This window comes from Colossoma macropomum, unplaced genomic scaffold (assembly GCF_904425465.1).
Source record: "Colossoma macropomum unplaced genomic scaffold, Colossoma_macropomum, whole genome shotgun sequence".
NCBI classification, from domain to species: Eukaryota; Metazoa; Chordata; class Actinopteri; order Characiformes; family Serrasalmidae; genus Colossoma; species Colossoma macropomum.
The window spans coordinates 29907586-30373382 of NW_023494801.1; the positions used below are offsets into that span (position 1 = coordinate 29907586).

Below are 465797 nucleotides of genomic sequence, written 5' to 3' on the forward strand. Positions count from 1 at the left end.
CATCAACTAATCCAAACTATTATCAATATGATCAATAATACCAATAATAAAAATTTAAGTAACAATAATACTAATTTGTTCACATGGCAACACAGCACAGAAGTGGATGTACTTATTTTACATGCACATGCACACATAGGGTGTGCTTCATGTAAATAATATGTAAATGAGGTGCTAGAAGACAGGAGCTTGATTTCACACACTGAAGTGGATTTATCATTTGTGCTCAAATCTAAATTTCCACGTTGTATGAAAGTTTCAGATGCTGAGTAGTTCGTACATCATTAGAATGTTTTTTTTGCGCAACATTAATGAATAAGGGTCAGTGTCTTGTCATTTACTTGACACATTAGTATAGAAATTCTATTTACCTGTGTGGATATATTTTATAAAGACTTCATATCATGGCTCAATCACATTTTAGAAACAGAACTCTCTGTTCTGTAAAGCCTAAAGAAAAACTCTTAATTATCATTTGGCTCAACTTCATTCTTCTGACTCACTGCAACTTTCTCTCACCTTCAGCTTAAGTGTGTCAGGGTCCTGCTGTAACTGCATATCACAGTCTCTCAGATTCCACTCCTGCCTCATTAGACACACACACACACACACACCCACACACACACACACACACACACATACACACACACACACACACACACACTCACTCCTCGAGCATTCCTAATTACTCACACACTCCCACAGCACATCTTCTGGGGACTCTGCCCAGCAGGATCATCCTACTGGATGAATAGCAGCAGCAGCATCACAAATGTCTCTGACTGTGACGTGACCTGAATAGCTGCTAATGCATTCAACAACATGACAGCGCAACAACCATCACAACTATCATTTCCAAACAGGGTTGCAAGAAATAATGTAAACTGTAAGTTTTTACAGCTCTTTACAAAAGTCAGAGACCACCCTTTAGTTTAGTCAGTTTTGCTCTATCCTTCAAATCCAAAAAACAGTGAATTGCAGCTGTGCCCTCCCAACAAACGCTTTTTCCAAAGATGTCACTGAATTTATGTTGCCCTTTAAAGAGACACTAATATCTACACAAGCAGCTACCCAAACTCATCTCAGCTGCACTGTACATTGGCTAAAGGAGGCATTTCTATTCTACTTAGTAAGTGGTGAAAGGTCAAAAGAAAACAAATGAACAAAGGTTTCCAAAACTGGATTTCAATTCAAAGATATTTTGAAAATGGGTTGCAAAAACATTACCATCTGATTGACAGCACTAAATGTTTTAATCTTTAAGAGCTTTGAGAAAATCAAGCTCCTCTCTTGCTTCAGATCTGACAAAAATCCACAGGTGTTTCTGTCCAAACTTCCATTGTGAGAAGTGGATGAACTCAATGCTCAAAGGCTGTGTAACTGTCAAGAATCCTTTAGTGAGATTTTTTTGAAAAATTGAAAGACAGAAACATCTGACATGTATTTTAGATAATAAATACACTGCCTTACTCACCTTAAAATTGCAAGTTCAGTTAAAAAAATTACTTTTACACAATTGGTCCCTTATTCCAAATCTGATCAATCAACCAAAAAACCAAACCTTGTTAAGTATCTGTATGCCTAAATCATCATACATATGTGAACCAATCTTAAATATGTGTTTAAATGGTCACTGACCATATGCATTTACAATCTATGCAATAATTCAATGTGAAAGCATCTTACCAAAGTAGAGCTGTCATCTATCAAGTGGTCTGTAGATGGCACAAGATGGCAATTTAATTTGCTATAACAAGCAGTAAACAAATCAAACAAACAAACAGTGTTGTTGCAGTGCATTCAGTCAGTGAGCCAGTCATTCAGTGAATCAGTCAGTCAGTGAGGCAATCAGTCAGTCAGTCAGCAAGCCAGTGAGTCAGTTAGCAGTCAGCAGTGTCTTACTTTGAGTTGATATGAATGCCCAAGTCATCTTCTTACAAACTCAGTTGGGAAAGTATGTAAAATGCTAATAAAAACGGAAAGCAGTGATTCAAAAATGAATCTGTATTAAATTTACAGTACAAAAAAGCATGGACATGCCTGAAAAAGACAATGTCTAAAAGGCAGCGTATGTTGCTCCTAGACGCGTTTGGCATTGATGGTGCCTTCACAGATTGCAGGTTACCCACTAATACCCCCCATACCATGACTGACACTGGCTTTTGAACTTTATGCTAGCAACAATCTGGAAGGCCTGTTTTTTCTATGGCCGTTCTTTCTATACAACATATTTGCAACCGAGGATGGTTTCACTTGGCATAACACCACCTCCTCTGTTTTTGCAAAGCCCAGGTTTCACCTATCTTGCCTTTCTAAACATGGATTCCCATGTTTGACAATTATGTACTGGCAATGACAGCAGAGGAAATGCCGGACAAAGAATATGCACCCTGCTGATTCACTCCATTGCTGCTGAGGCACAGAGGACTTTCTACATGCTTCCTGTGGATGGCGACACTAACGCCACTGCTCTAGAAGCACTAAAAAGTTTTTTGTTTTTTTTTTGTGCTGAAACCTAACATTGTGGTAGAAAGGAACAAGTTTCACTGGCATGCTCAATGAGCTAGTTAGTCAGTGGGACAATACACAGCTCAGCACTTCATGTGATTTTGGTGCACTGGCAGACGACATGCTCAGAGACTAGCTTGTTGAAAATACAAACAGTATAAGAGAGTGTTTCCTTTTAGAAATGGACTTGACATTGGAGAAAGTTGTAGCTATTGTCACACAATCTGAAAATGCTGTTGCAGAAGCCAAAGCAATTGCAAAGCCTCCTGACAACATTGTTGGGGACATTCATGGAACCACTTTTACTGGCGGAATGCTGACACTTCAAGAGACGGAATACATCCCACATTTCTCCAAGTTATACAAAAACACTTCAGCCTGTGGTAAGAAGGCATGCTATCATTGTGGTTCAGATGTTCATCTTGCTAACTACCCTAAGATTCCCTAAGCCCAGCTAAGTCTGCCACTGAAAGTGTAATAAGCATGGACAGACAGGCAGTGTGAAAGAAGTCTCTACCATTACAGTTTAGCATGTAAAGGACCATATACATATGATGAGGTCTCAAAGGAATTGCAAAGGCTGGAGAGTGAGTGACTCTTGAAAGAATTGGCTTCTTAATTTGAGTGTCCCCTTTACTGACACTGAAGAGAAAGGATAGACATGTAAGGCTTTGTGTCAACCTCTGAGAACCAAACAAACCATTGTTGTTGATTCACATTCCCTACCTCATATAAAAGAAGTCTTCCATGTACTACATAGGGGCCACAGTCTTTTTAATCATTGATCTTCGGTATGCTTATCATCAAGTACCCTTACACAAAGACAGCAGAGATCTCACAGCATTTATCACTCATGAAGGTCTTTCGTTTAACCAAGATGGAATAGACTTCTGGACTTGCACATGAACTTGCATCAGACCCAAGTGTGTTCCAAAGAAAGATGTACATGTAAAGGGTCTCACAACTGTGTTGTACAGGCTACATGACAGTGGTCTAAGGTTGAATATGAAGAAATGCCAGTTTCAGAAATCAGAATTGGTTTTCTTCAGTCATATAATCTCTGCTACTGACCTTCACCTGAATCCAGTCACAGATGCTCCTCCTCCTCAAAATGTCTCTTCATTCCTTCTTTAGATTGACTACATGGTATGCAAAGTTTATCCCCAATTGTGCTACTGTGTTTAGGCCACTGGATGCTCTCTTCAGGAAAGACACAGAATTTTGCTGGACTGACACTGGTTGAGAGGTTTTCACACAAGTGAAAAGCCTTATATATACTATCCTGCTCTTACACTATTTGATTGTGCTTTGCCAACAATTGTGACCACAGATGCCTGTGGCTATGGCATTGGTGCTGTGCTTTCACAAGTGCATGACAACACTGAGAAGACAATTGCTTTTGCATCCTGCTCACTTTGTAACAGTGGAAGAAAGTATGTCATCATTGAAAGAGGTGCTTGCTTGTGTCTGGGCAACAGCACTTTGGCACACCTACCTGTGGGGACAACAGGTTACATTGAGCCCCCTTACCACACTACTCACCACCAAAGGTCTTGGAAGAGCAGTTATGTGGATTGAAAGATGGTCTGCAAGACTTTCGGTTTTCTAACTTTAACACCCAGTACAAACCTGGGAATGATGCTGCAGATTGCCTCTCATGCCTGCTGCTCCCAGTGATGGATGACAACCAGGAAGAGACTGCAGACATGGTTGCATTGGGGTCACTTTTTTCTGCTGTTACTGCTGAGCAGGTTCATAGCTCGTACAAGGACTTCCCTGTGCTACAAGTGAGAAAGTACATGGGCAAAGCAGCCCTGCAACCTAAGGACCAAACAGAGACTGCTAGAACTTTACTTTTAGCCTGCAATGGATGCACAGGTGGCAGCTGCTATCCATTCATGTACAACTCATTGCCAACAAGACAAAACTTTCACTATCCACCCTGTACCACTTCTCAATCATGCATGGGAAAAGCTGCCTGTAGATGCAATCTGTCCATTTCATTCTGCTTTACAAGACAGCAGGTTTGCAATAACCCTTACTGACTTTTATAGCAAGTGGTCAGAGGTTGCATTCATCTCTAAAGTGACCTCTGCCATGGCATAAAGTTCCTGTCTACAGCCATGAAGGTAACCTGTTATAGTGTCTTACAATGGACCTTCATTTGTTTCAAAGCTCTATAAAGCCAAAAGCCATGGTGCACAGTATCCAGAATGCAAGTGTGTTTTTGTGCACATCAAGAAACCTGTGATTGTGCAGAAAGGTAAATCAAAGTTTGCTGTGAATATCTAGGCATCAAACGAAGAAGACGTCCAACATACCAGCTGTCTGATGGCAAAATCTGTAATGCCATGCAACTGTAATGCCAAGTCAACCAACACAAATGAGTCAGGTGATCGGGCATTTCCTGAAGATGCCTGTGAACCACCTCCTGTTCCATTTATGCTTGCTCCGACTGTAAGTCCACGTAGGTGTAGATGCATTCAGGCACTAATATGGGCTATGGACTGTGTGACATGAAGTGCTAGTAACTAGTAATTAACGGTAGTAGTTAAAGTGAAAGGATGAGAGATAAAATGTTAGTACAGTGAGAAGACGGACATCATAACATGATGTTTGTATTGAAGTTGCATTTACATAGAGTTGTATGGCTTTAAGGTAGGGGCTTTCCCTTTTGCCTTTAAGAAAAGGTAGGGGGCTTTATAGGAGGGAGCATGTTCTGTGTTCATGCATGTGAGAGGATATAAAGTAAAAGAGAACTGAGCCATACCTGCTGGATTGCTTGTTGTTTGTTACATACCTGTACACATCAATTGTCTGAAAGGTTGACTTGTCAGACCATTATGCACATTTCCACAATGCATTAGTCCATTTCTGTTGAGCTCAAGTTAAGATATATATATATATATACACACATATTGGAGCAAAACCTCGTATCTCCAAAATAATAACTTTACAGGAGAAGGAGAAAACTGCTTTACGTTTAATTTAAGTCAATGGAACCAGACTTTTTCTTTTGGTCCACCCATCGTGAATTTGGTCCACGTAAAGGGCAAGGGCTTTTTTATATATATATATATGTGTGTGTGTGTGTGTGTATAAACGTGGTAAGTTCAAATGCATCTTGCTTTTTCTCTGTTTTTGTTCAAATACAGGTTACAAATGATTTTTATTGCATTTTACCTACTGTCCCAACTTTTTTGGAATTGGGTATGTATTTGCCAGGGACTACACGTTAGAAAGAGAGAGGCTTGGTAGTGCTGAATGGTGTTTTTGCCTTGCCTTCGCTGAACTAAAACGTCAGCTCTATTTGTGTGTTTCCTTGTCTTAGTTTGCTGTTCGTCATGGCTGTGTGGTTGTTCTTAGATAGCCCTCAAAACAAAGTCCTCTGATGAGAAAACCATGGTTGGCTTGAGCTGAGGCATACTGTCACGAAAATACAACAGTTCAAGTATTTTGTATTTGAAGATGCAGTCAACCAAAGACAAGTTAAAAAAAGAAGACAAACAAAAGGGCAACACCTTGTCACTATAAGGGATGCCAACTTTGAAGCCACATGACCCCCCACAGTTATGATATGGCGGGTCTTTATCAGTCAGCCAGTCAGTCAGTGTCAGTCAGCCAGTAATACAGTCAATCAGTGTCATTCAGTGAGCCAGTAATTCAGTCAGTCGTTCACATGAACAAGTGTCATACTTCAGTGTTCCAGACTTAAGCATTCCGCCTCATTTAACACACCAGATTTAACTCATAAACGATTGAGCAAGGCCTTTGTGAGTTGAAGTCAGTGTTAGACAAAGCTAATCTCTGCATAAGTGTGGCTCAGAAGGAATCCTCTTTGACACACATAAGAACTTAGTATTTAAGGACTTCTGGTGGTTGATATGGTCGGACTAGTCTGATTAGCAACTGTAAAACACAGATGAGATTTTAAAGTAGCAACAGAAACCGATAAATTTATAGATCTGAAGTGTTAGTTCCTCTTTCTATCACACAGTGTAAGAGCACAAAGTGGCTGCTCTGCAACAAACTTTCTTCACAGTTGAAACAAGGGCTTAGTGGTTACATTTTAAACTGTTAAACAAAAATAATATGTAGACCCTCAGTTTCAAAGGATTACCAGCGAGAGTCCACAAATGAAGAATGTATGACCTAAGATTCAGTTCAATGTTCACTGTTTTACTGTGTAGTCACATTATTAGCTAAAAGTGACAGCAGACATTTTAAGAGTTAAAAATCCTTTACAAAGTCTTATTTGTGGCTGCATGTGGAAGAGTGGTCTACTATCTGCTATTTTCTGTGAAGACTCGGGCTCAAAACAAGGAATTCTGGATTCATTCCACATTTGAGTCAACCTCACAAAAACACTCAGCCTACCCTCTTTACAATATGTGGATGTTTCACATTTTGTTCACAAAAATGGTTCTTTTGGAAATTCAAAGTGGTTCTTTTATGGCATTGCTCTAAGAATACTTAGTTTTAGCATCTCTATTTTTAAAACTGTAGATCTGTGTTGGGGTGTCTGCATGTGTTGGAACATATGTACCCATGGAACTTTTTTAACATCACATTAGCAAAAGTATATCATTAGCATGGAAGAACAGAGGTAAAGATTTGTGGTTTTGTACGTTAGGTGTTTTGATGTGGTGCAAAATTATTTTTGTCAAGTTATAAAAGCAAGTGATATAAAAAGCAAGTTACATAAAAAGCAACTTACATGAAAGCAAGTCAAATACATTACCACTTGTGTCTTGGTGATATTTTTAGTTTAAGGGTACTAGAGGTAGGAAAATAAAAGAAAACAAGCTCAGTGAACTAGTGATGACATGAGTCAATCATCAGCCAAGAACAGATAAAAGTCTATATTTCCAAAGAGATTTGTATTCTTTGTAAGCTAGAAGATATATGCTTGAAAACTGTAAGGGCTTAGAAGTGGACACTACTGGACCTAAGGAGGTTCTTTCGTTGCATTTACAACCTCATTTCTAAAAACGTTGAGATGCTGTGCAACATATAAATAAAAACACAATGCAATGATGTTCAAATCTTTTAAAACTCATATTTAATTGAAAAAAGTACACATATCAAATGTTGAAACTGAGAATATGTATTGTTTTTTGAAAAATATATGCCCATTTTGAATTTGATGCCAGTAACACATTTCAAAAAAGTTGGTACAGGGGCATGTTTACCACTGTGTTGCATCATCTCTTCTTTTAACAACACTCTATAAGTGTTTGGGAACTGAGGAGACCAATTGCTGTAGTTTTGAAATGTTTTCCCATTCTTACTTGATAAAGGATTTAGCTGCTAAACAGTTCAGGGTCTTCTTTGTCATATTTTTTATTTAATAATGTGGCTAATGTTTTCAGTGGTAACAGGCCTGGACTGCAGGCAGGCCAGTTTAGCACCTGGACAATTTTACCATGGAGGCATGCTGCTGTAATACATGCAGAATGTGGTTTGGCACTGTCTTGCTAAAATAAGCAAGGCTGTCCCTGAAAAAGACGTCATCTGGATGACAGCATATGTTGCCAAAACCTGTATATATCATTCAGCATTAATAGTGCCTTCACAGATTTGCAAGACACCCATGCCATGTGCACTAATGCAACCCCATATCATCAAGGATGCTGGCTTTTAAACAGTGTACTGATAACAAGCCAGAGGTGTGCATCTCTTCTTCAGCCCGGAGGATGCACCCTCCATGATTGCCAAAATATTCCAAAATTTTTTAAAAGGAATGCCAAAATTCACACAGGACACTTTTCCACTTCTCCTCAGTCCATCTTAAATGAGCTTGGGCCCAGAGAAGTTGGCAGCATTTCTGGATTCTGTTTATGTATGGTTTTTTCTTTGCATAGTAGAGTTTTAACTTGCATTTGTGGATGCACTGACAAACTGTGTCCACAGACACTGGTTTTCTGAAGTGATCAAGAGCCCATAAAATGATTTCTACTACAGAATCATGTCTGTTTTTAATGCAGTGGCACCAGAAGAAATTGTAGCCAGCCAACATTGGTTTGGGCCTTTTCCCTTACATACAGAAATTTCTCTGGATTCTTAGAAACTTTTAATGATTTTTTGTACCATAGATGCTGACAGTAATTGTTTAAACTATTATAATGCTAGCTAGCTAGGTAGAAGCTAGCCAATCTAAGGCAGTAATGTGGGAATGACCACATTAACACATAACACCCCAGTATACCAGTTATAGCAGTAACATCAACAGCCCTGTTCCAATTCATCTAATCAATTTTGTGTATAATAACACATTGGCTTCATGCAGGCTTATGTCACTAATCAAAAGTTATCACTAATCAAAATTTATTTAGGAGCACATGCATGTCATCATTAAAAAAAGCTAAAAGCAGCACTGGACCAAGTTTGGACCACACCACACCCCAAACTACTGTAAAAGCTTAAATAGACCCAACAACACAAACTGTCATATTATTATGTGACAATGTGCACATGCATGTCTGTACATTTTAACAGATTAACTCTCGATACGTCTTGAACAGACCCCAACCAGAAAACAGTTAGTTATGGCAAGAAATACAATTGTACCAAAAGACATTCAAGGAACAGCTTGACCAAGCATGCTAATATGCATAACTATGAAGCATGATGTCATTTGCATAATGGTTTCTAGTCGCATGTCTGGCGGACATCTCTCTTAACGGATGGCAGCTCACCACGTGAAGCTGAATCCCAGCAAAACCAAGTTGCACAAAGTCTTGGGTTCTGGATGATAGTTATTGTTCCAGTTATGATGCTGGATGACCAGATATCATTCTTGGCTCACATTGCAAGCCTTACACGGTTATGCACGTTTTTCCCATTCAAGCTCAGGATTCAACCTTTTCTCTTTACAGGGAGGCCACCTAGGTGCTTGTTAAGTCTCTTGCCATCTCAGGGTTAGACTACTGCACTTGACTACTACTTGACTATTTGCTCCTGGCTGGCCTTTCTATGCAGGCCCTTGCAACTGATCCAGAATGCAACAGCAAAGCTTGTCTTCAATCTAGCACACGTCACTGCGCTGCTACGTTCCCCACACCTGCTTCCTGTAGCTGCCCACAATCAGATTTAAGACCCTGATGCTCGCCTACAAAGCAAAAAAGGACAAGCCTCCAGGGACAAGATGGTCAAAATTCGATCTGTACCTCGTACCCTATACACCCTAAGAAAAAAAAAAAGCTACTAAACTGTCCTTGGGGCCGTACCCCTTTTGTTACTGGGGTGGTATCCTCTAGAGTACAGCTTTAGCACCTTCATGGTACAGTTACGTTCAGTAGGAAACATACTTGCATCATAATCAATTGCACTTAATAACATTGGGTTATTAAAAGGTACAAATAGGTACTTTTTCCCCTAGAAAATGAACTTATTTAAGGTACACAGGTGGATGTTAAAAAACTGTTGTACCTTTGAAGGTACATTTACATTGTTTATATGTTGATGATCAATAAATGTATGATGCACAGAACCTTTTTTATGACATGAATGAGCTTTAAATGTGGTTCAGCTTGACGGAAGAGAAGCATCAAGACTCTTCTCTGTTCTGGCACCCAGGTGGTGGTCCATGACTTCCACTAGCTGCCTGACCGGCAGAGTCCCTCACTCCCTTAAACTCCCTAAAAATGTAGAACCTGTGGTCCAAATGACCACTTGCTTTGGAGATTGCATTATTTTCCCTTTTTAATAAACCCATATGGTTGGACACAGAACTAACTGCGTCAAATTCGGAAACAGATATTGGAATTTGTTCCCTGTAATCACTGCTGTTGCTAATGTGACAATGTGGTAACCATAGTGGTCAGTCCTGCCAAGCTGGTCCACCTAGTGTCACAGATGCTGTTCCATTGGCTAAAGTTTGCTAATATCACTCTATAAAATAAGGTATTGAATAAAATAAGGTGGTAAATACGCTAAGAGGCTAACACTGCAGTTGCTTAACAGTAACCCAGATTGGATGACATCAGGGTGAACCAGCTTGGTAAAGAGACCACCACGGTCACCATAACAGCAATTAATGTAACGTTTTTAATAAATATTTCATTTTTTAAAGCAACACCTAACTGTTATTTGGTACTGAAGCATGCAAGTCACTGGCTTGATGGCCCAAGCAAACATCACTGCAAAAGTCTATATATCTACCCCAGCTTAAGTAAATGTTATAAACCCAAATAAGGTCAGTACAGCTTTGCCTCTGAGATGAAAGGTGTTCTGAAGACGTCTTCAAATTAGATACATGCCTATAAATAGAGCAGATGTACGCATGAGCGTGTGTGCACGTGGTTCAGGAAGTAACTCAACAGGAAACAGGTAAAGGTGGCTTCCTCTATGGTTTATCAAATGTTGAGTGACACTGATCACTGTGTGTCTGAGAGATTATCAGAACACCCCCTACCAATATGTCTACTTCTTTGATTTACACGCCTCCGCACTGCATTGCAAACTGCGTCCGCTACATTATTTTGGGAGTCATTTCATCTAAGGTGCCGAAGCATGAACAACATCCTTTTAGCTGTGCATTATGAGTAATTAGGTAGTGACCCTGATTGCTGTATGTGTGTGTGTGTGTGTGTGTGTGTGTGTGTGTGTGCGCGGTTGAGAAGGACAGCAGACTCCCTCACTCTTCAGATCTTTATCATTTGCCATTTTTAATTATTCACATCACTGAAATACACACACTCTCCTGACACTCACTAATCAACATCTCACTTTTCCCCATCTCTTTTACACACACACGCGCACGCACACACACACACACGCATAGCACTCAGGGTCATTCAGTGTGTCAGTCAGTTTGGAATTGATTTTGGAGGTTGCGTTATTATTCTCTAGCAGACTTTGACTGATTAGATGAAGTCTAAATGTATTATTATATACTAAAACATGATGCATTGGATTGACTTGATTCAAATAATTCATTTCCACATGTGAGGAATGAAATTAATTATTCATTGATTAATTATTATTAGTTAATTCATTAATACAGCAACAATTTTGTCTTTCACTTCACTGTGCACTGTGAAAAAATAGGAGTTTCCAAAATTAGAGTTAATGAAATTACTTAAAAATACAGAGAAATCCGAGGTCCTAACAACTGTTCAAGACTTGGTAGACCACCAAAACTCTCACCATCACATGAACACTACTTGAAAGGTTCATCTTTGAGACAAAGGAGAAAAACAAGCTCCAGTGTTGCTTCAGATCTCACAGGTGTTTCTGTCCATCATTCCGCTGTGAGAAGACAACTCAACACTTTGGGTCTGAAAGGATGTGTAGCTATCAAGAAGAAAAACAAATAATTGCAATCAGACAAAGAATCTGCTGGTGTTCACAGAATAATAGAATGACCACCCTAGAGTCTAGACCTCGACATCGCTGAATGTATTTGGAATTATCTGGATCGTGAAGAGAAGAAAGTGCAACCAACTACTAAGACTTTGGAAGTGTGGAAAAAGATCCCTGCAAAGTCTCTTGAAAAGAATGGAAGGCAAAGAGTGGACACACTAAATGCTGAAAAAAATGCTATTTAGTTGTTGAGGCTTCTGTGTAAATTATTGTTAAACATGTCTTCTTCTTTTTTGGCACTGGAAAATGTATAGCATTTGCTTAATGGAGATTTGACTGGACAATAAATAAATGAAAGTGGTCTTTGACTTTGCACAGTACTGTAACCTCTCATGTCAGAACAAAACCTCGCATCTCCAAAATGATGACTTTACAGAAGAGGGAAAAAAAAATACTTGTATCTTAACTTGTAATAGAACTTAATAAAATCATTAAACTTTAACACAATGCAAAGGAAACAAGTTTATTTGAACGGTTTCAAATTATGCCAAAAAAGGAAAAAAACACAAAAATAAAGCTTTTTGCATGGCAGTGACAATATATGTATTACCATACATCCTGACACTGTGTGAAATCAAACCTGCATGTACGCACTGAGAATCTGTGCACGTGTGCCTGTGAGGGGGGCATGTGTATTAGAGGAGTGTTGGTGCACAGGTGTAGGAAGTGGGAGTGTGTATGAGAGTGTGTGTGTGAGTCTGTGTGTGTCTCGTTGATAATCATCTGTAAATGGAGGAGAGGACAGATGGTAATCTCACACAGGAAGTGAGCTGAGAAACCACAGGAGACACTGACCTTGCAACGCTTCTGCTTCACACTTACTGCAGCTGCGTGAAAAACTGTCAATCATTTTCATTACACACAGATACACACACACATGCGCACAGTGTGGCCTAACATCTGATGCGTGAAACCTACTCTCGATGTAACAAGGCAACTTATTCATGTCGATTTTACCAAGTCTTTGTACGTAATTACTTCTGATCAGGTAAGTAATGTGTTTTCTACATATATATTAACACAGCTTTCTTAATGTAGCCACTTTTCAGTATACAGTAAAAGCAGTTTACTGTTTAGATTTCTGCTAAGAGCCTAAAGGATGAAACTAGCTTGGCCACACATTGGAGTTGGGCCTTTTTAGCTTCTTAAACTGTGGCCTTTGTTAGTTACTACTACGAATTGTTCGTTAACTGCTGGTTAACACTGACTAACATTGAGGTACTAATGTGAAATAACTAACAAAAATGCTAGCTATGCATCACCAATGTCGTAACAAAACTTCATGTCTCCAAAAGACGCCTTATTGTTGCATATATGTTCTTAACTGTAATGTAGGTTAGCGTAACGATTTTTGGACCATGTCCTTCATACAGTGTAAAAATGCAACTGACACTTCCAAATGGTGTAAAAGGACACTAATAATATTTTAAAAACATGGTCCTGTTTTTTGTCACATGGTGACAACAATGATAATGACATTATTCAGAAAACACATGCCAACTTACAGTTGTTGAAGTGCCCAAAGAATGAAGAACGTTCTCCATAGCAGAACCAAACTTAGATTCCTATGTCAGTTGTATGTAAAACGTTCGGTTTGCAGTCAACCGTTTTAGTCACGCATATTTACCGCTTTGCTAGTTTCCTCTCGATGTCAACAAAGTGAGTGGAAGTGAGAAAAAGGAAAATGTGTTTGACACAGCCATGCATGCCCAACTTCTGTGGTTCAGCCTTTCAGAGCAAAGTTTTCATGCAAAGTCTCGCAGGACTGTCACTGCCTCTGGTGGAGTGCAGCAAAGATAAGATAAACATTATTGATTCCCAAATGGGAAATTCAGAAATTCCAGAGTAGCACTGTGTATGTTACATTGTACCAGGACGTTATAAAGTATATAAAGAATCTTTAACCTTGCACAATATTCTTAACCTTGTACAATAACCTTGTATCTTCATAATGGTCACGTTATAAGGGAGGTTTGCAGTGATTATGTAATAAATTATAATCCAACTTATTTTTGATCATATCTGTTCATCATCATAAAATGTTCACACAATATTATTTTCAAATGACATTTAAAAAAGATGAAGTTCAGAGATTTTGATATGTAATAATAAATAGAAATGAATAAGTAGACATGTAAATATGAGTAAATGTACAAAGAATGGTCAGTTAAGGTCATGATTAACAAACTAACCCTTTCTTGCATGAAACGCAATGTATTTCTGTGTGTCATAAGAACATAGCATCTCCAAAAGGGTCATTTTATAGAAGAAAAAAAAACCTATACATATATAATATATATATAATTCTGGATCATTTTTACTGGACCATTGATTATAAAATGTTCATGAAACAAAAAAAGGCTGCGAGTGTTTTCAAAACAACAGCTAAAAACCACAAATATTACAATTGTGAGGTTTTTGATATGACAGTAATAATAAATAATAATAAACAAATAGACATAAAAATAAGTATATGTACAGGGGTAGAATTGTTGGTTATTGCTCTTATCATTAAGGTTTAATCAAATGCTGCACTTGTAATAATGAAATGCAGCACTGATAATAAGTATGCGTTACTGCAAACTGTTTCAATGTTTATGTTTATTATTATTAAGTATCACTATAAAATATGAATAAAATATGGGTAAAAGTCCAGTGACGTGTAGCGAGGGGATGGTTTAATGATGGGAGCTGTCTGGTATTGAGTCCAGTTTATTCCTCATCCTGCTTTATATCAAGGCCTCTGAAGCATCCAGGCTTTGGGCCCCTCTGCTTTTGTGAAGAGGCTTCTTTTTCAGTCTGTTCAGAATCTTTATCGCACTGAAAACAGTGATGTACTGAGTTCATGTGATGCCAACGTGTACGTTATTTCCACATGGACGTCTTGATATATATTATGTTTCCTTCAATTTGGCAGTAATTTTATCTTTAAGTCATGTGGAAAGGATGTATGCACTTGAACTTTCTACGTAACACATTTTGTATTTGTGAGATCTTCTACACATTTGCACAACACAAAAAAAAAAAATGTTTCAGCATTCTCCATCATAGTCAGAGCTTTAAATATTCCTTTAAGATGAAGATATGCAGCAGTTGTCTTAGAGCAGATATCATTTCTTTACAAATTACGTTACATTACGTTAAAAGCTACAGTGTATTTCAGTGCTAAGATATCACAATATGGCATATATTGCACATATATTTTGGATATGAGGACATATATGTACATATATTTTTCTTCCATATGGATATAGTTAGAATTTCTGTACTACGAGCATCCAATATACTGACATACATTGCATGTGTATTTTGTGTATGAGGAAATATATGTAAATATATTTTTCTTCTCTATGGGTATAATTAGAATTTCTGTGCTACAACATCACATATATTGCACATATATTTCATGTGTTAAAATATGTGTACCTATATTTTTCATCTGTAGGGGTTTATTTAGAATTTCTATGGTACCACATTACATATTGACATGTACTGCACATGTATTTTCAATATGAATCCAGACATATATGTAGAGACGTTTTTATGCTGTGCAAGTCAGATTGTCTAGTGTATCATCTATGGGTTTTACTGTTTTTGTGGCTTTTAACGATCCATGAAGATCTTTACGTCTTTAACTAGACATTGACCTCACCATAGCTTCCCTAAGAGGGAACTTAATTTGAAGGGACATGACTGATGCGGGCATGGCGGTTGTGGTTCATGTTTTTTGTTTCACTTCTATGCAGTACCTTGGAAATAGTTTAAAACTTTTTCTCACATTTTTTTTCCCTCTCTAATCAGAGTTGTGGGTTCCTTAGATTTCTCTTCTATATTATTTGTATTTTTATTGTTTTACATGTCATTTGTTGATTTTCACATCTTTATATTGAAAAACTTTCAAACTGAAATCCCTGATGTTATGAATCCCTTTAATTCCCAAGCTGATTACATCTTTATTACACTATTATAAGTCCCTAATGTGATCAACCGTTTGAGTTCCCAAGCTTATTACATCTTAATTACACTATTATAAGTCCCTGAAGTTATCAACCGCTTGAGTTCCCAAGCTCATTACATTTTTATTACACTGTTATAAGACCTATTATTCAGTCTTTACATAGAATAGTTATGCTTAAGTTATAAAAGAGAATAAAGGAAACTTAGACCTACTGGCAAGTACTGGTCATTTACTCAAATAATTTCAAAGCAGGTGATTATTCAAAGGCTGAATGCTTCACAATTTGTTTTGGTATAAGTGTTCATGCAGTATCATACTAAAAGTATTGGAAAATGTGTAGCTCATTGCAAATATGTATTTATTGCTAATTATAAATGGCTTCTTTGGAGGTGCACCTGATCCTTAACAACTTTATTAGAGCCTTTTAGAGGGCCATTCTGTATTAATCCATCCACAAGGCTCTCAGTAATATTTGGCCAATATGCTCTTCACCAAAGCATCAACTCCAGATTTCCTTTGTTGCTTAACACACTAAACACAGCTAAGCTGGCAGTTTTCCTCTGCACTGTGGTATCGACTGACATATCAGTCTCTCAAAAAAGTCAATTATTTAGTTATTCCCATTTTTCTAAACAAAACTATGCTTGTTTGCATGGTTTTCAAACAGTTCTTTAAAAAAGTAAACCTGTAACACTTTAAATATTTTAAAGTAACAATTTAACGGTATAATTTATTTTTCTAATATCATGTAATATATATTTTTCCACAAATTCTGGTCACATTTCATTTTGATTTTTTTTCTCTAATGGATTATCCATAGATGCTCAAATTAGTCATTATAAATTATCTGGTGAACCGAGTAATTATTTACAACTTTAGGGTTAAAGTTAGGTGTAGGTTAAGGATTAGGTTAGGCTAGGTATTAAAATTAAGGTAAGGTTTAGTTTTAGGAGAGTTTTAAATTAAAGTTAAAGTTAGATTTAGTTTTAATTTAGAGTTCAGTTACATTTTATAGATATTTAGTTAAAAATAAGTTAACTGCAGATAATCCCTTGCATAAAAAAGTGAATTTGGGCCTTAAATTTTACCTTAAACCACATAAAATCTCTCCAGGGAAATAGAAAACATCTATAAGTGTAAATTGAGTTTTAGACCCTAAGTCTGAGTTTCAGCACAGTTTTTACAGTTGCAATTATTTGAATTTAACTTAAAACAAATATTTAAGATGCTTTATGCAAGCAGCTAAAAGTGTATCTCTATATAGCAGCTGGATTAAAAATAAATTGACCTAAATCTTCATTGAATTGCATGGCATTTTAAAATCTTTCCTGTTCACAGCTTTGTAAGGTATGAGTGAGAGTAAAAAAAAATCTATAACATGAAGAATTTATTTAGTCATTCTTCATTAAGCTTTTAGACAAGCATATACTCCTGTTTGCATGAAATGAGGACCCCAAACTGCGAGCGACCCACCATGAGTTTCCTTAGCGTGCTGTCAGGGAGGGGATATTTTTACACACAACAAAGCAAAGCAGGCTGATGTGGTCAGGGTCCAAACATTTTGTTTTGTCTATATATATATATATATATATATATATATATATATATATATATATATGCCGGACATTCCGTTTATTCTTGAAACTGACTGACCAAACAAGCAATTTGGTTGTAATAGGCCTTCACATGTAGATATTGGTGCATCTGGGAATTTTCCCCCTCATATGAAATGACACCCTGTTGTCATACTTCTCCTAAAAAGTCAAATATTTCCCAATTATTCCCAAGCCATAATAATGTAGAGTTTCAATTTAGTTATGAAAAAAAGATTCAGGAAGGTCTTTAAAAAAAATTTTATTTAAACCTGACAGAAACTAACAAAAGATACAAAATATTACACACTTGTACATGTTTTTTCCAATTATGACATCCCAAATCATTTTTCAAATTGTTCATTTTTTCAAATTATTTAGTTTTTGCTTGAAACTGACTGATCGAACAAGCAAGTCTTTGGAGGCCAGGTTGTATTAAGTCCACACATGTTGATATTGATGTGCCTTTTACAAACAGTACTGAAGTTTGAGCAGTATTTGCCATATTTGTGAAGATAATGGTAAATTCTTGCAGGCCAAGAGGCCCCCAGTTAGTGAACAGTCAATGCAAAGCTTTACATAATTCTATAGTCTACACTCTTTAAAAAGATGGTTCTTCAAGGGTTCTTTAGTGAAGAATATGGTTCTATGTAGAACCATAAGTACTCAAAGAACCCTTTGCATGATTAAAGGGTTCTTTGCATCGTGAATACATTCTTCAGATTGATGGAGAATGTGTTGTAGATGGTTCTATGTAGAACCCTTTTTGAAAAACATAGCATGAAAAGGGTTCCACTGTTGTTACAAGCCAAAGAGCCCTTTTAGGTATAATATAGAACCCTTTTTGCCACAAACATACTATACAATATTATACTATAATGTATAGCTGTATGGTAATTTTATAATTGTATAGCAATACAACTATATAGTACACAATACAGACTATACTAAACTGGCTAAACTGTACTTTTCAGGGTTCTTTGCTTGTCACTGGAGTGATACCCTCAAGAGTATCTTCGCTTATGGAGCATAATTGTGCCATATTACATTGCCATTTTTTATTGGTTCATTTTGCATTAAGAAACACATATGCATCATTCCCCTGTGAAAGTAAATATAGCGTACCTTTAAACCTCATTCAAAGTACACAAGCAGAGGGGAATTCCAAGTTGTTGTTTTTTTTTTCCCAAAATATCAGCAAGATGATGTCATGAATTCCACCAATTTCTCAAAATGTTCATATAATATAATCAGTGAGATGTAAACAAAGTCATTGAAATGGTGCATTGTGGAGAAAATTTACCAGCTCAAGTTTAGTTTAGAACTGTTTTGCCTTAGAACAATATACACATATACCTTTCAGCTATGAATGTATTTTAAGAAATATATTTTAGGCCATATTTTAATGTTATCTCAAACGTATTGCAACACAGTTTCTCAGACATGAGACAGCCTATTCATAACCATTTAAAGTAATAACTTCCTGTGATGTAACTTACAGAGGCATTAAACTCCTATCACCACCACTTGACTCGGCAAGTTTTTTCTAAAGCAGAGCATTTCACATCAAACCACTAATGGCTTTGTTGACGTATTAATTTTGAAGAATTAAAATTGGTGGAATTGCCATTCAAGTTGAAAACAAAGTCATTCAGAGCAGTTTGATATGAAATGTGTCATTCTAGAGAAAATAAGTCAAAATTGTTTACATAGTGGTGATAGGAACCGGACATCTGAAGAGTTCAATGCTTCTACAACCTCACAGAAACCTATTACATGAAATGTTTACAACACCACTGCCTCATGTCTGAGATATTGTGTTATGATAGTTTTGAGATAAAATATTAATATGAAACATATTTTAAATCCATTCATGGTGGAGGGGTACATACAGGGGGTTGTAATGCAAAAGAGTATGCAAAGAAAACATATTTTTTTCGGATCTACTGACATTAAACTATCACCAACATTACATAGAAAAGCTCAAAAAACACATTTAGGTTTTAAAAAGCAAATAAAGTCTATTTATGTTTTAGACATTGTGATCTTTGGTTCATATCACCACTACTGGAGAGAAATCAGTAAGTCTTTCTAGAGTTAACCATTTCACTCCAAACCACTCTGAATGACTTGTTTACATGTGAAGGATCAGAGTTTAGACTTTTAATTGATTTGGACTTTAGGCTACAGTCCTTTAGCTTTGAGTGACCCTATTCCTTAATGATGTTTGTTTAACTAAAACAAATGAGTGACCATCCCATTTGTCAGTACCAAAACAATCATAACACTACTTTACTGAATGTTCAGTAGTGACTGTTTTAGTAGTAACAATTTTAGGTCATTTTGAGCAGAACTCAAAAATGCTAGCCAGTACAGGAATAGCAAACACAGCTTTGAACAGTACACACATAAAATCATAATACTTTCATGAAAAACCAAAAAAATTCGGTAGAGACAATTCCTAATGTTTAACTCTGATTTGTAGACTTTGGGACACCTTTTATTCAAAACGATGGGATCTAACTTCTCACCATGTGGCCATGAGGGATACAGTCTCACTTCCTGCGCTGAAATGCAGGGGTGTGGCTAAAATAAGGATCCACCTACGGACTCTCTCTGTGTTTCAGTAGTGACATGAAAATGTGGGACAGCATTTTATTTTGAATAAATAAAAATTATCTTAAAAAAAAATACCAAACAATTGTTTAGTATTCCACTGTTGTCGGAAGAAAACCTTGTATCTCCATTTTTGACGTTTTTGAGATTTTGACGTCATTTGAAAATACCCATTTCCCTTTACATTGTATATAAATTTCATGATGAATGGACAAAAAGAAATGACTCAAAATGACTTGGAAAAAGGTCCATTGACTTACATTGAAAGTAAAGTAGTTTTTTTCCGTCTCCTGCAAAGTTACCATTTTGGAGATACGAGGTTTTCTTCCGACGATAGCGATTTACAAAATGTAAGTATTATTTTCACAAGTTGAAATTTAAGAGTTAGGGTTTGAGACAGCCGCATCCCAGTAGAAAGAACCCCATAAACGATGATTTTCAATTTCATTTACATTTCATTTTCATTTCATGGGTTTGAGTGTGGACGGAATGGTCAGTGAACATCATTTCTAACATAGAGCACTTTATTCTTGTTCTGGCTGAAGTGTAACACGGGTGCATAGAGAGGAAAAGGCTGTGTGTTTTTGCAGCCTCTGCTTTTTTAGGTCTGGAAGATGCAGCAGGAAACCGCACTGAGTGAAATGCTAAAATTAGAGCAGTACACATTTGCACATCACTACAGCAGAGAGAGAATGAGACGCAGCCAGAGACCGTTGAATTACTTCACATCAACTTTTCCCATGCATGGTGCTTTATAGCCTTTCCAGTGAATGTAAAAGCACGTGACACATGTTTGTACATGTGTGTTTGTTTGTGTCTTCTTCAGTACAAGAACCAAAGAAAACAGGGCTACACTATAATGTCAGCACCAGCCAAATAGTTGGGTTTTATAATGTTTGAGTGCTTTTAAAAACAGAAAAGCATAAGAGCATTTCTTTTAGGTTACTGTTCTTAAGGTAAGGGTGAGGTTTAGAATTAGGCTTTGAACTTACTACACGTAAATGGGCCATAATATGGCCAAAAGTATGTGGACAACCACCATCACAGTTATATGAGTTTTAGAATATTACATTCTAAAACCATGGGCATTAACATGGAGTTGCACCCCAACCCCCTTTGCAGCTATACCAGCCTCTACTCTTCTGTGAAGGCTTTCTACAGGCTTTTGGAGTGGGCCTGTGAGAGTCTGTGCCCATTCAGTCAAATGAGCATCTGTGAGCTCATGCAGTGGGGTACGATAAGAAGTGTTCAGTGGGGTTGAGGTCAGGGCTCTGTCATGCAGGAACAAGAAAGGGCCTTACCCAAACTGTTGCCACAAAGTTGAAAGCATAAAATTGTATGAAACGACTTTATACCCTGTTGGATTAGTGTTACCCTTCACTGGAACTAAGAGGCCCAAACCCTGAAAAACAGCTTATTATCCCTTTTCCACCAAACTTTACAATTAGCATCATGCATTCTGGTAGTGTTCTCCTGTCATCCACCAAACCTAGATTCATCCAACAGACTGCTAGTGAAGTGTCAAAGTGTTACCAAGTAACAACTAGTCTACTACATAACAAAGACATGGCCATGTCTTAAACATTTTACAGCAAAATGCACTTATTTAATGCATTAATGAGTAATGAATATATGATGCTAATTAAACCATACTTGGTGAGGCTTAGTACTTCATGATATGTTCATGAATAAATTTGAATCTATTCAGGCAATAATCAGCCTATGGTACTACGCAAATGGTAAGCCTACACAAGAGAGATCAGATTTACATTCATTATCTATCAATTATCTATCTATCATTATTTATCGTTTAGCATTATTTTTTTGATTTATATTAAATTTATGCAAATTACAATAACTACTCATACATTAAGTGTTCCTGTAGTGTTCGTGATATTTTTTGAATACCACCTACTTAGACTTGTATTTGTTCCCTGAAAATAAGGAATATATATGGAATCAACACTGATATTTTTATGCAGTCAACTCTGATATATATTCAATGAACACTGATATTTTTGGAATGAACATTCATATATATATATATATATATATATATATATATATAGACCATTCTGCCAAACTGGGTGAAAGTCAGAGTAGCAAACACATTTCAGACTTTTATCTGACTTGGACTTCAAACTATAATCTTTTTGCTTTGAGTGTTGAATTATGTTTATTTTAATTAACATAAATCCGTTTTGTCACTATCAAAACAATCATAACAATACCAAAAATGTACCAAATGTGTTCGTAGTGGCAATTTCATTGAATTTTGAGCATAATTCTAAAACATTAGCCAGTACATGACTAGTAAACACAGCTTTGAAGAGTTGTACACAAATAAACTCATGATATTTTTCATTAAAACACAAAAAGTTTACTTGATTGCAAGTAAACTTTGTAAGTGTTGTAAGTGTTTCGGTGGTGACAGTTACTGAGGCACATTTATTCCAAAACACTGGGATCTAACTGCTCATGTAGCCATGAAGGATGGGGAACCAGTCTCACTTCCTGCTCTAAAATGCAGGGGCATGGCTAAAACAAGGCTCTGCCTATAAACTAAAACTATTTGCATTTCAGTAAGGAGATAAATACATGGGACAAAAATGGTGATGAAATGATCAAAGGACCAAATTATAATAACAATATTACTTCAAACTAAAACTCTGTTCATTTTAATTTTAAGCTTAATCTGCATGTGAAAGAATAGCCCATGTTGTGGTAGTTTAACTCAAAGGTTTCAGTTCATTAATTTTCTTTTTTTAATACTTCAGAATTGTATATAGTTGTCATATAAAAGATTGTATGACTCAATGTAGAACACATTAAAGCATTTGCTCAAGGAAAATCAAGAAGACCTATGATCTGTTATTTATCATTTTATAGAACTCATGGGGCAGTTCCACCTGACAAACCACTAAACAGCAGAAGATCAAGCCAGCGAAGCTCCAAAATCACTCATCACCTCTTCAGGTCAGCACACTAAACTGCAGTCCAGTTTAATGGAATCTACAATATTCAAGTAAGTGTTTTCAGTGCTACTGGTTTAATCTGATAATGGTTTGTTTCATTTTTAAGCAAAACTTTCTTAAAGCAGACACTTAACTTGGCTAACTGGCTAACTAAGCATCCCCTAAAAAAGGAACCAATGTCCAGACACACTTACAGGATGTATCTTGTAAGGCTCCAAGTAAAGCAAAGTGAACTCAAATCTTTAATTTAGTCTATAAATGTTCATTAATAACCAGCAGACAATGATTCCGAAGTAGCACAAAATTCTCTCGCTATTTTTTTAGATGAATTGTGCTAAAAATGTTAATACTTTTCATCAAGCCATTTCACTATCATTTTAATTTAAGCCCATCAGTTTCCTGAAACTGTTTATGGGTCATCAAGATAACATGATTAATACTAGACAGTACATTTTAGCTGATGGTTTGATTGTGGTTGGTTTTTTGTATCTACCTTGCAACGGCAGAGTGAAAACAGTGGTCACTGTCACTTCAGTGTATGTTCTGTTCTCACTAGAATGTTGTTCCACATTCACACTGTTTCAGGGTGTTCTCCTCACAGTGTGGTAGAACAACCCTCCCTCACTCTGTTGTTAATTGGTATCAGAACATTGCAAACACTATCAAGTGTTTGTTTGAAAAGCAATGTGGTTGATATGCAGGTTCTTTTTTAGCTGGTGGTGTGATGGTGGTTTTTTTGGATCTGTTTTATCTATTTGTGAATGCAGAAGTGCACATTAGGGAACAGAGAGTGACCACAATGGTCAGTGTCATTTCTGATGCAGGCTTGGTTTCTGATCACAGAAGTGTAATATGTGAGACGTTTATCATGACTGCTGTGTAAGGAGAGTATGTGAAATGCAAATTAAAACTATCCAGATTGACCTGTATTTAAACGAAAACAATGCAAAATCAAGATAAATAATTTTTTACCTTATCAACTTCATTGTTTTGTGTAAAAATATAAGTTGATTCTGAAATAGAGCCCGCAACATGTTCTAAAAAAGTTGGGACAGGGGGAATTTAAGATTGGGAAGTTGTGAAATGTTCAAAAAACATCTTAAACAGGTGATAGAATCATGTTTATATAACATAAAGGGAAATATCCTAAAAAGGCCTAATCCATTATAAGCAAGGATGGGTCAAGGCTCGCCACGTGACAAAAATGCATATAATGCAACAGTTTAAGAACAATGGTCCTCATTCAACAATATCTTCCTTAAGTTTGTTCTTGAGAAAAAGTCTCCGTTTGTGCTCTTATGTAAGTAGATTCTGTTCTTTTCCAAGAACAAATCCCAAATAAAAAAACATTGGTGAATGCCAGAATCTTCATGAAAACTGCATAAGTGGGTTTTAAGAAGACATTTCTTCTTAAGAACAATTGGTGAATGAGGATGATTATTCCTCAACTAAAGATTGCAAAGATTTTAGGTATTTCACGCTCTACAGTGTATAATATCATCAGAAGATTTTATGAAACTTGAGAAATATCTACATATAAAGGGCAAGGCCAAAACCCACAACCATTCAGACAGCACTGCATTAAAAAATGGCATTCTTATATGATGGATATCACTGCAATGTCTTGACAAAACACTGTCAATTAACAGTGTTCATCACTGCATCCACAAATGCAAGTTAAGACTGTACTAGGCACATCAGAAGTTGTATATCAGCAACGTCCAGAAACACTGCCGAATTCTCTGGGCTCAAGTTCAGTTGAAATTGACTGATGCACAATGGAAATATGTATTGTGCTTTGATGAGACAACATTTCTGATTCTTTATGCAAATAATGGATGCCTTGTTCTCTGAGCCAAAGCAGGAAAGAATCACCCAAATTGTTACCAGTGTTCAAAAGTTCAAAAGCCAACTTGTGTCAACTTGTGGTAACTTAACACATGTGTGACAGCACCTTTAACACTGAAAGATATATGTACATATTTTGGGGCAACACATGCTGCCTTTTAGATGTCATGGACACTAATGCTTATCGCAAAATGACAATGGCAAAAAATATTCTGCATATGCTACAATAGTATGGCTGTGTAACCAGAGAGTGTGGGTGCTAGGGTGTTGGCACAGACTAGTCGACAGGTTAACTGGTCGACTTTACTGCTCAACGATGACACTTTAGGCCTGATGCTGACTAGTTGCAGATCACGTGAGTGTGACATTAACAACATGGACGCCTCAGAGAAGACAACTGGTGAGAAGCCTGGTGATTTCTCAGCCTGTGTCTCCAGTATTCTAAAGGCAAGCAATGCGATCTAGGGCTCGTTGGTAAGGGCATGTCATGCTGTTGAAAGAAAAGGTGATGTAACACTGTGGAAAACTTGCTTTTGTCCCAACTTTTTTGGAATATGTTGCAGGCATCATATTTGAAATCAGCATTTATTTACAAAAAAACAGTTTATAAGTTAAACTGTGTGCTTTAGACTTGAGATTTGTGTTGGGTGAACTCAAGAGTCCTCAAGTTTACCTATCACAAGAAACGCTACGTGATAATCTACCTTTAATATGAATTTGAGCTGCTTTTCATTTTTTATAGTGCATTCTTATGTATGTTGAGAAAATCTAGAATATTCTCCCCAAATTCACACTGTTCTACAATGTTCTACCCCATTCACATTGTTCTTGAATGTTCCCCACCATCCTCAAAGTCCTAGAATGTTTTTCCCATTCATCCCATTCTCAATGTTCTCCCCCTGAAACTATTCTAGAACATTCACATGCACATTCTAGAATGTTTACTTCATCCACAGTTTTAGAATTTTCTCCCCATTCACACTGTTTTAGAATGTTCCCCTTCGTTCACTTTTACTTCTAGGATGGTCTTCTAGAACATTCTTCTCTATTTACTCCTTTCTAGAAGGTTCTCCTCATTTGCACTGTTTTCAAAAGTTCTCAAACATCCACACTATTCAAGTATGTTCCCTCCATTTCTCTCAGTTCCAGACTGTTCTCCTTTATTCACTCTCTTCCAGAAGGTTCTTCTCATTTGCAATGTTTTAAAATGTTCTCCCCATTTCACTCTGTTCTGGAATGTTCTCCTCAATTCTCACTCTTCTAGAAGGTTTTTCTCATTGCACTGTTTTAGAACGTTCTCAAACATTCACACTACTCAAGGATGTTCTCCCCATTTCACTCTGTTCTAGGCTGTTGTTATCCATTCACAATCTTCTAGAAGATTCTCCTCATTTTGATTGTCCTCGAATTCTTTCCCTATTTCATTCTGTTCTAGAATGTTCCCCTCCATTCACAACCTTTTAGAAGGTTCCCCTAATTTGCAGTGTTTTAGAATGTTCTCCTCTATTCTCACTCTTCTAGAAGGTTCTCCTCATTTGCACTGTTTTACTTAAGGATGTTATCCCCATTTCACTCTGTTCTAGACTGTTCTTCTACATTCACACAATTTTCTCCTCATTTCCAGTGTTCTAGAATGTTCTCCTCTATTCTCACTCTTCTAGAAGGTTCTCCTCATTTGCATTGTTTTAAAATGTTCTTAAACATTCACAGTTAAAGGATGCTCTCCCCATTTCACTCTTTTTCAGACTGTTCTCCATTCACACTGTTCTTGAAGCTTCTTCTTATTTGCATGGTTTTAGAACATTCTCTCTATTTTACTCTGTTCTAGAATGTTCTCCTCTATTCACTCTCTTCTAGAAGGTTCTTCTCATTTGCATTGTTTTAGAACGTTCTCCCTATTTCACTCTGTTCTAGAATGTTCTCCTCCATTCATACTGGTTCATTTGGTTTATCAGGACATTGAAACACTACCAACATTCAAACGCTGCTGTTTGTTTGAGAACATTTAGTCGGTGTGCTTTGGCCTTTTAGGAAACAATTCAGTGCATTATGAAATCTTCAATTTTCAGACATTTAATTTGACTCAATTTGACTATAATTTTGGTACAAAACATTTTATACACAAATGTTAGTTAAAGTCCTAATCAGCTGTGTGTAATTGTTAAGGAACAGCTTTGAATGGTAAAGCATGTTAGACATTTGCTTCACGTAAGTGGAGACGGGTGACTAAGCCTTTGGAACCTGTTTGCTCCTCCAAAATCCAAAATGGTGTCAGCTCAAGTGGTTTACTGAAACTAATCCAGGTCACTGTGTGTGTGTGTGTGTGTGTGTTTTCTGGTCGGTTGCAGAGATTGAACAGAAATGTGTCTCCGTTGAAAATGGTGAGTAATACTGCCTCTCTTTTCCTCTGTAATTCTCTCTCTCTCTCTCTCTTTGTCTCTCTCTCTCTCTCCTTCTCTGTTGCTCTTGTTCTGCTGTGTTTTCAATACACCCTGATTAATGTATCAGTTGGCTGATAAAATCAGACAATATTAAAGTACTAAAACACTATTGTTATCAGCAAAAATCCCACTGTATTTTGAAGAAGCGTCTTTATTATTATAATAAAAACAGATGTCAGATGAGAAATAATCCCCATTTTTGAGGATTTTAATAAGATAGTATTACTGATGGAAATGGAAAATGGAATAATAAAATAAGTATATCATACAGTGTCATAAAGCACATAATCAAGCCTATTTCAGATTACTTAAAGAGGAATTTTACCATTTTTTCATTTGATTGTCAGTTCTGAGTGGTTTGATGTGAAATGCTCCACTCTCGAGAAACAAACAGAGTCAGAATTGTACTGTAGACATGCCAGGACCTGGTTCTTATCACCACAGCTGTGGACAATTTTGACTCAGTAAGTTTCTCTAGAATGACACATTTCACATCAAACCAATCTGAATGACTTTGTTTACATCTCAACGATTGAAGTGTGCAGAATTTTTCTGAAAAATCACTGGAAAGTCCCTTTAACGGCTCAACATGGTGTGCAATTTGCTGCTGTAACATTTTCATACATTTGCCTAGTAGCTCCAGTGCAAAACTGTTTTACAGGCTTGTATCTACATTAATGGGAATTTATGAACTGAAACCAATAGCCAGGCTAAAGTTTCAAAAATATCACTGTAACCACTGGTCTCTGAAAATTTCATAAAAATAGATAGCTTGATAATTTTGTTTTTTTTCAGGTTGCTTCAGCTATTAAGCATGCGTATATCTCCACAACAAAGGTGGGCTTTTCCTGTTTTCGAATTTACCCAGCGTTTAATTTATAAAGGATGAAGTCCTGGAACACTGTGTAGTGATGTATCCGACAGCCCAAGGGAGTAGAATGAGGTCCTAAAACAAACAAAAAAAAAAGAGAGATGCATCAGACATAACTGTCTGGTACTGTGCACTGTGAGCTCCTGTAACCAAAACCAAATTCCTTGTATGCGTAAGCATACCTGGCCAATAAAGCTTGATTCTCATTCTGATTCTGACATGCAGCTCAGTAGTCATGTTCACTTGCAGCCTAATAATTCGTTAATAATCTGACTAATAGCTGAATCGGAACATATTATGTCCTGAATTGGAATAGACTAGTCCAATTGAGGCCATTCGGGATACAGTTTGTATTGAACAAGGTGGGTGATTCTGTAAATTCTCTCTTAAATATAAGAATAATAGCCATGTAAATGCCTGTATCTGATTACATTCCTAATCAGAATGTGTGAGTATGTTCTGCGCATGTGTGTCACGTCATAGTGAAAATTTATACCGTTCAACATGGTAGGAGCAGAAACTGGTCTGCAGAGGAGACGAAGTTTATGTTTGAATTTTAAAAGACGGCAATGGGTTCCTCTCGGCCTTCTTTAATACATGTTAAGTACATTTTTCTGCCATAATTTTAAAGCAATTAAAACACAAGCACGCCAGCTGAAGACTCGTTTCACTCTGACAGGACCTCGCATGATGCTCGCTGTCATGGTAACGTGTACTCTAAGTGGTTCTCTATGCATGCGTGTCATGTTGGATCTGATTACTTGTAGTGCACATGTAAACGGAGATTTTTTATCAGATTGTTGAGTAGAGTGAGTATATAAACACCTCAGTCTTAACCTGTAATTGGAATGTGTTTTATGGGATTGGCTAAAATCCTTGCATGTAAACGCAGCCAGTGTGAGGTTTCCCCATAATGTTGGATCTAACTAACGAGCGAGCTTAGGCACTGAGTGACCTATAAGATCGTGCCGTATCAATAAGTGAAAACCATAAAGAAACATGAACTTTAAAAAATATGTGATATCTTCAAAATCCTCTTTTTGATACTGACCAGTCAGCATTCCATGTTAAACATTAACTGTAACTATAAGATGTTTGATAAGCATTTCAAACTTGAGAAAAGGGAAAAATGGAGTCTTTCAAGACCCTCACTGCAAGGTAATTGTGAATAGGCAATGCCCACTAACCCACTACATTTTGCACAAGCTTTAATTGTTCATGTTTTTAAACTAAATGAATCTAAAAAGGCTACATCAATTAACATAGCACAGTTTGAATGCATCACTCTGTAGTGGATGGATGGATGTGCTGCGTGTGGGAAGATAGCAGATTTTCTAAATGAAATTTGGTGATTTTCTATAAATGTGGCTATTCTCTGAATAATATGTGGCTCATTTTTTTTCTCATAAATACGTTGCAACCCCAATACAACCCCAGCCCCCCCACCCCACCACCACCCAGTTCTAGCACTGGCCTGATCACTACCACAAATGGACTAGATCACACTGATAGGCGATCCAGCACTAAAATAGGTGCCGGATCCAGATTCCTTTACCAAAAAGTTGAAGCTCTAATTCATGGAGGCTTGACTTTCTGTAATACAGTCGCCCTGTTACGCATTACAGGCCGCCCCACTCATTTTTCAACCAGTGAACTTTATCCTCTTCCATTTATAAAACCTCTGGCTTCACCACAAATGTATTCTTTCATCATAACTGTAGCAACAAGGCTGGATGAGCTTTAAAGTACACTGGCAAAATTCTCATTAAACCCAATGAGAAATTGTAGTACAGTGTCAAAATACCCATTTATAGTAAGTTATTCATTTATAGTAAGTTATTCATTTCATTCAATACAGATATAATTTTGGTGTGTGTGAGAAAGGTCACAATGTTAGGTCATGTGTGCAGTTTTTAGTGTGCCTTAACTGACCTCACAACACAAAAGATTGCATCTGTGGGCAGAGCAAGGGTGGATCGATTGACCAGTCAACCTCTATGGATAAAACTGATAAATCCAGCTCAGAAGAATGCATGTGTACTCAAGCACCCTGTAATTTCTCATGCGTTCTTTTTGTGACTGATGTCTCTTTTGACCAATAGGAACGCCTGACCAGAGGAGACAGGATCAAAGACAGACCTGATCGCTACAGCGACTCAGACGAAGGGGATTACCACACGCCAGAGGAACCTGTAACGCACTTCTTCCCTCCTAGAGGAGGCCAGTCAAGCAAAGAGTACGCAGGTAATGTCAGGCACCAGCAGTCGAATACAGAGTGTGCAGATGGTAGAAGGAATGTACATAACGTACCGATTTGATCTGAATATGATTCTTTAGAAAATGATTCGCTGCTTTATATTTTCTCACATTTAGATTGGATCAGATTACTTTGGTACAACTCAGAATTATTTTGAAAATTAATACAGTATTCGTATGTGGATTGAAGAGCTGTTCACACAATAAAAAAGATAAACAAAAAAAGTACATAACAACAATATACTTTGAAAAAAAAAAGAATATATTCTATAATTAATTGAATATTTTATTGAATATTATTATTAGTTTATTGAGTATTATTTACACAGTAAAAACAGATAAACCAAAACACTATACAACATACCTTGTACCAAAAAAGGAATATATCCTGTAATTTAATGAATATTTAATACATTTATTGAATATTATTATTAATTTATTGAATATTATTATGATAAATAATTAATATATTGTCACTGTAACAGAACAAAATCATTTTTGACATTGTTTGAAAATACCAGCTGCTCTTTACATTGTGTGAAAAATTCATGATGAATAGACCAAAAGAAATGGTTCAAAACAGTTTGGAATAAAATTGTGTTGCATGAAGGTGCACTGAAAATTAATAATGTTTTTTTTCTTCTGTTATAAAGTTACCTTTTTGTAGAGGTTTTGATCAGACAGTTATGATACACTGCACTGTACAAACGTCAGAGACCCTTCATTTATTAATCTTCAATCAAAGTGGCCATTAAGTACATGTTAATCATTTTTAGTGATGGGAAAAAACAACAGAACATATACATTTAACATAAAATAGTAAGGTACAACTAAATATAGTATACATTTACATTTTTTTCAGTATTTAGTGTGTCAACCCTTAGCCTTAATTACAGCTTCCATTCTTTTTGGGAGACTTGCTTGCCAGTTTTCAAAGCATTCTGCAGGGATATTTTTCTACACCTTCAAAGTTCAGTCTTAGAAGTTGTATTTTCTGCTTCTCATGATCCAAGAAGCCCCAATTACAAATTTAAACTCATCAGACATTAAAACCTCAGTGCACATCGCCAGTTTCGGTGCTCCTTTCACAGTAAGATCTACTTAACCTTACCAGTGCTGTGCAAAAGTTAGATGACACCCTTTATTTATTTTATTTGCAGTCAAAAAGTCATTAAGTACAAGTTGTTCTTTTTTCAGGACATATTTTTGAGGAGACTAGATATTAGAGGAGGAAGGGGAAAGGTAAAAAAACAGGAGCTTCTGTAACTGGAGTTCAAAAATGTATAAAATATACAGCGAAAAATGGACTCCTAACAACTGTGCAAGACCTGGTAGACCACCATAACTGTCACCATCAGATAAAGCTTTCATCTTTTAGAGAGAGGAGAAAATCAAGCCCTACTCTTTGTTCGGGTCTGAAAACATGCACAGCTGTTTCTGTCCATCTTTGCAACACAACTCACCGCTATGAGTCTGAAAGGATGTGCAGCTGTCAAGAAGCTCTTACAAAAAAGCTTGTGGTGAACAACTGACTGGCCACCCAGAGTCCAGACCTCAGCATTACTGAATGTGTTTGGGATTACCTGGACTAAGAGAAGCAGGAAATACAACCAGCTTATAAGACTGAACTTCGGAGGCGTGGAAAAATATCCCTGCAGATTTCTTTGAAAAACACAAAGCAAATCTCCCGAAAAGAACTGAAGATGGTCTCTTATTTTTGCACAGTGCTGTACATAATAATGAAAGTATTTATAGGTGAATGGATGAATGGCTTCAGTCACTGTGTAACTCTTACTCTGAATTCAAATTGGCTTGTCCTTATTAGATCAATCTGCTTCTTCTTTTATAGTACTTGTTCAAATGAAGGAAAGAATGAATGTCAGCAGTCGTGACAGCAGCTCCTGGGTGAGCTGTTAGGCATGCATGGGTGTGTGTATTTGTGTGCCAGTATGCCATATGCGCAGGCTTGGTGTAATCTTTGAGCTCAATCAGAACACAATACGCAGAATCCAAATCAGAGAGCCAGAGTGGTAAACAATGGATAGATAAAATCTGGGCGCGCACACAAAGCGCACACAGGGAAAAAAAAAAAATTTTAATATGTGTTTCACTAAGAAAGCAATGGGGATGAAAGCAGGATCTTTCTCGCGTATTTTCTGCTTTTCCTGGAATAGCACATGCCAAATACCATGAGCCCAAATCGGATTGGCATTTGTGACATGGCAAGAAAATTGCTGTCCAATTGCACGCTTTGTCTTGAAAAAGAAAAAAAGCAGATACCAAAGCATTAAAAGGCCCATATCATGGAGGAACTTGTTTTCCTCACTTTTATTTATTTCAAAGTCTTTGACGTAGTATGCAAACACACTTAAAGTTTCAAAGGTCACTGCTCAGTCCATATTATGAACACTAAGCTGCAGCCATTACTGAGAAAAGAAAATAGACAAACAAGAAGGAAATTTGCAACTCCTAGTGTTTGGGATTACTAAAAGGATGTGGTGTAGTTTATTAGGTAAAATTCTGGTACCAGATACTATCAAGTGAGCACCAGGTATGCACCCAATACTATGTGGTGTGCACCAGACACTATCAGGTACTATGTGCATCTAGGGCACACCTGATAGTATCAGGTACTCACCACATAGTATCTGCTGTGCACATAACAGTATCTGGTGCTCACCTGATACCATCTGTTGCACAACTGATGGTATCTGGTGCTCACCATATAGTATCTGGTGAACACCCAATAATATTACATAGTATCTGGTGCTCACTTGATAGCATCTGGTGCGCACCAGATTTGTACCTAAAAAAGTATACTATGTCCCTTTAGGGGCTCCATATACTTGGATTGTTGAAAGCAGAGAATGCAAATAACTGAACTTGGAAGTGAGGAAAAATGTCTCTGCAGATTCCTGAAAACTGAAATCTCTGCAGATTTCTGAACTGAAAGCAAGTCTCCTGAAAAAAAAGGAAGTTGTAATTAAGACAAAGGGTGCAGACCCTAAATACTGAACAACATGATATTATATTCAGTTGTTGAAGCTTCTGAGCCATTTCGTTGTAAATATGTTTTTCTGCTTTTTCTCCTGATGTTGAAAAAGAAATTATATATCTGTCACTGCCCAGTCCATACAGCCCATATATGAAAACCAAGCTGCAGCCTGTTTCTAATATTTCTAATTAATATAAATGTTGGAAAATGGTGAGGTAAACATGAATTACTGCTACTTTTTGGTAAATAAAACCACACAAACAATATAAGAAAAAAAGTTCAAGAAAATAACAGGATATGGGCCCTTTAAAGGGGATTCTACAGATTTTTCAAGATTTCTCCCTAATTCAATTGTTGAGATGTAAACAAAATCATTCAGAGTGACTGATTTCTTTACAGCGGTGGTGATAAAAACCGAAGTTCACGATGTCTATAGAGCAAATAATGCCATTTTATTTACTATCCGAAATGACCAGTGAACCTATATGTGTCTTCTGAGTTTTTATATGTAATGTTGATGATCGTAATATAGTGTTACTGTTAAATAGTTTTCTTTGGTGACTGTTTTGCCTTACTCCACATGTTACCCTCCGCCATTAATATCGTTTTAAAAATGCATTGGATTACACATTAAAACTCTCAAAACTATCAACAAATAATAATTCAGGCATCAGGCAGTGTATTCGTAATAATTTAATGACTCTCTGACATGGAGATTTTAAAGGTGGAAGTCTGGTTCCTATCACCACCACTGTAAACATTTCTCACTCTGTAAGTTTCTCTAAAATGCAACATTTCACACCAAACAACTCTGAATGACTTTGTACATTAATTATTTAATTATGCAGAAATGTTGAAAATTCTAAGATATAATGGCTTGAAAACTGTCAACCTCTGTCTACCGCGGCTTAATCATGCGGGGGCTGGAAACTTTTGTAAAGCTGCTTTAGGACAATATCAGATATAAAAAGCCTATATAAATATCAGTTGATTGAATCGAATGGAATTGAACTGGACTGAAAAGCAGAGAGTTGCATGCTTACCCACAAAAAGGGTTTTATGGAGCAATTCCATAGAAGAACCACCTTTGGGACCCTTTCATTAGGTGGGTATTTAAAGGGCCATATCCTACATTTTTCTTGTGTTTACAATGTTTGTATGGTTTCATGTACCAAACATATTCATAATTCAATTTTACAACCTCTTCTCTTCATCCCTTACAATTAAACACACACATTGAGACTGCTATATGTAATGATCTCTGTTTTGATTGGCTGTTCTGTATTGCATACAGAATCATTCAAAAACAGTCTAGGCTTATAACTTCAATATGAATTGACAGGGCGAAAGTGCTGTAGGCTTAATAGGCGAATATTTTAAATGTGTTATTTTTATGGCATCACAAAAAACTTTAAAGCTGTTCTACAGCTCACCTGAAGCCTAAGTAATATATTATAATTATCTATTATTTGTTGATTATTACTTATTAAAATCTATTGCAATTTTTGTCAAGTTATCTACCTTGTCAAATTATCTACTTTTGCAAATATGAGGGATTCTGGATATGAATATCATTATTAACTTCTTTCTTACAGCTTTCCTTGTTATTATGTGATCATGTTTGTGTTCATCATTATAGACACATCTACTATTTCTTCATTTTATACAGCTTCCAGCAAACTTACTTTATTAAACTAAAATTACTAACTAAAGTGTTTATACTGTCAGAATGTTTACAGTGGAAGTAGAAGTAGATTTAAATGAGTGGATTCTATAAGTGCTCCAGTGTTTCCATCTAGTGGTCAAAATATGTTACTGCAATGGGTGTTAAAGCATTGGCCTAAATAAGTGGTGCACAACTCCAGTCCCGGAGGGCCAATGTCCAGCACACTTTGGTAGTGTCCCTACTCAAACACCTTCACTAAACCTAGCAATTATCAAATGAGTTCATTCAGGTGTAAGTAGAGAATTTACCAGTCTGCCCTGCAGGACCAGAGTTGTGCCCCCTGGTCTAAAACATTAGACCAGAGGTTCTTAGTGCTGGTCATGGTGTGCTGCTGTACATTTTAGTTTTTCTTTGTAAGCTAATCAAAATGCAAAGCAGTGGTGCTCTCCAGTGAGAACGTTCATTTCACTGAACGTAATTTTTGCGATTTTGATTATGTACTGTGTTCCAGCCAGTATGATACTTTAAATGTGGTTTATGCAGTTTTATACAGCATCGTGTGCTGAATTCTGGGGAAACATTTATAGTAACAGTTACAGTACGGACAATAGTTACAGTACGGGCAGATTATAAAATATCAAACAGCTTATCATGCACTCTCAGAAGGTACTAGACTGTCACTGGGGTGGTGCCCCTCTTATCGTTGGGGTGGTACCTTTAGTTAGGGAACATCCATAGACCACTGTAGTCGTGTCGTCATTTTATAGTCGGCGCCTTGCTCTTATGCCCATATTAGGAATTCCGGGTCTAAGCTCCATTTCTCTATGGGCAGAATGAATAGGGTTTTCGACAAATCGCCTCTATCGCATCCTGTGTTAAATAAAAATGGTCAGAACCCGATAGAGTTTGTCCTCTGAACATTCTTCTGCCAAAAACCACTGGATCCTCTGAATTACGAGGTTGTTAAAGAATTGAAATATGAATATTGCCACATGTATGCTAAAGCTACTGCACACGGAATTCACGTCATTAGACTGGCAGTCTCTTTAAGCAGGTTTTGGCAGTAAACATTTCCATGTACAGACTGAGGGCAGATGAAAAGAAGTCAGAACAAAAAAAGCAGGTTTCCCTGCAGTTCTCTGTTCTTTATCTGATACTCACTGAAACACGATAGATCTTTCCTTTTAGTTCGATTTGAAAAGATCTACAAATGTACCTGCACTCAGACTAGTCCAGAAGAGACTCAGCTAAATATCACTGCTCACCCCTGATAAACTGATTTAGGCTCTCAGAATATCCTAATTATTATTTTAATGCTGGTAACTTTTTTCAGAGGACATTTTCTCAGCACATTCGCCAGCTTTTTGTTCAACTTTTCCTGTTCCGCCTTAAATGGTGCAGCAGTCGTGTTCCGAACTGCTGCGCCATTTGAGGTGGAAGAGGAACATTCAAACAAGAAGCTGGCGAAAAAGAAGCTAAGTTCAGTCTCGTAGTTTTAACACGGGTAGTATTTTTTGATAAGGCATTTTAGCCTATCAAAATGTCCTACCCAGACATTTTATTTACGGGTGTACCCGTAAATATATGCTACGGTAAAGGATTTCGATAAGGTAGCACAGCTCCTCAGAGCACCACCACAGCCCGCCTTAGTTTTGAGTAACGTTAACTTAGTGACATCAAATTCATGCACAGTAGCTTTAGCTCGCATGTAACAATATTAGCATTAAGGCTCTTTAACGACCTCGTAATTCGGAGGATCCAGTGGTATTCGGGAGACAAATGGACACAGGACAAAACGTATCGGGTTCTGAACATTTTTATTTAACACAGCGTGTGATAGAGGTGATTTTTCAAAAACCATATTCGTTCTGGCCATCAAGGAATGGAGCTTAGACCCAGAGCTCCTAATATGGGCATAACGAGGACCACAGAATAACGCACGATAACAGTGGTCTATGTATCATAATCCATTGCAATTACATATTTTAAGCTGCATTGACTCCACACATGCTGTCTTGTCTCCAGAGTTTTTACTTTATTGATCTCTTTTAAAGCGTTAAGTAAAGAAAAAGTACAAATATGTGCCTTTCTTTCTTTCGGGGGATAAAAATATGTATATATTGTACTGTTGTACCTTTGAGGACACATTTACATTGTTTGTACCTTGATGAATGAAAAATATAGTTGCATATTCCATTTTTACCCGGTCATGCTGCTGACAAGGATGCCAGCATCCAAAACACAACATATCACTGCTGTCAGAAGAAAACCTCATATCTCCGTTTTTGTCGTTTTTCAGTTTTTGACATGATCTGAAAATACCTTTTGATTTGGAAAATACCAGATTTCATGATGAATGGACCAAAAGAAACAGGCCAATGGACAAAATTCTGGTTCCATTGACTTTCATTAAAAGTAAAGTATGCTTTTTCCTTCTGCTGTAAAGTTATCATTTTGGAGATATGAGGTTTTCTTCCGACAACAGCGATGTGCTGATTTTCTGGTGACCAGAGATGCTCGTCTATGCTGTTTTTTTCTAGCAGGAAATGCATCTGTGACGCAGTGTAATTGCAGTATGTTTATACTCACTTTTAGCTATCTAATAGCATGCTAGCTTATCTAGTACAACATGTGCCAACATAAAAAGGATATTTAGTTCATGGTCATTAAATTGCAGATTTTAATGTAGAAAACTTTCTACCACTGCTACGATAACGTGAATTTCAGCTAGCTATGGGATTCAGTCTGTGTATGTGTCATAGCCTGCAGGCCAGCATTAATTCTATGGTGGTCTAAGCTGGTTTATGCTAGTCTAGTGCTGGTCTGGTGCTGGTTTGGCTGGACACCCAGCAAGGACACCCAGCATGGTCACCAGCACTAAAGCACAACACACGCTGTTTTTGCTGGTAACCAGCCATGCTGGTCTATGCTGTTTTTCCTAGCAGAGCTGTTAGCTTGAAAGAAATAGATGTTTGAAAAACTGAAATAAAACTTGATTCTTTTGATACGATTTTTGGCTCTATAAATGAACTCAGTTGAATGAACTCTTTCATTTCCTAATATTTGTGTGCACATATATATATATATATATATATATATATATATATATATATATATATATATATATATATATATATATATATATATATATATATTATTCAGACAAGAGAACAATGTTGATTACAGTAATATACTGCTATCAATATGTAGTCTTTGTACTGCCTTTAAAAGCACAGCACAATGTCACTATTCTAGACAAACATTACACAATAAGTGCTGTAAATACTAACTACAGTAACTTTGCTGCCAGTAGTTTACTATATATTTACAGTGTAAAAAACTGTGTCCTGCTGCCTATATAATATTGGTACTGTGTGTGTGTTGCAGACAGACTTCCGCTGAGAACATGGGCTTCTCGAAGTGCAGCAGAAGATGTCAAGGTGAGGGTCTCACAATCCTTTACAAACATCATTATGTGTGGGAGTACGTTAGATGGTTATATTGTGTTTAAAGCTGACAAGCGTGTTTATTTTTGTATCTGCAGAGTGTTCTGGACATTCCTCCACGGCCGCCGAAGAGAACAATAGGTAACTTCATCTTACAGGAGATTTATTTATTTATTTTTGGGCCACTGCATATGTAACTGCTCACTAATTAAAACCACATTAAAAATCTCAAGGATTTTTATAATTCCAGGGCCTTGGCTAATAATTTTACCTGCATTCACTACTTTACCTATTTCAGTTTTTCTCCTTTGTTTATTCTTCCTTTCCACATTATCTTAAAATATTTTTAGGCTGGCTTGCTGGAATCACTCACTCGTGTTTTTGATAGAATTTACCACAGAGGTCTGTGCTTGTGAAAAAATGAATGGATGAAAAATATAGCAAATATATTAAGGAAAATGCAGATTAGTGCAGCCAAAAGAAGGTTAAAATTAGTTTGTAAAGTACTTTTTATGTTGTATGTTTAATTGTAATATGTGACATGTTCTATGTAAACAGGTGAAGCCTATCTTGCTATATCAGAACCACATAGATAACTGCAGATTACAGAAAGTTTATCCAGATTAAACATTTTTGAGATGTTCATTCAAAAGTACTGCTTGTTGAATCAGTTCGTTTCAGACAAAATTTTGCTGGAGTTTAGACTTAAAACTTGATGATGTGGTTAATGTTAGGTCACTTTTGCACTCAAAACCTGATGTGATTTGGGCTGGGTTGGGTTTGGACCGAACCCTTTTAGATTTGGGTCAGTTTTAGACTTAAAACTTGATGATGTGGTTTTCAGATCAGGTCAAATTTGGACAGAATTTTGTTGGACTTGATGTGGTTTGGGTCGTGTTGGCTTTGGATGGGGTTTTATTGGATACAGGTCAGTTTTTAGCTGAAAACTTGATACTGTAGTTTGGATCAGGTCAAGTTTGTTGGACTTAGGTCAGTTATGGACTCAAAACTTGATGTTGTTCGGGTTGGGTCAAGTTCAACATTAAATATGATGATGTATATCGAGTTGGGTCAGACTCGGACAGAGGATTATCAGGCTGCGTTTGTGTTCAGGCCAAATTAATCCATTATCAAAAGAGGTAATGGGGAGATAAAATTATGCAGTCTGTAATTGCAGCAATACAAAATACACTCTGTTATAAGTGGACCTGATAAGATGGACAATGAGTGTAGAGAGGAGGTAGGTAAACAAATATTTCACAAGGTTGAATTGGACCTTCCGTAAAGCTTGTCCAACATAGCAACAGTAGCTACTGTTAATGGGAGCATGGTTTGGTCAATTATGAGAATGTTTGAAAGGAATACACCCATAATTACTTTAATTGTGCTTTGACTTCCTTTTAAACAGGAAATGCAGCGCCGGCTATAAACAGAGACCTGAAACCAGGCAGACAGCCAAAGATTACATCAGGTTTGACTGAGTTCTCTATTCCTCTCTCATACAGGCACACAGTCGTCTTTGTGCAACCTGAAGACTGGCATTTAACAGCCATTCCTAACTTTGGGTTAAATGTAGATTCTACTACATGGACTAGTTGTCAAAAGTTTGAGCACATCTGATTACATGTTTTCTATTCCTTAAAGACATTTTTGTTTGAAACGCTTTTGCTTAAATTACTGAAATTTGTTTTTATAGAGTACAGTCAGGTCCAATATTTGGATGGTGAAGTTATTGTTATTTTAGCTACTACAGCAATGCAGACTATTAGCTTTAATTACACTAATTTACATCCAAATTGGGTGTATGAATTACAGCCATTATCATATATTGTCCTACATTTTTGTTTTCTTAATTTTGTCAACAACCAAATATTTATGAACCTAACTGTATTCATCAGCGGGGAGTCTTCAGGTCTCTCTGAAGGCCTAATGATTTCTAGTGTCATCACGCTTGTTGTATTTAAATAAGTAAGGACTGTAGTGCTACTCTTTTTTAATTGCTTAGTCTTGGTTGGAAAGAAAAGGGTTGGAATTTTGAAACTCCCAAACTACAACACTTCAATCATAATTAGAAAGTAACAGTGAAATCAACCAATCATATTGTCATTTTCCATGGGTGGGGCCAATTTTCTGAGAGAAAATATCTCTCTAGGCCTTCTGGAAGTCCAAGATACATCACTAACTGTGAATATGATTGGTAGTCTAACCAGGTTTTACTCAGTCGTCAGAAATGAAAAAAAGCAACATCTCCATGGCAGTGCTCTTTACTAAAAGAACCACTGTTAAACTGAAACATGCATGGTAAATATATTCTAATGTCTATTACAAGCTTCAAATGTCTGTGCTTAATCAAGAATGGCCCAAAGTGTTCATATGTACCATTGATAGCCTTACATTAACATATTAATTGACATCACATATGGGCGCTGAATGAGTTTAGACATTTATGGCCCAAACTGAAGGTCTGGCTGTATTTATTACAGTTCACCACCAGTATTAATGTGTAACCATAGCAAAAATATATGTGTTCCTTCTTCAGTCATGTTAGAAAAGCATCCTAGGTGACTCCTTATTAAGTCTAAAATAGGGGTAGTGTTGATTTAATACTTTTTGGTCCCTGAATAATTCTATATCCCTTCACTATTATTGAAAAATGTGAAAAACAGTCCTTCAAGCATAGTTGTGTTCAAACTTTTGAAAGGCTCTGTGATTACAGCCTTTGTAGTGTTGGGGCACTTAAAGCTTTTCTGAGACTAACTGTGTCTAACATAACGTTCTTTTACTACTTTCCTTGTATAATAATGTGTCTCAAGAGATTTTATGTATTCTTTTCCTCTGTGTGCAGAGCAACGACCACAGACTGTAGGCTCTAATGAAATGGTAAACAAGCTGCACTTATATATTTTCACAAACATCTGGTCATACTTTACTACCATATCATGCACAGTGACTTTATTTTGAGTGGTCCTTTTTAGATGAAAATAAACACTCCACAGACTCTCAGTAACATATCAATATGTAGCAGCAGTGAATACATTCAGTAAATAATCTAGAGACTTTTAACTAACTACAGTCTATTGTAATCTGGTGAATTCAGCTGTTTTTCACTTTATTTGGAGTGTTCAAGTTCATAACTGTAGATGTGAACATGAGAGGTCACTGAATACGTAACAGGTATAATACAGACCATCTCTAGACATGCTGTTGACACCATTCTGGAACTGGATTTTAACTGGATTAGGTTTTGGTTAAGGTTATAGTTAGGATTAAGGCCAAGGTGAAGGTTAGGATTAAGTTTTAGATTGAGGTTAAGGTTAGGGTTAGGGCCAGGGTGAGGGTTAGGATTAGGTTTTGGGTTGAGGTTAAGATTAGGGTTAGAATTAGATTCAGGGTGAGTGTTACGATTGAGTTTTGGGTTGAGGTTAAGGTTAAGGTTAGGATTAGGGCCAAGGTGAGGGTTAGGATTAAGTTTTCCATTAAGGTTAAGGTAAGGGTTAGGATTAAAGCCAGGATGAGGTTTAGCAATAGGTTTTGGGTTGAGGTTACAGTTAGGGTTAGGATTAGGGCCAATGCAAGGATTAGGAATAGATTTTGGGTTGAGGTTAAAGTCAGGGTTAGGATTAGGGCCAAGGTGAAGGTTAGGATTAAGTTTTGGGTTAAGGATAGGGTTAGAGTTAGGGCCAGGGTGTGGGTTAAAAATAGGTTTTGAGTTAAAGTTAAGGTTCGGGTTAGGATGAGGGCCAAGGTAAAGGTTAAGATTAGGTTTTGGGTTGAGGCTAAGGTTAGGGGTAGGGCCAGGGTGTGCCTTAAAATGAGGTTTGGGGTTGAGATTAGGGTTAGAGTTAAGGCCAGGATGTGGTTTGTTGATGTGTTATTAATACTTATTAATCATCTACAAAGGACCACTCAAAGGTGTGGTCCCGATGAACAAGCTTGTTACTGTTGGGCCAAACAAATACAGTACATGGATAAATATGTCATACCAGGTTATTGATTGTAATGTCAATATTTGTTTGTTTTTTTTAGAGCTCAAGGATACCACCAAGGTAAACAATTTTATTAACTTCACCATATTTTATATTGCCATAATAAATGCTCCTAAAGAATTTGTACTGTGCAAAAGTCAGGGACCACCCTTCACTTATTTCATTTTCAGCCATTAAGTACTGGTAAGTTATTAAACGGCAATTAAATGTAATGTATATAAAATATAATGTTTTTAGTTGGTGTGTCCACTTTACCTATGCCTAGTACAGATTTCTCTTTTTGAGACTTGCTTTCAGTTTTTCAGAGAAATCTGCAGTGATATTTTTCTCACACCACAAAAGTTCAGTCTTTTGTCATTGTTTTGGTTGCTTGCTTGCTTTTTCTGCTACTCATGTTCCAAGTAATCCCGATTACCATTTTAGACTAATCAGTCCATAAAACCTCTGGGCTCCATCTGAGAAGACCAGCAGCTTCCTTGTTTGATAAGTACATCTTGATCAACTCAGCAGTGTGCTTGGGGTTGTTACCTTTCTGTAGAATTAATTTCTTTCAAATCAAACATTTTCCAAAGGTAATGGCATAATGTATTCAAGCTTGTTTGTACTTATCAGCATTCATGATGCCTTCAATTAAGATGTTGCTTAACTGATGCTAGTTGACATGGTTTAAAGAATCTCTCATTGCTTGAGTGACTTTCTGTTACTTCCAAAGATCTTAAATTTGACTTATTAGTCCATAAAACCTTATTACACATCTCAGATGTCCAGTTTCTGTGTTCTAGTGCACATTTCCTTTTCTCAGTTACGGCTTCTTGACAGCTACACATCCTTTCAGACTCATAGCATTCTCAAAGTGGAAGGATGGACAGAAACACTTCTGGATTTTTTCAGATCTGAAGCTGCTTGATTTTCTCCTACTTATCAAAGAGGAAAGCTTTAAGTGTTGTTTATCTGATGGTGACAGTTTTAATATTTTTTAAACTCCAAACTCCAATTTTCTCCTTCTTCTTCCTTATGTAAATAGATTATATTATATCTGATCTCTTTAAAAATGAATAACTTGTACTTAATGTCTGTTTTAAAATATGAAATAAATGAAGGGTGGTCTCTTTTGCACAGTACTTTACAAAGGATTAGCTTTTTTGAGTGAATTTTGGCCTTGTCTATGTTCCAGGCCAGTGAAATCTCTTCCAAGGGACATGGGAAGCCAGTTGTGTCCTCCAGTCACCAAACCCCAGACTTTTGATCACGCTGGCGATTCACCCCCACATAGACCCCCACCCAGCACACCTCACCGTCCTACAAAGAGCGATACACACACCTGGCCAGGGTGAGTGACTCGTACCAGCACAACACACACTGACACACCACAACCGCGTCAATGTCACTACAGTGCTGAGAATGATCCGCTACCTAAATAATACCTGCTCTGTGGTGGTCCTGTGGGGTCCCTGACCAATGAAGAACATTGTAAAAGGCGGCTAACAAAGTACGCAGAGAAACAGATGAACTACAATCTGTAATTGTGTTACCTTTATGTCACCTTTTCTAATGGTACACAGCTGCTGATGTTAGACATTCACAATGACTGATTTCCATTTTAATGCAATACACTTTTTGGCAGTCACTAATAGGATTAATGCAAGTCTCTTCTGTTTTATAGTATTTCTGTTTCTGAGATTAGAAGTAGAAATATCTGGATCTGTTGGAAAAACAATTCCATGAATCTTGGATATTATGTTACAAGCTTCTTGTCAGAAAAAAAAAAAAACAGTTCCTTCAGCTGAGCCACATCTGAAGCAAAAGGGTGAGATACAAGGGTTAAATTTGAGCAATTTAGATGGGGTGACATAAAGTTGATGTAAAAAGTTAAACTGAATTAATGTATTCCTGGAGTTTAAGGTAGATGCAACACCAACTCTACATAAAACACTCCACAATTTCACATCTATGGTCACACCTAAATCTCTCTCCCATCTAATCTTTGATGTTTTTGGTTCAAACACAGACTGGCTTGACATGAGTGCCTTATAAAATCCAAGTAATAATTTTCTGTAATGGCTAATCTGTGACACACGGCTGTTCCATGTGTCGTAATGTGGAGGCTCCCCCAGAATTAACTATTGGTTTTGAGAAAAAAATCTCATAGTTATAAATAATTAAAATTGCATAGACTGTATTTTTTTCTTGGCCTTCTCAAAAGCCACAAAGCTCCTTTAATATAGTAATGTTCAAAACACTGAATTCCTTTTTCCGGCCATACTCTAAAGCTTTCATTCTGAAGAAACATTGGGAGCAATTTATTTTTCCATAGGGGTATTTTAGGAGAGAGAGATCCCTCATGTCCAAATAGTCACTACAATTTGCTGTGAATGATTAGTGGGTTATCTGTTGCCATTTTAGTTGACTTTGTATCCCATTTATATATCAGGTCTGTTGGAGTTTCCTCCTTTATCTCAACATTTTTAAAAGCCATGGGGGAAAAAGGGCCCCTATCAAATATCTAAGCAAGGAACCCGGATGGATCTGTCTAATAATACATTTTAAAATGAGGAAGTTTCAATCCTCTGAGAGCTAATTTATCTAGGCTGACGCTTGAAGTCACACCATATGAAATGTCTGATCAGTCCTTTCAGAAAGGGAAAAAAGACACTGGCACATGGATAGGAAGTAATTGAAATTTATAAATAAATTGGGGTAGAACTTTATTTTTAATTCATTGATTCTGCCAAATATTGTAAGTGGAAAACCCATCCATGTGAAGTCACACCCCACACCTTCTCCAAGAGACTACCAAGGTTGAGTTTATACAGGTTTTTTAAATTGCCATCCACAGTTCTATACAAATATTTAAAATTAGTAGTTGAGCAGCTGAAAGAAAACCTATTACTATTACTAAGTTCTATAATCAAATACAGATAACAGCAGTTCAGTTTTATTAAAATTAATCTTATATCTGGTAAAAGTGCTATATGTCTGTAATACATCTTATAAATGAAAAAAAAGATGTTTTGGGATCAGTCAAAAAGAAGAACATCCTCTGTAAAAAGTGAGATCTTGTTGGGGATTAGGTTTTTTTTTATGCCTAACCCATCTGTGGTGTTTTTTGGCAAAAAGCTCTATTTGTGTCTCATCTGACCATGGTTTCAGTGATGGTTCGTGAACTCCAAGGGCTTCTGAGGTTTTCTTCAGGCACGCCTTCTAAATAGTGTTTTACATCGAGGTGCTGTTGAGTTGTAGTTTTGGAGGCTTTATGACCCCAGGACAAAACCATCTCCAGCACTTGTCCTGATTCTTGAAAAAAGTTTTGCCTCTCAAACAAACCTTCTTAGTTTGCATGAGGGCAACATACATGGTCACTGGAACAATGGGGCAAGCAAGCATTTGACTGACAATCTTTGGAAGTACTGGGCCAACTACACAGAACACGTGACCTATAAGCTTAAACTGACCAGTTACAATCTATTACCAGTAAATGTGATGCATTAACTAATATTTATGCACTTAGTTATTGTTGACGTTCCAAACTTTGTGAAATGAATGTCAATTGAAATATTTTTTATACAATTACTGAATGTCAATTGAAATATTTTTACTGCTTCCTAGCCAAACTAGACTTTGATGTTCCTCTGAGATGTTAGCTAGCTAAGTTAGTTATCTGAGTGAATGTTTATAACATTGTGAATTAAGCATTTACTGGGATATATTATTATATTATAGCCTTGGCAGAGTCTCTATTTAGAGCTGAAAGTTAGTTTTAGTTAGCTTTCACATTTTAGTCAAGTTTTTTTTTTTTTTCCTCTTTTATTAAGAACAATTTAATTTTGCCCCTCCACTTTTGGAACTGTGGCACTGCTCCCAGGTAACACACATTTTTCCTATTCCAGGCAAGTTCTCCATGTAACTTGTTAATTACTGCCTTGATGGGGGGGCTTAATACTCATTGCTCATTTCATTGTATGCTCTGTGATATTTCTCATGTTAATGGATTACATATAGTTATAGCTGACTAAGCATTTGTAAAGACCCAAGCGAGCTTGAAAAAGTATATAAATGAGAATATATGCAGATAAAATTTTACAGACAATAAATTATACAGACAATTTTTTATAGTCTCATAATTACCAAGAGTGCCAGTAAGTCTGGGGGTACTGTGCACATTGACTCACACACAAGCACAGACATGAATGCACACATTTAGACCAGAGGCACACACAAGCAAAGTATACATAACACATGAAGCAACCTGTACAACAGTACAATATATCGAATGGTGTATTTATAGATAGGAAGTTTTATATAAATATATATATATATATATATATATATATATATATATATATATATATATATATGATTGTATCATGTTATAAATATATATATATATATATATATATATATATATATATATATATTTATAACATGATACAATTATGGTAAAATTGGCTTGTTTGTTCTTCAGCAGCAGCAGCAGCAGTTCAAGCCCACAAGGAAGTGAGACTGTAAGTTGCTTTTCTTCAGAAAAATATGACATGAATAAGCATCGTTGATACCATACAGGCAGTAAATGTGCTCTTTTTGTTCTTCTGACTGCCAGGTTAACAGCCGGTCATTGGGTAAGTGTCTAAGCTGATCTTCTCTCAGTCCTGTTCACTCTAATTCATCTCGTCATCTCTAGTAATTTCTGTAGACCAGCCAGTTCTTTGAGCTCAACATTGGAAGCCAAACTGGTTTTGTAATGACTAGACAAATAGACAAATAGATCCTATGATGCATTCTATTTTGTTGTCCTTAATCACATGCAGTGCAACTTTGGTTCAAATGCATCCAATAAAACTTTTTATCAACATCTGACACATTTAGTATTGCAGAACATTTTAGAGCCAAAAAATGTGATGATATAGAGACAAATTATGACATGTTAGTTTAAACCCAACTGCACTGCTGCTTATAATGATGATCAAGAAAACTGAAATTTGGGTGGTGGACCATACTTGAAGCTCTTCCTCTTTCCAATCTAACGTCCCATAAATTTCTATTTATACCTTCCATTTTCCATGATAAAGTTTTTGCACCCCTCAGTTCTCTCTCAGTCCAGCCTCTGTTCATCAAGAGGGTGGGGTGCGCATGTGTGTGTCCAGTTTTATAGCTCAAAATAGATGCCACCCAGAGCTCCAGCCCAAGCTCTCAGAGTTCAGAGAGGATTCAGTATTGAAAAATGATGAACTACTGTTTAAGCAGACTGTTTAATGTGATTCAGTGAAAGAATCCTAAATTCACAAAACTACTCATCCTGTCAACTCTAGCTCTCTCAGGGTTCAAGGGTGACACCTCCCATAGACTCTCCCTGGATCTGGAGTCACATGACCTAGAACGAAGGTAATTCACTCTGGACTAATAACAATACTTCTTACAGCACTGTTGTGGCTATAGGTATATTGGACGTGTAGTCTAATAGCCACATAGCTACTAGATTAAGTTCTGAGCCTTGTATATGTATATGCAACTGCAGATGCAATATACATTCACTGAGCATTTTATTAGGAACATCTTGTATCTACAATCACTGTCTATTTTATCAGCTCCACTTATCATATAGGAGCACTTTGTAGTTCTACAATTACAGACTGTAGTCCATCTGGTTCTCTGCATACTTTGTTAGCCCCCTTTCAGATTGAGCAGAAAATAGCATTGAATAGTTCCTAAAGAAATGTTAAACAAATTAAATCATTTATCCATGCTCACAGAAAGTTGAATTCAAAAACACTCAAATTACAAATTACATTTTGAAAAAAAAAATTCTGTAAATTTTAAGACGCAATTTCTATTTATTTGCTAACTGTAACACATATATAATGTGCCATTACTTATGCACAGGCAACAATTTATGTCTATTTTCCCCACAATATGTTCAATTCAGCAAATAAACCGTAATTGTACATCAAAATGTATGAAAATATGAATCCTTTGTTAACTTTTTTTCACTTAGGAAATCAACAAAACATGCTGTTTGACTTGGTTTGCCTTTGCATTTGACTGTAAACACCACCCAAACAATTAAGACAAATTCCTAATACATGGTGATGTTTGTGTAAAATAAATTTGATTCTGATTCCACACCATAGTAAAGAAGGCTACCACTACTACTACTACTACTACTACCACTACTACTACTTTGTTTTCTTTACAAATTCTATCATCACTTTACCTCATTGGCTTAAACAATACAATAGAGGCCTTAGAGCAATGTGTAAACTCAGCTTATTATGGGTCTTTATAATTATCTCAAGAGTTGACTCAGATGTGTTAGAGCAGGGAAACATAAAAAATATGACCAGGAGCAAGACTGATGGCTAAACCTGTAAGGCCTCCAGATTATCTCCCAGTCATAGAGATTAGTTTGAACCTCTCTAGTCAAATTATACGTTTTGTTGATTTTCTAAGTGAAAATAAGTTAACATTTATTTTTCTTTCACAATTTCTATTTTTGTTTTATTATTATTTTTTTTTTCTGGCTGAAATATGAGACATAACATATAAAATGTGCCATAACCTTTGCACAGGCCACATTTTTTCCCCAGTATGTTAAATTTAGCTAACAGGAACTGTGCATTAAGATTTGCAGAAGTATTTTCTCCCTAGAGGGTATGTGTTTATTTCATGTGGGCGCACAAAAACTGTACAACTGTAGCTCAAAGAAATTGCCTTACAATAATGCCCAAAGTTTAAAATAGTTATTGGGCCTTTTATGGGAGCAAGGAAAACACTTTATAATGCAGTGGCCATTTATGACCTGGATCTGAAAAATGAGGCCTTGAAATAATACTTAACAGTTGTATAGGAGAATGCAGATTAAGAATTTGCAGATAATGCAATTTATCCATGCTCACAGAAACTGTCGCAAGGTTTTACCAGCTTTACAGAACATAGACAAAAAAAAAATTCCCATTCAACTTGACAAATTGTAGCACAATCAGTTTAGTGAAAATAACTTAGTGTGCAATATTATATTTACTTTGCATGTATGGGAAAGGTAACATATTTAGGACAGATGAGATCAGTGGTGTAGGCAGGGACAAAATTTTGGGTAGACATGTAAAAAAGTGGGCAGGCCTAACTTGGTAGATTTCCAAATGAGCTAATGTCTCGCAGTGTCATTACATCAGGCTATAAACTATTCCTGCAGCAGTGCAGTCATCACCTATTCCAGTGCTTCTGAAACAACATTTCAACAGCCTTCTACAACCCCATTTCCAAAAAAGTTGGGATGCTGTGTAGAATATGAATAAAAAGAGGATGCAATGATATGCAAATCATGTAAACCATATTTTTTGAAGGAAAATAATACAAAGACAACATATTAAATGTTGAAACTGAGAAATTTTATTATTTTTTGAAAAATATATGCCCATTTTGAATTTGATGGCAGCAACACGTTCCAAAAAAGTTGGGAAAGTTTACCACTGTGTTTCATCACCTCTTCTTTTAACAACACTCTGTAACCTTTTGGGAATTGAGGAGAGCGACTGCTGTAGTTTTGAAAGTGATTTGTTTTCCCATTCTTGTTTGATACAGCATTTCAGCTGCTCAACAGTTCAAGGTCTTCTTTGTTGTATTTTTAATTTTATAATATGTCAAATGTTGTCAGTGGGTGCAGGCAGGCCAGTTTAGCACCTGGATTCTTTTTAACACGGAGTAATGCTGTTGTAATGCATGCAGAATGTGGTTTTACATTGTCTTGCTGAAATAATCAAGACTTTCCCTGAAAAAGACGTCATCTGGATGGCAGCATATGTTGCCAAAACATGTATATATCATTCGGCATTAATGGTGCCTTCAGAGATGTGCACGTCACCCATGCCATGTGCACTAATGTCCCCCTGTACCATCATTAATACTGGCTTTTCAATTGTACGCTGGTAACAAGCTGTGGTCTTTAGCCCAGAGGACACAGCGTTCATGATTTCTAAAAAAAAAATTCAAACATTGATTCATCAGACCACAGGACACTTTTCCACTTCCCCTCAGTCCATTTTAAATGAACTTGGGCCCAGAGAAGGTGGCAGCATTTCTGGATACTGTTTATATGTGATTTCTTCTTTGTGTTTTAGAGTTTTAACTTGCATTTGTGGATGCAGTGATGAGCTGTGTTCAGAGACAGTGGTTTTCAGAAGTGTTCCTGAGCTCATTCAGTGATTTTCACTACAGAATCATGTCTGTTTTTAATGCAGTGCCATCTGACGGCCCAAAGATCGTGGCCAGCAAATACTGTTTTTGGCCTTGTCCCTTGCATACAGACATTTCTCCAGAGTCTCTGAAATTTTTTATGATATTATGTACTGTAGATGATGAAAAGCAAAAGTTCTTTGCTATTCTACATTGAGAAATGTTATTCTTGAATTGTTGCACTATTTGCCCGTGCAGTCTTTCACAGAGTGGTGAACTCTTTCTCATCTTTACTTCTGAAAGACTGAGCTTCTCTAAGATGTTCTTTTTATACCCAATCATGTTACTGATCTGTTTCCAATTAACCACCAGGTGTTTTTTTAAGCATTCCAACAACTACCAGCCTTTTGTTGCCCCTGTCCCAACTTTTTTGGAATGTGTTGTTGGCATCAAATTCAAAATGGGCAAATATTTTTTTTCAAAAAACAATAAAATTTCTCAGTTTCAATATTTGATATCCTGTCCTTATACTATTTTCAATGAAATATAGGGTTTAAATGATCTGTGCATCATTGAATTTTGTTTTTATTTACATTTTGCACAGCACCCCAACTTTTTTGGAAATAGGGTTGTATATAGAGCGTGTGCAGCTCACCACAGGCATGTTTGCCTACTGAAGATGACATAAATTGAAATCAAACAGCTGATATGTGCAAAGATGAGGGAAAACAACAGAGCAAGCTTAAAATCCTAAACCTAATTGTCACAGGCTAAAGCATACTGGCACAGCAGGATGACTCAAAGTCAAGTTCAGAGTTCAGATTAGACAGTAGGCAAGAGCTCAGATTAGACAGCAGGCACGAAAAACTATTGCGATTCACTTCTGTCTGACCTTTGATAACTTGATGCACTGAGGTGACATTAGATATTTACTCTGACATTTTCACAAAACCCAAAGCAGAGAAAGAAGGCAAACCTTGGCAGAGACCGTAATAATTTGATTGGTCATAGTACAATGACAGTACTCACAAACAACAAAGTTTGTGAGTACTGTCATTGTACCAAGGCCTACCTGTGGCTATGCCTCTGAACTAGAAGTAGTTTTTCCAATGTGTAATCAAGTTTACATTAGCATGGTGGCAAACACAGTCCAGCTCAGTAGCATAGCACTTTACACTGGTAACTCAACGTTATGTAGCCACCACTGTGAATGTGAGTTGTGGTCTACAATTTCTCACTAGGTTGAAAGGAACTTTTGCGAATGTTTGTAAAGCTTGCAATGGCTGCAGTAAAATAAACAGTATGGACGGAGAACAGATAGGTCAATTACAGGGACAGACCAGAGCCTTAGCTTATCTTACCAAAAGCTTTCTATGCTTCTACAGCAAACAGGTTTTCTGTAATATAATGCTAGCATTACTGCTACTGAGTGCTGATTGGCTGAGTGAAGCTGTTCACTCCCACTACTTGAAGTACTCTTAGAAAGTCCTGTAACTGGAATTCAAAGACATTTAAAAATATAGCAGCTGTGTTAAAATATTGTGCTATTTTGTGTTCAGAAAATTAGTGCACATTTCCATATAAGAGCATTTACAAACTGTGATTTTGCACAAAAGCCCCATGGGAACCAATTTATTTGGTCTCACTCGGGAACACACTCTAGCATCTGACAAACCTAGAACACATTATCAGTTCTCCTCTCAACACATTCTCTGGACAGACCCTTGAAGAGTTTGTCATTAGGTGTCTTGGTCAATGATACAATAGCATTATCCACCTGGGGATGGAACCTAAAAACTGTGTAGCAATAACCTAGCTGACATCCTGATTGGCTTTTGTTGCAGTGCTGTGGGGAGAGTTCTGATGCTTTTATGTCATGGTGGATATTAACCTCTCTCTCTCTCTCTCTCTCTCTCTCTCTAAAGCTGCTCAGAGCAAAACAACGACCTGAAAGGTAATCTCTTTTTTCGAAATGATTAAATATGGGAAAATATCATATTCATTACTAGTTACCAAAATTCCTTGCTGAAACCAAAACCAAAATCTTTTTTGGTATTTTTTTGCCAATTAATTTATGCTTTTGAATAAACACACAAAATATAAAAGCTACAAAGTAATGAAAATACTCTTTTATTAATGAAGGAATCTGTGTTCAAAATAATCTAACTAATCTCAAAATAATCCTGCTAAATTTACAGTGTGTAGGCTACAGAATGTGCATATGAAAGTTCAATGGTTGGTCACTCAGGGCTAGCAGAGACTTAAGTTTTACTGTATTCTATCAAGCAGGATCTCATATTTTCAAGGGGTATTAAACCTGTAGTGAGTGCTGTGCCTTATCTTGATACTGAACAGCGCAGGAGAGTAAAAAGAACAGTGATTATTTAAGTTTTTTCTTATTTTTATTATCATTCAAATAAATGGTTAAGTGGTACATTTTGTCACTTTATTGTGTCCTACTAAATATTTTGGATTTGGATTAGATTTTTTTTCTCTTTCGGCCTAAAATTGTAAGTGCCGTTTTTTTGGCCGTTTTCGGCCAAAGTGTTTCAGTGGCTGATATTTCAAATTTCAGTGCATCCCTATTACATACAGCACTTGGTTTGGCTTTGTAGATTAAATCACCTGCTTGAAGTAGTGTTCTAAACCAACTGCTGTGCTTTGAGGCTTGTTGTGGGTTAAACACCCCTTGTTTGTGTTGGTTGTTTTGAAATGTATTGCAGGTTACGTGTGCATACAGTGTACATACAGTGGAAAAATGTGAAATGCAATGCACACATGACATGACTTTTCCATAGTTACATGCAGAATACATGCCAAAATGAAAAACAAATCCTCTATTAGATTGCTTTCACATCACTTGACTTCTTAACTGAAAATCAGTGCAAGATGATTTGCATTTAAAAACAAAAGATGAATTCATGTCAGAATTAAATACAATCTGCCTTGAAATGTAATAATAGCACAACTTTATTGCGTTCCACTGTGAAGTACTAAAATGGATTTTTTACTATTCGTTTTTGGAATGTTTTCCGCATGTTATTGTTTACATGCAATCTTGTGTGCATTGCATTTCACTGTTTTGGTTGCACTTCAATGAAGCAAATACATTTGAAGTACCAAAAAGAAGTCACACAATGTGAAAAACTGTAGTAGAGGTTTGCCGCATGGCACCTGTGGAATAGTAATGTCATGTGTGCATTGCTTTTCACTGTTTTTACTGTTATGAAGGCATTTTAATGAGGTAAATCTGTTGAAAGTACTGCACTGTGGCAGCCGTGCCTTCGTTACATTTCGAGGTGGATTGTATTAAATCCTGACACCAATGCAGCATTGTGCTGAGTAGCAGCACGCTGAGTAAAGGGGAGAGGTGAGGTCATCGTACCCACCCAGAGAGCAAGGCCAATTGTGCTCTTCTGGACTCCCGGCCACAGATAGCTGTAGCATCACCAGACATCGAACTCGCGATCTCTTGATGATAGGGCTAATGCTTAGGAAAAATTATGTAATGTTTGCATTATATTTCAGATTTTTCCACTGTAGTGATTTTCAATTTGACGCAAATTCCTTTTCCACAGCTGATGGTAGTTTTATGGTAAGCTCAGTACTGTGGTTTGAGCTGTTGGTTAAGTGTGTGATGTTTTTCCGCCAGTATAGATTCAGCGAAACGGCAGCACCACGAATGGCCGCAAGTTAAACGAGATGCCAACCAGGGCAGCTACACAGGCCACAGCAAACCAATGGAGGTACACATGCACCACACATAAGGATTGGAGTAGGACTGCATGCATAACATGAACTAAATACAAGTATTACAATTACCTTGCTACCAGTTGAGATTGCATTACCTCATTCAATTATATTAAAATAAATACAACATTCATAGGCCACTACGTATCAACTTATTTTACTTCAGGCACAAGCTTGGTCCAATATGTTAGAATATGCTAACCTGAGGATTACAATCTGACGAAAGGAAAATTTTAGCTACAGAACATGCTTGTGCTAACATATCTGATGTTTGTGACTTTTGAATAGCACAGTTAGCTAAAGTAAAGTAAGTTTTAAGAATTAAAGAATGCAAATGGTGTTAATGAACTATAAAATATGTTGTGTGAATCTGGTAGCTTGCTGGTCAAGCACTCTACTGTCCTTGTTAGCACTAGGTGCTAGCAAGTAGCTTAGCTATCAGGCTAACAAGCTAACTTTCATTGAAAGCTTTAGAGCGTAACGATTAAAATCTGAGTGACTCAAAGCGAAGTCGAATGACTGGTGCTGCAGTATTAGAAATACTAACTTGTACTGTGACGTGTTGAGCTGTTAGCCTGCTAGCTACACTACACTGTAAAAAAAAAATGGTTCTTCAAGGGTTCTTTAGTAAAGGGACTCATGGCTGTAAATAGAACCTTTCCCTTTACATTACAACCAGCTGCACTGTACTGTCCTTTTTAGCACTGTTTAACATTTATCAATTGTAGTTAGATTTGTGGTTTAACACGTATGTTGAAAATGTCCCGTGTTTTCTCTGGTTAATAATGTCACAACAGGAGCTTATTTCCGTTTTTTTTTTTCTTATCTGCTCAATCAATTCAAACAGAAGCTGTTTTGCTTCCTGCCCATTCACCAAAAGTAAAAGCACCAGATGTAGTAGGAAGGAAGGGTGGAGTTTTCTTATGTTCGTATCTTCATATATTTTTCAGTAACATAGGCATACAAGTAATACATGAAATATGAACAATTTATTATTCAACATAGATTATTTCTCATGGATTAAACTGCATGTTTTACATGTACTTCAACAAACAATGTATTGTGCAGCCCTTGCTTGGAGTCAAACCCTTTTTATTTATGTGATGTTCATGTTTCCCTTTTACAAGAAAACAAAAGGAATGAATAAAAACAGTCACTGGTAATTACAATACAAAAAGTTAAACCAATCAACCTATGGGGCGGATAATGAACAATAACAAAAGATGACCTGCATTTCTGTTAAGGAACTGATGAGAAGCTGCTGTTCTTGCCTGTGTTTTATTTCAGGGCTCTTCTGAGGAGGACTGGTACGTAGGAGCCTTCAGTAGAGTAGAGGCAGAACATGCACTTCATCTGGTGAACCGGGTAAAGATCCACACTCACATAAACACCCACTTGATGATGCACAATTTGTTTTAGTCATCCTCATCAATGGTCAGTTTCTGACCACCGATCTGCTGTTGGCTGGATATTTTAGTAGGCACTTTATTTGGCTATCCCACTAGATGCTTTGTAGGTGCTTATCTAGCTCTTAACTTACATTCAACTAAATATCTATTCAATTCACCTTAATTTTCCTAGACTCTAACCCTGGCCCCAATCCTAACCCTATCCTCAACCGAAAACCTAAACCTTACCCTGGTACTAATACTAACCCTAATACTAACGGTGTTGGGAATTCCATTTGAACATCTACAGCAGGGGTGTCCAGTCTTATCTGCAAAGGGCCGGTGTGGCTACACGTTTTCACTCCAAACAAGCTGGATTTCACCTGACTCCACTTGTTTAATCAGCTGGTCACAGTTTTCAAACATTTCATCTGGTGACCTCCTGCTTTGTTGGAGTGCCACCACACTGGCCCTTTGTGGATAAGACCGGACACCCCTGCTGTAGATGTTCAAATGGAATTCCCAACAGCGTTAGCATTGGGGTTAGTATTAGTAAGGCAACAGAGAGACTACAGTCTTACAAAGTGCACCTATGAGGTAGATGTTTCTGATAAAATGGCCATTGAGTTGGGGTTCCAGGTAGGAGTAACTTGGTGTGTATGAATGATTCCACTGAATTGGTTCAAAGTCAGAGTTGAAAACACACTTCTGATTTTTAACTAACTTGGTCTTCAGATTAAAATCTTTTTACTTTGAGTGACAATATAACTTAATTACGTTTATTTTAATAAAAAAAATGAACATTCCATTTTGTCACTACCAAAACAATCATAACACTATTGAAACTTTACCAAAAGTTTCAATAGTGACTCATTTTGAGCATAACTTAAAAATGCTAGCTGGTACACGACAAGCAAACACAGCTTTGAATAGTTGTAATTGCAGAAAATACGTGTTTCGGTAGTGACAATTCTTAAGCTTTACTTCAAAACAATTGGATCTAACTGCTCACCATGTGGCTATGAGAGACAGGGATGCAGTCATAATTCCTGCTCTAAAATGCAGGGGTGTAGGTAAAATAAGTCTCCACCTATGGGCTAAAACTCTTTGTGTTTTGGTATTGAACACAAAACTGAAACCCATGAAAACTGAAACACAAAACCAATGAAAATATAGGACAGCATTTTTTTAATTAGGGTTATCATGATAAATCTAAATCTTTCAACTTCATTTTAAAAGAAATCAAAAAAGATCTTAACAAAAAACAACATATAAAAAATGTATTATTTTCACAAGTTGAAATTTAGAGATTGCAATTTGGGACAGTCACCTCTCAATAGAAAGCACCCTACATGTACCAGCAAAGAACTTACTTAGCACTGCACTAGTACAACAGGGTTTTGCACCAATCCTGAGAGCTACTTAACCAAGATTTTGGAAAAACAGAAAGCTTTTTAAACTGATCTTCCCTGGTCAATTTCTTCACGACTTTGTGTGGTTGATTTGTGGTCATATAATCATGAATATGCAGCTACACATTTCATTTCGAGAGACAGCTGAAAACATAATAATAAACACAACAAACTATTTAATGGACTTCTGGACATTTTATGTCCCTCTAAAGCTTCTAATTTGGATAATTAGTTACCTTCCTTGCTAATTAGCTACTTATTTGCCGATATAAAATGGTACACCACACTGTTCTGTGCAGTCACGCAAATGTTTACATGTACACATGATCATATGTAGAATCAAGCAAAGCTTGACATTTTCTCAATTAAGTGTGAAAATATGAGCAAACACGCTTGTTCTTTGGCCAATAGCATAAATGCTAACAGCGTTAACTTATTATAGCTTATGTCAGATTTTCTACAAAGTAATTATTCTTACAATAGCAATCAACACATCACCATCCCAATTTAAGTTCTCATGCACTTATTGGTCATGTAATAGCGCTTCATCTTCACCTGGAACAGTGAGTGTTTGCTAATTTGCCATTAGCTTCAGTAACCAAAGACAGAGGATTGATTCCTCAGGGGAATTAATACTTACAGCATCTTGACCTGCCTTTGAAAGCTGGGATACCTCATTCATTCTATGTAAAGATCAGAAGAAAAAGAACAGCTCAAACAGTTTGCTGTTGAACTGTCACTGCCGGATCATTACACACTAGCTCATGCTGAGCCTGACAGGTCATGCCATGGATTTGTATAAAATCATCCAAGCAAAAAATTAGTTTCAATTCAAGCAGTTACGCTCAATATTTGAAGGAGTTTTCACACTTGGTCAGTTTCAGCGTTTCAAGTGGTCTCAGACCGCTGAGTCTGGGTTTTCATGTGCAAGGGAACCTGATAAATGATATCACACCCCTCTAAGGGTGTTTTCACATACAGTTCTTTTTAAATGAAACAAAGTCAGTTCTGTGAAAGTGAACCTGAAAGAAAATCAGCTGCTGACTTTGGAGTTCACTATGGTAGGAAACTCATTTCTCTTTCTGGTGTGTTTTGGCACTGATGGGATCTCAGGCCACTTGTTTACATCACAACTCCTTCAGAACTCAGACCCTGCCTGGGTAACACTGAATGATGGGTAGTGTTGTTCAGATAACAGAAGTGATTGGCTGAGCCACATCTGAGCCCATAGTAACATACTCCAATAGTGCCAAGCTATTAAAAACTGTAAAAACTGAAAAAACAATAAAAAAGTATTCAAACCATAGATATTTACAAGTAATAAAGTATAATTATAAGTATATATAATTATAGTTGAAATTTATGGATTGGGACAGCCACCTTACAATATAAAATACCTTATAAGTGATGATTTTGTATATATTTAGCTTATTACTGTGTAAATTAATAAGCTAAATATATACAAAATCATCATTTATAAGGTACATTCTATTGGGAGGTGACTGTCCCAAACTCTAAATTTTAGCTATACTTTTTTGTGTTTTTTGTCTATTTTAAATTGAAGTTCAAAGATTTAGATTTACGTGAATTTAAATAAACAAGCTTTATTCAAAATTTGTTGTCCCATGTTTTCATGTCACTACAGAAACACAAAGATTTTTAGTCCATTATTTTAGCCACACCCTTGTATTTTAGGGCAGGTAGTGAGACTGCATCCCTGTCCCTCATGGCCACATGGTGAGCAGTCTCATTGTTTTGAAGTAAATGTGTCTGAAAGTCTGAATATCAGTGTGTAACATTAAGAATTGTCACTACCGAAAAACATATTTTCTTTAATTAAATCATTTTTTTGTGTTTTCATGAAAAATATTATTATTTTATGTGTGTACATCTGTTTAAAGCTGCGTTTGTAGACATGTGCTGGCTAGCGTTTTTGAGTTATGCTCAAATTTGGTAAAGTTTCAGTAGTGTTATGATTGTATCAGTGATGACCAAATGGAATGTTCAATCATTTCTTTTTAATAAAATAAACATAATTAAGGCATAAAGTTACTCAAAGCAAACAGATTTTAGTCTAAAAACCAAGTCAATTAAAAGTCCAAAATGTTTTTTGAACACTGACTTTGAACCAATTCGGTAGAAAAAGTGCTCACAGCCAAGAGGTTCTTTAACCATAAAGCAAAACACAAAGCATACTTGGGCCATTTTGGTTTCATTTTTTATTTAATTGCCCTGTACAGGTTTTCTGTGCAATAAAAATAAAGTTGTATGCATCTATCTATCTATCTATCATGCAAAAATCAATAGGACCATGAAATGAACTACAAAAAAAAAAAACATACTGTGAGCACACTGATGTTAGTTTTTGAGACTATTTATAGCTGTTTGATGTGTCACATATGCACAGAAAACCATGACCATTGAAATGCTTAAATTCAAAAGTGTGAAAACGCCTTACGAACCCAGAACAAAACCAAACTCTGACTTCTTCTTGAACTTCACACACGAATACAGAATTCAACATGTGCAGTCGCTAATCTGTGTGTTTCCCTTGTTGTGCCCTGTGCCCTCTGTCTCATCTGCTGCTGTGTCTTTACTGACAGGAAGGAGCTTTTCTAGTGCGTGACTGTTCCAGGAACACTACCAATGAGCCCTTTGTCCTGGCCGTCTTCTATGAAAACAGAGTCTTCAACATCCAGATCCGCTTCTGCAAGGAGACCTCTAAATACACACTGGGAACCAGGATCAAGACCAACGATGTGAGTTAGCGACACATGAAACTGCCCTCTTACTCAGTGAGCAGGAATATATTCTTTATTCATAACAGAAAAACAGGACAGTATTGCTGTCAGCAGTCATTAAGTAAGAGCTTGATGGTCTATGTAAACATTTTTAGCTTCATTTACCATTCACACCCCAGTCCACAGCTACAAATTAAGCTGCAAGAACAGAATTCATGGTTGTGATGTCATGCCCATCAACACATTTACATATTCAGCCTACAGTTGTTTAGCCTGGCCATTCACATTGCAGTGATATGGAGTGTTGTTACTGCAAACAGCTTGTAGAGAGTTATCCACACGACTAAACGTTGTGCTGTTCCTGACTGTCAGGAAGTGAATGTATCAAGCAGGACCAACAGATCCGAAAAGAGTGTCTGAAGTTTACTTTTTCTCATGTCCCTGAGGATTTCAGTCTGAAAACATTTCAGCCCAAATTACTTTTTGTTGGAGGCCAAATACAGGCAAGGTTGGAAAACGGTCATGTAGAACTTCACTGTTTGGTACTTAAAAGTACATAGTAGTACACAAATGTCGAAATCTGCCTCATTAAACACCACAAAAATGTTTAATATTGGCTGGTTTGTGCAGGCTATTCTGGTGAGTTTGCCAGTATTCCGATGTCTTTTGTTGATTGTGCAGGAGTGTTAGCTTGCATTTAGCATAGCAAATTTCCTATTTTTACTGCTTAGACGCACACTCTGACCAAAATGAAAAATGTAACCATCTTTACATCCACTGTAAAATAGCTTACTCATGTCCTACATTGGTGCAGTAGTAGTCACTAGATTTAGACTTTGTTTTAAAGACTAGGAAAACCCACCCCTGCTGATAATGTGTATTGAAGGTGGGAGGAATTTACAGTAGGAGAGAAAAACTATAAGCATTTCGGGGTGGATTTTTAGATTCAGGCTTTTTCTGTCCTCTAGCTGGCTAGTGCAGGATTAAGCCAAATTAAGAAAATTGAATGGTGAGCTGCGAAATCCAAAGAGCTGAGAGACACAATGCTGTGCTAGAGAATAGAGGAGAGCGATATGGCAAAAATATAATATTGTAGTACTTGAAGAACTTTTCACAATATATGACATGGTAATATTTATTTTTCAAACATCTGATCAGAGAAAAAAAGAACCAGTAGTGCTATATTTAAAAAAAATACTATCAAAAATTGTGAATGATTTTTGTTCATCATTTGGCATACTGGGTTACACCAAATCCAGTTAAACGTGAAAAATTTTCTCCTCTTTATAATGAAACAAGCAGTTGGTCAATATATATATATATATATATATATATATATATATATATATATATATATATATATATATATATATACATATATATATACATATATACATATACACACACACACATACATATACACACACACACATACACATACACACACACACATACACATACACATATATATATATATATATATATATATATATATATATATATATATATATATATATATAGCCCAACCTTATTAGAGAACATTGCACTACATGACAAATAACTTTGGCCACAGTGCCCCTTTAACAACCATGACACAGTGGCATTCAGGTAAAAATGTGTGTAGCACAAAATATATTGGCTTTAGAGTTTGTTGATTAACAACAGAATGTAAAAGGAGTGATTTTTAAAAGCAACATTTATTTTAGCCACAGAGAAAAACAGCTTTGACCCAGAGCTTGTCCAGATGCTAATGGTGAACTGCAAAATGACAGCACATCCGCAGAGGAGCACTGCTGTAAACCAGTATAAATAGCACAAAATGAGTGTTGATGTAATGTTTTAAAACTCTTGTCTTCCAGACTTTTGACTCTGTGGCGGACATCATTAAATTCCACTCTATCTTCCCTATCGTTCTCATCGACGGACGGAACCCCTCAGCAACCTCCCACCCAAAGAGACACTGCGTCCTTATGTACCCAATCACAGTACAGGACATGAATCAACTGCTGCACATCTCCACAACCGGATAAAATAAACACAATACTATACACCTTCCTCTGTGCTGACAGAAGGCCCACAGAACAAAGAAGAACTTAAAAAGTTATTTTATTGAGTCAAAACATTACACAAATACACTGATGTTTTTTAAACACAAAGCAATGTATTTACAAACAAATTCCCATTAAAGTATTTTAAGTCAAACTCATAACTTCTTAGTCAGCCTGGGTCTCTGATTTCCTCATTTCTCATTTACAGAATGTCAAAGAAAGGATATGATGGTATATTCATGTGGTTCCTTCCTAACTGTGAACTGACCTATTTGTGCTACACCTACAAATATGCTGTTTCATAGCAACTGCTACAGGACTGGACAACCTTCACAGAATGCTGGCAAAAATCCCATTCAACCCAATGAGAAATTGTACAGCACAACTCAATGAGCCTTTGTCAAAACATGCAAATTCAGAGCATTTTTAATTTTAAATAATATTATTTCATATGCATGTTGTAGGGTTACTATTAGAACAGAGCGCATGTAGTCTTTGTTTTTGTTGTGTAATCAAGCTATTGTTAGCATGATAGGAAATTCTTTGCATTTACAGCCTGCCTAGTGTTGATTCTCATCAAAACAAAAACCTAGTTACTTAGCAACTCTAAATAAACAATATAGCAGTCCAATCTGAATAATTTACATGTTTTGAGTTGCATGCTACAATTTCTTATTACATGAAATGGTATTTTTGCTGCCCAAGGTGAACCAAAGTTGGCTCACCAGACGGTTGCCCTAAGTTGCCCTAAGATGTGCATCGTTGTTGTTTCTAAGATATATTTTTAAATACTTTTCATGACCAGTGTTCAAATTTTCAAAAATCTAGGACACCAATATTAGTCACTAACCACAATGCAAATAGAACAACTCATTAGTAAGTAACAGCTACAGGATTGCTTTATTCCAGTGGGGAAGATTCCAAATGGTGATTTTAATGTATTTGCGTAAAGCATGCTGGGTATTGTAGTGCGAGAACCCCTGGGACAGAAGCTTTGGGCACCTCTGCTTTAAAACCTGTCCAAACAGTTGCTAATAATGAACACATTTGTAGATGGAGCATGGATATAACAATTTGGTCAACATTTCTTGCCACATCGTACAGCTATAGGATTAAGAATTAGCAGTCAGGTGACCTTCATCAAAAGAAAGACAGACAGGAACATTGCTGCCCCTAGACTTACTTTACAAAAAGGGATTCTGTTAAATTGTGGATATGAAATGCTCCTTTTAAGGCACTCAAAGAACCAAACAACAATTCAGTAATGAAACCACAGTCTGAATTCAACCCTTAGAACCTTCATCTCCTCTCAATTATGTACAATTAGGGCTTTGAGGTACAAAATGTCCAATAAAGAACACGAATATCAAAAGTTCTGTGCCAGTTGTCACAGTATATACATTTGTACAGGAATCAGTGATGGAGCAAATGTATGACTGAATAGAACACTGCATTGCCCTTAAATATGTATGTGCTGGGCACAACATGGGAATGTGAAACCAACATGGACATAGAAAAGAAAAATTGCTTAGATGTGCCTTAGGTTTGGTTTTTTCCATCCCAAACATACAATAGAATTTCCACTATGATAATACCTACCACTAAAGATTTTTTTTCAGACGTTGCTCTATTAATTTTGTGTTCGTTTACATTGCTCCTCTGCCTTCATGGTCAAAACAAAATGGTAGAAAACCATGGTCATAAACAAAAATGCACAGGGTTTCTAATTCATTTCAATACCAATATTCACTTCTGCTATGTTCTACTAGGGGAGGGCAAGATGACATCACGTTTAGGGTTGGGTATCATACTGAAATACTCGATACCGATATAAACACCAACACCTATACTACTATACAGATTTCTGAAAGAAATTTCATTTAAATAACAAAGCAGAAGTGGGTGTGGCTTAAACAAGAAATATGTGCTGGTTGTTTACTGACAATAACGGATTAGTCTGCAAATCAAGTAGTGCCAATGTTAATAACATGCATACAGATAAAGATTTCTGAACGAGCATGTTTACTGGCTCACTGACTACTATTGAAATAGATACTAAAATTTGTGAATTAATTTGCTCAGTACCAATTCACTGAATTTCGATACCTAGCACTAATCACCATACTTGGTTTTCATGATACAAGATGTGCATCATATTTTATTTTGTTTTTCTGAGGTTTTATAAGTTGGAACATGCAACAATTGTGCCCTCTTTGTAATGAAATGTAGTTGTTCTATATTCTTCAAGCACTGGCAATAATCATGATATGCCCTGAAAAGCACATTGTGACTAATGTGATGTTATTTATCCCAATAATGATATCATCACACTGCCCAAGCCTACATTCAACAGCCACCTACTCTCAAGAAAGGAATAAAAGAGTCTAAGAAAACAAAGCTGTTCTGAAAGAACAAGCAGCCCAAACTTTTACTGTTATACATACTTGCTGGTGCTTCCACTGTTTTGCAGCCCTCCTGCATCTCTCCTATACTTTCTCTATAGCCATATTCTCATATACAGAACACTGGAGTAAGAATTTGTCATGCAGACCATCCTGCAAACAAAAGCTTTCACATCCAACTGATGGTCCCACTGACATTGATGTTGGCACATTTTACAAAAACAGGGCTGATAACACTCATACCTTTGACCCAATGAACAACTAAAATAGTGACACCATTTTAAAATACATATCATACATGGCACTCGTTCAACAAGATGAGGTAGGCCACCAAACAAAGGGTCATCAAAGAGTTTGCAAATGTAGTGACACTGACATTGTAGAAATACTCTGTAGTGGAATGTCTAAAGTAGTAGTTGAATACCACAATAAGCTGACTGAAAACTTTCAGTTACCAGTCCTTGTGTACACTTGCAAAACTTTAAAACAAACATTTTTATATAAAAAGACTGGAGGGGGAACTGTACCGCAGGTTATGTACACATATATACAAAGTTGAAAGTTGACAGTCACTCCAGTAAGCAGTCCCGTCTAGGGTTTTTGTCCTTTAAGCAGCGTTTGACAGTAATAACAGTATGCGCTATAGTAGTGCACTGAAAGGTCATAAAAGACATCAAGTGGACAGGAAATACTGTAAAAACAAAGTTGTTTACAAACTTTTTCACAGGATCATTTTTTCTGAGACGCCCTTAAGAACAAGTTCAGTGACCTCATATTTCCGACCCTGGACTTTCTTCAGTTTCATTTTGAATGAGGGACACTGCGTCACAAGTTCAGCAGGAGTGGCTTCTTCAGTCTGGGTATGGGGGCTATGGGATGGAGAAACCAACTCATAATTCTTTTGAGTCTGAACATCTTGACTGACCATCTGGAGTAGGGAGTTTGGAAGGTTAAGAACCACCACGGGTTGGTTTGGTGCTGGAAGTTTGACAAGCTGATCTTCTTTTAACGGGGTTAACCACAGTTTTCCTATTTTACCTTTCACCAAGATCTCATTGAGACCCAACATGACCTTAGAGGATTTATGTTTCTTAGCGCTTTTCTTTTCTTTTTTATGTTTTTTGTATGGAGATTGTACAGCAAACTGTGCCAATACTGGCTGTGGTACTTGACCTGAATCCCTGTTTTCACTTTCAGAGCGTTTCCTCTTTAAAACTAGCTTAATGGCTCTCTCTTGCACATTTTGCTGGTTTGACGTACAGCAAAGAACAGGTCTGGCTGTTATGCTTTCTTCTCCAGTTGCTCTCTTTGAAACCTTCTTTGCAGATTCTACAAGTGAATAGAAATCCAAACTTGGAATCCTGGCCAAAGCTACTGTAGGATTCATTGGCAAAGCAGGGTGACCTTCCCTCTGCACAAGTACATTGCTCTCTGACATGGATGCTTGCTCCCTTTCCTCACGTTGTGGGGAAAAGTCGTTAATGTTCAATGGTGAAACATTCATCTCCAGTGATTGATCTGCATCTGTCTGTGGAGTATCTGTTGAAGAACTACACATTTCTGGCATAATTTTGTCCTTCGGATCATCTGGAAATTTTGGGGGACTCTTCTCAGCATTGTCTCTCTTTTCAGGTACTACGGCATCTAGTACTTTGGTGTCTTCTAAAAGACAGTCCTTCTCTTTCAGTTTCAGGCTAGATTTTGGATTGTTTTCAGTCATTAAGCCAGTTTCTTCCTCTGTTTTCAAGTCAGTTTTACATACTGTTGAATCATTTGCCACAGTTTTTTTTGACTCTGAACCTGATGATGTCTGGACCCCCACTACATGTTCATCTAAAATCCCTACTCTGGTGTGGATGCCATTCAAAGTTGCTTCAGGACTAGGGCACAGTGAAAAAACTGATGAAATCACAGGAAGGCCTTGATAACTAGATTCCACATCCTCATGTTTGTTTAGTGAGACTCGAGTAGCACGGTGTTCATTCACAGGACCTTCAACTGTACCATTCACACTGTTTGCACTTTGGGATGTGGCACTTCCTCTGCAATGCATCTGGCGCACTGGAGTAACTGGTTCTGTAGCTTTTGCAACATTTTTGCGTCCAGTAGATGGTTGATGTGATTCTAAAGGCCTAGCCACTGCCCTTGGTACATTATAGAACCCTCCACTTAAAGATCCTGGAGTCTCTGTAACACTGATCTTGGACCATAGCACTTTTACCTCAGGTTCATCTTTCACACCAACTTTGACATCCGTAGAATGCTCCTTTAGATGGGATCCTTTGACCGGAGGCTCAGGAATGGCATTTGTCTGTAAGCTGCTGGTGCCATGGATCAGTCTCGTTGGTCCATTATCACCTGGGGCAACCTTACATTTAAAGGACAGTCTGTTTGCTGTACTATCTGGAGTGGTGCTCCTTGAACTTACCAGTTGAGGTCCAGTGGGCTGCTGTGGGACTAGCCGAAGCTCCAATTCTCGAGTCCCATTGACATTTTTCACCTCCACCAGCTCAACAAGGCAGCCAGCAGGGATGGTAATCTCTTCAGGACATGACACTGTCAAAGGTCTGTTGTGTTCAATCGGCTGGTTTAAAGGTGCTAGCAATTCCACTTGGACACTGGACTGTGTACTTGGTTCAAGCTTCTCTGCAGGTCGCTTCGCAAGGATGTTGGGACGTGTTTTTCGTCGATTAGTCTTATCTGCACACTGAGTGCGAAGTGTGATGGACGGTGCTCCTTGTCCAAACCGCTCGACTGGTGAGCTGGGATGTGCCCCCGATGGAAGAGACCTTTGTACAGCATGTGCCACTGGCAAGTTGCGTATAACTCCCGTATGAACCGGCCTCTGTGCAGGCAAAGTTGTCGGCACATTTTGGGCTTCCACAGCCCTTTGACCAAACGATTCCAATGGGTTGCTGAGAAGTGTCTTAAGGTGGGTGTTGGTTCCAACAGTGAAAGCAATCTGATTTTTAGAAACTGATTTTGACTGACTGACTGTCTTCTCTGTAACTGCTGCCTCTTGGGTCTGAAGCAGTGGATTTTGCTGAATGGTATGATCTGAAGAGATACAAACAACTTGACTATTTGAAACTGTTCTTGACTGAATGACAGTCTTCTCAGTAGTAGCTCCCACTTGACTCTGAAGCAGTGTTTTTTGTGGAATTGCACGATCTGCAGGGATACTAACGTGAACTCTGGGAAGTGCACTTGGAGAACTGGCCTTTCCCAAGGATGTTTTTCCAGGAAGTCTATGATCTACTTCATTCACTGTAATATTTGGTGGATTGCTGACACTTTGTGTAACTTTACTTACAAGGTGACTTGTGCTGGGCAAACTGTGAGGTGTATTGACAGTCTTAGAAACAGGAAGGATGCATGTTGTGCTGGTAACTGACTGAGCTGCTGTGCTGCAGATCAGATGGGTCTGGTTACTGGTTGTTTGGTGCACAGGTCTGACAACAAGATACGGTGCACTGGGTCTAGGCTGACTTACACTGGGGAGTAGACTGAACACATTCCCAGCCGAATGACTCACAAACTTTACGTTTTGTATAGGTTCACCTGATGTTCTTGAAATGTCAGGGCACAGATCAGTAATTTGTTGTTGAGATAGATGTTCAATTTTTGCATTGGGTATAGTACAGTCAGTGGTAAAACTTCCATCCGCAGGTTTCCCATGTATTCTCTGAATGTGCTTTACCATGTAGTCCCTCCTGACTGCTCCATAGGAGCACCAGTTACACTTATATGGATATGATCCTTTGTGTGTGACAATGTGCCGTTGGGACTCAACTCTGGAGTACGAGACATGGCTGCACAGGGTACAAGAGAAGGTCACCTCCTCATGATGAGCCACATGCCTTTCAAACAGTTCAATGTCCTTGGTTGAGAAGCGGCATTTCTCACAACAGAGACGCCTACTGGGCGCTTCTTTGGTCTTATTTTCCACAAACCAGATGAAGTTTTGCTGCAGTCCTGTTGACTTCATATTTAAGACAAATCCAAGAGCCAAAATGTCTTTGCTGATTAAATACTGTCATTACTCATTGGTATCCAACGTTGGTTCAATAGGCTATACGATGGTCCACATGTGGAAGTGGCAAGTTGCAATCAGCGATACACACCTCCGGTCAACCTAACCAAAAAAGAACAAAAATGATAAGATTGTGATCATTTTAACTGAACAAACAAATATAGTTTTGTCAAATTGATCTTATACTAAGCTGAAGAAATTTTAATTTGTATTTTAAATGTATATTGAATTAAATGGAAAGAAACACATCCACAAGTGTTTAGATGCCAATTACAAAATGACTGCAACAAATTACTATTTAAATAGTAGATTAATCTTTTCATTGTTCATTACTGCTTTGATTAAGTGGAGAAGACAAGCAAATGACACTCCTCTGAATATCATCATAGTCATAATATTTTACCTTGGACACTTGGTCTCAACAGAATCTACCATTTTAGTAGCTTTTCAGCAACTTAACTGCCATGTCCTAGATGAGCCGACATGAATACTTCAAATACTATTTCAAATATGAATATTATTGGAGAAGTCTGTTAGCCACCTGCCAGGCTTGTTATTAAACGAAACCCTTAATCTAAGGGTATTATGTAGCATGATTTTGAGCCTTTGACTTCTTATACACAAAATCTGTGAGGGCAAACTTATGTCCATTCGTTGTAGAAACATGCTAGGACCCATCTGACATTTCTATATGCTATAAGAACCACTTTAGTAGGGCATGCTTGGGCAGTACAATGGTAATATGGTACACCATGATGCAAAAGTAATAACAGTCAAATTAGCTTTGTATAAATGCTAAAATGTCAGCTGAATCCAAATAACAAAAACTTCAAAGCAAAGCTCTAATACATTGGAAAAGTATTTATGCCGCAAGTTCCCTATTGGTAAAATGGTTTACATACCATATTTCCAAATAAGTATGCGTATATATGCGTTGAAATGTCTGATTGTTACTAGTTAATATATTCAGTAGAGCTGGGCCAAACAGCCTTTTACAGGCTGAAGCCCAGCTGCTGACATGACATAGGTTGCTGTGATAGAATCCACAACTGCAACCCTACCATTCAAGTCCAACTTTTATGAGTCACTTGCGTCACATTTATTAGTCACGTATCTAGACTAGAAATGTGCACAGGTATTCAAGTAATCATTTAACCGTTCGAGGCGACTGTATTTGAATGCCATAATCAGTATTCGGATATTCATTACATTTCATCACAGAAAGTCAGACAAAACATACAGGCCAACAATAGTTTTGCTCGTATTTATTATCTGAATTTACGGCAGTTAACTGGATATCCGTTCAGGAACTCAAAGATACTCAAATCTCAAAATTTGTCTGAATGTACATCCCTAACGTAGACACCAAGTTTGAATTAGAATGATCATTTTATTTTATCACCACTACGATTTTAGCTTTTGTTTGCTTTTGTTCGGTCGGCATTTATTCCATCATGGAAAATAGCAGTGAGGACAACATGCAGGCCAAATTGAGCTTTGCCAAACTACAGACAGTAGAGCAGAGGATTGAAGACGTTTTGGAGCAATAGGCCTGTCTGAACATGAAGAGGGGCACCCTGAAGTGGCTAGGCAGGTTCACCACTTGGCTCGTGTGGCCTGTCCTCCTTGACTTTGTGCCAAGCATAGAAGACACAAGCTGCAGGGGAACAAAGTAACTTGGCAAATAGAGTAATCTGGCAAATAGTATTTGTATAATGTATTAATCACATTTTTTCTTACTAAGTTAGACCAGTAGGAGCATTTAAAACGTATATTATTGTTATATCTGCAAGTATCCGCAAATTTAATTTCAAGTAATTTTAAATGTGATTTTGAGAAATCTTTAATGCTGCTTTGAGCCGGTCATTCCATGAACTTTTACCACTCACATTATTACACAGCAGTGTTTAGTACAGAAATCTTCACTTTCTTAGTGGCCCGAACACCACCACAATGATAATGCTATTTACCACTTCTATGGGAATTTCAATGTTGTGTTAGTGTCAAGCTAAAGGTAGTAAAACAGAGTATGTTTACATATACAAAATCATCTGACAACTTTAGAAAATCAGATTTTGGCAGTAATTCATTCAACATTTACCAGCAATTAAGAAATCTGATAATGAGAAAGCTCCAGGCCTGAAGACATCATTCAATACTTGTATTTCTTGTTAAATACACAACTTATGCAGCTCAACCATAGCTCTGCAGCCCACCAAAAACACAAACCGAAGAATAAGCAGTGATATAAAATTCAAACATCTTATTTCAGCTTTCTTTTTAATATGGAGCCGCTAACTGCCAAATATTTGGGAGTTTTATGGTTCAAAATTGCACATAATACTGTCACGTCTTGCCATTTCACATTTATAGTGTTTACTCAAGTCTGTAAAATTCACTGCTTTGCAGGCAGCTCCTCTCTATTTGGTCATGTTTGTTCAGAATCGCAGGTGCTGAAAAACCAAACACATCAGATTAAAAGTACATGAACTGATTATTGAGCTAAAATGAGCTAATCTTTACAGGAACATCAGAAGACCTGAAGGTACATTATCCATTTTTGACAGCAAATAAAATGACTATACTGCGACCCGAGTGCTCATCACCCCCACTGTAAAGAAATCCGAATTGATAAGTTCCTCTACAATGAACCATTTTAAATCAAACCACGCTGAACGACATCTCAATTATCTAATTGACCGTGTGCAAAATTCTCACAAGTCCGTCTTAATTTGTTACTACTGCTACATCCATCTAGTGATGCACGACTCCAGGTTTTCTAGAGTTGACTCTGACTCTTAACCCCAGCTGGTGGAGTCATTTGAGTCAACTCCTCGACTTCTTAATTTTAACCAAGTGAGCATAAGAGTCTGATATAGGGATACAGCAGAGGTTTAACCAACTAAATATAATTTACATAGTAGGTACAGATTATAGTGATATGTTAACTGACAGTTTCTAGATTACATAGTATATACCTAATACAACTGATTACAACCAACTAATGACTGAAAACATCTTACCATCAGACAGACTATTTCACATAATAAGGCTGCTAAAGGGAGCTCGAGCTCAAGCAGGCTAGAGGATGAGGAGAAACGATGTACTAAGAGAATCTTCACTGTAGTCATAATTCATTGAAAATGAAACAAGACTGAAGTTTACTTCTTATTCAACTGGTCTGTTCCACTTTAAATGATGCAGCAGTTGCGCAGGCACTAGAATGTAACAGCAGCGCCATTTACGGTGGAACGGACAATTTGGATAAGAAACACGAATATGACAGCAACTTCAGCTTCACCCTCTTTTCCGCCACATTCTGTGAAAATATTGTTTATTTTGTTTTTTTGTTTTTGTTCCTTGTACTGTTTGTAATCGTTTATTGAAAGCCTAGTCATGAAGAAAATAAGCAGTTTGTTTCTGTGAGCAAGATTAGGGTGCAGAGCAGTGCACTGTAAAGACAGACGCATCGAAAATGTTTCTGCAACCAGAATTTGTGCTTACAGTGGCTGGTGAGCAGTGTCAACATTGTTTAAAGCTGGTAATTAAACAAACTCATGCTACTAAAACTCAGACTCTTTCTTGCTTTACACAAGCCTTCCTCAAAATTTCTCTTGAGCCAGAGACCCTCCCCGTGGGGATGATGGCAATCCTTTGTGTAAAAAGTGTAATGGGGTGCGAGCAGAGAGACCAGAGGCTCTGAGTGACTGAATGGGAAAATACAGAGGAAATGCTTGTGTACCCTGAATAACTGCTGTTTTGTGGACGGAGATCGTAATGTTACAAACTGACTGTCCTGTAAGCAACAGGGTGTCTAAGGGCATTTTCACGCACCCATGGCTGATTCTGGGCTCGTTTGGGGGAAGGGTTCATTATCGCAGGTTTGCTTTCACAGAGAAGAATTCCATCTGAACCTTGGATCGATTGCGAAAGTCCATATGCCAGATTTGTGCGGGCAGGTTTGCAAAATGGTAGACACAAGCGTCATCTGATTGCTGCTTTTTATTATTTTCTTTAGATACAAACACTCAAGCAGCAAAGAACAGAGCTTTTTTCACCGGCAATCATTTCCCTGCCATCACAAAACTTGAAAAGGGCAGTGATGCGATATTTCAAAGCAGTCACGTTACAAAATGAACCAATCACACAACACCACATACAGCACCAGGAGCAGATAGCTTCCACATGCACAGTGGACCACAGCAGAGTTTGTTAAAAGCGAACCCCAGACTACCGATTTCAGGAGGACCAGAGATTGGTTCTCCAGACCACTCCTAGGATCAAAAACAGCTTTCACACTTGACCAAGCATACTGAACTTGCAGAGAAAGTGGTCTGGGGTCTGGAAAAAAGCTCTAGTGTGAAAACACCCTAATACAAAAAACCAAAAGTCTTGTGAGATGAATGACAGCAAGATGTGCTTGCCACAGCTAGGATTTGCAATGTTTATTTAGCAAGTGTGTACAGTTTGTAACCATCAGTATTATGATGCATTACAGCACCAGTGATCAGTAATTATTTCTTTCTAACTTTTGTAATTGTAACTTTAATGACTCTGTTTTGCTGTTACTGAAGAAAACCATTGTAACCCCTGGAAGAGATTCGCTGACACCAAGAATATGATGGGCTTAAAGCTTACAAGGTTTGATTTGATTGGCCAAGCTGGTCGTATGCTTTTCGTCAATGCCAACCACCAGAGGATTGCTATTTCTTCTATATTAGAGAATCTGTGCTCAAGACGAGTACAACGATAAAACATAGAGCCGACAGAACTAAGAACTTCTTTTTGAAATCGACTCTCCATCACTACATCCAACAGACGTTTACCTCAGGCTAACTGGTACCAGTGCAGACACAGATAATGACATGAATGTTCGTCAATTCAAAGCAAATAACAAATTATGAAAGCCACATTCACAATGAAACAGAGGATATCTTTTAGCAACTCAGCGCTATTTTATCTAATAAGGACGTGGAGCAATGGAAGCTGTCTCTTCAGATGAGCTAATGCTAAAGCTAACACTGGAGCTAACAGGTGCAGCTTTGTTGTCTTGTACATGAGGTATTTTGACAAACTTTAAAATATTTGTAAGCGTACAAGTGCATTAACATTATCTTTACCCAGAATGTTTTCATCACAAACACAAAAACTGTACAGTCCTGCTTAATCTGACTCGTTTGCTAAGCTATCTCTTAGCAGGTTAAAAAACACTAACTTAGCTAGTGTTAGCTAACTGATATTAACACTGTTCTGCGATGTTATTTAAATGTTGAAAATCAATGATTTCACTGTTACAAAATTCAGTGACCTGGATAAAGCTTACCAGCAGCTTCTTTGTTCTGACATCTGACATCTTTCTCACTTCAGGACTGAACCAGAAACAGCGGCTGAATTACAATCTCCCCGTTAACACTTCAGCGCTTCTCTTATCCTAATAATTCTGACTAATAGACCATTTTCACACTTCTGTGTTCGTTGATGCGTAAGTAAATAGTAGCATTAAAAGGCTTCCAGTTGTGCTCTTTACAATGGCTGATACTGCCCAAAATCATTGCTGTGTTCCTAAATGCACCAATAATTCAACCAAACAGCTTTACCTCAGTTTCCACTCGATCAAGTTTAAAAATGTTCAACTTCAGCTGAAAAGAGACGCTCATCATGTGTCACTCTTAACAAGGTAACCGATCAAAAAAACAGAGTGAAACTGAACTGGAGAGCGAATGTGGGCTGTACAGTAGGACAGATTTACACACATTTGTGATTAAAAATGCTCAGCTCCAAGATAAATATTTAACCACTGGCGTATTTACAATCCTGGAGGTTGTCATCACAGAGGTTTGCTTAAAAACCTTGATAAACAGACTACTCACCACTGTAGCTCAATGATTAGTGGTTGTGGTGTTCAGGGTGCTTGCTAATGTTGCCTATGTTTACATGGGCTGGGCAGGAAAAACTAAGCCTGGTGGACTATTTCTCCTCCAAAATGAAGTGCAGTGAGTGCAAATCTGTTTAGGGATGTGTGAAGTAGTGTTGAACATAAAGATCTGCTCTGCCCCTTCTCCGCAATTCCTGTCTCAGTCAAATGCCTCATGGTTCAGACGTGGATTTTTTGCGGAAAGCGTTCCGCCATCTGAATGCAGCTGCGCTTTCAAACGTGGGATGCACAACACAGTCGTCTGCCGCGGTGTACTCCGTTTACCAGGCTCACCTCTGAGTCCACAGCGGCAGATGTGCAAGAGCATACAAAGTTCAAATGTTCTTACGTTTTGCGAGACGTTCCTTAGCCACGTCAAACAAGCCAGTCCACCCACATCGGAGGAACTACCAGACATGCCAAGTGCTCTACTATTACCCACGCTGAGGCCACAAGAAGGTTGGCTGTAACCGATGACCCTCCGCTGCCACAGTGCAGGCAGAAGTTTGATATTGCTACTATTCATAGCTAGAAGTGACGCAGTGACTGTGGAAAAAGGTCTATTTACTGCCAGCGTCATTCTCACTGCAGTTTTTCGGAGGAGTTTTACTTAATGTTAGCATTTGGAGACGACTGTGATTAGCTGAGAAGTGTTTCACCAATTTTAACAATATACGATATGCATCATGATATTTATTTTTTTCTGACATTTACTGGAACAGACGAAAATAGAACCTTTAGTGCCCTGTATAAAAAAATACTATTATGATACTACTACTACTACTACTACTACTACTACTACTACTACTACTACAACAACAACAACAACAACAACAACAACAAATAATAATAATAATAATAATAAACATTTTTCAGTGTTTCACAGACAGCATTGCAACAAATCAAATTAAACCTAATTATGCTCTCTTTGTAATGAAACATAGTCAGTGGTCTTTAAGTACTAAAGATATCCACAACATGCTCAGAAAAGTGTATTGAGACAAATTATCACGATATCTATAAAATATCGTCATATTGCCCACCGCTAGTTTAAATCACTCTTTTGCAAACAGTCAACTGTCATTTGTGCAGCCATTTAAACACAGCAAAACGGATCAAAATCTCCTTTAACTGAACTCAAGTTCAACATTTTCAGCGTCAGATTCTTCCACTAGCAGCCATAATCAAACTGGGCTGCAACAATATTTCCTTGTGAATCGTCTGACTGATTAAAATAATCAGAGAAACCAAACACACTTCGGCTAGATGAGGTGGAGCGGACGACGGAGCCGGAAAGAGGCTGCCATTCTGCTTTTCCCTGAGCATGTAACGTTATCCAGTTGCACAGCAGCCTTGAGAGGCTGTGCAGGAGAGAGTGGGGCGGGGGGTGAGGGGTGAGTTCACAGTAACACCAAGGGCGAAAATACTGCCATGCTGCTTTAAGACAACAAACAAAATGGGCACAAGAGGCAATCTCGCGTGAGCTAAATCACCTTTTCAGCGACGACAGACACCCATGTGGGGGAGGGGGGTCTCCACCGAAACAGACAGCGATTCCCCGCCGAGTCCATGCACCGCTCAGACACAAATCCATTGTTTGCACAAAACGTCGCCATGACGAGTCTCCCCCACCCCCCCTGTACCGAAGCAGAAACCGCGCACACCAACCTTTATCTCCGCTGTAGCCTGCTGGAATGGCCCATTATGGGATGAAATCCGTCGCCTAAAGTCAGATGAAGCGTTATTTACTCCCCCGCGGCGCTTTGTTGCGGTAAATTCCGCCGTGCTCGCTCAGTTGCGCTGCCCCGGAGCTGCCTCAACGCCATTGGCTGACCGCTCTGCTGCAGTAGAGCTCTACACAGTCACGAGCCTCCTCAGCTTAACCCTGCGCGTGCCGGAGCGGCTGTAGGAGCCTCTTCGTTTAGTGTGTTTGAAGTGCGTTTCTGCGGGCGTTTTCGCCCTGCTTTACTCGTCGCTACCAGCTTGTGTTGGGAATGTGTTAGAAACGTGTTTAAACGCGTATTAGGCTTGTTATACATGTGTTTAAGGAGAGCCTGCCCACTTCCTATTGCTCCGGCTACATCTAAAACGTGACTGTGAAACGCCAGAGGGCGCGCGCGAGCGAGTCCTAAATAAATGGGAGGGAAATGGAGCTAAACGACTAAAAACGAAATTTGAAAATAATTTCTAACCTCTTGTTCAGGACTTTAGTTTAAGTTTGAAAAGTAGAAGGTAAATCTCACTAAAAAAGCAGAACATACCTGCATACTTCCTTTTTTTTCTTCCGTCAATGGCTCTTTGACAGTAGGACACTAGCATTACATTAGCGTTTGACCTTACCCGGTTGACATTACTATTGACTACTGATTGGTCAGCATTACTGCTACTGAGTGCTGATTAGTTGACATTACTGATACTGAGTACTGATTGGTCAGCATTACTGCTACTGAGTGCTGATTGGAGAGCAGAGCAGTTCACTGGCTGAGTGAAGCGTTTGCACTCGCTGACGTCATGAACGTACATAAGGTGCTGTTGTAAAGTCCTATAACTGGATTTAGGAAGTGCTCAAAAATATAATAGAGGTGATCAAATGTTTTATGCTGTTCTGTGTTCAGGAAATTAATGTATTATTCTATATAAAAAATTAGCATTTACAAATTATGATTTTGCTAAAATGCTTCATATTAACCTATTCATTTTGGACTCTCGGGAGCACCCTCTAGTGTTTGATGAACCCAGAAGACATTGCTGAGTGGCGGTTCTCTCTACACATTCTCTGGTTTAAAAGTGCTTTGAGAAGTGTCTTTACGTATTAACCCTGTGTGTGCCAGAGTGTGTGAGGTGTGTTGAGGAGTGCATTTCAGTGGGAGTTAGCCCTGCACGCATGTAGGAGTGTGTTCTTTGTGTGTTTTGGTGTTTCCATAGGAGTGTGTTCTTTTTTATGTATGTTCTTTTTTATGTGTAATTCATTTTTTTAGCAATTTCTGACCTCTCTTATCCCTGATAATTAAACAGGCTGTTTGTATGACTGTTCTTTTACAATACTGTGCAAAAGCCTCCACTCATTGTCCACTCTATTAGACACTACTACCTTGTTGGTCCACCTTGTAAAGTCAGAGACAGTAGCTCATCTGTTGCTGCGCAGTTTGTGTTGGTCATCCTCTAGTCCTTCATCAGTGGTCACAGGTTGCTGCCCACAGGATGCTGTTGGCTGGATATTTTTAGTTGGTGCACTATTCTCAGTCCAGCAGTGACACTTAAAAACTTCACCACCACATCAGTCACTGCAATACTGAGAATGATCCACCCAAATAATATCTGCTCTGTGGTGGTCTTTGTTTCCAGCTCCTACCATTTATGATTAGTTCAGTCAAAAGTTGTGTGTGTGCGAAAATTTCAACTTACCAGGGCTTCACTGCAACAACCACTGAAAAGTCTTAAAATTGTGTAAACAGTTAATTCACAATAGTTGTATTGTTTGAAACAGATGAACTTACCAACCTAAAAACAGAAAAATATATGCATCTAAATAAACATGATTATTAAAAAAAAAAAAAGATAATGATTATTTTTTTAATGTGGCAAATGTATTTTTAACTACAAAGTAGGAAACTAGATATCACCATGATAAAATTAAATGAACATATATTTCATTACATCACATTACATCTATAGTAAGTTTTTGAAGAATCTCTGTAATAACTTCAAACAAATATAACTGCTTTGAATATCTATAAAGGGTATGGACCCCTTTAACACCATGTTAAAACTAACACCCTCATGGGGAAGCCATATTTTAGCCTGGCTGTCTCTCACTGTGAGTTGTTTACATGCTTCAAAATGGTGCTACCTTATAGACTCCAAAAGGTGAATAAAATAATACAGGTGAGAAAATTGAGGTGAGTTATACGCACAGTCAGTAATCAAAAAACATTAATGATTAAAAAGTTCCTTTCATGGTAAAAAAAAAATAATAATAATAAACTTAGTGAAAAAAGTTGGTGAACCTTGAGAAATATTGGTCTATTTGTTCCAAAATTCACAGTTCATGATGCTACAGGAATACGAGAAAGTGGCCAAAAGCATGTTCTACTTAAATTTGTTTAACTACATAAAAGATCAATGTTACATTTCACCCTAGTGCTGGTTTTGCCAGTCACCCAACATGGCCTTGCTGGCTAACCAACCTATCAGCATCCAAAATACAACATATGCTGGTTTCGGTGGTGATCAGCATATTAACTTCCATTGCTGCTGTATACCAGTATCCAAAACACTATACACTGTATACACACTCACTAACAAAAAAAATATATATGCTTGCTAGCTAAGATCCTGCTAGTACATGGTAGTAGAGTAGGAATGACATGGACATATCAAAGTATGTCACTTGAATTTATGAAACGACAGTAATGACAGCACTAACAGCCATGTTTTAGTCTAGTTTTTAACTTTCATACTAGTTGTTCTGACAATAAGAGAGAACAGTTAGTACCAGAGAACATGTTTGCAATGGAAATGCTCTTTCTTCAGCAGCTTGATCAACTCGATGCCAGGTGGAAAAACAAAGAACTTACCTGTTCCCAGAACAGCAGGGTGGCAATAGGTTTTATCTTAGATGTAGCTGATGGTAAGCTCTGCAAACATCGCCAAATTCACTGGCTGGTATCACAGTGGCATAGGTAGCTCAATTAACACGAACACTGACACTGCTTTTAGACCATTACAGTGCCCAGCAAAGAGTTACAGATATGCAAATCTGAAAACACACATATCTCATTCACTAGACCTCTTAAATTGTGTTGCTATTCTGTATCTGGTGTCACGCTCAGATTAGGATTTCTGTATGAAGAAAATGAATGGCATTTTTGAAAATCGCTGCAGTAGTGATTTTTCAAAATATCTGGTAATTAAATGGTTCAGAGCAGTTTGGTGTGAAATGCTTCCTTCTAGAAAATCTTACCTAGTCTAATCGTTCACAGTGGTGGTGACAGGAACCAGACGTCTGAAGAGTTTAATGCGTCTTAAAAGCTCCCTCACGGAAAGTTGATCACAAAATGATTATAAATACATGAACATAATTTTATTTTAATATATTCATAGTGGAGGGATACATGAAAAGTCAAAATAGTCCCAGAAAGAAAACTGCTTTTTTCAGATTTACCACTATTTTACCATCAACATTACAAATAAAACAACTCAGAAGTCACTGGTGTTTTTATGTAGTCAATAATATGGGCTATATTTGAGTTGTGCATCGAAAAATGATTTGTTTACATCCCAACTACTGAATTCTGCAGATATTTTGAAAGATCGGTGGAATTCCCCTTTAAGTGTATAGAGTCAGAGGCTCACACGTGCTTGCACACGTCTATGAAACCTCATAAGGCTCCTTCAGTGCGCGCGAGGACATATAAGTCGATGTATCGCCCTCAAACACGTTAAACACACAGTATCGCAACGAACGTGAGTCATTAGCACTAAACCCAGAAGCAGCTCCATCACACACTCATCCCAGCCTCACACGTCACTTCCTTCACGGGCCCGAGCCACCGCTTTACTATATTTGGGCAAAGGCGCGAGCGGGGCGGAGGGGCGCGTGCACTTCCGCGAGAAACACTCACACATATAACGCTACACGCAGCTTCGTCGGGACCGGGCTCCGGTAGCGTTTTGTGTTTTGTGTGTGTGTTTTTTTTGCCCCCCGTTCAGTCCGGTTCGGTGGATCAGTGCCGTCATGTCGTACGAGCTGAGTAAGTGCAGCCGGAGCTCCGGAGCTTTTGTTTTGGGGGGGTTGAACGGAGATACCGGGGCTACAGCACCGGGCTAATGCAAACCGGGTTCGGCTCATTAGAACCAGGAGCAATGCTGGATCAGAATCTTAATTATAACGTTGTAGATGTTAATATTTGTCTAGGTTATAACGTTAACCTACGTCCTGTAGCCTGTGTGGCTAAAGTTGGCTTGCTAATTTCCCGTTCCACCTTAAATGGTGCAGCTGTCTGATTCAGGCGCCCCCAGACGCTGGTATGTAAGTGCGGCACCATTTAAGGTGGAATGGCAAGTTCGAATAAGAAGCGAGCTTACTATTGCACTCTTCTTGTGCCTCCTTTGGCAGCATTAAGTTAAATCTTAAGTAGGCAAGCCGGTAAAGCCATTTGCACAGTGCTAAATGGATACGTTATGTTTAAACCACAAACATGGGATGTGTGTGTATGTATGTGGTGCTTTGTGTTGCTGCACCTATATGCGGAAATACTGACTGGTTTTGACAGGCAGGCTGCTTTCAGGGCTTTCAGTGCTTGATTCCAACAGACACTTTTATTATCAGTGCAGAGCAAACCTGGCAAACCAGCTGCCTCTCGTCTGTGTGTGATTTGTGGTTTGATTCACAAATGCAGCCAGAATGAATGAGCTAGGTGCATTTTGACCTCATTTGTTTTGGAAAACCGACCTGAGCCCAACCCTAAATGCTGTTAGCCTAGCCTGCTAGCCCAGTCTGCCTGCCTGGGGCCTGCAGTCTACTGCATGAGCACTGGTGTTTAGATTAAACTGTGATTAGATTTTGATTTTAAAGACGTTTTGGACAGTAGTTTTGAAAAGTAGGGCTGCATGGTTATTATTAATGTCAAGTGCAGTTGCCATTTAGCATCACTGTAACGTTAGCTGATTTCACTGCAGTTGGTCAGGATTAAGGAATTTATGGGCATATATCAATCATTTTTCATGTATTTTAATTTTCCTGTCTGATAGCCAGACGCTTGTCTGAGTTTATGTAACGCTACTAAAATTATTAAATTGTACGTGACTATTTTCCAACTCCTTTTAAAACAGGCTGTTTTTTTTTCTACTGTGCCTTTAAGACTGATATGTAAATTACTTCTGTTTTGATTGGCATTCAAAAATCAGTCCATGCTGAAACATTTTATAAATCCAGCCTGAATGGACAGCATGAATCGCTTTAGACTAAATGAGTAGATATATGTAAATGCATTGGTTTTAGTGACGTCACAAAAACAACAAATCCAAAATGGGCTGTTTTTGCAATTTAGTTTCCAAATGTGGACTGCATAGACATATATTTATACATTTTATATATATTGAAACATTTGCAAACATTGTAAGTTTTCCATGTTATGAGACCTTTAGTGATGGGTTGTAAAACGAAATGCGTAATAGTAGTCAAGCAACAAATACACTAATCACTATTAATAACTGAATAATGGATGAGAAATATAGCATTTATTTCTATGGGGTTATAAATGCAGACATTTTTGTATAGTAGCCCACAATCACCAAAATATTCATAGTGCATAGTGCATTTAATTGTCTTTTAATTGTAAGATTGTGGACTGTGCATTCGATCTGTATAAAGCTTGCATTGCTTTGTAATCATTAGTTTTGTTTGGTGTCCTGCAGAGCGCGTGTTTGCCAGCCTGCCTCAGATGGAAAGGGGTGTGGCCAAAGTGCTGGGTGGAGATCCGAAGGGGAACAACTTTCTGTATACCAATGGAAAGAGCGTCATCATCAGGAACATTGATGTAAGATATCATCTTCACAGCTTTACCTGATTGGACCTCTGGATAGGAAATTAAAATCAAGATTCGGTCAAGATTCACTACTACAGCAGTGTTTCCCACAGGATTTTGTGAGACTGTGGATTGGTGGACCGTGTCTGGGCCTCTTAGGAAGGTCTGGGGGTAGGGTCCCCTGGAAGAAAATTGTGTATAAGTTAAATGCATTTATTTTGGTGCACCTTTTAGAGCAAAATTAAGATGTTAGATTTATTACCTTCATTAACTTTAGAACTTTATGCTCTAAATGGTCTTGTGCTTTAGGAATTTAATCATAAACACAGTGTTTGTATGGGTATGAATGAGACAACCAGTAAAAAAGGTCACAGCCACGAACCGTGGGAGAGCAGTTTAACAATTCACAAACGGTCAAAACAAAAAACTGGAGTATACATAGCGCAAACATTGAGCTTAAAACAGTAGTGTTAATTTCAACTTGAATAGTTACAGCTACTTCAACTTGATTAGTTAACAATACAAATAGCCTAACGTTACATGAAGAACTAACTTGCACCTTAGAGAGTGAAAATAGTTATGTTGTCAGGACGTATGCATGACATAATCTTGTTAAAGGTCTTAAAAGACCTTAATAGAGAATTGCATCTTAGAACTTGCTGAAATATTGCAGTAGCTCTGGTTAGACTATGCAGTCATATTTTGAAGGACAAAAATCCACTAACGGGTGAGTTGGCAGCATCGATATCAACTTTTCCGACACTGTAACAGGCTAAAACTCTGACCTCAAATCACACTGTTGTGTCCTCAAAATGCCCCATGTCTCAGATGCAGCCAGGTGACAAGACAGTCCAGTGCTTATGTGTGTGAGCCTGCGCACATACAGTTTGAGAGGGGAGCAGAGCTGACTGGCTGTGTGAGATGTTTTGCTGAAGCAACAGGACAAAACACAGTATTGTTTGTTATTATGAAAAGTGTACAGATATTTTCGGGTAATTAAGAAACTGTGGCAGGACGAATTAGACTATAGCGGGCGCCACGGTGTAGGTAATTAATGGAAAACATTGTACAGGCTGAATTATCTTAGGCTTACCCAAGGCAGCCCTGGACTTCCTTCTTTTATTATTGAGCACTACCGCTATTTCTGTCCTCAGGGTCATTGGTTGCGTTTACATGCAGAGAGTTTAGTCACTCTGAATTTATTATCTGAATTTATTCTGATTTCAGAATTGAAACTTTGAAAGTCATTGCTGTCATATGAGCTTTGTGTTTTGGATTTTATGTTTCTTTTGAAAAGAGACACTCTGGTGAAAAAGAATAGTGTAACCATTGCTACTTCTGTTATATACATGCCAAGTCGCCTTCTACGGTAGTGCTGCCATAGTCTCTAGAGTAAGATTTTTGCAGTTTAAAGACTAGGAAAACGCACTTCTGATCTTGGAGGTGGGAGGAAGTTTTGAGAAACTGAAAGTGCTTGTTTGGATTTTTTTTTGCTTGCTGGCTAATGCAGAAGGAAGCCGAATATCATGTCTGTATAGCCTCTGGATCAGTGGCTGTGCTTGCAGTCAGGATTTCTTTTTTTGCCGTTGGGGATTCCCGCTGGTTATATGACATATTTGCATACTGCATGCTGGGTACTGCAGCGAGAGAACAGTGATGGTTGCAAATACAAAATAGTGAATTCTGTTGGCCATGGCCAAGGGATGCAGTGCTGGACGACAGAATATTACATAACATGACACTTCACATATTAAACAGAAGTTTTAGGCCAGAATGCCCATTTATTTTGACTAAAATTAATGCAGAATGCTGTTTGCATCTTCTATAAAGTTACCATTTCAGTACCATTTATGTGTATATCTTGCACTCAGCAAGCTGCTAAAAATATCAATGTGTGTTAGACATGAGCACTAAATAAAATGTGTGGGTCTGCATTTAGAGTCAGTTGTTACCATAACAAGAAGATGGAGTCTTGTGTTTCCAGGATGTTTACAGGGTTTTTAGTCAGTTTTCTTTTATGTTTAATCTATGTTTAACGTAGTCATTGAGAAATCTATTTTAAATTTGCTCCATACTCTTTCATTTTCTCAAACACTAGCTTGCTTGTCCAAAGTTTGTTTCCTCAGCACACCAGTTTTTGGACCCATTAAGGTTGTTGTGATGCTGACGTGCATTATTATTATTGTTTTTAAAGATGTATTTCACCTCTTTCAATGAGATACAAAATGGATTGATATTAAGCTCTATTGGGTTACCCTATTCCAGTATTTGTGTTTTATATAAAGTTTTGATTGATTGACCTTGTTAGTCAAATATTTATATTAATGTAGGTCTTTGTGAAATTTTGGTGATCGAAGCAGCTGTGCTTAAGGGAATTCCACTGTCTTCTCTGCATAGTTGCATCATGAAGACTTAAACAAAGCCATTCACAATGGTTTTCAACATTATAGAAAAAGTAACTAAGTCAGAATTGTTCACAGTGATAGAAACCAGATATCATAAGTGTTTAATACCTCTAAAAGCTTTTTGTTTCTATGTTGCTGGCATAAAATTCAAAATGGGCACATATTTTTCATCATTTGATATGATGTCTTTGTACTATTTTCACATAAATATAATATTATATAAATATAATAATTGTTTACCTCTCAGTGGTTGAATTAAGCAGAAACAGTGGAAAAATTGGTGGAATTCCTGTTTACACTCTGTTTGATTGCTTGTAGTACTGAATGCAGAATGCTGTTGAGCTGAAGGAGTTGTTCCTCTCTGTGTGTCTTTCAGAATCCCGCCATTGCTGATGTCTACACAGAACACCCTCACCAGGTCATCGTTGCCAAGTACGCCCCCAGCGGTTTCTACATTGCCTCAGGAGGTGAGAACGTCTCTAAAAGCGAAAAAAAAATCTAATTTACACAATTTCCCACTCACCCCAAATGTAGGGGATCAGCCAAGATATGTTTAGTGTCCAAGGTCAGGATCATGGGAAGTGGAGGTGCTGCACCAACAGACCTCTTGACTTGAAATGGTTACTTGGTCTGTAGTTTGGATTGCAAGTATGCAAGCTAGCTAGCGTGATAGCCAGTCCAGCTGAAGTTTGATTTTGTTTAAAAGAACGTGATCTGTAACTTACTAAAACAAGCATTGCAATAGTTAGCATCTTTGCTATCCAAATGGCTTGCTAACCAGTCTTTTAAACAGCACATTTACTGCATAAAGCCTTTTTTCTGTCCATCAAACTAAAGGTTCCCTCAGATACGAGCGACCAGTGGTCAGTTTTCTCCAGTCTGTTATTAATAGGGATGTTGGTGCTGTACACTGGCAGGCTGTAACTCTTGTTCAGGTTTACAGGAAGTGCTGCCTGATAGGAATCCAGTCAGGACTAGGGCTTTATTGAAAGTTGGACAAATTTCTTTCTTTGTGACCTGGAGATACCAGTAACTGACCCAGAGAAACTCAGAATAGATGCCTTAAAGTGTAGGAAGGGTGGAAAAAGGAAGCAGCGGAAAACCAACTCATTTGAGGAGTAGCCTGGCTGTGTTCCAGCCTGTGGTTGGAAAACCAGATCAGCTAAACTTAGTGGTGGAGTATCCTGGAAACCACCCTATGTTTGAACCTGGAAGCAGCCTAAATATGTTCTCTTGGGTCAGTTTTGCTTTTTCATTCCAGAGCGTTAAAATTATGCAGGCAGTGTATCAGTTGCTTTTTGGATCAGTTAAAGGAATGGTCTAGGTTTCACCCGAGGTGTGGGCAGCTGGTGAAACCCTGTGCTTTAGCCAAACTCTTCTGGTTGCCTAGTTACAATGAGGTTATGAGACTCAATTAGCCAGGCGCTGAGCTGTGTTGTGTCCTCTCATGTTTGGCCTGTAAATGGTTTTTGGGTTTGATGTACATTTTTAGGAAAAACCTTCAATTGGGGTAGAACCTTTTTGTCTTTTGAAGGTTCTTTAACCGCTTGAACCCTATGCCAATAAGTCAGTTGTGAGTTTGTTATAAAACATTTATTAAACAATTCATTATGTAGTAGCTACTATGCATTTATGTAACAGTTGTTCTCCTGTCAGTCCAAAGAATAATTTGTCACCTCTGTTTTTAAGAATGTAGTGTAGGGGTCTGTTACATTGGCTGTGTTCGTAAGACTAACTGCCGTGTCTCTTTGCCTCAGATGTTTCAGGTAAGATCCGTATTTGGGACACGACCCAGAAGGAGCACCTGCTGAAGTATGAGTACCAGCCCTTTGGAGGGAAGATAAAGGACATCGCCTGGACTGAGGACAGCAAGCGTATCGCTGTGGTTGGAGAGGGCAGAGAGAAGTGAGAAGTCTGCCATTTTAATCTGTCCTTTCTGAATGGTTAAAGAAATAGTTTGGCTCAAAATTGAATTGAAAATGGACAAAAGTGTTACTGTTTTTAGTGATGTAATGTGCTGTGGGCATTTTTCATATAGTTGTATGCAAAAAGTTGGGTACCTCTGGCCAAATTACAAAATTTTGTTGATTGATTTGATTGATTGATCGATTTATTTATTTATTTATTTATTTATTTTATTTATTTTTTCATCAGTTTTACACCTTTTATGAAGTACTTATTAACACCTTCTTTGGCAGATATCACAACATGGAAACACTTTCTGTTGCCAGCCTGGGAGGCTTTCTATTTTTGTTTTAGCTGTAAGATGCACAATGGTCACCCACTCTTTCTTGCTGAACTTCAAGTTCTGTCATGTTCTTGGGTTGTCTTGCATGCACAGCATGTTTAAGATCTACCTACAGATTTTCAGCGATGTTTAAGTCAGGAGACTGTGAGGGCCATTCCAATAGCTTGAAGTAGTTGATCATTGATTGTAAGGTGTGTTTAGGATCATTATCCTATTTTCAGCTTCAGTTTCCTGACTGACTAGGTTCACATTTGCTCCCAGAATTTGCTGATATTTAGTAGAGTCCATTCCAACATCTGTCTGTGTAATATTTCCTGGGCCACTGACTGCCACAAATCCTGAAAGCATAACAGGTCCAACCCCATACTAGCAGTTGGCAAGGTGTTCTTTTCATCATATGCTGCTCCCTTTTTTCTCCAAATATACTTTTGGTGTTTGTGGCCAAAGAGTTTTTGTGGCCATTGTTACTTCATCAGTCATCAGCATTTGTTTCCAAAATGCCTCTGGCTTCTCTGGATGTTGTTTTGCATAATTAATATGTTGACCTTTGTGATGGTTGCAAGTAAGCCTTCTGTCTGAAAACGGTTCCATACAGATCATGTTTATGTAAGCAATGCTGCACAGTAGAATGGTGCATTTCCACTCCTGTCAGCTAAACCTGCCTGCAGGTCCTTTCCCGGCATGTGGGGCTTTTACTTTGCCGTTCTGGCCAGCATACAAGATGTTCTATATGAGAGTTTTCTTGGTCTTCCAGATCTCGCATTGACTTCAACAACTCCTGCCAACAGTAATGTATTACGCTCTGGAATTGTCATCAGCTGACAATTCATAAAGATAATTATTCCTGTCTAACCAGTCCTAAAGAGTGAATTGAGGCCTAACGAAGTTCTGAGGCTTCATGACTCGAAACGTGTCCAAACTTTTGCACATTTGTTTTTAAATAGTTGGCTGCAGAGGATGTGTTTGTCTTTTTGCTTCACATCTTTGCTTACATGCTGTGTCTGTGTGTGTCCCCTGCAGGTTTGGTGCCGTGTTCCTGTGGGACAGTGGTTCGTCAGTTGGGGAGATTGTGGGCCACAGTAAGATCATTAACAGCGTGGACATCAAGCAGACACGGCCGTACCGTCTCGTTACCGGCAGCGATGACAACTGCACCTCCTTCCTTGAGGGACCTCCATTCAAGTTCAAATGCACCCTGAGTGTGAGTTAATTTATGTACGTGTATGTGCATGTGATACAGAGAACCATAGCTGTAAGCTCACATAGTTTAATTTTAGTTCTAGAAGTGCTAAATGATGTGTCCAAAAATCTCATCACAGCATTTTCTTTTTTTTCAAATAATTTGATATTTGTAGTTACAATTTAAAAAAAACATTGTTTCTCCACAGTGAAACTTTATAGAAGAAGATAAAAAGTTAATATAAATGACTTCAATGTACGTTAATATAACAAGCTTTTATTCCTGTTGACTTTGGACCCTTTTTTTGTTTTTTTGTTTTTTGGCCGATTCATTATGAAATGACGACTAAAACAGTTTGAGGGTAGCTGGTATTTAAAAAAAAATATATATACTGACAAAATATAGTGATACAATAGCAACAGTTGTATATTTTCCAGTACTTTACAAATCCTTGTCCTTTTAAACAATCCCTAATTTCAATGCTGTAAATAGCTCACTAGCTAACTGGGCTACCTGTCCTGCTGGTTTGTTCTGTTAAGAGTGGCTGTGACAACCATGAATCCCTATCTGCGTATTAGGAAGCTGCAGTTTCTGTCAGTGCACTCTTAATTTCTAGCGACTGACTAACTCTCAAAAGCTGCTTTTGTAGTCACCCTTACTAAGGTTAATTTGTTACCCAACTTGGATCTGTTTGTTCATCCAACATTAGGCTGCCAATCACATCATTTGTTCCAGAAAAAATCCCTGTATTAAAGCATTTACATACAGACACTCTTATCCAGAATGGCTTGCAGCATGAGCAGGCTCGCTCAGGGATGCTTATTGGTACAGCATGATGGGCTTGTCTGGGCAAGAAATCAGACTTTAGCCTGCGGGTTGGAGGGCAGGGGTGTTGCCTGCTATACTGTACTAAAGCCCAGAATGTTTAATAGTATTTATTAAATAAATTCTTGTCTATTAGCTTACAGATGGTATGGTGTAGTGAGTAACACTGCTGTCCTTCACACAGCAGACTGAGATTTGATTCCCTGCTTGGGACAGAACCAAGAGTACTTGGGCAAGACTCATAATGTTATGTTAATTACCTAAGTTGATTAGACTAAGCCATTCTGGATGATGATGTCTTCCAAGGGTTTCCCCTTTTAATCAATTTTATTACTCAGTTTTATTGCCAGCTTAATGTTGGATGAACAGAGAAAGTACAAAAAGAGACTACAAAAGCAGCTAAATAAAACCCAAAAATGTTAATGTGTCACGTTGCCTTGAAATTTTGAGCTCTCTCAGTTAAAAAAATAGTTTCTTTTTACGGTAGCCTGGAAGATTGCACTGTTGTTTCATGAATAGCGTATTTGCTTGTGGCTAGTATGTAAAATTGGTGCCTATATGTTAGCCTGTTGCAAGATTGGGACACTAAAGCACAGCTTTTGTTTTAAATATTGCTCTTTAATAATGGCGAATGCTTTAATAAACTGAAAATGGAAATATCCTGTAAAGTTAAATCACATTTTAGCCACACTTTATATTTACGCCACATTTTAGCCACTAAGGTCAAATTCAGAATTTTACACTCTTAGTAAAGGTAGGTGGATTAATAATTAAACTGTAGGTGGACTAATAATTAAACATGTAGCCAAGTTTGTTTTTTTTCCCCTTCTTATCTTCATGCCTATGTATGGCATACACCAACTTCAGATAGTTAGTTTATGAGGCTGGTGAGTACAGATGATGGTTAATGTGTCCAAATTCATTTACCTATTCAAATGTCCACCCTCGCTGTGTAGCACGATATTAATGAGCCATCAGTGAATGGCTAGACGTAAGCAGTGTCTCAAAGCCAAGGCCGCATTTCTTGGTTGTCATGTGATGGAAGGCTGTCCTGTTTGAATGTAGCCTTTATTTCTAGGATTTGAACTGATGAATCCTTTGAGGCCTTCATGCACAGCACAAAATCATTGAGAAGGGAAAAAAAACAGAAATGGCTGTGAGTGGTGGGATACAGCACACACACACACACACACACACACACACACACACACACACACACACACACACACACACACACACACACACATACATACATCATCTAAACCACTTATCTTTCTGGGTTGCGGTGGGTTGTTGGAGCCTATCCCAGCTGTCATTGGGCGGAAGGCAGGATACACACTGGACTGGTCGCCAGTCCATCGCAGGGCAGGGATACAGCGCTAGAGGTTATAATTTAACATAACAAAATATGCATTTGAATTGAATGTTTTTAAATGCAAGATCTAAAGATTTAAAAAAAGCATTCCTGCACAGGTCATCTCGACTGTACATAAGTGAGCACAGAAAGGGGAGTCACATACCAGCACTAGTGAAATCTCCCTTGTTTGAGCGGCAGCCTTCACTTTGACACCACTAGTGAATAGCTAGACTTCCTTCCGTTTTTAGGTAGTGGAGTAGCAATTTCCAGAGTTCAAGCCTGGATTGTTAAGACTGGATAGCAGAGCAGAGTGGTATAATAATTTTATCAAAAAAGCGTATTTTCAGTATCAAAAATCATAACTGTAATCAATGCCTTCAGGAGAGCATCAGTATATTTAGAACTGGCTGTCTTAAGTTGGCATTGGAGCTGCTGAAAGATGGTAGTGCTGCAGGGAATATCTAAACTGTAACTGAAAACCTTTTAAAACAGCCTGGTCTGCTTAGGCAGCTCCCTGAGCTCATCTGCTAAATGCTGTGTCTATGGACGGATAGTATTTCATGCAGATTGATATAATTTATCTCTGCTGATTTTATTTATGTATCCCAGTTTAAATCTGCTTTGTTTATTGTATCATTGAGCAAGCTGAAGAACAAGATTCTTTAAAATCTGACCTACTTTGAGAACTATGGTGCAATCATAAGAGTGTAATGAGGTCTGTGAATAAAGCTGCAGATGTGAAATCAGTTTTTTATATATATAAAAAAAACTGTCTCAATCATATTCATCTTGGACACTTTCTCTAAAATGCAGGCTCAGATACTGGCTAATTCTAAATGGCTACCACACAGGCTTTGGCATCCAGATCATTTTGTGCTATTTAGAGAACTGTGTACATTACTGAGCCATCTTAAATTTCTTACATTTAGGGGGAAAAGTTCCCAGCGGTGAGTAGCAAGAATGGAATGTGCTACAAGCCTGAACATATTTTACTTGGGCAGCACCATGCAAGGTCACTAGCTATTCACGTTTGCACACTCAACTTCAGAGCTTGAGAGTAAGCCATGCAACGGAAGTCAGTCTGTCAGCACAGCAAGTGTGAAAAAGGGCCAGTAATATTGACCAATCAGGCAAACATTAATAACACCTCCTTGTTTTTACTCTCATTGTCCATTTTATCAGCTCCACTTATCATATAGGAACACTTTGTAGTTCTGCAATTACAGACTGTAGTCCATCTGTTTCTCTGCATACTTTGTTAGCTCACTTTCACCCTGTTGTTCAGTGGTCAGGACCTCCACAGGACCACCACAGTGCAGGTATTATTTGGGTGGTGGATCATTCTCAGCAGTGCAGTGACACTCCTGTTTTTTCACTTACTTTCCTTTTGACTTTGTTATTCCTTGTTCAAGTGGATCATCTTGTATCAGATATTCTCAGCAACATGTCCTGAAAACGGAATCATTTTTCCTTAATGGCTGTTTTGACTGGAAATTTCAGTAGAAGGTACTGTATATTTGGGCTGTACTGGCATTCAGCATATACGCAAATGTGACTCTCTCTCTCTCTCTCTCTCTCTCTCTCTCTCTCTCTCTCTCTCTCTCTCTCTTTCTCTCTCTCTCTCTTTCTTTCTCTCTCTTTCTTTCTTTCTGTAGGATCACAGCCGGTTCGTCAACTGCGTGCGTTTCTCACCGGACGGAAGCCGCTACGCATCTGCAGGGGCCGATGGGCAGGTAAGGTTCAGATCATACGTCCTACAATCATTCTAATACTAAAATAAAAGTACTTCATCCTCTTTATACTGTGTACTCACTCAAGAAATAACTTTGACTCAGTTCACTTAGCTCTCTCTTTCTTTAACTCCTTTCTTGCCATCTTTTTTTTTTTTCTGTTGATTTTATCTCTCTCTTGTCCCAGATTTTCCTGTATGATGGGAAGACTGCAGAGAAGCAGGGCACGCTGGGTGGAGCTAAGGCCCATGAGGGCGGGATATATGCTGTATGTATTTTAAGCTTCTTTGTTTCCTTACATTGTGTGTGGTTTTGATGTAGAAGGAGGCTGTTCATTTATTGCAGAGAAAGTGTGTTGTTTGGTTTGGGGGGGGGGTGCAGGGAGGTGTTACATGTCTGCAGCACTAAATAGCATGAGTGAGGTGGAAATGGTAACTTCCTCTTTACATGAGCTAGCTGGAAGTGTCTGTCAGATTTAGATCTGCTGAGTCAGTGTATTTCATATGAAAAGTCTTGTTAGTGTATGTTTCACGTGGCACATCACATCAGCCTGGATTGTGTAATTGCTGAGGTTGTAAAGCAATCAAACTAGTTAGTTGCAATGAAATTCATTTGTTTTATTTGCTTCAATTTGACCCTAAAGAAATTTAAAAGCAATGCACTTTGTTATAGCTGCATCAGTGGACTAAATAAGCTTCATCAGAATGTAATTATTACTTTCAGTAATTCCGTGACAATATCTTCAACACTTAAATGCTGAGTTCACATGAACCTGAACATGAAAATCATGTGATTTCCATAGAGGGAACGCAGTGTCCCATTTTCCTCACTGATGTATAGTATATAGACACCTGCACTGGCTGCATGTTCTGACCAATGAGCTCATGCAGTTGTATGCAAAAGTTGGAAGACCCCCAGTCACATAGCATGTTTTGTTCATTTTATAAGCGAAAATAAGTGAACACAGAGAAAATGTGTTTGTGCAAATTTCTGGTTTTGACATATTGAAAAAAATAAAACATGAAATATTAAATTTGCCATAATTTCTGCACCATATCTGTTGTGTCCTTCTTGAAGCGAGAGTTTGGAATTTATGGGTATGGACAAAGATTTCCAAGATGAGCTAGTATTGACTAGGAAGCAAGATGGCAAGTAAGCCAATTTAGCCACTTTAGTCATGTATTTTAGTTGCCCATAATTATTTTAATTGCAATTAATCGTCAGCTAAATTTTCATAATTGTGACAGGCCTACCAGGGATTGAGATTTTTTGGGCGGGGGGGATTAATTTGTTAGGGTGGTGCTGCTTACACTGAAGAAGTTCTACTTAATGACTGTCATCTAAGACAAACCAGAGGTCTGTAGAATCGAGACATTTTAACACATAAAATGTTGAAAATTCAATCTTGACCTCATATTAGATCTGAAATTATGTATCATTACACCTCTTATTATGGATGATGCTGATGATGGGGATGGTAATGGTGATTGCTCTTTGTTGCTCTATAGGTGTGCTGGAGTCCTGACAGCACCCAGCTCATCTCAGCGTCTGGTGACAAGACAGTGAAATTATGGGATGTGGCCACCGGTACTGCAGTAACAACCTTTAACCTGGGGTCAGATGTGCTGGACCAGCAGCTGGGCTGTCTGTGGCAGAAGAATCACCTCCTCAGCATCTCGCTGTCTGGATACATCAACTACCTGGACAAGAACAACCCGAACCGGCCTCTCCGGGTCATCAAGGTGAGAACAGCGCTTTTCTCTAAGTGTAGTCCATCAGCCTAGAGAAGTTTGGTGTTTCAGGTTTGCGTCTTTGTTTTTGGAAAGCATGAAGACAATTCTGAAAACCTAAAAGTTCTAACTCCTAACTTGGTACTTTGGCATGTTTAGAGGGCACATGAGTAATGTTTGTTTATTTGTTAGCTGTGTAGCTGCTGTAATAACACTGACATGGTGGTGGCGTATTAGTGTTTGTTGTACTGGAATGAGTGGATCAGACACAGCAGTGCTGCGGATTTTTTAAACACGGTGTCCGCTCTCCTAGTGGTAAAGTAAGGCCTTCTACCAGAGGTCTTTAAATCTGCACATTTAATTCAGTGTCCAATCCTGAATCTTGAAATCACTGAGAGTTAACTCAACTGTTGATGTAAATGACGCAAAGTGTGACCATGTGCCGTGAAGTCAATTCCAACTTCTAGCTACGATATGGATAGTGTTTCTCCTGAACGTTCTGTCTTCTGTTCGGGTCCTCAGACTTCTGATTGGCTGATTCATGAATCCTCTGATTGTAGCCATCCATCTTGTAACTGATCATTTTCTTCCTCGCTTACTTTCAACTGTTGCAAGTACAATGGTCTTTTGAATTGGTTCTTCTGAGAGTATGTCCAGAAAAAGAGAGCTTCAGTTTGGTTATCTGGGCTAAGAGTGAGAGATGAGGCTTGAATTGCTTGAGGATCTGTTTTTGTTTTCTTTGCCATTCAGTGTGCGCTTAAAAGTCTTTGCCAGCACCAAAGTTCAAAGGCATTTATTTGTTTCCAGTCTCACTTCTTTATTGTATTGCTTTCACATCCATAAAGAACCGCAGAGAAGACCACAGCCTGGACAGTTCAGTTCTTTGTTTGTAGAGACAAATCATTGCATTTGAAGATCTTTTCGAGTTCATTCAACCTTGTTATGCCCAGTGTCAGTCTGTGTTGAATTTCCTTTGTTGATTTGAGTAGGCAAAAATCTTAATCAATGGTTATAGTAACAAAAACATAAAATGCATTCAAACCTAACTTTTAGCGTGAGGAAAATATGCTATAACACACAACCATTTTCTGTAAAGAGATCCGATGGGGGGGAAAAAACAGGTAATTAACAGAAACCCACAAAATGTTCATATCTGTTGGGCAGTTGTGTGTGTGTGTGTGTGTGTGTGTGTGTGTGTGTGTGTGTGTGTGTGTGTGTGTGTGTGTGTGTGTGTGTGGGTGGGTGGGTGGGTGGGTGGGTGGGTGTACTTTTATATTTTCAACAGAAACTACTGTTTTGTAGAATAATCACAAACTGAATAGCGGATAGCGGAAACTAAGATATTTGTAAAACCCCAGCGATTTGGGAATGTATAGCACTTGCACATGAATAAATTAATAAACAATCAGAGAAGCTAAAATTATTTCATTTGATTTATTTATTTATTCATTTATTTTTTTTGTTTAACCCTCTTTGTTTTCTCTCAGGGCCACAGCAAGGCCATCCAGTGTCTGACAGTCCATAAAGAGGACGGTCGGCCCTTCATCTACTCCGGCAGCCAAGACGGACACATCAATATCCTCTCAAATGTGACTCGCTGGTTTGCGTTTACACTACCTGTCAAAACACTGGGGACACCTTGCCTGTTTTCATGCTTTTGCCCTTTTAGTTGTCTACCTTAATACTTTGGGTATACTTAACTTGGACACAAAGTGCCTTCCTTGGTAAGAACAGCAGGTTTTGCCTAAGTATGGATAGGGCAGTTTTCTTTTCCAAACTATTGGTAAAAGTGTATATTGAGGCTCTTTTGGGCCCAAAATTGGTTTAAATTCCTGAAAGATTAGAGTGCTGATGGGTATCAAAAGTTGTTTTATGGCACTGACCAAATAACTTTACCTAATTTTACTTAAGTATCTCAAAATTCCATATCATTTAATACCAAATTTCAGTATATAATGGTGTTTTTCCACTCGTGCAGTACAGTTACAAATCTTCAGAACTATCTGTAACCTGCTTGAGGACCCATGGTCATTTCCCATTGTACAACAGAACTGATAAAAGTAGGTAGTGTTCTCTTTAACATGTGTAGTAACGTGATTTCTCCTGCGAATCTAGTGTTAACATTAATTATTAACAACAGTAGCAACAACAGAGGAACCTTAAAGTTGTTATTTAACTTTTACTCTACATTTGATTGTATGTGAAGAGTCACAGATAGCAGTTCTGACTGGCTTGCGTTTTGGACTCGCGTGACTATTATGTAATGATTGTGTTTGATCAGTGTTTGCACTAGCTCCACCTGAGTGTTCTGGCTCAGCACACTTGGTAACCCAGCGAGAAGGGTAAGCAAACTCAACCCGGGTGCTCAGCTACAGTACGGCTCACTTGTCAGTGAAGATGATGACAAAACGTGTGATCACACTAGATCTAGGCAACATCCAAAAATGATTAGAACAATATTTTTTGGTTTAAAAAAAAACATTATCACAATTATCGATTCTTGCCCCCAACAACCAAAAACAGACAGTCTTTTGCAGCTTAGACCTACTTTTTATTCTATTTTTAACGTGTATTCTTTTTTTCATGAACATCACCTGTTTGATAATCTTTCATAAATGAAAATCTTTAACAAAAATCACATTTTCAGTAATACAGTACGGAGACACCAGCATCTTTTGCAAACTACTTCACCTGTTTTAATTTGTGAGATTCCTTCTGGTGTAGATTTGTTGTGATTTGTTGTTTGAATGCTAATAGTGCTCTCTGCTGGAGAAACTTCAGACATCAACACTCTAAATTAGTGATTTCCAAAGCCACGCTCACATACTTTACATATTAAAACATTTTTTCTCAGACAGTAAATAACACTGTGGGACACCAACCGCAGAGACAGTGGGGGGGAAAAAAAAAAAATAAATAAATAAAATAAAATGTGTATATATATATATATATATATATATATATATTGAACCTTGACTTCTAAGTACATTACTGGGATGCTGAGACTGGTGAAAACGAGGGGATAGCAGGAAAGGGTCACTCCAACATGGTGGCCAGGATGGCTGTGGACGAGTCAAACCGCCTAGTCACCTGCAGCATGGATGATACCGTCCGCTACACTGATCTTGGCAAGAAAGAATACAGGTAACACATACATACATACATCAGTAGTATATTGTGTGAGTGTGTGTGTGTGTGTGTGTGTGTGTACAATACATACATACTCTCTAAAATGTATATATGTAATAATAGTAATAACGTTACTATGTGTTTGTTGTCTGTTTTAGTGCATCTGACCTGGTGAAGATGGATGTACAGCCAAAGACTGTGTCGGTAGGGCCAGGGGGCCTGGCTGTAGCTGTGTGTATTGGACAGGTAACATGCACATACACACATATATATTGGGAATGGGTATTTAGTAGTGTCGTGCAGACCTCACTGGTCACTTTGTGGATAGTCCCAGTGATTTAAAAGCCAAGTTTCTCATCTCACAATTGCACATATATGACAACAGAGACCCTAGAATGTTGAACATCTGAAGTGTTAAGTATTTATATACCAAAAAAAGACAGAAAAACAACAAATAGTTATTTGAAACCTTAAATATTGAATGTTGTTTATATATAATCTATAAAAAAACTTGCTGTTGTTCTTACTGTTTGCAATTGAATACAGGTCAAAAACAATTTGTAAATCTTTTTCTGTTTTTATTTACATTTTTTCTACTGTCCCAACTTTTTTGGGATTGATTATGTACTTCTTGCCTGCTGCAGGTGGTGCTGCTGAAGGATAAGAGAAAAGTTTTCACTCTAGAGAACCTGGGCTATGAACCGGAGGCGGGCGCTGTGCACCCAGGGGGTGTAACTGTGGCTGTGGGCGGAGCTGTAAGTTACCAGTCAGTGCTGTTATAAGAAAAATATTTAACCAGTCCACACTCACATGTTGTTCACATGCAGCAAGAGGGCCACTAGCACTCAGAATACTTAGAGTATGTTTGTGTGTGTATGTGTATGTGTGCACGTGCAGGACGGAAAGGTGCATCTGTATTCAGTCCAGGGGAACACCCTGAAGGATGATGGGAAAGTTTTGGAGGTCAAGGGGCCTGTGACTGATATGCAGTTCTCCCGAGATGGAGCCTTCCTTGCTGTTTGCGACGAGAAGAAAGTCATCACCATCTTCACTGTAGCCGATGGTTACGAGGTATGGCTTTCTACTTAAATGCTTCAATTGCTATAAAACGTATGTAAAGCGAGTATTTATGTATGTGTGGATACAGATGTGTGACGGGTTAAAGGAAAGCCCAAAATGATGTGTCTTAGTGAGGTGTTCAGGCACCATGAACCACCAGAACAACTTCAGTACATCTTGGCATGAATTCTAAAAATCTCTGGAAGTCTACTGAATGGATGGAACACAATTCTTCTAAAAGATATTTCTTCAGTTGGTGTTTTGATGATGATGGCGGAGATCACAGGTGATTTACTTCATTTTCGTGCTAATCAAACCATTCACTGACCTCTCGTGCCCTCTGGAATGGGGACATTGTCATTCTGGAGGAGACCACTCTCATCGGGATAGAAATTTTCATCACAGGATAAATGTAATTAGACAGAATATTGTATTGATTTGCAGTGACTCTTCACTTTAAGGAGACAGGTGGACCCAAACCACAGCCAATGGAACCCCCCCATTCTTTTGGTGTATGCCACACATGTGCTCACCCATTTGTAGAGAATATGGTGAAGGATAACTCATCTAACCTGATCACTCATGTTTTTTCCCTACATGATCACACTAATGCCACGTGAATGTGTGTTTTTGACCACAAACTGTTTACTGTTATCTTTCCCATTGGTGTAAATGCAGATGCCACTTTAGTCACTGTACCTACTGAAACACCAGCCTCATGTCCCAATAACTTTCAAAGTCACCGCCGTGTTGATACAAAATCAAGACACAAATAAAAAATGCTAAATAATATGATGTAAATATAAATCTATTGCCTTATAGCCACTTATTTAAATATGAGGCTTTGTTCCTGATGTTGTAGTGTATTTTAGTAGTAAATGTTCATGTTTAAATGTGCTCTGTGTTTGTGTGTAGGTTAAGAATGATTTCTATGGTCATCATGCCAAGGTTGTGTGTTTGGCCTGGTCTCCTGATAATGAACATTTCGCTTCCGGAGGGATGGACATGATGGTCTATGTTTGGACTGTCAACGACCCAGACAAGAGGATCAAAATCCCAGGTACAGGATTACAAACACACATGGACATGGGCACTCCACAGGAAGTTTTATTCCAAGAGTTGAACATTTACGAAGAGCTTCAATGCGATTTCCTGGTCAAACTGTATTTGCTCTCACTTTAATTGGATAGTCCTCTATGGATAATCTACAAATGCAATTTTAAAATCATTCACAAAATATCTGTTTAAAAAAATCATTGCATTTATGATAATGAGTAGGATTTAGGGTTAGGATTAGGATTATCATCTGAGAGGTGGTTGAGGTTAGGGTTTGAGTGTTGAATAATAATGGAACAATTAAAGTGATATTAATATAGTTGAATGTAATTTGAAAATGAGTCGTGCAAGAGTATTAATACAAATTCTCCTTTGAAAGTGCTTTTGAGTCATGAACTCTGCTAAAGCATACGAAAGGGTTCCTGTGGATTCTTATAAAGTCTTAAAATAGATTTGAAAATTTTAATGTCATAAAGGTCATAAAATGTCTAAATATGTCTTACTTTTTACTATTAGAAGTTTTAAATTAAGCACAGTCCAGGCATATTTTAATGGATCAAGTATCGGCTAAGCCCGATTCAGTTCAGTTCTGATCTGTTGCTGAGCAGATGTGTTGAAACAAACATTATTCAATAATCTGCAGCTGTACGGTATGTTTTCAGAAGGTAACAAAGCAGTCTAAATATGTCTGGAACTGCTTTAGGGTCGGTCCACTTTGTTTTTTGCAGCTTGTTTCGAGTGACATGCTGCCTAAACTTTGTACAAAATGTACTTGCACTGTGTTATGCTGCATCGAGTTTTAAACCGATGTTAATAGTGCATTCCAAACCAAGGGGGAAGGAGCAGATCAATGAAACTAAATCAGAAGTAAATATTAAACATGCTATAAAATGGTCATGTTAATAAAGTAAGCCAAAAAATCTAAACAGAATGTCACATTATGCACATACTAAAAAGGAAGTCATTTTATTGTAGTATTATTTGGCAGCCTAGCATATCTTACCTAAGTTGTAGCTTGTACTCTCGCTCATCACCAGCTGATGTTATTGTTTAATGATTATGCATCAGGTGTGTTGAGGGAATAGTTGAAATTGTGGAGTGTTGTGGGTCTCCAGGAGCAGAATTAAGGAACACTGCTCTGTAATTTTCATATGATACATGCTGTTTTTCTGACAGATTACAGTGCTAGATGTAGGTAGCAATATGACTTCCATTCATTCTGACATATTGTAATACACCACAGAAGGTCTAGGAAGCAAAATTGCCTCCATTGTTAAATCATAAAAAATGCTCTGAAATGTTCATGTGATACATGAGATCATTCTGACAGACTGTAGTACTCTACAGGAATTCTTAGGGGGCGATATGACCTTCCATTGTTTTCATTTTAATAAATACTCTGGTTATATAGCAGCACATGGAGGAACACACTTGAAAACATGTTTTATTATCCAAAAACATCCAATGCAAAGTAGTTTTTCATGTTGGATGAGTAACAGAGTTGAATTGAATGTCAATGAAACATAACAAATAGCCAAATAGTGATTTCGCTATTTGTGAATACTGGCACCTTGAACAGTTAACGGAGTCCTCATGTACTTATGCACATCCCTATTCCATTGTTTCATTTTAAAAAACGGTTTAAAATGTTCATAAGATCCTTGCGGTCATTCTGACAGATTGCAATACTCTACAGGAAGTCTAGGGGGCGATATGGCCTTTCGTGGTGTGTGTATGTGCATTAATATATTTCTTCTTCTTTCTTGCAGATGCTCACCGATTGCACCACGTCAGTGGCTTGGCCTGGCTGGACGAACACACACTTGTCACGACATCTCACGACTCAAGTGTGAAACAATGGACATTGAAAATCTAAGCACACAAGCACACACACTTCAAACACTCTCATGGGATCACCAGGGATAGGGACTACTGTAGACAGTTACTCTCTTGCTTTCTCTTCTTGTCTGGGTTTTTTCTTTTCTTTTTCTTTATTTCAGTTGGTCTGTAAGTAGCAAGTTTTGTCCTTGAAGCTTATCAGTTGATGCAGAGTAGAAAACTCTTAGCTGTGTGTTTATCAGCTCTGCCTTTTATTCGGCTAACCGTCTGCTTAGACATAAAACAGAAAAATTTATTTAAAAGAGAAGTGTTTTTTATTTTAACTGCTATCTAGTACATCTTTACCATACGATTGATTACCATGGACAACAGTTTTAACTCATTTTGTACTTCGGGGGGGAAAAGAACTGAAAACCTCTCGACTCAAATTTTCCTTACAATAGAAGCCGCTGGGCAGTTGCTGAATGTTTGAAATATGTGATTATTTAATGATGAGACAGACATGAGATCATGTTTTACTAAAGCTGCTTCTTTGAAGTTGTATCCAACTTCTAAATGCTAGACAGTAAAAGTAGTTCTGGTTACTTTCCATAAGTTTTCTGGTGTCCATAAGTAATCATGCAGGAGCCTATGAACTTTGTCCAAAAATTACCACAAATTCCTGCCTTTGTTTTTGAAAGAATGAATAATTCACATCTTTCATTGGAAAACTGAAGAATTCCGTGTCTCACATAACTGTGTACTGTCGGAATTTAGCAACTGCCTAATGACTTCTATGAAATGAGTATTCTGTTCTTTTGTAAGTACAGGGAAATGTAGTCTATGATCGTTGATTGTACAATACAGATGCAGAAGATAGCACTTAGGCTCAAAGATGCAGGGCTATTTCTTTAAAGCACTTGGGTTCTGAGAGCTTTCTCACCTTAAACGCAATTAAAAAGCATGACATTCCAGAGGCACAAGCCCGATCTCCACTCGGTTTAAGATTCACAATGCTGATGTAGGGTCAGTTTTTTGGCATCCAAGATCCACTCATTGTGCCTCATAGACGCCATTGTGAAATTGACTGATCTTATGTCGGTAGTACTCATACATAGATAAGAGCCGAGAGCTCAGCACAGCGTAACCTTTCTAAAATATGGAACTGAGCTGTAAATATCTGCTGAGCGACTTCTAGACCTTTCTAGAACTGTCCAGTCAGCCAGTATGCGCTCTCTTTATAAGGTCTTTACTGGGTGGAGACTTTGCTTTTGCCCTCTTCTTCTATTTTTGTATGATGGAACATATTTGTGTCTTTCACAGTCCAGCTCTGATGAGAGGAAGTGTGCCTGTTTGGGGAGTCGGGGGGCAATAATATATAAATCAGAAAACTAATAATGAAAAGGTTCCAAAAGATACTGTAGTGTGTCTGATGCTTTTTTTTTTTTTGTCCTTTTGTCTACGAGGTCTCACTCAGTTTTGTTGTGTTTGGTTTTGTTGTTTTGGATGCCTCCACTTTTTTTTCCATTGGAGTGGATGTAATTCATGATAATATTAATTAATAATGGAAATAAAAACAAACACTTTTTATGCTTTTGGTGTTTCATGCTCTCTTTTTCCTGGTTAGTAAAGCTGAGCACTGTTGTTCTTTTCAAAGATTCATGAACGACTCATTCATTGAAAAGATTTCCATGTGCAAAGGAAATATATTTCCATATATTTTTTAAAATCTTTTCAAAAAAGTTTGGAATATATTTACATGTATGGATGACATATGGAAATGGGTTTCCTCCCATGAACTGCTTGCTTCAGGTCCTTCCACAACATTTCTATAGGACTAAGGTCAGGACTTTGACTTGGTCATTCCAAAACATTAAATTAAACATTAAATGTATTCTTGTTCATCGTTCCATCAATGATAGCAAGCCGTCCTAGCCTAGATGCAGCAAAATAGGCCCAAACCATGATACTACCACCACCGTGTTTCACAGATGGGATAAGGTTTTTATGCTGGAATGCAGTGTTTTCCTTTCTCCAAACATAACATTTCTCATTTAAACCAAAAAGATCTATTTTGATCTAATCTGTTCACAAGAAAGCATTGTTCCAATAGCCTTCTGGCTTGTCCATGTGATCTTTAGCAGCAGAAGAGCAGCAACTTTCTCTTTGCAGCCCTGCCATGCACACATTGTTGTTCAGTGTTCTCCTGATGGTAGACTCATGAACATTAACAATAGCCACTGTAAGACAGGCCTTTAGTTGCTTAGAAGTTACCCTGGGTTCCTTTGTGACCTGACAGATTATTACACGCCTTTAAATAAAACAGGGTGGTCACTCACACCTGATTGCCATCCCATTGACTGAAAACATCTGACTCTGATTTCACCTTCAAATTAGCTGCTACTCCCAGGGGTTCACATACTTTTGCCACTCACAGAGATGTAATATTGGATCATTTTCCTCGACGAATAAATGACCAAGTCTAATATTTTTGTCATATTTGTTTAATCTGGTTCTCTTTATATACTAATAGGACTTGTGTGAAAATCTGATTAAGTTTTAGGTCAAATTTATGCAGAAATATAGAAATTTTTAAAGGGTTCACAAACTCAAGCACCACTGTATTTAGTTCACAAATGTGCATGTATTTCAATGAATGTCCATATAAATGGTTCTATATAAAATCTTTTTGAAAATGGTTATTATATAGCACCAAAAAGGTCTATTCTATTGTTATAAGCTTCAAGCATCATAACAATAGCAGAACCCTTTTTGGTGCTAAATAGAAAAAAATTCAAAAAGGTTCTATATGGAACCATATACAGCACATTCCATAGAACCACTGCCTTTAATAAAGAACCATCTTTTTTTAATTGTGTAGCTACATTAACAAAACACTGCAAGCAAAAACATTGCTACATCTGCATACTACTTTATACATTTTATGCCCTAGATGTGATTTTGTTCAAGTTAGCATAAGCTCTTGCAGTAAAGTTAGCCAACATTTTTTTCTGAGAATCTTTTCTAAAGGTCATTTAACATAACTACCTTACCTATTGAGGCAGCTGGTTTTCAAATATTGCTTAAAGTACTGTTACTTACCAGGTAGCTTTATTCAGACAGCTAGCTGGCATGCTTTTGGCTGCAGACCACAATGATAAAGCAATGTTATGTTAGCGTCACACCAGCCATACTGTAATACTATGTTTACAATTTGTGGCAGGTCTTGAAGCTCCTAAGAGACAGAGAAGGCATTTTTTACTGACTATTGCACAGTGAGTCCTTCAGTATTTGAAATGTAAAGCTTTCACATCATATAAGCCACTTGCTAATGTTGCCTAGCAAAGTCTTACAATAATTCTAAAAATGGCAATTGACACATTAACATACCACTCTAGTTTAAATAGTGCACTTAAATATAATAAAAATGCCTGCAGTTATATCACTATATCACCCAGCCTAATTGGCCAAATGGCTAATTACTTAGAAAATGGCGACAACATAACCTACAACATATAATTCAATTTATTAAGAATTGTAGTAAGCAATTCTTCCCACCAAGAAATGAGTTCATTCAGAGTAGGCTATGTGTCCAAGCAACTGTGGACCGCAGAAGGAGAGAAGATAATGTTATTAGCATTTATGTTAGCAGCCTCAGAAAGAGTTTTTTTACTCATGATTTCACACTGTTGAAAGAAAAATGTAAGTACTTTTTTTATTTTACACATGATTTTGTGTAATTGTAGATATGTACTGTGTCTCTGTGCACAGAAAAGTGTATTCATGTTAATATTCTGGTGCTAATAAGTAAGCTAATAGCAAGCAAAATAGTGAGCATATATGAGTCCACTGGCTTGATAAGGTCGGCACCTCGCTGACTGTTTGTCACTGCTGGTCCACCCTCGGACCACCCAGATTACTGTCCTGCATACAAACTCTAACTATTTTTAATCCCCTCAAACAGATTATAACTACACAGAGACTTTTATTTTAGAAAATAAACTAAGACAAATATTACAAACAACTGAGAGAGAAAAAAATAATAACTAGGCCTGATATAAAATGATTTTATAGAAAATGTTGTTGACACTGTGCTGGATTAAAATTATTTACTAAACTAACTTAAAGTGTAACTAAAGTAAGGAAAGAAGGAAAAATAAGTAAATTGGACTGTAAGTGGAAAATGAGTGATGATAAGTGGAATTTTGTCTATTACTCTGCTTAAACACCAGTGGAACGTCCATAACACATTGAGCAAACCACCAGTGGACCACCAGCTTTGCCATGAGTGGGCCAACAGTGGTCCACTATCCTCTTGCTATCAGGGTAGCTAATAGACTAGCAGGCTAGAAAACACACAAGTCTGTGTGATTGTAGGCATTTCTGTAAGTGTGTACACCTATAGCAGAGCAATATGCATCCATTTCCAATATACATTGTCACAGTGCTGAAATTACGTTGAAATTTTGTCTCCATGTTGACAACATTTGCTCAATGTTGTTGCTCAATTTTTTCTTAGGACCTTTTTCAAGAACACATTTAAGAAAAAACCTAGGAAGATATTGGTGAATGAGGATGACTGTTCACACAAATTCACACCTAAGGGCAATTCAGCACATCCAGTTGGCCTGACTGCATGTCTTTAGACTGTGGGAGGAAACCCACACAGACAGGGGAGAACATACAAACTCCACACAGAAAGGACCCTGGTCACCCAGCCGGGGAATTGAACCCAGGCCCAGAATTTGCCTCCAACCTGTTTTCAGTGTTAGTATAAGTGCATAGTGACTACCAAGTGACAATGCACACATACATCTTTTTAAAGTGATTTATATATGTAAACCACCATCAAAAATATATACATTATACATATTTAAGTGAATATATACATGAAATATTTGTGTGTATTGCATAACATAATTTATTATATATACTATATACTGTATATACTATCATATATATGAAATTTATTGTAAAATAGTATATATATAAATGGTTTGATAAATATTATCATGCTATTTAATAAATATTTTAAAAAAAAGTTTGAAAACCATTTTAATTCCCAAGTTGGAACTATCGCCAAGCGCACTCTGATGAGGCAGTATTATTTCATTTTCATGACAACATGATGTAAACACAAACTTCATGCAGCAGCTTTTTTTAAAAACATCGCACCACTTTACCCGACAATATGAACATACATCATCTACAAGATCAGAAATATTTGAATCCTTCATTTTATAGAGAATGTAGTTGGTTTCAGCGTCGCTCCAAAAGCGGTTTGCCGCCATCTCGCGGCAACGCTGCTTACATATTTCTGGTACAGCAGTCTGTTCCGCACACATGCAAACTAAGAAATCTGAAAGAAATCTGGAGTTAACATGCACTGAGAAATCTGATTACTGAGCTAAAATCCTGCTCTCTTCATCAGATTTCTTAACCGGATTTCTAGATAAGAGTATTCCATTTGAATAATCAGATAACGGCAGACATCAGATTATGATCGGATCGGACTATTGAATGCATGTAAACCCACTGACTGAAACCCAGCATTATCACAACATTATGCCTGCTGGGTTTTTAATGTTATGAGTATGACTGTTGTCTCTGCGGCAGGTGGAGAATGAAATAGAACTAATGCTGCATTCGACTCAAGCTCATCACTTGGAATTTCCCATGTCAGACTAGGAAAAATTAAAGAAAACACCCTCTCAACCAGGAATTCCTACTCGGAAGGTCAGGATGGTCTTCTTAACTCCAAGCTCAGCTTATGATGTGAAATCAATAGGGCTGCTTACACTGTCAATAGTAATGAAGAACCACTTCTCTACTTTTTAATGAGAATTGCTTTGACTATAAGTTCACTGTTTTGAGAAGGTACATATATCATAAATATTAAGTTTATCACTCATATCATTAACATTAGCCAGCTGGCGTGTTCCTAACAATACTAGCTTTCATTTTGATGTTTTTCCCACTTTACAGCTCAAATGTGGAGGTCAGAAATGATGCAATTCTGACTTCCCACTTCCATGCAAAGTTGAAAGTTAGATGTTTTAGTTTAGCGCCGATATTTTAATTGGAATAATTTAATCAATACATTAGTGGGCCTGCATGAAGGGGCTATGCCTGAAGTGAGGATTGTTCAGTAGCAATAAGGTTGGAGATCAATGCCCAAAAAGAGTCAAATTTCTGTTTCCAGGCATTTGGAAATGGAGAGTCGACTCCAAAGCTTCAGACACTGCACAGTGACATTCAGGTTTGGCCAAACAGAATGTGAGATATTTTGCTGTCAGCATCCAGACCACAGGTCACCAAACTTGTCCTTAAAGGGCTAATGTGGCTGCAGGGTTTCATTGCAACCAAGCAAAAGCACACTTCATTTAACTGATCATTTGTTTGAAGACTAGCTGATTCAACAAGTGGAACCAGGTGTGCTCCTGCTTGCATGAAATATCTGTCCATCCTTCCACATTGCATATTGGCTGTGTTTTACTTTAGACAAAGCGGAAAACAAAGTAAAATGCAAGATTTGTAACAAAAAGTGGCTTCATGTGTTCATATGTTCTGGTTTTGTGAGCATTGAGCAGCCATTTCATGCTCAAAGGGACAGATTTGTTACTCCTCTTGAGCAGTATGCTATTAGGATTGTATACAAAATAAGCAGTGACGAAAAACAAAAGCATCACAAAACATTCAGCTTTGCTGGCAGTAATCTGGCAGTAATCATTCTTTTCCTGGTATGTATTGGCTATTGTTCACACATCTCCTCATAGAGATTTTGAACAGTGCTAGTATCTCATGCAGGTAAGTTACTGCATCAGTCTTATCGGCATTCCGATAAAACTCTGTTACATTTCGGCAGGAAAGTGGAAGCATGAAAGGGGCTTATGTCTTGAATTTTGGAATTGTGAATTAGCACATGTGCTATGTGGAACAGGCTCTGGAAAACCACTTTGTTGAGTCCCATAACTTGGAATAGGAATCAAAGACGAATCTGGAATTTCTAGAATCAAACAGTCCTGAGTAGAAATTTCTCTTAGCTCTGTGTTTCAGTGGTGGGTGTTTGGTGAGAAAGGGTAACCGAGAAGCTCTTTAAATCTAGTTTAATGTGATTAGTGACTCAATCACTGTCCTGCAGAGCTATGACCTCTACTGCTTAGATACGAAGAGAGAAAGAGCAAGTTGTTTGTGTGAGTGTGTGTGTGTGTGTGTGTGTGTGTGTGTGAGAGAGAGAGAGAGAGAGAGAGGGAGAGAGTATGCCAGTATGCATGTTTTTGCGTGATGGTATAGTAAGTATGTGCACTGTAATAACCAAAATTTGGACTGTAGGAGTGCCTTGTTAACACTTTCTTTGTGATGGACTGATGGAGATGTGGTCAGAAATTAATAAAAGATGAAAGTTCTGACTTTCTATTGTCTGATAAAGCAGAACTGGCTCATGTTGACACAATTTGAGTTTAAAGTCTAACATTTTGATTGCTAGTCGTCTTACCAAGAGACTTGGATGCAGGAAATAAACTCATATTGAGTCCTTGTATCTTATTATTGTGCTTGGAAGTAGAGTGTCTGATGCATATATATCATTTAAAATGCTATATTTCTAAATTTGTATAATAGTTTTGAAGGGCTCATATTTTCTTACTAGTTTTAAAGGGCCAACATCTTTGAAAACCAACTGCTTGCTTTTTTGAAAAGCAAGTTTACAAGAGTTTTATGACTGAACCTCAGTCCATGCAGTCCATATATCTCCATTTTTGTCATTTTCCAGTTTTTGACATAATTTGAAAGTACTCGTTGTCCTTTATATTGTGTGTAAATGTCATGATGAATGGACCAACAGAAACAGCCCAAAATGACTTGGAAAAAACTCTGGTTCCATCGACTTACATTAAAAGTAAAGTATGTTTTTTCCTTCTCCTGTAAAGTTACCATTTCAGACATATGAGGTTTTGTTCCAACAGCAGCGATATGAAAACTAAGCTTCAAAAACAGCCTGTTTTGAATTCAGCTTTGGGATGTCACAAAAACCAATACATTTGCATATAACATATTAACTTAATCAGCCTACAGTCGTTTAGCCCCGCCCATTCTGGTTTCAGTCAGGAGTGCTTTTTGATGGAGATGCAACACAGGACAGCCAAGCAGAACAGAAGTCATTTACATATATCAGTCTTAAAGGCAGAGTAACAAAAACAGTTTTATTCTAAGGGATGAAGAGAGGTTGAATTAATTATGACCCTTTTTGATACATAAAAATTTCATAGGACATAAAAGAGTACATAGAAATATGTAGGATTTGGGCCTTTCAAGATATTTAGGGTGATTTGAAGAACTAGATCTTTTTGCTTATTTCAAGAAATTGTAAATTTTATCAGACTTTATTTGCTTAATATAAGCATTTACATCTCATTTTTAATATATTTTTTTCTATTTTTCTCTAAATTGTCAACGTATTTTAGTCTATTTTTTTGCAGTTGGCAAGCAAGTGAAAAACTTCACACTGATCAAAATCCTCCTCCTAAGGTGCTGTGGCCATGACACTGGTGAAACACCGTGAATGATAACCGTGTGTGTGTTTGTGATTGTGTTTGTTTATTGAAATGACAGTATAAAATTAATTTCTCTGCTCAGAAACAAGCAGCTATTCATTCAGCTATTCATTCTGACCGCTTATCAGATCAGCCTGTGTTCAGCAGAGAGCACAAACCCACTGCTCTTCACGCTTACTGGACCGTACAGGAGATTGATCAGTGGCAAATTCTACACGTTCGGATACTTGTTCTCTCTCTCTCTCACTCACTCGCTTGATCTCGCTCTTTTATACGCTTTACTGGCAGTAACAGGTGCATTCTCTGCAGAAGCAGCTTTCTGTGTGCACCATTTACTCTGTTTACATGAAAAAGCATCTTTTCATGGGTTCATCTTCAGGAAAGAAAATAGGCAGAAATGGTCATTTTACCATCAAGTTTATTACCCCAAATTCTGCAAAGACATGTGGCCAATCAGACAAACAGCTCCTACACTGCAGTCACGAGTGTGTGAGTGTATGTGTGTGTTCTCTGTGGATTAAGTGTCACATGCATCATGCATGAATCCTGAGATGCCTACAAGTTGCTGGGATACTGTCTCTCTCTCTCTCTCTCTCTCTCTCTCTCTCTCTCTCTCTCTTTCTCTCTCTTACACACTGTATTTATTAATGGAGCATTTCTTTATGGTAATGTTTACAGCCTTAGCAATGCCTTTTCTCTTTTTGTCTCTTCTTTCTTTCCTTATTTTCTCTCTTTTTTACTTTTTCTTTCTCATTCTCTTCACTATTTCTCTGAGTTCTTTCAATTCTTCTTTCATACCCCATTCCTTCATTCATTGTCTCTCTCTTTTGTCTCTTTTCTCTCTCCTTTCATTCATTCTCTCTCTGTGCCTCTCTCCTTTCATTCTTTCATTCTCCTTCTCTCTCCTTTAATTCTTTTTAGTCTTTTCATTTCCCTTCTCCTTTCATTCCATCACCATCTCCTGTTATTCTTTCATTCTCTCTCTCTCCTACTCTCCCTCTTTTCATTCTGTCATTGCCCCTTCCTTTCATTTTTTCATTCTCTCTGTGCCCCCTCTTCATTCTTCTTCTCTCTCTTTTCCTACCTTCTTTGCCTCCTTTAATTCTTTCATTCTCTTTCTCCTTACATTCTTTAATTTCCCCTCTCCTTTTATTCTCTGTCCTTTCATTCCATCTCTACCTCCTTTTATTCTTTCATTCTCTCTCCTGCTCTCCCTCCTTTCATTCTGTCATTGCCCTTTGCTTTCAATGTTTCATTCTCTCTGTGCATTTCTCCTTTCGTTCTTTTATTCTCCTTCTCTCTCCTTTCCTGCCTTCTTTCTCTCCTTTAATTCTTTCATTCTCTCCCTCCTTACATTCTTTCATTTCCCCTCTCCTTTCATTCTTTTATTGCCCTTTCCTTTCATTGTTTTTTTTATTCTATCTGTGCCTCTTCTTTCATTTGTTCATTCTATATTTTGTTTCCTTTATCTTTTTTCCTTTCATCCTTTCATTCTTTCACAACCTCTTATCTCCATCTCCTTTCATTCTCTGTCCAACTCTCTGTCCTTTCCTGCTCTCTTTCTTTCTTTTCATTTTCCATTCTCCTACTCTCTCCTTTTATTGTTTCACTCTTTCTCCTTTAAGTTGGTTTTGTTCCTAAATCCTTCATGATGTGTGTGATTTGTCCCTGTGCCTGTGTGAAGCTCTCAGAGGGCCCGGCTTTTTTATTTAGTGGTGTTTAGTTATTTTCAGTTCACTAGTGACAGCTTTCAGGATGACGTCTGCATTGAAAACAAGTGATACACTGAATACACTCGATTCAAAGTGCATAAAATATATTACATCAACACAGTTACTGACAAAAGTCAGTAAACTGGAAGACTTGTGTTGATGTAATGCACTTCAGTTATGCATCTCTCTCTCTCTCTCTCTCTCTCTCTCTCTCTCTCTGGGAATGTTAGCTATGTTTGCTATTAGCTTATCTCTTCCCCTTTACTCCTCTTAAATAATGGTTATATAGAAGGCTTTTGTAATCAGAGCGAAAAGAGCTCGCGGGAACTTCCGGAGGGCAGACGGAGGCAGCTCGCGACCACCCGAACTTCTGTCTCGCGCGTTTTTGTTTGATCTTTCCTTTCGTCCCTGTTAGAGCTGCAGGTAAAATGGAAGAGCTGTACATTCTGATACTGTGGGTCTGTTTTAAGTCGAGTCTTTCGTCTATATTTGATTCGAATAGTTTCTGATTTGAATGGTTGTTTGTGAGGTTGTTGGTTTTGAATGGCTGTTTTGTGAGTGTCAAGTCGCTCTAACGATAGAAAAGGCATTCAAATCAGTCTGGAGTGTTTTTACAGTGTTTTAATGCAATACTTTTGAACGCCACGCCACATAACTGTACCGTTACTGTGAGTGTGTAATACAAATAGATGGCCACTAGAGGGCGCGCGGTCTGCACGATTTGGAAACAGCAACTTTTCTATTTTTCTATATTTTTCTGCACCTGAGTCACATCATGGAGCTGATTCAGCTGTGACAGAGCAGCTATACACACTTAAAAATGGTTCTTCAAGGGTTCTTTAGTAAAATCAATGATTCTATTTAGAACTATGAGTTCTGTATAGAGCCACTGCATGCATAAATGGCTATTTGCATGGTGAAATGGTTCTTCGGATTGTTAGAGAATGCATTGTATGTGGTTCTATGTGGTTCTATTTTTTGAAAATGGTTCTATATAGCTTCAAAAGGGTTATTCTATTGTTACAAGCTTGACATCATAACAATAGTGAAACACCTGTTGATGTTCTGACAAAAAAAATTAGACAAAAAACAGATAATTCCGTCGCTCCCTTAATGGAAACTTCTATTAAATTCTAGTATATATTCTGTGTATATACAAGACAATTCCTTCACATCATAAACAGAACATTCCATAATTTTGCAGTTTTACCCCTAAAAAATCATGTATGATTCCTTCAACTAAAAAACAAACAAACAACAAAAAAACAAACAAAACAAAACGAATAAATAAACAAACAAAAAAACACTTCTTCCTCCACTATAATGCAACCAATATATCAAGGCTGACAATATAAGACATCACTGACTTACTGTTAAATATGAACACAAAACAGCATCATGGTGAACAAAACAAAAACAAGTTAAAAGTATCCAGTCCTATGTGATAGCACAGAGATTACATGTTGAAACACATGAAACATTTTCTGTCAAAAGAACTGATGAAAAATAAGAAAATAAGAGGTAATTAACAGAAACAAAAGCCTCCAAGAATTCTGGGTAACCCGTTACATGAGGTAATATTTCATCATTCCAATTCAAAAATAAAACAGCTTATTTGCAGTTAAAAGTTCTGCTCCTTTAAAAAGAGACATTCAGCATTTACCAGTAAGGCTGACTAGCCACTGGCTAGCTATTAGCTAACTTTGCTAGATGGCTTTCATACACTTGCTCTGCTTTCATATCTAATTTATGGGCAAAACTTTAACATTTCTAGGAAAACGTAGCACATGGTGACACTGAACACTCTAAAAAATAAAGCATTGGGTCAACAAAAAAAAATTAAGGCAATGTTTTGCATTAGTCTTTTTGAGTTGTGGCAACTGCTGGTAGAATTACATTGATATAAACACAATCTTTTCAGTTTGGTGGATTAGCTTTTCAGTCATAGTAAAAAGCATTTTTAAGCAACATGAACGTAGTACTTGTCAACATGAACAGATTTTAAGTTGAATGAATACAAAAAATCAAGTTATCAATGTAAAAACTATGTATATATAAATTATATATTATACAATTAAATTATAATTATTTTAAAATACAATTGTAGCCTAATATCTCTAAATATTAATTTAGATGTTTGTTGACTAGCTCCTTGCATTGCACTGAATCTTTTCTCTTTTCATACCCAACTCATGCTTCTTTCTCAGTAGTGTCAGTCTTTCTGAATGAAGCAAAAAAAAAAAAACAATAAATAAAAAAAATATTAGACAATATGGCTACTTTTATTCTGTACAGTGATTTCACATCACATTGTACTCAAAGCATAAAAAAAGAAAGACACTTAAGTATTTGGCCTAAAGTATTTCATTACAAGACAGATATGAGTCTCTGTTTGATTCTGTTGAGAGTGAAACAATTTAAGTGCATGTGTTATCCATCATCAGCGAAGCACAGGATCTGGCGATGTCAAACCCTCCAGGATTTTGGTTCTCTTGACCACAGTGATGGCAATCTTCATCACGGCTTTTGCTACACAAACATTGCCGGGTAGACAAGACAGAAAACAAAGTTTTATAAGTTCACCAGGGAAATTCAATGCCAATGCAAATACAACTATTTTCAGCCATGAAATGATCCCTTTTTACTCAAGATATAACATCTATTGGTATGTCGGGTCCATGCCGGAAAAGCTAACACTAGATGGCTAGCTAGCTAATCTGCCCAGCACTCACTCTTTCTCTCTCCCCCTTTCATAGTTCATGCCTACTGACCTTCAACACAGCTGCAAAGCGGGCAGAGTTATTTATGTCACAAAAGCAAAATACTTAGTTATATAGGTCATAAAAAAGGTTTGTAATGGTTATAATATGGTCTATGACAGTCTTAAGGAAAGCTGGCTGGCTAGCTAGCTGGCTAATTAGTGTGTGCCTACCGACCCTCAACACAGCCACAAAGCGGGCAGAGTTCTTCATGTCACAAAAGCAAAATACCTAATGGATAAAATCTATATGGATCATAAATGTTTGTAACGGGTAGAACATTCACCATGCTCATGAAAAACTTGCTCCTTTTTTGTGCTGTTTGTACCATGAGAACTTGGACCAGACGTGTGCAGGGGAATTCCAGCTTGTCCATGTGGGCGGGGCGAATTCAAACAATTGAGAAAATTAAGTTGTCCAGTGTATAGAGTTAAGTTACTAGAAAATGATTTTTTTCTTTATTATTCAGTCAAATATATTAAGTCCGTGTGAGTCATGATAGTGTGTTGAAACAACACTTATAATTTGTGCGTCACCAGAACTCAATAAAATAACAACTGCAAATAAAAACTCTGGAAATGTCATATAACTTGATTTTTTATCTTACAACAGTGCATATATTTAAGTATTGGCTAAAGACCATCTGAATTACTTTTTAGAGTGTATTAGGTAGTTCACATTATTATAAAAAGTAACAGTAAAAGATTTTAAAAATGTATATAGCTAACCTTATGCTAGCGTAAGGGTTATATAGCTAATTTCATGGTAGCATAAGGCTAACTTAACAGCTATTTTATTTATTCTAACTTCAGCTCCAACACTGTAGCCACACCAGATACTGTATGTAACCTTGTTATGTAGTTACAATGTTATTAACAATACATTTGAATGTATCAGCATGGTTAAAAAAGAGCTAAGTGCTCTCTCTCATGATGGAGTTGCAGTTTTCTCCTCTAATCTCATTTGACTGGCTCACTACCTGCTACAACTGTGAGCAGTGAGGTGACAAGTAAACTACCCAGCATGCAAAGTATGCTTGTAAATACAGAAAAGTGACAGTGAAAGGATTAAATGAAAACAGTCTCAGATTTTCACTGTGGTCTATGTTGTCTAGCCATCATAGAAACTGCTACTAATCACTACTGATTCTTGAACAAAGAAAATTGTATCAATTATTATTATTATTATTATTTTTGTTATATACTGAGTTAAATTAAGTGATCATGACTAATGTTTTAAAATGTTCACAGTGGACAGAGTGTATTCTAGTTGATATGAAAGTCTATGACTCTATGATTCCTTTCAGGGTTTTCTGCTAAGCCTCATTCTCTTCTAAGGGGGAAAAATGAGGAAGAAGTGCATTACTGTAATGGAACTCATGTGAGACAGTCTGCGCTGAGTGACGAGACAGCTCAGGAGAAGAAAGTGGACCAGACTGTGGGTAAGTGCTCTGGGCTTTTTTGTAAAAATGCTTTTTGGAAGTTATTGTAGTGATTGCTTTTTTTGATGTGCCTGTTATTGTTTGACATTTAACTTGGTACAGAATCATGCACTGTAAAAAGTTTGTATTGTTATTTGTGGTGGCAATATGCAGTATATAGTATATATGACTTCTGGACATTTAGTCACTAGAATTTGTCACTGCAAACTGCATGAGTGTGTTTCTGTGTGTGTGAGGGAGAGAGAGACAGAGAGAGAGAGAGGATTATGGATTATGTTCAGTCAGTCCTGGGAGACACATCTTAGAAAACTACTAAATTCAACACAGCTGCTCACCCCAGCTGAGACTTAAACTCAGTACCTGTGTGTATGTGTGTGCGTTAATGTGGTCCCCACCTAAGAACTGAACTAGAAACCTTAGAACTAGTTTATTAACATGTTAATGAAGTATGAACAAGTGAGAATGATCTGAATAAACAATGACCAAACATGGTGCTAAATGCAAGTAAATGGTCACATTTCTATGATGCCTGAACACTGTAATTTTACAGGAACTTCCCATCAATTTGCAGTTTTCTTAAATTACAGTACTTCATTGTATTTTGCAATAAAATCTGGGAGCTAATGTCCATTCTTAATAGTTTATAACCTGGGAAAAGTTAAAGTTCAACTTTAGTTAATGTCTCACAAATTCATTAATAAAGATCTTTTAAACATAATTAGTTCTTTAGAAACCATTTCCAGGTCATTTGTAAGCATCGACCAATAGCAAGGTATTGATCATAAAGAATAAATAAGTTTTACTTTAGTTTTGGTCTTACTTTGTACAACCCCATTTCCAAAAAGGTTGGGACGCTGTGCAAAATGTAAATAAAAACAAAATGCAATGATGGTCAAAGACAACATATCAAATGTTGAAACTGAGCAATTTGATTGTTTTTTGAAAAATATATGCCTGTTTTTAATTTGATGCCAGCAACATATTCCAAAAAGTTGGGACGGGGCAACAAAATGCTGGCACACCTGGTGGTTAATTGCCAACAGGTCAGTAACATAATGGGTATAAAAAGAGCATCACAGAGAGTCTTTCAGAAATGAAGATAGAGAGGGGTTCACCACTCTGCGAAAGACCGTGCAGGCAAATAATGATTCTCAACATAAAACAGCAAAGAACATGGGGATTTCTTCATGTATGGTACATAATATTATCAAAAGATTCACAGAATCCAGAGAAATCTTTGTAAGCAGGGGACAAGGCTGAAAACCAATACTGGCTGGCCATGATCTTTAGGTCCCCAAGTGGCACTGCATCACAAAACAGACATGATTCAGTAGTGGAAACGGCTGAATGGGCTCAGGAACACTTCTGAAAACCATTGTCTGTGAACACAGTTTGTCGCTGCATCCACAAATGCAAGTGAAAACACCGCTATGCAAAGAAGCAACTATATATACACAAAACCCAAAAATGATGGACTGGGACAAAATGGAAAAGTATCCTTTCATCCAGCAATTCAAAATTTGAAATTCTTTTTGGAAATCATGGATACCACGTTCTTTGGGCTAAAAAATAAAGGGACCATTCGGCTTGTTATCAGCGCACAGTTCAAAAGCCAGCATCCATGACGGTATGGAGAGTGCATTAGAGCACATGGCATGGGTGACTTGCACATGTGTAAAGACACTATTAATGCTAAACGATATATAGATATACATTGGAGCAACATATGCTGCCATCCAGATAACATCTTTTTCAGGGAAGGTATTGCAATCACTGATTAGCAACTGTTCAACTATCCACCATTACTTCAGTCAAGCTTTCAGGTTTTTTATTCCTTTTAAGCAGTGAGAGTTTCATTTCCTTTTAACTTAAACCTCCAGATATTTCAAAGATATACAAAGAAGATCTGTTAAAGCAAAACTTGATACTTCAGAGTAGAAACATCTATTTCTAAAGCTATAAAGATATATAAAGATATAAAATGTCAGCCACCCAAGTTAAAGAAAAAGGATGCATAACCCTTGTTGGGAGTGATTTGTGAATTGCCTCTTACCTTACATAAAGTCGTCAGAGGTAAGATATAAATAAAAGGATAAAACATTTCTTAAGCCTGCCGTGGCAGTATGTTTTAGTTTAGGATGCTTGATGGCTTGGGAGTTTGAGTTTGCTGCTTTCTTCTGTCTTTGTTTTGTATATTTCAGCTGTGCAATTTTAATTTGTCACTTTCATTGCTGTAAATGTTTTTCTTGTGAAGAGCTGACGCATGCTTTATAGGGAAATTTTGCATTGGTTTTTATTAACTTGCACTCTTGAGAATATGTGTGTAATCTTGCTATTGTTTTGTCTTGAAAAAAAATATATGGGCTTATAGCGGTGATGTGTCCAACACTCCAGTTAGTATGCTACCATCATGGTATAGCAGTGATAATGTAAACATTTCCTGACCACCCAATGTAGGTGGGCATGTAGGGGCCCAGCAAACATTTGTGTCCAGGGGTAAATAACATGATGATCTGGGATCTACATATCTGGGATCTTCTTGAAGCATTTTTTCATGTTGCATCTGCCTTATTCTTCTGCACCCAGTGCATGACTGATAAACATAGTTTCTGAAATAAAAAAACCTGACTGGACTTATTGGGAACACACGTGGGCCTAATAAATAAAATGGTCCCTTTAAGCCCAGTCCAGTTTTTTAATCTTTTATATTCCTTAATTTTTAAATAAAACATAGAAAACCCGCTAAAAAAAGATTAATATTTCACTTCATTATAAAATATTGAAAACTCAGATATAGGTGGGCTTATTGGTGGTTTTCACCTTCATTATCAAGTATGTACCAATGTTGACTGAGATCGGGTACTGATTTGATACCAGTGCTCTGCAAGGACACATGTCTTTCCTAGTAGCAAAGTAACATCATATACAGTAATTTGGACCCTGTATTGTCTGTTACAATGCTCTGGCTAGCACATACAGTACCTGTGAAAAGTGTGGACACTACTACTCATAGAAGGGTTTTCCGTTGTTTTACTCTTTGCCTCATTTTAGAAGAATAGTGAAGACATCAAAACTATGAGACAACACATCTAGACGTATGCAAAGATGTCTTAGATTTTGTTTGCATTTAAGTATAAGATTAAAATATCTTTTTTAAGATCAAGGAAAATGTATATTCAGTAATGTATATTCAAACCACTTGACTGGTAGCGAGTATATATTTACATTCCAGGAAAACACATTCACACAGTGGTGACCTGTGTACTCTGAGCCAACGTACCAGCCATGTACAACTAAAGAAAACAAAAGGATTCTTTAGCCTCCTGATTACCTCACTGCCTTTTCCTGGCTTTCTATTTAAAAGCCTGTAGTACAGCTGTGTGAGACACATGCATACACACCTCAGCCACACACTCCTCCCAAAATAGGAATGGAAGAGTTATTGGTTTTGATAAACTAACAGACTCCTCAGATATGAGATTTGACTAACAGTTAGGCTTTAAACTGAAGTTTTTACTAAAGGTTACCTTAGAAATGCAGTAAACAAAGTAAAAATATGTTACATTCATGTCTTACAAGCTCCAAAAGTCAGTGAATGTGTTTACATGCACTCAATAATGTGGATTTCTGCAGTTGCCTGATTATTCAAATGGTCATGTAAACACCATACTCCGATTTCTTAGATCGAAGTAAGGTCTAGAAATCCAATTAAGAAATAGGATAAAGAGAGCTGGATTTTAGCTCAGTAATCAGATTTCTCAGTGCATGTAAACTCTTACTCGGATTTCTTTTGAATTTCTGAGCCTGCGCATATACGAAACAGACCACGGTACTGGAAATAAGCAAGGAGCGTTGCCATGAAATGCAGCCAAACACTTTTGGATCGATGCTGAAACCAAGTACATGCTTGATAAAATGAAGGATTTAAATATTCTTCATCTTCTAGATGATGTAAGAGTTTTACATTAGGTTTATGCCGCAACTTATTGGCTGGTTGCAAAGCAGAAATCCCATTACTGCCCGACTCATGTAGACCTGGAGTTTCCCCATTATCTGATTACTCAGGTGCATGTAAATGCGTTGATCGGATCACTGACAAAATCTGATTTTCTGCAGTTATTAAGTGCATGCAAACACACACAGTGTTTAAGCTAGAGCTGTATAGTGAATGTACTACATCATTAACTTGGTGCTAACCTGACACTGGAAAGTCCATAGGGACTAAATCCCATAGCTAGCCCAATTTAATGTAATGTGCACAATTTTCCCCTTAACCCATGAAATGTTTGGAGTCTGAAATTTGCTTCTTTAGTTTTGCTAATGTAGGCTGATGGAGCTAATGAAGGCTAACATTGCTAACAAGGTTATAGTCACATGTTAGCATCATGGAAACTGTATGTCTAAATCTTCACTTGCCCCAGATCACATTACATTATTAAGAAAATTCTAAATTCTAAAATTGAAAGCTTTTATCCATACTTTTGAAAATGTTTGTTTACTATCTAAGGATGTGACGCATAAGGCCCTGTGAGCTCCAGAGCTTCAGGGAGAATACAGGAAGTAGAAAGTTGTCTTCACTTCCTCTAACAGTTGTGGCAGGATTCCTCATATTCATAAAAACATTAGTGAGCTCTGAGATGTTTTTGCTGGATCTCTCTGTTGGTCACCTCTTCCCTATTCACCAGAGAATAATGCACAGCTTGCCAAGCAAGTAGGGAGAAGGGGCAAGGTTTGGAAACAGGGCAGCAAGGGGGTGTATTCAATTTGTATAATCATGCATATTCACAAATCTTCACATTCTTAATGAGTGTTGAGGTTTAGAGATGCTCCTGTGTTGTCAGCTATTGGTGAAAAGCTAGTATTTGGCTTGATAGATGCTCGTTTCCAAACAGAAAAGCGTAGGTTTCTAAAAGTGGTAAACATGTCTGTTATTTTAATAGACTTTCTTTTTGATCTTTTTGAATATTTTAATTATCAAATGAATTGCATATTATTAAATATTTATTGCAAATGATGCCAATCTTGGTCGATTCTGTTTGTGAATCCCTAGAATATATGATGGATATTGTTGATCAATCAAATCACTCAATCAATCAGATCTTTATTTATATCTTTATTTGCACCTCTCATACAATGGCAGTAAAACTGCTTTAAGGGTTTACAGTGTGTGTGTGTGTGTGTGTGTGTGTGTGTGTGTGTGTGTGTGTTTGCTTGATTTATGGCAACTAATCATCTGTTATATTGAGCGTTTTAGATTTGCACAATGTCATGAGTTAATGATTCAGTGGGAGAGATTGAGAGAAAGTGAGGGAGAGAGAGAGAAAGAGAGAGCGTCACACACATTCTGTGCTCGAGTCGTCTCTCTTTCTCTTCTCTTTCATCTGGGTAAGTAGCTCACTCCAGTCAGTGCTGTGTGTGAATGTGTGTGGGGCTGCTGGTGGTCTTGACGCGTATGTGGTTCTGTGTTTGCCATTTAGTTAAATTTTCTGATACGTAAGCGTTTCACTGTTCATTTGCTACCGCTGTTAAACTTTTACTCTGAAAGTCTCACTCTGACTGCCTGTTGCTGTGTTAAGCTGTGTGCACTTGTCTTGCTAACATTGTGAGGACCAAATATCCTCGCAATTTTAGTGAGATTTTGTACAAGTGCACACTTTTTGCTGGTCCTGACTTGAACACATAGTTTTTTTGGTAGAAATAAAGGAGCAGAAAGTTTGCCTTGGTTAAAGTTAGGGTTAGGTTCAGTGTCACTTATACAGAAATACATGGAATAAATGGAAGTCCTCACAAATAATGTAAGACAAACTTGTGTGTGAGTACTGCAGGGAACTGTAAGTGTGTGTACTGTGCTGGCTTGACCCACATTTTAAGCAGTTACAGCCTCTTAGTTCAGGCTGGTAGTGCAGCAGTGGTAGTGGATTATAGCAGCCATTCAAGCTGAACTAAGCCGAATAGAAGATTAAATGAAAATCAAATTCACAAAATTTTCTCTTTACTTCTAATCTTGTCTATCAGCCAAGACACATTTGGTATCTGAAGTTTGCTTGTTTAGTTTTGCACTGCAGCTATGTGGCTAATGTAGCTAACAAGTTATAGTTCCAGTACAAAACTAAAGTAGCAAATTTCTGACACATCTTGGTTGATCAACATTTGAGGAAAAAGGAAAATTAGTTTTGGCGCAGTGGGTAGTGCTGTCGCCTCACAGCAAGAAGGGCCTGTGTTCGATTCCCGGCCGGGTGACCAGGGTCGTTTCTGTGTGGAGTTTGTATGTTCTCCCCGTGTCTGCGTGGGTTTCCTCCGGGTACTCCGGTTTCCTCCCACAGTCCAAAAACATGCAGTCAGGCCAATTGGACACGCTAAATTGCCCCTAGGTGTGAGTGTGTGTGTGACTGTGTATGTCTGTCTGTCTGCCCTGTGATGGACTGGCGACCTGTCCAGGGTGTATCCTGCCTTCCGCCCAATGACAGCTGGGATAGGCTCCAGCACCCCACCGCGACCCAGAAGGATAAGCGGTTTAGATGATGGATGGATGGATGGAAAATTAGTTTATTTATTTTATTTTATTTTTTTTTGTTTAAAAGGAAACTGTTTTTTCAAAATAATACAGAATGAAATTATTGAGATAAACAAAGTTCTTTATAGCGATGGTGATAGAAACCTCACGTCTGAAGTGTTTAATGTAGGACGCTGTGTTCCGATTTTTTTTAGGAAGATTTGGGAAAAAACATGCTTTTGAAACATATTAATGGTATATATATATATATATATATATATATATATATATATATATATATATATGCCATATGTAGGTTTGCTGGTCACTCTGAACAGTAAATAAGATGACTATATTTGCAAAATAGACACCTCAACCCGCTCAATTTCACTGAGAATAATGGCTCAGTATCCCATTCAGTGTCCCATTCATTAATCATGATGTCAGTATTAGAAGAAAACAATCTAGACATCAATCCGACAGGGTACTTTTATATTTCAGTCATTATAAACTAATTCTATGTTACAATTTTCCGGTCAAGTAAAATCGCTGAATCTTACAAACTTTCTGTAAACATAGTGGTTTAGTCTGAAATGGTGAATTGTGGAAAAACTTGCCAACTCTTATTTCTTTACAATAGTGGTGATGTTCAAAACACAAATATAGCCTTTTTATTTACTATCCAAAATGACCTTGAGATTATATGTAATCTTGACAAATATGTTTAAAAATACATTTTAGACTTACTCTGGAGGCCTGGCTTCTGTTATCACCACTCTGATCAATATTGACTAAGCAAGTTTCTCTAGAGTGGAGCATTTCACACCAAAACTACCAGAATGACTTTGCTTTTGTCTCAGTGACTTATGACTGGATTTAATTCAAAGGTGGATGGGGGGCAGCAGGCTGGGAGCACTGCTGTGATTGGTGTTGAGTAAAGTCTGCACTGGCATGAAATTAACTCAAACTGTTGCTGATTACTGCAGGAAACTATATTGCCACCTCTCCAAATTGTGGTTACAGATTTTACCCTTAAGCATTTTTATTGCTGCTTATCAAGCCTCACTGCCAACATGTTGCTAAGTTCCATCTACTAGCGTGCATGGACACATCACTCAGTGCATCGGAAATTTCTTTGTGATATTGGTATCCACATCACAACACTACGTTTAAGTGTTCATATTGGTGCATCTTTAATTGGAAGAAAAAGGAATTTTTAAGTTATTTATTTCTTTAAACACTTTTGCAACCTGTTGTTCTGCTGTACTGAAAGGGTGACTGTAAGAGAGACAGTGAGAGAGTGAGGAGAGAGATCACATGTCGTTTCAAAGTGTTGGCAAGATTTGCTACGTGTGTGTTTTAGCTTCTTGCTGTGGGACCTCTGACTCCTCACACACTTTAACAGGTGTATTTAAGATCAGATGTCGCATTCTCACGTGGATGATATTTCTAATAAAGTTGCATAACTCCTGCATTATAGCTGTCAATTAAACTTTATAAGCTATGTTATACAGCCTTGATATGTTTGATACCGGGACTGATGAGATTTGTTGCAGCTTGTGAAGCTGCACTTTGATTTAAGAAATGTAAAAATAATTGAATTTCAGGGTCTCAAGTTCCATTCAGACATGATTTGTTTTTCATGGGGACGTGTAGTAGTTTAATGATTACCACTGTTTCTCAGTGATTTTAGTCCCTTCTGAATCTGCCCATTCATTCATTTTTAAAGACTGTACACTCCCACAGCAGTAAAGATTCTGACACCTTTTACATTTTCTATAAAATATAGGTTTTATTACTTTGTCAGAAAATATTTCATCATATCTTGAGGAAAAGAAGTTTTTGTGTTGTTCCTTAATTATGAAGGCACTCAAGGAAGCATTTACAATTTAATATGTTCTGGCCTACCTCAAGTGCAGGACTGTGAACATTAAAACATTAATATTGACCGTTGGCTGCAGACTCCCACATAAATGGATATGCTAAATACCTTGTGCATAACTTAAAACAGTCAGGAAGATATTATATTGAGTTATTATAAGTCAAATAATAGCTAAATTAAATGTTTCAACATGCTTTCTACTCTTTTTTGGAGCAAAGGCAGTGAGCAAAACAAGTGGCTACTCCCATCCTCATTTATAGGGATGTTTCTTACCCTGTGCGAACTGACCATAAACATTACAGATGACTGTAACTGTATTACCCTACTTCCCAGTGCAAAACGAATCCTGTCTGAATAGACATGGATTGGTTGATTCTGTGATTGAGAGATTATAAAATAAATAAAATAAATAAATACAAACCCAATTCCAAAAAAGTTGGCGCAGTATGTGAAACGCTAATAAAAACAGAAAGCAGTGATTAGTAAATTCTTATTGACCTATAGTAAATTGAAAATGGTGTAAAAACAATTTTTTATATTGTACCTTAGGAATCTCATTGTTTTTTGTAAATGTAGGCTCATTCCAAATATGATGCCTGCAATATTTTCCAAAAAAAATTGGGACAGGAGCATTTTATCACTGTGTTAAATTACTTTTCCTTTCAACAACACGTAATAATCGTTTGGGGAGTGAAGACACCAATAGGTCCAGTTATATGAGTCTTCAGCTGTGCAACTGCACAGGGCATCTTTATCTTAATTTCAGCTATAACAACATACATCACCTTTTGTTTTTAATATGTAAAGCGTATGGATGTGTTTATAGAACTCACTCATTAACACATTTTGCAGTCTGAAATTTCTCCACAAGTGAGGCTATTAGCACAAAAGACACTTTTGGTGTGTCATTTAAAGAAGTCAAACAGTTGTGAACCCACACTAAAAGGATCTCACTAAAGCAACAAACCTTTCAAAAAAGTTACTCAGTGTTATATTAATTAGTATGTGACTTCATAAGGCTAATGCTAAAATAGATGAGATAAAGATAACATGGACCATAGGTATAATTGCAGCAGAACATGTTTAAGGGTTGCTGCCCACGTGTCATTTTACATCAAACAATCGCTTCAATAAGTAATACTGTGCAATAGATTGTGATGTAGTGTTTGTGGTCTTCAGACAGTAAAAGAAGATCTTGTAGGATGCACATGGAAAAATGTATTTATTTATTACTTATTAATGAATTTATTACTTCATTTATTTATTTATTATTTTGTGAGCACAAACACGCCATTGGTGCAAATTCAAGGGGGGGGGGTGGCTACGTCACTCCCACTTTTTTAAATTATGCAAGGTATTTTTTGTGAGGTAGCAGGATAGTTGTCGAAAAGAGTGCATAGCTTATGTTATGCTAATATTTCCCACCAAAAAAAAAACAAAAAAACAGTATAACTGCATATGTCAGAATGCACCATGTGCACACTAAGCTGTGTAAATGAGTATCACTGTCTGTATACAGTAGCACTTAGTGAACAGGTAGCCTAATAGCTAATTTCACTACCTTTTATTATATGAACATTGTGATTATTTAAATCTACCGAAAAGTTTGGATGTCCCTGGTCAAATGACATGTTTTGTTGACTTTCTAGATGGAAAATATTACTATTATTTGCTCAATTTAACACAGTGAAAAAAAAATAAAACTAAAATGAAAAATAAGACCTGCACAAAAGTAAGGGTACATTTTATATTGCATGTTTTTCCCCCTATTTATTTGTTTTAACTTAAACAAATAAATAGAAATGCCATATTTAAGCTTGCTCCCCATAAAAGACGTCTTCAGAAATCAACAAAACATGTCATTTGACCCAGGGTGTTCAACCTTGTTATGTGTTTTAATACTAAGATATAAAGCACTAGATATCATGATAACATGGGAACTCCCTGTATTTTCTTTCTTTTATGTGGTGTGAGTAGTGATGGCATATCAGTATAGATGGGTATCACTATCATGCTGATATCAGCAAAAAATGTTATATGTTTTGGACTTTTGACTGACTTGTACTTTAGACTACAGTCTTTTGCTCTGAATGACCCTCTACCTTTATTATGTTTGAATTATTAAAACAAATGAGTGAACATTCCATTTTGTCAAAATGACCGTAGATGATTAGCACAAACACAGCTTTCAACAGTTGTACAGACACAAAATCATGATTTACTAAAATCATAATTTTACTATTGGATGGCAATTTAATCTAATTTGATTGGATGCTTTATATTCTACAGGTTTCAATATCAGTATCGGAAAAGAAAAAGTTGTAACGTTATCGCCCACTTGTCAGACCAAATTTGCACCACTCACACACACACGCACACTCACAGGTTCATAATCGGACACGTGTTTTCCGCTCTGATTGCATTGTTCCTGTGTGTTTCTAAGAGAGCTGTTTTATTTTCTGTAATAAAGATGAAGAAGCTCATTTATTGAACTATAAACACACAACACGCACACACTCAGGGTCACTGAACTGGCTCTACATACACACATACACATTAATACATTCTCACACACATTTGCAGTGTATTTCATTTGCATGGACAAATGAGTTCTTTGAAATATGGCTGTAATTAAAGCCAGAACTAAGCAGCTGAATAGAACTGCAATGAGCCTGACAGGCTGCTATTGCTCTTTCTCTCAGCTACAGCAGTGCTATCAGCAGCAGTCATACAGACTCCATTCACTATAGCTGTCAGCTGGGCTCAGACATTAAATTAGATATTTTTTTTTTTATTCGAATAGGTGCAAAATTACGTAGGCAGTAAGCACCAGATACCCCAGGCAATGATATATCTCCTCAGTCCACAAGAGGGCAGTCAGGGCACAAATGCTGTGCATTTCTAAAATCTCACAGTGTTAAAGCCGAGGGGCCGTACCATGGAAACATCCCCACTCTGCAATCTTATCAGTTTATTCGTTGCTATGACATCATCAATAGTATGGAATTGAGGACAGGAGCTATTACAGAATAACAGCTCCTAAGTTCATGATCTTATCTCATTTCCTTATTATGTTATTTACAAAAAATATATTGGTAAGTGAAATCATAAATAAACTTGATAGATCCAATATATTAAACAATTAAACAAATTTCTGGACATTTTACTTGTTTTAAGTAATTTTGCCTTGGTTAAAATTTAAATGGTCTTATTCTATTGGCAAGTAATGTTGCTTGTTTCAAGCATTTTCTCTAGATAACAGTTTCTCTAGATAATATAACTTGAAATAAATTAAGAAATATTAAGCATATTGACTATAATTAGACTTGCCAAGGTATCATTTATTTTGAAAATTTGCCACAAAAATATTGGCAGTGAATAAAGATGTGGCTTTTTTTTAGGTGCACAGGGAAAGCAGCCTCCTTGAACTTTGGAACTATTCCTAACTTTTTTGTCCAAGGTTACTAAACTTGAAGTTCATCTCACAGTTTTGTTTTTTCCATGACGTTTCCATTATTTCAGTTACTTATTTACATCTCAGCTGTGCACATGTACTTGGTTGCTTGGAAACAGATTTTACAAAATATTTATCTCAAACAACTTATCAGTCTGCAAATGAGTGGTTTAGGGTTCCCTAACTTGAGATAAGATACTGTAAAATAAGATAGAGATTAGGATTAATTACCTTGAAATCGATTTAAACCAAGGTCTAGACATAGGAAGTTTCTGTAATACATCCCTAGGTTTTGGCCATAGTAAAAAGCCTTTTATTTTGAAAATCTAGATTTCAGAAAGATTTTTCCATGATGTCTCCCACGTCATGTCACTAACTCCTAAAACCAGTGAGTGGCTGCATAAGGAAAGTGATGCACACATTGAGTTGTATCAAAAAATGTTTTTAATTTGCGTGGCAGTGTGCAGAAGCCCTTAGCTATGCTGATAATTTTGCAATCTTGTAAGCATCATGTTGCTGTTAGAAAATTCTAAACTAAAAACAATAATAATGTAAACATTGCTCCTGGAGTGCAATGCAAGCAAAACAAGTCTCCCATTAAAAGCATCTAGGTTCACAAAAAAAAATGCAAAGTTGACCCCCACATAAGTCATCATTTGGGCTATGTATTTCTTCCTGTAGGGTACAGCTTAAAATATTTGTTCAAACCCAATGGGAACTGCTCAAATCCAATGGGAACCTGCTTTAGTTTTACTCCGTACTTTCATTACCTTAAACCAGTTTTTAATCTGGCATGCTGGGGTCACCCACTCATATTGTTGACAGAATTCCACAAGGCCCCACTCAAAACACTGAAATTCTTCTGTTGTTGCTTTTAATCAGTTTTCTGTCTTTGGCATTACTTAATAAATGCATGTGGCTCATTGAAACTGAGTCACTTGTGTTGTTTCAGTGAAACACTGTGAGTTGTCAGATTTAGTATCTAGTATTTGTAATATTATTAGTATTTGTTTAGTGGATGCAACCTTGTTAAGTAAAACTCAACCTCTTTCCCATTGACTCATGACATCATCTATTTACCTATAGTTTTACTTCATGTTGTCTGTCCCCCAACCTGCTTTCTTTTGTGTGTGCGTCTTTCTTACACCGATCAGGCATAACGTTATGTCCACCTCCTTGTTTCTACAGTCATTGTCCATTTTATCAGCTCCACTTACTATATAGGTGCACTTTGTAGTTCTACAATTACATGTAGTTCGTCTGTTTCTCTGCATACTTTGTTAGCCTCCGTTTACCCTGTTCTTCAGTGGTCAGGACCCCCATGGACCCTCACAGAGCAGGTACTATTTGGGTGGTGGATCATTCTCAGCACTGCAGTAACACTGACGTGGTGGTGGCGTGTTAGTGTGTGTTGTACTGGTACGAGTGGATCAGACACAGCAGTGCAGTCCAGTTAATTTACTCAAATTGCTTTTTTATGTTTTCATTCATTGAGTAAATATCCCAGAAGCTACTTCACACAGTTGTGTGGAACCACTTGACATAATATATGGAACATGTTCTCTGTAATAGAGTTTAGTGATTACTCAAGTCAGTAGGGCTGTCATGATTGTGAAATTTTATTTTATGATTATTTTTCACGTAAATAATTGTGATTAACAATTAAATTATCTTTTGTTCAGCGATTGCAATTAATATACAAGCCTATAGTGAGCAAACTGTCTGATTAGCCACCTTACCGGCTAGCTATGTTAACACTGGTTGTACAGTTGAATCAATATACAGCTGTTACAGTTACATAGAATTATGTGTAGAGTTGAGCAAAGCCACACATTCTTCTAACCTGTGTTGTTGTTTATTTCATTTATCCAAGATCTTTTTATGGCTCTTATTGTTGCTAAATGGTAATGTTACTGCATGCTATCATTAGAAATGTTATCTTTTATTCTGTACTTTGGGTGATGAAAGCCAATTTGGGTCAGTGTCATATAGTATTAGGTATGTCAGGATTGGTTGTTTTTGGACTGAAAACTTAGTCACGTCAGGCTCGGACAGAAAGTTCTCAAGCTGTAACCAGTTTTGGACCATTTTTAGGCCTGAATAAAGCACGATTGTAGGCTTGTAGATTGTTTTTTTGAGCAGGTTACTTTAAAGCTTAATATATTAAAAAACAATCCAATCTGTTAGCCGATACTTAAGCTATCAGTATTAGTATTGGAGAAGAAAATATAGTGTCGTCTCTGGTTGCTTCCTGTAGTATATTTGAGAAGGGGGCTGTGGAGAGGAGAGTCAAACGCTGCATGGAATTTCTCAGAAGCACACAGACACATTCGTTGTGTCAGGTAGACAAGCAGAGCGAACTGCTTTCACAGTGTTGAGGTCACTGCGCTGTTTTTATCTTTTGAGCAAACAGGAGAGGTTAGTGAGGTGAGAGGATTACGCAGTTCAATCGCTGATTTGTTCAGCAGGTGCACTTCAGGTCCAATCACTTTAGCTCAGAGAGAGGGACAGAGAGGGAGAGAGAGAACTGGTAGAGTGATAGAGGTCAGAGAAGGGGTCAAGTAGACAGTGGCGTGTACACTGAGTTGCCAGTTTATTACGCTTATTGGTCATTTTGTCAGAAACTCATACAATATATGTTCACTATATAGGTGTCTGTAGTCTTCTGTTGCTGCACAGTTTATCAGCCGCATTTACTTGGCCTGTCAGTCAACAGTGACCACCATATGACCACCACAAGACAGATATCATTTGAGTGATGGACCAATCTCAGCTTGGATACTGACATGGTGCAAAAAAAGCCTTAAAAAGGCTTCTTTAAAGAAGAGAGTGTTTCTATATAAGACCATAATAAGACAAAGAACCATTCGTATGAGTTTTTATATGCACTCTTAAAAAAGATGGTTCTTTAAGGGTTCTTTAGTAAAGAAAAAGGTGCTGTAAAGAACCATGAACACTCAAAGAATACTCAAAGAAAAAAATCAAAAACATGTTTTTAAAAAAACAGCTATGAAAATACAAATTAAGTATTATTTTCACAAGTTGAAATTTGGGGGTTGGGGTTTAAGAGTCACCTCCCACTAGAAAGTACCCCATAAATGATGGTTTTGTATACATTTAGCTTTTTAATATCTTAATTAATGCCTTAGGTTTAAATAGAACATAGCGTAATCCTTGTAAGTATCTAAGGTCTGCATGCTTAATTGTTTTTCTTCAGTAATTTTTAATGTAGGACTGCAGTCTAAAGTAATTTGGTATAATGGCCCATATACAGTAAAAATAGTTCCATTTGTGATGCTATGTAAAGCCCTGTTTGCTAGGTGTGTAGTAGTAGTGTGAGTTTTGTCTGTTGTGATAGATAACAGTATGCCATTACAGTGTCAGAACCACATAATCAATCTTATTAAAGATTACTTAACAACTAGATATGGTTAGAGGAAAGGGTGCAAAGAATTAAGCATGCAATGCAATTTGTACAATGCTAACCTGAGTATCTGTATCGGGCCAACATCAACAGAAAATGATGCATTGGATATTGTAGGAAACATGCAATGAATCTGATCCAGTCTTGTAACAAATCTATCCTGAAACAACACATACTTGCAATGTGCAATGTGATGTTAGCTGTGTATTTCATCCTGTAGGGTAGCAGAATGATTGAGTAGTTTAGGCATGATCGCTTACCTTCAGATGCTCATCGTAAGTGAAGTACTTCTATTAAAAATAATTCATTTTGAAGCTTAGTAGATTTTAAAGAAAAAATAATTAGTATCGGTATCGGCCGATACTGAATGTTTCAATATCGCTATTGGTACTGCAAAAGAAAATGTGGTATCGTGCCACCTACTTTAGCTACAGTGATGCAAAAAAGTATTTGGACATTTGTGCCATCTTAAAATGTATTAAGATAAACAAAATATCAAACCAAGTGGCATTTATTTTAAATAGACTGTAATTTTTTTGCCAGTATATTCTTTTGAAAGGCAGCTGGTGTGTTTCAGGTCGTTATCATTTGGGCAGTTTCTTTGCTGGCTGCTAAAGGTTTGCATCTAAAACTCTGATTCAGGAACGCATCAAGCTCAATGTCACAAGTGTGAGAAAAACAGCTGCAGACTTTGATGCTTCCACCTCTGAGGCACTAATAGTGCTAAAATAGCTTTTGTTGCTTTGCATCATTGACACAGTGTGTCCTTGTTCAGTAAAACCAGCCAATCAGGCTACAGTTCCAAACACCACAGAACAGGTTTATTTTTGCCATTCTGTCCCTTCAGTGGCAGTTGCTTGACTTCACTCCCTCAGAATTATATCATTATCATCTAAACTTGTGTCTGTGTTTTAGTTTCTTAAGTGAGCAGAGCTTTTATCATACTAGCTAAGTGTGGCAACAGGAGTGTGGTCTAGCAGCATCTGCAGGACTTAGAGCCAGTCACAGTGAACCAGCGGGTAATTAGGCTATACTTTTCACCTATGTGTCTTTTGCTGGCAGCTGTGTCTGGATTCTGAGAGAGAGAGAGAGCTTCCCTGACACAGAGCCAGCAAAAACGACTGAAAATTCAAAGCCTGGAAAGTTTTGTTTTCCTTGTCTTGCAGACTGTTGAAAACTAAGCCAAAAATCCTCCATTAAAAGTATCCGCTCTGCGTCTGTTTCTCCGGCTCCTGTGACCTTCCTCTCCCTATATCCAAGGTTTTTAACACTTTAAGCTAATGCTAACCAGCTTTTATCTCTTAGTCAGAAGCACTGCTTAACATTTAACAATTGTTAGATAGATGGCTTGACATTTATTGAACAATAGCGTAAAAATCATGCACTGTATTCGCTTATTTGGTGACCTGAACTTTTTGATTACTTTCGATTTTTATATAATGCAGGACAATATGACACAAAAGCAACATACACGCTTTTATGACACATATGATGTAACTTACAACCAATAATACCGGTTATAAGATGGTTTGAAGCTACAAAACAAGTGGATATTCTGAAATGTTCTATTGTTTATATTGTTTAGTGGTCTCAGACATTTCAATCCCACTGTACATACATATGATTTTTTTGCTGAGCTATGCCTTTAAGCTTTTGCATTTAAGCCTTTCCTTGCTTTACTGGATCATCTGTAGAGCGCTATACTCAAGGACAAGGACTGGAAATCAGTGGTTAAACAGAGACTTAGTGTTCCGCATTACCTGACAGCTCAGCGAACAGCCTGCAGGGGGCAGTGCTGCTCTGTGCTCTGTCCTTCTCCCTTTTGGAGATGTTATTACTGTGTTATCACCCCCATCACTTTCACCATGTTTAATATTGATTAAAGCATGAAAAAAAGACACGCAATGCAATTAAACTGGACTGGAAGTTATTAAGTTTGCATACTAGAATGACGTGTATAGTGCATGCAGTGCATATCTGTGAGGGTCTGCTGAATGCAGTGAAGACATTTATAGAGGGGTGAGGATTAAAAAAGACTGTGTGTGTCAGGCAAATAAAATGGGCTTCCGTTTCCTGTATGAGGGGCTATAATTGGGGGATTTTCTCTCTTTCAGGCTTCTGAGCTTTTATAATGGAGAAGATCCAGGAAGGCCCTGAAAACGACCGCAAGGAGCAACGAGTGCCACAAAAACAGGTGTGTGTGGGGGGGGGTCTGGTTACCTCTGTGTAGGGTCCAGGGGCACGTCTCATGAAGCAGATTCAACTTAAGCCTTATATGGACGGGATTAAATTGACATGGGGTCTTGAGGTCATTTCTTCTTTTACCGGTGCTACTCTGTGATTTTAGGCCATGTCTGTTCTTCTACCTCCTTCCCTGAGAAAATCACTGATTTACCTACGGTTTTTCTCCAAACTCAGTGGTGGTCTGATCTCTGTGATTTTCCAGGTAGATGTCACCGTATGTAAAAAAAGAAGGTTTTTGGCAACTGCTACTGGGTGTATTTAGTGGCAGGTTTACTAAGAGAGGCGCTAGTTACTGAGAGTCTGCTGACACTTTACGCTGGTGGGGGCAGCCAGTTTAACGCGTTATCTGAAGTTCCACGCAAATGAACACACCACAACTTCTTAATTAACATATTACAAGTACAGTATAACCATGTGTTCGGCTCACGCTTTTTTTATGAAAGTACATTTCTGCCAGGTAGGAGGCAAAAGTTTTAAGTCTTTTTCATTTTAGTTCAAACTTGACTCATATAAATCAAAATAATAATAATAATAATAAAAAACTGAATTTATATCCAGTTTCTGTTTCGAAACATTTATTTTCGGCTGGTGAGACAAGCTGAACTTGAGTTCTGTGCAGAGTGCATTTGGAAATCACAGTGTGATATTGTTAAATCCCTGTTTAATTTCACTAAGAGCACTTAGGTTGTTTGATAACTGCGATTTTGAGCATAACCTCTTAACTGCTGTGGAATATCTTTAGTAATGCAGAGATTTCAGAGCTAAGGACTTCCAATATGTTTGGAAAAGAGAACTGTCTGATCATTATTTAGGCAAAATAATATAAACCCAAAATAATAGATTGTTAGAAATAAAGGTTCTGTGCAGGGTTATTTTTTCTTCATTAAGGTACAAACAATGTAAATGCCCCTTAAAGGTACAACAGTGGTTTTAAGGTACAGTTGTGTACCTTAAATTTTTTTTTCCAGGTGAAAAGTATGTATTTGTCCCTTTTCATAACCCAGTGTTTTACAACAGAACAATAAAGTAGAAAGCCTGGAGTCGAGACGGGGTGTGTGGAGTCAAAACAATTTAGAAAATAGAATTTCAATGGATGATGGTACAATTATGTTCCCTGACTAAAGATACTGAGATGTATCCTGAGGGGTACTGCCCCAGTGACAGCATCCTTTTTGTAAAGCTATTTAATATATTCTTTCATTGTTATTTCATTCATCAAATTAAAAATAATGTGGAATGGGAGGCATTTAAACATGTTTTTTCCATCAAAAAGTAAAACTTAGCTGGCTAAGCAAGATATCCTGCTTTGTAAGACAGACCCCAGATCTCTCTAGGATGATTTGTTGTGGGGACTTTTGGCTTCTCTCTGGAGAAAAAAAATGCTTTTTAACCAAAAACTCACAGAAGGACAGAGAAATACCCCACAAAACAGGAATACACACTGTGTGTGTGTGTGTGTGTGTGTGTGTGTCGGAGACACAACACCTCGACCTTGGCCTTGTTTCTCCTGTCTCTGGTGAAGGATGGAAGACACTCGTTTACTCCTGCTTTTATCTGCCTTTTATTCTCTCCTACTGCTCTTATCCCTCGTTTACCTGCACACGTAGATAGGATTATCTTCAGCAGGTCCCCAGACAGAGGTGGGGGGGTGCAGGGAGAGAGAGGAGGGGGGAGACAGGGAGGGATGGAGAGAGATAGAAAGAGAGAGAGAGAGAGAGAGAGAGAGAGAGAGAGAGAGAGAGAGAGAGAGAGAGAGAGAAAGGGGGAGGCATGCAGAGAGAAAGTGAGAGGAAGAAAGAGAGAGAGGGATGTAGAGAGTGCAGAGAGAACATAAAAGAGAGAGGGAGTGTGGGAAGAATAGAGAAAGGGATAATGATGGAAAGAAAGAGGGATGGTTGGAGAGAGTAAGCAAAGGAACAGAAAGGCATAGGCAGAATGAGAGAAAAAAGATGGAAAAAGAAGGAGGGAGAGAGAAAGAGAGATGGGAGGAAAAGAGAGAATTATAGAAAGAAAGAGAAAGAAAGAAAGAAAGAAAGAAAGTAAGAAAGAAAGAAAGAAAGAAGGGCAAAAAAAGTCGAGACATGGAGGGAGGGAGAGGAAGAGAAAGAGAGTGAATGAGGAAGAAGGAGGAATGGAGAGAGTGAAAGGGAGGAAAAGTGGAATAGAGAGGGGTATAGTGATGGAAAAGAGAAATAAAACTAGAGACAGGAAGAGAGAAAGAATGGGGGACAAAGAAAGAATGAGACAGGCAAAGGGAGAGAGAAAAAGAGAAGGAGGAATAAAGAAAGAGAAGGAGAGGGAAAGAAAAGAGACAAAGAGAGATGGATAAAAATAAAGAAGATGAGAAAGAGAAGGATGGATAAAAATAGATCAGCTGCAGGAACTAGGGGGGATGGAAAGAGACAGAGGGAGAGAGATGGATAAAGAGAGAAAAAGAGAGGGGAAGTGAGAGAAAAAAGATGGATAAACAGTAAGACAAATGTGGAAGAGAGAGAGAGAGAAGAAAGAAAAAGATGGGGAGAAAGAAAGAAAAAGAAATAGGCATAGAGAGAGAAGGAGGGAGAGCGCGAGAAAAGAGACAGAAAGAAAGAGAGACGGAGAGAAGGAGAGTGAGAAGGAAGGAGAGAGGTGGAGAGAGAGAGAGGATGTGAGAGGGGAAAAGGTGAAGAGAGGTAGAGACGGAAAGGGAGGGAGAGAGATAGAGAGAGAGAAGGTGAGAGAGGGAGGGTGGGAAAAGAAAGGATGAGAGAGAGAGAGAGAGAGAGAGAGAGAGAGAAAGAGAGAGAGAGAGAGAGCGACAGTGTTGAGCATTAGTCTTGTATTAATATTAAATCTCTGGGGTTTGCAGTGAGCCCGGTGTAGAGGGCTTGTTTTTGGTCAATTAAGGACGGCTTCTGTGCTGCAGGATTATGCCATGAGACTCAGTAACAGGCTCCATAATCCGACCCTGTGGACATGACGGTCACTGAGAGAGGGAACAGGGGGTGGAGTGGGGGGGGGGTGGATGGAGAGGAAGAGAGTAATTATCCTTAATGGCTTTCATATTTATAGTAACTCTGCCTTTATTAATGACTTGTTTGGAATGTGTGAACGTGCTAATCAAATTTCTCTCCCATTTATTAATGATATAAATAATTATATTGATAATGCACTCCTCATACAGGAGGGTGTGAAGATGAAATGAGGGAAACCTCAAGCATATGTGCGTATATCACAGCTGCTTTTATCTTCAGAACAGCTTTGGTGAGATGATTTTATGGGACTCTGAAAAAGCTGTCATCGGGTTTAAAGGATTCCTTTGGCTTTTTTGTGGAATAAAATATAAGCGATCAATTGTTGGCCTGTATTAATTTAATGACTGTTTTGGTTAAGAGTGGTTTGGCTGAAGTTATTAAAGCAGTGTTTAAAGAGCTTATTTCATAAAAAAACTCAATTTTCAGTGCTTTGACTTTAATGTAATATATAAAGACTCTGGAAGTTTCAAAACTTACTGTTCACTCCTGTGTTCATCCATGTCTATGCAGATACACTAAGCTGCAAAACAGCCCGTTTTGAATTCATCATGGCTGTGATAACACAACTATGAATACATTTGCATATGACCTCCCATTCTACATCAGTTTAGCCATCCATTAATGTCAGTCAAAACTTAACACTTTAATCTATACATTTCTGCTTGGGTTACTTTTTGACCAATGCATAGTACAGCCAATCAAAACAGGGGTCATTTGCATATATCGGTCTTACAGGCAAAGTGACAATAAAGTTCTTTAGATATAAGGATAAAGAGAAGTGAAGTACGGAACCCCTGAAGGGATGTGGTGTATCATTGTTTTAAGTAAAAATCAGATACACACCAGATACTATCAGGTGAGCACCAGATACTATGTGGTGTGCACCTAATACTATCAGTTGTGCACCAGAGACCATGTGGTGAGCACTTGACACTATTAGATGCACACCAGATACTTTTAAGTGCACACAAGGTACTATCAGGTGTGCACTAGATACTATGTGATGATCACTAGATACTATTAGATGTGCACCAGAATTGGATGTGCCAAAGCTTTATAAAGAGAAAACTGAGATACTTGGGGTTAGAGAGGAAAGACTGAAAGTTCATCTTGACCAGCATAAATTTCAAAAGCCAGCATCTGTCATGATATGGAGGTGTATTAGTGATTAAAATCATTTTGAATGCAACCAGCAGATGTGCACTTTCCCTCTCCATACATCATTTTGCCAATTAAAAATAGGTAATGGCACATCATAGACTGTCGGAAACAACATAAGCAAGTCTATTTGAGATTACTTAAGACTTGCTTTACACAGTGTAACTTTTATGCCACTTTAGTGCGTGAAACATACATGCAACTAAATCCTGCTAGAGCTGCACGATGTAAAGCGTCCTGCAACTCATTTGAAACTCAGCTGCAACAATTGCAAGCATCTTAACTTTGTGGAACAAGTTTCATGAAACAATCAAGACGGCAGTAATGCACCACATGATCATTTTGAAAGACATACTTTCAAACCATTGAAAATAAAGCAGAAGACCGCTTATTGGGCAGTAGACGGATTCAAGGGTGGTAGTTTTCCATCTCGTCACTTACCTGACAAGTAACCTTTGAACGTGGTCTTATTGACAAAGCCTTTCATATGGACACAAAGCTCAGTTTCACTTTAATTGTTTTTTGCCTGCAGCTATAGAAGCATGTATAAAAAGTGGGTTTAGTGGAGCATGATGATTGGCTAGTGGGGCACTGGCCCACGAAATGACTCTCTCACGTTGGGCCTGTCTCAGCATAGCCTTAGATCACATTTCTGATGTTTGATGTAAACATCATGAGGCTCTAAATCAGGTTACTTTTCAAAAACATACTCCACCTTCTTCCTCAGACTTCACCCCTATAGCCTTTTTTTTTCTGGGGAAGCCGTTGATCATCCAGTTCATTATGCTGGAAGACTACTGCTGAGGGGATTTGGGGCATCAGCATCGTGCAACACTGCAGAAATCATCCACATACATTTTCAGCAAACCATCACCATGGGAGCAAAGAGGACATACTTCATATGCTTCCTGCAGAGCATATGAAGTAAAGCTTTTGGTCTTCAGGAAAAAAAGGCTGTTTACTGGCGGTAACATTAACAGCTGGTAATTGCTCTGGAGCCGTCCGTGCTGAAGTGCGTATCGTGCATAGCTTCAGTCTTTCAGTCTCTTTTCAATTCACTTTGTCCCCAGCCCTTGACCAGTAGCACAAATCTTTGAGCAGGATGTGTTCAATGTAATCTCTTATTGAGGCAAAAAATTCCACAATGAGTGGAAAGTGTACAAATGGTGATGGGTCCATTAGTCTGTGGGACTCCTGTGAACCACAGTGAGAGCCATTATGTCCAAATGGGGAAACCTTGGCTGAGCAAAATTACAGCAATCACTCATCCAGGAAGTTGCAAAAGAACCTAGGGGAACATCTAAAGAACTGTACAGCTTCCTTCCTTCAGTTAAGGTCAGCGTTCATGACTCCACTTTTAGAAAGAGAGTGGGCTGTTTTGCAAGGTGAAAACAACTGTCAACCAAAAGGAACATAAAGGTTCATCTCACATTTGCCAAAAAACACCTTGATGATCCCCCAAGCCTTATGGATTAAAGTTCTGTGGGCTGATGAGTCAAAAGGAACTTTTTGGAAGACAGGGTTCAGTTACATTCCATTACAGCTCACACAGTATTCCACAATAAGAACACCAACAGCCAAACATGGCAGTGTGACGATGTGATGGTGTGGGGTTGCTTTGCAGCTTGAGGGCCTGGGTGACTTGCCATAATTGAAGGAACCATGAATTCTGCTCTCGACCAAAAAAATACTGCAGGATAATGTATGGTCATGAGTGCATGATCTTAAGCTCAAGCGCAACTGAGTGATGCAGCAAGGCAACAATCTGTAGCACACGAGCAAATCCACCTCTGAATGGCTCAAAAGAAATAAAATGAAGGTTGATAGAGTGGCCTAGTCAAAGGCTTGACTTGAACCCTATTGAGATGCTGTGGCAGAAACTCAAACAAGCAGTTCATGCTCAAAAGCCCTTTAAAGTGTCTAAATTAAAGCAATTCTGTGAAGTAGGGTGGGTCAGAATTCATCCACAGTGATGTGAAAGCCCTAATAACACAGTGAGTGTTATTTACTCAAATATTGATATGTATGTCATTGTCATCACATAACGAATGATATATCTGATATATCGATAAAACAGTGTCTGTTATGTTGCAGTAGTAATACAAATAACTTGAAATCTTGAAGAAACAAAAGAAAACAGAGCAAAAACATGCAAAATTCATGGCTTACATATTTCCTCATGTTGTCCTTAACTTATATTACATTTTAAGAATGAGAAGGGGGCATTTACTTTTTCACAGCATTGTAAATGCTTTGGAAACAAAAAAGATAAAAGGTAAGTATAAATAAATAGTCTAGTAATGGCTGGGAGTCCCAGTTTATCCATTTACAGCAGTTATTTTCCACACGGTTACCCAAATAAGAGGATTCTGTTATCAGCACAGGCCTGCCTGTTAGCTACGTTAGCCTCATAGCTCCAGTGCAAAACTAAAGAAGGAAACTTTGAACACCAAAAATGATTGACTACATTTAGGGTAAGGGTAATATTGTGTATATGTGTTGTGTATGTTTGTTTTTCTGAACTGTCCCTATAAGATGTAAAAGCCTAGAAAGGTTGCAGCACTAAATCTTTACCTCCAGTTGATTTTGGAATCGAAATCTGATGTGGGCAGTTAATGAAAGAATGATAGATGGTTACCTTTCTGGTTCAGGAGGTGATGACAGTGAATTGGCACTGAGCCTTGGCTGAAACACTGCGGATCGATGGGTCTGTGGCCTTTTACAAGACTGACCACATGTTTCAACATGAACAGGAGTGAAGTGTGGAGGAGGCAATACTGTTAGGCATATTGATTGTGGTTAAACTTGTCTCTTCTCTATGTTTAGAAAGAGCTTTGTATCTTTTCGTGTATCCACTCTGGCTCTCCCTCAACTGGAAGTAATCAATGGCAAAATCTTTACAGGTGTAACTCACTGTCAGCCGCAAATGAGACCCAACAGCTTCCTGACAGTTGTAGCGAGCTGGTGCTTGCATAATAACTGCAAAAGGTGATATAATGCCTAATGTTTTTTGTCAGGTTTTAAAAATTGCTCTAAATGTACAGGATTTATTTTACAGCAAAATAATGATTTGTTATTTTCATGGCCATACTGTACAAGCTTGGACGTTTTGGAGATGAGCATTATGCAATGCATAATGGGAAGTCGACTTTTAAAGAAAAACCCTCTTTAGTTTTCCTTTTTAGTTTCTGGAGCTGTGAAGCTAATGTAGCTAAGAAGTAGTGGAAGCATATTGCCCCCAATTAGCACTGTGCAAATTGCCTTCCTAAAGCTTTGTCTTTGTCACTGATCCTTTCTGTTTTGTCTAGAGCTGATGTCTAGAGTTGATGACTCTTATTTCAGTGCCCATTTAAAACCCTGTGTCACTTCTGACTAGTACAGTTATTAGACTAACATTTTACAGCAATTTACAATTTTACAGCACACTGACAGCTTCTTCTGCTTCTTCTTCTGCAGTGTTGTAGTTCAAGTTTTCTTTTTTGTCTATTTTCTTTTCTCAGTAAGGGCTTCTTGACAGCCACACATCCTTTCAGACCCATAGCTTTGAGTTGTCTTCTCACAGTGGACAGATGGACTGAAACACCTGTGCATTTTTTTTCAGATCTGTTCAAGAATGGAGCTTGACTTTCAAAGATGAAAGCTTTAAGTGCTGTTTATCTGATGGGGCACAATTCTAGTGGTCAACCAGGTATTGCACAGTTGTAAGGAGTCCCATTCTCTCTATATCTTTTAATAATTTTTGGAAACTTTTTTTTTTTACGCTAATATCCCTTTGATGTTATTATAGTGGATTATCCTGCATATCTAATCTCTTCAGAAATATCTCCTTTAGCCATTGTAGAGGCACATGAGAAAGAAATCTGAAGGCAGCTGAGGTGTGTTTTGGTAGTTGCTTGTGTGTGTCTCTTTGAAGGGGAACATCATGTCAGTGAGAACTGTTCCCAAACAGCTTTTGTTAGCAGCTGGAACTGCTTGGTTTCAAGTTTGGAAGAATAGAAGAGTTAAAGTGGCAGTAGGTGTACAAATGACAAATTAAGTGATAGATTTGATATGTTTAGCATAGGTTTTTGTGTAACTTTCTGTTAAAGTTATAGTTGTTTTGCCTAAAAATTAAAATAAAGAATGGGTGGTCTCTGGCTTTCATAAAATACTGTATATTTTTAATAATAATAGTAATAATAATAATAATAATATAAAAACAGGCTTTCACTAAATCAAGAAAATAGTTTGTCATACAGTATCAGAAACCCTGTAAGCTTATTTAGCAACTCAACTTGTGTGATGATTTAGGCATACATGATAATTGGTCAGGATAATGGTACCTTATTAGCTGCAGTGTAAATCTAAAAGAGCAAACTCATCGAGTGCATTTATGGTCGTGGGGGGGCTTTTCATAAATTAAATTTTTACACCAAACTTTCACTTTAATGATGTGGCTGCACTAAGTGAATGACTCACTTCTTCTGTTAAACTACAGGAATTATGATGTAGTCAGCTTAGCATTACTCAGCAGAGATAGCAAAAATAAAACGCTAATATTTTTACATTGATATCTTAGACTGAGACTGCTTATAAGCATAGTAAAACATTGTTACTTTGCAGTGTTACTGGTGTCATTTCATTGGCTAAAGGGAAAGATTTACAGCACATGCTGAAAGTCCTGAAAGCTGAACTGATATTAACTGTTATGTAAGAAGCAGATCTCTGTCTTTTTATTGATATAGTAAAGCTCAGAATTAATAAGCACCTTCAGAGTGTGTGTGTGTGTGTGTGTGTGTGTGTGTGTGTGTGTGTGTGTGTGATAGAGAGAGAGAGAGAGAGAGAGAGAGAGAAAGAGAGAGATAGACTCGTTTTCACCTTCTCAGGGAATAGAGTGCAGTGTAACAGTTGTAGCTGCAGGGTGTCTATCAGTCTAAAGCAATTTAATCTCTCTCAGTCTCTCCATCTGCTGCCCTCCCCTCCCTCTGAGGTGGTACTATATAACATACGGTATGCATCACTTTTAGGCTTGTGTAGATATTAAAATTTTATATGACAATTACTTTTATTCCAGTTTATATGAAATACTTTTATCCTAGTTTATGACAATATCGCAGTATTGTATTAAAAAAGGGCCTTAAGTACAAGTTACTTGTTTTTCAGGAGATATTTCTGAGGATAACAAATGGTAATCAATTTACATAAGGAAGGAGTAAGTCAAAGGAAAATAAGCTCCACTCTTGTTTCAGATCTGTCCATCCTTCCACTGTGAGAGAGCAGCTCAGCACTATGGGTTTGAAATAATGTGTAACTGTCAAGAAGCACTTACTGAGTAAAGGAAATAGGCAAAAAAGAAGAAAATCTGCAGATCGAAGAAGCTGCTTGTGTTCTCAGAATAATGAACTGACCACCTCAGAGTCCAGACCTCAACATCACTTAATGTGTCTGGGATTACTTGGATTGTCAAAAGTAGAAAATGCAACCAACTTCCAAGACTTTGGAGGTGGGAAAAATATCCCTGCAGACTTCTCTGAAAAAGTGAAGTCAAGTCTTCTGAAAAGAAGCAGTTATAAAGGCACAATTACAGATTTCCATCACATTTCTATTCAACCGGAATCCTTGCAGTGTAACTTTAGCTAGCATTGTATTTGAATTTCAGTAGAGCAACATGGTAAAAGAGATTTCTAGAGATTTCTGAACTGAGCAAACTGATTGGCAGCTGGTCTAAAATTGCTGAAGTGTTGAAACTGGCATCAACCAGATTGTTGAGTTTCATTATTTTGGTACTATACAGAATGAAATGCATTTGATAGCATTTTTTCCAGCACATGAAATTAAGCTTGCACACGGTTCCTCTGAAAGCACAACACACACACATCCAACTCTCCAGGCAGTGTGTGTGAGAGACACCAGGCCAGTTCAGGTTCCAGATTTAGCCTCTTGTTTGGAGCTGGGTTTGCATTCTCAGATGAAAGACATTTTTCTGAATTAAAGCAGATTTCAGCGCTGGGAGAACAGAAGCTTTGATCTGCAGATTTTCTTTGGGGTGTGTGTGTGTGTGTGTTTATGGATAGTGACGCAGCTCTGAGCTCAGAGACAAGAATAAGCACACGGGGATTTCCCGTACGCAGCATACAGCCCAGATACGCACATAATTAGACAGTATACTAGTGTACTGTTATAATATGTAACTTCCATTGTTAGCGCTAAGATTATGGCAGTTCACATGAACACTTTTGGAAGAGGCTAAAGTTAGTTTCTTATTCAGATTTTCCATTTGACCATAAACTATGCAGCACTTACAATCTGGTTCCTAAATGTGCCAGAGTGTAACTGCTGCAACATTTAAGGTAGAATGGAAAATTACAAAAGGTGACATATTACAAGAAAAAGCTGAGTAGTGAAACATAAAATGTGGATGTTTCCAAGAGTACTTCATGAGACAGTTATGCAGCTACCATCCTACCATGCTTTGTAGCACATAAAAAATGCTGAAAAAAGACCCAGCTGACCTCAATTTTAGATGGCAAGAGGAAAAGATGTAAGTGACTTTGAAAGAGGGTTCACTATTGAGACAGGAGCTTCAGTCACAAAGACTGAAGAATAACTAAAGTCCCTTCTGCATTTAGACCCTTGGGAAAGACATCTGTAAATAGGATTGGAAGTTGTGGTTGAAAGCACACCTTCAGTCAGTGTGACGCTTGTGTATTAGTGCAATATGTAAAAAAAACAAAATGCCAAAAAGCAGTTGTTTCTCAAGTGACTGAGAATGTCAATGCACACTTAATCACACTGTGTCATTTAAAACAGTCGATTCACAACTACATAGAGAGAGGTTTTATCAGTGGCGAAATGCGAGGCTGATGTTAGCTTCTTATTTGAATTATCCATTCCACCTTAAATGGCGCAGCAGTTACATTCTGATGCATTTAGGCACCAGAATGTAACTGCTGCAGTATTTAAGGTGGAACAGAAAATTCTTTGGCACCAGAATGTAACTGCTACACTGTTTAAAGTGGGGCGGATTTGAAAACGGCTGTTCTAGTTTAACCACAGACATGTGAAGCTTCTAAAAGACATTTCATGTTTGCAGCTTGTGACAAACATATTAGCATATAGTTTACCTTGTAGCAGTTTCACAGTGACTCTTTCAGTAGAAAGCCTTTCAGTGGAGTTATTTTCCATTTCAAAAAACCCACTGATTAGGCTGCCGCTATTATTCAGTCAGTGATGTATCTAGGACTTCCAGAAGGACTAGTGTGATGTTTTTTCTTACAAAATTGGTTCCACCCATTGGAAATCAATCAATTGGTTGGTTCCTCTGTCACTTCGTAATAATGCTGATGGTTAGTCTAACATAGCATTTGAAAACTGACCAATCAGGAATTGTTTGGAATTGTATCTATTTAGTTATATCTAAGCAAGCTCTTCTTGAAATGCAAGACTTGAAATGCTACGTTAGACTTACCCTCAGCATTGTTACGAAGTGACACAGGAATCAACCAATCATGTTGATTCTGGTAAACAAAAAAATAACTAAAAATTACGGACATTTTTTAGTTCCCAGAAATCAGTAGGCCATCTCTAAAGGATTAGATGGGCCTGAGGGTTCCCCTCTGGATATTATAGTAGGGTTGCAGTGCATAAGCCCCTCATTACAAAGACATATACCATATATTTAACATATATACCATCTTGTATTGCACTTCTGCTATGTCTTATGTCTGTACTGCTTATCTTTCTTTCTAGGTTTTTAGCACTGGCTTATGTTTCTGGGAGTATCTTAGTTTAGGAGTAGCTTAGACTATTTATTTTAGCTAGGATACATTCTGAGTTGAGAACAGAGTGCTTTTGTAAGTCATTCACGATAAGAGAGTCTGCTAAATGCTGTAATATGTATATGTAAAAGATTCAATGTATTTACTAATTTGAATATTCTACAACTAAAAGCACTAAAACTAAAGGCAGCCACTGCTGAGGTGTTCTTGCTTAAAGCATTTCTCACAAAGGCCTCGTGTGCCATGGTGCTTAATTCTGTCAGCCACATGTGGGAGTGACTTTAGCATGCCAGATTAAAAATTGATTTAACGTAATGAGAGTACAGAGGAAGAAATAAGTAAGGAGAAAGCCTAAAGCGGGGGCAATGAAGGGTAAAAATCTGCTAAAAATGGGAGGCAGATTGTGAAAGCCAGATTGAACCAGACTAAGATGAACCCAGCCAGATGTGGTGCAGTGCAAAATGTGCCTTGATGCCACTATGGTCAACAATGCGCCTGAATTTGACGTTTTATTTATTAAGATTGCAGCCCATTACGCAAACTGCATGTAGTCCTGGCTGCTAACCGCTCACTCGTGAGGTGCAGGAGACAAAAACAGAAAATGAGATAGAACAGATAGCATGACTGCTGCTTTCTTGATATCAAACAATCACATACAACTGCCACAATTAAAAAAAATAATTGGAATAAAATAAAAACTCTATTATAGATGTTGACTTGGTTGGCTAACCTATGACAATAAAAATCTAGTTCGCTTCTGGTTTTGTAAACCAGAAACACATTTCCATTGAAATATATTCCATTAATGCTATTGAAGAGAAAGAAAATGCATAATGCAAAAACTGCAGGACCTCCAAAAGCATTTCTTTGGCTACTGTAAGGAAACTCAACAATAACCCAATGTAAATGAATGTCTGTTTTTAAAAAGCTTAAGTAGGTTGACTCAAAACCTACCAATATATTGGAGCAGAGTCATCTGCCACACATTTAACATGTCGCATTTTGCATTTTACCGTGCACTTGTCCCACAAACTGCACATTATTGCACTAGTTTTGTACATAATATACAAGCAAAATGCATCGGATGTGCACCTGAGACTTAGTACATCAGGCCTTCTGTTTTGCGGCCTCATCTACATAATTTCATTTCTATGTTCTAAGTCAAAACTGAATTGTACAAACACATTTATTCTTTTTTAGTAAATTTACATCTGCATGTTTTATTGATGTATGCATTATAGGTTTTAAGAGTGCAGGCAAACATGTATTTAAAAATAAGGCCATATTACTTGATTTGTAAGGAATGTATTAAGCTATAACCCCCTCAGCAGCTGCTGCCTTTTTGTTTTAGCACTTTTAAGATGACGTATTAAGAAAAATGATATTAATTTTGCTGCTCACTCCACACAGTCAGTGGTTTATTGTAGCTTGCTATCTGACTATGCTGGCTGTTATGAGTGTGCTTGTGGAAAGAAAGTGCAGAAGTGCTAGCATTTCTTTGGTATGAAATTATAGGAACCTCTGGCTGGGCTTCTTGCATGTAGCATTTAGACCCACTGTCTAATTATTATGTATATGTTTGTGTCTTAACAGCGTTTGACAGGCTGTTTGCTAAGTGCGGCCTTTTTTGGAGCTCTGGGATCCTCCTTCCTGTATGGCTACAATCTATCTGTGGTCAACGCCCCTGCGCAGGTCAGTTACGCTGCTTTCCTGCTCTACTACATTCTGCTGTATTCTGCTTTGTTTTTTTAGAGGAAGTCTGTAAAGTTATTAGATGATGTAGTCATGAATCCTTGCTTTAGTCAATTGCAACCATTCAACCTGTGCCTGGTGGGTTGAGGCTCGCTCAATTTTATTATCGGTCCACCCAAAATACTAAAAAATGCTCAAATTTCGTCTCAGTATTGAACTTTTAGGAATAAATAAATCACAAACACAAATTAAATGCCCTGACAGATTTTCAGTGCTTAATCCAAGCACTAGGCCTCATCACTCTGTTAGGGGAAGTATGAGCTTATCGAGTCCTGCATTAGCATGCTGTATTAGCAGTGATGCTCTCAGCAGTTTGGAGATAGATTTGGGGAGGACCCTTATGTAGATGTGAGGATTAGAAGTGTATGAATATGACTTATTTTAAGCATGAACGTACAGCACAACACAGCCAGTAGCATTAACTAAGTACAGTAACTCTAAAATCCTCCATACTGCAAAGGCATAAATGCTAGAAATGACCATGTTGATCATTATTGTTCATGTATGCAAAGCAAGAGGTCCTTGTTAACGTCTTTGTTAATCCATTGCCATATTCTATATCTATGAAGTGCCTTATATGACAAAATATGTATGAGGAAATGCAAGGATGTGGAAGAGGTTGAGGAACTGAGAGAGAGAGACGGAATCCATGTGTAAAAGAGGCTGAAAGTTTGTTCACAAATGCAAAGTACTGTGTGCCTGCAAATTTGTCATGCCCATCCAAAACAGCAGTACTGGCTCCTGACTTTGTTGTAAACCTTATTTACAACAGGTCAAGAATGATGTGAGGTTCTTTTGGAAAGATGTGTTCTTTTAGTGCTGCTCTGTGCAGAAACACTACTTTAGCACTGTTTGCTGTCATTGTTCCTGAAGAAGACCAGCTTTGGAATGCTTTTAAGGAAAACTCACCCTAGGATCATTACAGCAATAAACCTTGCAGAGGAAGCACACTTTCAGTTTATGATCTGGGAACACCTGGTCACTGTAGGTACCAGAGCCAGCGAGCTGTGGCCAGACAGATCAATAAGTACTGCTTTTACAAAAATGAAACATTTAAAAAGTTAAAACCTATGAAAATATCAGGATTAGTATGCTAATTAGGTTAGGTAGGGAGTATCGGTGTTGGTAGCTACTGATATCAGCAGATGTTCAAGGATCTGTTATCGGTATCGCAAGGGAAAATGTGGTATTGGTGCCTATTGCTAACCATATTGCTATTTACCTGTTATAAAATGTTACTGAGCATTCTAAACCCCAATTAATGGGAAGATAGGCTACTCATACAGGTAACTAGACACAATGCACCTGTTGTTTTCTTAATATGTTACATAATATCCATGTTAGATATCAGTGAGCCCAAACAGTTCACTTGTAATTTGCTTTAAAACATAAAATTAGTGTTCTACCAGTGTCTACATATGTCAGATTAAATTCAATGCTTACTGTGACATTTTTATGACATTTTTATTATTTACTTATTTTTTATGGCATGACAGTGCTAAATATTTTGTCCAGTGCAGAGGTCAGTTTTAGGTTGGAACTATTTGTTCAAGTTTCTTTTAGATTAGACAGAAACCAGCTACTGTGATAAACTGTGCCAGCAAGTAAGTGTAGCAGGTCAGTCTAAAGGCAGTATGAGGTTTTGTTTTATATCAGAAATGTCACTCTAATGAGCCAAAATGTCTTTTTTTGGGAGAAAGAAGAAAAAAGAAAAGATGGATGAATGAATGACATTGATTGTGTTGTAGTTAAGACCCCATCAATTCAAATGTTCACTATTTAAAGACTTTTAAGTCTTAGTAGTTATAAAATTAAAGACAATAAAACTTCTAAGAAAATCTACAAGAAGACAAGCAATATTTCAGCAACATGTTTTCATGTTTTATAAAGTTTTACAAAGTTTTCCCACAGTCACTGGGCAGTGCAGCACTATGATAAATATGCAGAACCTGATTGGTCCACTTGTGTGTATTCAAAGTGTTGACTGGCTTGCAGATAGAACCTTATAGAACTAAGTTACGGCTTGACTTTGGAGATAGAACCTTTTTGTTTTCTAGAGTCAAAAAATGGAAAAACTCAATTTTGACAAAAAATATTAGATAGAACCTTATAATTTCAAGGGGACAAATTATGGAGTTTGTGTTTTACACACATAATCTATTAACTCCTTATGTGTTTTATTACACAGTTCTATAACCTAAGAATAGTTCAACAAGTTTTCATTGAAGTCCCTGAAGTTACTGAAAAATAAACCTTAGTATATAATGGGATTTTAAGTGGTTTACTACTGTCATTAAACAGAGATAACAGATAAACACAGTGGGCAGTTGAGTCTATGGCCAAACCACAGCTGTTTTGAGGTCAGCTGAGAACCAGTCGCTGCTGATTGGATAGTCTTGTCTCTCTTTCCACGTTGAATCTCATAAAACTCTTCTGAAACTACTGAGGCCTGAACTCCGGTGTCCTCGGGCTAGCTGTGAGCATGCTGCACATACGCACTTGCTCAGTCCATTCCATATTCTCTCACCCCATAAGCAAACACACACTCTTATAATAACAACTGTCAGTTAATCGGAGCTTACTTTGGTCTAATTAAAGTGAGCAATTACCAGCAGCCCCCTGCTGCGAACATCAGAGCCCCTGCACTGTGTGCACATATGTGTGTAATTAGCCACTCCCGAGAGTCCCCCTGGCTTTCATCATTGACTTCTGTGTATGGAGTTCAAACATTGAGCAAACATCCCCCACATGCACATGCACACCTCCTTCCACTGTCATTCGCTCCTGCTGTAGCCAGCTGTCTTCCCGGTGCTGTAGCCAATTCCCACCTGTTATTCCAAGTCTGTCTGCCTTTCAAATAACTAGGGAGAGTGGAGCAGATGTTAGTGAGGGGTAAAATATAATATGGATATTTTATGTAGTTAAAAATGTTCCAGTAGAACAAGCTTTTACTCATATGCTAATATTTCCAAAGCACCATCATCTGCAAATATTGATTGTGTATATATATTTTTCACCAACTGTTTTTGTCCTGTCAAAATAATTTTTGTAGTGTTTTTGGATTACTGAGTTGTATGTATAACTCTCAGAATTCAAACCTCTATTATTTTAAAAGCCTTCCCGGTGGCTGCACCATTTTGAAGCATGTAAACAACTCACAGTGAGAGCTAGCCAGGCTAAAATACAGCCTCCACATGAGGGATTTCTTTTTAACACAGTTTTATAACTAAGCCTCCCAAAGTAAACAATCAAAGAAGTCTATGTTCCCTATATACATTCAAAACAGTTCATTTTTGGGGGAGTTTTTATGTACAGATTCATAAAAAGTGTTAAAAAGTGTTTCTCGTAGATTTGTATACACTGGCTGAAGCTGGAAGCCAATACAGGTCTTCTAAAGTAATTCATTAGACTATATAACCAAGCACATGCAGACTTCCTATTTGCTCTCTTAGGCTTTCAGCTTAGTCCCACAGTATGAACTTCTTTTTACTATCCCTGATTGATTTTCCTGTAAACCCAGTGGGGGCTGCCATGACACCTCACTATTTCAGTTTGCTGGTTCTCTGTTTCCAGTCATGCTAAAGTTCCAGTAGTGGTAACCAGAGAATTTCTAGTGAGAAAAATTACATTGGTACAAACTACATGATTGAAACATGAGTTTGGGCTCAGCGTATGCTGTTGTAAGGTTCCACAACAACTCAAAGTTCTTGGAAAGTAGTTTCAAACACCAGCAGATTTGTAAACATCATCCATGCCCTGCACCCTCCAATTCATGCAAAAAAGAAGGAAAACTGACATGGCATGCAGCTCCAAAGAGGATCTATGCTCATAAAAACGTAATGCACAGCAAATAGGACATATCTGAGCATATCCCTACCCTTCAGGACTTCCCCATTCCTCTAATGCACAAGCAACCCACTCCACTTTTCCCTCAGCATCACCCATGCCTAGTGTTCACCTTGACTGACACTCTGACATGACTCCATGTCAGATTTCTGAAGAAAAAAAAAAGTTTCCATGTTTGCTTTGCAAAATCTTTCTTATTTTGTTGCTATAAAGGTAATTCAGCCACAATTTTGTGTTATTTACCCACTTTGTAAGAATATATGGGTGATGCACTGTCCAAACGCTGTCTCCACAGCTTTTTAAATGTCATCACTACACTCTAAAAACTGCTGAGTTGTTTTTTCTGCCCAAACACTGGGTTGCACCAGTTGAGTCAATATGTTGAGATATTTACAGTTGGCTTTGTGACTGTGTCACAATAACAGTCCAGCTAACTGGTTAATTTTCAAATCATAACAGCACCAGTTAGAACAGAGTTACAGCTTACAGGAATTGGTAAATAAACTTCCATAAAATATACGACTGTCATCTTTCATGGGTTTAACTCAGAACATGAAAATTAGAGACAAAATGTTTGATTTTATGCAGTGAAGTTCACTGTTTGTTGTGAATTCCCAAGCAAATGGTGATGGTAATGATGCACTGAATTCAATTAAGATAGAAAGGTAAATGGTTAGGGTAAATAATAATAATAATATATAATAATAATAAATAATGGCTAAATTAAATGTTTTAAACATGACAGATGTCCTGAAGTAAACTGGCATTACCCCAACTAACCATGAAAAACTAATCCCATCAGAATAGGGACTTAAGGCTACTCTTTAAAAAAACTCGGTAATGTTGTGTCCTGTGAATCTTTTTTTGGTGGCATTATGTTGAAATGAGATGACAAAACAGTGTGCGTTAAGAGAAAGTTCTAGCTTTACAAGACTGAGACAAGACTAACATTAATACTTCACTACTGAAAGCACTTGGTGGTGGACTATTTTTTACATGCTATTTAGTGTGGCAGTATGCAGTTTGGGACATGGCCAGAGGCTAACGTTACCTGATGTTTCACAGTGTTTTTTGGCAATTATATATAGTTAATGTTAAGGTTAGCCAACAAAAACCCTCTTAGCATGCTATAATAACAAGACGTTATACAAGCCATTTTTTTATTTATACTTAGCTGTTACTATTCATTGTGCTCTTCTTATTAACCTCAAGTTCAAAGCTGGTGAAAGCTAACCTCACTACCAACCGGATGCCCTGATGAGGAGAAGCTGAGGCCAGTGAAGCTGGCAGCATGATTCTTTTTTAGACAAAAGCTCTTCATTTTTGTACAGGCACCTTAACAAGCCTTAACAAAGGCTAAAGGAAGGACAATCACCAACACACAACATAGTATGAAATGGGAAGGTTGTCTGGTTTGCTGGTAAAAATGCAGTACCCTAAGTATTTTGCTTTCAAAATATTTTTGTTCTCCCATATGGTATAATTTTTGGGTGGAATAAATGCAACTGTTTCCAATATTAGGTGGGATACGACCCATCCATCCCACCTGGTTCCTCTGCCGATGGATATACTATTTAGGCCCTAATAGCATCCCTATATAGTGTCCAGTTTTTCTAGTTTTTCAGTTTACCTTGTGCCTAGATTTCTAGTAAGTTTTACTTTTGAATACATACTTTTTGTTCAGATTTAAGTTAAAAGATATTATATGAGTAAATTTGAAGTGAATATATGCACTGAAAGTAGCTTACATTAAATATTAAAAAATAAAATTGCCTGAACATGTAATTTCCATCTTTGTATTCTAAATTATCCAAATGAGTTTCCTTCAATTTTGGCATTTACTGGTTAAATGAAATTATCAGTCATCCAGTATAATAGGTTAAATTATACCAACCAATATACTGACCAGGCCCTAATTTACTAGCATCCCTAATTTAGTGTCCATTTTTTCTAGCTTTCCAGTTTTCCTTGTCACCTAGTTTCCAGTAAGTTTTAGTAGTTTCCTGTTTTGACTTTATCAGCTTGTCTTCTCAGTTTCTAATTACAGAGTGTCTGATATTGACCTGGTTTGCCTGTGCTGTGACCCTTGCTATAGACTATGAATTCTTGGAAAAGCCCTAGTAAACAGACTCAGGCATTCTGCTGCCTCAAGTTCCATAAACCCAATGAGAGCCCTTTCCTTCATTCTTACTCTTTTTAAGGTCATTTCATTTTCTTAAATGTCTTGTCAGAACATCTAGTCATGAATAATGCTCTTGTAAATAGAAGCATCAGTAATGAATGCATTTATAAGATGTGTTAATGAGGTCTTCTGTAAATTAGTCATTTGTTGGTTGCAATCTTTCAGTTGAATGTTTGTAACATCTTAATCAAGAAGTATTTACAGTGACTAGATGTAATAAATGATCATATTTTAGTTATAAACATATTCATACAAGTTATGTGTTATGAATACATTTGCATGTCCTATTAATCAGCACAAGTGATAACTCATCGTACAGTGATTAATGGACCACTGTGTTTGAAAGTGTAATATTCAATTGCAGACACCTGTAGTACAGAGGGTACTACTGGTGTCTGCAAGTGATCAGGTCAAGTGAGCCACCTGAAGAAAGCATTCATCAGATTTTATATAAGCTAAGCCCAAGTTCATATAAATTGTTCAGTAGAAATGGCCTAAAGTCATCTGTATGGTCTGTAGCATGGTTTAAAGATGAACTTACAAATGTTTACAAATGACTTAAACGTAATGTGTAAATGATAAAATACATTAAACGATCTTTACTAATGAATTTGCAAGACCAAAACCAAAGTTTTCGTTTTTCATTATCAATATTTCTGTTATTAAATGCTTACAAATGATTTGCAAACAGCTCCCAACAAACAAGCTGTTTAAAATATCTTTATTAATGAATTTGTAAGACCATAACTGAAGTAGAATCGGTTCATCAGCTAAGTGCAGTTTGTGAAATATGATCAATTACTAGTACATTTGGTCATTGTGAATTCAGATGATTGACACCTGACCATGTCACTTAAATACAGAAAGATTACAATCAAAACTCACTACTTAACAAAACACATAATAATTACCTTGCATGGGATCTTATTAACAAATCATATAAATACATTTATGACACTCTAATAAGGTTGCCTACCAATGTTGTCTTACCACTTAATTTAAAGGCTACATACAGACCTCATAACACACACATAAGCATTGAATAACACATTAATAAAGCTAAGCTTGAGTATTACAAACAGCTTATGTCATTAACTACAAGATAACAGGATTATTTTTGAAGTAAATTATAAAGTACTGACATAAAGGGACTTAACCTGAAGTGTATTTGTTTTATTTATAGCACTGTTATAAACCAACATTCTCAAGTAATGGAACTTATGAGGCAGAGGTCTGGTTAAGAGCACTGTACATCAGTTCTGTGTAAAATTTTGATACCTTTAAACATTATAATTTTCAGATATATTTTCCAATATTGTATTCTTAAATATGCCTCTGCCTTATAAGCTTCATTACTCTGGAATGACACTTCTTAAAAGTGTTATGAATGGAACAAGTGTCCATCACCTTGAGGCCCCTTATGTCAATGCAATGTCATTCACTTAAATAAACATGGTAGCACTTCCTATGAATCCTGTATCCATAATGCTTTATTAACGCATTTATAAGGCATTATATGGCATACTTAATATCTTATAATACTGGCATAAGCTTGTCTAATTGCTTATATGTAGTTATAGTGGCATGCATAACACTTTATAAAACAAGAGTATACAAATTTATAATGACAGGTTTCATAATGCATTATAATTCATAAGAACATTATAAATACTGTGAATGTACAACAACACACTATATGAAATTTCTGGTATATTTTCACTGCTTCACAGCATACCTAGGCACACGTCCACGTAAACATTTGTTGGATATAATCACTTTTGTGACATGGTAGGAGAGGTAATGCTTCACTTGAAAGCTGTGTGCATATCACATTTATAACATCTTATAAAAAGAATATAATAATATCTTAAAAAACTCAATTCACTTAAAGCCCTTAATGACACCTTGTTATGGAACCTGACTTTATGAAGTCATATACTCTTACTTTGTAAAACATGTATAAATATGCATGTAATTAGAACTACTTAAGAGCAGCTATATATGCTCATGCCTGTTATTATAAGCCGTTATGTATACTAGGTAACACCTTATAAATGCATTTATAAAGCATTATAAATATGGAATAATAGGGAGTGTTACTCTGTTCGTAAACGTTCAAGTGTTGCTTTACAACAATGTTTTTCAGTACTTATACATGTGCGTATAGTCCGTATATAGGTGGCCTTCAAATAGTGTTACTCAAATGTTCCTTTTTATTAGGGCATTATTAATTACTTGCTAATAGTTAATGCATTATTTAGAATCAGACCTTAAAATAAAGTGTTAGAAGTGCTTCTTATTAAATTGTTTTCTTGTTTCGCTTGCTTTCCGTCTCTTCACATAAGCTGATTTTCTCAGGGCTGCAGTATTGATTATCTGACTCCACAGCTTTGCCCGAATTGAGTGAATCATCTCATATTTGTAAATACCTTGCCATCTGAATTGACGGCAGTCCGAAAACTCTTGTTTATCATGCATGTGTAGGTGTATAGGAATCACCCAGGATAATGAGATCGGTATTACGGTTGCTGTTATGGCTGCTCAACATAAATAAATCATGGAGGACACTGTGTGTGTTGACCTTTCTGTCGGTCATGGATTGGTGCTATAACTCATCAGTGAAGCTCCCTGGACACTGAACCCTTCGGAAGCTGTAGATCACCCTGCACTATAATGTCGCTCTCCGCTTTAAAAGCTGCTGAGTATGTGTCCAGTTCAGTGTCGAGCTCTACTGCAGTTCGCATTCTAATGGCTCAATCAGCGAGAGAGAGAGAGAGAGAGAGAGAGAGAGAGAGAGAGAGAGAGAGAGAGAGAGAGAGAACGTGTGTTGTGTGATTTGTGCCCTCAGTCAGCTGCTTCTGCAGTCTATTCAGTTTCAGCCCACATTGAGTCCACTGTAGAAAGTGTTTGGCTTTATGTGGTCACAGGTTGCAAGTTTAGTGGAACAATTTCTATGGCTCATGGAGAACATGCTCGGACAAGCACACACCCAAGGTACGGACGTCTTCCCCTCGAGCTGGCGTTTAGAGCAGTTCAAGCTTTTAACCCACCAGTTCTTAATATTAGAAATGACATCTGAACAGGTAAAAACTAGTGATGTGCATGTAGGGTTTCCAGGTGCCTGGTTTTGGGCCAGACAGTACAGATTAGAGGTTTGTTGTCTGGTGTCTGGTTAGTATATACTGTATGTAGCAACTGGTCAAATTCTTCACCATCAGTGGTGCTGTTGCTGTTTTAAAAATACTATTTAATACAGTAGTATTCGGATTGAGACACAGGCCTTGTATGCACATAGGCAAAGTTAGGCTGCGCTGTGGCAGTGTGGGATCAACACCATGGGCCAAATTCATAAAACCCACTGCCAGATTTACCGTGATGTTAAAAGCAAACAACATGGTAACACGTTTGGTCACAGTTGAAGGATGAACAGAAACACCTGTGGATTTTTTTTCAGATCTGAAGCAAGACTGGAGATTTTCTCTTCTCTCCCTAAGATGAAAGCTTTTTTTGTGCTGTTTATCCGATGGTGACAGTTTTGGTGGTTTACCAGGTCCTGCATGGTTGTCAGGAATCCCTTTCTCTGTCCAGTTCTGTTGCAGTGTGTGTGTGTGTGTGTGTGTGTGTGTGTCTATGAGTGTGTGTACTTGTGTTTGATTCTAAAATGGTTTGTATGTGTATGAGAGGGTGTGTATGTGGGTGTTTGTGTGCAACACAGAACCAGCACATTACTTTAATACTGAAGGTCACATGGTCACTTTGAGTCCAGAAAATTCCACTTTACGGCGTGTGTGTGTGTGGGTATGAGACATGTAGAAATGGTAAAGGTTACTGTAGTCTGCGTAAGAGTGTGATAAATGAGGTGTGTGTTGTTGGTGCTGAGGCTGTTCGGTTTAGCTTTTAAAGCAGATAATTCATCCTAAAGCTGCCCATACACCTCAACATCCATCACACGGCTATCGATCTGCTCCTGCACGCAGTCTCTCTCTCTCTCTCACACACACACACACACACACACACACACACACACCTGCTCTCTCTCTGTCACTCACAGACCTTCTGTGTCTTTCTGTATAACTGTTAATATTCTATGTGTTAAATGTACGTAGCATATAAAGACATTTTATCATGTGATGTGTCCGTCTGTCTGTCTGTCTGTCTGTACGTTGCATTTTTTAATTTTTTTTTTTTATGTGATGTCTGTTTATCTGTCTGTATGTTGTAGCATATAAAGACATTTTATAATGCAATGTGTTTGTCTGTATGTTACAGGATATAAAGGCTTTTTATAATGTGATTTGTCTGTGTTTCTTTCTGTCTGTAAACTGTAGGATATAAAGGCGTTCTATAACTCGACGTGGCTGAGCCGTTATGGGGAACCTGCAGCAGCAGAGACCCTCACTCTGCTTTGGTCAGTCACAGTGTCCATTTTTGCTATAGGTGGCCTTGTGGGAGCACTCGTGGTTTCATTCCTCATTAAAGTGCTGGGCAGGTAAGAACTCACCTGTCCTACATACAGCTAACACACACATACAGCTGTGCCACACACACACACACACACGTGTACACTGCAGTACAGCTGTCTATTCTGTAAGGGTATGTGGTAGCTGTGCTCTCTCTCTCACACACACCCACACACACACACACACACACACACACACACACACAGATAAGAAAGAACTGTGGTTTAGTGATTCTGGACTCAGTTCTGCTCCTGCGATGTGTGACAGGACCTTTAAATTACCTGTCCACTTCCAGCAGGGTTTAACTCTCTCTCTCTCTCTCTCTCTCTCTCTCTCTCTCTCTCTCTCTCTCTCTCTCTCTCTCTGTATACTCTCTCTCGTTCTCCCTGTCTTTTAGCAGAGTTTCACTTCATCTCGCTCTCACTCACTCGCTCACGCTTTCTAGCTCTCCCTCCCTCTCTGTCTTTGTCTCTCTTTGCTGTCTCTCTCTCTCTCAGTATTTTTAGTGCATCCCCTTTGTCTCTCTCCCTCTTTTTAGCAGAGTTGAACTCCTCTCTGACTCTGTGTATTCTTTCTCTCTCTCTGTTTCTCTCTTTCTCATTGTGTTTATCTTTCCCTCTCTCTCTTTCTCAATATCTCTTTCACTATGTCTCTCCCCTGTGTATACTTTTTCTTTCTCTCTATCTTTTAGCAGAGTTTTACTCCATGTCACTCTCGCTTGCTCACCCTTGCTTGCTAGCTCTCCCTTCCTCTCTATCTCTCTCTCTTTGCCTCTCTCTCAATCTCTTTCACCCGTTGGCCCTCTCTCTCTTTTCAGCAAAGTTGAACTCTTTCTCTCTCAATCTCTCTGTATTCTGTCTCGCCCTGTCTCTCTCTTTCCCTTTCTCTTTCTCTCTCTTTGTCTTTTTCTCCCTTTTCTTTTAACAAGGTTTAACTATTTCCCTCTCTATCGTACAGTATTCCTCTCCATGTATCTTTTTCTTTCTTTCTTTCTTTCTTTCTTTCTTTCTTTCTTTCTTTCTGTATTTTGTCACTCTGTTGCTCTCTTTTGTTGTCTATCCATCCACTCTTTCTTTCTTTCTTTCTTTCTTTCTTTCTTTCTTTCTTTCTTGCTTCTCTGTATTTTGCCACTCTGTCTCTTTTTGTTGTCTATCTATCAGTCACTTTCTCTCTTTCTTTCTCTCTCACTGTCTATCGATCTATCCATTCACTCTTTCTTTCTTTCTTTCTCTCTCTCTCTCCATCTCTGTCTCTCTCTTTCTTTCTCTCTCTGTCCCCCTTCTCTGTGCAGTGTTTAACTCCTTTGATCTGTCCCTTTTTTCTCTCTCTCTTTCTCTCTCTCTCTCTACTCCTCCTTTTGCATCTTTTCTGTTTTTATCTTCTTTACCTCACCCTCCTTTTTCTTATGACTCTAATGATAGTGTTGGAATGAGAGTGTGGGGGGGCTTGGTGGGGATGGGGGGGCTCAGAGATGAAGGATATTTTTAGTGTGTCCCTGCAGAGTGCGACAGGCTGGCAGGGTCCTACTAATGGATGTTCTTCTCTCTCTCTGTGGTACACGAACACACATAGTTATGGTCCATTCATCCTGTAGGCACCTGATACACACATACAAATGTGACTCTCGTTGTGCATTAATCTTTCACTATGTTTACACAATCACACACGTACTAGCAGTGTTGCCCACTGCAGTAGATTAGTTAGTGTTGATGATGCTGGCTTGTGGGTGGTATTGATTTCTCTCATGAACATAAACATCCATCCGTTAGAGGGGTGTGTTTGTTGTTTGTGTCTGTGCTTGTATGTGTATGTGTTTGCTTTGTTCATGCCTGTGTTTTGTCTATGTAGATTACTGTGCAAAAGTTAAAGACCACCCTGCATTATTTAATGATCATTAAGTACAAGTTCGCCTTTTACGAGATATTTCTGAGGAGACAAAACATAAGATAGTCCAGTTGCACAGAGAAGTGGAAAGTCAAAAGAAAAAAAGACAGGACTTTCCAAAAGTGAAATGATTAAAAGATACAGAGAAAATGGAACTGTCGCCATCAGATAAACAGCACTTAAAGCTTTCCTCTTTAAGAGAGAGGAGGAAATCGAGCTGCACTCTCACTTCAGATCTGAAAAAACCCACAGGTCTTTCTGTCTATCCTTCTGCTGTGAGAAGACTAAAAAAAAAGATGTGTAACTTTCAAGAAGCCCTTACTGAGAAAAGGAAAGAAGAAAATTTGCAGATCAAACAAAGAAGCTGCTGGTGTTCTTAGAACAATGGACCACCCCATAGTCCAGACCATTCATTCACTGAATTTGTTTGAGATTATTTGAATCATAAGAAAGAGAAAATGCAAACAACTTCTAAGACCGAACTTTGGAAAAATGTGGAAAAATATCCCTAAAGATTTCTCTGCAAAACTGAAAGCAAGTCTCCTTAAAAGAATGGAAGTTGTAATGGTGGGCACACTAAATAATGAAAATTATAATTATATATATATATATATATATATATATATATATATATATATATATATATATATACTTGTTGAGGTATTTGTGTCATTTTTATTAATTGTTGAATAACTTGTAGCTTTTGGTATTTTGACAGGAAATAAAATACAACCCCAATTCCAGATGCTGTGCAAAATGTAAATAAAAACAAAATTCAGTGATGTGTAAATCATTTAAACCCTATATTTCATTGGACAACAAATCAAATGTTGAAACTGAGAAATGTTTGGAAAAACAAATGCCCATTTTGAATTTGATGCCAATAACACATTCCAAAATAGTTGGGACAGCGGCATGTTTACCACTGTGTTTCATCAACTCTTCTTTTAACAACACTCTGTAAGTGTTTGGGAACTGAGGAGACACTGCTGTAGTTTTGAAAGTGAAATGTTTTCCCATTTTTGCTTAACATAGGATTTCAGCTGCCCAACAGTTCAGGGTCTCCTTTGTCGTATTTTTCATTTTAACATGTACCAAATGTTTTTAGTGGTGTCAGGTCTGAACTGCAGGCAGGTCAGTTTAGCGCCTGGACTCTTTTAATATGGAGCAATGCAGCTGTAATACGTGTAGAATGTGGTTTGACATTGTGCACTAATGCACCCCATACCATCATAAAAATGGCTTTTTCAACTGTGCACTGATAACAAGCTGAGTGGTCTTTAGCCCGGAGGACACAGTGTCCATGATTTCAAAAAAGAATTTCAAATGTTGATTCATCGGACCACAGGACACTTGTCCACTTCCCCTCAGTCCATTTTAAATGAGCTCAGGCCCAGAGAAGGCGGCGGTGTTTCTGGGTCCTGTTTATGTATGGTTTCTTCTTTGCATTTAACAGTTTTAATTAGCTTTTGTGGATGCAGCGACGAACTGTTCTCATAGACAGTGTTTTTCAGTTTTCCACTACAGAATCATGTCTGTTTTTAATGCAGTGCCACCTGAGGGCCCAAAAATCACAGCCAGCAAATACTGGTTTCAGCCTGGTCTCTTGCATACAGAGATTTCTCCAAATTCTCTGAATGTTTTAATGATATTATGTACTGTAGATGATGAAAAGCAAAAGTTCTTTGATATTTAATGTTCAGAAACTTTTTTCTTGAATTGTTGCACTATTTGATCATGCAGTCTTTCACAGAGTGGTGACCCTCTCCTCATTTTTTACTTTTGAAAGACTCAGCCTCTCTGGGATACTCTTTTTATACCCAATCATGTTATTGACCTGTTGCCAATTAACCACCAGGTGTTTTTTTAAGCATTACACAATTTTACCAGCCTTTTGTTGGGCATATATTTTTCAAAAAAACAAAAATAATTCTTAGTTTTAACATTTGATATGTTGTCTTTGAAGCATTTTCAATAAAATGTAGGGTTTAAATGATTTGCACATCATTGCATTTTATTTTATTTACATTTTTTCACAGCGTCTCAACTTTTTTGGAAATGGGGTTGTAAAAATAAGGTGGTTTCTGACTTTTGCACAGTAGTGTATGCTTTTTGTATTGCATGATTTTGTGCATGTGTGTGTGTGTGTGTGTGTGTGTGTGTGTGTTTTATGATGTGTGTGTTTGGTGTGTGTATGGATTTTTACGCAGGGAAGTGGGAGTATTGCTTTTTTCTGCTTTCTAAAGGCAGAGCTACATGAAGAGTCCATTAGGGTAGATGTCCTGCTCTCTTTCACGCTTCGTTCCCTCCACTCTCCTCTTCCTGATGCACACACAAACACACACACACACACACACACACACACACAAGAAGCTTCCATAGTTCCCTCTAAAGGTGGACCATGTTTGTGTTTGGGCCTGTTCTTGCTCTCCAGTATATCAGCTACAGGTTCCATTTGTTGCCAGTTGGCTTTTTAGTCCTTACACACATTTATCTCAGTTGCATGTATTCCAAACACAAAATTGTTAGATCTTTCAGAACAAAAGCAGACAGCGTCTAACAAGTGACAGCAAAATGGACGTTTTCTTTAATCAAGTTAGACGAGATCTAACGAGCGGAGAATACATCAAAGCAGCTCACAAAGCCTCTGTAAGGGTTGCACTTGTGCGCTGTGTCTTTCTTGTGATGAAATCCCAAAAGGCTTCAGAGACATGTTCTCAGCTTTCTCTCTCAATAAAATAACATCACAGAAAACACACACAGACTAGACGTCTCCAGAACTCATTAGTGTGATTTTAATTTAGCTATACATCCACTGGCCACTTTATTAGAAACACCTCCCTTATATCTACACTCATTGATAATTTCTTCATGTCCACCTACCACACAGGTGCACTTAGTAGGTCTACAAAGTATGGACTGTAGACCATCTGTTTCTTTATAATTTGTTAGCCCTCCTTTAACCTTATCAGTAGTCAAGACCCCCACAGAACCACTGATTAGGTATTGAGTGTTTGAGTGGGTGAGTTTCAAATCAACTTGGTGTCACTGCTAGGCTGAGAATAGTATGCCAACCAAAAATATTCAGCTGATAGCATTCTATCCAGAAACTGACCACTGGAGAAGGACTAGAGGACAGAGACGTCCGTAAGTCTTTTTATGCAAGTCCAAGTTGAGCCTCGAGTCTGAGTTCGGGTTGAGTCTCGAGTCTGTAGTAGAGAATTTTAGTTTAGTTTTCCTGTTAGCTGCAGGCCTTGCATTGTAGGAAAGGAAACCAAGTTACTCAGGTTTGACACAGCTTCAAATAATAAGCCTTTTATTATAGAAAAACCATTCAGTGTCAAGGACAGAACTGAAGCATTGCATGCAGTAAATTTGGTGTTCAAAATAAAGAGGCAAACAAAAACATCAGGTTAGTATGTAGTTTGTTTAGCAATTATGCTAGCTAACTAGTGTATCAGCTAATCAAGCTGAAGTATATTTTAAAAGAAATGTGAACTACAATTTGCTGAAACCTTAAAAAGATGCTTCCAAGTCTATGCTGGCCATTAAAAATTCAGTTGAAGGCGACCAGTTTGTATGTATGCAGAATCCTGCTGGTAATAACCCTATTGTAAAAATATTCATGCTATCTGATTGCTGTCTTTTTCTGTAACAGTTATGGAAAACCGTTACCTTTTCAGGTATCCTGATTATGTAGTACCATTATGTATTCTTTTGTATTATCTATTATGGATTACGTATTCCATTACTACCTAACCCTAGTAACAGATGAGCTATCATCTCTAATTTCCCTTACAAAAAAGTCATGAGTTTCACATGTGGTTTTTGCACGGATGTTACCACATGTTGAAATACATTTGAATACGTTAAAGCAGCATTATGTGAGAATTGGTATTTTTTGCAATTGTGCTCCTCCTACAGTGGCAAAGTGTATTTCACTTATACACCACTGTTGTAAATACAGATCACACTTTGAGCAAGGCCACAGTGGCAATGACAGAGACGTCATTCTCCCCATTAAAAGTCAGTGTACCATCAAAATGATTTTGAAGCTGCTATTTTGCAGTAAAATTGTTACAAAATGTTGCTTTAAAAAGCAGGTTCACATGTGAAAATATGTGTGATTACTTGTAAACACAATGTATGTGACTTTTCCACAAGGTGGACAGACAGTGAAGGTGTATCTAATAGAGTGAACAGAAAGGCTACAATCTTTAATTGTAGAAGTGCACCTACATGGTAGGTGTACCTGATTCAGTGGACAATAAGTGGACCATGTACCTGCTAACGGGTAACCTCATGAACCCTCAGCATATCCATCTTTACACTCACACTCACACACATACACATGTCCACCTCAAATACAGAAAAATACATACACACTGACACTTAACTTCCCTATGTCAGCACCCCTTGTCTCTCTATCTCACTGTCTCTCTCATATTGTGTAATAGGATCTTGTAATGAATGGGAATGTGCTGTGGTCCCTCAGGGGTTTTGTGTGTGTGTGTGCTGTGCACACTGGAGAGTGTGAGCCTGTCTCATTTCCACATCTCTCAGTCTCACAGCAGATAGGAGCACGATTCTGCGCTGTAGTGACTCAATTAGTTGCATGTAAACTGCAGCGTTCGGGGGGAGAAACCGTCTGTTGGCTCAGTTAGAGTCACCTTGGGCTCATAAGCAGAGTAAATGGAGATGTGTGAGGAGACCAGATGTCAGTGGGGGCGTTGAGAGAAATGCTGTGCATTCTAAAGAAGTAAGTAACAAGCATATAAGCAGAACGGTGTGGGACATTTTCAGTGCTTCTGTTGTTTGTAAGTGTCTACTGGCTCTCAGTGCCTTGTTTAATGGCTTACTGCCCATTTAAAGACACTGTAGAACCCTTAAAATCCAACTTATTACATCCTAAGGCTACATGGAAAACAATGCTGACTGGCAATTGGCTGAATTATTCTTGAGTTATAGGTGTGAGGAATGGAAGCCTGGACCTGGAAAGTGGTATATTATACACTATGGAACAAAGCAATTCAAATAGACAAGAAAAGTAAATGTACCATTAATTATCATGAAAAGCAATGTTTAAATAATTACTAAAAGGATAGTATCCAGAAAATAGACTCCAGAAAATGTCACATTCAATACAGAGTTATGAAATAACTGAAGTTTTGAAGAAAAGCCATGTTTTAAGTGATGTCTTACCTTTTACACATTGAGTTGCCAGTTTATTAGGTATCTTGTTCCTACATTTATTATCCATTTTATCATGTACATGTGCAGTATAAATGCACTTTTTTGTAGGTTTACAATTACTGACTGTAGCTGCTTGATGCTATGGATCAACCACCTTCTATCCTGTCCATCAATGGAACAGGGTCATGGAACTCTTCTGGTACTGCTATATCTGAATATATCTGAATATTGACGTTACAGATGACGACTTCTACTGTGGCTACTCACACTTTGCTTCTCATGGCTGGACTGGACTGACTCTGAGCTTACTGAGAATGACATGATGACATTGTCCTCTCCTGTTGGTCTTCTTCTCTCCTATGTCTTCTCTTTAACCTTGTTGTCTTTATTTCTAGGCTTTCCTTTGTGTCAACCTTTGCACCCAGTTTTGTATCTTGTGTCTCTCTCTTTCTTTCCTTCCACTGTGATAGCTTTTCCTCTTCCATCCTGAATATTTTCCCCTTTCCCCCAAAGTGTTTCCCTTTCCAGTCCAAACCCTTTCATCTTCCAACCACCCAGTGACATTTCCAATGGGGCTTCCTTCTAACTGCTCTCTCTGGCCACTCTCTGCAGTACTGTTGGGCTTGGGGCCTTCCTCCAGCCTCTCCCTGCAGCCCTCAGTGGATATATGGTGTTTAGCATCCTCCTCTGCCTGTTCTCCATGGCCCTCAGTGGCGCCGTTGGGAACAGATCCCTTTCATACTGACTCTTCCCTTGCCAAAACCTCTCCCTTCCATCCCTAACCCTTTCTCCTGCCATTTCAACCCTAATTGCCTTTCGTACTGCATCTTTTCCTTTCCATACCAAAAGACTTTCACTTTTATCACAAACCTTTCTCATTTCAGCCAAGCCTGTTTCACTTTTAGTCCCTTTCCAGCTCAAACTCTTTCTCCTCCCACCCCAATACTTTACTTTCCATCTCAACCCTTTTACATTTCAGCCAAGCCTGTTTCCCTTCAAGCCCAAAGTATTTCTCTTTCCAGCCAACACTCTTTCCCTTCTATCCCAGTGAATTCTATTTTCATCCAAATCATTCCCTTCCAACCTAAACCGTTTCTCTTTCTGTCCCAACTTTTTGTTCTTTTATGAGCAGGCTTAATTAAAAAGTGGTGTGGCATTGTACTAGGTCAAATGTCAGCTCACCCCAGTTTTTCCAGCAGCCACGATCCTGGCTACCATTCTACCCCCTTTCAACTTCATCCCAACCGCTTTTTTCTTTTATATTAATCCTTTCCTCTTTTAACCTAACCCTTCTTTTATCTCTGCACTTTTCCTTTTCATCGCAACCGTTTGCCCTTTTCATGTCTAACCTCTCCTTCTTCTTCATCCCATCTCCCCCTTGTCTATCTAACCTCTCATTTTTAGCCTATCCCAATCCTCTACTCCCCCCCCCTCCTTTTCATTCCAGCCCTCTCCTCCCTTCATTCCAAACATTTCCCTTTTTACCCTGTCCACTTTGCCATTATGTCCCATTCCTACAGCATGACTTTAGGGGTTCAGCTTCCTTTGCATCCACTTTTTGGTGAACCTTTTTGATTGCTGTGTTTTCTCTGATGGTTCTGTTGTATTCTCTCTCTTAGCCCTTGAGCTAATCAGCTTTCCAGTCCTGTTATAGTCATAACATATCATTTCCACCATTCTTCGGGGGCATGAAAGGAATGACATTGATTTTTATCCATTCCAACGCAACCACGCATATCAATTCTCAGTACACTTGTTAGTACAAGTGCAGTTCCCTCTGCATCCTCTCAAGATCTTAAAGATTACCCACTCAACGTTTGAGTATCACCAGGTGTACAACAGTAATAAAGAGTTGGGAGTAACTACTTTTTACTTTAGAGTGTTTGTGGATCTTGCAAAAGTAGAAGTCGCCCAGACCCACAGCCTGACGTTTCTGTTCTTTCCAATCTATACTTTCACATTTACTCCTCAGGCTGCAATCTATCAACTGAATGCTCTTAGAAATAAATATAATGGTTTTCTTATTTGGAAATAAAGATGGAGCCACATCAGTCAGACAATCATTCGGTGGGAAAAACAGATCAATAGTGAAAATGCCATTTATCATAAAGAAATCACAGTATCTTGCAGGGTGTACTGCTTCTTTATAATATCTATGTATCTTCATTCATGACCATTTTGATTTGATATTTGCAGACAGGTGACAATTAAATGGATATTGTGAATAAATGAGTGGAGAAAAATAATAAGTGCAGATGCTTCCAGAAAGGCATACAGTATGATAGAGTTAAGCAGTGAACATCTAACCTTGCTCAGAGGCATGTATAAAATGCTGAAAAGGCCCAGTTGACCTTGAGTTTGGATCAAGATGGAAGAAGAAAAAGATATAAATGATTTGAAAGAGGGTTGATTATTGGGTGCCTCCATCCACAGGACACGAGGAGTCACCCAATGGTTTGATGAGTATGAAAATGATGTAAATCACATGATATGGCTTTCACAGTCATCAGACCTCAACCCAATTGAACTCCTATGGGAGATTTTGGACTGACATGCCAGACAGCATTCTATCCTCAAAACACCAGCTGGGGAAATATGTTTTGGAAGAATTGTGTTCCATCTCTCTAGCACAGTTCCAGAGACTTGAAGAATCTATGCCAAGGTGAATTGAAGCTGTTCTTGTGGCTTGTGGTGGCCCAACACCTTACTAAGACACCCCCCATCACAAAAAATAGACCATTTACAGTTTGAGTATTGTGTAAAGACACATGCTACTGTATGGTTATATACTGTATTGATGGTACAGAAACATTTAATACAAGGAAGGACTATTATTATCTGCATGGCCACATGATTTGCGGCTACTAACAGCTGCCTATTCAGGTAAGCAGGGCTGTATGGGGTGCAGAGCCCCAGGTGTGGTGAGTCTGTTTGTTAAAATTACTTGTCCCTTGTGCGCTGTGGATAGAGAACAATAATTTGGGGAGGTGAACTCCCTTTTCACTGCATGCATTGTTGTTCCATTCGAACTGCAGAAACTGCGTGTCTCTACACAAACATACACACTCAAACACACAGAGAAGCAAACACAGCCTGTCCATCTCACATGGATGTGCACACCTTTATCAGCTGTTCTACATATCAAACACATACTGATTACTTCTTCAATCATTGGCTGCATAAAGAGGATGAAAGAAGTGATGAAAGAAGTGTGTCACAGGGCTGGTCCATCTCTCATATACACTCTATGCACTTATCTTTTGAAGCTAAAATGGAATTTACAGCTATCTATGTAGGCTACAGAATTTACTTAGTTAGCAAGCTAACCACCAAACACTAAGATAGCTAATCACACACATACCAATCTAGGTAGTTAGCTTAATTTACACATAATGTAATAAACAGCTTTGGATATTATAAAGAATTGACTCGTTATTGAGCTTCAAAATATTGAGAGTGAAGTAGACATGCATCGTTCTTGGTTGAGGAGAGTTGGGTTTATTGCAGTGATGTTGTTGAGACGTCTCTTTCTCTCACTGAGCTGACAGACCTTCAGATTACATAGGCTTCAGTCACCCCAAAGCTAGGCTGGATCTAACAGGTTCCTTTTTATAACAGTCTGTCATGTAACAGTCATGTAGAATCACAAGACACGAACAGAGTATCCAGGGATGTTCTCTGATATAAAAACACGACATACTAGAACATTCTGTAATAGATAGGGCAAGAGACTCTGCTGCTACCCTGAGGACACTGAGGATGTAATCTCTCTCTTAGAAGACAAACGTATAAGATGTTACGGATTTCCACTTCCATAGAACTATATGAAAGAAATGAAACATTTCCCAACTGAGGGCTACACTATATGGACAAATGTATTGGGACAGCTACACATTACACCTACAGGAGCTTTCATGACATCCCATTCTAAGTCCACAGGCATTAATATGGAATTGATCCCTGCTTTGCAGCTATAACAGCTTCCACTCTTCTGGGAAGCATTCTACAAGATTTTGAAATGTGTCTGGCATGTTCTTCCACACCAAACTCACCCAGCCATGCCTTTATAGGCCTTGCTTTGTGCACAGGGGCTCAGTCATACTGGAACAGAAAAGGGGTCTTCCCCAAACTGTTCCCACAAAGTTAGAAGCATATAATTGTCCAAAATGTCTTGGTATGCTGAAGCATTAAGATTTCCCTTCACTGGAACTAAGGGGCCTAGGCCAACCCATGAAAACCAACCCCATAGCATTATCCCTCCTTCACCAAACTTTAGGCAGGGAGGGCATTCGCCAAACCCAGATTTGTTCATCATACTGCCAGATAGAGAAGCGTGATTCACCACTCCACACAATATGTTTCCACTGAGTCCAGTGGTGGCATGCTTTACACCACTCCTTCTAATGCTTGGCATTGTGATTGGTAATGTAAGGTTTGCATGCAGCTGCTTGGCCATGGAAACCCATGCCATGATGCTCTCGGCCTACAGTTTCTGTGCTGATGTTAATGCCAGAGGAGGTTTGTAATTCTGCAGTTATTGAGTCAGCAGAGTGTTGGTGACTTTTATGTACTATTTTGTGGTCTGCCACTTCATGCTGAGTTGCTGTGGTTCATAAACGCTTCCACTCACAGTTACCACTCACAGTCGATCATGGAATATCTAGGAGGAAAGAAATTTTGTGAACTCATTTGTTGCAACTGTGGCATCCTATTACAGCGCCACGTTCAAATTCAGTGAGCTCTTTATAATGACCCATTCTTTTACAATTCTTGGTAAAGGCAGACTGCATGGCTAGGTGCTTGATTTTATACACCTGTGGCAATGGGACTGAATGAAACACCTGAATTCAGTGATTAAGAGGTATGTCCCAATACTTTGTCCATATGCTGTGGTTTTGCAGGTGGGAAATATATCATTACAGGTTGGTTGGGTGGACAATACTGAGCATTGGCGGGCCCAAAGTTTTTTTTTCACCAAATTTTGGTGGTCTACCAGATCCTGCATGGAGGAGTTAGAAGTTGTATTTTTTATATATCTTCTAATAATTTTATAAACTGCAATTTTGTTCTTTCACTTATTTTCATTTGACTGTCCCTTTCCTTATGCAAGTGGATTATCTTATATCTAATCTCCTCAGAAATATCTCCTTTAGACGTTGCAGATGCACAGGAGAAAGAGATTTGCAAGGCAGTTGAGGTGTGTTTTGGTAGTTGCTTGTGTGAATGTTAGTGTCTCTTTGAAGGGAAACATAATGTCAATGACTCCTTTGGGAACAGCTTTTGTTGGGAGGATGCTGCTGCAATTCACTGGTTTTGAGATTCAAAGGATGGAATAGTTAAAACGGTTACAGAGTGCACAAAATAGATGGGTGGACAAAATAGATACTGATAGTTTAGATATCATGCTGACTTTTGACTGGAGGTGATATAAAACAAATGAATGATGTCTGAGTTTTGCACAGTACTGTAGGCTTTGAACTCAACTCACTAGCACAGTTTACATCAACTTGATTTTAAGTGATTTTATGCATGCTTTCACATGCCTCACGTTTCTCATGTCTGCAAACTTCTCTCCACAAAATGGTTAACAAATAGAATGCCCTCTGAAGCCAAAAAAACATGATTGCCTTTTAATTTCTTTCCTGGGAAACATGATTGGTCTTTATTTTGGATATTTTCCACCACATCACCAGGTTTCCGCAAGGATGTTGGAAACCTGTCCCCCAGCGATAATTTGCTTGTAATGTCATTTATATCCATACAAAGTAATTATAAAAGACTTGTCAATTGTAGTCAGTTCAAGAATCGGAAATTATGACATGTCACCAGTTTATTAGTGTTGAAAATCGGACATGCTCTGGCAGCTGCATAACATGCACACACTTTGTATGAGATGTGAGCCCCTGAAAGCAAACTGTTTTTGAAACAATGTTGAGTTGATTTTGGGCAACACTTTTGAGACAATCATTACCAGGAGTAGACATGGAAAGGTTTTACTGTGGGAACCCCAGGTTTTTTGTTTTGTTTCTTCTTAAAATGTTCCATTCTCAAGTTTAAATATTGAATGTTTAAAACATCACTGAATGAAGTCTTAACACGTAATGCCACTTTTACTGAACATGCAGGAATCCAGACACGCTTTTCATTAAGGCAGTCACTACAAATAGCCAGCAAAATGTCAAATGTTTGTCAAAACAACCACTGTTGTAACCAAAATACTAAACTACCTTTTTCATGATGTAATCAGGACTGTCAAAAAGGTCCAGAGTCCAGTTACTTTTACCTTAGATTAGTTGAAATCATAGACTGTTTATATTTAGATACATAGCTAGCTCATAACGAATGACTCACATCATTACCTTTGTAGTCACATAGGCTAACATGCTGATTTATCATGAATTTTTTAAATTGTGTTCATGATGGAAATTTTCAACAAAAAAACACACAAATCGCCAAAAACATCAATTGCATCAAGTATAGTAGTAGATATCCAAATGAATGGCACCAAGGTTCAAATTACCATTTTTCTTACCGATTATGGAGTTTCTTGGCTCCTTTCACATTCCAAACATCACATGTTTACCACGGAGACCACTTGGTTGAAGTCTGCTGCAGTACAACTTTCCATTAGTTGTTGGCTAAAGTTGAGGTACATTCACCATACAGTTTGTTTCATGCACACATTTTAAAACTATATGTAGTTTCCTTATGAGAGACGTTACCAGGGTTTTCGAAATCTGAGCCGTTCCAGTCCATTTTCTCCCCTGAGGACTGCATTACCCACTGGGCCATCCTTTACATCTTTTTCACATGGCTGAAACACCTTGTTGTCAATAACAAACTCTACCAAACTTGTGATGACAGTGGCAGACAGATAGCAGTGTCACCCAGAAATGTTTCATAGGGGTAGCCAGATTGGACCACTGACAATGTTGGGATGGCATGCCAAAACCAAAAGGAATTCTGTTATACTGTTTTAGTATAAAGACTAGTTGAATACTATGTTAATATGAGAGTTAAGGTATTGCATTCTGATTTACTTACTGGTTTTTTATTTTATAGTTAATTTTGCTACTTATCTGATGTGCATTAGCTGTTGGAATTGGCTGTTAAAATTGGCAATAAATGTTGTTTGATTATTCCTTACATATAGATTCTAACCATGTGAATATCTATTTTTGTGCATTCTGCCCATAAGATGGCAAACCAATACATCAGAATCAGTTCCCCCTCAATTTCACATTCCCTTTCGCAAATCAAGTCTTCAGGAGTGCACTTTCACTGAGAAGAAATCAGCACCAAACAACACTGCAATTTTGAAAAGTAAAAAAGGTTCAAGAAAGATGTAAATCTATACTTTGCCACTGATTGGATTATTAAATTGAGGCACAAGACTTTTTCACCCTTTTTGCTTTCCATTATCTCAGTCCTGCATATATGTGCGCTCCTGCGACCATGCTTTATCAGGGGAAACGCAAATTTGAGGAAGAACTGAGATTTTGCAAGTGCTGGAATTGTAGGCTAACTGTAGTTTACGTAGCTTGCATTCAACAGTCTCGAAGTACTGCAGTTTTGCAATTTACTGACCTATTAGTACTACTTGGAAGTATTTCCAAATAGAGCTTTTTAGGTTGCTCGGAGTGCGAATCACCCTCTCTGCAGCTGAGTTGGGTTGTGAACTATCTGTCTTCACTACCACATGGTTGTTGTTGAATTATCCACTTGCTTCAGCTGAACCTACATTTAATTTAAAAAAAAAAAATGAAAGTGATGTTGTGTGACTGCTGTCCGACATGCAGTGCAGCGGCCCAGGCAAGCAGAGAGGCAGACCATCGTGGTATATGCTGTCTTTTTTCCAGTTGTTTATAAATTATTGATTTAGTTATTATTATTATTATTATTATTATTATTATTATTATTATTACTATTATTATTATTGACAGCCCTAGTACCTAATGTAATATTTTAGATTGAAACATTATGCAGCAAATTATTTCTAAACCAAGGACATTCTTGCACTTTGGGTCAATGAAAGTGTCCATGTCAAGCCTGTCAAACCATATCGCAATGGGGAAAATGTAAACAAAACATAGGTGTCATTTTTATCTGGTAAAACTACAATCTGGCTTCTTTTGGTCACACTGGGGATGCATTTTAGTGAAAAGTGTAAATGGAATCCGTCCATCCATATATGATCTGGACACAAAACATGTTAATGCAAGGTGTAAACAGACTCATAGAGTAAACACTGTTTCAACATTAAATCAACATCAGTGCTGACATTAGATCAACAGCTGTTAAACCATCAGCGAGTGCTGTTGAGTCCTTGTTGAATTGATGTTCAACATGGTTGATTTTTTCCAACGGTGAATCAATGACTAACACAATTAGCAAGATCAATGCAAATTTAACATGAGAGATCTATACTGATTCAACAGTGTTACCCAACATCAAACTAGCATTTTTTCAGTTACATTTTACTTTCAAGGAAACCTCTTGTGCTTAGATTTGCAGATCTTGGAAAACTTTTTTAGCTCACACACAGTCACCTAATGGAACTCCCTCACATTTTTTCAGTCTCTCTTTCTGGTAGTTCCCCTTGAACTCATCAGCAAGCGGAGACTGCAGTCATTAAGCTGAGGAAAGCTGGCTCTCTCTTGGGCACTTTGCTTCATAAACTCATTCCCTGAGTTTCTGTGCATGTTTGTGTGTGTGTCAGTGTGGGTGAGTGGGATCATTTCCCTGCTGAAATGGAGGAGGCGGGAGGCTTTGCTTGTCTTTTTTTTTTTCTTTCTCCTCCTTCGTTCCCTCTTGCTCTCTTTTTCATCTATCGCTCTCTCTACCACTCTCACTCAGCATCTCTCTCTTCCTCTCTTGCTCTGCTTCAGTAATTATATCTCTTTGAGTGCCCAAATCGAGCACATTTAGTTAAACACTTCCCTCTGTGGCTGAGAAAATGAGTTTCCTCCATCTGTAATCAGACCCGCTGACCCTGGCAGAGTTCTCTGCAAGCATTCTGTACTCTATCGTTCCAAATCAGTTAATCAGCCAAGCGTGGTCTGCTCCAGTCCAGAGAGAGCTGGAGGATGGCCAAGCGGGAATGCTGTGCTGAATGAGAGTGGCATGGGGATTGGATGGGTGTAAAGATGCAGGCTCGTCTAGAAACACATTTGCTGTTGCAAATGGTCACCTAATCACTATTCCCTCTGTGTGAAAATCATTAGCGCTATATAGACGGTAGCACTATATAACACAGTTACAGGAAACAGAATAGTGCCTAATCAATATTTCCTACATAAGAAAATCAGGAACACTATACTAAATACTGTAATAGGGAATAGAAACATTTCCCAGTGACTATTTTATAGAATTGTTATACTAGAACGGGGGTCGGCAACATGCAGCTCTTTTACTGTCCTGTTGCGGCTCCACAGCAGAATTAAATATTTAGATAAAAATAAAATAGTCCACTAATTTCGAGATGAACAGACTCATTTGTGTTTATAAGCACTCAGCTGGTTTCCTGATACATTTAATCTGCAACAAGAAGCTCTCAAATACTAAAAAGTTGTGGGGCTCAAGTCAACTTCTGGTTCGTCAGCTTCTTATTCGAATTGTCCCGTTCCACCTTAAATGGTGCAGCAGCCAACATTTAAGGTGGAACAGAAAAACTTGAACAAGAAGCTAGAGAATGAGAAGCTTTCAAGACTTCAGCCTCGCAAAAAGTAGAATGTTGAGAGACATTTTACAAGAAAGTATTTTACTTTTGCGGAAATGTTTCCTGCTGGAGATGTGAGAAAAGCAGCTATAGCTGAGCTAAAATAAATAAATAAATAAATAAATAAATAAAAAAATAAAAAAAAACAGGGCACAGTAAGTCTGCGTTATTTTTAGCCTATTCTAGTACATTTTTTTTCTCCAAAAACTACAGCTTTTTAGTGAAAATAAAACATAAAAGAAGCCAAAGCTTTTATTTGCTGAGGTTAAAGGGATGCTTATAATGTATCTTGAAGGTGAGTGAAACCTTTGGAAATCTAAAACTGCTTTAGGGTGGATTTTTGCAAGGGAGCTGTTTAAACTGTGTTTATTTCTTTTTTTTTTTCTTGTGTAATGCAAAAGGAATCCAAAAAAACTGATGTTACTGCTATGTAGCCAGAGAACACATTTCAAATAGCCAGCCCCCAAAAATCCACCCCAAAGCAGTTATAATTTTTCAGGTTTTGAAATTCTTCCCAACTTGAAAACAAGAGTTTTCCTAGTCTGGCCTTTAAGGATAGGGTTGGCTTAGGTGCAGCTCAGAGTTCAACTTTACTAGGAAGGGGTCATTTGGCTGATATACAAAGCAACCGTCCAACAAAACTACAACAAAAACACCCCCATGTGAAACACAGTGGTACACAATGCATAGTGGCCATTGTATAGCTGTGTGAAATCTCTTGAATAAGCTTTAAAGTTGGGATGCCAAAGACCTCACATGTATACAATGGAACACAGCAGCATTCCCCTAGAACTTTAGTGCGACCAGCACAGGACCAGTGCAAGCACAGCAAGACATAGACAACATACACATCTACACTTATTGTCCATTTAATCAGCTTCATTTAACATATATGTGCACTTTGCAGTTCTACAATTACAGACTGGAGTCCATCTGTTACTCCACATACTTTTAGCCCCCTGTTACCTGTACTTCAGTGATCAGAACCCCCAAATGATGGGTTGGGTCATTTTCAGCGCTGCAGTGACACTGACGTGGTGGTGGTGTGTTGTTGTGTGTTGCGCTGGTATGAGTGGATCAGACACTAGAGTTTTTAAACACTTGAGTAATCCTGCTGGACTGAGAATAGTCCACCAACCAAAAATATCCAGCCAACAACATTCTGTGGGCAGCGTCCTATGACCACTGATGAAGGGCTGGAGTATGACCAACACAAACTGTGCAGTAACAGATGAGCTACTCTCTCTGTCTTTACAGCTACAAGGTGGGCCAACAAGGTAGGAATGTCTATTAGAGTGGACAGTAAGTAGACACAGTGTTTAAAAACTCCAGCAGCACTGCTGTATCTGATCCACTCATACCAGCGCAGCAGATACTAACACAGCACCACCACATACGTGTCACTGCAGTGCTGAGAATAACCAACCACCCAAATAATACCTGCTCTGTGGTGGTCCTGTGGGGGTCCTGACCACTGAAGGACAGGTAACAGGAGGCTAAAGAAGTGTGCTGAGTAACAGATGAACTAGTCTGTAATTGTGAAACTACAAAGTGCACCTATATTATAAGTGGAGCTGATAGGATGGACATCGACTGTGGTACTCAATGAAGTGGCCGGTCAGCGTATAGTGCAATTAAGCAAGACAGTGCAGTGCAATACAAACTATAATACAACAGTATCAGTGCATAACAAAACCCAAAGCCAAAGAATACACAGTACAATAATTATGCAGGACAAAACACTTTGCAAGATCTAGTGGACCACCAAAACTTATACTGTCACATAAACAGTATTTAAAACTGTGGGTTTCCCAATTCGCACTTGGACATTTATGCAGCAATAATTTATGGCAGTAAAGATTTTGAATGTGAAAACTGCTGTTTTTAAGTGAAACCTTCAGTAAATCTCAGTCAGACAGTCTATTTAAATTGATGCTGCCTTATTACGTAGACCCCGGACCTCCACTTCATTTTGTTGTCCTTTAATCTTTGAGCTTTTTCTTCTTGTCTTCTTTTATTATTCTTTTTTTATTTGACTCAAAATGTGTGCATCCTTTTTTCTGTCATGATTAATCATTTGCTTTCTTCCCTCACTCGAGCATCTTAGACAACATAACGGTGCAGTAACCCACAGATTGCTAGTGGTGCCCCTGGCAGCCACATCACCCTAAGCAGCTGCTTATGTTGCTTATTACGTAGAGCCAGTACTGGTTGTGGCCTTCATCTTGCACAATACACATCAGAAAGGCATGTAGATTTGATGCTGGGACTAGCCTTGGACTGAAATCTGCTGACTCATCAAGGTTGCTGTTCCTCCTGTGCATATATGCCAGCTATCAGGCAGATGTTCCTCCTAGTCTCCTGTGAGCTGTGACCTCAACCGGGTTGGAAAAAGCAGTGATCGCATAGCACAGTGATGGTGTGCTATGAGCAGTCATGCTGTAAGTGTTTCAGGGCTCACAATCTCCCCATGTCCTTGCTAACCTTTAGCGGCGAGTGCTCCTGCTGTGACCTCACGCCTCCCGCCGTCCTACAGTGGCATTTACATGCCCCAGACTATCTGTCTGAAATGTCACAGTGTTTATTAAACCCCACTTTTTCTGTAAAACACACACTCAGACTGCCTTACCTTGAAGGGTAGAGGATGCAAGCATGCATGTACAGCACCAGCCAAAAGTTTGGGCACGCTACTGAATAGACTTTCTTTGAATCCTGTGTTCATGATGCATTATAAATGCACTTATAAAACATTATTTGACATTCATAATGCCTTATAATAAGGAGGATAAGCTTGTATATTCGGTCTAGTAGTTATAATTACATGCATAACACTTTATAAAACAAGATTATATAACTTTATATAAAGTTGAGTTCCATAATGCATTATAACTTCTGTTCATAAGAACAGTGTAAACACTAATGTTGTAATGCACTATAACGCCTTACAGAGTTTTATTACAGGCCTTAAGTGAAGTGGAGTTGTTGTTTTCAGCCGCTTTTAGTGAAACAATTTTCATGTTCCCACCTAAAAGCTGTCTGCATTTGAGAGAGCAAGTCGTTCACTTGAGCCAGTGATTGTGGAAAACGTCTTTCATGACTATGAGGCACACCCTCTGCTGGTACATGTGAGGGTTTACCTTTTTGCCAGCTAGTTTATTCTTAGCAAGCTATTTCAACCTCGCTGCTGGCCTTTAGTAAAATGTAGGTAATTATATGTCTCCAAAGAGGGAGGATAATTATTTATTGTTGCCCACCCCTAAGTCAGCTATTCGCCAACTTCTTGTTTGAATTTATCCATTCCACCTTAAATGGTGGAACAGAAAATTTAGCTTGCTAGCATCGGAGACATCAACATACCAACCAGCAATTTTTATGCTTGTTATGAAGAAAAGGACCATAATACATTGAAACGACATTAAACAAAGAAACAAAAGTACAGTAGTTTTCATAATTTTAACAAAGAAAATATTGACATTTGTGGGTTTCTTTGGTTGCGTGTGCCGCCATCTTGCTGGTTTTTATGTTTTCTCATAACACTCCGTTTGGAGAGCCATGTAGCCCTGATACTTCGCCCTATGCCTCAATCTGAACAAAAATCAGGACACCTATCCCTAGGTGTTGAATGTGCAAAATGGAGCGGTAAGGGCAAAGTGGTAAGGGCGAGGGGTGAAATGGGATTGGGTCAAAGTGACATGGTTTGAAGTTGCCAATCTGAAGAGATATGAACACCAGTAGTTTTGAGGGTAAAAATCATCCATAAAGCAATAACAAAATTTGTTTTACTATTCTTATTATGCTCCGGACATTAAAAAAGCATGAAATAGACGATTTGGGGGCTGGTTTTAGAGGCGGAGTTTTCCACAAGCTTGCAGCAAAAGTTTAACAAGTTGTCCCCAGATGTGTATTATTGATATGAGATCACATTATGAGATCTGGCCCCGTTACACATGAAGCCTGAGAGAATGCCAAGAGCTGCGTCAAGGGAGGCTTACTTAAAGGATCTAACATAGAAAATAGTTTGACTTTTTTTAAGTATATAATTACAGTATTCCAAAATTGCATAATTCCAAAAGTGTTATTTCTTAGTTTTGATGTCTTATATACCAAAATGTGGAAAATAGTCAAAATAAGAAAAATCCTTCTATGAGCAGACAAACTTTGACTGGTATTATGTATGTGGACTGGATGAACAGGGGTATACTGGAAACCTCTTACCTTTATGTAAAAGCAGTTTAAAACAGATAAAAGCATGCTGCACTCTTTTTATTTTTTAATTGGTGCATGCTGAGGTTGGTGGACGATCCACCTGCAGGGTGTTTTAAATAGAGCTCTATCCAGTATAAGTTCTTTGTACAAATTTGAAAAAGTCTGAGTCACTGTTTTTATTCGAACACTTGCTAGTTGAGCGGTGTTTATGGCTGAAGGTCTGTGCCTCAATGAAGAAATCACTGTCACTTAGATTTTTTCCTTTTGCAAATGAAGGTAAAAACATGAATAAATGAGAGGAGAAACATAATGAGGACAGATGCTTCCAGACGAGTGTGCTGCATGAGACAATTAAGAAATTAACATCCTGCCATGCTCTGTAGCTTGTATACTACGACCTCGATTTTTGGATCAAAATGGCAACAAGAAAGTGCCTTTGAAAGAAGGTTCATTATTGGGGCAGGAGCTTCAGCCACAAAGACTGCTCAACTGACTAGTGTTTCAACAGGAACAGGGGCTAAAGTGACATCTGCATTTAGATCTATGGGAAATACTTCAGTAAGAAAGGTTAGAAATTTGTGTGCACATTCAATTACTGTGATGCTTGTGTTTTAATGTGACATACATAAGGAAACCAAGAGCAACTCTTCCTTAGGTGACTGAGAACGTCATTGCAGGATGTGATCACACTGTGTAAGCAAGAACAGTCATTCCACAGCTATGTAGAGTAAGATATTACAGTTGAGTTGATCTGGTAACTATGATGGCCACAGTATATGATTTACATCATTTTCATACTCTTCAAACCAGTCAGTGGCCCCTGGTTCCATGAATGAGAGGCATTATCATTTTTCTGGAAGAGAAAATAAGATAAAGGTGTGAAGTCACAATAACTTTGAATTAATTTGCAGTGACCCTTCACTCTGTGCGGACAAGCAGACCCAAACCATGGAAGCAAAATGCCCCCCACAGCGTAACAAAGCCACTGGACCCCCTCACTGTAGGAGCCAGGCATTCAGAACTGTACCATTCTCATGATCTACACCGCACATGCACTTGCCCACATGTAGAGAATTTGGTAAAGTGGGACTCAGCTGACCGTTTCTCATCTTTGCATCGTCTCTGTAGACCAGTGCCAATGGATTTTGCACCATTAAACTCTCAAATGTGCACATGGGACCTCAAGGAGGGCTTGAGTCCCTGCCCTCTTGGTCAGTGTGTATAATAATTGTACATGTATATCACCTCCACCATTCTTGAATGTTTGTTTCAGTGAGATTCAGCTCAGCCTTGCGGAATAGAGCTAGAAGGTCAGCCCAAGTTCCACTAGCACATCATCATTCATCACTCCTCAGCTCCCTCACTGGTGCAGTACCAGATACTATGGAGATTTGCCTCATTAACTCATGATCTGCATACATCACAACTGTGCTGGAAATCCTGCTGATAAAGCACCCATAAAGTCTCTTTAAGAAAACATCATATTGCATAATGTGGTTATGCTAAAAAACAAACAAACACAATGTCAGCAGTAAGAAAAAAAAAACAAACAAAAAAAAATGGTCTTTGTGTGAGATTATGTGGGACTTAGAGTTATAGTGGAGAGCTTTTCAGTAATTAGATAGCATTGTTGCTAATTTTACAACCTTGAATACTGGAGAGGTGGGTTTAAATCCCTGCTCTGGCAGTAATGCAACTATTTTAAGCTGTCTTGGAAAAGGACACTACACTGCTAGTGTAGTGAGAGCTAAACACTGTTCGCTCTCCTCTGAAACATGGTTAAATGGCTGTATTTCTAAAATTGTCTGCAATATGGAGTAAATTATTTTGAGTTTGGGTTCAGTTTGCCCTTTTGTCCCTTGACAACCTGCCCCCTAAAATGTCTGTGCACGGGCCTGTTAAACAATTTAAACTAGATGCCAAAAGGTTGATGTTTTGATCAATATTTCAAGTGTTTTGAAACAACAAGAAGTTATTAAGTGATAAGTGTATCGTATCATGATCTGTTTACAATAGCAAGACTACAACCAGGTTTGGCTATGACATGTAATCATGGTCAGTAATGTATCTAGGAGTTCCAGGAGGCCTTGAGTGATGTTTTCACAAAACTGGTCCCACCCATTCTGAATCACAAAATGATTGGTTGATTCCACTCTCACTTCCCAATTATTTTTGTGATTAATCTAACATGTGAGGCCTTCTGTCCAGCTCCTGAAGGCCTAACCAAAGGGAGAGCTCAACTTGGCTTTATGTACCTATATGCCATGGGGAAAAAATCCTGATTGGACAGTTTTTCATTGAGCGGTTCAAGACTTTACACTCTTTGTTTCAAATAAAAAATTGGCAATGAAATAAGAGTATTATTAAAATACTTTATTATAGCAGAATGAAACAAGTGTTTTCAAGTTCCTACTAATTATTTGAAACCTGTGCAGTTGTGTAGGTCTGGCATACTGAATAATTTTATACATATCTATAATCAAATTGGTTTTAGATTACTGAAAACATTGATTCCAAATTTTTGAATGGTAGTGTGTTGAGTATGTGTGTGTATGTGTGTGCTCGCTGGGACTGTAGACTCAGAGATATGGCTCAGAGCCAAAATCATTTCTCTTTCAGCCACCTCGCTGCAGCTGTCAATCATGCAGTAAAGAATGATTTGTGCTGCAGCCACTGAGAGCTCAATACTCCTGATAGTGTTTTTCTTTTTACAGAGAGAGAAAGAGAGAGAGAGAGAGAGAGAGAGACAGAGAGAGAGAAATTGCTGCAAGGCTGCAATCTCTGACCTGTTTCTCCCAGTAAGACAGCAAAGTCTGGAAAAGAGGGCTGCCCTGGGAGGTCTTTGATGGGCTGGGAGGCCAGACGGGGTGGGGGTGGTCAAGCAGGTGAAACCTGCAGAACTTACAGTAAAACCAAAGTTAAGAGAAAACAGCACAGAAATGCTGGCTGGTGGGTAAGAGATTGTGAGCATTTGCAGCCTTAAGAGACAAAGTGATACATCTTTAGATTTAGATTTACATTTAAATTGGGCTTGCAAATTGATACATCTTACTAGCGCAACACTCTACCACGCAAATTATAAGTATATAGGTATAAGTATATAAGTGTAAGTACTTATACACTTTTTATGCTCAAGTATTAATGTCTTATTATTAAGTTATTTGACAGACATTACCATTGTCCCCAGTTTTTCTGAGTTTTTAACATTCAAGTTCGCGGGAAAAAGGACGCGTTATTCAGCCATGGTCATTTCCTAAGTTCATGTCTTTGGTTTCTTTAAACTGTCAGACTTTTAACTTTTCTTTGACATTGCAGCCTCATTCTCCTATGGCTACTTCTTTTAAAATCTCTTCCAATGTGGACCGGTTGCGATAAGCGGCTGTACAGAAACATCAGCACAAATGTTTGAGGTCTTGGCACCATAAAATTATGACGAATGTTAAGTTGGATTGAGGTAAAAGTTGCATGAATTCCAATCTGGCTGTTCAGACTGAGTCACATTGCTGCATATAGGATATGTGTTGGATTTCGCCACATGTGAAAGTGTCAAATTCAGTGTGTTTTTGCTGTTCTGCAACAAAGATAACACATCTGTGTCACATGTGAAGAAAAAGATTAGATTTGGGCCACTTTTACCTGCTGGGTGACCATAGCCTAAGGGATTTTCCTTTTCAATTTGAGTTCCTCTCAGAGTTTTATCCTCATGTGCTCAAGCTGCAATCACACTACAAAATTGCAGTTTACCTGGCTCTGCAAAATAGGCATAACCATGGCTGGACCAGAATACTGGCATTGGAAAAAATCTCATGTCAGCTAACTCACCAACTATGAATAGCAAAAACAAGAAAGTAAAGATTGTTAAAGAAATGATACCATCTAATCCAGCCCTCCAGAGGTAAGCGTAGTCAAAGCAGTCCTGTAGGTCAATGATGCGAAGTTCACCAAAGCTGAACTTGACAAAAAGCTTTGCATGCAAATTCTAAAGTCAGTTCTTTATAGATGTCTGCGATGCAAAGCCATTCCATGCTGCAAATTCCATTAAAATGAATGTTATCATGAAATTTTGCTGACAAAAAGCTAGTATGAGTAGGCCTTTAGGGTTTTTTTCTTGCTACCGTCACCCTCTGCTTGCTCATTAGAGGGCTTTACTTGCATTCCTGAAAAGCTGTTTTAAGACAAAAGCTGTTGTTGAAAGCACTACAGAAATAAAACTGAACTAAATCATAGTGAATAACAAACACATAGCTTATAGGTTAATGAATTTAATGGATCATGAAAGACTGTGGGCCGGGGTTCACTTGGCAAGTGCTATGCATCCTCACAGCAAGTTTAAGTCTAAAACACAGAAAGTGCACTTCCCTGCAAAGTTTAATGACTCCCCTGCTGGGTGGTGTATGGAAACTTGGAGGCAGTCTTTTTTAAAGTGTAGCCTGGAGTTTGTAAGAATCTTAGTCTGTTTGAGAGAAAAGTTTAGGAGTGTCTGAAAGGGGAAAATGTCATTGTAGTTAAAGGTGCATGAGTTTGGAGCATTTTGACAAGGTTATCTGCCAAAAGGAGTCTCTTTTGTAAAGGTGGGTTCATGTTTCAGAGCACTTGCCTTTAAAGACAACCTGTCTTCAAACATACATCCAATACATAGAGAGTGACTTCTTCAAGACTTAGGCCCGATCCCATTTCTTATTTTTACCCCTAGCCCTTGTCCCTCGGAACTGAGTTACAACAGGTAGTGGTTGAAACCTTCCCCTATGAAATGGGACCCTCAAATAAAACGAACATTACTTCATTAACAGGCTACTAGGGATGCTGTGTAGGCAACCCTGCCAGTCTGCAGTGATAGCAGAGGAGGGTAAAGTGATAGCAAACCTCACTGCTGGCCTTTAGTTAAATTAGGGCCTCATATGCTTTCAAAGAGGGAGGAGGGATTAAGGTGGAATGGGAAATTGACCTAGCTAGCTACCGAGACATTAGAATAATATTAGTGATTATTTATGCCTGTTATCAAGAAAAGGACCATAACACATTGAAACAACATTAAACCAAGATAATACAATGATTACCGTAATTTTTTAACGAAGAAAATACTCACATTTGGGGTTTTTTTTGGTCGCTTGCATAATCATCTTGCCGGTTTTTCTTTTTCTCATAACAGTCTATTTGGAGTGTGCCTCTCAAAAACCTCAGTGTGTAGGGCCCTGAAGCCCTAACACTTCACCCTACCCCTCTATCTCAACAAAAATCACCCTACCCCTAGGCGTGAATGTGCGAAACAGAGGACTAAGGGCTAAGAGGTAGGGACAAGGGGTGAAATGGGATTGGGCCCTAGAAGTGAACCTATGTCTAATGGACAAAGGACACTTCTTCAACAACAACATACCACACCCCCATTGGCAGTTATCACACAAGCAGCATGAGCCGGTGGAGGCAGTGTGATGGTGTAAGGAATGTTTTCTTTACATATTAGGAATCCAGATACCCACTGAATGACATGGAGTACAGGTATGTTTGGGCGCCCATGGCCAAATTACATATTTGTTGAATTTTGAAGTGAAAAGAAGTAAACACAACCTCTGCGGAACTTTTTTCTGCAAATCTTAATGCATAGTTTGCCAGTTACCACACCCCCCTTTGCCAGTTACCACATATTGCAAATGCTTTTGTAGCCAGGAATTGTCAGCCATTCTTTCCTGAAGCTTCAATGATGTTCAAGTCAGGGGATTGTGTGGGCCATTACAAAAGCTTCAGCTTGTGTTTCTTGTAGTGCATGGTGGATTTTAAGGTGTGTTTTGGATCACTATCCTTTTATAGAAGCCAACCTCTTGTCATTTTCTCTTGACTCTAGTCTCCTCCCTGTTAATTCCTCATCCACTTCTTGTTTATTCCCAGTTTACTTTCTGTCTACTTCTAATCCACTCTTTTTCCACTTCTAGGCCTTTCCCTGTCCACTTTCTGTCACTTACAGTCCGTCTAAATTGTCCACTAATCTCTGTCCATGTATTTTTCATTTGAGGTTAATTTTTTTGTCCTCTCTCTGTTTACTGTCTGTCCACTCTCAGACTCATCAGTTCTTCTCACGAGCAAACCATTGTGAAATGTGTAGAAGTGGTGAATGCTTTCTTGAAATCCTGCTTTACACTCATACTCAACTTCTTCCCTGCCATCTTCTCGTATTGTATTGTTTCCTGGGGAGCTCAAAGGAGTTATTCCAAGAACTTGACAGAATTATAAAAACTTCAGTTGCCTTTACAGTCTCAAGATCTCAACTATATCTTTAGGATGAGGTGGAAAGGGCTGTTTGTAGCAAGACTCTGTGGCCTTCCAATGAACAGCAACTGTGCAATGTAATAATTTCCACATGGTACAACATTGATATATGGATTATACAACATATTCACAATCTTGTTGAATCACATGGTCTTTTGAAGGCCAAAGGAGACAAAATTAACAGGCAGTTTCATACCAGTTCAGTCTGCAGACACTGTCATGTAACCTTAGGAGTAAAGCAGCGAAACATCTTCAAGATTAAGTCAAGTCACCTTGATTTAATACGGCTAAAGAAAGTATTTCTGTTTGTGTTGAATTTTTTCTGCATTCGACTGATGCGACTGAGGGAACAGTATGCTTTTCCTGGCCTTAGGAGGCTCTCACAGTTAGTCACCATGATAAAAGACAGAATGAAAGAAACATGGTCATCTCTTCCGATGAAAGAAGACCATGCAATGAATGGAAACGGTGACAGATTCGGGATCCATGGCTCGGCCACTGCTTTCTGGTGTTCAGTGATTCGATGTGATGGACTTGACCAGGCGTGAAACTTCATCAGGCAGACAGAGAGAGAGGGTGTGTGTGCTTGTCTGAGTTAGTGAATCACTGTAGGAGGTAATAGGTGTCTCTTCCTTTTTTCTCATGTATGCACGTATTTAGGACCCAATCAGCAAAACTGGCTAGTATTGAGGATCCATGGATTTATCGCTATGGAAAAGTTCCACAGTTAAAAGACCAATATGTAGAAGAGGATTGTTTTGCATTGTAATCAGTAGATGATCAGAGTGTGAAGAGTCACTAAGACTCCCATGATGAAAAATGAGAAAAGTATGATATGGTAATTAACAAAAGCCAACAAAACCAATAAAAATTCTGGAAAGTTCTTCCCAAAAGTGCTAAAACATTTGTGTGGCAGTCTGCAGATACCTGTTGGACATTAATTACTTCTATTTTGCAGAAAAGCCAAAAATGTAATAAAAAAATAATAAAAACATTTTGATTGTGCACAGTGGTGCTTGAAAGTTTGTGAACCCTTTAGAATTTTCTATATTTCTGTATAAATTTGACAACCTCATCAGATTTTCACACAAGTCCTAAACGTATATAAAGAGAACCAAATTAAACAAGTGAGACAAAAATATTAGACTTGGTAATTGTTTATTGAGGAAAATGATCCAATATTGCATATCTGTGAGTGGCACAAGTATGAGAACTTTTAGGATTAGCAAATAATTCAAAGGTGGAATTAGAGTCAGGTGTTTTCAACTAATGGGATGACAATCAAGTGTGAGTGACCACCCTGTTTTATTTAAAGAACAGGGATCTATCACAGTCTGATCTTCACAGCACATGTTTGTGAAAGTGTTTCATGGCACGAACAAAGTAGATTTCTGAGGATCCCAGAAGAAGAGTTGTTGATGCTCAACAGGCCAGAAAAGGTTACAAAATCATCTCTAAAGAGTTGGACTCCATCGGCCCACAGTCAAACAGAAAATGGAAGCGTTATGTTTTTAGATAGAAAAACATTACATTCTAGCAAAAAAAAAAAAAACCTTATCCCATCTTTGAAACATAGTAGTGGTAGTATCATGGCTTTATCAAACTCTAAATTATATAAGCAAATTCTAAAGGAAAATGTCAGGACATTTGTCCATGAGCCAAAACTCAGGTGAAAGGTTCACAAACTTTCAAGCAGTTTCTGACATAGGTGAGGCAAAGCCAGTTATTTTCTGGTATTTGTCATTATCCAGCACTGGGGAAATGCCCAGCTTGGCCAATTAAGTCAGATCTTATAAGTTATAAGCCAATCATATCTAATTATGAAGTCAGTGAAGCTCTTCCAAGTTTTATGACAATTCTTTTCAAATACAGCAAAAAGAAAAAAAAAAAACTCACCAGCGTAGCACTAAGCCATTCAGTTAGTAGTAAAAAAAGATTAGGTTTGAAGAAGTGATTACTTATCTCTGCAGTTATAATATATTGCAGTACTGATGGTTGCAAACTACACCTGTTTATTCTTGCATATACTTGCAGAAAAGATGAGTATTCCTGATGAGGTAACTAACCTTAATAGCATTCCATAGAGCCACTGTTAGAGATCATTTTCTGGGTTATTGCCTACTTGTCTGTTACAAGCTGTTGTGTGATGTGAACACCCTTTTTATCACCCCAAAATTAAAAGAGCAGGGAAAAAAGCATAGTTTAGATGTTTGCTAGCTTGCTATTTAACCACTTAACATTTCACACCTATTACATACTAAGGCTTATTATTCATTAACTACAACTAAACTAATGGAGCTTTTCTTAGGTTATAGAAGTATGTAATAAAAGGTTGGCTCATGGCTTGATAAGGGGTTAGGATAAACAATGGACATTGCTATTAGTAATGCTGATTTGATGTAAGCCATCTTAGCTAGCTAAGACCAATCTTGGACTACCATGAGTTTAGATAAACATTAAGATAACTTATCATCTTCAGTTATTTAATTTTTTCAGTCGATTTCATACAGACTCCATTTGGCGTGTAAGAAAGAAAAGTTTTCCAAGACACTGACGCAGCACAGTAAATTCTCGCAAACTCATCAGTTCTTCTCACTAGAAAACGTTTGTGGATGTTGTAGAAGCCATGGTGAATGTTCTCCTAAGCTTTTTAAATTTACTGATCTCTGTTGGTGCAAATCCTGGTGGGATGTTCCTGCTGTGATGAAAATGCCTGATGTTGATGCTTTAGACATTTTAATGACTAGTCTACCATCACATCCCTATTGGACTGCCATCATGGTTTATAGTTACCTTCATGACTGCAACCTCTACATGAATTCCTAACCAGAAGTTAGAATCTTGTGCTACACAGTCACACTGAACCTCCGCCCTGCCATGTTCTCATACTTACCATCCTGAGTGTGTACCATGCAATCAGTACATTCTGAATGTGTGCCATGCAACCAGTAGTCCACCAGATCAATTCTGACAGACTTTACTATCAGAGTAAAGTCTTGGTTGCTCTCCATGTTTATTCCTCATGTTCTTTGTAAGAATTTCCTTTTGAGTCTTAGTTTCTGTCCTTATTTATTCGTCATGGTTTTAGTGATCTTTTGAGTCTTGGTGTCTCTCCATGTTTATTTATCATGTTTTTAATGAGTTTTTCTTGTTGACTCTTGGTTTCTTTCCGTATTTATTCCTCATGTTCTTATTGAGTTTTTCTTGTTGACTCTTGGTTTCTCTCTGTACTTATTCGTCATGTTCTTATTGAGTTTTTCCTTTTGAGTCTTGGTTTCTCTCCATGTTTATTCCTCATGTTCTTACTGAGTTTTTCCTTTTGAGTCTTGGTTTCTCTCTGTGTTTATTCCTCATGTTCTTATTGAGTTTTTCCTTTTGAGTCTTGTTTCTCTCTGTGTTTGTTCCTCATGTTCTTAGTGAGGTTTTACTTTTGAGTCTTGGTTTCTCTCTGAGTCTCATCCTCATATTCTTAGAGATTTTTTTTTTGCTACTGTTGCCGTCAATGGCACTAATCTATACTTCTGGAAAGCTGCTTTGTTAGAATGTTAGGAAAAAGCACCATTCAAATAAAATTGAATTGAATTGCCTCTCTCACTTTCTCTCTCTCTCTCTCTTTCTCTGTAGAAAGGGCACTCTTCTGGCGAACAATAGCCTGGCGGTGATCGCTGCACTCCTTCTGGCTCTGGGAGAGAAGGCTAGATCATTTGAAATGCTGATTATTGGCCGGTTCATCATTGGCATGGATTCAGGTGGGTCTTGATCGACGACAATGTTTCTTCCTTTTTTCCAGTGGCTTAGGTGGTTGAAACTCTGCTTACACTAAATTGAATTTACAAAAAATTGGTGATCCTGGAAATCAGGGTTTTAGAGTTTAGTTCCAAGAGTTTAGCTAACACAACAAGAGCCAGTTGTGCTAGCAGGGCTTATGCCTGGTCATAAGCTGAGTCAGTCTGGGTGTAACTTTAACTGGTAAACTGAATCTTAACTAAGAACAGCATAAAATTGACATCACAGGAATACAAATGCTTCTGAATTGGACCAGAAGGATCAAATGTTAGCTGATGATGAGTTGAATAAGTTAACGATAATTATAATGAGTTGTTAAAGCGACACTATATGAGTTTTGAGGATTTGGAGACATGCAATTAAGAAATGTGTAAATACACATGATACAACATTTTGTAATGTTTGTTGTACTTCAGACTTCTTTCTTTATGTATTAAAAAGATGCCTATCAGACCTAAATAAGAACCGTCTCAGCCAGGTTCTACTATTGTAATAAGCATGTTTGATTGACATCCCTTGGTCCAAGACTCTCAGCCTGAACTAAACACAACAGCATAAGCAGAAGGTAATGAACATAACAGGCTCTACATATGCAGTTGGTGTTGTAGAGTCCTCTCCCTCTGTGGCTTTCTAAAAGCCAAAAGCATTGTCCAGATTTTGTGTGGCAACATCTTAAAGTTCTTAAAATGTCTGTAAACATCTTGAAATGTTGATTTTTTTCACTTTACTGCTGGATGTCCCCATCAGATAAACAGCACTTAAAGCTTTCATCTTTGTGAGAAGAAAATGAAGCTCTTCTTTTGCTTCAGATCTGAAAAAAAAACAACAACAGGTATTTCTGTCCATCCTTCCACTATGAGAAGACAACTCAGTGCTGTGACTCTGAAAGGATGTGTAGCTGTCAAGAAGCCCTTACTAAGAAAAGGAAATAGACAAAAAGGAAGAAAATGTACACTAGATCACAAAACCTGGACATCTGAGATGTGGAGTAAGGTGTTATGGAGTGATGAGTCTAAATTGAGATCTTTGGAAGTAAGAGGGTAGTATGTACACCACTGAATCATTTAAAAGACTCTTTGAACCATATCTATAATACTGGTGAAGGATTAGTGCAAGTACAAAATGCAGAGAAGTAGAAAATGTGACCAACTTCTAAGAATGAACTTTAAAGATATGGAAAAACTGAAGCAAGGCTCCCAAAAGAATGGAAACTGTAATAAAACCAAAAGATAGCACACTAAATACTAAAAAAAGTGTTACATTTAGTTGTTGAGATTTTTGAGTACTTTTCTGTTAAACATGAATACTTTCTGAAAAATGAATACTTTGTACTGGAAATTATATTAATAAAAGGGTGACCCACCACCTTTCAAAGTACTGGGGCAACGCACCACTACTTTCTGAGTTCAGGACGGGCACGTAAAACCTTGTGCTTTTCCCAAACTGCATGAAGCGCTGACCAGCAAGGAAAGGCAAAACTGGCAGTGCCAATCGGAATCTCCATTCTAGCTAGGAGGCGCTTTCAGATCTGCCTTGGTTGCTGCTGACCTGTCCAACTTCTTTTTCTTCACGCGAATTCAGGCGGCACTAGACAACTGAACTGCACTAAATCACGAGAGAATTCAACACCAGAGCACGTTTTCACTGTACTGTCTACACAATCTGCTGCTTCAACATTTCACTCTTTACAAACGCTTATATCATTCCTGTAAATAACAAAAGACAAGCAATAAAATAATGATATGTGTTTGATTTTGGATCGTGGAGAATATTTTTGGCCAAGCATCAGCGACCTGATGGGTTAAATTTAAACTGGTATACACACAAACGTTAAGCATCTATATTTTTTCTTTCTCTGTTTCCATGGTGGTGAATGTGAGAGTCACAGAGTGCTTGGATCCCTGCAAAACCTCTGATCAATAAACAAACACCCACATGTGTAATTTAGTGCACTTTTAGCCCTTGCAGCCCACCATCTGAACCAAATGAAAGAGATACAGTATCACAAAAAAAACAATCTGTTATGCGGTCTTTAGAAAATGAACTGGATTTGTAAACAGCCTGATGTTCTTCAGAGATGTTAGCTAACGAATACTGCTATCTGAGGCCGCATCTACTGAAGCAGAATCAAAACTAACACCGACACTGTTCATGATCAGGCTCAGATGTGAGGAGCCCAAATCAATACTGAAGTAAAAGTATTGATACTTGCATAAAATAATTACACAAGTAAAAGTAACTTCCCCAAAACAACTTACATAGAAATACAAAAGAAGCAGGTTGAAAATCTACTTAAGTACTGAGGTCTGCAGTGGAACGTCTTTACATTCCGCATTTATCACCATAGGAACTGAAGATTGTGCAGCTCTGTTCTTCTCTTTTTGGGATTATTTTGGTCTAAAATACAACATTCCAAAGTCAGAGATGTAACCAGTCATAAAGCAGTACAAATATTGCCACCATCAAAACATACTGAAATTAAACACAATAAAGAATTAGTATTTAAACATGAATGGATAAAATGTTACTGAGTAAAAAGTAAAAAGATTCCTGTCCTCACTAATATACTTTAGTAGAAGAACCCTAGAAGGCCCTACCACTTTTGGAGGTGTGGTGCCACCCCTGAAAGAGGTGGTCTCTGACACAGTACTGTAGTGTTGGCTACATTACTACATTAAATAGTACTACATTAAATAGGTAGGGTTTTGTAGCTACCTGTACAAAATCAAATAAGCAAACTTCTGACACCAATCATATCTTGGCTTGTTGTCTACATTAGGGGTAAGGAGAATTATCTATTTATTTATTTATCTATCTATTTATTTATTTATTTATTTATGTTTGCATGCTTGTGTTGCAGTCTTAATTAAAAAAAAAACACCAGCAGTCGACATCCCCTGTTGTGTTTTTAACATATGAAGACTATGAATATCCCTCAGACTACTGTATTAACATTTCTCCCATCATTGGCTGTATATGTTGGTGACTTTGCTGCTAAATGTTTCACTGAACATCAGCGCAGCAGGGATGGACCGCATTTAATGCCTCAACATTAGCGCACATTTCAACAGTACATTCAGTCAGATGCTTCAGAACAGATGTTTCAGTACACTCACCCAGATGTTTCAGACCAGATGTTTTAGCACAGTGATGCAGTGTTTCAGACTGGTTTTCCTCAAAAGAGCCTGTAGCCTCTTATTACATCAATTCATCAGTTACATTAATTACATCAAATCATAATTACTAGAACAAAATCCAATATATATATATATATATATATATATATATATATATATATATATATATATATATATATATATATATATATATTGGTTGAGATGAACAAAAATATTAAAGTTGTACAAATTACTTCAATTTTTCCAAACTTTTCTGTTTCTAACTGTGTAATTATTACTTCCACATGACCCTGCTTCCGACTGTCTGCTCACCTTGTTTTCACTGAGTGAGTAGATTTGAACAATGAGACATGTAGAGAGAGAGAGAGAGAGAGAGAGAGAGAGAGAGAGAGAGAGAGAGAGAGAGAGAGAGAGAAAGATGATGGTAAACACAGAGAGAGAGATAGGAAAGAGAAATTATAAAGAGGTGGAGAGAGAGGCATGATGGTGAAGAGGTAGAGAGAGATGATAGTAAACACGGAGAGAGAGAGAGATAATGGTAAATGTGGAGAGAGAGATTATAATAATGATGATGATGAAGTACAAAGAGAGCAAGATGATGATAAATTGGTAGGTAGGTTTAGAGAGAGAGAGAGAGTAAGATGATAAAGAAGTAGAGGGAGTAATGATAAAAACGTAAAAAAATTATAAAGTAGAGAGAAATAGAGAGAAGAAGAGAGATGATGGGGAGGGGGAGTGAGAGAGATGATATTAAAGAGGTATAGAAAGCGAGAGAGATGATAGTAAAGAGGTAGAAAGTGAGAGAGACAAACATAGAAAATGGTAAAGAGATCTCTAAGAAACACAGAGAGGGATAGTAAAGTGAGAGAGAGAGAGATAATGGTAAAGAGGTAGAGGGGGAAAGAGAGATGATGGTAAACAGGTGAAAAGAGATATGATGGTAAAGAGGTAGAGAGAGAGGTGGTAAACATTTAGAGAGAGATAATAGTAAAATAGTACAGAGAGAGAGAGAACAGGAATAGGAAAAGGGTAAAGAGAGATGATGATGATGATGATGATGACGACAAAGAAGTAGAGAGAGTAATGATGGAAAAAAGTAGAGAGATAGAGAGAGAAAAAGAGAGGTGATAGGGGAGAGGGTTAGCAGGAGTAAGAGAGAGATGATAGTAAAGAGGTATAGAGAGTCAAAGACAGAGAAGATAAAGAGGTTGAGGAAGAGATGATGGTAAAAAGGTAGAAAGCGAGAGAGACAGAGAGAGCATGATGATGGTAAAGAGAGAGAAAAAGAGAGATAGTAAAGAGGTAGAGAGAGAGAGAGACAGAGAGAGTGAGAGAAAGAGAGAGAGAGAGAAGGAGAAAGAGAGCACTCATATGTTATCAGACTGATTTAGCTGTGTGACTTATTGTCTGGTTTTGCGTATCATTCAGCCATGAAAAGTCTAGGAGCAAAATAAACAATCAACAGAGATTTAAAGCCTCCAGCCATTTCCATTATTATGCACCAACACAGGGAGGACCTGAACAGTGCATTCACTTGAGTGTGTGTGTGTGTGTGTGTGTGTGTGTGTCAATAGACTGATGTATAACAAACACTGTTATACAATTTTAGCAGCTCTGTAACTTAACCAATTATGCTAATGAAGCTTCTTTGACTTTTGTTGAGCTGATTTCCAATTATGTACTATAATAACAGTAAGATGAGTCATTTGTAAGAACGCTTGAAGACAACTACTGGTGTAGCTGAAGCAAAGGGAAAAAAAACAAACTACTAAATAATTCAGTAAATGGTCCAGCCCAAAGTCTTTGTAGCTGCCTTCAGATGCAAAAATCCCAGTCAACCTAATGAGAAATTGTAACACACTTTTTTTCAGAGTCACTGAGTAATATTGAATTTCAAGTTTAAAAAGAAGTAATAAGCCCCTCGAGACTGTGATTCTACTACAGTTAAACAGTACTGGCACAAAGCAAAAACAGAGTAAAACTCCTTTAACTGTGCTCAAATCACTGTAATGCACATTCTTATGCTACTTATAGATTTTATAAAATGACATGAGATAATATACTAAAACATCTATGTGCAGTAAATAATTTTACATTCCAAATAAGAATCGCAAAACACATTTCTTCTGCCAAGGTATTTATTAACTGTATGCTACAAGTAACATGGTGATAAAAGATTGTTCCATTAACAGCACAATGCTTCTTAATAACTTAACAGCTGAGGTGATTAACTGCCTCAATACATTGATTAATCAGTCTACTCAGGCTTTAGCAGAGCTCAGTAACCCTAATATTAGATAGTGATCACACTGATTTATCAGTCTACTCAGTCTTTTTCAGTGTAACGCTGCACAAACACAAGAAGATGCTCGTGGATCTTAAAAATGGAAGTCTGTTTAATGAAAGAGTTGTCAGTACAAAAAATCTAAGTGAAACAAAATCTCAGGGCATGAGTCAAAAACTGAAGTAAACAAAACATACAAGCAAACAGAGCAGAAAGGCAAATCCAAAAGAGCAAAATCCAGAAAACAGGCAAAAGGTTCAAGGCACAAGTAAAGAAAACAGAGAAATATCGCTCAGTAGTCCAAGTAAATGGCAATACCTCGCAATGAGGAGAACAAACCAAGGACTATTTAAGTTCTGAGACAAACAAATGCACAGGTGAATTGCGTTAGAATTCAGGTGACTGAGAACGAGGCAGTTGCGTGTGATTGGAGGAATTGATGACATCATCGGGACTGGAATTATGGGAAATGGAGTTGTGGAGTGTGTTAGGCAAGAGAGGAGAACCCGGAAACGTGACATTCAGAGTTCAGTAACGCTGAGATTAATAACTGATCACATTGATTTATCAGTCTATTCAGTCTTTAGCAGAGCTCAGTATCACTGAGATTAATAACTGATCATCACATTGATTTCTCAGTCTACTCAGACTTCAGTAGGGACTTCAGCGTTTGCAAATCAGTTAATTAAGGTCCTCTTTAGCATTCATTCATCTAAAGACCATGTTTGCTAAATGTGTTTATCTGATTCTAAAATAGATAATATATTAACATACTAATAACATACTAAATAAATTAACATACTAATAAATTAATTTTATTTTTATGTTTTTTTTTATTGATACAGTAAGTATTTTAAAAGTATTCTCCTAAAAATGTAAAAATAACTATGTTCTGAATACTGTCTTGGCAAAATATAACTTGGACTGAATACAGATACTTCATTTCTGTATTCTGAATATGTCTCCCTAATACTTGTATTCCATTACATCCCAACCCTGTGTGCTTCGTAATGCACCACACTCTCTGATTATGCAGCCACGCTGTTGTAACACGCTGTAACATGTGGGTTGGTGTTGTGATGCTGAGTGAAGCATAGATGTCCCTGAAAAAGACGTGGTCTAAACGGCAGCATATGTTGTTCCAAAACATGCATTATAATATCATATTTATAATTTTGTCCAACCTAGCAACAGAAACTGGTCAATTGTCCACTTGTGCTCTAAAGTGCCAACTGGCTGGACACACATGACAGACATGAAGAAAGAACATACAGAGCAAATATACAACATCGGAGACTGAGACCAACCATACGTACATTTATACAAACACATAATTAACTATTAACTATCAACATATTCTTTTTTTGCAGCTCTATAGAGAGAGAGAGAGAGAGAGAGAGAGAGAGAGCAAGAGAGAAAGAGAGAGAGAGAGAGAGAGAGAGAGAGAGAGAGAGAGAGAGAGAGAGAGAGAGAGAGACTGTCAGGAGGATCTTTAAGCCTGTAGTGTGTGTCACTCCAATGGCTGTCTCTTCATGGTAAATTGGAATGTGTGTGTGTGTGTGTGTGTGTGTGTGTGTGTGCGTGTGTGTGTGTGTGTGTGTATGTGTGTGTGTGTGTGTGTCTGTGTCTGTGTGTGCATGTGTGTGTTAAGCAGTACAGGGCTGCTGTGCTGAGAGATAGGGCTGAAAACCTGCTGCTTTTACACACTAAACACCAGCAGAGACATCCTCACATTCACACACACACACACACACACACACACACACACACACACACACACACACACACACACACATAAAGCAGGGGCACAAACACTGATGAGAACACACTCCTCTCATCTAAGAGCAGACCACGTCAGAGAACACAGCTGGACTCAAACGGTCAAACAGCAAAACCATCAAACCGCAGACCATGTTCACTTCAGATTCAGAGGAATTACTGCTGAAGATGCTGAAAATAATCAAAGCACATGCAGAGAACACAGCAAAAGCACACGCGAGAGAACTGATCGAATGTCCAGTCAGACAGTTTAAAAAAAAGAAATCAAGGAAACACAAATTGACTCCATAAGACGCAAAACAACACATAAACAGTTGTCATTTAGAGAAATGGATTATGATTTATTTGAGCACTGTCAAATCAAAAACTGACCTTGACATTGTATGAATATTTCATGATGAATGGACCAATAGATGTGGTTCAAAATGTAATTTAATATATTTTTTATCCAATGAAGTTACCATTTTTCATAAATTGCAATACAGATCATACATTTACAACAATATATGTGCTACACACTGACATATACACTTCAGTGTCACTGCAGTGCTGAGAATGATTCACCACCCAAATAATACCCTGCTCGGTGGTGGTCTATTGGGGGTCCTGACCATTGAAGAACAGGGTAAAAGGCGGCTAGATGGACTGCAGTCTGTAATTGTAAAGTAGCAGATTTTGAGCCTAACTTGAGTCACATGTTTTTATTAATGCCAGCATGTACATGCAGCATTAGATGCTGAGAGTCATTATTGTTATACTGTTTAAATATATTCACAGAATTACTTAATCTGTTACATAAGGAAGTTACATAATGAATGATATTTATAATTCTTGTACATTCTGTATTAACAGGTTCTAATCTGAACTTCTGACTTTTTCTGTTTGTTTTGATGTCCAAAATGACACAAATATGGCAAAAAGATGCTTTTTTACCTGCAAAACAAGACTGGGTGCACAAATGTGGTGTAAATTGAAAGTTTAAAATCTGCACATTTTTCCAAATTAGCTACAAATTAGAAATCATTTTGTTGTTGCTGTTATCGCCAATGATAACGGCGACTTCTAAGGGTTTAGAGTGTTTTGAAACGTTGCTCACAAAGTTGAGAATATAGTTCTGTCTTCTTGTCATATTTTAAATTCAATGTTCAGTTCATATATCGGACAGTCATGTCAGTGCATTTGATTTGCTGTCAAATGGGTCATCATTTGTGATAGCATACAGATTGCATCATGATAGCCGCTGTGGTGAGATTGAATGAAATTGCGTCATCCCGCCTGGGGTCAAACTCACGTTCTGTTCAATGAAGACTGTGGGTGAAGAAGGGGTCAGCCAAAGATGGATGTAATAAGAAAGAAAGACTAGTGAAATGCTTGTAGTGTAGCAGTCAAAGCTGGGGCACCTGCACATTGCACAGACTGCAAAAGCATGTCCTTTCATATAGCTGCTCACATATACAGTACATGATACATATGGGACATTTTATTATTACATATTGATGTATGTAATACATATGGGGCATTTAAGCAAAAGAACACGAGTGGGTGTGGGTTATTATGAATAAATAATGGCTGAGGTTTGGTTGCAAGCACGAGCCAAAGGTAAGTACCATAGATCATCATGATGGCACATGACCTTGAGGGTTATGTTGTTGTTATACAACAGATCTGCTAAATAAAGAAAAAAGTAAAGCAGAGAAGCTCTGAACATTATTATCCCACCCAGCACTACATAGACAAGGCTGTCCCTCAAAACCCAGCATCAGAGCAAGAAGGGCACTTGTGAGGGAGGCCACAGAGAGGCAAACAATTACTTTGAAGGAGTTATAGAGTTCGGAAGCTAAGACTGGAGTGAAGATGCACCAGTCAATGACATCAAGAGCTCTGCATATAACTGGTCTGTATGGGAAGGTGGCTAGAAAGAGGCCATTACTCAAGAAAAAAACATATCAAAGCAATATGAAAGTGTGGAGCTTGCCAGAAAGCATCAGAGTGACTGAGCTCCACTGTGCAAGAAGGTTTTTGTTGTTAGATGAGACAAAAATTGACTTTTTGGCCACAATTCAAAACAATATTGCTAAAAATCTGGATCACTATATAGAACATTATTATAAGGAACAGAATTCATGATGGTAGTAAATGATTTAACATCATTAAGTATGTATGTAAGTAAGTATGATGTTCTACAGGTTTGCTTCCAACCGTGCGACAGCAGATTCAATCACATGAACACTACCAACATCATACCACCATATATCCCCTAGTTCCACTGCACACATGAGGAGAGCTTACTTACATCTGTAACAGGTCTGAAGACAGATCTGTAGAGGTGTCACCATTGTACAGGGAGATTCACTTGAAAGAGGCCCCGAATATTCTGCTGTAACTCCCATTAGGATGAAACAATCTGAACCAAAAAAATATAACGTCTAAATATTAACGTCTGTGTAATCGCTTGCATTACATGCAATGCAGGAAGTGATCTCTGTTTTCTGCCAGACACATTAAGGGGTATGGTGATATGCACCCAGAAGTTGCAAACGGAGCTTAAACGTTGCAACGGCTGTCCGGCGCCTACCTCATCGCTCCCATGCAGGGGTATCCCAGGTTGTTCGAAGCTCCATATACTGAGGAGCACATTGCACATTGTTTCGTTCAGATTGCTTTGTTCTAGCGAGAGATATTATAGAATTTTCAGGGCCTCTTTCGAGTGAAACTACCTGTAGCTGGGCTCAGTAATAGTACTCAGAAAAGTGATATCTGAATCTTCAAACCAAACAATACAGTGTATTGTGGGTATCCCCTGTCCACTAGGGTACATCGGTTGTACGCTAGTTGTTGCAGTGCAGTGTGGGATTGTTTGAGTGCACTGTATCTTCTGCACTATGTTTTTGGACACCACCACAAAATGGTGGAACTCCAAAGTAGTGCATAATATAGTGTATGGGGCACAGTTTCCAGTGCTATTTATGTGTGGTGCAAATCTAACACTGCTCATTCCTCAATGCATCATGTTGTCAGGATGCTTTTCCTCTGCAGGTACTTGGCGTCTTGTCCAGATCTCAGTCCACCTGAGAATTTGAAGCACTATTTGAACTGTGTGGTTCACAAGCATCTTCCAGCCAACCTGAACTACCTAGAGCAAATCTGTATCTATATATGCAAATCTCTCTTTCTCTCTCTCTCTTTCTCTCTCTCTCTCTCTCTCTCTCTCTCTCTCTCTCCCTCTCTCTCTCTCTCTCTCTCTCTCTATATATATATATATATATATACATATATACACAAAGCTTTAGTATGTCAAAATGATGACTTACTTTCTTGGAATTTATTAATACAGTATTTTGACATACTTAAAAATGTCAAGAAAATAAGATATTAACATTTGGATGAAGTAATACTGCTGCCAAAAACAGGAGAAAAAAAATCGGCTTCCATAAAAATTGGAGTTACAAAGTTTTGATACGGCAACAATCACATATAAACAGTATAATTTTTGATTATATATTCTTTCTATCTCTCTCAGGAATATCTCTCAGCGCTTTGCCGATGTATCTGGGAGAGATTTCTCCCCGGGAGTGGCGCGGTTCCATCGGCCAGTTCAACGCTGTCTTCATCTGTCTCGGAGTCTTTATTGGACAGCTGCTCGGTCTGCCCGAGATATTTGGACACGTGAGTGTGTGTTATAGTGAACTTTAAAGTGATAGTTTGGCCAAAAATAGAATTTACCCAATTTCCCTCCTACCCCAAATGAAGCTGAGCAGACAGTGCAAGTATGTGATGATATACATGTGGTTTGCATGATGCTAACTGGTGTATATAAGCTTCCATTACCTGTTAGCTACATTAGCCTTGTACTAGCCATGTGTGTCTGAGCATTACGGTTCTACCTTGCTCTCCTGATTCTTCATTTTCTACCTCTCTCTCTTTCTCTTCTTTATCTCTCTCAGAGGTACCAATGCACTCACACTCCTTAAACCAACTGCTTGACAGCAATGTGAATCAGCCTGGACAGCACCACACTACTGACCACTGTTCAGTCCAGCTTCTTTTAGAACTCACACTTTTTTCTGTGGGATGATCAGATCTGCAGTTTAATCCTCAGAAGTCTCAAGCTCTAATGTTGATATACTGTTAAAATATAAATTATTGCATTATTAAATAGTCGCTAGGGAAAGGCATGTTCACTCGAGTGTTCAGTTAGCTGTTTGAAGTACCAGTTTTCAAATATTGTTGATACAAACATCTTCTTATGTACTTCATCAATGATGTAAGCTGGGGTCATTGAGAGTTTCAGGTCTTTCAGCATCAGACAGTCTCACCCAGGGACCAGTTCATTAACCCTTAGTACCTGAAGCCCACAGTTTGTGGGCAGTTCGCACATCTTCTAAGTTTCATAGCTCAGAAACAGGTTAACTTACGGCTATGTTTTATCCTAGAGTTTCAGTCATGTGATTTTTCTGTTGTGGCCATCATATTTGAAACTGAATTTCTGGCTTCGCTGCTCCACATGAATGTAACTAGAGGTGAAAGATGGCTATTTAAACTGGTGGAAAGCTACCAAATTTGTGTTTTCCTGAGATTTATATTTATCTCATACACAACCCCTCTCTATTCTGGAGAGTCTCTCAAAGCATTTCAAAGCACAGAAGCCTACCAGCTCTTCACATCTGAGTGGGTGAAATATCCCATGGTGCTGCATAAAGAGGAGAAAAACTCTTTGTCATCAAAGGAGGGTAACAACATCAGCTAATTAACACAGACATGAACAATGCTAGCCTTTAGAGAACTTTTGCTAATGTTAACAGCTGACAGATAAACAGTCGTCCCCCTAATGGAGCTGCAAACAGCCGGGTATAATTTACTTCTACGTTTCTGGAGATTTAAATGATGTTTGAATGGAGAAACATAGACGTTACATATAAGACTGAATGTCGTGGGTCGGAAAACTATGTTGTGTTTCGACAGACGTGATTTGGTAAGTTTGCTAGTGCAGTTAGTGCAGAGTTCCCAGCTCCAGTCCTGCAACCCCTGCACTGCATAATTGTGGTTTCCTGGTTAAAATACCTGATACTATTAGCTAATTAATCCCTTCTTGAGCCGAAGAAGGTGTGAACAGCAGAGAAAAACACTAAACTATACAGTGCAGGGGCTCTGAGCTGGATTAGTCTGTGCAGTCTCGTCATTCTCGGCTTCTGCCGCTTCTTGCAGGTGAATCATTCACAAAGCACAGCAAATTAAAGGCATTGTGCTAGTGCAGGCACTCATTGATTTGGTCCTCAAAATGGCGGCGACTGTTCAGTGTGGCATCATGCCAAACATCGGTGAGCAATCCTGTTTGGAAAACGACCAAAATCCACTCCATATACCTCATATATGAGGTATCTTATTCTTCCTCACCAACACAAAGACTCCTCACAAACATCAATACTGCGTCTGTTTTGGTCTGGCACTACTTCTTCTTATCCTGATTCATCAAAACATTCATAAATACGAAAGGATCCTGTACTTACACCTACAAATACACATTACGTTCTTTTCCCTACTATTACTTATTGCCAGAGTTTCTGAAAATATTATATTTGACAAGGAGACGGAGACCAAAGCATGTGTAGAGCGCATTATGTCAGCATGTGGTGTTTGTTTTTGTTTCAGAGAGGGGGGGTCAGGTTTCAGAGCATGGAAATCAATTTGCATGGCCTGCTTCCAGATGCAGTTTACTGTACATTGTGAAGTTTGTTATTTAGTCGTATGGTGTATTATTAAGCATGTGCTTAATGACAGTAATACAGAGCAACATATGCATCAGATATTGTGACCACAACAGTATTGTGACCCCAAAAGTCTAGAGCAGGGACACCCAGACTTTTGTAGAAATTAGGTCATATATAAAACATAACTAAGCCAGTCATATATGATGCCAAAAGATGTTATTTATATATTTTTCTTATCTATGTATTTATTTGTCAACTTGAAACAGCTCATCTTTAGGATTTAGAAATGGATTAAAGCAGAAATGCTTCAGGGGGTGACCACGGGCCCAAAAACAGTCAACAACAAATCAATATTAAGGGCACATCAACCTAGATTTTCCTCGCTATGATATTTTTTTTGGATCTGCATTACACCCCCACACCCCTCAGATTGATGACTGTCACTGCTCATGGCCAGCACAACCACTCATTATACGAAGAGGAAAATCTGTAACACTTTATTTTAAAGAACACACACTAATGGTTAAAGGTCTTGTTCTTTGGTCAGAAGAGCCCAAATGAAACATTCCTAAATGGCTCATTCACTGTGCAAACATTATTCATTATGATCTTTATTAGTGCATAATTGGAGGTCTTTTATGTGAAAATCGCTAAAAAAATGCGCTATTAGTTGTATTAATGTACTTGGAAATTATTGAGCATGGATGCACATTATTGAGCATGGGTTAACTGTGACTCATATTAGTGATAGACCCTCAGCTCAGGCCATAAATACTAAAACCTTGGAAAAAACAATACCTGTGGAATAAGCCTAATTTCTGCTAGCACCCCAATGGTGTCAGTACTACGTTAGCAATAAAGTAAAAGAAATTCACATCAACATTTTTGGCCATTTTAGATTAAACATGAACATTTGGAGCTCGCAAAAGACATTTACGGTGTTGAACCAGACATATTATCACATACCTATAAACCCCTGAGAAAAAAAAATATTGGATAATTTTATTATTTATTCATTTTTTTTTTTTTTATGTTCAGAAAATAGGCATACTCTGAGGGCCTATAAGGGCCCCCCGGGGAAACATCAATACACAATTTATACTGCTATTCTTTGAGATATTGAAGACATATATGAGTACAAATAATATAAACCACTGTCAATAACATTATTTCTAGCTCTAGATGTGTGGAGTTTCCAAAAATAACTGCTGTGTCAACTAGTTAACATTGGTGCTATATAGCCAGTCCCTTTTTTTTTACCTCATGTTAGTTAGCTAGCCACAAATCAGGTTAAAAACTATGCAAAAAACTTAATAACTTGCCATATTGATGATAATTTGCCAGAGATTCACCCTGTAACTAAGCAACTTCACTTTGTAACTGTTTTTCACTCTATATATGACACATTTTGAATAAGGTCCAATGTTTAGTCTTAGTAAGCTTTTAGCCAAAATCCTGTCACAACTTTAGCGGTTGCCAACTGGAGTTCCAATCATTACTCTGGCTTTGCAGAGCAGCCAAAGCAGCGCTGGATTAGAGCAGCAGCAACAGTGTGCCCCAGGTTCTAGCTCCCTACTATTGCCATGTATTTTAAATTTGAGATGTGATGGCATGATTGAATAAAGACTGTAGGAGAAAAATCCTCGATGATTTAGACTAATAATATATATGTATTTTCACTTGCTTGCCTGAAATTACATCAGGTTGTTGAAGGTTTTGTGCTTTTCTGACAAAATAAGTGATATTGCACAGTTATTCACAAATTTTGATTCATAAAGTGTGACTTGCAGACTGCTGTTATTCAAGAGTGTACAGCAGTCTTTAGACAGTGTTAATGGATAAGGAAAACACAGACATGTATTTGTGTGTTTATGTAAGCAGAATAAGAAGATGATTAGGGTTTGATGAAAGTCTGAATCACTCCCAGATTGTGTGGTCTGGAGGAGCGTCCTTGGCTGTTTCTTTGAAGCACTGAGTGCGGTTTTATTCTCCATTTGAAATGAAGCATCTCCTGATGTCAGAAATGACGCCTTTCAAACTGTAGGCTTTGAGCAGTTCGTATTAAAGTTTTTTTGTTTTTTTTTTTTCTGAGCTCTTCTCTCTGATTCTCCTCTTGTCGACTCTCTCTCTCTTGCTCACACTTTCACTCTCCTCCTCAGAGACTTTGCCTTCTGCTGTGTTCATAAAGCTGAAGAGTAAAAGATTTGAAGGCCTAAATGCTGTTCTGTAGCAAGAGAAGACTTACATTTCTTCTGAAAACTCCCCATCCAGCGATAATTTGTCTGTGTGCTTGTTTTTGTATGTTTTCAGGACAAAAATGTCCTGACTTTTTGGGAAAGGCAGAGAAAAAAAGGTCTAATTTACAATGTCAGGACCATCAAAATACTCCTAACATTGTAAAGTGTTTCATGTTTCATGTTTGAGAGTGAAACAGCAAAGCCATGCTTTGATACTCACAGATATTCAATGATGCTCAAGTCAGGGGGCTGTGGGGGCAGTTCCAAAAACTTCAGCTTGCGTTTCTTGAAGTAGTTTATGGTGGATTTTAATTAATCAGTCTACAGATCATTGTTTCTAGAGTTACTATGGCTTATCTAGATATAGTTTTATACTTCAGATGTCTTGTTGGTCTACCAGGTCTTGCACAGTTGCCATAAGTGTTATGTTTAATGATCATTTTTTGAACTCCAGATTTGGAAACTCCTATTTTTTTACTTATTTACCTTAGACATTCCCCTTCTTTATGCAAGTTGATTATCTTATATCTAATCTAAGAAATATGTCCTTTAGCCACTTTTAGTTGCACATTAGAAAGAAATTGGAAGGCAGCTAAGCTGTGTTTAGGTAGCTGTTCATGTGGATGATAGTCTCTTTGAAGGGGAACATAATGTCAGTGAAAACTTTAGGAACAGCTTTTGTTGAGAGGATGCAGCTGTAACTGGTTGGTTTTATAGTCAGTGTGATTTTTCTTCCTTACCATGATGTATTTCTAACGGAAACAGGCTAGACAGGTGGGAAATAACTGTGGGCAGGACATGATTATATTCTTCAGGATTTGATTGGATTTTGAAAACAGGGAGTTCCAAAACAAACTGACTCTGATGGTCAGCAGAATTAATTTTGGCAGAAAAGGCAAATAAATAAATAAATAAAACCCTGCTTCCAAATAAGTTGGGACGCTGTGCAAAATGTACATAAAACAGAAAGCAATGATGTGTAAATCCCTCAAAGACAAAGTACCAAATGCTGAAACTGAGAAATTTTATTGTTTTTTGAAAATGATATGCCCATTTTGAATTTGATGTCACACATTCCAAAAAGTTGGGACAGGGGTGTGTGTATCACTGTGCTGCATCACCTTATCCTTTTAACAACACTCAGTAAGCGTTTAGGAACTGAGGAGACCAACTGCTGTAGTTTTAAAAATGAAACTTTTCCCATTCTTGCTTGATTTCCAAAAAGAATTTAAAGTTTTGATTCATCAGACCACAGGACACTTTTGCACTTCACCTCAGTCCATCTTGAATGATCTTGAGCCCAGAGAAGGCGGCGGCATTTCTGGATCCTGTTTGTATATGTTTTGTTTTTTTTTTTGTTTTTTTTGGTATGGTTGAGTTTTAACTTGCATTTGTTTGGATGCAGTGATGAACTGTGTTCACAGACAGTGTTTTTCAGAAGTGTTCCTGAGCCCATGCAGTGATGTCCACTACAGACTTATATCTGTTTTTAATCTTGATACTGACCTGTTGCCAGTTAACCTAATTAGTTGTAAGATGCTCTACCAGTTGTTTTCTTCTAGCGTTACACAGCTTCACCAGTCTTTTGTTGCCCATGTCCCAACTTTTTTGAAACCTGTTGCTGGCATCAAGTTCAAAATAGGCATTTGTTTGTCAAAAAACAATAACATTTCTCAGTTTCATCATTTGATATGTTGTCTTTGTACTATTGTCAATTAAATATAGGGATTAAATGATTTGCCCATCATTGTTTTCTGTTTTTATTTACATTTTGCACAGCAAATGGAAACAGGGTTGAAATACTACTACTACTACTACTACTACTGCTACTACTACTACGTCCAATAATAATAATAATAATAATAATAATAATAATAATAACAACAACAATAATAATAATAATAATAATAATAAATACGCAGATTTCATCAGAAAATAAAATATAGTACTATAAATACTCTATTTATAAATACTCTATTTACTTTTCTGTAGTTTCTAAATCACGATTTGTTAAAAGCTTTATTTTAATGTAAATAATAATAATAATAATAATAATAATAATAATAATTATTATTATTATTATTATTATTATTATTAGTAGTAGTAGTAGTAGTCTATTGTATATTTGTTTTTAAGACATAAAGCCTAGCCTTTCTGCATGTGCATTGCATTATTTTTTTACACTTTCACAACAAAAGTAAAAAAAAAAACAAAGTCATGTTATTGTTCAAATAAACCTGTGTATGAGTGTAACCCCAACCACAGCTATAAGCATAAGCATATTTTGGTACTGCAGGCTGCTGCATGCACAGATGTAAATCACTACTGATTGGCCAGCCACTCGTTCAAATGGTCCAACTCTCTGTCTTCCAGCCAACACTCGACAAAATGAAGCTCAAATTGCTTCCTTCTCCCTATATAGTGCACTATGTATAGGTCATAAAATAAGGGCTTCTACACCACAAGAGTGCATTAAATGTCAAACAGAAAGCCATTTTTATTTTGCCATTAGCTGCATAACACCCTATCTAACATTGTGCACAGAGGCCAGTTTCCTGACCCATGTAGTGCACTATGTAGAGAGTAGGGAGCCGTTTGAGATTCAATCATAGTATTTGAGGGTCTTGTGAGCAGAGTTTATGATAGGCGTTCTTGCTTGATGATTGGTAAGGGTGGTGGGAGGGGGAGTGAAAACATCCTAAGATATTATTGGTTAGTATATTTTTTCCCTGCTTCTGAAACACAGTGATGCAACCTAAAGCCAAATTGTCTTTAGAGGTGGGCAAATATCACTACACTTTATAGAGAACTACCAACAACAGACTTTTAATAAATTGATGCAACTTGAAGGTCCTATTTAGATGAATGGAATCATAAAAAAAGTTTCTCTAACTCAAAAAAGTTGAGTAATGTGGGATATAGCTGATTTTAAGTATAACAAAGTGAATATATTTGAGTATGCATTTCGTGACACCAGGTAGAAATCTCACAAAACTTCGGACAAAAAAAAAAAAAAACAGAATTCTTTCTCCTTTATTTGCCTGGATTGACTTTAGCTGATTTAACTTTTCAGGCAATTTTACGTCTTCCTTCAGGTTCCTAGTGGCCACCGACCCCACTCTTTTCTCTGTAACTCTGTGTATGTGAAATGCTGCACCACTTTGTTGAGCTTCTAGCGAGCAGTGAGGGGTGAAAGTGGAGGGGTGAACCCCTTGCTCCGAAAACCATCCACACCTCCCCACAAAGTGGACAAAATGGTAGCTTTTTTTCACATATTGTCGTACACATTGTGTACGACAATAAAAATAACATTAAAACAAGATATAAACACTTATAAGTGTTTTTAACATGCTTGCTCACCTATGTAGTTTTGTTTGTTTGGGACCTCCAAAACATGTATTGTATTTTATAATTACTGAGCAAAAGGGTTAAGTACATTTTAAAAGTGGCACAATTCAATTAAAATCAACATGATTTGTTTTCTTAACACGCACGTGAGCCAGTTCAGTTGGATGAATGTGTTCCTCCACTGTGGGGCAAATTAACAGCTTGGCGTTTCACAGCATACATTGAGCTGAAAAAGGGTTCTGGACATTGAATATACACTATATGGACAAAAATATGCAGCACCCTCTGTTGCATCATTCACTAGAAAGTTCCAACCTGCTTCTGGAAGCGACACTGGCATAAAAACAGTGTTGGGAGCTTCATGAAATGGGTTTCCATGCTTGAGCAGCTGCACAAATGCCTAAGGACACTATGTGCAATGCCAAGCATTGACTGTGATGAGTGGTGTAAAGTATGATGCTACTTGACTCAGAAACATGTTCTCTGGAGTGATCAATCATGCTTCACTATCTAGCAGTCTAATTGATGAATCTGGGTGGATGCTAGGAGAACGCTGCATACCGGAATGCATAGTGCCAGCAGTAAAGTTTGGTGGAGGAGGGATAATGGTCTGGGGTGTTTTTTCAGGGTTTGGGATCAGCCACTTCTAGTGAAGGGTAAAGTTAATGCTACAGCATGCAAGACATTTTAGACAATTACATGCTTACAACTTTGTTGCAACAGTTTGGGGATGGCCCTTTCCTGTTCCAGCATGACTGAAGTGAGGCCCATCAAGACGTGTATGGAAGAGTTTGGTTAGGAGGATCTCCAGTGGCCTGCACAGAGCCCTGACCTCAACCCCACTGTACACCTTTGGGATGAACGGGAACACTGGGCCTTCTTATCCACATCAGTGCCTGACATCACATATGCTCTTTAGACTGAATGAGCACAGATTCCTACAAGCACATTCCAGTATAGTGTGGAAAGGCTTCTCAGAAGAGTGGAGGCTGTTATAGCCGCAAAGAAGGCGGCAACTCATATTAATGCCTATGATTTTGGAATGGGATGTTCAACAAGCTTAATAAGATGTGATGGTCAGGTGTCCACACACTTTTTGGCCATATACAATTCACATTTTATCCACAAAGTCACCTTTGTGGCACATTATATACGAGTGGTTTATGAGTGTCAGTGACTGGCTTGATGCTTGTGTTTTCATATTTTTTCTATTCTCTATTCTCACTTGACTCTCTGCAATAGGCTCATAGCTTATGAGATTTGTGTGCGAGTGAGCGTGTGTGTTTATGTGTGTGTGGTGTGTAGCGGCACTATCATGCTCGCAAGTTTGTTTGTGTGAGAAAGACTTATGTGGCTGTCTTTCTCGCCTTTATTCATTCTTTAGTGAGTTACGATCTCTATTGTGTGGGAATTGGACTGAACATCAGTGAATGAACACTCGCGCGGCGTCCCCACACTGCAGGAAGCACGCAGTCTGTTTTTCTTGCTATTTGGAAGTACAGAGTGAGCAGAGGAGAGTTTGGAAGACACAGAAAAAGAGAGAAGTGCTTTGACGCAGAACATGTGGGTGGGTATTGATCAGGAGGAGCCCTGCTGATGTTGACGGCTCGGTTACAGTGCAACTGTGTTTGTAAGAGCAAAACAACAGCAGACAGACATCCTCGACTGCTTTATTTATATATTTATTAAAATTTTTTTTTTTTATAAAAACACACAGTCCTCAAAATAACCCTTTGACATCTAAAAATATTGTTTTGTTATCTCGCTTAAAGGTGAAGTGTGTTAGATTTAGGGGGGGATCTATTAGCAGAAATAGAATACAATACACAAAACCATGTTTTATCAATTTTAATTATTCACCTGTGACTATGAATCGTGGTTTTGTTAGTTTTGATTAAGAATTCACATCTACATAAGAAGCGGGTCCTCTTCCAACAGAGGCCACCATGTTTTTACAGTAGTCCAGAATGGACAAACCAAACACTGGCTCTAGAGAGTGCCTTTTGTATTTTTACATTGAAGCAGTAGCTGTAGCACCAGTTGGGTGTCATAGATAGAAGAAGAATCAATGATTGCTGTCAGCGCTGAATATCCATTGTGTGTTGTGAGAAGTGTGAGGATGCTAATTTTGACAAGTGCAGGAACATACTTATGATTTAGTGCAAAAAAAGCAAAGGAGGGTGAATCTTTGTCATTAAAGAAGCAAAAACTTGAAGAAGTAAAACAAAATTGGGACAAGCAATGGCAGAAACCTTGATGGCCACCATAGTTTCTTCTACATGTTTGGAAAGGGAATGGCGAGGGATTGGAATACACTGCACCTTTAAGCATAATTACGTAGTTACATACGTAGTTACATAATGATTAACATACACATTAGATTAGCAGTCTGCTTCGATAGATTTGAGTGTATATGTAGTTTTTCTATTTGTTTTGATTTAAATCAGTGACATGGCTTAGCAAAAATGTAAAAGATGACTTTTATTTTCTCAAAACAAGACTATAAGAAACCTTCCAACCCGAGGAAACAATTAGCTGGCTGGCTAATTAACCTTAGCTAAATAGCTACTGTGTTCTTCAACATTTTTTTAAATTTTATTATTTTAGAATAACACTTAAGACAGCTCTTTATTAAAACTAAACTGCTGATTACATTTTCTGTTCTGATTGCATGTTAGCCAGCTAGCTAGCAGGCGAGTGTAAGCTAATACTCAAGTAATACTCAAGTAATAGATTAGCTTAGGTAGTCAGTAAACCCTATGAACATTTGAGCTTTGATCTGTGTTTCTATAAGGTGAATTGTAATATATTTGGATAGCCCACTTTCGATGCTTTGTAGATGCTTAATATACTTTCAAGTTACATTCAACTAGATATCTACTAAACTGACCATAATTTTCTTTAACTCTAAACCTGGTTCTAATCCTAACCCTAACCTTAACCTCAACCCAAATCCTAAACCCAGCCCAACCCTCACCCTGGCCCTAGCCCTGACCCTGGTCCAAATCCTAACCCCAACCCCAATACTCTTTAGAATCAAATGAGTTTCAACAGAGAGTTTGTTAACAATTTAAACATCTGGAACTATAGTGGACATTCTTACATGCTAGCTAGGTATCCCTGATCACTTGATGCTACCAGGCAGGGAGGGTAAAGGGTACAGAGATCACTTCCGGCATCGCATGTAATGCAGTCGATTACACATACGTCAAGGTATGTAGTATATTTTTTTGGTTCAGATTGCTTCATCCTAATGGGAGTTACAACAGAATATCTGGGGCGTCTTTCGAGTGAATCTCCCTGTACAATTAATCACAATTTCCCTGCTTGTTTTAATGACTTATAGGAAGTGAAGACTATAATTTAAAATTTGTAACTTTGTGCCATGTACAATGCAAGTTTTAACCACCTAAGCTGAAGTAAATCTTTGAACCTGCCACAGACAGAGATTCTGGAGACTAGGGTTCACAGAAAATATGATTTTATTCAGAGCTCTGTACATCTGCTGTGCCAATCTCACCCCAGTCTGAACAGCAGTGGATTTGTGAAATTCCATTACCGACATTCCTGTTATAACATAATGAAGCATTGATTAGCCAAACTATGTCTTGGCTGATATTTACAATTAACACTGGTCTGCAGTGAGAAAAGGTTTAGAAATGGTTAAACGAACACATTGACATGCATAAGATCACTACTTATTGTACTGATGTTATTTGTGTTTATTCTAATATTAGTGTTTTTAATTAAATATACTTTTTCAGGTGCTTAAAACTCACCAACATGGCTAACAACAAATGAAAGTTTGTACCTACTTGCTAAAGTAGGTACAAACTTTCATTCATTGTTAGCAGCATTACCTTTTTGACTGACCCTTTGCTTTAAAACAATACTTAGAAGTTGCATGTATTGGTGGCTATAACATAGGTGTGGTACAAGTTATTGTTGTGTACAGTATATTTGTACACACATCTTTTACATTTTTGCCATTTTTTTAATTTCTTGGCATCAAAGTACATAACTGAATCTATAAATGTACACATTTTCAATTATAGCCTTATTAACTAGCTACAGTGTGGTCAAAAATTTGGAATCACCATTCAAAAATTTGCAATCATTGTTTTGAATAATATAAAACACATTTGTTGTCAATGAACAGTGTAGTATATAGTAATTGTATGTAGGTGCTACTGATGTTTCATAGGTTTGTAGGAAACGGTAAAAAAATAGGAAATTGTAGATGCTTTCAGAATGATGGACAGAGTGTAAATCATTACTTAATGACTGAGAAATCGACAACACTGGTAATGAAGTTATAACCAAAGTTACTTCCAGAATGCCTCATATCTGAAAAGTGGTGAGCAAATCTTAAGGCAGATATCTTATCAAAAATGACTATAAATATATATAAAACTGTATTATTGATCATTTAATAATGTCTCCAAACTTAAAACATTGAATAAAACATCAAATACTCTCTGGTGTTTAGTTTGAAGTTTTTCAGTCTATACTGTATAAGTTAAAAAAGAAACAGTTATTAATATGGCAAGGACTTCATAACTTATATATAAATATGTAAATACATTATTATATAATTATATTTAAATGCCATATCAAAACAACAATAGTAACTCTACAGGTTAACCTATTTCAGTAGCAGCTAATGAAATGTTGTGTGTAAGCCTGTTACTAGTGAGGGTGACAGTGTGTGTGTCTCTGTGCGTTAGGAGACATGGGAAGTAGTGTGGGAATTTTTTTAATGGGCTGTTATAAATGACCACTAGGCAGTGTGATGGTCAGCTACAAACAAAAGGCTTTATTTCATGTGACAGTGGACTGCAAGACTGTAAGACTCTTGTGCTCTAGATCTCTAGTGCTTCATTTATTTAGAGAAAAACACTTTTGAAAGCATAACTGAAAGCAGGGACTTTCATTTCAATCAGTGTGACCACTTTGGGTGAGTTAAGATGCACGTAGCTGCCAAAATTGTGAACAAAAGTATGTTTTACATATTACATTCCCTTTCCTTGTAACAGGTCTTAATAATTGTTTGGGGACTAAAGACAAAGGAGGCCATGCTGGTGAAACAGATGCAAAATGTTTATTTAATCTTGAAATAAACAAGAATAGCCTCAAAAAAGATGTTGTCAGCTTATTTTGCTCCAATATATATATATTTCAGCGGTAGTAGTGCTTTCACAGATATACAAGTTACCCATGCTGTAGGTACTAATACAATCCCATACCATGACAGAACCTGACTTTTGAACTTTACATTGGTAACAGTCTGGATGTTTTTTGTTGATATATGGCTTCTGCCGTGCATAATATAGCTTAACTTGCATTTGTGGATGCAGCATCAAACAGTGTTTACTGACAATGGTTTGTCATGGTATTTATCACATAAGCATGTTTTTTGTAATGCACTGCCATCTGAGGAATCGAAGGTTATGGGCATTCAGTTGTGGTTTTCAGCCTTGCCCATTATGCACAGAAATGGCTCTGGATTCTCTGAATCCTTTGATGATATTATGCACCATAGAGGGTGATCTTTGCAGTCAATCATGGTTCTTAAAGTGTTGGCCTATTCGCTGATACTTTTCTTAGTGATCTTCAACCAATTCTTGCTCATAAAAGAATAGACTTTCTCCTGGACGATCTTTGTATACCCAAGCATGATTATATCACCTGTTTAAGATGTTTTTTTTTTTTTTAATAGCTGACAGTGTTCCTTATCTTATTTTACCTAGTCCCAACTTTTTTTTAATGTTTTGCAGGCATTAATTTTGAATGAACTGTTTTTAGAAAAATTAGTGAAGCTGATAAGGTAAAGCATTAAATGTCTAATTAATTGTCTTTTTACTGTTTTGTTTCACATCTGTCCAAAAGTTTGTAGACACCTGTTCATCTAACTTATCTTCTGAGGTCAAGGATAATTAACAAGGAGTTTGTATCAGCCTCTACAAATCTGGAAAGGCTTCACACTAGACATTGGAAAGCTGCTGTGGGAATGTGATAATACTGGTTGAAATAAAATGGATCAGCATGTGGATTCAGAGCTTACTTTTTTGCGTCTTGCGTCCGCCAAACCCAGATTCGTCCATCGGACTGCAAAATAGTGAAGAGTGATTCATCACTCCAGAGAACATGTTTCCACTGCTCTAGAGACCAGAGACCAACACTTGGCATTCTGCGTAGTAATCCTAGGCAGCTGCTTTATCATGGAAACCCATTTCATGTCACTCCTGATATATAACTCGTGCTGATGTTGCTTCCAGTGGCAGTTTGTAACTCTGTAGAGACTGATGCAACATAGGATAGCCAATTTATAGATGTCTTTAAAAACAATAAGGACACCTATGTTTTTGGCTTTGGAGATGATTAGGAACCAACACCCTCTTAATTCTGGTATCATTGTTTTTTTAAAAGTCACCCAGGTACATCTTTTGATTGGAGGACTAAGAAAAATGGGGCAGGCCTTAAGATGGCTCTGATTGGCTCAGCCTCTGATGTTGGCAGTCTAGTCACGCCCCTGCCTTGTAGAATGACGCATGACTTTTGTCACATAATGGGTTGGTTTTAGTTTGTTACTCCTCCCTTTTGTAATACTTTCCAGCTGTGCCTTCTTCCTTGTCTGGTTATTGTCACCCCCCTTTTCTGCCTTGTCTTCACTATTTGGTTTCTTGTTCTTCTTCTGTTTGGTTCTCGTGTTCCACATTTATTTTGTTTTCTCAGTTCCTCAGTTTCAACTTTTCCAGTTTTTCCTGGTCATTTTGCTTTTCTTTTGTTCTCTTGTTTGGTTACTTTTCCTCATGGATATCTTCACTACTTGACTCCACTGATTCTGTACACCTGGATTTCAATGAACACATATCAGTCTTGCACCCTGTGCCCACACCTCCATCAATGTTTCATTTTTAGATTTGCTAGATTATGCTCTTTATACACTAAAGCAAATGTCAGCACTGAGAAATCATACTATTAAAGGAGAAGATTAGATTAAAAGGCAGGAAAAGACACTTTTACTTGGTTCAGAGTGCTACCATAGGTGCTCCCCCAATGAATCTTCCATGTTGTCTTGTCTGAGCTTTGGTATCTGAGGACATATTTGCTATACCACCCCAGCTTTTATAACATTTGCATCCTTTATGTACTGAAGTGTTTGCATTGTTTTAGCAGTCATGTATGTACCATGCAATGCACATATAATGTAATAACAAGCAATGCATGCAAAAAATCAATAACCTGAAAGACAGTGAATGTCTGAATGTCACATTGAGTTTACAGAAATCCCATGGCAGTGTACACACACTCATGTCAATTACATGTCAATGAAGGGCAGAACAGAAGGTCATCTGATCTTTCTGATTTATCGTTTACCTGCATGAGAGGAATTAATAAGAAGAAGTCTTCCTTTTTTTCACATGCTGTTGTTTACACATAGCAGAATTGGCAGTGGTACTTGGCACAGCGGCATGCAGCAGTGCAAACGTTGCCATGGTGATGGTGGTGTTTCTGCCCACATGCAAGGCAAAGGTGTTAGCCACACCATTTTTCATCATAATAAAGTGTCTTGAATGCACACTGTTCTTAATAGTGTGTTTTCATTGAAATTTAAGTGTTGATGTAGGCGTGTATGCCTAGACTTCAAATATGAGCATTTTGCACCTAAGTTTCCAAAAAACATCCAGTTTATTCCACCAAAGCTGGGAACACTTGCCAGGCAATGAAAGGCTCTGATTCTGTTGCCAGAATTTGGCACGTTGAAAACAATGGAATGTCTGATTTGGCATTGTCCATGGACCGCAAACATGTAAATACAGCATGTCGTACCAACTGTTTTCAGGTTTTTCAGGCAACAACAACAACAAAAATAGTAATAATAATAATAATGTTATTTTAATTATAAAAAATAACAAAATATCATACTGATTGTATATGTGCAATTTTGCAAATTACTTTATTTTTATTATTATTATTATTATTGTTGTTGTTATTATTATTATTATTAAGTGTAATAATGTTATAAATTATTTTAAGTTGTTGTGAGAGGCTGCAACTATAGCCCTCTTGTTTGAATGCTATCTGGAATCTTATGGATAAATAAATGAGCAGCAAGCAAACAAAAGCTAGTGGCAAAAAGTGGAAAACCATGTTTCTCCTCTATAGAAGACGTAACATAGCAGTATGATAGCAACAACCACTGCTGTATATATGATACAAATGAGAGATACGTTCATTTGTTGGAACATGGATGTTGGTGATGAACACTAGACGCTTATTATTTTCATGTTCGCCCTGCATTCACATGATTTTATGTTAAGGTTCAAATATTGGCAGCAGGGCTGGCAATTTTACAGGCTTCTCAGAATCAATTTTAAAAACAAATTTTTTTCTGTATAATTAATTGTTATTGTAAGTATTTTTCTAACTGCAATTCAAAATATATCTAATTAATTAATAATCAGACTGAAGCCCAGCTGCTCACATGATGTGTGTTGCTATAGAAGCTGCAACTGTAGCCCTCTCGTTTATATGCAATTTTTATGAGTCACAAAGATGCTAAAGATGTAGTTTTAGTTAGTTGCTTTTATTTATTGTATCCAGTTATTTTATTTGTTTGCTGATTCTTATGAAGGAAAGCAGCGCTTTTTTTAAAAAATGGTTTCCATGTATTAACAATAACTGTTCTTTTTAAAGGCCTTTGCTAATGACTTTATAGTTTAGTGTACATGTCTTGTGGCTTGAAAAAATATATAACAACATGTACTGCTTTCTAATGGGAAAACAAACTTTCTTTAGGGTCAAATTCAAGCAAATTATGTAAGTTAATAGAAGTTTTCTTTTCTTTATAATGTACATACTAAGTGTTGCAGAACTCTTGCAGCTTCTTCAGTTCTCCTTTATGGAAGCTGTTCAGCCTATATGAATGTAAGTTAATTGCTTTACGTATGTGTCAAAGAGCCTGAATATATCAGAATTAGTTTGGATGGAGAGGGTTGGGTGTTTATCTTGAGTGAGTAGTCTGTTTGTGGGGAATTTAGCAGCCTTGCTTTCACTTTGTTTAAGAAAAAAACATATTTGCTGAATAAGTTGAACATCTGCTTAGATATTCAGCAATCATCAACAGATATAATGTATATAGATTGTGACCCCACAGTAAAAAAAAGGGATCAAAATCATTATGTTATGATCTATTTAAACCCATTTGAAGTTGTAATAAGCTTAATACATACAAAATCATTATTTCTAAGGTACTTTCTTTTGGAAGGTCACTGTCCCAAACTCTAACCCCTAAATTTACACTTGGGAAAATAATACTTGCATTATTCTCTATGTTGTTTTTAGAAGATCTTTCTGATTTCTTTTTGGCTGTTTTCACACCTACTTCATTTGCTAGTCCAAACCAGAATTGGTTTTGTGACCTTTCATCCTTTTCATTTGGTTAGGTTGGTTTCACACTGCCAAGGCTAAAATGCTCCAAATTATACATATGAGTGCTTGTTTACTGGTCAGGGATTTAAACTCTGTTTCTTTCGTATTTGCCATCATTTGAGCCCAAAACACTCCTACTTTGAATGAAAGTGTATCATAGTAGTAATAATAAACCAGCTTCTTTATGACTGGTTTGTCGGTTTGAATGTAACCAGTCAGGTCCAGCTGACATGCTTCTAGAAGAAGCAGGAAAACATGCTCTGATGTTGAATTCCCTCATTTGGCACAGGCCATCACCAAAATGTGTTCTACCAGCAGCGAACTGAACCAGGGTTCACTTGGAATGTTTGCTGGACAATAGTTCATTTGTTTAACGCAGACCAGAGTTTAAGTGGAGTGTTCACACCTGTCAAAATTGACCAAACTAAAGAAAAAATACATCCACACGAAATGGTAGATGTGAAAGTGCTACTGAAGTGAAGTTGAAAGATTTAGATTTATCATAAGTTCAATTTTTAAATACAAGCTTTAGTCAAAATATTAGTCCCACATTTTTATGCCACTGCTTAAACAGTTTTAGTTTTAGTCCATAGGCAGAGCCTGATTTTAGCCACACATCTGCATTTTGAAGCAGGAAATGAGACTGCATTACTGTCCCTCATGGTCATGTGGTGAGCAGTTAGATTCCATTATTTTGAAGTAAATGTGTATGAAAGTCTAAAAGTCAATGTGTAACATTAAGAATTGTCTCCAGTGAAACATTTTCTGGAGTTTAGTACATTTTTTTGTATTTTAATGAAATATTTTATGATTTTATGTTTGTACAGCTGTTCAAAGCTATGTTTGTTAGTTACTGTGTAGTATTTTTGAGTCATGCTCAAAATGAGTTAAAATTGTCACTAAAGAAACATTCAATAAAGTTTCTGTAGTGTTACGATTGTTTTGGTAGTGATAAAAATGGAATGTTCAGTGATGTGTTTTAATACAATAATGATGATTAAGGTTATGGTTAAGGTTCTGCTTGCTAGGGTGAGGAGTTGGTCATCCAGGAGGGGCTCAGAGTAGAGCCGCTACTCCTCCACATTGAGAGGAACCAGTTGAGGTGGTTCAGGCATCTGATCAGGATGCCCCCTGGCTGTCTACCGGTGGGGGTTTACCAGGCATGGCCTACTGGGACAAGACCCTGAGGTTGTCCTAGGACCCACTAGAGGGATTATATCTCCAATTGGCCTGGGAGTGGCTAGGGGTCCCCCAAAATTAGCTGGAGGAAGTTGCGGGGGCAGGGTTGTCTGTGATTCTCTGTTCTCTTATACCATGACCCTAGCTGGATTAAGCAGTTAAAAATGAATGAACGAATGAATTATTGAATGATTGAATGAATGAATAATTAAGATATAGGGTCACTCAGAGTAAAAAGGATTTAAGTGCATTTTTTTTTTTGTTACACCTGAAAGTCCATACCAAGATTTGAATCAAGGTTCATATTTTTCCTACATTGTATAAATTTGATCCAGTTACTTTTGGTTTCACATTGCAATTTAGTGAGCACACTAAAGAACTTTGCATTTTGTCATTGATTGGTTTGTAGGTTGTGTGCGTCTGATGTTGACGTTACCTTCGGCAGGTAACCTTTTCCATTAGAATGGAGAAAAATGCCTCCTCTCTCTTCCTTTCAGAACATATGGAGTACGTTTCAGCATTTTTATGTTTTTTCAAATTGACTTTTGACCTTTTCATTGGACCAAATTACACTTAAATATTTAATCTCATCTAAGTTCTGTCTCGATTCTTTGTCCTCTTCTATTGTTTAATGTGTGATGATGGCCTGCCTCAACTACCTGTAATTGGTCCAAAAGTCTGGACCATCCAAAAAGTGTTTTCACCCAGCAAACGAAATGAACCATGGCTCAATTTGATCTGGACTGAAGCCACTTCTTTTGTTCAGACCAGGTTTTGGTAGTGACAAAATGTCCAATGATGTGTTTTAATACAATAATCATAATTAAGGTTATTTTTGGTCCAAAACATGGTCCAAGGCACATTTTGGTTCAGACCAAACTAAAAAGTCAATTCAGACCAAACAAGGTAGGTGTTAAGTCACCCTTAGTCTAAAATCCAAGTCAGTTAAAAGTCTGAAATGTAGACTGTAATGTTCTTCGACTATTATTTCCCTTGGGTGTGCATCTGTTTGTCTGTCTGTCTGTATGTATGTCTAAATTCCAAGTGTTTTGAACTTTAAACCAATTTGGTGGAGTGACCCATATTAGAAAAAAAGTACAATATGGGCCCTTGAAGAGATGAAATGGACAAAGCCACAGACTCTAAATGTATCGCCAGTGAAGCGTTATGTTTGATAGGCTAACTAACAAACCATGAAGCATTAGTAAACCGTAATGTTTATATGCTTTTGTTATTGACGATTGTAATTGTGAATTCTAAGGGATAACCTGGAACGTTTGGCAGATGTGTTTGGCACAGGTGAGAAACAGATGGACCTGCTAGAAAACAGGCTTCAGCGACTGACCAGAGAAACTTGTGTATGCATGTGCGCACGTTTGTGTGACTGAGATGTGCCTCAGGTCTAGCCGTGTAGCAGCAGCTGCAGATTTGCTTTTATTGATTGTGATGGTCCTCAGGGAGTGAGAGCTGTTGGCTTATAAAATCGCTCATCAGCTCTTCATTCACCAACTGGTGCTCAAGGGCACTCCACTGACATGACTCTGTGCCTGTGTGCAAGCAGCATGTGTGGCTCTGCAGCTGCTTCTTTGTGTAGAACTTTCTACTTGAAGTGTATCATAGACATGCACACTCAGACAAAACACAACAGGAGAGTTTAGCCTAATGAGAGTGTCTAGGATTTAATTAGAGATGCTGTTTTGGTGGTGTGTGTTTCTTTGTTGTGTGGTCTGTGCAGAGCTGTATGGGCTCTTATTGTTTGTTTGGAGTGTAATTAATAATAATGAGGGAATTGTCTAATGGTGAATGTAGTAATGACAGAAGGGAAGGGCTCTTTTCTCACTGAGCTGAATGGGTTTGTGTGTGTGTGTGTGTGTGTGTGTGTGTGTATTTTCATACATTTATTAGGACAAATACTAACAGGGTCGATCTACAATGTCATATGGACCATGTTATTATTACATATATATACCTACGTATATACACTACATAATGACAATTACAGCTAGGCTTTTAATTCGGGTCACAAATGTCAAAACTTGATGAAAATAGTAGGAAATAAACACCTCAACAACAGTACTAACTTCTGCTCGCATCCCCATAGGATTCTAGTAGTTTATTAACCCTCAGATAACAGTGATTCACACAGTGAGCACTTTCTGACAAGGCTAAAGCTTCTTATTTGAATTTTCCATTCCACCCTTAATGGTGAATTTAAACATTTAGGCACCAGAATGCTGGACGTAAAGTTCAAAATAGGCAGTTCTGGGTTAAACACAGACATCTGAGGCTTCTAAAAGGCATTCAATGTTTTACTTAAAGCTTGTGACAGACATATTAGCATATATATTAGCTTGTAGCAGTTTCACAGTGGCTCTTTCTGTAGTGAGTTCTGGTATAGAGCTGCTGCTGTTTCCAGTTTCTAACAACACCTATGATTAGGCTTGTGCTCGTATTCACAGTCCGTGATATATCTCAGACTTCCAGAAGGCCTAGAGTGACATTTTTTTTCTCACGAAATTGGTTACCCCCGTTGGAAATCAAAACATGATTGGTTGATTCCTTCTCTTTGGCTCTTGAAGTCGTAACCAATAGGGGAACTTTTGCCATTTTCCCACTGGCCATTTCAAGAATTTAACTCTTTTATTTCCATCCTATATAAAGGATGAAACAGTCCACATAGTTTAAAAACAAGCATGATTCTACTGAATAAAAATGAGCTAAAATTACAGACATGCATTTTTACAGATATGCATTTTAGGCCTTCTCTTAAGGCCTAATGGTTCCCCACTGATACTACATATGGGTCATAGTATCATTACAAATACAATACCGTCACAGACCACCCTTTAATTTACTGAATTTCCAGTCAATATGTACAAGTTACTCATGTTCAGTGCTAGAAACAAAGAGGAAAACATAGGTTTAACTAACCAAACACATTTTTTCAGTATGTAGTGCATCCACTATTTGCTTTTATTAAGACTTCTTTTCTTTACGGGACACTCGCTGTACTAAAACAGAATGATTCAGATGCTCATGGATAAAACAAAGCTTTGAGGCTTTACTTGAAAAAGGGTGTTCCAAACACATAGTCAAAAAAACAGGCAAGGGTCAAAACCAGAGTAACACGATTACCAAACTACAAAGACGTAAACTGAGTAGTAAAGAGCAAAGCTGAGATCAAAAACCCAGCACAGCAAACAAAGCCAAAAAGGTAGAAGCCAAAAACATTTTCAAAATTACAAGCTAGGTCAAAAACATGCAAAAAACAAAAGGAATATATGCTTGGTATGCTCTTACTTCGCAAAGTAAGAAGGGAAACAAACAGTCTTCATAGGGAAGGTGGAACTGGATACAAGTGTAGCAGTTCAGTATTCAGGTGATGATAATCTTGAGGTCTGTGATTAGAGGATGGCTGTGGGTTGAGTGATGCCCTGGGGAATTCTAGGAGTTCGTAAATGGATCGATGTGCCTAGCATTGTGAACTAGAGAGCCGGAGGAAGGCATGGCCATTTCTTTCAATTTTAAAAAGAAATCTGCAGGGATATTTTTCCACACTGCCAAAGTTTAGTCTTAGAAGTCAGTTGCATTTTCAGTGACCTCAATTACAAATTTAAACTTATTAGTCCATTAAAACAGATCTCAGATGTCTAGTTTTGGTCTTCTAGTGCACATTTTCTTCCTTTTCTCAGTAAGGGCTTCTTGACAGCTACTCATCCATTTAGACCCATAGCATTGAGTTGTCTTCTCACAGTGGAAGGATAGACAGAAACACTTTTTTCAGATCTGAAGCAAACTTTTTTTTCCTATTGCTCAAAAATGAAAGCTGTCTTTCTGATGATAGTTTTTGTGGTCTACCAGGTCTTACTTGTTGGTTAGGCGTCCCATTTTCTCTATATAATAAAAAATAATATTTAAAATAGTTTTGAAAATACCTGCTTGATGCCCCCCCCCTCGCCCCAATTAGATTATCTTAATGAATAACTTGATTTGGTAAATAAAGGACATAGGGTGATTTGACTGACTTTTATACGGTACTGTGCATACATATGTACAGTACTGTAAATATATATATATATATATATATATATATATATATATACAGTACTGTACAAACGACAGTCAGATCATTCTATGTCCTTTATTTACCATATAAATATATTGTTGTTGTCAGACGGAAACCTCGTATCTCAATTTTAGACATTTTTCAGTTTTTGACATAATTTGAAAATACCTGTTGTCCTTTTCATTATGTGTAAATTTCATGATGAATGGACCAAAAGAAACAGCCCAAAATTACTTGGAAAAATGTCTGGTTCCATTGACTTAAAAGTAAAGTATGTTTTTTTTCCATGTCCTGTTACCATTTTGGAGATACAAGGTTTTGCTCCGGCAACAGCAATCTGTATTTAAAAACGTTGCAGAAACTCCGCTGCTCCAGTTGTGTGGACCATCTGCAAAAAACAAAAAATATTTTTGAAATGTAGCTGAGCTGATGTGCAGCAAGTAGGACTGTCTCTCATACACACACACACACACACACACACTCACACACACACACACACACACTGGAAAGACTAGCACTTTGCCTAAATAGATTTAGTAGACTCACTGAAATTTCTCACAGCTCAGACTTTCTGAGAGATGAGAGAGAGAAACAGAGAGAGAGAGAGAGAGAGAGAGACATCTGTGTGTGCGTGTGTTTGTGTGTGTGTGTGTGTGTTTGTGTGTGTGTGTGTGTGTGTGTGTGTGTGTGTGTGTGTGTGTGTGTGTGTGTGTGTGCACATAGATGGTGAAAAGTTAAAGATGTTTTCCTTTTCCAGTTTTGTGCAACTCTTATGCACCCACACATCACACATTATGCCTTTTGGAGTCATATCTGATCAGTCAACACCTGCACATCCACACACACACACAGACACACAAATACATACGATTTTTGTTTTAGTGGGGTCATAGATATTAATGCATATATATATATATATATATATATATATATATATATATATATATATATATATATATATATACATATATACATATATACATATATATATATACACACACACACACACCAATCAGGCATAACATTATGACCACCTCCTTGTTTCTACGCTCACTGTCTATTTTATCAGCTCCACTTACTAAATAGGTGCACTTTGTAGTTCTACAATTACAGACTGTAGTCCATCTGTTTCTCTGCATACTTTGTTAGCCCCCTTTTACCCTGTTCTTCAGTGGTCAGGACCCCATGGACCCTCACAGAGCAGGTATTATTTGGGTGGTGGCTCATTCTCAGCACTGCAGTGGTGGTGGTGTGTTAGTGTGTGTTGTGCTGGTCTGAGTGGATCAGACACAGCAGACAGAGAGAGAGATAGAGAGAGAGAGAGGTAATCCTCTTGCATAAAGAGGGAAAAAATCAAAGTGAACAGTTTCCAAAATTGAAGATACAAAGAAAATGGGACTCCCAACAACCACCAAAACACTCCCCATCAGATACACAGTACTTTAAACTTTCATCTTTGAGGAGAAAATCAAGCTCAGCTGGTGCTTCAGATCTAAAAGATCTGTAGGTGTTTCTGTCAATCCTTCCACTATAGGAAGACGGGAAGAAGAAAATTAGCAGATCTACAATCACTACTGAAACCTTTGTTGAAGTTTTGGTGACATTATGATTGTTTTGTTAGTCTTATCCAGAGCAACTTACAATTTGATCATTATACACAGGTAGGCAACAGTAGTGTTAGGAGTCTTGCCCAAGGACTCTTGATATAGTGTAGGGTACTTACCCTGAGAGAGGATTGAACCCCACAGCATAGAAGGCAGAGGTGTTACCACTACACAACACCAACACCATTTTGCTTTAATGCTATAAACATAATTAAGGTAGAGGGTCACTCAAAGCATACAGATTTTAAGTCCAAGTCTGTTAAACATCAGTTAAAAATGTGTCCAAAATGTGTTTTGAATGTTTGTTCCTTGATTTGAATGCACATGTTCATCTCTCTGCATGGGCAGTTTTGCCTTTCTGAGCAAGGCTGGCCTATCAAAGGTGACCACATGTTAGAAGTGTCCGCCAACATGAAACACCAGAAGCAGCAGTCATGACAGCTGCTGAAGCTCATGCTTGGAGGAGCAGGGCTTTGATATGCAGACGTTGATTACAGCCGTCACATGTTCTGTTGTTCAGTCATGCTCAGGATTGAATCATGAATGTTCATTCATCTCTGTCCTGAGGTGAAGGTAATCACAGTCCGTATGACGGCTCTTTGGGGTAGAGTAGCCCACAGAGGCAGAGCGAGACTCTTACAGAGCCAGAAATAATTTTAGTAGCTGTGTGGAAAACCTCAGATGTGATCACAGTCTAAGATGAAAGTAGAATCTGTAGGTTTAATGGATGGTTTACTCAAAAAAGATTAGATATTTTTCAGATCATGTGTAGAAGGAATGGGCAAGGGTATTTGAGTAACTGAGTACTTTTAATGCACCTGTTAAACTAGTGCACTTACCTGAGACCAACTTGAAAAAATACTAACACAGTATTGTAGTGATACTGTATCCATATCGGCGCCTATACGCAGCATCAGCAACGATGATGGGGTACTGATACCTATAATCGATACCACAAAGCAACTTCTGATCACTCACGGCTCTCAGGTCCGCCACTTCAACCAAGCCAGAAACAAAACAGAAAGTCACCAATACTGACAGTGTGAACAACGGTACTCAGCTCACACTCAGAGATGCAACAAATGACTGGATGTGAAATAACATTCAGCTCCATTTTTGAGCCAGAGAAGCTGCTGTGTGCTGATATGTAAACACAACAGGTTTATCTTTGTACTGTTCAGTTCTGTTTTTAACTCTTTTGCACAATAAAGAAATTTTACATTTACTTAAGTTGTTAAACATGGTTCCTGTTACTAATTATATAATAGTAAATGCTAATTATATACAGTCAATAAACAAAAATGTGTTTTTTTTAAGCATCTGATAAATATAATCCAACAAGTAAATGCCATCTAGCCAAGCTCAGTGTGTTAGTTGTGACACAGAACATAGATTTGACCAAAATAAAAGACTGAATAAATATCAGGAGTTCTAGGTGAGTTAGTTAGTATAGGTGTTGGTACTCTGTATCAGCCGATGCTAAAGGGTCAGGTATCAGAATCAGAATTGGAAGGAAAAAAGTGGTATCGGTGCATCTCTAAAACATACCAATATGAATCTCACCCATCATCCATTGCAATGTCATGGTGCCACCTCTTCTATTGTCTCACAACCCAGACCTCTACCATCACCAAAGAGTTTCATTGCTCAACGTGACTAAGACCCACCTACTTTGACAGAAGGCTCCCTATTTTACAGTAGCCATAACATGCAATTTCCTGTTTTGGGGACACAGCAAATAGCAAAGACTTTCCCTCTCTCGCTCTTTCTCCGTCCTCTATTTACACATATATTTTTTCACTCCACTATTTAAACTGCATGTAAACAGTTTTTATCTTGATAAACAATGTGTTTGAAAGCTGTTTTGAGTTTATATATTCTTAGCGCTACGGGATTTAACCAGAGAACAATCTACAGTGACTTATAATCTATGAAATATTTATCTTCGTCTCTGAAAGTGTCAGTCATGGCAGCGGTAAAGTGGCTCCCAGGAGGAGCTGTCATTCCAAGAACCATCCGGCGGTGCGGTAATCAGATTCTGATCACTTTTAATGGCCTGCTGCCATTTCAACGGAGAGGCGCTGCGAATATGGAATTCTGTCTTATCCACATTGCTTATTCTGCATTCTAGCTCAGTGGTCTGCACTGAATTTTTTACAATGCATACAACTTCAAGTCAATCCTCAGCCAGGAGCTTAGTGCCATTGCTTGATGTAGCCAAAAATGTATTGGTTTTATCTAACATTGCATTTTGTATGTTTATATGGTCTACCATAAATATATCACAGCTGTTTACAGACATTGTTAACCCCTTAAATGGCCAGGACCCACCAGCAGGCCCAAAGGTTTATTACACACTTCTATAACCTAGAAGCTCAACTAATTTGCATTGAAGTTCCTGAAATTACTGAATAATAAAACTCAGTATGGTGATGTTATACTGTATATTTGGGCACTTGAGTCATCATCCCGACTCTAGTCATACTTGAATTGCATGCTGAGTGACTTGCAACTTGACTCGAATTAGCCCTCAACTGACTCACTGCTCGACTTGGACTTATTGGACATTAATTGACTTATAACCCAAGTTCATTTTCAGTTCAGAATAAAGCCTAAAGAATTCAGCCTGAGAAAGCATGACATGGTATACAAAATCTTGCATTTCTGACCTTACAGAGCATCTTTGCCTGTAAATGTTACAACAATAATGTGCACATGCTGCACATGCCATTCTCTTACAGTGGTGTCTGCATTTTAGTAGAACATTTGATTTGTTTGTATTTAATAATTTCATGTAGAGTGAATGTAAAGAGAAAAAGGCAAGACTGAATCTTTTTGTCCAAGTCAGGTTTACAAACAGCCATCCCAGTCAGAAGGCTATACCTAATGTCATGATAAAAGCCTGTACCCTGTACATTGTGAATTGTAGTGCATTCTATATAAATTATGAAGCAGGTTTAGCTTAATTGTTGATAATTTCAGATTCAACACTTGAGACTCAATTTGATATCACACTTCAGAGACTCGAGACTTGTCTCAGACTCACATGAGACTTGATTCAGACCTGGACCTCAAAGACACAAGATTTGATCAAGACTCGTACTTCAGAGACTCAAGATTTGACTCAACTCACATGTCAGAGACCCAAAACCTGACTTGGACTCCCATCTCAGAGACTCAAGACTTGTCTCAGACTCTCACTCACTTGACTCACACTCATTTGACTCGCACTCTCTTAACTTGAGACTTGACTTGGAAATTGCACCTCAGAGACTTGACATTTGAATTAGACTCGGAACTCAGAGTATCAAGACTTACCTCCTCAGATACTTGAGACTTCAGAATCTCACCTCAGAGACTTGATACTTGACTCAGACATGCACTTTGGGACTTGAGACTTAACTCAAACTCAGAGACTCAAGAGTAGACTCAGATTTGCACCTCAGAGACTCAAGACTCAACATGGACTTGCACCTCACAGACATTCATGATTTGACTCAGACTTTCGCCTCAAAGACTTGAGGCTTGACTTGGACTCCCACCCCAGTCTGACTCAAGATTTGACTTAGACTCATGCCTCTAGAGACTTGAGATTTGACTCAGACTTGTGCCTCAGAGACTCGAAATTTGACTCAAACTCACACCTCAGAGACCTTAGACTTGACTTGCACTCGCTCCTCAGAGATTTGAGAGTCGACTTGGACTCACACCTCAGTCTGAATTAAAATTTGACTTACACTTGTACTCCAGAGACTTGCTACAGATGCCCACCTCAGAGGCTCGAGACTTGACTCAGACTCATACCTCAGAGACTTGAGACTTTACTCAACTCGTATCTGAGAAAATCTCAAGACTTGACTCAGACTTAGACTTGACTCGCACACATCACAGACATGCGACTTGACAACCAAAATTCCCAGTTGTAAATCAACAGACAATGTTTCTCCAGCCTAATAACAATCATTTGACAAACACATTCCTTATCACTTCGACCCCTGTTTTGCAAGGCCTGTGTATTCCAACAATTGCACTCTTGCAATCTTTTCACTCTGTAGATCTCTCCCAGAATTGCATCAGGGGCATTATTTGTTTGTCTCCTCTCATATTGCACTAATTTCCTGAACTAATATCCTTTGAGCATTGCAACTCATAGCAATAAATGACATGTAGTGTGTGAACAAGGGCTTAGAATATCAACATCAGCTAAGGGAATGTAATGAATGCTTTGTTGGCCTTAAAATGTCTTTGAAAAGCCCTCATGTTTGAGTTAACCACTGACAGGTTTTGGGGACATTTCTGTAGGAAAAGATTGCTTTGCTTTAATAAAAGACCAGTGCTGGTGCTTGGGCATCTCTGGGGGAACTGACATGAATGAAACTGCACTGACGCTGTCTGCTCTCTGACTCACCTCAGCTGAACCGGACAGATGGTTAACACCTTAAAGGAATACTTCATTGTTTTTTGGCCTTGGCTTTCATTTGTATCACACCATTAATTACCACAGACAATAACTTACAAGATGCACTGTCTTCAGAATGAACACGGAATTCATTGTAACTACTACCAGTACTCTTTAACAATACATGTCTTTGGAAAATGTTGGTCATTGAGATAATGTTTTACCTTTAATACTCTTAGGATGATTTATCCAACTTTCTTATAGTGAAAAAAGTAGTTGCTTTCACTTTCCCTACCTTTTTTTTTTTTTCCGGTATCCATGGCAATCAGGCAGTAACCTCTGTGGCACATACTTTACTTGGAGCTGAATCACAGTAGGATAGCAGGGGTAGCTGATTGTTTACAACTATGTGATACATTACGACAAATTCTTCCCTTCCCAAATTTAAAATACAAATACCTAAAACCAATGGATTCATAAAATAGTTATATGGAAATACATGTTTCGTATAAGCATTTACTCACAGAATTTAGCAAAGGCCCAATGGTATGTTTTATGAATGTGTTTGCAGGACAGTTTTCTGTTACAACCAATAACTAGATAAGAACAAAAACTTGTTTTGTCAAAACTTTATTATAATAGAAGCATTTGAAAGATCTAAGTCCTGTTGAAAACTACGACTATTATAATCGAAACATTGCAGGAGAATTCATTATAGTGTTAAACAGAAAGACAGGGAAAAGTCAAAATGATCACTAATGAGATACTTCCATTTTCAGTTAAAGCCTCACATTTTTAGGGGCTTAAAAGTAATCGGGCAATTGGCTGCTAAGCTATTCCATGGCCAGGTGTTTTATTCCTTCATTATTTCACTTACAAGTAAGCACAAATGCCTCATGTTGATTTCAAGTGTGGCATTTTGAATCCATTGCTTTTAACTCTTAATATGAGGTCCAAAAAGCTGGCACTGCTAGTGAAGCAAGCCATAATTAGGCTAATAAAATAAACCCATCAGAGAGACAACAAAAACATTAGGTGTGGCCAGATCAACTATTTGATACATTCTTAAAAAGAAAGAACACAGTGGTGAGCTAAGAAAGACTAAAAGGCCTGGAAAACCACAGAAAACAACTGTGGTGGGTGACAGAAGAATGCTTTTCCCAGTTGACCAGCTTTTCCTAGTTTTCTAGTTGACCAGCTTACAAAAACCCTCAATAAGGATGTATCTGTGTCAGAGTCAACAATCAAAAAAAGACATCACCAGAGCGGAGGGTTTATCACAAGATATAAACTATTAGTAATCCTCAAAAACAAGAAGACCAGGTTATAGTTTGACCAAAAAAAAAAAAAATCTGAAAAAGACATCATCTTATGGACAGAGGAGACAAAGACCAACCAGAGTGATTGGAAGAAAAGAGTATGGAGAAGACAAGTAACTGCTCATGATTCAAAGCAAGCATGGTGGAGGTAGTGTCATGGTGCAGGTATGGAATGCTGCCAATGGAACTGGTTCCCTTGTATGGTTCACTCATATTTATTGATTATGTGGCTGATGGACGCAGCAGGATGAAAGTATAGAACTATATTATTGACTCAAATTCAGCTAACTGCATCAAAACTCATTGGATGGTGCTACAAAGTACAGATAGACAATAACCCAAAGCATACTGCAAAAGCAACACTCATTTTTTTAAAGGCAAAGAAGTGGAATGTTCTGCAATGGCCAAGTCAGTCACCTGATTAAAATAATATTGAGCATGCATTTCACTTACTCAAGGCAAAGATAAAGATAAAATGCCTGAAGAACAAGCGGGAACAGGACAGCTGCAGTAAAGGCCTGGCAGAGTATCACCAAGGAAGAAACCCAGCGTCTGGTGATGTCAATGGGTTGCAAAGGCAATCATTGATTGCAAAGGATTGGCAATTAAATATTAAAATGACAGTTTAATTTGTGATTATGTTAGTTTGTCCTTTGGGAGGCAAAGTATAAAAAACCCCAATATGTTATGGTAACATACATTACATTCAGTTAAAAAAAAACAACCTATTCAAATGCATTTAACTAATATTTCTGTCAAATTTTAATGTCCACTTTTGGAACATGATAGAAATTGGATATGACATATCAATTATAGCTTAATAGCTTAATTTTTAATGCTATTCAGCTAGTATAGTCATTTTTTAATCTTCAATGGCTGCGTTCATCATTCTGAACACATCTAACATATCTTATATTTTATTTATTTCCTAGTCTAGATGCTAGCATTCTAGTGTCCATCTAAATATTTGAAAGCTGTGAAGTTGAGCAGGCATATTAACATATTAGACTCATTTTATACACTCATTTGTAACCAGGGGTGCCAGTAGGAATTCTGGGTCCCCTGAAAACTTTATGCATGGGCCCCTTGCCTTAATTCATTTCCCTAGTGTATTTCTAATACATTATTCAAAGCCCACTCAATTCTCCAGAAACACTTCCCCATCCAGCTAGAGATCATGAAATTCAGTAGATATACAGTGGAGATATTGTGGTTTGTGCACCAAAGATCTGGAGCACACTAGCAATAAACATCCATCCATCTCCTGTTTTTTTTACCTTTTTTCTTCCTCCTTTGTTTTTTTTATTTTTTATTATAATGTGGTTTGTGATGTATTTTTAATGTGGTGCTATATAAATAATAATAATAATAATTATTATTATTATTATTAAATTGTGCTTTATGCAAGCTGGAAGATAGAAGTCAGTCTCACCTTCACTTTCAAGTTAAACTTTTACATAATGATTGAGGAACATGACATCTTAACACAAGAACAGGGCATATTGCAATATTGGTTTATGAGGAAAAAGTAGAACATGGGGTTTTGTTTAGTCAGCTCTGTCACATCATTTCCATTTGACAACTGTAGTCACTATAACATACCCTTGCGTTAAGACCTTCAGTATCTTCATAACACACTTTTACCTCCAAAAACGTTCTTCCTTGTTTTTTGCTTTTCCTGGCAATTTGCATGCCTGGTTTGTGTTTTTGACAGCATTTTCAGTAGAATTAATAACAAAACTCTTGTACTTACTAATGACCATGACCATGCTAACCTCTGACCATTTTTAATGGGCAGTTATTATAGCAGTGATAGATGGATGGATCGATGGATAGATGGATGAATGGAGCAAAACAAGAGCAAAGGTATTGCTGTATGCTAGTATACAGATGCATAAATAAAATAAGTAAAGATATATAATAAAATATACTAAAACCACCATAACATATAATGTGTAGTACAAAAGTAAGTGAGTGAAAATCACATAAATATTGTGCTGGTGACAATACAGTGGTGCATGTCACATCCAGTCAATGAACCGAGTGACTAAACACTGTAAACGATAACATATGTTCATAGTTGTGCAATATGCCTGGGGTGGCAGAACGCAGGATGCATTGCTGCTGGTGCTGTATCTACAACTAGGCTTTATTTATTCTTTAATGAATGAAGCATTTCAATCGCAAATCTTTCATGAAGCCTAAAAGTTAACAAAAAAGTGCAATCTTTGTGGGCCGCTGTCTCTTTGGAACCCTTTGGAACACATCCTAATCCCCCCATCCCCACCGCAGACTAATCCTTCCAGCCTCTTTACGCCACCCCTATTTAAACTAATTCATTGCAAGTATTGATTTTATATTATTGAAAACATTGATTTCAAATTTTGGAACAGGAGTATAAAACTACAAATTAGTTTCTTGGCACTGTGTGTCCATGTCAGTGGGATGGAGAAGGTCAGGGCAGGTTATAAGGTTACTGTTATTGGCCATTAACAAGCTACATGGATCCTTCTATCTAATTGGTTCAAAGTCAGAGTTCAAAACACATATCTGACTTCTGACTTACTTGGACTTTGAGTGACCCTATATCTTAATTATGTTTATTTTCCTAAAGCAAATGATTGAACAGCTTTGCCACTAGCAAAATAAACATAACACTACTAAAACTTTACCAAATGTTTTTAAAGTGACTGTTTCGGTAGTGAAGATTCTAGCTCATTTTGAACATAACTGAAAAATGCAAGCCAGTACATGAATAGCAGACCCAGCTTTGAGCAGTTGTGCACACATAAAATCATCATATTTTTCAATCAAAATACAAAAAAAGTTTTTAAAACAATGCAGGGGTGTGGCTAAATATGGCTCTGAGCCTGCTTGTAAATATCTAACATCTGAATACTTAATTAATTAATTAATTAATTAAGTATTCAAACTGTAATTATACTGTGAGACTGCAGTTTGAACTAATTCAACAGAATGATCCAAATAAGAGTTGCATAAAATACTCACTTAAGCTTTAGATGTGGTCATAATCTGAAGTGTTTCTGCTACATCAGGTCACCACATGATTAATTGCTGTCGTTATGCAAATGTCTCAGGCAGGACTTTTACAGCAGTCATGTCTGATCTTGAAATTCAGCTCTCAGCCAATTAGGCTCATTAGTAATTATTTAAGTGGTGCCAGGCAGTGCAATCCAGCCATCCTCTGCTCTAAGAGTTAGTCTCTTGTCCTTTGTCTTCTGTCTGTAACACTGATGGATTTATACCTGCCTTTTTTGACTGTTTTTGTTATTTTACCTCTTTATATACGTCGACCTATAAAGTGCATTAATGGAACTGTATCAAATATGAATTCACTTCACTGGACCGCACTGAACTGAATCATAATCCCCAGCACCATGCTTCAAAAAGCTTATAGTAATCCTGTTATTAAAGTGCCTGTTTGCTTATGCTAATTTGCTTATTAGCATGGCTGCCTGCTTATGCTAATTTAGTCAGATGTTTGGCCTGCTGTACGTGATGAAATGAATCAGACTGGGAATATAAATTTGCCAGATCTTGCAAAGCCTGAGCTGAACTTTAACATTTCTATGTCGTCTGAGTTTGATCCGAGTTAATATTGGGCCAGATGTGATGAATGATCCAATTTTTATACTTGCGAATCTTCGGTACTATAAAACATCTTTTGGCTGTCATGACAAGTTATGGTAATGACAACATGATAACATGTTATGTTACTGAACATAATCTGTCATGACATCATATGATATCTACTGTCGTAACGTTTTAGGAGAAAGAAAAATGTACTGTAATGACATTTTATTCTATGTAATTTTTGACCATTTCTATTGGTCCATTCATCATGAGATTCTTGCATATAAAAGGCAACTGATGTTATCAAATTATTTATGTACCTACATGCCTATATATAGGTATAATAATCATAATATATAATTACACACTGACCAGCCACTTCATTAAGTAGACCTTATTATACCTGCAGTCCATTTTGTCAGCAGTGCTGTCACTGCTGGACTGAGAATAGTCCACCAACCAAAAATATCCAGCCAACAGCATCCTGTGGGCAGGGTCCTGTGACCATTGATGAAGGACTAGAGGATGATCAACACAAACTGTGCAGCAACAGATGAGCTACTGTCTCTGACTTTACATCTACAAGATGGAACAAGAAGATAGGTGTGTCTAATAGAGTGGACAGTTGGTGGACACAGTGTTTAAAAACTCCAGCAGCACTGCTGTGTCTGATTCACTTGTACCAGCACAGCACACACTAACACACCATATGCATACATACAGTATTGTCAAAAGTCAGATAATACACTACATTTATTTAAAAAAAAACAGTAAGTTCAAGTTATTCTTTTTTCAGTAATGCTTTACATTAAAGGTCACAAATGAATTAATAGTTATATGCTAATATGCAATTAAATACTAATTATTTATAAATTAATTAACTGCTCATTAAGTATAAGTTAACGATTAAGTAGTTAATACTTAGTAATTGAGTACAATGTTAACTGATAGTTTAATTTGTTATAAGTCCATAGCCTATTTACTCCTTAACTTTAACAAGTACTTATGTGTTTATCCTGTTTTTTATATATTAATTAATTAAAGTGTCCTTCCCAGTACAAATTATACTACAAACCTATGAATAAAACAAGTTACTGATATGTTAATATCTCTTTCCTTTTTTTGGGTCCCCTCAAGTAAAGTGGAAAATACACATACATTTTTTTTCTAAATTGTTCTGCTCAATAAAACAACCAGCTCAGTTTTATTAAACTAAAACAAGTCCTTCAGACTTGCACATCTCATCCAACTGACTACATATGTCTTTGAATAAAGGCCCTGATTTTTAGGCCTAACCAGTACATTTCTAATAGTAATAAAGATCATCTCTTTACTTGTAGGGACACATAAAGTATTAATTAATGGTTAGTTAATTTGTAGTAAAGCGTAATTGATGGTTAATATGTAAAGACAACTCCTAGGATAGGCAACTGAATATGTAGATGTCAAGGAAAGTGTGCCGTATTTAATTGTGTATTAGCTTAAAATTATCAACTAATTTGCGACCCTTCATGTAAAGTGTCACCCATTTTTCAACCTCAGGGAAAAAACAAAAACATGTATGAAAAAATCATTCAGAAGCCTCAGCAACTAAACATATTGCCCAATTTTTCAGTATTAAGTGTCTCCACTCATCCCCCTTATTGCATGTTTTTTGTTCAGCTTCCATTCTTTTCCACAGCTTTACCGTTCAGTGTTAGAAGTTGGTTGCACGTTCTGCTTCTCACCATTCGAGTCCACATTCAGTGAAGTTGAGCTCTGGACTCCATTGATCTCAGAATACCAGCAGCTTCTTTGTTTGATTAGCAAAGTCTAACCCTAATTATAACTACTGTAAGCAAAAATAGAAATATATATATAAAATGTATAAAATTCAAACCATTTCACTGGTCTTGCAGGTTAGCCATGTTTTTCTGGTCGAGGCAATGTTTGCCCTGAAAATGTATGAAAACAAACACATTCACACAGATCCTGAGTAATGGTGTGAAGCCATACAGGAGGTCCAGCTAATGAGCAGGCAGGATGCTTGTGTGCATATGTGAGTGCACGCCCTTGCCTTCTACCTTCTGTGCTAGTGTCAGTAAACATGGCTTTAGCTTCTGCTTGTTTGTGTGGTTGCTGGAGAAAGAATGAAAACACCTATTTATTATATTTTCTTGTATATGACCATTTTACCTTAGGGTACATGCTCTTTTCCACTGTTCTTTACCACAATTAAAGTTTTATACTCCACAGGCTGCATTTTGCTAGTATAAATGTGCATGTATGTGCTACAGCAGTATAACATGTTGAACTGAGCAGACTGCTGATTGGTATTCAGTGCAGGAGCTGTCAGTGTTATGAGGCAGGTCCTGTCCAGAGATGTTAAAGCGTGCTGTGAGCCCGTGTATGGGGGACTCTCCGCATAGAGCTAAAGTTGAGATGGGCTGTCAGTAAAACTCGATTTTAAACCATCAGTGCTTGCAATATACCTTTTCTGAGGAATTGAACAATAGCACATGCATTCACTCTTACAGTAGGAAACAGAGTCTGATGGACACAAAATGTTTTTACATATATTTGTTAATGTAGTTCTTTCAAAGGATCCATATCAGGGCAACCTCATTTTCCCTGTTTTTTAAAAATGAATTAGTGTGATGTTCTGTGTAGGCATGTTTAAACTTACCATTCACATATACAGACCATTTATGGAAATTAAGCTCCAAAAACAAGTCTTTTTGAGCTGATAGCTTCTGTGATGTCACAAAAAACAACACATACATAGAGTACTGTGCAAAAGTCTTAGACACCTGAACCACTAATCTGGTGATTACGTGTGTTTTTACTTTAATATAAATCACCTTATATTATTAGAGTAGCTGCAAACAAACTTAAATACGTTGAAAAAGTAACATGAATTTCCAGTTTTCAAGTAGCTCAAGTAGTATCTTGTGAGCTAGACTGAAAAAAATGGGTTCTAGATTTCTCCTGGATCACAATGGATTTGTTAAATTGCATCAGCAGGGCATTTGATTTAACATAATGAAAAATTGATTAGCCAAATTAGGTATTGGATAATAACAACAGTTATTACTGGGCTGCCATGAGGAGTGGTTTGGAAATGGTTAAAGAAGAAAATTGACATATGTTAAATCACTACTTATTAATGTTAGTTTTGGTTAATATTAGTGTTTTTGAGCAAGCAAACCCGCCCATATAATTATAAATATAATAAATATAAAAGCCTTTCAAAAGTAATTTTTTGTGGTGCCCAAATCTTTCACACTGTCCAGCAACATATTCAGTTTATGTCATTTATAAGCAGTATTTCAGATCCTACTGCTTTTTGAATGAGTAGATAACTATTTAAAGCTATAGTCAGAGTAATAAAACCAGCCTGTTTAATTCTATGTAATTCTTGTATAATTCTAAATTTCCTAGTTTATCTTTTTCCAATAAAATTTGTTGGCGTGTTTGAAAGCCTATACATAGTTTCTTATTGTTAATTACATTTTATCTGTAAAAACTTTTACTAGTTTAATTTTTAAAGTTGCTGACAGAATACTGCTGACAGTGGAGCTAAGCCTGGTGCTGTAGGCCCCAGTAGACCAACCATGTCTGTATTAAGCTCCAGCAGCATGGATGTTAAGCCGCTTGTGACTTTAAGACTGCAGCACCAAACCTGTCAGTCAGACAGATTTATAGCACAATAAAGCTTTCATAACCTTTTCTTTACACTATTTTTAAATACACGTAATCACTGTGTTCTGTTTTTATTTGCAGTTGACATACTGACCCAACTTCTGGAATTGAGCTTTGAGCAGTTGCATGCAAAAGTTTGCGCTCCCCTGTCCAAATGACGTCTTGTTGATTTTCTAAGTGAAAATAAGTAAACAAGTCCTCTACAGAGAGCACACTTCTGCACTTTTTAATATGCAAATAATGTTTGCTGAATTCAACATATTGGAAAAAAAAATATATAAAAGATAAAATATCTCCTGTGAAAGAGTTATGGCACATTTTACATTTCATGTCACTGTCAAACTCAGCAAATACAAAGAAACTATGCACTAAGTTGTCATATTTTAGTATGTTCTATGTAGAGCATGTGCTAAATTCTTTTCACTTAGAGCATCAACAGTACATGTCATTTGACTGGGGGTGTTTAAACTTTTGCATTCACATGCGTTCATAACAGCAAATACATGAAATTGTATTTGGCTAATAGAGTGAGTCAGATTCTGAGAGGTGGAGGGAATGGAAGAGAGAGAGAGATAAAGAGAGAGAGTAAGGGGGGGGCGGTGAATGAGAACTAGAGGAGGCGGTCGTGTGTAAGGTGATGCTGTGGATGACTGGCATGAAAGCTGACGTTTTTACTCCAAAGGGCAAATGGCCAACGTCCTCAAAACACCACACACATCCTGCCAAGACCACTTCATGATGAGAAATCGGAAGTGTGTGTGTGTGTGTGTGTGGCTCTGAGCATGCTCGGTGAGTCAGCAAACGAAAGCAGGTCAGTGACTCATCCTCATGACCTTATCAGTAAAGTAGTTCCAGGTCAGTGCTTTGGCTCCGCCCCCTTATTGCACTCTGGTTCCAGGATCGGCAAGTGCTCAGCGTCCTTCCTCTACTTAGACACAAGCCTTCCATTTCTATAGCATTTATGCCCCTGTTGGGTTGCTTGCTTTGACTTAAAGGGCCCCTATCATAGGAAAATAAATTTTCCTTAAATTTTTAAAATATAATAGTTTGGTGCAGTTTGTAAACATGGTTAAAGTTTTAAAACATACAGTCAACTTCCCAGTCCATGCAGTCCAGAGATGGACTATGTTGCAAAACCAGCCCATTTAGAATTCATTGTTTTGGTTTCTTCGTTTTTGCTTTTGTTTTTTTGGGGGTTTTTTTGGTCACGAAAACACATTTACATATCATCAATCTATTCAGGCTCCAGCAGTGTAGCTCTGCCCATTCACATTGAAGTTATAAGGAATGTTTAGCTCATACAACTTTTTAAATGAAGCACAATCAGAACAGAGATCATTTTCATACATCAGTCCTGATAGTACAGCAACAAAAGTAGCCTGTTTTAATAGTCAGGTTTAACATCATTTCGATGAGTTGTCTGTTTTTACTTTCAGAAACATGGTTTTCTTGTTGGTTGAAAGCTTGATATATTTAATGCTGTGAAAAAGTATTTGTCCCCTTCTCAACTTCTTCTATTTATTGCATATTTGTCACACTTAATTGTTTCAGATCATCAAAGTACTTTTCGTATTAGACCAAGATAACCCAACTAAGCACAAAATGCTGTTTTTAAATGATTTTATTTATTGAAGGACAGATGCTGTTCAGCCCTACCTTGCTCTATGTGAAAAAAGAATTGCACCCTTGGCTACTAAATCAACCAGTTTATTAAATTCAATTGACTATTGAGTTTAATTTCACTAGTCTCACCCATGGTTACTGCCAGACCTGTTGAATGTTAACATTGCTTAAATACAACCAATCTTGCAATGTAAAGCAGGTTAGAAGGTCTCAAAAAGCAGCACATGATGCCACATTCTAAAAAGATTCAAAAACAAATGTGAAACAAAGTCATTAAAATCCACCAGTCTGCAAAGGGTTACAAAGCCATTGTTAAGGCTCTATGACTCCAGCGAACCACAGTAAGAGCCATTATTCACAAATGGAGAAAACTTGGGACAGTGGTGAACTTTTCAAGGAGTGGCCAGCCTACCAACATTTCACCAAGAGCACATTGACGACTCATCCAGGAGGTCACAAAAGAACCCAGACAAACATCTAAAGAGCTGCAGGCCAAACTTGCCTTAGTTAAGGTCGATGTACATGATTTCACAATAAAAAAACCCTTGGCAAAAATGGCATCCATGGGAGAGATGCAAAGAACAAACCACTGCTGACCAAAAAAAAATGCAAAAGCTTGTCTTGCATTTGCCAAAAAACATCTAGATGACCCCCAAGACTTTTGGGACAATAATCTGTGAACTGATGAGTCAAAGGTAGAACTTTTTGGAGCACGTGAGTCTCGTTACATCTGGTGTAAACAAGCTAACACTGCATTCCACCATAAGAACATCATACCAACAGTCAAACATGGTGGATGATCTGGGTCTGCTTTGCTTCTGCAGGACATGGATGTCTTATCATAATTTATGGAACCATGAGTTCTGCTCTATCAGAAAATCCTGAATGAGAATGTCCGCCAGTTGTTACTGCAAGGATGGCACAACCAGTTATTAGGTTTAGGGGGCAAATACTTTATCACAGCATTGTACATTTGAATAGCATAGCAATATAAGAGTAAAAACTGTACACCTAAAGAATTAAAGTCTGTTGAAGATCTGGTGAGCTACTGATTGTCCTGGACACTGATTGGAGCTACTGATTGTCCTGGAGTTTTAGATATTAAAACACGGTGAGGACGAAGTTCGATTAGAGTGTTGTTGCTTTGGGCAATGCAAAGACAGGGACCTATTCTGACTCCATCGGTGGCACAGTCTGTTGGACTGGAATGAGTGTGTCCCTGAGATGTGCGCATACTGCAGTGTGGATTGTCAGTAGTGAGAGGTAGAGGCTGAGTGGAATATTTTGAGCTGCGTCAGTAACTGACAGGTGAGCAGATGATGTTCGTGTAGCTTTCACCTACTGTCAGTGCGTATAGACACTCCACCCTGTCTCTCTCTGTTTCTCTCTCTTTCTCTCATTCAGATGGTTTTGCTGGCCACAACGAGCCATCAGAGCAGCTCCAATACTCCTTAGCATGGATTCTACAAGTCTCTGCAGCTATACTTGGTGTTATGATAATGATGGTGGAGGAGAGTTCTATCAAACGTATTGGTTATAGGTTATTGGTTTGAATTTCCGACACACTTAACAAAAGACTTGTGTTCAAGAGTTATTAAATAAAGGCAATGGTTCTAGTTAGAGCCTTGAGTTCTATTTAGAACCATTTCATACTTAACCCCTTAAATGGCCAAGGCCCAAAGTTTTATTATACACTTCTATAACCTTTAAATAGCTCAATCTGTTTGCACTGAAGTCCCTGTAGTTACTTAATAATAACCTTAGCATGTAATAAGCTGGGGATTTTAAGGAGTTAAATGGTTCTTTGCATGATGAAATGGTTCTTCAGATTGATGGAGAATGTGTTATATATGATTCTCAATAGAACTTTTTTTCAAAATGTTTAATAGATATAGATGTATAGATATGTAGATGTCTATCCATAGATGTTAAATTGAGTTGAGATCTGGTGACGGTGAAGGCCATAGCATTTAATTTACATCATTTTCATGCTCATCAAACCATTCAGTAACCTCTCATGCCCGTCCTGGAAGAGAAAACGTCCATGAGGATAGAAATGTTTCATCATGGGATAAGGGAGATCAGTCAGAATAACTTTGTTTTGCTTCTCAGTGACTCGAAAGTGGACTCAAGCCATGCTAACAAAAAGCTCCCTACAGCAAAACAGAGACACCATACCCCCTAGCTGTAGGGGTTAAACATTCAGGCCTGTACTGTTTTCTTGGTGTACTCCACACATGTACACATCGCCCACCTGTAGAGAATATGGTGAATGAGGACTCATTGGACTGTGTCATATATCTCTGTGGACCAGTTTTATGGATTTTACATCACTGAGCTCTCAAACATGTTTTTGTCTTTGTAATGAGAGGTTTCTCTGTGCAGTTGCGGACGGCCTATTCTTGCTGACACAGTTTGATCATGTCCTGCATTGACATTCACCTGACTAACAGTTGCTTTTCTATTTTTCCTTACATATTGTACTAATGCGCAAGCTTCATGCTCATTAAATGACTTTTGACCACAGTTTCCTACTCTGTTAACTGATATCTTTTCTATAGATCTAAATGCAGATGTCACTGAATAACTCAGTTTCTTCATACATGGCACTCATATGATGCCATCTACGCTACAAATCAGTTCATCAAAATTTCTGCTTTACTAGATCTGCCCCAGTCAACCCTAAGTGCTATTATTGTGAAATGGAAGTGTCTAGGAGCAACAACAACTTGGCCACAAAGCGGTAGATCATACAAACGCACAGAGCATGGCTGTTGAGTGCTAAAGTGCATACTGCATAATAATCGCCTATCCTCTGTTGCGTCACTCACTACAGAATTCCAAACTGCCTCTGGAAGCAACATCAACACAAGAACTGTGATTTAGGGTCATCTTGAAATAAATTTCAGAGCAGCTTCAATACTCCTTGGTGTAGATTCTACAAGTCTCTGGAGCTGTAGTTGGTGTTATGATAATGATGGTGGAGGAGAGTTCTATAACACATTGGTCCTTAATTTCCACACACTTTAATAAGACTTGTCTTTAAGAGTTAGGCCCGAAACATACTTCATGCAAGGATACAAACGCAGACGCTTCGAGCTACACAGACAGTTTCACGCATAGTTCCGTTGAAAAATGTGTCACGACGTATTTCAGACTGCAACGCAAGCTACAATCTGAGCATTACAACAAGGCGCGCTATAACGACAGCCAAGCCTGACCGAGCGGTCTTGTACTGCCAGAGTACTTTCTCAACTGTCATAGTAGACGAGCAGTTGAGTCTCATGCAAAGATGGCTTACATAGTCATAAAAATATCATACATATTCACATTTCCATTTCAAGAGAAGAGGTAAAGCAGCTCACTCTCCTCTACTGCCCACATTTAGCTGTTGAAACTGCTGTTATAGCAGTAGATCCCACTTTGATTTGTCCTCTATCGCCCCCTTCAGTACTGAGTGTTTTAACCACCACAGCAATGTAAGAATGCGTGAGTTTGTACAGAAGGACTGAGTGTTTGCAGTGCATTGGCCGAGCGCTGTCATTTGCGTATGTTTCGGGCCTTATTCAATAAAGGCAGTAGTTCTGTTTAGAGCCATGAGTTCTACATAGAGCCATTTCATACTTAACCCCTTAAATGGCCAGGGACCGCCAGCAGGAATAGCTCGTCCATAAAGACATGGTTTGACAAGTTTGTGTGGAGTATCTGTAACTGCGCAAAATCCAGACCTCAATTCCACTAAACACCTTTCATTATATAGGTGTGTTCACATGTGTCCACATACTTTTGGCCATATAGTCATGGATGTGTGTGTGTGTGTGTGTGTGTGTGTGTGTGTGTGTGTGTGTGCGTGTGTGTGTGTGTGTGTGTGTGTTTGTGCATAATCATAATTTTTCTTCCTCTCTGAGGACATTCATATTCCCATCTCTAGATCTTTGTTTACGTAGCAAGCCTGCTTCATTATGTCTTTTTTACCCATAATCCTCTGAGGAGTGCCTGCAAGGCGGAGGACTGAGTTTGTTTTCATCATCATCCCCTTCACTCCTCCTCCTCATTACTGCCCAGTCCTACTCGGAGCAATCAACTCTACGAAGTGCTAAATTACCCCTCTGAACTGTAATCTTTCCTGATCTCATTGAGAGCAACTGGCGAAAATAAATGCAGGTTTTGGGACTCGTCCTCATGAACTTCAGAATGAAGTAGTTCCAGATGAAGACAGAGACAGCTAACACTCTTTAAAAGTTGCATTCATCTGAAAGACTCAGGAAGGTGCATCTCATTAGCTTTTAGTGATGGTGTGTACAGGACCAATCAATACGATTGCCGCTGGGCTGTTCATAGCATAAAGAGATATTTACAGCTATTCCTCTCTATCAAACATTTCAGAAAATGATACTTTTTTAACTCATAGAAATCTAGATTTGATGTTGTTTTGCAATACGTTCCATAAACCAATACTATTTAAACAAAATTCAGTGGTACAAAACTAGGGGTGCTCATGCTATTATATGAAAAGAAGTATTGTTTACACTGGAATGTTCAAGTGACTGAGCTAATTATTGTGCTGTCATACTTCTTAGATGGTTATCATACTTAGTCTATTTAGTATCCTATGATGCACAATTGAAGTCTGGAATCACTTTGTATTGTAAACAAACAATAACAAGCGTCTTAGAAAATCAGATGTAAAGATACTTATCCAGTGTTTTTGTTTCAGAATCACTATCATAAAAATAAATCATACATATAAATACAAATAATTAAAAATCTATAGTGATTTGGTTTGTTAGCTAAAACATTTTCTAAATCTCTCCTGGATTTGTTTTTCTTTGTATTTATTTTTTAGTGTATTATAGCAAACCAAATACATTGGATGGTAGTGGGTGACATTGCATGCCCTTTAGAGCATTAACTCATCTGAGACATGACAATACCGAATAAATTTGTGAACTACATTGTCATGTTTTTCTAGTTATGCCACTGACAAAATTCCACATTTTTTACACCATTTGGAAATGTTAGCTGTACATATTATAAGACTAAGTACAACAATAACTTTTCACCAAATTCAGTTTACAATACATTCAGGTTCAGACAGATTTTTAAGAGGCTGTAGATAGCATCAGACAATTTTGCTGAACTACAGTGGAGTACAGAGGAGATTTTTTTTTTGAGATACAGTCAGATTCAAACAGTTTTGTCAGCTACATTCAGGTTCAGGTTCAGGCTGTAGATGCATTCAGGCAGAATTTTGTTGAGGTGTTGAGTTCAGTCAGATTTTTGGAGAGCTACAGTTGAGTTCAGACTGAATTTTTTCAAGCTACAGTGGAGTTCATACAGAATTTTCTTTGGCTACATGCGGGTTGTGACAGACTTTTGTTGGGCTACAGTCAGTTTCAGACAGAATTTTGTTGCGCTACAGTTGGGTTTTGGACAAAACGTTGTCAAGCTGTCAGGTTCAGACAAAATTTTGTTGGGCTATAGTCAGGTTGGAACATAATTTAGTCAGATATATTGGGGGTTGGGCAAAATTTGTTGGGGCACAGACAGGTTAGGACAGAATTTTGGTGGACTATAATTGAGTTGGGACAAAATTTTGTCAGAGCATGGTTGGGTTGGGACAGAATTTTGTCAGGTTACTGTCAGGTTGGGGTAGAATTGGGTTGCAATCAGGTTAAGATAGAATTTTATCAGGATACATTGAGATTTGGACAAAATTTTGTCAGACTATATTTGGGATTGGAACAGAACTTTAACAGAATACATTTAGGTTCAGATAAAATTTTGTCAGGCTACACTTGGGTTGAATTTTGTTGAACTGCATTCATCCACCTGCATTGGGGCAGAAAGCTACAGTTGAGTTCAGACAGAACTTTGTTGAGCTGCAATTGGGTTTGGATAGAATTTCATTGAGCTACATTTGAGTTAAGACAGAATTTGGGTTTGGACAGAATTTTCATACAGAATGTTTGGACAGAATTTGGGTTTGGACAGAATTTTGTTGAGCTACAGTTCAGTTCAGACAGAATTTTGGTGGTCTAATGTTTGGGACAGAATTTTGTCTGGCTCCATTTGACTCCATTTGGCCAGAATTTGTCAGGTTGCTGCTATGTTTTTTTTTAAAACTTAATTCTGTTTTGGTCAGCTTGGGCCATACTTGGGCAAATTTTCTCATTCTATAGACAGGTTTGGATAAAAATTTCAGGCCTGATTAAATTCCCTTGGTTACAACGCCTTTAATTAGTTTAATTGATTTCTAACATTATACTGCAGCATTTGCAGTGTTGGCTAATGTTTTCAATGCTAGATTAAGTAGTTTAAGCACAAAACTATTAAACTATAAAGCCCCATTAAACTATGGAAACAGTAGCATTTCCAAAAATACTTAGACAAATTGGTTGTCATGCAGACATTTTGATCATAGATGTGGTGAAGCTCTTCAACTACCTGATCACTGCCTACTGTATCTTGACTTGACGCCAATCAGACTTGTTTCTGGACCAAACTACAAAGGGAATAACTCTTCTCTCCCTCATTATCTTTCTCTTTCTCTCTCAGACCAGATTCTTATTCCAAATGCTGTACTTTAGAGTGGATTAGGGTATCAAACATTACAGGCATGCAAACAGTAATTAAACTCACTCTTTTAACAATTGATGCTAATTCTTGACAATGTTTCATAATGAGCTTGTTTATGTTCTTAACACCCCGCTGACAGAAATGGGAAAATGAGAGCTGGATTGTTTTTAAAACAGCCTTTTGTGAAATCAGATTATGTTTGATTGTCTCCAGCAGAGAGCATTTATGGAACAGCTCAATAACGCATAGAGCTCAGCGTGAGTCCAATTCCCCTGCCTTCCGCAGAGGCGTTTAATATGCTTCACACAAACACTCCACCAGTTCCCGAAGCCCTGATGCAGTCACGTCTGTCTGCCAAAAGGAACAGAATCAGGCTGAGAGCCTGAGACCACTCCTTTTTTTCCCCCTCACAGCTTTCATTCATTGAGCTTTTAAATTTAATTGTAGTGCTTCTACAGAAAGGAAGAGAATATGAACTCCACCATCCATCTAAGTTCACCATTTTTCTCATAACAGGGGGATCATGATATTTATAAATAATGGACACATTAACTGCTGACTTTAATAGCTGTCTTTTAATAGTACATTTCTATTATCTTTGGCTTCATCTAACTGTCAGACCTCAAAGAGAAAGACAGAGATATTTGTGGTAGTACATTATACAGTTCTTTTCAAAGATATGAATAATTTGACTCAGTTCACTGAATCAATTCATTCCTTCTGAAACATTCACTGATTTTGTTCAGTTTTCGCAAACTAGTGAATGAACCAAAGATCCATCAAAAACTGCCACAGTAGGCTAACAAAACAGTTTGACAAACTGCAATTCAAAGTTGTGAAACCACTATTTAGAATACGTATACTAATTTATGTGGCAACATGTAGGGAGCAAATGTAATGCCCTAAATGTATGTTCAAATAATGACAATAACAAAATAATCAGTTCTACATACACTATATGGCCAAAAGTATGTGGACACCCGACCACCACACCTATACGAGCTTGTTGGTCATCCCATTCCAAAACCATGAGCATTAATACAGCCAGGGCCACAGTCATGCTGGAACATTCCCCAAATTGCTGCCACAAAGTTGGAGGCATATATATAATTGTCCTAAATTATATTAGTATGCTGTGGCATCAACACTACCTTTCACTGGAACTAAGGGGCTGAGCCAAAACCCCAAAAAACAGCCCCAGGCCATTATCCCTCCTTCACCAAACTTTACTGTTGGCACTATGCACTCCAGTAATGCTCTCCTGGCATCTGAGAAACCCAGATTCATCCAGATGGTGAAGCAAGATTCATCACTCCAGAGAACGTTTCCACTGCTCTAGAGTCCAGTGGCGGAATACTTCATACCATTCCAGCTGGCACTTGGCATTGCGAATATTGATCTTAGGCTTGTGAGCAGTTGCTCAGCCATGGAAACTGAGGCTTCCAGAACTGAGCTCGGTGAAACTGAACTGAAGTTCCCAACATACAGTTGTTTAAAATCACTCTTCAGTAAGACCCATTCTATTGCTGATGTTTCTCTATGGAGATGCATGGCTGTGTGCTTGATTTTATACACCTGTTAGCAATGGTTGTGGCTGAAACATCTGAACTCTAATTAGGAGGAGTGTCCAGACAATTTTACATGTGGTGTAGTTCCCAGTAGTTATTTATTTTCTTCAGAAAGTGTATAACACTATTACTCAACAAACATGAGACTGCAGTTTCAGTCTCCCTAGAGTGTGTATCTCCAGAGCTTTTGTGTGTATGCTGTGGAAAGAGGTGACCACAGTGTTCAGCTCAGGCTCAGGATAGTGAGGATAAAAAGATGAGTTTAGTGCCCCCCATTAATCTGTTCACCCCAAAACTAGTCTCTGCTCTTCTCATTGTAACACACTTCTGATTCAGACTACATTTCTGATGTCTAGAATGGAGCTGTAATGCTGCTTGTCAGTGTTTTGCAATGGCTATATTTGACTCACTATGTAAAGCTTATTACTGCACTGTAATCCAAAACGTTTTTATGCTTTAGGCTTTAGGTTTTCTGTAACACTTTTTAAATATGTAGCAGTGTTTAGTTGAGCTGATCCCAAAATTGAGAGCAAACGAGAGAAAGCTGGACTGTAACATGATTGCACCACATGATTATTTTTGAAAATAAGTGCTCCCTTTGTTTTCATTTATTAGCATATTGCTGCTGTGCTACTGAATGTTTTGGTTTGTGTTATTAGTGTGTGATGTTGTTGATGTGTATTTTTGTAAACATACGGTGCTAATAACGTGTTGATGTGTTTTTGAAGTGTTACTGATGTGTTACTGTGTGGTTTTGCAGGTGGGTAGGTGGAACTTCCTGTTTGCCTTCTTGGCAGTTCCCGCGCTTCTTCAGCTGTGCATTTTGCCGTTTCTACCGGAGAGCCCACGATTCCTGCTGATGGAACGCCGAGATGAGGCTCGTGCTGAAAAAGGTATGCTCAGCCTCATCATCATCATCATCATTATACTATGTAATCTGATTATTTTTTGTTGCTTTTGAATGACTTCTCTTTTTAAAGTTGTATAATTAAATAAAAACAAGAGAAAAAATATTTTAGCAAGATAACTTTAACTTAACACAAGACAAACCAGATAACTGCACTGGTTTGGAAGCAACATGATTGCAGGTGATTATGTTGTCTTTGATTTATATCATTGTCAAAACTCCACCAGTAATGATAAATAAAGGCCATTCTAAAAGCTCCTGCTGAAAAGCCTCCACTGGCCCATAAGGCTTCATATAGCTGCGTTGTGCTTAGACTTCTATCATTGCGTTTGCAATGTAATTTGTAGACGTTCTCTCAACTCTCTGCATTTTCAGCAGTCCACAGAAATCGATGTCCTACGAGTTCATTAGTTTCACATGAAAACTGAATGTGATCTGATCATATAAGTTACCAATAACTATCATTAACATGTTTGAAACTACTGAATAAAGAAATCATATATGTGAAAACTGGACCAACCACTCACAAAGCTCTCTTCACATTTTGTTATTCTTCCGATCCACGTTATTGTTCTTCTTTAACATTATTCAGAAAGATTCATCGGATTTCAAAATGATTTATTTCACTTGTAAATCATTACAGAACATTGCTGTAAACTATAAATGGTTTAAGTGACCATAAAGTTTATCATGAATTTTACAAGTGCTCAATATGACCTCCTCCAGCTGCACGGACAACATCAACGCCATTGTCAAATTCATCCCATACTCAATTGAGCATGTCGGGTTTCACTGTACTCACAGCTCTTTCAACGCAATTTCAGAGATCATCCAGTGTGGATGGGAGTGGTGGCACATAAACAGAATCTTTAACATACCCCCACAAAAAATGTCACATGGCGTGAGATCTGGTGATGCTGGTGACTTTTTTCTTGGAACTGTTGGTACCAACAACAAATGCTCTGAGCTGTTGGAGGTTCACTGCCATACTGATAGTCAGAAACTCTATGACAACCTCTTTGAATTGGTATGTGATTGGTTCCTAGGCACTTCACGGTTGTAAAAATATGGCGCAAACATCCGGTTCAGTTTGCAGCTGTATCTATGTTAAACCAGCATGAAAGTCCGATTCAAATATCTTTGGGAAAGCACTGAAAATCTTACCTCTGCCAATAAAAAATAAAACACTTATTAAAATTTGTACAGATAAGCTTGATAAAAGATTGTGGACTGCTGCTTGGGAGGGGGATTCTTCATTAGATGTCTCTGCTGGCTGCAGCACTAACCCCAAAATTAAAAACACTAAACTCTTAAAACATCTACAACATTCATATGATATATTTTTCATTCAGAGTGGCGAATTTCAAGCAAAGGCTATTATGTGGTTTAAATGTAACCCTATTGGTAATCACCCTCATTTATATAATGTACTTACAATCTGATATCTGTATTTTTCCTTGTAACTGTAAGGAAATACCTTTTTTTGTATCCTGATTTTGCAATACTCTTACATATATTCTGTTACTACCCAACCTGCAAATAAATAATTAAAAACATAAATAAGTAACTGATATATGCTCTTTTTAACTGGGCCTCTGCCTCTCACATCCATGACTTGTAACAGTGCTTCATGAGAGTGTTATAAATAGAACAAACATCTGCCACGTCAATGCAATGTCATTAAGTTCATATTACTTCTTACGTCGTCTTGCAATTAAAGCAATAAAGTGTTACTGGTCATTTTTTAGCCGATATCATGTCATATCCATCACAAATTGTTCATTTGGGTCAGGGTTTACTTTCCACTGCCTGCTAGGAATACAATCCTGACTTTATATACGACATTACATATTTTATTGCTGCTCTGGTTTCAACTTTCATGCAAACAGATGTGAGGGTCTTGGTTTTAAACCTTAAAGCCTTTGCTCTGTTTTCCTCCCAAGAGGACAGCAGGTACACAAGCCTTGTTAAATAAAAAAGGCAGAGTTACGTTCCCCTCTCCTGCACATAGCTCTGAGGGCTCATCTGAAGAATGAAAGGGAGGTGCACCAGGAGGGCTACAATGGGCGTTTGAATCGTGCCCTGTCTCTCGTTTGAACTTCTCTTTTTCTCCTTTTTGTCGTCCCGAAGTGGCCTCTGTTCTCCGTTTGTGCTGGAAAGCTTCCCGTGTCCTATGTTCGGTGTGCTGGGCAATGCAGCGTGTATTGATCTCTGCACCAGGCAAAGCAGGGTTTACTGAACTCTGCAGATCTGGGCCTCAGCATGAGTAGAAAAGAGTCGACTGACAGAATGAGGTCGGGAACCCATTGTTGTCAAAGCAGCTTGTAGGTTTTCTCTTTTGATATTATCAAATGATTGAGCAGTGGTCTCTATGGACTGCTAACCCAACAGAAAGCCAGATCTCATGTGTCCAGGTCTCTGCGGCCCAGGTCTGGCTTCAGTTTCTGCTCTGTGTTATTACATAATTAATGACATAGTTGAGTCTGTATAAGTTTATATTAGATTTACATTCTGTATCAATTTTTTTGAGTCTGCACCTATGTCTTATATTTCTGTTTTTTGTCAAGTCTTACTTCAGGCCACCTAGTGACCTGACTTGAATATTTTTAAATAATATAATGAAATAAAATAATTTTACTTGTAACTCTACTATCAGATTAATAAGGACACTGTTGTCTCTCTGTGTGTGAAATGTTTTGACTCTTTCTTGAGCTGCTAGTGAGTAATGAGGGGTGTAAGGGACAGGGTAAGAACCCCCAGCTGTGAAAACCGTTTATTGATAGTATTCCGATTACGTCACAATTGTGCTACCACTGTTTTGGATGGCAACCTCAAGCTCATTCATCAGTGCTGTGGCTACTTGTAATGAGATAACAAAGCCATGATTGATCCAGCAAAGGCAGTAAAACACGTTGCAGAAATTAGCACATATACCATTAGAAGTGCACTCATTAGTGTAGTAGGAAGTACAGAAGTGTGTGGTTTGGGACACAGCATTAGATCAGCCAGTGAGAGGTGATCAGCAGCTCCAGTGACTGATTACATCTTCGCTGTGCTGCATGATAGCTGCTCAGTAACATCTCCAGGCAAAAGTTTGAGGTATTTGTTGATTAAGGATCATTTATTGAGCTAAATCGATGCATTTATTGATGTTAGCTTTCAAAATTTGTTTAAGGCACCTCAGTGTAACTGCAGCACCATTTAAGGTGGAATGGAAAATTCAAATGAGAAGCTGGCGAATAAGAAGCTGACTTGAGCTCAATATTTATGTATGAGTTTATTATTTTAGAGCTTTGACAGTTCTGGTAGCCACTTTTATTAGCATTGGAATGTTCTGAACTCCGGAGATGTGCAGGCTATACAGATCCAGTCCACCAATCTAGCTAATCTTCTTCTTGTGGCATTTTCTGGAGATGCATCTAAAGCATCTGCATGTCTTTGTATCTTTTTGTGGTCATTCTGGTGTATTTAGCTTGTTTTCAATCCACTTGCAGGGTTGTAAATGCAGTACTGGTGAAGTATACTGGTGCTCTGTCAGAGCACACTCAGAGTTATAGCTTGTCTACCAAAATGGTGACATGGTGCATTAGTGAAGAAAAATGCATAGTCCAGTTAATAAACTTCCTCCAAGACAATCAGAAATTTCATTTGGCTACTGTGAAAAGTGGTTAATGTTAAAATGTGGAATCGATTGAAAGTTAAAGTCTGCACTTTCAACAGAATCTCTCCGTTTCAACAAGCCCTTTTGTTATTGTCAGCAATAATTGCAACTTCTATAGGTTAAAGCTTGAAGAGTTACTCTGTGCAGTTTGTGTAATTAGCTACAGCCTTAGATAACTGAATGTTGCAACAAGTCACATTTTAAGCTCATCTGGCATACATCTAGCCCTGAGTGCTGCTTTGGCCTCTTGTCCAGCTCTCTCAGGAGTAGCTTTAGTTTTCTTTGTTCCTGTGTTTTCTCTTTTCTTTCAGATCTGTAAGTGCAAGGTGAACTCGCTCCAACCTCGGGCAAGACAAGGGTTGGAAAAATCAATTGTGTGAAACATTTGTTATACACTTGTTTTAATGATTCGCTCCTGCTCTGCCGCGCTCTGCTGTAAAGTTTCGTTCTGATAGTACTGGGTCTCCTATCCTGGCCTGCGGTGGAGAAATCATGAAAGGTGAAATGCAGCCAACTCAGATCAACCAAGCCACCAAGCACTGCAGGGCATACCAGACTTTTATCCTTTGCTCATACAGTACAAGTTAAAGCAGACAAAGTTTGGGCACTTTTTCTATTTTCCACTTTTTTAAAATAATTGTAAAGACATCAAAGCTATGAAAATATTCAAAAGTCAGACACTGCTCATCCTAAAACAGCCCCCCATGCAGTAACAGCCTCTACTTTTCTGGGAAGACTTTCACTAGATGTTGGAACAGTGCTGTGAGATTTGATTGCATTCAGCCAAAAGAGCATACATGAGGTCAGGTAGTGATGTTGGATGATTACTTCTGGATTATAAACACCACCCCTGCTCATCCCAAAGGTAGTGGCTGTAGCTTGATCACTCCAGAGAACACAGGTCCACTGCTCCACAGACCAGTTCCCCTTGCCAGTGAGCATGCAGTGCAAAAATGGGAACTTGTCATTTGAAATGATCTTAAATCTGGTCAATATATCTAATATTTCCTTATATATCTAATATATCACTTATATATATATATATATATATATATATATATATATATATATATATATATATATATATATATATATATGTATGTATGTATGTATATATATATATGTATACATACATATATATATGTGCGTATGTATGTATGTTTGAAGTAGTGCTACTTTGATTTGATGGAGCTTTACTTTCTCTTGGTTTTCTTTCAAGTGTCTTCATGAGGGACCACCTGGGATGCTTGTCCAGCAGGACAGAAGAATCTCCACATATCCTAAGACCTTGAGACCTTGTTGACTTTTGAATAACATTTGCTGAGGAGGGATTTCCAAAAATATTTTCTACATTGAATCTTTGTTTTGGAAATAAATTTGGTGACACTTTATTTGGATAGTGCACTGTAGGTGCTTTGTAGATGTTTAGCTTGACTTTAACTGACATTCAACCAAAAAGCCAAAAAAATGCATCACAACTTTACGCTAAACCTAAACCTAATGCCTGCTCTAACCCAAACCTTAATTAACTCCAGGTAGTTCATTAAAGTGGAATTACACAATTTTGCATAATTCAATCATTTAGGTACAAACAAAGAGTGGTTTGGTGCATCCCAGAGAAACTTACCAGTTTCTTTACAGTTTTTTTTACAATTTCTACCAGATTCTTCACAATGCTGATGATAGAAACCAGGTGTTGCGATTCCTACAGTGCAAAAATAGGCATTTTATTTACTGTGTAGAACAACCAGTGAACCAACACATGTCTATCACATTTTTGAGCTCTAATGATGAAATAGTGGACAATCTGACAAATTAGGGTGTTTCTGGGGACTCTTTGTTCTTACAATGCCCAACATGTCTCCTCCATGAGTGAATTTAAAAAACGTTGTAAGCCAAAACCATAAAACCTTCGGCAGGTCCCCTTGTGACCTTTTCACTGACAATATTTTCCATGTAACTCTGTTATCAGTTTAACCAGGACACGGTGTGAAATGTTATGTTATGTTAAGTTGAGGGATGAAAGAGGATTATCAGTTTACATGTGAGCATAAATTTATACATATATATCAACTTCACTATTTATGTTTGTATCAAAAACAAACATAAGCATTTAGTTCAAAATGTCTTTAAGATGATGAACATACATCAGGGGTGTCCAAACCTCAGACCCAGAGTGCAAAGTATGTTCACAAATATTCTATCCTTCTGACTCAAGCCAAATGCTTTAATGAAACTCTTAGGATGATTAAAAAGTCACCCACTGGTTCAACATATTGCACTCAGCTGGATTCATGCATGACTGTCTGCACTCCCCCGCTAACTTAATTCAGCAAGTTACCTTTTTACAGGCAGAGTCGTCCATCTTTGGTCAAGGACACAAGCACAAATGGCTTTGATTAAGCAGTCGTCTTAGTCCTGGAGTTTTCCTCATCTCTGTGTGAGTGCATCATTGTTTACAGTCAGTGTATGTGAATAGAAAGCCATATGAAGCAGCTGCATTGTTATTTTGAAGAATTTGCTTCACTAGATAGAATATGTATGAAGGTGACGGTGAACCATCCATTAGATTTTGTATATAAACAATAGCTCACATCGTGTAACCAATTTATAGGCACACCACTTATTTATGTATTATTCATTCTGTGATTTTTCATTTTCTTTGGTTGCTGTTTACACAAACACATTTAATGTGAATGCTTCAGTTTGAAGTTTTGTCTTCTGCACTTTGTCATCGTTTTGCACTGGGATCTTTGCCTTTGCAAAGCCATACCTTGACCCTTCTGATCTCTCTAATTATCGCCCTACGATTTTGGAGAAAGGTTTTGCCCAAATGATCTGTTAGTTTTTAAGTGAGTATAGTAAGCATAACTTATTTTTGTCTGGATTTCAAAAAACATCATAGTACAGATACAGCACTAGCTAGGGTGGTCAATGATTTACTGGTTGCCTCAGATTGCAGAAAAGTCTGTGTGAGTGTAGCTTTTTAATGGACAAGTTTGGTATAGACAGACTTGTTCTTGCCCAGTTTAGGTCTTACTTGATAGACTGCTACAAATTCGTCACAGTGAATGGGGAGTTTTCAAATCGTAGAAGAATTCAGCATGGTGTCCCTCAAGGCTGTGTTTCAGGGCCTTTACATTTACTGTTACATTTGCTGTTTACATTTACTGTTTACATTTACTGTTTACATTTACAATGCAGTATGTCTTCAATCATACATACTTCAGTAAAGTAAAGAAAAATGCCACAGACTTTGTTCTGATTGGTCCAAAGTGAAATTTTATGTAGGTGAACATCTAAGATTGCTAATAATTTGGATAGATTTCGGATCAGCTAAATTTCTCAGTTTCTGGACATTCAATATGTTGTCTAAATAATATTTTAAAATAAATATAAGGTTTAAATTATTTGCACATCACTGCATTGCCTAGCATCCCAACTATTTTGGAAAAGAGGTTATAAGAACATTCCAATCTGTATATCAACGAATGTTCTTCTGAACTACGATTAAGCACAAAATAAGTTAAACTTCTTTGCTGTAGGAGATTCACTCTATTATTTTGAGTTGAATTGTCTTTGAGGCAGCTAGACTGGAGATTGTGTTTTTTTGTGTTTTTGTTGTTTGGTGGGACCATGCAGTGTACTCTCACCTTTACCTGTTGGAGGTGAATTAATGGGGAAGAGTCTGTCTATCGCAGAGGTGTTCCAGGACCCTACCATGCTCCCAGCATGCACTGGGGCATAACTAAGAGAGGACTCTTTATCCTTACTACTTTTTGTTATTCTGGTTTGTCACAATTTAGAACTCAGTGTGGAGCTCTCACACCTTCTCTCTCTCACCTGTTCTTAATTCCTTTTACTGACATGATCATACTTATCAGTGGTTGAACCTCTATGTTAATGCTAAGTGTTTCACATGAACCTTTTTGGCTGTTCAAAATTAAACGTGAACTAACCATTGCTAACTTCTGGCTGAAATCCATTGGTCAGGATACCACTTATATACGTTTATATCTAGGACCCCCAGGAGACCCAGAGTAACTTTTCCTTTGTTAGAAATTGATTCCACCTATTGGAAATCAAAAGTAGTTAGTAGTAGTTAGTAGTTAATCTGGTACATTAGGCCTTCTGTTCAGCTCCTGAAGTCCTAACGAATGGGAGAGATTTAACCTTTTTTCCATCCAAAATGTAATAATGAAATTAGAGTAGTACTAAAATACTTGCAGACTTTAAATACATAAAAACAAACATATACATAAATATAATATTTTCCTGTAGGACTGCAGCTCAAGATTTAACATAAATTTGTGCAAATTGCAAAAGCATAAATGAAAAAAAAAAAACCAGTAAAACAGCTTAAAGCTAAAGTGAAAAAATAAATAAATTAAAAAAAAAATATATATATATATATTTTTTTAGAGGTCAGATGAAGGTTCCAGGTAAAGATCTGAGCAGGTAAAGAACTCCAGATCTTTGCAGCATAAACACAAAAGGTGCTTCTCCACTTTTTTTATGTTTTACTTCAGACATTTCCTGCAAATGATGAAGAGATTTCGAATAAAATCAGTCAGGCGATGTGGAATGGATGAAGGTGGCAAAAGATTTAGAGCTTTAAAAAGAAACAGAAGAACTTTTAAATCAATTCTAGAAGACACGAGTGAGCAGGATGATGATGCAAGAAGAGAACACAGCTTGTGTTGGTCTCGAGTGATTATTCTTAAAGGCAATACTGCTGTTGCTCTACTTTGCTTTGGTGAGATGTAATCTTTAGAGGTTTGCTTCAGTGAAGTTTAATCTAACCCATCTGATCCGGCTAATCCAAGATTTAAGGATCGTCTGAATATTGCACATGAAGGATGTGTTAGATTAGAGCCTCCAATAGCATGGAGCTAAATTCTGAGCCTAATGTCGATACAGCTGCCTGTGATCATTTCACTTTGGTGCAAACAATCATGGAAAACTAGAGAACCTGGACATAAAAAACAAATCTGTAACATTATTTAAAGCGTTATCACAAAAATCACAAAATATAACAAATAAAATAAAGACAGTGAGAATTACAGAACAGTAACCACAACGGAGGCCAAAATCTCTCAAAATCCTCTGCCATACCCAACATTCCCCCACACTGTTAGAAAAAAGGTACTGTACAGGTAACTTTGTATGTAACTTTGTCAAGTTACAAACAATGTAAATGTACCATCAAGAGTAAAACAATGGTCTTTAGGTCCAACTGCACACCTTAACCCCTTACAATCCCAGGCTTATTAAAAACTAAGGCTTGTTATTCTATTGATTGTTGGTGATCTATATGGTTTCTGCTTTGCATAGTAGAGTCTTAACTTCCATTTGTAGATGTAGCAACGAACTGTATTTACTGTCAAGGGTTATCTTAAGTATTCCGAAGCCCATAAGAGTATATGCATTACAGAAGTATGTCAGTTTTTAATGCTGTGCCATCTGAGGGATTGAAGGTCACAAGCATTCAATATTAGTTTTTGTCTTTGCCCTTTATGAACAGAGAATTCTCCAGATTCTCTGAATCTTTTAATAGTAATATACAGTATAGATGGTAAAAATCCCTTAATTCTTTGCAGTCATGCACTGAGTAATGGTGTTCTTAAACTGTTGGACTTTTTGCTCATGCAGTTTTTCAAAAGTAAGCCTTTTCTGAATACTACTTTCATACCCAATCACGATAGCATCATCTGTTACCTATTCACCAGTTTACTTGTGGAAAGTTCCAAAACAGGTCTTTGTAATCATTCCACAAACTTCCCAGCCTTTAATTCCTTCTGTCTTAACTTTTGTGGAATGTGTTGCAGGCATCAAATTTGGAATTTGCATATATTTACAAAAATCAAAGGTAAAATATTAACCTTTTTAACTCATTGGGACCACCGGTGGTTCCAAAACACACTTTGTCATATTCTTCATAACTTTCATATTTCATAAGCGACATTCAAAAGGTGGGTGTCATATGAGAGCTGTAACTGTCTTCTTTCCAGTCAAATAGATGGGTAATGTAATTTTAAACCCATCTAATAAAAGAATGAATGAATGACTGAATTCACAATTTATCTGTCTACTTTTGTGGAACTGGCTTTCTCTGTGCCCAATATATTGGTTATAAATATATTTAAAAAGTGGTTTCACTAGTTTTGTTGGTTACACTGACACAAGGTTATGCTGTCCTACATGCTGCTGTCCGCAGCCCTGGTGCTGAACAGTGAGCTGCTGTTCGTGGTGCTGATGCTCTTCTTCAGAGAAGCCTGGAGTGAAGCTGGTTCACATGGGGTCAAGCAGCACTATGTCAATTTTTATCAGCTGCAGCAGGGGGTCTCTATTAGTGGAAATGTGTTAAAATATTCAGTGTTTTTATAAGCTGAGTAATGTTTTAGAATACGAATACACGTGTACATATGTGGTAGTAGAGATATGGTAAAGATAGACTGGACTGGAAAAATGATGAATTACTCATGCACACACTCACGCACATGCACACACATGTCCCCTCTATATGACTTTCGGTGAGACTGCTTGCAGTGTGTGACTGTTTTGTCCAAACCAGCATGAAACAGATATGTAATCTTGTTCATGCAGATTTCACCAGACTGTGGTTCAGATGAGCTCTGTGGGTCCATCACAGAGGAACCAAGCTCTCAACAGCAGGAGCGGATAGCTATGTAAGATAAAGGACATATTGAAAAGATTTTATTTGAATATTTCTCTATACAGTTCAGCCAAAAATCCTGCACTATGGCCAAATGTATGTGGACATCCCTGCTTATTATTAATTTCAGGTTATTCCACTACACCCATTGCTACCTGTTGTATAAATACATAGCCATGCAATTGCCATATGACAAACATTGGCAGTAGAATGGGTCGTACTGACAAGCTCAGTGACAAACAGAGCCAGTCCACCAAGTGTTAAAGAGTGTAGCATGTAATAAATGACTGTCCTCTGTTGCATCCCTCACTACTGAGTTTCAGACTGCCTCTAAAAGCAACATCAGCACAAGAACTGTGCATCAGGAGCTTCATGAAATGGGTATCCATGGCCAAGCAGCTGCACACAAACCTGAGATCACTATGTGCAATGCCAAGCTTTGGCTGGAGTGGTGTAAAACACTCTGCAAGTACATAATGCCAACAGTAAAGTTTAGTGGAAGAAGGATAATAGTCTGGAGCTGTTTTTCAGGGTTTGGAATAGGTCAAATAGTTCCAGTGAAGGCTAATGTTAATACTGCAGCATACAAAGATATTTTAGACAGTTATAGGATTACAATTTTGTGGCAGCGGTTTGGGGAAGGGTTTTTTTTTTTGTTCCAGCATGACTTTGCACCTGAAACCACATAAGATTTTATTAATTATTAGCTACTTTAGCCTCATAGCTCTAGTGCAGAACTTAAAGAGCAAACTTTGGGCACCAAACCACATGTCTTAGCCAATGGACTTCATTTGGTGTAAGGTGAATAAAATGTGCAATTTTTGCCGAACTTTAAAGCTGTATAGCTGTAACGATTGACTAAAGTCCCAATTACTTGTCTCCCCTCCAGGAATGGAGGTTATTCAAGATTCTGTCCCCATATCTCCCCCTTAAAATAACTTCTGACAAGACTTTAATGAGAGATAAAACCAAGCACTGGCCTGCAGTGTAGTGACAATGACAAAAAGCTAATTCTCTGTTTAATCTGATTTTGGGAATTCCATTGCTTTCAGAAAGTTCTGATGAATAGAGAATAATTCTCTTGAATTATTTATTCAGGTCACAAAAGGACAGACAAAAAACGATTCTGACAGATTGCTTTAATCAGTGCCAGTGGTTTCTCTCAAGGAACGTCTCGCTATCTTTCTCTTTTTGCCCTTTCTTATTTCTTTCTTTCCCTTATTGTTAGTCTCACTTGTCTCATTTCCCTCCAGCGTTTAAGGCCTTCCTGGGTAAGACGGATGTTTCTGCTGAGCTGGAGGAGGTGCATGCGGAGAGCAGGGCTCAGAACACACTGCAGATGGCTTCAGCTCTGGAGCTTTTCAGGAACAGAGCCGTGCGTTGGCAAACCATCACTGTCATTGTCACCATGGCCTGCTACCAGCTATGTGGCCTCAATGCCGTGAGTGTGCACACTTTCATACTCATACTTTGTGATTTCAAGCAGCCAAATACTACAAAGGCAAATAGCATTGTTTACCTAGAACCATCACACTGCCATTTACCCACCAGGCAGCGTGGTATGATCACAAATCTGTGATGATGAAATTATTGTCATTTTCACTGGCAAGTAAACCATACCTTACCAGAGTACCCATACGGAAATTGTTTACCCATCACATTACCTTTCTTGCTGGGGTTTAATGTTTGGCATAGCCACAGATTAACCTACTCAATCAAATGGGGACAGAATGTTTCTTAAGCTGTATTTTTTAAGATAATGAAATTTGTTTTTGTGAGTGCTGTCACTGTATTATGACATGCTCTGCTAAGCTCTACCTTATTTCCTCAGCTGTCCAATCACTGTTTAGTAATTGTTGCTATCTACTATTGCCTCAGGCTTTCAGTTCATTATCTGCCTGCCAGTGTTTGAAATTGAAACTATAGCTGTGGTCAAAAGATGTACCTGGGGAAGATGTAAAAGTTAGACCCCATCCCCAGTTTTTTACATTTAATGAAGTCATTGTTGTCACTGTTCTTTAAATTTAGGTACCTATGCTTTCTTACTACAAATGCTAAAATAGGTTGTGTCAAAATACCAAAATAAAACTCTGCTTCAATGTATTGAGTCATCAAAGGCAAGATATAAATGGTCCTTAAACATTTTTCATGCCTGCTGTGGCAGTATGCTTTAGCATAGGATGATTAGCTTTGGGTTATTAGGTTTCTCCTATCTTTGTGTACTTCAGCTGTCTGATTTCGGTTATGTTGTTTTCTTTTGTCCAAAAGATGTGCCTGTGGTGAGTGGGTGCAAGCTTTCTAAAGAAACATTGCAAAGTTTTATTTAAAAAAAAAAAAAAAATCAGCATTCTGGTTGATATGTACATAGTTTTGCTATTGTTTCATAACACCATAGTGCGGAAGCATTGGAACGGGTAGGATGATGACTACACTGCAGTCAGCAATAGGCTATAGCTTGATATTATGACATTGCAGGACATTAGCACACTTGGAAATTGTGTCTACCAACTTGGCCTTGCTCTGTTAACATACTATTACAAGTTCAAATTTTTAAGGCAACCACTTACTTTTTAAGTCAAAACATCAAATCATTTTTACAGTATGCTGCGATCAGTGCTGTGTTTTGCTTTCAAATGATACTTCAGACTCAGTGTACTTTGCTGATGTACAAATTCACAGCATTGAAGTAGCTCCAAGCAACTTGTTTCATCAAAAGAATAATCAATGGAACTTGTTTAAAAGCTGTATTTGAAAAAAACAGTTTCTTTCTTTCATTTAAGCAAAACAAAGAGAAAAGACAAAACAAAATTACTAAATTTACGAACATTTAAGAGCCATGTGTCCAGTGAGGTCTGAAAGTAAACACAAAGAAATACAATAGAAATGCTTTCACTCTTATTTAATAATTTACTTTGCAATTATTTAATGAACAAGCTGGATGAATTAAGAATTAATAGAGTAGTCTGTAGAGACAAATCTCTAAAGGACTGGAAATTTGTTTGAATGTGCTCACTTCTACTCAACTGCCCAGAATAGTGAGTTCTGACTTAGTATCAAAAGCCTATTGTCAGTGGGTCTGATACATTTTGTTGTTTTCCATTTAGATTTCCTTTTATTGCCATTGCATGTTCACCCACAATGAAAATCAGGTGCAGCACCTGAAGCAATGCTCTATATATATACACACACATAAATACACATATATATATAAAATCTACCATTCATGCATACAGCTCACTCATGCACTCTTAGCAACCATATGCAACCCTTTAAAAAATGTGTACTTCACAGGTTCAAATAAATAAGTAATAATAAATAAGATATTGCACAGTTGTGTCTAAGAGGTGGGTTGTTTCAGTGCAGAGCTCAGTGTAGTAATGACTTTGAGGTGCATTGTTTCAGTGCAGAGTTCAATGTAGTAATGGCTTTGAAGTGCACGGTTTCAGTGCAGAGTTCAGTGTGGTAATGGCTTTGGGATAAAAGCTATTCATCAGTCTTGTGGACCTGTATCTCTTCCCAGAGGGGAGAAGTTCAAACAGGTAATGTGCTGGGTGATATTGGTCCTTTATGATGCAGGATGCCTTTACCAGGCACCTGTGGATGTCTTCCAAAGTAGGCAGATCGATGTTGGTGTTTTTCTCTGCAGTTTTTATGACTCTTTGCAGAGCCTTTTTAGAAGTTGCCGTACCACACAAGTATTTCATAAGTCAGGATGCTCTCAATGGAAGAATGGTAGAAAGACACCAAAAGCTGTTGTGAAAAGCTAATTAAAGAGCTACGTTTTGTGGAGTGCTCAGCCACAGCATATACATGTGCCGCCATCCTAATTGACCAAGAATTGTCTACTTTGACAGGAAAGTGCATGACTGACATGAAAAAAGAATTAAATAAATTAATAATAATAATAATAATAATAAGAAGAAGAAGAAGAAGAATAAGGATAACAAACATACATGCATCTTCTAAACCGCTTATCCTTCTGGGTCACAGTGGGGTGCTGGAGCCTATCCCAGCTGTCATTGGGGCGGAAGGCAGGATACACCCTGGACAGGTCGCCAGTCCATCGCAGGGCAGACAGACAGACATACACAGTCACACACACACTCACACCTAGGGGCAATTTAGCACGTCCAAACAGCCTGACTGCATGTTTTTGGACTGTGGGAGGAAACCGGAGTACCCGGAGGAAACCCACGCAGACACGGGGAGAACATGCAAACTCCACACAGAAATGACCCCGGTCACCCGGCTGGGAATCGAACCCAGGCTGTGAGGTGCCGCCTCATAATAACAAACAATAAACAATAATAATTAAATGAGATTTTCTGTGAGGAACAAAATGTTATGCAGATATTTTGTATTTAGTAACTACCAAAAATCTTTTTAAACATGCAATACCATGAAATTCAGAGATCCAGTGAAGGATGCATCATTGCACACAGAGCAAGTAACTGCTTGCAAAAGTTTTCATGCCAGACAGATTAAACCCTCTGCACTAAAGTGTATATGCACTGACATGCAGATAGCCAGAATGCTCAGAATGAGACAATTCTAATAGTTTGTGGCCATCTTAACATGCAGTGGTAACCAGATGCTCTGCATTTGTGGGTCATCTGAGAGTGAAATTCATGAAGAGAGTCAGATGAAGCTCCTGATGTTCTCAGAACAATGGACTGTGGATGGAATGTGTTTGGGATTACTTGAATCGTGAGAAGCAGAAAACGCAATAAACATTTATGACTGAACTTAACCTTGTGTGGAAAAATATTTCTGCAAATTTCTTTGAAAAACTTAAAACAAGTATTCTGAAAAGGGTAGAAAGATGGAAATACAGAAAAAAAAATATTATTAATAGTTACTGAGCCTTCTATGAAATTCTTTTACAAATATGTTTTCTTCTTTTTTTTTCTTAATGCAGAAAAATGAATAGCTTGTACTTAATGGCTAATTTAATATAAATGAATGATGGTTTCTGACTTTTGAAATGCTCCTCCAAAAAGCAAACAAGGTCTCAGCATTTTTAATCTTCTTCAAGCCTTTTGGAAAAGCATCCCAGTTCTCTCCTCTTGAGAACTCTTAAGATTAAGCATGTACAAAAAGCTGCACCAATGCAACGAGGGGCTACTCTGAAGAATCTAAAGTAGAGAATAGATTGAATAATTTCCTGCTTGCCTTATTTCCTAACTTCGATTCACTGCCATTCTGAAGAATAAAAATAGTAACAATAAGAAAACCCTTCATGAGTAGCTGTGTTCCAACTACATGTCATTATTATAGGGTGACTTCTGAAAATTCCACCTCAATTAATTTTCCAATACAATACTTGTCAGTTGAACTCAGATATCTAACATGAGGGCAGATCTCAGCATTTCCACTTTAGTTCTCTCATCTGCCTTCACACTGTGATTTGTGAGTTCAGTTGACAACTGGTGTGTTGGAAAACTAATTATCCAGCCAAAGGCCAGTCAAAACCCTTTTCCATCCATTTGCATTATAACAAAAACAGTAGAATGGGGGAAATTGAAATCTTCTGCTCAGGTCACTTCCTCACCCATTGATTTCATAGTATTAGAAAATTTGTAGTAGTTAAATCTTACGATTTAAGAGTAGTGCACTATAAAGAACCCAGATAGAATTATGTAATTGAGACAAAATGTATTTTAGATCTAAACAAAAAAAATACATGGAATTTGGAGATTTTGGATAGAAAATTGCGAAAAGGCACTTTTGAGTTCTGTGCAAGCCTGATTTCAGAGGGCGGGGTGCATTTTATTTGCATAACATCACCAAAAGCCACTTACATTGACAGAATTTCTGTAAACTTCTGTAAACACAGTTATTTGGCAATAACTGTGTTAATGCAATTAGATTTAATTTGTTGACAGCACAAAGTACAGGTGTGAACAGGGTCCAGTGTGTATCAGATACACATACCTATTCATATACACATAAACACAGCGTAAGACGTTTAAGAAGAATGATGTAGGAAATGTGTGCGGTACCTTACACACAGTCATACTGACCAATGAGAGTTTCATTTTAACAGAAGGTGCCCCCCTGCTTCCTCTCCCCCCAGTGCACAGCACTGACAGCCATGTAATTTCTTTTAAGCAGTGTCAAACACACACACACACACACACACACACACACACACACACACACACATACACACACGCAGGCTTTGTATAGAAACATGGAACATTCTGCCTGTGAAGTGTCATAATTACACACTTTACCTCATAATGCTCTGTAGCCCCCGCTACACACTCATATCTCCCCTTCTCTCTCTCTCTCTCTCTCTCTCTCTCTCTCTGTCTCTCTTTCTCTGTCTCTCTCTCTTTCTCCACCTCAGCTAATCGAGCTAATGGCTTTTGCTCTAACAGCCTGAATGAGCTTTCTAACAGCTTCCAAATCCCATTACTTACCACAGAGAGAACACAGCACTCGCCTCTTTTCTCCCCATTTCTGCTCGTTTTCTCTTCTTCTTTCCTCTCCTCTCCTCTTTCTTTCTCTCCTATTTTCTCCTCTTTTCTTTTCTTCTCATATCTCCGCTTTCCTCTTTTCCTCTTCTCTCCCCTTGTCTCCTCTGTTATCCTTTCTTATCTTTCCTAATTGTAATAAATGTAATGAATCAATATAAATGATTTTTTTTCTCCTCTCCTCTCCTCTCCTCTACTCTCATCTTCCCTCCTCTACTCTCCTCTCATCTCTTCTCTTCTCATCTCCTCTCCTCTCCTCTCATCTCATCTTGTCTACTCTCCTCTCCTCTCATCTCCTCTCCACTCCTCTCCTCTCCTCTCCTCTCCTCTTCCCACCCCACCTCCTCTACTCTCATCTCCTTTCATCTTATCACATCTTTTCTTGTCTCGTCTCCTCTCCTCCAGTCTTCACTTCCCACCCCCACCTCCTTTACTATCATCTCCTTTCATTTCCTCTCTTCTCATCTCTCTTCTCCTCTCATATCTCATCTCATCGCATCACATCTCATCTCATCTCATCTCATCTCATCTCATCTCATGAACAGAGACACTGTTGATACAGACAGAAACAGACACACTTCTAGTCACCCTTTGATTTCCACACTTGACCTGTTTGTTTGCCTTTTGTTAAGTCCAGTTTAGGGAGGAGGATGGGAGGTCTGTTTATTGTAATGTCTGTTTCGTCCTCTACAGAGGGAATGCGAGAGAGAGAGATGTGGAAGTAAAATAAAGGGAGTGAATTAGCTGAAAGGCTATAATTTGCTATTAATATTGAGGATTTACATACAGATATGAAACTGTCTGGCTGAAGAGCAGGGTTTCTTCTGCTCCATTAGTGGAGACAGACGACTTTTAAGAGACAGACTGACAGACAGACTCTGGCATATGGACTGTAGTAATGCAGGTTCACTCTTACTGTAGCTCTGGCTTATCTATCAAATTCTTACTGGAGACACATTAGGCAACATTGTGGTGATCGTAATATTCTATTATTAAGTTTACAGCTGGTCAGCTGACCTGTTAAAGGGCAGTTGTGGTAGTCTTGCATCCCTCTTTGTCACATGAGTATGAGTATATTTGCATTGTCCCGAAAATGGTTCAGTATAAATGTAACAAATCAATATGAGTAAACTTCTCTCCTCTTTCCTCCTCTTTACTCTGTTCCTCTCCTTTTCTCTTGTCCTATTTTCTTTTTTGTCCTCTCTTATCTTTTCCTATTTTCTCCTATCTCTTCTTTTCTTTTCTCCTTCTTATACTCTCATCTTTTGTCCTCTCTTTTCTTTTCTCCTTTCCTCTTATATGAATGCAACAAATCAAAATGGATGATCTTCTCTCCTCTTTCCTCCTCTTCTTTCTTTTCCTTTCATCTCCTCTTATGTCTTCTTTTCTGCTCTCCTCTCCTTTTTTATTCTATTTTCCTCTTTTCTCATCTCCCCACCTCTTTTCTCCTATCTCCGCTTCTTTCTCCTCCTTCTTTCTTTTTCTCCCCTCCTCTCCTTTCATCTCCTCTTTTTTCCCTTCTCATCTCCTCTCTCTGTTTGTCCTCTCCGTTTTAATCTTTTCTCTTGTTTTTTCTTCTCTCCTCTCCACTCCGCTACTTTCCTCTGCTCTTATCTTCTCTCTCTTTTTATTCATCTGTTCTCATCTCTTTTTCTCTCTTCTTTTCTCTCCCCTCTGCAATTTAGCATTATTATGCCTGACAACACAAGAACAGGGCCCAAAAATGCCCAACAAAAACCCAAAACAAGTAATAATGTAATAAATCATTGACATAATGAATTAATGTATAACCATGTACATAAATAAACGTGAACCAGTCTCACTATTACATTAATAAACACGTCTCATAAGCAGTGTACTGACAGCTCCTATGCACTCATTCATAAACTGAGTCATTACAGTATATGAGAAGCTGGTGCAGATGACAAATGACAGAGCATCATCTACCACAAATATGATGACATTGAATAAATCAGGCCCTCTATTTTTGAGAAATGGAATTTAGACTGATTCAAATTTGAAATTAGTGCCTTTTTTCTTCTGGTGGAGTTCCTTGATCTCCATATGTTGGTGTTTTCCTGTTCTATCACATGAAAATATGAATTACAAATAGGTTCCTGCACACCTTATGATATAGTCATAGTTTTGCTTCAAGTGAACACACCCAGAACAAACCAGTATCTTTTGTAAATTGTATTCGGAGACACATTTGTTTTGTCCTTGTTATTCTTATGAAGTCATTTAGAAGAGAATACATGAATATCATCACTTAGATCAGCAAAAGGTAGAAAAATATCAAGATATTATTCACCCAGTCCTACTTCATTGACACAGCTACATAACAAAGTAAGTTTATTCTCTTTGTCTTCTCCCACTTATCACAAATGTATTAGGGTTTACCAAGCCCCCTCTGATATGGCTCTCAGGAGGCATTTATTATGTGGTCACCAATACATATTCATGACCACAGTTTGATCATTTATTATAGAGGCTGGACGTAATCAGAATAGCAGTTTGTGATTTATAAGGCTAACCTATATAACTGGATCCAGAGGAGAAAGGCAAATTTTCAATTACTGGCGGTTAGACATTGTCAGAACTCTCCACAATCCAGATTGTGCTGGATTTATTCTCAGAGGGATTGTGGTTCAAAGGTGTATATATTACACATCACACACTTACACTCTTCAAAATAGGGGTGTCAGAAATTGTTCTTTGGAGTGATGCTATAGAAGAACTGCTTTTCCCTGTGGTCCTCAACCTGTTCCTCAGGGACCCCAAGCTATGTGCAAAACTGGACTTGCCTTTAGTTTCTGACCTAACCGGAACACCATTGGCTGTTAATCTTGCATCATGCCATTCATTAAACACTTGCAGCTACTTCAGATTTGATTTGACATTTAACTGTTTCAGTATTAGGTTAAATATGCAAAGATACCTAATAAAAATCTCTAAAAGGTAGGTTAGAACGCAGTTTGGATAGTTTACTATTTAACCCAATGACCCACCTAGCATAGGTATGATACATTTGTTTTGGTAAATTACAGATAAGTTCTAAACAATAATGATGTGATGTAATTGTTTTGTTGTTCATGTACAGACTGAGGCAATAAAAACATAATAACAAAGCTATAATAGTGTAACATCATAACATATTTGTGTATGTTGCAGTGTATTCTGTACATATGATATAGCAGGTTTAGCTTAATTGTTAATAAAAAATTAAAGCTTAATTAAAGTTCATGACTAAACACTTCACTCATACTTTCACCACAGTCTTAACTTAGACTCACACCTCAGAGACCTGATAATTGATTCAATCTTGCTCCTCAGAGACCCAAGACTTGATTCAGTCTTGCTTCTCAGAGACCTGAGACTTGGCTCATTCTTACTGTTCAGAGACTCAAGTCTGGACCTTGCTCCTCAGAGCCCCAAGAATTGTTTTGAACTTGCTCCTCAGAGACCCAAGACTTGACTTTCTCCTCAGAGGCCTGAGACTTGACTTAAAATTGTTCTTTAGAGACTCGAGAGTTCACTTGATTCACACCTCAGAGACTTGAGACTTGACCCATGCTCATACCTCAGAATCTGAGACTTCCACCTGAGACTTTACTCCAACTTACTCTTTAGAGACTCAAGATTTGACTTGGACTCGCCCCAGACTTGACTTGCATCTTAAACCTAAAACTTGACTCATTCAAACATGAGACTTAACTCCAGACTTGCATCTCAGAAGCCTGAGACTTGACTTAGACTCACACCTCAGAGACTCAAGACATGACTAAGGCTCAAAGACTCAAGACTTGGATTGCTGAAAAACTTTTGAGAATGTTTTGCAGCTGTTTTACTTTGCATGGTATACATAACCAAACACTGCAACACCCTTCAGTATATAGACGGTTCCACTCTGGACAGGCAAAGTACTTACCCCAAAGAAGATGGCATAACTTCAGTCAACATAAGTCAGAATCAAACAGCTGAGATGTAACAACAAAATCAAATAAAAACAACCATCAAGCATCATGTGCTAAAGCATGCTATTATGGATGGGGGGCATGTAAAATGCTTGTGGATCATTTATATCTTACATTTGATGATTTGATATGCATACATAGGTATTTGATTTGACATTTTGTTGTAGCATATTGGGTATTTCAGTAAAAGAACATTGTAAGTATCAAATTTCCAGACCACATGGCTATCTGGTCTTGCTTATGTCCATATCAAATTCTGGGGTGCTGCTAAAGAACTGAAAGAGCTTGACTAGGGCAATGGCAGAAAGCAATGCTTGCTAAACAGAGATTGGAAGGAAACAAGGCAGGGCTTGGGATCTGTCAATTAGACTACCTTGTACATTCAGAAATGGTGTGGAGAGCTATTTTGATTGGTCACAATACAAGGACAGCACTCACGGAAAAACAAATTCAATTTCATTATCTTATATGAAGCTTGAATTTTGAATATTCTTTTGCCATTTGATGGATAGGCCTCTTATCAATTGGGTTGGATTGTCATGTGCCTGATTAAGAGGCTTTTAGTTTGGTTTCAAATCCTGAGTTGGACATCAAGAGACAATGAATGCAATGTCACATTGCTGATTCTGATTCTTCTCACTTGCTTTTGAGAAACACTGTTACCCCTGGGTTACTCCGTCACTGCAAGCCTTGACCTTTGCCTTTAGTGTAGCCTTGAGCAGCAGCATTGGCTGCTTTAAAGCCCTGCAGTGAATAAATCTCACCTCCATAAAGCCTTGTGTGGTTCTGGTCTGTTGTCACAGGCCATGAAGAACATTTTTGATGCCATAATAGGCTTTTTATTTCATCCAGTTTCCTCTTTGAGAGCTCAGACATAACTATTTAAAAACCTTTAAATTACATTTTTTTTATTGTTAAAGTTTTAAAACCACCTCTTCACCCCCCAGTCCATGCCCCAATCTATGCCCCAATGATATATGGAAAGTAAACTGCAAAAACAGACCGTTTTTAGTCAGGTGATTTTATGATCAGCACATTTACATAATTCCACCTTTTCAGCCTAGAGCAGTTTAGCCCCACCCAAGGATTGTTTTAACCCACACTGCTTTTTAAATGAAGCACAATACAGAGTGGCCAATCAGAACAGAGACAATTTGCATATATAAGTCTTAAAGGTGCAGTAACAAAAATAGTCCATATGGATAAAAAGAGGTTGGAAAATGATGATTTAAAAAAAAAAAACAATAAAAAAAACAAACTTTTTTTTGGTACATAAACCCGCAAAACATAATAAATGGTCCTCAGGGGGAAAAAGTAGTAGAATAGAATATGGACCCTTCAAATGTTAGAAGTCTAGAGTAATTCTAGTTATTTTGCTGTCTTATTTAAATGTCATTACACATCACATTATTATCTACATAATTCCACAATGATTGACATTTAAGTCTGCACTTCTGTCTTTTTTCATTTGTTTCTATATCAAAAATAGCAAATGTTGTAAAAATATTTTTATTCCCAAATAAGAATATGCACACCAGCTCAATAAATTTTCATGTTTTCTAACTACATTGAAGTAACTTTTTAATATAGTTTATTAATGCTGTATTAAAGTTTTTTTTTTAGGGATTAGAGGAATTATAATTGTTTCTATTATGTATATTTGTGATTTTTAAAAACATCATTATAAAATATTCTATATCCAAAAGTATGTGGACACCCCTCCTAATGATTGAGGTTGTGATTCAGCCACATCCATTGCTAAAAATGTATAAAATCAAGCGCAGAGCCATAGACAAACTGGCAGTAGAATGGATCATTCTAAAGAGCTTGGTGACTTTAAACACGGCACTGTCATAAGATGACACATTTGCTATAAGTCAGTTTGCGCAGTCAATCGTAAGTGCTATTATTGTGAAATGGACGTGTCTAGGAGCGACAGCTCAGCCATGAAGAGGTAGACCATGCAAACTCACAGCCGAGTTCTGAAGCATGTAGTGCGTAAAAATCACCTGTTGCATCATCTGTTGCATCACTCACTACAGAGCTCCAAACTGCCTCTGGAAGCAACATCAGCTCAAGAACTGTGCGTCATGAGCTTCATGAAATAGGTTTCTATGGCCGAGCAGCTGCACATAAGCCTAGCACCAGTATATGCAATGCCAAGCAACAGCTGGAGTGATTTAAAGCACGCTCCCGCTGGATTCTACAACAATGGAAATTTGTTCTTTGGAGTAATTAATCATACATCACTATCTTGCAGTCTGATGGACCAATCTGGGTTTGCCAGGAGAATACTACCTACTGAAATGCATAGTGCTAACAGTAAAGTTTAGTGGAGCAGGGATAATGGTCTGGGGCTGTTTTTCAGGATTAGTGCCTGGCCCTTTAGTTCCAGTGAGGGGTAATACTAATGCTACAACATTCAGTTACATTTTAGAAAATCATATGTTTCCAACTTTGTGGTTACAGTTTAGAGAAGGCCCTTTCCTGCTCAAGCATGATTGTGCACTCTCCATAAATATATGGTTTGACAAGTTTGGTGTGGAGGAACTCCAGGGGCTTGTGCAGAGCCCTGACCTGAACCCCACTGAACACCTTTGGGATGAACTGGAACATTGACTGCAAGCCAGACCTTCTCGTCCAGCATTAGTGCCTGACCTCACAACTGCTCTTTTGACTGAATGGGCACAAGTTCCTTCAGACGCACTCCAAAATCTTTTGGAAAGCCTTCCCAGAAGAGTGACGACAGTTTTAGCAACGAAGTGGCGGAGAATGGGGATTGGAGGGGGGTTTGAGTTGGGTAACTCCATGTTAATGGCCATGGTTTTGGAATGGGATGTCCAACAAGCTCATGTAGGTATGATGGTCAGGTGTCCACATACTTTTGCCCATATAGTGTATTTACTCACAATTGCGATGTTAATTGAAAGCTGCGAGTGAGAAATAATCAATTTACAATTACACCATACTATTGCTATCTCCAGCTATGGCTGCGAGGGTTCATTTTTTATTCGTTGCATGCTCTCATGCTGCCAGTAAATTAAATGAATGTAATGAATGGAAATGGAAATTATTATTAATGTTAAATTAGAGCCCTTTTCAGTTTGGCTTCAGTTCTGGGTTGAATCCTAACGAATTGACTCACTTTCTGCTTCATTAAGGTGCCGATACTAATGATCTATCAGTCATGATATTTCTGAGCTTTTGTGCCAGCAATTACAGAATCCTCACATACTCATCTGTATGTGGTTTTATCTGTGAAGAAGCTATTAAATGCTCATAAATCCAGCTTTGAGGCTGGACACATGGACATTAGTGCTGCCTCACTTGTTGCTAATGATATTGAAATGTGCTTTGGCGAAGATTTCATTGTGCTTTTTATAGATCGGTCCGTCTGACACGGTCAATCACATTTCATTTCTGAGCAAACTGCTTTTGATCGGCCAGCTTGTAAATGGCTTATTGATAAAGCACAAGCTTTAGCTAATGGAGTGCGATACTCATACAGCCTGACTATAATGAATAATCACATTAAATCAGAATGTATAGTTATCACCCACAATAACAAAAGCATATTATAAATGTATATATATATATATATATGATATATTTATAGATATAGATATTTATGCAATAAAGTTACAAGAATTTTTTTTTTATTTCCAAAGACATTATTGGATTCTTGTGAGCTGGTTAGAAGAACGTAGGTTTTGTTCCTCCTCCCCTGAATGCTTCTCAGCTATTGCATGCATTTGTTCAGTTCCACAACCAGCACAACCGATTGAAATTAATGAAGTATAACTTAATGAAGTATTGATTGTTGAACCTGGTATCGGATGGTAATTATAAATAGGAAGCTGGGCTGCCCTAAAGGAGAGGAGATATGGCCAAGCCAAAACATAGACAAATATACAAATCTCAGTTCCAAAAAAGTTGGAAAAGCATGTGAAATATAAATAAAAAGAGCAAGCAATGATTTGAAACCCATTTTGACCTGTATTTAAATGCAAACAGTACATAGACAGAGCATTTAATGTTTTACCCCATAACGTTCATTGTTTTTTTGTAAATATGAACTCATTCCGAAATTGATTGATGAAATTGAATGGATACATGTTAAATGTTAAACATCTTAAACAAGGAGCATCCAGGAAGTCATTTATGATCATACCAAAAATGTATGTATGAATAATTCAACCAACAGTTTGTTCCTCAATGAGCAGTTGCAAGCATCTTGGGTATTTCACCCTCTGTGGTGCATAATATCGTCAAAAGTTTCAGGGAACTCTGAGAGATCTCTGTGCATAAAGGGCAAGGCTGAAAACCACAGCTTGTCATGAACCAGATGCTCGTGGAAGTAAAATAATTGGGTTTTATCAACAAAAGGGCTAACCAAAGGGGTAGTCAATAAGCCAGGCCAGGTCAGAATAATGAGAGCAATAAACAGGTACATAAGAAACCAGAGACCAAAGTACATAAACAAGCAAGGGTCAAAGGCCAGAGAAACAAATGGTACAATACCAAAGTCCAAAAGGAGAATCCACAAGAGTAAACGAGGGACAAAAAGGGTGAAATAACACAGGAAGTTCACTGCATGCTCAGCATGCAAAAGACAAGTCTAATGGCAATATTTCGCAACAAGCTTCTGTTATGGACAGGTATGCATACAAACATAGTTAATGAGCACAGGTAAAAGCAGTTATAACTCAGGGGAGGAGGATCTGTATAACTGATTATGACTGGTTGGTTGTTGGCCTTGTGACTGTGATGTCAGCGAGATGAATCATGGGAGTTGGAGTTTACAGGTTGGTCAAAGACTTTGGAGAAACTCAGTAGCGTGACACAGCTAAATGCCTGTGACCTTTGATTAATCAGAAAGCACTACATTAAAACCCAGCATGCTTCTGTAATGTATAACACTGCCTGAGCTTGAGAATATTTTGACAATGGGCTCAAGCTCATCTGACATGGACTGATGCATGGTGGCAGTGTATATTGTGGCCTGATGAGTCAAAATTTTGGATTTTTTATGGAAACAGTGGATATTGTTTTTTTTATGGGCCACAGAAAAAGATGACCATCCAGATTGTTACCAGTGTAAAGTTGGCAAAAGCTTGATTCTGTCATAATATGGTAAATTTGCATGTAATTTGACCAGGGTGTTCAACTTTTTGCATACCTGTATAGTAACAAAAGTGACAAAATGAACCAACAAAACAGAATAGCAATATTTAAGTATGAGTATGGTTAAACTATGAGTACAAATAGGCAAACAATAGGTTATTTACGAAGCAACAAAAGCAAAAATATAACATTTGGTAAAAAATAAAGTACCAAAATAACATAACGACACAACAGGCTGACATCTGATGTTACTATGTGTTTGTATTATTTTCGACAGACTGTTTCATGATACAGTCATTCAGTGTTCTAGGAGCATGTGATAAATATGACATTCTCAGAAATGTGTATTGTGATGTAATTTGATGCAATAATGGTAATATGTCATCACTACTAGCCCTACTATGAAACAGTGAAACTGATATTATGTTAACTGGCTTATGTGTTGACAGATTTGGTATTACACCAATGGGATTTTTGAAGCCGCAGGATTCAACAAGGCCATGATTCCCTACATCACCCTCAGCACCGGAGGCATCGAGACACTGGCTGCCATCGTATCAGTGAGTTCTATTTCCAACCTCAGCTTTAAAGCTTTACAGCTTAGTACAGTTTCCTCGTCACTGAGCTGCTCAGGCATGCTGTGTTTGCTTGTGTTTGCACTCTGTATATTATGAATACTTAGACATGTTTGTGGGATAATTTCAGTTAAAAAGTGTATAAAATGTACAAATATGCTAAACAGGCCCAGCTGATCTTGATTTTGGGTCAAGATGGCAAGATGAAAAGATCTAAGTGATTTTCAATAGGAGGGTTCATTATTAGGACACGGATGGCAGGAGCTTCAGTGGTGTAAAAACCATAAACACTGGTCTACAGAGATGATCTCTGATCTGGTCAGATAAACCATCCTTCATCATCAAGTCAGTGAATGCATGTATGGTGTACACCATTAAAATGGTACAGGCCTGAATGCTTGCCTCCTACAGTGTGGGGGATCCAGTGACATTTTTCTGCCATGATTTGCGTCGACATGTACCTGTTAGAAGGAAGGGGATGACCATGCCTTCATCAACAGAGCACTATGAGGTCACTGAACAGTTTGATGAGAATAAAATGATATAAATCAAATGGATTTATTGCAATTACATTCAATTGTTTTGAGTCATTTGATTTGAATGATTTGATTCATGAGGCTCTGACTGAGTGAATGCTCTGAACAGTTCATTAACTCCAGCAGCAGCAGCTACATTTTACCTTCAGGTGGTTCTTAAAAATGCCTGTGTGCCTATTCAATTTAAATATACAGGACTCTTACAGCCATTAAGTACAAGTTATTCATTTTTTAAATGTCAGCAAAAAAGCAGAAAACATATTTAACCCAAAATTACTGAGATGTCTCAACAGTTATAATGTATATAAATATAATGTCATATTTTTCAGTCTACGTCATTTACCTTTATTATAGCTTCCATTTTTTTCAGAAGACTTACTTTTAGTTCTTCAAAGAAATCTGAAGAAATATTTTTCCACTTAAAAGTTAATTGCATTTTCTACTTTTAATGATCCAAGTTATTCCAAACACATTCAGTGATATTGAGGTCTGGACTCTTGGGTGGTCAGTCCGTTGTTCTGAGAACATCAGAGCTTCTTTTTTTGATTTTTGTCTATTTCCTTTTCTCAGTAATGGCTTCTTGACAGCTGCACATCCTTCTTAGACTCATAGTGTTGAGTTGTCTTCTCACAGTGAAACAATGGACAGAAACACCTGTGGATTTTTTCAGATCAGGAGCGAGAATGGAGCTTGATTTTCTCCTATTTAAGAAATATGAAAGCTGCTTATTCATGGTGACTGTTTGGTGGTCTGCTGGGTTGTTAGGAGTCCCCTTGTTGGTAATGCTTTCTTTTACAGTCCTTTAAGTTGTAGGTATTAACCAAGTAGCTATGAGGTGCAACTTCCGAAGTACTTTATATCTATTTTAAGTAACATGATGAGAAGTTCTTAAGTTGAGGAATCCTTGCCAATTGAAATGCAGTCACTACAGTGGAAAAACATGAAATACAACGCACAAATGACATTACTTTTCCATGATCACGCAGAATATGTGCTAAAATGAGAAACAAATTCTCTGTTACATATCACTTAACCTCTTAACTCCAAAACAAGAACAGGAACTTTTGCATTTTAAAAACAAAATGCTGTGAAATCATTGTAATGTGATGAAGTCACAGATACTGCTTTTGTCTTTGCAGTTCTTCAAACAAAGTTCAATCAGTGTAATGGACCTTATACTTTTCATTTTGTTATTATTTTCTTATTATTTTGGCATGTATTCCACGTCACCTATGATAAAGCAATGTCATATGTGCATTGTGTTTCACATTTTTATGAGGCATTTCAAATATAGTTTTACCTTTAATGCATTTCAAGGTGGATTGTATTCAATTTTGACACCAATTCAGTATTTCATTTTTGAAATGCAAAACCTCATGTGTTGTTTTTTTTCAGGATGTCATTCAGCATGAAAACAATGTAATATAGGTTTTGTTTTTGATTTTGGCACATATTCTGCATATGACTGTGGAAAAGTAATGTTATGTGTATGATTTTTTCATGTAGTGACTGCTTTTCAATTCTTCATGAATTCCTCTTCATAAGTTCTAAGACAGTCTACCTAAATCACAATGAAATGCTTCACAACTTCTTCAGTTATGGATTAAAGCACAAACTCCAAAATGCTGTGTAATTATTTTGGGTAAAATGAAAAATACCTAATCAGTCTAGCTAAAAACAATAAAATGAATAACAGGTTCTAGCTACTAAGCTGATAAAGGACATTCTTAGTGACTTGGAGTTACAAATTGGTGAGTACAAACATACAATAAGTATCAGTGTAATGTCACATGTTTGATCGAGCACACCTCCAAATGCTGGTAGCTAAATGGTATAAAATGATAGCATAATGCACAAAGATTGTTTTCTGAAATAACTCGTTGAGCATTTCTGTGTAAATTGGCTTTTTTGGGACTTTACCATCATGTTATTCAAAAAATGTACCTTGAAGTTTGTAAGATATACCTACCCAGTTAATACTGAGATCTCTTTGGGCATTTCCATGTAATTTAGCTCTACTGACTTGGAACTTAAACCTCATGTTATCCTGAACTTTGTATCTCAAACTTACCTGGTTAACACCTAGAAAAGAAAGTATTACCCCATTTTCTTTTTGTCTTTTAATAAATTTCAGTTTTGGAAACTCCTGTTTCTTCCCTCTTCTTTATGGAAGTGGATTATCTTATATCTAATCTGATCTCCTCAGAAGTATCTCCTAAAAAAAATGTATAACTTGTATCCAATAGCTGTGTTGACTGGAATTTAAATAAAAATTCACAAACAGAGCAATGAATTATGATCCATAAAGGCAGAAGGCACTTTGTTCTGAGCGTCATAGAATCGGAGCCAGAAACATTTTCATTTATCTGATGTACAAAAATGTGAATTGGACTCTGAAATTTCTCATTTCCTGTTCAAAGCTCAGGTTTAAATTCTGAGCCTTGGGAAGGTAAGATGCTGAAACCCAATTACCCTCCCAAATCTCCCATCTCTCTGCTATCACTGTATACATTATATTTTTGAAGATGTGCAACTGGACAAACACCACACATACCCTCACATACACATTCTTATACACCTACGCAGGCCAGTCTAAATGGTCATTAAGCACAAGTTATTCATTTTTCAGGAGATGTTTCTGAGAATATTAGATAAGATATAATCCATCTACATAAGAGTGCAAAGTCAAGGGAAAGCAAGATAAAAAACAGGAGTTCAAGTTATTATTAAAAGATGTAGAGAAAATGAGACTGATCTGAAAAAATAAATCCACAGGTGTCCATCCTTTCACTGTGAGAAGACATCTCAACATCATGAGTCTGAAAGGATGTGCAGTTGTAAAGAAGCAGTTATTGAGAAAAGAGAAGTAAACAAAAAAGAACATTTGGAAATCACAGAAACAAAGAAGCTGCTGGGGCTCTCAGAACAATGTACTGACCAGCCCAGAGTCCAGATCTCAACATCCCTGCATATGTTTGGGATTACTTGTACTGTGAAAAGCAGAAAATGCCACCAACTTCTAAGACTGAACTTTGGAAGTTCTTTGAAAAGCAGAAAGCAAGTCTCCTGAAAAGAATTGAAGCTGTAATAAGGACAAAGAGTGGAAACAATAAATCCTGAATTTGGCCTTTTTGCAATTTTCTGTTAAATATGTATTTTCTGTCTTTTTCCTCACGCTGAAAAATGAATAACTTGTACTTTGTTGCCATTTTGTTAAATGAATGGTGACTTTTGCACAGTACTGTATATAACACATAAAGTACTGTATATTACACATGAAGTACTGTATATTACACATAAAGTACTGTATATTACACATCTGTACTTAACTTCTGTAATTTGAAGGTTTTTCACCTTCACATTTATCATATACAGAAATGATTCTCTAAAGAACCGTCCACTGAATGTTTCTTCAGGGAACCAAAAATGGTTAATATTGAGTGAAGAACCCTTTTTGGCACCTTTATTTTTAAAAGTGTACACAACGATGGGTGATACGACTCAAAACGTCATGTTTTTGTGAATGCTTTGGAAACAACAGAACAATACCTTATTTTAAAAATGCTATGAAAAACTGTAAATTCTGTGATTATTTTAATTTAGCATTTGCATAAATAACTTATTGAAGAATAACGTATTTAATAGTTTTTGCATAAATAATTTATTGAATAATAACTTGTTGAATACCGTATTGAAGAAGAACTGGTTAAAATACATTTATAAAATAGTTCCTTGTTAATATGTAATTAACATATAATCACTGTTGTTGTGCCTCCAAAATGGTGACTTTACAGAAGAAGGTAAAACATTATTAACTTATAACGTAAGTTAAAGTAACTTTTCTATTGGTCTATTCATCTTGATAGTTCAACACAGTGCAAAGCGTGACAAATTATGACAAAAAGTGAACACAAAACACAAAAGTGGAAGTTTTTGCATGACAGCGATGATATACTAAAGCAATGAGCCATGAGGCCACATCCATACTTGATAAATGATGCGCTATTTGGCTGCTGAGGCTCGAATTTCTAAACTTTCATAGCTAGCACACTATTTAGGGAGTACGAAGCCGTTTGGGATTCAGCCTGGGTTTGATGCTACTTCTGACTGAAACACAAAGATTTGAAACATGTAATCCATTTAAGTGACATTTAACCATACTGTAAATACTTTAATTCATGCCTGTGATATTAATGATGGAGTTGTTGAGACTGTTTGCTATCTTTTAGCCTGTTAGCTAGCTGACCAGCCTAGTTGTAGTTAAATACATAAGTTTCCAGCACCTCAGTTTAAACAAAAACCGGGTTTATTCCATTATTATTATGCCATGACATAATATTACACAATTTAGTAGTTGTGAGGTGGTTATAGGTGTGTGTAAGCTGCTCAGCCAATCAGATTTTAGGACTAGAACTATTCATTTTATAATAGTTGTTATTCAAACATTCTTTAAATTGTCTATATCTGTCATTTCTGATCCGTGCAGTTGTTGAGTGTTCTATACGTGCTGATGGCACTCATCATATACACAAAAAAGCATGTTGTGACATCAAAATAACAACAATACTGTTCATATGGAAGAGCTTTGGTGAGCACTGAAATATTCAGGCACAATGTAAGGCTATACCACAGTTGTATACTACTGGAAATATGTTTATTGAATATGATTTGTCTAGATTTTTTATTCATTTATTTATTTTTTTTTATTATTTGTACTGGTTCCTTAGAAATTTGTGGCTAGAATTGTAGAAATGTATCATTTATGCATTGTATTTACAAAACATGCTTTTGTAGTAATACCAGCTTCAATACTAAAAACCAGTCAGTTTTCTTTATAAAAGGGAATATTTATAATTCTGGTCTGATTTGATGCAAATAGTTTCATGTGTGAAAATCCATTAAGATGGTTTGTTAGAAGGAAAAACATAAAATATCTACAAGACAAGGGGCCATTTGGGCCCCATGCACTGCATTTTTAGCCAAAATGTGGGCAATAGGCAATGTCAACACCTGGTTACATGTAAAGTTACAGCTATGGACTGATTCTGTTGTATTTTATCCTTGCTTTTATAGTTACTGATGTTGTTTTTCTCATCTTTTTCTGAATTTACCTGCCCAAGCCTTTTGGGAAACTGATGCAGACAACATCTAAAATGAACCACTGCGTCTTCCATCTCTCATATCCTACTAGATCACACAGAGCTCAGGTTTTCATAAGCAGATTTGTTTTGCTCTATAGGACTTTGCAAATTTCCCATGTGGAGTTTGGGCAGATTGGAGGCAGCTGCGTTTCCACAACAAGGGGGCAAGGGCCAAAAGTCTATTTTTTTTTTTTCCACCATTGTGCAGAGAAACGTTATATCATGTAGTCATTCTTGGAGGCATGTGGTCTCATAGGTGCAATTTTCACTAGGGGCTGTTTAAAATGCCTGATTGCCCATTCCAATTTTTGAAAGCGTAGCCTTTTGAAAATCCTTTATAAGAAAAGCTCATAGTAGAAACCTGTCCAAACACTCTGTACTATCAGTCCATGAGAGTCCTTACCATTAAATTAACACATGATTTTCTGGTGGCTATGCAGTGCACTGAGTAAAAAGAGCAGTTCTGGTGTAATGGGAAGAGGTGACCACATTTCTGACCAGGGGTCAGTGCACAGAGAGCCATTTAATAACAGATTATTGAAACTGTTCATTGTGATGTGGGATAAGTTTATTTACTTGTTTTGTATACAATACCGTTTGAAGGTCAGAGTCCACCCTTCATTTAATGAACTTCCAGTTAAAATGGCCATTAGGTACATGTTTAATTTTTCAGAGGAGATTAAATATAATAAAAGCTGCTTGCATAAGGATGGAGAAAGTCAAAGGAAAACAAGTGGAAAAAAAACCCCAGAAGTTAAATAATTGAAAAATATAGAGAAAATGGGACTCCTAGCAATGGTTCAAGCAAGGTTGGGGGGTGGGTGGGTAGGGGGCTGGGGATCCTTGACTCCCGTAAGAGTAAAGCGACTTCCTTTAAGAAAGATAAAATTGAGATGGGGGGATCCTGTGTTATTCACAAAAAATAAAAGTTTCTGATGAGGAGAGTGCTCTCACACAAGGTGACCATCTTCTTTTTTACATTTTCAGTGTGATCAACATTAGATTCCCCCTTCTGGATAAACTGTAAACTCGCCCGGCACAAATTTCTAATGTACCCATATAATGCGTTACACTGATCCACATCACTACAGTTTAAAACCAGAGAGCATAAAGCTTGAGTGCATCTCATACTGCTGAGAAACTCTAGATACCTTAGACTTGAAGACAGAGAAAATAAATATGTGTATAATATTTTTTTTTTAGGCTTTTTAGGTTTCATTTTATGCTGTTTAAAAACATGCAATGGCTTCTGTTAACACTAGGTTACATTGTGACAACATGTGTTTTTGCAAAACAGCCAACAACTGACCAGAATTTTATGCATTCGTCCAACAAACTGAACTGTAATTTGGTTTTACCTCTTCTGAGATGACTAAATCAATTTATTACTACCTAAATAATATATTTTAATTAATTAACTGAGAAAAAATAGGTTATCAGACAAATGTTCTGTGCCTTCTCATCAGGTTAATAATAATATTAACAATATTTTTTTTTTATATACATAGAAAAATGGCAGCTCAAAGTGCTTTACAGACAGGTGATAAAACATAGTTATACAAGAAATAATTATTATTTATTTAGAATCAGAAGAAAATGAAAAAGATCAAATTAGAAGATAAATACCACGAGATGCTTCTTAAAAGTGAGCACTGAGCTTGACTGTCTAATAAAAGGTGGAATTGAGTTCCACAGTTTAAAAGCATAATAACTGAAAGAGGCCTCTCCATTTTTTCTGTATTTTACAGAGGGTATCTGTAGAAGGCCACTATCTGCAGATCTTGGATTACATGCCAGAACATAAACAGACAGACACTCTGATGTAAGCAGTGCATTGAGCTTTAAAAACTAGTAGCAGAACCTTAAAATCTATCCTGAATGATACAGCCAGTGCAGTTCTTTTAAAACAGGAGTGATATTATCTCTCTTTTTTGTTTTTGTTAGGATGCGCGCTGCTGCATTTTGTAAGTGTTGTAAGGGATGTATAGTTTTCTTAGGAAGTCCATTAAGAAGAGCATTACAGTAGTCAAGTCTGCTTGACTACTGTAATGCTCTTCTTAACAAATGCATGAACAAGTTTCCCTGCGTCGCTCTGAGATAGAAAAGGACGAACTTTAGTGATATTTCTCAAATGATAAAAAGCTACTTTAGTGACTGTGTTTACATGCTGGATAAAAAAAAAAGTTCAGAGTCTAAGATCACACCCAGGTTTCGTACTTCAGTTTTGGTGTATGACGCTAAAGAACCACGTTTCTCCTAAATTATTTTTCTCTGAGTTTCTGTACGATCAGTATTTCAGTTTTTTAATGACATCCACTGAGAAATATCTGACACACAGCTGGTTAGTCTGTCTACAGAGTCTTGATCTTCAGAAGGAATAGAAATGTATAGCTGGGTGTCATCAGCATAGCTATGAAAATTTACACTATGCTTCCTAATGACATCACCTAGAGGTAGCGTGTACCAAGAGAAAAGCAAAGGCCCTTAGACTGAACCTTGAGGGACTCCACAAGAAATGGCAAATCTTTTTGATGAATGATTTCCAAGTGAAACCATGAACTGCCTATTACTTAAATATGATTTAAACAATTCTAAAACTGTGCCCAAGAGGCCAACCCAGCATTCAAGATGCTGGATTAAAATCTTGTGGTCAACAGTATCAAAAGCTGCACTAAGACCTAATAAAACCAAAATAGAAGGATTTTGTGCATCAGCGCTGAGCCTGAGGTCATTCATAACGTGAATTAATGCTGTCTCTGTACTATGGTTAGACCAAAAATCTGTCTGAAACTTCTCATATAAATTGTTTGATATTAGATACGCATTCAGTTGTTTGAAAACAACTTTTTCTAAGACTTTACTTAGAAAAAGTAGGTTTGAAACTGGTCTAAAATTATTTAGTACAGAAGGATCCTTGCTACTCTTTTTTAGCAGAGGCTTCAACAAAGGAAGTTTTAAAAGTGTCTGGAAAAACACCTGTTGAAGGAGAACAATTTACAATAGTTAAAACATCATTGAGAACACAATCAATCAATATCCCTGCAGATTTCTTTGAAAAACTGAAAGCAAGTATGGAAGCTGTAATAAAGACAATGGGTGGACACACTTAATACTGAAAAATATAACAATTAAAATTGAATAACCTGTACTCTCTTTTTCTCTCTCTCTTTTTCTCAGCATTTTGACTGGTAATTACCAAGTCATGGGCCAGCTGGCAGGCTCAAAGTTTTATTACACACTTCTACAACCTAAAAAAAAGCTCCATTAGTTTGCATTGAAGTCCCTGTAGTTAATGAATGATAAGCCTTAAGATGTAATAAGCCTGAAATGTTAAAGGGTGAAAATAAAAAAAAAATGGCATAGTACTCGTACTGTACTAGGCTAGCTTCCTCTGTTGTGACCAAAAGTTACAGTTCTGTACATTAGGTAGTATTTTGGAAAGATGGCAAGATCCAAATTTCTATTCATTCAATATCAAAGAAAAATTTAAAAAGGAAAGAAAATAATTTGTTTTTTAAAGACGTTTTAAAAAGATCAGTATCCCCAAACTATTGATTGGCAGTGTTTTTTAATTCATGTTTAGTGCACACGTGGAGTCTAAGCATACTTCGTTTTGATGGCTCATGCCACGTTTGTTGGCTCTGAGCTGAAATCTAACAGACTTTACAGGATTCAAAGAGTAGAGGAGCTGCAGGGCTCCTAGTCAGTCCCAGATGGGTACCGGGACTTTTATAGATTGGTCCATCTGACACAATTGATCACATTTCACTGCTCAGCAGATTGACTTTGATCAGCCAGATTGCAAATGTTTGGTTTATTGACAGAACATAATATGCTTTGCCTACTGGAGCACTGATCTCATACAGTGTCATTATAATGTGTCTATAATCACAGCATGCCTATACACTGACCAGCCACTTACCTTGTTTCTATACTCATCCATTTTATTAGCTCTACTAGCCATATAGGAGCACTTTTTAGTTCTACAATTACAGACTGTAGTCCATCTGATTCTCTACATACTTTGTTAGCCCCCTTTTACCCTGTTCTTCAGTGGTCAAGACCCCCAGAGGATCACCACAGATATTGTAGGTATTATTTGGGTGGTGGATCATTCTCAGCATGGTGGCATGTTAGTGTGTGTTAAGCTGGTATAAGTAAAAGGGGGCAGAGAAACAGATGGACTACAGTCTGTAATTGTAGAACTACAAAGTGCAGTGTATGGTGAGTGGAGCTGATAAAATGGACAAAGAATGTAGAAACAAGGAAGTGTAAATTTTAAGTGTAACATTAAAGTCGACCTTGGTGCTACAACGAGTTTACCGTTATTTAGAGTAGAGTTATAATAGAGTTATATAGTCATTTTGCTATAAAAACACAGGCTAATGCAGGCTAAACACAGGCTAAGTAATGCAGAGTGGTTTTATATTAAACACTCCATTCTAGTGAAACTTATTGAGAATTCTTTACAGAGGTGGTGATAGGAACCAAGTGTCTGAAGAAATGAATTCCTCACAATAAGTGATTACGTGAAATAGTTACATACACCTGATGTCTGAGACATTGTTTTATGACAGTTTTGAGAGGATATATAGCTCATATTGTCTCATTTACCTGTTCATATGCTTACACTAGTCTTACAATGAAGGACTTAAAAACTCCTTCAATGCTGAAATTTAACCCAGAAAAGCTGGATATTTAGAGTCTTTTTTCAGTAATCACAAGCTGAAGGCACCTCAAAAAGAAATATGAATGAAATGTTATCTCTGAATTTTTGTCATGATGCAAAAAAACATCAATCAAAAGGCCTTTTGAAGTTCTAAGGCTTTCTTCTATGAAGTCTTGAAATGAGTGAAATGGTAGGAGGACGTATTAAAGAGCAAAATTGTTGTTGGAACCACTAAGCTGAGCTGAGGATGAAGCTGAAGGATTGGTGTCAAGCCCACAGAGCTGAAGTAAGCCACACAATAACAGAATAAAAAAATGAGATAGGGCCAATCCTTCCAAACCAAAAGCATTCTGCAATATTAGTTTGTGTCGCGTTGGAGATTTCTTGCTCCGAATGAATTCTGAGATGGAAACATAGTTTATTAAAAGTAATGTCATCACTGCAAAGATGGGCTTGTAGTGTTTTCATCCCCAGAAGTGTAGGCCAAGCTAGAAGTAGTGGAAAGATGAAAAATATCTACCAAAGGGCCAGGTACACTCTTAAAATGAAGATTTCTTAATAGTTCTTGATTTAGAAAAAAAAAAAAATGGTGTAGAAACTTTGCATTATGTGGAGGTTTCTTTAAAGAAGAACTTTCTGATTTGCTTCATCAAATCTCATCTATCAGTTGTAATGTAATGTAATGCTGTAACACATTATCCCTTTTGTTTCACCCAAGTTTTGGTGGATCCTGCCCAAAATGTTCCGCCTTTACTCTCCAGCTCACCACGAGAAAAAGTCAGTTGTTGAAATCATAGCAGCAGGACGCTCCTGCTGTTTTTATATCAGGTCTGTACAGTATATTCTCTATAACTGCACAACATAATGCCCTCATTAGAGAAAGATTACCAGGTTAGATAACAGGCTAACAGGTTTTTCCAGTAATATTCAGAGACTGGCTTCAAATTCAGACTTTTACAAATGCAGTCACTGTAAAACTTTAGCAAACAAAGGTAAATGGTACTTAGATATCTGTTAGATATCTGTTAGGGACTTTATGTGTCCATATTTGAGCTAGAATTGGTATCAAGTGTTAATACTGGGACTATCAAATGAGTAAAATAATGAATGACAATTACATTTGTATGTAATTAGTCAGGAACAATTGCTTTTGTCATATTTGCTGAAATTTAACCCTGCAGTGCATTTTGATATAGCTATATGAGTGGCCAAAATAAGCCTCTTCAGAATATTATTATATACTTTCAATGATTCACTAACATTATTTTTATCATGTGAACCTGAACATGAAAATAAAATTTCCATGGAGTGAGCGCAGTTTCCTAAGTTTCATCCCTGACATCGCGTTAGAGCCAATCAGTGAGTCTAAATATCACGTGTCTTATATACAAAGTCAAGAAGGCTCTCAAGGGGAACTGTAGCTTCCCACTTTGCTCTTGCTTTCATTAGCTTGCTGCATAGGCTACTGAAGGCAATGTTTTAAAAAAACACTTGAAAGCTGTATTTGAACAAGAGGGCTACAATCACAGATAATATCATAACAACATGCAATGCACAACATCTGAAAAGTTGGACGGATCAAACCAGGAAAATGTGTTGATGGCACCAAAAACAAAAATATAACAATGTTAGCTTGGGCCTAACATAATACTGCAAAGGAGTGGTAGTGGAAAATAGCATAACTAATCAGATAAACAATGGCTCTTCATAGAGTGAATTGTTAAGATTTCTACTAGGGATGCCCAGCCTGCATTGGCAGCTCAAAATCAGCAAATCTTAAAACAGGAAATCAGCAACTGACCAATTTATTGTTTTATTTTGACAGCTCTGTGTTGCAGTTTTATGAATATAAGTGCAGTCATGTAGCATAATGATGCTTGCCTCTTTGTGCTGGATAGCAATTTCCTCTTATTTTTGATGTAGCACTTTATTTGTCTGATGTTACTTATATAAGCAACTGTTTTGAAGCTCAAATAAATGCTAGTTTGGGCCAATTAAGAGCAAATAATATTGCTTATATTGCAAGTTTGGCTAATAGATAGTGCTAAAAATGTGTGCATTGCTGCAATTTGAATCTGATCAATTTTGCACTTTAAAGCTTGAAAATTGTACAATCTTTACTGTATAACTGTTGCCTTCACTGGACATTGCTGTGTTAATGTGCTGTTACCGGTATTATCCTTTCATATCAGGGCACTGCTGCAGTTTGAGCCTGATAAATTTGAGCCTCTTTACCTCACACAGTGAACTCAGTGTGTGTGTTGGAATTGGCCATAAGAAATCATGATCGGTGCATCCCTATTTAAGTATTACTGTTTAAATAAACTCTCCCCTGCTGTTCTAAAGTCACAGCGTCAGAGGGGAAATTCTCCCTAATTTACCCAAACTGTCTTCATCTCTACATGTGGTAGCTATTTCTCCTTGCCTTTAGGACACCGCCCACTTACTCATCATGTCACACAGCACTGTACATAGGCCACACATCCATCAAACAATGACAGCCATCAGTCAAATATTTGGCACTGGAGTCAAAATTTTAGTGAGGTCCATTTTGCCAGAAAGTGACTTGTGTCACATAGTGGAAAAACTAACTGCTGGAAATTGACCAACTGTCAACATCTCCTTTATTTTTATTTTATTTATTTATTTTTTTTTATCAAAGCATTGTTGTTTTTTTTGTCATTTTTTTTGTCCCATTTGTAATTGTTATGGACCTTTTACTGTTGCCTGTTTATTTCCAATCCCTCTACTTGGTATTACTGTTCCATAAACTCCAGTTACCCAGTTTTATTTTATTTAATTAATGGTTTGACTATTTACAATTACATCATTTCAACTGGAAATAAATATCAGCTGAAACCTTTACAAAATCACGATTTTATTTCATTTATGTCTCTCTCGTCTGCCTCTTTTTCTGTGTAGTATCTTAGTATTTGATTACTGAAAAATCATGCATTATAAAAGTTTATCTCTACCAAACCTTAGTTAAAAGGAAAGGACAAGGTGCTCACATGATTAACAAGACAAAATACAGCCTAATGCACCTGCTGATTTCTTAATTATATTAGATGATACATTGCCATCAGTATGCTAGTTAACAGTGAACTTTTTTGTCCTTGTTGTATGTTATGAGTAAGTAATACTATTCATCTTCAATTTCTCATCTCATCACTAATAAGGCCAGCAATGGAGCCTGTAGCCTAAACTGAGCAGCTATTGGAGCTGGACTAAAACATGCTCAGTTAGAAACATTACAAGTGGTCTAAATAAAAATGAACTATGGTGTCTGCATTTTACACGCATAATCTGTTAACTACATAATTTTCATATTTATATTATAGCTTTGTTGTATGTTAGCTTATAGTATGTGTGCTGCATACCTGTTAGCTTTGTAGGAGGTTACATCTGTAACCTGAGGTCAACTAAGAGAGAGTCACTACCTCACTGGATATTCTTATCGCTGTTTTGATGAACAACAAACTTCTGAGGCCTTTTTTTTTCCATTTTTTTTCAGAGGACCTCGGTGACCTTATGCTATTTATATACATGAGTAAACAACCTGTCCATCAATGTAAAGAAAACAAAGGTTATGATTGTGGACCACCAGCACCACTCCTGCACCCCTTCACATTGGGGGAGCAGCTGTTGAGGTGGTCCCCTGCTTTAAACACCTGAGGGTGCACATATCTGATAACCTCACTAGGAACTTAAGCACAGCCAGGATAGTGAAGAAGGCTCACATATGCCTTTACTTTTTGAGTGTGGTACGGCTACTGCTCTGCTGCCGACACACTGGCACTGCAGCAGGTGGTAAAGACTGCACAGAGGAAAGTTGGCAGCAGCCTACCCACCACCAGTGACATTTACAACAGCAGGTGCAGGTAACAGACTGTTTGCCACCCTCTCTTCAGTAGGAGGCTACACGGCATTAAGGCCAGAACTATAGGCTGAGGAATAGCTTCTTCCCAGAGGCTGTGAAACTAATGACAAATTCTGCATCTCACTGAACAATTTCAGCTGTGATTACTATTGTTCCACATCAAGGCACTGCTGCAATTTTATCTGATCAATTGTGCACTTTCAGACTGAAAATTCTACAATCTTTACTGTACAACTGTTGCCTTCACTGGACATTGCTGTGGTCATGTACAATTTGCTGTAATCATTACTATTACACTATTTAGACAAAAGTATTGGGACACCTACACATTACACCTACAGGAACTATCATGACATCCCATTCTAAATCCATAAGCATTAATATGGAGTCGGTCCTCCCTTTGCAACTATAACAGTTTCCACTCTTCTGGCTTTCTACAAGATTTTGTAGTGTTTTTTTGAGTGTTTCTGTGGGAATTTTTTGCCAATTCATCCAGAAGAGCATTTGTGAGGTCAGACACTGATATTGGAGGAGAGGGCCTGGCTCGCAGTCTCTGGTCTAGTTCATCAGAAAAGGGTCTTCCCCAAACTTGGAAGCATACAATTGTCCAAAGTGTCTTGGTCTGCTGAAACATTAAGATTTCCCTTCACAGGAAAACTAAGGGTCGAGGCCAACCCCTGAAAAACAACCCCATAGCATTATCCCTCTTCTACCAAACTTTATAGTTGGCACAGTGCAGTCAGGCAGGTAATGTTCTCATGGCATTCGCCAAACCCGACCTTGTCCATCAAACTGACAGATAGAGAAGCGTGATTCATGACTCCAGGGGATATGTTTTTACTGCTTTAGAGTCCAGTGGCAGTGTGCGTTACACCACTCCATTTGACACTGGGCATTGTGCTTGGTGATGTAAGGCTTGCATTCAGCTGCTCAGCCATGGAAATCCATGCCATGAAGCTCCCGGCATACAGTTTTTGTGCTGATGTGAATGCCAAAGGAAGTTTGGAACTCTACAGTTATTGAGTCAGCAAAGCAAAGTGACTTTTATGCAGTATGTACCTCAGCACTTGGCGACCCGCTCTGTAATGTGGTTAGCTATAGTTGCTGTGGTTCCTAAACGCTTCCACTTTTTTATAATACCACTCACAGGTGATGGTGGAAAATCTAGGAGGGAAGAAATTTCATGAACTGACTTTTTGCAATGGTGGCATCCTATTACAGTACAATGTTTCAATTCATTGAGCCCTTTAGAACGACCCATTCTTTCATAAATGTTTGTAAAAGCAGACTGCATGACTAGGTGCCTGACTTTATAGATCTGTGGCAATAGGCCTGAATGAAACACCTGAATTCAGTGATTAAGTGGTGTGTCTCAATACTTTTGTCCCTATATTGTATTTTCATATTAGAACACTGCTCCAATTTGGTCCCACTTGGCCACCCTGTTTACCTTTATTTTTTATGTTATTTCTATCCACATTCTGCTTACTTTACATTTATAAATATATTTATATAGTTATTTACCTATATTATTTTTAATAGTGTTTTTATATGTTTTCTTCTTCATTTACTTTTGCTTCTACCTTAACTGGGAATGTACCTCATTCCAGAACCTTTATGCACAACATGTTCTGGAATGGCAGCAAATGAATCTGCTCTCTTTGATCTGGTCTCTGATCTGATGAAGTGCTGATAACAACTTGAAAGCTCAATGCAGTGGTGCATAGCAGTGGTTGGAGAGCTAAGTGCATAGGGACTTTGACTGGCCACAATACAGTAACAGCAATCACAGAAAACAAACCAAATTTCACTTAAAATCTTATCTGAAAAAAAAAAATGCAGCTTAACAAATGTCCCAGCCCATTTGATGGAGTGATTCTGTGATACCCGTGGCTCTGCCCTACTGCATTTTCAAAACACTGCCATCTCTATGTTAAATCTCACAAATGGTCTTCATGGCTAGTTACGGCCATAACTGCAGTGTATCATTAAACTTTGAAAAGGTTCTTCACACTCACACACATTTACAAAAATGGTTCTTTAAAGAGCTGTCCATTTGAAGGTTCTTTATGGAACAAAAAGCATGAATTCTATGGCATTGCTCCAAATAGCCTTTTCTGGCACTTTTATTTTTTAAGAGTGTTAAACCTTTCAGTGAAGAATCACCAGAGAGGGGGCTGATTGATGCGTAGCTGAAAGATTAATTGGTAGAAATGCAGCTACAAATAAAATGACCTTCAGCACAGAGCTGAAGGCCTTCAAGGTTGACCTGAGCTGATAATAGTTCTCTGAAGAGGCGATTTTCAGCCTATAACTCTCACTACAGCCAGCCAAACATCACACACCATGATAAGAGCATCTTTCCAAAAAGGGTCAAATATAACCTTGGATCCAGAAAATGGAATACTTTTATGTATTAAAATTGAAGCCCCATCTCGATTTGTTTGGAGGAAAAGAGAAATGACAACAGTGTCCTGGCCAGCTTTTTATAGCTTGTTTTGGTCTGAAATTCCCAAGAGATTCTCCTGGAGAATTGCAGTCTGTGAAAGCAGGTCACATACAGCAGATCATTTGACATTTTACTTGCGAGTTTTATGTTATATCCTGCTGAAAATCGTATCATGGAGCTTTATAGTATACCATACAAAGATGGTTTAATCTTTGAAACAATAAAACACAACAAATAAATACATACATACATACATACATACATACATACTTTGCTGCCATGGATACAGAATTATTAAAAATAAAATGTTGTAATTCAGCAATTTTGGAATGCTAGAATACATTTTAATATTAAGTATTTAGCCTCAGTAAAATTGTATTTTTGAATGTTAAGATGCCCAAATGCTTGATGTTATCATCTACTGTGTAAGTAGTTCATCAGTCACATTTGTGAAATTTAGTATGCTTCAAATAATTTTAATTGTACCAAAAATAAGTGAAACAAACTAAATTGAACCTTGGAAGAATTTAAGATTTCATGCATATTTTTTTTTCCCAGAAATATCATAATCAAACCAAATTGTTAGAGTTGCCTCACTCTTATAACTTACACATATCTGACATATGACATATTTGTTGTCAGATATTGTGCAATCATGATTTTCAAATTTTAAGTAAACATAAAATGATATTTTGTATTAAATGTATTAAAGAAAAAGGAATTTCAGATTTAGTGGAGTGGAAATGCGATTGCATGTATTGCATAATTGTAAGATCTAGTGAAATCTTATCTTGCATAATTTACTGTTCAAATTTGTGTCATTACTCAAAAAAATATTTTGAAATACTCCCCACCCAAAACTGAGTAGGACTGGGTCTTTCACTGGAATTGTACTTTGTACTTTTGAAAGAAGGTCCATGCATGACTGTTACAGCACACTGGTCAATGTATCTGAGCTCAGCTTCTTTATTACTGCATTAAATTATCCAGAACAGACCACAAAAAGCAATGGCAAGTGACATTTGACTTGGCATTAAAAGTGGTGGTCAGTCTGAAGCAGGGGCCTCAAACTGAAATTGGCCTTCTCCAATTTTTCAATTGACTTTCTCTGTTCATAAAAGTGTATATTATTACTGCTATTATTAGTACTAATATCATAAATACTTTGTGTTTAACAACTATTTCAGTGTTCAATTAAATCAAGCAAACTTATAAACCCAGTTCCCAAAAAGCTGGGACAGCATTTGAAATGCAAATAGAAAGCAGTGATTTGTACTGAGATTGAACTAAAAAGTATTAAAAAAAAAATACAATACAAAGCCAAGACATTTAATATTTTACCTTATCAACTTGATGTTTGTTGATAAATATTCTGATGTAATTCTGAGAATGATGGCAGCAACACATGCCAAAAAGTACGAGCAATTTAAGATTAGGAACATTGGGAAATGTTTAAAAAACATCTTAAATAGTTGATGCAACCATGCTTGGATATAAAAGGAGCATCCAGGAAAGGCCTAGCCCTTCATGTGTGAGGATGGATCAAAGCTCAGCACTTTGCAACAAGTACATCAGCAAAAAAATTCAACAGTTTAAAAGACTAATACTCATCAGCCTGGGATTGCAAGGATTTTAGACATTTCACACCCTACATTGAGTAATATCATCAAAAGATTCAGTGAATCCAGAGAAATCCTTGTGTGTAAAAGTAAAGGCTGAAAACCACAACTGAATGCCCGTGACCTTTGAACCCACAGGAATCACTGCATTCAAAATCAACATGTTCTGTTCAGGATATCACCACGTGGGCTCGGGAATACTTTAACAAACTGTCGTCAATAAGCATTTTGTCGCTGCATCCACAAATGCAAGTTGAGACTGTACTATCCACAGTGGAAGCCATATGTCAACAACATCCAGAAACACCACTGACTTCTCTGGACTTCTCTGGAGCTTATCTGGAATTAACTGATGCATAATTACATTATCTTAAAAAAATGCCATAATAAATATTCTTACACCATTTTATTGGGTATGCCTGTGGTCAATCTGGGTAGGCCCAGGCCTATGGCTACTCCTTCTGCTACCTATGTGCTGTAACTTGCATTGTACCATCTGCTGTGTAATATGGTAGATATTTGATGGCTGACGTAGTCTTTCTATAATCCCTTGTTAGCCCTCTGTTGAGAGAGTTCAAACATCTAATGGCTCTTAATTATTAGATCATACAATGGTAGTGAGAGACTAATTTAATTATCAAACATCTAAATCTACTGTTTGATTTGATTTTTGTACATTTAAGACTTTTTGAAAATTCAGCCTAATATGTAATTGGCTCTGCATCAAATAAACAAAAAAGCAGGCTGAGTTGTGTATGTGTTCCCCAGCAATATCTCCTCACCACTAAGGTCAAAGAGGTGAAAAGTGCCTCACATACCACTGCAGTTACAATTGCTGTGTGGATCCTGCGGCAAATGTCACTTTTCAGTCTCAGTGCAGCGCTCATTAGCTGGAGAGGTGACTGCACGCTAATCATAGCAGCTTGGGGATTTATGACCTTCATCTTGGCTAAGCTAGGATTGGTGGGTGCAAGGCACTTTCTCTTCTTATTAGATGATCCAGACATGCAGAAAGTGATATTAGGAACTTAAATAACTATGAAATAGTGTTTAAAAAAAACACATTAAATTTGCATCTTTAGTTTTGCCCGGGACCTACTGGAGGTGCTGTTATAAAAATGCACAAAAGTAGGTAAAAGAATTAATCTTGAAGACTGAATTTTGGATGTTTTTTAACCTTTTGTATAAATAATTGAGCAAATTAAACTGAACTCGTATAAAGGCTCAAGCTGTTAAAATGTATTGCAAGCTGTCTGCAACAGATATCAATCATGATTAATCATGGTAATGTTTGCCAGTTCAGGAGCTGGTTTGTGATGAGCTACCAGTCCTACAAAGGATGGGCAGTCTCTGTGATTTAACTGTGTACTCAAGCATGCTAGCCATGCTGTAGCCCCGGCTGTTCATAGATAGCTGGGATGGATTTATTAGTGTGGTAGTGAAAATGTCACCATGAATCAGGCCACACACTTCATGCATGCAACACATGCTCTTTACGTTGTGTCTGCAAGTGGTGGAAAGCCTGTGGGAATGAGACATTTCGGAATCCTGTATGATTTCTCAATAATTTAGAAGGTCAGCTGGGCCGGACCTTCATTTCCTATATAAAGAGAAATCTATCATGTAGAGTGTGTGTGTGTGTGTCCTTTTGATATTTCATTCAAAATATTTACAAAAACCTAACCTTTAATAAGTACCATGACTAAATGTTTTATGTGTGCCACAATTGTTGGCATCCCTTTATTTAATATTTTGTGCAGCCTCCATTTGCAAAGCTAACAGCTGAGTCTTCTCCTGTAATAGTTCTAATAGTTTAATGAGACTGGAGAACACAGGTTAGGGATAAGAGTCCATTCTTCTATACACAGAACCTCTCCAGATCCTTCAGATTCTTATGTCCACACTGTGGACTCTTCTTTTCAGCTCATCCCACCATTTTTCTATGGGGTTCAGGTCAGGGGACTGGAATGGTAGTGGCGAAACCTTGATTCTGTGGTCAGAGAACCTTTTTTGTATTGATTTTGAGGTTTTCTTTGGCTTATTGTCCTACTGGAGATCCAGTCATGGCCTAGTTTAAGCACTGACTGAGGCAGTCAGGTTTTAATTTACTATCTGCTGGCGCTTGATGCCGTCCATGATACTATGTATCTAAACAAGTTGTCCAGGGCCTCACTTCACAAGGAAAACCAGCCCCACAACATCACCAACGCACTCCACGGTGGGGATGAGGTCCTTTTTTTCTTTGTTTCTATGCCAAACCCACCTCTTTTGTATTTGTTGCCAAAAAGCTCTATTTTGGTCCCATTGGACCACAGAACACAGACCCATTGAAAGCTCCAATAATGTCTAGCATACGATAGGTGCTTGAGTTTGTTGGGCCTTGACAGCAGAGGCTTCTGGCAACCCTCCAACCAACTTGTGGAGTCTGGCTGTAGTTTGGGAGAAGTTCTGACCCCAAGACGTAACTAATGTCTGCAATTCCCCATCTGTGATCCTTGGGGATTCTATGTCCACTCGAACCATCCTCTTCGTGGTGCGTGGGGTCAATATATGCATACATCCTCTTCCAGGCAGATTCAACATCTTAAGTTGCTTTAACCTTTTTAAATATTGTCCTCACAGGATTGTGAATTTTCAACTGTTTAGCTATAATTTTATAGCCATTTCTGGATTTGTGAAGCTCAACAATAAGAATTTCTAGGGCTGCCAACAGCAAGTGGCACACACAGATTTGAGAAAAGTATTTATTTCAGGACAATATTTATGTTTTTCTATCAATAATTGTACTTTAAATCAATGTTAGATTTGTGTTAATATTTTCAGTGAAAGATCAAAAGAATAGGCAATACAGAATGTTTTACAGCCGGCTTTGCTTATGTTTACCAAAGGTGCCTCATCGCTGTCCAAAGAAAATCACATCTCCGATATAGCTTCTTCACAAAAGACTTTCTTAACTTTAAATGTACAGTAATATGAAGAGATTTAATGCTAAGTGATTATAGAGTATTTCTATTGGTCCATTCATCATGAATGTTTTCAGTTCAATAATGAAAGATTAAGTCACTTAGATCTTTTTCTCTTACCATCTTGTTCCAACAGCGAGCTCAACTGGGCCTGCTGAGCATTTTTATCCATGCCACAGAGCATGCTGTGATAATTGCTTAATTGTATCATGTATTTTACGTTTCTGGAAGCATCTGCCCACGTTATATTTCTCGACTCATTAATTCATTTTAAAGTAATGGATTGGGATAGGTGGCAGGAGAAAAGTGTGATATGGATTGAAAACTTAGAATCTCCACTTTTCACAGAATTTCCACCCTTGCTTCAATGAGCTCAGAGTAAGAAAGAGTTCACATAAAATTACAATCTGCTTTTCTTATGATTGCCCGTAATTGTGACCTCTAAGGGTTAAAGAACACCATCATGGAGTTAATTGTGTGTATGTGTGTTGGAAGATTATCTGTGGCTGTCCTTGGGCTTTCTTTTCCATGACATGAGCTTCGGAGCACTACTGCGTTTGAAGATTTACCCCAGCGGCACCAACAACAGCTATTTGTGCCCTTGCTGAGTGGGTGGGAGGTTAGACCTTGTGCGTTAATTTTAGACTTTCCGAAAGGCGGCTTTGTGCTGAAGGGAACTAATGGGGTGCAGAGAGATCATGCTTTTCCTTCCTGTTTTGATTGAGGAAAGTGACCCACTTAGACAGAACTGACCGCCACTAACCTCTGACTTCTAAATCTGAGAGTATGTGTGTGTGTGTGTGTGTATGTGTGTTTCTGATTGTGGGGACCGTTAAAGGGGAATTTAAACCATGTTGCAAACTTTTTGCATAATTCAATTGCGTAATTGAAGACCACTAAACACACTTCTCCAGATTAGACACAGAAATCTAACATGACGTCACTTCTTTGCCATGTCAAAGCACCATCTTTTAAATTGCCACAGCTGTGAACCAATTAATCAAACATGGCTGCCAGGTTATCAGACACCTTAGGTGCTTAACTGTAAACTCACCAATCAGGCATAAGCACTATAAAAAGGTAACAAGTAAGTTTTTTTATTTTTTATTCATGCTTTCTTTTTTGTCTCCACACATGTTGTTGCTGTGTTAATGCGCTATATTCTGTTTAGAAAATCTTCTGTTCTAAATTTCAGTGCAGAATGCAACCTTTGGAAAAATGCGTGGATGTGTTGACTGATGTTATAATGAGGAGAGGAGTAAGAATTTTCAGCTGTATGCAGTTCATGTACTTTACTCCAACAATATCTCTGAGTCAAACCTTTCAAAATCAAACCCAAACTATATCATAAGAAAAGTTTAAGGTGTTTTTGATTGAGCACAGCAGTGTGTAACTGATTCAAACAGAATCAGATTGTATGAACTGAAAAAAATGGGTTTCTATAAATTATTGTGTAGTTTTGAATGAAATGCTTCATTTTGCAAAAGGTCTGAGGTTTTCTGCTGCTTGTGTGTGACTGTGTGAAATGTGTGTGGTGTTTCGACAAAATGAACCCTGTTTTCAAAATCGTGCTTAAGCAATTATAAAAATTGTAAATGAAATGTTTGCTGTGGAGCATATTTAGCATTTTTCTGTGTATGGGTGTGTATCTCTGCATGTGTGTTTGTACATGTGTGTTTGTGTGTTTATGTGTGTCTGTGTGCACATGTTTCTGTGTGTGTGTGTGTGTGTGTGTGTGCATGTTTGTGTGCACATGTGTGTGCATGTATTTGTGTAAATGTATGTTTGTGTTTGTGTGCCTTTATGTCTGTATGAATATGTGTGCATTTGTTTGTGTGGGTATTTATGCACGTTTGTGTATGTGTGTGTGTGTATGTGCACATGTGTACATTTATTTGTATGTGCATGTCTTTGTGTTCACGTGTTTGTGTGTTTGTATTCTTGTGTGCGTGCATGTGTTTATATGTTTCTGGGCGTGTTTGTGAGTGCAAAGTGTGTGTGTGTGCATGCCCTTATGTGTGTGCATGTGTGTGTGTTATGGTGTGTGTATGCGTGGTTTGTGTGTGTCTGGATGTGTGTGCATGCATGTTTGTGTGCAGATATTTGTGTGTTTTTGTGTGTTTATGTTGGTGTGTGTGTGTGTGTGTGAATATGTGCGTGTGTGTGAATATGTGTGTGTGTGTGTGTGTGTGCACATATGTGTGTGTGTGTTTGTGGGAAGGTGTGTGTGTGCATTTGTGTGTGTGCATGTGTTTGTGTGAAGGTGTCTGTGCGTGTTTGTGCGTGTGTGTAATCTTACTCTAAAAGCTCCGCCTTCCCTCAGGAGCTGTCAGTCTTCCCTAGCAACTCCTACACGTCCCCTCAGCATCCGACTGGCTGAGAGGAGAGAGCTGTCTCCATGGTGACAGTGATTTGAGTGACACCTGTCAGTGTCACATAAAATAGATGAATGAATGAAGCGTCCTTCACAGAGACACAACATAAAAAAAGGAATAGAGATTAGAGGTCTTTGTTGTGTCTTTTATGTTCAATCAGTCTGGAGTAGAATTCAGTCAGTCTGTTTAAAGTGGGCCTCTATGGCCTCTTCATTCAAATATGTTAACAAATATGTTAAGGTTGAAGGCCCATGGCTTTTATTGATGATTATTGGAGAACTTCGCTGTTACACTCTTAAAAATGAACAAGCCAGAAATTTATTTGGAGTGATGGAATAGAAGAACTATTTATTCATTTATTTATTTATATACCCGTTTGGGAACTGAGGTCACAATTTGTTATAGTTGTGAAAGTGGACTGTTTTCATAACAAATTGTATTTACTGACAAGGATTCAGAAGTATTCAGAAACATTGTTTTTTTAATGTGGTCTAAGGGATCGAAGGTCACAGGTATTCAGCATTGGTTTCCACCTTTGCTGTTTACACACAGAATTTTCTTCAGTTTCTCTGAATCTCTTAATAATGCTCTGGATTGTAGATGGTCAAACTTCAAACTTCTTTTCAATCACATGTTGAGAAATGTTGTTCTTACCTGTGGAAAGTTCCACAACAGGTTTCTGATCATTCCACAAAGTCTTAAACTGTCCTGATCCCAGCTTTTTGGAGTGTGTAGTAGGAATCAAATTTGGAATTTGCGTAAATATATTTACAGAAATCTTTAAAGTAGAAAAGGTTAAATATTAATATCTCTTCTTGATGCTGTTAACACATCACTATTTAACCTATTGTTCCAGCTTTTTTGACATGTGGCTTTTTTTAGCCTTTTGACCTTTTTTATCATGATTACATAAATATGAATCTGCCATCTCACAAACTCATCAAACAATTCACCATATCCCAATAACAAAATCTTACAAATTTGACTATAAAGTGGTAAAGTGTGTGATTTTCAGTTAATATGTGTATGTAACTTGCCACAGATCACATGCAGTTGAGGTGCAACACTGATGTGCACTTCTGAGGACTAAGGAAATCATTCAGTTTGATCCTCCCTCAAAAGAAGCTAGTAACATTGAGATGAAAAACGTTCTCACCTCTTTGATTTATCAGTCTACTCAGGCTTTAGTAGCTCACTTTTGTTTATGTAGAGGCTATTTACTGGGTTATTCTTTACTGAGCATATTTGCACACCATGCACTGATTTTAAAATAGTAAATAAACAAGTATTGATGATGTTTCTTTTAAAGATGGTATATGTTTTCTTTTTCTTTTTTATTTAATGGGTAAGTTTTCTAAAAGTTAAAATGTAAAAGATAACTGTATTCTGAATACTGCCTTTAAAAAACTGAACTGATATTTCTGTATTCTGAATACATTGCATCCCAACTGTAATACACAGAAAGCTCTGATTAAAGGGCACTTCAGCAAGGTCTCTTACTGTATCACTTTGATAGGGTTAAAGAACCATTTTTGTAAATGACTTGTAAGTGAGAAGAGCCTTTATTAAATTCTCGTTCATAGCTCATACAAATAAGTAGATAAATTGAGTTAAAAATGCAGATTCTAAATTTTCAATTTATACCACATTCTATAGCGTTGTTGCAGTGTTTTTTGTCAGTTCTTGCTATTGAAACAAATGGAATAAACATGCTGACTCACCATGTAATTACATATTTATTTAGGGTAAGGTAATTAAATATTTAATAATATAATATAATATAACAAAACAAAATTAATGTCTTGACTTTTAAAGGTTGATACAAGACATAATCAGCTGCTTGTGTCTTGTGGTTCTCCATTGCGCACTAATTAAAAACAATATGTTGTATGTTTAAAATCCATGCTACCCATGCCCAGAACAAAATAATGAATATTAAAATTAGTTCTGATATCTATGTATTTGAAAATCTAGCAGATTGTTTCTGTTAGTCATCCTGGAAAAGGTGCCAGCTAAATGAATAAATACCATGGCAAACTGACCTTTTTGGATCTATTCAAAGACGTCATCTGCCGTGATGATGATGTCTTTATCATTTTAAGACAAGATAATATGTCCTAACCTTCTTTGCTGGTACTAATGTCTCTTAAATTAAACATAATAGATCAGGATCTCCATGTTCTTATGAAGAATAACACATTATGTTCCAATGTAACGATGCTCATTTAGAGATAACATATAGAATTACTTCTCGAGATGGAAGTAGATAATCATTCTCTTTAAACTACAGGCTTATTATTCAGTTTTAAATCTAAAAATATACTAATCAGTAGCTACTATACATTATTCAACAAGCACCGTTAAAATAATATGTACGTATGAAGTTTGATTGAGAAATTGTGTAGATTATAAATCAAAATGAACTAAACATACAGAACATAAACATAATAACACCTAATCATATGTGTGCCAGTTTATTGGTGCTCTAGTAGCTACATGCATTGGCTATTTTATCAGAAACACCTACCATATGAAAGCAGTTTGTAGGTTTACAGTCACCAACTGTAGCCCATCTTTTGCCGCACAACTTGGGGGTGGGGAGGATGTCGGGGGGTCAATCTCATTCATTGTACACAGGGACCACCACAAGACCGTGGATTCTGGACCATTCTCAGCACAGCAGTGTCACTAACATGGACCTCATTGCCACTGTTGGGTTGGGAATAGTGCATTAACCAAAAATATCCAGCCAAAAGTGATCCCTAGGTCAGTATCTGACCACTTACGAAGGTCTAGAAGATGACTAACACAAATTATGCGTGGACAAAATGAGTCATCGTCTCCAAATGCACACCAGCAAGGTGTACCAAAACCAAAGTGTATCTAAAAAGAGACAAAAAAAGAAAGTTTGCACAGTGTGTAAAAAAACTGGTGGTTCTTACCTGTGGAAAGTTCCACAACAGGTTTCTGATCATTCCACAAAGTCTTAAACTGTCCTGATCCCAGCTTTTTGGAGTGTGTAGTAGGAATCAAATTTGGAAATAGCGTATATATATATATACAGTAATCTTTAAAGTAGAAAAGGTTAAATATTAATATCTCTACTTGATGCTGTTAACACATCACTATTTAACCTATTGTTCCAGCTTTTTTGACATGTGGCTTCTTTTAGCCTTTTGACCTTTTTTATCTTGATTACATAAATATGAATCTGCCATCTCACAAACTCATCAAACAATTCACCATATCCCAATAACAAAATCTTACAAATTTGACTATAAAGTGGTAAAGTGTGTGATTTTCAGTTAATATGTGTATGTAACTTGCCACAGATCACATGCAGTTGAGGTGCAACACTGATGTGCACTTCTGAGGACTAAGGAAATCATTCAGTTTGATCCTCCCTCAAAAGAAGCTAGTAACATTGAGATGAAAAACGTTCTCACCTCTTTGATTTATCAGTCTACTCAGGCTTTAGTAGCTCACTTTTGTTTATGTAGAGGCTATTTACTGGGTTATTCTTTACTGAGCACATTTGCACACCATGCACTGATTTTAAAATAGTAAATAAACAAGTATTGATGATGTTTCTTTTAAAGATGGTATATGTTTTCTTTTTCTTTTTTATTTAATGGGTAAGTTTTCTAAAAGTTAAAATGTAAAAGATAACTGTATTCTGAACACTGCCTTTAAAAAACTGAACTGATATTTCTGTATTCTGAATACATTGCATCCCAACTGTAATACACAGAAAGCTCTGATTAAAGGGCACTTCAGCAAGGTCTCTTACTGTATCACTTTGATAGGGTTAAAGAACCATTTTTGTAAATGACTTGTAAGTGAGAAGGGCCTTTATTAAATTCTCGTTCATAGCTCATACAAATAAGTAGATAAATTGAGTTAAAAATACAGATTCTAAATTTTCAATTTATACCACATTCTATAGCGTTGTTGCAGTGTTTTTTGTCAGTTCTTGCTATTGAAACAAATGGAATAAACATGCTGACTCACCATGTAATTACATATTTATTTAGGGTAAGGTAATTAAATATTTAATAATATAATATAACATAACAAAACAAAATTAATGTCTTGACTTTTAAAGGTTGATACAAGACATAATCAGCTGCTTGTGTCTTGTGGTTCTCCATCGCGCACTAATTAAAAACAATATGTTGTATGTTTAAAATCCATGCTACCCATGCCCAGAACAAAATAATGAATATTAAAATTAGTTCTGATATCTATGTATTTGAAAATCTAGCAGATTGTTTCTGTTAGTCATCCTGGAAAAGGTGCCAGCTAAATGAATAAATACCATGGCAAACTGACCTTTTTGGATCTATTCAAAGAAGTCATCTGCCGTGATGATGATGTCTTTATCATTTTAAGACAAGATAATATGTCCTAACCTTCTTTGCTGGTACTAATGTCTCTTAAATTAAACATAATAGATCAGGATCTCCATGTTCTTATGAAGAATAACACATTATGTCCCAATGTAACGATGCTCATTTAGAGAGAACATATAGAATTACTTCTCGAGATGGAAGTAGATAATCATTCTCTTTAAACTACAGGCTTATTATTCAGTTTTAAATCTAAAAATATACTAATCAGTAGCTACTATACATTATTCAACAAGCACCATTAAAATAATATGTACGTATGAAGTTTGATTGAGAAATTGTGTAGATTATAAATCAAAATGAACTAAACATACAGAACATAAACATAATAACACCTAATCATATGTGTGCCAGTTTATTGGTGCTCTAGTAGCTACATGCATTGGCTATTTTATCAGAAACACCTACCATATGAAAGCAGTTTGTAGGTTTACAGTCACCAACTGTAGCCCATCTTTTGCCGCACAACTTGGGGGTGGGGAGGATGTCGGGGGGTCAATCTCATTCATTGTACACAGGGACCACCACAAGACCGTGGATTCTGGACCATTCTCAGCACAGCAGTGTCACTAACATGGACCTCATTGCCACTGTTGGGTTGGGAATAGTGCATTAACCAAAAATATCCAGCCAAAAGTGATCCCTAGGTCAGTATCTGACCACTTACGAAGGTCTAGAAGATGACTAACACAAATTATGCGTGGACAAAATGAGTCATCGTCTCCAAATGCACACCAGCAGGGTGTACCAAGTGTATCTAAAAAGAGACAAAAAAAGAAAGTTTGCACAGTGTGTAAAAAAACTGGTGGTTCTATGGGGTTCTTTTTCCATTGATTGACAGGGTAGAGTGAGCTGAGAAATAATACAGCAACACATGGGCTACAGCCAGTAACCGTAAACCTACAAAGTGCATCTGTATGGTAGGTGTTTCTGATAAAATGGACAATTCGTGCAGGTCCAGGTAGGTGACCCAAACACATTGCTGATTCGCACAAAACCAAGCACGTCTGGAGCTAAGCTAGTATACTGATTTATATACTACACTTACTTTACATCATAGTCTCAGAAACAGTGCTATTAACCAGTTACTCTGGATAAGATCATAAGATGATCTACTAAATGGAAGATAACAAACATCCTTGATCCCCAAAAGTTAAAACACCAAAAGGTAAAACAGCAGAGAACAGAAAACAACAATCACCGGTGCCTGAAAGCTGAAAGTTTTGTTTAATAAAGCAACCTTGTAATAAACTCAATAAAACAACCCACTCTGTAACACAACCTCTTCTAACTAAAAGCACTTGAGAAGGATTCTGTTCCACTTCAGTGTTTTTAATGTCAGTGCTATTTGTGAGCTGCGATGAAAGCACACTGTTTACTTTGCCGAACACAGTTTTGCCGTTTAGTTCAGTTCCACTCCATTAAGTCTGTAGTTTGCTGCGTCTGCTTTGTGCTGAGGCCCCCATGTAGCTCATTTGGAGGAATATCCACATAAAAATTGCAGTTTTAAAGGCATTGTTATGGAAAACTGAATGTTACACTAAGCTGTAAAAAATGGCCCATTTTGACTTCATGGTTGTAATTTATCCATGGCTTTTTACAAGAGACATGATATGGAGGCCAGAATTCTGTCTCATTTTCAGTCTGAAAAACAATGACAATTCTTCGTCACTTTTCTTGCTGATTTGGGTCAATGTATAGTCTCTCACATTAGTATATAAATGTAGGAATTTTAGGAGGTAATATAACACATAAAAATCACCTGTCCTTAGTGATGAATCACACTTCACTATCTGGCAGTCTGATGGATGAACCTGAGTTTGGCAGATGCCAGTTAAACACTACTTGCCTGAATATACAGTGCCAGCTGCAAAGTTTAGTAGAGGTGAAATAATGGTCTGGCTGTTATCCATGGCTTAGCCTGGGCCCTTTAGTTCCATTGAAGTCAAATCTTAATGCTACTGCATACCATGACATTCAGGAGAACTTGCTTCCAATTTGTGGGGAGAGTTTTGGGATGACCTTTTTCTGTTTCAGCACGACAGTGCCCCCATGCAAGCTACATAAATAAATGATTTGGCGAGCTTAGTGTGAAAGGCCTTTACAGACAGAGTTCAAGCCTTTTGACTTTTTTTTAAAGTGAAGTTGAAATATTTAGATTTTTAATTTAGATTTTAATAAAAACCTTTCAAAACTATTTAAAAAAATGTTGTCCGTATGTTTTCATGTCACTACTGAAATACGAAGAGTTTTAGTCTTATTTTAGCCCCACCCCTGCATTTTAAAGCAAGAAGTGAGACAGCATTCCTGTTCCTAATGGTCACTTGGTGAGCAGTTAGATTCTATTGTTTTGTAGTAAATGTGTCCCAAAATCTGGAAAAGCAATGTACATTTGTAAAAATTGTAACTACCAAATATATATTTTCTGCAATTAACACAACCTTTTTGACTTTTAATGAAAAAAAAATATGATTTGTTGTTCAAAGCTGTGTTTGCTAGTCATGTGCTACTGTACTTCAGTAGAATGATTCATATAAAGTCTCCTCACAAACAACAGCGCAGGATTCATTCACACAGCCTCCCTTGAATTGACGTAAAATTTGTTTTTTAATGACTTTAGGGCAGGTGAACGTGGCTCCTGTCCAGCAGATGACATACTATGATGGATGTATGCTCTTTGTGTGTGTATGTGTGTGTGTGTGTGTGTGTGTGTGTGTATGTGTATGCTCTTCTTCCCTGCAGTGCTCACTTCATGCTCTGCTGGTTTCCCCTGTCATCCTGCCAAGAGTGCAATCCTCAAACACACACACACTCACCTTTTTTGTGTGCAAAAAAGATGTGTAGATGAGTGAGTGTGTGTGTGTGTGTGCTGGTTTTCAAACATTTACAGGACAAAACTGTTTGTTGAAAAACCTCAGAGGAACAATTTCTCTTTGGTTCCTGAAGCTAAGATTAGGATTAGAGTGCACTCAGACGGCGGAGCGTATTCTGCAAAAAAATCCATGATGAGTTTCGCAAAGCGGAAAAAAAGCGAAGCGGATCTTTATGGGCCACATGACACATCTGACTAAATGGACAGACAAAAAAAAAAATAGCACTTATTGCACTTCATTTGAAGCAGAAAGCCAAGGAGAAAATGTCCAGGGGGGCGGCTGGTTGCACCTACTGTACATAAGTTCAAACATAGGCCAGTTATAAATGTTTACTAAGTTTAGGTTTACACACATAGAACCACACAGATAGCACATGACCTGACTTTTTTTTTTTTGGTTAAGATAAGCATGTAAATAACACTACATGCTAAGTGCTGTAATTTTACTTACAGCTACAATCATGACCCCGGTTTTAACTCCAAACATGAAGTTAACATTCATAGCTTCAGTTCAGCAGCTACCAAAATGTCAAACCTTCCTCTGTGAGAAGCTAAGTTGATGCTACGGTTCTGAAAGGATGTGTAGTTGTCAAGAAGTGGTTACCGAGAAATCTGCAATTCAAACAAGCTGCCGGTGAAAATAAGTGAGTGTGTGAATTTGTATGTGTGTGTGTGTGTGTGCGTGTGTGTGTGTGTGTGTGTGTGTGTGTAGGTGTGTGTGTGTGTGTGTGGGTGTGTGTGTGTGTGTGTGTGTGTGTGTATTGGTTTGTGTATGAAAGAACAAGTGAGTATGCAGTAAAATCATCGCTACCTGTTACACCCTGCTCTGAGGCCTGCTCTTGTTCAGTCTCAGCAGGCTGGCTAATCCATAACCTATCCTCATCAGCCTACTCAGTGGGAGGGAAACGGAGCACATCTGTAATCCTCAGGAGATGTCTAGCCTCGATATCTGAATAACAGCCGGTTATTGAGCTTAATGCTCAGTGTCTGTGTGTGTGTACGTCAGTGTTTGTGTGTGTGTATGTGTGTGTATATAAGTGTGTGTGTGTGTCTGTGTTCATTGGGTGCCGGATGCTGTTAATTAGTTTTGGGAGGTTGGAGCGGTTTTGAGGAAAGCTGATCGTTTTCCGAAGTTTGCCATTCCACTCCCGGGAAATCAGCCAGGAGCGTGCTTGCTGCCATGGCGTGGATTACGACAAGCTGCAGGGCATGATGGGATACATTCGAAATGAGAACTGGCACCTTTGGACATCACACTGAAACAAACAGGAAAAGACAACAAACATTAAAAACAGAAAAGCTCTTGACACAATGAAAGCCCACCAGCACAAATAATGTAGAGCAGTGGTTAAAATTTATTTATTATGTTTTATGAAATTACATGGACTGCCGAAGGTGGATAAGAACAGTTGTTTAGCATCATATACTGTTATCATTTCATGAACTTTTTTGCTATATTATATGTTATATATCATGTCATAATATAACACTGTTTAACACTGTATAACACTGTTTTAACTTCACTTTATAAGTACTTTTTGCTCACATTCCCATTAGCGCCTCTATGTGATTTACTGTCTTATTTAGCACCAAACTTACAGTTTGCCACAAACAGTGCATAATACGCCTAACAAATAGCCATTTGGGAATCAGCCACATCAGTCTTATTACATACTATTACATACTGAGGCTTATTATTCAGTAAATACAGGGACTGTATGCAGACTGGTTAAACTATTCTTAGGTTATAGAAGTGTGTAATAAAACTTTGGACCCACCAATGGTCCCTGGCCATGTAAGGGGTTAAGAGCATAATGACTTTTAATGACTTTATAATACTGAATTCAATTGTTGTGAGGCAGTAGGTGTTCATATAATACGTATTTTAGAATGTATTTTAGAATGTGTATTAGAATAAGTGTTTTAGAATGCAGAAACCCACATTTTAAGACCAGTTTTGTAATGTTTAACACTTTTTTACAGCGTAGTTCCCAGTGGCAAACTGTCAGGCCTTTTATTTGGGCAATAAATATTAAAAACAAGAAAATAACAGTACTGAACATCAACAGCTATGAAAAAAATTGAGTGTATGGTGTCATTATGAAACAAAGCATGAGAAAAACTGAATATAGTATGATCTTCCCAACCTGGCAATTATCCACCATTTGTCTTGTGAGACTAAAAAGGGCTGAAACAAGTGACATAAAATTAAAAATGAGTTATTCCAACAATTTTATAAACATTTTTATAAACAACAGTTTTGTTTACATAGACAGACAGGTACAGACATAAAATTTTGGACATGTGCTAGCCTGGCATATACACAGCAGTATTTAAGGTGGAAATATTTTAATTCACTTTATAATAGCCTTTGTGCAATTTATCATCACCACCATGATAATAGTGAATGGGATTTCCAATGTTATGTTAGCACCATGCTAATGTGATGCTCATGAACATTTAATGTCAGCTCTAAACTGTAATTTGATATTTGAAGCTTGTAATAGTCATTCTGGTAACAGGTATTTTACCTTGTAAGATACATTTTATAATTCAATGTTTTTATTCATTTTTATTAAATAGAATCATGATTGTATTTAAATTCTGAAAGTACAGTATTACACTTATTTTATTGTTATTTTTTTTGTTGGAAAAAGAGGAAAATTCTGGAAATGTCCATTATTTCACCTCTGTGATGTCTAGGCAGATACAGCCAAGCTAGGTCTCCTATTGGTTTGGCCTTTAGAAGCTGAACTGAAGGCCTTATGTGTAAGTTTAATCACCAGGAGAATTCAGTGACAGTGGAATCAACTAATCAGAATTTGACCTATGACGAATGGGAACTTCTGGAAGTTCTATATACTTCATTAACAATGAGTACTGTGTGAGGCAGCTCTGTGCCAGGACTCTTTATTTAAAGAGTCAGTGTAAAATTGCTACAAGGTAAAATATACACTCACCAACCACTTTATTAGGAACACTGCACTAATACCGGGTAGAAACTCCCTTTCTCTCAAAACAATTCTCAGTTCTTTGTGACATGGATTCCACGAGATGTTGGAAACTGTGAGTTTCCCATTCTGCCACATCTCAAAGATTTTCTAGATTTAGGTATAGTGACTGGGAAGTCCCCGCAAAGGACATTGAACTTGTCATGTTCATGACACCAGTTTGGGATAGCTTTTGCTTTATAACATGGTGTATCATCATGCTGGAAGTAGCCATTAGAAAATGGGTAAATTGTGGCCATGAAGGCACGCACATCGTCAGCAGCAATGCTCAAATAGACTGTGGCATTCAAGTGATGATTGATTGGTATTAATGGACCCAAGCTGGGCCAAGAAAACATTCTTCACACCATTACACCACCTCCACCAGCCTGGACTGTTGACAAGTAAGGTTGGGTCTATGGATTCATGCTGTTTGCGCCAAAAGTCTGACCGTACCATCTGTGTGCCTCAGCATGAATCAAAATTTATCAGATGAGGCTATGTTTTTCCAGTCTTCATCTGTCCAGATTTGGTGAGCCTGTGCCCACTGCAGCATCAGCCTTCTGTTCTTAGCTGACAGAATTGGATCCCGATGTGGTCTTCTGCTGTTTTAGCCCATCCACCTCATGTTTTGTTGTGTTATGCATTCCGACATGCTTTTCTGCTCCCCACAATTTTTCTCAAACCAGTCTGGCCATTCTCCTTTGGTCTCTCTCTTCATTAAGGCGTTTCTGTCTACAGAACTACCACTAACTAGATGTTTTTTTTCTTTATTGCACTGTTCTGATTAAACTTTAGAGACTGTTGTGCATGAAATTTCTGTGAGATCAGCAGTTATAGAAATACTCAAATCAGCCCACCTGGCACCAAAAATCACACCACAGTCAACATCACTAAGATAATTTTTTTTTTCCTCATTCTGATGGTTGATGTGAACATCATCTGAAGCTGCTGGCCCATATCTGCATGATATTATGCACTGCATTACTGCCACATGATTGACTGATTAGATGGTTGCATGAATGAGATGTACAGGTGTTCCTAGTAAAGTGCCTGATAAATATGCACTATTAGCACTGGTGATTCCAGTACAGGGTTCAGAACTTGGAACATTCAGCTTAGAAAATTTTAGTGATTTTAAATAAATATGAAGCATTATGGTGCATTCACTTAGAGAAACAGGTAATTGCTGTAGAATAGAGAGGGCCAATCCTGGTCCTGGAGATCCAGCATTGAGAGTTCCCTGGAGAGTTCAAATCCAACAACTCTGTGTCTAATTTTCATATGCCTCTGAAGGAATCTGTGGATCAAATGAAGATTGTAGAAATATTCAGTTCAGTGAGTTCAACAACTATGGTAATTCAAGTCATGTCAAAAACTGTACTGCTTTCCAGGTATTTTGAAATATTTGTTTTAAAAAAAACATTGCTTACCACAACAATGTTAGTGTGTATGAAATTTGGCAAACATCTCTTTTTAATATCCCTTCTCAACAGTTGTTACAAATAGAGGCCATTCTACAAACTCACTGTCATTTGTGTTCTATCTGCTGAAAGGCCTATACTGGGGCCATAAGGTGCGACATGCTTGGACCCCTATGATCGCCACTTGAGATGCAATTTGCAGACAATCGCTACACGCTATACTTACAGTCCACAGAACTGTGTTCTACATCAATTTCAGACAAAAGTGTCTGAAAAAAGTAGTACCTAAATGTCTTGGTTGCAAACAATGAAAATTTACTCATACTAGCCTTTTTGCACCCACCATTCTACAGCTACGGAAAAGAGATTTCATATTTGTGAAAATGAAACTAACTGCTCTAAACGTCTGTTGCACAGAAGAGGTTTTATTTATCAGTACCATTAAAGCACTGATTTCCAGTAACTTAAACTAAGTTGATGTTATCTAGCAGCACTCCTGAAACTCGTTCAATCTACACAATTCACGAGTGGCATTTTCACCATTCAAATCCAGAAATTTCACTGAAGGGCGATGAGTTTGTCAGTGATGTGACTGGAGGTGGCCAGGGAGGGGCATCTAAAGGGCCAATCAGATTTCTTCTGGGGCCAGTGCACCTGTGGCCACACCCCTAGATCTGCCCATGACTAATATGTATGTTATAAACATATTAGTCATAGCATTAACATACTACTAGACACATATGAGTGCTAGCGGAAGTTAGCGTTATCTTAGAAGTGAGTTTTTCCTCATTTTTGACAGAGTTTGACCTGAACTGAAGCCCTAGCTCTAATAGCCACGGCCAGCACTGCTATTTTTAAAAGCTGCCACATAAAGGTTAGGCTGTGGCGCCTATTCTTAATCAATATCTAGGTCTTGTAGATGGCCTGGAGTGATGTTTTTTCTTTCAAACTTACTCAAACTGGCAAAATTGGCAAAGATTGGCAAAAAGCATTGTTAGTTGAAACCCTTTTTTTTTTTTTACTAATTTGTTATATTACTCTAGTGGGTAAGGCCTTCCTTCCAGTTGCTAAAGTCTTTAAATCTGATTGCATAGTTTTCTTTTTAAAGTTTCAAGATATTTACCTTTTGTTTCCACCTACAGCTTAACACAAAAATAGAACTACTACTTCAATACTTGTATAGATGAAGCACTACATGATTCTATACAATAAAATTAACTAAAAAATACAGGACTGTTTTTTTTTTTAGTACCTAGAGATCATTAGACCTTCTCTGAAGGCCTAATAGCCTCTGAGGGTTTCCCACTGATAGTTCCATTTGTATTATTTCATAGCTTTGATGTGGAAAATAGAAAAAAAATCAATAAAAAACTCTTTTGGACACAAGTAGTGTACAAACATTTAACTGGTGCTGTAGCATTAACATGGTTGTCAATGGGATAAGATTCAATCGGAGATCATCAAACTGAACCAAGACTACGACAGAGCCACCGGCTGGAGATCTACAGAATTAAGGATCATCTAGCAGTGAGACAAATGCTAACGGCTAACACCAAATTTCAGAGTTTAATTGGCTCTGATTACACCAGAAGGCACAGCTGAATTAACATGGTATCACTCATACTCTTCTTTCAGACTCTCCCTGCCTGGCCTCTCAGCTTATATCAGCACAAACCCTGTCCTTTTACTACACTTTAATGTAGCTAATTAGTAACTGCTGAGGAAGCGTCAGACTGTGGGTTGCAAACAACAACCTGCTGGACTATACAGAGGGTCAGTTGTACATATGAGAAGGTGCAGCACCAAATGTTCCTTGATGTGGCCACAAATTGCACTCACAATGCATTTGGAATTAGTGCTCAATTTACTCAGACTGCAGCTACTCCTGCAGGCTAAACATGAGACATAGGTACCACAAAATAAGGGACTGTTAATAAAAGCTCTTTCCCACCAAAATATTCAACAGGGGCATAATTCTAATCCAATTCTAAAAAACGGACATGAAAAATGAACGCAAATGTAACACTGATGTAAAGTATTAAGTCTCATCAGTCTATGTAGTCCTATAGAGCGCTTAGACTGGTATAGAAAGGCATAAACTGATCTCAGATCAAATTTTTCATATTCTGAGAACTTTGATAATAATGGGCCCTTGTTCAGCAATGGTTTTGAGAAATGTGATGAAGAATTCAAGGTGTTGCCTTGGCTTCAAGTACCCCAGACATAACATAGGGATGTGCTGGAACACCACCCAGTACTATACAGTGTCTCCGCCTCACAAAGTAGAGGATCTGCTGCTAATTTATTGATGCCACTTACCACAGGGTACCTTCAGAGGTCTTGAAGAGTCCATGTCTTGGTGAGTTGGAGCTGTTTTGGCAGCACATGGAGGGCCAACAGCATATTTGACTAGTGGTCAGGGCTCCAACCATCCAAATATCTAAGCATTGGCCCTAGCTACAGCAATCCGTGGTCAAGAGTCCAAGAGAGCACAATTGACCTCGCTCTCTTGGTGGGTAGGATGGCCTCCCCATCTCCCACCATCACCCAGCGTGATGCTAGTCAGTGCAGGTGTCTGTTAGCTGACAACAGAACTAGCAGTTGGCACTTTCTTCCGAGCGCGCTCACCTGTCCAATGTTGTTGCCTTAGCGACAGGTTGAAAAGATGCAGTGGGTCACTTCACAGGTCTCGCAGGAAGCCTGTGCTAGTTTCTGCCCACCTAGCACTGGTAGTATTGTGTGATTGGTGGAGTGCTAACTAGTGGGTGTAATTGGATATGTCTAAATTGGGGGAAAAAAAGACATAATGTCATAATGTTTTGGCTCATCTGTGTACATCGTCTGAATTTCTCCAATCATTAATCTTGCCTCAAATGCATATATATCTTCAGTGTTGGAGCAAAACATTGTGTCTCTTTGTATGTTAATCTCCTCAACTTTGAATTAAAGTTAACATAACAATGATACTGTATTCCAATTACTTTTCGACTATTTCTATTTGTCCATTTATTATGATATTTCCAATGCATTATAAACAATCAAACAAAACAATAAGTGGAGATGCTGCAATGTGCCTGAAACTTGAATGTTGCCTTGAATGACAAGTAGGGCTGTAATTAACAATTCCTATGGTCGACTAATCTATTGAATTAATTGAACCGCCCTTGCAGTTTATTTAGACTTTGCTCCTGTTACAGCTCTACCATTTTTCAAAATTCAATCTGAGCAGCAACCTTTTGTTTTCATTTATTTTGCACTGAAACAATAGAAGCCATGTCACCTCCATTGCCCTCTGCACTTCTCTCAGAATGACTGCATGGATCAAATGAACATTTCAGTGCATTGTAGAGCACTTTTGTTTTTATAAACATTATTTATGACTAAACACTTTCCATCATCTCATTGTTGCTGTAGTGTCAACACGAATGACCAAATACACACAAAATACACACCAACATGCTTACATATGTATGCCTATGTTGCATGTGGCACAACTGAAGCATAGTCAGACTTAAGAAGCCTGTCTGAAGATCAGACGTTTAAAAAGCGAAGCTGTCAAAGTGAATGTGGCAACATTATCCACACTTATATTGTTTCATTATTGAACGTTTCCTTCTTTGAGATTGTACAAGCCTTCAGACGAGGCTTCTACGAGAGGGGAGATGATGCAGCTGGCATCTGTAATGAGAGAGAGAGAGAGATAGACTGAGAATTGGAGAAAAAGCACTTTGATGTGAGATTAGACATACAGAAAGCATACAGTGTTGACGTCATTCTAATGTCTGCGACTGATCTTACTCTGTCAGTCTTACTTACACATCAGCAGAGTGAAAAAGCTGTCATTCGCCTGCAAAAAAATGTCCACAGATCACATGGAGTGTCTGATCAGGAAGCTATTATCACATGCTGCATCTTAAATCTGAAACACATCACAAGAGAAATGATAACACAGTGCTATACATCAAAGCACCAGTGAACAGAGAGATCCTGATGTGTTTGATTTTAAAAATTGTTGCACACAGTGTGATGGTTTTGGGTCATTAGTGATAGTGATAGCAGCTTTCCATCTAGTTCCAACGCTCGGCCCCCAGGAATTAGACTCAGACTGCTTTCATATATGGACATTATTTTACTACAGTGTATTCCTGCTAGTCTCAGTACCTGACACCATGAGTTCTGGAATGATGCCTGGTAACAGTTAATTCTAAGTTTGTTTATTCAGAGATGTCCACAAATCAATGTGAGCCCAAGCTGTGCCTCAAGTCACTGGGGTGTGAGTCCAAGTCTTGAGTGTTCAGTATCTGGGGTGCAAGTTTCAGTTGAGTCTCGAGTCTCTCGGATGCAAGTCGAGTTTGCACTCTCGGGATGCAAGTCCAAGTCGTGTCGTGAGTCTTTTGAGTGCGAGGTCGAGTTGAGTCTCAAGTCTTTCGGATGCAAGTCTCAAATCTCTCAGATGTGAGCCCAAATCAAGTTTCCAGTTTCTGAGGTGCATGTCTGAGTCAAGTCTTGAGTTTCTTGAGTGCAAGTCCAAGTCAAGTCTCGAGTTTCCTAGATGCAAATCTTGAGTATCTCAAATGTGAGACCAAGTCGAGTTTCCAGTCTCTGTGGTATGAGTTTCAGTTAAATCTCTGGGGTGTGAGCCTGAGTTGAGTCTCAAGTCTCTCAAATGCAAGTCAAGTTTCCACTGTCAGGGTGCAAGTCAAAGTTGAGTCTTGAGTTTCTCAGACGCAAGTCCAATTTGAGTCTTTGGGGTGTGAGTCAGAGTCAAATATTGAGTCTCTCGGGTACAAGTCCAGGTTAAAACTCAAGTCTCTGCACTCTTAGAAATAAAAGTTTGAAACTGTCACTGGGGCAGTACCCCTCTTGTCACTGGGGTGGTACCCTCAAGGGTACATCTCAGACCTTTAGTCAGGGAACATAATTGTACCGTAATCCACTGAAATTATATTTTCTAAGTTGTAGTGACTCCACACACCCCGTCTCGTCTCCAGGCTTTTTATTTTATTGTACTGTTTTAAAATATTAGGTTATGAAAAGGCATGAATAGGTATTTTTCACCTGGGAAAAACTTATTTAAGGTTCACAATTGGACTTTAAAACCACTCTTGTACCATTGAGGGTACATTTGCGTGTTTGTACTTTGAAGAACGAAAAATGTACCTGCACAGAACCTTTATTTCTAACAGTGTGGGGTGTGAGTCTGAATCTTGGGTCTCCAGGGTACGAGTCTTTAGTAAACAGTTTTACTTTTGGCTTATTTTAGGCTGTATATTTTATTGCAGAACTCTCTGCAATCTCCATAGAAACTAAATAAGAAATATCATTGGCTTGTTTAACAATCTGAAATATCAATTAGATAAAAGTTACTTTATAGAACAGTATCAGTATGTACTTGATTCTAAGCAGCTACACAGAAAAAGACTGCTAAAATTTACTTGATTCAAATGTGTACATTGGCTCCAAATGAACTAAATGTTACATTAACATAATTGTAAATTCAACCGCTTTTTTCAGTGTACCAGCAAAGATGCTATAATATTGAATTAGTCCGTATTGGAGCAAGACGGAAAGCAATAAACAAGGCAGCTTTTTGAAAGCAGCAGCAACCCTGTAACATGCCAGCCTGGGCAGTTATTTACATGGTAAATGCTGCTCTGAGTGTGAAACACAAATGCAGAGAGGGTTGAATACTAGATACATTGAGACAGGGAGCTGGTATAAACTCCCTGAGGATATTATTTTACTTAAAATTTCTCAAGAAGCCAGTGAGGGTTGTGTGATGAGCAGCTTTTCTACCCGAGGAGCTTGGGTCAGTGAGTGGCAGCAGCTGTTTGGGCTTAGTGGTGGTCAGCCTTGTCTTCTGAGTAGGTGGCAACCTGCCTCAAGGCCTTCTGGTCTAGGTTGTCCGAAACATGGGTGCTGAAGTTCATGATAAGCCATCACCTCAGCACCCTAGATACTGTCACAGGTGGGACATTGTTTAGTAATTCACATTTTTTAACAAAATGTGTTTAATTAAAAATGGGAATAGTCAACCAACAAAGTTCCATAACTATCTAGTGGAATAGTAAAATACTACTCAAACGTAGTAAATTGATTTTGTGTTGCTTGTGACCATAGCATGGCAGTGTTGCAAGGCTACCATTGCTATCATGGTTGATTTTAGATGGATCATGGATGGGTCTTAGAGGTGGTTTCTAGGATGTTGTTAGGCAGTTGCTATGGTATCTGAGGTGGTTGCTCTGAAGATTGTATAGTATTCCAGCAAGTTCTGAGCTGCATTCTTCTTGCACTGTAAATTAGGTGGTCTGCCACCAAAGGTGCCATGTACTGAGTTGTTTAACACATACAGATGCAAATATCAGAAAATAAAAGCTGAACCTCCGATATATTGTTTCATATTTATGTTTTGATCTCAAACCCAAATGTCTTCAATGTATAGCAAAAACAAATTAATCAGATGAGGCTATATGTGGTTGCTTAGGCATTGGAGGTGATTGCTTGGGTGTTGTATCAGGGTTATTATGGTATCTTTCAGGGTTGCTGAAGATAGCTAAGTGGTTACTATGGTGTTCCAGGTGGTTGCTAAGGTGTTGCTAGTATGCTTGTATCATAGTAATGTAAGAGGGATGCACAAACTACCACATAGATTGTACATTGATTGTAGTTAAGTAAGAGGTTTGTTTAAGAAAAAAATATTCCATTTCAGAATGTTGGTCATTTAGTAGCAACTGGAGCAAGATTTGACAACCTTTACAAAACACTGGCATTCAACCTAAGGAAACCTCAACCTAGTCATAGCACACAACTCAGTTTTTCTCACAATGCCTAATTTAACAGTGCATTATGTATTTCAAAAGATACAGTTGCATTATATTGTTGTATGTCATACTGCAACACGTAGCATACTACAAATAGTAATGAAACGTGATAGAATCATACTGTGGGCCATGAATCATTTTATTTCATATCATGAGGCCCCTAATGAATCCTCCATCTAGCTGCTACAGTTATGAGTAAGGTGGTTCTGTCCACTGTCTCAGAGTGTACCGGTATACCACTGTTTGCATGTACAGGTGTGGTGGTCCTCTGTCGCTTTGATGAGGTCATAAAGAGAGTAAGGTGGCAAATCTAATCAAAGTTACTGTCTCTCAAATACGCCTTCAGCTTAAAATTTCTATATATCTGTGAGAGCCAGAGAGCAAGAGAGAGAGAAGAGCGAAGAAAGAGCGAGAGAGAGAAAAGAGGCAGGCACCACATGACCTGCCATAACCTAGGGCCAGATTTGAGCAGAGTGTTACTATTTATAAAGCAGGAGCTTTTTAGAGAGTGCTCTGCTGCAGGCAAACACACTCTCACCAACTCCACGCAGGTTTCTATTAGTCCGCTGTCATATTCTGCGTGTGCATGTGTGTGTGAGAGGGAAAGAATGCACTGAGGCATAATGGAAATCTAGCATAGATGGTCATGTGTGCCTGTTTCTGTACGTGTGCAAGTGTATCTCTGTGTATGTTCCACAGTCTTTATATGTTTTGGTTTTTTTCATTTCAAAACAAAAAAATGTCCTGACTTTATAGAAAAGCCAGAGAAAAAATGTGTCTGTGCATGTGTGTGCGTGTGTGTGTATGTGTGTGTGTGTGTGTGTGTGTGTGTGTGCGCGTGTGTGTGTGTGTGTGTATATATACAGTGTCCTCCACAAATATTGGTAACCCTGGTAATCATGAGCAAAATGAGCTGTAACAAATATTCTTAATGACTGATTCTTTTTGATCTTTCATTCAAAATACTGGCAAAAATCTACCCTTTATTTAAGGTATGATGACTGAAATTGAAGTGTATTACCATTCATACCTTAGTTCACCTGAGTGAACTCTTAAATGGCCAGCTATAACTTCCTGATTCTCTGGGGAATATATATATGAGATGATCCATCAGTATGAGAAAGACCAGATAATACAGCAATGATGTGCGACAAAACATTGTTGAGCTGCACAAGTCAGGAAATGCCCATTTCCACTATCAGGTCAATAATTATCAAAATCAGAATCAAAATCAGATTTATTTGCCAAGTAGTTGACACACACAAAGAATTTGGTTCCAGCCATTAGTATTAAATGCAATATACAGACCGTGTACATATCATTTACAGACAATACACAATATACAAGTAACATACAGATTATGTAGGGGCAAGCAATATACATAAGTGTGTGTAGTAGTGCAAGCAACAGTGATCTACATCATGTATGGAAATGAAATTGTGGTGCACAGTGGTATGAATCAGAAGCTGTGTGTAATAACTGTCCCGATAAAAAGCAGGAGTAGCTTTGGCCCAGCAAATGATATTATCTGTCAGCTTTTTATGAGGGTGATGGCATGAGGAAAGAGGCTGCTCTGTATCTGGAAGTCTTAGTATACAGGGTTCTGTAGCGCCTGCCAGAAAAGAGGAGTTAAAAAAGGTTGTGTCCAGGATTCGAGGAATCTATAATGATTTTTTGTGCCCACTTCCTGGTTCTTGAAGAGTGCAAGAGTACCTAGAGGGTGGACAGGCTAGCACCAATGATTTTTTCATTTTATCGGGTGATGTAAAACTGGCTCAGCAGCTCTTCTGCTGGGCCTTTTTGAAGATAGAGTTGATGAGACTTCAGGTCTTGGGAAATGGTAGTTTCCAGAAACTTTAAGGTCTCCACAGTTGACACAGGGCTGTTGGATATTGTGAGGGGGAGCGGTGTGGAAGGGTTGTCTCCTAAAGTCCACAGTCATCTCCACAGTCTTAAGCATGTTCAGCTCCAAGTTGTTCTGACTGCACCAGAACTCCAGCTGTTCAACCTCACGCTGATAGGCAGACTTGTCTCCATCCTGGATGAATCGGTGACCATAGTGTCATTTGCAAACTTCAGGAGTTTAATAGATCTGTCCATAGAGGTGCAGTTGTTGTTGTAGAGAGAGAAGTGGGTGGTCTTCTGCAGTTTGTCTGCAAGAGCTTGCCACACTAATGCAGGGTCGTTGGCTGGAAACCTGTTTTTCAGCTTTTCTATATAGCTTCTTTTAGCCACACTGATCTCCTTTGTCAGTTTGTACAGAGACCTATCTCTATCACTTTTGTTGGCATCTCTCTTGGCCTTTTTGAAGCTTGTTATTGTTGCATGTGTGGAAGGTCTTGGTAGACACACAAAGTTCTTTGCAAAAACCAATTAAACATGTCACAGTGTCAGTGAGTTCATCCTGGATGTCATTTCCAGCTTCAAAAACACTATAGTTGGTACTTTCAAAACAACCTTTCAGTTCTTGCTTTGCCTCTTTGGTCCATTTCTTCACTGTTTTTACCACAAGCTTTGCAGATTGTAGTTTCTGCCTGTAGGTTGGAATAAGATGGACCAAGCAGTGATCAGAGAATATGCATCCTTGAGAATAGTGTAGCAGCGGTCCAGTGTGTTTTTACCCCTTGTGGGGCAATTAATATGCTGCCTATACTGTGGTGATTAATGGTTTAATTTTGAAATTGAAACTCAGAAGTATCTCTTGAAAATAAATAACTTGTGTCTAATGGCCGTTTAATACACACTGGACAATGGGCCTCATGCAACAGCTGTTCTTAAGAAGGAACTTCTTCTTTAAACACACTTCTGAGACTCACCAGTGCACACACAAGACTACAAAGGGGCACGTCATGAATCTGGCATAGACTTTTTTCTTAGGACACTTCTCAAGGATAAATTTAAGAAAAAACTTATGAAGATATTGGTGAATGAGGCCCATTATTATTATATATAGATCCTTACATTATTGTTACGTGACATAACCATGAACCCCACATAGTGACTTTATTTAAAAACAAACCTGCGTGTGTCGCCTCTCTCTGCGGTTGTGTTTGTGGATTTGACACTCTGAAGTGCTCTATCTGTATATGGGTGTGTGTGAGTGTGACCTCTATGTGCAGTTGGAATCAGACATCCTCAGGCCTTTAGCAGCAACCACTGAGCACTCAGTGAACCGAGTCAAAAATCCCAGAAGGCTGTGCTCCAGCCAAAACCTCACAGTGAGTGAGGCTTCATAGAGGATTGGTGGTTTTTTATCATCAGCCACCATGGTCAGTGCTCTGCCACAATTTACTGTCCTTTAGGGCCGGATAGCTTTCTGTTTACTATATAAAACTGTTGAGTGAACTACTTTTATGTGTTGGTTTCTAACTTTAGTTGTAAGGAGGCTGCCACTGACTGCTCTCTTTACTGTTTTCTCTCTTTGCTCTCTTTTCTTGTCACTTAGCAGGCATGTGCACAGATAAAGCCCTCAGATGGTTACCAGTACCCTCTTGGTTGGTATTTTATATTGCCTCTGCCTTTCTTCAAGAACATGGGCTGGCTTGTGTTCTACCAGACCTGTGGAGCTCTGAAATAGAGTTATAACTGTATATTAGGTTACTAAATAGTGTAAGAGGTACACCACAGCTTTCCACACTGGCAACTAGGGTTTTAATCCCTGTGTAGATAGTGACGTTAATGGCAATAATGTTAATGTAATAACAATAAAAATAATGTTAATATATGGCCTTGGGAAAAGCTCTTAAAACCACATTTAGTTTATATCTCAACATATTATGCCATCTACATTTATAAAAGTGATTGCAGTATACTGTCAATGAAATTAAGTTTAGCTTATGTTGATGTGACCCTTTTTCTCCTTGAGCCTTGTCCCCGACCCCCCAAAAAAGTCTGTGCACAGGCCTGCCACTTAACCTTCTAGAGCAGTGTTTAGTAGGGCTATAATAATGTTAAGGGGGTTGAATGGTATTATAGCACTTAAAATGCTAAGCACTATAATGCTGAGTATTCTAAATGGTGACAAAATTTGATTATGTGCATTGTTTGTAGTGTTGATTCTGGACTCATACTCAATACTGGACATACTTGATACTGTTTATACGTAGCACCCAGCGGTGGGAAATAACATAGTATAAGCACTTTGTTACTGTGCTTAAGTAAAAGCTTTTACTCATTTGTAATGTAGAGTAGTTTTGTCACTTAATACTTTTTACATTTACTCACTACTTTTCAAAAGAATAATCTGTACTTTTTTACTCACTACATTTTTAAACCAGGCTCATTAGTCTGACATCTATTTTATTGATCTATTTTTTTTCCATCGCAGATCATGAGTTAAATTGAAAAATGTTCAACTTCAGTGGAAAAGCTCCGATCGTTATGTGTCACTTTTCAGGAGTTAACCAACACTTTCAGAATGAAAGTGGGGCTGTACAGCAGGGCAGTGTTACTTGCATTTGCGAATCCAAAAATACTTGACTTAAAGATAAATATTAATTCACTGGTATCTTCTCCATTGCTATCAATGAAGCTTGCTGCACACCAATGTTATGTCTCGTTGCTAACTATGGTGTTCAAGGCGACATGCTAACATTGCTAATGTTCACATGGGCTGATTAGGAAGTATTAAACCTCATGGACTATTTTTCATTGTCTTTAGCACAGTAGAGTGTGATGTGGTGTTGAACCTCCCGTCCATAACACTGCCCACAAAGGTCTGCTCCTCCCCTTCTCTGCTTTGCAAAAATGTTACAGGCGCATTTCAGATGCAGATTTTGAGCATTCTACTGTCTGAATGCAGCCGTAGAATGCAAAGAAAATAATAGTGGCAAGTCAGCATATACTAAAAAGTGCAACTATGTCTGAAGAAAAAATTCCCATCTCTTTCTCTCTCTCTCTCTTTCTATCTATCTATCTATCTATCTATCTATACGTATATATATATATATATATATATATATATATATATATATATATATATATACACGCGTATATATATTATATTTCAAAAATTGAATTAAGACACGTTCTGAATCCATAAATTCACTTTTTACTTTAAGCACATCTTAAATTTACTTTTATACTTGAGTAAAAAGTTTTAACTATACTTCAGGTGTTACAAGAGTATGTTTTATGAAAGTACTTGAGTACTTGTACTTTTACTTAAGGAAAGGGACCTCTGGTAGTGTAACAATACTTATTACAATAACAACCTACAACAACACAATTGCCCATTAACAGCTAACTATAATAGTGAGCACTAACCATTTTTGTTTCTCTCTCTCTCTTTCAGGGTCTGGTGATTGAGCGTGTTGGAAGGAAGCCCTTGTTGATTTTTGGTTTTTCGGCGATGGCTGTGTGTTTTAGTCTCCTTACTATCTTCCTGCATTTCCAGGTCAGTGATGCCTTCATGACATCATGATATGAAATCAAGTTATAAAAGCTGATAGTCAATCAGTACCAGTCAAAGGTCTGGACTAAACATAAGTTCATTATTTTGTTTTGAAGATGAACAGTTGTGAATTTAATGCCTATGTTTGAATGTGATAGATATTTATGTTAGCAACAAGGTCTTGGCATAGGTGAAAGTTGAATTCTTAAATCTTGTTGCAAATGCTTTCAGAGCCATTTCCTTTTAGATGCTGAGTTTATGGTCAGGGCTAGGTTTATATAGAAAATTCTTTTTACATCATACAGTTTAGCTTTCTCTATTTTTAAGTGAAGTCAATCTATCTAAAATAATTGTGCATTAACAGTTGTGGAAAATTTTTATTTTTTAAAATAGTTTTGTAGACTTCTTTTAACTTCAAAAATCAACAAAAGATGCAATTTGGTCAAGGGTGCCCAAATATTTGCAAACACTATGGCTAAAAGTATGTGGACACCTGACCATTGCACCTATATGAACTTCTTGGATGTCCCATTCCAAAACCATGGACAGTAAAGTGGAGTTGGGCCAGCCTTTGCAGCTACAGCCACCATTCTTCTGGGACAGCTTCACACAAGATTTTAAAGAGTGTCTGTAGGAATTTGTGCCCCTTTAGTCAAAAGAGCATTTGTAAGGTCAGACACTGTTGGACAAGAAGACATGGCTCACGGTCAACTTTCCAGCCAGCTCTGTGCAAGCCACTGGAGTTCCTCCACAACAAACTCACCAAACCATGTCTTTATGATTCGTCTCTCAGACTGCCAGATAGTAAAGCATGATTCATCACTCCAGGGCCTGCTTCCACTGCTCCAGAGTCCAGTGGTGGCATGCTTTACACCACTCCAGCCAACGCTTGGCATTGCACATAGTGATCTTAGGCTCCCAATAATTCATGAAGCTCCCAATGCATAGTTCTTGTTATGATGTTGCTTCCAGAAGCAGTTTGGAATTCTGCAGTGAGTGATGCAATAGAAGATGGATAATTTTTACGTGCTACACATTTCAGCATTTACCAGTCCTTCACTCACTTTAACCTGTGAGAGATTTTGGACTGGAATGTTGGACAGCGCTTTCCACCACCATCAAAACCAGTGGAGGTAATATCTGTGTTCTATCTCTCCAGTACAGCTCCAGAGGCTGGCAGAATCTGTGCCAAGGTGCACTGAAGCTGTTCTACTGGCTTGTGGTGTTATTTTATCCTGCATGTGACATCATCACTGATCAGTGAACACACAATTCTTAGCATTTGCTGGACACTGCTATTGTGTGGGCATTCTCTCCCAGTGTGAGCCGACCTTTCCTCATTCACTTCTCCTCCATTGTTGAGGCTTCATTCTTTGACCTTCCTCATTTGCATTCCATTATTTTAGAATCATTTGTATTCCTATTGGAAAATGTTAATGAATGGACAGACTAGAAAAATTGCTGTTTTGCACAGAGGGAAAAGGTGTGATTGTTTATGAGCATTTAATTCTGTACTGACTAGGATGTTTTTGGTGAAATATGTTATGGCTGTACCACCGATGGACAAGAATAGCCAGCGTCTCTAAGTGACTGACTCTACACAAGCACAAGAGTTTCTAGGGTCATGACATTGTTTTTCAGGATCATTTTGGGCTGTATGAACTGTCTAGTTTATTATATTGTTAGTCTTGGTACAAGGATTGTTAGTCTTTCTGCAAGGATATCTGGTGACTTAGGATGTTGCAGTGGCAAATTTTCAATACCATATGGGTGCTTTAGCACAATATGCAACGGTAGTAGTCCTAATTAACAATCTTCTTACATAGGAATCAGGGCCATTTCTAGTGTAAGTGGTTTAAGAAGTCGCTTAGGTCCCCCAAGCCACTCCGGGGTCCAGAGGAATGTATTTTTGAAACAAAGTATTCAATTAAAGCATAGAAAAAAAAGTGGATTCCAGAGTCCAGAGATTCTTATTTTCCCTGATCAAACTGAATTCATTAATATGTTCTTTTTTATACTTGCAAAAAAGAATATCATTTGGGTGGCTAGGGTTGGAGGGGGTGGGGGTAAGTAGGTGTTGCTTAGGGCTCCATATGTTATGGGCATAATATGAGTTTTAGTTCAGCTATGCTTGCTTTGAACAGAAATCTTTTGAGCTTGTTTCTGTTACACTCATTAAATCAGTCTTATTCAGAGATTGCTCTGTTAATCAACCTTGTGCCATTTAATTAAAATAATCATGCCTAATTTTTCAATTACAACCCTCACAGCACTCTTGTGTACACACATACATTTGTCTTATCATACTTGTGAGGACTTCCATAGGTTTCTCTTGATTTTTGTATTACTGTAGCTAAATAATACTACACCTACACCTGAACCTAACCCTGATCTTAGCCTCAGTATTCAAAAGGCAATTTTTCTGCTCTTTTAGTTTTTCCAAAAATGTAATTTGTGGTGAAAACAACGCATGCTCAAGTGAGGACCAGCAAAATGTCCTCACTTGAGCAAAAACGTCAAGTTGTCCTATCATGTTGAGGAAATGAGGTCATGGACATGCAGTCAGGCCAATTGGGGATGCTAAATTGCCCCTAGGTGTGAATGTGTGTGTGCGGATGTGTATGTCTGTGTGTCTGCCCTGCGATGGACTGGTGGCCTGTCCAGGGTGTTTCCTGCCTTCCGTGTGATGAAAGCTGATGTAGGCTCCAACACCCTCCGTGACCCAGAAGGATAAATAGCTTAGAGGACGGAGGGATGGATGGATGGATGGATGGATGGATGGATGGATGTTTGTTATTGCCTTCCCAAAAAGATCACTTAATTCACTGAGACAGTATGTGTGGTTTTCTGTGTGATTGTATACACATGCAGAAATAATGTCACCTCACTACTGCATGAAACGACAGGATATTATAATTAGTCAAAGTAGTCAGGGGCATAACTGGGTCCCAGTGCTAAAAAACGACTTTTTTATGTGCTATTGTCATGCCTCAAACAATGCATGCCACTCTACCCACTCAGTGTTTACATTAGACTATTTACTTTAACCCCTTAAATGGCCAGGGCCTACTGGCAGGCCCAGAGTTTTGTTTTACTTACATAACCTATAAGAATATTAGAATAGTTCAGCCAGTTTGCAGTGAGTCTGTGTATTTACTAATAATAAGCTGTGGTATGTAATAAGTCTGGGATTTTAAGGGGTTAAAATTATTAACAGTGAATATATCATGATGCAAATTGCCGGATGAGCTACATTATGAACATGAAGGAATTAAACAGTCGTCAAGTCTGTCTATGTAATCTTGATGTAAGCTAACTTGTGAGGTATGTTGGTAAGAAATTAAATCTTTCTATGAGTCATTGCAGTCCTAGTTGTTGCATTGTAAGAATACTAATAATGGTACTCATAGTAGAACCAACAGTACTAATAGTATTAGTATTCACAGTATTAATAGTAGTAATAATAGTTGTAATATAACATCTGTTATAACTGTTCAGTATATCATGCTAGTATTTTTAGTTGAACTGTAGTATTTGCAGTAATAATAGTTTAGATAGTCATAGTAATAGTATTTATAGTGAGAGTAGTACTAGCAGCAGTATTAATTATATTAGTAATTGTAGCAATAGTGGCATAGTGTCTGTTAAAACTGTTCATGTGTCATGTTCTCATTTTTAGTTTAATGAGAATAATGCTAAAAATATAGCTAAAATAGGAGTAGTAATATAAGTAGTAATAGCAGTAGTATTAATAGTGGTAGTAGCAGTAGTACTTATAGTAATAGTAGTAGTAAACACAGTAGTAGTAGTAAAGCATCTGTTATAACTGCTCAAAATATCATACTAGTTTTTTAGTTGAACTGTAGTAACAGCAGTAATAAAATTCTACATAGTACTAATAGTGGTAGTAGTTCTAGCAGTGGTATTAATGGTATAAGTAATTGTAGCAGTAGTATTATAATGTCTGTTATAACTTCATGGTTTTGTGCAAATATTTTTTAGTTTAATAGTAGTAGTGGCACTAATCATTGTAGTAGCAGTAGAAGTAGTAATAGTAAAATACTAAAGTAAATACAAAAAAAATTAGTAGTGGGAAGAGTAGCAGCAATCCTAATAGTAATAATATTTATAGTAGTGGTAGTGTTATGTCTTTCATAACTGCTCGTTGTGTCATGGTAAGATTTATAGTTGAATTGTAATAATGGTTATAATAAAAGTAAAAGTAGTAGTAGTAATAGTACTAATAGCGCTGGTAGTACTAGCAGCAGTATTAATGATAGTAATCATAGCAGTAGTAGTATAATGTCTTTTATAACTGTTCATGGTTTTGTGCTAGTATTTTTAGTTTGATGGTAATAGTAGTAGTAGCACTAATCATTGTATTAGTAGTATAAGTAGTAATAGTAACAGAATTAATTTTGGTAGTAGTAGCAGCAGCAGTCCTAATAGTAATAGTAATCATAGTAGTAGTAGAGTAACATCAATTATAATGGATCAAAGTGTCATGCTATTTGAACAGTAGTAATAGTAGCAATAATAATATAAGGAGTTGTAATAATAATAGTAACGGTGGTAGTATGAGCAGCAGCAGAAGTACTAATAGTGGTCAAAGTAGTAGTATAGTAGTAGTATATGTTATAACTGTCCGATGTGTTGCGCTAGTAATTTAGTTGAACTGTAGTAATAGTAGCAATAATAATATAAGCAGAAGTAGTAATAGTATACTAATAGTGTAGTAGTAGAGGCAGTACTAATAGTAGTTGCAGTAGTAGTTGTATGATGTCAGCTATAACTCTTCAATATGCTGTGCTAATATTTTTAGCTTTATTGTTGTTATTATTCTCTGCTCTGCACTGGCGGTCATTCTGGCGGATGGGAAGTCTAATTGTAGGCTCCAGAGTTTGGATGCTGAGCAATTCTCACAATGAGTATGTGCAGTCAAAATGTTAATACATTTAATAAACATATTTCACAGAGTCATGCCTCTCTGAGCATCTTCCGCTCTTGCTCTCTCTCTCTCCCTCTCTGTCTGTCTCAGTCTTTCAGGGTATGTGATTAATTTCTCATGTTAGAATAGAATATTAATAATGTGACCTCTCGCTTCACTAGCTGTTGAAGTTTAAGCCCAATTTCACCGTGCTAAACAAAAAGATTAGCAGCATGCGGCTGCTTCATCAGAGGAAAATCCTGAATGACTTCCAGCTTCCCGCACACACAGAGACACTTTCATTGCTTCATTATCCATCCCTCACTCTTCATTTCATCTCTCTCTTTTTGCTCTCTCTCTTCCTCTGTAGGACAGTTTCTCGTGGATGCCGTATCTAAGCTTCATCTCCATATTGGCTGTGATTGCTTCATTCTGCTCTGGCCCAGGTAATGCAGAAATAACACACAGGCACACATACATGCTCACACATGCACACGCACACACACATTATACTTTCATATCCAAAAACATGTATATATATTCTAGACCTGGGTGACATCTAAGAATAATTAGCAATTTAAATACTGAAAAAAAAAAAAATAATACTTATAAAAAAATTTATTACATTGTTTCCTCCAAGACCCCAGATCAGCTGCAGCTGCAGATTAGACCTACTTCTTACGCTTATTTGCTTCTTTTAGAATTAACTTTAACGAAAAACACATTTAAATGAAAACAAACTGCTGAACTGCAGTGAGTGAATGCTGGTTCAGCTGTTCACAGATGGATGACAGCAAATCAGATATTCAGTTGTTTTGAATGTAGCTGTTACTAAAATTCTGTCACCACCAGCTGCAACATTCCACAGACTGCAGCGGTCAGCTGAATCTTCTGTAAAGAGTTAAATTTTTCCAACTTTTGTCAGTGACCCCTTTTTTTGAGCACCATGGATGCCAAACGTGTCATTTTTTAGATCCAGATGTAACCAGTATTGTACAAAAAATCTATAAAAGAGTAACAGAGCAAGGTGTTTTCTGTTGTAATAGTGTAACTCTCTCCAATTCAGCCATAGAAGCTTGTGGGAAATGTATGAAGTATTATATTTTATTAACCATTGGGACAATGAGGATTTTGCTCTATCATAACCTCACAGCTTATAAATACCCTGTAATAATAAATTGTTTTAACAATAAAATTAAATTTGTCCTTTCTAGGTCTCTATCAGATCTCCTTCCCAGCATGGTGATCATCTCCTTACTGATCATCAGCTTACTTTTCAATTTTATATATACACAAGTCTCAGAAAATACTGAATATAATCTGATAAAATAATAAAATAATGTTATTTTCCTCTCTAGCTAGGTTTAAAATGAGCCGACTCTAGGATTGTAATTAGCATGACAAGATTTCTACTCTATCACTCATGTAAATGTGCACAGTATGTTACAGTTACATACAATCATGTGTAAAACCAAATACATTCACCAGTTTCTCTTGAAAATGTGTAAATATCAGTGTACTGTAGCTGCTAGCATATAAGCTAATAGTGCTAGCATTATAGCTTCACTGAGCTAACATTGGTGACACTGAGCTAACATTCTTTACAAAGTGATGATTCTAAAAATAGTGATCAGTGCATCCATGTACTATCATGGTTCACTTAAGGGCTTCAGTGCTTAATGACTGTGTCATCACCTGAAAAAGTGAAAAGTTGCTAAATAAGGCTGCTTATACTGCCAGGTGAGAATTTCCAACATAAGGCTTGTACAGTCTGAGCTCAAATAAACACTCGGTACTCACTGGTGTGTTATTTCACCTGTGACTAGGAAAAGATTTTGATGTTTTTAAGACCCATGGCATATTTCAGTAAATGAGCTTTCTGCTTTCTTTAATTATTTGTGGGTTAGCCCTGCATTTTGATTATAAGCAATGGGATAATGACCTCACTTCATTTAATTAGGTATATACCACTACCTACTGTTTGTCTCGGGAGGCGCTTGTGTATGTGCATTTCAGCAGTGGATATCAGTCAGCCAGTCAGTCAGTCAGTGACTCAGAAAAAGACTGTGACTTTTGTGGGCTGGCCTGAAAGGTGGTCCAGCAAAAACAAAATATGTGCAATAATAACAGGACCTTTTCCTAAAAATAAAAAATCCCCCCATGGGGAATAGCAGGTTAGTTTCCAATACTGCCAAATAGAGGCTTTCAAAAAATACACACTTCTGTCTCAGCTCTACAGAAGACTCCTATCACCACTTTTTTAATTTCACTTGGCACAGACTTGTAGTGAGATTCAGTCTTAGATATTGTGCAATACTTTCGCTAGAAAGCAAGGTTATAACAACAACTTTTTCTCTTCGATGATATCTAAGATCTTTTTATTTTATCTGCAGCAAGTAATGACTGGAGCAAAACCTTCAGTCTTAGGTTTATAGCAAACTTTGAGATTTCCTTTGCTATGTGTGTGAGGGTGAATAAATAAATGCTTTGGTTAGTTGTTTAACTTATTGTTTGTTAAGTTTGATTTTCCCTTGTGAGTTGATGTGTTTTTACCCCTGTAATGACCAGGAGCCACCAATGACCAGACTTCCATTTTCTATTCCTGTAACTTGATAATATCTCAGCCAGTTTGCTTTTGAACAATACACCATAGGATATAGCAAGCCTGAAATTTTAAGAGGATAAACTTGAATATCATGTGTTCTTAGGTCCCTTGGTGAAGCATTTTGAGGTTACAAGCAACCACTTCAACCTTCAGGTGTTATTATTTTCTGTGCAAGAATTCTTTATACAGTGCATATAAAAATGTATACACCCATATTGCAATTACAGGGTTGTTTTGAGGTGAAGCCAGAAATCTTGCTACTAACAAAATTCAAGTGAAAAAGAAGAAGATTATTAATAAGAAGAATAATTAAAAAAAATAAAAAATCGGGACAATAGCTGTTGTCAGAGTTAACAAATCACCTTCAGAATGATGGCCCAAAATAAGCAGCAAATACCTGCCACAGTGAAGTAATTCTGATTAAAATACATCTTTTCCTGTAGCTGTTCCTTATGTTTTCATGATTGTATACTTGTGGAATAACTTGAAAAAATATCTATAGGTACAGATCAGGAGAATGATATAAAAGAATATCAATAGCACTGGATGTACCAGAGAGCACTGTGAAGGCTCTCATCAACAGGTGGAGAAAATGCGGCACTACATTGATATTGGTCAGAGTTGGAAAAATGAGGTGGAGCAGAAAAATGGAAATTATTTTTCACCAAAAAATCTTTCAGTCCTATCTAATGTTGCTTCTAGGCAAAACACATATTTCTGCAAATTCTCATAACTAAAGAAAGTTGATACTGAATATTAAAAAAGAGGTTTAAATGTGCCCACTAAGAGATAGTATGAGTACATGCTTTTCATTGGCTTACTCAAACTCTTCCTTTTATTGTTAGCCCTGTTATTGTCTTAAATATGTGTAATGCTATTGTAAAGTGAGGAAAATGCATTTGTTGCCCTGAGGCAACATTGTGCAATATAAGGTTAAATATTATAAACCAAAAGGTATGCCATATGCATTCTTTGTAGAAGATGTGTTAACTTATTTTAAAACATCAATACTGCATAATCAGACTGCCTGCCTGCCTGCCTGCCTGCCTTGCATTGAAAAAAGTGAGGTGCATTACAAAATTCTAAATACAAAGGTCCTGCATAGTTGAGCAGCTGAAGATTTGTATGAAGAATGACAATAATATTTCAAAACTGGATCAATTTGTGTCTTCATACCTCAGAACTGTCCAGAATTTGCATGGTAAAAACCTGAGCAGATTATAAAAAAAAAAAATAAAATGCCATAAAACAGAAAACTGCATCTCCACTTTTCTTTTTCTCTTGGATTGCAAGAATATCTCGCATTTTGATGACGTTAGGATGCTTAAAATACAATTCAATAATATTCATGATTTTAAAATTGCTGGCTTTGCTAAAGCTCAAGCTCTGTTATAAATGTCCATTCGTATTATTCTCCTATTTGTAACACATAAAGATTTGGTCACACTTCTGTAGCTGGAGCTTTGGAGATTTTGACAGGGCGGCAGTTTTAAATGTCCGTGCCTTTGCTCTGACTGCTGTGATCACCTCCCCTTAAAATAGCTTTTGGAAGGATATTCTCAATTGTATTGGTAGAGCCACACACAAGTTCTCTGAAATTAAACTTCCTTGTAAGCTTATTTTTCTCCATCAGAGCCCAGTGCACCACTTAATAACAGAAGCCCTTAGTATTAATTGGATTTTTGAGAAAAGGAGTTGATTACTTTTTCTTTTTAACATGCTAAGCAGTTTATATGAGGTCCCAGTCATCTGGTTTCGAAAGATAACAGGAATGAGTAAGTAATTGTTTGGTTATTTAAAGACCACTTGGAGAAACATAGGATAACTACACAGCTATTTTGGCATATACAAAACTATGACGTTTTTCATAAAAATCTTTGGCCATTTATTTGGACCAATTTACACTAGTTTAACCTAGTTTTGTCTGAATAATGTAATTTTAAAACTTGGATGCTAGTAATTCTACAGGCCAAACAGCAAGATAGCTAACTAGGTATAAGCAGTGAAAAAAGTACAGAACACTGTGTAAAACGTAAAATGGAGGTTTTAATTTGTGAAACATATTCAAGTGGACATAACATAACTTTGGTTACTTTCTTGTACTCCCATAGCAATGTCTGTGAATTTTCACAGCTGTCTGAGATTCATCCTATGGGATAACTTGTGGCACCTCCATTAAAGGTAATACTTCCTATGAATCCTGTATTCATACTGCAATAAAATGCATTTATGATGTGTTATATGCCTTGCACAAGCTTCTATAATTGCTCATAAGTAGCTACAGCTATATGCATAACACTTTATAAAGCAACATATACAGTACTGTGAAAAGTCAGAGACCAACCTTCATTTTTATCATTTCCAGCCAAAATGCAATTTAAATACAAATTATTATTTTTCTAGTAGATACTTCTGAAGAGATTAAATGTAAGATAGGGAAGGGGAAAGTCAAAATAAAATAAGTGAAAAAAAGTGAAAGCCCTCATAGAGAAAAGGAAGTAGTTTAAATTTGCAAACCAAATGAAGAAGCTGATGGTGTTCTAGGAACAATGGCCTGGTCACCCCAGAGACCAGACCTCAACATCATTAAACGTGTTTGGGATTGGATTGTGACAAGCAGAAAATGCAACCAATTTTAAACAGATTAATGTCCCAAGCTTTACAGGAGTGGAAAAATATCTCTGGAGATTTCTTTGAAAAACTGAAAGCAAGTCTTCTATAAAGAATGAAACACAATAGGTGGACATACTACATTCTGAAAATGTTGATATTAAATTCTACTGTTGGGGCCTCTATGTAATTTTCAGTTTAATAGCTGCTTTTTTTTTACTTTTTTTACACTGAAAAATCAATATAGTGTTCTTAATAGTCATTTTGAGTGGTAATTCAATAAATGAACAGTGGTTTCTGAGTTTTTCACAGTACTGTATGACTTCATAAAGTCAGCTTGCATTATAATATGTGTTGAAGTGACACAAGTCACAGAGGAATACGTCAGTGTTCTACTTTTTCTACATTGCTAGCATCAGATATAGACACACTGCCATACAAAGTAGCTGTCATTTGCTGTTATTAACTTTGCTACTGTGACCTAAAACCTGTATACTGCACTAATGTTTCTCTAAAAGGTTATATTAAAACATATTAGGTATAACATATTGTAATGAAATTATTTAAAAGACATTTAAAATAAACTCACTTCACTTAAAGCCTGTAATGACCTTCCATAATGCTTTGTTATATATATATATATATATATATATATATATATATATATGTGTGTGTGTGTGTATATATATATATATATATATATATATATATTACATATAGCTATATTGTACTACAACTTTAGGGTCTTTTTCTTATAAACAGATATTGTGATACATACAACTTTAACTGCTTAAATACAATTATACAGGCTTATGTCAGGCATTGAAATTTATGCATGGTGTATAACACATTACAAATGCATACAGCACTAATATAGGATTCACAGAAAATGATAGATGCTCAAAAAAGTGTTGTTTTGCCTGCTCTCCTCTACTCACTAAAGTCCCTTTGACCCTGTAGTCTGTTCCTATGAGTAATTGCTGCCTGTGACATGACCAGAGTGGACATAGCTTTCTCCTTCACAAGGGCCCAGCTGTCAAACAACATCACCACTTTAATAAAAGACAAAAACAGAAATAGAATCTCACTGAGCACACAAGCTAGCTACAGCAAAGTACAACGAGGTGTTAGCGTAGTTGTTTAGCTTAGACGTTTACTTTAGATGCAAATATCATTTACAAGGGAAAGACTATAGATGTCAGCGCATATCATTTGTGTTTTTCCTATACTGCTACCCTCAGACTCTTAAATATATCTTGATAAGGAACACCTGTACACCTACTTATTGTTGAGATTATCTAATCAGCCAATCATGTGGCCACAATGCCACGTACTTAATGCAGATGGGGGAAAAAGTGATTTTGACTGTAGCATGATTGTTGGTGCCAGACAGTCTGGTTTTATTATTTCTAAAATTGCTGATCTCCATTTCCATTTCAGACCAAACTGGTTTGAGCTGGCAGAAAGGCCACAGTAACTCAGATAACTACTCTGTATAATTTTCATGTGCAGAAAAGCATCTCAGAATGCACAACATATAGAACTTTGAGGTGGATGGGCTACAACAGCCGAAGACGAAGATCGAGTTCCACCTCTGTCAGCCAAGAACAGAATGCTGAGGATGCAGCACAGGCTCACCAAAACTGGACAGTTGAAGACAGAAAAAATTAAGCCTGGTCTGATAAATCTCAGTTTCTGCTAAGGCAAACTGTTGGTAGGGTCAGAATTTGACCCCAACAGCATGAATCTATGGACCCAACCTGCCTTGTGTCAACAGTCCAGGCTGGTTCTATTTCTGTTTTTGTGTTTTATTAACATGGTGTTGTGGTGGTGTAATAGTGTGGGGAATCTTTTCTTTGCACACTATTGCTTACTTTATGGTTTCACTTCACTACTTTTTTTTTTCTATTTCATTTTAAAACATTAGGTTATGCGAAGGCACAAATATGAACCTGGGAAAAACGTTTATTAAAAAGAACGTTCACAGTTGAACATTTAGACCATTGTTGTACCTTTGACATTTACATTGTTTGAACCTTGATGAATAAAAATGTACCTGCAGAGTACAGTTTTTCAGATAGTATACCGTAATTTGATGGAAATGTAAAGTTTTTCCAAAGCTAATTTTATAAAATCTTTTTGAAAATAGTTTCAGTCAAGTTCATTTTTTGTGCCACTGCATGTTTTAGTGGCACACCCTTGTCATATTGTTCTACCAATTTTCACAATGATGTAAGTACTTATGAGATCCTTCCTGCTGTTTCATGATGTTTTAACTTGCTATATAGATTTGTTTAAATTTCGTTATCCCTCAGCAAGTAGCAGAGAATATTTGCAAATATTTGAGTTTGCATAGCCAGATACTCGACTGAAGGATCTAAATCAAACATTTGCTCATCCAGTGATTCTATTCCAACTAAATTTGACAACCTTGCCTAACTTTAAACCTGCTGTTTTACCAACTAACTGTTGCGAAAAAGGCACATGTTTGTAGCTAGCTAGCTAGGTAGCAGTGTTTGTAGTTTAATCAGAGTTCATTTGGTTAATTATGTTCAGTAGGAAGGCTGGGGTTAAGTAATTTGAGGAGCAGGTTTCTAAATGGAAAGTGACGTGTTGAACAGAGAGATGAACCATTTCACAGGTTTTGTAGATAAACTGTATTGTCTTTACCACCAGTCTCTTAAAAACGTGAATCATCTGTTCTAAGCATACAATGACATAAAAAGAACAGAGAGGGTTCTTGATGAATGGATGGCATCTTTGTTTGGGACAGTTCATTTTGCTTTAGTGTGATTTTCATCTTTGTCAAAAATAAATTGGAAAATATGAAGATATTATTTAGAGCCAAAACTAACAAATAAGGTATACTTGAAAACAGCCATTAACTTCCCACATTGCTGAAACCCATTGAAAAATAGGGTTTCCCCACCTCTGAAATCCCAATTTAACCCCTGCAAGCTACTTGCTACAAATTGAAAGCATAAACTTAGTTTTAAACACTTAGCATTCCTGACCAAAATAACCGAAAGTGGCGTGAGTGGAAATATTACAACTTACCCCATCAGTAAGGACAATTGTAACAGGCTGAAGGGCTGTCCAGTAAATTGATGGCAACACAATTAACTCTATACAGTTCTATGTTGCTTGAAGCAGACAAGCTTTCCATGCTAAATAAATATAAATATAAGCATCAACATAAGTATGGCTTCACTTATCGCATTCACACTAACTCAAATGGGAAAAGTTAATCTCTGAGGTATTCAGATTCATTCTCCTCTCTCTCTTGCTCTCTTTATCACACTGACTCACTATCTGTCTCTCTCATTCTCACTCAGAGCAGATTTGGCTGAGGTCAAGGCAGTGACAGTTTGAGGTGGAGAGAAAGAGGCAGTGACAGGCTCTTTGTGATGGGTTCGGTCAGTTTGGTTCCCCACTTCAACCATCTCCCGTAACCTGGGCTTCAGCTGCAGAGCTGACCCATGCACTGACCTATCCCTCAGCTGCACCTGACACCATCACTGGGCATCTTCTCTCAGCCTGGACCTGTAGCTTTTGGCTTTCAGGAACTGAGTGGAGACGGCTGCACCCATACACTGTGAAGCTGGTTTTGGCAAGTTTACTGCATGGCTGTCGAATTTAATCCCCAGGCTTGGGAAAATCGCCCTCCTTCCTGAAACACCCTTCCCAACAGCCCCTGAGCAAGGCAAACATACCTCAGCCCAGGCCTAAGGTTTATGATATGGAAATACTATTCTGTTCAACTTCATTAATGGCTAGGACAAATTTGAATAGCTAGTTTTTCCTACTGGTGTCAGAGTTAACACACTAACACAAAGTATTAGTGTCACTCATTTTTAACACATTTTCCTAATTTGACACTCCAGTAATCATGTTGTTTAAATATTGCTTTTAAATGGCAAGTTCCACTGCTTGCTCTCATTATAAAACCAGTTATTTCCAGCAACTGAAATGCTGTTAATTTGTTTATCACCGAAGTACATCGAGTCTAAAGGATCATTTACAAGCAAAGCACAACCCTGATTCAATAAAATCAGCAGACTACACTGGACAGTGCTCACAGGAGACCTGTGAATAGACCGATAAGCATAAAAGTAACAACAAACAAAGTAGAATGCTACACTTCCTCTTGAAACAAGTCATAAACAAGTGGTATTAGAGCTAGAGGGCTACAATCACAGAAGAGTGCTAAACACGCAGAAACTTTGGCTGTCCTTAGACTGTAATGAAAATTCTTCACTTTATTTTCATTTTCACCCTGTGTTCATTTGATCTTCAGGTTCAGTTCAGGTGAACCTTGTATTCACATCATGAAAATGATGTTATTGAATACTACAAAGTAATAAATGCACACCAGTGTCTTCATTTTAAATGTATGTTTTAAATGTCTCTTTATGGTCACATTTGAGCAAATAACACAAATGTGATTAATCACAATTAACTAAAAAGAATGTGATTAATCATCATCAGTTATTTTAATCATTAATCGTTTGCCTTAGTTTTCTTATTAAGAACAACTGCTTATGACAGAGTGTCAACAACTGACAGATGACTATAAACTAGTTGTAACCAGATAACATCATGGTTGTCAATAGATTGACTACTGTAGGGCTATCTGTAAACTATCACACTAGGCAGGTCATTTGGTGTTGCTAGCTAACATTTTTCTGAGTTATGAGGGAACAGTATATGTCAGTATAAAGTCAGATTCCATAACAGATTATAAACATTGTCCATAAGAACATTGTAGGTGGTAGGTGGTTGCTGTTGGTATCGCTGGTGGTTGCTAGGGCGTGGCTAGGTGGTTGTTAAGGTGTTGATATGGTATCCCATTGGTTGCAAGGGTCTAGCTACGTGGTTGTTATTGTGTTTTAAGTGGTTGCTAGGGTGTTACTATTTGGTTGCTAAGGTGTCGCAGGTGGTTGCTAGGTCATTGCTGTGGTGGTTGCTAGGGCATGGCTAGGTGGTTGCTAAGGTGTTGATATGGTATCCCATTGGTTGCGAGCGTCTAGCTAGGTGGTTGTTATTGTGTTTTAAGTGGTTGCTAGGGTGTTACTATTTGGTTGCTCAGGTGTCACAGGTGGTTGCTAGGTCATTGCTGTGGTGTTCCATATATTTGACAAAGTGTTGCTAGGTGGTTCTGTGGTGTTATGCTATAGTGGTTTCTAGGTCGTAGATATGTGATTGCAAATCTCTGATGGTTGCTTGGTCTGTTGCTAGGTGGTTGCTTTAGTATCTAAGGTGTTTGCTAAGGTATCCCAGGTGGTCGCTAGAATGTTGCTGTGGTAGATACCCCACATGTATGCTAGGGTGTTACTAGCAGACCTGTATTATCATAATATAAATGGAGTGCAAAAACTTTTGCCCACATCATTGTGCCATTCATCCCTATGAGGAAAAAAAATCATCATTTAACAATTGTTGTACAAAGACTATTCCACTCTATTCCACACTATGTGGTATTATCACATTTTAAGCATTGGCATCAGGTTGCTTGTCGATCATCGGCGATATCTGATTGCATCATCCTACTGCCCTGGTATAGTTGTCTACACACACTGTTAATGGGACATATGGTTTTCTAACATTACTTATTGACTTTTGAGTTACTTCTGAATTAATTTTACAAATATAAACTATTAATTGCACTCATAAACACTCAGATTTCTATGTTCTTTCAGAAGCTCTGATTTTTAAAATGTAGCTATAGTCTGTGGTATTTACAACCCGGTTTCCAAAAACATTGGGATGCTGTGCAAAATGTAAATAAAAACAAAATGCAATGATGTGGAGATCATTTAAAACCTATATTTCACTGAAAATAGTACAAAGACAACAAATGTTGAAACTAAGAAACTTTATTGTTTTTTGAAAAATATATGCCAATGTCGAATTTTATGCCAACAACACATTTTAAAAAAGCTGGGACGAGGGCAACAAAAGGCTGGTAAAATTGTGTAATGCAAAAAAAAAAAACACCTGGTGGTTAATTGGCAACAGGTCAGTAAGATGATTGGGTATGAAAAGAGCATCCCAGAGAGTCTTTCAGAAGTAAAGTTTTTTATTCATCCAGCTGAGTCTTTCAGAAGTAAAGGTGGGGAGAGGTTCACCAATCTGTGAAAGACTGCACGAGCAAACACTTCTGAAAACCACCATATTTGCACACAGTTCATCACTGCATCCACAAATGCAAGTTAAAACTCTAAAACACAAAGAAGAAACCATATATAAACAGGATCCAGAAACACTGCCACCTTCTCTGGGCCCAAGCTCATTTAAAATGGATTGAGGCAGAGTGGAAAAATGTCCTGTGGTCCGACAATTAAACATTTGAAATTCTTTTTGGAAATCATGGGCTCTGCGTCCTCCGGGCTAAGACTGCTCAGCTTGTTATCAGTGCACAGTTCAGTGCCTGAACTGTTGAGCAGCTGAAATCCTATATCCAACAAAAATGGGAAAACATATTTGTCTGTATTTAGTCTGTAGACAAACCACAGCTGTTCTGAGGTCAGTGGAGAGTGTGGAAAATAGTAAAAATTAAGAATAGGTGTGTTCTTTAGACCGGTACTCTTCCATACTATCCATATATCTCCTGGGACTAGTTGGGTAGAAAGTAGCTGTCTAGAAGTTTAAATGCCTTTTAAAAGTCACTCTGCTGTCCTGACCTTTCTTCGTCCTCCTCTTTCTCTTCTGAATGGAATTTGTGAGAATAATTATGAAAAGTTATTCCTAAAATATTTGCTAATGCCACTCTTTTTTAGCAGATGGCATCCACTGCATTTACATAATCGTCTCCTGACTGACTGACTACAAATACATATTCATGAGAAATGGCCCACAGTCTCTGTAATGTTTGTTTGTATGTAAGTGTTGTCAGTTAGATGGCTATGCTTTTGTTCTAGACTGCATTAAGAATAGCTCTGTGTGCCTTTATTGTTATTATAAAGCTGCTGCTGATAATACAGGAATCTCAATTGGCAACTAACTGATAACTAACTGCACATACACGTACATACACACTGCAGATGAACTGACGGCATGATGACACTCCTGTTACACGTTCCTATATTAACTCATCACTGCAGCATATTCAATTACCCAGCCTGATGCACACATACACACACACACTGCGGTGTTGAGGCTGTCAAGGACATGCACACACATCCCACACTTAATGATGAAACTTGCCCTCAGAGACATATGCAAATGTGTGAAAGGTCCACATATTTTAACAGAGGCCAAATTCTCCTAGGATTGTTCTCATTCTCCACTTTTAATTCTGCCTCTCTGTCAGCCCATGTAAGACTCCTCACTAATCTAAGACTAACAGTTGGTGATACAGATAAAATATAACATATACTATATGGCCAAACATATGTGGACATCTGACCATCACACATATAGGAGTTTGCTGGCTATCCCATTCCTAAACCTATAGGTGTTCAGTGGGGCTGAGGTCAGGGCTTTTTTGCAAGGCCACTGGAAACTCCACCAAACTCATCAAACCATGTCTTTATGAACCTTGCTTTGTGCACAGGGAGACAGTCACACTGGAACAGGAAAGGGCCTTTCCCAAACTGTTGGAAGTTCCACAAAGATGGAAGCATATAATTGTCTAAAATGTATTTGTATGCTGTAGCATTAACATTGTTCTTTACAGGAACTAAAAGGCCTAGCCCAAACCCTGAAAAACAGCCCCAGACCATTACCTCTCCTTCCACACCCTTAGGCACTATGCAGTTGAGTAGCCAGCATTCTCTTGGCATCTACTAAACCCAGATTCATCCATCCCACTGCCAAATAATGAAGTATGATTCATCACTTAACAGGACATTTCCAGTGGTGGCAGGCTTTACACCACTGCAGCCAACACTTGGCATTGCACATAGTGATGTTAGGCTAGTATGCAGCTGCTTGACCATGCAAACCCATTTCATGAAGCTTTTGACACACAGTTCTTTTAATGATCTTGCTTCCAGATGACATTTGGAACTCCTAAGTGATGCAACAGAGAATAGACAACACACAATCAGATCTATATTTTAGACCTTTTTTAGCTTGAAAGAGCAGCTTGAGCAGAAGGAACAAGCTTAAATATGATTTTAGTGCATAATTTTTGTTCATTTGCTGAATTTATTGGAAAAATAAACACAACGTATAAATGTACTATAACTTTTGGACAGGTCAGTAACTATGCATTAAACTTATTTCCATTCAGAAAATCAACAAAAGATGTTATTTGTCCAGGACACTCAAACGTTTGCATATAACTATTTCCTGTGCTTCATGCTAAAAGTTGGAACGTATATACGTATATACGTATACACTATGCTAATACTGGGTAGGGCCCCCCTTTGCTCTCAAAACAGCCTCAATTCTTTGAAGAATGGATTCCACAAGATATTGGAAACATTCCTTTGAGATTCTGATACATGTTGACATAATTGCAAGATGCAACTTCTGCAGATTTTCAAGTGCACTTTCATGCTGCGAATCTCCTGTTCTATCACATCCCAAAGGTGTTCTAGATTTAGTAAGTGTCTAGTGTTAGTAAGCCTGTGCCCAATGCAGCTTCAGCTTTCTGTTTTTGGCTGACAGAGGTGGAACCCAGTCTTCTGCTCTTGTAACCCTTCTGCCTCAAGGTTTGACATGTTGTGCATTCTGAGATGCTTTTTTGTTCACCACAATTGTACAGAGTGGTTATCTGAGTTACCTAAGCCTTTCTTTCTGTCAGTTCAAACCTGTCTGGTCATTTTTATGACCTCTCTCATCAACAAGGTGTTTCCATCTGCAGAACTGCTGCTCACTGGATGTTTTTTTTCTTTATTGCGTACACTCTAGAGATTACTGCCTGTGAAAATATCAAAAGATCCCAGCAGTAATAGAAATACTTAAACCAGCCCGTCTGGCACCAACAATCATGCCATGGTCAAAAGCACAGAGATCACATTCTTTCCCATTCTGATGGCTGATGTGAACATTACCTGAAACTGCTGGCCTGTGTATCTGTGACTTTATGCACTGCACTGCTGCCACACAGTTGGCTAATTAGATAATTGCATGAATGAGTAGGTGTAAAGGTGCTTGATCAGTGTATAATACATATGGGATACATTATTATAATTATTACTGGAAAACCATGTAAAGACCATGTACCAAGTTACAGAGTGGGGTCAAGGAGTGCTGAGGCACCGGGTGCATAAAAGTCACCAACACTCTGCTGACTCTGCAGAGTTCCAAACCTCCTCTGGCAAAAAAAATCTGTTCACCAAGAGCTTCACGGCATGGGTTTCCATGGCCAAGCAGCTGCATGCAAGCCCTACATCACCAAGCACAATGCCAAGCGTCGGATTTAGTGGTGTAAAGCATGCCACCACTGGACTCTGGAGCAGTGAAAACATACTCTGTGGAGTGAAGAATCACACTTCTCCCTCTGGCAGTCTGATGGATGAATCCGGGTTTGGCAAATGCCAGGAGAACAGTACCTGCCTGACTGCATTTTGCCAACTGTAAAGTTTGGTGGAGGAGGGATAAAGCTATAGGGTTGTTTTTCAGGGGTTGGCCTAGACCCCTTAGTTTCAGTGAAAGGAAATCTTAATGCTTCAGCAGACCCAGACATTTTGGACAACTGTATGCTTCCAACTTTGTTTGGGAAGACCCTTTCTGTTCCAGCATGGCTGTGCCTCAGTGCACAAATCAAGGTCCAGGTGAGGTTGGGTGAATTTAGTTTCTAAGAACTAGACCCAGACCTCAACCCAGCCAACATCTTTGGGATGAACTAGAACAGAGATTGCAAGCCAGGCCCTCTCGTCCAACATCAGTGTCTGACCTCACAAATGTTCTTCAGAATGAATGGGCAAAAATTCCCAAAGACACACTTCAAAATCTTGTAGAAAGCCTCATCAGAAGAGTGGAAGCTGTTATAGCAGCAAAGGGGCAGCTATAACAGCTCCATATTAATGCCTGTGGATTTGGAATGGGATGTCATAAAAGCTCCTGTAAGTGTAATGTGTAGGTGTCCCAATACTTTTGTCCGTATAGTGTGTATTACGTATGGGACATAGTAAATACCTACATATCCATGTTTTGTATGTTTGACCCTACATCCTGCCATTGTATATGGGCAAATCTGTATGTGTGTGTGGTGATGATATTGGAGCTAAGAGGATGAGTCATACTGCACCTTGCCTGAGTCCTGAATTACTCCTCCCCTCTCTCTCTTTCTCTCTCTCTCTTTCTCTCTCTCTGTGTCTTTCTAAAGCTCTTGATTTATTTAGTGCTTCGTTTCGTATTGCGAATGGGTTTGTTTTGATTCTGTATGAAGAACACGTAGCCCTCCCCAAGGACACACGTGCTAAAATCCATTGAGGATTAACACAGGCACATTGTCTAATTCACAGCCTTGAACAGAGAGAGATTTGCGTCTGTGGCCCAGATCATAAGATGATCTAAAATGTACAGACAAAAATGTTAGACGTTACATGTACAAACACATCCATACCAGCAATGGCTCAATGTTTTTTTTTTTGTTTTTTTTTTATGTACATGTTCTAAAGTGTAAATGAGATGAATCTTTAATGAAGCTGCTGAGTTAGCAGGACTTTTTCATCCTTAGATATTTCTATGTACAATGTATATTCTATGTACATCATGCCTTCATGTTCCAGATTTGCTAGTAATTTATACAGTCAGTCCCAGAGGCGTCGTCATGGGTTGTAGCATGAAGTATGGCCACACTTCTGGCCGCCTCAATTATAGCAAGTGAAACAGTCAACCGGCACCAGTCAGCTATCATTATTAAAGAATCAATTACACTTGATGGTGAAAATCTGCCATCAGGGTAGTTACCAATCAGTTATAAGAGCATGGTGATGCTGCAGTTTATAATTACCATATCTTGCTGTGATTGGCTAAATTATTCAGTAATTAGGCTCTGGGTCCCTTCAGCAGCACTGCTCTGTGGGCTACATAAAGAAGTAGGCTATGATGGTAGATACTATTATTATCTTACTTATCTTAACTATCATGCTTATTATTTGCAGCTATAGTCGTTCATCACTTTTTGCAAGTAAACACATGCATGTGTTGTAGGTTAGCTTATGTTGGCTTTGCAATCCCTAGACTCATTTACCTGTAGTAAATTAATAACTTCTATGCATTTAATTTATTCGATTCAAATACATAATTTCCTATGAATAAATGACTAAAACACATTACATCAACACAGTTTTGTCTTTCACTGTATGTTTGGCAATAATTGTATTAATGTAATATTTTATTAATGTGCAAATCATGGACAGATTTAGTTATGTACTGAGAAAAAGCAATGTATCACTTTTATGTCATTTTAATACAGTAATGCTGTTTTTTATTTATTTATTGTTTATTTATGTATTTATTTATCTATTTTAGCACCAATTTAGGTCTATACATATTTGTATATTTAGCAAAATTGTTATTTTATCAGTTAAGGATTGTATAATTTAAGTTTAAATTTAATATATGTAACAAACATTTTAAATTATTATTATTATTATAATTGCTGAGAACTCCATTAAGCTGACCATGAGTGATCTGAGGAAGCTCTTTTGTCACCTTTTAATGAAGCACATGGGTTTTGGAGAACATATCTGATGGTGAAGATCGTTGTAAAGGTCAAAGATGGGTCATGACTGAATGCGTGGACAGTGCTGACTCTACTTTCTGTGGTAATAATGGAGGTTCAGTCAGATTGAGCCAGTCAGCAAAACACAGTGTGTATGTGTAAAACAGTACTTGAGTGCCTTGACCCTTAGATTTAGATCAAGGAATTATGAAACATGACACAGGATGCAACAATAATGACTGTTCATCAAACTCAAAACATAATAAATATGCATAAAGTAGGCTACCAAAACCTTTAGCACCATAAAACTGGATCTGTGATTTTGCCCTTGGCTACTGGTCCTGTACCAAAAGTCAGTCCTGTGGTCAAGGACAGTACCAAGAGCACCTAATGGTACTCAAATGTGGGGCGAGCAGTTTTGTACACTGCTGATTGGTTAAGCATGCAGTTGTGTGCAAAAGTTTTGATGCCCCTAGTTAAATTAAATGTTTTGTTGATTTTTTAAGTGAAAATATGCACTTTTTACCGATTCATAATAAGTGGTTAATAATATGATAATATTATGGTAACAAATTGTACTTATATGCTAATTTTCAATTTCTATATAAATAACATATATAAGTAATTAAGTAAATAAGTAATTGTAACCTTAATGAGTACTAATTAAAAAATGGCAAATTTAAATTAAATTACCTTTAAATTACTTATTTGTAATAAGCTGGTAATTATAGTGTAATATTATGTTAATAACTCATTACATATTATAAAAATATTATTACAAAGTATTGCCATCTTGTTGCCACTACAATTAATAACCTAATAATTTAGCAATACCTAAAAAAATTGTGTCATTTTTAGGTGAATACAACTTGTTCTCATAACTATAACTTCATAAACAACTTCATGCAACTTGTTTTCATATTACTATAACATTACTCACCTTATCAACTTATCAAGCTATAAAGTTCAACCCAAATGTCATTTTCTTTGTCATTTTTAAGTAACCAACAAAATTTCAATAAGGTTCATTTAAAAGTTAAAGGGTCCAAATATGTTTAGGGCACACTGTATGTAGCCAATGTAAACATTTAGAGTTCAGCAGTTCCCCTTAATGTTATCAGCTTCACTGACAGTCACAACTGTCAGTGAAGCAGGTGGTTTACCTAGAAAGATTTAACTAGAAAGGAAAAAGATAATAGTTGGTTTCAGTTTGGATCAGATCTTGTTTTTGGATGTGTTTAATCCATAGTTAATGTATAAATACTGAAGCTAAAAATAGCTGAGGGCAATGTTTTTCTGACATTCAGTATGTCAACATAATGAGAGTAAACAAGGCCAAACGGGGGCTTTTGTTGTGGTCTAATTTACTCTTGTAGGTCAGCAGGTGGTCACTAGGGATGCGAAGTTCAGCAATAAACCTGGCCTCCATCAATCACACTTGTTTTGAATAAGAGCATGGGTGTAAGAGTTTAATATTGGGTGGTGACAGAATTCACCAACATCAAATCAAAGTAAGCATAGCTGGCGATAAAGAATACCATGAACTGTAATTCACATATGATGGGGGTGTGTAGTGGGGGTGTGTAGACTTCTGGATAAGAGTTAGTTCTAAGAGTGGTTGAACTGTCTTAAAAGTTCCTAACTTGGAAGATTTAGGGCAATTTTGTGGATAGACAGATTACGAAAAGGCCTAGAAATGTCTTAATCTGTGTCCAGTTTTCTGGCCTATAATTTTAATTAGTGAGTACACATACACACACACACACACACACACACACACACACACACACACACACACACACACACCCACACACACACATACATCATAATACCTAATATCATTATCATGAGAATAGCTCGAGGATGTGTGTAATGAGGGCAACAGCCTGTTTAAATCCTCCTAATAGCACTGGCAGGGGGTTTTTATGCTACATTAGCTAAATGTGCTAATCGCACACTGGCACTGAAAGTCCTCCTCTATCTGGCACTGCTTTTTCCAACCACAGAGAGATAGGCAAGCCTGATTATTGGCTGTCTCTTTAATCATGGAGCAGAATTTAAATCTAGCTCTAGTGTCTAGCCGTGGATCCGGAGGTGGGCTTTTAAAGTCTTGTTTTTAAAGTCTTCAGAGCTGTGTTGTGCTGTGTTCTTCGCCTGGGTCTTGTCTTTATGTGCAGTGTTAGGGAAGTTAAAGGTATATTCATTATGGAAGCACAGTAAATGCGGTTTACCTGGTAGGTGAGGGTGAATAATTAACAGGTTATCGGTCATGTTCATGTGAGAATAGAGGACTAAGGGCATGTGGACCTGAAGGACATGCTGAAGGGTAATTGGTGCCTGGAGCAGAAAGAGAGAGAGGGAGAGAGAAAAAGATGGAGTACTCTATTAGTTGGAAAATGTGTTAAGTCTATTTGTGATATTTAGGCCATAGCTTACTATATGCTGTACATATACAATACTGTACACACTATATTTATGTTTGTTAAATATACATACTGTGGATAAAAATGCTAAAAAGGCCCAGTTAACCTAGATTTTGGATCAAGATGGCAAGAAGAAAAGATCTGAGTGACTGAAAGAGGGGCCATTGTTGATTGAGGATCGATCAAATGGCCAGTGTTTCAATAGCAACAGTGACCAAAGGGCATCTGCTTTTATATCTACGAGAACGACATCAGTAAAAAGGGTTGGATGCTGTGGTCGAAAGCACATATTCAATAGCTGTGATGGGGCTGCATTACTACAGTATGTAAGAAAAACAGAAGAGTTCGTCAGGTGACTGTGCTGAACAGTCCATCCACAACTACATGGAGAAGGATATTATAGTGGGGTTGCAGTGTATAAACCTGTCATCACAAAGACGAATGCACATTTGAGAGATCAGTGGTAAAAATAAATAAATAAATAAATAAAATAACAATAAATGCTGCTCTGCAGAGATGTGGAAAAAGTAATATCCTCATATGAGCCATCCTTCACCACATTCTCCACAAGTAGGCAAGTGCAAGTGTGGAGTACACCAGGAGAACACTACAGGCTTGAATACTTGATCCCTACACTGAGATGTTCTAGTGGCTCTGTTATGTTATGTAGGAGGCATTTTGCTGGCATGCTTTGGTTCCACTTGTCCCCTTAGAGGGAAGTGTCACTGCAAACCAATATAAAATGTTTTTCTGAACTGATTACCTATAAAAAGATATGTCTATAGTGATGGAAGTGGTCTGATGAATGGTTGATGAGTATGAAAATTAGATAAATAATACATTATATGGCCAAAAGTATGTGGATACCCTTCCTAATTTTTCAAATAAGGTGTTTCAGCCACACCCATTGCTAACATGTGTATAAAATCAAGCACATAGCCATGCATCTCCATAGAGAAACATAAACAGTGAAATGGTCTTACTGAAGAGCTCAGTAACTTTAAACATGGCACTGTCATAGTAGGCTGCCTTTACCACAAGTCTCTTCATGAAATTTCTGCCTTGCTAGATCTGCCCCAGTCAACTGTAAGTGCTATTATTGTGAAACAAAAGCACCTAGGAGCAACAACAGCTCAGCCATGAAGCGGTAGAACATGCACTCACAGAACAGAGCTGCTGTGTGCTGAAATCCATAGTGCCTAAAAATTGTCTGTGCTCTATTGCATCACCTACAAAGTCCAAACTACCCCTGGAATCAACTTTAGCTGAAGAACTGTCCTTTGCATAATGCCAGATGTTAGCTGGTGACCACATAGTGTAAGCTGTGGCTTTCATAGTCCCCAGATTTCAACCCAGTTGAACACCGAAGGGGGATTTGGGACTTATGTGTTAGACAGTGTTCTCCACTGCCATCATAAAAACAACAAATGAAGGAACATACTTTGAAAAAACAGTGTTCCAACCCTCCAGTACATTTCCAGAGTCTTATAGAATCTGGCTAGGGTGAATCAAAGCTGTTCTGGTGGCTGGTGATGTTCCAACATCTTACTAACATAGTTAATGCTGGTTTTCATTTCCATTTTTCACCCATCTTTATATATAGCATCAAAGGAGTAATTTATCAGGTTTTTTCTTTCATTTCTCTTTCAGTTTTTCAGTTATTCAGTTTTTAGTTTATCCCAAACATCTGTAACATAGACTTTGCCAGTGCAAAATACCATTATCTGTCCTGCCAATGCAGCATCATTAATTGATTTGAATTGAATTGAGAGAATATGGGGGTGGAAGAGAGAAATGAAAAGAGAGAGAGGCAGCAGGTGAGGAAATAATCTGGCTTTTCTGTTCTATATGCTTCTACACTGGGTGACATTTGGCAGTGTCTTAGTGTCTCAGTATCACACTGTCCATAATCACTCACTGACCTACAGCATATGGGGTCAGCTGGGCAGACCCTTGAGTTAAATACCTTGCTCAAGGTCAGATGGGGTCAACATAGAGCTGTAGAGCATTGATTTTTTTGCGCACCTTAAAGCGAGAGACATCATGTTTTCTGACACTAAATTCATTCATTAAAGTCTCCTGAAAAGAACAGAAGCTGTAATAAAGAGAAAGCGTTGACACTCTAATTCCTGAGCAAAAAATAAAATAAAATTATATTTAGTTGTTGAGACTTCTGTTAAATATACGTCTTTTTTAGTTTGCTTCCTGACACTGAAAAATGAATTAACTTGTACTTAATGGCTGTTTTGATTGGAAATAATAATAAATGAAGGGTCATCTGTATAAAAGCATTTGCACTTGTGAAGGTAAAATAGTAAATACTGCACTTGTATTTTTATTAAGCTATATTGGAAGAAACACTGTCACTGTGACATTTTTGCAAACTATTACGTGTCTGAGAGAACAAACATTAGTGTGCATGTGTTTGTCTAATTAGTAGGGCTGGCCAGAGGATTGCCAGATACGCAGATGGTGCAGATATTCAGAGTTATTATAGGATTTATTGAGCAGCTGAAATCTCTGTATGAAGCTTTAGACCAGCGTGAGAACGTTCTGATTGAGCAGTTAGCTGGAAGTCTAGAGATTAGTCTGCACTGCAGGTGTGTATATGTGTGTGTAAGAGTGACGTGGAGGGGGAGTAGTTTGGGACTAATTAGTGAACATAATAGAATATTAATTACAGATCTCTATTAGTGTGATTGGCATTTGTACATACATGCAGGCAAACACATACTCATAGACCTCACACTTTATTGTCACAGCCATTGAGAAGACTGAGTTGCATTACAATTAAGTTAAGTTAAGCGACCCTTATTAGTCCCACAACCGGAAAATTTCACCTCTGCATTTTGACCCATCCATGCAGTGAAACACCACATACACACTAGTGAATGCACACACACTAGGGGGCAGTGAGCACACTTGCCTGGAGCAATGGGCAGCCCTATCCATGGTGCACGGGGAGCAGTTGGGGGTTAGGTGCTTTGCTCAAGGGCACTTCAGTCACATAATGTCGGCTTAGGGGATCGACCCAGTGACCTTCCTGTCACAAGGCTGGTTCCCTAACCTCCAGCCCACTCTTATAGCAATGACTTCTGTGAATTTTCACAGCACATATTTCTCAGACAGCCTAAATGTACATGATAAAGAAGGAAGAAAGCATCAATATTAAACACTCAAATCATTAAGCATTCTAAGCTATAGCGTACTGCCATGGTGGGGGTGGATTTTTTTCCCCCATTTTTTTTTTCCTTGCCTCTAATGAAGCTATGGTTCTAAAAGGATGTGTAGCTGTTCAGAAGCCATTACTGAGAAAAGTGATTAGACGAAGAAGAACATAAAACCAGCTAAAACCATAAAATCTAATAAAATTATTCATTTTAATGTGTCTTTAACCCCTTAAAACCCCAGGCTTATTACATACTAAGGCTTATTATTCAGCAGCTACATGGACTTCAGTGCAAGCTGGTTGAGCTATTCTTAGGTTAAGAAGTGTGTATAAAAACGTTGGGCCCACTAGCAGACCCTGGTCATTTAAGGGGTTAATCAGCACATGACAAACACGCTCATTAGATGGACTCTTAAGAAGAAATAAAAAAACTGAGATAAGACTGATAAAAGACTGATAAAAGATTGATAAAATGATATCACAAGCTAGTTTTGCTCGGCATTACAAAACTCTTAAGAGGAATGATTGAATTAAACAACAGTCGACATAATAAATGTACACTGATGAGCCAAAACATTATGACATTATAATACACAGCAGGGTGCAATGCACTGTGACTTGTCACACATTCCTTTTCTCAAGCATTGATGAGCCTTGTGCACCCAAAATACTGCCAATCTTTTCTTGTTTGTTCATCTTTGGACCATTGTTGGTAGATTCTCACTGCTGCTGACTGTGAACACCCCACGAACCTTGCTGTTTTGGAGATGCTCTGACCCAGATGTCTGGCCATTATGATTTGAACCTTGTCAAAATTGCTCACGCCTACACATTTCTCCAGCATCCAACACGCTGACTGTGAGAACTGACTGTTCACTGACCGTTTAATATATCCCAGACCTTAACATGCATCATTGTTATGAGAAAATAACATTCACTTATTCGCTTAACATAACATTAACATAACTTATTCGCTTCATCTGTGTGTGGTCATGTTTGGCTCATGTGTGTCTAATGCATGTGTTGTACTGTCTCTGCTTACATGTATGCATCTAATTCATGAATCTGCTACAGCTCTGTTTATCATTCTGGATCTAAATCTTTTTTATTTTATTTACAGCTTCCTAGTGCCCCACTAATTCTTGAATTATTGATTCTTGTGAAGTTAGAATTATCTATACATTTATCTAGTTTTGTGTTCTCGAAAACCTTGATTCTATATTTTTGAACAGAGATTCCACACCTCTGAATGGTAGTATAGCTACTTTTTGTTATTGGGATGTTTGAATTGTTTGTAAAATCCAGGCATGAATTTATTTTCATTGCAGTAGATGACGCATTTGCAGCTTGACCTTCTATTCATTTCATTAGTATGAATGCAGGCAGCAGTCCTATGTGGGAGCCAAAGCAGGCAGTGAGAGCAACAAATAGTTGAGAATTTCAGAACATAAGGAGAAGATTTTCATAAAATAAAATTCTTAGCAATATAGGGGAACTAGTGTGAAATAAATATTACATGCTGCCAACCAGTAACACCAGGGACCAGTGTGAATGAAGTAGATGAAGAACGAAACAGTACAGCTGTTTTGCATGGGCTTTTCAAGATGTTCTCTCAGTATATACCAAATGTATTCTGAGTTACTGTTTTGTATATTTTAATGGAATATATGCCTAAATATATATTTAGTACAATGGACTTAGTATTCAATCATCAACACTGTCTCCGAGTACTTTACCCAGCCTTGGTTGGTGAAGGCTTATGCTGCCAACCCAAAGCACAGCTTCTCACTGTTACTTTACTGGCCACATATGACCAGTCCAGCATGTCCTAATCAATAAACAGCACAAACAGCATTCAGCCATAATCAGACACATGTGACATTTATTTATTGACCATAGCAGACATGTATTGTATTTGGTAGTGGAGTTGCACTAACTTAATTCTCTAAGATTTATAATGGTTATTAGGTTTGTAGCTTGATTGTTGATTCCAGATAATTGTGCTGATTCAGACTAGACTAAGAGGTGATGCCATCTGCTAGAATGGACCAACACAAAAATGTCCTTTTGGGGTTGGGCTAGCAGCCAGATGTTCTGAGGTAGGGGCTTTACAAAGTCCCTTGAGAGATGGCAGATCCAGCTGCCATTACACTGCACACATCCATGCATACATGAATGAGGGAAAAATAATCGATCCTTAGATGCATCATGATTCTCCCTTGAGAGATTCTGAATCAATTCACAAAACAGTCTAATTAGATTTTTAATCTAGTTATGCACACTGGAACATAAAATATGATACTTTGGCGCATCACAGACTAGAGGAGGAAAAAACACAAGGTCTTTCTAATGCACACGTTTTTTTAACAATCAATTGATAACAGTCTAATCTGGTATCATTGAGTGCATTTACATGCATTTAATGATCCGATAACTGCAGAAAATCAGATTTTGTCAGTAATCTGATCAACGTGTTTACATGCACTTGAGTAATCAGATAATGGGAAAACTCCTGGTCTACATGAGTCAGGCAGTAATCAGGTTTCTGCTTTAGCCTGCTTTTCTGCAGTAGCCAGTAAACTCAAAGATGAAGACGTGACGCAAACGTAACATAAGATTTAAACTGCTGTGTCTTTTTTTAAACATCACACCACTTTACCTGAAAATATGAACACATATCATCTAGAAGATGAAGAATATTTAAATCCCTCATTTAAAATCCAGCAATCTTTATTGGATTTCGTAGCCTCTTATGCTCCTTGGAACCACCGGTGGTTCCAAAACGCACTTTGTCATATTCTTCTACTTTCTATATTCTACTTTCATATTTCATAAGCTACATTCAAAATGTGGGTGTCATATGAGAGCTGTAACTGTCTTCTTTCCAGTCAAATAGATGGGTAATCTCATTTTAAACCCTTATAATAGAAGAAGCTGAACTCGCAATTTTTTTTGTCTACTGAAAGTTGACCCATTTTTCCACAAATCTCGGCTATAAACTATAAACAGATGGTGTGTCTTCAGTGATCTGCTCTGTAAAAATTATTTTTTTTATAAAATAATACAAAGAGCGTCTAAGATTTTTGGCTTTCAGCAGTAAATCGCAAGCATATAGAAATATGTGTTTGATCATAAAACACATTTTCTGTTAATTTGAGGGAAGCTTTTACAAAAAAAAATAAATAAATAGAATAAAAATGTGCATTTATTTCATGCAGATACTGAATAATTTGGCTTAAGATTTGGTCATGTAAATTCAGACGGACAAACCAAAATATAGCCTGGAGCATAAGAGGTTAATCGGATTTCTAGTCCAATCTAAGAAATCAGTATGACTGTAACTACAGCATAAAAAATAAATGCTATCTGAATGTCTCAGATGACCACATTTAGCCTACAAGTGGTAGAAGTACACCCTTAAAATGGTCCTTCAAGGGTTCTTTAATTACCATTTGCATGATTAAAGTGTTGTTTGCATGATGAAATGGTTCTTCAGATTCAGGGAGCATGTGCTGTATATGGTTCTAAATAGCACCAAAAATGGTTCTTTTACTGTTATGATGTCAAGCTTCTAGCAATAGAAGAACTCTTTTTGGTGCTCTATAGAACCTTTTTCAAAAAGGTTCTATATAGAACCATATACAACACATACTCTATCATCTGAAGAACCATTTCACAATGCAAAGAACCCTTTGATCATGCAAATGTTTGTTTTTAAGTGTTCATGGTTTTATGTAGAACCAATTTCTTTACTAAAGAACCCTTGATGAACCATCTTTTTTAAGAGTAATATTTCACTTGTTTGGCTTCAACAAAGTCATAGTACTGGAGAGATGATTGTATGACTGTAGGAGGGAAGATAACTTGGAGAACTTTGAGAACTTTGAGAGACTTGGACTGAAGTTCTGGGTATCTGCTTCTTTAGGCTAAGCCCCCAAGAACTGTTCAGAAGTCTTTGATTATGTTCGAGTGTATGAGGAGCATGCCTGAAGGACCCGTACATGATGAAAATAACAGTGGTCCACAAGTCCCTTGCCTGCAGATGATGCTGATTCTTACAGAGTGAACTGTAACAGCTTATAAGGTAGAGAGCTTACAAAAGTGAACGTGTGTGGTGTGGGATGTAGATGACCTTGATTTGGAATGAAAGATTGGTCAGAGTAAGATCAGAGAGGAAAAGATGAGGGGAATCTTGACAACAATATTGTTTCAAGCAGGTCTAGACCACCAGTGAGGAAGCCAAGGGCAACTCTGGCATAGAAAATTTCACTGAAGTGTGAGAAGAAAACAAGAAAGGAACTAAGACTCAATAGAACCCATCCTTCTCTGGTTGATGCTGGATTCTTAAAGGTTGTGTAAGACATGGGTCTTAGTCATGAGAACAAGTCAGGTAAGTCAGTTAAATGAGTGTAAAGTAGATTAAAACTGAAATGGAATAGGGCATTGTGAAGGGATCGGCTGTTAGGAAGCAGTGGCTGTGTATTAAAGTTGATGATGGGCGTGATGATGGGCAGAGGCATCTAGATGAAGCTCTTGTCACAGCAAAAGACAGTTTGACATGGATTGTGCTCACTTACCACTGTGGATAACTATGACTTGTCATTCAAACCCACAAAAAGACCAGTAATTGATGAGTTCCCAAGGACTGAGGAGTTAATGGGATGAGAGAGCAAGGTCAGCAGTTTGGTGGAAGGTAAGTCAGCAATGGCAGAAAACTAATTAAAATCCAGTACTTTATCAAATTGATAGGATTAGATTAGATTGGAAGGATAAGGGACTTCAGTTATTCCATCAAGACTTGTCTAGGTAAGTGAAGGTACAGTAACATTAGCTTGGTGCTAGCATAACATAGGGAGTGAAAGTTGGCAATAATGTAACAGTGTTATTTGGATAAAAAGGCTCTTTATAAAGAAGAAGCTTCTACATTGAACACAGCTATATATATATATAATATAGCTGTATTCTGCTGTATTCTACAGTAATAACCTCTAATAAAAATGCAGCAACATCCTGCATTTCTTACGTAACAATTTTACTAGACCCATTATTGTTTAATTTTTTTAAATAAATTAAACTAAAATACACTAAAAAAATCAATGAACATATACATATTTGTACATACATACATCTGAACAGACATATGTTTTGCACTAAATATATGCTTAACAGACACTTTAACTTATAATTTGCACAAATATGACCAGAAACTCAAATGCTTTTATTAAAATGTTTATGCTTTTTTACTCTCAGCTGTGGTTTTCAAATTGGCCTCTGACATTTTTACCCCACTCTATATATAATCTCATAATGAGTTGTTGTATTAACTTTCATTTAAAGTAAAGAATGTTTTTTTCCTTCTACTGTAAAGTTACCATTTTGGAGATATAGGGTTTAGTTCTGACAGCAAAACTACATGGGGCACATATATGACCCCACATACTGACATTGTACAAAAATAAACCTGTGTGTAGATGTTGCCTCTGGGTCACAGTGCTGCTCATGACGTGAAACCCATGACTCCTGACAGGACTTTTTCACACATCAAAATCAGATCTGAGTGACAGCACACACACATGTGCACACACACTCAAGCTTTTGGTCTAAAGGTCAGAGTGATGTGGTGCCCCAAGGTCAACAGCTCCTGCACGGTTATGTCTAACTGTTACTAAATAAACACACAAAGATACACAGTAAACTTTTGCAGTACAGATTCAGTATCTATGTAATGTGTTTCTGGAACTTTCCTCGGTGCAGGTTTGGACTTTGTTTTGATTGCTTTGACTTTGTATTGATCTGCCCCTACTGTAGTTGGGATGCTTACATGTCCATATTTGTCAGAGTAAAATGTATTAGTATGTGTTTCTGGAGCTTTATGTAAGCTACGTTTGCTATCACTACATAAAAGAAGCACCATGCTGCCTTTATTGTTGGATGCACTGTGGTACATTATTAAAAAATAAAAAAGATAATGCTCCACATAGAGCCATGAACATTTAAACAGTTTGCATGAATAAAAGGTTATTTGCACTGTGAAAGGTTTCTTGAGATTGATGGAGAACTGGCTGTAGATTACCAAAAGAGTTCTATTGTTTTGATTTCAAGTTTGTTACAATAGAAAAACCCTTTGTGGTGCTATTTAGAACCCTTTTCAATATAGTTTTATATAAAACCATCTACAGCACATTATCAACCAATCTGAGGAACCCCTACATGATGCAAAGAACCCTTTAATCATGCACAGAGTTTTTGTGTTTTCATAGTTCTATATAGAACCAGTTTATTTACTAAAGAACCCTTGAAGAACCATCTTTTTTAAAAGTGTAGTTTATGAATATTCACATTCAGAATGCAATTCACAATTCGTTGCTATGGAAGCACGTATCGTTGGTTTGCTTTATCCGAGCATTTGTTAGCTTGTTCAAAATGGCATATTGTGACATAAACACTATGGCTTTTTCTGCTGTATTAGATCAAATGAAAGATCATTAGATCATATTAAAATAAAAATTGAGAATCACTTCACTGACAGAAACAGAAATACATACATATACACATATAACAGCAGATATAGACACTTTTTGGCTGATCAACTATATTTGGGAAAAGGACAAACTGTCTGATTTTTGAGCAAACTATCACTTTAACACAAGCTCATGGTCAGTGAACATACTGCAAATAAAGATACTGGAGATTGTGTTGGTACTGGTGTCACCATAGAACAACTTCTCAGCTTCAGAGTTTTTCAGAAAGTGAATTGCAGCAGATGGTGACGTTTGTCATCGTGATGATTGGAATAACCGCTATCATCCAAGAAATCTACAGTCCAACTCGACAACAGCGGGCACTGCAGAGCCCGCAAGAGTTATTCTGTAATTTATCACTGATAAATCGAAGACATTTTTCTTTATTTCCACCAACCTACTGCGATTTGTTTGCGGAACCCGCGTTATTAATGTCTAAGCTCTCTTACATCCAGCAGATATTGTGAGATATGGCAAGGCACTTAAAAGTCCTTAAAAGTTTGTAAACAAAAACGCGAGCCGCAATCGTTTTTTGATTACTTTGCTCCCTCAGATGGGCGAGAGACGATGTGGGTGAAATGAGGTTTAAGGTTCTGCATGGTGATTTTAACCTCCATCTCTCTGCTTGTTTTCATGAGAATTTTATAAATCGCTCTCAATATTCACATGAAGTGAACCCTGTCAGCATTGGTACAGGAGATAACTGTCAATTGTTTTGTTCTTTTCTGTCACATCACCGCATATCTTTCTGTAGAGCGTCTTTTGTCAGAAATGAGAACAGTATTGTCACTGAACATCAGACGTCCACAACTATGATATTACACAATAATAGCCTAATGATTAAAGTTATTATTGCCATTTCATGATGATGTCCAAAAATCACAAAAACATTGTAAAAATGTAAAAAAAAAAAATCTGCAAAACAAAACTGTGTACGGACAAAACTTTTAAACCTTTTAATTCTCACAGCCATGAATGTAGTATAGATTAAAACGGCAAAACACATTTTTTGACCTTCCAAGTGAAAACATATATATATATATATATATATATATACATATATAAGGTGCCATACCTTTTGTGTACTTAGTCTCCCTTACAAAATCAACAAAAAAATGCCGTTTGACTAGGGGCGCCCAAATATTTGCATATGGACTGCAATCACATCCTCTGATGAATATAACAAATCAGATCTGAAGTCTGAAAGCAAACATATGAGTATGAGTATGAATATTAAAAGGACCATTGGAGTCCTGCTCGGCCTTGCAGAGTTTTATAAAGAAATCCAGAAGCCTTTAATACTGCAGAATGAGTCACTGCACTGACACTTTCACAGATGACCTTTTTTGCCGGAGATTTGTAGTGTTGTTTTCATACTTGGCCTGAATATATGAGTTATCTCCCAGGATCGATCCTGGGCTTGTCTAGAGAAGGAACTCATTAGCGTGAGTTTGTTTCCACACGAGAGAATTAATTATAAACCATGGATTGATTGCGCAATTCCAAATGTCACTTTTGAAAGCAATGAGCCACAAGAGGTTGTGCGTTACAGTGATTTTCTCACGGTTAGGGGTGTTGTAAGGCACATCAGAAAGCAGAGTAAAATCCATCAATACCTGTGATAAAATCACTCTAACACTCAGCCTTAAGTGGCTTATTGCTTTAATAAAACAGCAGATACATAAAATATGATAAAATATACATTTTTCAGAAAGTATTTTTACTGGATGTTTTTTACTGGATTGCTGCCAAGCAGTCATGGACTGTTGAATGAGGTGAAGAACATTCAGAAGGCCATCACTGTATATTGCAGTCATCAAGTTAACAAGTCACTTCATTTTTTAACTATTTGTTATATAATAATGAACATATAATATAGAACTGCGCAATGCAATAACCTTCACTTTATAAGAGCTGTTTGGTGTCTAAATTATCACAGCAATGACCCTCTATGAAATGACTTTGTACATCTCCGTTGCTGGGGCTAAATCTCAAATGGCTCCCTAACTAATAATAGTGTGCTACATAGGAATTAAAATAATGGCAAACAGTGCATAATATAGCTAACAAACAAACTAACACATATATTTGGGATTCAGCCACATCCATACTAGACAAATAGTGTGCTATTTTGGGTGTAGAAGCTACAATTTCAAAACTCACATAGCACAATATTTGGGGATTAGTTTGAGATTCATCCTGGATTTGGTGCTACTTCAAGCAGTTCATATTAAAACTGATATTTCTTTATTTATTTCTTATAACTTTCTTTTTCATCTCTTCTGGAATTTCTTTTGATCACCACATGGTGTGCTTTGATGAGACTTTAGCCTACTTCACATTGCTGGAAATGTTCTATTTCAGTAATGCTTAGATTTAAGAGGGATTCAACTTTTTTATGTTATTTACAGTACAATACAATCTTAACTGTAACATACATCAACAATGTTCCTTCTCCTAAAAAGTTACCATTCCAGAAATATGAAGTTTGATTGCAGCCAGTCACGATATGATGATACTAATTAGTGATAAACATCTGGTTTGTTTTTTAATCACTTTACAAACAGACAAAAGGATATCCTGCCTGCAGTCAAACATTCATTCACTAATGTTGTGCTTGTCAGTGTCTCTGTTGAGCTTCTGCATTCTTCTCTCATCTGTAGCCCAAAGCTGAGCTTATGTCAGACTGATATCTCTGAGCTAGCGAGCTTATGAAGCAGAGCTGGGGGTTTACAAGCATTAATGTGGAATTTAAATGATCTAAACAGTGAGGTGTAAAGCGATTGGCGGTAGGGGGTGAGTGGAAATGCTTGGATGGTCTGTTTCTCAGCTGATAATCACATCCAAGCAAAACGGTAACACTTTGCTTCAAACACGCTACATAAGACTGACATAAACATGCAATGGCAGATGTCATATGCTGTCATAAGTTGTCATGACAGACACTGCACATTCAAAAACAAGAATTGACTCAAGCCTAAACCAGCTGAACATACTGTTCTAGTTCATTTCCCACCTGCTCAAGACCACAATTAATGATTTATTGGTCTTTATATGTGGTCTAAAAAGATTTAGTGGTCTTTTTGGTCATTTTATATAACTGAACAGCATCTAATCTGGCTAATTAGCTGCCTTGTTTGCCAGTTAGCTTACCCCTGTGAAATGATACACTGCACTGGTCTGCACACAGACTCATACAGATGTATACATTCACACAAAGTCATGTGTAGAATCAAATAAAGCTTCAGTTTTTCTTAGTTGAACATCAAATATGAGCAAAAGTCATATAGTGTATAGAGAAAATCGTCATTCTAAGCTAAAACCTTTAGCTTCTTATAGGTTATGTCACCTTATGTCAAATTCTACAAATAATTCTAAAAATAGCACTTAACACATGCAACAAACACATAAAATACTACTTATACCAGTTCTACCTGCTTTTGAAAGCTTAGAAATGTGAAAAAAAACGTTTGTAAAACACATTCCATATGTGGTATATATGACATTACAGATTCAAACACTTTTAGATTTAGATTTTATTGTTATTGCCAATATTTTGTCTGTTATGCTTGAATTTATTGTAAATTGTGCCATAAATTGAGATGCTTCCACGGCTGGACAAACATTATCCTGATTTGGACTATAGTATTTAAATGTAATCATTAGGGCTGATAAATGTAACATGTTAACGTGATAAATCATTAATGCCACATTTTTTCTTCATGTTATTAATGCTGGTCAAACTTTATTTGAATGGTTGATTATTGATTATTAACAACATTACAATTAGGGTTAGGTTCAGGAGTATGTGTAGGTTTTACCTTAAGGTTAGGTTTAGGGATAAGGACAGGTTTAATCTTTCAAGTTCCACTTCTTGTTCAGTTGCATTTAATAGATATTTAGTTAAATGTTAGTTAAACATAGACTGAGCATCTGCAAAAAATCTTCAGTGGACCACCCAAATAAAGTGTTACCTATGTTGCGAGTCATATCTTTGTTCAAAGACAGCTTTTAAATGGCCTGTAAAGCAATACCTTCAGCTCCTTCTGCAGATTACGCTCACCTGTGTTTGCAAGAGATCTATGGATAAATGAATGAGCAGCAAACTAACAAAAGCAAAAACAAAGTGGAAAGCTACATTTTCTCTTTAAGAGCCTCCACAAGCTGTATAAACAAGAGTGAGACACTTTACCACAAAACACCAAAAGTCTACCCATCTAGTATCTCCTAGAAAATCTGCTATCTTTCCACAATATACAGCACATCCCAGTTATGCTGCCAATACAGTCACACATTCAAATTCTACTGTGTTAATTATTGTAGCCGTTTATATTTGGTGTGCATGGCAAGCAAAGGCAGGGCACACTTAGTTTAGTTTTACTTTGTTTTTTTGCCATCTGCCATTATATTAGCATGTGTAGTGGGCATAATGATTGGCTTGTGGGGCATTAACCCACTAAATGATCACCTGGATCCACACCTGATAAAATACCTTATTTTTCTACTTACAAACACTAAAGTGGTACTGCATGAAAATTTAGAATCTGCACTTTCCATTGAACTTCTCCCCTTGATTCAGTGAGCTATAAGTAATATGTAATTAATTGTACATTAAATTAAAACATTCCTTTGTTATCGCTAGCGATAGTGAGGCCTTCCAAGATCTAGACACACATACTCTCTCTCTGTCTCTCTCTCTCTGATTAGTGGTAATTCTTGCATGATTTTTATTTTAATAATTTCTCTTTGATATCAAATAAAAAAAATGGCAAAAATCAAGCACATATTTCTGCTGTGATCTTCTGCTAATCATCAGTTCTCCACAACTCTGATGTTTGTGAAAAGCCAAGATAAATTGCTGTAGGTTTTAATGAATCTACAATAGTTGGTCCATGGGTTCTGTGACATGCAAAGGGAACCAATTACTGCTGCTCTGAGGGATGGTTGATCAAAAAGCCTTTTTTTACATACACTGAAAAAAGTAATGCTTTGAATTGCTTGATTCGAAGGTGTACATCAATTCCACATGGATAAACCACACTCACTGGCCATTTTATTAGGAATGCTTACCTTGTATATGAAACCTGTTAAATCTAGGCATCACTTACACAAAACCTTTCCAGAAGTGTGAGGTAAGCTAAAAGGTCTCAATAGGCAGCATGCTATAACACAATCAAAAGAAATTCAGGAGGAGATAAGAAAGAAAGTTACAGAATTATAAAAGTCTGGAAGAGCAATTAACTCCAGGTATAGAAAACTTGGAACAGAGGTGAATCCTCACAGAAGTGAATGGCCTACCAAAATTCCTCCGAGAGTGATGACTCACCTAGGACGTCACAAAAAACCCAGACAAACACCTGAAGAACTGCAGGCCTCAGTTGTCTCAGATAACACCAGCATGTATTAATCCACCATTAGAAAGATAGTGGGCAAAAATGGTATCCATGGAGAGAGAAGGCGAAAATCACTGCTAACCAAGAAGAACATAAAGGCTTGTCTCACATTTGCCAAAAGACATCTTGCTGACCCCAAACCTCAACTTTGAGGACTCAAAAGTGAAACTTTTAAAGAGAAGTTACATCTGGCATAAGGCTAACACAAGATTTCACAATAAGAACATCATACCAACAGTAAAACAGGGTGCCTTGCTGCTTCAGGACCTGAGTAATTTGCAATAATATACAGAACCATGCACTCTGCTCTCTACCAGAAAATCTTGCAGGAGAATGTCTGGTCATCAGTGAGAGATCAGCCAGGATTTTTTTTCTTTCATTTTTGCTCCACAACTAATGCACATACACAATACATCAAGCATTAACAGAACAATGTTTTTACTTATAAGAATGGCTAGCTACATAGTACAAACTTCTATTCTTACAAATATCTACAGTTGTATATGTTTTGTTGATTTTATAAGTGAAAATTACTTTTATTAATAAATGAATTAACACAGCCTCTACATATGAAAGAAAAAAATGATTTCCTAATTGAAAATAAATGAATGTCTTCTACGGAGAACACACATTTTAATGCACAATTGCTGTTTATTTGCTGAATTTGGCATATTAGAAAGAAAACATAAAATGTACCATACATTTTGCACAGGGTACATTTTATGTTTTCTTTCTAATATGCCAAATTCAGCAAATAAACAGCAATTGTACATTAAAATGTGTGTTCTCCGTAGAAGACATTCATTTATTTTCAATTAGGAAATCAGTAAAACATGTTATTTGACCAGAGATGCCCAAAATTTTGTATGTAACTGTTTAGTTTAAAAATAAATAAATAAATAAATAAGCGACTACATAAATAAAGAAATGCATTTAGTAAATAGAATCTCCTGGGGGCAGGAGGGCAACCTGAGGCAGACTGTACAAAGCAAATATCAACATAAGAGCAAAGCCAAATCTCAGACATTAGATAATTTAGCAATGGATGGGTTCATTTTTAGGTTGTTTCCTAGAAAAAGAGGATGTACGGTCACCCTGTATTAATCATGAATAATGACATAAGGTTAATTTGATGCTTGTGTTTTATAAACAATACTATAATTTTAGACACTGTAGTTTTGATCCTGGTATTCTGATGGCTTATTGAATCTCTCTCTCTCTCTCTCTCTCTCTCTCTCTCTCTCTCTCTCTCTCTCTCTGTCTCTCTCTCTTTCTCTCTCTCTTTCTCTCTCTCTCTCTCTCTTTCAGGTGGGATTCCCTTTGTACTGACTGGTGAGTTATTTGAACAGTCTTACCGTCCGGCCGCATTTATGGTTGCTGGAGTGGTCAACTGGCTCTCAAACTTCGCTGTGGGCCTCCTCTTCCCTTTCATACAGGTATGTTTGCATGTTGTTGTTACATGTTATGTCTATGTAACCCTTGAAACTCTTGGCTTATTATTCAAGTATTGGCTTATTATTCAAGTATTAAAGCAATGGTGTAACAAAAAATCAAACATACATGATTTTCCCCTTTTATACCCCAAAATGAAGTTGTTCAGTCAAGGCTTCTTAAAGTTTGCTTCTTTAGTTTTGCACTGGAGCTATGAGGCTAACGTAGCTAAGAAGTAATAGAAGCGTTTGCATTGTACAAACTGCACATCTAAATCATCACATGCTTCTTTCAGACCATGTGAAGGTCTCAAATGGTCTTGCTTATGTGGTTTCTCACACAGTATGACACACTACATACACATTTGAATATAGACAAATATATGTGGTAATATAAAAACAGTAGTTCAGGTAGAAGCCTGAATTTTGACAGTATTGTCTATTTTTACAGAAGCCACATAAGCAAATCTGTTTGAGTGTCATACTAACTAGTGTAAATAAATTTCCATTAGTTGTTAGCATTAGCCTTGTTGCTCCAGTGTAAAATTTCAGAAGCAAACCTCAGATACCAAACATGTCTTGATTGATCAACTACATTTGGGGTAAATGGAGAAATTGGTTCGATTTTTGTCAAACTGTTTCTTTAATCTTAAAATTTCTGCACAGCTGCCTGGCACTGTGGGGAAATAAGTACAAAACCAACACTACCCAGTGAAAGCTGGCCAAAAATCACCTCTCCGACCACTTGGCTACTAGCTATCAGCCACTAGTTCTTCCTCGTTGGCTTGCTGTATCTGGGCCCTAAGGAGTTAAACAGATAATGTCTTTGAAGGCTACCTCCCACCAAACTATAAAAAAAAAAAAAATAAACCTCACAGACAGTACAGTCTTAAACATTTCTACCCACTTTAAACAGAGCATCTTAGTGTATTACACCACAAGCGCAACATCTTATTCCCACACACGCTCTCCTTTTATCATGCAGCCAGACGTCTTTGCAGCAGCAGATAAGTGGCTATGTATTTCTGCGCCGCTCTAATCCATAAAATAAAAAATAATGTGAAAGGGGCCAACAAGGAGAAGTGCCCGCACTTTAAAGGGAACTTGCATGTTTTTTTATTTTCTCCATCAAAGTCTTAAGCACAGTGGAGTGCTTTTTGAAGGCTCAGTAGAATAAATTGAAACTTGTAAGTCCTTCTCCTTTTAAATTTGTGTGCATGTGTGTGTGTGAGTGTGAGTGTGTTTCCCCTAGTGGCTTTTTCTGTCCATATCGCTGTTGTCAGAAACATCGTATCTCCAAAATTGTTACTTTCCTCCACACCAAACTCCATCCATGTCTTTATGGACCTCGCTCTGTGCACTGGGGAACAGTCATGCTGGATAGGGTCCTCCCCAAACTGTTCCTACAAAGTTGAAACCCATATAATTATCTAAAATGTCTTTGTATGCTATAGCATTAACATCACCCTTGACTGGAACTAAAGGGTCCAAACCCTGAGAAACAGCCCAAGACCATTATCCCTCCTCAACCAAACTTAATTGTCAGCACAATGCATTCTGGGTAGGAAGCCTACTCCTGGCATCTGCCAAACCCAGAGTTGTCCATTTGAATGCCTGATAGTCAAGCATGATTCATCACTTCAGAGAGCACTCCAGAGTTTAGTGGTGGTGTGCTTTCCAACAGTCCAGCCAGCACTTGGCATTGAGCATAGTGATCTTAGACTTGTATGCAGCTGCTCCATGGAAATCCATTTCATGAAGCTTCAGAAACACTTCTTGTGCTGATGTTCCTTCCAGAGGCTTGGAACTCTGTAGTGAGTGATACAACGGAAGATAGGATATTTTCATTAACTACACACTTCAGCACTTGGCTGCTTTGTGAGTTTGCGTGGTGAACCACTTTATTGCTGAGCTGTTGTTGCTCCCAGATGCTTCCTTTTCACAATAATAGCACTTACAGGTGACCAAGGTGACTTGCGGTGAATGTGGCGTCCTATGACTGCCTCAATTAAAGTCACTGAGCTCTGCAGTATGACTCATTCTACTGCCAATGTTTGTCTATGGAGATTGCATGGCTGTGTGCTTGATTTTATACACCTGTTAAAAATCGTGACTGAAACACGTGAACTCATTAATTAGGGTTATATACTTTTGACCATATAGTGTACAAGTCAGTTCAGTGCCTTCTCACTCAATGTAGAGTCCTACTACTGTATGTTATTTTACTTTGCTAACATTACTATAAAACTTCCAGCATTACAGACATGATTGAGAAGACTGAAGTAACTTAGTGCAGTTAGGCTTAGCATGATAGCTAAGTTAGAAAAGATATTTCTCTGTTTTCAACGTTATCTTGAGAAGTCAGCATGTTTCTATGTCATCCACTGGGCAGAAAATAATTGACTCAAATGAATTAAAAGACAACAACTGCCTCTGATTCAACATTAAACTGCCAGCTGTGGTACTGAATTAACTCATAGTGGCTAAAACACTTTTCTTTGCGTTTGAAGGACTGTGGCAGTTTGCTTAATGAAGAAAATACTTACAAATGTACAGCGCTGTTGGATAAACAGCTGACAAAGAAATGTTAGAGCATTTCTCAGATTAAAATGATTCTCAGTGGTCACCATTTACAATGTAAACAGTATGTAAAGAAGTTAACTGAGTGGTCTTTTTGGGTTTGAAAGGAGCTTGAAATTTCTCCCACTCAGCCACTGTGGTGGTGTAATGCATGTTTCAGGCAGAGGGGGCACTGTTGGATGTGCCTCAGATGTGCTAATCTGAGCTACAGAAGGTGGGGGCCTTTAGCCTTGATCTGAGGGATGTGTGTGAGACTGAAATACAGACACATTCAGAGCAGCAGAACAGCTGGAGGAAGGCTAAAGGCTTTTGCTGACCAGAGAAGTGCACGCTCATCTGACCTCCCTGCTGTAATGATGCATGAGTGTGAGTGTAATTACAGAGCAGCAGACTGAGACTAAAATTAGTAACAAATACATGCACACACACACACACACACACACACACACACACACATATTATTAACAGTTCCTCAGACATACATGTATACTATCTCTCTCTTTCTCTCTCTCTCTCTCTCTCTCTCCTTCCCCTCTCTCTCACCCCACTCTCTTACACACTTTCTCTCGCTTCTCTTTCTCCTGTTTCTATCCCCTTTTCTCTCCCTCTGTCTCAGTCAACTTTCTATCACTCTCGCTTCTCGTTCTGTCTCTCTCCCTGTCTCTCTCGTTTCCATCTCTTTTTTTCTCTTACTTTCTCTCTCTAATGATTTTTCTATCTCACTTTCCCTTTCTGTCTCTCCATCTGTCTGTTTTTCTCTCTGGCCCTCGTTCTCTCTTTCTCTTTCTCTCACCTTCTCTTTCTTTCCTACTGTCTTCCTCTCTTCATCTCTCTCTCATTCTCCCTTGTTTTCTGTCTCACTTACCTTCTACCCTCTCTCTCTGTCTTCCTTTCCCCTCTCTCTCTCTTGCTTTCCTCCTCTTTCTCTCTCCATTGCTCTCACCTTCTCTTTCTGTCTCTCTTCCCTTTCTCTCTCTCTCTCTCTCTCTCTCTCTCTCTCTCTCTCTCTCTCTCTCTCTCTCTCTCTCTCTCTCACCCCCTCTCTCTTTATCCCCCCTCTCATTCTAAAGCTTTGTCCAGTTGACCTACAGCTCTGTGTTCTCTCAGTGACTCTCTTTATAATTCTCAGTGTGAGTGAGTGTGTGTTTACTCTCGTTTTGCTTTATTTGTGGGGACATAATGTGCTTGTAACCTTTCTGACCTTTATTTAGTGAGGTAATAGCACTGAGCGCCTGTCCTCATTTAGTTCAGCAGCAGGGTGTGTGTGTGTGGGGGGGTAAGTGGAAGGCTTGAGTATGTTTACCATAAATTTCTGAATTTCATATCATATCCGCCACTAGTGACCTACCTGGTGGCTGTGTGTATGCGTCGGTTCTTTTTTTAGCTGTATACCTGTGTGAGATGAAGGTAAAGAGCCATAAAGGGCATATGCTAATATTTAGCCAACACAGCTGGCTGAAAAAGTGAACCTACACTTGTCTTCTGAGATTGTATATGTAATAGTAAAATAATAATTGGGAAAATATATGATAATGAGAAAATCGTGGTTAATCTGAGTTTTCTTTTGGGAATATTTTGAAATGGCTCAAACTTAGAGTTATAAATACTTTTAACTCACTTGGAGTAAAATTAGGACCCTTTTACGTTGAATGACCCTACACTTTAATTCTGTTTATTTCATTAAAACAAATGATTGAACATTCCATGTTGACACTAACAAAACAACTATAACACTTCTGAAACTTCACGAAATGTTTCAGTAGTAATTGTTTCAGAAGATTTTAGATCACTTTGAGCATAACTCAAAAATGCTAGCCAGTGCATGACTAGCAAACACAGCTTTGAACAGTTTTACACACATACATACATCATCTAAACCGCTTATCCTTCTGGGTCGCGGTGGGGTGCTGGAGCCTATCCCTGCTGTCATTGGGCAGAAGGCAGGATACACCCTGGACAGGTCGCCAGTCCATCGCAGGGCAGACAGACAGACAGACAGACATACACAATCACACACACACACACACACACCTAGGGTCTAACTGCATGTCTTTGGACTGTGGGAGGAAACCGGAGTACCCGGAGGAAACCCACGCAGACACGGGGAGAACAGGCAAACTCCACACAGAAATGACCCTGGTCACCCGTCCAGGAATCGACCCCAGGCCATTCTTGCTGTGAGGCGACAGCGCTACCCACTGCGCCACCGTGCCGCCCTTTGTACACACATAAATTCATAATATTTTTTTATTAAAACACTATTTTATTTATGTTAATTTCAGAAAATTTGGTTTGGTAGTGACAATTTTTAAGCTAACAGGCTTTTATTTTACACTTAGGAACATATTTACTTCAAACCAATGGAATCTAACTGTTCTCCATGGCTGTTTTCAAAATAGCCTACTACATACTGCTCAAGTACTGATTATTATCAAAAGTAGTAAGTAGTATGCAGTGCATACTACTTACATACATGAATTTCCCCAGTACGCCAAAGATAACTGCATGACATATTGCTCCAGCCAAATATTTCAGCATGCTACATACATAAAGCAGTCTGATACAGTGCACTCCAAAATGCAACGTTCAGGGGTAATGGGGAGGATATAAGCTGGTTGGTTTGCTCTATTTAATAAAATCAACTTACTACATAGAAAACATGATTAACGCAGTAACTTAATAAATAACTTAACTTAATAAAGTTAGTCTCAACCAAACAAGCTCACATGTGGAGTCATTCAAGCTAGCTCATATTAAAAACTACAGATATAATGAAAATGAAATGTAGGAACGCCAAAACCATACAGGTTTATCACAAACATTCCAAAGCTCACGTTCTAAAGTTTATTTGTGGCTTTGGAGATGAGTAGAAGACAAAACCCTCCACTTTATTGTGGTATCTTTCAAATCTCAGCAGGCACATTTCTTAACAAATGTGTCAATGTGTTGCTAAAGACCTGACCTAAAAAGAACTGAGAAGTAACTAGCAACGGTTGCTAAGCAGTGATGGGAGGGCTGAGGAACATGGGGCGGGTCTTGAGGTGGGTCTGATTGGCTCAGTCCTGGATGTTGGCAGTCTATTCGAGCATTTGCCCTGTAGTACGGTACACGGCTTTTGTTGTCTACTGGTTACTGCGCTGTACACTACTATGAAAAGTAACATGCAGTATACAGTATTTACCAGTGCAGTATGCAGTATGTAGTATTTTAGTATGTCATTTCTAACGCACCACATGTGGCCATGAGGGACAGGGATGCAGTCTTATTTCCTGCTTTAAAATGCAGGGGCGTGGCTAAAATAAGGCTCCTGCTATAAACTAAAACTCTGTGTTTCAGGACTGACATGAAAGCCTGAGAGCTTGAAATGTGAGCATTTTTTGAATTAAGCATTTAAAGATGTTTTTTAAAAACAACATTGGAAATGAAGCAAAAAACTTTCAAGTATTATTTTCACAAGTATAAATTTAGGGGTTAGGGTTTGGGACACCTCCCAATAAAAGTACTCTATAAATGATATAAGAACATTGTCGTCTGTCTCACCTGTCAATTGTCTGTTGCCTTGTAGCCTCTCATTATTCCCAGGTGTTTCTGGCTTGTTCCATGTATATTTATAACCCTGGTTGTGTGCTTTGTGTTTGCTTGGTGTTTTGTTTACTCAGGCTTTGGTTTTGTTATCATTTGTTACCATTTGTTTTCTAGTACTCTTTTTGTCCTTTAGTCTTGTTTTGTTTCTGTTGTAGTACTTTGTTAGTAAGTGTTCTTATTGTTTTGTTACTCTGTGGATTCTTTCATCATGGCTTTCAATAAAAACAAGGACTTGCACTTGCATCCTGCCTTTTTGTCTCTATCAACAGTACAAGTCCCAGGCATCAAGCAGCATATTCATAACTACTTCATATAAGAATTTCCTGCATTTACAGCTTTGAGAGGCATTAAACTTTTCAGACTTCCAGTTCCTATCATCAATACTGTGAATGATTCCAACTCAGTACATTTCTCTATAACAGAGCATGCTAAATATCACCAGAACTCTGCTCCTTGTCCTAAAAACACAGTGCTATTGAGAACTAACCTGATAGTTTGTTAACAATTTGAGCATTTTTCAATGATAATTATATGCTTAATGGGTACAATTCAGAATTCAGAAATGTCCCTTTTTATCCACACAGCGATATTGATGTATAGAGTTGCATAACAGATTCCACAAATCTAATGTAAAGAAAATCTCCTGTATGCAATCAAACCTGCTGATAATGAACCCCTCCCCCAAAAGAGCTCACAACACATTCAACATTTCAAGTGTAAAAATGCCTTAAGGCTCTATTTGCCAAATTTAGGCACCTGCTTTCTCACATGATCTTACAGACCAAAGGCTGAGTGTTTGGTTGATGGTGTTTTCCCTTCAGTAATTATCTAAGGTGTGAATGTTTCAGAGGCCCAAAGCTTTAGATTCATTTCAGTTTAACAAGACCTACTGATTACGAATACAGTGAAGGTCAAGAAGGTCTTCCTGTGCTTTAGGCTGCATTTACTCACATGCCCATTAAATACTAATTATATCCTGCGCTGGTCTAGACTACAATACATCATTTCATATATGAGCTGACCAATATGTTGGTGGCCAGCATTAGCACTTAAAGGATGTTTTTTCTGTATGCCTTTTCTATTCATTATACAGTGATATTTAATAATTGGTTTCACACCAAGAAATCCGCTTATTAGTCCAGACCAGAAAAGGCGCTTCTCATATTGATTACTTAAGCAATAGGCTGTTGATGAAGTGGTGGAAGTGTACTGATTTAATAGTAAATTTCTAGGAATTGAATATTGAATAGTAATCAGCAATACTGAAATAAATCTATTATGTGGCCATAGCTGTACCTGCTGAAACAAAGCCAAGTGCACATTTGTCATCATTGTTACCAATCATTGTGATGAATGTGTCATCAAGGTTTAACAGGATACATAATAATAATTAATTCTCAATGTTATAAGCAGCAATAATGTTTAAAGGAGTGTATAATGTTTGATTGGCTGTTTGGGTACACTGATATAAAATGCAGTTTGATATAATATTGTGATGTCATTGATGTTACACTGTGTCATTGGTGTTACAAGATGGATTTTGTCAGTTTCTGCTCTAATGATGAAATGTATGCATTATGTGATTTGAAATATCAAATAATTGCTTTTTAACAACACACATTTTAAGTATTACCATAATTCAGTTTCAATTATTGTTAATTATACAGTTAATAATTGAATTGCACGGATAGAAAAGTTCTTCACAATTGACCTTTAGATGGTTTTATTATACAACCCCATTTCCAAAAAAGTTGGGATGCTGTGCAGAATGTAAACAATGTAAACCATATTTCTAAAGGAAAATAGTACAAAGACAACATATCAAATGTTGAAACTAAGAAATTGTATTGATTTTTGAAAAATATATGCCCATTTTGAATTTGATGCCTACAACATATTCCAAAAACGTTGGGACGGGGGCATGTTTACTACTGTGTTTCATCACCTTTTCTTTTACCAACATTCTGTACGCAGTTAAGAACTGAGGAGACCAACTGCTGTATTTTGAAAGTGGAATGTTTTCCCATTCTTGTTGATATAGGGTTTCAGCTGCTCAACAGTTCGGGGTCTCCTTTGTCATATTTTTCATTTCATAATGCACCAAATGTTTCCAGTGGGTGACAGGTCTGAACTGCAGGCAAGCCAGTTTAGCACCCAGACTCTTTTAATACAGAGCAATGCTGTTGTAATGCATGCAGAATGTGGTTTGACATTGTCTTGCTGAAATAAGCAAGGAGTTACCTGAAAAAGATGCTGTCAGAATGGCAGCATATGTTGCCAAAACCTGTATTTATCATTCAGCATTAATGGTGCCTTCACAGATGTGCATGTCACCCATGCCATTTGCACTAATGCCCCCCATACCATCATGAATACTGGCTTTTGAACTATGCACTGATAACAAGCTGAGTGGTCTTTAGCCCGGAGGACGCCGTGTCCATGATTTCCAAAAAGAATTTCAAATGTTGATTCGTCGGACCACAGGACACTTTTCCACTTCCCCTCAGTCCATTTTAAATGAGCTCGGGCCCAGAGAAGGTGGCGGCGTTTCTGGCCTTTCTCTTTATATATGGTTTCTTTTTTGTGTTTTAGAGTTTTAACTTGCATTTGTGGATGCAGCAACAAACTGTGTTCAGAGACAGTGTTTTTCAGAAGTGTTCCTGAGCCCATGCAGTGATTTCCACTACAGAATCATGTATGTTTTTAATGCAGTACCACCAGAGGGCCCAAAGATTATGGCCAACAAATATTGGTTTTTGGTCTTGTCCCTGGCATACAGAGTTTTCTCCAGATTCTCTGAATCTTTTATATTACTATTATATTGTATTGTAGATGATGAAACGCAAAAAATCTTTGCTATTTTATGTTGAAAAATGTTATTCTTGAACACTATTTACTTATGCAGTCTTTCACAGAGTGGTAAACCCCTCCCCATCTTTACTTCTGAAATACTCAGCATCTCTGGGATGCTCTTTTTATACCCAGTCATGTTAGTGACCTGTTGTCAATCAACCACCAGGTGATTTTTTAGCATTACACAACTTTACCAGTCCTTTGTTGCCCCTGTCCCAACTTTTTTGGAACGTGTTGTTGGCATCAGATTCAAAATGGGCATATATTTTTCAAAAACATTAATATTTTTCAGTTTTAACATTTGATATGTTGTCTTTTGCTGTTTTCAATGACATGTAAGGTTTAAATGATTTGCACATCATTCCATTTTGTTTTTATTTCCATTTTGCACAGCGTCCCAACTTTTTTGGAGATGGGGTTGTATGTATCATTAACCAATTTTAAATTCTGTTATCTGTGCAATTTAAGGTTAAATTGTGTTTTTGATAAACTGATATCTCAGTTTAGCTGTAACACCATTGACAGAAATATTGCTCATGCATGTTTTAATTGAATATTTTTAAATTATCAAAAAGAAATAAGTTGGATTAGTGTTGCCACTAATTAGTGTAGCTTTTTATAGCTTTATAAAATTTTATACACAAACTTGGAGATTATAAAAAAGTGAGAATGACTCGATTGAAAGTCATGCGTGGGGCTGAGATCATGAGACAAAAAGCTGAGTTAGAGAAAAAACAAATTTATGAAATGTCAGCTTGTGTAATAATCTTTGATCTGTGAATTTGGTACTTAAATGCTCTTTTACTACAAAAGCTAAAATGGCTAGGTCAAAATATTAAAGCACATGTCTAACATACAAGTCATCAAAGGTAAGATATTAATGGTCCATAAACATTTTTTTCACACTGGCCATGGCAGTATGCTTTAGCCTAGAATGCTTGATGGGTTAGTAAGTTTTCTGCGTTGTTTTTCCTGGACATCTCAGCTGTCTGATTTCAACTATTGCCTTCATTGCACTGAAAAATAAAAAGGGTTCAGCATTGAATTGTGTCATGTTGGACAAAAGAAATATATGACATCATCAGGATTGCTTTCTTTACATTTTTGTGTTTTGCTAATTGTTGTGTTTAAGTAATATATTTTATTCATTTGCAACCACTTTGCACATCTGTATCATTTTAATTCAGAGGACCAGTTGGTCTGGGACTATGTAAATATAGCATTCAGTGCAGGTAAAAGCTTTTCTCAACACAACTGATCAGAAAAGATAAGCCATGCATGTTTGTTGCTGTTGTTTGCTCAGTGGTCAGAAGGTTGTATGGATAATTCACAATATAAATAGCAATAAACAGAGCCCAGTACTGCATGAACATGCCAAACTGTCCAAACCCCCTGCCACCCCTTTGCCATCCCTGATAAAACTTTCTAGATCTCCTCCAGGGCAAAACTAAATAAGCAAACATCAGATGCCAAGCAAGAGACTATGACTTCAAGTATATGAACTGAGTAAATAAACTAGTTACTAACTCCATCTGCAAGCAATAATGAGTTTCCATGTAGACACGACAGCAGGAGTAGCTAAATGAGTTGTCATTTGTCAACTTTTTGCAGCACACTGCAGATTAGGCATGGACAGAGGGACAGAGATGTGAACAAATGTTCAGTCTAATGACTCACACATGGCAATGAGAGACAAACCTTAGAAGCCTCAGACTGCAGTCCACAAATAAAACAGCTAAAATCCCGCTGTACCTGCTTATCCTAAATTGTATTAAATACTACATATTTTTTTCCTTATTTTCATTTCCAGATCACCTGGAGGTGTAAACAGATCCAAAACCTCCTCTGGCCAAAAGTTTCTTCTGACAGTGTTTTATATTCACCTTTGTACTACGTTATCAAAGTCTAAAAGAGATAAAAGGACCATGCAGCTTCTCAGAAGCAAAGAAGCAAACACCAAAAACTCTTTTATCAGTTCAGTGACATGAAATGATTTTGATTTCCAATTATATAAAGATGCTTTTTTGATCAAAATTCAAGGTGTTTCAGACCACAGAGTGTTTCAGAGAAATTGTCTTTTGTTTATTCATTAAATCTTTAATAAAAATGTGGGCTGATATATAATACTAGTTTTATACTTTAGATTCCGTAAAGTAGCTCCCCTTTGCCTTGAAGTGGCCTTACACACTCTTGGAATTATAACGTTTAAACACTATGAGAACTATGTATAAATCAAATAAATAGAAACATGACATAACATTGTGGTATGAGAGTGAGAGGGCTGCAGTTGCAGAGTTCACAGTTGCTCTCATTAGATATCAGTGATAAAAACTGCAAACTGTGTTCACATGATTTATGTTTCTTTATTTTGTTTATTGTAGGGGCCGTAAATAAAGGGAGCACAGAAAGGGCCCTAAAACATAGCCTTGTGGGACACCATATTGCACTCTTCTATGTTAGAAAAACTCCCCTTTTTCATATTGTTTTAAATTAAGTGTTCATAAGATTATGAGAAATATATATTCAGTTAATTTTGTCCACACTTTTGACTGCTTTTGATACCTATCAGATGAGCATTGATGAACTGAATTAGAGCAGCAATGCAGGTACTATCGCAACTTACCTACTTAAAACCTACCTAAGAGTAGTTACCCTGTTGTTTGTGTGTGTGTATGAGTGTGTTTAGCTCTTTATGTGGACCACATTTCTCTAGAATGATGGACATGGACATTTTCTGGCTGTGGAGGCATTTGCTTGCTTCCTACAAGAATGTCTTTATTCTCAAAGACTATAGCTTTCATAGAAAACGGTAAAAGAGTCTTGGGTTACGTAGAGCATAACAGCATTTGCATACACTCATGGACATGGGCATGGAAACACCCCACAGTGACAGAAATACACACAAGTATGTGTGTATTTGAAATAGTTTGAAAGAGTGCTAAAATTCACTTTGCAGGGATAAAAAAAGAAATATATACCCCCTACTTCACTGCCATATATATATATATATATATATATATATGTATATATATATATATGGCAGTGAAGTAGGGGGTTTGGCCTTTGATAAGAAAGCGAGAGAGAGATGACTGAAGGAAAAGAAGCCGCTTTATAGTTTATGCAGAGCTTCCCGGCCTGTTCAGCAGGCAGGCCAGGTCATTATGAACCATTCTGACCACTTCCTGTGGAGTGAATTTGAGCTTTTGCCACCAGGCTGCAGATTTAAAGTTATCATCAAAAGAATAATGAGCTGTAAAACTCTTTTGTTCCTCAGTCTTTTAGAATGCTGAATTTGACCATGTAACCCACGTACTAAAGCACTTGATTCACACCCTCTCTGTGCTGGTATTGCCCTAGTTAAAGTGGTCTAATCTGAATCATACAGTTTATAATTACCACAGTGTAAATTCAAAATATATGTTTTGCAAAAGAACTTAACTTGTAGATGCTGGAGCAACAAGCTAAATAAAAATAGCTCAGTTTGGCTTTCCCTAATGTTTTCTGGTAGCCATACATGACCATGGAGGAGCCTGTGAAAACTGCATCCTCACTACTACACAGGGCCTAATTTTACAATACAATCTTAGTGTTAAGATCAGCTTAATTGTTAGAGAGAGTATTCACTGTGATGATAACTTTACCATAAAGATAAGGATGAAAATGCTGGAGTATTCTTCTAAAGATGTCTTGTGCATTGTCTGCCATGCCTTTTATGTACCTGATTGCCTTCAATTGTCCCCCAGGTGGAATAATAATAAAGTTTGAGATTGACATGCAGGAGAGAATGTCATCAGCATCTTATTGCAATGCTGTTCTCCACTCTTTGTTTTACTGGGTTTGCCCCCCCATGTGTTTGTTCCAAAGGGTTTTGCAGCTCTCTGATGTTTTTCCAAGCTCAGCTCTGCTTTTTGAGGCTCAGCTGTGTCCTATTCCCTCTCCGGTCTGGCTGAAGCCTAAAACTAACAACAGTTTGGCAGAAAGAAAATCTAATTTACACCATTTTTCCTTTATGCCAAATGTAGTCAATCAGTTAAGACATGTTTGGTGTCCAAACTTTGTACTGGATGGCTCCAGGCATATTATTCAGTTATAAATTTGAACACTTATTTAGCATTGATTAATTATGAAACCAATATCTAAATGATATAGTTATCAGAATGAGGACTTTTTTAGGCCCCTTACGTAATTAAAAGTGATGGTTCTTCAAGCGTTCTTCAGATTGATGGAAAATGTGCTGTAGATGCTTCCATATAGAAACTTTTTGAAATGGGTTCTATATAGCACCAAAAAGTGTTCTTCTATTGTAACAAGCCTGACATCATAACAATAGCAGATCCCTTTTTGGTTCTATATAGAATCCTTTTCAAAAAGGTTCTGTATAGAACCATCTACAACACATTCTTCATCAATCTGAATAACCCTTTACAATGCAAAGAACCCTTTAATTATGGAAAGGTTTCTTTGAATGGTTATGGTTCTATGTAGAACATTTTTCTTTACTAAAGAACCCTTGAAGAATCATCTTTTTTAAGTGTGTAGGGTTTAAATGTTCATAGTTCAGCATCCTAAGTTTCCTGCTTTTGTTTTGCCCTGGGGCTACAGTGCAAATGTAGCTAATAATTAAATTCTATCTCACCAAGTAGACTTGCATGTGGCACACACTTAATGATGGTTCTTCAGTAGTTCTTTAGTTAAGGCAATGGTTCTACTTAGAATCATGAGTGCTTCATGCTTAAATGCTTCATGCTTTGCATGCTGAAATGTTTTTTTAAACGGATGGAGAATGTGTTGTATATGATCTGTGCAGAACCTTTTTGAAGATGGCTCTATATAGAATCAAAAAGGGTTCTTCTTTTGTTACAAGCTTGACATCGTAACAATAGCAGAACTCTTTTTGGTGCTATATAGAACCATTTTAATTCCTCGTCAGTCTGAAGAACCATTTCACCATGCAAAGAACGATTTAAGCATGAAATGGGTCTATATAGAACTCGTGGTTCTAAACAACACCATTGTCTTTACTAAAGAACCTTTAAAGAACTAGCTTTGTTAAGTGTGTTAACTCACTTAGCATATCGACCATTAAGTACAAGTTTTCAAAACTAGTGTAAGACCTGGTAGACCACCAAAACTGTCCCTATCACATAAACAGGACATAAAGCTTTTATCTTTGAGAGAGAGGAGAAAATCAAGCTCCAATCTTGCTTCAGATCTGAAACAATCCACTAGTGTTTCTGTCCATCCTTCCACTGTGAGAAGACAACTCAACTCTATGAGTCTAAAAGGATGTGTAGCTGTCAAGAAGCCCTTACTTAGAAAAGAAAACAGACAAAAAGTATTTGCACATCAAACAAAGAAGCTGCTGGTGTCCTCAAAACAATGGGCTGACCACCCCAGAGTCCAACAATGGCTGGAGTGGCGTAAAGCACACCCCGGAGTCCAGACCACATCATTGAATGTGTTTGGGAGTATTTGGATGGTGAGAAGCTGAAAATCTAACCAACTTGGAAGACTGATCTTTGGAGTGGTGGAAAAGTATCACAACACATCCAACATACTTCTATCAATACTGCAAAACTAAAGAAGCAAACTAAAAACACCAAACATGTCCTGATTAACTAAAGGTAAACTAGTATCAATTTAATTCTTTGATGAACTATTCAAACTGAATATTCCAAATTTTCCTTCCTAACACTTAATATTAAATGTGTTACATATTACTGTCAATGTAGAACAACAGGTCTTAATATTACTGAAAAATAAACCTAGAGTTAAACCAGTTCAAGTGTTCAACCGATAATCAGAAAGCTATGTGTTCACCTCATCACTTTTTTTATGGCAGAATTAAAAGCAGCAATTGCTAGTTGTTTGCCTGTGACCAAAGCCGCTGTAAACTTTAGTCTGTCTGTCAGAGCGAATACAGACTTTCTGTTTACAATGGTGACCTTAGTCAGACCTGGCTGACCAAAGCTATAGGCGGGGGATTCATCACACACACAAACACAGACACACAGGTCCCAGTAGGTGGGTTCAGTCAAGCATATAATGCTGTGTCCCCAAGTCTCTCTCTCTAGGGTACAAAGAATCAGACACATGCACATGAACAGGTCAACACAGTTTTTTTTTTATTTTTGAGCTGATCGGTTTATTTTCCTATCAGATTTCCCTTCAGGAAAGAAAAGATACATTGTCATAACATCCTATTTCGTTTCATCTCTGTAAATATCATTAGACAATCTGTATCGTTTGACATGTTGTCAACTCAAGGGTTAATGGTCAGGGGTTGTTTGGGCAAAGTGGTATTGGGTCATAATAATTCTAAACCATACAAAGAGATTTTTGACAATTTTATGCTTTCAACTTTGTGGTAACAGTTTGGGGAAGGCCATTTCCTGTTCCAGCAAGTCAGGTCCATAAATACAAGGTTTGACAAGTTTGGTGTGGAGGAACTCCAATGGCCTGCACAGAGTCCTGACTTCCCCACTGAACACCTTTGGGATGAACTGGAACATCGTTTATGAGCCAGGTCTTCTTGTCCAACATCAGTGTCTGACCTCACAAATGCTCTTTTGACTGAATGGGCACAAATTCCCACAGACACACTCCAAAATCTCATGGAAAGCCTTCCTTAAATAGTGGAGGCTATTATAGCCATAAAGAGATGGCAACTCTGTACTAATGCTCATGGTTTTAGAATGAGGTGTCTAGTAAGCTCATATAGGTGTAATGGTCAGGTGTCCACATACTTTTGACCACATAGAGTAGCTTAAGTTTTTTAAATGTTTTGGAGCTTTGCTGGTAACATCCTGTATAAATAAAAATAATGCGTGGCCATGCCATATTAATGTGTGGGAATGAGATCCTAATGCATAGCCATAACTTAATAAGATAATAAGATAATTAAATGTCATGGCCATGAGTTAGTAAGGTGTAGGAATGAGATCATGCCTTATTAAGCTGTGATCAAGGCTTAATTATTTAATTCCTACACCTTACTAAGTCATGGCCATGCAATAGAATCTTTTCCCCACACCTTACTGAGCTGTGGCCCTGATTCAATTATCTTATTCCCATGCCTAACTAGGCTGTGGCCATGACTTAATTATCTTTTTCCCATGCCTTACTAAGTCATGACCACGCACTAGGGTCTCATCCCCATGCTTTATTAAACTGTGGCCACGACTTAATTATCTTATTCCCACACCTTACTAAGTCATGGCCATGCAGCAGGATCTTGTCCCCATGCCTTACTAAGCTGTGGCCATGACTTAATTATCTCATTCCCACGCCTTGCTAAGTCATGGCCACACAGTAGGATCTGGTCCCTACACCTTACTAAGCTGTGGCCACCACTTAATTATCTCGTTCCCATGCCTTACTAAGTCATGGCCACACAGTAGGATCTCGTCCCCATGCCTTACTAAGCTGAGGCCATGACTTAATTGTCTTGTTCCCATGCCTTACTAAGTCATGGCCACGCAGTAGGGTCTCGTCCCCATGCCTTACTAAGCTGTGGCCACGACTTAATTATCTTGTTCCTTTGCCATACTAAGTGATGGCCATGCAGTAGGATCTCGTCACCCCCTAAGCTGTGGCCACCACTTAATTATTATGTTCCCATGTCTTACTAAGTCATGCCCACAATTTATATGGGATGCCACCAGCAGTGCTCCATATTATGTAAATGTTTGTAATGACACTCACTGTTCAAAAAGCCCACAAAAATGCCCACTACTCATATTTGGAGCGGTTTCTTCAATAGTTCTTCAAACAGCTTGAAAGGAAACAGTCGGGTGGCTGAAGTGCGGGTGTGCCTGTCATAGAAAAGTAAAAAAAAACAAAGATGCCAGAAGAGGCCAGAATGTCCAAAATGATGAAGTTATAAAGAGAATCAGCCTGAGGACGAAGGCACAGTCATTAAAAGTGGAAGCAGCACTGAGAAGAGATGGGCAGCTTAATTAGGAGAGCTGCTAAAATATACCAGAGAAGAACAGCCTAAAAATGACTACAAAATTAAACATCCCTGACCCATTCTCACACAGAAATGTGTGTTAGTACTTTCTAGAACAGATAAACACTGGCAGCTAGGAGTGGACATTTCCATTTAGAAGCTTACAAAGGAACTTGCTGCAATGAATAAAACTTCATGATCATGATGGGTTTTTGTCTTGAGAAAGCAAACGGAAGCCTTCAACATGTATCAGCTGCTTCCAAGCTTCTCCTGTCCTCCTCCTGACAGTAGAAACTCCTTATGACCGACAGACAGTGGCAAACCATGCTTATTAGATATAGGCCTTCAGTAAGGGCCATAAAAGTCAAAACTGTCAGAGTTAAGTCCTTCATATCATCCCTAAAGGTGCTGATTCCTCCGTTTTTTTAAATTTCAATCAGTGAGATGCGAACAAAGTGGTTTGATGTGAAATGGTTTATTGCAGAGAAACATACTGACTTGGATATCTTTGGTGATAAGAACCAAGGGTCGTGATGTCTACAAAACAAATATAGCCATTTTTTTACTGTCCAAAACCACCAGTGAACCTACATGTGTCTTCTGAGTTTTGATATGTGATGTTGAAAATAGTACAAAGGTAGTGAATTAGAAAATATCATTTTTGCTTTGGGAACTGTTTTGCCTTACAGCAGCCTACAGGTATCTCTCCACCATGAATGGATTTTAGGAATTGTGTTTTAGGCCATCATCTCCAAACTATCATAAAACAATGTCTCAGGCACCTGACAGCATATTCATAACTACTTCAGGTAATGCCTTTCTGTGAGGGAGCTTTTAGAGGCATTAAACACTTCAGATAACCAGTTCCTATCAGCACCACTGTGAACAATTATGACTTGGCAAGGGTCTCTAGAATGGAGCATCATTGTGAATGATTTTTTTAAAATATCTTATACAACTATTCCATAGGAATTTTTTTTACAAAAACTGGTTAAGTTCCCTGTTAAGACAAGGTCAGAAAAACAGCCTGTTTATTTCTAAGGCAGAAGTCTTTAATTGTCTTCAATCGAGACTATCAGTTTAGTTTCCCCTCCTGGACTTTGAATTATATAGTTAAGAAAAATATTATCCACTGCAATGAATCATGACAGCATTTACAATCAAGCGCAATTGTGATCAATCATATCAGTGTCTTATGTGTAAATATTCAGAAGCAAAAGGGATTGTGTGTGTGTGTGTGTGTCGTGGATTGTCACAGAACAAAATACTAGAATGAGAAGTACCTAACAGGTGACCATGTTACCATGGAAATGGGAGGTGGGACAGTTTAGGAGCTGTGGGGGTAGGTGTGTTTGGAGTGGGGTCCCATGCAGGGAATCAGGAATAATGTTTTTTTTTAGTTTTGTGATTTTTTGGATTGTGTAAAAAGTCCTTTTTGGCAAGTAAAGCAATTTAGCATAACACAGCAAGGTGTTTTGAGGTTATGAGAGCTTTGTGTGTGTGTGTGTGTGTGTGTGTGCGTGTGTGTGTGTATGTGTGTGGGTAGAGAGAGAGAGAGATTTTCTCTTTTTCAGTGGATTATGGTTTCTCCTGCTGGCCCACAGCCAGAGATTGTGTAGGTCATAAGGCTCATAATCCCACATTAATCTCACTGACAGCACAAAGCGCTTTGATTCCAGCTCAGGTACAGTTTGCTCTTAAAACACACGCTTCCATATGATTGACTCATGTGACTTACAACAACAGAGATGGATGGACGTTAATGCATCGCTAACGTTCGTGCACCCGCATCATCAGGACTTGATTTGAGGGGATGCAAGAAGATGCTCAAACACACATTATTATATAAAGCAGACTTTGATTTATGTATAGAAATAATGGCAGTTAGATGTATGTGTTTAATTTGAAAATACAAAGAATAAGTTATAGTAAAATAATACACAAACAATAATGCAAACAACAAATGTGAATGTCTGCAACTCTACTCTAGATGGCGCCAGCACAGTCAGCTAAACCTATAAGAATGGATGAAAATCAAGATTCTCATTTAATCATGGATAATTAGTAGCTTTAAATCTATATATCCAGAAGGAAACTCTTTGATGCTTAGATTTCCCCTTGGTTTCTTGAAATGAGTGTGATGTACTTTGTAAGCTTTGTTTGCTGAAAATGTACCATTCACTCCCTGCTTCATAATATATGGAAACAGCATAATTTGAATTCCTCATGGTTGTGATGTCACTGCCATGACCACTATTTACACTATTTACTAGTTTAATTTTAAAATAAAAACAACTATGTTCGAAAAATGCTGACCCACATTTTCATGTCAGTACTAAAACACAAAAAGTTTTAGTTTGTGGGTGTAGCCTTATTTTAGCCACACCCCTGCCTTGTAGAGGCAGGAAGTGAGACTGCATCCCTGTCTCTCATGGCCACATGGTGAGCAGATGGATCCCATTGTTTTGAGGTAAATGTGTTCCAAAGCCTGAAAATCAGTGTGCAGCATTAAGAATTGTCACATTTTCTGCAGTTTAAGTAGACTTTTTTATGTTTTAATGAAAAGCTTATCTTAATGACAGTGAATTGACTGCCTTTCTCAATGTAAAGTTCAAGCCGCTTGTGAACTACTATGGCTTTGTCTTGTCTCATTTTTGGGTTTAATTTCATGCAGTAATAGTAAAATGCTGAGTGACACTGTGTTGCATAGAGAAAATGTGCAGCAGTAGGAGTCATGGAGCCTTGCATTGATGATGAATGCCAGTAAATGACAATGTATGCACCTTCACTGAAAACAAATGGTTCCAATTTTTGGATGCTGTTCAGGACAGCGCATCTGGTGTGCAATGGCTTTTAGTCCAGTAATACTGTAATGCAGAATTTGGAAATGGGTGCATTTAGTTTGTTAGCAACAATCTATTCACAAGCTTTCTGCTCTCCAGCTAAAATGTATGAGGTGAAAAAACAATGTGACGAGGCTAGAAACAGTGTAGTGTTGGTAACAGACCATTAGCCTTCGCCTGTTTATCTCAAAAACTTAGATTCTCATTGTACATTTCAAGCCATTTCACCCATTTTGACTTTGTGTGGTCTGGTTCTAGGTTTAATATATAACAGTAATAGTTAAACGGTGTGCTTAGAAAACAGAGCAGTGCTGTAAGTCCTTATATGTCAATGCTGAAGTGAGTCACTGGGAGTCAGGAGAGCTTCCAGTGGGCCAGTAGCGTTTTGGAACAGATGCCATGAGCTAATGTATAACTTCTCACATAAAAACACAATTTACATCCAAGTGTATATCTGTAATAATTTAGAGGTTAAACCAGTGACCCCACCTCAAGTGGTACAGCCCCCATTTGCTTATGTGACAGTGGATAGAGATTAAATGAAGCTGAACTTATACTCATTTGGGAGATTAGTGCATCAAATTCAGCGCTTTTGGTTCTGGCTAACGCAACAGGTAGTGTTCTATGGAGTTCATTACATTTTTTGTATTACCAAAGTGGCAGTTTTCATATGCAAATCATGTGAAGATGGACAGCAGCAGCAAGCACTGCAAAAAATGAAGCTGGCCCGGAGAAGACAACAATGAAAAAGAGTAAGAAAAGCAATAGGTGGGCTGGCCTGTATTATGTAACTTTTGGTCTAAAAAACGAGCCCTACTCTGGCCCTGACACACATTGACCTTTGTCAGTGATAGTGTGTACACCTTTGTTAAAAACAGGCATGTCCAGTGTGTGATGGTCTTTTGTCCAGTAACACTTTTAATGTGGTATTTGGAGAGGGTGCATTTAGCGTGGACTTTGTGCCCTGTGCTTTTGCACATTTGAAAAACAGGATGGAATTAGACACTCACTGAAGTGTGCATATATTGTGAATTTTGTTTTTTGTTGCTTTTGTCACTTTATATCTATCTAATGATGTATTAGATCATGGAAAATACCAAAAATATGTTGCGTTTTCCTCAAGAGCCGCTGTGCACATTCATCCATCTTTCTTCCTGTTATTGAGTCTTTCTGCTTCTGCACCACAGATAATGGCTATTGACTGGGCCTGTGTGTGAAGGCAGGTATGTGTGTTTGGAATTGTGAGCACTTCCACAGCGCTTTTGTGTTGTAAATGGCTTCTGCGTATGTCAAGAGCTGCTGTCCATTTCATTTCAGGTCAGCCTGACAATGGCAGATTTCTGCTGTCTTTCACAGAGAGCACTCTCGCAACCTACTTTCAGCAAGACTAACTGTGTGTGTGTGTGTGTGTGTGTGTGTGTGCGTGTGTGTGTGTGTGTGTGTGTGTGTGTGTGTGTGTGTGTGTGTGGTACTGTGAGTACATGTAGCATCAGTATGTGTATGTATCACTTCTGTGCATAGCTGTCGTTCTGTGTGTGGGTGTGTGTAAAAGGCATAAAGCACCGAAAGGCTCAGAGACGTCATTCCACAGGACTTCTGCAAGCAAAATGGGTCAGAACAATGGGGTTAGAGCATCTGTTAGGTCACCCAGAATGCATAGTGCAAGTGTATGTGTGTGTATGTGTTGGGGTGTAACACACTCTACAGACACTGTAACTGTATTAGTGATACCCAATTCATGGACGAATCATCATCATTCATCAATGGGCGAGGACAAAGAAGGTTGTCCCATCTGGTCGGAACTGAGAGAAGTCACAGAAATCTTTTTAGAAAGTTACTGGGGGAATGTGTCACAACACACAGTGCATCACACTCTGCTGCATATGGGGCTGTGTAGCTGCAGACCGATCAGAATGCCAGTGCTAACCACTTTGGACTTTGGAGCAAAGAAAGAAGATTACCTAGTCTGATGAGTCCTATTTTTATTTTACATCATGTCGGGTTTGTGCACCATTTATCTGGATAAGTGATGACACCAGGATGCACTGTGGGAAGAAGACAAGCTGGTGGAGAGACTGTGATCCTCTGGGCAACGTTCTGCTGGGAAACCCTGGATTTGGGCATTGATGTGGATATCAGCCACCTACCTAAACTTTATTGCAGACCAGGTACACCCCATATAGCGATGGGATTCCTGGGTGGCCGAGACCTCTTCCAGGACACGTCGTAATGAAGTCAAGCTGATTGGCTGTACTTGTTTAAAATGCTTCTATCGTGCACTCCTTTTCAGCCTTTTAATGGCTACCAGAGAATCTCATTATAGAATCTCTACACTGATCAACAAGCCATGGTCAAGACAGAAAATGGACAGAATGGCTTCACAAAGTAGTTGAACAAGGCTGCATACTATCACCATACTTGTTCAACCTGTATGCAGAACATATAATGACAGAAGCAGGACTGGAGGTAGACAATCAAGAATTCAGGATTGGTGGAAGAAACATTAATAACCTTCACTATGCAGATGCAGTGCTCATAGTGGAAAATCATGAAAACGTGAAGACCCTTATAAGGAAGGTTAAAGAACAGAGTGAAAAGATGGAACTTCAGCTCAATATGAAGGGGACTAAGGTTATGATGAGGAAAGACCACTAACTTTACCATTGATGGAGAAGATGTGGAAAAGGTGGACAGCTTTTTTCCTTCTCAGATCAATTATTAACAGCAAATCAATTATTAACAACAACAAGGATCCAGCACTCAAGAAATATGACACAGTTTGGCACTCAGCAGAACAAGGATGAAGGAGCTTGAAAAGATCTTTAAATGCAATGATTTGTCTCTACAAAGAAAGATCAGAACAGTCCAGGCTATGATTTTCTCTGTGGTTCTTTATGGATGGGAAAACTGGACAAGAAATAAGTGTGACAGGAAAAATACAGATGCCTTTGAATTTTGGTGTTGGCAAAGACATTTAAGAGTTCTTTGGATGGCAAAGAAAACAAATGATTGGATCCTCAAGCAAATAAAGCTTTCACATGAAGCCCAAACAATCTTATTTTGGACCTATTCTGAGAAGAACCAATTCTTTGGAAAAGACCATTATGCTTAGAAGAGTTGAAGGTAAAAGAGGAAGAGGGCGACCAGCCACAATATGGATGGATACAATCAGAGGAATCATGAACCAGCCAGTGAGTAGCCTGAAGACCCAAACAGAAGACAGGATAATCTGGAGAAACACCATCCATGTGGCTGCCAGCAGTCAGAAACGACTTGACAGCACAAAAAATGTATCCATATTTGGCTGCATCCCTAGTAAGATTTATCAGCTGTTCATGTGAGGTGTCTTCCTTTTTATTGTGTTTGGCTTTGCTAAGTTTGCTTAGATTATTTCAGATGTTGTCTGTGGGGTTTGTATATGAATGGAGTTTATGGCTCTCGCTGCTGCTGTTTACTGGCAGCACTTTCATTCTTATGGTGAAAGCACTGTGACAGTTTTATATGGCATTAAATCCAGTTTAGTGCTGCAGGCTCCACTGAGGGCCAGCACACTGCCACACTCCATACATACCACTGTCCTTTGAAAGACTCACCCAAACACACAGGTTTGGTTTTATACAGTGTCAGGACATGTGGTCATACATGTGCCTCAGAATCTCCAATGGGTATTCAGTGATGCCAAGATCTAGTGATGGCAAAGGCTGTCATCGTCTTCAAACCACAGACTGAGCCCTCATGCCTTGTGGATGGGGCCATTGTCAAAAGGCCACTCCCATAATGATAGAAATGTTTCATCATAGAATGATGATGTATGGCATTGCAGTGACCTTTCCCTAAAAGACGACAAATGAACCTAAACCACATCAGCAAAATGAACCCTACAGTATAACAAAGCCAGTGGACCCCCTCAATGTTGGGTCAAGCATTTAGACCAGTGCTTTACTTTTGGTGTACATCACACATGCACTCGCCCACGTGTGAAGAATAACATAAAGGATGACTAATCTGATCATATCACTTTTTCCCACATCTCTGTAGAGGAGTGCCCACAGGTGGCAACCATGGAGCGCATTGGGTCCACTCAATGCTAGCACAAAGATTGAGAAAGTGATTGCGATTGTGATCTCAGAACTGCACAGAACAATCTGAAAACAGCTGCTAGAGTGAAACTGCATTTAACAGTTGGAAAACAGTAGATATTTTAAGCATGCATAGTTTCTATGGCAACCAGAAAAACTGTGCTATTTTCCACATGCATGTTTCACTCCTGTTTTTTTCCCCCATGCAGGGTTGCAAGATTTGTGAGTTTCCCGCAAAATGGGTGCAGATTATAAAGTCGCATTGTTTAGGATTTTTAAATGCAACACAGCTTCAAAAAGGTTTGAAACTTTGATTACAGACAGTGGAATATGAAAGCATGTATATGAACATAGTGTTGAATAACTGGTAACGCTGAGATACATAGGCATATACAGTATGAAAGGGGCAGAAGAGTGTGGCACGTTCGGGACAGCATAACATTTTTTGTTGGGTTTCAATTACATTTTTCTTTTCACTTCATAGTTATGCTATTATTTGAATTATTGATGACTTTCTCTATTTCTCGATGTGGAAATTACTTTGAAATTACTTTAGTTTGTGTGTGAGACAATGATCACACTGACTTGGAATAGACCATAAGTGAGCAAAGTTGACATCCAGTGGGTCTAATGGCATAACTGAACTAGACAGTTCCTGGAGCACTCTGGTTTTTCTAGTAGTTTATAAGCACAATGTTAGTGTATTAGAGAAACTCTTCAAAGTTGACTGGAATAAACAGTGAATAAACTCTGCTGTTGGAGTTTTGATTGACTGCTATAATGAAGTTTTTCTGGTTGCTGTAACTGACCCCTAAAGCCGTTAAAGCTTAAGGCACCATTTCCAGCCAAGATGGAGAATAATGAGGGAGACAAACTAAATTACAAACATTGCTGTTTTTCAGAGGAAAGGTGAGTAGCGTGCCCATTAATACCCTGGCAAACAGAACCACATCATTTTTAATCAAACTTAGAAATTTAGCAAGTGTATTTCTATGATGCATTAATAAAGTCTTCTATAAATTAATTGAAATTAAAAACTGTTTAGTTACATGTTAATTAATTGTAATCTTTTAGTTAAAGGCTTGAAATGTCTTTATGTGACATATTAATCAAAGAGTGTGAACGGTAATAATTATCTAAATTCATAATGACCATATAGTAGTAAATGCTAGCCACAGGGTTACAATTCTGAATATGTTTTGCACGTCCTGTTATCAGAATTCAAAAATAAATGACAACTAATATTACAGGGATTAGTACATTGTAAAAATGAGTCAACTCAACTTAAAATTATAAGGTAACTGATTGCTTAGCTTTTTTGAGTTAATTCAGCTTAAGGACACTCAAACTTCGCGGTTTAGTCCAGAGTTTAGTCCAGAGTTCACCCAACTCCCGTTTTCTAGTTCTGCATCTCAGTTCGGTAAACAATATAGACTTGCTTTTTTACTTAATTTCTCTGTAGCAAAGGCAATCCCATAAGGCATTTTCTCCTCTTGGGCTTCCAGAAATGGACAGCTATGGCATTGCTAGGCATCAAACTCACAAACTCCTGATGGTGGTATAAAATTTTAGACAGCTGCACCACATGTGACAATGCCATTTCTCAAAGTTTAAACAACATGTATTTTCTGCAGTGTATTTAACATTTAAACAAATTAAATATGAGTAACTTCACTGCCATCACCCCAACAAGAGACTGTAAGTGTGAATCCCAGAAATGCCACAGCCATCCATAAGTGAGTACCCAAGAGGAGAAAATGTCTGATGGGATTGTGTGATGGAATGTCCCAGCTATTGAGAAATTGAGTATAAAAAAAATCTAATGTATATTGTTTAACTGAGATGCAGAGCTAGAAAATGGAGTTGGAAGAACTTTAGAATAAATTCCAAAGTTTGAGTTGGGTGAACTGTTCTCAAGTTGAGTTAACTAAAAGAAATGTAATTTTCATCTGAGCTATTTAGTCATCATAATAGTCATCTGACTATTATGTTTAACAGTGTAAGCCACCATGTTTATGTAATAATAAATTGTCGATGCCTGTAATACATGTACAGTGTATTTTAAAGCAAGTCAAAAGAACTGAGCACTGAAAAGTGCCTGAAGTCAGTCAAACACAAGTATAAAACATATAACGTAGTAGACTTGACCAAAAGCAGTCTGTATGATTGTATGAAAGTTAAAACATGGGCTTACAAATGTTTACAAATTACTTAGTGGAACATACTCATAATTATCAAAGTCTTACCCTTAGTAATTTCTTACAAATCACCAGGCTTGCTTTCAAAGAACTATCTACATTTAAAAGATCTTTATTAATGTATGTTCAAGACCATAATTATAAGCAGACCTTATTCATTCTTAATAAACACTACCTTACCTATTTGTAAAGGCTTTCCAGGCTAGAAACGGTTAAAATGGACATTAGCACCCAAAATACAAAGAAATACTGTAAGTTACTCTAAAATAACAGTTCAAGTATTTGTAGTGTATGAAATGTGACCCTTTATTAGCATTTATTACCAGGTTTAGTCATTGTGAATTCAGATAATTATTACCTCTTTATACTCATTAGCACATGCAGTGTTGAAAAACATAATAGACCCAAATAAGGCTGAGATTACCACATTTACCTCTGTCATACCATCACATATATCAGAAGACTCAGGTAGGTTCACTGGTGGATCTGAATTCTAAATAAAATGACTATGTTTGCACTGTATACATTGTGACCCCTGGTTCCTATCACCACCACTATGAAGAGTCTGTAAGTGTCTCTACAGTGCAGTATTTCACATCAAACCACTCTGAACGACTTTGTTTACATTTCAATGATTGAACTGTGTCAACTTTTTTTGGTTTGTTTGTTTGTTTTGTAATTGGTGGAATTCCTATTTAATGTCACATAAATATATTTCAAGTATACTTGATTACAGTTAATGAACATTTAACTCAGTCAATGAGTAGCTAATAATTCATTTTCAGAAGACCTTATTAATTAGATATAAAAATACATTAATACTACATTTCTGAGCTTGCTTACAGATAATATGTTTATATTTATTAGCTGCATTATTGATTGGTTGCTAATAGTTAATAAATTGTTGAGGAGCCGACCTTAAATTGTTACCAGAATTTGTAAGCATAATACTGAGCCTATCCCTAACCCTAACCTCAGTTACAAAAAAGGAAGTAGCTGTCCTCTTTCATTAACAAAATGATAGCATTTTGTTGTTCCTTTAGGATAGCCCTTTTTACCTCTTCAAAGTCTGGGCACTTTTGTCTTGAAAATGTACAAAAAACAAGCACAAACACACACACACACACGTGTATGCAGGCCTTGAGTCATAGTGGCTATATATAGTATATAGAACGGATGTGTGTGTGTGTGTGTGTGTGTGTGTGTGTGTGTGTGTGTGTGATGTCTCTTGACCGCTGTCCTCAGGGCCGTCTGTCTCTCTTGCTCCTGCCAGACAGTAAACATGAGTGTGTTATATCTAAACACCCACAAGATACAGAAGTGTTACACAACCACACACACACACACACACACATAACAAAGTTTCATAACCACATACACAGCACAGAATAGGCAGATTTTGTGATGGCACTAAATGCTCACCCAATAGTCATAAAACTACATATTGTCACTTTCCAATAAAAACATGTTTTTCCATTTTTGTCGATTCTCATTTTTCTACATCATCTGAATGTGGCAGCTGTCCTTTACATTGTATGAAAATTTCAAGACAAATGGACCAATAGAAATTCCAAAATAGCTGGAACTTTAATTGAAATAAAGAACTGTTCTGCCCCCTCCTGTAGCACCACCTTTTTGGATTTACTTGTTTTTCTTTGGACAATGACTATATGTATATAGATCAGGAGGCTAAAAATCTGAGTCTGCGCACCTCTCACACTACTCGATTTTCTCTCCCAACTGTTGACTTCTCCTGCAGACTAGAGCCAACCAGCACAGACTCAACCAGATGGAGAATCAAGGCTAAAACCAGAGTAACGGTCATGTAGTGTAACCCCTGCTTATCCTTACACCAAGTCTCATAAGCATTTCCTGGCAGTTCTAGATTAGCACATTTGAAGCTTGTAAAACACATTCCATGTTTTATCTGAGGCTTAAAAGACTCATATTAACATGTTATTCTACCATGTAGCAGTTTTACAGGGACTGCTTCACTGAAGAACTAAAAATGACCTTTATGTATCTTTTTCAATTTTGCAAAAGTCATTAGGTTACTTGTCTGAAGGCCTAGAAGGCCTTAAGGGTTCCACACTGGTTTTACAATGGTTTATCGCTCTTCTCATAAAGTTGCACTCAGTGGTCAGTGAACATGGCAATGGGTAAAGTGGGCAGAGGTTTGATGCTAATACTTACTGACGTAGACATCTGAAGTTGAGGAGAACATGTCATGCGTAATATCTCCACCCATTTACTGTGTGATCCCCCTATGTTTTCCTTTAATTGCATATCCATGTGCAAGAGAGGCACATTACAGTTTACGGCCTGTAAACTGCACATTTAGGCTTGTACGCCAGTTTGTCCATAATATGTGGGCAGAATGCATTTAGTATACACCTGAAACTGGAGCTAAAGGCTCAGTAAGCACAGAGATCCTAATCATTAGACGGAAGCATTCAGATTATCCAATGACTAATAATAGAAGCCTATCAGAAGTGTTGTGTTACTTGACCTGACTGTGAAATAACGTGCTGCCTGTAGTGTAACTTTTATAAATGACATTTTTATGCACAAATGAGACGTGTTCCTGTCTGTGTTTCTGCAGAATGCACTCCAGACTTACGCCTTCATGGTCTTCGTGGTGGTGTGTGTCCTCGGAGCCATCTACCTCCTCATTGTCCTCCCGGAGACCAAAAACAAGACATTTGTGGAGATCAGCCAGAGCTTTTCTAAGATTAATAAAATCTCCCAGATGCCTGATAAAGAGATGGAGGATGTTCTTGCTGTTAAACCAGGACAGGTAGAGATCGGCAATGGACTGAAAGGCAAAACTGCTAACAGTGTCAGTGACATTAACACCAAAGACAGCAACACAGTAGAGATGGAGAGCTCCTTCTGATCCTCAAATAAATCCCTTTTTAATTTTTGAGATAACTTTTGTAACATCATGCTTTTCTATTTGTAAGATTTATTGAAATGATACAGTATGACGTTTACAGCAATGTGCAGGTAAAATAATTTTATACATTTATGTACTGGGTCAGTAAATGCATTGGGACAGTATGTGTCCTGTATGTGCCATAACTCAATAAAGAGCCAGTTAGATCTGCCAGTACATTTTATATCTGCCCTGTCTGCCTTGTTGTCAATATGACATAATCTAAGGGTATTACACAACTGAACTTTACTGCTTAGCATGCTACCTGAATAAAATGTATTTCATACAAAGTGAATTTGATATTGTGACTGGATGTCTGTGGGGAAACCTCTTCTAACAAGTTGTATGAGTGCAAGTACATGCAATATATAGCACAGTAGTACATGCAGCTCTAACACAGTTTCACAGAATTCTCAGTTGTCCAGCACTTCACAATTTGGTCAAAAATCTCTTTTAACCTTTTTTTTAAATCACTCAAAAAATGGATATTATCATTGACATAACTTGCATAGAAAAATATTTCAATAAAGTGGACCAGATATTGAACAGTGTGTTATGACAGATGCATAAACTACTACACAAAAGTTTGGAATTAATGTTTCCAATGATATAAAACCAATTTGTTTGGAGATAAATGTGTATAATGATTCTTAATGTTATGCTAGTGCACTATTGTACTTTCATAGGTTCAAAAAATAATAGGAAGCTAGAAAGATGTAACAAAAAAATTAATAAAAATAAATAAACATTAGATGTGTCCAGAATGAGACTGGTGACCTGTCCACGGTGCCTTCCACCCAATAACTGCTGGGATAGTCTCCGGCTAACAGCGGCTTAGAAAATGTGTGTGTGTCTGTCCAGAATAATAAACTGAGCTGTAGAACGATGAATAACATTATCATAAAATAAATTTTAAGAATTCATCATGTTGCAATAGTGGTGATGATTTCTCCACAATAAAATAAACAAACAAATAAATAAATTAGTTAAAATATCTATTGTTTGTTATATTATTAATCATCTACTAATATGAACTTAATCTTGTTCCCAGAATAATACCTGGAATATTAACTAAAACATCAAAACAGCACCTTTTGGTGTTTATAATTTTTAGAACTACACTTTTATTGTATGGAAAATTATTATTAATGTGCCAAGTTCTGCCAGAAATAAGTGGACATCTGTGATGTAGAGGAAGGTTTTATGGACTGGTGAGTCTAAATCAAGATCCAGCAAAAGCAGGCACTGTGTACACCACCAAAGCAAAGAAAGACATCTTTAAATCAGGCCTACAACCCTCAGTCAAGCATGGTGGAGGATCAGTGCATGTTGAGGGATGTATAAGAACATCTAGAGATGATCATTTATTTTTGTCTTCATCAATGCTCATAGTACAAACAAATTTAAATACATCATGCATTACATTCTAAAACATTTGATTGGGAGGAAATTATTTCTACAGCAAGATAACGACCCCAAGCACATCACTGAGACAGCCAAGCAAGGATATTACTGGTGTTTTTGAATCAGTGGACTGAACCTTGAAGGTGTTGAATAATTTGCATATTTCTTTAAAAACTGAAAGCAAGTTTCACAAAAAGAACTTAAGCTGTAATGTAGGCAAAGGGTGAAGCAATTTTCAAAGGTAATTTTCTATCAAATTATGTTAAATATGTTTTCTGTTGCCCTGTGATGGACTGGCAGCCTGTCCAGGGTGTTTCCTGCCTTCCGCCCAATGACCACTGGGATAGGCTCCAGCACTCCCTGTGACCCAGGAGGATAAGCAGTTTAGAAGATGGATGGATGCATGGATGGATGGATAGATGGATTTTTTTCATTTACATAAGACACACAGGTCCCGGCAATTTTCATTATTGACTCAGGTGGTTAGATGCTTTTTCCTTTTTTTTTTAAAGAAATGGCTGAAGATCTCTGTAGGTTATTGAAGTCATTATAATGTAAAATTACAAAGTAACCCTTTGGACTACAGGCATATCAGAATGCCTTAGATATTATATGGGAAGCTATTTGTAAGGAATTGAAATGCAGGCCCAACTTCCAGGCCACTGGGTTTTAAGGGGTTAAGTGAAGGTGAGTCATTAAACTGCATTATGTATAAAATGTCATTATAGGTCTGCTTCTCTGGTGCACCTGTCATGATTGAAAAGCCACGAAATAATGAGGTGATTAAGTGGGAACCCTACAGATGTGCTTCTGGTCTGCTCTTGCGCTCTGCCTGAGGTGCGGTGTGGGTCTGAAGGTGTTTGGGATGGCTGTGATAAGGCAGGAGAGTTTTATAGCTCATTGCAATTAGCTCATTTTGAATGAATGTGTCTGAGGCTCGTTCAGTCTGAGTGTCTCTGGAGAAGACAGCTCAATCAGCCACACAGCAGATGGAAGAGAGACAGAGACAGAAAGAGAGAGAGTTGCAGAGGTGTCCAAATGTATCCAGACACCTCTTCAAATTAGTGAATTCAGCTACTTAAAAGCACATTCATTGCTGACACAGGTGATCAGATGCCCACACAGCTTGTATAATGGCCTTGAAAGGCATTGCTAATAGAATGGGACACTCTGGAGCAGCCACATGAGGCCAAGGTCACCATGCCTAATGCCACTTAGCTGGAGGGTTACAATCAGGGCTAGATATGAGAAGGGATGTGAGGGGATTCGAGTCAAAACAATGGATGGATGCATGGATGGATGGATGGATGTTTTCCATTTACATAAGAAACACAGGTCCTGGCGATTTTTATTATTGACTTGGCTAAAGAAATGGCTAAAGATCTCTGTAGGCTATTGAAGTGAGGGGATTCGAGTCAAAACAACAACAAAAAACAACCATCCCCATTTCTATCCCCTTTTGAATATTTGTGGTATCTCTTAAGATGTCTGTTTTTGTTATTTTTGGTTTCATAAAAATCTGAGATTTATACTACTATGTTAGTTCTTCATGTCACACAAACATGATATCATCAGGACATGCAGGCAGTGGTTAAGTAAAAGCATGCACTTCTACTTTTATTGGTTCTGCTGTTGAGTGTTTGGTACAGCACATCCACCCATCATCAGAGTTGTGGTTTGCAGCTTTCCCACCAAACTGGGTTAGTTTGAAATTGCTGTTGTTGGAGAAATTGATAACCTTTTTTCAGCTTCTGGTGGGCACCTTTTTGCCAAACCTTGATCTGTTGCTGGACTTGGCAACCCCCATACACTGTAAGGAACACTTAAAATACAGCAAGACCTGTGGACGTTCTATACAATGAAAATTAGGTATGACATCCAGCATTACCGATGGGAGATGTTTGAAGTTGGAAAATGTGAAAATTTGAGCTTGTAATTTTTCAGGATTGTTTAAAATAATATTAGAAAAGTGACACTGCTAGCTGCATCTCCAGAATAAGTGTTGCTCAGCTAATATAGTGATATATTACTGCTAACACTTTGGTGAGTTAACATCATGCCTGTTATTCAAAGTGTTGTTGTTAATTGCTGTGGAGAGTTTTGTTACACGGAATAGAGTTAGAGCTGCATTGTGACCAGGAGCCGTGTTACGGAAACTTCTTAAGTCTGAAATCTTATCTGTTTAGTCACCATGACAGCTTCAGTTAGGACTGAATGTAGGACAGAAGCTATTACGGAGCAACAGTTGCTTAGTTCTTAATCTTATCCTAACTTCAGATAAGAAAACAGTATTACAGAAACATCCTAACTAAACAAAATTCCCTAAATTCTGTCTTAACTTTAAGACAACAGCAGAACTATCTTAACTTCAGTTTTAACCATCATTTTATGCAGTGACAGGCAGCATAGTTCACTATTAATAGCATAATGAAGTTACATTTATCTACATTGAAAACTGTTTTTTTTTTCTAACAGTGTTTAAAAATCCCAGACACTGCAGACACAACCTCCACCCTGCCCTCTTATTACCTTCGAGTGTTAATGTTGATGAAAACTGAAATGAAATATTACAGTGATGTTGGTGAATGAGGTGGGGGCTGAGCTGAACGTGTGTCTGTTTATTAGGAGGAATGACATTAGCGCAGTTGGCTAAAGTGTTTGGGAAACTGAAACTCTGATAACCAGCACAAAGTGCTGTCACAATATTCTTAACTTCAAATTTATCACGCTTCAGTTTTGTTTGACCTTTTTTACATGAGTAATGGTAGCTAGCTGGATGGATGGATGGATGGATGTTTTCCATTTAGATAAGACACACAGGTCTCGGCAATTATTGACTCAGATTCCAGTTGTTAATTAATAAGTTAATCCACTCACATTGTTAATTAATAAGTATTTTTCTTCATATAAAGAAGTAACGTGATAACTTACTAGCACCTATGTGTTAATCCCGCTAATTATCTGTTAATTAACTTTCCATCACCTCCATATATTCAGTTGCTTCACTTTTCTTACTTTGGTTCTTGTTCATTAAAGATGCTTATGGTCACATCTGACCGTAAGATGAGCACACAGAAATTCATGGACGGTTTTGTTATTCATCACGTTCATCTTGGTATATCTGTACTCATATCTGGTAGGAGTGCATGTAAATTTGGGCATAAATGCTGGATATGTGGCTAATTAACCAAAACTATTATCAACATCATCTGTAATTGCAAAAATAAGAACAACAATAGAAAATATCAATAATACTAATTTGTGTGCATGACAGTCCGGTACAAAAGTGCATGTGCTTACTTTACATGCATATTGATGTAAACAAGTGCTGCAACTATTTCATGTTCCATTTAAAGACACATTACACTGTGCTTTTGTTTCATACTACTGACTCAGAAACACAGCTTCGGTCATACACTGCAATAATACAGCGTTTATTTTAGGGAATTAATTACACTAAACAATCACTCTACTATGTTAACAACACTCAGTATTTTGTTTTATTTCACATTTTATTTTTTCCAGTTGTTTTCATTTTAATACTATTAAGTTTGGTCAGCAGGGGAGGAGTGCACTCACTGCTGGACATCAAACTCCACCCATGAGCACAGCCATTAGCTTTCATGCCAAACACTGCCGTTTTATTGGCTGGCTACTGAAACATCTGCATGAATTAGTGTGTGCTTCATGTAAATTATATGTAAACGAGGTGCTGGTAGGCTGGGTTCATGCACTGAAGCTGATTTATGATTTATGCTCAAATCTCCACTTATTTCCACATCGTACATTGTTATGAATCAGACGCAGAGCAGTTCATACCGTATAAAAGGCAAGAAAAAGGTGTTCTTTTTTACATAACTTTGATGATTAATGGCCATTAGATCTTTACATTTTGACCACTTTTAAAGTCCACTTAATCAACCATTCATTGCTTCTTAAATTCCTCTTACTTAACCATTAATTACTGCTTTTGTGTCCCTCCAAGTAAAGTGACAACACAAAATCAGTAATTAATGCTTAAGTAAGAGGAATTTAAGAAGTAATTAATAGTCAAAATGTAAAGATCTAATGGCCATTTTGTCATGATAGTGCACGAAAACTAACATATGTCTGTTGTAGCTCAGTATTTGAGCATTATAGTTCACTGCTAATGCTTAATCCGGACGTAATCGCGACTCTTTGTGAAAAGGGCCCATGGCCATTAGATCTTTACATTTTCACCATTAACTACTTCTTAAATTCCTCTTACTTAACCATTAATTACTGCTTTTGTGTCCCTCCAAGTAAAGTGACAACACAAAAGCAGTAATTAATGATTAAGTAAGAAGAATTTAAGAAGCAATAAATGATTAAGTAAGAGGAATTTAAGAAGCAATGAATGGTCAAAATGTAAAGATCTAATGGCCATGGGCCCTTTTCACAAAGAGTCGCGATTACGTCTGGACTAAGCATTAGCAGTGAACTATAATGCTCAAATACTGAGCTACAACAGACATATGTTAGTTTTTGTGCACTATCATGACAAAAGGAAGTGAATGGAAGCACTGATTTAACTGTAAACACAGCTAAAATGCTGTGTGTGGTGAAGCCCTGCTTACAGCTGCTCACATCAAGCAGTGTCTCTGTAGTTGTACAACATGCCAGTGATTTATGTAATATTTTTGTTTTCAAAAGAAATTAAAGTTCTTCAGTGTAGTATGAATTTGGTAGACGTTGTTTAGCTGTAGCTAGCTAGCAACGCTATAAGCCATTTCTAACTGCAGCTGAATTCCCAAAATAAGGAAGCTAGTTAGCTTTCATTAGCTGCTGCCACCAGCCGGCTAACGTGGAGCAGGTTCTGTGACACATTTAGCTACATTATGGCAGCGACTTCTGGCATAAACAAAAACAAAAACCTTTACATGTAAAGCCTATTTGATAGACATCGTTTAAACTGTATTAGCTTACGGTAGGCTACAGTCGCTAATTAGCTAGCCTACCATTAGCAGTTTGAGGAGCACCAGCTTCGTATGAGCATCAAACTTTAAAGCTAAGTTAGCTCTAACGCTAGCTATGTTAGCGATCTGCCAAACAGCATTATTCTTATAGTTTCATGGCAATTGTTGAAGCAGCACTTCAGAAAACATCCACCTTTCACTGCTCAGTCAAAAACGCGACTCCTAGCTGAAAAAAAAAAACATCTGAAAAAGCTGCTTCATATTAGCCGGGCTAGTTTGGTTAGCAGTAGCTTCTAGCCAGTATAGCTAGCTTAATATAAACAAAGTCTATAACATTCATGCTACATATAAAAGTTCTTCTTTCTTTTGAAAACAGATACATATTACATATTACCGAAATCGCTGGCATGTTGTACAAAGACACAGAGACTGCTTGATGTGAAGCAGCTGCAGTAGAACTGCAGTAAAAACAACATACAGCATCTCAGCTCTGTTTACAGTTAAATCAGAGCTTCCGTCCACTTCTTACTCTCACTGTCACAACCGTGCAGGAAAACTACAATACAGCTGTTGTAGCTCAGTGTTTGAGCGTTACAGTTCACTACTAAACATTTTGACATCGCGTCTGCAGTAGCTATATGGAGAGGAAGTGAGTTTTACCCTGCTAATGCTTAAACCGGAAGTAATCATGAATCTTGTGAAAAGGGCCCATTAATCATCAAAGTTACGTAAAAAAGAACACCTTTTTCTTGCCTTTTATACGGTATGAACGGCTCTGCGTCTGATTCATAACAATTTTGTACGATGTGGAAATAAGTGGAGATTTGAGCATAAATCATAAATCAGCTTCAGTGCATGAAACCAGCCGACCAGCACCTCGTTTACATATCATTTACACGAAGCACACACTAATTCATGCAGATGTTTCAGTAGCCAGCCAATAAAACGGCAGTGTTTGGCATGAAAGCTGATGGCCGTGCTCATGGGTGGAGTTTGATGTCCAGCAGTGAGTGCACTCCTTCCCTGCTGACCAAACTTAATAGTATTAAAATGAAAACAACTGGAAAAAAATAAAATGTGAAATAAAACTAAATACTCTCAGTGTTGTTAACATAGTAGAGTGATTGTTTAGTGTAATTAATTCCCTAAAATAAACGCTGTATTATTGCAGTGTATGACATCAAAAGCACAGTGTAATGTGTCTTTAAATGGAACATGAAATAGTTGCAGCACTTGTTTATATCAATGCGCATGTAAAGTAAGTACATCTACTTTTGTACCGGACTGTCATGCACACAAATTAGTATTATTGATATTTTCTATTGTTGTTCTTATTTTTGCAATTACAGATGATGTTGATAATAGTTTTGGTTAATTAGCCACATATCCAGCATTTATGCCCAAATTTACATGCACTCCTACCAGATATGAGTACAGATATGCCAAGATGAACGTGATGAATAACAAAACCGTTCATGAATTTCTGTGTGCTCATCTTACGGTCAGATGTGACCATAAGCATCTTTAATGAACCAAAGTAAGAAAAGTGAAGCAACTGAATATATGGAGGTGATGGAAAGTTAATTAACAGATAATTAGCGGGATTAACACATAAATGCTAGTAAGTTATCACGTTACTTCTTTATATGAAGAAAAATACTTATTAGTTAATTAACAATGTAATAAGCAGCAGTTAGCACACAGATAATGAGTAAATAAGCCACAAACTAACGACAAACTAACTTATCAACTAACAGTGTACTTAATTACTAATTGATAAGTGCTTAATCAATTACTAAGTAATAGCTAATGCTTAATGAAGAGTTAACTAATAACTAAATAATGGGAAACTAATAGTTGATTATTATATATTTAATGATTGATTAGCGACCCTTAATGTAAAGTGTTACCGCATAATATTCTTAACTTCAAATTTATCGCGCTTTAGTTTTGTTTGATCTTTTTTACATCAGTAATGGTAGCTATCTGTCTGACTAACTAATTTTGATTTAAGTTTTAGCTGTGTGTATATGGTCGGTTGCTAGGTTACAGACATGACAGTTGACTGTTGACTTTGAACAAGCCAGTTAAGATTTCCCAACTCAAGATATGATGCTGTAAGATAAGATTCCTAATTTAAGTGAAGATTTTTTGCTTTTGTAATACAAATTTGTGAGAAATCCTTTCTTGACCTGTCAGATCTCAACTTAAGAGTAAAAGATAGGAAGTTTCTGTAATACAGCCCCAGAACTAATCATCCAACATCAGGGGCTGGATTCACAAAACTGTCTTAAGAAAGAATACCTTTTTCTTTAAAGAGTAGAGGCCATTACTGCAACAAGAGGGGGCATACTCTCAAGAAGTTGGATGAGCAGGTGTTTGAAGTAACTGAATTTATTACTTTTTATTTCAAGTAGAATGTTATTTCAGGTAGATCATGGCCTAACAAGAATTTCAACTAGTTTATTATTATGCACACTGTAAAAAGATTATTTAATAAAGACAATGGTTCTATTTAGACATGTATTTGCTTAAATGGTTCTTTGCATGGTGAAATGATTCTTCAGATTGATGGAGAATGTACTGTACATGTTTCTATATAGAGTTTTTTTGAAAATGGTTCTACATAGCAAAACAATACCAAAAACGGTTCTGCTACTGTTATAAGCTTGACATCGTAACAACGGCAGAACCTTTTTTGGATGAGAGCTTTAAGTACTGTTTACCTGAATGTGACAGTGATCTGATGGTGGTCTAACAGGTTTTGTACGGTTGTTACTTTTTTAGCCCCCTTTTACCATGTTCTTCAGTGGTCAGGACCCCCAAGGACCCTCACAGAGCAGGTACTATTTGAGTGGTGGATCATCCTCAGCACTGTAGTAACACTTATGTGGTGGTGGTGTGTTAGTGTGTGTTGTGCTGGTACGAGTGGATCAGACACAGCAGTGCTGCTGGAGTCTTTAAACATTGTGTCCACTCACTGTCCACTCTATTAGACACTCCTACCTTGTCAGTCCACCTTGTAGATGTAAAGTCAGAGATGATAGTTCATCTGCTGCTGCACAGTTTGTGTTGGTCATCCTCTAGTCCTTCATCAGTGGTCACAGGATGCTGCCCACAGGATGCTGTTGGCTGGATATTTTTGGTTGGTGATGATCGTAGAACTACAAAGTGCACCTATATAGTAAGTGGAGCTGATAAAATGGACAATGAGCGTAGAAACAAAGAGGTGGTCATAATGTTATGCCTGATCAGTGTATGAAGTCTATATAAAAGAAACCAAACTGCTATTTAATTTGTTCTAACTAGTTTAACAACTTCTGTTGGGGTTTGAACAGAAAGGTTAAAACATTGGTTCTGCCTTTATTCTGTTTCAGAGTCCTGCTCCTGAGGTGTGCATAACAACAAAGCCAAGCCATTTTATCTGGAGATCAGGCTGCACTTGAGGTCTACCTATGACAGCCTGCTACACATGGGGAGCCATGTGTGTGTGTGTGTGTGTGTGTTTGTGTGTAAATGGCAGCTGGTTGAATTAAACAGTCTAGATGAATTAAAAACCCAGACAGGCATTATGTGCCATGATAAACAGGGCATGAGGAGGAGGAGTAAGACCGCATACATCACTGTTAATGTTTCACTGGGCTGTGTGCACATGTGTGTGTGTGCATGCATGGGTGTGTGTGTGATTTTACTTGTATTGCTGCATTAGTTAGGGCTGAATTGTGCTAAAGTCTACAAAAGGAAGGACAATTTGCTGGTTTTCATTTTTATCAAGAAGATGTTATTTCTGAAAGAGCCACAGCACTCTGCTTATGGTTAGGATTAGCATGGATCAGGATGAGGATTAGAGTTATATTTATAGGGTTAGAGATAGGCTTCAGGTCAAGGTCAAATAAGGGTTAAATACATACTCCAGTGGTTTTCAACAACACAACTGCCAGGCACCATTAAGTACCATGGACAATAATTTTGATGCAGTTTCCTGTCCATAGAAAAGTCTAGGGCTCTTGATTGCCGTAACCGTGCACACCACCAGTGACGAAAGCAACAAAGCAGCCGGAAGGCATTCATTTTGAATGAAAGCCAGCGACAGAGTGATGAGCAGCAAGGCGGCTGCTGGTGAAGTGAAACAAGCAATGTGAATGATGGGAAGGAGTCCAGCTCTGCTTAACTCTATAGAAATGAGCAGTGACACAGGGTGGGGATAACCAATCAAAAAAAGACGTTCTCATGTCCTGGGGTAAAATGCTGCACTGAACTTGGTTCCTGCTGAAGATGTTACATACAACCCCATTTCCAAAAATGCTGTGCAAAATGTAAATAAAAACAAAATTCAATGATGTGCAAGTCATTTAAACCCTATATTTCATTGAAAATTCTGCAAAGCCAACATATCAAATGTTGAAACTGAGAAGTTGTATTTCTTTTTGAAAAATATATGCCCATTTTGAAATTGATACCAACAACACATTCAAGTTGGGACAGGGTCAACAAAAGGCTGGTAAAGTTGTGTAATGCTAAAAAAAACACCTGGTAGTTGATTAACAACAGGTCAATAATGTGATTGGGTATAAGTCTTTCAGAAGTAAAGATGGGGAGGGGTTCACCACTCTGTGAAAGACTGCACTAGCAAATAGTGCAACAATTCAAGAATAACGTTTCTCAACATAAAATAGCAAAGAACTTTTGCTTTTCATCATCTACAGTACATAATATCATTAAAAGATTCAGAAAACCTGGAGAAATCTCTATGAAAGAGACAAGGCCAAAAACAGTATTTGCTGGCCATGATCTTTGGGCCCTCAGGCAGCACTGCATTAAACACAGACATGATTCTGTAGTGGAAATCACTGCATGGGCTCAGGAACACTTCTGAAAACCACTGTCTGTGAAAACAGTCGTCGCTGCATCCACAAATGCAAGTTAAAACTCTAAAACGCAAAGAAAAAACCATATATAAACAGAATCCAGAAATGCTGCCACCTTCTCTGGTCCCGAGCTAATTTAAAATGGACTGAGGTGAAGTGGAGAAGACCACTCAGCTTGTTATCAGTGTGCAGTTCAAAAGTCAGTATTCATGATGGTATAGGGGTGCATTAGTGCACATGGCATGGGTGACCTGCACATCTCTGAAGGCACCATTAATGCTGAACAATATATACATATTTTGGCAAAATATGCTGCCATCCAGACAGCGTCTTTTTCAGGGAAGTCCTTGCTTATTTCAGCAAAATAATGCCAAACTACATTCTGCATGTATTACAACAGCTTTGCTCCATATTAAAAGAGCCTGGGTGCTAAACTAACCTGCCTGCAGTCCAGATCTGTCACCCACAGGAAATATTCGGCGCATTATGAAATGAAAAATACAACAAAGCAGACCCTGAACAGATGAGCAGCTGAATCCTATATCAAAAAAGAATGAGAAAATATTTCACTTTCAAAACTACAGCAGTCGGTCACCTCAGTTTCCAAACACTTACAGAGTGTTGTTAAAAGAAAAGGTGCTGAAACTGAAATGGTAAACATGCCCTGTCCCAACTTTTTTTGGAATGTGTTGTTGGCATGAAATTCAAAATGGGCATATATTTTTCAAAAAAAACAATCAAATTTCTCAGTTTCAACTTTTGATGTGTTGTGTAGTATTTTCCTTTACAAATATGGTTATATGATTTGCATATCGTTGCATTCTATTTTTTTTTTACATTCTGCACAGCATCCCAACTTTTTTGGAAATGGGGCTGTAGATTAATGTGAAAATATAGGGAAAGTGGATGGCAGTGGTGTGTGATCTCAATAAATAAATAAGGTGTGGTGGAAGAAAGTGTTTTCTGTAATGACGACCATAAAATGTTATTGAAGTGATATCTTAGCACAGCCTCTGAAGTGTGCTTTTGTTATAGGCCAACTTAACTATTTTGTTTATTGGATTTTGAAAGACATACACAGAATGATCTACATTTATGAGACAAATCCAGATCACTCATCATTAATTGTTAATAATGTGAGCAAAGTGGTTTAGCCTAATAAGTATTTCTTTCAACTGAAAGAAAAAATGCTGAGAAGTAAAATATTATGAAGTTATCTTAACTTTGATATTCGCTTTCAAATAGCTTTGTCTCATGTGATGTCAGTTAACAAAGAGCTGAGCTTTTGGTATTACCAGCTTCTTTGGTTTTCAAAATGTAGTTTGCATGACCACACAGTCCACTACCGAGTGAACAGTTGAAGGCTGCTCAAACGACACTGAGCGATTTTATCACTGGCAGCGTGCAGGCTTTGGGCCTATCATCACTGGATTGTGGGATCAATCCCTGGTGATGCCACGGTCAACTATGGCCAGGATTTCAAGACAGCATAATTGGCCTCTCTCGCCCTGGGACGGCCCTTCTTCTTTTTTTTTCCAACACTTAGCACAATGCTAGCAAATGACACTGTCTTTTAGCTGTTCTCTAAGCATGTATAACTCAGCGCTGTGACTAGGATCAGTATTTTAGTGAGATCCATTTTGCAGAAATGTGACCTACATCTCATATTAAATAACTGCCACATATCAGTATTACACTAACTGTAAGTCTCTCCTTTCATTTTTTAACAAAATTATTGCTCTTATTTACACATCTGTAACTGTTGTACACCTTTTCCTTTCATTTGTTCCTTCCCATCCCTACATTCTTCCATGAACAGCTATTACTCTTCCATAAACTGATTTGACTCCTACCATTTGTTTATTTAATTACCAATTTAACTATTCATTTACATGTTTATTTTCAGCTGAAAATACATGTTAATGAGACAAAATACAGTCTAATGTACCTGCTGATTTCTTAATAATGTTAAGCTACTATACCATTGATATGCTGGGTTAACAGTGAACTTTCTCATGCCAGTTATAGTATGTTATGTGTAGGTAACAAAATACAGCTTGAACTTCTCATCTAATCACTAATATTGACTACTTTGGAGTCATTAGACTCCGAGTTAAGTCTAAAGCCGAACCACAGCTGTTCTGAGGTCAGCTGAGAACCTCTCACTGCTCACTGTGTAGTTTCATCACTTTTTCCACACTGAATCTCATAAAACCCTTCAAAAACTTCTAACGACCTTGGTGTCCTAATGCTAGTCACGAACATCACTGCCGCTGCTAACGTACTGAAGCAATTGCAGACAGCAACAATTGCTAAACAGTGATTGGAGGGTTAAGAAAATAACACAGCGCTTGGCAGATTTTGATTGATCATAAAACAGTGACAGCGCTCACAGAAAATAATTCAAATTTCATCATCCCAGAAATATGGCATAATAAATATTCTGTGTCCATTTGATTGGATAAGCCTGTGATACTGTGGCTGCACCCCTGAGTAAACTATATTCTCATAATGATGCTGTTTCTATGTTTAATCTCATGAATGGAGGAAAGTGAAAAAAGCCCTTCTGAAACTATTGAGGTCCAGACCTCGGTGTCCTCATAGCTAGTTGCGGCCATGGTAGAACTGTCCAGTGATGTTAAACTAGCAGCAGTTTGTAAAGGTTCAGTGATGCTTTATGTGTGTCAGAAGAAGGACATGCTAGCCTTCACCAGCCCAGAATGGTAGCACTATGTGATAGAGGCAGGTATAAATAACACATCACTAAAGTGGGGAGAAAACTGGGTAGTTGTTGAACTCTTTCATATCGGACTGGTTTTCCAGAGGGAAAGTGAAAGTAACCGGAACTACTTTTTAACTGGTCTGCTCCAGCAAAGTTGGATAAAACTTCATGAGATCATTTTGTGACTTTCTTGCATGTCTGTCTCAGCCCAACTCTTTTATTGTTATAGTTATAGAGTGTAATTGTTTAAAATTTACATTATATAGTCACATTTTTCAAAATCAGCCTTCACCAACTGTCCAATGGCATCAATTACCACCATACTGGTATTGCACAACTACTGTGCTGTACGTCAACAAGTCTTCTGTTTTTTATTAAATACGGGGAAACATGGTGAAATTATGGTCAGCGCTAATCAGTGGAACAAAACAGACACAACAGATAGAGATAAAAAATGAGATTTAAAAGAAATCGAAAAATGCTGGAGTGTTCCTTTAAGTTCACATTACAGAGGTCATCATCTTAACATGTGTGCGTTTGTTTCAAAAGACTGAACAGATAGATATTTAAAATAAACCCTTTAAAAATAACTGCTAATAATCATGTGGACTGATGGTGTTTAATCTTTTGGGTTCTCAGAGATCCTGCTGGTGAAGGTGTGTTTGGTAACGGCTCGTTCCTTCCAGCGGGGAGCTTCGCAAATGGAGTTTTGTTTGACACACGGAGGGGAAATTAAAAGACTATGGAGCGGCTGCAGCAGGCGAACCTACAGTTAATCTTTTTAATGCATAAATTACTGAGAGAATGAAGTCAGGAGGTTAGATTCGTTTACAGGTGTTTTTGAAGCCACAGATCACGCATCACTGTGAGTAGGTCAGTTTCTCGTAACAACATACACAGTAAACAATTCTCTTAAATGAGTACTCCAGTGTTTTTAAACCTGACCTCTATCTGCCATGTCTGTACCGTGCAATTGATTTTGTCATAGACTAAAAAAGGCAGTGTTTTTCCCTGTACTTAAAACATTCTTTAATAGAAGCCTATGGGCAGTTATATTTCCCTGTTTACCTGAAGCTGATCGGAAGTTGGTGCAGTGTTAGCTGGTTGTTTACTAACTGTTAGTAATGTATTACCACACATTCATGTCTCTGGAAGACTAGTCCCCCCTGAGAGAACGAATTAATGGAGTTATGGAATTGAAATTTGGTGGGGGACCCATGCTAGAACCCCTCCTTTTTTCAACCTAATGCCCTATAAATACCCATCTCTACTTTCCGTTTCTCATGGTGATTTGCAGCCCCCACCACCACCCCATCTTCTCCCTGTTTCTGTCATTGGTCAGCCCTACCACAGTCATAGGCGGCCTTCTAGCTCCATGCAGAAGCCACCCAGAACTCCACTCCAAGTTCTTAAAGTTCTTTCTCCTCCCTCAATTTGCCTCCCCTAATATTTACCACCATATATTGAAGGCACAGTCCAAGCTCGCAAATACAGATACACAGCTTAACATACAAATACAACTGACCAGGACATGTGTTTAATATAAACATTTATTGATGAAATTCAGCAGCTGCCTGTTGGCTTCTATTAAAATTGGGCATTTATATTCATCAGACTTTCAGTTCAGGCTATGTAGCATCCATAGAACTTGTGCTAACAGACAAAATATTTCAGTAGAACAAAGGAAAACTTAGATGTGTTTTCATCCAATAATTTGCATTATATTCAGACTAGGGGTTGCACGACTGCTATGTAAATTTTTGTAAGTAACAAATAGTGTTCCATACATCAGTGAAAATTGTGTTAGTAGCCCCCTAATGGGGCTGGGGTGACAGATGCTGCAGGGAGCATCTCTCAGCCTCTGGACCTCTGCACACAAATGTGCACAGACTGTCTGATGTAAACTGCACACTAAAATCACCACTGCTCTCAGAAATTCACCTCTTACAGAGAGTTTAAATTAGCTTTTGTTATCCATGCTTCTATGCACTGGTATTATTGCTGCATTCAACTGAAGTTTATCACTCAGAATTTCTCATCTCTGACTAGAAAAAAAAAGAGCCCCAAAAAGAGCCCCAAAGATTAGATTAGCTGGTGTTCAGTTTGAGACTATCCTACAAAACTCCAGGCACTTCCAAGTGAAGTACCTAGTGTACTGTTTGTGAATATAGTGCATAGTGTCTGGATTGACATACAGGCAACATTACTTTGTCCTTCTTCTTTGGGATATAAAGATGTGCACAGTTTATGACCCTTGATAATGCAGGACATAATTGCAGTACCTACTGATTCATGACAAGGTCAAATCATTTATGAGGTATGATGTTGTTTTAACTACTGCGTAATAAAAAGCAACCATGTAGATCTTTAGATATATTTCATAATATGCTTACGCGGGAAGGCAGTGCTTGAGAACAAGATTCTATTTAGAGATTAAAATATTTCTACTAAAGGAATATAAAACTATGTTATCTTCAGTTTCTAAGCAATTTTTTATTTATCTTATACAGGACATTGCCCTTTATTGTGTACTTTTTTATGGAAATCTGAAATGTGACTATATATATACTGCTGCTGGAAAGTTTGTAAACCTTTCAGCATTATGAAAGTTTTTGCATATGTTTGATGTAAAATGTGATCATACCTTTATTGAAGTCATAGCAATAGATAAAGAGAACCCAATAAAACAAATAACATAAGCAAATATTTCATTTTTTATGTATTTATTATACAAAGTGATCCAACATTATGTATTTTGGTTTATGTATTTTGACTGTGGCTGACCCTACCCTATCAAAAACAGTCTTCTTCTGTGTGTTTAACATTTCCTAAAGCCCACTTGGATGAGTCAGAAGACTTCTGAAATAATGTGATATGGATGGATAAGGCAAAAAATCTTTATGGCTTAAATGAGAAATGGTTTGTTTGGCAAAAACAGAACATTTCATATCAGCATAAAACCTCATCCTAACTGTGAAACATGGTGGTGGCAGTATCATTGTTTGGGGCTGTTTTGCTGCAATTGGACCAGGACAGCCTGTTGTCTTTTGGTAGAGCTTTGAATCAAGAAATTCTACAGCAGAATATCGGGGCTGAACCTCCATAGAAGGTGGGTCATACAGAAAGACGCTGACCCAAAAAATGCCAGGTAATCTACAAAGAATAGTTGAAGCAGAAGAAGATTTTGGAAGGGCTTAGTCAAAGTCCAGACTTTAATCTAATAGAGATGTTGCATGAAGACCTAAGAAATCCTAGAAAGCCTAACAATATAACAAAGTTGAAGCAGTTCTGTCAGGAAGAATAGGCCGATTTGTTGGAAGAGGTTTGGTGGAACTATGGCAATTAAAGTTTATTTTATTCCTAAAACCATATAAGAACCATGTAAGAATTTCAAAGAATGTGTAATCCTGGAAGCTATGCAGGTAAACTAGTGTAGAAACTACATCCTAATAAATGTTTTTTTTTTTTTTTGTTTTTGTTTTTTTTAAAGGTGTAAGTTTTATGCCATTTAAAGTTTACTTTATTCCAAAAAACATCTGACTATGCTAAGGACTAGATAAGAATTTCAAAGAAAGTATATTCCTGGAAACCATACAAATAAGCTAATGTACAAACTGTACCCTTAGAAAAGGGGGTGGTTCAAAGGGTTCTTCATTAAAAACAATGGGTAATTACAGAACTATGACAACTAAAATAATGATCTGATCAACTAAATGGTTCTCTGTATGGCTAAATGTTTCTTCACCATGATTGAGTATATGGTTCCAAAAAGAACCTTTTGGAAAACAGGTTAAAAAAAGCTTCCACTATTGATAAAAGTTAAGGAACCTTTTTTGGCACTATATAGAACCCTTTTTGCTGAGAGTGTAGGAGGATAATGAGAGAACAAACTGAAACTTACACAGAAGCTCTTACTACTGTACACTTTTGGTTCATCTATGATTCTTTGCTTGGATGAGTGGTCCTAGGAAGAACTTTGTTCCATGATGTAAACTTTAATCTGAGTATGCTGTTCTGTGCAAACATTTATTGATGTGTATGATATGACAATATGAATCATGTTAATTAATCTCCCGAAATGTTATTTTCTACGCGTGTTTTTAACATCTCTAACAGAAGTGCCGGACGCCAAATTTTATCTTGTGGCCAGCATTAACTTTGACCATCAAACCTGGGAAAAACCTCCGCAGGTCTGTCCAAACAGGGGAGTCCTCTCTCTCTGCTTCCTCGCTGGGGTCTTTGAAATTGGCCTCGTTTGAAGTCCAGCTTCAGAGAAAAGTCCCTAATGGAGAAATGTGCCTGGTGTAGAAGCACGAAGGTAAAAATTAAATCCAGAGGATGAGAGGATGGCTGTAGAACTCATTCTGCCTGCTGATGACTAAAGGTGTCTGCTCTACACTTGCTGTCCTGCATGCTGTTTTGCCAGCTAATTTGAGCTGGTCAGCATGGCTAAATCCACTGTCGAAGTACAAGGCCTGGAGTCAAGTGCTTTTATTTTTAACAGTGCAGGCATGTTTAAACCCATATGCCAAAAAAAATTTGATTTTACTATTCCTTCACATTCTCTCTCTCTTTTTATGTGTGTGTGTATATATATATATATATATATATATATATATATATATATATATATACACACACATATACATATATTGCGGTATGCAGCTGTCTCTCAGACGGGGACCGAACTCCAAGCGAGGACGAAGCCCTTTGAGGATGGCAGGGAAAGGAGAACCATGAATGAGTGGGGGACAGCATGCAATTCCTGAGCCCGCCTCCTGGCTGCCGCCTCCGGTCCTGCTTTGAGGCCACTCTAATTTGCCTTATCATTGTGGCCATCATCGGGCCGTGGGTGCATGCTGCACACACACACATATATGTACATATTACACATATATATACATATTACATACATATACAATTTACATATACATATATTACATATTAAATACAATATTTCTCAAAATATTGACATGGTATCTCAAAATAAAGATTTATTTTTAAAAAAATATTGCCTTAGAAATTTAACATAATGACTTATTTCCACAAAAAATAATTTATTATCCTGGAATAATTACTTATTTTGTCAGGATAGTGCCTATGTCAAAATTATAACTTACTATGTCAAAAAATTGTATTTCATAACAGTGACATAAGATGATGCACTAATTAATATAATGCAATAATACATCAAAATAATTATTTACTCTCTCAACATTAAATAAGTCATTATTCTGACATTGTTGAAAATCTCAAAAACATATGAGATTTCTAGATACTTTCTAGATACAAGAAAAAAGTCAGTATTTTGAGATCTTAAGTTAATATTGTAATAAAATAAGTCATCAGAATACACAATACATTTTTTTCTGGCTTTATTTTTTGTTTTATATTTTTAAAATTGTTTTAGGAAGATTTAACATTGATGTCATTAAATAACTTTTTTTTTGTTGAAAATAAATTTTTCTATCTTGACTATTGGGGGAGGATGGACATTATATACATTTCCTTTGTTTCAGATTAACTAAGAGATGTTTATAGATTTTTTTCAAAATATTACTAAATGCATGAGCCTTACGAAGGCAAAACATGTTCTCTGCCTCTCAACAGAGTACTTTGTAATGACGGTATATGATTGTTTACATCTCAGTAACTGAATAACTGAATTCGCCCTTAATATAAATTTGACATTCTCTCAGTTTTATCTTTAAATGAATTCTACCTACTCTAAATAAAATTTCATCTGGATCAAGTCCACTCCAGAGGTTTTTTAACAGTCATTTGTTATGTTAAATGTAAAGTCTATGCCATTCATTTTGTTTAGTTTTTTTGTTGTCTATAGCACAACACAAATATAATTGAAGGCAAATATGCCTCTTCCTACAATATTCTCATGTATATTTTGATAGCATTATAGTTGATACATTTTATTTTGTTTGTTTTTTCCACCTCAAAATGTGATTTAAATGCATGCTTATTGGAGTGCAGGAGTGCATCATCCTCATGTTTTCAGTTTTCTCCTCTGAGGGGGAGTCGAGCCAGTAGCTCTTCTTTATTGTGGTGCCACCTGCTCCAATGAGGCTGCCCTGAATAACCTGCCACTTTATTCCAATGTTGTCATCGCAACCGCCTCAATATGCATCACACACATGCACATACACACACACACACACACTTTTTTTTTTTAATTTTCTCATCTGCTCCACCTTGTCATGGCCTCACACCTGTTTCTATCCATCTCCCGTATCTCCCCCTCCCTAATCTCTCTAATCCCATCATGCAATTCTCACTTTTACCTGTTAGCTTTTCCTGCCCTTTTCTCTCCCTCCCCCCCCCCTCTCTCTCTCTCTCTCTTTCGCCTACCCTTCATCTCTCTCCTTCTCTCTCTTTCTTTCTTCCTTCCACTCCAATCATCTTCTCTGCCTTTCTTACTCTATTTACTGATTGATTTATTTTTTATTTTTACTTTATTAGTAATGATGGTAAAGATGTTTATCGTTTTTTGACAGCAAAACACAGACACATTCAGAATCTCTGTGATGCATAGGAATACAAATAAATGGGGAGACTTTGATAACCTTTCCTAGGCGCAATTTCACCTCTCCCTCTCTCTCTCTCTCTCTCTCTCTCTCCCTCTCTAAGCTCTCCTTACAGAATCTTTTATATGAGCAGTCTAAGATATATAATCTATTTAATCCATGCTTTTAATATAAATTATATGTATATAGTATATCATTAGTGAACCCTCGTGGCCTTCAGAAAGGCTTAAAAGCTTAGTGATTTCTAGGAAATAAAAAAAATGTCGAAATTTTAGAGCATTATTGTAGTAATGCTCTTATTTCATTGATAAGTTTTGGTTGGAAACAAAAGAGTTAAAGTTCTGATCTATTGCATGTAATGTAATGTTAGTGTGTCTAACAGAGCAACTGTGTCAAACACATCCAAATTTATTATTATATCGGGGTTATCATTACACATTTATGAGTGTGTTTTATTATGAATCTTCACTACGGGTGGGAATCTCTACGCACATCACAATTAAATTTTGTTTCAATTCCAGGTGTCATTATAAAATGATTCTCAGTCCATCCTGATTCTTGATTCCTGTAGTTAACATTATCCTTATTTTCTGGTATTTTATGAGTAAATTTAAACATACATGAATTTGAATATAGGCAATTTGTTAGCAGAAGCTAGATAAAGCTGTGTTCATATGTAGTCATGTTTACTATGGTTTTCATATGAAATGTAATTTCATATATAATTTGTGGCTGTAAATGTGTGTGCATTAATGAGATTCTACATTTTTTCCTTCCTCTTACCAAGCTGTGCCAAAGTATCCCACTTTATAAAATTTCTGAGTATGTGTGTTTATTTAGCAGTAGAGTTAAACGTATCAGACGTTGTGTGAATCCATTTAGAATCTTTCAAGAGAGAATGATGATATTCATAAGTATCATAATATTTTCCCCACTCTCTTATAAAAACAATAAAACAGGATAATTTACAGCAGAGTAGCTGTGTGCTTTTGCATATAGTGCTATAGGGTTCTAAAGAGGACCGTGTGTGTGTGTGTGTGTGTGTGTTTGTGTGCTTAATCTCACCTGGAAACACACACAAATGTATTTACTTACCTCCTATGAATACACACACACAAACACACATACACACACACACACACTGTGCAGAAGCACAGCTGGGGGCTGCTGTGGGATTCGGCTGCACACGCACACACTCCTCATGATTCCTGCAGCCTACAGAGAGCCTCCCCTGAGACAAGAGGAATAAAACCAGCCTGAGCTCATCCAGAATGTCTGTGTGTGTGTGTGTGTATGTGTGTGTGTGTGCACGTGTGTGTGTTTTCTTGCACATTTTCAGGACAAATATAGCTGACCTACAGAATATCTCTACTCCTTTCATTTGTTTTAACTAAAAATCACTTCTTTTTGGTTATTAATGTTAAATTCAGAGTTCAAAACTTTTTTCAGAGTTTGAAATTGAAATTTACACCAAAATGATTTTGCTTTGAGTGATCCTGTACCTTAATTATGTTTGTTTTATTAAATTAAATGATTGAACCGATACCAATAGAATAATAATGCTTCCAAAACTAATTTTGAGCTCAGAAATGCTAGCGAGTGCATGACTAGCATAGGCAGCAAACACTCATAAAATCATAATATTTTTCATTAAAAGACAAAAACGTTTGGGACACATTTTCATCAAAAAAATGGGATCTAAATGCTCACCATGAGGGACAGGGATGCAGTCTCACTTCCTGCCCTAAAATGTAGGGGGGTGGCTAAGATAAGGCTGTGCGTGTTTCAGTAGTGACATGAAAAAGTGGGACAGTATTTTTGAGTGTAAACTGTATTTAGACAAATCTAAAATTTTCCAAGATGAATAATACGCAAAAATTGTGGAGGTTTTAAGTGAAAATGAGTACACTTCCTCTACAGAGAACACACTTCTGAACATGTAAAATGCGGCCTGTGCAATAGTCTGTGATGCAGAGGGTCTACTGTACAGCATTACCTCATGCTATCTCGGTATGTGTGCGTTTGTGGGTCACAGAGAAAGAGTTATTGAATATCACTATGCTACTTTATGTGTGAAGTTTCTGCCCAGTAAAAGGCATCAGATTCTGTCCACAGGGCAGCAGAGAACAAAGGAGAGTCAGATTTATCTCAGTATTCATTTCTCTCTCTTTCCTGATGGTTGAACTGAATCTGTTCATATTTCTGCCGGCATGTGCCTGCATTATGATGAGTCAACTTTTTATGAAATCTTTGGAAGCCTGTAGCAAGAAAGGGGCACGTTCTTCATGATAAAAGTGTTTGAAGCCATGCCATAAAAGAACCACTTATAGTTCCATAAAAAATAGAAAAACAATGATTCTTTAAGGAAGCAACTTTGTAAATAAGAAGAAAGTGAAGAGTGTTAAGAATATTTTAAACTTTAAAGTACCTGTACATGGTGCAAAGGTTATATACCAAGTTTTTTTTCTATGATCATACATCCAAGCCAAAAACCACCTAAGAACACTTTAGTATAGTATAGTAACTAGTTACATTTCATTACCGTCCAACAAAAAACATATCTCCATTTTTGTAGATTTTAATTTTTTGACATCTTTTGTAGAATTATTCATTTGTAGAATGATTTATTTGTAGAATGATTGTAGAATTTCATGTTGTGTGAAAATTTCATGATGATTGGACCAGTAGAAATACTCCAAAATTACTCCTGTTTACGTTAACCTGAGGTTTTTGCCCGAGTTTGAGTGCAGTGTAAACAGAGACTGTTCTTTTCCAATAATATTTTTACCAAAAACTAATGATAAAACCACAAAAATGGCAATACAAGATATTGTTCTGACTGTGGCGAAATATTTAGGGTGTTGTTAAAGAGTGAACTAACAAGTTTCAGGTTAAGAAAATAGTGATTTGTTACATATGTTTAGAGTGCAGACAAAGAGTATAGAGTGTAGTGACTAGGTACAAACCTTTTAATGGTAGTTAAAGAGTGCAGTAACCAGTTACATATATTTTAAGTGTAGTTTAAAGAGTGCAGTAACCAGTTACATATATTTTAAATGTAGTTTAAAGAGTGTAGTAACTAGTTACATATATTTTAAGTGTAGTTTAAAGAGTGCAGTAACCAGTTACATATATTTTAAGTGTAGTTTAAAGAGTGTAGTAACTAGTTACATATATTTTAAATGTAGTTTAAAGAGTGTAGTAACTAGTTACATATATTTAAATGTAGTTTAAAGAGCATAGTAACTAGATACATATATTTTAAGTGTAGTTTAAAGAGTGTAGTAACTAGTTACATATATTTTAAGTGTAGTTTAAAGAGTGTAGTAACTAGTTACATATATTTTAAGTGTAGTTTAAAGAGTGCAGTAACCAGTTACATATATTTTAAGTGTAGTTTAAAGAGTGTAGTAACTAGTTACATATATTTTAAATGTAGTTTAAAGAGTGTAGTAACTAGTTACATATATTTTAAGTGTAGTTTAAAGAGTGTAGTAACTAGTTACATATACTTTAAGTGTAGTTAAAGAGTGTAGTAACTAACTACATATATTTTAAGTGCAGGTAAAGAGTGTAGTAAATAGTTATATACATTTTAAATGTAGTTAAAGAGTGTAGTAACTAACTACATATATTTTAAGTGTAGTTTGGAAGGCCATGTAGCCCTAACAGTTTATCCTAACTCTCTACTCCAGCTACAATTGGGACAACCTACCCCTAGGCATTAACACATGAAATAAAGGGGTAGGACTAATTGATAGGAACCAAGGATGAAATGAAATTGGGCCTAACATTAAACATTTCTTTAACATACTACAGTACACTTAGAGTGTAGTAAAAACTGTAGTGACTGCATGTATTTAAAGTGTGTTTTTTAAGAAAGTAGTAACTAATTTCATATACAGGCTGATTCAAAAAATTTATCCGATTTCAAAGCGCCATATTTTACAACCGTGAGGCGCCTATGGGATGGGATGAATTTGACTATGGCGTTGATGTTGTCTCTACAGCTGGAGGATGTTCATACTGAGCACTTGTAAAATTACATACTAAACTTTATGCTCACTTAAACCATTTACAATGAACTGCATTGTTCTGTAATGATTTACAAGTGAAATAAATCATTTTGAAATCGGATGACTTTCAAAATTGTGAATCACCCTGTACAGTGTAGTTAAAAACTGTAGTGAGTAGTTAGAGATATCTAGGGTGTGGGTAAAGGGTGTAGTGACTGGATATGGATATTTAGAGTGTAGTTACAGTGTTTACTACCTTCTACAACTACACTCTAAATATATGTAGCCATTGTACCTTGTGTTAAAGTGCTAGTTTTTTCTGGTTCATGTCATTTGGCACTTTGTACAAGTCACCAAAATGCTCCTGCTGAGGCAAAAGTGCTCACACTCCACTCTCATCACTGTGTATACGTGTGTGTGTGTGTGTGTGTGTGTGTGTGTGTGTGTGTATGTGTTTTGATGTTACTATATTGGGATTGGGATCAAGGTGCTGATTGCCTTTCATTCTTTCCTGCTGTTAACTTCCTCCTTGTCTCCAGCATGTGCACACAAACACACACACACCACAAACTCATGTGCTCATCAGCTCTCACCGTCATCATTGCAGAGCTTTCCCTAACAAAGGATGATGAGGAAGGCTAGTCAACCACTGCATTCAATATGCACCCTCACAACATCACTCTTACAACAATATGATGAGGGCCATGCATCCGAAGACTTGTAGAACAGGTGGCTATTCTTCTTTCAAAACTGGATCAATTGGGGTCTTCAGGTGAAAGTGGTAAACATACTCATAAACAAACACCTTTGTATGAAGTTGTTCTGCAGATTATTGTCCATGTTTGCTTTGTATCATACACTTAGTTCATTACTGAGTTGTATGTGTGAAGTGAAATTAAACTGCTAATATAAGGAGAAATCATGACGCCTCCGCAGAGAGAATATAGATAATCGGTTTGATTGACGGTTATGTAATGAAACCACAGCAACGCTTTAATGAGGGAAGCAATAAAAACAGCTCTGCTTATAACGAGCTTCCTAACCAAGATGATGCCTCCTAACTCCTAACAGCATTAAGTACAGCAATAAACAAATTCCAGTCGTTTCTTGTAATGCGCTGATGCAGTTGTTAAGCAGATCACGTGCTTAATATCTCCATCTTACAGGAGTGTGTACATGTATGTGTGATTTCCCCTGGGCTGAGGTATCTGTATGCTATGAGTCAGAGATGTGTAAGTGTCTAAATGATTTGCAGCATGTGATGTAAAAACAACTTAAATGTTCACATTTACAGCTTTTTCTATGCGTGTTAACGCTGCAGCGGAGCACTGTAAGGTGTGGAGAACCTTTGCACTAAGCAACCAACATGCACACATTTTTATGAGTTCACGTGATTGACTTATTCATTGCAGAACATTCAGCTTCTTCACCTTGAAATAGTCTTGGTTTGTTTTCACGGTATGTTTGGGTCAATGTCCATCTGCACTATGAAGCACAGTCCAATGAGTTTTGAAGGACTTAGCTGAATCTGTGCAGAAAATATAGTATAATAAACAGTTCAATATTCACCCTGCTGCTTTTGTTAGCCATCATATAATTAACAAATATAAGAGAAACACAAGCCCATGTCATAACACTACCTCCACCATGCTTCTTCTCTTCTCCATACTCTTCTCATTGTGCTATACTGGTACATGTTGTTCTTTTTCTAATCTGTCCATGACATGTTCCAGAATTGTATAGGCTTTTTAAATGTTTTTTCGACAAGCTCTAATCCCTGTTTTTAATGTTTACCAATGGTTTACATCTTGACATAAACCCTATGTACTCTGGTGAAGTCTTATCTTGATTGTTGACTTTGACACAGATGCACCCACCTCTAGAGGGAGTTCTTGATCTGGAAGGGGTTTTCATCCTCAGAAAAAGAGTTCTTTTGTGATTCAACACAGTTGTTTTCTGTGGTCTTCCAGGCTTTTTTGTGTTTCTGAGCTCACCAGTGCACGTCTTTCTGCAGGGGGGATGGGGGTTGATTTGCTTCCATTAGCGAGGTCAGACCTGGTCTCACAGTTGGTATTCCAATTTATCCCAAAGGTTTTTGATGGAGTTGCTTTGTGCAGGCCAGTCAATTTCTTCCACACCAAACTCAGGAATTTCTTCCACACCAAACTAGTGCAGGGAGTTTGGTATGGAAAGGAGTACAGGGAGCGTTCTGTTGCCATTCGCAAACCCCACATTCAACTGTCAGACTGCAAGAAGGTGAAGCATGATTCATCATTTCAGGGAATGCTTTTCCACATGCTCTAGACTCCAATGGCAGTGTGCTTTATTATACTCCAGCAGACACATAGCATTGTGCATGATCTCAGGCTTGTATGTGAACTCAATTTATGAAGCTCCCATCCAAAGGTTCTTGTTCTGATGTTGCTTCAAGATGCAGTTTTTGACTTGGAACTGATTGCTGAATCTGGGGACAGATGATTTTTACATGCAGTGTGCTTCAGCACTTGACGATACCATTCTGTGAATTTGTGTAGCCTATTGCATCCCGACTTAAGTTGTTGTTTTTCCTTGACGCTTTGACTTCACCATAACAGCACTTACAGTTGATTGGGGCAGCTCTAGCAAGGAAGAAATTTGTTGAACTCACCAGTTGGAAAGGTAGTATGCTATGACCAGGGCCATTTCTAGCTTTAAATGAGATAAGCAATATATATATATATATATATATATATATATATATATATATATAAATATATATATATATATATATATATATATATATATATATATATATATATATATATATATAAACAAATTTATTTAACTCTGTCAGGTCAAAATCAAAGGAAGTCATACATAAAAGAATAAACATCTTGAGATCACTGCATGCTACAGACTTACTTTCATTTTTTCCCAGAGAGCTAGTGTTTCAATGAGGGCTCTGTTGTGATCGTATCCTGAAGCTTTGTAATCCAGCCTTGTAAATCCAGCCTTGTTAAAATAAATTTATAATGTCAAATCCAACACTGAATGTCTTCTGTGATTATTTATCCATTTCTCTAAATTGAAAAGAGTTATTGTTGTTGTTGCATGGCTGTTAGCTGTCCATTTACACCCTGGGGTGAGTCTGTTGACCAATCAGAGGCTGTGTTCCTGACTGAATGACCAGTAATGAATACAGTTGCACAGTAATGACACATACACCTACACAGTGGTCTTTGGGAGATTGAGTTATGTGTTATTAATCCCTGTGGAGTTGCTGTGTTGTTTTAAGATTTATGACTCTCTGATTGAGCCAATACCTTTCTTACCCAACAAATATCTCCAGCCAATCTGCAGCCTCTGTAGGATATTAGAGAGAAAGCTGTAATCAGACACAGAGAGAGATACTGTGCTTTTCCTAACCAGATTTAGAGCTGCTATTGATCAGCTCTTGTTGCACTGTCTTCTAGAAACAGAAAAGCGGACAATCCATATTACTGGATTTAAAGTTGTAGTTCAGTGAAAATTTTAATTGACACATTTATCCTTTACTAACATGCACTCTGTCAGCCAAGACATGTTTAGTGCTCAAAGATGCTAATGAACCAATAATGGAAGACCATACCGCACCATGCAAACTCTATACTTAAAACATGTGCATGTATGTATAAACAATAAGTTAAAATATGAAGCGTGTTGGGCAAGAGGGGTCAGGGGTGATTTTTGAAGCCATTTTCTTGATGTACTAGCAGTACAGGGACTTCACTGGTGAGAGATTTCAGTTCCCTTTCCGTGTTTCAGGGTCAGTGTTGATGGATGATGCCAGGATGCAAGGATACAACTGAATCAGCAGCCATTTCTTCATACTTCAGCTGTCTGAGGGAACAGAGTCTCTGTTGGGCCTTTGCCATGATGTTGCCAGTGTTTAGATCTCATTTAAGCAAGCTGCTAATAGCTCTAGCTAATAGCTAATAAGTATGTGATTCTCATTGGTTGGTTACTGCTGTTGACTGCTGTTAGTTCTTTGAGGAATTGAGGTGTTGAGGATGAGGTCATTGTTCTCCCACCATGTTACCTCCCACTGGTAGGATGATTTATCATTTCCTAAGGTCAGTCCAGTGATGTGGTGTCAATAGCATAATTGAAAAACTTGTGAAAGCTGTTTTGACTGTTGAAAAGAGAGAAAACAAAGGGTAGTTGAGTGACAGTACTTGGGAGCTTGTATTATTAACCTTGTCAACCTGTTGTGTTGTAGCACATTTGTTATACACAGTGCCTGTTCACTGTCATGTGACTGAAAGATTGAGAGTTCAGTAGAGTCACCTGTGTTAAGCGCTGGCATACAGGGTCAAAAAACATAATAATGTCTATATGACAACATAGTTTGAGGCTCTCAGCTCAAGGGTACTTTGGATGTTTGTCCAACTAGGATATACACCGATCAGGCATAACATTATGACCACCCCCTTGTTTCTACGTTCATTGTCCATTTTATCAGCTCCACTTACTATATAGGTGCACCCCTTAAAATCCCAGGCTTATTATTCAGTAACTACAACCCCATTTCCAAAAAAGTTGGGATGCTGTGCAGAATGTAAATAAAAATAGAATGCAATGTTATGCAAATCATATAAACCATATTTTTTAAGGATAATACTACAAAGACAACATATCAAATGTTGAAACTGAAAAATTTTATGTTTTAAATATATGCCTATTTTGAATTGAATGCCAACAACACGTTCCAAAAAAGTTAGGACGGGAGCATGTTTACCACTGTGTTTCAGCACCTCTTCTTTTAACAACACTCTGTAAGCCTTCGGGAACTGAGGAGTCCAGTTGCTGTAGTTCTGAAAGTGAAATGTTTTCCTGTTCTTGTTTGAAATAGGATTTCAGCTGCTCAACAGTCTGGGGTCTCCTTTGTTGTATTTTTTATTTCATACTGCGCCAAAGGTTCTCAGTGCGCGACAGTCTGGTCTGCAGGCAGGCCAGTTTAGCAATGTGGTTTGACACTGTCTTGCTGGAATAAGCAAGACCTTCCCTGAAAAAGATGTCATCTGGATGCCAGCATATGTTGCCAAAACATGTATCTATTGTTCAGCATTAATTGTGCCTTCATAGATGTGCACATCACCTATGCCATGTGCACTAATGTACCCCATACCATCATGAATACTCGCTTTTGAACTGTGCACTGATAACAAGCTATGGGGTCTTTAGCCGAGAGAACACAGTGTCCATGATTTCCAAAAAGAATTTCAAATGTTGATTTGTTGGACCACTGAACACTTTTCCACTTCGCCTCAGTCCATTTTAAGTGAGCTCGGACCCAGAGAGGTTTTCAGAAGTGTTTCTGAGCCCATGTAATGATTTCCTCTACAGAATCTTGTCTGTTTTTAATGCAGTATCGCCTGAGGCCCAAAGATCACGGCCAGCAAATACTGGGTTTTGGCCTTGTCCCTTGCATACAGAGATTTCTCCAGATTCTCTGAATCTTTTAATGATATTATGTACTGTAGATAATGAAAAGCAACAGTTTTTTGCTATTTTATGTTGAGAAACATTATTCTTGAATTGTTGCACTATTTGATCGTGAAGACTTTCACAGAGTGGAGAAGCCCTCCCCATCTTTACTTCTGAAAGACTCAGCCTCTCTGGGATGCTGTTTGCACTCAGTCCCCTTACTGACCTGTTGCCAATTATCCACCAGGTGTTTTTTTAGCATTACACAACTTTCCTAGCCTTTTGTTGACCCCGTCCCAACTTTTTTGGAATGTGTTCTTGGCAACAAATTCAAAATGGGCATATGTTTTTTTTTCAAAAACAATAAAATTTTCAGTTTCAACATTTGATATGTTGTCTTTGAAGCTTTTTAAAATGGAATATTGGGTTTAAATGATTTGCATATCATTGCATATTGTTTTCATTTACATTTTGCACAGCATCCCAACTTTTTTGGAAATGGGGTTTTACATGGACTACAATGCAAACTGAGTTAGTCTTAGGTTATAGAAGTGGGTTGGCTGGCCATTGAAGTGGATAAATATAGGTATAAAAGGCTAAAACTTTACCTACCCCCCTAACATCAAGGTTCACAGTGTTTGTGCAATTGTGCTTCACAGGCATGGAGCACAATAAGGCACATGAGAACTTCATCCTCTGTCTCTGCAAAAATGAGCATACCAGCTCATAATGGGAGCTTGTGTGACCTCCGTTTCAGGAGCATGGCCCAGCAGTTAGTGAACTAGCTGTAGGTTATGGATATAATGTTAGTGCTGCTAAGCATTCAAACCCCAGACAAGGACACATCTGTGATCTACCTGTCATAAGATGAAAGCCTGAGTATCCAACATTATCTGCAAAACATGAACTCTGAAATGATCATTAGACATATTAGCTTGTTATGCATTACACACTATTTACTCACCATTCACAGCAGTTAAGAAAAGCAAAGTGGTCTGTTTTTCTGGGGGGGTGGGGGGCTGAAATGTGTGGAGCTGAACCACGCTGATTGGCAGTATCTCTCATCACCGCTACTGGAGCCAAGTTGTTTATGTTGCCTGGGAGACACCACTCAGTCATTTAGCATTCTAACATACCATCGCGTAAAATTATGTTTACATATACTTCTTGAATATAACACTGGTAAACGCTTTTATGTGGCATAAATTCACTGTTAAACCAAAAATGTTAACATTTGAAACCACATTGAAAGGGATTTTAAAGACCAAAATGAACACAGTCCTACGCAGTCATATAGGTCCCCATGGATATTTATATGCATCGAGGTCCAGGATAGTTGAATAAAGGCTTCATTGCAACAAAAATGGAAGTTGCACCAAAATGTGGACACCCCCCCTCCCACACACACACACAATTATAGAGTTCATGTGTTTCAGTCACACCTGTTGCCAACAAATCTGTTGCAACCCCTTTCCTGTTCCAGTATGGCTGTGCCCCTGTGCACAAAGTGAGCTCCATAAAGACAGGGACAGATGATTTGGTGTGGAGGAACTTCAGTGTCCTGCCCAGAGCCCTGACCTCAGCCCCACTGAACTTTGAGATGAACTGGAACGTTGAGGCACCATACTAGAGAAACTTTCTTTACAGTGATGGTGATAGGAACCAGGGGTCGCAAAGTCTGCAACACAAATATAGCCATTTTATTTGTTTTCCAAACCCACCAGTTAACCTACATGTGTGTTCTGAGAGTTTATATGTAACGTTGATTATGGTAAAATAGTAGTAAATCTGAAACAAACAAATTTTCTTCAGGCACTATTTTGCCTGACAACACATTGCATGTACCTCTCCACCACAATTTCTTTAACTAGAACCATATCCCAATGTCTCAGACAACAGGCAGCATAATTCATGTCAATTTCTTGTATAACTCTGCCAGGTAGTTTTTGGAGGCATTAAATGATCCGGATGTCTGGTTCCTATCACCACTGCTGTAAAGAAATCTAGGTTGGTACATTTTTTTAAGAATTGAGCATTTCACATCATTCTCAATAACTTTGTTTACACCTTGACCATATAATTATGTAGAACATTTTAAAAATAGGTGGAATTCACTTTTAATATGCTTTTGAAATTCTCTATACTGACTGTGAATCTGCAGAGAAAGTTAGACCAAAATAAATAAATTTATCTTTAACATGAATAGAGTAGGGTATGGAAGTCATTCTGCTAAAGTTGTTAAGTGGCATTAAAACTGATTTAGATGAGTTAATCTTGTACACCGGTGTACACGTTTTTTAACTGAATCGATTTCTTCTCCTTTGTGTCTGTAAAGCAGAGATTTGGTGGGAAAAGTCCATACAGCTTTGTCGGCCTCTCTAAAGAGGGCTGTCACAGGTTTAAATGAAACTGTCCTAGATATACTAAATATGTAACCGTAGAATACCTGTGGTTTTTAATCATTAAAAAGAAGATATTTATTGTTGACTTTATCCATTTTTACTGCTTATCATCCCAGCTATAGTAATTACAGTAATGAAGTATTTTTTTATTGTGTTTCAAATCATTGACTGTGACCTAGACTCCTTTGTACCCCCTTTGTGTGTGTGTGTGTGTGTGACATCAAATGATCTGTGGGAAATATTTCAAGCGGATTTGAATACAGGTGTTTACCTTCAGCAGTTGTACCCATCGGCATACTGTAACTGGATTCTCTCTCTCTCTCTCTGTCTCTCTCTGTCTCTCTCTGTCTCTCTCTATCTCTCTCTCTAAGTGGGACATACCCTGAGGTCAGGACAGAGAGAAGCAGATGATCCTGTACGTGCCTTTGCTTTTGTCTGTCTGTCACTTAAAGCAGGGCTGATTGTGTAAACAGCTCTCTTGTACTTGCTCGGTGTGTGTTTTTGCATTTTTTTCCAGACAAAATCCAGGACCAACAAAAAATTCCTGTCTGTAAATGTCAATATGTTTCATTTTGTTTAAAACTAAAAGATCAAAACTATTTCTTTTTAATTATTGAAGTAAATGTTAAGGTTAGATTTAAGGTTAAGCTTAGAAAAGTATATTTACACACATACACACACACACACACACACACACACACACACACACACACATATATATATATATATATATATATAAACACATTTGGCATATATTATTATCACATATAGATACTTGCATATTGTCACAGTCAGAAGAAAATCTTATATCTGCATTTTCCCCCATGTTTGTCTATTTTACATAATTTGAAAACATTGACTGCCATTTACATTATGTGAAATTTTCAATTTATTTTATATTTATAGTTCATGAGGCTGTGGAAATGAAGCAGTCAAGTAGATTTTCATGTGGTATAACAAAAATATTACATCAGCTGTCAAGTATTACATTTTTTATATATCCCTCCATTTTGTATAGGCTTGAAAGTAGTTGAACAAACTAACATAATCATAAATACAAGGGTAATTTTCAATACTTGGAATGTCTGACATCTGGGACCCTTGAACATCACCAAATGTTGCATTTCCTCCCTTGAGATACTTTGCAAGGCCTTTACTGCCACCTCCAGTTGCTGCTAGTTTGCGGTTCTTTCTGCCTTCAGTTTTGTCTTCACTAAGTGAAAACCATGCTAAGTTGGGCTGAGGTCAGGTGACTGATTTTGACCTTTTAAGAACATTCCTTTCTTTGCTTTAAGAAGCTCTTGTTTTCATGGTATGTTTAGGGTCTTTATCTATCTGTACTGTGAAGTGCCTTCCTATCAGTTTTGCAGCATTTGAATGAATCTGATCTGAAAGTATAGCTCTATACACTTCAGAATTCAACTTGCTACTTCTATCAACATCAGTAAACACCAGTGACCCAGTTCCATTGGCAGCAATATATGCCCATGCCATAACACTGCCTCCACCATGTTTGACAGATGATGTGAAAGGCTTCAGATTATAATCCCTTCCTTTCCTTGTCCATACGCTTCTCTTTCCATCATTCAGGTACAAATTCATCTGGTTTCATCTGTCCAAAGAACTGGGCAGGCCTTTTTAGATGATTTCGGGCAAAGTCTAATCTGGCTTTTCTGTTCTCAAGTATTACCAGTGGTATGCATCTTGAGATAAACCCTCTTTATTAACATTCATGACGGTGTCTCTTGACTGAAGTCTTTGACAATGATACACCTCCTCTAGATTGTCTCTGACTTAACTATATGTTGTGTTGTTTTTCTTTACTACGGGAAGAATTCTGCAATAATCCATTTTAGTTGTCTTCCATGGTCTTCTAGGCTTTTTGATGTTGCATTCTTTCTTTTTAAGAGTTCCCATAAACAGCTACCAATGCATATTCAATACTTGGAATTTACCCAGACCGTTTAATTTGTCATGAAGTAACAAGGGAACCGTTCACACCTGGCCATGAAAGTGCTTATCAGCCAACTGTCCAGTTACTTTTGAGCCTGTGAAAATGGAGGGCTATTTAAAAAAAACAAAAAAAAAAAACAACTATAAATGTTTAATGCAATATTTTTGCCAAATGCCTTGAATTAAAGCTGAAAGTCTACACTTCAATCATATCTTCACTGCTTAGTTTCAAATCCATTGCAGTGTTGTATAAATGCAAAATTACAAAAATTGTGTCACTGTCCAAATACCTGTGGGCCTGTCTATGTACATGTGACATAGGTATGCCCCTATATCCTGACGTTGTATAAAAATAAAACCGTGTGTATGCCTGGGTGTGGGAGCAGTTCGTCAGACTAACAGCTCACAATGTCCTATCAGCCCAGAACTGCCTGGACACGGTATAACCAAACTGACAGGTAATTTAGGTGAAGTGTTTGACCAGCCTGTCTGACCCAGTTCACTGAAATTAGTATTCCGTTTTTTTCCCCTGCTGGATCTGCTGCTTTCTGCTGCAGCTGTTGAGAAATAGGCAGCTTATCGTGATTTTTGCAGCCGAAGGCCCAGCTGTTGGTGGAGTTTTTGGGCTAACCTGGTGTAATTCCTCAGTTCTGCAGTCTTGTCTAAAGTTGTGGGTTTACTGCGACTGCTGTGTGTACATAACTGTGTTGGCCATGGTTTGATAGACTGGCCTAGCCAGCAAACACTAATATAATTAGTAATAATAATTATTTGACTGAAGCTGTTTTGACTGTTGAAGTAAGAGAAAGGAAAAAGGGGAGTTAAGTAACAGCAATTGGAAGCTTGCTTTATTGACCTTCACAATCTCTGTTCTATTTTTAAAATGTCCAGTATGCGGTAGCAGAGTGTCTGGTTCATTACCATGTTCTGGAGTCTAAAGACACAGTACAAACACTTGAACACTGTTACATAACATTGACAACACCATGTCATGAATTTGTTATGGGAGTTGTTATAGGCGGTCATGAGTTGTCATGATAGATTATGTCCAGTAATATAAGAGTGTCATGTTGCCATTGCGATTCATTTTCATGATAGATGCCATAATGTTTGATGTAGATGCCTCAAATACTTGTTATCTACATTAGCCTCAAAGCTCTGGTGTTAAGTGATCCCTTAAACCAATCAATATTAGAGCAGATTTACATCAGCATCTTCTTACCACAGCCCCACAACACAAAAAGTCTCTTCTGGCTGACCTCACCCTTAACTATGGTAAAAATGACTGTAATGAATGGATCTAAGAAAAAAAAATAAAATGATGTGGTGCATATGACAGATTGTGTGCAAGTAAATTAACCCCTTACCAAGCCATGGGCCCGCTGCCAGGCCCAAAGTTTTATTACACACCTCTATAAAGAAAAGCTCCATTAGTTTACACTGAAGTTCCTGTAGTTACTGAATAATAAGCCTAAGTATGTAATAAGCCTGGAATGTTAAGGGGTTAACCAAAGTTTTTCTGCATAGTTTGCTGGCTAGTCAATCTAAAGCAGTAAATGCTCATATTGCTTAAGTTGTTTACTATATTTAATAAATGCCTCCTTGTACCACTAACTTTCTCCATCACAATTGCCGTCTAGGCCGGACATACATTTAATATGTATTAGTATTAGTAATATTAACATATTACTAACGTATTACTATACATTCACAACCCTAAAGTTGGGAAGCTGTCAAAAATGTAAATAAAAGCAAAATTCAATGATGTGCAAATCATTTAAACCCTATATTTCATGGAAAATAGTACAAAGACAACAGATCAAATGTTAAAACTGAAAAAATATATATATTTTTTTTTTTAAATATATGCCCCTTTTGAATTTGATGCCAAGAACACATTCCAAAAAAGTTGGGACAGGGGCAACAAAAGGCTGGTAAAGTTGTGTAATGCTAAAAAAAAACACCTGGTGGTTAATTGGAAACAGGTCAATAAGATGATTGGGTATAAAATGAGTATCCCAGAGAGGCTGAGTCTTTCAGAAGTAAAGATGAGGAGGAATTCACCACTCTGTGAGAGATGATCAAATAGTGCAACAGTTCAAGAATAATCTTTCTCAACATAAAATAGCAAAGACATTTTGCTTTTCATTATCTACAGTACATAATATCATTAAAAGATTCAGAGAATCTAGAGTAATTTCTGTACGCAAGGGACAAGGCCAAAAAACAGTATTTGCTGGCCATGATCTTTGGGCCCTTAGATGGCACTGCATTTAAAAACAGATATGATTCTGTAAAGGAAATCACTGCATGGGCTCAGAAACACTTCTGAAAAACATTGTCTATGAAAACAGTTCGGTGCTGCATCCACAAATGCTAATTAACAACCTTAAATGCAAAGAAGAAACCATATATAAACAAGATCCAGGAATGCTGTCAGCACAGTGGTAAACATGCCCCCCTCCCAACTTTTTTTGGAACTTGCTGTTGGCAGCAAATTCAAAATGGGTACATATTTTTCAAAAAACATTACATTTCTCACTTTCAACATTTGATGTCTTGTCTTTGTAGTATTGCAATGAAATACTGAGTTTAAATGATTTGCACATCATTGAATTTTGTTTTTATTTACAATTTGCACAGCGTCCCAACTTTTTTGGAAATGGGGTTGTACTACTGTCTCACATGGATTTCTTAAAAAGATTCATAGTTTAATTTCAGCCAGAAAATAAAAGCTTAAAAGCACAGAAAACCATAGGGTTGTTTTTGTTTCCACCATCAATCACCAAGCAGTGTGAAACATCTTTACAGACACCAAAATAGGTTCTTTTTACCTTTTAACTCCATTTGTGATTCATTTTTCTCAAATCTGAAATTGCGCAATGATTGTTGCATTACAGGAATTTCTCATTTGTATCTTAACTGCTATTCCTAAATTGTTAATCCATATTTGTGTTGGCAAGTGAAAGACGACATGCTAGACTATTCTTATTTCTTTTTGCCAAAACTAAGCACAAAAAAGAAGTGCATACTCAAACCTATCTATACAACATCTAAATTGAATGCAAATATAATTTACTTACATGATATACATATGCAATTATATAATAATATATTAATTGTGAAATGAAAGCAATAACTCTCAATTTCTAATGAATAAGATTTTGTTGCCAATTTGTCAGCCAGCTTGATGGTAATATTTCCTCTAATTTCACATCTAGTGCTAGTAACAGCCAAATATATGAATCTTTCACGTATTAATGCACTTTTTAAAATGGGAATACATGAATACATGGCTTCTTAGTGCACCTACAGCATATACCTGCAAACCATGTAGACTACACCTCTGTGATTCATGCTTTATAGATTTGCTCTTGCGTGCCTTGGATGGGTCTGAGTGAAGGGGACAAGGCAGAGATCTGATAGCTCGAACCCTGCAGGCAGTGCTAACACAACTTCAAAGCCCTTTATGACAGAGCATATATAATACAGCGTGATCATAATCGCAGCATATCCAATATCAGCATCAATAACAGATCAAAAGCGGTAGGCTGGGAGAAGAGCAGAATGACTACTGGAGGAGGACTAGTTTAAACATTAGAAAGCATTTTAGATTTGTCCGCACCACTGCTCGGTGGAAACATGTCATTAGTGTGATGAGGGCCCAAAGGCATTCTGCTAATGACAGTAGTGCTACAGGTAATATTTTTCCTTTTGCACTTTGTTTCGCTCTTTTATCTGCTAAGTGAAAGTTAGGTCCCAGTTCAAATTAGAGATGCCCAACTCAAGACAAATCCTTCTTTTGAACTGATTCTTTTCAATGAACTTTTTGAAATGATTCATGTCCAACTTAATGAAACTCCTTTGCTGCATTTATGTGATATTTACATACAAGGTTTATAATAAAATTACACAAATAATCTTTGCAAAGTGAAAGCTCTAAAATACCAATTGATACCAGGATGTTGCCCATGTTCACATTCAAAAGACAAAACTAGCTATTTTGTTATCAGAATATGTTTGGATCCAGCTGTACTGATCCTGAGGCAGTCCAGCATGTACTGCCTGCTTCGTTAACCCCTTAACATTCCAGGCTTATTACATACAAAGGCTTATTACTCAGTAACTACAGGGATTTCAGTGCAAACTACTGGAGCTTTTCTTAGGTCATAGAAGTGTGTAATAAAACTTTGGGCCTGTTGGTGGGCCCATGGCTTGGTAAAGGGTTAAATCCATTATTTTCAAGTGTTTGCATGTGAACTTAAATGTACAATTTTCCCACCACTCTTACATTTATGCATTTAGCCAATGCTCTTATCCAGAGCAACTCGCTGTTCAATCATCAACAAACGTACAAAGAAAATGTACCATTAAAAATCTAAAGGATGCTTACTAGTATAGTGGGCTGTGGTATTAGCCTCTATGCTATACCAGTCTCTCATAGCTGTGATTTTAACCCCATAACATTCCAGGTTTATTCTATACAAAAGCTGATTATTCAATAACTACAGGCACTTCAATGCAAAGTAATGAGGCTATTCTTAGGTTTTTTGCTTTTGAATGTGCTTATGTTGTGGCCTTAGGCAAAACATGCATAACAATGATCAAAGTTTGGGAACATTTTACTTGGCTAGGTGCTTTAACTTATATTCAAGTGATTATCTGTTAAAGTGCCCTTAAAGTAATAAACTTAAACATACAGAAAAATCATCAATGCTGAATAATAAATTTTTATGTATTAATATTTTGCCCAAGAAACTATCATATAGGAGCGTCCCTAAACCTCAACACTCATTAAGCATGTAAAGATCTATGAATATGCATGATTATGCACCCCCTTGCTGCCCTTTTTCTAAACTCCGCCCTTTCCCCAACTGCCCTGCTCGCTGTCTCCATGTTGAAACAGATGAGACAGAGCAGAAACAAAAATAAACTCCCACTAACTTCTAAAAAATTCTGTCTTTCTTTCACTCTGGTCTCTGGATTTCACTCACTCAGATTTGAGTCTTTGTCCTCCTACTATGCTCAGCATCAGTGAGCTGGACAGTCAGCTTGTGAGCCAGTGATAGAATACTAGTGGTTTAGCTGTCTCACTAAGCTAACGTCAGTCTCTGGTGTTAACAAAGAATTAACTGAAGCTAACGGCTCCAGTGGCTGTGTGTATAGCTCTTTAGGCCTGCTAAGTTAATACTAGCTTCTAGTGCTAATGTCTAGGGATGTGGCTGCTGATCAGCCCCATTCTGATCTTACTTCTTTTGGTTTCTGCCCTTGATTTTCACAATGTTATTGGACAAATCTTGTATATAAAAGCTGGACCGTGCCTCACAATGGTTAAGGCAACAGGGGGTTGAGTAACAAGTTCTTTCTCTCAGTTGTCTTCTAAAACTTCCCCCACATCTGAGTGCATTTACAAATGGGCTATTGGATCCATATTATAAATTTCAATCCATGCCATACTTGTGTTTGTTAGAAGAAAAGTGATTTTTTTTATATTATTTGAATTTGCTGAACGTTATTTTTAGGACTACACATTTGTTTGCAGTGTTTTCCAATTCTGGTCTGGAAGCCTACTGCACTGTGCATTTTAAAGCTTTCCCTGTTTTAATATAGCCACTTCATTGTAGAAATTAGTTTTATAAGCTGCTAAGTTAAATCAGGTGTGTTGAGAAAAGCATTAAAATGTGCAAAATAAAGGACCTCCAGGACCAGGGCTGAAAAAAGCTAATGTAAACAACCTTTTTTCTTTCAGGACTGGAAAACAGCATGTAGATTTTCTGTCAATTGTTACCTGGAGGAAAACCTGTGATTGAGAAAAAAGTTACAGGGACACTGATTGAAATGTAATTGAGAAAAAGTTACAGGGACGTTGTATCGATTAGTCACTCTCACCTAGAGTCTGCAACCTATTCATCTCTCAGCGAAATGTAGACCTAATGATCGTAGACCTAGCTCCTTTATTCAAGACTCCTGTCAACAACAAAGCAGAGCTCATTAAAGATATATTCGTAAATGAGATGACCTTCTTCCCACCAGCCGCATTTTAATCGTCCCATCGCTGGAACCCATCACTACCTCCTATAACACCTCCTGACACACAGCCAATGATGCTGTCCTGCTCAGCAGGGGATCCAATCAGAGAGACAGAGAGTCTTTAGTTCATGACCAGAGAGATGATGAAGGGCGAGCAAGGTAGAGGACTAGCAGAGAGAGAGGGAAGATGAAAAGAAGAAAAATACATGCCAAAGAACAATGAGCATGCACAATTTGACGCATGACATCAGCAATTTAAAAATATACATTATATGGCCAAGTATGTGGACACCTGACCATGCATTTATTCATTCATTCATTCATTAATCATGTAACCCACTTATTCTCCTGGGTTGCGGACAGGGAAGTGCTGGAGCCTTTCCCAGCGCTCATTGGGTGGAAGGCAGCGAACGCCCTGGACAGGTCAGCAGTCCATCACAGGGCAGACACATAAGCATGCAAACTCATACACACACACTGAAACCTAGGTGTTATTTGGTATTACCAGTTGCCTGACTGTATGGCCCCCCCAACCTCATTTGTAGCTATAACAGCCCTCCCTGAGGTCAGGTACTGATGTTGGATGAGAAGGCCTGGCTTGCAATCAACATTCCAGTTCATTCCAAAGATTTTCACTCAGGCTGAGGTCAGGACTCTGTGCAGACCACTAGAGTTCTCCCACACCAAACTTCTCAAACCATGTCTTTATGAAACTTGCTCTGTGCACAGGGGCACAGTCATGGTGGGACAGGGAAGGGCCTTACCCAAGCTGTAGTCACAAAGTTGGAACCATATAATTGTGTAAAATGTCTTCGTATGCTGCAGCTTTAACATTACCCTTTACTGGAACTAATGTTTTGAGTTCAAACCCTGAAAAACAGCTCCAGCGCATTATCCCTCCTCAACCAAACTTTACCATCGGCACCAATGCATTTCAATTGGTAGCATTCTCCTGGCATCCACCAAACCCAGATTTGTCCATCAGACTGCCAGATAGTGAAGCATTATTCATCACTCAATATAAAACACATTTCCACTGCTCCAGAGTCCAGTGGTGGCATGTTTGGCACTACACGTAATGTGCGCAGCTGTTCGGCCTTGGAATTTCATTTGCTGATGTTGCTTCAAGAGGCAGCTTGGAACTTGGAACTGCATCCTAGTCCATGTTGTTGTCTGGAGAGGAATTAAACTTTTGTAAAATGTTTTGGTGGGGAAAATATTGTTTATTAACACCACTGTACATATGTAGGCATAGGCAGATTTGGGGCTGATCTTGAATTTGATCTGTGAGGTGAAGTTAGACATAGTCCTGAGACTGGCCATGATGTCATTTCAGAAAATTCTGGACTGTGCGGGCACATGCTGATCAGGAGACCCCACCGGAGAGTTCATCTGGCTAGACCCAGGGGGTTCACAGGCCCCTTTAAAAGTAAGACCAAAGTTAAAAACCCATGCAGGATGGAGAAGATGAACTGACCGCACTTTGACCTCTTCCATGGTAAATTTTGTTAGTAAATTTATTTAAATGGTTACTTTCATCAAAGGTACTTGTAAATGAACCGCTAAAATGGCCAGGGCTTACTGGCAGGCCCAAAGTTTAATTATACACTTCTATAACATAAGAGTAGCTCAACCAGTTTGCATCATAGTTACTGTAGTTACTGAATAACAAGGCTTAGTATGTAATAAGTCTGGGATTTTAAGGGGTTCAGCTGTAAATATGCATAATTTGTTCTTTCAGAGTTTGGACTCTGGAAAAAGTGCACTTACAATCCAAAGTTTCAGCTTTAAAATATACAGTTACATGTTGCCCTTGCGATGAGCTGGCAACCTGTTCAGGATGTTTCCTGCCTTCCACCTAATGACCACTGGGATAGACCCAGTGACCCAGAAGTATAAGCAGTGTAGAAAAGATGTGTGTGTGTGTATATGTGTGTGGGGCGGCACGGTGGCACAGTGGGTAGTGCTGTTGCCTTACAGCAAGAATGGCCTGGGTTCGATTCCCGGCCGGGAGACCAGGGTCCTTTCTGTGTCGAGTCTGCATGATGAAAAATGTTTTTGATTATTTTTGGAGATATAAAATTAGGCAACATGACAGTCATCTTAATCCACCTCATTATGCACATTTTATTCATATTCTGTGCATTATATTATGCACATGGTTTAGTTTCCTGAAGCCTGATGCAATCACATGATTTGACTTCCTGAATGAGGAGGATAAAGATTTAGTATCTGCAAAAAAGGTGAAGAAAAAGAAAAAATCTTGATTATTTAAATTTTTTACATCACACTCACCTGGTTAATACCTAGAACTTGACGAACTGCAAAAGACCCATACTTTGTCATGCTTTTTACCCAAGTTGTTCTTACCAGGCTACTTTTGCTTCAACTTTAAATCTACATGGTTTCATTCAAGTAACAATACTTTCCTTTGCAGCTTCTCTGCACACCCCTGCCACCTGGCTGAGTGTGGTGGGGGCAGTGTGTGGTCAGTCAGAGTGGCTTAAATGTCCTCTGTGCTTCACTGTGAGCTAGAGTTGGTATGGAATAACAGTAGAGGTCAATGAATGTTAAATTATGCAGCGATGGATGATCTGTGTGTTGTGTGTGTTAAGTGTTACCTACGTGTTTAAACAACTAATCAATCAAAGAACAGCGCAAAGCTCAACAAAGCCAATGGCACTGAAACACGAAGGTCTAATTCCAGAGAGTGTAAACTCAGTCATTCTGCCACCTCAGTGTTTGCTGTGTGTAAACAAGGATGTCTCTAATGCCACCGTAGATGGGCAGGATGTCAGTTCTGTCCACTCCATGGCTATCAGCGTAAAGGGAAGCCCATGATATCTCGCACTGAGAGGAAGCGTCGGGTCCAGTTACTGCGGAGCGGCACTGAAGGCTCTGTTACTGCCGAATGCAACAGGATCCAGTTCTGCCTTGAGATGAGTTGGGGTACGAACACGTACATGTGCACAGTTACATAGATTTATTTCATTTTTAAAAAACAGAAGTTTGCAAAACTGGAGTACTGGAAAAACTGTGCAAGAGCTGGTCCACCAGTACTAGTAATAAAAAGTACTTAAAGCTTTTATTTTCGAGAACTAGGAAAAAATCAATCTCCACTTTTGCTTCAGATCAGAAAAAAAACCCAAGTGAAAGCTATTACTGAGAACAGAAAATAGAAAAACAAGAAGAAAATTTGCAAATCAAACTAAGAAGCTCTTGATGTTCTCAGATCAATAAACTGAACGCCCCAGAATCCAGACCTGGAATTACTTGGTTTCTGAGAAGCAGAAAATGCAACCAACTTCCAAGACTTGCAAAATTCAGCCACACAAAATAAAGTAAGAATTATTACTCCCAATCTTAATGTAGTAAACTAATAAAACTTTTGTTGTGATTTTGCCTGTCAGTTTTATTACCGCCATGCACAGTGTTGGGGTTTGAGGGCTTTGCATTATGAGTATTGTGGTGAACTTACCTCATTACCTTACCAAGTGTGGTCCCTGCCACAATGGAAAATTTCCATTTTCTTGTTGCCAATCTTATTTTCTTTGTTTACAAAGTGAGCTATCTGAAATAAATGCCAAATACTTTACTAACATCAACATCAAAATGTGGGTGTCATGTTACCCCAGGAGCATCAGGAAAGTTAAACTGGCACTGACTCTTGTGCTTATTATAGGAAAAGCTCTCCTGAGTTCTTGCGACCACAGCCTGTAGGCAGAAATCAGTAAACAGCTATAATTACATTAATGCCATTCAGAGGCCTCAGGTTTCATACAGCTAACAAGCCCTTCAGTCTGACAGACAGAATGAAGTGCTATATGCAGTAAATGTAGTAAACACTGTGTTTAAAGGATAGAGGTAAAATTAGCCATATCACATTTCATTTAAGTTGACAGTTAATCTAGCCACTCCTTTAAAAGTTACTAAAACTTCAGCTCAATTCACATTAAACTAGCTAGTAATCATTCTTAAACAAACTACAGGCTAACCAACTATTTCAAGTTGTGGTATGAAGCCTGGATTCCTAAGCCATGATAAATGCACTTTTAACTCTTTTTAATTTGGTAACTGTGCTTTGTAAGGATATTTATAAACTCTAATAATGCTACATAAGGCTGTAATAATGAACTGCAATTAATTCTTTGGTGACTACTAAACATGTAGTAACATGTTTAGTAGTGTTACCATTCATTATAATATCTTTTAAATGAATAATCACCTCTGTATCATTAAACATTACAAGCATTTTAAATGCCATCACAGAGTGCTTTAAATAAAGTGGTTGATATGTTATTCTTTGTTATAAATACATTTTAAGGTAGTATAAGCTTTATTGTTGAAATGTGAGGTAGAAAATTTTCAAACAAATTACAAAAGCACACATAATTTTGAAAATTTACGTTTTTTAATTTCTCAAAATTCTAAAAAAAAAGATTGCTGTAAATATTATTGTTTTGTATAGTAAGAACAATTGATTTGATCATTTGCTTGTCCTACAATGTCCAAATATGACATAAGTGATCCCTGCTGATCCTGCAATAACAAAGTTATACAGAATATTTTAGTATTCACACTGACAGACACATGAAAAGTACCTGTCACATTTAACATTTAAATGTGAATATCCTAAAATAGCAATCACTTTTCACAATCATCACAATTATGGGTGCTGTAATAATTTATGTACAGGTAATTTTCCATTTAAAAGGCATTGTAATAGATAGTGGCACTTGTGTTACAACATGTTAGAATGACTAGAGCATGTTATTAATTCTGTGGCATATTCGGCCACTACATTTGGGTGCATGACTAAAGCGTGTTGAGGTGTATCCAGAGAAAGGATGGGAATTAATTCAGTGATGGATATCTCTCAGCCGGGGAAATGAAATGAATGTGTGTTTCAGATGCCTGGAGGTGTGAGATATGGAGTGTGTCTGGGACTGCACCACACATGCATTCACAGAACCACCCATACACACACACTTTCCATCAAAATTGTGGGGATGTTTTTTGGAGCATTTTCAATACAAATGAGCAAGATTTCTTTGCCAGCTTGCATTAACTTACTGAACACATTAAGATTAGTTGGGTTGTTTTTGAGGAAAACAATATCACAATGTGTAAATATTTGTGATACTAGTTATTCTTTGAAACAATACCAGATTGTTGCTCTTGTTGTGATGTCAGCATTCATAAGCACTCAAAAGATTGTTAATATGGGCTTATTACAATAGCTTGTAAAGAGTCTGTCAAAGCTTTATTTAGAAAAAAATCTCTCTGGATTGTGAATTTGAGTCCAATTTTGAGTCTCTGGGTTGTGAGTCTGAGTCAAGTCTCGAGATTCTGGATTGTGAGTCTAAGTTGAGTCTCAATTCTCTGAGATGTGAGTCCAAGTCAAGTGTCGAGTTGCTGAGGTATAAGTCTGAGTCAAGTCTTTGAGATGCAGATCCAAGTATAGTCTCAACCTCCTGGGATGTGAGTCCGTATACAGTCTCAATTCTCTGAGGTGTGAGCTTGAGGTGTGAGCCAAGTCTCTCAGGTGTGAATCTGAGATGATTCTTAAATCTCTGAGGTGCAAGTCTGATTCTCAAGTCTTTCAGGTGGGAGTCTAAGTCAAGTCTCAAGTCTCTGCATTGTGTATACAAGTCAAGCCTCGAGGTTCTCAGGTGTGAGTCCAAGTCAAGTATCGAGTATCTGGAACGTAAGTTCGAGTCGAGTCTCAGTATGTGAGCTTGAGTCAGGTCCCTTGTCTCTGGAATATAAGTCCTGAAGCTGTGTCCATATTGAGTCTCAAGTCTCAGAGGTGTGTCCAAGTTGAGTCTCAAGTATCTGAGGTGCGAGTCTGAGTTAAGTCACATGTGTCTGAGGTGTGAGTCTGAGTTGATTCTTGAATCTCTGAGGTGTGCCCTAGTTGAGTCTTGAGTCTCCATGATTCCAAGCTGAGTCAACTGCAGAACAATAGGCAGCTACCAACACCAAGCATATCTTCTCATGTCTTTACTCATTATATTTCTATTATTTCATATAAACTTCACTTCAGTTTAGTTTCCTGTACTGCATATCGACAGGGTCCAAAAAAAAAACATATTTCTCCATTTTAGTCAATGTTTATTATTCTACACTTTTGAACAACAGCTATCTTAACACTGTGAAAATTTCATGACCAATGGACTAAAAGAAATGCTCCAAAAATCACCTGGAATAAAACTTCTTTAAATTAACTTACATTAAAAGTTATAGCCATTTTTGCCTACTCCTCAAAGTTACTATTTTGGAGTTACTTTTTTAGAACAGCCATGATATGCTAGCACTTCCTGTAATTTTTAATAGTTTTAATATTTGAATAACATCATACATATTTTGTTCTGAAATGCAATGGCCACCACTTTAGTGTAACATCTCATTAAACCCAGATTTTGTACCTATATGCTTTGTGCCTAAGGCAGGGCCTGGAGTGCCACTGGCTCCCACAGAACTTTGATTGGCCACCACCGTGCTCTCACTGAACGTGGTAGTTGGTAGGCTATTAGGCTGTCAGGATATGGTTGGCTATAATCCTCTGACTCCATTTAGGAATCAGGAGAAAGTGTTTATTTTCTACTACAACCACACATTATGCATTCTGAATCCACAGTTCGATTCTCTACATGTGGTTAGTTTCAAATTGCATGACTAGAACCAATTCCAGAATCAGCAGAGCACTGCCTGCAAATTGAAACATTTCTGATGCTAATTTGATGCATTTGAATGAAAACAGCTGCACTAAAAAAAGTTTCGCTTTGAATTTACTTGATTAAGATGTGTACATCGATTCCATATGAATCAAATCCATCAACACAAGTATGCAAAAAGTAAGTAAAAGGAATAGCAGTAATTATATTGATGTAATGTATTTCATTCAAATGGAGCCAATGTGCACATTTAAGTCAAGTCATTTCAAAGCAATAAGTGGAATAAGTGGACTCACCTGGCTAGTATATAATGCTACTTTTATTAGAGGGTTTCTGAAAGAGCATAATCCCATAGCACAAGTATAAAGTTCCTTTAGTTCTTTTCACATTAAGGTCATTGAATTTATTAGTGGAAGCACAGATTGAAGTGGAGGAAGGTGAGGGCAGACCAAGAGCGTTTAAGCAGAATGAAAGTGACTGAATCCATACATCAACTTTAATTTTTGTAAGAAATTCCAAGAAGTGAATAAACTTTACCTTGACTAATAGCAAATAGCTGCAAAAGCTTTACAATTCATTGAAAAAAGTGAGTTGAAAAGTGAGTAATTCAAATTTAAAAAGAAGACAGAGATAAAGGGCTGGTGTTCATGCAACCTGCATCCTCGCATTTCATTATTCACTAAGGAAGTGCATTTTATATGTCAGTGCTAACCGCAGTAAAATGCAGATGGCTTTTAATTTCCCTTCATTTAAGCTAGCGAACAACATCATTAATGCAAGAGAGCATCTTTAAACGAACCCTGAGGAGGAGAAGCTCAGGAGAGTTCGGCTTCATTTGCAAATGCTCACTTTCATTATAGCTACGAGTGACAAATTACACTTTAAACACATTTTAAGAAGAGAGAAGAGGTGTCTGAAGCTGCATACATGACAGGGCCTAAGAGGGTTTTGGCCATTGCGTAATTCCACACAGTTGTGTTGCATTCACTCTTAGTCTTATATCATATAAGATCATTGCTATATGTGGCAAACATCAATGTATAGCTGACGTAGCTAATGTTAGTTAACCAAACAAACTTGGTTTGACTGAACTTCATATCACAATTCTTCTGTCAATGTATGGTACATGTTGTTTTGGGATACAATATGTTTGTCATGTGTTTTTGTTGTGTCTAGAAGTTGTATTATTTTTGAGAATATGGTTATATTTTCTTTTTAGAGGTTGAAACAAATTTGCCAGAATTTTAGCAAACTAAGTGGAAAGAAATTGACAATGAAAAACAAGCAAACACCATAGAGTGTCATAGAGTAACCCAACAAAAGGGGTCAAATTAACCCAGTGTTGGGTCAACATGACCATATTTTAGGGTAACATTAATGACCCAGTGTGGCATGCGTCTGCCCCCCCGGGCCCCGACAATGACGGCCGCGAGAGCCGGCAGGAAGGTGGGGCCCAAAAAGTCTGTTGCTAGAGGCCCCTGAAAAGTGGCCAGTTTAGCATAGTGTATCTTTGGTTAGGTTTTGTATTGTTTGTTTGAATTTGGTGTGTGATTAAAGAAATATGGCTGCGGCTGCACTGAACCCTGCCTCCAGCGTCCTCCTTGAGCCCGGGGTAGTACATGCCGTGTGACACCCAGCCTGTTCGGTTATTCATATAACCCAGTGAGATTAATGCAGTTTTGGGTTATGGATATGACCCAAATTGGGTTGTTTTTAACCCAGTAACTAGCATTTCATCATTAGACACCCCATGTTGAGTTGTTAAGTAATCAAAGCAATTAAATAATTAAGTCATTACACAGACTTGCTTATGTTACAAATTGGTTTACAAATTACACCATAAATCATCACTACCATGATGTTTTTCGTGATAACTGTTCTATTTCCTTTAAACAACAATTCTGCAAAATAAAGGGAAAAGTAAAGCAAAGAAGCTCCAAACATTGTATCAGACATGCTTTAACATTGTCAGTTCCTTTGGCCAGAAAAGGTAGTAGCCTTTTGTGTTATGGATAGATCCATGAAATCCATCTCAATATCAGGTTCAGTTTAGCTTTTTCAATATTTGCCAGATGAACCTGAATGATTTTGTTCCAGCCAGCCTGTAACACAATTCACAGCCATCTTGTTTGCCGAATTGTTTTCTGTTTATTTCTAGCGAATTCCAGTTTGTTTAGTTGTTCCATCATCACATGTGCTGACTAAAAAGCTTGCCTTTGGGTAACAACAGGTTCAGAATTTGATGTAGTCCTGCTGTCACACTTTTCTTTAGAGTCTGATTAAATGGGCTGCAGGTCAAATATTATCTTATAGAATTTATCTCGTGTTTTTGTATGTGCTGAAGTAAAAAATTAGTAATGGTTGGCTGCATCACAGAGCAGGATTACTAAGCGACTGTTACTCTGCAAGATGATATAGTTATTGGGAAAAAACATGCTGTTATCACAAAACACCGCACGAGTAGAGCGCTTCTCAACTGGATCGGTTTGTGTGGTCAGAACTAACTTTTTTATTTAAAAAATTCTTTATTTAAAAATTACAGCATGGCATAGTATTATTTAAAAACCGGACATGGTCAGTGAAATGTGAGGATATTTTGTGGAAAGGTGGAATTGTGGAATTTGTGGAAATTGTAGCAATTATTTTCAATCATTTCAGTGCATCAACCCCCCCCCAGTCATAATTATAATAGACTTTTCCATGTTGTTACATGACAAAATAACTACATGAGGACAGACTTTTATGAAAAAGGTGATTTAGCGATAAACTACATCACGTGTCAGGCTCCAGTCCTCACAGTCCTCTGCCAAAACACTGCAGACTTCAGTACACTGCCTCAGTAAACACATCTGATTCAGCTTATCAGCTAATTAGCAAGGCCTTCATGAACTGAACTCAGAGCGTTAGATGAGGGTAAATGCTAATCTCCGCGGCACTTTGGCCCAGTAGTTCCCCAGTTTGACATGCCTGATCTACATCAAGTATTCCCAACCTTTTTCAACTTGTGGCCCACATGAACAACCACAGAAGCTTAAGTGGCCCACAAGATTTTACCAATCAGATCATTTATTCTGGCTGAAAAGAGGAAAGTTACAAACAGAGTTCAACAGGTTTAGAGACATATTCAATATGTGTAGTGTCCAAGTGCCGGTAACAAGTGCCAAGTGCTATATTTTCTTTGTTTCAGTTTATGCTTGGTTTTCTCAGTTTTCTCACTCTGACATACAGTGGTCGCTTCACTTGTAGAGGGTCCAGCCTCAGGATGTAGGGGAAGACCCTTTTAACCATTTGTCCATGATGGATAAGCTCCAAATTATTGAAATGTGAAACATATAACACTGGCCTGCACTAATAATGATTAGTTTAGCTAAAATTTTGCCAAAATGTATTATGGAGCAGTTTTATATATATATAAATACATAATGCTAGCATTAATGTTAGCATAGATAGCTCCAGTATTGCAGTAAGAATTTTATTACAAGTTATTAATTACTCCTCTCAGAATGTGATAAGATTAGGTTGCTTATTACCATTTTCTTTTGTGTTACTCTGTACCACATAATCTCACTATATTGGCAGATATTTGGTTATTTCAAAAAAGCCAAATTATTTGCGGTTTAACTTCAGTCAATATAATTACTTAAGTAAAGTCTAAAAATAAGCTCATTGTATTGTATATATTTACCAGATTTAAGATGATTTCACTTTCATTTTTTGCAGGTAATACAGAAAATTGACAATAACAACTCTTGACTAAGGGTTAAAACCTCTGAAGCATCCAGATCAGGCTACTTCAGCAGAACTTTTTACACGTGGTATGTAGCCCCCCACCACACACACACACACACAAACAGACACACACAAACAGACACATACAAAGAGACAGATAAGCTAAACAAACATTAAAGGACTCAGCATAGCATTAAAACATTCTTGAAAGGAACACAGTCAAAAGGCTCGTAAAGAAAAAGACATGACAATAATAAATGCCTTAAACAAAGATAAGCAGAATAAACAGAACAGACTCAATACACACTGTGAACAGACAGATGGACAGACAGACTGACAAACAGAGAGAGCAGTGAAACAGAAAGAGATGCAGAGAATCTTAAACAGTCACATTTGGACATGAACAGACACATACAGTATTGAGCAAAAGGCACCAAAGAAAATTTGATAATGACAACATCTGTTTTTTCCTTGTAAAAACATCATGTATCATCAGAAGAAATGCAAACATATTTATTTTGATTTTGTGTATGTCAAGGAAAAAATAATACAATACAATTGCATTAATGTTAACGTATTTATTGTTATATTACTGTTTTTCTTAATGAATGAATGCAATGTAATAAAAATCAAATACAGTTTCTTGTTTCAAAAAAGTAACCGATAACTTATGAGCTGACTAAAATATTATAGATTTGGTTCCATATTTCTCCCTGATGGTCTAAGCCTTTGTGTATTGTTAATAAATTCCACCAGCAGCTTAGCTGATTTAACTTGATGAAGTGTTGAGTTACACTTTACAGGTCAGTAATAAGTGGGTAATTATATGGTAATGTTATAATAACAAGTTGTACTTACCTAAAAATTACATGCTAATTTTCACTGAACAATTTCCTTTTGCCTGATCTGTGCTTTATAGTAACAGTGTTTTGTTAGCAGGTTAACACGAGCAAGTTATGCTGCATTTTTCCAGCCCTGATTCTGCATAATCTCAGTATATTTAAGTCATCTCTTCCTGGATAACAACAGTTTCTATAGTGCAGCTCTAATACTATTTAGCTACACTGTAATTACAGCCTGTAACTGCATCATACTGCACTTGGCCTTTTAAAGACATGGTAGGTAAGTTTAGTATTATCTTATAGCATTAATAGCACATACACCAATCAGGCATAACATTATGACCACCTCCTTGTTTCTACACTCACTATCCATTTTATCTGCTTACTAGTGTTTAAAAACTCCAGCAGCACTGCTGTGTCTAATCCACTCAGACCAGCGCAACAAACACTAACACACCACCACCACATCAGTGTTACTGCAGTGCTGAGAATGATCCACCACCCAAATAGTACCTGCTCTGTGAGGGAATATGGGGGTCCTGACCACTGAAGAACAGGGTAAAAGGGGGCTAACAAAGTATGCAGAGAAACAGATGGACTACGGTCTGTAATTGTAGAACTACAAAGTGCACATATATAGTAAGTGGAACTGATAAAATGGACAATGAGCGTAGAAACAAGGAGGTGGTCATAATGTTATGCCTAATTGGTGTACTTTCAGCTGATCTACCTCGTTGTTGTAGGGCAATAACTCTAATATCATAAAATCCTACAATGATTTAAAATCACTGGGGGCAGTCGTGGGCTGGAGGCTAGGGACACAGCCCTCTGACTGGAAGGTTGCTGGTTCAATCCCCAGAGCTGACAGGACATGGCTGAAGTGCCCTTGAGCAAGGCACCTAACCCCAACAATGTAAATGTACCCTCAAAGGTATGACAGGCAGGATTTGGCTATAGATTTTTCAGATGCTGAATGGGAGGGCATTCTTCACCAGGTGCATTTATCATCCCCTTGTGCAAGACACGGGTTGATACAATTTAAAATACTCCACAGGCTCCATTTCACAAATTTCAAATTGGCTAAAATATTTCCTAATATCAGCTCGGCATGTAATAGATGTAAACATACGCCAGCCACCTTAGCCCATATGTTTTGGTCATGCCCTAGACTGGAGGAGTTCTGGAGGAGTATATTTAAGTCTTTTAATGACATCTACAATGTCGTAATTAAACCACATCCCCTACTGGCTTTATTTGGCACCCGACCTGAAGGATCATCTCTAACTAAAGACAAGTGTCATGTTATTGCCTTCTCCACCCTGCTAGCGAGACGCCTAATTCTTTTGAACTGGAAGGGGTCTACCCCTCCCACACATAACAGATGGATCAATGAAGTTATGGCTCACATTCAAATGGAAAAGATTAAGTTCACAATAAGAGGCTCAAAAGATAAGTTTTTTGACACTTGGTTACCCTTTTATAACATACTTTGAAGGTTTACAAACATTTGAGTGAGAGACATCTGACCTCTTTCTTTATAATACATCATATGATTCCTATGCAATGCTCCAGCTACCGCCCTGGTATCAGGGATATAATTTGAGGGTTGAGGCAAGATTGACTTAGGTCCCTTCAGGATGACTATTTAAAAAAAGAAGATGAATAAATAAAAGAATAATAATAAAAATAATGTGACTGATGTACAAATGGTGTATTAATGATACTATAATGGAGTTAATTACTAACATTATTATTAATAGGGTTTGGTACTGTGTATGTATGTGTATGTATATGTGTATATATATATATATATATATATATATATATATATATATATATGTATGTAATTTTGCAAGTTTTGTCAATTTTATTTTCTATCCACCAAGGTACCTTATTTATCTACCATCTGTTTTTGTACTTATGTTTATTATAACTGTTTTATTATATTGCTCTGAGTGGAGTAGAGAGACAAGCACGGGTCTTTAAGGAAAAGGGTGTAAGAAACCAAGCTGTTTTATATTAGTGTACTATGTTGCCATTGTTGAACATTACAAAATAAAAAAAACAGAATGTAGGTATGACGGTGGTTTTAAGGTCTAATTGTTTACCTTAAATTAGCTTTTCCTAATGAAAAATGATATATTTTTATCTTTTCATGACCTAATATTTTAAACAGAACAATAAAATATAAAGCCTGGAGACGAGACAGGGTGTATGGAGTCAGTACAATTTAGAAAACATAAATTCAATAGATTATGGTACAATTACATTCCCTGACTAAAGGTACTGAGATGTATCCTTGTGGGTACCACCTTTTCTCTCTTATTTTTCCTTTTTGATATTCCTTTTTTCTTTTATTTATGTAAAGCTCAACGAATTGCTTTTGTGTATAAAATGTGCTATATAAATAAACTTGCCTTGCCCTCTCTTACAGCTTTCTTAGCTATTATAGATTAATTTACAGCTCTGTTTATTATCAAACATTACTTTCTTTCTTCTCAATTTTTACAGCTTCCCACGAAGTGCTTAAAACACAGATAATACCATAATTTAATGTATGCATCTGCAATAAAATTGGTTTTCTTAAACTTTTATACAGGAAACTGGTAAAGAGTCAAAGAACAAGAGTGTAAAAGAAACCTGTGACGGAGAGACGGATGGACGGATAGATTAGTAATTAGAGCATGAAGGGTAATTTAAAGCTGAGAGCATTAGTCAGTGTGCTGTCATTCTCGCTCTCCCCCTTCCTCTCTGTCTTTGCCTCTCCGTATCTCTCTCTCTCTATGCAGGTCACACAGATGAAGTGGCAGTGGAGGATGATTGGCATCTGGTTTGGCTCATAATGACTCCAAACACTCATTAACAGACAGATGTGCTCTGAACATAGCACCATTCAGACCCAGACTTCATCCAGAGCAGCTCCAGTTCAGCACTGCAATATAGCTTTAGCACAGAGGCTTTTGGGTCTGTGATAAATGGGAAATGTGCCCACTCTTTTGAGTAGTCACTGTTTGTGTTTAGTTTGAAGTTAGCTGATAGTTAGTTGATGTGGAACTCCAGAACTCCTGACGTCAACTCCACTAAATACCTTTGGGATGAACTGGAACATTGATTGTGAGTCAAGTGTTCTCGTCCAACACCAGTGCCTGACCTTACCAATGCTCCTTTGATTGAAGGGGCACAAATTTCCGCAGACACACTCCAAAATCTTGTGAAAGACCTTCCCAGAAGAGTGGAGGCTGTTATAGCCACAAAGAGGGGAAACTCCCCACAAACCCCTACAGGTGCGATGATCAGATGTACGCATATTTTTGTCATATAGTGTAATAATGTGGGAATTCTGTTTCATTACCCACCCTGTGTTAAAATCTTGTCAGTTGCATTTGTATTTTTGTTATTTATAAACACCCTGTGTAAGAACCCTATTCAGTGCTGCTGTTGTTGCTGTATGACAACAGCTGTTTATACGTGAAGCGTTAAATTAGTCAGAATAACAAAACTTTGCCAGCACTGTGGAGTTGACTACATGCAAAGGTACAAAAGGTGATATAAAACAGTGGTCCTGTGCATCAGCTGCACTGTATGACCTTGTTCTACAAACTAAGGATTATAAAACCCTGCTAAACCAGCTAATGCTAATTCCACAGAGTAGACAATGCTAATGCCAAAAAACACACCTGTGTGTTCAGGTCCAGCTTGAAGACTCCCAGCCTGCATTTAGTTAATGAAATCTCTCTCTCTCTCTCTCTCTCTCCCTCTCTCTCTCTCTCTCTCTCTCTCTCTCTGTCTTATCCGCTCTGTGTGCTAGATCCATTGGAGCCCTGTGGGGAAATTCCTAGAGCTGCTATTGAACATGAAGATCATGAGAAGACAAGCTGAAGTAGTTTAATCTAATATTGCTTAAGATGGAAAACCATTACAAGTTCAGTTGTTGTATATAGCCAGGAGGCCATTAAGCCCTTTAGCTTTGAAGTCTCACAGTCATAAAGTTCTAAAGCCCTATAGGCCTTCAGGCTGGTAGTCTTTAGCCATGTAGCCTGACCATTCCTACTGATCTTTAAATTACATGGGCAATTCATCTGGCTGGCCTGAGTAAGGATCTGTCATCCAGTGCAGTTAAGGATAGGTTAGGGTAGAACTACTGGGCCAGCAAAGTAAAGACTATTGTGGCCCCTATAGATTACCTGAAACTGAAAAACTGTGTGCAGACCTCAGACCTTGGGAATAGAGGCTGATTTGAAATGTTTTGGAAATGACTGGGACTGATCTGACCTGCTAACTCAACTTCGCTCTCATCATTAATTTATCACTAATTGATTGTCCTCAAAGTAATCAAAGAAGAATGTTCAGGGCTTCCTAAGGCTCCAGAGCTGAGCAAGACACAAGGCCGTACATACTAGATTGTCCACTAACATAACTAGGAAGTGACAGAATCAACCAATCACAATGGATGGGACCAATGTCTTGAGAAAAACATTAAAGAAGCATCACCAAAGTGGTTACCTAGACAACTGGATTCAGATGTTAGAAGTAGAAAACATGATTGTGTCAGATTGTGTCAGATTGTACGACATGGAAAGATGATGTAGCTTGTTAGACATAAAAAGTAAAGGAATAAAGAACACTTAACAGGCCTATTAAATATATTTAAATCGGTTTTGATAAGGTACAGTTATGATACTCTTGCAAGGATCCCCAGAGACAGAAGCTGAGTTTCTTTTATGGCTTCAGCTTCGTATTTAGACTCATTAGCGCACCACCATTGAGATCAGAGCATTTTTTTGACTCTTTGAACATCTGCTATGCAGAAATGATCAAAAATCCCAAAGTGAGGAACCCTAGCTGGCCTTAGCCAAAGCTTTGTGCCAAGTTTTGCTGTTTCATTACTGGAAAGCTGCATAGTGTAATTATTGTTGAGCAAATAAGGAATTAATCAACCACAAAGAACATAGTAGAAAGGACATTTCTCCAGCAATGTAGTTCTTAATACTTTGTAGGTGCCCTGCAGGGTTGCATTTTATCACTGCTGCTTTTTCAATTTGCAGAAATGAATTGAAAATTATTTTCCACTTACAACAGATGTAACTGATTATCCAACATGTCTATTGTGTCCAAATGTTGTTCTTTAGTTTAGCACTGGAACTACAATGCTAACATTGCTAACAAACACTAGGCATCAATAGCCACCCAAATATTTTCTGTAAAGGACACATAATGACTTACAGTGAACTGCAAAAACTAACAAAACTTTACTGTGCAGCCAAACCATTTTAGAAAATGGGTGTTGTGCCAAAATCTGCCTCTACTGAACTGTTAACTAACTGTTAATCTTCAATTTTCAAACTGAAGATATATGTTTATAAACAGAAAAAAACATAGCATGACACATGTGACAATGAGGGGGATTCAGCAGTCAGCACAACACCCATCTTAAAAGGCTACCCCCTGTGTTGAGCTACACTGTGAAGTTTTGTTCATTTTTATAGTTCACAGTAAGTCAGACTGTACTCTACGCCACATCAACAGGTCTGTGCAACCTTAATGAAGACCTGGATGTGCCAGTTTGAGAGAAGTTTTGGGGATGTATTTACAGAAAAGATTTAGGTAAATATTGACTTCCAGTGTTGGGAGCAATGTTAGCTTCATAGCTCTAGTGCTAAATTAACCCCTATTACATACTAATCTTTTTAATCAGTAACCACAAGAAACTTCAGTGCAAACTGGCTGAACTATTCTTAGGTTATAGAAGTGTGTGATAATACTTTAGGCCCGCCAGTGGGACCTGGCCTTTTAGGTGGTTAAATAAGGACAATAAAGATACCAAACATGTCTTGGCTGATGGACTACATTGAGGGTAAGTGGAAAATTGTATAAATTTGATTTTTTTTAGATTAGAAAACGTAAAGGATTTGGCGTCAGTATGGTAATTCACAACAGGTCTGTGAACTATGTGAATTACTCTGGCTTTTAAAATACTGCATGGTCTTAGCATAATGTGTAGATACCATGTTTCAAAACATACTATTCATTCCCCAGTTCATACAGTCAACATGAAATAAAGCTGCAAAAGCAGCCTATTTTGTATTAAATTTTTTTCATGATTTCACAAAGAGACATATATTTACGTTTAAGACAAATTAGTATTTTGTCACAACAGCGAAGAACTTCCAGTAGCCTCCTCAAATATTGGCACCCCTGGTAATCATGAGTAAAACAAGCTGTAAAAAATACATTTAATTACTTATCCTTTTGATCTTTCATTCAAAATTTAGAAATCTAACTTTTATTTAAGGTATAATAATTGAAAGAAAAAAAAAATGTCATGAAATAAATATTTTTCTTAAATCTATATGTGCCACAATTGTTAGCACCCCTAGAAATTTTTAAGAGTGAAATGCAACTGAAGTATATTTCCATTCAAATGTTATATTTTTAAGTTCACCTGAGTGATTAGGACCAATAAAAGGTCAGCCATGATAGCCAAATTCCCTCAGGCCTCCATTACTATGAGAAAGACCAGAGAATACAGCAATCATGCACAACAAAAGGTTGTTGACCTGCACAAACTGAGAAATGGGTGTAAGAAAATAGTTAAACAGTTGAAAAACCCCACTTCCATTATCAGAGCAATAATTAAGAATTTAAAATAACTTAAGAATCTGCCAGAAAGAGGACAAGAATGACCCCACTAATAGTGAGAAGGATGGTTCAAATACCACCTATATAACCACAAATTGTTTGGGGAGTTGCCAGAAGGAGGCCTCTTCTTTCAAAGACCAATGAACTCAATCTCTTACAGTTTGCCAGATGTTAATAGAACTTTCAGTGGCACCATGTTCTATGATCAGAGAAGACCAAAATAGAGGTTTTTGGCAACAAACACCAGAGGTGAGTTTGGCATGGACACAAAGACAGCCATGAAGAAAAGTACCCCATCCCCACTGCGAAGTGTGGTGGTGGATCTATGATGTTGTAGGGCTGTTCTTCTTCCAAAGGCCCTGGACAATTTATTCGATGGCCATACTCCATCAAATGCCAGCAGAAATAAAATCAAAACCTAACTGCTTCAGCCAGGAAGTTTAAACTGGGCCATAGTTTGGGCCAGTAGGACAATGATCCAAAGCACATCTTGCAATTAATATAAAAATGGTTCAGTGACCACAGAATTAAGGTTTTACAATGGCCACCCCAGTCCCCTGACCTAAACCCCATAGTAAACCTGTCCACTTTGGAATATGAAAGATCTGGAGAGGTTCTGTATGGAGGAATGGTCTCAGATTTTTGGCCATGTGTTATAGAGACTTAGAGCTGCTAGCTTAGGAAAGTGAAGCTGCAGTCTTAAATAAAGAGCTGCCAACAATTGTGGCACACATAGATTTGAGAAAAATATTTATTTCCTGATAAAATTTAGTTGTTTTTTTTTCAATTGTACATTTTTGCTAGTATTTTAAATGAAAGATCATAAGGATAAGTAACAAATTTGTTTTACAGCCTGTGCTGCTCATGTTTACTAGGAGTGCCAATATTTGTGGAGGGCACTGAACTTCACTGCAGGTAGTGCTGCACTGGTACAGGTTTTTGTATTAATCCTGACAATATTTACCCAAGACATTGGGAAAATAAATATTCCCTAAACTGTCAGTTTCAGCTGCAAGTGTTACCAAAGACAGACAACCAGTAAGATCTACCTGCTTGGGTACATTTGACATTGCAACACCAAACACAACAAGGTTTTACTGCTATTGCCAGTATTTTGTATGTTATGTTTGAAATTATTGTAAATTGTGCCATGAGTTAAGCTGCCTCCATGCTGACTGGACTCATGTTAACCGAGCTAGCCAACCATTATGTTTACAAACATTCTGATTTGATTTTCAGCCTACAGCTGTTTAGCCCCACTCATTCATGTTGAAGTTATGAGGAGTGTTGCCTACTCTTTGAACAAGGCATTAAACTGGGTATCCAGTCAGAATAGAGATCATTTGCATATATCAGTCTTAAAAGCACGGTAACATAACAGTCAGATCATTTCTAAAGGACAAAGAGAAGTTGAAAAATGGTATGAGAATGTGGTACCTAAACCCACAAATATGCCATAAGTAGCCCTCAAGGCAAAATAAAATACAAAGAAAATGTAGGACAAGAAAAATGTTGGACAATGTAGGTCCCTTTAATGTCTGACCTTTACACAATTGATGGAATTCTGGGTGTTTTAATTATCATATCCTAAGGTGAGACCTAAAGAAAAATGTCCAGCCTTGGTTGCATAGTAACTTTTTATTCTATTCTGCTGCATTCTAAAAGGAAAATGAGCTGATAAAAGAAGCTTTGTGAAGGCAGATATGTGTGCTGGAGAACAGGGTGGCAATGGGAAGCTGTTACAGATGTATTATTTACCGATCCACCTCAGGCAGGTAACCAGAGCACTCTCTTTCTCTTCCTGTTGTTTTTCTGGCTCTTTCTTTCTTGCTTTTGTGTCATGGGGACCCGGAGTTTCTAATAGTGACCCTGATCAGAGTGTGGTTTATTTTTAACACATAAACTCTGGTTGTACATGCATGCATGCTGTGACTGTCATAGCAAAACCTTATATGTCACAAATGATGACTTTACAGGGGAAGGAGAAAGTGTTCTTTAATTTAAGATGCAATGTAAGGATGTGAAGTAAATTTAGACCATTTCTAGTACTTATTTCACCATGACAAAATTTACATGATGTAAACGTGGGGTTAGGTGAGCCAGGGGTGGGGTAGGTATGGGGACCGTGTTAACATACAGGTTTTGGAACAATATGTTTTTATTGTTTCTCATTTTCCATGTTTTCTGAAGACTTTTTTTGTTTAAATACAGGACTCTTGTGTCATATTTGTCTTCCCATACAGAGCCATACTTGTATAAGGTATATATTTCTTTTTTATACAGGACTGTTTCTTCACATCTTTTCTACTTTTTTTTACTACTCTACAAAAATTATCTTGCATAATTTTAAAAAGTTGTGGGAATTTGTCCCCTCTGTTCCTCTCTGAATTTGCACCAATGATAGAAGTACAAAAGCAGCAGATCAAAAATCTACTTAAAAGAAATACCTATGAAACTGCTATGGAACTTCTTCTACCTCCAGCTTCTATCAGTATATGAACTGAAGTTTCTTAGGCTCTGTTTTTCTAGTGTTGCACACTTGGTCTGATATGCAAAAAGTTGTGATTACTCATAAAGCAGTACATATGTTGTCATCAACATAATATAATGGCATTGAACATAAAAAGAAATGAGTAACTGAATGTTAATGCAAAACTATTATCATTGGAAAAACTCATGAAAGTGAAAAATTTATCAGAGGATTACTTGCAACTATTACAACTGTGCAAGACCTGGCAGACTACCAAAACTATCCTCATCAGATAAACAGCACTTACAGATTTCATCTTTGAGAGAGCACCATTCTTGCTTCAGATCTGAAAAAAAAAAGTCTGTCCAGCCTTCCGCTGTGAGAAAAAACTGAACAGTACAGGACTGAAAGGATGTGTAGCTGTCAAGAAGCCATTATTGGGAAAAGTAAACAGACAAAAAGTAATAAAATTTGCAAATCGAACAACGAAGATGCTTGAGTCCAGACCTCAATATCACTGAGTGTGTTTGGGATCACTTGGATTGTGAGAAACAGAAAGTGCAACCAACTTTGGAGGTGTGAAAAAATATCCTTGCAGATTTCTTTGGGAACACAGCTGGGTAATAATAAGTTATAACACTGAGTAAAAGTGAGAAACCACTGCTAATTTATTTATTTTCCAGTCAAAACAATTTAAGCAATTAATTGCAAGTTACACATTTTTCAGTGATGTGGAAAAAGCAGAAAACATACTTTATGTAACAGCAAATTATTCAGAAGAACCAACAAATATGCCATATACAATATCCGATTTAAGTATTTAGAGTGCCCACCATTTGTCTTTATTACAGCTGCTGTTGTTTTTTGTTTTTTAAAGAAATTTTCTTCTCGTGATCCAAGTAATCCCAAAGACTTTGCATGTATATGCATGCATTTTATACTTCTGTATTGTCCATTTACATAAACTTGAATTTCCCCAAGACAAAATCTTTGTATATGCAAGTGGCCAGTAAAAGGATACTGATTCCAGTGGGAGAGTTCCTGTGCACACCTACAAGTGTCAAATTTCTATAAGCAATATACCCTGTAGGTATGCTACTGCTTAACTACAGGCATGTAACTGGAACTCTCTCTCTCTCACTGTCTATTTTTCTCTCCCATGTGATCCGCTAAGTCTCTGCTGCTGTTCATCTATAAGTGCATGTGGGTATTTATAATCCAGACAGTAGAGACTGTGGGAAATTGCTGTGTAACTGTGTCACTGACACGCTGTGACAGAAAGTCTGCCCCATTCAGGACTGTCACAGTTACGTCATCCGTATAAGCTCTTATTGAGGCTGGCGGATCAGTGCCTCTGTTCCCTTTCCCTGTCTCTAGATAGAGTTTAGCTGATTGGGCATCTGGACGCTTGAGCTAAAAGCTTTTTTGAGTTTAAATGATAATGAATGTAGGAATATAATACAGAAGTCAGTGCTCTGAACACACCTGCCACCTCCCACCCCCCAACAGCATTGCCAGGTGGCTCATCAAGAAGCCACTGGAGAGAATGCTAAGAGTGTGAAAAGCTTCATCAAAGCAAATGGGGCTACTTTGAAAGAACCGACAACAGAGCATTTCTTTACTTTTTTTGTAACCACATAATTGTATTTGTCTTAGTTTTTGGTAATTTTGATGTCTTTGTTGTTATTCTAAGATGCTGAAATTGAAGTTTGTTATATATTATCATGGCTGTGGTCACTGCAGATCATCATAACTGTGATGTTACTTAAATGTTCTATTGTTAGAAGTAGATAGAAGAACAAAGTTTGGCCCCAAGCCATTGCATAAATTTATTGAACTGCATCACCATCACACTTGATGTAACATAATGAAGCACTGATGAACCAAACAAAGTAGTGGACAATAACTGCAGTTAATACTGGGCTTCCTCATTTTAATAGCTCACTGTAAGTCATATTGAGTTCTAAACCACATTGACAAGTCTGTGTGACCTTAATGAAGACCTGGATGTAGTCTGAGCAAGTTAAAAGAAGTTTTGGTGATGTATTTTTACAGAAATTATTCGGGCTATTTTGGGTGACTATTGAGTTCTAGTGTTTGTTAGCAATGTTAGCCTCGCCGCTCCAGTTCTAAACTAAAGAAGCCAAATTTAGACTCTTGGCCGATAAACTACATCTTAAGTGGAACCAGTATATCACCCAATACTATAACATTTGAAGTAAAAGAAAAAAGATCCTAATAACATAGAATAAGTAGGCCTGTTTAAACATTTGACTAGTACTGTATGGATAATCGGAAGGTAATGTAGGACAAGGTAATGGAAGAATCAGAGAGGGTGTCTCTATTGATCAGAGAGGGAATAAAGCCTTATTAAAGCCACAATCTCAGAGAGGCCATCTGCCTCTGGGTCATAACCTGCTGCCATGTAAGTCAACCAAACTTGAAGAAACACAGCTTAATGAGCATTACCAAGGGAGACAGTAGCAGCAAAACACTCTAAGAGCATGTGGAAGAAACACTGAGAGGAACCAAGAGGAACCCATTCTCCTCTGCAGGTCATTTACAGACCTTTTGGTTAGCAGGACTTAAAGGAAAAAAGAGCAACCTGAAGCTGAACCAAATTTAAATTTACAGCATATGGCATGCACTATTATTCAGAGACACTCGCTAATCATGTTTCACAATAAGGCAAATATAGTGTTAGCATGTCATTTTGCCTAAAAAAAGTTACAGATTAATTATCATATCCTAAGGTGAGACCTTAAAAAAAAGTTATAGATTAATGCAAAAGTTTGGACACCCTTATTTTGTTGCTTTTCGAAGTGAAAAGAAGTAAGCTCAACTTCTAAAACAACTAAATAAAATATCTTTTGTGTTAATGTTAATGCAAATTTACTTCATATTTGATTAAAAAAAAAAAACTTAAAAACAGAAAAACAATAACTAGTAATTGTGGCATGTGAAAAACGTTTGGACACTCTATTGAGTCAGTAATTAGTAATACCTCCTTGGCAAATAACACAACATGCAAATACTTTTTGTAGCCAGCTAGGAGTCTTTCTGTTTATGTCTAAGTAATGCTCACCCACGCTTCCTTGTAGAACTAGCTACTTGCATCTAGTTCAGTGATGTTCTTGGGCAGCCTCTTTAAAGCTTCATTTTCTAGCCTGGCTGTGGCATATTTGTTTCTAGAATTTGCTGATATTAAGCAAAATCCATTCCTCCATCTACCTGTGCAATGTTTCCTTTACTGGCTGCCACACAACCCTAAAACATCATATACCCACACCTGTGCTTTAACAGTTGGCAGAGTGTTCTTTTCACCAAATGCTGCTCCTTTTTTTCTCCAAACAGAGTTCCATTTTACTTCATCAGTCCACATAACTTTTCTGATAACTCTCTGATGCAAGCAACACTGCACAGTGAACCACCACTACTGGGTCCACTTAATCTTTCTTTGCTATCATATGGGGGTTTTGCTTTGTCTTTCTGGCCCGCCTGCAAGCAGTTCTCATTGAGAGCTTTCTTGATCTACCAGATCTTGCCCTGACTTACACAGTTCTTAACTGCCATTTTTAATGACATATTGAATAGTGGAAATTGCAAACTAGAAAGATTTGATATATTTTTATTGCCTTCACTTGATCTGTAGGCATTAATTAGCTTCATTTTCAGCCAGCTGTTTAGCACAAAGTTTGAAAAGTCATAGAATATATTATGCTCAGGAGTTGCCATCAGCTGACAAGTTCTGAGACTTTACTATTTTTCTATAGGCAGAGGGGGCTCTCAAGAGAAGCATGTTGAACCCAATCTGATCCACAAACTCTAGTGCCAAGGTAACACTGAGCCTCCCCTTGCAAAATGGATCTTGAACAACAACCTATACGAGGCCTCTAACCAGTGACCTATGGACTGTCAGAAAAAAGATCTAGTGAACTACTGATCATGTGGGACACATACAGGATGGTAGATATGAGAACAGAGTGGAGAAGATGTTCAATGCAATTGTAGAATAAGAAATCTATTATGTTTCTAATCAGAAATAAATTGTCAGGAACAGGGTGACCTAGCACTTACCCTTCTTTACAATCAGGACAGTCAGTTTGCCCTTCACCAGTTGAGCAGCAACCCACCTGAGAGTATACACTCACACACTGTAACACACAAGCCCTGTCCTACTAGATCCCTAATGCATTATAGGCATCCTGTGAACTGTAATCTTTTTCAGTAAAAAGCTATAGTTTATGGTGATGGAAAAAGGGATCTAAAAGTCCAAAGGGGTCTAACGTTTATCATAAGGGCCAATATTTTAATGTATAATATTTCATGTTATCAAAACAGACAAATTCCTTTAGAATTACAGTAAATTGAATTTATAATTAAACAGGCTGTTTCTGTTTCTGTGCCTTTAAAACCAACATTCTATGAAGGAAAAAAAGGTATTCAGACACTGAATGAGTTTGTTTTGTTATTTAATATACTTTTAGTGCATCTGTCCACCTCAAATTTATATAAAAAAATATATTTTGACTTTGTACTAAGCCTAAACAAAAATATGTGTAAAAAACTTTAAAAAATGATAAGAGAAAAACTATTAGACACCACAACTAACATTAGTTTGTGGGCAATTACAGCTTCGAGATGTCTGCAGTAAGAAGTAATTTGCTTTTTGCAGCACTACAATTTCAAAGTCCTCCATAATTTTTAAATGAAAATTAAGTCATGAGGTTGGCTGGTCCATGCAAGCATTTCACCTTTTTTAGAAACCAGTCTTGAGTTATTTGGCTGTATGTTTGGGGTTGTTGTCTTGTCAAAATGTCCACTTTCTTGGGTGATGAGATCAAATTCTCCTCTGATATGTCCTGGGACATCACTTCATTCACGTTTTTTTTTTTTTTAATGATGTTCTCTTAGCAGCCCCATATGATGATGCTCCCATCCCCATTGTTCACTGTTGGTTTGGATTTCTTGGAATCATACCTTCTTTCTCCAAATATGAGAAAATTTTGCAAAAGAGTTCTATTTTTGTTTCGTCTGAACAGAATACATTGCTCCTGAAGCGTTTTGATTTGTCTAAATGCTTGTGTGCAAATTTAAGCTGTATCTCTATGCTTCTTTTTTTAGCACAAGGGTTTTGCATTATTGTTCTCTGTGTAACTTGTTGCTCCTGTTGCTATCAGGTTGTCCTCCAACATTTTTTGAGTGAATGCTGGTTCGCTCTTGTTGTCTTTATCATTAGTCTGAAAGCATGTTGTGGAGTCTGGAGTCTTTAAACACTGTGTCCACTCACTGTCTACTCTATTAGACACACCCATCTTGATGATCCACCTTGTAGGTGTAAAGCCAGAGACTGTAGCTCATCTGTTTCTGAACAGTTTGTGTTGGGCAGCTTCTAGTCCTTCATCAGTGGTCACAGGACCCTGCCCACACAATGCTGTTGGCTGCTGGATAATTCTCAGTCCAGCAGTGACACTGAGGAGTGTAACATTGCTGTGTCTGATCCACTTGTACCAGCACAACACACACTAACATGCCACCACCACTTCAGTGTCACTGCAGTGCTAAGAATGATCCACCGCCTGCTCTGTGGTGGTCCTGTGGGGTCCTGACCATTGAAGAGTAGGGCGTGCAGAAAAACAGGTGGACTATAATCTACAATTGTAGAACTACAAAGCACACCCATATGGCAAGTGGAGCTGCTAAAATAGATCATTCTTGTATATACAAGAGGCTACATCTTCTACTCCAATAACTGCTACAGATTGTCTACAGTAACAACTCATTATCAGTTCGGTGGGAGGGGCTAAACTGCGATAGGTTAATTTACTGTGTTCATGTCTGTTACACCAATTCTGATTTAAAAAAATAACTTTTGCTGCTTAGTTTCCATATATGGAGTGGGAAATGAACAGTCAGCCTTATGTTTTTTAAGAATATGCAGACAAAATATCAAATTCTTTTATTTAAAGAAATATATTTTTTACATTAAATGGGCCCCTTAAAAAAACAATACAGTAAAAGCTGTGAACCTGTGAAACTTTCTCTGCCTTCCAAAAATCTGAATCAAAATTCACCAACATTCACTTTGCTTTCTCAGAAAGCGATCGCTAGACATACAGATACAAAGCAGTAAAAGATGTGAGCTGAGGAAAATTCCCTAAGTCTAACTCAAGTAATTATATCCACACCAGGGGTGTCCGGACCAGCCTTCACCAGCAGGGGGCTGGAGAGAAATGCCTGAAGGCGTTAGTGCCACCATAGATGTAGAGAAATCTCTGATTCTCTGAGTCTACACACTGAGAGAAGGGGTGGGGGGTGGTTGGGCAGAAAAAAAGAGAGACTCTGTGTGTTTCTAACTCTTTTATATGATGTAAGAGATCAGTGGAGATCAGTGATCCTAGCTGTGCCCTTGAGTGGGATATTCAACACCAAACCACTGGCATCTGGACATATGACTACTAATAATATCTGAAAGAGTGCAGGGGGATAATGCTACTGTAGGCCAAAAGCTGGAGAGTGAATTCTGGCTCGTTTCTGCCTCCAGGGAAGTTGCTTTACCACAGTTGTTGCAAAATTTGCTGTGGCATGGTGTGGTTTTGCCAGGTGGGATGGTGGTGCGGTTATATCTCACTCTAATACAGTTGCCCAGTCTCATCCTCATGTGAACTCTGCTGCCTTATCTTATTCACATCATGTCATGGATCCTAAAGTCCTTTTCCACAGTACACTTGCTGCTTTCTTGCCAGTGGGTTATCCCTTAATTTCAACATAAAGCTTATGTTGTATATTATTTTGTATTTTCCATTATACAGTAGATTGAATTTATAATTAAACAGGTTGTTTCTGTTTCTGTGCCTTTAAGACTGATATTCCATGAAGGAGAAAAAGGTATTCAGACACTGAATGAGTGAATGAAAATTGTGTAATTTTATTGTTATTTAATTGCAGGTTGTTTGCCTCTCCCTGCACTGTATGTTATATTAGTCTATTTGTGTGTATTTTAAATTGTACAAAAATAAAGTATAGACTATAAACTATAAGACACATAAGAACTTTTGATTAGCCTATCAACCAGATGTTCATCCCTAAAGGCCTCTACTGCACAATCAAAAAACATACCTGGTCTATCCTAACTGTGTGGCCTTTCACAAGCATACAAAATATAATTTTATATAAATAGCACACAATAAATGTAAATATTTTGATAACCAGTTAGTTTCCCATTAAGTTCAACAAGCTAACAATAAAGCTTCTTTTCCACCACATGGTACGAGCTGAACTCGACTTGACTCTACTCACCTTCTTACCTAGTATCTGGTATTATATTGGTATCACCTCTGTTGAGGTTCCAAGCGAGCTCTGCCAATATCAAAAGGTGATGTGTAAAAATTTGGTTAGTGTACCCTTTTGCGTTGCCTTTGAGCAACCAGAATCATCTCGCCATCTAAACTCTAATGTAGTATTTCCCAAAGTCTCCTGTCAGCAATAAAACACACAGTAGTTTCATGTGGCATCGCTATGACGACCAGCTACATTGAAGGGGTACCATATCTGTAGTAAAAACCGGAGCAGCTGGTACCAAAACAAGTAGAGTTGAGTCAAGCTGAGCCATACCATGCATTGGAAAAGTGCCATAAATGGAAGCAAGTAACCATTTTTTCGCATGATATCATTTGCATAATGCTAATTGGTGGCTGTACATTTTCATTTATCGTTAGCAGTATTTGTTTTGTTTCCTGTTTTGGTCTGACATCCGGTTTTCCTGAACCTATCAGAATTGAGACCACAGAAACCAAACTCTCTCCAGCCTGAGTGACCTCCAGTGAGCAAGCTAGCTAGCTACCATTTTGAGTGTTTTATAGGCTTTTATTTTATGTAAATACTCAACTTTTTATGGTGACTCTGGATTTTTATGTTACTTGGGCAACACTGCTGAAAAAAACAGCATGAATTCCATGTTGGTCTAAGCTGGTTTGAGCTGGTTTATGCTGGTCTGGTGGTGGTTTAGCTGGTCACCCAGGATGATCATAATGGCAGTCCAAACACAACAATTGCTGATTTTGCTGGTGACCAGGATATTAATTTTCATTGGTGGTGACCAGCATTCTAGCATCCAAGATACAACATGTGCTGATGTGCTGCCTTTGCTGGTGACTAGCCATGCTGGTCTATGCTGTTTTTTCTGGCAGGGAATCCTTCAAAAGATACTTAGCCAAAGGACTGAAATTCAGAAAATGCTAAAGCTGCCTGCGTGAAGTGTTGGTTGAATTCTTACTTGTGGTAGCCGCCAAAATCACTCCCAACTATTTTACAATTTTACATCCAGAAACTGATATCCTGATTTCTGACTGGGTTCGATTAACTCTAACTTTTGTCGTGGATATATTAGCATAGACCAGCTTGAATTCCATACTGGTCTAAGCTGGTTTATGCTGGTCTGGTGCTGGTTTAGCTGGTCATGCTAGTTGACCAGCATACCAGCATCCAAAATATATCATACGCTGATTTAGATGGCAATCAGCATATCAGCTACCATAGCTGCTGGTGACCAAGTATGCTGGTCTATGCTTTTTCGTAGCATGGAACTTCTAACTCTTATAGATTTAACTTTATCTAACCATGAACTGAGCCTACCCTGTGGAGAAGTGGTGATGAAGAGCGGTGTGAGTCAGAAAGAAGAGTGCGAGAGTGAAACAGGGTCTAGGTCATGCAGTAGTATATCCATCTCCATCTCTGTCTCTCTGAGAGAACGCTGACACAGTTTGTAACTCGAGCTGCTCAGATAGTGTTCACCTTCTCTGCCTCAGTTCGTACAAATGATCCTGTCTGCTCTCCACACACTTGAGCGCTAGAGTAGATAGCGTATCATTCATCCTGATATCCATACTTTATTATATCCTGCTTCTATATTAGTATTTCTTTCTTATCCTGCTGTTTATCTTTGTTTCCTTGATTGCTTTCCCTGACAAAAGAATGTAATGCAAAAAAAATAAATATCTCAATATTTGATTGACAGTCCCTGAATTTCTGAGCCTTGGAGACTAAATGAGTGGTTGTGTTTGAACAGCAATAATTAGCTTCCTCAGATTACAATCCTATCAGATGGAGGGAGCAGGGGTGGGCTTTAACAAGCTTTCTGTGTGGAACTGGACAGGTCATAATTAAAGCCAGCGCTTGTGACTTTGATCACGTCTCATAAAAATGAACTACAGTTCAGTCTCAATGCAGCCACTGACTTTCATTCTCTGCTTCTCCTAATTGAATTCAGTGCCCACTATTGATTTGCTCTTTCAGAAATCAATTGTTAAAACAGAAAAAAACAGAAACATGACCGGATTTAAAAACCCTCTCCACTCACTTGACACTCCGCACACTCTATCTCCAAGTTATGAGTTGCTTCCAGGAGGGATATTTCAGAAAGAAAGATTTCACTGTCAGTCAGAGAGCTTGTTTGTTATGTACTAAAAACAGTCATAATTCATTTTTACATGACCATTTTACAGCGTTTCTGTATCCCTTAGAATTAAGCAGCCTGTTATTGTTATTATTATTATTATTATTATTATTATTATTATTATTATTATTATTTATTATTGTTTAGATGGGAGGCATTAGGGCCTTCTAGGAATTCAGAGAAGGCCTAATGATTTCTGTGAAAAAAAGGGTTAGGATTAGGGCCAGGGTGAGGGTTAGGTTGTGGGCAAGGTTGGGTAAGGTTAGGTTTTGCATAGTCGAATTAGCATATTAACAATACATCTACTTAATGTAAGTAATGTATCAACAAAACATCTTTGAGATATTTACTTCATTCTTCTTCATTTACTTATTCAGATGCTTCTCTACAGCTACTTTACTGATATGTTATGGATGTGTTACTGATAATCTGTTAAGAGTTTATTAATCATCTACAAAGGACCACTCCAAATAAAGTGTTGCCGTTATTATTATTAAAACAATGGAGCTTTAAAGTGAAAGAAGAAACAAAAAAGCAAAAACTAAAAATATAAGAATTAAAACATTGTGAAAGAAATAAGAATTGATTTGAACTTGTTATAGTAATAAATTTAAAGAAATAAAATAAAGTGTAGTTCAGTGAAAGATTGAGATGATAAAAAAGATCAAAGAAAATACTCATAAAACAGTATTTGAAGACAAAGCAATTTTTAAATTTAGAAAAGTTAAGCTAAAAAGATTTGAAGCTGCTTTTTAAAAATTGTTCATTATGCATCAGTTTATACAACCTTAGTTATACACAGCACACACACCAGTGCTTTAAACAACTGAACCTTCCCTGCACATCATCATCAAACTTTCACCTCAGCTGACCCCCAACAATCAAACCAACTCTCTCTCTCTCTCTCCTTCTCTGTCTCTCTCCATCATTCTAAGGTGTTTAAACTTGCTTATAGACTGATATTAAATGAGTTTGAACTTTATCACTGACAAGTCTGCCGTTTTTGAACATCCGAGAGAGAGAGAGAGAGAGAGAGAGAGAGAGAGAGAGAGAGAGAAATAAAAGAGCAGATGTGCTCAAACAGGAACAAATTCAAACTTCTATAAAATTAAATCGTTAGGATGTAAACAAAGTCATTTAGAGTGACTTCATGTGAAATGCTTCATTCTAGAGAAACTTCCAGAGAGTCCGACCTGTTCACAGTGGTGGTGATAGGAACCAGACATCCAAAGAATTTAAACCCTTAAAATCTCAGGGTTAATGCCTCTAAAAGCTCCTTTACAAAATGCTATTATAGAGTGTTCTAAGGCAGAACAGTCCCCCATTTTTTATTTATTTATTTATTTTTGTTCCAGATTTACCACTATTTTATCATCGCCAATAATACATGTAAAAACTCAGAAGAGATGTGTAGCTTCACTAGTCATTTCTGGTAGTTAATAAAACAACATTTCTTATCAAAACCGTTGTAAAAAAAAAAAGTGGTGAATTTTTCTGCAATCAACCATTTTCTTTCTACATTGATTAGACAGTGTGGTTAGGTAAGGAACAGTCACAACAGTGCTTCATGTTTAGAAAGTCAGCCATCCCTATAATCTTTGACCCCTGCTATTGCACACATTTCAGTTAAACACAACACAGTATTTTGGTCAGCAATGTTTGTCCAGGGTAACAGGATTAATCTCATAGATACTTAAAATGTATCTCATAGATACATTTTAAACATTCATGAAGAAAGTGGTTGGACATAATGAAAGGTTTAAAAAGATATCAAAATGTTAAACAAATCAAACTTCTTTGATTTTAGATTCTAGCTTGATTTGCTCTGATGTAGCTTTACACAATCTTGCCATTCTCTCAAGCAGCTTCATGGGGAGCCACCTGAGATGCTTATCCAACAGGCTTGAGGGCTGCTGAAAACTGTTACTTACTTTTGGAACTAGTTTTATCAATATCTGTTATAAATATAGACATTATGGGCAATTTTGAATGAGGTGAAAAGATGGGACTTCAGCTCAATGTGAAAAAGACTAAGGTAAACTTTTCCATTAAAGAAAAGAAGACCTGGAAATGGTGGACAGCTTTTGGATCAGTTATTAACAACACAGGGTACAGCACTCAAGAAAAATGACAGACGTTGGCAGTCAACAGCAAAAGGATGAAGGAGCTTTTAAGGATCTTCAAAATACAATGATTTGTCTCTACAAACACATATAAGAACTGTCCAGGCTATAGTCTTCTCTGTGCTTTTTTATGAGCGTGAAAGCTGCACAGGAAACAAGCAAGACCAGAAAATATGATGCCTTTGAACTTGCTGGTGTTAGTGAAGACGTCTGAGAGTACCTTGGCCAGCAAAGAAACAAACAAATGGATCTTTCATCAAATCAAGCCTCACCTCTCACTCATGGCCCAGATAAGCAAAGTAAAGCTATCTTACTTTGGACATATTCTGAGAAGAACTGATACATTGGAAAGGACCAAGTCTAAGTTACATTTGGAAATGCAGTATTCAGAATACAGAAGGAGGAGCACACATTATGAACGCCTCCCCTCTAAATGAAAAACATACAGTTTATTGTTATATAGTTCTTTAGTGGGTATTTTAAAATCAGCTCACAGTGTGTAGCAAAAATACTAAAGTCTAAGTAGACTGATAAATCAATGTAATGATTAGTTAATCATCTTTGTTACCAAACTCTACTTAAGACTGAGTAGACTGATGAATCAATGTGATCAGTTATTAATCTCACTGTTACTGAACTCTACTAAGGACTGAGTAGACTGCAAGATCAGTGTGATGATCCTGGGTAGATTGATAAATCAAAGTGATGATCAGTTGTTAATCTCAGTGTTACTGAGCTCTGCTAAAAGCCTGTTTAGCTCTGCTAAAAGACTGAAAAATCAATGAGATAATCAGTTATTAATCTGTTACCAAACTCTACTAAAGACTGAGTAGACTGATAAATCAATGTGATAACCAATCATTAATCTCAGTGTTACTGAGCTCTGCTAAAGCCTCAAAAAAGATAAATCAGTGTGATGATTAGTTATTCATCTCAGTGTTTACGAGCTCTGCTAAAGCATGAGTAGACTGATAAATCAAAGTGATCATCAGTTGTTAATCTCAGCATTACTGAACTCTGATAAAGCTTGCTTAGACTGATAAATCAGTAAGCAGTTCAGTTGTTAATCTCGAGGTTACTGAACTCTGCTAAAGCCTGAGTAGACTGATGAATCAAAGTAATGATCAGTTGTTAATCTCAGCGTTACTGAACTCTGCTAATGCCTGTTTAGACTGATAAACCAATCAGCAAGTCAGTTGTTAATCTCAGGGTTACTGAGCTCTGCTAAAGCCTGAGTAGATTCATAGATTGCATAGATGCATAGATTGATAAGTCAATGTGATGATCAGTTATTAATCTCAGCATTATCGACCTCTGCTACAGTCTGAGTTGACTGAAAAATCAATCTGACAATCAGTTATTAATCTCAGTGTTACTGAGCTCTGCTAAAGCCTGAGTAGAATGATAAATCAATGTCATGAGTCAGTTATTAATCTCAGTGTTACTGAGTACTGCTAAAGCCTGAGTAGACTGATAAATCAGTGTGATGATTATTAGTCTCAGTGTTACTGATTTCTTTTCAGTGATAATCAAATTAATATTCTTTTCAGTAGTCGACATGTTTGCGAGTGATAAGTTTAGCATCAGTGATGTACTGGATCCTACACAAGGGGTATTGGGAGCACTACTTTCACATCTGGGTTATCAATATTTTTTATCGATACATTGCTATGTATTGTAAAGGAATATGTTACTAAACACATTCAGGACAGTGTATTCAGTAATCATCCATCACTACTCAAAGCAAAAAACATTTTGCCTAACTTTGTGAAAAAGCCCTTCGGAAGCCTGAAGACCAAAGCAGAATATAGTATATTCTGGAGAAACACTAACTATAAGGTTGCCAGGAGATGGAAAAAAACTTGACGACACTTAATAATAATAACTTGCACAGATGGATCTAGGAAAGGACAAAACACTTGTGTGTAAGTGAGCAATTTTTCCGCTGTTCTAATACTACCCAGCTTTACCTCCTATCTCAAATAAACAGGATGTTTTTTTGTTTTTTCAGAGTGTTAAACAGTCAAAAGTCTCTGACCTTCATGCTGAAGGTTTTCTGTCGCAGTCTGGCTGTGGTCTGTTTTCCTCCCCAGGGAGGATCTGACTCTGACCACTGCCTGGCTTCATTGAGGTCAGTAAGGTCAGACAGTTCTGACCTTTTCTGACAGTTCCAACACATAAACACACCCAAGGGAAACAGTCTCTAAGGTCTAATTGTTTCTTCTCAGGGTTTAATCTCATCAGTAACTTTTCTATGTTCTGCCCACATATACATTCATTTATAGTTACTGGTGCATGGCTAATCCTTCTCAACCTAATGAATTTTGGTTCGCTAAGTGACATTGAGTTTCCTGTTTAAAATGCTACACCACCAAGCCAGCCTATCACTATTACCTGAGAAGTTAGGTCAACTTGACATCAACGCTGGCAAATGCAACCTTTATGACAAACAATGCTTGTTATAAATGTTTGTGTATGTCATGAAGGACTTATGTATGTATCTTGTAGCCTTATGAACACTGCCCCTACAGTAAACTGGACGTTCTTTAGGGAACCATATGTGATTCTTTGATGAGCTCCAGAATCATTTGAATCTTTTGCACTGTTGTTTTTGGGTTTTATGCAAACATCAGCAGCCACATCTGCGAACTTCACTCAATCAGGCCTCCTACAACTCACACATATGCACACACATAATATGCTGTACATGAAAGTTCAAAAAACTCCTAACAACCATGCAAGAACTGGTAGACCACTAAAACGGTCACCATCAGATAAACAGCACTTAAAGCTTTCATCTTTGAGAAAGAGGAGAAAATCAAGCTCAACTCTGGCTTCAAATCTGAAAAAATCCACAGGTGTTTCTGTCCATCCTTTCACTGTGAGAAGACAACTCGATGCTATGAGTCTGACAGGATGTGTAGCTGTCAAGAAGTTCTTACTGAGAAAATTAATGGACTCCACCCCAGAGTCCATACCTCAACATCACTGAATGTGTTCGGGAATACTTAGGTCGTAAGAAGCAGGAAGTGTAACCAACTTCTAAGATTGAACTTTGGAGGTGTGGAAAAAATAAAGGCAGTGGAGTGGACACGCTAAATACGGAAAAATCTGGAATTATGTTTAGTTGTTCAGTGTAACTGTTAAGTATATGTTTTCTGCTTTTTAAGTTAGGGTGGTCTCTGAATACAAGTATGTACAGCACTGTACACATACTCTTGACACATGCACCCTGTTCCAAAGGCAGCAAACATCGACCACAACATGTACCACTGTAAAGACCCTTTTATTAAAAAAAAAAAAAACATCACTCTGGTCCACATCACTGTTTGAAGGACTGCATACATTCATATTGTGTCGTACATACAGTTTTAAAAAAACAAAACCCACAGGGCGTAAGTAAGACAGACTCTGCAGAATCTCTTTCACATTCTCATAGGCAAGTGATCGGCTTACAGTGACAGTCTACACAGTTCATAATGTGCCTGGCAAAGAAAAAGAGAGGGAGGTGAGGGAGAGGGCGAGAAAGATACTGTCCCACATAGTCATATTCATATCGGTCTTTGTCTGCCTCATTGTAGCCGAGCCTGTAATTGCCAACATCATGTTAATCTCTGAAGATACTGGTGCATTTATGAACACACCACTATGATAAAAAAAATTACATATTGTATAAAAAAAAATCAGTAGACTGCAGCAGTACATCATGAAACTCGTCATGCCC

The 465797-nt window shown here is 37.6% G+C and overlaps 4 protein-coding genes across 6 annotated transcripts; 3 read left to right on the plus strand and 1 right to left on the minus strand.

Annotated features, from left to right (window-relative positions):
- The first annotated feature begins 21121 nt into the window (after nucleotides 1-21121).
- On the plus strand, nucleotides 21122-62190 carry LOC118821041 (cytokine-dependent hematopoietic cell linker). The gene is made up of 18 exons (XM_036589450.1): nucleotides 21122-21272; nucleotides 22952-23016; nucleotides 27212-27244; nucleotides 30278-30419; nucleotides 38480-38532; nucleotides 38637-38679; nucleotides 39947-40009; nucleotides 41384-41418; nucleotides 42565-42584; nucleotides 43699-43854; nucleotides 46987-47026; nucleotides 47122-47140; nucleotides 47831-47903; nucleotides 52616-52644; nucleotides 54348-54436; nucleotides 55728-55805; nucleotides 59844-59999; nucleotides 61841-62190. Exons 1-18 carry the CDS (start codon nucleotides 21122-21124, stop codon nucleotides 62009-62011), a joined length of 1416 nt encoding a protein of 471 aa, XP_036445343.1. The 3' UTR covers nucleotides 62012-62190.
- On the minus strand, nucleotides 62086-76720 carry LOC118821110. 3 transcript variants are annotated; one of them, XM_036589550.1, is made up of 2 exons: nucleotides 76640-76720; nucleotides 62086-68566 (listed from the first exon to the last, which is right to left on the minus strand). In XM_036589550.1, the coding sequence occupies exon 2, from the start codon at nucleotides 68417-68419 to the stop codon at nucleotides 65153-65155; it is 3267 nt and encodes a 1088-aa protein (XP_036445443.1). In that variant the 5' UTR covers nucleotides 68420-68566; nucleotides 76640-76720; the 3' UTR covers nucleotides 62086-65152. The 3 variants fall into 3 exon arrangements, with proteins under 3 accessions (XP_036445443.1, XP_036445441.1, XP_036445442.1); XM_036589548.1 differs by lacking the exon at nucleotides 76640-76720 and adding an exon at nucleotides 76047-76200; XM_036589549.1 differs by lacking the exon at nucleotides 76640-76720 and adding an exon at nucleotides 75872-76035.
- A 3228-nt stretch (nucleotides 76721-79948) lies between these two features.
- On the plus strand, nucleotides 79949-101036 carry wdr1 (WD repeat domain 1). The gene is made up of 15 exons (XM_036589630.1): nucleotides 79949-80131; nucleotides 81798-81919; nucleotides 84689-84779; nucleotides 86070-86217; nucleotides 87581-87761; nucleotides 91578-91655; nucleotides 91840-91920; nucleotides 93161-93394; nucleotides 94870-94957; nucleotides 96370-96526; nucleotides 96670-96757; nucleotides 97156-97266; nucleotides 97409-97582; nucleotides 98486-98630; nucleotides 100396-101036. Exons 1-15 carry the CDS (start codon nucleotides 80116-80118, stop codon nucleotides 100500-100502), a joined length of 1821 nt encoding a protein of 606 aa, XP_036445523.1. The 5' UTR covers nucleotides 79949-80115; the 3' UTR covers nucleotides 100503-101036.
- Nucleotides 101037-120180: 19144 nt separating this feature from the next.
- Nucleotides 120181-390118, plus strand: slc2a9l2 (solute carrier family 2 member 9, like 2). Its single transcript, XM_036590228.1, has 13 exons — nucleotides 120181-120293; nucleotides 132276-132355; nucleotides 145928-146026; nucleotides 156443-156603; nucleotides 187461-187585; nucleotides 198343-198488; nucleotides 245923-246055; nucleotides 257660-257847; nucleotides 272433-272543; nucleotides 320000-320101; nucleotides 325396-325471; nucleotides 360678-360805; nucleotides 389491-390118. The coding sequence occupies exons 2-13, from the start codon at nucleotides 132293-132295 to the stop codon at nucleotides 389782-389784; spliced, it is 1626 nt and encodes a 541-aa protein (XP_036446121.1). The 5' UTR covers nucleotides 120181-120293; nucleotides 132276-132292; the 3' UTR covers nucleotides 389785-390118.
- The last annotated feature ends 75679 nt before the right edge of the window (nucleotides 390119-465797 follow it).

Bases quoted from the DNA above. Each gene is read 5' to 3' on its own strand.
- wdr1 (XM_036589630.1), top strand. The intron at 96,758-97,155 runs GTAACATGCACA...TGCCTGCTGCAG, and splicing joins TAGCTGTGTGTATTGGACAG to GTGGTGCTGCTGAAGGATAA. The intron at 97,583-98,485 runs GTATGGCTTTCT...GTTTGTGTGTAG, and splicing joins CTGTAGCCGATGGTTACGAG to GTTAAGAATGATTTCTATGG.
- slc2a9l2 (XM_036590228.1), top strand. From the start codon at position 132,293: ATGGAGAAGATCCAGGAAGGCCCTGAAAACGACCGCAAGGAGCAACGA. The intron at 132,356-145,927 runs GTGTGTGTGGGG...GTGTCTTAACAG, and splicing joins AACGAGTGCCACAAAAACAG to CGTTTGACAGGCTGTTTGCT. The intron at 257,848-272,432 runs GTGAGTGTGCAC...ATGTGTTGACAG, and splicing joins AGCTATGTGGCCTCAATGCC to ATTTGGTATTACACCAATGG.
- LOC118821110 (XM_036589550.1), bottom strand. From the start codon at position 68,419: ATGAAGTCAACAGGACTGCAGCAAAACTTCATCTGGTTTGTGGAAAAT.
- LOC118821041 (XM_036589450.1), top strand. From the start codon at position 21,122: ATGGGCATTAACATGGAGTTGCACCCCAACCCCCTTTGCAGCTATACC. The intron at 21,273-22,951 runs GTACGATAAGAA...GCAGTTCCACCT, and splicing joins CTGTGAGCTCATGCAGTGGG to GACAAACCACTAAACAGCAG. The intron at 52,645-54,347 runs GTAATCTCTTTT...CCGCCAGTATAG, and splicing joins GCAAAACAACGACCTGAAAG to ATTCAGCGAAACGGCAGCAC.